General features: G+C 35.8%; 10 protein-coding genes across 21 annotated transcripts in view; 6 read left to right on the top strand and 4 right to left on the bottom strand.

Moving 5' to 3' along the window:
• The window catches only part of cd37 (CD37 molecule), a 7,810-nt gene extending 5,396 nt beyond the window's left edge, over nt 1–2,414 (bottom strand). For 3 of the 4 annotated variants that reach the window (XM_083557338.1, XM_083557339.1, XM_083557340.1), the window contains exons 1-7: nt 2,261–2,414; nt 1,419–1,486; nt 1,112–1,169; nt 782–912; nt 547–621; nt 213–302; nt 1–57 (exon numbers count right to left, since the gene is read on the bottom strand). The exon at nt 1–57 is cut by the window's left edge and continues 126 nt beyond it. In XM_083557338.1, the coding sequence (XP_083413464.1) occupies nt 1–57; nt 213–302; nt 547–621; nt 782–912; nt 1,112–1,169; nt 1,419–1,484 (477 nt within the window). In that variant the 5' untranslated portion in view covers nt 1,485–1,486; nt 2,261–2,414. The remainder of the gene's footprint in view (nt 58–212; nt 303–546; nt 622–781; nt 913–1,111; nt 1,170–1,418; nt 1,487–2,260) is intronic. The other variant, XM_083557341.1, reaches the window with a different exon arrangement.
• Nucleotides 2,415–7,398: 4,984 nt separating this feature from the next.
• gall (galanin-like) lies at nt 7,399–9,809 on the top strand. Its single transcript, XM_083557272.1, has 6 exons — nt 7,399–7,438; nt 7,985–8,068; nt 8,175–8,229; nt 8,343–8,438; nt 8,763–8,828; nt 8,933–9,809. The coding sequence occupies exons 2-6, from the start codon at nt 7,985–7,987 to the stop codon at nt 8,989–8,991; spliced, it is 360 nt and encodes a 119-aa protein (XP_083413398.1). The 5' UTR covers nt 7,399–7,438; the 3' UTR covers nt 8,992–9,809.
• A 9,588-nt stretch (nt 9,810–19,397) lies between these two features.
• On the top strand, nt 19,398–24,298 carry valopb (vertebrate ancient long opsin b). Of its 3 annotated transcripts, XM_083557701.1 has the most exons (6): nt 19,398–19,529; nt 19,648–20,032; nt 21,095–21,305; nt 21,795–21,912; nt 22,017–22,256; nt 23,552–24,298. In XM_083557701.1, the coding sequence occupies exons 2-6, from the start codon at nt 19,648–19,650 to the stop codon at nt 23,813–23,815; spliced, it is 1,218 nt and encodes a 405-aa protein (XP_083413827.1). In that variant the 5' UTR covers nt 19,398–19,529; the 3' UTR covers nt 23,816–24,298. The 3 variants fall into 3 exon arrangements, with proteins under 3 accessions (XP_083413827.1, XP_083413826.1, XP_083413828.1); XM_083557700.1 differs by having other exon boundaries at nt 19,398–20,032; XM_083557702.1 differs by having other exon boundaries at nt 19,398–20,032; nt 23,557–23,693.
• Nucleotides 24,299–42,470: 18,172 nt separating this feature from the next.
• Nucleotides 42,471–336,755, top strand: gabrz (gamma-aminobutyric acid type A receptor subunit zeta). Its single transcript, XM_083557326.1, has 11 exons — nt 42,471–42,667; nt 42,782–42,970; nt 50,694–50,771; nt 330,745–330,845; nt 331,104–331,171; nt 331,851–332,068; nt 332,458–332,540; nt 333,422–333,559; nt 333,646–333,798; nt 333,894–334,087; nt 335,017–336,755. The coding sequence occupies exons 3-11, from the start codon at nt 50,719–50,721 to the stop codon at nt 335,350–335,352; spliced, it is 1,344 nt and encodes a 447-aa protein (XP_083413452.1). The 5' UTR covers nt 42,471–42,667; nt 42,782–42,970; nt 50,694–50,718; the 3' UTR covers nt 335,353–336,755.
• A 13,944-nt stretch (nt 336,756–350,699) lies between these two features.
• On the top strand, nt 350,700–365,749 carry adgra1a (adhesion G protein-coupled receptor A1a). Its single transcript, XM_083555837.1, has 7 exons — nt 350,700–350,965; nt 351,400–351,545; nt 357,913–358,040; nt 358,872–358,995; nt 361,459–361,610; nt 362,228–362,323; nt 362,668–365,749. Exons 2-7 carry the CDS (start codon nt 351,543–351,545, stop codon nt 364,076–364,078), a joined length of 1,914 nt encoding a protein of 637 aa, XP_083411963.1. The 5' UTR covers nt 350,700–350,965; nt 351,400–351,542; the 3' UTR covers nt 364,079–365,749.
• A 3,153-nt stretch (nt 365,750–368,902) lies between these two features.
• Nucleotides 368,903–380,337, bottom strand: LOC310734400 (zinc finger protein 518A). Its single transcript, XM_083556323.1, has 2 exons — nt 380,070–380,337; nt 368,903–375,137 (listed from the first exon to the last, which is right to left on the bottom strand). The coding sequence occupies exons 1-2, from the start codon at nt 380,217–380,219 to the stop codon at nt 370,701–370,703; spliced, it is 4,587 nt and encodes a 1,528-aa protein (XP_083412449.1). The 5' UTR covers nt 380,220–380,337; the 3' UTR covers nt 368,903–370,700.
• Nucleotides 380,338–384,960: 4,623 nt separating this feature from the next.
• Nucleotides 384,961–386,226, top strand: mxtx2 (mix-type homeobox gene 2). Its single transcript, XM_083557271.1, has 3 exons — nt 384,961–385,103; nt 385,201–385,373; nt 385,494–386,226. Exons 1-3 carry the CDS (start codon nt 385,082–385,084, stop codon nt 386,214–386,216), a joined length of 918 nt encoding a protein of 305 aa, XP_083413397.1. The 5' UTR covers nt 384,961–385,081; the 3' UTR covers nt 386,217–386,226.
• A 519-nt stretch (nt 386,227–386,745) lies between these two features.
• bms1 (BMS1 ribosome biogenesis factor) lies at nt 386,746–406,979 on the top strand. Of its 4 annotated transcripts, XM_083557287.1 has the most exons (24): nt 386,761–386,921; nt 388,732–388,924; nt 392,349–392,539; nt 392,648–392,727; nt 392,803–392,991; nt 393,107–393,249; nt 393,561–393,682; nt 393,876–394,069; nt 395,545–395,684; nt 395,785–395,995; nt 396,026–396,599; nt 396,973–397,074; nt 397,283–397,440; nt 397,554–397,635; nt 397,713–397,792; nt 397,873–398,061; nt 398,646–398,834; nt 398,967–399,147; nt 399,249–399,307; nt 400,785–400,907; nt 401,391–401,538; nt 403,746–403,921; nt 404,397–404,558; nt 406,369–406,979. In XM_083557287.1, the coding sequence occupies exons 2-24, from the start codon at nt 388,749–388,751 to the stop codon at nt 406,594–406,596; spliced, it is 3,897 nt and encodes a 1,298-aa protein (XP_083413413.1). In that variant the 5' UTR covers nt 386,761–386,921; nt 388,732–388,748; the 3' UTR covers nt 406,597–406,979. The 4 variants fall into 4 exon arrangements, with proteins under 4 accessions (XP_083413412.1, XP_083413413.1, XP_083413410.1 ...); XM_083557286.1 differs by having other exon boundaries at nt 386,746–386,921; nt 395,785–396,599; nt 397,876–398,061; XM_083557284.1 differs by having other exon boundaries at nt 395,785–396,599.
• Nucleotides 406,980–413,288: 6,309 nt separating this feature from the next.
• sh2d4bb (SH2 domain containing 4Bb) lies at nt 413,289–420,290 on the bottom strand. Of its 2 annotated transcripts, none has more exons than XM_083555798.1 (9): nt 420,271–420,290; nt 418,611–418,901; nt 417,847–418,006; nt 417,389–417,545; nt 415,310–415,448; nt 414,898–415,210; nt 414,639–414,766; nt 413,698–413,918; nt 413,289–413,405 (listed from the first exon to the last, which is right to left on the bottom strand). In XM_083555798.1, the coding sequence occupies exons 2-9, from the start codon at nt 418,771–418,773 to the stop codon at nt 413,313–413,315; spliced, it is 1,374 nt and encodes a 457-aa protein (XP_083411924.1). In that variant the 5' UTR covers nt 418,774–418,901; nt 420,271–420,290; the 3' UTR covers nt 413,289–413,312. The 2 variants fall into 2 exon arrangements, with proteins under 2 accessions (XP_083411924.1, XP_083411925.1); XM_083555799.1 differs by lacking the exon at nt 420,271–420,290 and adding an exon at nt 419,516–419,566.
• Nucleotides 420,291–429,360: 9,070 nt separating this feature from the next.
• Nucleotides 429,361–470,000, bottom strand: part of nrg3b (neuregulin 3b) — a 197,616-nt gene continuing 156,976 nt past the window's right edge. The window contains exons 4-10 of one of the 3 annotated variants that reach the window (XM_083557320.1): nt 450,863–450,936; nt 446,131–446,160; nt 440,145–440,247; nt 438,943–439,069; nt 436,223–436,335; nt 435,337–435,504; nt 429,361–430,456 (exon numbers count right to left, since the gene is read on the bottom strand). In XM_083557320.1, the coding sequence (XP_083413446.1) occupies nt 429,823–430,456; nt 435,337–435,504; nt 436,223–436,335; nt 438,943–439,069; nt 440,145–440,247; nt 446,131–446,160; nt 450,863–450,936 (1,249 nt within the window). In that variant the 3' untranslated portion in view covers nt 429,361–429,822. The remainder of the gene's footprint in view (nt 430,457–435,336; nt 435,505–436,222; nt 436,336–438,942; nt 439,070–440,144; nt 440,248–446,130; nt 446,161–450,862; nt 450,937–470,000) is intronic. The other 2 variants (XM_083557322.1, XM_083557321.1) reach the window with 2 other exon arrangements.

Below are 470,000 nucleotides of genomic sequence, written 5' to 3'. Positions count from 1 at the left end.
ACAGGAGCATGGGATATTGGTCCAGTCATATTTCCCGTTCCAGCCACAGCACTTTGCCTTGATAAACAAAAATTCATGTTATATTAATATTTTTGGTATTAAATATATGCAAACTACTCAAGAGAAGCAAGATATGTACATTTATGACAGCACATATATACAATGAAAATGCTAGGTGGTCTGTGCTTTGTTGTGGGTGACTTGGGCATTACCTCGTATTGAAAAAACTCTAGAGATGTATGTAGATTTGATTTGGGCTGCTTCATAATGTCAGTAACATGATTTCCCAGAGAAGTTTCAAACTGAGATTAAATGAAAATGTTTTTTCATTAAACTTTGGTTTTCATAAGTGTACAGCTGGCTTGTGTATTACTTAACATTAAATATTAATGGATAATAAAGACACTATACATTTACATACTGCAAACATTTACATACTGCAAAGAAACTCATCCTTTCACTCCCACCCCCACCTCTCCAGTAACTAGACAAAGAAAAAAGTGACAGGATGTAACAGGGTGTGTGTCCTTTCCATGCTTGACTTACCGCACTTCTCTGTGTGAAAAGCAAAACCGTACCAATTGTCTGTGCAGCCAGAAGCATGGTGAGCAGGATAAAGTACTGCAGAAAAACCCAAGCTATTTATGTACTAAATATTTGTTAAACAAAGCAGAATAGCACTGTATTGATTCAAAGTGACATCTGTATTATCCTTCAAGGAGGTTGGACTGAGATATAATTTCAAGATGGACATTTTCAAACAACGAATTAATAAACTCACAATTGCCAGCATGCATTTGACCTCCTTCAGAGCACCAAGACTCCCAAAGAAGCCCAATAAGAAGGTGACAGAGCCACTGATGACCAGCAGATAGGACAAGTGTGACAGGGGTAGGTAGGAAGGGATGGGTACTGTGAATGCACATGGAGAAGGCAGGCACATTACATTTTTATGGCATCTGAGATAATGTTAATCTTATTATAGTAAATGACATTTTAATAATTTTTTTCTTTGACAATAGATATGGAAAGCTTGGAATGTATTTAACTAGCTAATGATCCCATTATTACTTATTTTTATATTATGGAAAGCTAGAAGGGTAATACTCACTTGGAAAATCTGAACATATTATCCAGATTCCCAAGCCCAAGAGGGACAGTCCCAAGAACTATAAGTGAAATTACAAATTATATACATGTGATGACAAACATTTACACACTGTTACCTTTAAATAAAGAGTGAAATATTTTTTATATTTTTCTTGATTATAATAAATGATTAAAAATTATACACTTAACATGTAAAACATACCATAGTTCATTTTTATTTTTACATTTCAGATATGGTGTCTGTTTAAAGTGTTTAACTATATTATAAAGATAATTTGTAAATATATATATACATATAAAAAACTTACAAAAAAAATTAGGTTGAAAAGAAACAGGAAGTACTTGGTGACACTAAGGCAGCACTCAGATGCCATATCTGCATGGAAATAGTCACTTGTCAGTAATGAAACAAAACATCTGTTAATTTCCCAAATCCAAATGAAACAAAAATCAGTTAGTCAAAATCAATTAGTTTCTAAACATGATTTAAGAGAAACTAGTTTTGTTGTAATGTGTAAACAGTTTGGCTTAAAATAACAGAATGTTGTGTTCAGAGTCATTCTGATGATATGGTCTAGAGATTTTGTAAAATGTTCATCATTCATTTGCATGTTACTGTGTATGGCTGATGAGTTTCATGCCAAAGCAGTGCAAAACAGCTCACACCCATGCTTTGCCTGATCTGTTCTCAAATTACTGTAACTAGATGAAGGAAACAGATCCTATCATCTTTCACAGTAAGGCCTTTAACTATTCATGCACTGACAAAGACGTGGGTAGACAACAATAACGTCACTTTAGCATGATGAACATACAAAACAACTGTACACATTGATATTTTAAAATATGAATAAATATAATAGTCTCACTCTTTCATTCTTTCATTCTTTCTTTCTTTCTTTCTTTCTTTCTTTCTTTCTTTCTCTCTCTCTCTCTCTCTCTCTCTCTCTCTCTCTCTCTCTCTCTCTCTCTCTCTCTCTTTCTCTCTCTCTTAAACAAAATAAATAGAAAATCAACCTGATAAATATACATTCATTAAAATGATCAGATTATCAGTCAGATCGTATCCATATACTAATAGAGGTTTGGGACATTGATTGATATCACTAGTTACATCACTTAAAGTAGGTAATAAATAACTATGACTTACCTCATGCATATATATTTTCCCCAGTCAAAAAGAAAACACAGTGTCAGAGTGAAATATGACAACCTTGTATCAGACCATGTAAAAGATGCTTTGAATACACTGATACACTGTAGAGTGACTTTCAGCATTGCATGCAAAGCACCTGTGCTGTGACTGGTTTGTGAACACTCAGTTTCATAAATAAAACATAACCCTCTGCCATTTTTAAAGAAGGAACTGAAAGCTGGAAGTTTGATGAATACGTGTAATATGTTTTTAACATGGCACTTTATGGTAACTGGGTTCATCATCTTTATACAAAATAATGTTTATCTACATTGTTTTAAAACAAATATAAGGGCATTAACTATCTAACATTAACTATAACTACTAATGAGTGTTTGACTGACATTTAATTAGTACATTACACTACATAAACTATTATTGACTATAAGCACAATAAAGTGTGTGTGTGTGTGTGTGTGTGTGTGTGTGTGTGTGTGTGTGTGTGTGTGTGTGTGTGTGTGTGTGTATACTGTATATATACAGTGGTGTGAAAAAGTGTTTCTTATTTATTTATTTATTTATTTATTTATTTATTTATTTATTTATTTATTTTTGTCACACTTCAATGTTTCAGATCATCGAACTATTTTAAATATTAGTAAAAGATAACACAAAACACAAGTGAACACAACATGCAGTTTTTAAATGAAGGTTTTTATTATTGAGGGAAAACAATCTAAAACTACATGGCTGTAGGAGAGCGTATGGTACGGGTAAAGGAATGCCACAACAGGACAGGTTCGGAATCAACAAAATCTTTTTCTTTTTACGTTCACTCGGTGCTCAGTGCCTCAGTCAGCCGTTCTCTGGCACACACACACACCCACACACATCCTCACGCTCCTTCTTAAATGCAAGAGAGAGAACACTCATTAGTCAGAATTCCCTACAGGTGAGTCATTCCTGTGTCTACCTGCTCCCCCCCGCCCCCGCTGCCGCAATGGCACTGTGTAAAAAAGTGTTTGCCCCCCTGTTAAAACTGTGGTTTATCACACCTAAGTTTAATTTCTCTTGCCACACCCAGGCCTGATTACTGCCACTCCTGTTCACAATCAAGAAATCTCTTAAATAGGACCTGCCTGACAAAGTGAAGTAAACCAAAAGATCCTGAAAAGCTAGATATCATGTCGAGATCCAAAGAAATTCAGAAACAATTGAGAAAGAAAGTAACTGAGATTTATCAGTCTGGAAAAGGTTATAAAGTTATTTCTAAAGCTTTGGAACTCCAACGAACCACAGTAAGATCCATAATTCACAAATGGCAAACACATGGAACAGTGGAGAACCTTCCCAGGAGTGGCCGGCCGACCGAAATTACCCTAAGAGCACAGCGACAACTCATCCAAGAGGTCACAAAAGACCCCATAACAACATCCACAGAACTGCAGGCCTCACTTGCCTCAGTTAAGGTCAGTGTTCATGATTCCACCATAAGTAGGAGACTGCGCAAAAATGGTCTGCAAGGCAAAGTTCAAAGATGAAAACCGCTGCTGAGCAAAAAGAACATAAAGGCTCATCTCAGTTTTGCCAGAAAACATTTTGATGATCCCCAAGACTTTTGGGAAAATACTCTGTGGACCGACGAGACAAAAGTTAAACTTTTTGGAAGGTGTGTGTCCCATTACGTCTGGCGTAAAAGTAACACCACATTTCAGAAAAAGAACAGTAAAATATAGTGGTGGTAGTGTGATGGTCTGGGGCTGTTTTGCTGCTTCAGGAAATGGAAGACTTGCTGTAATAAATTGAACCATGAATTCTGCTGTTTACCAAAAAATCCCGAAGGAGAATGTCCAGCCATCAATTTGTGACCTCAAGCTGAAGCGATAACACACCAGCAAGTCCACCTCTGAATTTCTGAAGAAAACCAAAATAAAGACTTTGAAGTGCCCTAGTCAAAGTCCTGACCTGAATCCTATTAAGATGCTGTGGCATGACCTTAAAAAGGTGGTTCATGCTCAAAAACCCGCCAATATGCCTGAATTACAACATATTTGCATAGATGAGTGGACCACAATTCCTCCACAGTGCGGAAACAGACTCTTTGCAAGTTATCACAAACGTTCGATTGCAGTTATTGCTGCTAAGGGTATATATATATATATATATATATATATATATATATATATATATATATATATATATATATATATATATATATATATATATATATATATATATATATATATAGGAATTGTCATGAATTCTACTTGAAGTCATGTGCCCAGTGTTACAAATATCATCTGTGTGTCTGGCCACTGGCTCACCTAATATAATCACAAGTGTGTGGGTGTAAGCATGTGAGACATGTTGAAAGGAATTGGTAGCTCTGTGGTTAAAAATTTGTACTTTTAATTGGAAGGTTGTTTCCCACAGTGAATTGCTACCACCACCATGTTTAACTGTAGTCAAGACAAAATTTTCTTGGTACTCCTCATCTAATAACTTATACTCTTAGACAGATTGTCTTCAGCAAACTGTTTGTGGGTTTCTTGTAAACCAGCTTCAGAAGAGGCTTCCTTTTGGGACGGCGGCTATGCAAATTATGCAGTTTGAGAATTGTACTCAATTTTTAACTGCTCTAATACAAGATACACAAATTTGTATGATCCTGTCAAGCTGACAAATCCATGAACATGAAGAATAGGACATGTGACTTTGCATTTTTAAATGATGTACAACTGGTCTCACATAGGGTGCACTCACTTTTGGTTCCAGTTATTTAGACAATAATTTCTGTATGTTGAGGACATGTAAATATGTACTGCTATCCAAGCTGCACATTGACTACTCTAAAATATATTGTGAAATGTGTGGGGTGTACTCACTGTACCTCTTCTTCCTACCACTAACATCTGTTCTATTTTTTTTACATTTACAAGGCCTGTGTTACAGTGTAATTTTACTAGAGACAGGTAGAAAAGCATGTCTGTGTCTAACAGACCTACATAAAGTAGAGCTTTTAGACTGTGGGAATTGAATAAACCCACTCCCTGTCTGGGCTGATTTCACTGTCCTCGACTCACATCTAAGACCAACCTTTTAATATTTATCTTGAATTGACACTTGTTGGTTATGAAAATAGTTATGTATATTATCAAATTCACTGTAGCTACTTATTTAAAACATCTGAAGGCAGCTGTCAGAAATAAACAAAACAGTTAAAGCATGCTACAAAATGAGACAATTTTAAAAACTGGATAATTTTGGTTTTTTACAAACTGTTAAAAAATCATCACCACTCTTTGTATTTCTCCATATATATATCTCTCTATGCTTATGTATATGTACTGTATGTCTGTATTATACATCAATCCTGAATTCCTGGTTCAGGGCTCCGCTCTTTTGTTGGTACATAAAAGCATCTGCATTTTCTACATTTTAATAATTGTCTGCTTTCCATTATTATTTTGAGCACAAGAACTTAGTACCCTACATAGACAGTTGTAATGGTGTAATTATACCATTCCATTATAACATGTAATTGTTTCTTTGTGCCAAAAAAAGCATGGGAACCATAATTTTTTAACCATATTAATTCTAGTTATTTATACTATTTGAAAGTATGTTGTTAAAAATGGTCTGGGCCTTTGCTTTACAGATACAGATTTAGCATTTAGGCAACTATGACAAGATTTATGGAAAATGTCAGAGTGTATGCATAAAAAAAACCTTCAGTAAACAAACAAGAACATCAGTATCACACATCATCAAACATCAGTGGCACATAATGTGGAAAATTATTGTTTGTCATTAAACATCAATATCAGGCTTGCTCAAACATCCTTTAACAGTGTGGGAAAATAGCACTTGTTTTACACAATGCACATCGTCACTTGTTATTTATGGTTTATTTTAATTGTCTCAATTTTGATGTTTTGAAGTTTTACTCATGCCACTACTATTACACATGAGTCTGACAGTAACAGGAGAACCCCCATGCTATGTTTGGTGTGAAATTTATAGTAAGAGACCAGATCTTTTTCTTCTCATTTACCTGCTCTTGATTTCAGTTTGTGCTTGGCACATGATCACAATATTCTCAGGAGCTGCAGAGATAATTATGCACCAGGTGAATCACATGTACAGTATGCAGTAAAAAATACAGGTACAAATGAGAGCTTGCAATGTGAGCTTACAAAAGGTCAAAAGTGATGCTCTCATGAGAGAATAGATGATGGAAAAGGACATATGAACAGTGTGGTGAAGCCCCTTTTACGGTACTGCTAAAGCTCTGTGCCACATAATTAGTGACCGGTAATTATGTGAAGTGTTCTAGGGTCCCTTTGCTAATGGATCGTAGGGAGCAGGAGGTGCAGCAATTATACCTAGGGCAAAGTGCAGCCATTAGGGAGAGAACAGCATCATGAAATGAAATGGAATTTGTTTGCGCTGCATGAGTGTATTAGGTGGAGGTGGGAGGCTCAGTGGTGTCTAAAAATTACAGTGAAGACTCATGTATTTGGAACACATTATTGAACCTTGCTTTAATTAGTTGTTGTTATACATAAGAATAGATTCACATTTATTCCCAACTATTACATTTATTCAAGAAATGTTCCTATATAGTTATTTATCTAAACATATCATATCTCTTTTTCATCTCAGAATACACTTTAATCACAGTTTAACTAAATACTTCTATTTAAAAATGATTTTCATTATTGTTTTTTAGAGCTTGTTAAGTTTTAGGTCTCTCATTTTGAATACCTCTGAGTTATGAGTTATCAAGCTCTCTCTTGTTTATTCACTCTTCCTCTATTTATCGCTCCCTTTCACTGTGTGAAAGATTAATTTTGTCACATCACTACCCCTCCACCCTCACACCCCAGTCCCTGTAATAACACCACCAATTAAGATAAATGAAATCCATACTAATAGAGTTTCATTATGATAATGTGCTACTTGTCCCAGGCTATATAAAAGACAGACATTTGCTTTCCCACACTCATACATGCAAGTGCACCATAAATACATTTTCTGATGCACAACAAAATGTATTTGCTTTAATATTAATTGAACACATAATTCAAAAGTTCCCACACTGTGAGATTCACTGTCACTTCACATCACTTGTCTTGTTTCCAGGATTCTAATTGTGACATTTTTATTGAATGCAAGTTGAGCTTTTGAAAGGTAAGCATGGTCTCTGGTGTTATTTTAATGATATATTGATACAAATGATTTTTTTTTTTATTTAGTTGTCGTTTAAAGGGTAAACGTGCCAGCATAATACTGCTTTTTACTTTTTATTTAGTAGCTTACTGATTATTATCATTATTAATGATTTCAAAGTTAATATAGACTAAGCAATAGAGAACGATATGTATGTTGTATGTTGTAAATGTAAATACTGCTGTCATTTTGGTATTTATCTGTTCTATCAAAACATCCTGAATTCTTGTTTTATTAAGAGTCAATCGTATTCTTTTTCTCTTCATTAATAGGACCTTGTATAATAACTGTAGCTTACTGTAGAAAAAAAAAAAACAATTAGAACTAATCATTTAAATTGATCAATACTGATTATTTATCTGATATTTATTTCAGCATATAGCAGAATACACATTTATTTAATTAAAATATTTAAAATAATACAATTCTTCATTAAAATAAAAGCTATGCACTTTATAGTTATATGAACTTTAACTTACGAATTTACTGCTGTATTTTCTTCTGCAGATGCAGATTAGCATTATATTGTTTTGTGTCTCTTTGTGTATCCTGTCCCCTCAACTGTCAAGGACCCATGGGATGACCCTTAGGGTACTGTTTTTTTTTTTTACAATTTCCTTAAAAACCTTTAGTATTATCAAATAGTACAAACACAAAGCTTTCATAACTTTGTGCTCAAATGTATATACATTTTCAGGGTTTAGAGAAAAGGGGATGGACATTAAATAGTGCTGGATATCTCCTTGGACCTTGTAAGTCAATGTACAAACTTTAATGTGATTTTTTAGCTATTTTTTTTGCATGTACATTTATACATTGCCTATTTGTTAACTAGCACTTAATTTGCCTAAATCATCACATCCAGATGCACACAGAACACTCACTGTACGACATGGAGCCAGTGTGGGCAAGCGGGAAAGCACAGAGGAGTCGATCCTGCCAACACATCAGCCTTCATATAGTAAGAATATTACCTTCATGAACATTTGTAGAATGCACTCATTATATATATTAGTGTGAGCAATTAGTTTTAAAGATTAAATATGCTTTATGTTAGAAAGCTATATTGCCTGATTACACTTTAAGAAAAAGGGCAAATGTTGTAATCCCTTTCTAAAAGGATTCTTACCTGGAAGCACTTTATGATAAGGAAATACTCAGGATACTAAAGTAAACCACAAACACAACAAAAAGCTTCAAGAGAATTACATTTGACCTTTTTCCTTTTTTGCACAAAGAGTGCATTTGTTTAATACCTGCATTTTAATACTGTATTCTTTTTTAGGATCTGTAGCAGATGAGTCATATCTCCATGCACTCATGAAAATGTTTATGTATTTACGGATGAAAGGTAAGATTGCTTTCTTAACTATTTTGCCATGTAAAAAGGTGTGTTTCTGCAACCTTTGAGTTTATTTATTTTTTTCATTTGTTTTTGCTTCCTCTATATTTTAGATGATGAAAACATTCAAGACTTGATCAGCGCTCCATTTACTGATGACATGACCCGATAAAAGAAACGGCTTTCAGTAACCTTTATCACCAGATAAACACTTATACTCTCCTCCTATATTTATATTAATTCTGACTTAAATAACAAAGTCTTTTGTATAACCCTAATGTTTGCAGAATAATTCACAACAGGTAATTAAATTACACTAAACATCAAAAGCAAAGCTTTCTTACTCCTTCTTTATCGAATACTCTCAAACAATTAACTCTCATTATCCATAGTCACTTGTTTTTTACATATATATTTAAGATTAAAGGCAGTTAATGAACATGATGGGACCTTTAGCAAGGCCCTTAACCCTTAACTGCTCAGTTAAAAGTCACTATGGTAAAGGGTGTCTGCCAAATACCATAAATATAACTGTAAGCTGTTTTCAGATTTATCTCGATAGCTCACAGGTCTCTCTGCATACAAATTATGTCAAGAAAGAAAAAATATTGGCAGTATATTAATGTAAGAAATAAACATGAAACATGAATTCACCATTCATCAGTAGACCTATGCACAGCAACAGTTTGGCAGCATGAAAACTTAAAACTTAAAAAATACACAAAATTACTGTTTACACAGTGGACAGTGTTTGTAATATTAGGGTTTTTTTTGCAAAAAAAAAAACATGAAACCAGTCTTAAATACATACAATTATCTGAAATGTGACTAAATGTTCTGAATTGACATATGCTTTGTATTCTGAGGAAATGCCTTTTCATATGTGAAGAGGCTCTGCAGGAGACGCTGTTCTTATTTTAAAAAGGGGAAGCGTACATGCATGCTTGGCTAACAACGCATAAAAGAATGTTTTAAACCTGGATGGCCTTCTGGTCATAATGAAATAATCTCTTGTATTGTATTTGTATTTATTGTCTTAGTTGCTCATCTTTGGTACAAATATAAAACAAGTGAAATTAGTATTTTAAGTTACATTTATAGATCAATTTATAAACACTGCTTATGCAGAAATATATAAATACATCAGCATTAAGTAATTGGGCTCTTGATTATGCTTGCTTTCCATATTTATGTTTGGGTGAATGTTTTGATTTATTTTAACTTCAATTTATAACTGTACAAGTGTTTATTGAATTGTGATATGGATTGGTGTGTGTACATTGTAATGTTATTGTTGCATAAAAGTGATTCCTAACTGGCCATAACTTTTTATTTAAATGTGACAGTATTTATGGTAAAAAAATAAACAGCTAAATATTTGCTGAAGCATGCATTTAAGCAAAGTAAAAACATCAAAACTCTGCTTAGTTAATGCAGAACTAAAACTTGAGAACCCTTGTCGACGTGGATGCTCAGAGACACATTCGGCCACTTGGGGGCAGTATGTCACCAAAGTCTTACAAGACTGAAAACGAATAAAAAGTGTCGTGTAAAATATCATATAAGGTGAATAGTTTGTTTCCTTTGTAAAAAAAAATTAAATAAAAAAAAATAGACTACACACATATTTCTGTGTGCTGATTTCCCTATGGGGCCATTGAGCAATTTTTTTCAACACATTTTCTTTTTACTAATACAGTACCACCACATGTCAGACTACCTTGTTATACTAGTGTTCGTATAAAACGAAGACCTTATAGATAAGCTCTCTGGCGCCCTCTATTTATAAAGAAAATTCAAGGTTCTCTGTTCTTCTGTCTCGAAGATGGATGTAATCAATTCCTACAGTTCTGCATATATCAGTTGTACTGTAGATGCAGCCTTGGAGGAAGAAAAATAGTTTCAGTAAAATCAAAGCTAGGTCAGATACATAAAAGCCTAAACATCAGTTTGCCTGCCAATATAGTCGATGTATTTTTAAAAACATGTTTGTACAGGTTTGTAACTTTGACACCTATAATTTCCTTAAATTACTTTTAAGTGACAAATATAATGTCAGTTGTAAATGGCTGTAAAATTAAACAATACACCAATTTAAGTCTTGACAAGTAATAAAACACATTATATGTTTATTTTTACATATGTTATTAATGTTCTTCATTATCCATTATATTTATTGTATTATAATGTGCTGCATTACATTACTTACTGAGCTAAATCTATGTATGGAACTCTATATGCTGTGCTTTTATTATATATATATATATATATATATATATATATATATATATATATATATATATATATATATATATATATATATATATATATATATATATATATATATATATACAGTGGGTACGGAAAGTATTCAGACCCCCTTAAATTTTTCACTCTTTTTTATTTTGCAGCCATTTGCTAAAATCATTTAAGTTCATTTCTTTTTCTCATTAATGTACACATAGCACCCTATATTGACAGAAAAACACAGAATTGTTGACACTGTTGCAGATTTATTAAAAAAGAAAAACTAAAATATCACATGGTCCTAATTATTCAGACCCTTTGCTCAGTATTTAGTAGAAGCCCCCTTTTGATCTAATACAGCCATGAGTCTTTTTGGGAAAGATGCAACAAGTTTTTCACACCTGGATTCAGGGATCCTCTGCCATTCCTCCTTGCAGATCCTCTCCAGTTCTGTCAGGTTGGACGGTAAACGTTGGTGGACAGCTATTTTTAGGTCTCTCCAGAGATGCTCAATTGGGTTTAAGTCAGGGCTCTGGCTGGGCCATTCAAGAACAGTCACGGAGTTGTTGTGAAGCCACTCCATCGTTATTTTAGCTGTGTGCTTAGGGTCATTGTCTTGTTGGAAGGTAAACCTTCGGCCCAGTCTGAGGTCCAAAACACTCTGGAGAAGGTTTTCGTCCAGGATATCCCTGTGCTTGGCCGCATTCATCTTTCCCTTGATTGCAACCAGTCGTCCTGTCCCTGCAGCTGAAAAACACCCCCACAGCATGATGCTGCCACCACCATGCTTCATTGTTGAGACTGTACTGGACAGGTGATGAGCAGTGCCTGGTTTTCTCCACACATACCGCTTAGAATTAAGGCCAAAAAGTTCTATCTTGGTCTCATCAGACCAGAGAATCTTATTTCTCACCATCTTGGAGAACTCCATGCGGGTTTTCATGTGTCCTGCACTGAGGAAAGGCTTCCGTCGGGCCACTCTGCTATAAAGCCCCACTGGTGAAGGGCTGCAGTGATGGTTAACTTTCTACAACTTTCTCCCATCTCCCGACTGCATCTCTGGAGCTCAGCCACAGTGATCTTTGGGTTCTTCTTTACCTCTCTTACCAAGGCTGTTCTCCCCCAATAGCTCAGTTTGGCCGGACGGCCAGCTCTAGGAAGGGTTCTGGTCGTCCCAAACGTCTTCCATTTGAGGATTATGGAGGCCACTGTGCTCTTAGGAACCTTAAGTGCAGCAGAAATTTTTTTGTAACCTTGGCCAGATCTGTGCCTTGCCACAATTCTGTCTCTGAGCTCTTCAGGCAGTTCCTTTGACCTTAATGATTCTCATTTGCTCTGACATGCATTGTGATCTGTAAGGTCTTATATAGACAGGTGTGTGGCTTTCCTAATCAAGTCCAATCAGTATAATCAAAAATTTCTGGACTCAAATGAAGGTGTAGAACCATCTTAAGGATGATCAGAAGAAATGGAGAGCACCTGAGTTAAATATATGAGTGTCACAGCAAAGGGTCTGAATACTTAGGACCATGTGATATTTCAGTTTTTCTTTTTTAATAAATCTGCAAAAAGGTCAACAATTCTGTGTTTTTCTGTCAGTATGGGGTGCTATGTGTACATTCATGAGGAAAAGAAATGAACTTAAATGATTTTAGCAAATGGCTGCAATATAACAAAAAGTGAAAAATTTAAGGGGGTCTGAATACTTTCCGTACCCACTGTATATATATATATATATATATATATATATATATATATATATATATATATATATATATATATATATGTATAACTATATTGATTATATTCGATCTCATTGTTTATTTGTATGGAAGAAAACAACTTGAAACAGGCATTGATTTATCTGTATTGATTATGATATTGTTCTTCCAGAAATGGATCTTGTTTTAGCTTCACAGTATTAATCTGCTGTGGATTTATTGGTAAAATATTAATTATATCCTTCTTAACGTCATACCAGGATCATAAAGACAGTTTTAAATCTGAACCACGTTTCAAAAACCAACAGTGTAAAAACATTAAAATCTGTTTTAAATAAGTTGCACCACTAATGACAAAATTAATTATTCATTTTGTAACTTTCTCTAATGGAATGTATTTATATGTCTGGTATAAAATTGCCAAATAATCTATGCTTTATTTATGAGAACTGGCAAATGCTCAAACTACTGTCAGTAGGCTATAGATTATTCAGCATGAATGAACAATCACTGCTGTGGCCTTAAGGAGTGAGAATGTGATGAAAAATAAAGTCTGGAGGCAAAACTGGGCAGATGGGCAGGGCCAGATGCTGTCCTTGTGAGGATGGCTGCCCAATACCTAGTGATCTGCCTCTGTCATAGGACCAGGGAGCTTCAAGCTAAACAGCTGAGCTCATCAAACTTTCTGCCATAAGGAGTTCGAATGCTAAGAAATTTCAATCCTTCATTTCATAAAAGAGGAATGGAATGACATTTCCCTCCTTTGTAAAATGCATTTTCAAAGCTTGAGCCATTATAGATTGTATATAATCTGATGTGATGAAAAAAGGTTGGCTGATAATCATGGTATATACACTTTGAGACTTCATATTTGATAGAAGATCAGAGCAAACTTAAAAGGTTTGCTAATTTGTATGTCATAGGTGACAGATGCCTGTTTTCACAGGAAAACAAACATACAAAGTGTATATGCACATAATCTGTACATTACTTCATGTCTAAACATTTAAAATGTAATAAAGAAAAATTAAATATATGATCAGATGCATTATTATTTGATAATGCAAGAGTGCTTGACATCAAGCAAACAAATTAAATCACCACATCCAAAACAAGTTCTTTAATTATTTTAGAAATATCAATGCTATTTGCAAAATATGCAAGAAAATAATGATTTGATACTGATTGGATCTTAGATTGGATTGAAATTAGTTCAGTCTATTTTGATTTTGCCCTTGTTTGGTCATTTTTTTTAAATATTGTATTTGGGAGTTGAACACATTCAATTTAATTCACATTTTATTTGTATAGCCTCTCTTAACAATGGATATTGTCAAAAAGAAGCTTTACAGAAATCCTTTAAACGTATGTTTGCACAGAGACTTAGAGAAGGCCAGACAGATGATCTGACACCTGTAGCCTAAAGGCTGTTAGGTAGGGCCTGGACTGATAAGACGGCGGTCTTGTGTAAATACATTTGCATGCTCAGCAGGACACATAAAAGACATTTTGAAGACATTTTGAAGACATTTAGTTTTGAGATCAAAAGGAAGACCAAAATTTCAGCTTTAATTATTTAATATTTTAATCTAAATGTGTTAAACATGGCACCTCTTGCTTGTATTAGTCTCTGCAAATATAATGTCTGTACAGAGACTGAAATTGTAAAGAAAACCCTTTTGTGGTTCTAATTAATCCTATTAATCCTTTAAAGCTGACAAAAAAGGAGGAAATCAATCAGATCCATTGCACAAGCTTTGAGCTGAGCTAATTTCAACAATATGAAATGTCTTTAATAAGAAAGAAAATCTATGTTGGGCTAACAAGCAAACATTGAACAGGTTGGTCAATGGATCAGCAACAGCAGGTGATAGTAGTATTGTGAGAACTGTGAAGAAAACAGCAATTAGTCACATTACTAACCTCTACAAGGCAGTGGAGGAAGTATAACAATCAAAAGAATGAATCAAACTGGAATTTGCAAAGAAATATTAGATGAGCCACAAAAGTTCTGTAAACAAGATTCACCTCTACCAACGTAATAAAAATGTGAAAAAATATGATCTGCTTATGTCTGCTGCTGTTGATTATTTTAGTAATCGAGTATTCTAACAATTATTACATTGATTAATCAAGTAATTGGATAACAAGTACTTTTCCTTTATTAAAGAGAACTATTAGTTTAATGAAACTCTAATTATTCTCACTTATATACTTATTTATTAAATCTTGCACAGTATCGTGATGTGGTATGCTTGTGTCCGAAAAAGCTGAAAATTTTTTTTTTATTACTTTAAAAAAAATGGAAACAGCACCATACAGTGTTTTCTTTATGTTTTAGTTTGAAATTATCCCAAACTTTCTGGCATATTCTTTGGCCTGAATCGTCTTCTTATTTCTCACTGTTTTCTCACAGTTTCTCCATTTTCCATTCTGCAGCATCTTCTGTGTTACCTGTCCAGAGCACTCCAGAGTTTCGTGGCTGGTGCATCAGTAATAATGGTCCGTGGGAAACACAATGCTCCGTGTTCAGTTAAATGGACTAAACAAAGCATCAAGGCAAATTGATTTTTTAAATCGAACTACTCAAGTTACTCGAGGAATCATTACAGCTCTAGATCTGCTCATGGTATGAAACATAACCATTTACTGTTTAATCAGTGGAAGCAGTGTCACTGCTCAGGCTGTGCATGACTGCTTTTGAAACATGCTCACTAGTTTTTATTGATGATTTATATCACATGTCTACAGAAATCTTCTGTCTGCCGATTTACAAAGAAATCTGTCCTTCCTAATTAGAAGGAACTTCATTATGCTGAAAATGAGCCTAAATTCATTGCCAACATGACAATAAACAAACAAACATTTAGACTGATCAATTGAGTCAATCACCAGACCGTAACCCAATCCATTTCCTGAGGACGATTCTAAAGAGAGAAACCAACGACAACAACAAAAACCATAAAAAAGCTCAAAATGAAGAAGTTTGGTTATGACAGAAAGCGACTGGCATTGCAAGCAAAAAATAAAAATACAAAAATGAATTAGAAATACGCAAACAAAATCTTCTGATTTACTTTATTTTAAGACTGTTCCTATAATTTTACTCTACCCTACAGACTGGGTGCTCTATCACCAAGATGCAAAGATGCTATGTTTTAAATTGTTTAACACATTTAAGTGGAAACATATTCCACTTTTAATCTGAAACATCCTTAATGTATAGCTAGCTAGCCAGCTAGATAGTTAGATAGATACAGGTAGTCGTCTTACAACTTACAACCTATGCAACTTACGACCATTTACGACCACAATCGCTAGCTGTGGCGTATGTTTTTTTTTTTACCAGCTTTCGGCATAATTTCACAGTACTGTACATATAGCCTACTCTACTTATGACCAAATCGTGTTACGACCGATTTGTCGGCCCCAATTGTGGTCGTAAGTCGACGACTACCTGTTGATAGATAGATAGATAGATAGATAGATAGATAGATAGATAGATAGATAGATAGATAGATAGATAGATAGATAGATAGATAGATAGATAGATAGATAGATAGATAGATAGATAGATAGATCTAGTACTAGTAGCATACTTAATTAATCCTCTGAGATAACTGACTCTACTCAGATTAATTATACTTGTGAGCCTGATTAAAGGAATCAACAGAGCATAACAAAATCAATGCAATTGATAAAAAGCACAATATTCTACCTATTAAAAACCTTTAGTATCTTAAAAACCTACATTCACCTCAAGACACAATAATAAAAAATAAAATAAATAATAGTAATAATAATAATAATAATAATAATAATAATAATAATAATAATAATAATAATAATAATTTTATTTTATTTTAAGGCACCTTTCAAAACACTCAAAGACACTGTACACTACAAAGTGAAATCATAAAATCAAACAACCACAAAAGCTATTTAACTGTTAAAATTAATCAGAAAAAGCCAATCTGAACAGAAGAGTTTTGATTCATGATTTAAAAGTGATCAGACAGTCACATATTGACTGTGGAAGAGAATTCCAGAGATGAGCAGCAGCTCAGCTAAATGCCCTAAACCCCATAGTGACTAAACAGACAGAAGGTACAGTAAGGAAAATAGATATGGAAGATCTGAGAATGCGCTTTGGGGTGTAGGTATGAAGCATGTCAGAGAGGTATGAGGGTGCAAGATTATGAAGAGCTTTCAAATTAAGAAACAGAATCTTGTAATCTTTTCGAAATGTTGACAGGAATTCAGTGTGGATGATGAAAAATGGGGAATATATGCTGGATGGCGGAGGTTCTAGTAATTATAAGGGCAGCTGAGTTATGGAAAATTGAAGTTTAGGAGGGAGTTTGTGAAATAAACCAAACAGAACAGAGTTACAATCAGTCATTTGCAAGGTAATGAGAGCATGTACAAGAGTAGCTGTGGAATTGGATGTAAGAAACGGATAAAGACGGCTGATGTTCCGAAGATGGAAGTATGCAGACCGAGTAATATTGTTCACATGCTTTTCAAAAGATACTGTACTATCAAGGAAAACACACAGACTCTTTACCTTAGAAGATGAGGTTAATAAAGTGTTATAAATAGAAAGTGAGAAACTATTGAATTTTGACAAATTTGACTCGGTGCCAACAGGAAGAACATCTCTTTCGTCAATATTCAGCTTGAGAAAATTGAAGATACAGATTATTGATAAAAGATTATTGATAAAAGCTTTGGCAGGCTGTTTCTTGATAGGCTATTGATTATAGGGTTCCACATTTTACCGTGTCTGAGTAGGTTTCCTTTGGGTTGACTGGTTTTCTCCTGCCATTCAAAATCAGCCTATTAGTTTGATTGATTATGCTACTCTATTCTGGTAAATGTATATCACTGAGCAATAAGGATCCTACATCCTACTGTAAATTTCAATACATCAGTTAAAAATAATTTAATATGCTTTCACATTTTCTTAAATCCTGGTGCACATGCATGACAATACCAAAAGGGTTTAAGGTTGTATCTGACATTATATCAACAAAGTTTGTAAACATATAATGAACAAATACAGAACCAATATTGAACAACAAAGAATAAAAATACTGAACTAATAAATTTTTGCTGCAGCACAGCCACAGGAAGTTGTCATGTCATGGGGAAGTTTTAAAAAAGAAAATCAAAAAGTGTTCACAGTATAACACAATCATATAAAGTTTATACGTTTTTTAATCACAGTTTTGAGTGGAAATTGCAGCACAGAGCTCCTATATAAACACAAGCCGAAGCCTTAAACAGGATGAGTATGAGGAGGAGCTGATGCTGTGAGCCCTGTCCTTCACTCACTTCTTTTATTTTATGGTTCCTTTTCCTCTGAAGACTTTGGTAGGCTACTTTCCTTCCAAATGATAGTCAAGTAAAGTTTTGCCCCTTAAAAACTGACACTTAAGTTAAAAATCAAAAGGAAAACCTGAATTTCAGCTTTTATTTCCATATATTTTTATCCAAATGTGTTGAATATAACCTGTTGTAAAATGTAAAATATACCCTGTTTAAGTAATCTTCAATTTGCAAATACCCATCTTCTTGTTGCAATAATCCAGCTTTTGAATCTGAGAAAAAAGGTGAAATCAGTTTAAACCATTGCACAAACTTTGGGCTGAACCAATTTTGACAATATGAAATGTCAAATAATTAGGAAAACCATTGTTGTGCTAACAAGCAAACACTTAACTGGCCAGTAGATCAGCAACAGCAGGTGACAGAAATATTCTGAAACTGTAAAGAAAAACCAGCAATCCGTCACATTACTAACCTGGCGAATGTATCGCAATCGGAAGAGAGAATCAAAAGGCTAAATAGGAATTTGCAAACAAATATTTAAATGTGCCACACAAGTTTTGTAACCAAGATTCACCTCTGGGAAAGTGCTAAAAATGTTAAACATAACAATTGACTGGCCACAGATGTATATAGCACAGATATCTACAGAAACATTCTGGCCAATTTACTAAATAAATGTAAACCCCATTAGGTGGAATATTTATGCCAAACTATATTGGTAAATTTATAACCATGACAAACAAGGATGCTGCAAAATTTCAGTCCATGAGTAAAAATAATTTATGCTTTCAAATGTTCTTGAATCCAGGTGAACAAGCATGGCAATACCAAAAAGTTTGCTGTATCTGAAGTGAACAGATAATACTGAACCAATAGTGAAAAATAAATAATGAAATACCAATCAAATCCACTTTCAATGCAGCTCAGCCACAGGAAGTTGCTTTTTTAAATGACTTTATTGAATAAATCAAATCAACAATATATACATCTTGTATCACATTAGACAATGGAACATTTCCAGTACATATGTAAACAGTGAGTAAATAGTGTTGACATGCAAAACAATTTGACAAGTGAGTACATACTAGGAAAAATAATATCATTATATCATTTCATACACAAATCTTAACATGAAAGGGAAGAAAAAGTATAAACAGGAAGTTGCCATGTCATAGTTGAGTTAAAATATCAGAGTTTACATTGTAACACAATCATACAAGTTTTATAAGTTATTTATTTATTTATTTTATCACAGTTTAGAGTGGATATGGCGGCTCAGAGCTTCTATATAAGCACGAGCTGGAGTCTTAAACAGGAGGAGTGTGAGGAGGAGATGATGCTGTGAGCCCTGTCTTTCACTTACTTCTCTTTTTGTTTTGCGGATCCTTGTCCTCTTTAGAAGACTTTGGTAGGCTACTTTTATCCAGTGTTTCCATTTGGCTAAATAAAGTTCTGTCCTGCGCAAAACCGAGACACCTGTAGACTTCCAATCGAGTTTTTAAGATTTCTCCGTGTACTTTGCATAGATGTCCACTCCGCTCGCCAGCCTGGACGGGTTCCCGTCTGTGGTTAACGGCGGTTCCTACACCGACACTCCGGTACTTATGAAGCCTCGGGATCCGTTCGCAGGTCCGCTCGAGTCAGTCGCGCCCTGGAACTACACGTTTATTGCGTGCCTGATGTTTGCGGTCACTGCCCTCTCGCTGGCCGAAAACTCCACCGTCATGATAATAACGTACAGATTTAAGCAGCTGAGACAGCCCCTGAATTATATTATTGTCAACTTGTCTGTGGCTGACTTCTGCTTGTCGCTGGTTGGAGGCACAATCAGTTTCCTGACCAACGCGCGGGGTTACTTCTTCCTGGGCAGGTGGGCGTGCGTGCTGGAGGGATTCGCCGTCACTTTTTTCGGTGAGTCTGAATTCCAGAGTTGCTACAGTGCTGAAGGAACGTGGCCATGCACCGGATTTTTCTAGTTTTTTTTTAAGTTCAAGATTCAATTTACAACTTTTATTTGTCATATGTACAGATGTCAGTGACAGTATGTACAATGAATGAGGCTCCAGGTGAACTACAGCAATATTGAATATTAAACATAAAACAGAATAAAAAAACCTAAAGAAAAAAAGGAGAGAAAAGTAATAATGAGGCATAAGAAAGTTATAATTATTTACAAGTGTGTGCAGAAGTATATATATTGTATTATATGAGTATTTACATATATGACATATTAGGATGAGGTATTTTTTGTAAAATATTATGGAAGCCAGAGGACAAGTATATATGATATTTATAACAATGTATATATCAGGTGTGCAAAAAATACGCTACTCAACACTTAGAGCATCTTTTTTTAGAGGAACGATCTAAGACGTAAGATCTAAGTGATTTAACACTTTCTAATCTAATAAAAGTACCATTATTGAGTTCAAATAGTTTATATCAAGAAAGTTTGTCCTGAGAAAAAATTTAGTCAAGTGTTTATTAAACTCCCTCAGTGTTTTATCTTTTGTTTCTCTGGATTGTTCCGAGGAGAACACCTGGAACTCTGAAGAACACCATAAGAATAAGAACTAAACTGTACATTTTCTTTTAATCGGGGTGAAATGTAACACCTTTTAGATGTTTAATAGTGCCCTTAGGACAACCTTTAATAAGCTTTTGGAGTTATTTCATTAACATAATTCTACATTTACCTTTCCAAATGAAAGATATATATATATATATATATATATATATATATATATATATATATATATATATATATATATATATATATATATATATATGATATATTTTGTAAGAATAAAGTTAAAAAATACTTCTTACAAATGTTAATATTTTACTTAAACATTTTGCATAATTATGTTACTTTCTGTAGCTCAGTTCAGTACTTAATGTCTAAACTGTTCTTTTCTAAATTGTGCATGACTTCTAGGTGTAAATTGTAATAAACTTTTGTTTGCCTTGCAGGGATTGTGGCTCTATGGTCTTTGGCAATCCTAGCTTTTGAACGTTTCTTTGTGATCTGCCGACCACTGGAAAATGTCCGTTTGGGTGTCAAACATGCAGCAATGGGTCTTTTGTTCGTCTGGACTTTCTCGTTCATCTGTACTATTCCTCCAGTACTTGGCTGGAACAGCTACACAGTCAGCAAGATTGGCACTACTTGCGAACCTAACTGGTGAACTCACCTCTTCCTTTTAATTATGAGTGTAAATTAAATGATTTTTGACTCTCAGACCATCAAAATAACCTTTTTTGTTGTTGTTTTCCACTTAAAGTCACTGTAATTGATTCTTATCATGTAATTGACAAACCTGTGTTTCTTTATGCACAAAGCTTTCAGAGTTTTTTAATCAGTTGATAAATTTACACTTAAAGTTATTATATATTTTTTTAGTTTAGCAGCTGTGAATGCTGTTTATAAATGTTAACACTAATACATTTTGCATGACATTTTAATAAGCTCTTCAAACATATGGCATGCATGAGCTGTTTGTCAGCTAATTCTCATTTTATAAGTAAAACAAAAAACTATACATGCCACTGTGCTACAACTGTTAGATTGGTCTGGCTCAATATGTTAAACCTATGCACTGTGGATCTTGAAATTGTTATATCAGAGATGGAAATATGTGGAGAGTTCTGAGCCTTTGCTCTCTTCATTAAGGTACTCAAGAGACTACAATGACCATACTTACATAATCACCTTCTTTGTCACCTGCTTTATCTTACCACTTGGAGTAATAATTGTTTCCTATGGAAAACTCATGCAGAAACTTAGAAAGGTGGGTTCTTAAGACAATGGAAAAATCTTTACAATTTGTATTGTAACACAATACAAGAGTACACCCCAATATAAAATATTTAATAATGTGTTTTGCTCTTTCAGGTATCCAACACTCATGGGAAATTAGGTAATGCACGGAAACCAGACCGGGCTGTGGCACGGATGGTCATTGTAATGATAATTGCATATATGGTTGGCTGGACACCTTATGCAGCAGTCTCCATCATCGTCACAGCCTATCCATCTATCAATATTGACCCTCGCCTTGCAGCAGCACCAGCCTTCTTTGCTAAGACTGCAGCTGTGTACAATCCAATCATTTATGTGTTTATGAACAAGCAGGTATGCCATCACATCATGAAATAACGAGTTAATATATTCTTCCTGCTAACTGAAACTAATCTGTCTTATTTTTCCTTATTTCAACAAAAGCATTTTCACTGCATAAAACTGCCACTTACTTATTTACTATTTAGTGTAAACACTAGACAATGTTGTGTGTAAAATCTCAAGAGAACAGCAGTTTACAAAATACTCAACCAGCACATCTGGCACCAATATCCATGCCCCAAGCAAGATCACAAAGATCTCATCTTTTCTTTTATCTATTGACTGATAAGACCTTTACCTAAAGCTCTAGACCTCTATCTGCATGATCTTTTGCATAACCACCTAATTAGATAAATGAGCAGGTGTAAAGGCATTTCTAATAAAAAAATGTATAATCCTATACAATACACTTTAAATAACAAAACAATTTTACATATGAATACACAATGAATACTGGCCTATCATATATATTATACATCATATCATTATTTAACATTTATTCGTTGTGTTTGATTTCTGTTAATCAGGCTGGAATCACTTTTATGGCTTATGCATGTTATGGCTGTTTTTCTCAGCTTTTGCATTGCCTCTTGCCCATCAGCCGAGAATTCTCCAATGGCTCAACCAGCAACTGGTGTATATTAAAAATTCAGCATGTTTTAAAATGCAGAAACATGCTTAGTAAGACCAATGTGGGCAAGTCTCGTGGTGGCAGATCTGTATTTGAATTATTCTAAGCATGTTCAGCTCGTATAAGCCCTCACTTGACAGCACTAAATTTGTACATTTTAATAGAATCATTAAAAAGCTACATAAATAAATTACCTTTTAAAAACTGATTGACTCTTTTTTGCAAATGTTAAATTATATTCTGTTTAAATAATGTTTGTACTAGACATAGAAATGCAGCCAATCCATACACATAGCCAACACAACAAAGGGTTTCATATACAACCTAATATAAAGTTATATTTATTATAATTTCCATTTAGATGGTTCAAGCAATTTGATCTAAAATTTGGTGCTTTAAATTGTTTTACACTACTAGCAGTAAATGCCAGTAATCTGATCCCTGCAGTCTTCAGTGTAAAGCAAAAACAATACAATTGGCCTTCTGTTCCTGTACTTTCAGAGGTAATAGAATTCTTTAGTCCTAATTTTGGACATGGTCTGCCTGGAGACCTTTTTTAATAATTAGTTATATCTGAAGTTTTTTATATTATGTTTGTACATATGTTTCTAGGTTGTTCCTGATCTTACATCTCCTTAGCCCAGTGGTAATTCTCATGCCTTTTCTCTTTTCTCAGTTCAGGAAGTGCCTGATTCAGGTGTTTAAAGGCAATGGCATGAGCATTGACTCATCCCATTTGAACCCCACCTCAGACAAAGGGCCCATTACAAAAACAGAAAGTCACCTGGGAGAGATGTCATCCATCGCTGCCCATGTGCCTATGACCACATGCAACCTTGAGAAAACTGATGAGGAGGATGAAGAAGAAGCTCAGAACCAGAATGAAAATGGTGGATCCACGCAACTTCCTCTATCAGAAAGCAGAGTTTGCCCTCTGTAGAGCAAACTTATAAAGCTCAAATGTAATGATCTGTAGCCTGTTGCCTAACTGCTCAGGCAGCTGGAAAAACAGCACAGCTGCGCTATGCATATAGAGCATGTAGATTATTCTGCATGTAAATATTTATGTATGTTCAGTGTTTATCTCTACTTCTTTGTGCTGTGTAAGTCTGAAAAAAATCTATTTGTTTATGCTTATGGTTGTGTCTTGCAGAAGGTTGCATATATGTTGTAGCCCTGTCAATTTGTTGTCAGTGAATGAATGTTAACTAAATGTATGCATTATTGCAATATTTGTCTTTATTTTTAATTTAATAATTTAAGGTTTTCCATGGACGCTGGTAATGACAAGTTTTATTGCATTTGGTCACATTTAGCAATGCAAAAAAATCTAACCAAATGTATTTTGCCTCTGTAATTTAACCATTGTAATATTATTTTAAGACTTAATCATGACTTAATAAATTTAGTTTGTACCAGAAAACACTCTATCCCTTTTTTAAATACAGAATAATGAATGAAAAAAAAAAAAACCCCATCTATACTGTAATTATTAGAGTCAGGTTTGAGCATTATCTAGTCAAATGATACAAGCAAATTGTTGAAACAAGTAGGCTGGGGTGCATTCAGTCCTGCAGGCCAACTGAGTTCTTTTACTCCGAACTTAGTAAACCATGGATTTATAGAGCTCGCTTTGTGTAAAGTTGCACTGCCAAAAATAAAATGGAGTGAAACAGCAGGCAATATTTAAGGCTTTGAGCACAACATTGATGTTTAATTTGTTGCTGTTACAAAAAAACAAAAACAAAAAAAACAGTATTCCAGAGAGGAGTAAAATGTGCTTATTGTCCTAGGCAGAAAGTACACTACTTCAGAGATTCCAGAGATTTTTATTTTATCCCCTGAGCATGCAATCCTATACTCACTTTGTTCTTCAAAAAAATAAACAAACAAACAAACAAACAAACAAACAAACAAACAAACAATTACATTTGAAAAAGTTAAAGCATCATTTTTATACTCAAGGTGATTTTATAAACCATGAGGCAAATGTACTTAAGGCTGTTACTGATATGGGGACAATCAGGTTTCAGGTCTTCCTGTTTTTCTGGAAAGAGTCAGTGTTTATAAATAACACTTCCTGATCACATTCTGCCCTTACAATGATTATACCTTTAAGAAAGGTATGACATTTATTTTCAATTATGTTACATTTTTTAAAACTGGATCATATAACATGACATGCCTAGGGCTATATCTTGCTTGAGGATTGAAAAATAAACCTATCCTATGATTTTAAACAAGATTTTCAGAATCAGAACCAGGTTTATTGGCCAAGTGTGTTGACACACAAGGAATTTGGTTCCAGCTGTTGGTGACTCTCAAAAGTACAGACATAAATAACACTATACATTTAGCTTGGATTATAAAGACAAAACAGACAATACAGGACAAACAGACAATACAAGAGGAAACAGACTTTATGAGACAATACAGACAATACGAGACAATATAAGCAATATGAGTATTAAATAGGACAATATACAAAGTATTTGACAGATCAATAATGTACATAAACTGTGAGTGCATGGTAGTGCAAATAGCAGTATTGTGAGTCACGTAATATATACAGCAATATACAGCAGTAACAGTGTGTGTAACATATGGGGATGTGGAATGAAACTGTACCAGTGTCTGGCAGTTTTGGTGAACAAAGTTCTGTAGTGCCTGCCAGAAGAGGGAGCTGAAAGGTGTTGTGTCCAGGGTGCGAAGGGTCAGTAGTGATTTTTCCTGCCCATTCTTTTTTTATTCTTGTAGGTCCTGGAGAGTAGGCAGGGGAGCACCAATGATCTTTTCTGCGATAAAGTACTAAAGAGAGCCGTGCTGAAGCTGCCATTCGCGGCGCTATCTTGATAAGCTTTTTAAAATAAATTTTACGTGTGCATGCATTAATATGAATCTGGAAGTATATTAGTTGGGTAATGACAGAACAAACTGACACACAAAAGGGTTTCTTTTAACAACATTCTAATTGAGCTCTAAACAAACAAAAAACAAAAAAAACAAAAAACAAACACAAAAATACTGATTTGACCCCAAAAGCTAATGAATTACAGAATTCTACAGCTGGTGAATTATAGATCTAAGGTGTTATATTAAGTCAAAATGGAAAAAAATATAAAATAATAACATAAAAGCAGGTACTGCTTCATATTGATAATACACATATTCTTAATCAAATGTGTCTTACAAAAACTCAGGTAAAAGTTGAATTTTTGTTAGAAATTTTGTATAATGATTTTGTATTGCCATTGATTAATTGGAGATTATTAATCACCCCAAATGGAAATATTATAAATATTAATTAAAGATTAAAGATTAATTAAATCTATTGTATAATCACATTATACAATAGATTTAAATAAAAACTTTCATATTACTCTAAATTCTGAAACTATGCTTCATGGAAATTTGAATACTTTATCAAATATATTCTAATCACAAGAGGTGGCATGCAAATCAAATATCCAAAGGTTTTATTGGCAGTTACTAAAAATAATTGAGCATGCTGAAAGTAATGAACCATGCTATTACTGAGCTATCTTCTTCCCCCAGACTAATTTAGTGGGCAAAGCCACTTTGAGGTCTGAGCTTTGATCCTCTTCCTATTTGTTGCCTTTTATCCCTTTGGTCTGCTGTTTGTACTGACTTTCAAATACCACAAACACATCACCAAATTGCAGATGCAGTAGCACTTCAGGAAAATTGCTAAAATATTAACCTGCCTTTTAGATGTTTACATCTTATGACTATGTTTTTTAATATTAATTTACCTGAAAACTAAATAAAAGTGCTAACATGCATTTTCATTGAAAGCTTATAATATTATGCTTCACCATGACTATTTCACATGTATGGAGAAGTAATGATGCAGTTTAATTCCACAAGAATAATGTAAGTAAATAAATGGAAGCATATTCACTACACCATTGTAATATATTTTATGCAGGTATATTTTAAAGCTGTCTCTTTACATGGAATTAATACATCAAATAAACAAATTACATTTAAAATTAAATAAATGTATTGATACATTAAATTAAGTTAAACATGAAAAGAAAAAGTTATCCCGATCTTTAAGATAGAAACATTCACAGCAATATGTTGCTGGATTAATGTACTTATGACATAAGTCTTTAAGTCATAGTTTTTAAGGAAATACAGGCAGACAAATCCAAAAAGATTGACAATTTTAAGGTACATGTCAGGCACAGGGTCATGTGATCAACAAACAAGATAACCTAGAGTAGACTGGAGGCAAACAACATTAGGGACAATAAAAAATTGTCCCTAATGTATCTGAAACAAATAACAATGATTAGTACACAATATAAAGTAAAAATAAAACAAATTAACCTGGACTTTACCAGGTTTAGTCTAATTCCTGTCTTAAGGGCATTCATCTCAACATCAAATTCCTTAGATAGGAAGTGTAGTGAACATGGATTAAGGTTAAATCAGTTTTTGGATTGGACAGTGTAGCCATTGATACATTTTTCTATATGCCTCCTTAATGTACTCCTACAATTGTTTCATGCGCTGATACAGAAAGAGAAGGTAAACAGAACTGCAAGGAGACATGGGTTTTTGTAAACACCTCAATAGCGCAGTCATAGGGCTTTTCTAACAACTTCATTTAAATTTCAGATTTTCAATTAACATAGATGCCAGAGATTTTGTTGAAATGTGGAGATGATACTTGTGACAATGTCTGGTCAAGAAACATGGGTTATTTTGTTTAGCCATGGATGGTTTAGGATTACAGGATTCTTTGTCAAGATTGTGACTGAAATTGTGATGAATTTGTGGTGGAGTACACATAGATGGGTTTGATGTAGATACCCTCCCTATGGGTCCTTTATTGCTGGCTTGAATCCGTATTGTGGATATCATGGATTGTGAATAGCATGAAGGTTGGTTAAATGTATGTTTCCTTTTACATTTGCCAATGAGCAGTGAGGACCTTAAAGCAGTCCGGGTCTCCTTTTGTACCCATGTTTAGGCTATGTATTCTGTCAGCTAAACTAGACTAGACTGGAGTCAAACAACAATTAACACAGCAGGTCTTAATAAAAAAGGCAAACAAAAAGTAATAGCAGGTCTGGTAATGATAGGTGAATAAGAACTGAGAAAATATTTAAATTGTAAATAAATGAAGGTCTCTTTTAAAAAGTGTAGTATGTTTGTGTGTGCATGTATGTTATTGAGGTTTGCTCAGTTAGAAGGTGTGTAATTGCGGGAGTGTTTGTGTGTTATGAAGATTGTAGTCCATAGCAGCTATATTTGAAGGTCGGTGTCTGCTGTGAGCTGGAGGTCACTGTATGCTATGACCTGACTTCACAGTCAAATCATAGTCAAGATTTTCCTGATATAAACACTAGGTATTTATCACTTGAAAACAGGGACTAATTATACTAGGGATACAATAATTCCTCCAGTAATTCAAATAATTTAAATACAAAAATCCATCGAGGAAAATTATTTGATTTGACTATGATTCGTTTAGGTTATTTAACTACACACAGTGCTTTGTGTTTTCAGGCGATTATTAATGACGCACCACCCGCTAAACTCTGGACTGGTAAACACTATGAAAGCTTGTTTCCATCAAATACCTCAGAGAACACAAAGAAGAACATATGTACAGCATATGTTTGCCTAATTCAGACAATTTTTTCTTAAATTTTCCACAATTCTTTCTTTATTTCTAGCAATTCCAACTCTATTTCTTGCAATTCCCACTTTATTAGCCAACCGGACAGTGTCACTTCCTCTGTATTGGCAGAAAGCTTTACACATTGAAAATGAAATAGACTACAATCAGTAGAATCACATAGTATTAAACTAAGCCTCCGATCCCTGGAGAGAACTTTAACAATCAGCTCTGGAGGAGACGTAACAAGACAGATGAAGCAGGCAGTTACCGGTGGATGCACCATAAATTTTGGATGTTTACGAGAAATAAAGTCAGAATTGTGAGAACAAAAAGTCGGAATTGGGCAACCTTTTTTTTTATGTGGCAGAAACGAGCAAAATACAAAAGATGCTGCAGAATAAACAATTGAGGAATGGAATTAACATAGTGAGGGGCGAGGAGAAGATTCAGACCAAAGAAAACAAAACATAGAGAAAGCACTTCTGTTCACTTTCACCGTGTAATAATTCCTAACCTTCCAGTTGTCATCTTTGTAACCAGTGTCATTCCACCTTAGAGACCTCCACCTCAAAGAAGAAAGAACACATGCAATATAACTTAAGAGACAACCCCTGTTTGCACACAGTCATAGTCAACCTAGTTCTGTCAAGAATGAATAGAGTAAATATTCTTTCAGTGTATGGCAGTGGGAGAGAACCTCCTGACAATGCTGAGGAAATGGGAAAAAATATATACAGTACAAGATCATATAAAATGTACATACCTCTAGTAATGTAGAGTTCAATACGAACGCATAATGTACATATGTACCTTTATACCTTTTTAGTTATCATATTTTATCTGCTGCTGTGTAAGGTATAAAATACATTAATAATTGTATACCACACAATAAATGCTGCAATACATAATGGTAAAAACATGACTAGAATGGTTGGGTCAGGTATGACTTTGTGGCCTCCAAAATTGGTCACATATGCACCCTTCACTGTGCCTGTGCTGCCCTCTGCTGTACTCAACTGTAGGCTTTGTTTATTTCTAAAGATTCAAGATTTTATTTGTCACAAACCTAATTAGATACAGAATACAACTGGCTGTGACATGTAAACTGTGGATCTGTTTTGAGTTGATAAGCACTTAGAAGCAAAATATCTTCACTAGTACTACTACTACTACTACTTTTCCATGCTTATATGGCATTGTTTCACCACATTTCTATTATATGCTTGTACATGTAGCTTTTTTCTTTGTGTACTGTATGTGGAGGGTCAAAAGTTAAACACTGCCTTGTAACCAAAAGCACATTCTACAAAGCCTTGTACAGGAAATTATACATTTCTTTGTTTTATGCTGTTCTTAAATGCAGTTTTTTTGGTTCCCCTTGAGCAAAAACTTTAAGGGCTAGCATTGTGTCACCGCACTGAAGACAACATTCTCATCCTTAATGCACTAAAAATAGTGAAGTAAATCCAATCCTTGATCTTTGCTTCATTTTATCAGAAATGATGCCAACATTTTACAATATTCCTCAACTCTGATCTGAGAAATAGTGAAAATACTAAACTTATTTCTTGATTATTATAATACCTTTTTATGTTCATTTATAATGTATGACAGACATTTTGTCTCAAAACAGCTTTACAGAGATAAAGAGGTTATGATGTTGTATAAAAGAATGTATTAAATCAGTGCCTATAAGTTTGTTCCTTATAGGCACTGGTGACCCAGTGGAGCCAGTGGTGACCGTGGAAAGGAAAAACTCCCTGATATGGTATGAGGAAAAAACCTGAGAGGAACCAGACTGAAATGTTAATTCATTACAGTTCCATCTTTGTTGAGTTATACTGTTTAGTGATAGGCACTTAAATGTAGAACTGTTCATGCAAATTGCGTTCTTAAGCCATTGTAGCAGACTGTTGATATTAAATTCATCCTCGAAGTTCTTGAGTTGCTCAGTAGCTTCATGTAACTTTATCTTTACATAACAATTTGGCATGTTAATTGGAGCAAAAAGACAACACTTTATTGGGGAAATAATTGTACTCTATTTTATTAATTGCATTAAAATATGTATGAACTCTGTATTTTTGGTTATTAAACTGCTTTGTGCTTTTTAAAGTCTGCTTTGTCGCTAAAGTCAGCTCCTACTTGGAAATTGTCTGCACATTAAGCAATAATGTATTTAATTTCTGTTCTATTGCCGTACTTTCAGAAACTTCATTGTGTTTTTTTTTTTAATTTGCAATGGTGTCATTAATACTGTAGAACCTCTTTTAGCTTTCTGAACAATTTAATGCTTTGATTGTTTGTGCTTGCCCCCATTACTTTGCTGGGTTTGAATATACCAATCTTAATGAATAAATAAATGTAAATAATGCACAATACTTCAAAAAGTCAAGGGTCTTTTCTTAACTTAGCAGGCTGTCTGCTAAATCCCAGAATTTTCCTCAGTCAGGGTTGGGTGGTTCTTTGTTCAATTCTACGTTTTGGTTACTGTCTTTGTGAAGTTTTTGTCCATGTTTTCATAGTGTTTGCGGCAGGTAAATTGCCCCTAGGTGTGAATAAGTATTTCAATGTTTCAAAATGTGCGCATGGTGCTTTGCAGTAAACTGACAATCCATCTCGCAAGTATTCATGCCTTATGTCCAGTTTTCCTGAGATACTTTGGTATTTGTAATGAGACAGAGGGGATTTACATTTGGCCTCTGCTGGCTGAGTGAAGGCATTTGTTATATTATTAAAAATGGCTATTAGTAAGCCACTGTTTACCTCAGAGGCTATACTGATGTTTCAGTCTGCTTTATTAGAATCTTGAATGCAGGATCACAAAGCATATGTGACTCACCTTGACTCAGAGGATAAGTCTCATCCACACATTTATTAGCACAAAGATTTAATGAGCCAGCCTATATAAAACTCTCATGAGTTCTTTCTGAACAAGTTCAGAAGCATTGGCTCCATACAAACCTTGAACCTTCTTTTGAATTCTAAATACTTTTTAAAAGCACAGCATGGGTTATACATTCCACATTTACAGTGACAGTTTATGAAATCTAATATTTATTTTTTAATAATCTTTATTATTAGTAGTGGTGGGCTGACAGGTTCAGCAAAACCTTCTTTGCTGGCCTAAACACTATCAGAATCATAGATAGACTTAGGTTTTAAGATTAGATTAGATTAAATTCAAGTTTCTTAAAGGAGTTCATATTTATATTAGAGTTTCTATCCAATCATATTTTAGCCATCACATGTTGCCAGGGTCATAGAAATCTGCCTTGAGGCATTCAGAATCAACAGTGTGGGTGCCTGTACCTTACAATGCATGTTGCTTGAAAGCTGTTGTTAACCAATCAACTTTCAACTTGGTGACAATGGTAACATCTAGCAGGCGTACAATAATATCTGCATTTTCAAGTCCTTTGATTGGATGGTCAGATAGTGCACTATTCATTGGTCTCAAACTGCATCTGTAGCTAAATGCACAAGCTCAAATATATTCGTGTGGACATAATAGCTGTTTTTTTATTCCACAATGACTGACATAGAAAAAGTAATTGATTTGGCCGCAAACATACTTACAAGGCCATTTTTAAGAGTGATTTTTCAAGAAAAGCTGGACACTATGAGGAAAGGCAAACCAGTTTAAAACAGTTGTTGTGCTTTTTCATGAAACGTTATACTTTACAATTCTTTAGAATTTGCCTCAATTTCAAATCCACAGGAAAAGCATATTGCACAGAGAATAATGCACCATAATGTACATAAACCCAGGGTCATTTTATTAGGTAAAGAGGTATTAGGAGAGCCAAACAAACATACAAACTCCACTGAGAAGAGCACCTCCACAACTCTGACCCTGTGGGTTGCATGTGGAAAGGCATCCAGACCATCACAGACTACAAACAGACACCACAATCTCAACCAACCAGCAAACTCCCCAAACAAAGAATAATCATTTTGCTTGTTTCGATTAAGGCATAGGACATTTCACCTCAACCGCTGACTCTACTTCTGCTCACAGTCCATTTTCACTTTTAACAACGGCATCGTCTATTCAGCATTTAGCAGGATGCAGGCAAGGCATCTGGTCTGGACAGCACGGTCTGAGACCAGACTGTCCAGACCATGCTGTCCAGACCAGATGCAGGCAAGGCATCTGGTCTGGACAGCATGGTCTGGACAGTCTGGTCTCAGAGCACATGCTGGACAACTGGCACAGGTCTTCACTGACATTTTCAACCTGTCACTAGCCCAAGCCATGGTTCCTACATGCCATGCCTGAAGACTACAACCATCATACCAGTACCTAAACATTCAGCTGTAGAATGTCTGAATGATTTTCGCCCAGTTGCACTCACCCCTATTGTTCTGAAGTGCTTTGAGGAACTTGACTTTAGTTCTACTTTCAATACAGTCCTCCAAAATGTACTGATCTTTAAGCTCAGTGACCTGGGTATCTGCACCTCCACTTGCAGATTGATTCTGGACTTTCTCACCAACAGACCTTACTGTTAGGTTGGGCAAACAGATATTCCCAACCCTCATTCTATACACCGGCATCCCACAGGGCTGTGTTCTGAGCCCAGTACTCTACTCCCTGTTCACCCATGACTGTGCTCCTCTGCGTAACTACATCTTCATCAAGTATGCAGATGACACCCCCGTGGTCGGCCAGATCAGCAACCACGATGAATCGGCCTACAGGAAAGAGATGTGAAGCCTTACAGCATGTACAGCATCGAAAACTAAAGAGCTTTGGACTTTTCGGAAATCTAACAACACTTACGTACATATACTTATATATATATATTTCAGTAATTCAACTAAAAATTGTGAAACTCATGTATTAAATAAATTCACTGCACACAGACTTTGGAAGTTTAAGTCTTTGGTTCTTTTAAATGTGATGATTTTGTCTCACATTTAAAATGATTAATCCACTATCTCAAAAAATTACAATACATCATAAAACCAAAGAATGGACTGAGGCTGGGGTCAAGGCATCAAGAGCCACCACTCACAGATGTGTCAAAGAATTTGGCTACAGTTGTCATATTCCTCTTGTTAAGCCACTCCTGAATCACAGAAAATATCAGAGGCGTCTTACCTGGGCTAAAGAGAAGAAGAACTGGACTGTTGCCCAGTGATCCAAAGTCCTCTTTTCAGATGAGAGCAAGTTCTGTATTTCATTTGGAAACCAATGTCCAGAGTCTGGAGAAAGGGTGAAAAAGCTCATAGCCCAAGTTGCTTGAATTTATTCAGCACTGAGTTTGTATTTTTTAACAGAGCATTTAGAGATTAGTTTATGAATCAGACAGATTTAATACCCTTGGAATATTGTTAGGTCTTTGAATGTAATAAGGGCACTGAATATTCCTTACAAGCCTTGTGTTATTTAATAAGCTTATTTTAAGCCCACTTTAAATCCACATAAGCCTGTAGAGTTTTGGCTCTCTGAGGTCCACATGTCAAATTTGTTTACACAAGTGCAATTACACTTTTGTAACTGTTTAAAATCTGCCGATATCAGTAAAAAATTACAGAACCTTACCGTCTGCTGTCTGTTAGCTGTCTAACCTTCTTCTAAAATGTAATAAAGGCACCTTATATTTTACATTTGCCATTATCATCAATATTATGCTTATTTTATAACAAAGTAATGCAGTTGGAAATAATACATTGGAAACAGAGAAAACTTGCAAAGCAATTAAATCGAATCAAAGTTGACTGTTGTAGTTACTTACCTATTGTAAGGTCTATGGAGAACTACAGTCTAAAGACATGGCCACCACAGACTACAACTTATAGAACACACACACACAAACTCACAAACACAAACACACAAACACTTACACTTACTCTTACTCTTACTCACTCACTCACTCTGCCACTCAGCATCTAATGAGGCACATATTTAAACACATATACTCATTCACCAAGTTTTAGCACTCAAACTATACTAAACTGTAAAAGCAAGATTTTTTTTATTATACTGTGTAATTGTCTGCTAATCACCTGAGCCTTTGTCTGACCTTTTTTCAATTAGTAAAATACAATTTGTTTTCCCTTTTTTCATTAAAAACAAAAAATACTTCAAAAAATAAATATCTCTGATACTTGGATTATGAGTGTTTGCTGATTTTTGAAAGTAGTTTAAGAATTATGCAAGCTTATCAGGTCCTAACCAACTAACACAACACTAACACAACCCAAACTCACCACTGCCAACTGATGTCTAAACCAGAACCACTGGATGTGAAGAGAAACACACACACACACACACACACACACACACACACACACACACACACACACACACACCACTGTTTTTATCAAAAACAGTGAAACAGAATAAGAAATGCTCTGCCAAGCTTTTAGCAATAAACTTTGGAGACCCTGAAGCTTTGAGGCAGCAGCTCTACCTGCTGTACCAGTGTGATGTCCATGATGTATTTCAATAATAAACCTATTCTTTTTTTTAGCAGGAATGAATCATTCTGATGCAATATATACTGTATGTAAAGAAATGTAAAACAGATATTGTCTAAAGTTAAATATGTGGGAACATCTCTGTGATGTGTGTAATGGCTGTCGTATAATTTCCTCTGTATTATACTAAAAACTGCTTTATTGTACAGCTTTATTCATTTGACTATTTTAGATCTCACTTGCAAACCCAGCCATTAGGGGGGCACAAGCCAGTGTACTCTTAGTGCCGGTCCCAAGCCCGGGTAAATGGGGAGGGTTGCGTTAGGAAGCGCATCCAGCGTAAAACATGTGCCAAATCAAATATGCGGATCACAAATGAGAATTTCATACCGGATCGGTCGAGGCCCGGGTTAACAACGACCGCCACAGGTATCGTTAGCCGACAGGGTACCGGTGGAAATTGGGCTACTGTTGGCCGAAGGAGGAGAAGGAGAGGAGGAAGGCGTCTACAGAGACGGCAGGAAAAGGAGCAGTGTAGGAGAGTAGAGATTCGGGTTGGTACTTTAAATGTTGGAACTATGACGGGTAAAGGGAGAGAGATAGCTGATATGATGGAGAGGAGAAAGGTAGATGTGTTGTGTGTTCAGGAGACCAAGTGGAAAGGGAGTAAGGCCAGGAACATTGGAGGTGGGTTTAAACTGTTTTATCATGGTGTGGATGGGAAGAGAAATGGTGTAGGGGTGATTCTGAAGGAAGAGTACAGTAAGAGTGTAGTGGAGGTGAAGAGAGTTTCTGATAGGGTGATGATCGTGAAGGTGGAAGTTGAAGGGATGATGACAAATGTCATCAGTGCCTATGCTCCACAAGTTGGCTGTGAGATGGAGGAGAAAGAAAGATTCTGGAGTGAATTAGATGAAGTGGTAGATGGTGTACCTAGAAAAGAACGATTGGTGATTGGGGCAGACTTTAATGGGCATGTAGGTGAAGGGAACAGAGGTGATGAGGAGGTGATGGGTAGGTATGGTTTTAAGGAGAGGAATGTGGAAGGGCAGATGGTGGTAGATTTTGCTAAAAGAATGGAAATGGCAGTGGTGAACACGTATTTTAAGAAGAAGGAGGATCATAGGGTGACGTATAAGAGTGGAGGAAGGTGCACACAGGTGGATTATCTTCTGTGTAGGAGATGCAACCTGAAGGAGATTGGAGACTGTAAGGTGTTGGCGGGGGACAGTGTAGCTAGACAGCATCGGATGGTGGTCTGTAGGATGGTTTTGGAGGCGAAGAAGAAGAGGAGGAAAGTAAGGTTTGAAAGAAGAATAAGATGGTGGAAACTAAAGGAGGAAGAGTGTAGTGTGAGGTTCAGGGAAGAGGTCAGACAGGGGCTTGGTGGTGGTGAAGAGGTGCCGGATGATTGGGCAACTACTGCAGGAGTGATGAGGGAGGCAGCTAGAAAAGTACTTGGTGTGACATCTGGAAATAGAAAGCAAGACAAGGAGACGTGGTGGTGGAATGAGGAAGTGCAGGAGAGCATTAGGGGAAAGAGATTGGCAAAACAGAAGTGGGATCGACAGAGTGATGAGAAAAGTAGGCAGGAGTACAAGGAGCTGCGGCAGCAGGTTAAAAGGGATGTGGCGAAAGCCAAGGAAAAGGCATATGAGGAACTGTATAAGAGGTTGGACACTAAGGAAGGAGAAAAGGATTTATACCGATTGGCCAAGCAGAGGGACCGAGCTGGGAAGGATGTACTGCAAGTTAGAGCAATAAAGGATGGAGAGGGAAATGTGTTGACTAGTGAGGAGAGTGTGTTGAGAAGATGGAGGGAGTATTTTGAGCAGCTGATGAATGAGGAAAATCAGAGAGAGAGAAGGTTGGAGGAGGTGGAGTTGGTGAAGCAGGATGTAGATAGGATTAGTAAGGAGGAAGTGAGAGCAGCGATTAAGAGGATGAAGAATGGAAAGTCGGTTGGACCAGATGACATACCGGTAGAAGCCTGGAGATGTTTAGGAGAGATGGCAGTGGAGTTTTTAACCAGATTGTTTAACAGGATTCTGGAAGGGGAGAGGATGCCTGAGGAATGGAGAAGGAGTGTGCTGGTTCCGATCTTTAAGCATAAGGGAGATGTGCAGACCTGCAGTAACTACAGGGGAATTAAGTTGATCAGTCACACCATGAAGTTATGGGAAAGAGTAGTGGAAGCCAGGCTGAGAGAAGAGGTGACCATCTGTGAGCAACAGTATGGTTTCATGCCGAGGAAGAGCACCACAGATGCCTTATTTGCTTTGAGGATGTTGATGGAGAAGTATAGAGAAGGACAGAAGGAGCTGCATTGTGTATTTGTGGATTTAGAGAAAGCGTACGATAGGGTGCCGAGAGAGGAGTTGTGGTATTGTATGAGTAAGTCAGGTGTGTCAGAGAAGTATGTGAGGGTGGTGCAGGACATGTATGAGGACAGTGTGACGGCAGTAAAGTGTGCAGTAGGTACGACAGACTGGTTCAGGGTGAAGGTTGGACTGCATCAAGGATCGGCCCTGAGCCCTTTCCTGTTTGCAGTGGTGATGGACAGGTTGACGGACGAGGTCAGACAGGAGTCTCCCTGGACTATGATGTTTGCAGATGATATTGTGATTTGTGGTGAGTGTAGAGAGCAGGTTGAGAAGAGCCTGGAGAGGTGGAGATATGCGCTGGAGAGAAGGGGAATGAAAGTCAGTAGGAGTAAGACAGAGTACATGTGTGTGAATGAGAGGGAGGGCAGTGGAGTGATGCGGTTGCAGGGAGAAGAGGTGGAGAAGGTGGAGGAGTTCAGGTACCTGGGGTCAACAGTGCAAAGTAATGGAGAGTGTGTTAGGGAAGTAAAGAAAAGAGTGCAGGCAGGGTGGAGTGGGTGGAGAAGAGTGACAGGAGTGATTTGTGATAGAAGAGTATCTGCAAGAATGAAAGGGAAAGTTTATAGGACTGTGGTGAGACCTGCGATGTTGTATGGATTAGAGACAGTGGCATTGAGTAAAAGACAGGAGGTGGAGCTGGAGGTAGCAGAGCTGAAGATGTTAAGGTTTTCGTTGGGAGTGACGAGGATGGACAAGATTAGAAATGAGTTTATTAGAGGGACAGCACATGTAGGATGTTTTGGTGACAAGGTGAGGGAGGCGAGATTGAGATGGTTTGGACATGTGCAGAGAAGGGACATGAATTATATTGGTAGAAAAATGCTGAAGATGGAGCCACCAGGTAGGAGGAAAAGAGGAAGGCCAAGGAGGAGGTTCATGGATGTGGTGAGGGAAGACATGCAGTTAGTTGGTGTAAAAGAGGCAGATATAGAGGACAGGGTGGTATGGAGACGGATGATCCGCTGTGGCGACCCCTAATGGGAGCAGCCGAAAGAAGAAGAAGAAGATCTCACTTGCATCTCAGAATGGGGAAGGCAGAGAAACCCTTTCAAATGTTTATCCTAATCACATCTTATTAAAATGTGTCAGTAATGTTTCACCACAAAATTATTAATTCATTATTTCAATTTCTGTGAATATGGAAAAAAGGCAGAAGGTACCAGTCTTGCAGTTAATCCAGTATAGGGTCCTATATATAGTTCACTGTACCTGACTGTTTCTTTTTATACTCAGGAAGAACATTGGATAGCTAACTTCAATTGGAAACTAAGGACAATATTTTGTAATGTTAGCATCAGACTCCCATGGATGTCTGTATAGTCCATACACCATATGCCATGGGGCTTCTACTCACTTCCTTATATAAGTTCTAAGCTGTTCATCTCTGAAAATGTCTATGTGCCTGGAAGCAGGACCATATGGTGTCCCCTCTCTTTCTCACTACACATCATCAGCCTTCAGTTTCAGAATGCCGGCTCCTGCTCTGCTGCTCCTCTCTCTTAAAAGAGCATCAAGGAGCAGCAGGGACACAACTGATGCTTTTTTCACCGCAGGCCACTTTACACAGCCTGCAGCACAAATTCTACCTCCCAGTAGTGGATACTCTGAGTGGGTGTTATTTGAGTGCAGAGCTTATGACAGACTGCTTAAAAATCATTGTGTGTGCCTACGCTGTGAGAGATTGGGCTTGCCTGCTTTATATGATTGCTATGTGGGAGATGATTGATGCTGACCTACCTGGATTTTTGGATCCTTTCCTTTCCTTCCTTCCTTCCTTCCTTCCTTCCTTCCTTCCTTCCTTCCTTCCTTCCTTCCTTCCTTCCTTCCTTCCGTTTTTATTCCTTTATATTTTGTAAATACTGTCAATTCTGCATTTTGTTTTATACCAAAGAAAACACAGTAACTTTTTTAATCTTGTGAATGTGAATACCTGATAATGTCGTAATTTTTGCCATTGCATACTGTTCCTGTAAATTACACTGTCTTAATTGAATACCCCAAGCAATAATTTCTTACCAATATGAACGCTTTGTGTTAGTTTCTTTTTCTGCCTCACACCTGTTTCACATCCACTTTATGCACACCAACTAATAAGTGTTAGCATGGATTCTTTTGTTTATGTCTGTTTTAATATACAGTGAGGAAAATAAGTATTTGAACACCCTGCTATTTTGCAAGTTCTCCCACTTAGAAATCATGGAGGGGTCTGAAATTGTCATCGTAGGTGCATGTCCACTGTGAGAGACATAATCTAAAAAAAAAAATTCCAGAAATCACAATATATGATTTTTAAACTATTTATTTGTATGATACAGCTGCAAATAAGTATTTGAACACCTGTCTATCAGCTAGAATTCTGACCCTCAAAGACCTGTTAGTCTGCCTTTAAAATGTCCACCTCCACTACATTTATTATCCTAAATTAGATGCACCTGTTTGAGGTCGTTAGCTGCATAAAGACACCTGTCCACCCCATACAATCAGTAAGAATCCAACTACTAACATGGCCAAGACCAAAGAGCTGTCCAAAGACACTAGAGACAAAATCGTACACCTCCACAAGGCTGGAAAGGGCTACGGGGAAATTGCCAAGCAGCTTGGTGAAAAAAGGTCCACTGTTGGAGCAATCATTAGAAAATGGAAGAAGCTAAACATGACTGTCAATCTCCCTCGGACTGGGGCTCCATGCAAGATCTCACCTCGTGGGGTCTCAATGATCCTAAGGAAGGTGAGAAATCAGCCCAGAACTACACGGGAGGAGCTGGTCAATGACCTGAAAAGAGCTGGGACCACCGTTTCCAAGGTTACTGTTGGTAACACACTAAGATGTCATTGTTTAAAATCATGCATGGCACGGAAGGTTCCCCTGCTTAAACCAGCACATGTCCAGGCACGTCTTAAGTTTGCCAATGACCATTTGGATGATCCAGAGGAGTCATAGGAGAAAGTCATGTGGTCAGATGAGACCAAAATAGAACTTTTGGGTCATAATTCCACTAAACGTGTTTGGAGGAAGAAGAATGATGAGTACTATCCCAAGAACACCATCCCTACTGTGAAGCATGGGGGTGGTAGCATCATGCTTTGGGGGTGTTTTTCTGCACATGGGACAGGGCGACTGCACTGTATTAAGGAGAGGATGACCGGGGCCATGTATTGCGAGATTTTGGGGAACAACCTCCTTCCCTCAGTTAGAGCATTGAAGATGGGTCGAGGCTGGGTCTTCCAACATGACAATGACCCGAAGCACACAGCCAGGATAACCAAGGAGTGGCTCTGTAAGAAGCATATCAAGGTTCTGGCGTGGCCTAGCCAGTCTCCAGACCTAAACCCAATAAAGAATCTTTGGAGGGAGCTCAAACTCCATGTTTCTCAGCGACAGGCCAGAAACCTGACTGATTTAGAGAAGATCTGTGTGGAGGAGTGGGCCAAAATCCCTCCTGCAGTGTGTGCAAACCTGGTGAAAAACTACAGGAAACGTTTGACCTCTGTAATTGCAAACAAAGGCTACTGTACCAAATATTAACATTGACTTTCTCAGGTGTTCAAATACTTATTTGCAGCTGTATCATACAAATAAATAGTTAAAAAAATCATACATTGTGATTTCTGGATTTTTTTTTTATTATTATGTCTCTCACAGTGGACATGCACCTACGATAACAATTTCAGACCCCTCCATGATTTCTAAGTGGGAGAACTTGCAAAATAGCAGTGTGTTCAAATACTTATTTTCCTCACTGTATAATAATGTAGCCCCAGTAGATAACATTTTGTTCCTGGTGTTGTGTTTGCCTGCAATTCTGAGCTAATACATTGTGTTTTTTTTGGTTTTGACTACAGCTACATATCTCTTCTGCATTTTCAGGTTTCACTTGTGAATATTTACACTGACAAAGATGATCAGCTCTGCCTTAGTTTCCCACAATTATTTAATTCAATCAATTTTGAAATAAGGCTGTAACATAACAAAATGTGGAAAAATTAAAGCGCTGTTAATACTTTCCGTATTCACTGGCCGTTCAGGAAAAATGCATTCTATCTCTAGATGGCACTGCAGCTGTGCAGATAAATTTACAGGGAATAAAATCTGGTTGTGATCTGTTCATATTTCATTAAACAAATTTTTTTATTAAAAATCACCAAACTGTAATCTATTGGTGATCCTGAAAAACGAACATACAGACACACCATGACATAGTCTATTCTCATGTTCAATAAGAGAATGAGAAGAATAGAAAGCACAAAGGAAACACTTTCATTCTCCATACTCAACTGTATTGTATTTAAATTCTTCTTCTTTCAGCTAGGAACAACAGGAAAGGGCTCAGAGCCGATCCATGATGCAGTCCAACCTTGAAGCAGTCTGTTGTTCCTACTGTCACCACTCTTCCTCCACTCTTATACGTCACCCTCCTTCTTCTTAAAATAAGTGTTCACCACTGCCATTTCCATCCTCTATCAGCAAAATCTATCACCATCTGCCCTTCCACATTCCTCTCCTTAAAGCCATACCTACCCATCACCTCCTCACCTCTGATCCCTTCACCTACATTGCCATTTAAATCTGCCCCAGTCACCAATTGTTCATTCCTAAGCACACCATCTGCCACTTAATTTTACTCACTCCAGAATCGTTCCTTTTCCTCCATCTCACAGCCCACTTGTGGAGCATAAGCACTGATGACATTTATCATCACTCCTTAAACTTTCAGCTTCAAGTTCATAACCTTTTCAGAAACTTTCATCACCTCCACTACACTCTTAATGTACTCTTCCTTCTGAACCACACCTACACAATTTCTCTTTCTATCCACACCATGATAGAACAGTTTAAACCCACCTCCAATGTTCCTGGCCTTACTCCCTTTCCACTTGTTCTCCTGAACACACATGTCTACCTTTCTCCATTACATCATATCAGCTAACTCTTTCCCTTTGCCAGTCATAGTACTAACATTTAAAGCACCAACCCGAACCTCCACCTTCCTATACTTCTCCTTTTCCTGTCGTCTCTGTAAGCATCTTCCTCCTCTTCTTCCTAACCTTGGTGAGAAGTCACATTATGACGTATTACTCTGAAATAATGAAGTTGCCAATATAGTAGTGTTGGATGCAGCCCCTCTGTACCATATTTAAACTGTATGATACCCTCCTGTAAAAACAGTAGCATGCATTAGAGTGCTACTGACACTATACTATCTCCATATACTCATTAGCATGGCAGTGCAGATGTTACTGTAAGCAGATGATTGCCTATTCCGAGTTTAGTACTAAAGCATTGCATTTATATTACACACTATTTACACATACTGTCTAGTATGTGAGTATACGGTGGATTTTGAGCGCGAGCCCGGCGGACGCATATTTTAACGCAAACGAAACTCGAGCTTTCCTCTAACACTGCGGTTACCCTCATTTCTTATCCACACTTCAGGTTGTTTTATTGTGATTAAAAGACAGGAAAAACAAGTGGAATGTTGCTTTAAATGGGAAAATTATATAAATATATAGAGATGACTGAAGCAAATGACGCACAGAGCCTGAACGGAGGAGCGCGCGCTGTTATTTGACGCGGCACCGGTGGTTCAGTTTGGACATGCACGCGCGTGAACGACTTTAAAATGTAAGTAGGGAGCTTTCTCCTTCGGTTTCAGTAAAACGGGTGCCATTGATTTGGTGTACAGTCAGAAGTTAAATGCATTTTAATCAAAATTGTGTTCAACAGATATTCTAGATTATATAACATTTTATGTAACGATGCAAACATTTGCGTGCGACTGTGTGCGTTTGCGCAAACGTGTCTTGGGATATCAAATTATTTATTTCCAAATGGTTGAATTTTGGGAGGCATAAACAGGGTTTGAGGGGAGAACCAACAAGTGCAAAAAAAAAAAAGCCTACACGCTGCTACTTGTCTGTTTTCAACTAAAACTGCTTGCAAATTCTTTCACATGGCACCTGACAGTTCCCTGAGATTTAGAATGTTTAATGTGGCTTTTATATTGCCAAAATGCAGGCCAAGATTTGCAGACTACAGTATCTCACCTGGTTAGATTTTCCAGCTCATTTAGGTGCATTTGGTAATAAATGTCCAAGATAATGCATTTGATTCTGGCAGAATTATTGTTTTTTTAGACTAGCATCAGTAGAGGTATCCAACAACACAAACCAGTTTGTTTATTTACATGCACATTTCATTGCATTAATTCAATGAGTCATTGCCATTTTAAATATATGCACATGCTATCGATGTTTTTCCAAAGATTAAAGCAAAATAAAATGTAATTCACAATAATGTAATGTGTTCTTATGTTTCGAGAATCTTAATGAAATAAATAACTCCAGTTTACTTAAAAATTTGGAAAGGTTTAATAAATTTGTCTTTATGCATAAAAAAAAAATCCAACATTAACTTTACAATACAATCATTAACAGATAATGAACATGCTTAACTCAAAAATCTTGATACATTTATTTATGATTGAAAATGAAAAGATAAGGAATTTATTTAATATCTCTTGCAAAAGACAATTATTTTGATAAAATAAAAAAATCACCTTATAACTAAACAAAATTGATGCTTTTGTAATTTGATATTTTGCTCTCAAAACATTTGCTTCACATACACATATTATTTATTTATAGCTTATTTGTACACCAGTTATTAATATACTGGATGCATTTCCATGAGAGAGTTTCTATCAAATTAGTTGTAAAAACTTTAATCTACCACACTAATCACATGTATTGCTCTAGTTATTAAAGCATATTCCATATTACTGAATTAGCAAAACTAGAGGCAATTTAGAAACTTTCCAGCACTTACCAGGTGGCAAAGCTGGTGTACCAGTTTACATGGTTTAACCTGTTTTTTTTTTTTGTTTTTTTTTGCTGGTAGCTGCTAAAAAGCTGATTAAGCTAAATATTTTGACAGAGTAGATGAAATAATTTCAGGACTAGAGTATGTAAATATTTCTAACAATCGTTATAGTTAGTGTGGTCTAAATGCTGTTATATTTCTAATATTACATGATGTCATAATGTTTGAAAAGAGAAGCATGAAAAACCTCAAGTTTCACATTACAATCTGGTACTGGTTGAAAATTTGCGGATGCTCCTGAAATAATACCAGTGTCATGTAGTATGAGTCACACTTTGAATTTTGTTTTCCATACATCAGGGTTTCATGAGCAGATGGAGCTGGGTTGCCAAACCTTAAACTTTTTATGTTTTGGACCAATTTTAACATATTTAACACAATGCATATCATGTCACAGTTTTAATCCTGTTCATTTGTTGACTATATTTTAGTTTAGTTTAAGTTGCGTTTCCTTGTAATTTGCCATAACCTGATCTAATTTCTTTATCGTTAAAAAAAGAAACATGAATAATATGTACTAAAAAGCTTTAAAGTTTAAAGGTGAATAATCTTCCCAACAACTAGTAAAATAAGAGTTTTTATTTAAACTCTCAGATGTAGTTTCAGTAGCATTAATAATTTAATACCTTCTTGAGGGCAGAAGTGAGTATGCACATCCCACATATATTATGAGGGATATCGTAGGCTGCAAGTAAGAAAAACCTGCAGAGGTAGTTAGATGTTTTTATATTTCAGGCGTTCATGCTGACCTAGATACTCTAGCTTCTGTCTTTCACATTTTTATTGTCAGGTTTATAAAGTAATCACCGCAAGTTAATGGCTGAAAAAAGGGTAGTGCATGCATCTGTGGCTCTGTGTAGCTACAGGGATTTTAAGGACTATTGGTGTTTTTTGGGAGCCAAGCAGAAAGTTTGACTTGTCTTGCCTTCGGGTAGCTCTGCTATAAGGTCTCTTTTTCCTCACAGACTTTCTCAAATGTTACACTAAATAAAAAGCTCCCAATTGTCTCCAACCTGTAGCCATCTGAGAGAAACTGATATGTTAACAATGCCTTAGACAAGCTATAGAATTGTTAGATCACACATTGTATCTGGGCAGACAGCAGTTTTTTCAGGACTACCACAAGTGCTAAGACAGTGCAGACCTATTAGATAAGCACATAACACACTCTCCTGGGGGCACATAGGCCAAGCTCAGGCTTTTGCTCGATCATGAATATTACATTTAGAAGCATTAAATATTTATCTTTAAAATGTATGTGTCCTGTATTTAAATGATGTTCTGTACTTTTGTGGAGCTGAATTTGATGTCAGACATGCACTACCTGCTTGCCTGAAGCTCATTTGTATAAATTTAGTGTGCCTTGGGAGACAATTTTGTGTTACCACTTATTAATGTCTCTGTCGCTCTCTGTTTTTTGATCAGCTCCCTGCTGTCTCTGCACTGTTCATGTAAAAAAAAAAAAGCTGTGAGGCAGCAAGAACTAGAAGTCTAAAAATAATAAATAATAACAAAAAAATCGAATTAAACGCTCTGAAGTTAGCTATGATGTCTGTGTGGGAAGACTTTGCAAGCAGGAAGTTTAGACCCTGCACAGAGGTATCTAGGAAAAGCGATGAATCAAAGTGGAATGTGACAGGGTGTGTATGCACAATAAGAATGACTGATATAATTTTGGTTTGGACTGATTTTTTTTTTGTACTGTAGTTATAGTCACAATTTGATTACAGATAAGTCCCAGTGAGAATTAAAATAAGGGTTTTCTGGACTATGATTAGATTTGTGTATTTGTCTATGTATGCAGAGTACATTTTTCTACTTTTAGGTCTGTGTGTGTGTGTGTGTGTGTGTGTGTGTGTGTGTGTGTGTGTGTGTGTGTGTGTGTTGTGTTTAAATGTCTTGAGGATAGGGGCTATAGTGAGGAGGTGGTTTGTGTGTGTGCATGTGTGCGTGTGCCTATGTTTGTGTGTTTCTGATGTCTTCTGTGTGGTGATCCTGGTATTAGAAGAGTGAGCAGAGATTCAGTCTGCACTCAAAATAGACTCAAAATAGCAGAAAATGTGCAATTAAAAAAAGTAAAAAAAAAAAAAAACCTTGTATAAGCAGCCAGTGAAATTGCAGATGAGTTTCTAAGTTCACTAATAATGATAATAATAACAATAATAATTTTTATTATTATTTCTAGTGGTGTTTACTGGATGAAAACATTATTTCATAAGAGTAATAGCATGAACATAAAGAGAAGTATTTCAAATATTCATCTTATCAAATACTTTAGCCAATTCTGTATTACTGACTTCTGTAGAACTAATGAAGGGCTTCAGATTAATTGAACCTAATATAGATTCAGGGTGTTTATATTTTGTTCAGGGTGTTCAGTTTTAGTTAATGGCATTGATCTTTGTTTGAGAAGAGAAAATACAAACATCTTTCAGTGGAAGGTTTGAAATTAGGTTCACTTAATCTAAGTAGATGATTGGTTATTGAGAAAAAATGGAAAACATTTTTTGTACTGGTATTTTGTACTATTTTGATCTATTCTTTTTCTGAGCCAAAGTGTATATTTGCTAATGCTACCTTAAACTAAATGATGAATAGTTAAAAAAAATGTTTCACTTCTTCATTCTAATTTGGTTGGTCAGTGAACCTAGAGCAGGGGTCACCAACCTTTTTGACACTGAGAGCTACTTTTCGGGTACTGATTAATGTGAAGGGCTACCAGTTTAATACACACTTTTAAAATAACAAATTTGCTAAATTTACCTTTAATTATATGTTATTATTAATAATTAATGATACGTATAATAGGTGCACACAGGTAGAGACAGTGGCATTTAGTAAAAGACCCGAGGTGGAGCTGGAGGTAGCAGAGCTGAATATGTGGAGGTTTTCGATTAGGAGTGACGAGCATGAACAGGATTAGAAATTAGTTTATTAGAGGGACAGCACATGTAGGACGTTTCGGAGACAAAGTGAGGAGGTAAGATTGAGATGGTTTGGACATGTGCAGAGGAGGGACATATCAGTAGAAAGGAGGAAAAGAGGAAGACCAAGAAGGAGGTTTATGGATGTGGTGAGGGAAGACATGCAGGTAGTTGGTGTGAAAGAGGCAGATGTAGAGGACAGGATGGTATGGAGACGGATGATTCGCTGTGGCGACCCCTAATGGGAGAAGTCGAAAGAAGAAGAAGATTAATAATTAATGATATTCATCTATGTCAGGGGTGTCAAACTCAATTGCACAGGGGGCCAAAACTCAAAGCACTCTTTAGGTCGCCGGGCCAAACAGGATAAACATTTATTGAACACGCTAAAACAATGTTTTTTGAACATGAATATGAATAAAAACAGACAGAAATATTATTCCAGAATAAATAAACTTTAACTTTAAATAACTTAAAATATTTTGCTCTCCATATAAATATCTTCTGTCAATATTATACAAGTTAGAAATATGAACATGCTGCGAAAAAAACCTGAAAAATTCAATAAAAATTGTGCTTTTAAGTAAACGGTAAAATAACAACGTATCAAAACAATCAGATTTCTTTGCTCTTATGCCATTTTATAAAAATAATCTTAAACTTCAAATAACTTAAAATATTTTGCTCTCCATAAATATATCTCCTGTCAAACACAAGACGTCTCACACCTTCATCATGCAGCTCTTCAGAAACTCTCCCTCGGTAAATGGCCGGGCTGATTTTTGCTTTCACAACAGCTTCACTTTGTGATTGTGCTCTGGAGAAAAATGTCTGCTGAAATGTCTGATTCTTCTTTAACTCTTCTACTTTCTGCTCCGCATTCAGGTTTTCAGCTTATCCTGATGTTTTGTCTCGTAGTGCCGTCTTAAATTCAATTCCTTAATTACAGCCACATTCGCTCCACAAATAAGACACACAGGTTTACGGGCAGTGTCAGTAAACATATATTCAGCCGTCTATCAGTTTTGAAAGGCTCTGTTTTCAGAATCAACTTTTATCTTGGCCATTGTGAGGGGCTTGACAATAACTTTACAATAGGGTTAAATACATCAACAGAAGCTTGACTTGATTGACGCTGGAATGTTACCAGGTAGCCTAGCGTTCGGCAAGGCAGCTGAAGCGCTGCATTATGGGATCTGTAGTTTGTGTTATCAGCGCTTCATATCGCGGAGCTATTAATAACAATAATAATAAAACTATATAAAATGATCTCACGGGCCGGATATAATTCTATGTCGGGCCGAATTTGGCCCGCTGGCCTGAGTTTGACACACCTGATCTATGTGAAGACACTGATCATGTTAATGATTTCTCACAATAATTATCAACAATGATTTAACAAGGTAGGAAACAGCCATTTTTTGAAAAGGCCTGCGGGTGACTCATGTGGTCCTTGCGTTCGACCCGGTGCCCGCGGGCACCATGTTGGTGACCCCTGACCTAGAGGATGAGCAACAAAATGCCACACTATAGGTTTTAATTTATTTAAAGTTTCCCTCAAAGAAAGCTACGATTATTGACTCCAAAGCAGAGGTGGCAAACTTTTCCTAAAAAGGGACAAAAATCAAACTTGTTATTTGAGGGCTGTGGGTTGAAAATAAATGTTGCATTATACGAAACTGTAATATAATATTGGTTATGTCCCTCATTCATGATTTCCTTATATTTAGAAATAAATAAATTTACATTTAAAACTCTGTAATTTGCTTAACTAATGCAGTTGTATTTTTTATGTTTTCTAGTTCAGTGAAACTTATAGTATTATAAGGCCCCAGTTTGGGCATCTGTGCTCTAATGCTCGTTAATAGAAATTACTATTTCACACAGAGTAGATGAAAATGAATGCAGTTGGCATTCCAAAAAAGTAATAACATAGGATTATACCTGAAAGGAGGTGGTCCATATACCTAAGTGTACCCTGTTATGATCATAAACACATTACTAGTATTGGCAACATTACTAGCATTGGCAGTGGTCTTGATTATATGTAGGCTTTGAATACCTATTAGGCAACTGGGAGATCATCAATGAGTTCATGGGCATCTAATGTACTTCTCATATTTTAATTTCGCAGTGTTGTCAGTAATGAAATGAAATTAGTATTATTCTATTAATTAAGTTAGAAAGCTATTAATAAAGCAGAAACCATTGCATTTTACTTAGATAAGTGTAACTCACGTTTGTTTTATAGATGCTTTACCTATATAATACCCCTGAGCATGTGCCTACATTTTTACAGTTTTAAACATGATAAAACACTAAATTTGTGTAAGAGAAAAATAAATAGAGTGAATAAATAATTAATAAATATAATAAAAACATGCAATTGAAAAGTCAATAATGATTTGACAGTAATGTAACAGCTTACAGTTTAATCTATTTAAATGATTTTATCTAAATCTAAGTTTTATTTAAATGATCTACAGTCGAACCCACTTATCTCGACCTCGGTTAACTCGCCAACCCTAATAAGTTGACGTTTTTGAAGTGGAACCGCCAAATTCTCGCTTTGTCTTAGCATTTTCTCATCGGTTATGTCGATTATTTTATGTCGCCGAACCCTAATATCTCGAACGCAAGGGGGGCAAATTAGCCACTTAACGTCGGTTATCTCGATCCCCATGACCAATTGCTGGCTTTTGCCACGTCACCATCTCACTACCGTATTTTTGCGTATATAAGAGGCATCTTATAGAAAGTTTTACATACCCCTCACCCAGGGTGCGTCTTATATACGCGAAAATACGGTAGTGAGACGGCACTGTGCAGCCGCAGAAGAACTCGCGGAAGTGGTGGAAAAATCAAGCCTTACAGAAGCTTTGTTGGAAGTGTAGGATACTTTTTAGAGTTGTGTCAGAGTGAAATGACTCGAGAATTTCATTTTGACACAGGTTAGCTTTTTGTAAAAACGAACTACACCCCGCATGTTTTTTGTGATTTTGTGAGCGATCTTTGTGTTTGCAATGTTGGAGAATATAATAAAGGTTTGTATCGAGAATCAACGGTGGTTTGTATTGTATACTGGTAAATCTCTGCTGTTAGTTGGTGTACATATGCCTTTTGTTGTTAACAAACCTGTATGTACATTTTTATAGCATGCCTTCATCAAACAAATCGCGGCAGTTGTGTAAAAAAACCTCCAAAAACACGTGCATGTATATTCTCATTTATTAACGCACATCATGTACATAAAGAAATTTCAAGCACGTTAATATATTGCCGCCATATTGGTTTTCGTTTGTCTCGATCATCGGTTATCTCAATGCTTTTTGGCAACCCCTAGGCCGGCGACATAACCGGGTTCCACTGTATTAAAATTGTATTAGACTTGCTACTAAATACCCTGTATAATTTTTTTTACAGTATGTATTCCAACTATAGTAATGCTTAATAAAGCACTACAATGCCATGGGTTTCAATTAAAACCTCACAATCACATACGCACTTACTCAAAATCTTGATTTTTTACATTTATCTTTCAGACAGACATTTGTGACTCCAGCAGCCATGTGTTCATGCAGCCCTTTGGGCTTGGTAGTCTTCCTTCTGATCATTAGCAGGTAAGAAATTCTCATTTTACCTTCTCTGTTTAATTACATCACAATTGTTGTAAACATTATTATTGTTTATGAACCATTAAAAAAAAAAAAAAAAAAAGTTAACCTATTTTTCTTTTTTTTTTTTTTACATTCATCTGTTTACCAGTTTTAGGTTGCAAATGTATACGTTATGCGTCACACTGCTAGCAAAAAACTGAAGGCAGATATATATGGATCTGAAAAAATATGTCGTGTTGGTAGGTTGAAATCACAGCTAATCTGTAAAGACTTTCTGGGTGAGCTTGAATTTTTGTACTGCAGTGTGAGAGAGTGTGTGTGGGTGCAGAAGTAAAAAAAAAATCCTTCGCATAGAACCCTATCTCTCTGCTTATTCAGTGTTATCCTCCCATGCTGAGGTGCAGTAACTAGAGCACTCACATGATTACAGATAGCCCAAAAATATCTAGGATGCATTTATATAATCAAACTACAATGTAATTTAGGCAGATTTAGATTATTAAGATATGGCTTTGACTTGATGGTAAGAGATGCTTGGAGGACACATGAGAACAGGGTACTTGTCTGATCAAAAGTGGAGCTGGCCCTGCTATTGAGGCAAAAGAAGCTCTGAAGCGTGTATATCCTGTGAATGTTTCTTTTTTTTTTCTTGGGTAGATCAAAGGGGATGTAGAGCGAGACAGAAGTGCCAGTCGGGTTTACCATATGTTCTTATTAACTTCTATCTTTCCTATTCACTCACATCGCTTATATTTACTATCTCTAGTACTGTCTACTATCTCTTCACTTCCCTACCTTAATCTCATGTACTATTTATAGAAATTGTAACTAGTTGGTGTCATTTTGTTAGCTGTCATATGACTACGGTGATGCCAGAAGCTGCAATCATCATATTATAAATTTCATTCAAATTCGCTTGAAAGTTTGGAGACAACAAGGAAACAAATTCTCATGCCTTAGGTACTGAGTAAATGAAATAAAAATACACCATATTGCAGTAAAAGTGTTTTTTATTTTAGCCCGATGACTGTGAGTATTTTGAGTCACTCTGATCCTTCCCAGTGTCAAAGCCTAAAAACTAGCTTACATGATTTGAAATCCCAAGAAATATTTTTTGAGAAAGATTTTAAATATTTTTTGTGAAATATTTTTCTTGAATTCTCAGAAGATCTTAAATAATAAATAGTGCTTAAAATAATCTTCAAATAGCAGTAAGATAAGAAGTCAAATATCTTTGATTTATTTGGAAGAGGCCTTAAAATTCTTATTCAGATTCAGACAGCACTGCACACATTCAACCCCTGACAGTTTCAGAAGTCAGTAAAAGAGAAAAAAAGGTGCTGTCAAGATATTGAAAAAAGAGAGTCATCTGGTGATAGAAAACAATTTATTTGAATTTTTTTTTTTATAATTTACAAACATTTACATTGTACAACATTTACAAACACATTTTCACATTTTCATACATTATATTTTGGTATTTGCTAGATACAGAATTATTTTTATTGCAGACATATGTTCTAAACAGATACAGATCTACAGAGCAGATTCGAAATATAAATCTATGGTCATTCAAGTGCTCAAATTGTCTTACTTAAACACCTACTTATGTCTAAAAAAAATACCAAAACACATTTCGATACAACAGGTCTGAAATGTATTTTTATAGAAGTTCTATGTATAAAGTTGCCACTCTGTATAGCACACGCTGTTCATACATTTTGCACCGGACAACTTATCTCTGTTTGTGTGTAAATAAACTTTATTTGAATTAAATAAAAAACCTTTTAAAATATTATATTCTATATTTACTTATTATTAATGTATTCCCTGGTGGTCTAGTGGTTAGGAGGTGGCGCTCTCACTGCTATGGCCCGGGTTTGGTCCCTGGTCAGGGGACCAACCCCAGCCATTAGGGTTGCATAAGCCAGTGCACTCTTAGTGTCGGTCCCAAGCCAGGATAAATGCGGAGGGTTGCATTAGAAAGGGCATCCAGCGTAAAAACATATGCCAAATCAAACATGCTTATCATGAATACGGATAATCTGCTGTGGTGACCCCCTAATGGGAGAAGCCGAAAGAAAGCTTTTTACTTATTATTAAAAACCAGTTTAAGAAAATAGAAATAGATACAGATGTAGATATTTGGAAGATTATACAGATGCAGATACAATTAGTGGAATTGTTTTATATATATATATATATATCTGTGCAGGAAGTTGGCCATTCTTTATATCTCAATGTGGGCTGTGCTGAGATGAGGCTTTGCTCTAGAGGTTTCATGTACATTTCAACACACACACACACACACACACACACACACACACACACACACACACACACACACACACACACACACACACACACACACACACCACATACTTGTTGGAAGTATGTCAACACCTCACAAAACCCAGCAGATCAGGCTTCCAGAGGTTTGAAGATCCAGAGCTTCATTGAAAGCTGTTTTCAGGGGCCTAGTTTCCATCGAAAAGAAGTTGAATGCCTGAGGAGGCCAGGCATCCTGCCATTCTGCATAAACAGCACAGAATAGCTTACCTCATTCTCCACCACATCCATTAAGAGTGTTGACATGGTGGTAGGAACCACATCTTGTGATGAGAAAAGTGATTTCAGAGTGCAAACTCTGCAAAAGACTACATACAAAGGCAGGAGAGCAGAAAATGGTGGATCTGCCACAGGACCGCCTACTTCCCGACAAACCACCCTTCACCAACACCCTTCACCAACACCTTGTAGATTATTTTGAACCTTTGGAGGTCAGAGGAGGACGTGCAAAGGTTAAGCGTTATAAAGTGCTCTTCACATGTTTAACTGTCAGGGCAGTGCATATAGAAGTAGCCCATACTCTTGACACTGATTCCTATATTAATGGCATATGGCGTTTTCAAGCCAGAAGAGGTCAAGTGTCAATTATTCGTTCTGACAAAGGCACCAACTTTGTTGGCACTAAACAAGAGCTGCATGAGGCATTGGCAGAGCTGGATCAGTCTCATATCAACGAAGTCGTGCTCAGAAAGGGTGTGCAATGGATTTTTAACCCGCCTGCTGTGTCTCATCACGGCAGTATCTGGGAGCGTCAAATCCGTACAGTGAGAAAAGTGCTGAGCTCTGTTGTGAAGCAACAGCTCTTAGAAGAGGAAGGACTACATGCAAAGTTGAGAGCATCATGACCTCGAGCCTCTGACGCCGAATCATCTACTCGCGTTGAGAACACAGCCTAGTTTTTCACCTGGTGTGTTCGCTAAGGATGATGTCTACGCCTGTCGACGTTGGAGACAATTAGAATACAGGTAATCGTCGACTAACGACCACGATTGGGACCGACAGACCGGTCGTAACACGGTTTGGTCGTAAGTAGAGTAGGCTATATGTACAGCTAGCCACGGCATACGACAGTGCGTACCAGCTTCCGGCATCATTACAGTACTGTACAGCTCAGCTCAGTACAGTACTGTAAAATTATGCCGGAAGCTGGTAAAAAAAAAAAAACGTACGCCGCGGCTAGCGATTGTGGTCGTAAAGTCGAATGGTAAAAAAATGGTAAGTTTCATAGGTCGTAAGTGGGCGACTACCTGTATATGGCAGATCTGTTCTGGCCGCTGTCGCTTTTGCAAGAACGGCAAAAATGGCTCAGCTTAAAGAGAAGGTTCAAGGTTGGAGATGTTGTCCTCGTTGCAGATTCGTTCCTTCCAAGAAACTCCTGGATGTTAGGCAGAATCATCAGGGTGATGCCTGACGCCAAAGGCGTTGTCCGAAGTGCTGAAGTTCGTACGAAGACCAGCATCATTCAAAGACCCATAACTAAATTTTGTTTGTTGCAGGGAGAAGACTGATGATAGAAGAGAAAATCTTGAATAGTATAGAAATTGCCAGTTAAATAGTACTTACCAGTTAATGTTTTTCTTTAAATACTTTCGTGTGAAGAGAAGAAGATTCTTGCGAAAAGCCATTGCCAGAACTTATGTAGTCATTAGAGTCTTTTCCTCAGCCTGGATCTCCTCTGTAATCACTTTCTCCATGGGTTTTGTAAAGATCCTGAATGAAATAAAAGTAATTAATAATTGTAATAAAAGTGACTTATAACATATCATTTCGCCTCTAGCGTTCCCATTATTCAAAACATTAGCTGACTACATACGTGCAGAATTTAAGGGTGGAGGTGAAGCATCGTTTTCTTTCTTGTTTTCAGAGTCTGATCCTTCACTGTCCATTAGTACTCTCTATAGTAAACACAGCAACCACAGAGAAAATGATTATAGCTAAATAAATGGAAAAATATTTTTTTAACTGCTACATCCATCAAAGAATCTATAACCAACAGTGGTGTTCCTGTTAATTATAACATGGAATTTGAGATTTTTAAAACATATATATTTACTCAGGCCTGTTTTAATTAATCTGGATCTCATCTAGATTCCTTCCTTTGAATTGAGATAGTTGTTCTCTATCCATGGCTAGAAGAACTTTACTTATCTTCGCCAGCTGTAATGTACCTTCAGGTTGCATTTAGCACTGCTGATGCACCATGCTGTCGTGTCCTAAAAAGTCAGCAAGGTCATCTATTATCTTTCAAATTAAGGACCTTAGACATAGTGGCCATGTGCTTTCTCAGTCTAGTGGAGGATAACACTTCAGGGTGTTCTGCTCCACAGCTTTGAGCAATCTGATGAATAATGTCTGATCATCTAAAGTGGATCAGTGCTTGTGGTCTTTTTTCACATCTTTAGCAAAGGGAAGAAGTTGCAGAGAGTTCCACTTTGCCTCGCTCAAATTTCGGAGGGCCTGGGATAAGATTTAGTTTTGCAGATTTGTTTGAAGGCTTGCACATAGGCCTAATGAACCAAAATGGCTTCTTTTCCTATACTTCAACAACATGTAACTCATATTAAAAGTAGGTCAAACAAGTCTTTCAAAAAACACAAAGAAATAAAGCAATCTTTCTAAACAGGTCTCTTTAATTAAAAAGTAGATTTACAGTTTAATTTCATGAAGTAGACAAACTATTAGTTTTCAAAAAAGAATTTAAAATGTTGACTTGGCAAAACCAGGGATTGAACCCCCAACCTTGTGTGGATGTGCTGATTGATAAAACAACAACTAACTGACTGAGCTATCTATTCTACTTTCTCCAAGCAGTCATTGGGCCTAATGAACCAACATGGGTTGTTTTACTATGTTTCAATACCAAGTAACTCATATTAAAAGTAGGCCAAACAAGTCTTTCAAAAAAGACAAATAAAAAAAACAATCTTTTAAGCAGGTCGCTTTAATTAACAAGTAGATTTATGAATTAATTTCACAAACTATTATATTTTACTTGGCAATGCATGGGATTGAGTCCCCAAACTGGTGGGGACCTATTGACAGATAAACCAACACCTTACCGACTGAGCTATCTTTTCTTATACTTCAACACCATGTAACTCATATTAAAAGTAGGCCAAACAAGTCTTTCAAAAAAGACAAAGAAGTAAAGCAGTCTTTTAAACAGGTCTCTTTAATTAACAAGTAGATTTATAATTCAATTTTACAAAGTAGACAAACTATTAGATTTCAAAAGAAAAGTAAAAAATTTTACTTTGCAATGCCAGGGATTGAATCCCCATCCTTGTGGGGACCTGCTGATCGATAAACCAACACCTACCAACTGAGCTATCTTTTCTCCTTTGTGCAAGCAGTCAATGGGCCTAATGAACCAACATGGCTTCTTTTCCTATAATTCAACCCTTTGTAACTCTTTAAAAGTAGGCCAAACAAGTCTTTCAAAAAAGACAAAGAAGAAAAGAAATCTTTTAAACAGGTCTCTTTAATTAACAAGTAGATTTATAGTTTAATTTTACAAAGTGGACAAACTATTAGATTTCAAAAGAAAATTAAAAAATTTTACTTGGCAATGAACCCTCAACCTTGTGGGGACCTGCTAATCGATAAACCAATACCTTACCGACTGAGCTACATTTTCTCCCTTGTGCAAGCAGTCAATGGGCCTAATGAACCAAAATGGCTTATTTTCCTATACTTCAACACCATGTTACTCATTAAAAGTAGGCCAAACAAGACTTTTAAAAAAGACAAAGAAATAAAGCAGTCTTTTAAACAGGTCTCTTAATTAACAAGTAGATTTATAGTTTAATTTTACAAAGTAGACAAACTATAAGATTTCAAAAGAGAATTAAAAAATGTTACTTGGCAATGCCTGGGATTGAACCACCAACCTTGGAGGAAGCTGCTGATCGATAAACCAACGCCATATCGACTGAGCTATCTTTTCTCCCGTGTGCAAGCAGTCTATGGGCCTAATGAACCAAAATGGCTTCTTTTCCTATACTTCAACCCTTTGTAACTCTTTAAAAGTAGACCAAACAAGTCTTTCAAAAAAAGACATAGAAATAAAGCAATCTTTTAAACAGGTCTCTTTAATTAACAAGTAGAAATATAGTTTAGGGTAACAAAGTAGACAAACTATTAGATTTTAAAAGAAAATTTTAATAATTTACTTGCCAATGCCTGGGATTGAACCCCAAACCTTGTGGGGACCTGCTGATCGATAAACCAACACCTTACCGAGTGAGCTATCTTTTCTCCCATGTACAGCCAGTCAATGGGCCTAATAAACCAAAATGGCTTCTTTTCCTATACTTCAACACCATGTAACTCATATTAAAAGTAGGCCAAACAAGTCTTTCAAAAAAGACAAAGTAAAGCAATCTTTTAAACAGGTCTCTTTAATTAACAAGTAGATTTATAGTTTAATTTTACAAAGTAGACAAACTATAAGATTTCAAAAGAAAATTAAAAAAATTTATTTTGCAATGCATGGGATTGAATCCCCGACCTTGTGGGGACCTGCTGTTCGATAAACCAACACCTTACCGACTGAGCTATCTTTTCTCCCTTGTGTAAACAGTCAATGGGCCTAATGAACCAAAATAGCTTCTTTTCCAATACTTCAACACAATGTAACTCATATTAAAAGCAGGCCAAACAATTCTTTCAAAAAAGACAAAGAAGTAAAGCAATCTTTTAAACAGGTCTCTTTAATTAACAAGTAGATTTATAGTTTAATTTTACAAAGTAGACAAACTATTAGATTTAAAAAGAAAATTAAGATATTTTACTTGGCAATGCCTGGGATTGAACCCCCAACCTTGTGGGGACCTGCTGATCGATAAACAAACACCTTACCGACTGAGCTATCTTTTCTCCCTTGTGCAGGCAGTCAATGGGCCTAATGAACCAAAATGGCTTCTTTTCCAATACTTCAACACCATGTAACTCATATTAAAAGTAGGCCAAACAAGTCTTTCAAAAAAGACAAAGAAGTAAATCAATGTTTCAAACAGGTCTCTTTAATTAACAAGTAGATTTATAGTTTAATTTAACAAAGTAGACAAACTATTAGATTTAAAAAGAAAATTAAAAAAGTTTAATTGGCAATGCCTGGGTTTGAACATCCAACCTTGTGGGGACCTGCTGATCGATAAACAACACCTTACCGACTGAGCTATCTTTTCTCCCTTGTGTGAGCAGTCAATGGGCCTAATGAACCAAAATAGCTTCTTTTCCAATACTTCAACACAATGTAACTCATATTAAAAGCAGGCCAAACAATTCTTTCAAAAAAGACAAAGAAGTAAAGCAGTCTTTTAAACAGGTCTCTTTATTTAACAAGTAGATTCATAGTTTAATTTTACAAAGTAGACAAACTATTGGATTTCAAAAGAGAATTAAAAAATGTTGCTTGGCAATGCCTGGGATTGAACCCACATCCTTGTGGGGACCTGCTAATCGATAAACCAACACCTTACCGACTGAGCTATCTTTTCTCCCTTGTGCAGGCAGTCAATAGGCCTAATGAACCAAAATGGCTTCTTTTCCTATACTTCAACACCATGTAACTCATATTAAAAGCAGGCCAAACAATTCTTTCAAAAAAGACAAAGAAGTAAAGCAATCTTTTAAACAGGTCTCTTTAATTAACAAGTAGATTTATAGTTTAATTTTACAAAGTAGACAAACTATTAGATTTCAAAAGAAAATTAAAATATTTTACTTGGCAATGCCTGGGATTGAAACCCAACCTTGTGGGGAGCTGCAGATCGATAAACCAACACCTTACCGAGTGAGCTATCTTTTCTCCCTTGTGCAGGCAGTCAATGGGCCTAATGAACCAAAATGGCTTCTTTTCCAATACTTCAACACAATGTAACTCATATTAAAAGTAGGCCAAACAAGTCTTTCAAAAAAGACAAAGAAGTAAAGCAATCTTTCAAACAGGTCTCTTTAATTAACAAGTAGATTTATAGTTTAATTTTACAAACTAGAAAAACTATTAGATTTCGAAAGAAAATTAAAAATTTTTAATTGGCAATGCCTGGGTTTGAACACCCAACCTTGTGGGGACCTGCTGATCGATAAACCAACACCTTACCGACTGAGCTATCTTTTCTCCCTTGTGTGAGCAGTCAATGGGCCTAATGAACCAAAATAGCTTCTTTTCCAATACTTCAACACAATGTAACTCATATTAAAAGCAGGCCAAACAATTCTTTCAAAAAAGATAAAGAAGTAAAGCAATCTTTTAAACAGGTCTTTTTAATTAACAAGTAGATTTATAGTTTAAGGTAACAAAGTAGACAAACTATTAGATTTTATAAGAAAATTAAAATATTTCACTTGGCAATGCCTGGGATCGAACCCACAACCTTGTGGGGAGCTGCTGATCGATAAACCAACACCTTACCGAGTGAGCTATCTTTTCTCCCTTGTGCAGGCAGTCAATGGGCCTAATGAACCAAAATGGCTTCTTTTCCAATACTTCTACACAATGAACTCATATTAAAAGTAGGCCAAACAAGTCTTAATTAACAAGTAGATTTATAGTTTAATTTTACAAAGTAGACAAACTATTAGATTTAAAAAGTAAATTAAAAATTTTTAAATGGCAATGCCAGGGTTTGAACACCCAACCTTGTGGGGACCTGCTGATCGATTAACCAACACTTTAGCGACTGAGCTATCTTTTCTCCCATGTGCAAGCAGTCAATGGGCCTAATGAACCAAAATGGCTTCTTTTCCTATACTTCAACACAATGTAACTCATATTAAAAGTAGGCCAAACAAGTCTTTCAAAAAAGACAAAGTAAAGCAATCTTTTAAACAGGTCTCTTTAATTAACAAGTAGATTTATAGTTTAATTTAACAAAGTAGACAAACTATTAGATTTCAAAAGAAAATTAAAAAATTTTAATTGGCAATGCCTGGGTTTGAACATCCAACCTTGTGGGGACCTGGTGATCGATAAACCAACACTTTACCGACTGAGCTATCCTTTCTCCCTTGTGCAGGCAGTCAATGGGCCTAATGAACCAAACTGGCTTCTTTTCCTATACTTCAACACCATTTAACTCATATTGAAAGTAGGCCAAACAAGTCTTTCAAATAAGACAAAGAAGTAAAGCAATCTTTCAAACAGGTCTCTTTAATTAACAAGTAGATTTATAGTTTAGGGTAACAAAGTAGACAAACTATTATATTTTATAAGAAAATTAAAATATTTCACTTGCCAATGCCTGGGATTGAACCCCAAACCTTGTGGGGACCTGCTGATCGATAAACCAAAACTTTACCGACTGAGCTATCTTTTCTCCCGCGTGCCGGCAGTCAATGGGCCTAATGAACCAAAATGGCTTCTTTTCCAATACTTCTACACAATGAACTCATATTAAAAGTAGGCCAAACAAGTCTTAATTAACAAGTAGATTTATAGTTTAATTTTACAAAGTAGACAAACTATTAGATTTAAAAAGTAAATTAAAAAATTTTAAATGGCAATGCCAGGGTTTGAACACCCAACCTTGTGGGGACCTGCTGATCGATTAACCAACACTTTAGCGACTGAGCTATCTTTTCTCCCATGTGCAAGCAGTCAATGGGCCTAATGAACCAAAATGGCTTCTTTTCCTATACTTCAACACAATGTAACTCATATTAAAAGTAGGCCAAACAAGTCTTTTAAAAAAGACAAAGTAAAGCAATCTTTTAAACAGGTCTCTTTAATTAACAAGTAGATTTATAGTTTAATTTAACAAAGTAGACAAACTATTAGATTTCAAAAGAAAATTAAAAAATTTTAATTGGCAATGCCTGGGTTTGAACATCCAACCTTGTGGGGACCTGCTGATCGATAAACCAACACTTTACCGACTGAGCTATCCTTTCTCCCTTGTGCAGGCAGTCAATGGGCCTAATGAACCAAACTGGCTTCTTTTCCTATACTTCAACACCATTTAACTCATATTGAAAGTAGGCCAAACAAGTCTTTCAAATAAGACAAAGAAGTAAAGCAATCTTTCAAACAGGTCTCTTTAATTAACAAGTAGATTTATAGTTTAGGGTAACAAAGTAGACAAACTATTATATTTTATAAGAAAATTAAAATATTTCACTTGCCAATGCCTGGGATTGAACCCCAAACCTTGTGGGGACCTGCTGATCGATAAACCAAAACTTTACCGACTGAGCTATCTTTTCTCCCGCGTGCCGGCAGTCAATGGGCCTAATGAACCAAAATGGCTTCTTTTCCTATACTTCAACACCATGTAACTCATATTAAAAGTAGGCCAAACAAGTCTTTCAAAAAAGACAAAGAAGTAAAGCAATCTTTTAAACAGGTCTCTTTAATTAACAAGTAGATTTATAGTTTAATTTTACAAAGTAGACAAACTATTGGATTTCAAAAGAGAATTAAAAAATGTTACTTGGCAATGCCTGGGATTGAACCCACAACCTTGCGGGGAGCTGCTGATCGATAAACCAACACCTTACCGACTGAGCAATCTTTTCTTCCTCGTGCTTGCAGTCAATGGGCCTAATGAACCAAAATGGCTTCTTTTCCTATACTTCAACACCATGTAACTCATATTGAAAGTAGGCCAAACAAGTCTTTCAAAAAAGACAAAGATATAAAGCAGTCTTTTAAACAGGTCTCTTTAATTAACAAGTAGATTTATAGTTTAATTTTACAAAGTAGACAAACTATTGGATTTCAAAAGAGAATTAAAAAATGTTACTTGGCAATGCCTGGGATTGAACCCACAATCTTGTGGGGAGCTGCTGATCGATAAACCAACACCTTACCGACTGAGCTATCTTTTCTTTCTTGTGCTAGCAGTCAATGGGCCTAATGAACCAAAATGGCTTCTTTTCCTATACTTCAACACAATGTAACTCATATTAAAAGCAGGCCAAACAATTCTTTCAAAAAAGACAAAGAAGTAAAGCAATCTTTTAAACAGGGCTCTTTAATTAAAAAGTAGATTTATAGATTAAGGAAACAAAGTAGACAAACTATTAGATTTTATAAGAAAATTAAAATATTTCACTTGGCAATGCCTGGGATTGAACCCCAAACCTTGTGGGGACCTGCTAATCGATAAACCAACAGCTTACCGAGTGAGCTATCTGTTCTCCCTTGGGCAGGCAGTCAATAGGCCTAATGAACCAAAATGGCTTCTTTTCCTATACTTCAACACCATGTAACTCATATTAAAAGCAGGCCAAACAATTCTTTCAAAAAAGACAAGAAGTAAAGCAATCTTTTAAACAGGTCTCTTTAATTAACAAGTAGATTTATAGTTTAATTTTACAAAGTAGACAAACTATTGGATTTCAAAAGAGAATTAAAAAATGTTGCTTGGCAATGCCTGGGATTGAACCCACAACCTTGTGGAGAGCTGCTGATCAATAAACCAACACATTACCGAATGAGCTATCTTTTCTTCCTCGTGCTAGCATTCAATGGGCCTAATGAACCAAAATGGCTTCTTTTCCTATACTTCAACACAATGTAACTCATATTAAAAGTAGGCCAAACAAGTCTTTCAAAAAAGACAAAGAAGTAAAGCAATCTTTCAAACAGGTCTCTTTAATTAACAAGTAGATTTATAGTTTAATTTTACAAACTAGACAAACTATTAGATTTCGAAAGAAAATTAAAAATTTTTAATTGGCAATGCATGGGTTTGAACACCCAACCTTGTGGGGACCTGCTGATCGATAAACCAACACCTTACCGACTGAGCTATCTTTTCTCCCTTGTGCAGGCAGTCAATGGGCCTAATGAACCAAAATGGCTTCTTTTCCAATACTTCAACACAATGTAACTCATATTAAAAGTAGGCCAAACAAGTCTTTCAAAAAAGACAAAGAAGTAAAGCAATCTTTTAAACAGGTCTCTTTAATTAACAAGTAGATTTATAGTTTAATTTTACAAAGTAGACAAACTATTGGATTTCAAAAGAGAATTAAAAAATGTTACTTGGCAATGCCTGGGATTGAACCCACAACCTTGTGGGGAGCTGCTGATCGATAAAACAACACCTTACCGACTGAGCTATCTTTTCTTTCTCGTGCTAGCAGTTAATGGGCCTAATGAACCAAAATGGCTTCTTTTCCTATACTTCAACACAATTTAACTCATATTAAAAGCAGGCCAAACAATTCTTTCAAAAAAGACAAAGAAGTAAAGCAATCTTTTAAACAGGTCTCTTTAATTAACAAGTAGATTTATAGTTTAGGGTAACAAAGAAGACAAACTATTATATTTTATAAGAAAATTAAAATATTTTACTTGCCAATGCCTGGGATTGAACCCACAACCTTGTGGGGACCTGCTGATCGATAAACCAACACCTTACCGAGTGAGCTATCTGTTCTCCCTTGTGCAGGCAGTCAATGGGCCTAATGAACCAAAATGGCTTCTTTTCCTATACTTCAACACCATGTAACTCATATTAAAAGCAGGCCAAACAATTCTTTCAAAAAAGACAAAGAAGTAAAGCAATCTTTTAAACAGGTCTCTTTAATTAACAAGTAGATTTATAGTTTAATTTTACAAAGTAGACAAACTATTGGATTTCAAAAAAAAAATTAAAAATTTTACTTGGCAATACCTGGGATTGAACCCCCAACCTTGTGGGGACCTGCTGATCGATAAACCAACACCTTACCGACTGAGCTAACTTTTCTCCCTTTTGCAGGCAGTCAATGGGCCTAATGAACCAAAATGGCTTCTTTTCCAATACTTCAACACAATGTAACTCAATAAAAGTAGGCCAAACAAGTCTTTCAAAAAAGACAAAGAAGTAAAGCAATCTTTCAAACAGGTCTCTTTAATTAACAAGTAGATTTATAGTTTAATTTTACAAAGTAGACAAACTATTAGATTTAAAAAGAAAATTAAAATATTTTACTTGGCAATGCCTGGGATTGAACCCCTAACCTTGTGGGGAGCTGCTGATCGATAAACCAACACCTTACCGAGTGAGCTATCTTTTCTCCCTTGTGCACGCAGTCAATGGGCCTAATGAACCAAAATGGCTTCTTTTCCAATACTTCAACACAATGTAACTCATATTAAAAGTAGGCCAAACAAGTCTTTCAAAAAAGACAAAGAAGTAAAGCAATCTTTCAAACAGGTCTCTTTAATTAACAAGTAGATTTATAGTTTAATTTTACAAAGTAGACAAACTATTGGATTTCAAAAGAGAATTAAAAAATGTTACTTGGCAATGCCTGGGATTGAACCCACAACCTTGCGGGGAGCTGCTGATCGATAAACCAACACCTTACCGACTGAGCAATCTTTTCTTCCTCGTGCTTGCAGTCAATGGGCCTAATGAACCAAAATGGCTTCTTTTCCTATACTTCAACACCATGTAACTCATATTGAAAGTAGGCCAAACAAGTCTTTCAAAAAAGACAAAGATATAAAGCAGTCTTTTAAACAGGTCTCTTTAATTAACAAGTAGATTTATAGTTTAATTTTACAAAGTAGACAAACTATTGGATTTCAAAAGAGAATTAAAAAATGTTACTTGGCAATGCCTGGGATTGAACCCACAATCTTGTGGGGAGCTGCTGATCGATAAACCAACACCTTACCGACTGAGCTATCTTTTCTTTCTTGTGCTAGCAGTCAATGGGCCTAATGAACCAAAAAGGCTTCTTTTCCTATACTTCAACACAATGTAACTCATATTAAAAGCAGGCCAAACAATTCTTTCAAAAAAGACAAAGAAGTAAAGCAATCTTTTAAACAGGTCTCTTTAATTAACAAGTAGATTTATAGTTTAATTTAACAAAGTAGACAAACTATTAGATTTCAAAAGAAAATTAAAAAATTTTAATTGGCAATGCCTGGGTTTGAACATCCAACCTTGTGGGGACCTGCTGATCGATAAACCAACACTTTACCGACTGAGCTATCTTTTCTCCCTTGTGCACGCAGTCAATGGGCCTAATGAACCAAACTGGCTTCTTTTCCTATACTTCAACACCATGTAACTCATATTGAAAGTAGGCCAAACAAGTCTTTCAAAAAAGACAAAGAAATAAAGCAATCTTTCAAACAGGTCTCTTTAATTAACAAGTAGATTTATAGTTTAATTTTACAAAGTAGACAAACTATTGGATTTTAAAAGAGAATTAAAAATTGTTACTTGGCAACGCCTGGGATTAACCCCTCAACCTTGTGGGGAGCTGCTAATCGATAAACCAACACCTTACCGACTGAGCTATCTTTTCTTCCTTGTGTGAGCAGTCAATGGGTCTAATGAACCAAAATAGCTTCTTTTCCAATACTTCAACACAATGTAACTCATATTAAAAGCAGGCCAAACAATTCTTTCAAAAAAGACAAAGAAGTAAAGCAATCTTTTAAACAGGGCTCTTTAATTAACAAGTAGATTTATAGTTTAAGGTAACAAAGTAGACAAACTATTAGATTTTAAAAGAAAATTAAAATATTTCACTTGGCAATGCCTGGGATTGAACCCCAAACCTTGTGGGGACCTGCTAATCGATAAACCAACACCTTACCGAGTGAGCTATCTGTTCTCCCTTGAGCAGGCAGTCAATAGGCCTAATGAACCAAAATGGCTTCTTTTCCTATACTTCAACACAATGTAACTCATATTAAAAGTAGGCCAAACAAGTCTTTCAAAAAAGACAAAGAAGTAAAGCAATCTTTCAAACAGGTCTCTTTAATTAACAAGTAGATTTATAGTTTAATTTTACAAACTAGACAAACTATTAGATTTCAAAAGAGAATTAAAAAATGTTGCTTGGCAATGCCTGGGATTGAACCCACAACCTTGTGGGGCGCTGCTGATGAATAAACCAACACCTTACCGACTGAGCTATCTTTTCTTCCTCGTGCTAGCATTCAATGGGCCTAATGAACCAAAATGGCTTCTTTTCCTATACTTCAACACAATGTAACTCATATTAAAAGTAGGCCAAACAAGTCTTTCAAAAAAGACAAAGAAGTAAAGCAATCTTTCAAACAGGTCTCTTTAATTAACAAGTAGATTTATAGTTTAATTTTACAAACTAGACAAACTATTAGATTTCGAAAGAAAATTAAAAATTTTTAATTGGCAATGCATGGGTTTGAACACCCAACCTTGTGGGGACCTGCTGATCGATAAACCAACACCTTACCGACTGAGCTATCTTTTCTCCCTTGTGCAGGCAGTCAATGGGCCTAATGAACCAAAATGGCTTCTTTTCCAATACTTCAACACAATGTAACTCATATTAAAAGTAGGCCAAACAAGTCTTTCAAAAAAGACAAAGAAGTAAAGCAATCTTTTAAACAGGTCTCTTTAATTAACAAGTAGATTTATAGTTTAATTTTACAAAGTAGACAAACTATTGGATTTCAAAAGAGAATTAAAAAATGTTACTTGGCAATGCCTGGGATTGAACCCACAACCTTGAGGGGAGCTGCTGATCGATAAAACAACACCTTACCGACTGAGCTATCTTTTCTTTCTCGTGCTAGCAGTTAATGGGCCTAATGAACCAAAATGGCTTCTTTTCCTATACTTCAACACAATTTAACTCATATTAAAAGCAGGCCAAACAAGTCTTTCAAAAAAGACAAAGAAGTAAAGCAATCTTTTAAACAGGTCTCTTTAATTAACAAGTAGATTTATAGTTTAGGGTAACAAAGAAGACAAACTATTATATTTTATAAGAAAATTACAATATTTTACTTGCCAATGCCTGGGATTGAACCGACAACCTTGTGGGGATCTGCTGATCGATAAACCAACACCTTACCGAGTGAGCTATCTGTTCTCCCTTGTGCAAGCAGTCAATAGGCCTAATGAACCAAAATGGCTTCTTTTCCTATACTTCAAAACCATGTAACTCATATTAAAAGCAGGCCAAACAATTCTTTCAAAAAAGACAAAGAAGTAAAGCAATCTTGTAAACAGGTCTCTTCAATTAACAAGTAGATTTATAGTTTAATTTCACAAAGTAGACAAACTATTGGAATTCAAAAAAAAATTAAAATATGTTAGTTGTCAATACCTGGGATTGAACCCCCAACCTTGTGGGGACCTGCTGATCGATAAACCAACACCTTACCGACTGAGCTATCTTTTCTCCCTTGTGCAGGCAGTCAATGGGCCTAATGAACCAAAATGGCTTCTTTTCCAATACTTCAACACAATGTAACTCATAATAAAAGTAGGCCAAACAAGTCTTTCAAAAAAGACAAAGAAGTAAAGCAATCTTTTAAACAGGTCTCTTTAATTAATAAGTAAATTTATAGTTTAATTTTACAAAGTAGACAAACTATTGGATTTCAAAAGAGAATTAAAAAATGTTACTTGGCAATGCCTGGGATTGAACCCACAACCTTGTGGGGAGCTGCTGATCGATTAAACAACACCTTACCGACTGAGCTATCTTTTCTTTCTCATGCTAGCAGTTAATGGGCCTAATGAACCAAAATGGCTTCTTTTCCTATACTTCAACACAATTTAACTCATATTAAAAGCAGGCCAAACAAGTCTTTCAAAAAAGACAAAGAAGTAAAGCAATCTTTTAAACAGGTCTCTTTAATTAACAAGTAGATTTATAGTTTAGGGTAACAAAGAAGACAAACTATTATATTTTATAAGAAAATTAAAATATTTTACTTGCCAATGCCTGGGATTGAACCCACAACCTTGTGGGGACCTGCTGATCGATAAACCAACACCTTATCGAGTGAGCTATCTGTTCTCCCTTGTGCAGGCAGTCAATAGGCCTAATGAACCAAAATGGCTTCTTTTCCTATACTTCAACACCATGTAACTCATATTAAAAGCAGGCCAAACAATTCTTTCAAAAAAGACAAAGAAGTAAAGCAATCTTTTAAACAGGTCTCTTTAATTAACAAGTAGATTTATAGTTTAATTTTACAAAGTAGACAAACTATTAGATTTAAAAAGAAAATTAAAATTTTTTACTTGGCAATGCCTGGGATTGAACCCCTAACCTTGTGGGGAGCTGCTGATCGATAAACCAACACCTTACCGAGTGAGCTATCTTTTCTCCCTTGTGCACGCAGTCAATGGGCCTAATGAACCAAAATGGCTTCTTTTCCAATACTTCAACACAATGTAACTCATATTGAAAGTAGGCCAAACAAGTCTTTCAAAAAAGACAAAGAAGTAAAGCAATCTTTCAAACAGGTCTCTTTAATTAACAAGTAGATTTATAGTTTAATTTTACAAAGTAGACAAACTATTGGATTTCAAAAGAGAATTAAAAAATGTTACTTGGCAATGCCTGGGATTGAACCCACAACCTTGCGGGGAGCTGCTGATCGATAAACCAACACCTTACCGACTGAGCTATCTTTTCTACCTTGTGCTAGCAGTCAATGGGCCTAATGAACCAAAATGGCTACTTTTCCTATACTTCAACACCATGTAACTCATATTGAAAGTAGGCCAAACAATTCTTTCAAAAAAGACAAAGAAGTAAAGCAATCTTTTAAACAGGTCTCTTTAATTAATAAGTAAATTTATAGTTTAATTTTACAAAGTAGACAAACTATTAGATTTCGAAAGAAAATTAAAAAATGTTACTTGGCAATGCCTGGGATTGAACCCACAACCTTGTGGGGAGCTGCTGATCGATAAGACAACACCTTACCGACTGAGCTATCTTTTCTTTCTCGTGCTAGTAGTTAATGGGCCTAATGAACCAAAATGGCTTCTTTTCCTATACTTCAACACAATTTAACTCATATTAAAAGCAGGCCAAACAATTCTTTCAAAAAAGACAAAGAAGTAAAGCAATCTTTTAAACAGGTCTCTTTAATTAACAAGTAGATTTATAGTTTAGGGTAACAAAGAAGACAAACTATTATATTTTATAAGAAAATTAAAATATTTTACTTGCCAATGCCTGGGATTGAACCCACAACCTTGTGGGGACCTGCTGATCGATAAACCAACACCTTACCGAGTGAGCTATCTGTTCTCCCTTGTGCAGGCAGTCAATAGGCCTAATGAACCAAAATGGCTTCTTTTCCTATACTTCAACACCATGTAACTCATATTAAAAGCAGGCCAAACAATTCTTTCAAAAAAGACAAAGAAGTAAAGCAATCTTTTAAACAGGTCTCTTTAATTAACAAGTAGATTTATAGTTTAATTTTACAAAGTAGACAAACTATTAGATTTAAAAAGAAAATTAAAATATTTTACTTGGCAATGCCTGGGATTGAACCCCTAACCTTGTGGGGAGCTGCTGATCGATAAACCAACACCTTACCGAGTGAGCTATCTTTTCTCCCTTGTGCACGCAGTCAATGGGCCTAATGAACCAAAATGGCTTCTTTTCCAATACTTCAACACAATGTAACTCATATTAAAAGTAGGCCAAACAAGTCTTTCAAAAAAGACAAAGAAGTAAAGCAATCTTTCAAACAGGTCTCTTTAATTAACAAGTAGATTTATAGTTTAATTTTACAAAGTAGACAAACTATTGGATTTCAAAAGAGAATTAAAAAATGTTACTTGGCAATGCCTGGGATTGAACCCACAACCTTGCGGGGAGCTGCTGATCGATAAACCAACACCTTACCGACTGAGCTATCTTTTCTACCTCGTGCTAGCAGTCAATGGGCCTAATGAACCAAAATGGCTACTTTTCCTATACTTCAACACCATGTAACTCATATTGAAAGTAGGCCAAACAAGTCTTTCAAAAAAGACAAAGAAATAAAGCAGTCTTTTAAACAGGTCTCTTTAATTAACAAGTAGATTTATAGTTTAATTTTACAAAGTAGACAAACTATTGGATTTCAAAAGAGAATTAAAAAATGTTGCTTGGCAATGCCTGGGATTGAACCCCCAACCTTGTGGGGACCTGCTGATCGATAAAACAACACCTTACCGACTGAGCTATCTGTTCTCCCTTGTGCAGGCAGTCAATAGGCCTAATGAACCAAAATGGCTTCTTTTCCTATACTTCCACACCATGTAACTCATGTTAAAAGCAGGCCAAACAATTCTTTCAAAAAAGACAAAGAAGTAAAGCAATCTTTTAAACAGGTCTCTTTAATTAACAAGTAGATTTATAGTTTAATTTTACAAAGTAGACAAACTATTGGATTTTAAAAGAGAATTAAAAAATGTTGCTTGGCAATGCCTGGGATTGAACCCCCAACCTTGTGGGGACCTGCTGATCGATAAACCAACACCTTACCGACTGAGCTATCTTTTCTCCCTTATGCAGGCAGTCAATGGGCCTAATGAACCAAAATGGCTTCTTTTCCAATACTTCAACACAATGTAACTCATATTAAAAGCAGGCCAAACAATTCTTTCAAAAAAGACAAAGAAGTAAAGCAATCTTTTAAACAGGTCTCTTTAATTGACAAGTAGAAATATAGTTTAGGGTAACAAAGTAGACAAACTATTATATTTTATAAGAAAATTAAAATATTTAACTTGGCAATGCCTGGGATTAAACCCCAAACCTTGTGGGGACCTGCTGATCGATAAACCAACACCTTACCGAGTGAGCTATCTGTTCTCCCTTGTGCAGGCAGTCAATAGGCCTAATGAACCAAAATGGCTTCTTTTCCTATACTTCAACACCATGTAACTCATATTAAAAGCAGGCCAAACAATTCTTTCATAAAAGACAAAGAAGTAAAGCAATCTTTTAAACAGGTCTCTTTAATTAACAAGTAGATTTATAGTTTAATTTTACAAAGTAGACAAACTATTAGATTTAAAAAGAAAATTAAAATCTTTTACTTGGTAATGCCTGGGATTGAACCCCCAACCTTGTGGGAAGCTGCTGATCGATAAACCAACAACTTACCGAGTGAGCTATCTTTTCTCCCTTGTGCACGCAGTCAATGGGCCTAATGAACCAAAATGGCTTCTTTTCCAATACTTCAACACAATGTAACTCATATTAAAAGTAGGCCAAACAAGTCTTTCAAAAAAGACAAAGAAGTAAAGCAATCTTTCAAACAGGTCTCTTTAATTAACAAGTAGATTTATAGTTTAATTTTACAAAGTAGACAAACTATTGGATTTCAAAAGAGAATTAAAAAATGTTACTTGGCAATGCCTGGGATTGAACCCACAACCTTGCGGGGAGCTGCTGATCGATAAACCAACACCTTACCGACTGAGCTATCTTTTCTTCCTCGTGCTAGCAGTCAATGGGCCTAATGAACTAAAATGTCTACTTTTCCTATACTTCAACACCATGTAACTCATATTGCAAGTAGGCCAAACAAGTCTTTTAAAAAAGACAAAGATATGAAGCAGTCTTCTAAACAGGTCTCTTTAATTAACAAGTAGATTTATAGTTTAATTTTACAAAGTAGAAAACTATTGGATTTCAAAAGAGAATTAAAAAATGTTGCTTGGCAATGCCTGGGATTGAACCCACAACCTTGTGGGGAGCTGCTGATCGATAAACCAACACCTTACCGACTGAGCTATCTTTTCTTCCTCGTGCTAGCAGTCAATGGGCCTAATGAACCAAAATGGCTTCTTTTCCTATACTTCAACACAATGTAACTCATATTAAAAGCAGGCCAAACAATTCTTTCAAAAAAGACAAAGAAGTAAAGCAATCTTTTAAACAGGTCTCTTTAATTAACAAGTAGATTTATAGTTTAATTTTACAAAGTAGACAAACTATTAGATTTAAAAAGAAAATTTAAATATTTTACTTGGAAATGCCTGGGATTGAACCCCCAACCTTGTGGGGAGCTGCTGATCGATAAACCAACACCTTACCGAGTGAGCTATCTTTTCTCCCTTGTGCAGGCAGTCAATGGGCCTAATGAACCAAAATGGCTTCTTTTCCAATTCTTCAACACAATGTAACTCATATTAAAAGTAGGCCAAACAAGTCTTTCAAAAAAGACAAAGAAGTAAAGCAATCTTTCAAACAGGTCTCTTTAATTAACAAGTAGATTTATAGTTTAATTTTACAAAGTAGACAAACTATTGGATTTCAAAAGAGAATTAAAAAATGTTGCTTGGCAATGCCTGGGATTGAACCCCAACCTTGTGGGGACCTGCTGATCGATAAACCAACACCTTACCGACTGAGCTATCTTTTCTCCCTTATGCAGGCAGTCAATGGGCCTAATGAACCAAAATGGCTTCTTTTCCAATACTTCAACACAATGTAACTCATATTAAAAGCAGGCCAAACAATTCTTTCAAAAAAGACAAAGAAGTAAAGCAATCTTTTAAACAGGTCTCTTTAATTGACAAGTAGAAATATAGTTTAGGGTAACAAAGTAGACAAACTATTATATTTTATAAGAAAATTAAAATATTTAACTTGGCAATGCCTGGGATTAAACCCCAAACCTTGTGGGGACCTGCTGATCGATAAACCAACACTCTACCGAGTGAGCTATCTGTTCTCCCTGGTGCAGGCAGTCAATAGGCCTAATGAACCAAAATGGCTTCTTTTCCAATACTTCAACACAATGTAACTCATATTAAAAGTAGGCCAAACAAGTCTTTCAAAAAAGACAAAGAAGTAAAGCAATCTTTCAAACAGGTCTCTTTAATTAACAAGTAGATTTATAGTTTAATTTTACAAAGTAGACAAACTATTGGATTTCAAAAGAGAATTAAAAAATGTTACTTGGCAATGCCTGGGATTGAACCCACAACCTTGCGGGGAGCTGCTGATCGATAAACCAACACCTTACCGACTGAGCTATCTTTTCTACCTCGTGCTAGCAGTCAATGGGCCTAATGAACCAAAATGGCTACTTTTCCTATACTTCAACACCATGTAACTCATATTGAAAGTAGGCCAAACAATTCTTTCAAAAAAGACAAAGAAGTAAAGCAATCTTTTAAACAGGTCTCTTTAATTAATAAGTAAATTTATAGTTTAATTTTACAAAGTAGACAAACTATTAGATTTCGAAAGAAAATTAAAAAATGTTACTTGGCAATGCCTGGGATTGAACCCACAACCTTGTGGGGAGCTGCTGATCGATAAGACAACACCTTACCGACTGAGCTATCTTTTCTTTCTCGTGCTAGTAGTTAATGGGCCTAATGAACCAAAATGGCTTCTTTTCCTATACTTCAACACAATTTAACTCATATTAAAAGCAGGCCAAACAATTCTTTCAAAAAAGACAAAGAAGTAAAGCAATCTTTTAAACAGGTCTCTTTAATTAACAAGTAGATTTATAGTTTAGGGTAACAAAGAAGACAAACTATTATATTTTATAAGAAAATTTAAATATTTTACTTGCCAATGCCTGGGATTGAACCCACAACCTTGTGGGGACCTGCTGATCGATAAACCAACACCTTACCGAGTGAGCTATCTGTTCTCCCTTGTGCAGGCAGTCAATAGGCCTAATGAACCAAAATGGCTTCTTTTCCTATACTTCAACACCATGTAACTCATATTAAAAGCAGGCCAAACAATTCTTTCAAAAAAGACAAAGAAGTAAAGCAATCTTTTAAACAGGTCTCTTTAATTAACAAGTAGATTTATAGTTTAATTTTACAAAGTAGACAAACTATTAGATTTAAAAAGAAAATTAAAATATTTTACTTGGCAATGCCTGGGATTGAACCCCTAACCTTGTGGGGAGCTGCTGATCGATAAACCAACACCTTACCGAGTGAGCTATCTTTTCTCCCTTGTGCACGCAGTCAATGGGCCTAATGAACCAAAATGGCTTCTTTTCCAATACTTCAACACAATGTAACTCATATTAAAAGTAGGCCAAACAAGTCTTTCAAAAAAGACAAAGAAGTAAAGCAATCTTTCAAACAGGTCTCTTTAATTAACAAGTAGATTTATAGTTTAATTTTACAAAGTAGACAAACTATTGGATTTCAAAAGAGAATTAAAAAATGTTACTTAGCAATGCCTGGGATTGAACCCACAACCTTGCGGGGAGCTGCTGATCGATAAACCAACACCTTACCGACTGAGCTATCTTTTCTACCTCGTGCTAGCAGTCAATGGGCCTAATAAACCAAAATGGCTACTTTTCCTATACTTCAACACCATGTAACTCATATTGAAAGTAGGCCAAACAAGTCTTTCAAAAAAGACAAAGAAATAAAGCAGTCTTTTAAACAGGTCTCTTTAATTAACAAGTAGATTTATAGTTTAATTTTACAAAGTAGACAAACTATTGGATTTCAAAAGAGAATTAAAAAATGTTGCTTGGCAATGCCTGGGATTGAACCCCCAACCTTGTGGGGACCTGCTGATCGATAAAACAACACCTTACCGACTGAGCTATCTGTTCTCCCTTGTGCAGGCAGTCAATAGGCCTAATGAACCAAAATGGCTTCTTTTCCTATACTTCCACACCATGTAACTCATGTTAAAAGCAGGCCAAACAATTCTTTCAAAAAAGACAAAGAAGTAAAGCAATCTTTTAAACAGGTCTCTTTAATTAACAAGTAGATTTATAGTTTAATTTTACAAAGTAGACAAACTATTAGATTTAAAAAGAAAATTTAAATATTTTACTTGGCAATGCCTGGGATTGAACCCCCAACCTTGTGGGGAGCTGCTGATCGATAAACCAACACCTTACCGAGTGAGCTATCTTTTCTCCCTTGTGCAGGCAGTCAATGGGCCTAATGAACCAAAATGGCTTCTTTTCCAATTCTTCAACACAATGTAACTCATATTAAAAGTAGTCCAAACAAGTCTTTCAAAAAAGACAAAGAAGTAAAGCAATCTTTCAAACAGGTCTCTTTAATTAACAAGTAGATTTATAGTTTAATTTTACAAAGTAGACAAACTATTGGATTTCAAAAGAGAATTAAAAAATGTTGCTTGGCAATGCCTGGGATTGAACCCCCAACCTTGTGGGGACCTGCTGATCGATAAACCAACACCTTACCGACTGAGCTATCTTTTCTCCCTTATGCAGGCAGTCAATGGGCCTAATGAACCAAAATGGCTTCTTTTCCAATACTTCAACACAATGTAACTCATATTAAAAGCAGGCCAAACAATTCTTTCAAAAAAGACAAAGAAGTAAAGCAATCTTTTAAACAGGTCTCTTTAATTGACAAATAGAAATATAGTTTAGGGTAACAAAGTAGACAAACTATTATATTTTATAAGAAAATTAAAATATTTAACTTGGCAATGCCTGGGATTAAACCCCAAACCTTGTGGGGACCTGCTGATCGATAAACCAACATTCTACCGAGTGAGCTATCTGTTCTCCCTGGTGCAGGCAGTCAATAGGCCTAATGAACCAAAATGGCTTCTTTTCCTATACTTCAACACCATGTAACTCATATTAAAAGCAGGCCAAACAATTCTTTCATAAAAGACAAAGAAGTAAAGCAGTCTTCTAAACAGGTCTCTTTAATTAACAAGTAGATTTATAGTTTAATTTTACAAAGTAGAAAACTATTGGATTTCAAAAGAGAATTAAAAAATGTTGCTTGGCAATGCCTGGGATTGAACCCACAACCTTGTGGGGAGCTGCTGATCGATAAACCAACACCTTACCGACTGAGCTATCTTTTCTTCCTCGTGCTAGCAGTCAATGGGCCTAATGAACCAAAATGGCTTCTTTTCCTATACTTCAACACAATGTAACTCATATTAAAAGCAGGCCAAACAATTCTTTCAAAAAAGACAAAGAAGTAAAGCAATCTTTTAAACAGGTCTCTTTAATTAACAAGTAGATTTATAGTTTAGGGTAACAAAGTAGACAAACTATTATATTTTATAAGAAAATTAAAATATTTCACTTGGCAATGTGTGGGATTGAACCCCAAAACTTGTGGGGACCTGCTGATCGATAAACCAACACCTTACTGAGTGAGCTATCTGTTCTCCCTTGGGCAGGCAGTCAATAGGCCTAATGAACCAAAATGGCTTCTTATCCTATACTTCAACACCATGTAACTCATATTAAAAGCAGGCCAAACAATTCTTTCAAAAAAGACAAAGAAGTAAAGCAATCTTTTAAACAGGTCTCTTTAATTAACAAGTAGATTTATAGTTTAATTTTACAAAGTAGACAAACTATTAGATTTAAAAAGAAAATTTAAATATTTTACTTGGCAATGCCTGGGATTGAACCCCCAACCTTGTGGGGAGCTGCTGATCGATAAACCAACACCTTACCGAGTGAGCTATCTTTTCTCCCTTGTGCAGGCAGTCAATGGGCCTAATGAACCAAAATGGCTTCTTTTCCAATTCTTCAACACAATGTAACTCATATTAAAAGTAGGCCAAACAAGTCTTTCAAAAAAGACAAAGAAGTAAAGCAATCTTTCAAACAGGTCTCTTTAATTAACAAGTAGATTTATAGTTTAATTTTACAAAGTAGACAAACTATTGGATTTCAAAAGAGAATTAAAAAATGTTGCTTGGCAATGCCTGGGATTGAACCCCCAACCTTGTGGGGACCTGTTGATCGATAAACCAACACCTTACCGACTGAGCTATCTTTTCTCCCTTATGCAGGCAGTCAATGGGCCTAATGAACCAAAATGGCTTCTTTTCCAATACTTCAACACAATGTAACTCATATTAAAAGCAGGCCAAACAATTCTTTCAAAAAAGACAAAGAAGTAAAGCAATCTTTTAAACAGGTCTCTTTAATTGACAAGTAGAAATATAGTTTAGGGTAACAAAGTAGACAAACTATTATATTTTATAAGAAAATTAAAATATTTAACTTGGCAATGCCTGGGATTAAACCTCAAACCTTGTGGGGACCTGCTGATCGATAAACCAACGCCTTACCGAGTGAGCTATCTGTTCTCCCTGGTGCAGGCAGTCAATAGGCCTAATGAACCAAAATGGCTTCTTTTCCTATACTTCAACACCATGTAACTCATATTAAAAGCAGGCCAAACAATTCTTTCATAAAAGACAAAGAAGTAAAGCAATCTTTTAAACAGGTCTCTTTAATTAACAAGTAGATTTATAGTTTAATTTTAGAAACTAGACAAACTATTAGATTTCGAAAAAAAATAAAAAAATTTTAATTGGCAATGCCAGGGTTTGAACACCCAACCTTGTGGGGACCTGCTGATCGATAAACCAACACCTTATCGACTGAGCTATCTTTTCTTCCTCGTGCTAGAAGTCAATGGGCCTAATGAACCAAAATGGCTTCTTTTCCTATACTTCAACACAATGTAACTCATATTAAAAGCAGGCCAAACAATTCTTTCAAAAAAGACAAAGAAGTAAAGCAATCTTTTAAACAGGTCCCTTTAATTAACAAGTAGATTTATAGTTTAGGGTAACAAAGTAGACAAACTATTATATTTTATAAGAAAATTTAAATATTTCATTTGGCAATGCCTGGGATTAAACCCCAAACCTTGTGGGGACCTGCTGATCGATAAACCAACACATTACCGAGTGAGCTATCTGTTCTCCCTTGTGCAGGCAGTCAATAGGCCTAATGAACCAAAATGGCTTCTTTTCCTATACTTCAACACCATGTTACTCATATTAAAAGCAGGCCAAACAATTCTTTCAAAAAAGACAAAGAAGTAAAGCAATCTTTTAAACAGGTCTCTTTAATTAACAAGTAGATTTATAGTTTAATTTTACAAAGTAGACAAACTATTAGATTTAAAAAGAAAATTAAAATATTTTACTTGGCAATGCCTGGGATTGAACCCCCAACTTTGTGGGGAGCAGCTGATCGATAAACCAACACCTTACCGACTGAGCTATCTTTTCTTTCTCGTGCTAGCAGTTAATGGGCCTAATGAACCAAAATGGCTTCTTTTCCTATACTTCAACACAATTTAACTCATAATAAAAGTAGGCCAAACAATTCTTTCAAAAAAGACAAAGAAGTAAAGCAATCTTTTAAACAGGTCTCTTTAATTGACAAGTAGATTTATAGTTTAGGGTAACAAAGTAGACAAACTATTATATTTTATAAGAAAATTAAAATATTTCACTTGGCAATGCCTGGGATTGAACCCCAAACCTTGTGGGGACCTGCTGATCGATAAACCAACACCTTACCGAGTGAGCTATCTGTTCTCCCTTGGGCAGGCAGTCAATAGGCCTAATGAACCAAAATGGCTTCTTATCCTATACTTCAACACCATGTAACTCATATTAAAAGCAGGCCAAACAATTCTTTCAAAAAAGACAAAGAAGTAAAGCAATCTTTTAAACAGGTCTCTTTAATTAACAAGTAGATTTATAGTTTAATTTTACAAAGTAGACAAACTATTAGATTTAAAAAGAAAATTTAAATATTTTACTTGGCAATGCCTGGGATTGAACCCCCAACCTTGCGGGGAGCTGCTGATCGATAAACCAACACCTTACCGAGTGAGCTATCTTTTCTCCCTTGTGCAGGCAGTCAATGGGCCTAATGAACCAAAATGGCTTCTTTTCCAATACTTCAACACAATGTAACTCATATTAAAAGTAGGCCAAACAAGTCTTTCAAAAAAGACAAAGAAGTAAAGCAATCTTTTAAACAGGTCTCTTTAATTAACAAGTAGATTTATAGTTTAATTTTACAAAGTAGACAAACTATTGGATTTCAAAAGAGAATTAAAAAATGTTACTTGTCAATGCCTGGGATTGAACCCACAATCTTGTGGGGAGCTGCTGATCGATAAACCAACACCTTACCGACTGAGCTATCGTTTCTTTCTTGTGCTAGCAGTCAATGGGCCTAATGAACCAAAATGGCTTCTTTTCCTATACTTCAACACAATGTAACTCATATTAAAAGCAGGCCAAACAATTCTTTCAAAAAAGACAAAGAAGTAAAGCAATCTTTTAAACAGGTCTCTTTAATTAACAAGTAGATTTATAGTTTAATTTAACAAAGTAGACAAACTATTAGATTTCAAAAGAAAATTAAAAAATTTTAATTGGCAATGCCTGGGTTTGAACATCCAACCTTGTGGGGACCTGCTGATCGATAAACCAACACTTTACCGACTGAGCTATCATTTCTCCCTTGTGCAGGCAGTCAATGGGCCTAATGAACCAAACTGGCTTCTTTTCCTATACTTCAACACCATGTAACTCATATTGAAAGTAGGCCAAACAAGTCTTTCAAAAAAGACAAAGAAATAAAGCAATCTTTCAAACAGGTCTCTTTAATTAACAAGTAGATTTATAGTTTAATTTTACAAAGTAGACAAACTATTGGATTTTAAAAGAGAATTAAAAATTGTTACTTGGCAACGCCTGGGATTAAACCCTCAACCTTGTGGGGAGCTGCTAATCGATAAACCAACACCTTACCGACTGAGCTATCTTTTCTTCCTTGTGCAAGCAGTCAATGGGCCTAATGAACCAAAATAGCTTCTTTTCCAATACTTCAACACAATGTAACTCATATTAAAAGCAGGCCAAACAATTCTTTCAAAAAAGACAAAGAAGTAAAGCAATCTTTTAAACAGGTCTCTTTAATTAACAAGTAGATTTATCGTTTAAGGTAACAAAGTAGACAAACTATTGGATTTCAAAAGAGAATTAAAAAATGTTACTTGGCAATGCCTGGGATTGAACCCACAACCTTGTGGGGAGCTGCTGATCGATAAACAACACCTTACCGACTGAGCTATCTTTTCTCCCTTGTGTGAGCAGTCAATGGGTCTAATGAACCAAAATAGCTCCTTTTCCAATACTTCAACACAATGTAACTCATATTAAAAGCAGGCCAAACAATTCTTTCAAAAAAGACAAAGAAGTAAAGCAATCTTTTAAACAGGGCTCTTTAATTAACAAGTAGATTTATAGTTTAAGGTAACAAAGTAGACAAACTATTAGATTTTATAAGAAAATTAAAATATTTCATTCGGCAATGCCTGGGATTGAACACCAAACCTTGTGGGGACCTGCTAATCGATAAACCAACACCTTACCGAGTGAGCTATCTGTTCTCCCTTGTGCAGGCAGTCAATAGGCCTAATGAACCAAAATGGCTTCTTTTCCTATACTTCAACACCATGTAACTCATATTAAAAGCAGGCCAAACAATTCTTTCAAAAAAGACAAGAAGTAAAACAATCTTTTAAACAGGTCTCTTTAAATAACAAGTAGATTTATAGTTTAATTTTACAAAGTAGACAAACTATTGGATTTCAAAAGAGAATTAAAAAATGTTGCTTGGCAATGCCTGGGATTGAACCCACAACCTTGTGGGGAGCTGCTGATCAATAAACCAACACCTTACCGACTGAGCTATCTTTTCTTCCTCATGCTAGCATTCAATGGGCCTAATGAACCAAAATGGCTTCTTTTCCAATTCTTCAACACAATGTAACTCATATTAAAAGTAGGCCAAACAAGTCTTTCAAAAAAGACAAAGAAGTAAAGCAATCTTTCAAACAGGTCTCTTTAATTAACAAGTAGATTTATAGTTTAATTTTACAAAGTAGACAAACTATTGGATTTCAAAAGAGAATTAAAAAATGTTGCTTGGCAATGCCTGGGATTGAACCCCCAACCTTGTGGGGACCTGTTGATCGATAAACCAACACCTTACCGACTGAGCTATCTTTTCTCCCTTATGCAGGCAGTCAATGGGCCTAATGAACCAAAATGGCTTCTTTTCCAATACTTCAACACAATGTAACTCATATTAAAAGCAGGCCAAACAATTCTTTCAAAAAAGACAAAGAAGTAAAGCAATCTTTTAAACAGGTCTCTTTAATTGACAAGTAGAAATATAGTTTAGGGTAACAAAGTAGACAAACTATTATATTTTATAAGAAAATTAAAATATTTAACTTGGCAATGCCTGGGATTAAACCTCAAACCTTGTGGGGACCTGCTGATCGATAAACCAACGCCTTACCGAGTGAGCTATCTGTTCTCCCTGGTGCAGGCAGTCAATAGGCCTAATGAACCAAAATGGCTTCTTTTCCTATACTTCAACACCATGTAACTCATATTAAAAGCAGGCCAAACAATTCTTTCATAAAAGACAAAGAAGTAAAGCAATCTTTTAAACAGGTCTCTTTAATTAACAAGTAGATTTATAGTTTAATTTTAGAAACTAGACAAACTATTAGATTTCGAAAAAAAATAAAAAAATTTTAATTGGCAATGCCAGGGTTTGAACACCCAACCTTGTGGGGACCTGCTGATCGATAAACCAACACCTTATCGACTGAGCTATCTTTTCTTCCTCGTGCTAGAAGTCAATGGGCCTAATGAACCAAAATGGCTTCTTTTCCTATACTTCAACACAATGTAACTCATATTAAAAGCAGGCCAAACAATTCTTTCAAAAAAGACAAAGAAGTAAAGCAATCTTTTAAACAGGTCCCTTTAATTAACAAGTAGATTTATAGTTTAGGGTAACAAAGTAGACAAACTATTATATTTTATAAGAAAATTTAAATATTTCATTTGGCAATGCCTGGGATTAAACCCCAAACCTTGTGGGGACCTGCTGATCGATAAACCAACACATTACCGAGTGAGCTATCTGTTCTCCCTTGTGCAGGCAGTCAATAGGCCTAATGAACCAAAATGGCTTCTTTTCCTATACTTCAACACCATGTTACTCATATTAAAAGCAGGCCAAACAATTCTTTCAAAAAAGACAAAGAAGTAAAGCAATCTTTTAAACAGGTCTCTTTAATTAACAAGTAGATTTATAGTTTAATTTTACAAAGTAGACAAACTATTAGATTTAAAAAGAAAATTAAAATATTTTACTTGGCAATGCCTGGGATTGAACCCCCAACTTTGTGGGGAGCAGCTGATCGATAAACCAACACCTTACCGACTGAGCTATCTTTTCTTTCTCATGCTAGCAGTTAATGGGCCTAATGAACCAAAATGGCTTCTTTTCCTATACTTCAACACAATTTAACTCATAATAAAAGTAGGCCAAACAATTCTTTCAAAAAAGACAAAGAAGTAAAGCAATCTTTTAAACAGGTCTCTTTAATTAACAAGTAGATTTATAGTTTAGGGTAACAAAGTAGACAAACTATTATATTTTATAAGAAAATTAAAATATTTCACTTGGCAATGCCTGGGATTGAACCCCAAACCTTGTGGGGACCTGCTGATCGATAAACCAACACCTTACCGAGTGAGCTATCTGTTCTCCCTTGGGCAGGCAGTCAATAGGCCTAATGAACCAAAATGGCTTCTTTTCCAATACTTCAACACCATGTAACTCATATTAAAAGCAGGCCAAACAATTCTTTCAAAAAAGACAAAGAAGTAAAGCAATCTTTTAAACAGGTCTCTTTAATTAACAAGTAGATTTATAGTTTAATTTTACAAAGTAGACAAACTATTAGATTTAAAAAGAAAATTTTAATATTTTACTTGGCAATGCCTGGGATTGAACCCCCAACCTTGTGGGGAGCTGCTGATCGATAAACCAACACCTTACCGAGTGAGCTATCTTTTCTCCCTTGTGCAGGCAGTCAATGGGCCTAATGAACCAAAATGGCTTCTTTTCCAATTCTTCAACACAATGTAACTCATATTAAAAGTAGGCCAAACAAGTCTTTCAAAAAAGACAAAGAAGTAAAGCAATCTTTTAAACAGGTCTCTTTAATTAACAAGTAGATTTATAGTTTAATTTTACAAAGTAGACAAACTATTGGATTTCAAAAGAGAATTAAAAAATGTTACTTGGCAATGCCTGGGATTGAACCCCCAACCTTGCGGGGAGCTGCTGATCGATAAACCAACACCTTACCGAGTGAGCTATCTTTTCTCCCTTGTGCAGGCAGTCAATGGGCCTAATGAACCAAAATGGCTTCTTTTCCAATACTTCAACACAATGTAACTCATATTAAAAGTAGGCCAAACAAGTCTTTCAAAAAAGACAAAGAAGTAAAGCAATCTTTTAAACAGGTCTCTTTAAGTAACAAGTAGATTTATAGTTTAATTTTACAAAGTAGACAAACTATTGGATTTCAAAAGAGAATTAAAAAATGTTACTTGGCAATGCCTGGGATTGAACCCACAATCTTGTGGGGAGCTGCTGATCGATAAACCAACACCTTACCGACTGAGCTATCGTTTCTTTCTTGTGCTAGCAGTCAATGGGCCTAATGAACCAAAATGGCTTCTTTTCCTATACTTCAACACAATGTAACTCATATTAAAAGCAGGCCAAACAATTCTTTCAAAAAAGACAAAGAAGTAAAGCAATCTTTTAAACAGGTCTCTTTAATTAACAAGTAGATTTATAGTTTAATTTAACAAAGTAGACAAACTATTAGATTTCAAAAGAAAATTAAAAAATTTTAATTGGCAATGCCTGGGTTTGAACATCCAACCTTGTGGGGACCTGCTGATCGATAAACCAACACTTTACCGACTGAGCTATCATTTCTCCCTTGTGCAGGCAGTCAATGGGCCTAATGAACCAAACTGGCTTCTTTTCCTATACTTCAACACCATGTAACTCATATTGAAAGTAGGCCAAACAAGTCTTTCAAAAAAGACAAAGAAATAAAGCAATCTTTCAAACAGGTCTCTTTAATTAACAAGTAGATTTATAGTTTAATTTTACAAAGTAGACAAACTATTGGATTTTAAAAGAGAATTAAAAATTGTTACTTGGCAACGCCTGGGATTAAACCCTCAACCTTGTGGGGAGCTGCTAATCGATAAACCAACACCTTACCGACTGAGCTATCTTTTCTTCCTTGTGCAAGCAGTCAATGGGCCTAATGAACCAAAATAGCTTCTTTTCCAATACTTCAACACAATGTAACTCATATTAAAAGCAGGCCAAACAATTCTTTCAAAAAAGACAAAGAAGTAAAGCAATCTTTTAAACAGGTCTCTTTAATTAACAAGTAGATTTATCGTTTAAGGTAACAAAGTAGACAAACTATTGGATTTCAAAAGAGAATTAAAAAATGTTACTTGGCAATGCCTGGGATTGAACCCACAACCTTGTGGGGAGCTGCTGATCGATAAACAACACCTTACCGACTGAGCTATCTTTTCTCCCTTGTGTGAGCAGTCAATGGGTCTAATGAACCAAAATAGCTCCTTTTCCAATACTTCAACACAATGTAACTCATATTAAAAGCAGGCCAAACAATTCTTTCAAAAAAGACAAAGAAGTAAAGCAATCTTTTAAACAGGGCTCTTTAATTAACAAGTAGATTTATAGTTTAAGGTAACAAAGTAGACAAACTATTAGATTTTATAAGAAAATTAAAATATTTCATTCGGCAATGCCTGGGATTGAACACCAAACCTTGTGGGGACCTGCTAATCGATAAACCAACACCTTACCGAGTGAGCTATCTGTTCTCCCTTGTGCAGGCAGTCAATAGGCCTAATGAACCAAAATGGCTTCTTTTCCTATACTTCAACACCATGTAACTCATATTAAAAGCAGGCCAAACAATTCTTTCAAAAAAGACAAGAAGTAAAACAATCTTTTAAACAGGTCTCTTTAAATAACAAGTAGATTTATAGTTTAATTTTACAAAGTAGACAAACTATTGGATTTCAAAAGAGAATTAAAAAATGTTGCTTGGCAATGCCTGGGATTGAACCCACAACCTTGTGGGGAGCTGCTGATCAATAAACCAACACCTTACCGACTGAGCTATCTTTTCTTCCTCGTGCTAGCATTCAATGGGCCTAATGAACCAAAATGGCTTCTTTTCCTATACTTCAACACAATGTAACTCATATTAAAAGTAGGCCAAACAAGTCTTTCAAAAAAGACAAAGAAGTAAAGCAATCTTTCAAACAGGTCTCTTTAATTAACAAGTAGATTTATAGTTTAATTTTACAAACTAGACAAACTATTAGATTTCGAAAGAAAATTAAAAAATTTTAATTGGCAATGCATGGGTTTGAACACCCAACCTTGTGGGGACCTGCTGATCGATAAACCAACACCTTACCGACTGAGCTATCTTTTCTCCCTTGTGCAGGCAGTCAATGGGCCTAATGAACCAAAATGGCTTCTTTTCCAATACTTCAACACAATGTAACTCATATTAAAAGTAGGCCAAACAAGTCTTTCAAAAAAGACAAAGAAGTAAAGCAATCTTTTAAACAGGTCTCTTTAATTAACAAGTAGATTTATAGTTTAATTTTACAAAGTAGACAAACTATTGGATTTCAAAAGAGAATTAAAAAATGTTACTTGGCAACGCCTGGGATTGAACCCACAACCTTGTGGGGAGCTGCTGATCGATAAAACAACACCTTACCGACTGAGCTATCTTTTCTTTCTCGTGCTAGCAGTTAATGGGCCTAATGAACCAAAATGGCTTCTTTTCCTATACTTCAACACAATTTAACTCATATTAAAAGCAGGCCAAACAATTCTTTAAAAAAAGACAAAGAAGTAAAGCAATCTTTTAAACAGGTCTCTTTAATTAACAAGTAGATTTATAGTTTAGGGTAACAAAGAAGACAAACTATTATATTTTATAAGAAAATTAAAATATTTTACTTGCCAATGCCTGGGATTGAACCCCCAACCTTGTGGGGACCTGCTGATCGATAAACCAACACCTTACCGACTGAGCTATCTTTTCTCCCTTGTGCAGGCAGTCAATGGGCCTAATGAACCAAAATGGCTTCTTTTCCAATACTTCAACACAATGTAACTCATAATAAAAGTAGGCCAAACAAGTCTTTCAAAAAAGACAAAGAAGTAAAGCAATCTTTTAAACAGGTCTCTTTAATTAACAAGTAGATTTATAGTTTAATTTTACAAAGTAGACAAACTATTGGATTTCAAAAGAGAATTAAAAAATGTTACTTGGCAATGCCTGGGATTGAACCCACAATCTTGTGGGGAGCTGCTGATCGATAAACCAACACCTTACCGACTGAGCTATCTTTTCTTTCTTGTGCTAGCAGTCAATGGGCCTAATGAACCAAAATGGCTTCTTTTCCTATACTTCAACACAATGTAACTCATATTAAAAGCAGGCCAAACAATTCTTTCAAAAAAGACAAAGAAGTAAAGCAATCTTTTAAACAGGTCTCTTTAATTAATAAGTAAATTTATAGTTTAATTTTACAAAGTAGACAAACTATTGGATTTCAAAAGAGAATTAAAAAATGTTGCTTGGCAATGCCTGGGATTGAACCCCCAACCTTGTGGGGACCTGCTGATCGATAAACCAACACCTTACCGACTGAGCTATCTATTCTCCCTTATGCAGGCAGTCAATGGGCCTAATGAACCAAAATGGCTTCTTTTCCAATACTTCAACACAATGTAACTCATATTAAAAGCAGGCCAAACAATTCTTTCAAAAAAGACAAAGAAGTAAAGCAATCTTTCAAACAGGTTTTTTTTATTAACAAGTAGATTTATAGTTTAATTTTACAAACTAGACAAACTATTAGATTTCGAAAGAAAATTTAAAAATGTTACTTGGCAATGCCTGGGATTGAACCCACAACCTTGTGGGGAGCTGCTGATCGATAAAACAACACCTTACCGACTGAGCTATCTTTTCTTTCTCAGCTAGTAGTTAATGGGCCTAATGAACCAAAATGGCTTCTTTTCCTATACTTCAACACAATTTAACTCATATTAAAAGCAGGCCAAACAATTCTTTCAAAAAAGACAAAGAAGTAAAGCAATCTTTTAAACAGGTCTCTTTAATTAACAAGTAGATTTATAGTTTAGGGTAACAAAGAAGACAAACTATTATATTTTATAAGAAAATTTAAATATTTTACTTGCCAATGCCTGGGATTGAACCCACAACCTTGTGGGGACCTGCTGATCGATAAACCAACACCTTACCGAGTGAGCTATCTGTTCTCCCTTGTGCAGGCAGTCAATAGGCCTAATGAACCAAAATGGCTTCTTTTCCTATACTTCAACACCATGTAACTCATATTAAAAGCAGGCCAAACAATTCTTTCAAAAAAGACAAAGAAGTAAAGCAATCTTTTAAACAGGTCTCTTTAATTAACAAGTAGATTTATAGTTTAATTTTACAAAGTAGACAAACTATTAGATTTAAAAAGAAAATTAAAAAAGTTTAATTGGCAATGCCTGGGTTTGAACATCCAACCTTGTGGGGACCTGCTGATCGATAAACCAACACCTTACCGACTGAGCTATCTTTTCTCCCTTGTGCAGGCAGTCAATGGGCCTAATGAACCAAAATGGCTTCTTTTCCAATACTTCAACACAATGTAACTCATAATAAAAGTAGGCCAAACAAGTCTTTCAAAAAAGACAAAGAAGTAAAGCAATCTTTTAAACAGGTCTCTTTAATTAATAAGTAAATTTATAGTTTAATTTTACAAAGTAGACAAACTATTGGATTTCAAAAGAGAATTAAAAAATGTTACTTGGCAATGCCTGGGATTGAACCCACAATCTTGTGGGGAGCTGCTGATCGATAAACCAACACCTTACCGACTGAGCTATCTTTTCTTTCTTGTGCTAGCAGTCAATGGGCCTAATGAACCAAAATGGCTTCTTTTCCTATACTTCAACACAATGTAACTCATATTAAAAGCAGGCCAAACAATTCTTTCAAAAAAGACAAAGAAGTAAAGCAATCTTTTAAACAGGTCTCTTTAATTAATAAGTAAATTTATAGTTTAATTTTACAAAGTAGACAAACTATTGGATTTCAAAAGAGAATTAAAAAATGTTGCTTGGCAATGCCTGGGATTGAACCCCCAACCTTGTGGGGACCTGCTGATCGATAAACCAACACCTTACCGACTGAGCTATCTATTCTCCCTTATGCAGGCAGTCAATGGGCCTAATGAACCAAAATGGCTTCTTTTCCAATACTTCAACACAATGTAACTCATATTAAAAGCAGGCCAAACAATTCTTTCAAAAAAGACAAAGAAGTAAAGCAATCTTTCAAACAGGTCTCTTTAATTAACAAGTAGATTTATAGTTTAATTTTACAAACTAGACAAACTATTAGATTTCGAAAGAAAATTAAAAAATGTTACTTGGCAATGCCTGGGATTGAACCCACAACCTTGTGGGGAGCTGCTGATCGATAAAACAACACCTTACCGACTGAGCTATCTTTTCTTTCTCAGCTAGTAGTTAATGGGCCTAATGAACCAAAATGGCTTCTTTTCCTATACTTCAACACAATTTAACTCATATTAAAAGCAGGCCAAACAATTCTTTCAAAAAAGACAAAGAAGTAAAGCAATCTTTTAAACAGGTCTCTTTAATTAACAAGTAGATTTATAGTTTAGGGTAACAAAGAAGACAAACTATTATATTTTATAAGAAAATTAAAATATTTTACTTGCCAATGCCTGGGATTGAACCCACAACCTTGTGGGGACCTGCTGATCGATAAACCAACACCTTACCGAGTGAGCTATCTGTTCTCCCTTGTGCAGGCAGTCAATAGGCCTAATGAACCAAAATGGCTTCTTTTCCTATACTTCAACACCATGTAACTCATATTAAAAGCAGGCCAAACAATTCTTTCAAAAAAGACAAAGAAGTAAAGCAATCTTTTAAACAGGTCTCTTTAATTAACAAGTAGATTTATAGTTTAATTTTACAAAGTAGACAAACTATTGGATTTCAAAAGAGAATTAAAAAATGTTACTTGGCAATGCCTGGGATTGAACCCACAATCTTGTGGGGAGCTGCTGATCGATAAACCAACACCTTACCGACTGAGCTATCTTTTCTTTCTTGTGCTAGCAGTCAATGGGCCTAATGAACCAAAATGGCTTCTTTTCCTATACTTCAACACAATGTAACTCATATTAAAAGCAGGCCAAACAATTCTTTCAAAAAAGACAAAGAAGTAAAGCAATCTTTTAAACAGGTCTCTTTAATTAACAAGTAGATTTATAGTTTAATTTAACAAAGTAGACAAACTATTAGATTTCAAAAGAAAATTAAAAAATTTTAATTGGCAATGCCTGGGTTTGAACATCCAACCTTGTGGGGACCTGCTGATCGATAAACCAACACTTTACCGACTGAGCTATCTTTTCTCCCTTGTGCACGCAGTCAATGGGCCTAATGAACCAAAATGGCTTCTTTTCCAATACTTCAACACAATGTAACTCATATTAAAAGTAGGCCAAACAAGTCTTTCAAAAAAGACAAAGAAGTAAAGCAATCTTTCAAACAGGTCTCTTTAATTAACAAGTAGATTTATAGTTTAATTTTACAAAGTAGACAAACTATTGGATTTCAAAAGAGAATTAAAAAATTTTACTTGGCAATGCCTGGGATTGAACCCACAACCTTGCGGGGAGCTGCTGATCGATAAACCAACACCTTACCGACTGAGCTATCTTTTCTACCTCGTGCTAGCAGTCAATGGGCCTAATGAACCAAAATGGCTACTTTTCCTATACTTCAACACCATGTAACTCATATTGAAAGTAGGCCAAACAAGTCTTTCAAAAAAGACAAAGAAATAAAGCAGTCTTTTAAACAGGTCTCTTTAATTAACAAGTAGATTTATAGTTTAATTTTACAAAGTAGACAAACTATTGGATTTCAAAAGAGAATTAAAAAATGTTGCTTGACAATGCCTGGGATTGAACCCCCAACCTTGTGGGGACCTGCTGATCGATAAAACAACACCTTACCGACTGAGCTATCTTTTCTCCCTTGTGCAGGCAGTCAATGGGCCTAATGAACCAAAATGGCTTCTTTTCCAATACTTCAACACAATGTAACTCATTTTAAAAGTAGGCCAAACAAGTCTTTCAAAAAAGACAAAGAAGTAAAGCAATCTTTTAAACAGGTCTCTTTAATTAACAAGTAGATTTATAGTTTAATTTTACAAAGTAGACAAACTATTGGATTTCTAAAGAGAATTAAAAAATGTTACTTGGCAATGTCTGGGATTGAACCCACAACCTTGCGGGGAGCTGCTGATCGATAAACCAACACCTTACCGACTGAGCTATCTTTTCTTCCTCGTGCTAGCAGTCAATGGGCCTAATGAACCAAAATGGCTTCTTTTCCTATACTTCAACACAATGTAACTCATATTAAAAGCAGGCCAAACAATTCTTTCAAAAAAGACAAAGAAGTAAAGCAATCTTTTAAACAGGTCTCTTTAATTAACAAGTAGATTTATAGTTTAGGGTAACAAAGAAGACAAACTATTATATTTTATAAGAAAATTAAAATATTTCACTTGGCAATGCCTGGGATTGAACCCCAAACCTTGTGGGGACCTGCTGATCGATAAACCAACACCTTACCGAGTGAGCTATCTGTTCTCCCTTGTGCAGGCAGTCAATAGGCCTAATGAACCAAAATGGCTTCTTTTCCAATTCTTCAACACAATGTAACTCATATTAAAAGTAGGCCAAACAATTCTTTCAAAAAAGACAAAGAAGTAAAGCAATCTTTTAAACAGGTCTCTTTAATTAACAAGTAGATTTATAGTTTAGGGTAACAAAGAAGACAAACTATTATATTTTATAAGAAAATTAAAATATTTCACTTGGCAATGCCTGGGATTGAACCCCAAACCTTGTGGGGACCTGCTGATCGATAAACCAACACCTTACCGAGTGAGCTATCTTTTCTCCCTTGTGTACGCAGTCAATGGGCCTAATGAACCAAAATGGCTTCTTTTCCAATACTTCAACACAATGTAACTCATATTAAAAGCAGGCCAAACAATTCTTTCAAAAAAGACAAAGAAGTAAAGCAATCTTTCAAACAGGTCTCTTTAATTAACAAGTAGATTTATAGTTTAATTTTACAAACTAGACAAACTATTAGATTTCGAAAGAAAATTAAAAAATGTTACTTGGCAATGCCTGGGATTGAACCCACAACCTTGTGGGGAGCTGCTGATCGATAAAACAACACCTTACCGACTGAGCTATCTTTTCTTTCTCAGCTAGTAGTTAATGGGCCTAATGAACCAAAATGGCTTCTTTTCCTATACTTCAACACAATTTAACTCATATTAAAAGCAGGCCAAACAATTCTTTCAAAAAAGACAAAGAAGTAAAGCAATCTTTTAAACAGGTCTCTTTAATTAACAAGTAGATTTATAGTTTAGGGTAACAAAGAAGACAAACTATTATATTTTATAAGAAAATTAAAATATTTTACTTGCCAATGCCTGGGATTGAACCCACAACCTTGTGGGGACCTGCTGATCGATAAACCAACACCTTACCGAGTGAGCTATCTGTTCTCCCTTGTGCAGGCAGTCAATAGGCCTAATGAACCAAAATGGCTTCTTTTCCTATACTTCAACACCATGTAACTCATATTAAAAGCAGGCCAAACAATTCTTTCAAAAAAGACAAAGAAGTAAAGCAATCTTTTAAACAGGTCTCTTTAATTAACAAGTAGATTTATAGTTTAATTTTACAAAGTAGACAAACTATTAGATTTAAAAAGAAAATTAAAATCTTTTACTTGGCAATGCCTGGGATTGAACCCCTAACCTTGTGGGGAGCTGCTGATCGATAAACCAACACCTTACCGAGTGAGCTATCTTTTCTCCCTTGTGCACGCAGTCAATGGGCCTAATGAACCAAAATGGCTTCTTTTCCAATACTTCAACACAATGTAACTCATATTAAAAGTAGGCCAAACAAGTCTTTCAAAAAAGACAAAGAAGTAAAGCAATCTTTCAAACAGGTCTCTTTAATTAACAAGTAGATTTATAGTTTAATTTTACAAAGTAGACAAACTATTGGATTTCAAAAGAGAATTAAAAAATTTTACTTGGCAATGCCTGGGATTGAACCCACAACCTTGCGGGGAGCTGCTGATCGATAAACCAACACCTTACCGACTGAGCTATCTTTTCTACCTCGTGCTAGCAGTCAATGGGCCTAATGAACCAAAATGGCTACTTTTCCTATACTTCAACACCATGTAACTCATATTGAAAGTAGGCCAAACAAGTCTTTCAAAAAAGACAAAGAAATAAAGCAGTCTTTTAAACAGGTCTCTTTAATTAACAAGTAGATTTATAGTTTAATTTTACAAAGTAGACAAACTATTGGATTTCAAAAGAGAATTAAAAAATGTTGCTTGACAATGCCTGGGATTGAACCCCCAACCTTGTGGGGACCTGCTGATCGATAAAACAACACCTTACCGACTGAGCTATCTTTTCTCCCTTGTGCAGGCAGTCAATGGGCCTAATGAACCAAAATGGCTTCTTTTCCAATACTTCAACACAATGTAACTCATTTTAAAAGTAGGCCAAACAAGTCTTTCAAAAAAGACAAAGAAGTAAAGCAATCTTTTAAACAGGTCTCTTTAATTAACAAGTAGATTTATAGTTTAATTTTACAAAGTAGACAAACTATTGGATTTCTAAAGAGAATTAAAAAATGTTACTTGGCAATGTCTGGGATTGAACCCACAACCTTGCGGGGAGCTGCTGATCGATAAACCAACACCTTACCGACTGAGCTATCTTTTCTTCCTCGTGCTAGCAGTCAATGGGCCTAATGAACCAAAATGGCTTCTTTTCCTATACTTCAACACCATGTAACTCATATTAAAAGCAGGCCAAACAATTCTTTCAAAAAAGACAAAGAAGTAAAGCAATCTTTTAAACAGGTCTCTTTAATTAACAAGTAGATTTATAGTTTAGGGTAACAAAGAAGACAAACTATTATATTTTATAAGAAAATTAAAATATTTCACTTGGCAATGCCTGGGATTGAACCCCAAACCTTGTGGGGACCTGCTGATCGATAAACCAACACCTTACCGAGTGAGCTATCTGTTCTCCCTTGTGCAGGCAGTCAATAGGCCTAATGAACCAAAATGGCTTCTTTTCCAATTCTTCAACACAATGTAACTCATATTAAAAGTAGGCCAAACAATTCTTTCAAAAAAGACAAAGAAGTAAAGCAATCTTTTAAACAGGTCTCTTTAATTAACAAGTAGATTTATAGTTTAGGGTAACAAAGAAGACAAACTATTATATTTTATAAGAAAATTAAAATATTTCACTTGGCAATGCCTGGGATTGAACCCCAAACCTTGTGGGGACCTGCTGATCGATAAACCAACACCTTACCGAGTGAGCTATCTGTTCTCCCTTGTGCAGGCAGTCAATAGGCCTAATGAACCAAAATGGCTTCTTTTCCTATACTTCCACACCATGTAACTCATATTAAAAGCAGGCCAAACAATTCTTTCAAAAAAGACAAAGAAGTAAAGCAATCTTTTAAACAGGTCTCTTTAATTAACAAGTAGATTTATAGTTTAATTTTACAAAGTAGACAAACTATTGGATTTTAAAAGAGAATTAAAAAATGTTGCTTGGCAATGCCTGGGATTGAACCCCCAACCTTGTGGGGACCTGCCGATCGATAAACCAACACCTTACCGACTGAGCTATCTTTTCTCCCTTATGCAGGCAGTCAATGGGCCTAATGAACCAAAATGGCTTCTTTTCCAATACTTCAACACAATGTAACTCATATTAAAAGCAGGCCAAACAATTCTTTCAAAAAAGACAAAGAAGTAAAGCAATCTTTTAAACAGGTCTCTTTAATTGACAAGTAGAAATATAGTTTAGGGTAACAAAGTAGACAAACTATTATATTTTATAAGAAAATTAAAATATTTAACTTGGCAATGCCTGGGATTAAACCCCAAACCTTGTGGGGACCTGCTGATCGATAAACCAACACCTTACCGAGTGAGCTATCTTTTCTCCCTTGTGCAGGCAGTCAATGGGCCTAATGAACCAAAATGGCTTCTTATCCTATACTTCAACACCATGTAACTCATATTAAAAGCAGGCCAAACAATTCTTTCAAAAAAGACAAAGAAGTAAAGCAATCTTTTAAACAGGTCTCTTTAATTAACAAGTAGATTTATAGTTTAATTTTACAAAGTAGACAAACTATTAGATTTAAAAAGAAAATTTAAATATTTTACTTGGCAATGCCTGGGATTGAACCCCCAACCTTGCGGGGAGCTGCTGATCGATAAACCAACACCTTACCGAGTGAGCTATCTTTTCTCCCTTGTGCAGGCAGTCAATGGGCCTAATGAACCAAAATGGCTTCTTGTCCAATACTTCAACACAATGTAACTCATATTAAAAGTAGGCCAAACAGGTCTTTCAAAAAAGACAAAGAAGTAAAGCAATCTTTTAAACAGGTCTCTTTAATTAACAAGTAGATTTATAGTTTAATTTTACAAAGTAGACAAACTATTAGATTTAAAAAGAAAATTTAAATATTTTACTTGGCAATGCCTGGGATTGAACCCCCAACCTTGTGGGGAGCTGCTGATCGATAAACCAACACCTTACCGAGTGAGCTATCTTTTCTCCCTTGTGCAGGCAGTCAATGGGCCTAATGAACCAAAATGGCTTCTTTTCCAATTCTTCAACACAATGTAACTCATATTAAAAGTAGGCCAAACAAGTCTTTCAAAAAAGACAAAGAAGTAAAGCAATCTTTTAAACAGGTCTCTTTAATTAACAAGTAGATTTATAGTTTAATTTTACAAAGTAGACAAACTATTGGATTTCAAAAGAGAATTAAAAAATGTTACTTGGCAATGCCTGGGATTGAACCCCCAACCTTGCGGGGAGCTGCTGATCGATAAACCAACACCTTACCGAGTGAGCTATCTTTTCTCCCTTGTGCAGGCAGTCAATGGGCCTAATGAACCAAAATGGCTTCTTTTCCAATACTTCAACACAATGTAACTCATATTAAAAGTAGGCCAAACAAGTTTTTCAAAAAAGACAAAGAAGTAAAGCAATCTTTCAAACAGGTCTCTTTAATTAACAAGTAGATTTATAGTTTAATTTTAGAAACTAGACAAACTATTAGATTTCGAAAAAAAATAAAAAAATTTTCATTGGCAATGCCAGGGTTTGAACACCCAACCTTGTGGGGACCTGCTGATCGATAAACCAACACCTTACCGACTGAGCTATCTTTTCTTCCTCGTGCTAGAAGTCAATGGGCCTAATGAACCAAAATGGCTTCTTTTCCTATACTTCAACACAATGTAACTCATATTAAAAGCAGGCCAAACAATTCTTTCAAAAAAGACAAAGAAGTAAAGCAATCTTTTAAACAGGTCCCTTTAATTAACAAGTAGATTTATAGTTTAGGGTAACAAAGTAGACAAACTATTATATTTTATAAGAAAATTTAAATATTTCATTTGGCAATGCCTGGGATTAAACCCCAAACCTTGTGGGGACCTGCTGATCGATAAACCAACACATTACCGAGTGAGCTATCTGTTCACCCTTGTGCAGGCAGTCAATAGGCCTAATGAACCAAAATGGCTTCTTTTCCTATACTTCAACACCATGTTACTCATATTAAAAGCAGGCCAAACAATTCTTTCAAAAAAGACAAAGAAGTAAAGCAATCTTTTAAACAGGTCTCTTTAATTAACAAGTAGATTTATAGTTTAATTTTACAAAGTAGACAAACTATTAGATTTAAAAAGAAAATTAAAATAGTTTACTTGGCAATGCCTGGGATTGAACCCCCAACTTTGTGGGGAGCAGCTGATCGATAAACCAACACCTTACCGACTGAGCTATCTTTTCTTTCTCGTGCTAGCAGTTAATGGGCCTAATGAACCAAAATGGCTTCTTTTCCTATACTTCAACACAATTTAACTCATAATAAAAGCAGGCCAAACAATTCTTTCAAAAAAGACAAAGAAGTAAAGCAATCTTTTAAACAGGTCTCTTTAATTAACAAGTAGATTTATAGTTTAGGGTAACAAAGAAGACAAACTATTATATTTTATATGAAAATTTAAATATTTCACTTGGCAATGCCTGGGATTGAACCCCAAACCTTGTGGGGACCTGCTGATCAATAAACCAACAACTTACCGAGTGAGCTATCTGTTCTCCCTTGGGCAGGCAGTCAATAGGCCTAATGAACCAAAATGGCTTCTTATCCTATACTTCAACACCATGTAACTCATATTAAAAGCAGGCCAAACAATTCTTTCAAAAAAGACAAAGAAGTAAAGCAATCTTTTAAACAGGTCTCTTTAATTAACAAGTAGATTTATAGTTTAATTTTACAAAGTAGACAAACTATTAGATTTAAAAAGAAAATTTAAATATTTTACTTGGCAATGCCTGGGATTGAACCCCCAACCTTGTGGGGAGCTGCTGATCGATAAACCAACACCTTACCGAGTGAGCTATCTTTTCTCCCTTGTGCAGGCAGTCAATGGGCCTAATGAACCAAAATGGCTTCTTTTCCAATTCTTCAACACAATGTAACTCATATTAAAAGTAGGCCAAACAAGTCTTTCAAAAAAGACAAAGAAGTAAAGCAATCTTTTAAACAGGTCTATTTAATTAACAAGTAGATTAATAGTTTAATTTTACAAAGTAGACAAACTATTGGATTTCAAAAGAGAATTAAAAAATGTTACTTGGCAATGCCTGGGATTGAACCCCCAACCTTGCGGGGAGCTGCTGATCGATAAACCAACACCTTACCGAGTGAGCTATCTTTTCTCCCTTGTGCAGGCAGTCAATGGGCCTAATGAACCAAAATGGCTTCTTTTCCAATACTTCAACACAATGTAACTCATATTAAAAGTAGGCCAAACAAGTTTTTCAAAAAAGACAAAGAAGTAAAGCAATCTTTCAAACAGGTCTCTTTAATTAACAAGTAGATTTATAGTTTAATTTTAGAAACTAGACAAACTATTAGATTTCGAAAAAAAATAAAAAAATTTTAATTGGCAATGCCAGGGTTTGAACACCCAACCTTGTGGGGACCTGCTGATCGATAAACCAACACCTTACCGACTGAGCTATCTTTTCTTCCTCGGCTAGAAGTCAATGGGCCTAATGAACCAAAATGGCTTCTTTTCCTATACTTCAACACAATGTAACTCATATTAAAAGCAGGCCAAACAATTCTTTCAAAAAAGACAAAGAAGTAAAGCAATCTTTTAAACAGGTCCCTTTAATTAACAAGTAGATTTATAGTTTAGGGTAACAAAGTAGACAAACTATTATATTTTATAAGAAAATTTAAATATTTCATTTGGCAATGCCTGGGATTAAACCCCAAACCTTGTGGGGACCTGCTGATCGATAAACCAACACATTACCGAGTGAGCTATCTGTTCACCCTTGTGCAGGCAGTCAATAGGCCTAATGAACCAAAATGGCTTCTTTTCCTATACTTCAACACCATGTTACTCATATTAAAAGCAGGCCAAACAATTCTTTCAAAAAAGACAAAGAAGTAAAGCAATCTTTTAAACAGGTCTCTTTAATTAACAAGTAGATTTATAGTTTAATTTTACAAAGTAGACAAACTATTAGATTTAAAAAGAAAATTAAAAAATGTTACTTGGCAATGCCTGGGATTGAACCCACAACCTTGTGGGGAGCTGCTGATCGATAAAACAACACCTTACCGACTGAGCTATCTTTTCTTTCTCAGCTAGTAGTTAATGGGCCTAATGAACCAAAATGGCTTCTTTTCCTATACTTCAACACAATTTAACTCATATTAAAAGCAGGCCAAACAATTCTTTCAAAAAAGACAAAGAAGTAAAGCAATCTTTTAAACAGGTCTCTTTAATTAACAAGTAGATTTATAGTTTAGGGTAACAAAGAAGACAAACTATTATATTTTATAAGAAAATTAAAATATTTTACTTGCCAATGCCTGGGATTGAACCCACAACCTTGTGGGGACCTGCTGATCGATAAACCAACACCTTACCGAGTGAGCTATCTGTTCTCCCTTGTGCAGGCAGTCAATAGGCCTAATGAACCAAAATGGCTTCTTTTCCTATACTTCAACACCATGTTACTCATATTAAAAGCAGGCCAAACAATTCTTTCAAAAAAGACAAAGAAGTAAAGCAATCTTTTAAACAGGTCTCTTTAATTAACAAGTAGATTTATAGTTTAATTTTACAAAGTAGACAAACTATTAGATTTAAAAAGAAAATTAAAATAGTTTACTTGGCAATGCCTGGGATTGAACCCCCAACTTTGTGGGGAGCAGCTGATCGATAAACCAACACCTTACCGACTGAGCTATCTTTTCTTTCTCGTGCTAGCAGTTAATGGGCCTAATGAACCAAAATGGCTTCTTTTCCTATACTTCAACACAATTTAACTCATAATAAAAGCAGGCCAAACAATTCTTTCAAAAAAGACAAAGAAGTAAAGCAATCTTTTAAACAGGTCTCTTTAATTAACAAGTAGATTTATAGTTTAGGGTAACAAAGAAGACAAACTATTATATTTTATATGAAAATTTAAATATTTCACTTGGCAATGCCTGGGATTGAACCCCAAACCTTGTGGGGACCTGCTGATCAATAAACCAACAACTTACCGAGTGAGCTATCTGTTCTCCCTTGGGCAGGCAGTCAATAGGCCTAATGAACCAAAATGGCTTCTTATCCTATACTTCAACACCATGTAACTCATATTAAAAGCAGGCCAAACAATTCTTTCAAAAAAGACAAAGAAGTAAAGCAATCTTTTAAACAGGTCTCTTTAATTAACAAGTAGATTTATAGTTTAATTTTACAAAGTAGACAAACTATTAGATTTAAAAAGAAAATTTAAATATTTTACTTGGCAATGCCTGGGATTGAACCCCCAACCTTGTGGGGAGCTGCTGATCGATAAACCAACACCTTACCAAGTGAGCTATCTTTTCTCCCTTGTGCAGGCAGTCAATGGGCCTAATGAACCAAAATGGCTTCTTTTCCAATTCTTCAACACAATGTAACTCATATTAAAAGTAGGCCAAACAAGTCTTTCAAAAAAGACAAAGAAGTAAAGCAATCTTTTAAACAGGTCTATTTAATTAACAAGTAGATTAATAGTTTAATTTTACAAAGTAGACAAACTATTGGATTTCAAAAGAGAATTAAAAAATGTTACTTGGCAATGCCTGGGATTGAACCCCCAACCTTGCGGGGAGCTGCTGATCGATAAACCAACACCTTACCGAGTGAGCTATCTTTTCTCCCTTGTGCAGGCAGTCAATGGGCCTAATGAACCAAAATGGCTTCTTTTCCAATACTTCAACACAATGTAACTCATATTAAAAGTAGGCCAAACAAGTTTTTCAAAAAAGACAAAGAAGTAAAGCAATCTTTCAAACAGGTCTCTTTAATTAACAAGTAGATTTATAGTTTAATTTTAGAAACTAGACAAACTATTAGATTTCGAAAAAAAATAAAAAAATTTTAATTGGCAATGCCAGGGTTTGAACACCCAACCTTGTGGGGACCTGCTGATCGATAAACCAACACCTTACCGACTGAGCTATCTTTTCTTCCTCGGCTAGAAGTCAATGGGCCTAATGAACCAAAATGGCTTCTTTTCCTATACTTCAACACAATGTAACTCATATTAAAAGCAGGCCAAACAATTCTTTCAAAAAAGACAAAGAAGTAAAGCAATCTTTTAAACAGGTCCCTTTAATTAACAAGTAGATTTATAGTTTAGGGTAACAAAGTAGACAAACTATTATATTTTATAAGAAAATTTAAATATTTCATTTGGCAATGCCTGGGATTAAACCCCAAACCTTGTGGGGACCTGCTGATCGATAAACCAACACATTACCGAGTGAGCTATCTGTTCACCCTTGTGCAGGCAGTCAATAGGCCTAATGAACCAAAATGGCTTCTTTTCCTATACTTCAACACCATGTTACTCATATTAAAAGCAGGCCAAACAATTCTTTCAAAAAAGACAAAGAAGTAAAGCAATCTTTTAAACAGGTCTCTTTAATTAACAAGTAGATTTATAGTTTAATTTTACAAAGTAGACAAACTATTAGATTTAAAAAGAAAATTAAAAAATGTTACTTGGCAATGCCTGGGATTGAACCCACAACCTTGTGGGGAGCTGCTGATCGATAAAACAACACCTTACCGACTGAGCTATCTTTTCTTTCTCAGCTAGTAGTTAATGGGCCTAATGAACCAAAATGGCTTCTTTTCCTATACTTCAACACAATTTAACTCATATTAAAAGCAGGCCAAACAATTCTTTCAAAAAAGACAAAGAAGTAAAGCAATCTTTTAAACAGGTCTCTTTAATTAACAAGTAGATTTATAGTTTAGGGTAACAAAGAAGACAAACTATTATATTTTATAAGAAAATTAAAATATTTTACTTGCCAATGCCTGGGATTGAACCCACAACCTTGTGGGGACCTGCTGATCGATAAACCAACACCTTACCGAGTGAGCTATCTGTTCTCCCTTGTGCAGGCAGTCAATAGGCCTAATGAACCAAAATGGCTTCTTTTCCTATACTTCAACACCATGTTACTCATATTAAAAGCAGGCCAAACAATTCTTTCAAAAAAGACAAAGAAGTAAAGCAATCTTTTAAACAGGTCTCTTTAATTAACAAGTAGATTTATAGTTTAATTTTACAAAGTAGACAAACTATTAGATTTAAAAAGAAAATTAAAATAGTTTACTTGGCAATGCCTGGGATTGAACCCCCAACTTTGTGGGGAGCAGCTGATCGATAAACCAACACCTTACCGACTGAGCTATCTTTTCTTTCTCGTGCTAGCAGTTAATGGGCCTAATGAACCAAAATGGCTTCTTTTCCTATACTTCAACACAATTTAACTCATAATAAAAGCAGGCCAAACAATTCTTTCAAAAAAGACAAAGAAGTAAAGCAATCTTTTAAACAGGTCTCTTTAATTAACAAGTAGATTTATAGTTTAGGGTAACAAAGAAGACAAACTATTATATTTTATATGAAAATTTAAATATTTCACTTGGCAATGCCTGGGATTGAACCCCAAACCTTGTGGGGACCTGCTGATCAATAAACCAACAACTTACCGAGTGAGCTATCTGTTCTCCCTTGGGCAGGCAGTCAATAGGCCTAATGAACCAAAATGGCTTCTTATCCTATACTTCAACACCATGTAACTCATATTAAAAGCAGGCCAAACAATTCTTTCAAAAAAGACAAAGAAGTAAAGCAATCTTTTAAACAGGTCTCTTTAATTAACAAGTAGATTTATAGTTTAATTTTACAAAGTAGACAAACTATTAGATTTAAAAAGAAAATTTAAATATTTTACTTGGCAATGCCTGGGATTGAACCCCCAACCTTGTGGGGAGCTGCTGATCGATAAACCAACACCTTACCGAGTGAGCTATCTTTTCTCCCTTGTGCAGGCAGTCAATGGGCCTAATGAACCAAAATGGCTTCTTTTCCAATTCTTCAACACAATGTAACTCATATTAAAAGTAGGCCAAACAAGTCTTTCAAAAAAGACAAAGAAGTAAAGCAATCTTTTAAACAGGTCTATTTAATTAACAAGTAGATTAATAGTTTAATTTTACAAAGTAGACAAACTATTGGATTTCAAAAGAGAATTAAAAAATGTTACTTGGCAATGCCTGGGATTGAACCCCCAACCTTGCGGGGAGCTGCTGATCGATAAACCAACACCTTACCGAGTGAGCTATCTTTTCTCCCTTGTGCAGGCAGTCAATGGGCCTAATGAACCAAAATGGCTTCTTTTCCAATACTTCAACACAATGTAACTCATATTAAAAGTAGGCCAAACAAGTTTTTCAAAAAAGACAAAGAAGTAAAGCAATCTTTCAAACAGGTCTCTTTAATTAACAAGTAGATTTATAGTTTAATTTTAGAAACTAGACAAACTATTAGATTTCGAAAAAAAATAAAAAAATTTTAATTGGCAATGCCAGGGTTTGAACACCCAACCTTGTGGGGACCTGCTGATCGATAAACCAACACCTTACCGACTGAGCTATCTTTTCTTCCTCGGCTAGAAGTCAATGGGCCTAATGAACCAAAATGGCTTCTTTTCCTATACTTCAACACAATGTAACTCATATTAAAAGCAGGCCAAACAATTCTTTCAAAAAAGACAAAGAAGTAAAGCAATCTTTTAAACAGGTCCCTTTAATTAACAAGTAGATTTATAGTTTAGGGTAACAAAGTAGACAAACTATTATATTTTATAAGAAAATTTAAATATTTCATTTGGCAATGCCTGGGATTAAACCCCAAACCTTGTGGGGACCTGCTGATCGATAAACCAACACATTACCGAGTGAGCTATCTGTTCACCCTTGTGCAGGCAGTCAATAGGCCTAATGAACCAAAATGGCTTCTTTTCCTATACTTCAACACCATGTTACTCATATTAAAAGCAGGCCAAACAATTCTTTCAAAAAAGACAAAGAAGTAAAGCAATCTTTTAAACAGGTCTCTTTAATTAACAAGTAGATTTATAGTTTAATTTTACAAAGTAGACAAACTATTAGATTTAAAAAGAAAATTAAAAAATGTTACTTGGCAATGCCTGGGATTGAACCCACAACCTTGTGGGGAGCTGCTGATCGATAAAACAACACCTTACCGACTGAGCTATCTTTTCTTTCTCAGCTAGTAGTTAATGGGCCTAATGAACCAAAATGGCTTCTTTTCCTATACTTCAACACAATTTAACTCATATTAAAAGCAGGCCAAACAATTCTTTCAAAAAAGACAAAGAAGTAAAGCAATCTTTTAAACAGGTCTCTTTAATTAACAAGTAGATTTATAGTTTAATTTTACAAAGTAGACAAACTATTGGATTTCTAAAGAGAATTAAAAAATCTTACTTGGCAATGCCGGGGATTGAACCCACAACCTTGCGGGGAGCTGCTGATCGATAAACCAACACCTTACCGACTGAGCTATCTTTTCTTCCTCGTGCTAGCAGTCAATGGGCCTAATGAACCAAAATGGCTTCTTTTCCTATACTTCAACACAATGTAACTCATATTAAAAGCAGGCCAAACAATTCTTTCAAAAAAGACAAAGAAGTAAAGCAATCTTTTAAACAGGTCTCTTTAATTAACAAGTAGATTTATAGTTTAGGGTAACAAAGAAGACAAACTATTATATTTTATAAGAAAATTAAAATATTTCACTTGGCAATGCCTGGGATTGAACCCCAAACCTTGTGGGGACCTGCTGATCGATAAACCAACACCTTACCGAGTGAGCTATCTGTTCTCCCTTGTGCAGGCAGTCAATAGGCCTAATGAACCAAAATGGCTTCTTTTCCAATTCTTCAACACAATGTAACTCATATTAAAAGTAGGCCAAACAATTCTTTCAAAAAAGACAAAGAAGTAAAGCAATCTTTTAAACAGGTCTCTTTAATTAACAAGTAGATTTATAGTTTAGGGTAACAAAGAAGACAAACTATTATATTTTATAAGAAAATTAAAATATTTCACTTGGCAATGCCTGGGATTGAACCCCAAACCTTGTGGGGACCTGCTGATCGATAAACCAACACCTTACCGAGTGAGCTATCTGTTCTCCCTTGTGCAGGCAGTCAATAGGCCTAATGAACCAAAATGGCTTCTTTTCCTATACTTCCACACCATGTAACTCATATTAAAAGCAGGCCAAACAATTCTTTCAAAAAAGACAAAGAAGTAAAGCAATCTTTTAAACAGGTCTCTTTAATTAACAAGTAGATTTATAGTTTAATTTTACAAAGTAGACAAACTATTGGATTTTAAAAGAGAATTAAAAAATGTTGCTTGGCAATGCCTGGGATTGAACCCCCAACCTTGTGGGGACCTGCTGATCGATAAACCAACACCTTACCGACTGAGCTATCTTTTCTCCCTTATGCAGGCAGTCAATGGGCCTAATGAACCAAAATGGCTTCTTTTCCAATACTTCAACACAATGTAACTCATATTAAAAGCAGGCCAAACAATTCTTTCAAAAAAGACAAAGAAGTAAAGCAATCTTTTAAACAGGTCTCTTTAATTGACAAGTAGAAATATAGTTTAGGGTAACAAAGTAGACAAACTATTATATTTTATAAGAAAATTAAAATATTTAACTTGGCAATGCCTGGGATTAAACCCCAAACCTTGTGGGGACCTGCTGATCGATAAACCAACACCTTACCGAGTGAGCTATCTTTTCTCCCTTGGGCAGGCAGTCAATGGGCCTAATGAACCAAAATGGCTTCTTATCCTATACTTCAACACCATGTAACTCATATTAAAAGCAGGCCAAACAATTCTTTCAAAAAAGACAAAGAAGTAAAGCAATCTTTTAAACAGGTCTCTTTAATTAACAAGTAGATTTATAGTTTAATTTTACAAAGTAGACAAACTATTAGATTTAAAAAGAAAATTTAAATATTTTACTTGGCAATGCCTGGGATTGAACCCCCAACCTTGCGGGGAGCTGCTGATCGATAAACCAACACCTTACCGAGTGAGCTATCTTTTCTCCCTTGTGCAGGCAGTCAATGGGCCTAATGAACCAAAATGGCTTCTTGTCCAATACTTCAACACAATGTAACTCATATTAAAAGTAGGCCAAACAGGTCTTTCAAAAAAGACAAAGAAGTAAAGCAATCTTTTAAACAGGTCTCTTTAATTAACAAGTAGATTTATAGTTTAATTTTACAAAGTAGACAAACTATTAGATTTAAAAAGAAAATTTAAATATTTTACTTGGCAATGCCTGGGATTGAACCCCCAACCTTGTGGGGAGCTGCTGATCGATAAACCAACACCTTACCGAGTGAGCTATCTTTTCTCCCTTGTGCAGGCAGTCAATGGGCCTAATGAACCAAAATGGCTTCTTTTCCAATTCTTCAACACAATGTAACTCATATTAAAAGTAGGCCAAACAAGTCTTTCAAAAAAGACAAAGAAGTAAAGCAATCTTTTAAACAGGTCTCTTTAATTAACAAGTAGATTTATAGTTTAATTTTACAAAGTAGACAAACTATTGGATTTCAAAAGAGAATTAAAAAATGTTACTTGGCAATGCCTGGGATTGAACCCCCAACCTTGCGGGGAGCTGCTGATCGATAAACCAACACCTTACCGAGTGAGCTATCTTTTCTCCCTTCTGCAGGCAGTCAATGGGCCTAATGAACCAAAATGGCTTCTTTTCCAATACTTCAACACAATGTAACTCATATTAAAAGTAGGCCAAACAAGTTTTTCAAAAAAGACAAAGAAGTAAAGCAATCTTTCAAACAGGTCTCTTTAATTAACAAGTAGATTTATAGTTTAATTTTAGAAACTAGACAAACTATTAGATTTCGAAAAAAAATAAAAAAATTTTCATTGGCAATGCCAGGGTTTGAACACCCAACCTTGTGGGGACCTGCTGATCGATAAACCAACACCTTACCGACTGAGCTATCTTTTCTTCCTCGTGCTAGAAGTCAATGGGCCTAATGAACCAAAATGGCTTCTTTTCCTATACTTCAACACAATGTAACTCATATTAAAAGCAGGCCAAACAATTCTTTCAAAAAAGACAAAGAAGTAAAGCAATCTTTTAAACAGGTCCCTTTAATTAACAAGTAGATTTATAGTTTAGGGTAACAAAGTAGACAAACTATTATATTTTATAAGAAAATTTAAATATTTCATTTGGCAATGCCTGGGATTAAACCCCAAACCTTGTGGGGACCTGCTGATCGATAAACCAACACATTACCGAGTGAGCTATCTGTTCACCCTTGTGCAGGCAGTCAATAGGCCTAATGAACCAAAATGGCTTCTTTTCCTATACTTCAACACCATGTTACTCATATTAAAAGCAGGCCAAACAATTCTTTCAAAAAAGACAAAGAAGTAAAGCAATCTTTTAAACAGGTCTCTTTAATTAACAAGTAGATTTATAGTTTAATTTTACAAAGTAGACAAACTATTAGATTTAAAAAGAAAATTAAAATAGTTTACTTGGCAATGCCTGGGATTGAACCCCCAACTTTGTGGGGAGCAGCTGATCGATAAACCAACACCTTACCGACTGAGCTATCTTTTCTTTCTCGTGCTAGCAGTTAATGGGCCTAATGAACCAAAATGGCTTCTTTTCCTATACTTCAACACAATTTAACTCATAATAAAAGCAGGCCAAACAATTCTTTCAAAAAAGACAAAGAAGTAAAGCAATCTTTTAAACAGGTCTCTTTAATTAACAAGTAGATTTATAGTTTAGGGTAACAAAGAAGACAAACTATTATATTTTATATGAAAATTTAAATATTTCACTTGGCAATGCCTGGGATTGAACCCCAAACCTTGTGGGGACCTGCTGATCAATAAACCAACAACTTACCGAGTGAGCTATCTGTTCTCCCTTGGGCAGGCAGTCAATAGGCCTAATGAACCAAAATGGCTTCTTATCCTATACTTCAACACCATGTAACTCATATTAAAAGCAGGCCAAACAATTCTTTCAAAAAAGACAAAGAAGTAAAGCAATCTTTTAAACAGGTCTCTTTAATTAACAAGTAGATTTATAGTTTAATTTTACAAAGTAGACAAACTATTAGATTTAAAAAGAAAATTTAAATATTTTACTTGGCAATGCCTGGGATTGAACCCCCAACCTTGTGGGGAGCTGCTGATCGATAAACCAACACCTTACCGAGTGAGCTATCTTTTCTCCCTTGTGCAGGCAGTCAATGGGCCTAATGAACCAAAATGGCTTCTTTTCCAATTCTTCAACACAATGTAACTCATATTAAAAGTAGGCCAAACAAGTCTTTCAAAAAAGACAAAGAAGTAAAGCAATCTTTTAAACAGGTCTATTTAATTAACAAGTAGATTAATAGTTTAATTTTACAAAGTAGACAAACTATTGGATTTCAAAAGAGAATTAAAAAATGTTACTTGGCAATGCCTGGGATTGAACCCCCAACCTTGCGGGGAGCTGCTGATCGATAAACCAACACCTTACCGAGTGAGCTATCTTTTCTCCCTTGTGCAGGCAGTCAATGGGCCTAATGAACCAAAATGGCTTCTTTTCCAATACTTCAACACAATGTAACTCATATTAAAAGTAGGCCAAACAAGTTTTTCAAAAAAGACAAAGAAGTAAAGCAATCTTTCAAACAGGTCTCTTTAATTAACAAGTAGATTTATAGTTTAATTTTAGAAACTAGACAAACTATTAGATTTCGAAAAAAAATAAAAAAATTTTAATTGGCAATGCCAGGGTTTGAACACCCAACCTTGTGGGGACCTGCTGATCGATAAACCAACACCTTACCGACTGAGCTATCTTTTCTTCCTCGGCTAGAAGTCAATGGGCCTAATGAACCAAAATGGCTTCTTTTCCTATACTTCAACACAATGTAACTCATATTAAAAGCAGGCCAAACAATTCTTTCAAAAAAGACAAAGAAGTAAAGCAATCTTTTAAACAGGTCCCTTTAATTAACAAGTAGATTTATAGTTTAGGGTAACAAAGTAGACAAACTATTATATTTTATAAGAAAATTTAAATATTTCATTTGGCAATGCCTGGGATTAAACCCCAAACCTTGTGGGGACCTGCTGATCGATAAACCAACACATTACCGAGTGAGCTATCTGTTCACCCTTGTGCAGGCAGTCAATAGGCCTAATGAACCAAAATGGCTTCTTTTCCTATACTTCAACACCATGTTACTCATATTAAAAGCAGGCCAAACAATTCTTTCAAAAAAGACAAAGAAGTAAAGCAATCTTTTAAACAGGTCTCTTTAATTAACAAGTAGATTTATAGTTTAATTTTACAAAGTAGACAAACTATTAGATTTAAAAAGAAAATTAAAAAATGTTACTTGGCAATGCCTGGGATTGAACCCACAACCTTGTGGGGAGCTGCTGATCGATAAAACAACACCTTACCGACTGAGCTATCTTTTCTTTCTCAGCTAGTAGTTAATGGGCCTAATGAACCAAAATGGCTTCTTTTCCTATACTTCAACACAATTTAACTCATATTAAAAGCAGGCCAAACAATTCTTTCAAAAAAGACAAAGAAGTAAAGCAATCTTTTAAACAGGTCTCTTTAATTAACAAGTAGATTTATAGTTTAGGGTAACAAAGAAGACAAACTATTATATTTTATAAGAAAATTAAAATATTTTACTTGCCAATGCCTGGGATTGAACCCACAACCTTGTGGGGACCTGCTGATCGATAAACCAACACCTTACCGAGTGAGCTATCTGTTCTCCCTTGTGCAGGCAGTCAATAGGCCTAATGAACCAAAATGGCTTCTTTTCCTATACTTCAACACCATGTAACTCATATTAAAAGCAGGCCAAACAATTCTTTCAAAAAAGACAAAGAAGTAAAGCAATCTTTTAAACAGGTCTCTTTAATTAACAAGTAGATTTATAGTTTAATTTTACAAAGTAGACAAACTATTAGATTTAAAAAGAAAATTAAAATCTTTTACTTGGCAATGCCTGGGATTGAACCCCTAACCTTGTGGGGAGCTGCTGATCGATAAACCAACACCTTACCGAGTGAGCTATCTTTTCTCCCTTGTGCACGCAGTCAATGGGCCTAATGAACCAAAATGGCTTCTTTTCCAATACTTCAACACAATGTAACTCATATTAAAAGTAGGCCAAACAAGTCTTTCAAAAAAGACAAAGAAGTAAAGCAATCTTTCAAACAGGTCTCTTTAATTAACAAGTAGATTTATAGTTTAATTTTACAAACTAGACAAACTATTGGATTTCAAAAGAGAATTAAAAAATTTTACTTGGCAATGCCTGGGATTGAACCCACAACCTTGCGGGGAGCTGCTGATCGATAAACCAACACCTTACCGACTGAGCTATCTTTTCTACCTCGTGCTAGCAGTCAATGGGCCTAATGAACCAAAATGGCTACTTTTCCTATACTTCAACACCATGTAACTCATATTGAAAGTAGGCCAAACAAGTCTTTCAAAAAAGACAAAGAAATAAAGCAGTCTTTTAAACAGGTCTCTTTAATTAACAAGTAGATTTATAGTTTAATTTTACAAAGTAGACAAACTATTGGATTTCAAAAGAGAATTAAAAAATGTTGCTTGACAATGCCTGGGATTGAACCCCCAACCTTGTGGGGACCTGCTGATCGATAAAACAACACCTTACCGACTGAGCTATCTTTTCTCCCTTGTGCAGGCAGTCAATGGGCCTAATGAACCAAAATGGCTTCTTTTCCAATACTTCAACACAATGTAACTCATTTTAAAAGTAGGCCAAACAAGTCTTTCAAAAAAGACAAAGAAGTAAAGCAATCTTTTAAACAGGTCTCTTTAATTAACAAGTAGATTTATAGTTTAATTTTACAAAGTAGACAAACTATTGGATTTCTAAAGAGAATTAAAAAATCTTACTTGGCAATGCCGGGGATTGAACCCACAACCTTGCGGGGAGCTGCTGATCGATAAACCAACACCTTACCGACTGAGCTATCTTTTCTTCCTCGTGCTAGCAGTCAATGGGCCTAATGAACCAAAATGGCTTCTTTTCCTATACTTCAACACAATGTAACTCATATTAAAAGCAGGCCAAACAATTCTTTCAAAAAAGACAAAGAAGTAAAGCAATCTTTTAAACAGGTCTCTTTAATTAACAAGTAGATTTATAGTTTAATTTTACAAAGTAGACAAACTATTAGATTTAAAAAGAAAATTAAAATATTTCACTTGGCAATGCCTGGGATTGAACCCCAAACCTTGTGGGGACCTGCTGATCGATAAACCAACACCTTACCGAGTGAGCTATCTTTTCTCCCTTGTGCACGCAGTCAATGGGCCTAATGAACCAAAATGGCTTCTTTTCCAATACTTCAACACAATGTAACTCATATTAAAAGTAGGCCAAACAAGTCTTTCAAAAAAGACAAAGAAGTAAAGCAATCTTTCAAACAGGTCTCTTTAATTAACAAGTAGATTTATAGTTTAATTTTACAAAGTAGACAAACTATTGGATTTCAAAAGAGAATTAAAAAATTTTACTTGGCAATGCCTGGGATTGAACCCACAACCTTGCGGGGAGCTGCTGATCGATAAACCAACACCTTACCGACTGAGCTATCTTTTCTACCTCGTGCTAGCAGTCAATGGGCCTAATGAACCAAAATGGCTACTTTTCCTATACTTCAACACCATGTAACTCATATTGAAAGTAGGCCAAACAAGTCTTTCAAAAAAGACAAAGAAATAAAGCAGTCTTTTAAACAGGTCTCTTTAATTAACAAGTAGATTTATAGTTTAATTTTACAAAGTAGACAAACTATTGGATTTCAAAAGAGAATTAAAAAATGTTGCTTGACAATGCCTGGGATTGAACCCCCAACCTTGTGGGGACCTGCTGATCGATAAAACAACACCTTACCGACTGAGCTATCTTTTCTCCCTTGTGCAGGCAGTCAATGGGCCTAATGAACCAAAATGGCTTCTTTTCCAATACTTCAACACAATGTAACTCATTTTAAAAGTAGGCCAAACAAGTCTTTCAAAAAAGACAAAGAAGTAAAGCAATCTTTTAAACAGGTCTCTTTAATTAACAAGTAGATTTATAGTTTAATTTTACAAAGTAGACAAACTATTGGATTTCTAAAGAGAATTAAAAAATCTTACTTGGCAATGCCGGGGATTGAACCCACAACCTTGCGGGGAGCTGCTGATCGATAAACCAACACCTTACCGACTGAGCTATCTTTTCTTCCTCGTGCTAGCAGTCAATGGGCCTAATGAACCAAAATGGCTTCTTTTCCTATACTTCAACACAATGTAACTCATATTAAAAGCAGGCCAAACAATTCTTTCAAAAAAGACAAAGAAGTAAAGCAATCTTTTAAACAGGTCTCTTTAATTAACAAGTAGATTTATAGTTTAGGGTAACAAAGAAGACAAACTATTATATTTTATAAGAAAATTAAAATATTTCACTTGGCAATGCCTGGGATTGAACCCCAAACCTTGTGGGGACCTGCTGATCGATAAACCAACACCTTACCGAGTGAGCTATCTGTTCTCCCTTGTGCAGGCAGTCAATAGGCCTAATGAACCAAAATGGCTTCTTTTCCAATTCTTCAACACAATGTAACTCATATTAAAAGTAGGCCAAACAATTCTTTCAAAAAAGACAAAGAAGTAAAGCAATCTTTTAAACAGGTCTCTTTAATTAACAAGTAGATTTATAGTTTAGGGTAACAAAGAAGACAAACTATTATATTTTATAAGAAAATTAAAATATTTCACTTGGCAATGCCTGGGATTGAACCCCAAACCTTGTGGGGACCTGCTGATCGATAAACCAACACCTTACCGAGTGAGCTATCTGTTCTCCCTTGTGCAGGCAGTCAATAGGCCTAATGAACCAAAATGGCTTCTTTTCCTATACTTCCACACCATGTAACTCATATTAAAAGCAGGCCAAACAATTCTTTCAAAAAAGACAAAGAAGTAAAGCAATCTTTTAAACAGGTCTCTTTAATTAACAAGTAGATTTATAGTTTAATTTTACAAAGTAGACAAACTATTGGATTTTAAAAGAGAATTAAAAAATGTTGCTTGGCAATGCCTGGGATTGAACCCCCAACCTTGTGGGGACCTGCTGATCGATAAACCAACACCTTACCGACTGAGCTATCTTTTCTCCCTTATGCAGGCAGTCAATGGGCCTAATGAACCAAAATGGCTTCTTTTCCAATACTTCAACACAATGTAACTCATATTAAAAGCAGGCCAAACAATTCTTTCAAAAAAGACAAAGAAGTAAAGCAATCTTTTAAACAGGTCTCTTTAATTGACAAGTAGAAATATAGTTTAGGGTAACAAAGTAGACAAACTATTATATTTTATAAGAAAATTAAAATATTTAACTTGGCAATGCCTGGGATTAAACCCCAAACCTTGTGGGGACCTGCTGATCGATAAACCAACACCTTAACGAGTGAGCTATCTTTTCTCCCTTGGGCAGGCAGTCAATGGGCCTAATGAACCAAAATGGCTTCTTATCCTATACTTCAACACCATGTAACTCATATTAAAAGCAGGCCAAACAATTCTTTCAAAAAAGACAAAGAAGTAAAGCAATCTTTTAAACAGGTCTCTTTAATTAACAAGTAGATTTATAGTTTAATTTTACAAAGTAGACAAACTATTAGATTTAAAAAGAAAATTTAAATATTTTACTTGGCAATGCCTGGGATTGAACCCCCAACCTTGCGGGGAGCTGCTGATCGATAAACCAACACCTTACCGAGTGAGCTATCTTTTCTCCCTTGTGCAGGCAGTCAATGGGCCTAATGAACCAAAATGGCTTCTTGTCCAATACTTCAACACAATGTAACTCATATTAAAAGTAGGCCAAACAAGTCTTTCAAAAAAGACAAAGAAGTAAAGCAATCTTTTAAACAGGTCTCTTTAATTAACAAGTAGATTTATAGTTTAATTTTACAAAGTAGACAAACTATTGGATTTCAAAAGAGAATTAAAAAATGTTACTTGGCAATGCCTGGGATTGAACCCCCAACCTTGCGGGGAGCTGCTGATCGATAAACCAACACCTTACCGAGTGAGCTATCTTTTCTCCCTTGTGCAGGCAGTCAATGGGCCTAATGAACCAAAATGGCTTCTTTTCCAATACTTCAACACAATGTAACTCATATTAAAAGTAGGCCAAACAAGTTTTTCAAAAAAGACAAAGAAGTAAAGCAATCTTTCAAACAGGTCTCTTTAATTAACAAGTAGATTTATAGTTTAATTTTAGAAACTAGACAAACTATTAGATTTCGAAAAAAAATAAAAAAATTTTCATTGGCAATGCCAGGGTTTGAACACCCAACCTTGTGGGGACCTGCTGATCGATAAACCAACACCTTACCGACTGAGCTATCTTTTCTTCCTCGTGCTAGAAGTCAATGGGCCTAATGAACCAAAATGGCTTCTTTTCCTATACTTCAACACAATGTAACTCATATTAAAAGCAGGCCAAACAATTCTTTCAAAAAAGACAAAGAAGTAAAGCAATCTTTTAAACAGGTCCCTTTAATTAACAAGTAGATTTATAGTTTAGGGTAACAAAGTAGACAAACTATTATATTTTATAAGAAAATTTAAATATTTCATTTGGCAATGCCTGGGATTAAACCCCAAACCTTGTGGGGACCTGCTGATCGATAAACCAACACATTACCGAGTGAGCTATCTGTTCACCCTTGTGCAGGCAGTCAATAGGCCTAATGAACCAAAATGGCTTCTTTTCCTATACTTCAACACCATGTTACTCATATTAAAAGCAGGCCAAACAATTCTTTCAAAAAAGACAAAGAAGTAAAGCAATCTTTTAAACAGGTCTCTTTAATTAACAAGTAGATTTATAGTTTAATTTTACAAAGTAGACAAACTATTAGATTTAAAAAGAAAATTAAAATAGTTTACTTGGCAATGCCTGGGATTGAACCCCCAACTTTGTGGGGAGCAGCTGATCGATAAACCAACACCTTACCGACTGAGCTATCTTTTCTTTCTCGTGCTAGCAGTTAATGGGCCTAATGAACCAAAATGGCTTCTTTTCCTATACTTCAACACAATTTAACTCATAATAAAAGCAGGCCAAACAATTCTTTCAAAAAAGACAAAGAAGTAAAGCAATCTTTTAAACAGGTCTCTTTAATTAACAAGTAGATTTATAGTTTAGGGTAACAAAGAAGACAAACTATTATATTTTATATGAAAATTTAAATATTTCACTTGGCAATGCCTGGGATTGAACCCCAAACCTTGTGGGGACCTGCTGATCAATAAACCAACAACTTACCGAGTGAGCTATCTGTTCTCCCTTGGGCAGGCAGTCAATAGGCCTAATGAACCAAAATGGCTTCTTATCCTATACTTCAACACCATGTAACTCATATTAAAAGCAGGCCAAACAATTCTTTCAAAAAAGACAAAGAAGTAAAGCAATCTTTTAAACAGGTCTCTTTAATTAACAAGTAGATTTATAGTTTAATTTTACAAAGTAGACAAACTATTAGATTTAAAAAGAAAATTTAAATATTTTACTTGGCAATGCCTGGGATTGAACCCCCAACCTTGTGGGGAGCTGCTGATCGATAAACCAACACCTTACCGAGTGAGCTATCTTTTCTCCCTTGTGCAGGCAGTCAATGGGCCTAATGAACCAAAATGGCTTCTTTTCCAATTCTTCAACACAATGTAACTCATATTAAAAGTAGGCCAAACAAGTCTTTCAAAAAAGACAAAGAAGTAAAGCAATCTTTTAAACAGGTCTATTTAATTAACAAGTAGATTAATAGTTTAATTTTACAAAGTAGACAAACTATTGGATTTCAAAAGAGAATTAAAAAATGTTACTTGGCAATGCCTGGGATTGAACCCCCAACCTTGCGGGGAGCTGCTGATCGATAAACCAACACCTTACCGAGTGAGCTATCTTTTCTCCCTTGTGCAGGCAGTCAATGGGCCTAATGAACCAAAATGGCTTCTTTTCCAATACTTCAACACAATGTAACTCATATTAAAAGTAGGCCAAACAAGTTTTTCAAAAAAGACAAAGAAGTAAAGCAATCTTTCAAACAGGTCTCTTTAATTAACAAGTAGATTTATAGTTTAATTTTAGAAACTAGACAAACTATTAGATTTCGAAAAAAAATAAAAAAATTTTAATTGGCAATGCCAGGGTTTGAACACCCAACCTTGTGGGGACCTGCTGATCGATAAACCAACACCTTACCGACTGAGCTATCTTTTCTTCCTCGGCTAGAAGTCAATGGGCCTAATGAACCAAAATGGCTTCTTTTCCTATACTTCAACACAATGTAACTCATATTAAAAGCAGGCCAAACAATTCTTTCAAAAAAGACAAAGAAGTAAAGCAATCTTTTAAACAGGTCCCTTTAATTAACAAGTAGATTTATAGTTTAGGGTAACAAAGTAGACAAACTATTATATTTTATAAGAAAATTTAAATATTTCATTTGGCAATGCCTGGGATTAAACCCCAAACCTTGTGGGGACCTGCTGATCGATAAACCAACACATTACCGAGTGAGCTATCTGTTCACCCTTGTGCAGGCAGTCAATAGGCCTAATGAACCAAAATGGCTTCTTTTCCTATACTTCAACACCATGTTACTCATATTAAAAGCAGGCCAAACAATTCTTTCAAAAAAGACAAAGAAGTAAAGCAATCTTTTAAACAGGTCTCTTTAATTAACAAGTAGATTTATAGTTTAATTTTACAAAGTAGACAAACTATTAGATTTAAAAAGAAAATTAAAAAATGTTACTTGGCAATGCCTGGGATTGAACCCACAACCTTGTGGGGAGCTGCTGATCGATAAAACAACACCTTACCGACTGAGCTATCTTTTCTTTCTCAGCTAGTAGTTAATGGGCCTAATGAACCAAAATGGCTTCTTTTCCTATACTTCAACACAATTTAACTCATATTAAAAGCAGGCCAAACAATTCTTTCAAAAAAGACAAAGAAGTAAAGCAATCTTTTAAACAGGTCTCTTTAATTAACAAGTAGATTTATAGTTTAGGGTAACAAAGAAGACAAACTATTATATTTTATAAGAAAATTAAAATATTTTACTTGCCAATGCCTGGGATTGAACCCACAACCTTGTGGGGACCTGCTGATCGATAAACCAACACCTTACCGAGTGAGCTATCTGTTCTCCCTTGTGCAGGCAGTCAATAGGCCTAATGAACCAAAATGGCTTCTTTTCCTATACTTCAACACCATGTAACTCATATTAAAAGCAGGCCAAACAATTCTTTCAAAAAAGACAAAGAAGTAAAGCAATCTTTTAAACAGGTCTCTTTAATTAACAAGTAGATTTATAGTTTAATTTTACAAAGTAGACAAACTATTAGATTTAAAAAGAAAATTAAAATCTTTTACTTGGCAATGCCTGGGATTGAACCCCTAACCTTGTGGGGAGCTGCTGATCGATAAACCAACACCTTACCGAGTGAGCTATCTTTTCTCCCTTGTGCACGCAGTCAATGGGCCTAATGAACCAAAATGGCTTCTTTTCCAATACTTCAACACAATGTAACTCATATTAAAAGTAGGCCAAACAAGTCTTTCAAAAAAGACAAAGAAGTAAAGCAATCTTTCAAACAGGTCTCTTTAATTAACAAGTAGATTTATAGTTTAATTTTACAAACTAGACAAACTATTGGATTTCAAAAGAGAATTAAAAAATTTTACTTGGCAATGCCTGGGATTGAACCCACAACCTTGCGGGGAGCTGCTGATCGATAAACCAACACCTTACCGACTGAGCTATCTTTTCTACCTCGTGCTAGCAGTCAATGGGCCTAATGAACCAAAATGGCTACTTTTCCTATACTTCAACACCATGTAACTCATATTGAAAGTAGGCCAAACAAGTCTTTCAAAAAAGACAAAGAAATAAAGCAGTCTTTTAAACAGGTCTCTTTAATTAACAAGTAGATTTATAGTTTAATTTTACAAAGTAGACAAACTATTGGATTTCAAAAGAGAATTAAAAAATGTTGCTTGACAATGCCTGGGATTGAACCCACAACCTTGTGGGGACCTGCTGATCGATAAACCAACACCTTACCGAGTGAGCTATCTGTTCTCCCTTGTGCAGGCAGTCAATAGGCCTAATGAACCAAAATGGCTTCTTTTCCTATACTTCAACACCATGTAACTCATATTAAAAGCAGGCCAAACAATTCTTTCAAAAAAGACAAAGAAGTAAAGCAATCTTTTAAACAGGTCTCTTTAATTAACAAGTAGATTTATAGTTTAATTTTACAAAGTAGACAAACTATTAGATTTAAAAAGAAAATTAAAAAAGTTTAATTGGCAATGCCTGGGTTTGAACATCCAACCTTGTGGGGACCTGCTGATCGATAAACCAACACCTTACCGACTGAGCTATCTTTTCTCCCTTGTGCAGGCAGTCAATGGGCCTAATGAACCAAAATGGCTTCTTTTCCAATACTTCAACACAATGTAACTCATAATAAAAGTAGGCCAAACAAGTCTTTCAAAAAAGACAAAGAAGTAAAGCAATCTTTTAAACAGGTCTCTTTAATTAACAAGTAGATTTATAGTTTAATTTTACAAAGTAGACAAACTATTGGATTTCAAAAGAGAATAAAAAAATGTTACTTGGCAATGCCTGGGATTGAACCCACAATCATGTGGGGAGCTGCTGATCGATAAACCAACACCTTACCGACTGAGCTATCTTTTCTTTCTTGTGCTAGCAGTCAATGGGCCTAATGAACCAAAATGGCTTCTTTTCCTATACTTCAACACAATGTAACTCATATTAAAAGCAGGCCAAACAATTCTTTCAAAAAAGACAAAGAAGTAAAGCAATCTTTTAAACAGGTCTCTTTAATTAATAAGTAAATTTATAGTTTAATTTTACAAAGTAGACAAACTATTGGATTTCAAAAGAGAATTAAAAAATGTTGCTTGGCAATGCCTGGGATTGAACCCCCAACCTTGTGGGGACCTGCTGATCGATAAACCAACACCTTACCGACTGAGCTATCTATTCTCCCTTATGCAGGCAGTCAATGGGCCTAATGAACCAAAATGGCTTCTTTTCCAATACTTCAACACAATGTAACTCATATTAAAAGCAGGCCAAACAATTCTTTCAAAAAAGACAAAGAAGTAAAGCAATCTTTCAAACAGGTCTCTTTAATTAACAAGTAGATTTATAGTTTAATTTTACAAACTAGACAAACTATTAGATTTCGAAAGAAAATTAAAAAATGTTACTTGGCAATGCCTGGGATTGAACCCACAACCTTGTGGGGAGCTGCTGATCGATAAAACAACACCTTACCGACTGAGCTATCTTTTCTTTCTCAGCTAGTAGTTAATGGGCCTAATGAACCAAAATGGCTTCTTTTCCTATACTTCAACACAATTTAACTCATATTAAAAGCAGGCCAAACAATTCTTTCAAAAAAGACAAAGAAGTAAAGCAATCTTTTAAACAGGTCTCTTTAATTAACAAGTAGATTTATAGTTTAGGGTAACAAAGAAGACAAACTATTATATTTTATAAGAAAATTAAAATATTTTACTTGCCAATGCCTGGGATTGAACCCACAACCTTGTGGGGACCTGCTGATCGATAAACCAACACCTTACCGAGTGAGCTATCTGTTCTCCCTTGTGCAGGCAGTCAATAGGCCTAATGAACCAAAATGGCTTCTTTTCCTATACTTCAACACCATGTAACTCATATTAAAAGCAGGCCAAACAATTCTTTCAAAAAAGACAAAGAAGTAAAGCAATCTTTTAAACAGGTCTCTTTAATTAACAAGTAGATTTATAGTTTAATTTTACAAAGTAGACAAACTATTAGATTTAAAAAGAAAATTAAAATCTTTTACTTGGCAATGCCTGGGATTGAACCCCTAACCTTGTGGGGAGCTGCTGATCGATAAACCAACACCTTACCGAGTGAGCTATCTTTTCTCCCTTGTGCACGCAGTCAATGGGCCTAATGAACCAAAATGGCTTCTTTTCCAATACTTCAACACAATGTAACTCATATTAAAAGTAGGCCAAACAAGTCTTTCAAAAAAGACAAAGAAGTAAAGCAATCTTTCAAACAGGTCTCTTTAATTAACAAGTAGATTTATAGTTTAATTTTACAAAGTAGACAAACTATTGGATTTCAAAAGAGAATTAAAAAATTTTACTTGGCAATGCCTGGGATTGAACCCACAACCTTGCGGGGAGCTGCTGATCGATAAACCAACACCTTACCGACTGAGCTATCTTTTCTACCTCGTGCTAGCAGTCAATGGGCCTAATGAACCAAAATGGCTACTTTTCCTATACTTCAACACCATGTAACTCATATTGAAAGTAGGCCAAACAAGTCTTTCAAAAAAGACAAAGAAATAAAGCAGTCTTTTAAACAGGTCTCTTTAATTAACAAGTAGATTTATAGTTTAATTTTACAAAGTAGACAAACTATTGGATTTCAAAAGAGAATTAAAAAATGTTGCTTGACAATGCCTGGGATTGAACCCCCAACCTTGTGGGGACCTGCTGATCGATAAAACAACACCTTACCGACTGAGCTATCTTTTCTCCCTTGTACAGGCAGTCAATGGGCCTAATGAACCAAAATGGCTTCTTTTCCAATACTTCAACACAATGTAACTCATTTTAAAAGTAGGCCAAACAAGTCTTTCAAAAAAGACAAAGAAGTAAAGCAATCTTTTAAACAGGTCTCTTTAATTAACAAGTAGATTTATAGTTTAATTTTACAAAGTAGACAAACTATTGGATTTCTAAAGAGAATTAAAAAATGTTACTTGGCAATGTCTGGGATTGAACCCACAACCTTGCGGGGAGCTGCTGATCGATAAACCAACACCTTACCGACTGAGCTATCTTTTCTTCCTCGTGCTAGCAGTCAATGGGCCTAATGAACCAAAATGGCTTCTTTTCCTATACTTCAACCCAATGTAACTCATATTAAAAGCAGGCCAAACAATTCTTTCAAAAAAGACAAAGAAGTAAAGCAATCTTTTAAACAGGTCTCTTTAATTAACAAGTAGATTTATAGTTTAGGGTAACAAAGAAGACAAACTATTATATTTTATAAGAAAATTAAAATATTTCACTTGGCAATGCCTGGGATTGAACCCCAAACCTTGTGGGGACCTGCTGATCGATAAACCAACACCTTACCGAGTGAGCTATCTGTTCTCCCTTGTGCAGGCAGTCAATAGGCCTAATGAACCAAAATGGCTTCTTTTCCAATTCTTCAACACAATGTAACTCATATTAAAAGTAGGCCAAACAATTCTTTCAAAAAAGACAAAGAAGTAAAGCAATCTTTTAAACAGGTCTCTTTAATTAACAAGTAGATTTATAGTTTAGGGTAACAAAGAAGACAAACTATTATATTTTATAAGAAAATTAAAATATTTCACTTGGCAATGCCTGGGATTGAACCCCAAACCTTGTGGGGACCTGCTGATCGATAAACCAACACCTTACCGAGTGAGCTATCTGTTCTCCCTTGTGCAGGCAGTCAATAGGCCTAATGAACCAAAATGGCTTCTTTTCCTATACTTCCACACCATGTAACTCATATTAAAAGCAGGCCAAACAATTCTTTCAAAAAAGACAAAGAAGTAAAGCAATCTTTTAAACAGGTCTCTTTAATTAACAAGTAGATTTATAGTTTAATTTTACAAAGTAGACAAACTATTGGATTTTAAAAGAGAATTAAAAAATGTTGCTTGGCAATGCCTGGGATTGAACCCCCAACCTTGTGGGGACCTGCTGATCGATAAACCAACACCTTACCGACTGAGCTATCTTTTCTCCCTTATGCAGGCAGTCAATGGGCCTAATGAACCAAAATGGCTTCTTTTCCAATACTTCAACACAATGTAACTCATATTAAAAGCAGGCCAAACAATTCTTTCAAAAAAGACAAAGAAGTAAAGCAATCTTTTAAACAGGTCTCTTTAATTGACAAGTAGAAATATAGTTTAGGGTAACAAAGTAGACAAACTATTATATTTTATAAGAAAATTAAAATATTTAACTTGGCAATGCCTGGGATTAAACCCCAAACCTTGTGGGGACCTGCTGATCGATAAACCAACACCTTACCGAGTGAGCTATCTTTTCTCCCTTGTGCAGGCAGTCAATGGGCCTAATGAACCAAAATGGCTTCTTATCCTATACTTCAACACCATGTAACTCATATTAAAAGCAGGCCAAACAATTCTTTCAAAAAAGACAAAGAAGTAAAGCAATCTTTTAAACAGGTCTCTTTAATTAACAAGTAGATTTATAGTTTAATTTTACAAAGTAGACAAACTATTAGATTTAAAAAGAAAATTTAAATATTTTACTTGGCAATGCCTGGGATTGAACCCCCAACCTTGCGGGGAGCTGCTGATCGATAAACCAACACCTTACCGAGTGAGCTATCTTTTCTCCCTTGTGCAGGCAGTCAATGGGCCTAATGAACCAAAATGGCTTCTTGTCCAATACTTCAACACAATGTAACTCATATTAAAAGTAGGCCAAACAGGTCTTTCAAAAAAGACAAAGAAGTAAAGCAATCTTTTAAACAGGTCTCTTTAATTAACAAGTAGATTTATAGTTTAATTTTACAAAGTAGACAAACTATTAGATTTAAAAAGAAAATTTAAATATTTTACTTGGCAATGCCTGGGATTGAACCCCCAACCTTGTGGGGAGCTGCTGATCGATAAACCAACACCTTACCGAGTGAGCTATCTTTTCTCCCTTGTGCAGGCAGTCAATGGGCCTAATGAACCAAAATGGCTTCTTTTCCAATTCTTCAACACAATGTAACTCATATTAAAAGTAGGCCAAACAAGTCTTTCAAAAAAGACAAAGAAGTAAAGCAATCTTTTAAACAGGTCTCTTTAATTAACAAGTAGATTTATAGTTTAATTTTACAAAGTAGACAAACAATTGGATTTCAAAAGAGAATTAAAAAATGTTACTTGGCAATGCCTGGGATTGAACCCCCAACCTTGCGGGGAGCTGCTGATCGATAAACCAACACCTTACCGAGTGAGCTATCTTTTCTCCCTTGTGCAGGCAGTCAATGGGCCTAATGAACCAAAATGGCTTCTTTTCCAATACTTCAACACAATGTAACTCATATTAAAAGTAGGCCAAACAAGTTTTTCAAAAAAGACAAAGAAGTAAAGCAATCTTTCAAACAGGTCTCTTTAATTAACAAGTAGATTTATAGTTTAATTTTAGAAACTAGACAAACTATTAGATTTCGAAAAAAAATAAAAAAATTTTAATTGGCAATGCCAGGGTTTGAACACCCAACCTTGTGGGGACCTGCTGATCGATAAACCAACACCTTACCGACTGAGCTATCTTTTCTTCCTCGTGCTAGAAGTCAATGGGCCTAATGAACCAAAATGGCTTCTTTTCCTATACTTCAACACAATGTAACTCATATTAAAAGCAGGCCAAACAATTCTTTCAAAAAAGACAAAGAAGTAAAGCAATCTTTTAAACAGGTCCCTTTAATTAACAAGTAGATTTATAGTTTAGGGTAACAAAGTAGACAAACTATTATATTTTATAAGAAAATTTAAATATTTCATTTGGCAATGCCTGGGATTAAACCCCAAACCTTGTGGGGACCTGCTGATCGATAAACCAACACATTACCGAGTGAGCTATCTGTTCACCCTTGTGCAGGCAGTCAATAGGCCTAATGAACCAAAATGGCTTCTTTTCCTATACTTCAACACCATGTTACTCATATTAAAAGCAGGCCAAACAATTCTTTCAAAAAAGACAAAGAAGTAAAGCAATCTTTTAAACAGGTCTCTTTAATTAACAAGTAGATTTATAGTTTAATTTTACAAAGTAGACAAACTATTAGATTTAAAAAGAAAATTAAAATAGTTTACTTGGCAATGCCTGGGATTGAACCCCCAACTTTGTGGGGAGCAGCTGATCGATAAACCAACACCTTACCGACTGAGCTATCTTTTCTTTCTCGTGCTAGCAGTTAATGGGCCTAATGAACCAAAATGGCTTCTTTTCCTATACTTCAACACAATTTAACTCATAATAAAAGCAGGCCAAACAATTCTTTCAAAAAAGACAAAGAAGTAAAGCAATCTTTTAAACAGGTCTCTTTAATTAACAAGTAGATTTATAGTTTAGGGTAACAAAGAAGACAAACTATTATATTTTATATGAAAATTTAAATATTTCACTTGGCAATGCCTGGGATTGAACCCCAAACCTTGTGGGGACCTGCTGATCAATAAACCAACAACTTACCGAGTGAGCTATCTGTTCTCCCTTGGGCAGGCAGTCAATAGGCCTAATGAACCAAAATGGCTTCTTATCCTATACTTCAACACCATGTAACTCATATTAAAAGCAGGCCAAACAATTCTTTCAAAAAAGACAAAGAAGTAAAGCAATCTTTTAAACAGGTCTCTTTAATTAACAAGTAGATTTATAGTTTAATTTTACAAAGTAGACAAACTATTAGATTTAAAAAGAAAATTTAAATATTTTACTTGGCAATGCCTGGGATTGAACCCCCAACCTTGTGGGGAGCTGCTGATCGATAAACCAACACCTTACCGAGTGAGCTATCTTTTCTCCCTTGTGCAGGCAGTCAATGGGCCTAATGAACCAAAATGGCTTCTTTTCCAATTCTTCAACACAATGTAACTCATATTAAAAGTAGGCCAAACAAGTTTTTCAAAAAAGACAAAGAAGTAAAGCAATCTTTCAAACAGGTCTCTTTAATTAACAAGTAGATTTATAGTTTAATTTTAGAAACTAGACAAACTATTAGATTTCGAAAAAAAATAAAAAAATTTTAATTGGCAATGCCAGGGTTTGAACACCCAACCTTGTGGGGACCTGCTGATCGATAAACCAACACCTTACCGACTGAGCTATCTTTTCTTCCTCGGCTAGAAGTCAATGGGCCTAATGAACCAAAATGGCTTCTTTTCCTATACTTCAACACAATGTAACTCATATTAAAAGTAGGCCAAACAAGTTTTTCAAAAAAGACAAAGAAGTAAAGCAATCTTTCAAACAGGTCTCTTTAATTAACAAGTAGATTTATAGTTTAATTTTACAAAGTAGACAAACTATTAGATTTAAAAAGAAAATTAAAATAGTTTACTTGGCAATGCCTGGGATTGAACCCCCAACTTTGTGGGGAGCAGCTGATTGATAAACCAACACCTTACCGACTGAGCTATCTTGTCTTTCTTGTGCTAGCAGTTAATGGGCCTAATGAACCAAAATGGCTTCTTTTCCTATACTTCAACACAATTTAACTCATAATAAAAGCAGGCCAAACAATTCTTTCAAAAAAGACAAAGAAGTAAAGCAATCTTTTAAACAGGTCTCTTTAATTAACAAGTAGATTTATAGTTTAGGGTAACAAAGAAGACAAACTATTATATTTTATAAGAAAATTAAAATATTTTACTTGCCAATGCCTGGGATTGAACCCACAACCTTGTGGGGACCTGCTGATCGATAAACCAACACCTTACCGAGTGAGCTATCTGTTCTCCCTTGTGCAGGCAGTCAATAGGCCTAATGAACCAAAATGGCTTCTTTTCCTATACTTCAACACCATGTAACTCATATTAAAAGCAGGCCAAACAATTCTTTCATAAAAGACAAAGAAGTAAAGCAATCTTTTAAACAGGTCTCTTTAATTAACAAGTAGATTTATAGTTTAATTTTACAAAGTAGACAAACTATTAGATTTAAAAAGAAAATTAAAATATTTTACTTGGCAATGCCTGGGATTGAACCCCCAACCTTGTGGGGAGCTGCTGATCGATAAACCAACACCTTACCGAGTGAGCTATCTTTTCTCCCTTGTGCATGCAGTCAATGGGCCTAATGAACCAAAATGGCTTCTTTTCCAATACTTCAACACAATGTAACTCATATTAAAAGTAGGCCAAACAAGTCTTTCAAAAAAGACAAAGAAGTAAAGCAATCTTTCAAACAGGTCTCTTTAATTAACAAGTAGATTTATAGTTTAATTTTACAAAGTAGACAAACTATTGGATTTCAAAAGAGAATTAAAAAATGTTACTTGGCAATGCCTGGGATTAAACCCACAACCTTGTGGGGAGCTGCTGATCGATAAACCAACACCTTACCGACTGAGCTATCTTTTCTTCCTCGTGCTAGCAGTCAATGGGCCTAATGAACCAAAATGGCTACTTTTCCTATACTTCAACACCATGTAACTCATATTGAAAGTAGGCCAAACAAGTCTTTCAAAAAAGACAAAGAAATAAAGCAGTCTTTTAAACAGGTCTCTTTAATTAACAAGTAGATTTATAGTTTCATTTTACAAAGTAGACAAACTATTGGATTTCAAAAGAGAATTAAAAAATGTTGCTTTGCAATGCCTGGGATTGAACCCCCAACCTTGTGGGGACCTGCTGATCGATAAACCAACACCTTACCGACTGAGCTATCTTTTCTCCCTTGTGCAAGCAGTCAATGGGCCTAATGAACCAAAATGGCTTCTTTTACTATACTTCAACACCATGTAACACATATTAAAAGTAGGCCAAACAAGTCTTTCAAAAAAGACAAAGAAGTAAAGCAATCTTTCAAACAGGTCTCTTTAATTAACAAGTAGATTTATAGTTTAATTTTACAAACTAGACAAACTATTAGATTTCGAAAGAAAATTAAAAAAGTTTAATTGGCAATGCCAGTGTTTGAACATCCAACATTGTGGGGACCTGCTGATCGATAAACCAACACCTTACCGACTGAGCTATCTTTTCTTCCTCGTGCTAGAAGTCAATGGGCCTAATGAACCAAAATGGCTTCTTTTCCTATACTTCAACACAATGTAACTCATATTAAAAGCAGGCCAAACAATTCTTTCAAAAAAGACAAAGAAGTAAAGCAATCTTTTAAACAGGTCCCTTTAATTAACAAGTAGATTTATAGTTTAGGGTAACAAAGTAGACAAACTATTATATTTTATAAGAAAATTTAAACATTTCACTTGGCAATGCCTGGGATTAAACCCCAAACCTTGTGGGGACCTGCTGATCGATAAACCAACACCTTACCGAGTGAGCTATCTGTTCTCCTTTGTGCAGGCAGTCAATAGGCCTAATGAACCAAAATGGCTTCTTTTCCTATACTTCAACACCATGTAACTCATATTAAAAGCAGGCCAAACAATTCTTTCAAAAAAGACAAAGAAGTAAAGCAATCTTTTAAACAGGTCTCTTTAATTAACAAGTAGATTTATAGTTTAATTTTACAAAGTAGACAAACTATTAGATTTAAAAAGAAAATTAAAATGTTTTACTTGGCAATGAACCCCCAACCTTGTGGGGAGCTGCTGATCGATAAACCAACACCTTACCGAGTGAGCTATCTTTTCTCCCTTTTGCACGCAGTCAATGGGCCTAATGAACCAAAATGGCTTCTTTTCCAATACTTCACCACAATGTAACTCATAATAAAAGTAGGCCAAACAAGTCTTTCAAAAAAGACAAAGAAGTAAAGCAATCTTTTAAACAGGTCTCTTTAATTAACAAGTAGATTTATAGTTTAATTTTACAAAGTAGACAAACTATTGGATTTCAAAAGAGAATTAAAAAATATTACTTGGCAATGCCTGGGATTGAACCCACAATCTTGTGGGGAGCTGCTGATCGATAAACCAACACCTTACCAACTGAGCTATCTTTTCTTTCTTGTGCTAGCAGTCAATGGGCCTAATGAACCAAAATGGCTTCTTTTCCTATACTTCAACACAATGTAACTCATATTAAAAGCAGGCCAAACAATTCTTTCAAAAAAGACAAAGAAGTAAAGCAATCTTTTAAACAGGTCTCTTTAATTAACAAGTAAATTTATAGTTTAATTTAACAAAGTAGACAAACTATTAGATTTCAAAAGAAAATTAAAACATTTTAATTGGCAATGCCTGGGTTTGAACATCCAACCTTGTGGGGACCTGCTGATCGATAAACCAACACTTTACCGACTGAGCTATCTTTTCTTCTTTGTGCAAGCAGTCAATGGGCCTAATGAACCAAAATAGCTTCTTTTCCAATACTTCAACACAATGTAACTCATATTAAAAGCAGGCCAAACAATTCTTTCAAAAAAGACAAAGAAGTAAAGCAATCTTTTAAACAGGGCTCTTTAATTAACAAGTAGATTTATAGTTTAAGGTAACAAAGTAGACAAACTATTAGATTTTATGAGAAAATTAAAATATTTCACTTGGCAATGCCTGGGATTGAACACCAAACCTTGTGGGGACTTGCTAATCGATAAACCAACACCTTACCGAGTGAGCTATCTTTTCTCCCGTGTGCAAGCAGTCAATGGGCCTGATGAACCAAAATGGCTTCTTTTCCTATACTTCAACACAATGTAACTCATATTAAAAGTAGGCCAAACAAGTCTTTCAAAAAAGACAAAGAAGTAAAGCAATCTTTCAAACAGGTCTCTTTAATTAACAAGTAGATTTATAGTTTAATTTTACAAAGTAGACAAACTATTGGATTTCAAAAGCCTTGCGGGGAGCTGCTGATCGATAAACCAACACCTTACCGACTGAGCTATCTTTTCTTCCTCGTGCTAGCAGTCAATGGGCCTAATGAACCAAATTGGCTACTTTTCCTATACTTCAACACCATGTAACTCATTAAAAGTAGGCCAAACAAGTCTTTCAAAAAAGACAAAGAAGTAAAGCAATCTTTTAAACAGGTCTCTTTAATTAACAAGTAGATTTATAGTTTAATTTAACAAAGTAGACAAACTATTAGATTTCAAAAGAAAATTAAAAAATTTTAATTGGCAATGCCTGGGTTTGAACATCCAACCTTGTGGGGACCTGCTGATCGATAAACCAACACCTTACCGACTAAACTATCTTTTCTCCCTTGTGCTAGCATTCAATGGGCCTAATGAACCAAAATGGCTTCTTTTCCTATACTTCAACACCATGTAACTCATATTGAAAGTAGGCCAAACAAGTCTTTCAAAAAAGACAAAGAAATAAAGCAGTCTTTTAAACAGGTCTCTTTAATTAACAAGTAGATTCATAGTTTAATTTTACAAAGTAGACAAACTATTGGATTTCAAAAGAGAATAAAAAAGGTTACTTGGCAATGCCTGGGATTGAACCCACAACCTTGTGGGGAGCTGCTGATCGATAAACCAACACCTTACTGACTGAGCTATCTTTTCTCCCTTGTGCAAGCAGTCAATGGGCCTAATGAACCAAAATGGCTTCTTTTCCTATACTTCAACACCATGAACTCATATTAAAAGTAGGCCAAACAAGTCTTTCAAAAAAGACAAAGAAGTAAAGCAATCTTTTAAACAGGTCTCTTTAATTAACAAGTAGATTTATAGTTTAATTTTACAAAGTAGACAAACTATTGGATTTCAAAAGAGAATTAAAAAATGTTACTTGGCAATGCCTGGGTTTGAACACCCTACCTTGTGGGGACCTGCTGATCGATAAACCAACACTTTAACGACTGAGCTATCTTTTCTCGCTTGTGCAAGCAGTCAATGGGCCTAATGAACCAAAATGGCTTCTTTTCCTATACTTCAACACCATGTAACTCATATTGAAAGTAGGTCAAACAAGTCTTTCAAAAAAGACAAAGAAATAAAGCAGTCTTTTAAACAGGTCTCTTTAATTAACAAGTAGATTCATAGTTTAATTTTACAAAGTAGACAAACTATTAGATTTCAAAAGAAAATTACAAATTTTAATTGGCAATGCCTGGGTTTGAACACCCAACCTTGTGGGGACCTGCTGATCGATAAACCAACACTTTTCCGACTGAGCTATCTTTTCTCGCTTGTGCGAGCAGTCAAAGGGCCTAATTAACCAAAATGGTTTTTTTTCCTATACTTCAACACCATGTAACTCATATTAAAAGCAGGCCAAACAATTCTTTCAAAAAAGACAAAGAAGTAAAGCAATCTTTTAAACAGGTCTCTTTGAATAACAAGTAGATTTATAGTTTTAGGTAACAAAGTAGACAAACTATTAGATTTTATAAGAAAATTACAATATTTCGCTTGGCAATGCCTGGGATTGAACCCCAAACCTTGTGGGGACCTGCTGATCGATAAACCAACACCTTACCGAGTGAGCTATCTGTTCTCCCTTGTGCAAGCAGTCAATAGGCCTAATGAACCAAAATGGCTTCTTTTCCTATACTTCAACACAATGTAACTCATATTAAAAGTAGGCCAAACAAGTCTTTCAAAAAAGACAAAGTAAAGCAATCTTTCAAACAGGTCTCTTTAATGAACAAGTAGATTTATAGTTTAATTTTACAAACTAGACAAACTATTAGATTTCAAAAGAAAATAAAAAATTTTACTTGCCAATGCCTGGGATTGAACCCCCAACCTTGTGGGGAGCTCCTGATCGATAAACCAACACCTTACCGACTGAGCTATCTTTTCTCCCTTATACAAGCAGTCAATGGGCCTAATGAACCAAAATCGCTTCTTTTCCAATACTTCAACACAATGTAACTCATATTAAAAGCAGGCCAAACAATTTTTTCAAAAAAGACAAAGAAGTAAAGCAATCTTTTAAACAGGTCTCTTTAATTAACAAGTAGATTTATAGTTTAATTTTACAAAGTAGAAAAACTATTAGGTTTTAAAAGAAAATTACAATATTTTACTTGGCAATGCCTGGGATTGAACTCCCAATCTTGTGGGGAGCTGCTGATCGATAAGCCAACACCTTACCGAGTGAGCTATCTTTTCTCCTTTGTGCAGGCAGTCAATGGGCCTAATGAACCAAAATTGCTTCTTGTCCAATACTTCAACACAATGTAACTCATATTAAAAGTAGGCCAAACAGGTCTTTTAAAAAAGACAAAGAAGTAAAGCAATCTTTCAAACAGGTCTCGTTAATTAACAAGTAGATTTATAGTTTAATTTTACAAAGTAGACAAATTATTGGATTTCAAAAGAGAATTAAAAAAGGTTACTTGGCAATGCCTGGGATTGAACCCCGAACCTTGTGGGGAGCTGCTGATCGATAAACCAACACCTTACCGAGTAAGCTATCTTTTCTCCCTTGTGCAGGCAGTCAATGGGCCTAATGAACCAAAATGGCTTCTTTTCCAATACTTCAACACAATGTAACTCATATTAAAAGTAGGCCAAACTAGTCTTTCAAAAAAGACAAAGTAAAGCAATCTTTCAAACAGGTCTCTTTAATTAACAAGTAGATTTATAGTTTAATTTTACAAACTAGACAAACTATTAGATTTCGAAAGAAAATTAAAAAATTTTAATTGGCAATGCCTGGGTTTGAACACCCAACCTTGTGGGGACCTGCTGACCGATAAACCAACACTTTACCGACTGAGATATCTTTTCTCGCTTGTGCAAGCAGTCAAAGGGCCTAATTAACCAAAATGTTTTTTTTTTCTATACTTCAACACCATGTAACTCATATTAAAAGCAGGCCAAACAATTCTTTCAAAAAAGACAAAGAAGTAAAGCAATCTTTTAAACAGGTCCCTTTAATTAACAAGTAGATTTATAGTTTTAGGTAACAAAGTAGACAAACTATTAGATTTTATAAGAAAATTAAAATATTTCACTTGGCAATGCCTGGGATTGAACCCCAAACCTTGTGGGGACCTGCTGATCGATAAACCAACACCTTACCGAGTGAGCTATCTGTTCTCCCTCGTGCAGGCAGTCAATGGGCCTAATGAACCAAAATGGCTTCTTTTCCTATACTTCAACACCATGTAACTCATATTAAAAGTAGGCCAAACAAGTCTTTTAAAGAAGACAAAGAAGTAAAGCAATTTTTTAAACAGGTCTCTTTTATTAACAAGTAGATTTATAGTTTAATTTTACAAAGTAGACAAACTATTAGATTTCAAAAGAAAATAAAAAATTTTACTTGGCAATGCCTGGGATTGAACCCCCAACCTTGTGGGGAGCTGCTGATCGATAAACCAACACCTTACCGAGTAAGCTATCTTTTCTCCCTTGTGCAGGCAGTCAATGGGCCTAATGAACCAAAATGGCTTCTTTTCCAATACTTCAACACAATGTAACTCATATTAAAAGTAGGCCAAACTAGTCTTTCAAAAAAGACAAAGTAAAGCAATCTTTCAAACAGGTCTCTTTAATTAACAAGTAGATTTATAGTTTAATTTTACAAACTAGACAAACTATTAGATTTCGAAAGAAAATTAAAAAATTTTAATTGGCAATGCCTGGGATTGAACCCCCAACCTTGTGGGGACCTGCTGATCGATAAACCAACACCTTACCGAGTAAGCTATCTTTTCTCCCTTGTGCAGGCAGTCAATGGGCCTAATGAACCAAAATGGCTTCTTTTCCAATACTTCAACACAATGTAACTCATATTAAAAGTAGGCCAAACTAGTCTTTCAAAAAAGACAAAGTAAAGCAATCTTTCAAACAGGTCTCTTTAATTAACAAGTAGATTTATAGTTTAATTTTACAAACTAGACAAACTATTAGATTTCGAAAGAAAATTAAAAAATTTTAATTGGCAATGCCTGGGTTTGAACACCCAACCTTGTGGGGACCTGCTGATCGATAAACCAACACTTTACCGACTGAGCTATCTTTTCTCCCTTGTGCAAGCAGTCAATGGGCCTAATGAACCAAAATGGCTTCTTTTCCTATACTTCAACACCATGTAACTCATATTAAAAGTAGGCCAAACAAGTCTTTCAAAAAAGACAAAGAAGTAAAGCAATCTTTTAAACAGGTCTCTTTAATTAACAAGTAGATTTATAGTTTAATTTAACAAAGTAGACAAACTATTAGATTTTATAAGAAAATTAAAATATTTCACTTGGCAATGCCTGGGATTGAACCCCAAACCTTCAATAAAATATTTTTGACCTGCTGATCGATAAACCAACACCTTACCGACTGAGCTATCTACTCTCCCTTGTGCAGGCAGTCAATGGGCCTAATGAACCAAAATGGCTTCTTTTCCTATACTTCAACACCATGTAACTCATATTAAAAGTAGGCCAAACAAGTCTTTCAAAAAAGACAAAGAAGTAAAGCAATCGTTTAAACAGGTCTCTTTAATTAACAAGAAGATTTATAGTTTAATTTTACAAAGTAGACAAACTGTTAGATTTTATAAGAAAATTAAAATATTTCACTTGGCAATGCCTGGGATTGAACCCCAAACCTTGTAGGGACCTGCTGATCAATAAACCAACACCTTACCGAGTGAGCTATCTGTTCTCCCTCGTGCAGGCAGTCAATGGGCCTAATGAACCAAAATGGCTTCTTTTCCTATACTTCAACACCATGTAACTCATATTAAAAGTAGGCCAAACAAGTCTTTTAAAGAAGACAAAGAAGTAAAGCAATTTTTTAAACAGGTCTCTTTTATTAACAAGTAGATTTATAGTTTAATTTTACAAAGTAGACAAACTATTAGATTTCAAAAGAAAATAAAAAATTTTACTTGGCAATGCCTGGGATTGAACCCCCAACCTTGTGGGGACCTGCTGATCGATAAACCAACACCTTACCGACTGAGCTATCTACTCTCCCTTGTGCAGGCAGTCAATGGGCCTAATGAACCAAAATGGCTTCTTTTCCTATACTTCAACACCATGTAACACATTAAAAGTAGGCCAAACTAGTCTTTTAAAAAAGACAAAGTAAAGCAATCTTTAAAACAGGTCTCTTTAATTAACAAGTAGATTTATAGTTTACTTTTACAAAGTAGACAAACTATTGGATTTCAAAAGAGAATAAAAAAGGTTACTTGGCAATGCCTGGGATTGAAGCCACAACCCTGTGGGGAGCTGCTGATCGATAAACCAACACCTTACCGACTGAGCTATCTTTTCTCCCTTGTGCAAGCAGTCAATGGGCCTAATGAACCAAAATGGCTTCTTTTACTATACTTCAACACCATGTAACACATATTAAAAGTAGGCCAAACTAGTCTTTTAAAAAAGACAAAGTAAAGCAATCTTTGAAACAGGTCTCTTTAATTAACAAGTAGATTTATAGTTTACTTTTACAAAGTAGACAAACTATTGGATTTCAAAAGAGAATAAAAAAGGTTACTTGGCAATGCCTGGGATTGAACCCACAACCTTGTGGGGAGCTGCTGATCGATAAACCAACACCTTACCGACTGAGCTATCTTTTCTCCCTTGTACAAGCAGTCAATGGGCCTAATGAACCAAAATGGCTTCTTTTACTATACTTCAACACCATGTAACTCTTTAAAAGCAGGCCAAACAAGTCTTTCAAAAAAGACAAAGAAGTAAAGCAATCTTTTAAACAGGTCTCTTTAATTAACAAGTAGATTTATAGTTTAATTTTACAAAGTAGACAAACTATTGGATTTCAAAAGAGAATTAAAAAATTTTACTTGGCAATGCCTGGGATTGAACCCACAACCTTGTGGGGAGTTGCTGATCGATAAACCAACACCTTACCGACTGAGATATTTTTTCTCCCTTGTGCGAGCAGTCAATGGGCCTAATGAACCAAAATGGCTTCTTTTCCTATACTTCAACACCATGTAACTCATATTGAAAGCAGGCCAAACAATTCTTTCAAAAAAGACAAAGAAGTAAAGCAATCTTTTAAACAGGTCTCTTTAATTAACAAGTAGATTTATAGTTTTAGGTAACAAAGTAGACAAACTATTAGATTTTATAAGAAAATTAAAAGATTTCACTTGGCAATGCCTGGGATTGAACCCCAAACCTTGTGGGGACCTGCTGATCGATAAACCAACACCTTACCGAGTGAGCTATTTGTTCTCCCTCGTGCAGGCAGTCAATGGGCCTAATGAACCAAAATGGCTTCTTTTCCTATACTTCAACACCATGTAACTCATATTAAAAGTAGGCCAAACAAGTCTTTAAAAAAAGACAAAGAAGTAAAGCAATTTTTTAAACAGGTCTCTTTTATTAACAAGTAGATTTATAGTTTAATTTTACAAAGTAGACAAACTATTAGATTTCAAAAGAAAATAAAAAATTTTACTTGGCAATGCCTGGGATTGAACCCCCAACCTTGTGGGGAGCTGCTGATCGATAAACCAACACCTTACCGAGTAAGCTATCTTTTCTCCCTTGTGCAGGCAGTCAATGGGCCTAATGAACCAAAATGGCTTCTTTTCCAATACTTCAACACAATGTAACTCATATTAAAAGTAGGCCAAACTAGTCTTTCAAAAAAGACAAAGTAAAGCAATCTTTCAAACAGGTCTCTTTAATTAACAAGTAGATTTATAGTTTAATTTTACAAACTAGACAAACTATTAGATTTCGAAAGAAAATTAAAAAATTTTAATTGGCAATGCCTGGGTTTGAACACCCAACCTTGTGGGGACCTGCTGATCGATAAACCAACACTTTACCGACTGAGCTATCTTTTCTCCCTTGTGCAAGCAGTCAATGGGCCTAATGAACCAAAATGGCTTCTTTTCCTATACTTCAACACCATGTAACTCATATTAAAAGTAGGCCAAACAAGTCTTTCAAAAAAGACAAAGAAGTAAAGCAATCTTTTAAACAGGTCTCTTTAATTAACAAGTAGATTTATAGTTTAATTTAACAAAGTAGACAAACTATTAGATTTTATAAGAAAATTAAAATATTTCACTTGGCAATGCCTGGGATTGAACCCCAAACCTTCAATAAAATATTTTTGACCTGCTGATCGATAAACCAACACCTTACCGACTGAGCTATCTACTCTCCCTTGTGCAGGCAGTCAATGGGCCTAATGAACCAAAATGGCTTCTTTTCCTATACTTCAACACCATGTAACTCATATTAAAAGTAGGCCAAACAAGTCTTTCAAAAAAGACAAAGAAGTAAGGCAATCGTTTAAACAGGTCTCTTTAATTAACAAGAAGATTTATAGTTTAATTTTACAAAGTAGACAAACTGTTAGATTTTATAGGAAAATTAAAATATTTCACTTGGCAATGCCTGGGATTGAACCCCAAACCTTGTAGGGACCTGCTGATCAATAAACCAACACCTTACCGAGTGAGCTATCTGTTCTCCCTCATGCAGGCAGTCAATGGGCCTAATGAACCAAAATGGCTTCTTTTCCTATACTTCAACACCATGTAACTCATATTAAAAGTAGGCCAAACAAGTCTTTTAAAGAAGACAAAGAAGTAAAGCAATTTTTTAAACAGGTCTCTTTTATTAACAAGTAGATTTATAGTTTAATTTTACAAAGTAGACAAACTATTAGATTTCAAAAGAAAATAAAAAATTTTACTTGGCAATGCCTGGGATTGAACCCCCAACCTTGTGGGGACCTGCTGATCGATAAACCAACACCTTACCGAGTAAGCTATCTTTTCTCCCTTGTGCAGGCAGTCAATGGGCCTAATGAACCAAAATGGCTTCTTTTCCAATACTTCAACACAATGTAACTCATATTAAAAGTAGGCCAAACTAGTCTTTCAAAAAAGACAAAGTAAAGCAATCTTTCAAACAGGTCTCTTTAATTAACAAGTAGATTTATAGTTTAATTTTACAAACTAGACAAACTATTAGATTTCGAAAGAAAATTAAAAAATTTTAATTGGCAATGCCTGGGTTTGAACACCCAACCTTGTGGGGACCTGCTGATCGATAAACCAACACTTTACCGACTGAGCTATCTTTTCTCCCTTGTGCAAGCAGTCAATGGGCCTAATGAACCAAAATGGCTTCTTTTCCTATACTTCAACACCATGTAACTCATATTAAAAGTAGGCCAAACAAGTCTTTCAAAAAAGACAAAGAAGTAAAGCAATCTTTTAAACAGGTCTCTTTAATTAACAAGTAGATTTATAGTTTAATTTAACAAAGTAGACAAACTATTAGATTTTATAAGAAAATTAAAATATTTCACTTGGCAATGCCTGGGATTGAACCCCAAACCTTCAATAAAATATTTTTGACCTGCTGATCGATAAACCAACACCTTACCGACTGAGCTATCTACTCTCCCTTGTGCAGGCAGTCAATGGGCCTAATGAACCAAAATGGCTTCTTTTCCTATACTTCAACACCATGTAACTCATATTAAAAGTAGGCCAAACAAGTCTTTCAAAAAAGACAAAGAAGTAAAGCAATCGTTTAAACAGGTCTCTTTAATTAACAAGAAGATTTATAGTTTAATTTTACAAAGTAGACAAACTGTTAGATTTTATAAGAAAATTAAAATATTTCACTTGGCAATGCCTGGGATTGAACCCCAAACCTTGTAGGGACCTGCTGATCAATAAACCAACACCTTACCGAGTGAGCTATCTGTTCTCCCTCGTGCAGGCAGTCAATGGGCCTAATGAACCAAAATGGCTTCTTTTCCTATACTTCAACACCATGTAACTCATATTAAAAGTAGGCCAAACAAGTCTTTTAAAGAAGACAAAGAAGTAAAGCAATTTTTTAAACAGGTCTCTTTTATTAACAAGTAGATTTATAGTTTAATTTTACAAAGTAGACAAACTATTAGATTTCAAAAGAAAATAAAAAATTTTACTTGGCAATGCCTGGGATTGAACCCCCAACCTTGTGGGGACCTGCTGATCGATAAACCAACACCTTACCGACTGAGCTATCTACTCTCCCTTGTGCAGGCAGTCAATGGGCCTAATGAACCAAAATGGCTTCTTTTCCTATACTTCAACACCATGTAACACATTAAAAGTAGGCCAAACTAGTCTTTTAAAAAAGACAAAGTAAAGCAATCTTTAAAACAGGTCTCTTTAATTAACAAGTAGATTTATAGTTTACTTTTACAAAGTAGACAAACTATTGGATTTCAAAAGAGAATAAAAAAGGTTACTTGGCAATGCCTGGGATTGAAGCCACAACCCTGTGGGGAGCTGCTGATCGATAAACCAACACCTTACCGACTGAGCTATCTTTTCTCCCTTGTGCAAGCAGTCAATGGGCCTAATGAACCAAAATGGCTTCTTTTACTATACTTCAACACCATGTAACACATATTAAAAGTAGGCCAAACTAGTCTTTTAAAAAAGACAAAGTAAAGCAATCTTTGAAACAGGTCTCTTTAATTAACAAGTAGATTTATAGTTTACTTTTACAAAGTAGACAAACTATTGGATTTCAAAAGAGAATAAAAAAGGTTACTTGGCAATGCCTGGGATTGAACCCACAACCTTGTGGGGAGCTGCTGATCGATAAACCAACACCTTACCGACTGAGCTATCTTTTCTCCCTTGTACAAGCAGTCAATGGGCCTAATGAACCAAAATGGCTTCTTTTACTATACTTCAACACCATGTAACTCTTTAAAAGCAGGCCAAACAAGTCTTTCAAAAAAGACAAAGAAGTAAAGCAATCTTTTAAACAGGTCTCTTTAATTAACAAGTAGATTTATAGTTTAATTTTACAAAGTAGACAAACTATTGGATTTCAAAAGAGAATTAAAAAATTTTACTTGGCAATGCCTGGGATTGAACCCACAACCTTGTGGGGAGTTGCTGATCGATAAACCAACACCTTACCGACTGAGATATTTTTTCTCCCTTGTGCGAGCAGTCAATGGGCCTAATGAACCAAAATGGCTTCTTTTCCTATACTTCAACACCATGTAACTCATATTGAAAGCAGGCCAAACAATTCTTTCAAAAAAGACAAAGAAGTAAAGCAATCTTTTAAACAGGTCTCTTTAATTAACAAGTAGATTTATAGTTTTAGGTAACAAAGTAGACAAACTATTAGATTTTATAAGAAAATTAAAAGATTTCACTTGGCAATGCCTGGGATTGAACCCCAAACCTTGTGGGGACCTGCTGATCGATAAACCAACACCTTACCGAGTGAGCTATTTGTTCTCCCTCGTGCAGGCAGTCAATGGGCCTAATGAACCAAAATGGCTTCTTTTCCTATACTTCAACACCATGTAACTCATATTAAAAGTAGGCCAAACAAGTCTTTTAAAAAAGACAAAGAAGTAAAGCAATTTTTTAAACAGGTCTCTTTTATTAACAAGTAGATTTATAGTTTAATTTTACAAAGTAGACAAACTATTAGATTTCAAAAGAAAATTAAAAATTTTACTTGGCAATGCCTGGGATTGAACCCCCAACCTTGTGGGGACCTGCTGATCGATAAACCAACACCTTACCGACTGAGCTATCTACTCTCCCTTATGCAGGCAGTCAATGGGCCTAATGAACCAAAATGGCTTCTTTTCCTATACTTCAACACCATGTAACACATATTAAAAGTAGGCCAAACTAGTCTTTTAAAAAAGACAAAGTAAAGCAATCTTTGAAACAGGTCTCTTTAATTAACAAGTAGATTTATAGTTTACTTTTACAAAGTAGACAAACTATTGGATTTCAAAAGAGAATTAAAAACTGTTACTTGGCAATGCCTGGGATTGAACCCACAACCTTGTGGGGAGTTGCTGATCGATAAACCAACACCTTACCGAATGAGATATTTTTTCTCCCTTGTGCGAGCAGTCAATGGGCCTAATGAACCAAAATGGCTTCTTTTCCTATACTTCAACACCATGTAACTCATATTGAAAGAAGGCCAAACAAGTCTTTCAAAAAAGACAAAGAAGTAAAGCAATCTTTTAAACAGGTCTCTTTAATTAACAAGTAGATTTATAGTTTAATTTTACAAAGTAGACAAACTATTGGATTTCAAAAGAGAATTAAAAAATGTTACTTGGCAATGCCTGGGTTTGAACACCCTACCTTGTGGGGACCTGCTGATCGATAAACCAACACTTTACCGACTGAGCTATCTTTTCTCGCTTGTGCATGCAGTCAAAGGGCCTAATTAACCAAAATGGTTTTTTTTCCTATACTTCAACACCATGTAACTCATATTAAAAGCAGGCCAAACAATTCTTTCAAAAAAGACAAAGAAGTAAAGCAATCTTTTAAACAGGTCTCTTTAATTAACAAGTAGATTTATAGTTTTAGGTAACAAAGTAGACAAACTATTAGATTTTATAAGAAAATTACAATATTTCACTTGGCAATGCCTGGGATTGAACCCCAAACCTTCAATAAAATATTTTTGACCTGCTGATCGATAAACCAACACCTTACCGACTGAGCTATCTACTCTCCCTTGTGCAGGCAGTCAATGGGCCTAATGAACCAAAATGGCTTCTTTTCCTATACTTCAACACCATGTAACTCATATTAAAAGTAGGCCAAACAAGTCTTTCAAAAAAAAACAAAGAAGTAAAGCAATCGTTTAAACAGGTCTCTTTAATTAACAAGAAGATTTATAGTTTAATTTTACAAAGTAGACAAACTGTTAGATTTTAAAAGAAAATTAAAATATTTTACTTGGCAAAGCCTGGGATTGAACCACCAACCTTGTGGGGAGCTGTTGATCGATAAACCAACACCTTACCGACTGAGCTATCTTTTCTCACTTGTGCAAGCAGTCAATGGGCCTAATGAACCAAAATGGCTTCTTTTACTATACTTCAACACCATGTAACTCTTTAAAAGCAGGCCAAACAAGTCTTTCAAAAAAGACAAAAAAGTAAAGCAATCGTTTAAACAGGTCTCTTTAATTAACAAGAAGATTTATAGTTTAATTTTACAAAGTAGACAAACTGTTAGATTTTAAAAGAAAATTAAAATATTTTACTTGGCAAAGCCTGGGATTGAACCACCAACCTTGTGGGGAGCTGCTGATCGATAAACCAACACCTTACCGACTGAGCTATCTTTTCTCCCTTGTACAAGCAGTCAATGGGCCTAATGAACCAAAATCGCTTCTTTTCCAATACTTCAACACAATGTAACTCATATTAAAAGCAGGCCAAACAATTTTTTCAAAAAAGACAAAGAAGTAAAGCAATCTTTTAAACAGGTCTCTTTAATTAACAAGTAGATTTATAGTTTAATTTTACAAAGTGGAAAAACTATTAGATTTTAAAAGAAAATTAAAATATTTTACTTGGCAAAGCCTGGGATTGAACTCCCAATCTTGTGGGGAGCTGCTGATCGATAAGCCAACACCTTACCGAGTGAGCTATCTTTTCTCCTTTGTGCAGGCAGTCAATTGGCCTAATGAACCAAAATTGCTTCTTGTCCAATACTTCAACACAATGTAACTCATATTAAAAGTAGGCCAAACAGGTCTTTCAAAAAAGACAAAGAAGTAAAGCAATCTTTCAAACAGGTCTCGTTAATTAACAAGTAGATTTATAGTTTAATTTTACAAAGTAGACAAACTATTGGATTTCAAAAGAGAATTAAAAAATGTTGCTTGGCAATGCCTGGGATTGAACCCCGAACCTTGTGGGGACCTGCTGATCGATAAACCAACACCTTACCGACTGAGCTATCTTTTCTCCCTCGTGCAGGCAGTCAATGGGCCTAATGAACCAAAATGGCTTCTTTTCCGAAACTTCAACACAATGTCACTCATATTAAAAGTAGGCCAAACAAGTCTTTCAAAAAAGACAAAGAAGTAAAGCAATCTTTTAAACAGGTCTCTTTAATTAACAAGTAGATTTATAGTTTAATTTTACAAAGTAGACAAACTATTGGATTTCAAAAGAGAATTACAAAATGTTACTTGGCAATGCCTGGGATTGAACCGACAACCTTGTGGGGAGCCACTGATCGATAAACAACACCTTACCGACTGAGCTATCTTTTCTCCCTTGTGTGAGCAGTCAATGGGTCTAATGAACCAAAATAGCTTCTTTTCCAATACTTCAACACAATGTAACTCATATTAAAAGCAGGCCAAACAATTCTTTCAAAAAAGACAAAGAAGTAAAGCAATCTTTTAAACAGGTCTCTTTAATTAACAAGTAGATTTATAGTTTAAGGTAACAAAGTAGACAAACTATTAGATGTTATAAGAAAATTAAAATATTTCACTTGGCAATGCCTGGGATTGAACCCCAAACCTTCTGGGGACCTGCTAATCGATAAACCAACACCTTACCGAGTGAGCTATCTGTTCTCGCTTGTGCAGGCAGTCAATAGGCCTAATGAACCAAAATGGCTCTTTTCCTATACTTCAACACCATGTAAATCATATTAAAAGCAGGCCAAACAATTATTTTAAAAAAGACAAAGAAGTAAAGCAATCTTTTAAACAGGTCTCTTTAATTAACAAGTAGATTTATAGTTTAATTTTACAAAGTAGACAAACTATTAGATTTAAAAAGAAAATTTAAATATTTTACTTGGCAATGCCTGGGATTGAACCCCCAACCTTGTGGGGAGCTGCTGATCGATAAACAAACACCTTACCGAGTGAGCTATCTTTTCTCCCTTGTGCATGCAGTCAATGGGCCTAATGAACCAAAATGGCTACTTTTCCTATACTTCAACACCATGTAACTCATATTGAAAGTAGGCCAAACAAGTCTTTCAAAAAAGACAAAGAAATAAAGCAGTCTTTTAAACAGGTCTCTTTAATTAACAAGTAGATTTATAGTTTAATTTTACAAAGTAGACAAACTATTGGATTTCAAAAGAGAATTCAAAAATGTTGCTTGGCAATGCCTGGGATTGAACCCCAAACCTTGTGGGGACCTGCTGATGGATAAACCAACACCTTACCGAGTGAGCTATCTGTTCTCCCTTGTGCTAGCAGTCAATGGGCCTAATGAACCAAAATGGCTTCTTTTCCTATACTTCAACACAATGTAACTCATATTAAAAGCAGGCCAAACAATTCTTTCAAAAAAGACAAAGAAGTAAAGCAATCTTTTAAACAGGTCTCTTTAATTAACAAGTAGATTTATAGTTTAATTTTACAAAGTAGACAAACTATTGGATTTCAAAAGAGAATTAAAAAATGTTGCTTGGCAATGCCTGGGATTGAATCCACAACCTTGTGGGAAGCTGCTGATCAATAAACCAACACCCTACCGACTGAGCTATCTTTTCTTCCTCGTGCTAGCATTCAATGGGCCTAATGAACCACAATGGCTTCTTTTCCTATACTTCAACACAATGTAACTCATATTAAAAGTAGGCCAAACAAGTCTTTCAAAAAAGACAAAGAAGTAAAGCAATCTTTCAAACAGGTCTCTTTAATTAACAAGTAGATTTATAGTTTAATTTTACAAAGTAGACAAACTATTGGATTTCAAAAGAGAATTAAAAAATGTTACTTGGCAATGCCTGGGATTGAACCCACAACCTTGCGGGGAGCTGCTGATCGATAAACCAACACCTTACCGACTGAGCTATCTTTTCTTCCTCGTGCTAGCAGTCAATGGGCCTAATGAACCAAATTGGCTACTTTTCCTATACTTCAACACCATGTAACTCATATTGAAAGTAGGCCAAACAAGTCTTTCAAAAAAGACAAAGAAATAAAGCAGTCTTTTAAACAGGTCTCTTTAATTAACAAGTAGATTTATAGTTTAATTTTACAAAGTAGACAAACTATTGGATTTCAAAAGAGAATAAAAAATGTTGCTTGACAATGCCTGGGATTGAACCCACAACCTTGTGGGGAGCTGCTGATCGATAAACCAACACCTTACCGACTGAGCTATCTTTTCTTCCTCGTGCTAGCAGTCAATGGGCCTAATGAACCAAAATGGCTTCTTTTCCTATACTTCAACACCATGTAACTCATTAAAAGTAGGCCAAACAAGTCTTTCAAAAAAGACAAAGAAGTAAAGCAATCTTTTAAACAGGTCTCTTTAATTAACAAGTAGATTTATAGTTTAATTTAACAAAGTAGACAAACTATTAGATTTCAAAAGAAAATTAAAAAATTTTAATTGGCAATGCCTGGGTTTGAACATCCAACCTTGTGGGGACCTGCTGATCGATAAACCAACACCTTACCGACTAAACTATCTTTTCTCCCTTGTGCTAGCATTCAATGGGCCTAATGAACCAAAATGGCTTCTTTTCCTATACTTCAACACCATGTAACTCATATTGAAAGTAGGCCAAACAAGTCTTTCAAAAAAGACAAAGAAATAAAGCAGTCTTTTAAACAGGTCTCTTTAATTAACAAGTAGATTCATAGTTTAATTTTACAAAGTAGACAAACTATTGGATTTCAAAAGAGAATAAAAAAGGTTACTTGGCAATGCCTGGGATTGAACCCACAACCTTGTGGGGAGCTGCTGATCGATAAACCAACACCTTACTGACTGAGCTATCTTTTCTCCCTTGTGCAAGCAGTCAATGGGCCTAATGAACCAAAATGGCTTCTTTTCCTATACTTCAACACCATGAACTCATATTAAAAGTAGGCCAAACAAGTCTTTCAAAAAAGACAAAGAAGTAAAGCAATCTTTTAAACAGGTCTCTTTAATTAACAAGTAGATTTATAGTTTAATTTTACAAAGTAGACAAACTATTGGATTTCAAAAGAGAACTAAAAAATGTTACTTGGCAATGCCTGGGTTTGAACACCCTACCTTGTGGGGACCTGCTGATCGATAAACCAACACTTTAACGACTGAGCTATCTTTTCTCGCTTGTGCAAGCAGTCAATGGGCCTAATGAACCAAAATGGCTTCTTTTCCTATACTTCAACACCATGTAACTCATATTGAAAGTAGGTCAAACAAGTCTTTCAAAAAAGACAAAGAAATAAAGCAGTCTTTTAAACAGGTCTCTTTAATTAACAAGTAGATTCATAGTTTAATTTTACAAAGTAGACAAACTATTAGATTTCAAAAGAAAATTACAAATTTTAATTGGCAATGCCTGGGTTTGAACACCCAACCTTGTGGGGACCTGCTGATCGATAAACCAACACTTTTCCGACTGAGCTATCTTTTCTCGCTTGTGCGAGCAGTCAAAGGGCCTAATTAACCAAAATGGTTTTTTTTCCTATACTTCAACACCATGTAACTCATATTAAAAGCAGGCCAAACAATTCTTTCAAAAAAGACAAAGAAGTAAAGCAATCTTTTAAACAGGTCTCTTTGAATAACAAGTAGATTTATAGTTTTAGGTAACAAAGTAGACAAACTATTAGATTTTATAAGAAAATTACAATATTTCGCTTGGCAATGCCTGGGATTGAACCCCAAACCTTGTGGGGACCTGCTGATCGATAAACCAACACCTTACCGAGTGAGCTATCTGTTCTCCCTTGTGCAAGCAGTCAATAGGCCTAATGAACCAAAATGGCTTCTTTTCCTATACTTCAACACAATGTAACTCATATTAAAAGTAGGCCAAACAAGTCTTTCAAAAAAGACAAAGTAAAGCAATCTTTCAAACAGGTCTCTTTAATGAACAAGTAGATTTATAGTTTAATTTTACAAACTAGACAAACTATTAGATTTCAAAAGAAAATAAAAAATTTTACTTGCCAATGCCTGGGATTGAACCCCCAACCTTGTGGGGAGCTCCTGATCGATAAACCAACACCTTACCGACTGAGCTATCTTTTCTCCCTTGTACAAGCAGTCAATGGGCCTAATGAACCAAAATCGCTTCTTTTCCAATACTTCAACACAATGTAACTCATATTAAAAGCAGGCCAAACAATTTTTTCAAAAAAGACAAAGAAGTAAAGCAATCTTTTAAACAGGTCTCTTTAATTAACAAGTAGATTTATAGTTTAATTTTACAAAGTAGAAAAACTATTAGGTTTTAAAAGAAAATTACAATATTTTACTTGGCAATGCCTGGGATTGAACTCCCAATCTTGTGGGGAGCTGCTGATCGATAAGCCAACACCTTACCGAGTGAGCTATCTTTTCTCCTTTGTGCAGGCAGTCAATGGGCCTAATGAACCAAAATTGCTTCTTGTCCAATACTTCAACACAATGTAACTCATATTAAAAGTAGGCCAAACAGGTCTTTTAAAAAAGACAAAGAAGTAAAGCAATCTTTCAAACAGGTCTCGTTAATTAACAAGTAGATTTATAGTTTAATTTTACAAAGTAGACAAATTATTGGATTTCAAAAGAGAATTAAAAAAGGTTACTTGGCAATGCCTGGGATTGAACCCCGAACCTTGTGGGGAGCTGCTGATCGATAAACCAACACCTTACCGAGTAAGCTATCTTTTCTCCCTTGTGCAGGCAGTCAATGGGCCTAATGAACCAAAATGGCTTCTTTTCCAATACTTCAACACAATGTAACTCATATTAAAAGTAGGCCAAACTAGTCTTTCAAAAAAGACAAAGTAAAGCAATCTTTCAAACAGGTCTCTTTAATTAACAAGTAGATTTATAGTTTAATTTTACAAACTAGACAAACTATTAGATTTCGAAAGAAAATTAAAAAATTTTAATTGGCAATGCCTGGGTTTGAACACCCAACCTTGTGGGGACCTGCTGATCGATAAACCAACACTTTACCGACTGAGATATCTTTTCTCGCTTGTGCAAGCAGTCAAAGGGCCTAATTAACCAAAATGTTTTTTTTTTCTATACTTCAACACCATGTAACTCATATTAAAAGCAGGCCAAACAATTCTTTCAAAAAAGACAAAGAAGTAAAGCAATCTTTTAAACAGGTCCCTTTAATTAACAAGTAGATTTATAGTTTTAGGTAACAAAGTAGACAAACTATTAGATTTTATAAGAAAATTAAAATATTTCACTTGGCAATGCCTGGGATTGAACCCCAAACCTTGTGGGGACCTGCTGATCGATAAACCAACACCTTACCGAGTGAGCTATCTGTTCTCCCTCGTGCAGGCAGTCAATGGGCCTAATGAACCAAAATGGCTTCTTTTCCTATACTTCAACACCATGTAACTCATATTAAAAGTAGGCCAAACAAGTCTTTTAAAGAAGACAAAGAAGTAAAGCAATTTTTTAAACAGGTCTCTTTTATTAACAAGTAGATTTATAGTTTAATTTTACAAAGTAGACAAACTATTAGATTTCAAAAGAAAATAAAAAATTTTACTTGGCAATGCCTGGGATTGAACCCCCAACCTTGTGGGGAGCTGCTGATCGATAAACCAACACCTTACCGAGTAAGCTATCTTTTCTCCCTTGTGCAGGCAGTCAATGGGCCTAATGAACCAAAATGGCTTCTTTTCCTATACTTCAACACCATGTAACTCATATTAAAAGTAGGCCAAACAAGTCTTTCAAAAAAGACAAAGAAGTAAAGCAATCTTTTAAACAGGTCTCTTTAATTAACAAGTAGATTTATAGTTTAATTTAACAAAGTAGACAAACTATTAGATTTTATAAGAAAATTAAAATATTTCACTTGGCAATGCCTGGGATTGAACCCCAAACCTTCAATAAAATATTTTTGACCTGCTGATCGATAAACCAACACCTTACCGACTGAGCTATCTACTCTCCCTTGTGCAGGCAGTCAATGGGCCTAATGAACCAAAATGGCTTCTTTTCCTATACTTCAACACCATGTAACTCATATTAAAAGTAGGCCAAACAAGTCTTTCAAAAAAGACAAAGAAGTAAAGCAATCGTTTAAACAGGTCTCTTTAATTAACAAGAAGATTTATAGTTTAATTTTACAAAGTAGACAAACTGTTAGATTTTATAAGAAAAATAAAATATTTCACTTGGCAATGCCTGGGATTGAACCCCAAACCTTGTAGGGACCTGCTGATCAATAAACCAACACCTTACCGAGTGAGCTATCTGTTCTCCCTCGTGCAGGCAGTCAATGGGCCTAATGAACCAAAATGGCTTCTTTTCCTATACTTCAACACCATGTAACTCATATTAAAAGTAGGCCAAACAAGTCTTTTAAAGAAGACAAAGAAGTAAAGCAATTTTTTAAACAGGTCTCTTTTATTAACAAGTAGATTTATAGTTTAATTTTACAAAGTAGACAAACTATTAGATTTCAAAAGAAAATAAAAAATTTTACTTGGCAATGCCTGGGATTGAACCCCCAACCTTGTGGGGACCTGCTGATCGATAAACCAACACCTTACCGAGTAAGCTATCTTTTCTCCCTTGTGCAGGCAGTCAATGGGCCTAATGAACCAAAATGGCTTCTTTTCCAATACTTCAACACAATGTAACTCATATTAAAAGTAGGCCAAACTAGTCTTTCAAAAAAGACAAAGTAAAGCAATCTTTCAAACAGGTCTCTTTAATTAACAAGTAGATTTATAGTTTAATTTTACAAACTAGACAAACTATTAGATTTCGAAAGAAAATTAAAAAATTTTAATTGGCAATGCCTGGGTTTGAACACCCAACCTTGTGGGGACCTGCTGATCGATAAACCAACACTTTACCGACTGAGCTATCTTTTCTCCCTTGTGCAAGCAGTCAATGGGCCTAATGAACCAAAATGGCTTCTTTTCCTATACTTCAACACCATGTAACTCATATTAAAAGTAGGCCAAACAAGTCTTTCAAAAAAGACAAAGAAGTAAAGCAATCTTTTAAACAGGTCTCTTTAATTAACAAGTAGATTTATAGTTTAATTTAACAAAGTAGACAAACTATTAGATTTTATAAGAAAATTAAAATATTTCACTTGGCAATGCCTGGGATTGAACCCCAAACCTTCAATAAAATATTTTTGACCTGCTGATCGATAAACCAACACCTTACCGACTGAGCTATCTACTCTCCCTTGTGCAGGCAGTCAATGGGCCTAATGAACCAAAATGGCTTCTTTTCCTATACTTCAACACCATGTAACTCATATTAAAAGTAGGCCAAACAAGTCTTTCAAAAAAGACAAAGAAGTAAAGCAATCGTTTAAACAGGTCTCTTTAATTAACAAGAAGATTTATAGTTTAATTTTACAAAGTAGACAAACTGTTAGATTTTATAAGAAAATTAAAATATTTCACTTGGCAATGCCTGGGATTGAACCCCAAACCTTGTAGGGACCTGCTGATCAATAAACCAACACCTTACCGAGTGAGCTATCTGTTCTCCCTCGTGCAGGCAGTCAATGGGCCTAATGAACCAAAATGGCTTCTTTTCCTATACTTCAACACCATGTAACTCATATTAAAAGTAGGCCAAACAAGTCTTTTAAAGAAGACAAAGAAGTAAAGCAATTTTTTAAACAGGTCTCTTTTATTAACAAGTAGATTTATAGTTTAATTTTACAAAGTAGACAAACTATTAGATTTCAAAAGAAAATAAAAAATTTTACTTGGCAATGCCTGGGATTGAACCCCCAACCTTGTGGGGACCTGCTGATCGATAAACCAACACCTTACCGACTGAGCTATCTACTCTCCCTTGTGCAGGCAGTCAATGGGCCTAATGAACCAAAATGGCTTCTTTTCCTATACTTCAACACCATGTAACACATTAAAAGTAGGCCAAACTAGTCTTTTAAAAAAGACAAAGTAAAGCAATCTTTAAAACAGGTCTCTTTAATTAACAAGTAGATTTATAGTTTACTTTTACAAAGTAGACAAACTATTGGATTTCAAAAGAGAATAAAAAAGGTTACTTGGCAATGCCTGGGATTGAAGCCACAACCCTGTGGGGAGCTGCTGATCGATAAACCAACACCTTACCGACTGAGCTATCTTTTCTCCCTTGTGCAAGCAGTCAATGGGCCTAATGAACCAAAATGGCTTCTTTTACTATACTTCAACACCATGTAACACATATTAAAAGTAGGCCAAACTAGTCTTTTAAAAAAGACAAAGTAAAGCAATCTTTGAAACAGGTCTCTTTAATTAACAAGTAGATTTATAGTTTACTTTTACAAAGTAGACAAACTATTGGATTTCAAAAGAGAATAAAAAAGGTTACTTGGCAATGCCTGGGATTGAACCCACAACCTTGTGGGGAGCTGCTGATCGATAAACCAACACCTTACCGACTGAGCTATCTTTTCTCCCTTGTACAAGCAGTCAATGGGCCTAATGAACCAAAATGGCTTCTTTTACTATACTTCAACACCATGTAACTCTTTAAAAGCAGGCCAAACAAGTCTTTCAAAAAAGACAAAGAAGTAAAGCAATCTTTTAAACAGGTCTCTTTAATTAACAAGTAGATTTATAGTTTAATTTTACAAAGTAGACAAACTATTGGATTTCAAAAGAGAATTAAAAAATTTTACTTGGCAATGCCTGGGATTGAACCCACAACCTTGTGGGGAGTTGCTGATCGATAAACCAACACCTTACCGACTGAGATATTTTTTCTCCCTTGTGCGAGCAGTCAATGGGCCTAATGAACCAAAATGGCTTCTTTTCCTATACTTCAACACCATGTAACTCATATTGAAAGCAGGCCAAACAATTCTTTCAAAAAAGACAAAGAAGTAAAGCAATCTTTTAAACAGGTCTCTTTAATTAACAAGTAGATTTATAGTTTTAGGTAACAAAGTAGACAAACTATTAGATTTTATAAGAAAATTAAAAGATTTCACTTGGCAATGCCTGGGATTGAACCCCAAACCTTGTGGGGACCTGCTGATCGATAAACCAACACCTTACCGAGTGAGCTATTTGTTCTCCCTCGTGCAGGCAGTCAATGGGCCTAATGAACCAAAATGGCTTCTTTTCCTATACTTCAACACCATGTAACTCATATTAAAAGTAGGCCAAACAAGTCTTTTAAAAAAGACAAAGAAGTAAAGCAATTTTTTAAACAGGTCTCTTTTATTAACAAGTAGATTTATAGTTTAATTTTACAAAGTAGACAAACTATTAGATTTCAAAAGAAAATTAAAAATTTTACTTGGCAATGCCTGGGATTGAACCCCCAACCTTGTGGGGACCTGCTGATCGATAAACCAACACCTTACCGACTGAGCTATCTACTCTCCCTTATGCAGGCAGTCAATGGGCCTAATGAACCAAAATGGCTTCTTTTCCTATACTTCAACACCATGTAACACATATTAAAAGTAGGCCAAACTAGTCTTTTAAAAAAGACAAAGTAAAGCAATCTTTGAAACAGGTCTCTTTAATTAACAAGTAGATTTATAGTTTACTTTTACAAAGTAGACAAACTATTGGATTTCAAAAGAGAATTAAAAACTGTTACTTGGCAATGCCTGGGATTGAACCCACAACCTTGTGGGGAGTTGCTGATCGATAAACCAACACCTTACCGAATGAGATATTTTTTCTCCCTTGTGCGAGCAGTCAATGGGCCTAATGAACCAAAATGGCTTCTTTTCCTATACTTCAACACCATGTAACTCATATTGAAAGAAGGCCAAACAAGTCTTTCAAAAAAGACAAAGAAGTAAAGCAATCTTTTAAACAGGTCTCTTTAATTAACAAGTAGATTTATAGTTTAATTTTACAAAGTAGACAAACTATTGGATTTCAAAAGAGAATTAAAAAATGTTACTTGGCAATGCCTGGGTTTGAACACCCTACCTTGTGGGGACCTGCTGATCGATAAACCAACACTTTACCGACTGAGCTATCTTTTCTCGCTTGTGCATGCAGTCAAAGGGCCTAATTAACCAAAATGTTTTTTTTTCCTATACTTCAACACCATGTAACTCATATTAAAAGCAGGCCAAACAATTCTTTCAAAAAAGACAAAGAAGTAAAGCAATCTTTTAAACAGGTCTCTTTAATTAACAAGTAGATTTATAGTTTTAGGTAACAAAGTAGACAAACTATTAGATTTTATAAGAAAATTACAATATTTCACTTGGCAATGCCTGGGATTGAACCCCAAACCTTCAATAAAATATTTTTGACCTGCTGATCGATAAACCAACACCTTACCGACTGAGCTATCTACTCTCCCTTGTGCAGGCAGTCAATGGGCCTAATGAACCAAAATGGCTTCTTTTCCTATACTTCAACACCATGTAACTCATATTAAAAGTAGGCCAAACAAGTCTTTCAAAAAAAAACAAAGAAGTAAAGCAATCGTTTAAACAGGTCTCTTTAATTAACAAGAAGATTTATAGTTTAATTTTACAAAGTAGACAAACTGTTAGATTTTAAAAGAAAATTAAAATATTTTACTTGGCAAAGCCTGGGATTGAACCACCAACCTTGTGGGGAGCTGTTGATCGATAAACCAACACCTTACCGACTGAGCTATCTTTTCTCACTTGTGCAAGCAGTCAATGGGCCTAATGAACCAAAATGGCTTCTTTTACTATACTTCAACACCATGTAACTCTTTAAAAGCAGGCCAAACAAGTCTTTCAAAAAAGACAAAAAAGTAAAGCAATCGTTTAAACAGGTCTCTTTAATTAACAAGAAGATTTATAGTTTAATTTTACAAAGTAGACAAACTGTTAGATTTTAAAAGAAAATTAAAATATTTTACTTGGCAAAGCCTGGGATTGAACCACCAACCTTGTGGGGAGCTGCTGATCGATAAACCAACACCTTACCGACTGAGCTATCTTTTCTCCCTTGTACAAGCAGTCAATGGGCCTAATGAACCAAAATCGCTTCTTTTCCAATACTTCAACACAATGTAACTCATATTAAAAGCAGGCCAAACAATTTTTTCAAAAAAGACAAAGAAGTAAAGCAATCTTTTAAACAGGTCTCTTTAATTAACAAGTAGATTTATAGTTTAATTTTACAAAGTGGAAAAACTATTAGATTTTAAAAGAAAATTAAAATATTTTACTTGGCAAAGCCTGGGATTGAACTCCCAATCTTGTGGGGAGCTGCTGATCGATAAGCCAACACCTTACCGAGTGAGCTATCTTTTCTCCTTTGTGCAGGCAGTCAATTGGCCTAATGAACCAAAATTGCTTCTTGTCCAATACTTCAACACAATGTAACTCATATTAAAAGTAGGCCAAACAGGTCTTTCAAAAAAGACAAAGAAGTAAAGCAATCTTTCAAACAGGTCTCGTTAATTAACAAGTAGATTTATAGTTTAATTTTACAAAGTAGACAAACTATTGGATTTCAAAAGAGAATTAAAAAATGTTGCTTGGCAATGCCTGGGATTGAACCCCCAACCTTGTGGGTACCTGCTGATCGATAAACCAACACCTTACCGACTGAGCTATCTTTTCTCCCTCGTGCAGGCAGTCAATGGGCCTAATGAACCAAAATGGCTTCTTTTCCGAAACTTCAACACAATGTCACTCATATTAAAAGTAGGCCAAACAAGTCTTTCAAAAAAGACAAAGAAGTAAAGCAATCTTTTAAACAGGTCTCTTTAATTAACAAGTAGATTTATAGTTTAATTTTACAAAGTAGACACACTATTGGATTTCAAAAGAGAATTACAAAATGTTACTTGGCAATGCCTGGGATTGAACCGACAACCTTGTGGGGAGCCACTGATCGATAAACAACACCTTACCGACTGAGCTATCTTTTCTCCCTTGTGTGAGCAGTCAATGGGTCTAATGAACCAAAATAGCTTCTTTTCCAATACTTCAACACAATGTAACTCATATTAAAAGCAGGCCAAACAATTCTTTCAAAAAAGACAAAGAAGTAAAGCAATCTTTTAAACAGGTCTCTTTAATTAACAAGTAGATTTATAGTTTAAGGTAACAAAGTAGACAAACTATTAGATGTTATAAGAAAATTAAAATATTTCACTTGGCAATGCCTGGGATTGAACCCCAAACCTTCTGGGGACCTGCTAATCGATAAACCAACACCTTACCGAGTGAGCTATCTGTTCTCCCTTGTGCAGGCAGTCAATAGGCCTAATGAACCAAAATGGCTCTTTTCCTATACTTCAACACCATGTAAATCATATTAAAAGCAGGCCAAACAATTATTTTAAAAAAGACAAAGAAGTAAAGCAATCTTTTAAACAGGTCTCTTTAATTAACAAGTAGATTTATAGTTTAATTTTACAAAGTAGACAAACTATTAGATTTAAAAAGAAAATTTAAATATTTTACTTGGCAATGCCTGGGATTGAACCCCCAACCTTGTGGGGAGCTGCTGATCGATAAACAAACACCTTACCGAGTGAGCTATCTTTTCTCCCTTGTGCATGCAGTCAATGGGCCTAATGAACCAAAATGGCTACTTTTCCTATACTTCAACACCATGTAACTCATATTGAAAGTAGGCCAAACAAGTCTTTCAAAAAAGACAAAGAAATAAAGCAGTCTTTTAAACAGGTCTCTTTAATTAACAAGTAGATTTATAGTTTAATTTTACAAAGTAGACAAACTATTGGATTTCAAAAGAGAATTCAAAAATGTTGCTTGGCAATGCCTGGGATTGAACCCCAAACCTTGTGGGGACCTGCTGATGGATAAACCAACACCTTACCGAGTGAGCTATCTGTTCTCCCTTGTGCTAGCAGTCAATGGGCCTAATGAACCAAAATGGCTTCTTTTCCTATACTTCAACACAATGTAACTCATATTAAAAGCAGGCCAAACAATTCTTTCAAAAAAGACAAAGAAGTAAAGCAATCTTTTAAACAGGTCTCTTTAATTAACAAGTAGATTTATAGTTTAATTTTACAAAGTAGACAAACTATTAGATTTAAAAAGGTAATTTAAACATTTTACTTGGCAATGCCTGAGATTGAACCCCCAACCTTGTGGGGAGCTGCTGATCGATAAACCAACACCTTACCGACTGAGCTATCTTTTCTCCCTTGTGCAGGCAGTCAATGGGCCTAATGAACCAAAATGGCTTCTTTTCCAATACTTCAACACAATGTAACTCATATTAAAAGTAGGCCAAACAAGTCTTTCAAAAAAGACAAAGAAGTAAAGCAATCTTTCAAACAGGTCTCTTTAATTAACAAGTAGATTTATAGTTTAATTTTACAAACTAGACAAACTATTAGATTTCGAAAGAAAATTAAAAAATTTTAATTGGCAATGCCTGGGTTTGAACCCACAACCTTGTGGGGAGCTGCTGATCGATAAACCAACACCTTACCGACTGAGCTATCTTTTCTTCGTCGTGCTAGCAGTCAATGGGCCTAATGAACTAAAATGGCTACTTTTCCTATACTTCAACACCATGTAACTCATATTGAAAGTAGGCCAAACAAGTCTTATAAAAAAGACAAAGAAATAAAGCAGTCTTTTAAGCAGGTCTCTTTAATTAACAAGTAGATTTATAGTTTAATTTTACAAAGTAGACAAACTATTGGATTTCAAAAGAGAATTAAAAAATGTTGCTTGGCAATGACTGGGATTGAACCCCCAACCTTGTGGGGACCTGCTGATCGATAAACCAACACCTTACCGACTGAGCTATCTTTTCTTCCTTGTGCAGGCAGTCAATGGGCCTAATGAACCAAAATGGCTTCTTTTCCAATACTTCAACACAATGTAACTCATTTTAAAAGTAGGCCAAACAAGTATTTCAAAAAAGACAAAGAAGTAAAGCAGTCTTTTAAACAGGTCTCTTTAATTAACAAGTAGATTTATAGTTTAATTTTACAAAGTAGACAAACTATTGGATTTCAAAAGAGAATTAAAAAATGTTACTTGGCAATGCCTGGGATTGAACCCACAACCTTGTGGGGAGCTGCTGATCGATAAACCAACACCTTACCGACTGAGCTATCTTTTTTTCCTCGTGCTAGCAGTCAATGGGTCTAATGAACCAAAATAGCTTCTTTTCCAATACTTCAACACAATGTAACTCATATTAAAAGCAGGCCAAACAATTCTTTCAAAAAAGACAAAGAAGTAAAGCAATCTTTTAAACAGGTCTCTTTAATTAACAAGTAGATTTATAGTTTAAGGTAACAAAGTAGACAAACTATTAGATGTTATAAGAAAATTAAAATATTTCACTTGGCAATGCCTGGGATTGAACCCCAAACCTTGTGGGGACCTGCTAATCGATAAACCAACACCTTACCGAGTGAGCTATCTGTTCTCCCTTGTGCAGGCAGTCAATAGGCCTAATGAACCAAAATGGCTCTTTTCCTATACTTCAACACCATGTAAATCATATTAAAAGCAGGCCAAACAATTCTTTTAAAAAAGACAAAGAAGTAAAGCAATCTTTTAAACAGGTCTCTTTAATTAACAAGTAGATTTATAGTTTAAGGTAACAAAGTAGACAAACTATTAGATGTTATAAGAAAATTAAAATATTTCAATTGGCAATGCCTGGGATTGAACCCCAAACCTTGTGGGGACCTGCTAATCGATAAACCAACACCTTACCGAGTGAGCTATCTGTTCTCCCTTGTGCAGGCAGTCAATAGGCCTAATGAACCAAAATGGCTCTTTTCCTATACTTCAACACCATGTAACTCATATTAAAAGCAGGCCAAACAATTCTTTCATAAAAGACAAAGAAGTAAAGCAATCTTTTAAACAGGTCTCTTTAATTCACAAGTAGATTTATAGTTTAATTTTACAAAGTAGACAAACTATTAGATTTAAAAAGAAAATTAAATTATTTTACTTGGCAATGCCTGGGATTGAAACCCCAACCTTGTGGGGAGCTGCTGATCGATAAACCAACACCTTACCGAGTGAGCTATCTTTTCTCCCTTGTGCACGCAGTCAATGGGCCTAATGAACCAAAATGGCTTCTTTTCCAATACTTCAACACAATGTAACTCATATTAAAAGTAGGCCAAACAAGTCTTTCAAAAAATACAAAGAAGTAAAGCAATCTTTCAAACAGGTCTCTTTAATTAACAAGTAGATTTATAGTTTAATTTTACAAAGTAGACAAACTATTGGATTTCAAAAGAGAATTAAAAAATGTTACTTGGCAATGCCTGGGATTGAACCCACAACCTTGCGGGGAGCTGCTGATGGATAAACCAACACATTACCGACTGAGCTATCTTTTCTTCCTCCTGCTAGCAGTCAATGGGCCTAATGAACTAAAATGGCTACTTTTCCTATACTTCAACACCATGTAACTCATATTGAAAGTAGGCCAAACAAGTCTTTCAAAAAAGACAAAGAAATAAAGCAGTCTTTTAAACAGGTCTCTTTAATTAACAAGTAGATTTATAGTTAAATTTTACAAAGTAGACAAACTATTGGATTTCAAAAGAGAATTAAAATATGTTACTTGCCAATGCCTGGGATTGAACCCACAACCTTGTGGGGAGCTGCTGATCGATAAACCAACACCTTACCGACTGAGCTATCTTTTTTTCCTCGTGCTAGCAGTCAATGGGTCTAATAAACCAAAATAGCTTCTTTTCCAATACTTCAACACAATGTAACTCATATTAAAAGCAGGCCAAACAATTCTTTCAAAAAAGACAAAGAAGTAAAGCAATCTTTTAAACAGGTCTCTTTAATTAACAAGTAGATTTATAGTTTAAGGTAACAAAGTAGACAAACTATTAGATGTTATAAGAAAATTAAAATATTTCACTTGGCAATGCCTGGGATTGAACCCCAAACCTTGTGGGGACCTGCTGATCGATAAACCAACACCTTACCGAGTGATCTATCTGTTCTCCCTTGTGCAGGCAGTCAATAGGCCTAATGAACCAAAATGGCTCTTTTCCTATACTTCATTCATTCATTCATTCATTCATTTTCTCCCGCTTATCCGTAATTCGGGTCGCGGGGGCAGCAGTCGAAGCAGGCCCCCGCCTTCGACTGCTGCCCAATCCTCACAGCACCGTCCCTTACGGTCCCTCCTGCAGGTGGTGAGCCCACTGGAAGTCCTATACTTCAACACCATGTAAATCATATTAAAAGCAGGCCAAACAATTCTTTTAAAAAAGACAAAGAAGTAAAGCAATCTTTTAAACAGGTCTCTTTAATTAACAAGTAGATTTATAGTTTAATTTTACAAAGTAGACAAACTATTGGATTTCAAAAGAGAATTAAAAAATGTCACTTGGCAATGAACCCACAACCTTGCGGGGAGCTGCTGATCAATAAACCAACACCTTACCGAGTGAGCTATCTTTTCTCCCTTGTGCAGGCAGTCAATTGGCCTAATGAACCAAAATGGCTTCTTTTCCAATACTTCAACACAATGTAACTCATATTAAAAGTAGGCCAAACAAGTCTTTCAAAAAAGACAAAGAAGTAAAGCAATCTTTCAAACAGGTCTCTTTAATTAAGAAGTAGATTTATAGTTTAATTTTACAAAGTAGACAAACTATTAGATTTAAAAAGAAAATTAAAATATTTTACTTGGCAATGCCTGGGATTGAACCCCCAACCTTGTGGGGAGCTGCTGATCGATGACCCAACACCTTACCGAGTGAGCTATCTTTTCTCCCTTGTGCAGGCAGTCAATGGGCCTAATAAACCAAAATGGCTTCTTTTCCAATACTTCAACACAATGTAACTCATATTGAAAGTAGGCCAAACAATTCTTTCAAAAAAGACAAAGAAGTAAAGCAATCTTTTAAACAGGTCTCATTAATTAACAAGTAGATTTATCGTTTAAGGTAACAAAGTAGACAAACTATTGGATTTCAAAAGATTATTAAAAAATGTTATTTGGCAATGCCTGGGATTGAACCCACAACCTTGTAGGGAGCTGCTGATCGATAAACAACACCTTACCGACTGAGCTATCTTTTCTCCCTTGTGTGAGCAGTCAATGGGTCTAATGAACCAAAATAGCTTCTTTTCCTATACTTCAACACAATGTAACTCATATTAAAAGTAGGCCAAACAAGTCTTTCAAAAAAGACAAAGAAGTAAAGCAATCTTTTAAACAGGTCTCTTTAATTAACAAGTAGATTTATAGTTTAATTTTACAAAGTAGACAAACTATTGGATTTCAAAAGAGAATTAAAAAATGTTAGTTGGCAATGCCTGGGATTGAACCCACAACCTTGTGGGGAGCTGCTGATCGATAAACCAACACCTTACCGAGTGAGCTATCTTTTCTCCCTTGTGCAGGCAGTCAATTGGCCTAATGTACCAAAATGGCTTCTTTTCCAATACTTCAACACAATGTAACTCATATTAAAAGTAGGCCAAACAAGTCTTTCAAAAAAGACAAAGAAGTAAAGCAATCTTTCAAACAGGTCTCTTTAATTAAGAAGTAGATTTATAGTTTAATTTTACAAAGTAGACAAACTATTAGATTTAAAAAGAAAATTAAAATATTTTACTTGGCAATGCCTGGGATTGATCCCCCAACCTTGTGGGGAGCTGCTGATCGATAACCCAACACCTTACCGAGTGAGCTATCTTTTCTCCCTTGTGCAGGCAGTCAATGGGCCTAATGAACCAAAATGGCTTCTTTTCCAATACTTCAACACAATGTAACTCATATTAAAAGTAGGCCAAACAAGTCTTTCAAAAAAGACAAAGTAAAGAAATCTTTCAAACAGGTCTCTTTAATTAACAAGTAGATTTATAGTTTAATTTTACAAACTAGACAAACTATTAGATTTCGAAAGAAAATAAAAAAATTTTAATTGGCAATGCCTGGGTTTGAAAACCCAACGTTGTGGGGACCTGCTGATCGATAAACCAACACTTTACCGACTGAGCTATCTTTTCACCCGTGTGCAAGCAGTCAAAGGGCCTAAGTAACCAAAATGTTTTTTTTTCCTATACTTCAACACCATGTAACTCATATTAAAAGCAGGCCAAACAATTCTTTCAAAAAAGACAAAGAAGTAAAGCAATCTTTTAAACAGGTCTCTTTAATTAACAAGTAGATTTATAGTTTTAGGTAACAAAGTAGACAAACTATTAGATTTTATAAGAAAATTAAAATATTTCACTTGGCAATGCCTGGGATTGAACCCCAAACCTTGCGGGGACCTGCTGATCGATAAACCAACACCTTACCGAGTGAGCTATCTGTTCTCCATTGTGCAGGCAGTCAATAGGCCTAATGAACCAAAATGGCTTCTTTTCCTATACTTCAACACCATGTAACTCATATTAAAAGCAGGCCAAACAAGTCTTTTAAAAAAGACAAAGAAGTAAAGCAATCTTTCAAACAGGTCTCTTTTATTAACAAGTAGATTTATAGTTTAATTTTACAAAGTAGACAAACTATTAGATTTCAAAAGAAAATAAAAAATTTTACTTGGCAATGCCTGGGATTGAACCCCCAACCTTGTGGGGACCTGCTGATCGATAAACCAACACCCTACCGACTGAGCTATCTACTCTCCCTTGTGCAGGCAGTCAATGGGCCTAATGAACCAAAATGGCTTCTTTTCCTATACTTCAACACCATGTAACACATATTAAAAGTAGGCCAAACTAGTCTTTTAAAAAAGACAAAGTAAAGCAATCTTTGAAACAGGTCTCTTTAATTAACAAGTAGATTTATAGTTTACTTTTACAAAGTAGACAAACTATTGGATTTCAAAAGAGAATAAAAAAGGTTACTTGGCAATGCCTGGGATTGAACCCACAACCTTGTGGGGAGCTGCTGATCGATAAACCAACACCTTACCGACTGAGCTATCTTTTCTCCTGTGTGCAAGCAGTCAATGGGCCTAATGAACCAAAATGGCTTCTTTTACTATACTTCAACACCATGTAACTCTTTAAAAGCAGGCCAAACAAGTCTTTCAAAAAAGACAAAGAAGTAAAGCAATCTTTTAAACAGGTCTCTTCAATTAACAAGTAGATTTATAGTTTAATTTTACAAAGTAGACAAACTATTGGATTTCAAAAGAGAATTAAAAAATGTTACTTGGCAATGCCTGGGATTGAACCCACAACCTTGTGGGGAGTTGCTGATCGATAAACCAACACCTTACCGACTGAGATGTGTTTTCTCCCTTGTTCGAGCAGTCAATGGGCCTAATGAACCAAAATGGCTTCTTTTCCTATACTTCAACACCATGTAACTCATATTGAAAGCAGGCCAAACAATTCTTTCAAAAAAGACAAAGAAGTAAAGCAATCTTTTAAACAGGTCTCTTTAATTAACAAGTAGATTTATAGTTTTAGGTAACAAAGTAGACAAACTATTAGATTTTATAAGAAAATTAAAATTTTTCACTTGGCAATGCCTGGGATTGAACCCCAAACCTTGTGGGGACCTGCTGATCGATAAACCAACACCTTACCGAGTGAGCTATCTGTTCTCCCTCGTGCAGTCAGTCAATGGGCCTAATGAACCAATATGGCTTCTTTTCCTATACTTCAACACCATGTAACTCATATTAAAAGTAGGCCAAACAAGTCTTTTAAAAAAGACAAAGAAGTAAAGCAATTTTTTAAACAGGTCTCTTTTATTAACAAGTAGATTTATAGTTTAATTTTACAAAGTAGACAAACTATTAGATTTCAAAAGAAAATAAAAATTTTTACTTGGCAATGCCTGGGATTGAACCCCCAACCTTGTGGGGACCTGCTGATCGATAAACCAACACCTTACCGACTGAGCTATCTACTCTCCCTTATGCAGGCAGTCAATGGGCCTAATGAACCAAAATGGCTTCTTTTCCTATACTTCAACACCATGTAACACATATTAAAAGTAGGCCAAACTAGTCTTTTAAAAAAGACAAAGTAAAGCAATCTTTGAAACAGGTCTCTTTAATTAACAAGCAGATTTATAGTTTACTTTTACAAAGTAGACAAACTATTGGATTTCAAAAGAGAATAAAAAAGGTTACTTGGCAATGCCTGGGATTGAACCCACAACCTTGTGGGGAGCTGCAGATCGATAAACCAACACCTTACCGACTGAGCTATCTTTTCTCCCTTGTGTAAGCAGTCAATGGGTCTAATGAACCAAAATGGCTTCTTTTACTATACTTCAACACCATGTAACTCTTTAAAAGCAGGCCAAACAAGTCTTTCAAAAAAGACAAAGAAGTAAAGCAATCTTTTAAACAGGTCTCTTTAATTAACAAGTAGATTTATAGTTTAATTTTACAAAGTAGACAAACTATTGGATTTCAAAAGAGAATTAAAAAATGTTACTTGGCAATGCCAGGGATTGAACCCACAACCTTGTGGGGAGTTGCTGATCGATAAACCAACACCTTACCGACTGAGATATTTTTTCTCCCTTGTGCGAGCAGTCAATGGGCCTAATGAACCAAAATGGCTTCTTTTCCTATACTTCAACACCATGTAACTCATATTGAAAGTAGGCCAAACAAGTCTTTCAAAAAAGACAAAGAAGTAAAGCAATCTTTTAAACAGGTCTCTTTAATTAACAAGTAGATTTATAGTTTTAGGTAACAAAGTAGACAAACTATTAGATTTTATAAGAAAATTAAAATATTTCACTTGGCAATGCCTGGGATTGAACCCCAAACCTTCAATAAAATATTTTTGACCTGCTGATCGATAAACCAACACCTTACCGACTGAGCTATCTACTCTCCCTTGTGCAGGCAGTCAATGGGCCTAATGAACCAAAATGGCTTCTTTTCCTATACTTCATCACCATGTAACTCATATTAAAAGTAGGCCAAACAAGTCTTTCAAAAAAGACAAAGAAGTAAAGCAATCGTTTAAACAGGTCTCTTTAATTAACAAGAAGATTTATAGTTTAATTTTACAAAGTAGACAAACTGTTAGATTTTAAAAGAAAATTAAAATATTTTACTTGGCAAAGCCTGGGATTGAACCACCAACCTTGTGGGGAGCTGCTGATCGATAAACCAACACCTTACCGACTGAGCTATCTTTTCTCCCTTGTACGAGCAGTCAATGGGCCTAATGAACCAAAATGGCTTCTTTTCCAATACTTCAACACAATGTAACTCATATTAAAAGCAGGCCAAACAATTTTTTCAAAAAAGACAAAGAAGTAAAGCAATCTTTTAAACAGGTCTCTTTAATTAACAAGTAGATTTATAGTTTAATTTTACAAAGTAGAAAAACTATTAGATTTTAAAAGAAAATTAAAATATTTTACTTGGCAATGCCTGGGATTGAACTCCCAATCTTGTGGGGAGCTGCTGATCGATAAGCCAACACCTTACCGAGTGAGCTATCTTTTCTCCTTTGTGCAGGCATTCAATGGGCCTAATGAACCAAAATTGCTTCTTTTCCTATACTTCAACACCATGTAACTCATATTAAAAGTAGGCCAAACAAGTCTTTCAAAAAAGACAAAGAAGTAAAGCAATCGTTTAAACAGGTCTCTTTAATTAACAAGAAGATTTATAGTTTAATTTTACAAAGTAGACAAACTATTAGATTTTATAAGAAAATTAAAATATTTCACTTGGCAATGCCTGGGATAGAACCCCAAACCTTGTGGGGACCTGCTGATCGATAAGCCAACACCTTAACGAGTGAGCTATCTTTTCTCCTTTGTGCAGGCAGTCAATGGGCCTAATGAACCAAAATTGCTTCTTGTCCAATACTTCAACACAATGTAACTCATATTAAAAGTAGGCCAAACAGGTCTTTCAAAAAAGACAAAGAAGTAAAGCAATCTTTCAAACAGGTCTCGTTAATTAACAAGTAGATTTATAGTTTAATTTTACAAAGTAGACAAACTATTGGATTTCAAAAGAGAATTAAAAAAGGTTACTTGGCAATGCCTGGGATTGAACCCACAACCTTGTGGGGAGCTACTGATCGTTAAAGCAACACCTTACCGACTGAGCTATCTTTTCTCCCTTGTGCAAGCAGTCAATGGGCCTAATGAACCAAAATGGCTTCTTTTCCTATACTTCAACACCATGAACTCATATTAAAAGTAGGCCAAAAAAGTCTTTCAAAAAAGACAAAGAAGTAAAGCAATCTTTTAAACAGGTCTCTTTAATTAACAAGTAGATTTATAGTTTAATTTTACAAAGTAGACAAACTATTGGATTTCAAAAGAGAATTAAAAAATGTTACTTGGCAATGCCTGGGTTTGAACACCCAACCTTGTGGGGACCTGCTGATCGATAAACCAACACTTTACCGACTGAGCTATCTTTTCTCACTTGTGCAAGCAGTCAAAGGGCCTAATTAACCAAAATGTTTTTTTTCCCTATACTTCAACACCATGTAACTCATATTAAAAGCAGGCCAAACAATTCTTTCAAAAAAGACAAAGAAGTAAAGCAATCTTTTAAACAGGTCTCTTTAATTAACAAGTAGATTTATAGTTTTAGGTAACAAAGTAGACAAACTATTAGATTTTATAAGAAAATTAAAAAATTTAACTTGGCAATGCATGGGATTGAACCCCCAACCTTGTGGGGACCTGCTGATCGATAAACCAACATCTTACCGACTGAGCTATCTACTCTCCCTTGTGTAGGCAGTCAATGGGCCTAATGAACCAAAATGGCTTCTTTTTCTATACTTCAACACCATGTAACTCATATTAAAAGTAGGCCAAACTAGTCTTTTAAAAAAGACAAAGTAAAGCAATCTTTGAAACAGGTCTCTTTAATTAACAAGTAGATTTATAGTTTACTTTTACAAAGTAGACAAACTATTGGATTTCGAAAGAGAATAAAAAAGGTTACTTGGCAATGCCTGGGATTGAACCCACAACCTTGTGGAGAGCTGCTGATCGATAAACCAACACCTTACCGACTGAGCTATCTTTTCTACCTTGTGCAAGCAGTCAATGGGCCTAATGAACCAAAATGGCTTCTTTTCCTATACTTCAACACCATGTAACTCATATTAAAAGTAGGCCAAACAAGTCTTTCAAAAAAGACAAAGAAGTAAAGCAATCTTTCAAACAGGTCTCGTTAATTAACAAGTAGATTTATAGTTTAATTTTACAAAGTAGACAAACTATTGGATTTCAAAAGAGAATTAAAAAAGATTACTTGGCAATGCCTGGGATTGAACCCACAACCTTGTGGGGAGCTGCTGATCGATAAAGCAACACCTTACCGACTGAGCTATCTTTTCTCCCTTGTGAAAGAAGTCAATGGGCCTAATGAACCAAAATGGCTTCTTTTCCTATACTTCAACACCATGAACTCATATTAAAAGTAGGCCAAACAAGTCTTTCAAAAAAGACAAAGAAGTAAAGCAATATTTTAAACAGGTCTCTTTAATTAACAAGTAGATTTATAGTTTAATTTTACAAAGTAGACAAACTATTGGATTTTAAAAGAGAATTAAAAAATGTTACTTGGCAATGCCTGGGATTGAACCCACAACCTTGTGGGGAGTTGCTGATAGATAAACCAACACCTTACCGACTGAGATATCTTTTCTCCCTTGTGCAAGCAGTCAATGGGCCTAATGAACCAAAATGGCTTCTTTTCCTATACTTCAACACCATGTAACTCATATTAAAAGCAGGCCAAACAATTCTTTCAAAAAAGACAAAGAAGTAAAGCAATCTTTTAAACAGGTCTCTTTAATTGACAAGTAGATTTATAGTTTAATTTTACAAAGTAGAAAAAATATTAGATTTTAAAAGAAAATTAAAATATTTTACTCGGCAATGCCTGGATTTGAACCCCGAATCTTGTGGGGAGCTGCTGATCGATAAGCCAACACCTTACCGACTGAGCTATCTTTTCTCCCTTGTGCAATCATTCAATGGGCCTAATGAACCAAAATGGCTTCTTTTCCTATACTTCAACACCATGAACTCATATTAAAAGTAGGCCAAACAAGTCTTTCAAAAAAGACAAAGAAGTAAAGCAATCTTTTAAACAGGTCTCTTTAATTAACAAGTAGATTTATAGTTTAATTTTACAAAGTAGACAAACTATTGGATTTCAAAAGAGAATTAAAAAATGTTACTTGGCAATGCCTGGGATTGAACCCACAACCTTGTGGGGAGTTGCTGATCGATAAACCAACACCTTACCGACTGAGATATCTTTTCTCCCTTCTGCGAGCAGTCAATGGCCCTAATGAACCAAAATGGCTTCTTTTCCTATACTTCAACACCATGTAACTCATATTGAAAGTAGGCCAAACAAGTCTTTCAAAAAAGACAAAGAAATAAAGCAGTCTTTTAAACAGGTCTCTTTAATTAACAAGTAGATTCATAGTTTCATTTTACAAAGTAGACAAACTATTAGATTTCAAAAGAAAATAACAAATTTTAATTGGCAATGCCTGGGTTTGAACACCCAACCTTGTGGGGACCTGCTGATCGATAAACCAACACTTTACCGACTGAGCTATCTTTTCTCGCTTGTGCAAGCAGTCAAAGGGCCTAATTAACCAAAATGTTTTTTTTTCCTATACTTCAACACCATGTAACTCATATTAAAAGCAGGCCAAACAATTCTTTCAAAAAAGACAAAGAAGTAAAGCAATCTTTTAAACAGGTCTCTTTAATTAACAAGTAGATTTATAGTTTTAGGTAACAAAGTAGACAAACTATTATATTTTATAAGAAAATTAAAATATTTCACTTGGCAATGCCTGGGATTGAACCCCAAACCTTGTGGGGACCTGCTGATCGATAAACCAACACCTTACCGAGTGAGCTATCTGTTCTCCCTTGTGCAGGCAGTCAATAGGCCTAATGAACCAAAATGGCTTCTTTTCCTATACTTCAACACCATGTAACTCATATTAAAAGCAGGCCAAACAAGTCTTTTAAAAAAGACAAAGAAGTAAAGCAATTTTTTAAACAGGTCTCTTTTATTAACAAGTAGATTTATAGTTTAATTTTACAAAGTAGACAAACTATTAGATTTCAAAAGAAAATAAAAAATTTTACTTGGCAATGCCTGGGATTGAACCCCCAACCTTGTGGGGACCTGCTGATCGATAAACCAACACCTTACCGACTGAGCTATCTACTCTCCCTTGTGCAGGCAGTCAATGGGCCTAATGAACCAAAATGGCTTCTTTTCCTATACTTCAACACCATGTAACACATATTAAAAGTAGGCCAAACTAGTCTTTTAAAAAAGACAAAGTAAAGCAATCTTTGAAACAGGTCTCTTTAATTAACAAGTAGATTTATAGTTTACTTTTACAAAGTAGACAAACTATTGGATTTCAAAAGAGAATAAAAAAGGTTACTTGGCAATGCCTGGGATTGAACCCCCAACCTTGTTGGGAGCTGCTGATCGATAAACCAACACCTTACCGACTGAGCTATCTTTTCTCCCTTGTGCAAGCAGTCAATGGGCCTAATGAACCAAAATGGCTTCTTTTACTATACTTCAACACCATGTAACTCTTTAAAAGCAGGCCAAACAAGTCTTTCAAAAAAGACAAAGAAATAAAGCAGTCTTTTAAACAGGTCTCTTTAATTAACAAGTAGATTCATAGTTTAATTTTACAAAGTAGACAAACTATTAGATTTCAAAAGAAAATTACAAATTTTAATTGGCAATGCCTGGGTTTGAACACCCAACCTTGTGGGGACCTGCTGATCGATAAACCAACACTTTACTGACTGAGCTATCTTTTCTCGCTTGTGCAAGCAGTCAATGGGCCTAATGAACCAAAATGGCTTCTTTTCCTATACTTCAACACCATGAACTCATATTAAAAGTAGGCCAAACAAGTCTTTCAAAAAAGACAAAGAAGTAAAGCAATCTTTTAAACAGGTCTCTTTAATTAACAAGTAGATTTATAGTTTAATTTTACAAAGTAGACAAACTATTGGATTTCTAAAGAGAATTAAAAAATGTTACTTGGCAATGCCTGGGATTGAACCCACAACCTTGTGGGGACCTGCTGATCGATAAACCAACACCTTACCGACTGAGCTATCTTTTCTCCCTTGTGCAAGCAGTCAATGGGCCTAATGAACCAAAATGGCTTCTTTTCCTATACTTCAACACCATGAACTCATATTAAAAGTAGGCCAAACAAGTCTTTCAAAAAAGACAAAGAAATAAAGCAATCTTTTAAACAGGTCTCTTTAATTAACAAGTAGATTCATAGTTTAATTTTACAAAGTAGACAAACTATTGGATTTCGAAAGAGAATAAAAAAGGTTACTTGGCAATGCCTGGGATTGAACCCACAACCTTGTGGGGAGCTGCTGATCGATAAACCAACACCTTACCGACTGAGCTATCTTTTTTACCTTGTGCAAGCAGTCAATGGGCCTAATGAACCAAAATGGCTTCTTTTCCTATACTTCAACACCATGTAACTTATATTAAAAGTAGGCCAAACAAGTCTTTCAAAAAAGACAAAGAAGTAAAGCAATCGTTTAAACAGGTCTCTTTAATTAACAAGTAGATTTATAGTTTAATTTTACAAAGTAGACAAACTATTGGATTTCAAAAGAGAATTAAAAAAGATTACTTGGCAATGCCTGGGATTGAACCCACAACCTTGTGGGGAGCTGCTGATTGATAAAGCAACACCTTACCGACTGAGCTATCTTTTCTCCCTTGTGCAAGCTGTCAATGGGCCTAATGAACGAAAATGGCTTCTTTTCCTATACTTCAACACCATGAACTCATATTAAAAGTAGGCCAAACAAGTCTTTCAAAAAAGACAAAGAAGTAAAGCAATATTTTAAACAGGTCTCTTTAATTAACAAGTAGATTTATAGTTTAATTTTACAAAGTAGACAAACTATTGGATTTTAAAAGAGAATTAAAAAATGTTACTTGGCAATGCCTGGGATTGAACCCACAACCTTGTGGGGAGTTGCTGATCGATAAACCAACACCTTACCGACTGAGATATCTTTTCTCACTTGTGCAAGCAGTCAATGGGCCTAATGAACCAAAATGGCTTCTTTTCCTATACTTCAACACCATGTAACTCATATTAAAAGCAGGCCAAACAATTCTTTCAAAAAAGACAAAGAAGTAAAGCAATCTTTTAAACAGGTCTCTTTAATTGACAAGTAGATTTATAGTTTAATTTTACAAAGTAGACAAACTATTGGATTTCAAAAGAGAATAAAAAAGGTTACTTGGCAATGCCTGGGATTGAACCCCCAACCTTGTTGGGAGCTGCTGATCGATAAACCAACACCTTACCGACTGAGCTATCTTTTCTCCCTTGTGCAAGCAGTCAATGGGCCTAATGAACCAAAATGGCTTCTTTTACTATACTTCAACACCATGTAACTCTTTAAAAGCAGGCCAAACAAGTCTTTCAAAAAAGACAAAGAAATAAAGCAGTCTTTTAAACAGGTCTCTTTAATTAACAAGTAGATTCATAGTTTAATTTTACAAAGTAGACAAACTATTAGATTTCAAAAGAAAATTACAAATTTTAATTGGCAATGCCTGGGTTTGAACACCCAACCTTGTGGGGACCTGCTGATCGATAAACCAACACTTTACTGACTGAGCTATCTTTTCTCGCTTGTGCAAGCAGTCAATGGGCCTAATGAACCAAAATGGCTTCTTTTCCTATACTTCAACACCATGAACTCATATTAAAAGTAGGCCAAACAAGTCTTTCAAAAAAGACAAAGAAGTAAAGCAATCTTTTAAACAGGTCTCTTTAATTAACAAGTAGATTTATAGTTTAATTTTACAAAGTAGACAAACTATTGGATTTCTAAAGAGAATTAAAAAATGTTACTTGGCAATGCCTGGGATTGAACCCACAACCTTGTGGGGACCTGCTGATCGATAAACCAACACCTTACCGACTGAGCTATCTTTTCTCCCTTGTGCAAGCAGTCAATGGGCCTAATGAACCAAAATGGCTTCTTTTCCTATACTTCAACACCATGAACTCATATTAAAAGTAGGCCAAACAAGTCTTTCAAAAAAGACAAAGAAATAAAGCAATCTTTTAAACAGGTCTCTTTAATTAACAAGTAGATTCATAGTTTAATTTTACAAAGTAGACAAACTATTGGATTTCGAAAGAGAATAAAAAAGGTTACTTGGCAATGCCTGGGATTGAACCCACAACCTTGTGGGGAGCTGCTGATCGATAAACCAACACCTTACCGACTGAGCTATCTTTTTTACCTTGTGCAAGCAGTCAATGGGCCTAATGAACCAAAATGGCTTCTTTTCCTATACTTCAACACCATGTAACTTATATTAAAAGTAGGCCAAACAAGTCTTTCAAAAAAGACAAAGAAGTAAAGCAATCGTTTAAACAGGTCTCTTTAATTAACAAGTAGATTTATAGTTTAATTTTACAAAGTAGACAAACTATTGGATTTCAAAAGAGAATTAAAAAAGATTACTTGGCAATGCCTGGGATTGAACCCACAACCTTGTGGGGAGCTGCTGATTGATAAAGCAACACCTTACCGACTGAGCTATCTTTTCTCCCTTGTGCAAGCTGTCAATGGGCCTAATGAACGAAAATGGCTTCTTTTCCTATACTTCAACACCATGAACTCATATTAAAAGTAGGCCAAACAAGTCTTTCAAAAAAGACAAAGAAGTAAAGCAATATTTTAAACAGGTCTCTTTAATTAACAAGTAGATTTATAGTTTAATTTTACAAAGTAGACAAACTATTGGATTTTAAAAGAGAATTAAAAAATGTTACTTGGCAATGCCTGGGATTGAACCCACAACCTTGTGGGGAGTTGCTGATCGATAAACCAACACCTTACCGACTGAGATATCTTTTCTCACTTGTGCAAGCAGTCAATGGGCCTAATGAACCAAAATGGCTTCTTTTCCTATACTTCAACACCATGTAACTCATATTAAAAGCAGGCCAAACAATTCTTTCAAAAAAGACAAAGAAGTAAAGCAATCTTTTAAACAGGTCTCTTTAATTGACAAGTAGATTTATAGTTTAATTTTACAAAGTAGAAAAACTATTAGATTTTAAAAGAAAATTAAAATATTTTACTCGGCAATGCCTGGGATTGAACCCCGAATCTTGTGGGGAGCTGCTGATCGATAAGCCAACACCTTACCGACTGAGCTATCTTTTCTCCCTTGTGCAAGCATTCAATGGGCCTCATGAACCAAAATGGCTTCTTTTCCTATACTTCAACACCATGAACTCATATTAAAAGTAGGCCAAACAAGTCTTTCAAAAAAGACAAATAAGTAAAGCAATCTTTTAAACAGGTCTCTTTAATTAACAAGTAGATTCATAGTTTAATTTTACAAAGTAGACAAACTATTAGATTTTAAAAGAAAATTACAAATTTTAATTGGCAATGCCTGGGTTTGAACACCCAACCTTGTGGGGACCTGCTGATCGATAAACCAACACTTTACTGACTGAGCTATCTTTTCTCGCTTGTGCAAGCAGTTTATGGGCCTAATGAACCAAAATGGCTTCTTTTCCTATACTTCAACACCATGAACTCATATTAAAAGTAGGCCAAACAAGTCTTTCAAAAAAGACAAAGAAGTAAAGCAATCTTTTAAACAGGTCTCTTTAATTAACAAGTAGATTTATAGTTTAATTTTACAAAGTAGACAAACTATTGGATTTCTAAAGAGAATTAAAAAATGTTACTTGGCAATGCCTGGGATTGAACCCACAACCTTGTGGGGACCTGCTGATCGATAAACCAACACCTTACCGACTGAGCTATCTTTTCTCCCTTGTGCAAGCAGTCAATGGGCCTAATGAACCAAAATGGCTTCTTTTCCTATACTTCAACACCATGAACTCATATTAAAAGTAGGCCAAACAAGTCTTTCAAAAAAGACAAAGAAATAAAGCAGTCTTTTAAACAGGTCTCTTTAATTAACAAGTAGATTCATAGTTTAATTTTACATAGTAGACAAACTATTAGATTTCAAAAGAAAATAACAAATTTTAATTGGCAATGCCTGGGTTTGAACACCCAACCTTGTGGGGACCTGCTGATCGATAAACCAACACTTTACCGACTGAGCTATCTTTTCTCGCTTGTGCAAGCAGTCAAAGGGCCTAATTAACCAAAATGTTTTTTTTGCTATACTTCAACACCATGTAACTCATATTAAAAGCAGGCCAAACAATTCTTTTAAAAAAGACAAAGAAGTAAAGCAATCTTTTAAACAGGTCTCTTTAATTAACAAGTTGATTTATAGTTTTAGGTAACAAAGTAGACAAACTATTATATTTTATAAGAAAATTAAAACATTTCACTTGGCAATGCCTGGGATTGAACCCCAAACCTTGTGGGGACCTGCTGATCGATAAACCAACACCTTACCGAGTGAGCTATCTGTTCTCCCTTGTGCAGGCAGTCAATAGGCCTTATGAACCAAAATGGCTTCTTTTCCTATACTTCAACACCATGTAACTCATATTAAAAGCAGGCCAAACAAGTCTTTTAAAAAAGACAAAGAAGTAAAGCAATTTTTTAAACAGGTCTCTTTTATTAACAAGTAGATTTATAGTTTAATTTTACAAAGTAGACAAACTATTAGATTTCAAAAGAAAATTAAAAATTTTACTTGGCAATGCCTGGGATTGAACCCACAACCTTGTGGGGACCTGCTGATCGATAAACCAACACCTTACCGACTGAGCTATCTACTCTCCCGTGTGCAGGCAGTCAATGGGCCTAATGAACCAAAATGGCTTCTTTTCCTATACTTCAACACCATGTAACACATATTAAAAGTAGGCCAAACTAGTCTTTTAAAAAAGACAAAAGTAAAGCAATCTTTGAAACAGGTCTCTTTAATTAACAAGTAGATTTATAGTTTACTTTTACAAAGTAGACAAACTATTAGATTTCAAAAGAAAATTACAAATTTTAATTGCCAATGCCTGGGTTTGAACACCCAACCTTGTGGGGACCTGCTGATCGATAAACCAACACTTTACTGACTGAGATATCTTTTCTCGCTTATGCAAGCAGTCAATGGGCCTAATGAACCAAAATGGCTTCTTTTCCTATACTTCAACACCATGAACTCATATTAAAAGTAGGCCAAACAAGTCTTTCAAAAAAGACAAAGAAGTAAAGCAATCTTTTAAACAGGTCTCTTTAATTAACAAGTAGATTTATAGTTTAATTTTACAAAGTAGACAAACTATTGGATTTCAAAAGAGAATTAAAAAATGTTACTTGGCAATGCCTGGGATTGAACCCACAACCTTGTGGGGAGTTGCTGATCGATAAACCAACACCTTACCGACTGAGATATCTTTTCTCCCTTCTGCGAGCAGTCAATGGGCCTAATGAACCAAAATGGCTTCTTTTCCTATACTTCAACACCATGTAACTCATATTGAAAGTAGGCCAAACAAGTCTTTCAAAAAAGACAAAGAAATAAAGCAGTCTTTTAAACAGGTCTCTTTAATTAACAAGTAGATTTATAGTTTAATTTTACAAAGTAGACAAACTATTAGATTTCAAAAGAAAATTACAAATTTTAATTGGCAATGCCTGGATTTCAACACCCAACCTTGTGGGGACCTGCTGATCGATAAACCAACACTTTACCGACTGAGCTATCTTTTCTCGCTTGTGCAAGCAGTCAATGGGCCTAATGAACCAAAATGGCTTCTATTCCTATACTTCAACACCATGAACTCATATTAAAAGTAGGCCAAAGAAGTCTTTCAAAAAAGACAAAGAAGTAAAGCAATCTTTTAAACAGGTCTCTTTAATTAACAAGTAGATTTATAGTTTAATTTTACAAAGTAGACAAACTATTAGATTTCAAAAGAAAATAAAAAAATTTACTTGGCAATGCCTGGGATTGAACCACCAACCTTGTGGGGACCTGCTGATCGATAAACCAACACCTTACCGACTGAGCTATCTACTCTCCCTTGTGCAGGCAGTCAATGGGCCTAATGAACCAAAATGGCTTCTTTTCCTATACTTCAACACCATGTAACATATTAAAAGTAGGCCAAACTAGTCTTTTAAAAAAGACAAAGTAAAGCAATCTTTGAAACAGGTCTCTTTAATTAACAAGTAGATTTATAGTTTACTTTTACAAAGTAGACAAACTATTGGATTTCAAAAGAGAATAAAAAAGGTTACTTGGCAATGCCTGGGATTAAACCCCCAACCTTGTTGGGAGCTGTTGATCGATAAACCAACACCTTACCGACTGAGCTATCTTTTCTCCCTTGTGCAAGCAGTCAATGGGCCTAATGAACCAAAATGGCTTCTTTTACTATACTTCAACACCATGTAACTCTTTAAAAGCAGGCCAAACAAGTCTTTCAAAAAAGACAAAGAAGTAAAGCAATCTTTTAAACAGGTCTCTTTAATTAACAAGTAGATTTATAGTTTAATTTTACAAAGTAGACAAACTATTGGATTTCAAAAGAGAATTAAAAATGTTACTTGGCAATGCCTGGGATTGAACCCACAACCTTGTGGGGAGTTGCTGATCGATAAACCAACACCTTACCGACTGAGATATCTTTTCTCCCTTGTGCGAGCAGTCAATGGGCCTAATGAACCAAAATGGCTTCTTTTCCTATACTTCAACACCATGTAACTCATATTGAAAGTAGGCCAAACAAGTCTTCAAAAAAGACAAAGAAATAAAGCAGTCTTTTAAACAGGTCTCTTTAATTAACAAGTAGATTCATAGTTTAATTTTACAAAGTAGACAAACTATTAGATTTCAAAAGAAAATTACAAATTTTAATTGGCAATGCCTGGGTTTGAACACCCAACCTTGTGGGGACCTGCTGATCGATAAACCAACACTTTACCGACTGAGCTATCTTTTCTCGCTTGTGCAAGCAGTCAATGGGCCTAATGAACCAAAATGGCTTCTTTTCCTATACTTCAACACCATGAACTCATATTAAAAGTAGGCCAAACAAGTCTTTCAAAAAAGACAAAGAAGTAAAGCAATCTTTTAAACAGGTCTCTTTAATTAACAAGTAGATTTATAGTTTAATTTTACAAAGTAGACAAACTATTGGATTTCAAAAGAGAATTAAAAAATGTTACTTGGCAATGCCTGGGTTTGAACACCCAACCTTGTGGGGACCTGCTGATCGATAAACCAACACTTTACCGACTGAGCTATCTTTTCTCGCTTGTGCAAGCAGTCAAAGGGCCTAATTAACCAAAATGTTTTTTTTTCCTATACTTCAATACCATGTAACTCATATTAAAAGCAGGCCAAACAATTCTTTCAAAAAAGACAAAGAAGTAAAGCAATCTTTTAAACAGGTCTCTTTAATTAACAAGTAGATTTATAGTTTTAGGTAACAAAGTAGACAAACTATTAGATTTTATAAAAAAATTAAAATATCTCACTTGGCAATGCCTGGGATTGAACCCCCAACCTTGTGGGGACCTGCTGATCGATAAACCAACATCTTACTGACTGAGCTATCTACTCTCCCTTATGCAGGCAGTCAATGGGCCTAATGAACCAAAATGGCTTCTTTTACTATACTTCAACACCATGTAACACATATTAAAAGTAGGCCAAACAAGTCTTTTAAAAAAGACAAAGAAGTAAAGCAATTTTTTAAACAGGTCTCTTTTATTAACAAGTAGATTTATAGTTTAATTTTACAAAGTAGACAAACTATTGGATTTCAAAAGAGAATAAAAAAGGTTACTTGGCAATGCCTGGGATTGAACCAACAACCTTGTGGGGAGCTGCTGATCGATAAACCAACACCTTACCGACTGAGCTATCTTTCCTCCCTTGTGCAAGCAGTCAATGGGCCTAATGAACCAAAATGGCTTCTTTTACTATACATCAATACCATGTAACTCTTTAAAAGCAGGCCAAACAAGTCTTTCAAAAAAGACAAAGAAGTAAAGCAATCTTGTAAACAGGTCTCTTTAATTAACAAGTAGATTTATAGTTTAATTTTACAAAGTAGACAAACTATTGGATTTCAAAAGAGAATTAAAAAATGTTACTTGGCAACGCCTGGGATTGAACCCACAACCTTGTGGGGAGTTGCTGATCGATAAACCAACACCTTACCGACTGAGATATCTTTTCTCCCTTGTGCGAGCAGTCAATGGGCCTAATGAACCAAAATGGCTTCTTTTCCTATACTTCAACACCATGTAACTCATATTGAAAGTAGGCCAAACAAGTCTTTCAAAAAAGACAAAGAAATAAAGCAGTCTTTTAAACAGGTCTCTTTAATTAACAAGTAGATTCATAGTTTAATTTTACAAAGTAGACAAACTATTAGATTTCAAAAGAAAATTACAAATTTTAATTGGCAATGCCTGGGTTTGAACACCCAACCTTGTGGGGACCTGCTGATCGATAAACCAACACTTTACTGACTGAGCTATCTTTTCTCGCTTGTGCAAGCAGTCAATGGGCCTAATGAACCAAAATGGCTTCTTTTCCTATACTTCAACACCATGAACTCATATTAAAAGTAGGCCAAACAAGTCTTTCAAAAAAGACAAAGAAGTAAAGCAATCTTTTAAACAGGTCTCTTTAATTAACAAGTAGATTTATAGTTTAATTTTACAAAGTAGACAAACTATTGGATTTCAAAAGCGAATTAAAAAATGTTACTTGGCATTGCCTGGGATTGAACCCACAACCTTGTGGGGACCTGCTGATCGATAAACCAACACCTTACCGACTGAGCTATCTTTTCTCCCTTGTGCAAGCAGTCAATAGGCCTAATGAACCAAAATGGCTTCTTTTCCTATACTTCAACACCATGAACTCATATTAAAAGTAGGCCAAACAAGTCTTTCAAAAAAGACAAAGAAGTAAAGCAATCTTTTAAACAGGTCTCTTTAATTAACAAGTAGATTTATAGTTTAATTTTACAAAGTAGACAAACTATTGTATTTCAAAAGAGAATTAAAAATTGTTACTTGGCAATGCCTGGGATTGAACCCACAACCTTGTGGGGAGTTGCTGATCGATAAACCAACACCTTACCGACTGAGATATCTTTTCTCCCTTCTGCGAGCAGTCAATGGGCCTAATGAACCAAAATGGCTTCTTTTACTATACTTCAACACCATGTAACTCTTTAAAAGCAGGCCAAACAAGTCTTTCAAAAAAGACAAAGAAGTAAAGCAATCTTTTAAACAGGTCTCTTTAATTAACAAGTAGATTTATAGTTTAATTTTACAAAGTAGACAAACTATTGGATTTCAAAAGAGAATTAAAAAATGTTACTTGGCAATGCCTGGGTTTGAACACCCAACCTTGTGGGGACCTGCTGATCGATAAACCAACACTTTACCGACTGAGCTATCTTTTCTCGCTTGTGCAAGCAGTCAAAGGGCCTAATTAACCAAAATGGTTTTTTTTCCTATACTTCAACACCATGTAACTCATATTAAAAGCAGGCCAAATAATTCTTTCAAAAAAGACAAAGAAGTAAAGCAATCTTTTAAACAGGTCTCTTTAATTAACAAGTAGATTTATAGTTTTAGGTAACAAAGTAGACAAACTATTAGATTTTATAAAAAAATTAAAATATTTCACTTGGCAATGCCTGGGATTAAACCCCAAACCTTGTGGGGACCTGCTGATCGATAAACCAACACCTTACCGAGTGAGCTATCTGTTCTCCCTTGTGCAGGCAGTCAATAGGCCTAATGAACCAAAATGGCTTCTTTTCCTATACTTTAACACCATGTAACTCATATTAAAAGCAGGCCAAACAAGTCTTTTAAAAAAGACAAAGAAGTAAAGCAATTTTTTAAACAGGTCTCTTTTATTAACAAGTAGATTTATAGTTTAATTTTACAAAGTAGACAAACTATTAGATTTCAAAAGAAAATAAAAAATTTTACTTGGCAATGCCTGGGATTGATCCCCCAACCTTGTGGGGACCTGCTCATCGATAAACCAACACCTTACCGACTGAGCTATCTACTATCCCTTGTGCAGGCAGTCAATGGGCCTAATGAACCAAAATGGCTTCTTTTCCTATACTTCAACACCATGTAACTCATATTAAAAGTAGGCCAAACTAGTCTTTTAAAAAAGACAAAGTAAAGCAATCTTTGAAACAGGTCTCTTTAATTAACAAGTAGATTTATAGTTTACTTTTACAAAGTAGACAAACTATTGGATTTCAAAAGAGAATAAAAAAGGTTACTTGGCAATGCCTGGGATTGAACCCCCAACCTTGTTGGGAGCTGCTGATCGATAAACCAACACCTTACCGACTGAGCTATCTTTTCTCCCTTGTGTAAGCAGTCAATGGGCCTAATGAACCAAAATGGCTTCTTTTACTATACTTCAACACCATGTAACTCTTTAAAAGCAGGCCAAACAAGTCTTTCAAAAAAGACAAAGAAGTAAAGCAATCTTTTAAACAGGTCTCTTTAATTAACAAGTAGATTTATAGTTTAATATTACAAAGTAGACAAACTATTGGATTTCAAAAGAGAATTAAAAAATGTTACTTGGCAATGCCTGGGATTGAACCCACAACCTTGTGGGGAGTTGCTGATCGATAAACCAACACCTTACCGACTGAGATATCTTTTCTCCCTTGTGCGAGCAGTCAATGGGCCTAATGAACCAAAATGGCTTCTTTTCCTATACTTCAACACCATGTAACTCATATTGAAAGTAGGCCAAACAAGTCTTTCAAAAAAGACAAAGAAATAAAGCAGTCTTTTAAACAGGTCTCTTTAATTAACAAGTAGATTCATAGTTTAATTTTACAAAGTAGACAAACTATTAGATTTCAAAAGAAAATTACAAATTTTAATTGGCAATGCCTGGGTTTGAACACCCAACCTTGTGGGGACCTGCTGATCGATAAACCAACACTTTACCGACTGAGCTATCTTTTCTCGCTTGTGCAAGCAGTCAATGGGCCTAATGAACTAAAATGGCTTCTTTTCCTATACTTCAACACCATGAACTCATATTAAAACTAGGCCAAACAAGTCTTTCAAAAAAAGACAAAGAAGTAAAGCAATCTTTTAAACAGGTCTCTTTAATTAACAAGTAGATTTATAGTTTAATTTTACAAAGTAGACAAACTATTGGATTTCAAAAGAGAATTAAAAAATGTTACTTGGCAATGCCTGGGTTTGAACACCCAACCTTGTGGGGACCTGCTGATCGATAAACCAACACTTTACCGACTGAGCTATCTTTTCTCGCTTGTGCAAGCAGTCAAAGGGCCTAATTAACCAAAATGGATTTTTTTCCTATACTTCAACACCATGTAACTCATATTAAAAGCAGGCCAAACAATTCTTTCAAAAAAGACAAAGAAGTAAAGCAATCTTTTAAACAGGTCTCTTTAATTAACAAGTAGATTTATAGTTTTAGGTAACAAAGTAGACAAACTAATAGATTTTATAAAAAAATTAAAATATCTCACTTGGCAATGCCTGGGATTGAACCCCAAACCTTGTGGGGACCTGATGATCGATAAACCAACACCTTACCGAGTGAGCTATCTGTTCTCCCTTGTGCAGGCAGTCAATAGGCCTAATGAACCAAAATGGCTTCTTTTCCTATACTTCAACACCATGTAACTCATATTAAAAGTAGGCCAAACAAGTCTTTTAAAAAAGACAAAGAAGTAAAGCAATTTTTTAAACAGGTCTCTTTTATTAACAAGTAGATTTATAGTTTAATTTTACAAAGTAGACAAACTATTAGATTTCAAAAGAAAATAAAAAATTTTACTTGGCAATGCCTGGGATTGAACCCCCAACCTTGTGGGGACCTGCTGATCGATAAACCAACACCTTACCGACTGAGCTATCTACTCTCCCTTGTGCAGGCAGTCAATGGGCCTAATGAACCAAAATGGCTTCTTTTCCTATACTTCAACACCATGTAACACATATTAAAAGTAGGCCAAACTAGTCTTTTAAAAAAGACAAAGTAAAGCAATCTTTGAAACAGGTCTCTTTAATTAACAAGTAGATTTATAGTTTACTTTTACAAAGTAGACAAACTATTGGATTTCAAAAGAGAATAAAAAAGGTTACTTGGTAATGCCTGGGATTGAACCCACAACCTTGTGGGGAGCTGCTGAGCGATAAACCAACACCTTACCGAGTGAGCTATCTGTTCTCCCTTGTACAGGCAGTCAATAGGCCTAATGAACCAAAATGGCTTCTTTTCCTATACTTCAACACCATGTAACTCATTAAAAGTAGGCCAAACAAGTCTTTTAAAAAAGACAAAGAAGTAAAGCAATTTTTTAAACAGGTCTCTTTTATTAACAAGTAGATTTATAGTTTAATTTTACAAAGTAGACAAACTATTAGATTTCAAAAGAAAATAAAAAATTTTACTTGCCAATGCCTGGGATTGAACCCCCAACCTTGTTTTGACCTGCTGATCGATAAACCAACACCTTACCGACTGAGCTATCTACTCTCCCCTGTGCAGGCAGTCAATGGGCCTAATGAACCAAAATGGCTTCTTTTCCTACACTTCAACACCATGTAACTCATATTAAAAGTAGGCCAAACAAGTCTTTCAAAAAAGATAAAGAAGTAAAGCAATCGTTTAAACAGGTCTCTTTAATTAACAAGAAGATTTATAGTTTAATTTTACAAAGTAGACAAACTGTTAGATTTTAAAAGAAAATTAAAATATTTTACTTGGCAAAGCCTGGGATTGAACCACCAACCTTGTGGGGAGCTGCTGATCGATAAACCAACACCTTACCGACTGAGCTATCTTTTCTCCCTTGTGCAAGCAGTCAATGGGCCTAATGAACCAAAATTGCTTCTTTTACTATACTTTAACACCATGTAACTCTTTAAAAGCAGGCCAAAAAAGTCTTTCAAAAAAGACAAAGAAGTAAGGCAATCGTTTAAACAGGTCTCTTTAATTAACAAGAAGATTTATAGTTTAATTTTACAAAGTAGACAAACTGTTAGATTTTAAAAGAAAATTAAAATATTTTACTTGGCAAAGCCTGGGATTGAACCATCAACCTTGTGGGGAGCTGCTGATCAATAAACCAACACCTTACCGACTGACCTATCTTTTCTCCCTTGTACAAGCAGTCAATGGGCCTAATGAACCAAAATAGCTTTTTTTCCAATACTTCAACACAATGTAACTCATATTAAAAGCAGGCCAAACAATTTTTTCAAAAAAGACAAAGAAGTAAAGCAATCTTTTAAACAGGTCTCTTTAATTAACAAGTAGATTTATAGTTTATTTTTACAAAGTAGAAAAACTATTAGATTTTAAAAGAAAATTAAAATATTTTACTTGGCAATGCCTGGGATTGAACCCCCAATCTTGTGGAGAGCTGCTGATCGATAAGCCAAGACCTTACCGGGTGAGCTATCTTTTCTCCTTTGTGCAGGCAGTCAATGGGCCTAATGAACCAAAATTGCTTCTTGTCCAATACTTCAACACAATGTAACTCATATTAAAAGCAGGCCAAATAATTCTTTCAAAAAAGACAAAGAAGTAAAGCAATCTTTTAAACAGGTCTCTTTAATTAACAAGTAGATTTATAGTTTTAGGTAACAAAGTAGACAAACTATTAGATTTTATAAAAAAATTAAAATATTTCACTTGGCAATGCCTGGGATTAAACCCCAAACCTTGTGGGGACCTGCTGATCGATAAACCAACACCTTACCGAGTGAGCTATCTGTTCTCCCTTGTGCAGGCAGTCAATAGGCCTAATGAACCAAAATGGCTTCTTTTCCTATACTTTAACACCATGTAACTCATATTAAAAGCAGGCCAAACAAGTCTTTTAAAAAAGACAAAGAAGTAAAGCAATTTTTTAAACAGGTCTCTTTTATTAACAAGTAGATTTATAGTTTAATTTTACAAAGTAGACAAACTATTAGATTTCAAAAGAAAATAAAAAATTTTACTTGGCAATGCCTGGGATTGATCCCCCAACCTTGTGGGGACCTGCTCATCGATAAACCAACACCTTACCGACTGAGCTATCTACTATCCCTTGTGCAGGCAGTCAATGGGCCTAATGAACCAAAATGGCTTCTTTTCCTATACTTCAACACCATGTAACTCATATTAAAAGTAGGCCAAACTAGTCTTTTAAAAAAGACAAAGTAAAGCAATCTTTGAAACAGGTCTCTTTAATTAACAAGTAGATTTATAGTTTACTTTTACAAAGTAGACAAACTATTGGATTTCAAAAGAGAATAAAAAAGGTTACTTGGCAATGCCTGGGATTGAACCCCCAACCTTGTTGGGAGCTGCTGATCGATAAACCAACACCTTACCGACTGAGCTATCTTTTCTCCCTTGTGTAAGCAGTCAATGGGCCTAATGAACCAAAATGGCTTCTTTTACTATACTTCAACACCATGTAACTCTTTAAAAGCAGGCCAAACAAGTCTTTCAAAAAAGACAAAGAAGTAAAGCAATCTTTTAAACAGGTCTCTTTAATTAACAAGTAGATTTATAGTTTAATATTACAAAGTAGACAAACTATTGGATTTCAAAAGAGAATTAAAAAATGTTACTTGGCAATGCCTGGGATTGAACCCACAACCTTGTGGGGAGTTGCTGATCGATAAACCAACACCTTACCGACTGAGATATCTTTTCTCCCTTGTGCGAGCAGTCAATGGGCCTAATGAACCAAAATGGCTTCTTTTCCTATACTTCAACACCATGTAACTCATATTGAAAGTAGGCCAAACAAGTCTTTCAAAAAAGACAAAGAAATAAAGCAGTCTTTTAAACAGGTCTCTTTAATTAACAAGTAGATTCATAGTTTAATTTTACAAAGTAGACAAACTATTAGATTTCAAAAGAAAATTACAAATTTTAATTGGCAATGCCTGGGTTTGAACACCCAACCTTGTGGGGACCTGCTGATCGATAAACCAACACTTTACCGACTGAGCTATCTTTTCTCGCTTGTGCAAGCAGTCAATGGGCCTAATGAACTAAAATGGCTTCTTTTCCTATACTTCAACACCATGAACTCATATTAAAACTAGGCCAAACAAGTCTTTCAAAAAAAGACAAAGAAGTAAAGCAATCTTTTAAACAGGTCTCTTTAATTAACAAGTAGATTTATAGTTTAATTTTACAAAGTAGACAAACTATTGGATTTCAAAAGAGAATTAAAAAATGTTACTTGGCAATGCCTGGGTTTGAACACCCAACCTTGTGGGGACCTGCTGATCGATAAACCAACACTTTACCGACTGAGCTATCTTTTCTCGCTTGTGCAAGCAGTCAAAGGGCCTAATTAACCAAAATGGATTTTTTTCCTATACTTCAACACCATGTAACTCATATTAAAAGCAGGCCAAACAATTCTTTCAAAAAAGACAAAGAAGTAAAGCAATCTTTTAAACAGGTCTCTTTAATTAACAAGTAGATTTATAGTTTTAGGTAACAAAGTAGACAAACTAATAGATTTTATAAAAAAATTAAAATATCTCACTTGGCAATGCCTGGGATTGAACCCCAAACCTTGTGGGGACCTGATGATCGATAAACCAACACCTTACCGAGTGAGCTATCTGTTCTCCCTTGTGCAGGCAGTCAATAGGCCTAATGAACCAAAATGGCTTCTTTTCCTATACTTCAACACCATGTAACTCATATTAAAAGTAGGCCAAACAAGTCTTTTAAAAAAGACAAAGAAGTAAAGCAATTTTTTAAACAGGTCTCTTTTATTAACAAGTAGATTTATAGTTTAATTTTACAAAGTAGACAAACTATTAGATTTCAAAAGAAAATAAAAAATTTTACTTGGCAATGCCTGGGATTGAACCCCCAACCTTGTGGGGACCTGCTGATCGATAAACCAACACCTTACCGACTGAGCTATCTACTCTCCCTTGTGCAGGCAGTCAATGGGCCTAATGAACCAAAATGGCTTCTTTTCCTATACTTCAACACCATGTAACACATATTAAAAGTAGGCCAAACTAGTCTTTTAAAAAAGACAAAGTAAAGCAATCTTTGAAACAGGTCTCTTTAATTAACAAGTAGATTTATAGTTTACTTTTACAAAGTAGACAAACTATTGGATTTCAAAAGAGAATAAAAAAGGTTACTTGGTAATGCCTGGGATTGAACCCACAACCTTGTGGGGAGCTGCTGAGCGATAAACCAACACCTTACCGAGTGAGCTATCTGTTCTCCCTTGTACAGGCAGTCAATAGGCCTAATGAACCAAAATGGCTTCTTTTCCTATACTTCAACACCATGTAACTCATTAAAAGTAGGCCAAACAAGTCTTTTAAAAAAGACAAAGAAGTAAAGCAATTTTTTAAACAGGTCTCTTTTATTAACAAGTAGATTTATAGTTTAATTTTACAAAGTAGACAAACTATTAGATTTCAAAAGAAAATAAAAAATTTTACTTGCCAATGCCTGGGATTGAACCCCCAACCTTGTTTTGACCTGCTGATCGATAAACCAACACCTTACCGACTGAGCTATCTACTCTCCCCTGTGCAGGCAGTCAATGGGCCTAATGAACCAAAATGGCTTCTTTTCCTACACTTCAACACCATGTAACTCATATTAAAAGTAGGCCAAACAAGTCTTTCAAAAAAGATAAAGAAGTAAAGCAATCGTTTAAACAGGTCTCTTTAATTAACAAGAAGATTTATAGTTTAATTTTACAAAGTAGACAAACTGTTAGATTTTAAAAGAAAATTAAAATATTTTACTTGGCAAAGCCTGGGATTGAACCACCAACCTTGTGGGGAGCTGCTGATCGATAAACCAACACCTTACCGACTGAGCTATCTTTTCTCCCTTGTGCAAGCAGTCAATGGGCCTAATGAACCAAAATTGCTTCTTTTACTATACTTTAACACCATGTAACTCTTTAAAAGCAGGCCAAAAAAGTCTTTCAAAAAAGACAAAGAAGTAAGGCAATCGTTTAAACAGGTCTCTTTAATTAACAAGAAGATTTATAGTTTAATTTTACAAAGTAGACAAACTGTTAGATTTTAAAAGAAAATTAAAATATTTTACTTGGCAAAGCCTGGGATTGAACCATCAACCTTGTGGGGAGCTGCTGATCAATAAACCAACACCTTACCGACTGACCTATCTTTTCTCCCTTGTACAAGCAGTCAATGGGCCTAATGAACCAAAATAGCTTTTTTTCCAATACTTCAACACAATGTAACTCATATTAAAAGCAGGCCAAACAATTTTTTCAAAAAAGACAAAGAAGTAAAGCAATCTTTTAAACAGGTCTCTTTAATTAACAAGTAGATTTATAGTTTATTTTTACAAAGTAGAAAAACTATTAGATTTTAAAAGAAAATTAAAATATTTTACTTGGCAATGCCTGGGATTGAACCCCCAATCTTGTGGAGAGCTGCTGATCGATAAGCCAAGACCTTACCGGGTGAGCTATCTTTTCTCCTTTGTGCAGGCAGTCAATGGGCCTAATGAACCAAAATTGCTTCTTGTCCAATACTTCAACACAATGTAACTCATATTAAAAGTAGGCCAAACAGGTCTTTCAAAAAAGACAAAGAAGTAAAGCAATCTTTCAAACAGGTCTCGTTAATTAACAAGTAGATTTATAGTTTAATTTTACAAAGTAGACAAACTATTGGATTTCAAAAGAGAATTAAAAAAGGGTACTTGGCAATGCCTGGGATTGAACCCACAACCTTGTGGGGAGCTGCTGATCGATAAAGCAACACCTTACCGACTGAGCTATCTTTTCTCCCTTGTGCAAGCAGTCAATGGGCCTAATGAACCAAAATGGCTTCTTTTCCTATACTTCAACACCATGAACTCATATTAAAAGTAGGCCAAACAAGTCTTTCAAAAAAGACAAAGAAGTAAAGCAATCTTTTAAACAGGTCTCTTTAATTAACAAGTAGATTTATAGTTTAATTTTACAAAGTAGACAAACTATTGGATTTCAAAAGAGAATTAAAAAATGTTACTTGGCAATGCCTGGGTTTGAACACCCAACCTTGTGGGGACCTGCTGATTGATAAACCAACACTTTACCGACTGAGCTATCTTTTCTCGCTTGTGCAAGCAGTCAAAGGGCCTAATTAACCAAAATGGATTTTTTTTCCTATACTTCAACACCATGTAACTCATTAAAAGCAGGCCAAACAATTCTTTCAAAAAAGACAAAGAAGTAAAGCAATCTTTTAAACAGGTCTCTTTAATTAACAAGTAGATTTATAGTTTTAGGTAACAAAGTAGACAAACTATTAGATTTTATAAGAAAATTAAAATATTTCACTTGGCAATGCCTGGGATTGAACCCCAAACCTTGTGGGGACCTGATGATCGATAAACCAACACCTTACCGAGTGAGCTATCTGTTCTCCCTTGTGCAGGCAGTCAATAGGCCTAATGAACCAAAATGGCTTCTTTTCCTATACTTCAACACCATGTAACTCATATTAAAAGTAGGCCAAACAAGTCTTTTAAAAAAGACAAAGAAGTAAAGCAATTTTTTAAACAGGTCTGTTTTATTAACAAGTAGATTTATAGTTTAATTTTACAAAGTAGACAAACTATTAGATTTCAAAAGAAAATAAAAAATTTAACTTTGCAATGCCTGGGATTGAACCCCCAACCTTGTGGGGACCTGCTGATCGATAAACCACCATCTCCCCGACTGAGCTATCTACTCTCCCTTGTGCAGGCAGTCAATGGGCCTAATGAACCAAAATGGCTTCTTTTCCTATACTTCAACACCATGTAACTCATATTAAAAGTAGGCCAAACTAGTCTTTTAAAAAAGACAAAGTAAAGCAATCTTTGAAACAGGTCTCTTTAATTAACAAGTAGATTTATAGTTTACTTTTACAAAGTAGACAAACTATTGGATTTCGAAAGAGAATAAAAAAGGTTACTTGGCAATGCCTGGGATTGAACCCACAACCTTGTGGGGAGCTGCTGATCGATAAACCAACACCTTACCGAGTGAGCTATCTGTTCTCCCTTCTGCAGGCAGTCAATAGGCCTAATGAACCAAAATGGCTTCTTTTCCTATACTTCAACACCATGTAACTCATATTAAAAGTAGGCCAAACTAGTCTTTTAAAAAAGACAAAGTAAAGCAATCTTTTAAACAGGTCTCTTTAATTAACAAGTAGATTTATAGTTTAATTTTACAAAGTAGAAAAACTATTAGATTTTAAAAGAAAATTAAAATATTTTACTTGGCAATGCCTGGGATTGAACCCCCAATCTTGTGGGGAGCTGCTGATCGATAAGCCAACACCTTACCGAGTGAGCTATCTTTTCTCCTTTGTACAGGCAGTCAATGGGCCTAATGAACCAAAATTGCTTCTTGTCCAATACTTCAACACAATGTAACTCATATTAAAAGCAGGCCAAACAATTTTTTCAAAAAGACAAAGAAGTAAAGCAATCTTTTAAACAGGTCTCTTTAATTAACAAGTAGATATATAGTTTAATTTTACAAAGTAGAAAAACTATTAGATTTTAAAAGAAAATTAAAATATTTTACTTGGCAATGCCTGGGATTGAACCCCCAATCTTGTGGAGAGCTGCTGATCGATAAGCCAACACCTTACGGGTGAGCTATCTTTTCTCCTTTGTGCAGGCAGTCAATGGGCCTAATGAACCAAAATTGCTTCTTGTCCAATACTTCAACACAATGTAACTCATATTAAAAGTAGGCCAAACAGGTCTTTCAAAAAAGACAAAGAAGTAAAGCAATCTTTCAAACAGGTCTCGTTAATTAACAAGTAGATTTATAGTTTAATTTTACAAAGTAGACAAACTATTGGATTTCAAAAGAGAATTAAAAAAGGTTACTTGGCAATGCCTGGGATTGAACCCACAACCTTGTGGGGAGCTGCTGATCGATAAAGCAACACCTTACCGACTGAGCTATCTTTTCTCCCTTGTGCAAGCAGTCAATGGGCCTAATGAACCAAAATGGCTTCTTTTCCTATACTTCAATACCATGAACTCATATTAAAAGTAGGCCAAACAAGTCTTTCAAAAAAGACAAAGAAGTAAAGCAATCTTTTAAACAGGTCTCTTTAATTAACAAGTAGATTTATAGTTTAATTTTACAAAGTAGACAAACTATTGGATTTCAAAAGAGAATAAAAAAGGTTACTTGGCAATGCCTGGGATTGAACCCACAACCTTGTGGGGAGCTGCTGAGCGATAAACCAACACCTTACCGACTGAGCTATCTACTCTCCCCTGTGCAGGCAGTCAATGGGCCTAATGAACCAAAATGGCTTCTTTTCCTACACTTCAACACCATGTAACTCATATTAAAAGTAGGCCAAACAAGTCTTTCAAAAAAGATAAAGAAGTAAAGCAATCGTTTAAACACGTCTCTTTAATTAACAAGAAGATTTATAGTTTAATTTTACAAAGTAGACAAACTGTTAGATTTTAAAAGAAAATTAAAATATTTTACTTGGCAAAGCCTGGGATTGAACCACCAACCTTGTGGGGAGCTGCTGATCGATAAACCAACACCTTACCGACTGAGCTATCTTTTCTCCCTTGTGCAAGCAGTCAATGGGCCTAATGAACCAAAATTGCTTCTTTTACTATACTTTAACACCATGTAACTCTTTAAAAGCAGGCCAAAAAAGTCTTTCAAAAAAGACAAAGAAGTAAGGCAATCGTTTAAACAGGTCTCTTTAATTAACAAGAAGATTTATAGTTTAATTTTACAAAGTAGACAAACTGTTAGATTTTAAAAGAAAATTAAAATATTTTACTTGGCAAAGCCTGGGATTGAACCATCAACCTTGTGGGGAGCTGCTGATCAATAAACCAACACCTTACCGACTGAGCTATCTTTTCTCCCTTGTACAAGCAGTCAATGGGCCTAATGAACCAAAATAGCTTTTTTTCCAATACTTCAACACAATGTAACTCATATTAAAAGCAGGCCAAACAATTTTTTCAAAAAAGACAAAGAAGTAAAGCAATCTTTTAAACAGGTCTCTTTAATTAACAAGTAGATTTATAGTTTAATTTTACAAAGTAGAAAAACTATTAGATTTTAAAAGAAAATTAAAATATTTTACTTGGCAATGCCTGGGATTGAACCCCCAATCTTGTGGAGAGCTGCTGATCGATAAGCCAAGACCTTACCGGGTGAGCTATCTTTTCTCCTTTGTGCAGGCAGTCAATGGGCCTAATGAACCAAAATTGCTTCTTGTCCAATACTTCAACACAATGTAACTCATATTAAAAGTAGGCCAAACAGGTCTTTCAAAAAAGACAAAGAAGTAAAGCAATCTTTCAAACAGGTCTCGTTAATTAACAAGTAGATTTATAGTTTAATTTTACAAAGTAGACAAACTATTGGATTTCAAAAGAGAATTAAAAAAGGGTACTTGGCAATGCCTGGGATTGAACCCACAACCTTGTGGGGAGCTGCTGATCGATAAAGCAACACCTTACCGACTGAGCTATCTTTTCTCCCTTGTGCAAGCAGTCAATGGGCCTAATGAACCAAAATGGCTTCTTTTCCTATACTTCAACACCATGAACTCATATTAAAAGTAGGCCAAACAAGTCTTTCAAAAAAGACAAAGAAGTAAAGCAATCTTTTAAACAGGTCTCTTTAATTAACAAGTAGATTTATAGTTTAATTTTACAAAGTAGACAAACTATTGGATTTCAAAAGAGAATTAAAAAATGTTACTTGGCAATGCCTGGGTTTGAACACCCAACCTTGTGGGGACCTGCTGATTGATAAACCAACACTTTACCGACTGAGCTATCTTTTCTCGCTTGTGCAAGCAGTCAAAGGGCCTAATTAACCAAAATGGATTTTTTTTCCTATACTTCAACACCATGTAACTCATATTAAAAGCAGGCCAAACAATTCTTTCAAAAAAGACAAAGAAGTAAAGCAATCTTTTAAACAGGTCTCTTTAATTAACAAGTAGATTTATAGTTTTAGGTAACAAAGTAGACAAACTATTAGATTTTATAAGAAAATTAAAATATTTCACTTGGCAATGCCTGGGATTGAACCCCAAACCTTGTGGGGACCTGATGATCGATAAACCAACACCTTACCGAGTGAGCTATCTGTTCTCCCTTGTGCAGGCAGTCAATAGGCCTAATGAACCAAAATGGCTTCTTTTCCTATACTTCAACACCATGTAACTCATATTAAAAGTAGGCCAAACAAGTCTTTTAAAAAAGACAAAGAAGTAAAGCAATTTTTTAAACAGGTCTGTTTTATTAACAAGTAGATTTATAGTTTAATTTTACAAAGTAGACAAACTATTAGATTTCAAAAGAAAATAAAAAATTTAACTTTGCAATGCCTGGGATTGAACCCCCAACCTTGTGGGGACCTGCTGATCGATAAACCACCATCTCCCCGACTGAGCTATCTACTCTCCCTTGTGCAGGCAGTCAATGGGCCTAATGAACCAAAATGGCTTCTTTTCCTATACTTCAACACCATGTAACTCATATTAAAAGTAGGCCAAACTAGTCTTTTAAAAAAGACAAAGTAAAGCAATCTTTGAAACAGGTCTCTTTAATTAACAAGTAGATTTATAGTTTACTTTTACAAAGTAGACAAACTATTGGATTTCGAAAGAGAATAAAAAAGGTTACTTGGCAATGCCTGGGATTGAACCCACAACCTTGTGGGGAGCTGCTGATTGATAAACCAACACCTTACCGAGTGAGCTATCTGTTCTCCCTTCTGCAGGCAGTCAATAGGCCTAATGAACCAAAATGGCTTCTTTTCCTATACTTCAACACCATGTAACTCATATTAAAAGTAGGCCAAACTAGTCTTTTAAAAAAGACAAAGTAAAGCAATCTTTTAAACAGGTCTCTTTAATTAACAAGTAGATTTATAGTTTAATTTTACAAAGTAGAAAAACTATTAGATTTTAAAAGAAAATTAAAATATTTTACTTGGCAATGCCTGGGATTGAACCCCCAATCTTGTGGGGAGCTGCTGATCGATAAGCCAACACCTTACCGAGTGAGCTAACTTTTCTCCTTTGTACAGGCAGTCAATGGGCCTAATGAACCAAAATTGCTTCTTGTCCAATACTTCAACACAATGTAACTCATATTAAAAGCAGGCCAAACAATTTTTTCAAAAAGACAAAGAAGTAAAGCAATCTTTTAAACAGGTCTCTTTAATTAACAAGTAGATTTATAGTTTAATTTTACAAAGTAGAAAAACTATTAGATTTTAAAAGAAAATTAAAATATTTTACTTGGCAATGCCTGGGATTGAACCCCCAATCTTGTGGAGAGCTGCTGATCGATAAGCCAACACCTTACGGGTGAGCTATCTTTTCTCCTTTGTGCAGGCAGTCAATGGGCCTAATGAACCAAAATTGCTTCTTGTCCAATACTTCAACACAATGTAACTCATATTAAAAGTAGGCCAAACAGGTCTTTCAAAAAAGACAAAGAAGTAAAGCAATCTTTCAAACAGGTCTCGTTAATTAACAATTAGATTTATAGTTTAATTTTACAAAGTAGACAAACTATTGGATTTCAAAAGAGAATTAAAAAAGGTTACTTGGCAATGCCTGGGATTGAACCCACAACCTTGTGGGGAGCTGCTGATCGATAAAGCAACACCTTACCGACTGAGCTATCTTTTCTCCCTTGTGCAAGCAGTCAATGGGCCTAATGAACCAAAATGGCTTCTTTTCCTATACTTCAATACCATGAACTCATATTAAAAGTAGGCCAAACAAGTCTTTCAAAATAGACAAAGAAGTAAAGCAATCTTTTAAACAGGTCTCTTTAATTAACAAGTAGATTTATAGTTTAATTTTACAAAGTAGACAAACTATTGGATTTCAAAAGAGAATTAAAAAATGTTACTTGGCAATGCCTGGGTTTGAACACCCAACCTTGTGGGGACCTGCTGATCGATAAACCAACACTTTACCGACTGAGCTATCTTTTCTCGCTTGTGCAAGCAGTCAAAGGGCCTAATTAACCAAAATGTTTTTTTTTTCCTATACTTCAACACCATGTAACTCATATTAAAAGCAGGCCAAACAATTCTTTCAAAAAAGACAAAGAAGTAAAGCAATCTTTTAAACAGGTCTCTTTAATTAACAAGTAGATTTATAGTTTTAGGTAACAAAGTAGACAAACTATTAGATTTTATAAGAAAATTAAAATATTTCACTTGGCAATGCCTGGGATTGAACCCCAAACCTTGTGGGGACCTGATGATCGATAAACCAACACCTTACCGAGTGAGCTATCTGTTCTCCCTTGTGCAGGCAGTCAATAGGCCTAATGAACCAAAATGGCTTCTTTTCCTATACTTCAACACCATGTAACTCATTAAAAGTAGGCCAAACAAGTCTTTTAAAAAAGACAAAGAAGTAAAGCAATTTTTTAAACAGGTCTCTTTTATTAACAAGTAGATTTATAGTTTAATTTTACAAAGTAGACAAACTATTAGATTTCAAAAGAAAATAAAAAATTTTACTTGCCAATGCCTGGGATTGAACCCCCAACCTTGTTTTGACCTGCTGATCGATTAACCAACACCTTACCGACTGAGCTATCTACTCTCCCTTGTGCAGGCAGTCAATGGGCCTAATGAACCAAAATGGCTTCTTTTCCTATACTTCAACACCATGTAACACATATTAAAAGTAGGCCAAACTAGTCTTTAAAAAAGACAAAGTAAAGCAATCTTTGAAACAGGTCTATTTAATTAACAAGTAGATTTATAGTTTACTTTTACAAAGTAGACAAACTATTGGATTTCAAAAGAGAATAAAAAAGGTTACTTGGCAATGCCTGGGATTGAACCCCCAACCTTGTTGGGAGCTGCTGATGGATAAACCAACACCTTACCGACTGAGCTATCTTTTCTCCCTTGTGCAAGCAGTCAATGGGCCTAATGAACCAAAATGGCTTCTTTTACTATACTTCAACACCATGTAACTCTTTAAAAGCAGGCCAAACAAGTCTTTCAAAAAAGACAAAGAAGTAAAGCAATCTTTTAAACAGGTCTCTTTAATTAACAAGTAGATTTATAGTTTAATTTTACAAAGTAGACAAACTATTGGATTTCAAAAGAGAATTAAAAAATGTTACTTGGCAATGCCTGGGATTGAACCCACAACCTTGTGGGGAGTTGCTGATCGATAAACCAACACCTTACCGACTGAGATATCTTTTCTCTCTTGAGCGAGCAGTCAATAGGCCTAATGAACCAAAATGGCTTCTTTTCCTATACTTCAACACCATGTAACTCATATTGAAAGTAGGCCAAACAAGTCTTTCAAAAAAGACAAAGAAATAAAGCAGTCTTTTAAACAGGTCTCTTTAATTAACAAGTAGATTCATAGTTTAATTTTACAAAGTAGACAAACTATTAGATTTCAAAAGAAAATTACAAATTTTATTTGGCAATGCCTGGGTTTGAACACCCAACCTTGTGGGGACCTGCTGATCGATAAACCAACACTTTACCGACTGAGCTATCTTTTCTCGCTTGTGCAAACAGTCAATGGGCCTAATGAACCAAAATGGCTTCTTTTCCTATACTTCAACACCATGAACTCATATTAAAAGTAGGCCAAACAAGTCTTTCAAAAAAGACAAAAAAGTAAAGCAATCTTTTAAACAGGTCTCTTTAATTAACAAGTAGATTTATAGTTTAATTTTACAAAGTAGACAAACTATTGGATTTCAAAAGAGAATTAAAAAATGTTACTTGGCAATGCCTGGGTTTGAACACCCAACCTTGTGGGGACCTGCTGATCGATAAACCAACACTTTACCGACTGAGCTATCTTTTCTCGCTTGTGCAAGCAGTCAAAGGGCCTAATTAACCAAAATGGATTTTTTTCCTATACTTCAACACCATGTAACTCATATTAAAAGCAGGCCAAACAATTCTTTCAAAAAAGACAAAGAAGTAAAGCAATCTTTTAAACAGGTCTCTTTAATTAACAAGTAGATTTATAGTTTTAGGTAACAAAGTAGACAAACTATTAGATTTTATAAAAAAATTAAAATATCTCACTTGGCAATGCCTGGGATTGAACCCCAAACCTTGTGGGGACCTGATGATCGATAAACCAACACCTTACCGAGTGAGCTATCGGTTCTCCCTTGTGCAGCCAGTCAATAGGCCTAATGAACCAAAATGGCTTCTTTTCCTATACTTCAACACCATGTAACTCATATTAAAAGTAGGCCAAACAAGTCTTTTAAAAAAGACAAAGAAGTAAAGCAATTTTTTAAACAGGTCTCTTTTATTAACAAGTAGATTTATAGTTTAATTTTACAAAGTAGACAAACTATTAGATTTCAAAAGAAAATAAAAATTTTTACTTGGCAATGCCTGGGATTGAACCCCCAACCTTGTGGGGACCTGCTGATCGATAAACCAACACCTTACCGACTGAGCTATCTACTCTCCCTTGTGCAGGCAGTCAATGGGCCTAATGAACCAAAATGGCTTCTTTTCCTATACTTCAACACCATGTAACACATATTAAAAGTAGGCCAAACTAGTCTTTTAAAAAAGACAAAGTAAAGCAATCTTTGAAACAGGTCTCTTTAATTAACAAGTAGATTTATAGTTTACTTTTACAAAGTAGACAAACTATTGGATTTCAAAAGAGAATAAAAAAGGTTACTTGGCAATGCCTGGGATTGAACCCACAACCTTGTGGGGAGCTGCTGAGCGATAAACCAACACCTTACCGAGTGAGCTATCTGTTCTCCCTTGTGCAGGCAGTCAATAGGCCTAATGAACCAAAATGGCTTCTTTTCCTATACTTCAACACCATGTAACTCATTAAAAGTAGGCCAAACAAGTCTTTTAAAAAAGACAAAGAAGTAAAGCAATTTTTTAAACAGGTCTCTTTTATTAACAAGTAGATTTATAGTTTAATTTTACAAAGTAGACAAACTATTAGATTTCAAAAGAAAATAAAAAATTTTACTTGCCAATGCCTGGGATTGAACCCCCAACCTTGTTTTGACCTGCTGATCGATAAACCAACACCTTACCGACTGAGCTATCTACTCTCCCCTGTGCAGGCAGTCAATGGGCCTAATGAACCAAAATGGCTTCTTTTCCTACACTTCAACACCATGTAACTCATATTAAAAGTAGGCCAAACAAGTCTTTCAAAAAAGCTAAAGAAGTAAAGCAATCGTTTAAACAGGTCTCTTTAATTAACAAGAAGATTTATAGTTTAATTTTACAAAGTAGACAAACTGTTAGATTTTAAAAGAAAATTAAAATATTTTACTTGGCAAAGCCTGGGATTGAACCACCAACCTTGTGGGGAGCTGCTGATCGATAAACCAACACCTTACCGACTGAGCTATCTTTTCTCCCTTGTGCAAGCAGTCAATGGGCCTAATGAACCAAAATTGCTTCTTTTACTATACTTTAACACCATGTAACTCTTTAAAAGCAGGCCAAAAAAGTCTTTCAAAAAAGACAAAGAAGTAAGGCAATCGTTTAAACAGGTCTCTTTAATTAACAAGAAGATTTATAGTTTAATTTTACAAAGTAGACAAACTGTTAGATTTTAAAAGAAAATTAAAATATTTTACTTGGCAAAGCCTGGGATTGAACCATCAACCTTGTGGGGAGCTGCTGATCAATAAACCAACACCTTACCGACTGAGCTATCTTTTTTCCCTTGTACAAGCAGTCAATGGGCCTAATGAACCAAAATAGCTTTTTTTCCAATACTTCAACACAATGTAACTCATATTAAAAGCAGGCCAAACAATTTTTTCAAAAAAGACAAAGAAGTAAAGCAATCTTTTAAACAGGTCTCTTTAATTAACAAGTAGATTTATAGTTTAATTTTACAAAGTAGAAAAACTATTAGATTTTAAAAGAAAATTAAAATATTTTACTTGGCAATGCCTGGGATTGAACCCCCAATCTTGTGGAGAGCTGCTGATCGATAAGCCAACACCTTACCGGGTGAGCTATCTTTTCTCCTTTGTGCAGGCAGTCAATGGGCCTAATGAACCAAAATTGCTTCTTGTCCAATACTTCAACACAATGTAACTCATATTAAAAGTAGGCCAAACAGGTCTTTCAAAAAAGACAAAGAAGTAAAGCAATCTTTCAAACAGGTCTCGTTAATTAACAAGTAGATTTATAGTTTAATTTTACAAAGTAGACAAACTATTGGATTTCAAAAGAGAATTAAAAAAGGGTACTTGGCAATGCCTGGGATTGAACCCACAACCTTGTGGGGAGCTGCTGATCGATAAAGCAACACCTTACCGACTGAGCTATCTTTTCTCCCTTGTGCAAGCAGTCAATGGGCCTAATGAACCAAAATGGCTTCTTTTCCTATACTTCAACACCATGAACTCATATTAAAAGTAGGCCAAACAAGTCTTTCAAAAAAGACAAAGAAGTAAAGCAATCTTTTAAACAGGTCTCTTTAATTAACAAGTAGATTTATAGTTTAATTTTACAAAGTAGACAAACTATTGGATTTCAAAAGAGAATTAAAAAATGTTACTTGGCAATGCCTGGGTTTGAACACCCAACCTTGTGGGGACCTGCTGATTGATAAACCAACACTTTACCGACTGAGCTATCTTTTCTCGCTTGTGCAAGCAGTCAAAGGGCCTAATTAACCAAAATGGATTTTTTTTCCTATACTTCAACACCATGTAACTCATATTAAAAGCAGGCCAAACAATTCTTTCAAAAAAGACAAAGAAGTAAAGCAATCTTTTAAACAGGTCTCTTTAATTAACAAGTAGATTTATAGTTTTAGGTAACAAAGTAGACAAACTATTAGATTTTATAAGAAAATTAAAATATTTCACTTGGCAATGCCTGGGATTGAACCCCAAACCTTGTGGGGACCTGATGATCGATAAACCAACACCTTACCGAGTGAGCTATCTGTTCTCCCTTGTGCAGGCAGTCAATAGGCCTAATGAACCAAAATGGCTTCTTTTCCTATACTTCAACACCATGTAACTCATATTAAAAGTAGGCCAAACAAGTCTTTTAAAAAAGACAAAGAAGTAAAGCAATTTTTTAAACAGGTCTGTTTTATTAACAAGTAGATTTATAGTTTAATTTTACAAAGTAGACAAACTATTAGATTTCAAAAGAAAATAAAAAATTTAACTTTGCAATGCCTGGGATTGAACCCCCAACCTTGTGGGGACCTGCTGATCGATAAACCACCATCTCCCCGACTGAGCTATCTACTCTCCCTTGTGCAGGCAGTCAATGGGCCTAATGAACCAAAATGGCTTCTTTTCCTATACTTCAACACCATGTAACTCATTAAAAGTAGGCCAAACTAGTCTTTTAAAAAAGACAAAGTAAAGCAATCTTTGAAACAGGTCTCTTTAATTAACAAGTAGATTTATAGTTTACTTTTACAAAGTAGACAAACTATTGGATTTCGAAAGAGAATAAAAAAGGTTACTTGGCAATGCCTGGGATTGAACCCACAACCTTGTGGGGAGCTGCTGATCGATAAACCAACACCTTACCGAGTGAGCTATCTGTTCTCCCTTCTGCAGGCAGTCAATAGGCCTAATGAACCAAAATGGCTTCTTTTCCTATACTTCAACACCATGTAACTCATATTAAAAGTAGGCCAAACTAGTCTTTTAAAAAAGACAAAGTAAAGCAATCTTTTAAACAGGTCTCTTTAATTAACAAGTAGATTTATAGTTTAATTTTACAAAGTAGAAAAACTATTAGATTTTAAAAGAAAATTAAAATATTTTACTTGGCAATGCCTGGGATTGAACCCCCAATCTTGTGGGGAGCTGCTGATCGATAAGCCAACACCTTACCGAGTGAGCTATCTTTTCTCCTTTGTACAGGCAGTCAATGGGCCTAATGAACCAAAATTGCTTCTTGTCCAATACTTCAACACAATGTAACTCATATTAAAAGCAGGCCAAACAATTTTTTCAAAAAGACAAAGAAGTAAAGCAATCTTTTAAACAGGTCTCTTTAATTAACAAGTAGATTTATAGTTTAATTTTACAAAGTAGAAAAACTATTAGATTTTAAAAGAAAATTAAAATATTTTACTTGGCAATGCCTGGGATTGAACCCCCAATCTTGTGGAGAGCTGCTGATCGATAAGCCAACACCTTACGGGTGAGCTATCTTTTCTCCTTTGTGCAGGCAGTCAATGGGCCTAATGAACCAAAATTGCTTCTTGTCCAATACTTCAACACAATGTAACTCATATTAAAAGTAGGCCAAACAGGTCTTTCAAAAAAGACAAAGAAGTAAAGCAATCTTTCAAACAGGTCTCGTTAATTAACAAGTAGATTTATAGTTTAATTTTACAAAGTAGACAAACTATTGGATTTCAAAAGAGAATTAAAAAAGGTTACTTGGCAATGCCTGGGATTGAACCCACAACCTTGTGGGGAGCTGCTGATCGATAAAGCAACACCTTACCGACTGAGCTATCTTTTCTCCCTTGTGCAAGCAGTCAATGGGCCTAATGAACCAAAATGGCTTCTTTTCCTATACTTCAATACCATGAACTCATATTAAAAGTAGGCCAAACAAGTCTTTCAAAAAAGACAAAGAAGTAAAGCAATCTTTTAAACAGGTCTCTTTAATTAACAAGTAGATTTATAGTTTAATTTTACAAAGTAGACAAACTATTGGATTTCAAAAGAGAATTAAAAAATGTTACTTGGCAATGCCTGGGTTTGAACACCCAACCTTGTGGGGACCTGCTGATCGATAAACCAACACTTTACCGACTGAGCTATCTTTTCTCGCTTGTGCAAGCAGTCAAAGGGCCTAATTAACCAAAATGGTTTTTTTTTCCTATACTTCAACACCATGTAACTCATATTAAAAGCAGGCCAAACAATTCTTTCAAAAAAGACAAAGAAGTAAAGCAATCTTTTAAACAGGTCTCTTTAATTAACAAGTAGATTTATAGTTTTAGGAAACAAAGTAGACAAACTATTAGATTTTATAAGAAAATTAAAATATTTCACTTGGCAATGCCTGGGATTGAACCCCAAACCTTGTGGGGACCTGATGATCGATAAACCAACACCTTACCGAGTGAGCTATCTGTTCTCCCTTGTGCAGGCAGTCAATAGGCCTAATGAACCAAAATGGCTTCTTTTCCTATACTTCAACACCATGTAACTCATTAAAAGTAGGCCAAACAAGTCTTTTAAAAAAGACAAAGAAGTAAAGCAATTTTTTAAACAGGTCTCTTTTATTAACAAGTAGATTTATAGTTTAATTTTACAAAGTAGACAAACTATTAGATTTCAAAAGAAAATAAAAAATTTTACTTGCCAATGCCTGGGATTGAACCCCCAACCTTGTTTTGACCTGCTGATCGATTAACCAACACCTTACCGACTGAGCTATCTACTCTCCCTTGTGCAGGCAGTCAATGGGCCTAATGAACCAAAATGGCTTCTTTTCCTATACTTCAACACCATGTAACACATATTAAAAGTAGGCCAAACTAGTCTTTAAAAAAGACAAAGTAAAGCAATCTTTGAAACAGGTCTCTTTAATTAACAAGTAGATTTATAGTTTACTTTTACAAAGTAGACAAACTATTGGATTTCAAAAGAGAATAAAAAAGGTCACTTGGCAATGCCTGGGATTGAACCCCCAACCTTGTTGGGAGCTGCTGATGGATAAACCAACACCTTACCGACTGAGCTATCTTTTCTCCCTTGTGCAAGCAGTCAATGGGCCTAATGAACCAAAATGGCTTCTTTTACTATACTTCAACACCATGTAACTCTTTAAAAGCAGGCCAAACAAGTCTTTCAAAAAAGACAAAGAAGTAAAGCAATCTTTTAAACAGGTCTCTTTAATTAACAAGTAGATTTATAGTTTAATTTTACAAAGTAGACAAACTATTGGATTTCAAAAGAGAATTAAAAAATGTTACTTGGCAATGCCTGGGATTGAACCCACAACCTTGTGGGGAGTTGCTGATCGATAAACCAACACCTTACCGACTGAGCTATCTTTTCTCCCTTGAGCGAGCAGTCAATAGGCCTAATGAACCAAAATGGCTTCTTTTCCTATACTTCAACACCATGTAACTCATATTGAAAGTAGGCCAAACAAGTCTTTCAAAAAAGACAAAGAAATAAAGCAGTCTTTTAAACAGGTCTCTTTAATTAACAAGTAGATTCATAGTTTAATTTTACAAAGTAGACAAACTATTAGATTTCAAAAGAAAATTACAAATTTTATTTGGCAATGCCTGGGTTTGAACACCCAACCTTGTGGGGACCTGCTGATCGATAAACCAACACTTTACCGACTGAGCTATCTTTTCTCGCTTGTGCAAACAGTGAATGGGCCTAATGAACCAAAATGGCTTCTTTTCCTATACTTCAACACCATGAACTCATATTAAAAGTAGGCCAAACAAGTCTTTCAAAAAAGACAAAAAAGTAAAGCAATCTTTTAAACAGGTCTCTTTAATTAACAAGTAGATTTATAGTTTAATTTTACAAAGTAGACAAACTATTGGATTTCAAAAGAGAATTAAAAAATGTTACTTGGCAATGCCTGGGTTTGAACACCCAACCTTGTGGGGACCTGCTGATCGATAAACCAACACTTTACCGACTGAGCTATCTTTTCTCGCTTGTGCAAGCAGTCAAAGGGCCTAATTAACCAAAATGGATTTTTTTCCTATACTTCAACACCATGTAACTCATATTAAAAGCAGGCCAAACAATTCTTTCAAAAAAGACAAAGAAGTAAAGCAATCTTTTAAACAGGTCTCTTTAATTAACAAGTAGATTTATAGTTTTAGGTAACAAAGTAGACAAACTATTAGATTTTATAAAAAAATTAAAATATCTCACTTGGCAATGCCTGGGATTGAACCCCAAACCTTGTGGGGACCTGATGATCGATAAACCAACACCTTACCGAGTGAGCTATCGGTTCTCCCTTGTGCAGGCAGTCAATAGGCCTAATGAACCAAAATGGCTTCTTTTCCTATACTTCAACACCATGTAACTCATATTAAAAGTAGGCCAAACAAGTCTTTTAAAAAAGACAAAGAAGTAAAGCAATTTTTTAAACAGGTCTCTTTTATTAACAAGTAGATTTATAGTTTAATTTTACAAAGTAGACAAACTATTAGATTTCAAAAGAAAATAAAAATTTTTAATTGGCAATGCCTGGGATTGAACCCCCAACCTTGTGGGGACCTGCTGATCGATAAACCAACACCTTACCGACTGAGCTATCTACTCTCCCTTGTGCAGGCAGTCAATGGGCCTAATGAACCAAAATGGCTTCTTTTCCTATACTTCAACACCATGTAACACATATTAAAAGTAGGCCAAACTAGTCTTTTAAAAAAGACAAAGTAAAGCAATCTTTTAAACAGGTCTCTTTAATTAACAAGTAGATTTATAGTTTACTTTTACAAAGTAGACAAACTATTGGATTTCAAAAGAGAATAAAAAAGGTTACTTGGCAATGCCTGGGATTGAACCCACAACCTTGTGGGGAGCTGCTGAGCGATAAACCAACACCTTACCGAGTGAGCTATCTGTTCTCCCTTGTGCAGGCAGTCAATAGGCCTAATGAACCAAAATGGCTTCTTTTCCTATACTTCAACACCATGTAACTCATTAAAAGTAGGCCAAACAAGTCTTTTAAAAAAGACAAAGAAGTAAAGCAATTTTTTAAACAGGTCTCTTTTATTAACAAGTAGATTTATAGTTTAATTTTACAAAGTAGACAAACTATTAGATTTCAAAAGAAAATAAAAAATTTTACTTGCCAATGCCTGGGATTGAACCCCCAACCTTGTTTTGACCTGCTGATCGATAAACCAACACCTTACCGACTGAGCTATCTACTCTCCCCTGTGCAGGCAGTCAATGGGCCTAATGAACCAAAATGGCTTCTTTTCCTACACTTCAACACCATGTAACTCATATTAAAAGTAGGCCAAACAAGTCTTTCAAAAAAGCTAAAGAAGTAAAGCAATCGTTTAAACAGGTCTCTTTAATTAACAAGAAGATTTATAGTTTAATTTTACAAAGTAGACAAACTGTTAGATTTTAAAAGAAAATTAAAATATTTTACTTGGCAAAGCCTGGGATTGAACCACCAACCTTGTGGGGAGCTGCTGATCGATAAACCAACACCTTACCGACTGAGCTATCTTTTCTCCCTTGTGCAAGCAGTCAATGGGCCTAATGAACCAAAATTGCTTCTTTTACTATACTTTAACACCATGTAACTCTTCAAAAGCAGGCCAAAAAAGTCTTTCAAAAAAGACAAAGAAGTAAGGCAATCGTTTAAACAGGTCTCTTTAATTAACAAGAAGATTTATAGTTTAATTTTACAAAGTAGACAAACTGTTAGATTTTAAAAGAAAATTAAAATATTTTACTTGGCAAAGCCTGGGATTGAACCATCAACCTTGTGGGGAGCTGCTGATCAATAAACCAACACCTTACCGACTGAGCTATCTTTTCTCCCTTGTACAAGCAGTCAATGGGCCTAATGAACCAAAATAGCTTTTTTTCCAATACTTCAACACAATGTAACTCATATTAAAAGCAGGCCAAACAATTTTTTCAAAAAAGACAAAGAAGTAAAGCAATCTTTTAAACAGGTCTCTTTAATTAACAAGTAGATTTATAGTTTAATTTTACAAAGTAGAAAAACTATTAGATTTTAAAAGAAAATTAAAATATTTTACTTGGCAATGCCTGGGATTGAACCCCCAATCTTGTGGAGAGCTGCTGATCGATAAGCCAACACCTTACCGGGTGAGCTATCTTTTCTCCTTTGTGCAGGCAGTCAATGGGCCTAATGAACCAAAATTGCTTCTTGTCCAATACTTCAACACAATGTAACTCATATTAAAAGTAGGCCAAACAGGTCTTTCAAAAAAGACAAAGAAGTAAAGCAATCTTTCAAACAGGTCTCGTTAATTAACAAGTAGATTTATAGTTTAATTATACAAAGTAGACAAACTATTGGATTTCAAAAGAGAATTAAAAAAGGGTACTTGGCAATGCCTGGGATTGAACCCACAACCTTGTGGGGAGCTGCTGATCGATAAAGCAACACCTTACCGACTGAGCTATCTTTTCTCCCTTGTACAAGCAGTCAATGGGCCTAATGAACCAAAATGGCTTCTTTTCCTATACTTCAACACCATGAACTCATATTAAAAGTAGGCCAAACAAGTCTTTCAAAAAAGACAAAGAAGTAAAGCAATCTTTTAAACAGGTCTCTTTAATTAACAAGTAGATTTATAGTTTAATTTTACAAAGTAGACAAACTATTGGATTTCAAAAGAGAATTAAAAAATGTTACTTGGCAATGCCTGGGTTTGAACACCCAACCTTGTGGGGACCTGCTGATTGATAAACCAACACTTTACCGACTGAGCTATCTTTTCTCGCTTGTGCAAGCAGTCAAAGGGCCTAATTAACCAAAATGGATTTTTTTTCCTATACTTCAACACCATGTAACTCATATTAAAAGCAGGCCAAACAATTCTTTCAAAAAAGACAAAGAAGTAAAGCAATCTTTTAAACAGGTCTCTTTAATTAACAAGTAGATTTATAGTTTTAGGTAACAAAGTAGACAAACTATTAGATTTTATAAGAAAATTAAAATATTTCACTTGGCAATGCCTGGGATTGAACCCCAAACCTTGTGGGGACCTGATGATCGATAAACCAACACCTTACCGAGTGAGCTATCTGTTCTCCCTTGTGCAGGCAGTCAATGGGCCTAATGAACCAAAATGGCTTCTTTTACTATACTTCAACACCATGTAACACATATTAAAAGTAGGCCAAACTAGTCTTTTAAAAAAGACAAAGTAAAGCAATCTTTTAAACAGGTCTCTTTAATTAACAAGTAGATTTATAGTTTACTTTTACAAAGTAGACAAACTATTGGATTTCAAAAGAGAATAAAAAAGGATACTTGGCAATGCCTGGGATTGAACCCACAACCTTGTGGGGAGCTGCTGAGCGATAAACCAACACCTTACCGAGTGAGCTATCTGTTCTCCCTTGTGCAGGCAGTCAATAGGCCTAATGAACCAAAATGGCTTCTTTTCCTATACTTCAACACCATGTAACTCATTAAAAGTAGGCCAAACAAGTCTTTTAAAAAAGACAAAGAAGTAAAGCAATTTTTTAAACAGGTCTCTTTTATTAACAAGTAGATTTATAGTTTAATTTTACAAAGTAGACAAACTATTAGATTTCAAAAGAAAATAAAAAATTTTACTTGCCAATGCCTGGGATTGAACCCCCAACCTTGTTTTGACCTGCTGATCGATAAACCAACACCTTACCGACTGAGCTATCTACTCTCCCCTGTGCAGGCAGTCAATGGGCCTAATGAACCAAAATGGCTTCTTTTCCTACACTTCAACACCATGTAACTCATATTAAAAGTAGGCCAAACAAGTCTTTCAAAAAAGCTAAAGAAGTAAAGCAATCGTTTAAACAGGTCTCTTTAATTAACAAGAAGATTTATAGTTTAATTTTACAAAGTAGACAAACTGTTAGATTTTAAAAGAAAATTAAAATATTTTACTTGGCAAAGCCTGGGATTGAACCCCCAATCTTGTGGAGAGCTGCTGATCGATAAGCCAACACCTTACCGGGTGAGCTATCTTTTCTCCTTTGTGCAGGCAGTCAATGGGCCTAATGAACCAAAATTGCTTCTTGTCCAATACTTCAACACAATGTAACTCATATTAAAAGTAGGCCAAACAGGTCTTTCAAAAAAGACAAAGAAGTAAAGCAATCTTTCAAACAGGTCTCGTTAATTAACAAGTAGATTTATAGTTTAATTATACAAAGTAGACAAACTATTGGATTTCAAAAGAGAATTAAAAAAGGGTACTTGGCAATGCCTGGGATTGAACCCACAACCTTGTGGGGAGCTGCTGATCGATAAAGCAACACCTTACCGACTGAGCTATCTTTTCTCCCTTGTGCAAGCAGTCAATGGGCCTAATGAACCAAAATGGCTTCTTTTCCTATACTTCAACACCATGAACTCATATTAAAAGTAGGCCAAACAAGTCTTTCAAAAAAGACAAAGAAGTAAAGCAATCTTTTAAACAGGTCTCTTTAATTAACAAGTAGATTTATAGTTTAATTTTACAAAGTAGACAAACTATTGGATTTCAAAAGAGAATTAAAAAATGTTACTTGGCAATGCCTGGGTTTGAACACCCAACCTTGTGGGGACCTGCTGATTGATAAACCAACACTTTACCGACTGAGCTATCTTTTCTCGCTTGTGCAAGCAGTCAAAGGGCCTAATTAACCAAAATGGATTTTTTTTCCTATACTTCAACACCATGTAACTCATATTAAAAGCAGGCCAAACAATTCTTTCAAAAAAGACAAAGAAGTAAAGCAATCTTTTAAACAGGTCTCTTTAATTAACAAGTAGATTTATAGTTTTAGGTAACAAAGTAGACAAACTATTAGATTTTATAAGAAAATTAAAATATTTCACTTGGCAATGCCTGGGATTGAACCCCAAACCTTGTGGGGACCTGATGATCGATAAACCAACACCTTACCGAGTGAGCTATCTGTTCTCCCTTGTGCAGGCAGTCAATAGGCCTAATGAACCAAAATGGCTTCTTTTCCTATACTTCAACACCATGTAACTCATATTAAAAGTAGGCCAAACAAGTCTTTTAAAAAAGACAAAGAAGTAAAGCAATTTTTTAAACAGGTCTGTTTTATTAACAAGTAGATTTATAGTTTAATTTTACAAAGTAGACAAACTATTAGATTTCAAAAGAAAATAAAAAATTTAACTTTGCAATGCCTGGGATTGAACCCCCAACCTTGTGGGGACCTGCTGATCGATAAACCACCATCTCCCCGACTGAGCTATCTACTCTCCCTTGTGCAGGCAGTCAATGGGCCTAATGAACCAAAATGGCTTCTTTTCCTATACTTCAACACCATGTAACTCATATTAAAAGTAGGCCAAACAAGTCTTTTAAAAAAGACAAAGTAAAGCAATCTTTGAAACAGGTCTCTTTAATTAACAAGTAGATTTATAGTTTACTTTTACAAAGTAGACAAACTATTGGATTTCGAAAGAGAATAAAAAAGGTTACTTGGCAATGCCTGGGATTGAACCCACAACCTTGTGGGGAGCTGCTGATCGATAAACCAACACCTTACCGAGTGAGCTATCTGTTCTCCCTTGTGCAGGCAGTCAATAGGCCTAATGAACCAAAATGGCTTCTTTTCCTATACTTCAACACCATGTAACTCATATTAAAAGTAGGCCAAACAAGTCTTTTAAAAAAGACAAAGAAGTAAAGCAATTTTTTAAACAGGTCTGTTTTATTAACAAGTAGATGTATAGTTTAATTTTACAAAGTAGACAAACTATTAGATTTCAAAAGAGAATAAAAAAAGTTGCTTGGCAATGCCTGGGATTGAACCCACAACCCTGTGGGGAGCTGCTGATCGATAAACCAACATCTTACCGACTGAGCTATCTACTCTCCCTTGTGCAGGCAGTCAATGGGCCTAATGAACCAAAATGGCTTCTTTTCCTATACTATAACACCATGTAACTTATATTAAAAGTAGGCCAAACAAGTCTTTCAAAAAAGACAAAGAAGTAAAGCAGTCTTTTAAACAGGTCTCTTTAATTAACAAGTAGATTTATAGTTTAATTTTACAAAGTAGACAAACTGTTAGATTTTAAAAGAAAATTAAAATATTTTACTTGGCAAAGCCTGGGATTGAACCATCAACCTTGTGGGGAGCTGCTGATCAATAAACCAACACCTTACCGACTGAGCTATCTTTTCTCCCTTGTACAAGCAGTCAATGGGCCTAATGAACCAAAATAGCTTTTTTTCCAATACTTCAACACAATGTAACTCATATTAAAAGCAGGCCAAACAATTTTTTCAAAAAAGACAAAGAAGTAAAGCAATCTTTTAAACAGGTCTCTTTAATTAACAAGTAGATTTATAGTTTAATTTTACAAAGTAGAAAAACTATTAGATTTTAAAAGAAAATTAAAATATTTTACTTGGCAATGCCTGGGATTGAACCCCCAATCTTGTGGAGAGCTGCTGATCGATAAGCCAACACCTTACCGGGTGAGCTATCTTTTCTCCTTTGTGCAGGCAGTCAATGGGCCTAATGAACCAAAATTGCTTCTTGTCCAATACTTCAACACAATGTAACTCATATTAAAAGTAGGCCAAACAGGTCTTTCAAAAAAGACAAAGAAGTAAAGCAATCTTTCAAACAGGTCTCGTTAATTAACAAGTAGATTTATAGTTTAATTATACAAAGTAGACAAACTATTGGATTTCAAAAGAGAATTAAAAAAGGGTACTTGGCAATGCCTGGGATTGAACCCACAACCTTGTGGGGAGCTGCTGATCGATAAAGCAACACCTTACCGACTGAGCTATCTTTTCTCCCTTGTGCAAGCAGTCAATGGGCCTAATGAACCAAAATGGCTTCTTTTCCTATACTTCAACACCATGAACTCATATTAAAAGTAGGCCAAACAAGTCTTTCAAAAAAGACAAAGAAGTAAAGCAATCTTTTAAACAGGTCTCTTTAATTAACAAGTAGATTTATAGTTTAATTTTACAAAGTAGACAAACTATTGGATTTCAAAAGAGAATTAAAAAATGTTACTTGGCAATGCCTGGGTTTGAACACCCAACCTTGTGGGGACCTGCTGATTGATAAACCAACACTTTACCGACTGAGCTATCTTTTCTCGCTTGTGCAAGCAGTCAAAGGGCCTAATTAACCAAAATGGATTTTTTTTCCTATACTTCAACACCATGTAACTCATATTAAAAGCAGGCCAAACAATTCTTTCAAAAAAGACAAAGAAGTAAAGCAATCTTTTAAACAGGTCTCTTTAATTAACAAGTAGATTTATAGTTTTAGGTAACAAAGTAGACAAACTATTAGATTTTATAAGAAAATTAAAATATTTCACTTGGCAATGCCTGGGATTGAACCCCAAACCTTGTGGGGACCTGATGATCGATAAACCAACACCTTACCGAGTGAGCTATCTGTTCTCCCTTGTGCAGGCAGTCAATGGGCCTAATGAACCAAAATGGCTTCTTTTACTATACTTCAACACCATGTAACACATATTAAAAGTAGGCCAAACTAGTCTTTTAAAAAAGACAAAGTAAAGCAATCTTTTAAACAGGTCTCTTTAATTAACAAGTAGATTTATAGTTTACTTTTACAAAGTAGACAAACTATTGGATTTCAAAAGAGAATAAAAAAGGATACTTGGCAATGCCTGGGATTGAACCCACAACCTTGTGGGGAGCTGCTGAGCGATAAACCAACACCTTACCGAGTGAGCTATCTGTTCTCCCTTGTGCAGGCAGTCAATAGGCCTAATGAACCAAAATGGCTTCTTTTCCTATACTTCAACACCATGTAACTCATTAAAAGTAGGCCAAACAAGTCTTTTAAAAAAGACAAAGAAGTAAAGCAATTTTTTAAACAGGTCTCTTTTATTAACAAGTAGATTTATAGTTTAATTTTACAAAGTAGACAAACTATTAGATTTCAAAAGAAAATAAAAAATTTTACTTGCCAATGCCTGGGATTGAACCCCCAACCTTGTTTTGACCTGCTGATCGATAAACCAACACCTTACCGACTGAGCTATCTACTCTCCCCTGTGCAGGCAGTCAATGGGCCTAATGAACCAAAATGGCTTCTTTTCCTACACTTCAACACCATGTAACTCATATTAAAAGTAGGCCAAACAAGTCTTTCAAAAAAGCTAAAGAAGTAAAGCAATCGTTTAAACAGGTCTCTTTAATTAACAAGAAGATTTATAGTTTAATTTTACAAAGTAGACAAACTGTTAGATTTTAAAAGAAAATTAAAATATTTTACTTGGCAAAGCCTGGGATTGAACCCCCAATCTTGTGGAGAGCTGCTGATCGATAAGCCAACACCTTACCGGGTGAGCTATCTTTTCTCCTTTGTGCAGGCAGTCAATGGGCCTAATGAACCAAAATTGCTTCTTGTCCAATACTTCAACACAATGTAACTCATATTAAAAGTAGGCCAAACAGGTCTTTCAAAAAAGACAAAGAAGTAAAGCAATCTTTCAAACAGGTCTCGTTAATTAACAAGTAGATTTATAGTTTAATTATACAAAGTAGACAAACTATTGGATTTCAAAAGAGAATTAAAAAAGGGTACTTGGCAATGCCTGGGATTGAACCCACAACCTTGTGGGGAGCTGCTGATCGATAAAGCAACACCTTACCGACTGAGCTATCTTTTCTCCCTTGTGCAAGCAGTCAATGGGCCTAATGAACCAAAATGGCTTCTTTTCCTATACTTCAACACCATGAACTCATATTAAAAGTAGGCCAAACAAGTCTTTCAAAAAAGACAAAGAAGTAAAGCAATCTTTTAAACAGGTCTCTTTAATTAACAAGTAGATTTATAGTTTAATTTTACAAAGTAGACAAACTATTGGATTTCAAAAGAGAATTAAAAAATGTTACTTGGCAATGCCTGGGTTTGAACACCCAACCTTGTGGGGACCTGCTGATTGATAAACCAACACTTTACCGACTGAGCTATCTTTTCTCGCTTGTGCAAGCAGTCAAAGGGCCTAATTAACCAAAATGGATTTTTTTTCCTATACTTCAACACCATGTAACTCATATTAAAAGCAGGCCAAACAATTCTTTCAAAAAAGACAAAGAAGTAAAGCAATCTTTTAAACAGGTCTCTTTAATTAACAAGTAGATTTATAGTTTTAGGTAACAAAGTAGACAAACTATTAGATTTTATAAGAAAATTAAAATATTTCACTTGGCAATGCCTGGGATTGAACCCCAAACCTTGTGGGGACCTGATGATCGATAAACCAACACCTTACCGAGTGAGCTATCTGTTCTCCCTTGTGCAGGCAGTCAATAGGCCTAATGAACCAAAATGGCTTCTTTTCCTATACTTCAACACCATGTAACTCATATTAAAAGTAGGCCAAACAAGTCTTTTAAAAAAGACAAAGAAGTAAAGCAATTTTTTAAACAGGTCTGTTTTATTAACAAGTAGATTTATAGTTTAATTTTACAAAGTAGACAAACTATTAGATTTCAAAAGAAAATAAAAAATTTAACTTTGCAATGCCTGGGATTGAACCCCCAACCTTGTGGGGACCTGCTGATCGATAAACCACCATCTCCCCGACTGAGCTATCTACTCTCCCTTGTGCAGGCAGTCAATGGGCCTAATGAACCAAAATGGCTTCTTTTCCTATACTTCAACACCATGTAACTCATATTAAAAGTAGGCCAAACAAGTCTTTTAAAAAAGACAAAGTAAAGCAATCTTTGAAACAGGTCTCTTTAATTAACAAGTAGATTTATAGTTTACTTTTACAAAGTAGACAAACTATTGGATTTCGAAAGAGAATAAAAAAGGTTACTTGGCAATGCCTGGGATTGAACCCACAACCTTGTGGGGAGCTGCTGATCGATAAACCAACACCTTACCGAGTGAGCTATCTGTTCTCCCTTGTGCAGGCAGTCAATAGGCCTAATGAACCAAAATGGCTTCTTTTCCTATACTTCAACACCATGTAACTCATATTAAAAGTAGGCCAAACAAGTCTTTTAAAAAAGACAAAGAAGTAAAGCAATTTTTTAAACAGGTCTGTTTTATTAACAAGTAGATGTATAGTTTAATTTTACAAAGTAGACAAACTATTAGATTTCAAAAGAGAATAAAAAAAGTTGCTTGGCAATGCCTGGGATTGAACCCACAACCCTGTGGGGAGCTGCTGATCGATAAACCAACATCTTACCGACTGAGCTATCTACTCTCCCTTGTGCAGGCAGTCAATGGGCCTAATGAACCAAAATGGCTTCTTTTCCTATACTATAACACCATGTAACTTATATTAAAAGTAGGCCAAACAAGTCTTTCAAAAAAGACAAAGAAGTAAAGCAGTCTTTTAAACAGGTCTCTTTAATTAACAAGTAGATTTATAGTTTAATTTTACAAAGTAGACAAACTATTAGATTTCAAAAGAGAATTAAAAAATGTTACTTGGCAATGCCTGGGTTTGAACACCCAACCTTGTGGGGAGCTGTTGATCGATAAACCAACACCTTACCGACTAAGCTATCTTTCTTCCCTTGTGCAAGCAGTCAATGGGCCTAATGAACCAAAACGGCTTCTTTTCCTATACTTCAACACCATGTAACTTTTTAAAAGCAGGCCAAACAAGTCTTTCAAAAAAGACAAAGAAATAAAGCAGTCTTTTAAACAGGTCTCTTTAATTAACAAGTAGATTTATAGTTTAATTTTACAAAGTAGACAAACTATTTAATTTCAAAAGAGAATTAAAAAACGTTACTTGGCAATGCCTGGGATTGAACCACCAACTTTGTGGGGAGCTGCTGATCGATAAACCAACACCTTAACGACTGAGCTATCTTTTCTCCCTTGTGCAATCAGTCAATGGGCCTAATGAACCAAAATGGCTTCTTTTCCTATACTTCAACCCTTTGTAACTCTTTAAAAGTAGGCCAAACAAGTCTTTCAAAAAAGACAAAAAAATAAAGCAATCTTTTAAACAGGTCTCTTTAATTAACAGGTAGATTTATAGTTAAATTTTACAAAGTAGACAAACTATTAGATTTTAAAAGAAAATAAAAATATTTTACTTGGCAATACCTGGGATTGAACCCAACAACCTTGTGGGGACCTGCTGATCGATAAACCAACACCTTACCGACTGAGCTATCTTTTCTCACTTGTGCTAGCAGTCAATGGGCCTATTGAACCAAAATGGCTTCTTTTCCTATACTTCAACACCATGTAACTCATATTAAAAGCAGGCCAAACAAGTCTTTCAAAAAAGACAAAGAAATAAAGCAATCATTTAAACAGGTCTCTTTAATTAACAAGTAGATTTATACTTTTATTTTACAAAGTAGACAAACTATTAGATTTTAAAAGAAAATTAAAATATTTTACTTGGCAATGCCTGGGATTGAACCCCCAACCTTGTGGGGAGCTGCTGATCGATAAACCAACACCTTACCGACTGAGCTATCTTTTCTCCCTTGTGCAGGCAGTCAATGGGCCTAATGAACCAAAATGGCTTCTTTTCCTATACTTCAACCCTTTGTAACTCTTTAAAAGTAGGCCAAACAAGTCTTTCAAAAAAGACAAAAAAATAAAGCAATCATTTAAACCGGTCTCTTTAATTAAAAAGTAGATTTATAGTTTAATTTTACAAAGTAGACAAACTATTGGATTTTAAAAGAGAATTTAAAAATGTTACTTGGCAATGACTGGGATTGAACCCCCAACCTTGTGGGGACCTGCTGATCGATAAACCAACACCTTACTGACTGAGCTACCTTTTCTCCCTTGTCGAAGCAGTCAATAGGCCTAATGAATAAAAATGGCTTTTTTCCAATACTTCAACCCTTTGTAACTCTTTGAAAGCAGGCCAAACAAGTCTTTCAAAAAAGACAAAGAAATAAAGCAATCATTTAAACCGGTCTCTTTAATTAAAAAGTAGATTTATAGTTTAATTTTACAAAGTAGACAAACTATTGGATTTCAAAAGAGAATTTAAAAATGTTACTCGGCAAAGCCTGGGATTGAACCCCCAACCTTGTGGGGACCTGCTGATCGATAAACCAACACCTTACCGACTGAGCTACATTTTCTCCCTTATGCATGCAGTCAAAGGGCCTAATAAACCAAAAGGCTTCTTTTCCTATACTTCAACCCTTTGTAACTCATATTAAAAGTAGGCCAAACAAGTCTTTCAAAAAAGACAAAGAAATAAAGCAGTCTTTTAAACAGGTCTCTTTAATTAACAAGTAGATTTATAGTTTAATTTTACAAAGTAGACAAACTATTTAATTTCAAAAGAGAATTAAAAAACATTACTTGGCAATGCCTGGGATTGAACCCCCAACTTTGTGGGGAGCTGCTGATCGATAAACCAACACCTTACCGACTGAGCTATCTTTTCTCCCTTGTGCAGTCAGTCAATGGGCCTAATGAACCAAAATGGCTTCTTTTCCTATACTTCAACCCTTTGTAACTCTTTAAAAGTAGGCCAAACAAGTCTTTCAAAAAAGATTTCAAAAGAGTATTAAAAAATTTTATCTGGTAATGCCTGGGATTGAACCCACAACCTTGTGCGGACCTGCCGATCAATAAACCAACATCTTACCAACTCAGCTATCTTTTCACCCTTGTGCAAGCAGTCAATAGGCCTAATGAACCAAAATGGCTTCTTTTCCAATACTTCAACCCTTTGTAACTCTTTGAAAGCAGGCCAAACAAGTCTTTCAAAAATGACAAAGAAATAAAGCAATCATTTAAACAGGTCTCTTTAATTAAAAAGTAATTTTATAGTTTAATTTTACAAAGTAGACAAACTATTGGATTTCAAAAGGGAATTAAAACATGTTATTTGGCAATGCCTGGGTTTGAACACCCATCCTTGTGGGGAGCTGCTGATCGATAAAACAACACCTTACCGACTGAGCTATCTTTTCTCACTTGTGCTAGCAGTCAATGGGCCTATTGAACCAAAATGGCTTCTTTTCCTATACTTCAACACCATGTAACTCATATTAAAAGTAGGCCAAACAAGTCTTTCAAAAAACACAAAGAAGTAAAGCAATCTTTTAAACAGGTCTCTTTAATTAACAAGTAGATTTATAGTTTAATTTTACAAAGTAGACAAACTATTAGATTTCAAAAGTAAATTAAAAAATTTTACTTGGCAATGCCTGGGATTGAACCCCCACCTCTGTGGGGACCTGCTGATCGATAAACCAACACCTTACCGACTGAGCTATCTTTTCTCTCTTTTGCAAGCAGTCAATGGGCCTAATGAACCAAAATGGCTTCTTTTCCTATACTTCAACCCTTTGTAACTCTTTAAAAGTAGGCCAAACAAGTCTTTCAAAAAAGACAAAGAAATAAAGCAATCTTTTAAACAGGTCTCTTTAATTAAAAAGTAGATTTATAGTTTAATTTTACAAAATAGACAAACTATTAGATTTTAAAAGAAAATTAAAACATTTTACTTGGCAATGCCTGGGATTGAACCCCCAACCTTGTGGGGACCTGCTGATCGATAAACCAAGACCTTACCGAATGAGCTATCTTTCCTCCCTTGTGCAGGCAGTCAATAGGCCTAATGAACCAAAATAGCTTCTTTTCCAATACTTCAACCTTTGTAACTCTTTGAAAGCAGGCCAAACAATTCTTTTAAAAAAGACAAAGAAATAAAGCAATTATTTAAACAGGTCTCTTTAATTAAAAAGTAATTTTATAGTTAAATTTTACAAAGTAGACAAACTATTGGATTTCAAAAGAGTATTAAAAATTTTACTTGGCAATGCCTGGGATTGAACCCACAACCTTGTGCGGACCTGCTGATCAATAAACCAACACCTTACCAACTGAGCTATCTTTTCTCCCTTCTCCAACCAGTCAATAGGCCTAATGAACCAAAATGGCTTCTTTTCCAATACTTCAACCCTTTGTAACTCATATTAAAAGTAGGCCAAACTAGTCTTTTAAAAAAGACAAAGTAAAGCAATCTTTGAAACAGGTCTCTTTAATTAACAAGTAGATTTATAGTTTACTTTTACAAAGTAGACAAACTATTGGATTTCGAAAGAGAATAAAAAAGGTTACTTGGCAATGCCTGGGATTGAACCCACAACCTTGTGGGGAGCTGCTGATCGATAAACCAACACCTTACCGAGTGAGCTATCTGTTCTCCCTTGTGCAGGCAGTCAATAGGCCTAATGAACCAAAATGGCTTCTTTTCCTATGCTTCAACACCATGTAACTCATATTAAAAGTAGGCCAAACAAGTCTTTTAAAAAAGACAAAGAAGTAAAGCAATTTTTTAAACAGGTCTGTTTTATTAACAAGTAGATGTATAGTTTAATTTTACAAAGTAGACAAACTATTAGATTTCAAAAGAGAATAAAAAAAGTTGCTTGGCAATGCCTGGGATTGAACCCACAACCCTGTGGGGAGCTGCTGATCGATAAACCAACATCTTACCGACTGAGCTATCTACTCTCCCTTGTGCAGGCAGTCAATGGGCCTAATGAACCAAAATGGCTTCTTTTCCTATACTTCAACACCATGTAACTCATATTAAAAGTAGGCCAAACTAGTCTTTTAAAAAAGACAAAGAAGTAAAGCAATCTTTTAAACAGGTCTCTTTAATTAACAAGTAGATTTATAGTTTAATTTTACAAAGTAGACAAACTATTGGATTTCAAAAGAAAATTAAAATATTTCACTTGGCAATGCCTGGGTTTGAACACCCAACCTTGTGGGGACCTGCTGATCGATAAACCAACACTTTACTGACTGAGCTATCTTTTCTCCCTTGTGCGAGCAGTCAATGGGCCTAATGAACCAAAATGGCTTCTTTTCCTATACTTCAACACCATGTAACTCATATTGAAAGTAGGCCAAACAAGTCTTTCAAAAAAGACAAAGAAATAAAGCAGTCTTTTAAACAGGTTTTTTTAATTAACAAGTAGATTTATAGTTTAATTTTACAAAGTAGACAAACTATTAGATTTTATAAGAAAATTAAAATATTTCACTTGGCAATGCCTGGGATTGAACCCCAAACCTTGTGGGGACCTGCTGATCGATAAACCAACACCTTACCGAGTGAGCTATCTGTTCTCCCTTGTGCAGGCAGTCAATAGGCCTAATGAACCAAAATGGCTTCTTTTCCTATACTTCAACACCATGTAACTCATTAAAAGTAGGCCAAACAAGTCTTTTAAAAAAGACAAAGAAGTAAAGCAATTTTTTAAACAGGTCTCTTTTATTAACAAGTATATTTATAGTTTAATTTTACAAAGTAGACAAACTATTAGATTTCAAAAGAAAATAAAAAATTTTACTTGCCAATGCCTGGGATTGAACCCCCAACCTTGTTTTGACCTGCTGATCGATAATCCAACACCTTACCGACTGAGCTATCTACTCTCCCCTGTGCAGGCAGTCAATGGGCCTAATGAACCAAAATGGCTTCTTTTCCTACACTTCAACACCATGTAACTCATATTAAAAGTAGGCCAAACAAGTCTTTCAAAAAAGATAAAGAAGTAAAGCAATCGTTTAAACAGGTCTCTTTAATTAACAAGAAGATTTATAGTTTAATTTTACAAAGTAGACAAACTGTTAGATTTTAAAAGAAAATTAAAATATTTTACTTGGCAAAGCCTGGGATTGAACCACCAACCTTGTGGGGAGCTGCTGATCGATAAACCAACACCTTACCGACTGAGCTATCTTTTCTCCCTTGTGCAAGCAGTCAATGGGCCTAATGAACCAAAATGGCTTCTTTTACTATACTTTAACACCATGTAACTCTTTAAAAGCAGGCCAAACAAGTCTTTCAAAAAAGACAAAGAAGTAAGGCAATCGTTTAAACAGGTCTCTTTAATTAACAAGAAGATTTATAGTTTAATTTTACAAAGTAGACAAACTGTTAGATTTTAAAAGAAAATTAAAATATTTTACTTGGCAAAGCCTGGGATTGAACCACCAACCTTGTGGGGAGCTGCTGATCAATAAACCAACACCTTACCGACTGAGCTATCTTTTCTCCCTTGTACAAGCAGTCAATAGGCCTAATGAACCAAAATAGCTTTTTTTCCAATACTTCAACACAATGTAACTCATATTAAAAGCAGGCCAAACAATTTTTTCAAAAAAGACAAAGAAGTAAAGCAATCTTTTAAACAGGTCTCTTTAATTAACAAGTAGATTTATAGTTTAATTTTACAAAGTAGAAAAACTATTAGATTTTAAAAGAAAATTAAAATATTTTACTTGGCAATGCCTGGGATTGAACCCCCAATCTTGTGGAGAGCTGCTGATCGATAAGCCAACACCTTACCGGGTGAGCTATCTTTTCTCCTTTGTGCAGGCAGTCAATGGGCCTAATGAACCAAAATGGCTTCTTTTCCTATACTATAACACCATGTAACTTATATTAAAAGTAGGCCAAACAAGTCTTTCAAAAAAGACAAAGAAGTAAAGCAGTCTTTTAAACAGGTCTCTTTAATTAACAAGTAGATTTATAGTTTAATTTTACAAAGTAGACAAACTATTAGATTTCAAAAGAGAATTAAAAAATGTTACTTGGCAATGCCTGGGTTTGAACACCCAACCTTGTGGGGAGCTGTTGATCGATAAAGCAACACCTTACCGACTAAGCTATCTTTCTTCCCTTGTGCAAGCAGTCAATGGGCCTAATGAACCAAAACGGCTTCTTTTCCTATACTTCAACACCATGTAACTTTTTAAAAGCAGGCCAAACAAGTCTTTCAAAAAAGACAAAGAAATAAAGCAGTCTTTTAAACAGGTCTCTTTAATTAACAAGTAGATTTATAGTTTAATTTTACAAAGTAGACAAACTATTTAATTTCAAAAGAGAATTAAAAAACGTTACTTGGCAATGCCTGGGATTGAACCACCAACTTTGTGGGGAGCTGCTGATCGATAAACCAACACCTTAACGACTGAGCTATCTTTTCTCCCTTGTGCAATCAGTCAATGGGCCTAATGAACCAAAATGGCTTCTTTTCCTATACTTCAACCCTTTGTAACTCTTTAAAAGTAGGCCAAACAAGTCTTTCAAAAAAGACAAAAAAATAAAGCAATCTTTTAAACAGGTCTCTTTAATTAACAGGTAGATTTATAGTTAAATTTTACAAAGTAGACAAACTATTAGATTTTAAAAGAAAATAAAAATATTTTACTTGGCAATACCTGGGATTGAACCCAACAACCTTGTGGGGACCTGCTGATCGATAAACCAACACCTTACCGACTGAGCTATCTTTTCTCACTTGTGCTAGCAGTCAATGGGCCTATTGAACCAAAATGGCTTCTTTTCCTATACTTCAACACCATGTAACTCATATTAAAAGCAGGCCAAACAAGTCTTTCAAAAAAGACAAAGAAATAAAGCAATCTTTTAAACAGGTCTCTTTAATTAACAAGTACATTTATACTTTTATTTTACAAAGTAGACAAACTATTAGATTTTAAAAGAAAATTAAAATATTTTACTTGGCAATGCCTGGGATTGAACCCCCAACCTTGTGGGGAGCTGCTGATCGATAAACCAACACCTTACCGACTGAGCTATCTTTTCTCCCTTGTGCAGGCAGTCAATGGGCCTAATGAACCAAAATGGCTTCTTTTCCTATACTTCAACCCTTTGTAACTCTTTAAAAGTAGGCCAAACAAGTCTTTCAAAAAAGACAAAAAAATAAAGCAATCATTTAAACCGGTCTCTTTAATTAAAAAGTAGATTTATAGTTTAATTTTACAAAGTAGACAAACTATTGGATTTTAAAAGAGAATTTAAAAATGTTACTTGGCAATGCCTGGGATTGAACCCCCAACCTTGTGGGGACCTGCTGATCGATAAACCAACACCTTACTGACTGAGCTACCTTTTCTCCCTTGTCGAAGCAGTCAATAGGCCTAATGAATAAAAATGGCTTTTTTTCCAATACTTCAACCCTTTGTAACTCTTTGAAAGCAGGCCAAACAAGTCTTTCAAAAAAGACAAAGAAATAAAGCAATCATTTAAACCGGTCTCTTTAATTAAAAAGTAGATTTATAGTTTAATTTTACAAAGTAGACAAACTATTGGATTTCAAAAGAGAATTTAAAAATGTTACTCGGCAAAGCCTGGGATTGAACCCCCAACCTTGTGGGGACCTGCTGATCGATAAACCAACACCTTACCGACTGAGCTACATTTTCTCCCTTATGCATGCAGTCAAAGGGCCTAATAAACCAAAAGGCTTCTTTTCCTATACTTCAACCCTTTGTAACTCATTTTAAAAGTAGGCCAAACAAGTCTTTCAAAAAAGACAAAGAAATAAAGCAGTCTTTTAAACAGGTCTCTTTAATTAACAAGTAGATTTATAGTTTAATTTTACAAAGTAGACAAACTATTTAATTTCAAAAGAGAATTAAAAAACATTACTTGGCAATGCCTGGGATTGAACCCCCAACTTTGTGGGGAGCTGCTGATCGATAAACCAACACCTTACCGACTGAGCTATCTTTTCTCCCTTGTGCAGTCAGTCAATGGGCCTAATGAACCAAAATGGCTTCTTTTCCTATACTTCAACCCTTTGTAACTCTTTAAAAGTAGGCCAAACAAGTCTTTCAAAAAAGATTTCAAAAGAGTATTAAAAAATTTTATCTGGTAATGCCTGGGATTGAACCCACAACCTTGTGCGGACCTGCTGATCAATAAACCAACATCTTACCAACTCAGCTATCTTTTCACCCTTGTGCAAGCAGTCAATAGGCCTAATGAACCAAAATGGCTTCTTTTCCAATACTTCAACCCTTTGTAACTCTTTGAAAGCAGGCCAAACAAGTCTTTCAAAAATGACAAAGAAATAAAGCAATCATTTAAACAGGTCTCTTTAATTAAAAAGTAATTTTATAGTTTAATTTTACAAAGTAGACAAACTATTGGATTTCAAAAGGGAATTAAAACATGTTATTTGGCAATGCCTGGGTTTGAACACCCATCCTTGTGGGGAGCTGCTGATCGATAAAACAACACCTTACCGACTGAGCTATCTTTTCTCACTTGTGCTAGCAGTCAATGGGCCTATTGAACCAAAATGGCTTCTTTTCCTATACTTCAACACCATGTAACTCATATTAAAAGTAGGGCAAACAAGTCTTTCAAAAAACACAAAGAAGTAAAGCAATCTTTTAAACAGGTCTCTTTAATTAACAAGTAGATTTATAGTTTAATTTTACAAAGTAGACAAACTATTAGATTTCAAAAGTAAATTAAAAAATTTTACTTGGCAATGCCTGGGATTGAACCCCCACCTCTGTGGGGACCTGCTGATCGATAAACCAACACCTTACCGACTGAGCTATCTTTTCTCTCTTTTGCAAGCAGTCAATGGGCCTAATGAACCAAAATGGCTTCTTTTCCTATACTTCAACCCTTTGTAACTCATATTAAAAGTAGGCCAAACAAGTCTTTCAAAAAATACAAAGAAATATAGCAGTCTTTTAAACAGGTCTCTTTAATTAACAAGGAGATTTATAGTTTAATTTTACAAAGTAGACAAACTATTAGATTTCAAAAGAGTATTAAAAATTTTACTTGGTAATGCCGGGGATTGAACCCACAACCTTGTGCGGACCTGCTGATCAATAAACCAACACCTTACCAACTGAGCTATCTTTTCTCCCTTCTCCAACCAGTCAATAGGCCTAATGAACCAAAATGGCTTCTTTTCCAATACTTCAACCCTTTGTAACTCTTTGAAAGCAGGCCAAACAAGTCTTTTTAAAAAGACAAAGAAATAAAGCAATCATTTAAACCGGTCTCTTTAATTAAAAAGTAGATTTATAGTTTAATTTTACAAAGTAGACAAACTATTAGATTTCAAAAGAGAATTAAAAAAAGTTACTTGGCAATGCTTGGGTTTGAACACCCAACCTTGTGGGGAGCTGTTGATCGATAAACCAACACCTTACCGACTAAGCTATCTTTCTTCCCTTGTGCAAGCAGTCAATGGGCCTAATGAACCAAAACGGCTTCTTTTCCTATACTTCAACACCATGTAACTTTTTAAAAGCAGGCCAAACAAGTCTTTCAAAAAAGACAAAGAAATAAAGCAGTCTTTTAAACAGGTCTCTTTAATTAACAAGTAGATTTATAGTTTAATTTTACAAAGTAGACAAACTATTTAATTTCAAAAGAGAATTAAAAACGTTACTTGGCTATGCCTGGAATTGAACCCCCAACTTTGTGGGGAGCTGCTGATCGATAAACCAACACCTTACCGACTGAGCTACCTTTTCTCCCTTGTGCAGGCAGTCAAAGGGCCTAATAAACCAAAATGGCTTCTTTTCCTATACTTCAACCCTTTGTAACTCATATTAAAAGTAGGCCAAACAAGTCTTTCAAAAAAGACAAAGAAATAAAGCAGTCTTTTAAACAGGTCTCTTTAATTAACAAGTAGATTTATAGTTTAATTTTACAAAGTAGACAAACTATTAGATTTTAAAAGAGTATTAAAAAATTTTACTTGGTAATGCCTGGGATTGAACCCACAACCTTGTGCAGACCTGCTGATCAACACCTTACCAACTGAGCTATCTTTTCTCCCTTGTGCAAGCAGTCAATGGGCCTAATGAACCAAAATGGCTTCTTTTCCAATACTTCAACCCTTTGTAACTCTTTGAAAGCAGGCCAAACAAGTCTTTCAAAAAAGACAAAGAAATAAAGCAATCATTTAAACAGGTCTCTTTAATTAAAAAGTAATTTTATAGTTTAATTTTACAAAGTGGACAAACTATTGGATTTCAAAAGGGAATTAAAATATTTTACTTCGCAATGCCTGGGATTGAACCCCCAACCTTGTGGGGACCTGCTGATCGATAAACCAACACCTTACCAACGGAGCTATCTTTTCTCTCTTTTGCAAGCAGTCAATGGGCCTAATGAACCAAAATGGCTTCTTTTCCTATACTTCAACCCTTTGTAACTCTTTAAAAGTAGGCCAAACAAGTCTTTCAAAAAAGACAAAGAAATAAAGCAGTCTTTTAAACAGGTCTCTTTAATTAACAAGTAGATTTATAGTTTAATTTTACAAAGTAGACAAACTATTTAATTTCAAAAGAGAATTAAAAAACATTACTTGGCCATGCCTGGGATTGAACACCCAACTTTGGGGGGACCTGCTGATCGATAAACCAACACCTTACCGACTGAGCTATCTTTTCTCCGTTGTGCATTCAGTCAATGGGCCTAATGAACTAAAATGGCTTCTTTTCCTATACTTCAACCCTTTGTAACTCTTTAAAAGTAGGCCAAACAAGTCTTTCAAAAAAGACAAAAAAATAAACCAATCTTTTAAACAGGTCTCTTTAATTAACAAGTAGATTTATAGTTTAATTTTACAAAGTAGACAAACTATTAGATTTTAAAAGAAAATAAAAATATTTTACTTGGCGATGCCTGGGATTGAACCCAACAACCTTGTGGGGACCTGCTGATCGATAAACCAACACCTTACCGACTGAGCTATCTTTTCTCCCTTGTCGAAGCAGTCAATAGGCTTAATGAACCAAAATGGCTTTTTTTCCAATACTTCAACCCTTTGTAACTCTTTGAAAGCAGGACAAACAAGTCTTTCAAAAAAGACAAAGAAATAAAGCAATCATTTAAACCGGTCTCTTTAATTAAAAAGTAGATTTATAGTTTAATTTTACAAAGTAGACAAACTATTGGATTTCAAAAGAGAATTTAAAAATTTTACTTGGCAATGCCTGGGATTGAACCCCCAATCTTGTGTGGACCTGCTGATCGATAAACCAACACCCTACCGACTGAGCTAACTTTTTTCTCTTGTGCAGGCAGTCAAAGGGCCTAATAAACCAAAATGGCTTCTGTTCCTATACTTCAACCCTTTGTAACTCATATTAAAAGTGGGCCAAACAAGTCTTTCAAAAAAGACAAAGAAATAAAGCAGTCTTTTAAACAGGTCTCTTTAATTAACAAGTAGATTTATAGATTAATTTTACAAAGTAGACAAACTATTAGATTTCAAAAGAGTATTAAAAAATTTTACTTGGTAATGCCTGGGATTGAACCCACAACCTTGTGCGGACCTGCTGATCAATAAACCAACATCTTACCAACTGAGCTATCTTTTCTCTCTTTTGCAAGCAGTCAATGGGCCTAATGAACCAAAATGGCTTCTTTTCCTATACTTCAACCCTTTGTAACTCTTTAAAAGTAGGCCAAACAAGTCTTTCGAAAAACACAAAGAAGTAAAGCAATCTTTTAAACAGGTCTCTTTAATTAACAAGTAGATTTATAGTTTAATTTTACAAAGTAGACAAACTATTAGATTTTAAAAGAAAATTAAAATATTTTTCTTGGCAATGCCTGGGATTGAACCCCCAACCTTGTGGGGACCTGCTGATCGATAAACCAACGCCTTACCGACTGAGCTATCTTTTCTCCCTTGTGCAGGCAGTCAATGGGCCTAATGAACCAAAATGGCTTCTTTTCCTATACTATAATACCATGTAACTCATATTAAAAGTAGGCCAAACAAGTCTTTCAAAAAAGACAAAGAAATAAAGCAGTCTTTTAAACAGGTCTCTTTAATTAACAAGTAGATTTATAGTTTAATTTTGCAAAGTAGACAAACTATTAGATTTCAAAAGAGAATTAAAAAAAGTTACTTGGCAATGCCTGGGATTGAACACCCAACCTTGTGGGGAGCTGTTGATCGATAAACCAACACCTTACCGACTAAGCTATCTTTCTTCCCTTGTGCAAGCAGTCAATGGGCCTAAAGAACCAAAACGGCTTCTTTTCCTATACTTCAACACCATGTAACTTTTTAAAAGCAGGCCAAACAAGTCTTTCAAAAAAGACAAAGAAATAAAGCAATCTTTTAAACAGGTCTCTATAATTAACAAGTAGATTTATAGTTTAATTTTACAAAGTAGACAAACTATTTAATTTCAAAAGAGAATTAAAAGACGTTACTTGGCAATGCCTGGGATTGAACCCACAACCTTGTGGGGAGCTGCTGATCGATAAACCAACACCTTACCGACTGAGCTATCTTTTCTCCCTTGTGCAAGCAGTCAAAGGGCCTAATAAACCAAAATGGCTTCTTTTCCTATACTTCAACACCATGTAACTCATATTAAAAGTAGGCCAAACAAGTCTTTCAAAAAACACAAAGAAGTAAAGCAATCTTTTAAACAGGTCTCTTTAATTAACAAGTAGATTTATAGTTTAATTTTACAAAGTAGACAAACTATTAGATTTCAAAAGTAAATTAAAAAATTTTACTTGGCAATGCCTGGGATTGAACCCCCAACTCTGTGGTGACCTGCTGATCGATAAACCAACACCTTAATGACTGAGCTATCTTTTCTCTCTTTTGCAAGCAGTCAATGGGCCTAATGAACCAAAATGGCTTCTTTTCCTATACTTCAACCCTTTGTAACTCTTTAAAAGTAGGCCAAACAAGTCTTTCAAAAAAGACAAAGAAATAAAGCAATCTTTTAAACAGGTCTCTTTAATTAACAAGTAGATTTATAGTTTCATTTTACAAAGTAGACAAACTATTAGATTTCAAAAGAGAATTAAAAAATGTTACTTGGCAATGCTTGGGTTTGAACACCCAACCTTGTGGGGAGCTGTTGATCGATAAACCAACACCTTACCGACTAAGCTATCTTTCTTCCCTTGTGCAAGCAGTCAATGGGCCTAATGAACCAAAACGGCTTCTTTTCCTATACTTCAACACCATGTAACTTTTTAAAAGCAGGCCAAACAAGTCTTTCAAAAAAGACAAAGAAATAAAGCAGTCTTTTAAACAGGTCTCTTTAATTAACAAGTAGATTTATAGTTTAATTTTACAAAGTAGACAAACTATTTAATTTAAAAAGAGAATTAAAAAACATTACTTGGCAATGCCTGGGATTGAACCCACAACCTTGTGGGGAGCTGCTGATCGATAAACCAGCACCTTACCGACTGAGCTATCTTTTCTTTTCCCTTGTGCAATCAGTCAATGGGCCTAATGAACCAAAATGGCTTCTTTTCCTATACTTCAACCCTTTGTAACTCTTTAAAAGTAGGCCAAACAAGTCTTTCAAAAAAGACAAAAAAATAAAGCAATCTTTTAAACAGGTCTCTTTAATTAACAAGTAGATTTATAGTTTAATTTTACAAAGTAGACAAACTATTAGATTTTAAAAGAAAATTAAAATATTTTACTTGGCAATGCCTGGGATTGAACCCCCAACCTTGTGGGGACCTGCTGATCTATAAACCAACACGTTACCGACTGAGCTATCTTTTCTCCCTTGTGCAGGCAGTCAATGGGCCTAATGAACCAAAATGGCTTCTTTTCCTATACTTCAACCCTTTGTAACTCTTTAAAAGTAGGCCAAACAAGTCTTTCAAAAAAGACAAAGAAATAAAGCAATCTTTTAAACAGGTCTCTTTAATTAACAAGTAGATTTATAGTTTCATTTTACAAAGTAGACAAACTATTAGATTTTAAAAGAAAATTGAAATATTTTACTTGGCAATGCCTGGGATTGAACCCCCAACCTTGTGGGGACCTGCTGATCGATAAACCAACACCTTACCGACTGAGCTATCTTTTCTCCCTTGTGCAGGCAGTCAATGGGCCTAATGAACCAAAATGGCTTCTTTTCCTATACTATAATACCATGTAACTCATATTAAAAGTAGGCCAAACAAGTCTTTCAAAAAAGACAAAGAAATAAAGCAGTCTTTTAAACAGGTCTCTTTAATTAACAAGTAGATTTATAGTTTAATTTTGCAAAGTAGACAAACTATTAGATTTTAAAAGAGAATTAAAAAAAGTTACTTGGCAATGCCTGGGATTGAACACCCAACCTTGTGGGGAGCTGTTGATCGATAAACCAACACCTTACCGACTAAGCTATCTTTCTTTCCTTGTGCAAGCAGTCAATGGGCCTAAAGAACCAAAACGGCTTCTTTTCCTATACTTCAACACCATGTAACTTTTTAAAAGCAGGCCAAACAAGTCTTTCAAAAAAGACAAAGAAATAAAGCAATCTTTTAAACAGGTCTCTATAATTAACAAGTAGATTTATAGTTTAATTTTACAAAGTAGACAAACTATTTAATTTCAAAAGAGAATTAAAAAACGTTACTTGGCAATGCCTGGGATTGAACCCACAACCTTGTGGGGAGCTGCTGATCGATAAACCAACACCTTACCGACTGAGCTATCTTTTCTCCCTTGTGCAAGCAGTCAAAGGGCCTAATAAACCAAAATGGCTTCTTTTCCTATACTTCAACACCATGTAACTCATATTAAAAGTAGGCCAAACAAGTCTTTCAAAAAACACAAAGAAGTAAAGCAATCTTTTAAACAGGTCTCTTTAATTAACAAGTAGATTTATAGTTTAATTTTACAAAGTAGACAAACTATTAGATTTCAAAAGTAAATTAAAAAATTTTACTTGGCAATGCCTGGGATTGAACCCCCAACTCTGTGGTGACCTGCTGATCGATAAACCAACACCTTAATGACTGAGCTATCTTTTCTCTCTTTTGCAAGCAGTCAATGGGCCTAATGAACCAAAATGGCTTCTTTTCCTATACTTCAACCCTTTGTAACTCTTTAAAAGTAGGCCAAACAAGTCTTTCAAAAAAGACAAAGAAATAAAGCAATCTTTTAAACAGGTCTCTTTAATTAACAAGTAGATTTATAGTTTCATTTTACAAAGTAGACAAACTATTAGATTTTAAAAGAAAATTGAAATATTTTACTTGGCAATGCCTGGGATTGAACCCCCAACCTTGTGGGGACCTGCTGATCGATAAACCAACACCTTACCAACTGAGCTATCTTTTCTCCCTTGTGCAGGCAGTCAATGGGCCTAATGAACCAAAATGGCTTCTTTTCCTATACTATAACACCATGTAACTTATATTAAAAGTAGGCCAAACAAGTCTTTCAAAAAAGACAAAGAAATAAAGCAGTCTTTTAAACAGGTCTCTTTAATTAACAAGTAGATTTATAGTTTAATTTTACAAAGTAGACAAACTATTAGATTTTAAAAGAAAAAAAAAATAATTTACTTGGCAATGCCTGGGATTGAACCCAACAATCTTGTGGGGACCTGCTGATCGATAAACCAACACCTTACCGAGTGAGCTATCTTTTCTCCCTTGTGCAGGTAGTCAAAGGGCCTAATGAACCAAAACGGCTTCTTTTCCTATACTTCAACCCTTTGTAACTCATATTAAAAGTAGGCCAAACAAGTCTTTCAAAAAATACAAAGAAATATAGCAGTCTTTTAAACAGGTCTCTTTAATTAACAAGTAGATTTATAGTTTAATTTTTACAAAGTAGACAAACTATTAGATTTCAAAAGAGTATTAAAAATTTTACTTGGCAATGCCGGGGATTGAACCCACAACCTTGTGCGGACCTGCTGATCAATAAACCAACACCTTACCAACTGAGCTATCTTTTCTCCCTTCTCCAACCAGTCAATAGGCCTAATGAACCAAAATGGCTTCTTTTCCAATACTTCAACCCTTTGTAACTCATATTAAAAGTAGGCCAAACTAGTCTTTTAAAAAAGACAAAGTAAAGCAATCTTTGAAACAGGTCTCTTTAATTAACAAGTAGATGTATAGTTTAATTTTACAAAGTAGACAAACTATTAGATTTCAAAAGAGAATAAAAAAAGTTGCTTGGCAATGCCTGGGATTGAACCCACAACCCTGTGGGGAGCTGCTGATCGATAAACCAACATCTTACCGACTGAGCTATCTACTCTCCCTTGTGCAGGCAGTCAATGGGCCTAATGAACCAAAATGGCTTCTTTTCCTATACTTCAACACCATGTAACTCATATTAAAAGTAGGCCAAACTAGTCTTTTAAAAAAGACAAAGAAGTAAAGCAATCTTTTAAACAGGTCTCTTTAATTAACAAGTAGATTTATAGTTTAATTTTACAAAGTAGACAAACTATTGGATTTCAAAAGAAAATTAAAATATTTCACTTGGCAATGCCTGGGTTTGAACACCCAACCTTGTGGGGACCTGCTGATCGATAAACCAACACTTTACTGACTGAGCTATCTTTTCTCCCTTGTGCGAGCAGTCAATGGGCCTAATGAACCAAAATGGCTTCTTTTCCTATACTTCAACACCATGTAACTCATATTGAAAGTAGGCCAAACAAGTCTTTCAAAAAAGACAAAGAAATAAAGCAGTCTTTTAAACAGGTTTTTTTAATTAACAAGTAGATTTATAGTTTAATTTTACAAAGTAGACAAACTATTAGATTTTATAAGAAAATTAAAATATTTCACTTGGCAATGCCTGGGATTGAACCCCCAAACCTTGTGGGGACCTGCTGATCGATAAACCAACACCTTACCGAGTGAGCTATCTGTTCTCCCTTGTGCAGGCAGTCAATAGGCCTAATGAACCAAAATGGCTTCTTTTCCTATACTTCAACACCATGTAACTCATTAAAAGTAGGCCAAACAAGTCTTTTAAAAAAGACAAAGAAGTAAAGCAATTTTTTAAACAGGTCTCTTTTATTAACAAGTATATTTATAGTTTAATTTTACAAAGTAGACAAACTATTAGATTTCAAAAGAAAATAAAAAATTTTACTTGCCAATGCCTGGGATTGAACCCCCAACCTTGTTTTGACTTGCTGATCGATAATCCAACACCTTACCGACTGAGCTATCTACTCTCCCCTGTGCAGGCAGTCAATGGGCCTAATGAACCAAAATGGCTTCTTTTCCTACACTTCAACACCATGTAACTCATATTAAAAGTAGGCCAAACAAGTCTTTCAAAAAAGATAAAGAAGTAAAGCAATCGTTTAAACAGGTCTCTTTAATTAACAAGAAGATTTATAGTTTAATTTTACAAAGTAGACAAACTGTTAGATTTTAAAAGAAAATTAAAATATTTTACTTGGCAAAGCCTGGGATTGAACCACCAACCTTGTGGGGAGCTGCTGATCGATAAACCAACACCTTACCGACTGAGCTATCTTTTCTCCCTTGTGCAAGCAGTCAATGGGCCTAATGAACCAAAATGGCTTCTTTTACTATACTTTAACACCATGTAACTCTTTAAAAGCAGGCCAAACAAGTCTTTCAAAAAAGACAAAGAAGTAAGGCAATCGTTTAAACAGGTCTCTTTAATTAACAAGAAGATTTATAGTTTAATTTTACAAAGTAGACAAACTGTTAGATTTTAAAAGAAAATTAAAATATTTTACTTGGCAAAGCCTGGGATTGAACCACCAACCTTGTGGGGAGCTGCTGATCAATAAACCAACACCTTACCGACTGAGCTATCTTTTCTCCCTTGTACAAGCAGTCAATGGGCCTAATGAACCAAAATAGCTTTTTTTCCAATACTTCAACACAATGTAACTCATATTAAAAGCAGGCCAAACAATTTTTTCAAAAAAGACAAAGCAGTAAAGCAATCTTTTAAACAGGTCTCTTTAATTAACAAGTAGATTTATAGTTTAATTTTACAAAGTAGAAAAACTATTAGATTTTAAAAGAAAATTAAAATATTTTACTTGGCAATGCCTGGGATTGAACCCCCAATCTTGTGGAGAGCTGCTGATCGATAAGCCAACACCTTACCGGGTGAGCTATCTTTTCTCCTTTGTGCAGGCAGTCAATGGGCCTAATGAACCAAAATGGCTTCTTTTCCTATACTATAACACCATGTAACTTATATTAAAAGTAGGCCAAACAAGTCTTTCAAAAAAGACAAAGAAGTAAAGCAGTCTTTTAAACAGGTCTCTTTAATTAACAAGTAGATTTATAGTTTAATTTTACAAAGTAGACAAACTATTAGATTTCAAAAGAGAATTAAAAAATGTTACTTGGCAATGCCTGGGTTTGAACACCCAACCTTGTGGGGAGCTGTTGATCGATAAACCAACACCTTACCGACTAAGCTATCTTTCTTCCCTTGTGCAAGCAGTCAATGGGCCTAATGAACCAAAACGGCTTCTTTTCCTATACTTCAACACCATGTAACTTTTTAAAAGCAGGCCAAACAAGTCTTTCAAAAAAGACAAAGAAATAAAGCAGTCTTTTAAACAGGTCTCTTTAATTAACAAGTAGATTTATAGTTTAATTTTACAAAGTAGACAAACTATTTAATTTCAAAAGAGAATTAAAAAACGTTACTTGGCAATGCCTGGGATTGAACCACCAACTTTGTGGGGAGCTGCTGATCGATAAACCAACACCTTAACGACTGAGCTATCTTTTCTCCCTTGTGCAATCAGTCAATGGGCCTAATGAACCAAAATGGCTTCTTTTCCTATACTTCAACCCTTTGTAACTCTTTAAAAGTAGGCCAAACAAGTCTTTCAAAAAAGACAAAAAAATAAAGCAATCTTTTAAACAGGTCTCTTTAATTAACAGGTAGATTTATAGTTAAATTTTACAAAGTAGACAAACTATTAGATTTTAAAAGAAAATAAAAATATTTTACTTGGCAATACCTGGGATTGAACCCAACAACCTTGTGGGGACCTGCTGATCGATAAACCAACACCTTACCGACTGAGCTATCTTTTCTCACTTGTGCTAGCAGTCAATGGGCCTATTGAACCAAAATGGCTTCTTTTCCTATACTTCAACACCATGTAACTCATATTAAAAGCAGGCCAAACAAGTCTTTCAAAAAAGACAAAGAAATAAAGCAATCTTTTAAACAGGTCTCTTTAATTAACAAGTAGATTTATAGTTTCATTTTACAAAGTAGACAAACTATTAGATTTTAAAAGAAAATTGAAATATTTTACTTGGCAATGCCTGGGATTGAACCCCCAACCTTGTGGGGACCTGCTGATCGATAAACCAACACCTTACCAACTGAGCTATCTTTTCTCCCTTGTGCAGCCAGTCAATGGGCCTAATGAACCAAAATGGCTTCTTTTCCTATACTATAACACCATGTAACTTATATTAAAAGTAGGCCAAACAAGTCTTTCAAAAAAGACAAAGAAATAAAGCAGTCTTTTAAACAGGTCTCTTTAATTAACAAGTAGATTTATAGTTTAATTTTACAAAGTAGACAAACTATTAGATTTTAAAAGAAAAAAAAATAATTTACTTGGCAATGCCTGGGATTGAACCCAACAATCTTGTGGGGACCTGCTGATCGATAAACCAACACCTTACCGAGTGAGCTATCTTTTCTCCCTTGTGCAGGTAGTCAAAGGGCCTAATGAACCAAAACGGCTTCTTTTCCTATACTTCAACCCTTTGTAACTCATATTAAAAGTAGGCCAAACAAGTCTTTCAAAAAATACAAAGAAATATAGCAGTCTTTTAAACAGGTCTCTTTAATTAACAAGTAGATTTATAGTTTAATTTTACAAAGTAGACAAACTATTAGATTTCAAAAGAGTATTAAAAATTTTACTTGGCAATGCCGGGGATTGAACCCACAACCTTGTGCGGACCTGCTGATCAATAAACCAACACCTTACCAACTGAGCTATCTTTTCTCCCTTCTCCAACCAGTCAATAGGCCTAATGAACCAAAATGGCTTCTTTTCCAATACTTCAACCCTTTGTAACTCTTTGAAAGCAGGCCAAACAAGTCTTTCAAAAAAGACAAAGAAATAAAGCAATCATTTAAACCGGTCTGTTTAATTAAAAAGTAGATTTATAGTTTAATTTTACAAAGTAGACAAACTATTAGATTTCAAAAGAGAATTAAAAAATGTTACTTGGCAATGCTTGGGTTTGAACACCCAACCTTGTGGGGAGCTGTTGATCGATAAACCAACACTTTACCGACTAAGCTATCTTTCTTCCCTTGTGCAAGCAGTCAATGGGCCTAATGAACCAAAACAGCTTCTTTTCCTATACTTCAACACCATGTAACTTTTTAAAAGCAGGCCAAACAAGTCTTTCAAAAAAGACAAAGAAATAAAGCAGTCTTTTAAACAGGTCTCTTTAATTAACAAGTAGATTTATAGTTTAATTTTACAAAGTAGACAAACTATTTAATTTAAAAAGAGAATTAAAAAACGTTACTTGGCAATGCCTGGGATTGAACCCACAACCTTGTGGGGAGCTGCTGATCGATAAACCAACACCTTACCGACTGAGCTATCTTTTCTTTTCCCTTGTGCAATCAGTCAATGGGCCTAATGAACCAAAATGGCTTCTTTTCCTATACTTCAACCCTTTGTAACTCTTTAAAAGTAGGCCAAACAAGTGTTTCAAAAAAGACAAAAAAATAAAGCAATCTTTTAAACAGGTCTCTTTAATTAACAAGTAGATTTATAGTTTAATTTTACAAAGTAGACAAACTATTAGATTTTAAAAGAAAATTAAAATATTTTACTTGGCAATGCCTGGGATTGAACCCCCAACCTTGTGGGGACCTGCTGATCTATAAACCAACACCTTACCGACTGAGGTATCTTTTCTCCCTTGTGCAGGCAGTCAATGGGCCTAATGAACCAAAATGGCTTCTTTTCCTATACTTCAACCCTTTGTAACTCTTTAAAAGTAGGCCAAACAAGTCTTTCAAAAAAGACAAAGAAATAAAGCAATCTTTTAAACAGGTCTCTTTAATTAACAAGTAGATTTATAGTTTAATTTTACAAAGTAGACAAACTATTAGATTTTAAAAGAAAATTAAAATATTTTACTTGGCAATGCCTGGGATTGAACCCCCAACCTTGTGGGGACCTGCTGATCTATAAACCAACACCTTACCGACTGAGCTATCTTTTCTCCCTTGTGCATGCAGTCAATGGGCCTAATGAACCAAAATGGCTTCTTTTCCTATACTATAATACCATGTAACTCATATTAAAAGTAGGCCAAACAAGTCTTTCAAAAAAGACAAAGAAATAAAGCAGTCTTTTAAACAGGTCTCTTTAATTAACAAGTAGATTTATAGTTTAATTTTGCAAAGTAGACAAACTATTAGATTTCAAAAGAGAATTAAAAAAAGTTACTTGGCAATGCCTGGGATTGAACACCCAACCTTGTGGGGAGCTGTTGATCGATAAACCAACACCTTACCGACTAAGCTATCTTTCTTCCCTTGTGCAAGCAGTCAATGGGCCTAATGAACCAAAACGGCTTCTTTTCCTATACTTCAACACCATGTAACTTTTTAAAAGCAGGCCAAACAAGTCTTTCAAAAAAGACAAAGAAATAAAGCAATCTTTTAAACAGGTCTCTATAATTAACAAGTAGATTTATAGTTTAATTTTACAAAGTAGACAAACTATTTAATTTCAAAAGAGAATTAAAAAACGTTACTTGGCAATGCCTGGGATTGAACCCACAACCTTGTGGGGAGCTGCTGATCGATAAACCAACACCTTACCGACTGAGCTATCTTTTCTCCCTTGTGCAAGCAGTCAAAGGGCCTAATAAACCAAAATGGCTTCTTTTCCTATACTTCAACACCATGTAACTCATATTAAAAGTAGGCCAAACAAGTCTTTCAAAAAACACAAAGAAGTAAAGCAATCTTTTAAACAGGTCTCTTTAATTAACAAGTAGATTTATAGTTTAATTTTACAAAGTAGACAAACTATTAGATTTCAAAAGTAAATTAAAAAATTTTACTTGGCAATGCCTGGGATTGAACCCCCAACTCTGTGGGGACCTGCTGATCGATAAACCAACCCCTTAATGACTGAGCTATCTTTTCTCTCTTTTGCAAGCAGTCAATGGGCCTAATGAACCAAAATGGCTTCTTTTCCTATCCTTCAACCCTTTGTAACTCTTTAAAAGTAGGCCAAACAAGTCTTTCAAAAAAGACAAAGAAATAAAGCAATCTTTTAAACAGGTCTCTTTAATTAACAAGTAGATTTATAGTTTCATTTTACAAAGTAGACAAACTATTAGATTTTAAAAGAAAATTGAAATATTTTACTTGGCAATGCCTGGGATTGAACCCCCAACCTTGTGGGGACCTGCTGATCGATAAATCAACACCTTACCAACTGAGCTATCTTTTCTCCCTTGTGCAGGCAGTCAATGGGCCTAATGAACCAAAATGGCTTCTTTTCCTATACTATAACACCATGTAACTTATATTAAAAGTAGGCCAAACAAGTCTTTCAAAAAAGACAAAGAAATAAAGCAGTCTTTTAAACAGGTCTCTTTAATTAACAAGTAGATTTATAGTTTAATTTTACAAAGTAGACAAACTATTAGATTTTAAAAGAAAAAAAATATATTTTACTTGGCAATGCCTGGGATTGAACCCAACAACCTTGTGGGGACCTGCTGATCGATAAACCAACACCTTACCGAGTGAGCTATCTTTTCTCCCTTGTGCAGGTAGTCAAAGGGCCTAATGAACCAAAACGGCTTCTTTTCCTATACTTCAACCCTTTGTAACTCATATTAAAAGTAGGCCAAACAAGTCTTTCAAAAAATACAAAGAAATATAGCAGTCTTTTAAACAGGTCTCTTTAATTAACAAGTAGATTTATAGTTTAATTTTACAAAGTAGACAAACTATTAGATTTCAAAAGAGTATTAAAAATTTTACTTGGTAATGCCGGGGATTGAACCCACAACCTTGTGCGGACCTGCTGATCAATAAACCAACACCTTACCAACTGAGCTATCTTTTCTCCCTTCTCCAACCAGTCAATAGGCCTAATGAACCAAAATGGCTTCTTTTCCAATACTTCAACCCTTTGTAACTCTTTGAAAGCAGGCCAAACAAGTCTTTCAAAAAAGACAAAGAAATAAAGCAATCATTTAAACCGGTCTCTTTAATTAAAAAGTAGATTTATAGTTTAATTTTACAAAGTAGACAAACTATTAGATTTCAAAAGAGAATTAAAAAATGTTACTTGGCAATGCTTGGGTTTGAACACCCAACCTTGTGGGGAGCTGTTGATCGATAAACCAACACCTTACCGACTAAGCTATCTTTCTTCCCTTGTGCAAGCAGTCAATGGGCCTAATGAACCAAAACGGCTTCTTTTCCTATACTTCAACACCATGTAACTTTTTAAAAGCAGGCCAAACAAGTCTTTCAAAAAAGACAAAGAAATAAAGCAGTCTTTTAAACAGGTCTCTTTAATTAACAAGTAGATTTATAGTTTAATTTTACAAAGTAGACAAACTATTTAATTTAAAAAGAGAATTAAAAAACATTACTTGGCAATGCCTGGGATTGAACCCACAACCTTGTGGGGAGCTGCTGATCAATAAACCAGCACCTTACCGACTGAGCTATCTTTTCTTTTCCCTTGTGCAATCAGTCAATGGGCCTAATGAACCAAAATGGCTTCTTTTCCTATACTTCAACCCTTTGTAACTCTTTAAAAGTAGGCCAAACAAGTCTTTCAAAAAAGACAAAAAAATAAAGCAATCTTTTAAACAGGTCTCTTTAATTAACAAGTAGATTTATAGTTTAATTTTACAAAGTAGACAAACTATTAGATTTTAAAAGAAAATTAAAATATTTTACTTGGCAATGCCTGGGATTGAACCCCCAACCTTGTGGGGACCTGCTGATCTATAAACCAACACGTTACCGACTGAGCTATCTTTTCTCCCTTGTGCAGGCAGTCAATGGGCCTAATGAACCAAAATGGCTTCTTTTCCTATACTTCAACCCTTTGTAACTCTTTAAAAGTAGGCCAAACAAGTCTTTCAAAAAAGACAAAGAAATAAAGCAATCTTTTAAACAGGTCTCTTTAATTAACAAGTAGATTTATAGTTTCATTTTACAAAGTAGACAAACTATTAGATTTTAAAAGAAAATTGAAATATTTTACTTGGCAATGCCTGGGATTGAACCCCCAACCTTGTGGGGACCTGCTGATCGATAAACCAACACCTTACCGACTAAGCTATCTTTTCTCCCTTGTGCAGGCAGTCAATGGGCCTAATGAACCAAAATGGCTTCTTTTCCTATACTATAATACCATGTAACTCATATTAAAAGTAGGCCAAACAAGTCTTTCAAAAAAGACAAAGAAATAAAGCAGTCTTTTAAACAGGTCTCTTTAATTAACAAGTAGATTTATAGTTTAATTTTGCAAAGTAGACAAACTATTAGATTTCAAAAGAGAATTAAAAAAAGTTACTTGGCAATGCCTGGGATTGAACACCCAACCTTGTGGGGAGCTGTTGATCGATAAACCAACACCTTACCGACTAAGCTATCTTTCTTCCCTTGTGCAAGCAGTCAATGGGCCTAAAGAACCAAAACGGCTTCTTTTCCTATACTTCAACACCATGTAACTTTTTAAAAGCAGGCCAAACAAGTCTTTCAAAAAAGACAAAGAAATAAAGCAATCTTTTAAACAGGTCTCTATAATTAACAAGTAGATTTATAGTTTAATTTTACAAAGTAGACAAACTATTTAATTTCAAAAGAGAATTAAAAAACTTTACTTGGCAATGCCTGGGATTGAACCCACAACCTTGTGGGGAGCTGCTGATCGATAAACCAACACCTTACCGACTGAGCTATCTTTTCTCCCTTGTGCAAGCAGTCAAAGGGCCTAATAAACCAAAATGGCTTCTTTTCCTATACTTCAACACCATGTAACTCATATTAAAAGTAGGCCAAACAAGTCTTTCAAAAAACACAAAGAAGTAAAGCAATCTTTTAAACAGGTCTCCTTAATTAACAAGTAGATTTATAGTTTAATTTTACAAAGTAGACAAACTATTAGATTTCAAAAGTAAATTAAAAAATTTTACTTGGCAATGCCTGGGATTGAACCCCCAACTCTGTGGTGACCTGCTGATCGATAAACCAACCCCTTAATGACTGAGCTTTCTTTTCTCTCTTTTGCAAGCAGTCAATGGGCCTAATGAACCAAAATGGCTTCTTTTCCTATCCTTCAACCCTTTGTAACTCTTTAAAAGTAGGCCAAACAAGTCTTTCAAAAAAGACAAAGAAATAAAGCAATCTTTTAAACAGGTCTCTTTAATTAACAAGTAGATTTATAGTTTCATTTTACAAAGTAGACAAACTATTAGATTTTAAAAGAAAATTGAAATATTTTACTTGGCAATGCCTGGGATTGAACCCCCAACCTTGTGGGGACCTGCTGATCGATAAACCAACACCTTACCAACTGAGCTATCTTTTCTCCCTTGTGCAGGCAGTCAATGGGCCTAATGAACCAAAATGGCTTCTTTTCCTATACTATAACACCATGTAACTTATATTAAAAGTAGGCCAAACAAGTCTTTCAAAAAAGACAAAGAAATAAAGCAGTCTTTAAAACAGGTCTCTTTAATTAACAAGTAGATTTATAGTTTAATTTTACAAAGTAGACAAACTATTAGATTTTAAAAGAAAAAAAAAATATTTTACTTGGCAATGCCTGGGATTGAACCCAACAATCTTGTGGGGACCTGCTGATCGATAAACCAACACCTTACCGAGTGAGCTATCTTTTCTCCCTTGTGCAGGTAGTCAAAGGGCCTAATGAACCAAAACGGCTTCTTTTCCTATACTTCAACCCTTTGTAACTCATATTAAAAGTAGGCCAAACAAGTCTTTCAAAAAATACAAAGAAATATAGCAGTCTTTTAAACAGGTCTCTTTAATTAACAAGTAGATTTATAGTTTAATTTTACAAAGTAGACAAACTATTAGATTTCAAAAGAGTATTAAAAATTTTACTTGGCAATGCCGGGGATTGAACCCACAACCTTGTGCGGACCTGCTGATCAATAAACCAACACCTTACCAACTGAGCTATCTTTTCTCCCTTCTCCAACCAGTCAATAGGCCTAATGAACCAAAATGGCTTCTTTTCCAATACTTCAACCCTTTGTAACTCTTTGAAAGCAGGCCAAACAAGTCTTTCAAAAAAGACAAAGAAATAAAGCAATCATTTAAACCGGTCTCTTTAATTAAAAAGTAGATTTATAGTTTAATTTTACAAAGTAGACAAACTATTAGATTTCAAAAGAGAATTAAAAAATGTTACTTGGCAATGCTTGGGTTTGAACACCCAACCTTGTGGGGAGCTGTTGATCGATAAACCAACACCTTACCGACTAAGCTATCTTTCTTCCCTTGTGCAAGCAGTCAATGGGCCTAATGAACCAAAACGGCTTCTTTTCCTATACTTCAACACCATGTAACTTTTTAAAAGCAGGCCAAACAAGTCTTTCAAAAAAGACAAAGAAATAAAGCAGTCTTTTAAACAGGTCTCTTTAATTAACAAGTAGATTTATAGTTTAATTTTACAAAGTAGACAAACTATTTAATTTAAAAAGAGAATTAAAAAACGTTACTTGGCAATGCCTGGGATTGAACCCACAACCTTGTGGGGAGCTGCTGATCGATAAACCAACACCTTACCGACTGAGCTATCTTTTCTCACTTGTGCTAGCAGTCAATGGGCCTATTGAACCAAAATGGCTTCTTTTCCTATACTTCAACACCATGTATCTCATATTAAAAGTAGGCCAAACAAGTCTTTCAAAAAACACAAAGAAGTAAAGCAATCTTTTAAACAGGTCTCTTTAATTAACAAGTAGATTTATAGTTTAATTTTACAAAGTAGACAAACTATTAGATTTCAAAAGTAAATTAAAAAATTTTACTTGGCAATGCCTGGGATTGAACCCCCAACTCTGTGGGGACCTGCTGATCGATAAACCAACACCTTACCGACTGAGCTATCTTTTCTCTCTTGTGCAAGCAGTCAATGGGCCTAATGAACCAAAATGGCTTCTTTTCCTATACTTCAACCCTTTGTAACTCTTTAAAAGTAGGCCAAACAAGTCTTTCAAAAAAGACAAAAAAATAAAGCAATCTTTTAAACAGGTCTCTTTAATTAACAAGTAGATTTATAGTTTAATTTTACAAAGTAGACAAACTATTAGATTTTAAAAGAAAATTAAAATATTTTACTTGGCAATGCCTGGGATTGAACCCCCAACCTTGTGGGGACCTGCTGATCGATAAACCAACACCTTACCAACTGAGCTATCTTTTCTCCCTTGTGCAGGCAGTCAATGGGCCTAATGAACCAAAATGGCTTCTTTTCCTATACTATAACACCATGTAACTTATATTAAAAGTAGGCCAAACAAGTCTTTCAAAAAAGACAAAGAAATAAAGCAGTCTTTTAAACAGGTCTCTTTAATTAACAAGTAGATTTATAGTTTAATTTTACAAAGTAGACAAACTATTAGATTTTAAAAGAAAAAAAAAATATTTTACTTGGCAATGCCTGGGATTGAACCCAACAATCTTGTGGGGACCTGCTGATCGATAAACCAACACCTTACCGAGTGAGCTATCTTTTCTCCCTTGTGCAGGTAGTCAAAGGGCCTAATGAACCAAAACGGCTTCTTTTCCTATACTTCAACCCTTTGTAACTCATATTAAAAGTAGGCCAAACAAGTCTTTCAAAAAATACAAAGAAATATAGCAGTCTTTTAAACAGGTCTCTTTAATTAACAAGTAGATTTATAGTTTAATTTTACAAAGTAGACAAACTATTAGATTTCAAAAGAGTATTAAAAATTTTACTTGGCAATGCCGGGGATTGAACCCACAACCTTGTGCGGACCTGCTGATCAATAAACCAACACCTTACCAACTGAGCTATCTTTTCTCCCTTCTCCAACCAGTCAATAGGCCTAATGAACCAAAATGGCTTCTTTTCCAATACTTCAACCCTTTGTAACTCTTTGAAAGCAGGCCAAACAAGTCTTTCAAAAAAGACAAAGAAATAAAGCAATCATTTAAACCGGTCTCTTTAATTAAAAAGTAGATTTATAGTTTAATTTTACAAAGTAGACAAACTATTAGATTTCAAAAGAGAATTAAAAAATGTTACTTGGCAATGCTTGGGTTTGAACACCCAACCTTGTGGGGAGCTGTTGATCGATAAACCAACACCTTACCGACTGAGCTATCTTTCTTCCCTTGTGCAAGCAGTCAATGGGCCTAATGAACCAAAACGGCTTCTTTTCCTATACTTCAACACCATGTAACTTTTTAAAAGCAGGCCAAACAAGTCTTTCAAAAAAGACAAAGAAATAAAGCAGTCTTTTAAACAGGTCTCTTTAATTAACAAGTAGATTTATAGTTTAATTTTACAAAGTAGACAAACTATTTAATTTAAAAAGAGAATTAAAAAACGTTACTTGGCAATGCCTGGGATTGAACCCACAACCTTGTGGGGAGCTGCTGATCGATAAACCAACACCTTACCGACTGAGCTATCTTTTCTCACTTGTGCTAGCAGTCAATGGGCCTATTGAACCAAAATGGCTTCTTTTCCTATACTTCAACACCATGTATCTCATATTAAAAGTAGGCCAAACAAGTCTTTCAAAAAACACAAAGAAGTAAAGCAATCTTTTAAACAGGTCTCTTTAATTAACAAGTAGATTTATAGTTTAATTTTACAAAGTAGACAAACTATTAGATTTCAAAAGTAAATTAAAAAATTTTACTTGGCAATGCCTGGGATTGAACCCCCAACTCTGTGGGGACCTGCTGATCGATAAACCAACACCTTACCGACTGAGCTATCTTTTCTCTCTTGTGCAAGCAGTCAATGGGCCTAATGAACCAAAATGGCTTCTTTTCCTATACTTCAACCCTTTGTAACTCTTTAAAAGTAGGCCAAACAAGTCTTTCAAAAAAGACATAGAAATAAAGCAATCTTTTAAACAGGTCTCTTTAATTAAAAAGTAGATTTATAGTTTAATTTTACAAAGTAGACAAACTATTAGATTTCAAAAGAGAATTAAAAAATGTTACTTGGCAATGCTTGGGTTTGAACACCCAACCTTGTGGGGAGCTGTTGATCGATAAACCAACACCTTACCGACTAAGCTATCTTTCTTCCCTTGTGCAAGCAGTCAATGGGCCTAATGAACCAAAACGGCTTCTTTTCCTATACTTCAACACCGTGTAACTTTTTAAAAGCAGGCCAAACAAGTCTTTCAAAAAAGACAAAGAAATAAAGCAGTCTTTTAAACAGGTCTCTTTAATTAACAAGTAGATTTATAGTTTAATTTTACAAAGTAGACAAACTATTTAATTTCAAAAGAGAATTAAAAAACATTACTTGGCCATGCCTGGGATTGAACCCCCAACTTTGGGGGGAGCTGCTGATCGATAAACCAACACCTTACCGACTGAGCTATCTTTTCTCCCTTGTGCAATCAGTCAATGGGCCTAATGAACTAAAATGGCTTCTTTTCCTATACTTCAACCCTTTGTAACTCTTTAAAAGTAGGCCAAACAAGTCTTTCAAAAAAGACAAAAAAATAAAGCAATCTTTTAAACAGGTCTCTTTAATTAACAAGTAGATTTATAGTTTAATTTTACAAAGTAGACAAACTATTAGATTTTAAAAGAAAATAAAAATATTTTACTTGGCAATGCCTGGGATTGAACCCAACAACCTTGTGGGGACCTGCTGATCGATAAACCAACACCTTACCGACTGAGCTATCTTTTCTCCCTTGTCGAAGCAGTCAATAGGCTTAATGAACCAAAATGGCTTTTTTTCCAATACTTCAACCCTTTGTAACTCTTTGAAAGCAGGACAAACAAGTCTTTCAAAAAAGACAAAGAAATAAAGCAATCATTTAAACCGGTCTCTTTAATTAAAAAGTAGATTTATAGTTTAATTTTACAAAGTAGACAAACTATTGGATTTCAAAAGAGAATTTAAAAATGTTACTTGGCAATGCCTGGGATTGAACCCCCAATCTTGTGTGGACCTGCTGATCGATAAACCAACACCCTACCGACTGAGCTAACTTTTCTCTCTTGTGCAGGCAGTCAAAGGGCCTAATAAACCAAAATGGCTTCTGTTCCTATACTTCAACCCTTTGTAACTCATATTAAAAGTGGGCCAAACAAGTCTTTCAAAAAAGACAAAGAAATAAAGCAGTCTTTTAAACAGGTCTCTTTAATTAACAAGTAGATTTATAGATTAATTTTACAAAGTAGACAAACTATTAGATTTCAAAAGAGTATTAAAAAATTTTACTTGGTAATGCCTGGGATTGAACCCACAACCTTGTGCGGACCTGCTGATCAATAAACCAACATCTTACCAACTGAGCTATCTTTTCTCTCTTTTGCAAGCAGTCAATGGGCCTAATGAACCAAAATGGCTTCTTTTCCTATACTTCAACCCTTTGTAACTCTTTAAAAGTAGGCCAAACAAGTCTTTCGAAAAACACAAAGAAGTAAAGCAATCTTTTAAACAGGTCTCTTTAATTAACAAGTAGATTTATAGTTTAATTTTACAAAGTAGACAAACTATTAGATTTTAAAAGAAAATTAAAATATTTTTCTTGGCAATGCCTGGGATTGAACCCCCAACCTTGTGGGGACCTGCTGATCGATAAACCAACACCTCACCGACTGAGCTATCTTTTCTCCCTTGTGCAGGCAGTCAATGGGCCTAATGAACCAAAATGGCTTTTTTTCCTATACTATAATACCATGTAACTCATATTAAAAGTAGGCCAAACAAGTCTTTCAAAAAAGACAAAGAAATAAAGCAGTCTTTTAAACAGGTCTCTTTAATTAACAAGTAGATTTATAGTTTAATTTTGCAAAGTAGACAAACTATTAGATTTCAAAAGAGAATTAAAAAAAGTTACTTGGCAATGCCTGGGATTGAACACCCAACCTTGTGGGGAGCTGTTGATCGATAAACCAACACCTTACCGACTAAGCTATCTTTCTTCCCTTGTGCAAGCAGTCAATGGGCCTAATGAACCAAAACGGCTTCTTTTCCTATACTTCAACACCATGTAACTTTTTAAAAGCAGGCCAAACAAGTCTTTCAAAAAAGTCAAAGAAATAAAGCAATATTTTAAACAGGTCTCTATAATTAACAAGTAGATTTATAGTTTAATTTTACAAAGTAGACAAACTATTTAATTTCAAAAGAGAATTAAAAAACATTACTTGGCAATGCCTGGGATTGAACCCACAACCTTGTGAGGAGCTGCTGATCGATAAACCAACACCTTACCGACTGAGCTATCTTTTCTCCCTTGTGCAAGCAGTCAAAGGGCCTAATAAACCAAAATGGCTTCTTTTCCTATACTTCAACACCATGTAACTCATATTAAAAGTAGGCCAAACAAGTCTTTCAAAAAACACAAAGAAGTAAAGCAATCTTTTAAACAGGTCTCTTTAATTAACAAGTAGATTTATAGTTTAATTTTACAAAGTAGACAAACTATTAGATTTCAAAAGTAAATTAAAAAATTTTACTTGGCAATGCCTGGGACTGAACCCCCAACTCTGTGGTGACCTGCTGATCGATAAACCAACACCTTAATGACTGAGCTATCTTTTCTCTCTTTTGCAAGCAGTCAATGGGCCTAATGAACCAAAATGGCTTCTTTTCCTATACTTCAACCCTTTGTAACTCTTTAAAAGTAGGCCAAACAAGTCTTTCAAAAAAGACAAAGAAATAAAGCAATCTTTTAAACAGGTCTCTTTAATTAACAAGTAGATTTATAGTTTCATTTTACAAAGTAGACAAACTATTAGATTTTAAAAGAAAATTGAAATATTTTACTTGGCAATGCCTGGGATTGAACCCCCAACCTTGTGGGGACCTGCTGATCGATAAACCAACACCTTACCAACTGAGCTATCTTTTCTCCCTTGTGCAGGCAGTCAATGGGCCTAATGAACCAAAATGGCTTCTTTTCCTATACTATAACACCATGTAACTTATATTAAAAGTAGGCCAAACAAGTCTTTCAAAAAAGACAAAGAAATAAAGCAATCTTTTAAACAGGTCTCTTTAATTAACAAGTAGATTTATAGTTTAATTTTACAAAGTAGACAAACTATTAGATTTTAAAAGAAAAAAAATATATTTTACTTGGCAATGCCTGGGATTGAACCCAACAACCTTGTGGGGACCTGCTGATCGATAAACCGACACCTTACCGAGTGAGCTATCTTTTCTCCCTTGTGCAGGTAGTCAAAGGGCCTAATGAACCAAAACGGCTTCTTTTCCTATACTTCAACCCTTTGTAACTCATATTAAAAGTAGGCCAAACAAGTCTTTCAAAAAATACAAAGAAATATAGCAGTCTTTTAAACAGGTCTCTTTAATTAACAAGTAGATTTATAGTTTAATTTTACAAAGTAGACAAACTATTAGATTTCAAAAGAGTATTAAAAATTTTACTTGGTAATGCCGGGGATTGAACCCACAACCTTGTGCGGACCTGCTGATCAATAAACCAACACCTTACCAACTGAGCTATCTTTTCTCCCTTCTCCAACCAGTCAATAGGCCTAATGAACCAAAATGGCTTCTTTTCCAATACTTCAACCCTTTGTAACTCTTTGAAAGCAGGCCAAACAAGTCTTTCAAAAAAGACAAAGAAAGAAAGCAATCATTTAAACCGGTCTCTTTAATTAAAAAGTAGATTTATAGTTTAATTTTACAAAGTAGACAAACTATTAGATTTCAAAAGAGAATTAAAAAATGTTACTTGGCAATGCTTGGGTTTGAACACCCAACCTTGTGGGGAGCTGTTGATCGATAAACCAACACCTTACCGACTAAGCTATCTTTCTTCCCTTGTGCAAGCAGTCAATGGGCCTAATGAACCAAAACGGCTTCTTTTCCTATACTTCAACACCATGTAACTTTTTAAAAGCAGGCCAAACAAGTCTTTCAAAAAAGACAAAGAAATAAAGCAGTCTTTTAAACAGGTCTCTTTAATTAACAAGTAGATTTATAGTTTAATTTTACAAAGTAGACAAACTATTTAATTTAAAAAGAGAATTAAAAAACATTACTTGGCAATGCCTGGGATTGAACCCACAACCTTGTGGGGAGCTGCTGATCGATAAACCAGCACCTTACCGACTGAGCTATCTTTTCTTTTCCCTTGTGCAATCAGTCAATGGGCCTAATGAACCAAAATGGCTTCTTTTCCTATACTTCAACCCTTTGTAACTCTTTAAAAGTAGGCCAAACAAGTCTTTCAAAAAAGACAAAAAAATAAAGCAATCTTTTAAACAGGTCTCTTTAATTAACAAGTAGATTTATAGTTTAATTTTACAAAGTAGACAAACTATTAGATTTTAAAAGAAAATTAAAATATTTTACTTGGCAATGCCTGGGATTGAACCCCCAACCTTGTGGGGACCTGCTGATCTATAAACCAACACCTTACCGACTGAGCTATCTTTTCTCCCTTGTGCAGGCAGTCAATGGGCCTAATGAACCAAAATGGCTTCTTTTCCTATACTTCAACCCTTTGTAACTCTTTAAAAGTAGGCCAAACAAGTCTTTCAAAAAACACAAAGAAGTAAAGCAATCTTTTAAACAGGTCTCTTTAATTAACAAGTAGATTTATAGTTTCATTTTACAAAGTAGACAAACTATTAGATTTCAAAAGTAAATTAAAAAATTTTACTTGGCAATGCCTGGGATTGAACCCCCAACTCTGTGGGGACCTGCTGATCGATAAACCAACACCTTACCGACTGAGCTATCTTTTCTCTCTTGTGCAAGCAGTCAATGGGCCTAATGAACCAAAATGGCTTCTTTTCCTATACTTCAACCCTTTGTAACTCTTTGAAAGCAGGACAAACAAGTCTTTCAAAAAAGACAAAGAAATAAAGCAGTCTTTTAAACAGGTCTCTTTAATTAACAAGTAGATTTATAGTTTAATTTTACAAAGTAGACAAACTATTTAATTTCAAAAGAGAATTAAAAAACATTACTTGGCCATGCCTGGGATTGAACCAAACAACCTTGTGGGGACCTGCTGATCGATAAACCAACACCTTACCGACTGAGCTATCTTTTCTCCCTTGTCGAAGCAGTCAATAGGCTTAATGAACCAAAATGGCTTTTTTTCCAATACTTCAACCCTTTGTAACTCTTTGAAAGCAGGACAAACAAGTCTTTCAAAAAAGACAAAGAAATAAAGCAATCATTTAAACCGGTCTCTTTAATTAAAAAGTAGATTTATAGTTTAATTTTACAAAGTAGACAAACTATTGGATTTCAAAAGAGAATTTAAAAATGTTACTTGGCAATGCCTGGGATTGAACCCCCAATCTTGTGTGGACCTGCTGATCGATAAACCAACACCCTACCGACTGAGCTAACTTGTCTCTCTTGTGCAGGCAGTCAAAGGGCCTAATAAACCAAAATGGCTTCTGTTCCTATACTTCAACCCTTTGTAACTCATATTAAAAGTGGGCCAAACAAGTCTTTCAAAAAAGACAAAGAAATAAAGCAGTCTTTTAAACAGGTCTCTTTAATTAACAAGTAGATTTATAGATTAATTTTACAAAGTAGACAAACTATTAGATTTCAAAAGAGTATTAAAAAATTTTACTTGGTAATGCCTGGGATTGAACCCACAACCTTGTGCGGACCTGCTGATCAATAAACCAACATCTTACCAACTGAGCTATCTTTTCTCTCTTTTGCAAGCAGTCAATGGGCCTAATGAACCAAAATGGCTTCTTTTCCTATACTTCAACCCTTTGTAACTCTTTAAAAGTAGGCCAAACAAGTCTTTCGAAAAACACAAAGAAGTAAAGCAATCTTTTAAACAGGTCTCTTTAATTAACAAGTAGATTTATAGTTTAATTTTACAAAGTAGACAAACTATTAGATTTTAAAAGAAAATTAAAATATTTTTCTTGGCAATGCCTGGGATTGAACCCCCAACCTTGTGGGGACCTGCTGATCGATAAACCAACACCTCACCGACTGAGCTATCTTTTCTCCCTTGTGCAGGCAGTCAATGGGCCTAATGAACCAAAATGGCTTCTTTTCCTATACTATAATACCATGTAACTCATATTAAAAGTAGGCCAAACAAGTCTTTCAAAAAAGACAAAGAAATAAAGCAGTCTTTTAAACAGGTCTCTTTAATTAACAAGTAGATTTATAGTTTCATTTTGCAAAGTAGACAAACTATTAGATTTCAAAAGAGAATTAAAAAAAGTTACTTGGCAATGCCTGGGATTGAACACCCAACCTTGTGGGGAGCTGTTGATCGATAAACCAACACCTTACCGACTAAGCTATCTTTCTTCCCTTGTGCAAGCAGTCAATGGGCCTAATGAACCAAAACGGCTTCTTTTCCTATACTTCAACACCATGTAACTTTTTAAAAGCAGGCCAAACAAGTCTTTCAAAAAAGACAAAGAAATAAAGCAATCTTTTAAACAGGTCTCTATAATTAACAAGTAGATTTATAGTTTAATTTTACAAAGTAGACAAACTATTAGATTTTAAAAGAAAAAAAAAATATTTTACTTGGCAATGCCTGGGATTGAACCCAACAATCTTGTGGGGACCTGCTGATCGATAAACCAACACCTTACCGAGTGAGCTATCTTTTCTCCCTTGTGCAGGTAGTCAAAGGGCCTAATGAACCAAAACGGCTTCTTTTCCTATACTTCAACCCTTTGTAACTCATATTAAAAGTAGGCCAAACAAGTCTTTCAAAAAATACAAAGAAATATAGCAGTCTTTTAAACAGGTCTCTTTAATTAACAAGTAGATTTATAGTTTAATTTTACAAAGTAGACAAACTATTAGATTTCAAAAGAGTATTAAAAATTTTACTTGGCAATGCCAGGGATTGAACCCACAACCTTGTGCGGACCTGCTGATCAATAAACCAACACCTTACCAACTGAGCTATCTTTTCTCCCTTCTCCAACCAGTCAATAGGCCTAATGAACCAAAATGGCTTCTTTTCCAATACTTCAACCCTTTGTAACTCTTTGAAAGCAGGCCAAACAAGTCTTTCAAAAAAGACAAAGAAATAAAGCAATCATTTAAACCGGTCTCTTTAATTAAAAAGTAGATTTATAGTTTAATTTTACAAAGTAGACAAACTATTAGATTTCAAAAGAGAATTAAAAAATGTTACTTGGCAATGCTTGGGTTTGAACACCCAACCTTGTGGGGAGCTGTTGATCGATAAACCAACACCTTACCGACTAAGCTATCTTTCTTCCCTTGTGCAAGCAGTCAATGGGCCTAATGAACCAAAACGGCTTCTTTTCCTATACTTCAACACCATGTAACTTTTTAAAAGCAGGCCAAACAAGTCTTTCAAAAAAGACAAAGAAATAAAGCAGTCTTTTAAACAGGTCTCTTTAATTAACAAGTAGATTTATAGTTTAATTTTACAAAGTAGACAAACTATTTAATTTAAAAAGAGAATTAAAAAACGTTACTTGGCAATACCTGGGATTGAACCCACAACCTTGTGGGGAGCTGCTGATCGATGAACCAACACCTTACCGACTGAGCTATCTTTTCTCACTTGTGCTAGCAGTCAATGGGCCTATTGAACCAAAATGGCTTCTTTTCCTATACTTCAACACCATGTATCTCATATTAAAAGTAGGCCAAACAAGTCTTTCAAAAAACACAAAGAAGTAAAGCAATCTTTTAAACAGGTCTCTTTAATTAACAAGTAGATTTATAGTTTAATTTTAAAAAGTAGACAAACTATTAGATTTCAAAAGTAAATTAAAAAATTTTACTTGGCAATGCCTGGGATTGAACCCCCAACTCTGTGGGGACCTGCTGATCGATAAACCAACACCTTACCGACTGAGCTATCTTTTCTCTCGTGTGCAAGCAGTCAATGGGCCTAATGAACCAAAATGGCTTCTTTTCCTATACTTCAACCCTTTGTAACTCTTTAAAAGTAGGCCAAACAAGTCTTTCAAAAAAGACATAGAAATAAAGCAATCTTTTAAACAGGTCTCTTTAATTAAAAAGTAGATTTATAGTTTAATTTTACAAAGTAGACAAACTATTAGATTTCAAAAGAGAATTAAAAAATGTTACTTGGCAATGCTTGGGTTTGAACACCCAACCTTGTGGGGAGCTGTTGATCGATAAACCAACACCTTACCGACTAAGCTATCTTTCTTCCCTTGTGCAAGCAGTCAATGGGCCTAATGAACCAAAACGGCTTCTTTTCCTATACTTCAACACCGTGTAACTTTTTAAAAGCAGGCCAAACAAGTCTTTCAAAAAAGACAAAGAAATAAAGCAGTCTTTTAAACAGGTCTCTTTAATTAACAAGTAGATTTATAGTTTAATTTTACAAAGTAGACAAACTATTTAATTTCAAAAGAGAATTAAAAAACATTACTTGGCCATGCCTGGGATTGAACCCCCAACTTTGGGGGGAGCTGCTGATCGATAAACCAACACCTTACCGACTGAGCTATCTTTTCTCCCTTGTGCAATCAGTCAATGGGCCTAATGAACTAAAATGGCTTCTTTTCCTATACTTCAACCCTTTGTAACTCTTTAAAAGTAGGCCAAACAAGTCTTTCAAAAAAGACAAAAAAATAAAGCAATCTTTTAAACAGGTCTCTTTAATTAACAAGTAGATTTATAGTTTAATTTTACAAAGTAGACAAACTATTAGATTTTAAAAGAAAATAAAAATATTTTACTTGGCAATGCCTGGGATTGAACCCAACAACCTTGTGGGGACCTGCTGATCGATAAACCAACACCTTACCGACTGAGCTATCTTTTCTCCCTTGTCGAAGCAGTCAATAGGCTTAATGAACCAAAATGGCTTTTTTTCCAATACTTCAACCCTTTGTAACTCTTTGAAAGCAGGACAAACAAGTCTTTCAAAAAAGACAAAGAAATAAAGCAATCATTTAAACCGGTCTCTTTAATTAAAAAGTAGATTTATAGTTTAATTTTACAAAGTAGACAAACTATTGGATTTCAAAAGAGAATTTAAAAATGTTACTTGGCAATGCCTGGGATTGAACCCCCAATCTTGTGTGGACCTGCTGATCGATAAACCAACACCCTACCGACTGAGCTAACTTTTCTCTCTTGTGCAGGCAGTCAAAGGGCCTAATAAACCAAAATGCCTTCTGTTCCTATACTTCAACCATTTGTAACTCATATTAAAAGTGGGCCAAACAAGTCTTTCAAAAAAGACAAAGAAATAAAGCAGTCTTTTAAACAGGTCTCTTTAATTAACAAGTAGATTTATAGATTAATTTTACAAAGTAGACAAACTATTAGATTTCAAAAGAGTATTAAAAGATTTTACTTGGTAATGCCTGGGATTGAACCCACAACCTTGTGCGGACCTGCTGATCAATAAACCAACATCTTACCAACTGAGCTATCTTTTCTCTCTTTTGCAAGCAGTCAATGGGCCTAATGAACCAAAATGGCTTCTTTTCCTATACTTCAACCCTTTGTAACTCTTTAAAAGTAGGCCAAACAAGTCTTTCGAAAAACACAAAGAAGTAAAGCAATCTTTTAAACAGGTCTCTTTAATTAACAAGTAGATTTATAGTTTAATTTTACAAAGTAGACAAACTATTAGATTTTAAAAGAAAATTAAAATATTTTTCTTGGCAATGCCTGGGATTGAACCCCCAACCTTGTGGGGACCTGCTGATCGATAAACCAACACCTCACCGACTGAGCTATCTTTTCTCCCTTGTGCAGGCAGTCAATGGGCCTAATGAACCAAAATGGCTTCTTTTCCTATACTATAATACCATGTAACTCATATTAAAAGTAGGCCAAACAAGTCTTTCAAAAAAGACAAAGAAATAAAGCAGTCTTTTAAACAGGTCTCTTTAATTAACAAGTAGATTTATAGTTTAATTTTGCAAAGTAGACAAACTATTAGATTTCAAAAGAGAATTAAAAAAAGTTACTTGGCAATGCCTGGGATTGAACACCCAACCTTGTGGGGAGCTGTTGATCGATAAACCAACACCTTACCGACTAAGCTATCTTTCTTCCCTTGTGCAAGCAGTCAATGGGCCTAATGAACCAAAACGGCTTCTTTTCCTATACTTCAACACCATGTAACTTTTTAAAAGCAGGCCAAACAAGTCTTTCAAAAAAGACAAAGAAATAAAGCAATCTTTTAAACAGGTCTCTGTAATTAACAAGTAGATTTATAGTTTAATTTTACAAAGTAGACAAACTATTTAATTTCAAAAGAGAATTAAAAAACGTTACTTGGCAATGCCTGGGATTGAACCCACAACCTTGTGGGGAGCTGCTGATCGATAAACCAACACCTTACCGACTGAGCTATCTTTTCTCCCTTGTGCAAGCAGTCAAAGGGCCTAATAAACCAAAATGGCTTCTTTTCCTATACTTCAACACCATGTAACTCATATTAAAAGTAGGCCAAACAAGTCTTTCAAAAAACACAAAGAAGTAAAGCAATCTTTTAAACAGGTCTCTTTAATTAACAAGTAGATTTATAGTTTAATTTTACAAAGTAGACAAACTATTAGATTTCAAAAGTAAATTAAAAAATTTTACTTGGCAATGCCTGGGATTGAACCCCCAACTCTGTGGTGACCTGCTGATCGATAAACCAACACCTTAATGACTGAGCTATCTTTTCTCTCTTTTGCAAGCAGTCAATGGGCCTAACGAACCAAAATGGCTTCTTTTCCTATACTTCAACACTTTGTAACTCTTTAAAAGTAGGCCAAACAAGTCTTTCAAAAAAGACAAAAAAATAAAGCAATCTTTTAAACAGGTCTCTTTAATTAACAAGTAGATTTATAGTTTCATTTTACAAAGTAGACAAACTATTAGATTTTAAAAGAAAATTTAAATATTTTACTTGGCAATGCCTGGGATTGAACCCCCAACCTTGTGGGGACCTGCTGATCGATAAACCAACACCTTACCAACTGAGCTATCTTTTCTCTCTTGTGCAGGCAGTCAATGGGCCTAATGAACCAAAATGGCTTCTTTTCCTATACTATAACACCATGTAACTTATATTAAAAGTAGGCCAAACAAGTCTTTCAAAAAAGACAAAGAAATAAAGCAGTCTTTTAAACAGGTCTCTTTAATTAACAAGTAGATTTATAGTTTAATTTTACAAAGTAGACAAACTATTAGATTTTAAAAGAAAAAAAAAATAATTTACTTGGCAATGCCTGGGATTGAACCCAACAATCTTGTGGGGACCTGCTGATCGATAAACCAACACCTTACCGAGTGAGCTATCTTTTCTCCCTTGTGCAGGTAGTCAAAGGGCCTAATGAACCAAAACGGCTTCTTTTCCTATACTTCAACCCTTTGTAACTCATATTAAAAGTAGGCCAAACAAGTCTTTCAAAAAATACAAAGAAATATAGCAGTCTTTTAAACAGGTCTCTTTAATTAACAAGTAGATTTATAGTTTAATTTTACAAAGTAGACAAACTATTAGATTTCAAAAGAGTATTAAAAATTTTACTTGGCAATGCCGGGGATTGAACCCACAACCTTGTGCGGACCTGCTGATCAATAAACCAACACTTTACCAACTGAGCTATCTTTTCTCCCTTCTCCAACCAGTCAATAGGCCTAATGAACCAAAATGGCTTCTTTTCCAATACTTCAACCCTTTGTAACTCTTTGAAAGCAGGCCAAACAAGTCTTTCAAAAAAGACAAAGAAATAAAGCAATCATTTAAACCGGTCTCTTTAATTAAAAAGTAGATTTATAGTTTAATTTTACAAAGTAGACAAACTATTAGATTTCAAAAGAGAATTAAAAAATGTTACTTGGCAATGCTTGGGTTTGAACACCCAACCTTGTGGGGAGCTGTTGATCGATAAACCAACACCTTACCGACTAAGCTATCTTTCTTCCCTTGTGCAAGCAGTCAATGGGCCTAATGAACCAAAACGGCTTCTTTTCCTATACTTCAACACCATGTAACTTTTTAAAAGCAGGCCAAACAAGTCTTTCAAAAAAGACAAAGAAATAAAGCAGTCTTTTAAACAGGTCTCTTTAATTAACAAGTAGATTTATAGTTTAATTTTACAAAGTAGACAAACTATTTAATTTAAAAAGAGAATTAAAAAACATTACTTGGCAATGCCTGGGATTGAACCCACAACCTTGTGGGGAGCTGCTGATCGATAAACCAGCACCTTACCGACTGAGCTATCTTTTCTTTTCCCTTGTGCAATCAGTCAATGGGCCTAATGAACCAAAATGGCTTCTTTTCCTATACTTCAACCCTTTGTAACTCTTTAAAAGTAGGCCAAACAAGTCTTTCAAAAAAGACAAAAAAATAAAGCAATCTTTTAAACAGGTCTCTTTAATTAACAAGTAGATTTATAGTTTAATTTTACAAAGTAGACAAACTATTAGATTTTAAAAGAAAATTAAAATATTTTAATGGCAATGCCTGGGATTGAACCCCCAACCTTGTGGGGATCTGCTGATCTATAAACCAACACCTTACCGACTGAGCTATCTTTGCTCCCTTGTGCAGGCAGTCAATGGGCCTAATGAACCAAAATGGCTTCTTTTCCTATACTTCAACCCTTTGTAACTCTTTAAAAGTAGGCCAAACAAGTCTTTCAAAAAACACAAAGAAGTAAAGCAATCTTTTAAACAGGTCTCTTTAATTAACAAGTAGATTTATAGTTTCATTTTACAAAGTAGACAAACTATTAGATTTCAAAAGTAAATTAAAAAATTTTACTTGGCAATGCCTGGGATTGAACCCCCAACTCTGTGGGGACCTGCTGATCGATAAACCAACACCTTACCGACTGAGCTATCTTTTCTCTCTTGTGCAAGCAGTCAATGGGCCTAATGAACCAAAATGGCTTCTTTTCCTATACTTCAACCCTTTGTAACTCTTTAAAAGTAGGCCAAACAAGTCTTTCAAAAAAGACAAAGAAATAAAGCAATCTTTTAAACAGGTCTCTTTAATTAACAAGTAGATTTATAGTTTAATTTTACAAAGTAGACAAACTATTAGATTTTAAAAGAAAATTAAAATATTTTACTTGGCAATGCCTGGGATTGAACCCCCAACCTTGTGGGGACCTGCTGATCTATAAACCAACACCTTACCGACTGAGCTATCTTTTCTCCCTTGGGCAGGCAGTCAATGGGCCTAATGAACCAAAATGGCTTCTTTTCCTATACTATAATACCATGTAACTCATATTAAAAGTAGGCCAAACAAGTCTTTCAAAAAAGACAAAGAAATAAAGCAGTCTTTTAAACAGGTCTCTTTAATTAACAAGTAGATTTATAGTTTAATTTTGCAAAGTAGACAAACTATTAGATTTCAAAAGAGAATTAAAAAAAGTTACTTGGCAATGCCTGGGATTGAACACCCAACCTTGTGGGGAGCTGTTGATCGATAAACCAACACCTTACCGACTAAGCTATCTTTCTTCCCTTGTGCAAGCAGTCAATGGGCCTAATGAACCAAAACGGCTTCTTTTCCTATACTTCAACACCATGTAACTTTTTAAAAGCAGGCCAAACAAGTCTTTCAAAAAAGACAAAGAAATAAAGCAATCTTTTAAACAGGTTTCTATAATTAACAAGTAGATTTATAGTTTAATTTTACAAAGTAGACAAACTATTTAATTTCAAAAGAGAATTAAAAAACGTTACTTGGCAATGCCTGGGATTGAACCCACAACCTTGTGGGGACCTGCTGATCGATAAACCAACACCTTACCGACTGAGCTATCTTTTCTCCCTTGTGCAAGCAGTCAAAGGGCCTAATAAACCAAAATGGCTTCTTTTCCTATACTTCAACACCATGTAACTCATATTAAAAGTAGGCCAAACAAGTCTTTCAAAAAACACAAAGAAGTAAAGCAATCTTTTAAACAGGTCTCTTTAATTAACAAGTAGATTTATAGTTTAATTTTACAAAGTAGACAAACTATTAGATTTCAAAAGTAAATTAAAAAATTTTTCTTGGCAATGCCTGGGATTGAACCCCCAACTCTGTGGTGACCTGCTGATCGATAAACCAACCCCTTAATGACTGAGCTATCTTTTCTCTCTTTTGCAAGCAGTCAATGGGCCTAATGAATCAAAATGGCTTCTTTTCCTATACTTCAACCCTTTGTAACTCTTTAAAAGTAGGCCAAACAAGTCTTTCAAAAAAGACAAAGAAATAAAGCAATCTTTTAAACAGGTCTCTTTAATTAACAAGTAGATTTATAGTTTCATTTTACAAAGTAGACAAACTATTAGATTTTAAAAGAAAATTGAAATATTTTACTTGGCAATGCCTGGGATTGAACCCCCAACCTTGTGGGGACCTGCTGATCGATAAATCAACACCTTACCAACTGAGCTATCTTTTCTCCCTTGTGCAGGCAGTCAATGGGCCTAATGAACCAAAATGGCTTCTTTTCCTATACTATAACACCATGTAACTTATATTAAAAGTAGGCCAAACAAGTCTTTCAAAAAAGACAAAGAAATAAAGCAGTCTTTTAAACAGGTCTCTTTAATTAACAAGTAGATTTATAGTTTAATTTTACAAAGTAGACAAACTATTAGATTTTAAAAGAAAAAAAATATATTTTACTTGGCAATGCCTGGGATTGAACCCAACAACCTTGTGGGGACCTGCTGATCGATAAACCAACACCTTACCGAGTGAGCTATCTTTTCTCCCTTGTGCAGGTAGTCAAAGGGCCTAATGAACCAAAACGGCTTCTTTTCCTATACTTCAACCCTTTGTAACTCATATTAAAAGTAGGCCAAACAAGTCTTTCAAAAAATACAAAGAAATATAGCAGTCTTTTAAACAGGTCTCTTTAATTAACAAGTAGATTTATAGTTTAATTTTACAAAGTAGACAAACTATTAGATTTCAAAAGAGTATTAAAAATTTTACTTGGTAATGCCGGGGATTGAACCCACAACCTTGTGCGGACCTGCTGATCAATAAACCAACACCTTACCAACTGAGCTATCTTTTCTCCCTTCTCCAACCAGTCAATAGGCCTAATGAACCAAAATGGCTTCTTTTCCAATACTTCAACCCTTTGCAACTCTTTGAAAGCAGGCCAAACAAGTCTTTCAAAAAAGACAAAGAAATAAAGCAATCATTTAAACCGGTCTCTTTAATTAAAAAGTAGATTTATAGTTTAATTTTACAAAGTAGACAAACTATTAGATTTCAAAAGAGAATTAAAAAATGTTACTTGGCAATGCTTGGGTTTGAACACCCAACCTTGTGGGGAGCTGTTGATCGATAAACCAACACCTTACCGACTAAGCTATCTTTCTTCCCTTGTGCAAGCAGTCAATGGGCCTAATGAACCAAAACGGCTTCTTTTCCTATACTTCAACACCATGTAACTTTTTAAAAGCAGGCCAAACAAGTCTTTCAAAAAAGACAAAGAAATAAAGCAGTCTTTTAAACAGGTCTCTTTAATTAACAAGTAGATTTATAGTTTAATTTTACAAAGTAGACAAACTATTTAATTTAAAAAGAGAATTAAAAAACATTACTTGGCAATGCCTGGGATTGAACCCACAACCTTGTGGGGAGCAGCTGATCGATAAACTAACACCTTACCGACTGAGCTATCTTTTCTTTTCCCTTGTGCAATCAGTCAATGGGCCTAATGAACCAAAATGGCTTCTTTTCCTATACTTCAACCCTTTGTAACTCTTTAAAAGTAGGCCAAACAAGTCTTTCAAAAAAGACAAAAAAATAAAGCAATCTTTTAAACAGGTCTCTTTAATTAACAAGTAGATTTATAGTTTAATTTTACAAAGTAGACAAACTATTAGATTTTAAAAGAAAATTAAAATATTTTACTTGACAATGCCTGGGATTGAACCCCCAACCTTGTGGGGACCTGCTGATCTATAAACCAACACCTTACCGACTGAGCTATCTTTTCTCCCTTGTGCAGGCAGTCAATGGGCCTAATGAACCAAAATGGCTTCTTTTCCTATACTTCAACCCTTTGTAACTCTTTAAAAGTAGGCCAAACAAGTCTTTCAAAAAAGACAAAGAAATAAAGCAATCTTTTAAACAGGTCTCTTTAATTAACAAGTAGATTTATAGTTTAATTTTACAAAGTAGACAAACTATTAGATTTCAAAAGAAAATTAAAATATTTTACTTGGCAATGCCTGGGATTGAACCCCCAACCTTGTGGGGACCTGCTGATCTATAAACCAACACCTTACCGACTGAGCTATCTTTTCTCCCTTGTGCAGGCAGTCAATGGGCCTAATGAACCAAAATGGCTTCTTTTCCTATACTATAATACCATGTAACTCATTAAAAGTAGGCCAAACAAGTCTTTCAAAAAAGACAAAGAAATAAAGCAGTCTTTTAAACAGGTCTCTTTAATTAACAAGTAGATTTATAGTTTAATTTTGCAAAGTAGACAAACTATTAGATTTCAAAAGAGAATTAAAAAAAGTTACTTGGCAATGCCTGGGATTGAACACCCAACCTTGTGGGGAGCTGTTGATCGATAAACCAACACCTTACCGACTAAGCTATCTTTCTTCCCTTGTGCAAGCAGTCAATGGGCCTAATGAACCAAAACGGCTTCTTTTCCTATACTTCAACACCATGTAACTTTTTAAAAGCAGGCCAAACAAGTCTTTCAAAAAAGACAAAGAAATAAAGCAATCTTTTAAACAGGTCTCTATAATTAACAAGTAGATTTATAGTTTAATTTTACAAAGTAGACAAACTATTTAATTTCAAAAGAGAATTAAAAAACGTTACTTGGCAATGCCTGGGATTGAACCCACAACCTTGTGGGGAGCTGCTGATCGATAAACCAACACCTTACCGACTGAGCTATCTTTTCTCCCTTGTGCAAGCAGTCAAAGGGCCTAATAAACCAAAATGGCTTTTTTTCCTATACTTCAACACCATGTAACTCATATTAAAAGTAGGCCAAACAAGTCTTTCAAAAAACACAAAGAAGTAAAGCAATCTTTTAAACAGGTCTCTTTAATTAACAAGTAGATTTATAGTTTAATTTTACAAAGTAGACAAACTATTAGATTTCAAAAGTAAATTAAAAAATTTTACTTGGCAATGCCTGGGATTGAACCCCCAACTCTGTGGTGACCTGCTGATCGATAAACCAACCCCTTAATGACTGAGCTATCTTTTCTCTCTTTTGCAAGCAGTCAATGGGCCTAATGAACCAAAATGGCTTCTTTTCTTATACTTCAACCCTTTGTAACTCTTTAAAAGTAGGCCAAACAAGTCTTTCTAAAAAGACAAAGAAATGAAGCAATCTTTTAAACAGGTCTCTTTAATTTAAAGTAGATTTATAGCTTAATTTTACAAAGTAGACAAACTATTAGATTTCAAAAGAGAATTAAAAAATGTTACTTTGCAATGCCTGGGCTTGAACCCCCAACCTTGTGGGGAGTTGCTGATCGATAAACCAACACCTTACCGAGTGAGCTATTTTTTCTCCCTTGTGTAGGCAGTCAATGTGCCTAATGAACCAAAATGGCTTCTTTTCCTATACTTCAACACCATGTAACTCATATTAAAAGCAGGCCAAACAAGTCTTTCAAAAAAGACAAAGAAATAAATGAATCTTTTAAACTGGTCTCTTTAATTAACAAGTAGATTTATAGTTTAATTTTACAAAGTAGACAAACTATTAGATTTTAAAGGAAAATTAAAATATTTAACTTGGCAATGCCTGGGATTGAACCACCAACCTTGCGGGGACCTGCTGATTGATAAACCAAACCCTTACCGACTGAGCTATCTCTTCTCCTTTGTGCAAGCAGTCAATGGGCCTAATGAACCAAAATAGCTTCTTTTCCTATACTTCAACACCATGTAACTCTTTAAAAGTAGGCCAAACAATTCTTTCAAAAAAGCCAAAGAAGTAAAGCAATCTTTTAAACAGGTTTTTTTAATTAACAAGTAGATTTATAGTTTAATTTTACAAAGTAGACAAACTATTAGATTTTAAAAGAAAATTAAAATATTTTACTTGGCAATGCCTGGGATTGAACCCCCAAACTTGTGGGGACCTGCTGATCGATAAACCAACACCTTACTGAGTGAGCTATCTTTTCTCTCTTGTGCAGTCTGTCAATGGGCCTATTGAACGCAAATGGCTTCTTTTCCTATACTTCAACCCTTTGTAACTCTTTAAAAGTAGGCCAAACAAGTCTTTCAAAAAAGACAAAGAAATAAAGCAATCTTTTAAACAGGTCTCTTTAATTAACAAGTAGATTTATAGTTTAATTTTACAAAGTAGACAAACTATTAGAATTAAAAAGAAAATTAAAATATTTTACTTGGCAATGCCTGGGATTGAACCCCCAACCTTGTGGGGAGTTGTTGAGCGATAAACCAACACCTTACCGACTGAGCTATATTTTCTCCCTTGTGCATGCAGTCAATGGGCCTAATGAACCAAATTGGCTTCTTTTCCTATACTTCAACACCATGTAACTCATATTAAAAGTAGGCCAAACAAGTCTTTCAAAAAAGACAAAGAAGTAAAGCAATCTTTTAAACAGGTCTCTTTAATTAACAAGTAGATTTATAGTTTAATTTTACAAAGTAGACAAACTATTAGATTTCAAAAGAAAATTAAAAGATTTTCTTGGCAATGCCTGGGATTGAACCCCCAACCTCGTGGGGTTCTGCGGATCGATAAACCAACACCTTACCGACTGAGCTATCTTTTCTCCCTTGTGCAAGCAGTCAATGGGTCTAATGAACCAAAATGGCTTTTTTTTCCTATACTTCAACCCTTTGTAACTCTTTAAAAGCAGGCCAAACAAGTCTTTTAAAAAAGACAAAGAAGTAAAGCAATCTTTTAAACAGGTCTCTTTAATTAACAAGTAGATTTATAGTTTAATTTTACAAAGTAGACAAACTATTAGATTCCAAAAGAAAATTTAAAAAATTTAATTGGCAATGCCTGGAATTGAACCCCCAACCTTGTGGGGACCTGCTGATCGATAAACCAACACCTTACCGACTGAGCTATCTTTTCTCCCTTGTGCAAGCAGTCAATGGGCCTAATGAACCAAAATGGCTTCTTTTCCTATACTTCAACCCTTTGTACCTCTTTAAAAGTAGGCCAAACAAGTCTTTCAAAAAAGACAAAGAAATAAATGAATCTTTTAAACTGGTCTCTTTAATTAACAAGTAGATTTATAGTTTAATTTTACAAAGTAGACAAACTATTAGATTTTAAAGGAAAATTAAAATATTTAACTTGGCAATGCCTGGGATTGAACCACCAACCTTGTGGGGACCTGCTGATTGATAAACCAAACCCTTACCGACTGAGCTATCTCTTCTCCTTTGTGCAAGCAGTCAATGGGCCTAATGAACCAAAATAGCTTCTTTTCCTATAGTTCAACACCATGTAACTCTTTAAAAGCAGGCCAAACAATTCTTTCAAAAAAGCCAAAGAAGTAAAGCAATCTTTTAAACAGGTTTTTTTAATTAACAAGTAGATTTATAGTTTAATTTTACAAAGTAGACAAACTATTAGATTTTAAAAGAAAATTAAAATATTTTACTTGCCAATGCCTGGGATTGAACCACCAACCTTGTGGGGAGTTGCTAAACGATAACCCAACACCTTACTGAGTGAGCTATATTTTCTCCCTTGTGCATGCAGTCAATGGGCCTAATGAACCAAATTGGCTTCTTTTCCTATACTTCAACACCATGTAACTCATATTAAAAGTAGGCCAAACAAGTCTTTCAAAAAAGACAAAGAAGTAAACCAATCTTTTAAACAGGTCTCTTTAATTAACAAGTACATTTATAGTTTAATTTTACAAAGTAGACAAACTATTAGGTTTTTAAAAGAAAATTAAAATATTTTACTTGGCAATGCCTGGGATTGAAACACCAACCTTGTGGGGAGTTGCTGAACGATAAACCAACACCTTACTGAGTGAGCTATATTTTCTCCCTTGTGCATGCAGTCAATGGGCCTAATGAACCAAATTGGCTTCTTTTCCTATACTTCAACACCATGTAACTCATATTAAAAGTAGGCCAAACAAGTCTTTAAAAAAAGACAAAGAAGTAAAGCAATCTTTTAAACAGGTCTCTTTAATTAACAAGTAGATTTATAGTTTAATTTTACAAAGTAGACAAACTATTAGATTTCAAAAGAAAATTCAAAAAATTTAATTGGCAATGCCTGGAATTGAACCCCCAACCTTGTGGGGACCTGCTGATTGATAAACCAACACCGTACCGACTGAGCTATCTTTTCTCCCTTGTGCAAGCAGTCAATGGGCCTAATGAACCAAAATGGCTTCTTTTCCTATATTTCAACACCATGTAACTCATTAAAAGTAGGCCAAACAAGTCTTTCAAAAAAGACAAAAAAATAAAGCAGTCTTTTAAACAGGTCACCTTTAATTAACAAGTAGATTTATGGTTTAATTTTACAAAGGAGACAAACTATTAGATTTTAAAAGAAAATTAAAATATTTAACTTGGTAATGCCTGGGATTGAACCCCCAACCTTGTGGGGACCTGCTGATTGATAAACCAAACCCTTACCGACTGAGCTATCTCTTCTCCTTTGTGCAAGCAGTCAATGGGCCTAATGAACCAAAATAGCTTCTTTTCCTATACTTCAACACCATGTAACTCTTTAAAAGCAGGCCAAACAATTCTTTCAAAAAAGCCAAAGAAGTAAAGCAATCTTTTAAACAGGTTTTTTTAAATTAACAAGTAGATTTATAGTTTAATTTTACAAAGTAGACAAACTATTAGATTTTAAAAGAAAATTAAAATATTTTACTTGGCAATGCCTGGGATTGAACCCCCAACCTTGTGGGAACCTGCTGATCGATAAACCAACACCTTACCGAGTGAGCTATCTTTTCTCCCTTGTGCAGGCTGTCAATGGGCCTATTGAACGCAAATGGCTTCTTTTCCTATACTTCAACCCTTTGTAACTCTTTAAAAGTAGGCCAAACAAGTCTTTTAAAAAAGACAAAGAAATAAAGCAATCTTTTAAACAGGTCTCTTTAATTAACAAGTAGATTTATAGTTTAATTTTACAAAGTAGACAAACTATTAGAATTAAAAAGAAAATTAAAATATTTTACTTGGCAATGCCTGGGATTGAACCCCCAACCTTGTGGGGAGTTGTTGAGCGATAAACCAACACCTTACCGACTGAGCTATTTTTTTTTCCTTGTGCAAGCAGTCAATGGGCCTTATGAACCAAAATGGATTCTATTCCTATACTTCAACACCATGTAACTCATATTAAAAGCAGGCCAAACAAGTCTTTCAAAAAAGACAAAGAAATAAATCAATCTTTTAAACTGGTCTCTTTAATTAACAAGTAGATGTATAGTTTAATTTTACAAAGTAGACAAACTATTAGATTTTAAAAGAAAAATAAAATAGTTTACTTGGCAATGCCTGGGACTGAACCCCCAACCTTGTGGGGACCTGCTGATCGATAAACCAACACCTTACTGAGTGAGCTATATTTTCTCCCTTGTGCATGCAGTCAATTGGCCTAATGAACCAAATTGGCTTCTTTTCCTATACTTCAACACCATGTAACTCATATTAAAAGTAGGCCAAACAAGTCTTTCAAAAAAGACAAAGAAGTAAACCAATCTTTTAAACAGGTCTCTTTAATTAACAAGTACATTTATAGTTTAATTTTACAAAGTAGACAAACTATTAGATTTTTAAAAGAAAATTAAAATATTTTACTTGGCAATGCCTGGGATTGAAACACCAACCTTGTGGGGAGTTGCTGAACGATAAACCAACACCTTACTGAGTGAGCTATATTTTCTCCCTTGTGCATGCAGTCAATGGGCCTAATGAACCAAATTGGCTTCTTTTCCTATACTTCAACACCATGTAACTCATATTAAAAGTAGGCCAAACAAGTCTTTAAAAAAAGACAAAGAAGTAAAGCAATCTTTTAAACAGGTCTCTTTAATTAACAAGTACATTTATAGTTTAATTTTACAAAGTAGACAAACTATTAGATTTTAAAAGAAAATTAAAATATTTTACTTGGCAATGCCTGGGATTGAACCACCAACCTTGTGGGGAGTTGCTGAAGGATAAACCATCACCTTACTGAGTGAGCTATATTTTCTACCTTGTGCATGCAGTCAATGGGCCTAATGAACCAAATTGGCTTCTTTTCCTATACTTCAACACCATGTAACTCATATTAAAAGTAGGCCAAACAAGTCTTTCAAAAAAGACAAAGAAGTAAAGCAATCTTTTAAACAGGTCTCTTTAATTAACAAGTAGATTTATAGTTGAATTTTACAAAGTAGACAAACTATTAGATTTCAAAAGAAAATTAAAAGATTTTCTTGGCAATGCCTGGGATTAAACCCCCAACCTTGTGGGGTTCTGCGGATCGATAAACCAACACCTGACCGACTGAGCTATCTTTTCTCCCTTGTGCAAGCAGTCAATGGGTCTAATAAACCAAAATGGCTTTTTTTTCCTATACTTCAACCCTTTGTAACTCTTTAAAAGCAGGCCAAACAAGTCTTTTAAAAAAGACAAAGAAGTAAAGCAATCTTTTAAACAGGTCTCTTTAATTAACAAGTAGATTTATAGTTTAATTTTACAAAGTAGACAAACTATTAGATTTCAAAAGAAAATTAAAAAAATTTAATTGGCAATGCCTGGAATTGAACCCCCAACCTTGTGGGGACCTGCTGATCGATAAACCAACACCTTACCGACTGAGCTATCTTTTCTCCCTTGTGCAAGCAGTCAATGGGCCTAATGAACCAAAATGGCTACTTTTCCTATACTTCAACCCTTTGTACCTCTTTAAAAGTAGGCCAAACAAGTCTTTCTAAAAAGACAAAGAAATGAAGCAATCTTTTAAACAGGTCTCTTTAATTTAAAGTAGATTTATAGCTTAATTTTACAAAGTAGACAAACTATTAGATTTTAAAAGAAAATTACAATATTTTACTTGGCAATGCCGGGGATTGAACCCCCAACCTTGTGGGGACCTGCTGCTCGATAAACCAACACCTTACCGAGTGAGCTATCTTTTCTCCCTTATGCAGGCAGTTAATAGGCCTAATGAACCAAAATGTATTCATTTCCTGTACTTCAACACCATGTAGCTCATATTAAAAGTAGGCCAAACAAGTCTTTCAAAAAAGACAAAGAAATAAAGCAGTCTTTTAAACAGGTCTCTTTAATTAACAAGTAGATTTATAGTTTAATTTTACAAAGTAGACAAACTATTAGATTTTAAAAGAGAATTAAAAAATGTTACTTGGCAATGCCTGCGATTGAACCCCCAACCTTGTGGGGAGTTGTTGAGCGATAAACCAACACCTTACCGACTGAGCTATCTTTTCTCCCTTCTGCAGGCACTCAATGGGCCTAATGAACCAAAATGGCTTCTTTTCCTATACTTCAACACCATGTAACTCATATTAAAAGTAGGCCAAACAAGTCTTTTAAAAAAGACAAAAAAATAAAGCAGTCTTTTAAACAGGTCACCTTTAATTAACAAGTAGATTTATAGTTTAATTTTACAAAGTAGACAAACTATTGGATTTCAAAAGAGAATTAATAAATGTTACTTGGCAATGCCTGGGATTGAACACCCAACCTTGTGGGGACCTGCTGATCGATAAACCAACACCTTACTGACTGAGCTATCTTTCCTCCCTTGTGCGGGCAGTCAAAGGGCCTAATGAACCAAAATGGCTTCTTTTCCTATACTTCAACACCATGTAACTCATATTAAAAGTAGGCCAAACAAGTCTTTCAAAAAAGACAAAGAAGTTAAACAATCTTTTAAACAGGTCTCTTTAATTAACAAGTAGATTTATAGTTTAATTTTACAAAGTAGACAAACTATTAGATTTCAAAAGAACATTAAAAAAATTTAATTGGCAATGCCTGGAATTGAACCCCCAACCTTGTGGGGACCTGCTGATCGATAAAGCAACACCTTACCGACTGAGCTATCTTTTCTCCCTTGTGCAAGCAGTCAATGGGCCTAATGAACCATAATGGCTTCTTTTCCTATACTTCAACACCATGTAACTCATTAAAAGTAGGCCAAACAAGTCTTTCAAAAAAGACAAAAAAATAAAGCAGTCTTTTAAACAGGTCACCTTTAATTAACAAGTAGATTTATAGTTTAATTTTACAAAGCAGACAAACTATTAGATTTTAAAAGAAAATTAAAATATTTTACTTGGCAATGCCTGGGATTGAACCCCCAACCTTGTGGGGACCTGCTGATCGATAAACCAACACCTTACCAAGTGAGCTATCTTTTCTCCCTTGTGCAGGCTGTCAATGGGCCTATTGAACGCAAATGGCTTCTTTTCCTCTACTTCAACCCTTTGTAACTCTTTAAAAGAAGGCCAAACAAGTCTTTTAAAAAAGACAAAGAAATAAAGCAATCTTTTAAACAGGTCTCTTTAATTAACAAGTAGATTTATAGTTTAATTTTAGAAAAGTAGACAAACTATTAGAATTAAAAAAAAAATTAAAATATTTTACTTGGCAATGCCTGGGATTGAACCCCCAACCTTGTGAGGACCTGCTGAGCAATAAACCAACACATTACCAACTGAGCTATCTTTTCTCCCTTGTGCAAGCAGTCAATGGGCCTAATGAACCAAAATGGATTCTATTCCTCTACTTCAACACCATGTAACTCATATTAAAAGCAGGCCAAACAAGTCTTTCAAAAAAGACAAAGAAATAAATCATCTTTTAAACTGGTCTCTTTAATTAACAAGTAGATGTATAGTTTAATTTTACAAAGTAGACAAACTATTAGATTTTAAAAGAAAAATAAAATATTTTATTTGGCAATGCCTGGGACTGAACCCCCAACCTTGTGGGGACCTGCTGATCGATAAACCAACACCTTACTGAGTGAGCTATATTTTCTCCCTTGTGCATGCAGTCAATGGGCCTAATGAACCAAATTGGCTTCTTTTCCTATACTTCAACACCATGTATCTCATATTAAAAGTAGGCCAAACAAGTCTTTCAAAAAAGACAAAGAAGTAAAGCAATCTTTTAAACAGGTCTCTTTAATTAACAAGTAGATTTATAGTTTAATTTTACAAAGTAGACAAACTATTAGATTTCAAAAGAAAATTAAAAAAAATTAATTGCCAATGCCTGGAATTGAACCCCCAACCTTGTGGGGACCTGCTGATCGATAAACCATCACCTTACCGACTGAGCTATCTTTTCTCCCTTGTGCAAGCAGTCAATGGACCTAATGAACCAAAATGGCTTCTTTTCCAATACTTCAACCCTTTGTACCTCTTTAAAAGTAGGCCAAACAAGTCTTTCTAAAAAGACAAAGAAATGAAGCAATCTTTTAAACAGGTCTCTTTAATTTAAAGTAGATTTATAGTTTAATTTTACAAAGTAGACAAACTATTAGATTTTAAAAGAGAATTAAAAAATGTTACTTGGCAATGCCTGGGATTGAACCCCCAACCTTGTGGGGAGTTGTTGAGCGATAAACCAACACCTTACCGACTTAGCTATCTTTTCTCCCTTTTGCAGGCACTCAATGGGCCTAATGAACCAAAATGGCTTCTTTTTCTATACTTCAACCCTTTGTAACTCTTTAAAAGCAGGCCAAACAATTCTTTCAAAAAAGCCAAAGATGTAAAGCAATCTTTTAAACAGGTCTCTTTAATTAACAAGTACATTTATAGTTTAATTTTACAAAGTAGACAAACTATTAGATTTTAAAAGAAAATTAAAATATTTTACTTGGCAATGCCTGGGATTGAACCACCAACCTTGTGGGGAGTTGCTGGACGATAAACCAACACCTTACTGAGTGAGCTATATTTTCTCCCTTGTGCATGCAGTCAATGGGCCTAATGAACCAAAATGGCTTCTTTTCCTATACTTCAACACCATGTAACTCATATTAAAAGTAGGCCAAACAAGTCTTTTAAAAAAGACAAAAAAATAAAGCAGTCTTTTAAACAGGTCACCTTTAATTAACAAGTAGATTTATAGTTTAATTTTACAAAGTAGACAAACTATTGGATTTCAAAAAAGAATTAATAAATTTTACTTGGCAATGCCTGGGATTGAACAACCAACCTTGTGGGGACCTGCTGATCGATAAACCAACACCTTAATGACTGAGCTATCTTTTCTCCCTTGTGCAGGCAGTCAAAGGGCCTAATGAACCAAAATGGCTTTTTTTTCCTATACTTCAACCCTTTGTAACTCTTTAAAAGTAGGCCAAACAAGTCTTTTAAAAAAGACAAAGAAGTAAAGCAATCTTTTAAACAGGTCTCTTTAATTAACAAGTAGATTTATAGTTTAATTTTACAAAGTAGACAAACTATTAGATTTCAAAAGAACATTAAAAAAATTTAATTGGCAATGCCTGGAATTGAACCCCCAACTTTGTGGGGACCTGCTGATCGATAAAGCAACACCTTACCGAATGAGCTATCTTTTCTCCCTTGTGCAAGCAGTCAATGGGCCTAATGAACCAAAATGGCTTCTTTTCCTATACTTCAACCCTTTGTACCTCTTTAAAAGTAGGCTAAATAAGTCTTTCTAAAAAGACAAAGAAATAAAGCAATCTTTTAAACAGGTCTCTTTAATTTAAAGTAGATTTATAGCTTAATTTTACAAAGTAGACAAACTATTAGATTTTAAAAGAAAATTAAAATATTTTACTTGGCAATGCCGGGGATTGAACCCCCAACCTTGTGGGGACCTGCTGATCGATAAACCAACACCTTACCAAGTGAGCTATCTTTTCTCCCTTGTGCAGGCAGTTAATAGGCCTAATGAACCAAAATGTATTCATTTCCTATACTTCAACACCATGTCGCTCATATTAAAAGTAGGCCAAACAAGTCTTTCAAAAAAGACAAAGAAATAAAGCAGTCTTTTAAACAGGTCTCTTTAATTAACAAGTAGATTTATAGTTTAATTTTACAAAGTAGACAAACTATTAGATTTTAAAAGAGAATTAAAAAATGTTACTTGGCAATGCCTGCGATTGAACCGCCAACCTTGTGGGGAGTTGTTGAGCGATAAACCAACACCTTACCGACTGAGCTATCTTTTCTCACTTTTGCAGGCACTCAATGGGCCTAATTAACCAAAATGGCTTCTTTTCCTATACTTCAACACCATGTAACTCATAATTAAAAGTAGGCCAAACAAGTCTTTCAAAAAAGACAAAAAAATAAAGCAGTCTTTTAAACAGGTCACCTTTAATTAACAAGTAGATTTATAGTTTAATTTTACAAAGTAGACAAACTATTGGATTTCAAAAGAGAATTAAAAAATGTTACTTGGCAATGCCTGGGATTGAACACCCAACCTTGTGGGGACCTGCTGATCGATAAACCAACACCTTACCGACTGAGCTATCTTTTCTCCCTTTTGCGAGCAGTCAATGGACCTAATGAACCAAAATGGCTTCTTTTCCAATACTTCAACCCTTTGTAACTCTTAAAAGCAGGCCAAACAATTCTTTAAAAAAAGACAAAGAAATAAAGAAATCTTTTAAACAGGTCTCTTTAATAAACAAGTACATTTATAGTTTAAGTTTACTATTGGATTTCAAAAGAAAATTAAAATATTTTACTTGCCAATGCCTGGGATTGAACTGCCAACCTTGTGGGGACCTGCTGATCGATAAACCAACACCTTACCGTCTGAGCTACCTTTTTTTTCCCTTGTGCAGGCAGTCAATGGGCCTAATGAACCATAATGGCTTCTTTCCCTATATTTCAACCCTTTTTAACTCTTTAAATGTAGGCCAAACAAGTCTTTCAAAAAAGACAAAGAAATAAAGCAATCATTTAAACAGGTCTCTTTAATTCAAAAGTAGATTTATAGATTAATTTTACAAAGTAGACAAACTATTAGATTTTAAAAGAGAATTAAAAAATGTTACTTGGCAATGCCTGGGATTGAACCCCCAACCTTGTGGGGACCTGCTGATCAATAAACCAACACCTTACCGACTGAGCTATCTTTTCTCCCTTGTGCAAGCAGTCAATGGGCCTAATGAACCAAAATGGCTTCTTTTCCTATACTTCAACCCTATGTAACTCTTTAAAAGCAGGCCAAACAATTCTTTCAAAAAAGCCAAAGAAGTAAAGCAATCTTTTAAACAGGTCTCTTTAATTAACAAGTACATTTATAGTTTAATTTTACAAAGTAGACAAACTATTAGATTTTAAAAGAAAATTAAAATATTTTACTTGGCAATGCCTGGGATTGAACCACCAACCTTGTGGGGAGTTGCTGAACGATAAACCAACACCTTACTGAGTGAGCTATATTTTCTCCCTTGTGCATGCAGTCAATGGGCCTAATGAACCAAATTGGCTTCTTTTCCTATACTTCAACACCATGTAATTTATATTAAAAGTAGGCCAAACAAGTCTTTCAAAAAAGACAAAGAAGTAAAGCAATCTTTTAAACAGGTCTCTTTAATTATCAAGTAGATTTATAGTTTAATTTTACAAAGTAGACAAACTATTAGATTTCAAAAGAAAATTAAAAGATTTTCTTGGCAATGCCTGGGATTGAACCGCCAACCTTGTGGGGATCTGCGGATCGATAAACCAACACCTTACCGACTGAGCTATCTTTTCTCCCTTGTGCAAGCAGTCAATGGGTCTAATGAACCAAAATGGCTTCTTTTCCTATACTTCAACACCATTTAACTCTTTAAAAGCAGGCCAAACAAGTCTTTCAAAAAAGACAAAGAAATAAAGCAATCTTTTAAACAGGTCTCTTTAATTAACAAGTAGATTTATAGTTTAATTTTACAAAGTAGACAAACTATTAGATTTTAAAAGAAAATTTAAATATTTTACTTGCCAATGCCTGGGATTGAACCCCCAACCTTGTGGGGAGTTGTTGAGCGATAAACCAACACCTTACCGACTGAGCTATCTTTTCTCCCTTTCGCAGGCACTCAATGGGCCTAATGAACCAAAATGGCTTCTTTTTCTATACTTCAACCCTTTGTAACTCTTTAAAAGTAGGCCAAACAAGTCTTTCAACAAAGACAAAGAAATAAAGCAATCTTTTAAACAGGTCTCTTTAATTAACAAGTAGATTTATAGTTTAATTTTACAAAGTAGACAAACTATTAGAATTAAAAAGAAAATAAAAATATTTTACTTGGCAATGAACCCCCAACCTTGTGAGGACCTGCTGATCAATAAACCAACAAATTACCAACTGAGCTATCTTTTCTCCCTTGTGCAAGCAGTCAATGGGCCTAATGAACCAAAATGGATTCTATTCCTATACTTCAACACCATGTAGCTCATATTAAAAGTAGGCCAAAAAAGTCTTTCAAAAAAGACAAAGAAATAAAGCAGTCTTTTAAACAGGTCTCTTTAATTAACAAGTAGATGTATAGTTTAATTTTACAAAGTAGACAAACTATTAGATTTTGAAAGAGAATTAAAAGATGTTATGCGGCAATGCCTGGGATTGAACCCCCAACCTTGTGGGGAGTTGCTGATCGATAAACCAACACCTTACCGAGTGAGCTATCTTTTCTCCCTTGTGTAGGCAGTCAATGTGCCTAATGAACCAAAATGGCTTCTTTTCCTATACTTCAACACCATGTAACTCATATTAAAAGCAGGCCAAACAAGTCTTTCAAAAAAGACAAAGAAATAAATCAATCTTTTAAACTGGTCTCTTTAAATAACAAGTAGATTTATAGTTTAATTTTACAAAGTAGACAAACTATTAGATTTTAAAGGAAAATTAAAATATTTAACTTAGCAATGCCTGGGATTGAACCACCAACCTTGTGGGGACCTGCTGATTGATAAACCAAACCCTTACCGACTGAGCAATCTCTCCTCCCTAGTGCAAGCAGTCAATGGGCCTAATGAACCAAAATAGCTTCTTTTCCTATACTTCAACACCATGTAACTCTTTAAAAGCAGGCCAAACAAGTCTTTCAAAAAAGACAAAGAAGTAAAGCAATCTTTTAAACAGGTCTCTTTAATTAACAAGTAGATTTATAGTTTAATTTTACAAAGTAGACAAACTATTAGATTTTAAAAGAAAATTAAAATATTTTACTTGGCAATGCCTGGGACTGAACCCCCAACCTTGTGGGGACCTGCTGATCTATAAACCAACACCTTACTGACTGAGCTATCTTTTCTCCCTTGTGCAGGCAGTCAAAAGGCCTAATGAATCAAAATGGCTTCTTTTCCTATACTTCAACCCTTTGTAACTCATTAAAAGTAGGCCAAACAAGTCTTTCAAAAAAGACAAAGAAATAAAGCAGTCTTTTAAACGGGTCTCTTTAATTAACAAGTAGATTTATAGTTTAATTTTACAAAGTAGACAAACTATTAGATTTCAAAAGAAAATTAAAAGATTTTCTTGGCAATGCCTGGGATTGAACGGCCAACCTTGTGGGGATCTGCGGATCGATAAACCAACACCTTACCGACTGAGCTATCTTTTCTCCCTTGTGCAAGCAGTCAATGGGCCTAATGAACCAAAATGGCTTCTTTTCCTATACTATAACACCATGTAACTCATATTAAAAGTAGGCCAAACAAGTCTTTTAAAAAAGACAAAGAAATAAAGCAATCTTTTAAACAGGTCTCTTTAATTAACAAGTAGATTTATAGTTTAATTTTACAAAGTAGACAAACTATTAGAATTAAAAAGAAAATTTAAATATTTTACTTGGCAATGCCTGGGATTGAACCCCCAACCTTGTGGGGAGTTGTTGAGCGATAAACCAACACCTTACCGACTGAGCTATCTTTTCTCCCTTGTGCAAGCAGTCAATGGGCCTAATGAACCAAAATGGATTCTATTCCTATACTTCAACACCATGTAACATATTAAAAGCAGGCCAAACAAGTCTTTCAAAAAAGACAAAGAAATAAATCAATCTTTTAAACTGGTGTCTTTAATTAACAAGTAGATGTATAGTTTAATTTTACAAAGTAGACAAACTATTAGATTTTAAAAGAAAAATAAAATATTTTACTTGGCAATGCCTGGGACTGAACCCCCAACCTTGTGGGGACCTGCTGATCGATAAACCAACACCTTACTGAGTGAGCTATATTTTCTCCCTTTTCCAGGCGCTCAATGGGCCTAATGAACCAAAATGGCTTCTTTTCCTATACTTCAACACCATGTAACTCATTAAAAGTAGGCCAAACAAGTCTTTCAAAAAAGAAAAAAAAATAAAGCAGTCTTTTAAACAGGTCACCTTTAATTAACAAGTAGATTTATGGTTTAATTTTACAAAGTAGACAAACTATTAGATTTTAAAAGAAAATTAAAATATTTTACTTGGCAATGCCTGGGATTGAACCCCCAACCTTGTGGGAACCTGCTGATCGATAAACCAACACCTTACCAAGTGAGCTATCTTTTCTCCCTTGTGCAGGCTGTCAATGGGCCTATTGAACGCAAATGGCTTCTTTTCCTATACTTCAACCCTTTGTAACTCTTTAAAAGTAGGCCAAACAAGTCTTTTAAAAAAGACAAAGAAATAAAGCAATCTTTTAAACAGGTCTCTTTAATTAACAAGTAGATTTATAGTTTAATTTTACAAAGTAGACAAACTATTAGAATTAAAAAGAAAATTAAAATATTTTATTTGGCAATGCCTGGGATTGAACCCCCAACCTTGTGGGGAGTTGTTGAGCGATAAACCAACACCTTACCGACTGAGCTATCTTTTCTTCCTTGTGCAAGCAGTCAATGGGCCTAATGAACCAAAATGGATTCTATTCCTATACTTCAACACCATGTAACTCATATTAAAAGCAGGCCAAACAAGTCTTTCAAAAAAGACAAAGAAATAAATCAATCTTTTAAACTGGTCTCTTTAATTAACAAGTAGATGTATAGTTTAATTTTACAAAGTAGACAAACTATTAGATTTTAAAAGAAAAATAAAATAGTTTACTTGGCAATGCCTGGGACTGAACCCCCAACCTTGTGGGGACCTGCTGATTGATAAACCAACACCTTACTGAGTGAGCTATATTTTCTCCCTTGTGCATGCAGTCAATTGGCCTAATGAACCAAATTGGCTTCTTTTCCTATACTTCAACACCATGTAACTCATATTAAAAGTAGGCCAAACAAGTCTTTCAAAAAAGACAAAGAAGTAAACCAATCTTTTAAACAGGTCTCTTTAATTAACAAGTACATTTATAGTTTAATTTTACAAAGTAGACAAACTATTAGATTTTTAAAAGAAAATTAAAATATTTTACTTGGCAATGCCTGGGATTGAACCACCAACCTTGTGGGGAGTTGCTGAGCGATAAACCAACACCTTACTGAGTGAGCTATATTTTCTCCCTTGTGCATGCAGTCAATGGGCCTAATGAACCAAATTGGCTTCTTTTCCTATACTTCAACACCATGTAACTCATATTAAAAGTAGGCCAAACAAGTCTTTAAAAAAAGACAAAGAAGTAAAGCAATCTTTTAAACAGGTCTCTTTAATTAACAAGTAGATTTATAGTTTAATTTTACAAAGTAGACAAACTATTAGATTTCAAAAGAAAATTAAAAGATTTTCTTGGCAATGCCTGGGATTGAACCCCCAACCTTGTGGGGTTCTGCGGATCGATAAACCAACACCTTACCGACTGAGCTATCTTTTCTCCCTTGTGCAAGCAGTCAATGGGTCTAATGAACCAAAATGGCTTTTTTTTCCTATACTTCAACCCTTTGTAACTCTTTAAAAGCAGGCCAAACAAGTCTTTTAAAAAAGACAAAGAAGTAAAGCAATCTTTTAAACAGGTCTCTTTAATTAACAAGTAGATTTATAGTTTAATTTTACAAAGTAGACAAACTATTAGATTTCAAAAGAAAATTAAAAAAATTTAATTGGCAATGCCTGGAATTGAACCCCCAACCTTGTGGGGACCTGCTGATCGATAAACCAACACCTTACCGACTGAGCTATCTTTTCTCCCTTGTGCAAGCAGTCAATGGGCCTAATGAACCAAAATGGCTTCTTTTCCTATACTTCAACCCTTTGTACCTCTTTAAAAGTAGGCCAAACAAGTCTTTCTAAAAAGACAAAGAAATGAAGCAATCTTTTAAACAGGTCTCTTTAATTTAAAGTAGATTTATAGCTTAATTTTACAAAGTAGACAAACTATTAGATTTCAAAAGAGAATTAAAAAATGTTATTTTGCAATGCCTGGGCTTGAACCCCCAACCTTGTGGGGAGTTGCTGATCGATAAACCAACACCTTACCGAGTGAGCTATTTTTTCTCCCTTGTGTAGGCAGTCAATGTGCCTAATGAACCAAAATGGCTTCTTTTCCTATACTTCAACACCATGTAACTCATATTAAAAGCAGGCCAAACAAGTCTTTCAAAAAAGACAAAGAAATAAATGAATCTTTTAAACTGGTCTCTTTAATTAACAAGTAGATTTATAGTTTAATTTTACAAAGTAGACAAACTATTAGATTTTAAAGGAAAATTAAAATATTTAACTTGGCAATGCCTGGGATTGAACCACCAACCTTGTGGGGACCTGCTGATTGATAAACAAACCCTTACCGACTGAGCTATCTCTTCTCCTTTGTGCAAGCTGTCAATGGGCCTAATGAACCAAAATAGCTTCTTTTCCTATACTTCAACACCATGTAACTCTTTAAAAGCAGGCCAAACAAGTCTTTAAAAAAAGACAAAGAAGTAAAGCAATCTTTTAAACAGGTTTTTTTAATTAACAAGTAGATTTATAGTTTAATTTTACAAAGTAGACAAACTATTAGATTTTAAAAGAAAATTAAAAGATTTTCTTGGCAATGCCTGGGATTGAACCCCCAACCTTGTGGGGTTCTGCGGATCGATAAACCAACACCTTACCGACTGAGCTATCTTTTCTCCCTTGTGCAAGCAGTCAATGGGTCTAATGAACCAAAATGGCTTTTTTTTCCTATACTTCAACCCTTTGTAACTCTTTAAAAGCAGGCCAAACAAGTCTTTTAAAAAAGACAAAGAAGTAAAGCAATCTTTTAAACAGGTCTCTTTAATTAACAAGTAGATTTATAGTTTAATTTTACAAAGTAGACAAACTATTAGATTTCAAAAGAAAATTAAAAAAATTTAATTGGCAATGCCTGGAATTGAACCCCCAACCTTGTGGGGACCTGCTGATCGATAAACCAACACCTTACCGACTGAGCTATCTTTTCTCCCTTGTGCAAGCAGTCAATGGGCCTAATGAACCAAAATGGCTACTTTTCCTATACTTCAACCCTTTGTACCTCTTTAAAAGTAGGCCAAACAAGTCTTTCTAAAAAGACAAAGAAATGAAGCAATCTTTTAAACAGGTCTCTTTAATTTAAAGTAGATTTATAGCTTAATTTTACAAAGTAGACAAACTATTAGATTTTAAAAGAAAATTAAAATATTTTACTTGGCAATGCCAGGGATTGAACCCCCAACCTTGTGGGGACCTGCTGCTCGATAAACCAACACCTTACCGAGTGAGCTATCTTTTCTCCCTTATGCAGGCAGTTAATAGGCTTAATGAACCAAAATGTATTCATTTCCTGTACTTCAACACCATGTAGCTCATATTAAAAGTAGGCCAAACAAGTCTTTCAAAAAAGACAAAGAAATAAAGCAGTCTTTTAAACAGGTCTCTTTAATTAACAAGTAGATTTATAGTTTAATTTTACAAAGTAGACAAACTATTAGATTTTAAAAGAGAATTAAAAAATGTTACTTGGCAATGCCTGCGATTGAACCCCCAACCTTGTGGGGAGTTGTTGAGCGATAAACCAACACCTTACCGACTGAGCTATCTTTTCTCCCTTCTGCAGGCACTCAATGGGCCTAATGAACCAAAATGGCTTCTTTTCCTATACTTCAACACCATGTAACTCATATTAAAAGTAGGCCAAACAAGTCTTTTAAAAAAGACTAAAAAATAAAGCAGTCTTTTAAACAGGTCACCTTTAATTAACAAGTAGATTTATAGTTTAATTTTACAAAGTAGACAAACTATTGGATTTCAAAAGAGAATTAATAAATGTTACTTGGCAATGCCTGGGATTGAACACCCAACCTTGTGGGGACCTGCTGATCGATAAACCAACACCTTACTGACTGAGCTATCTTTCCTCCCTTGTGCAGGCAGTCAAAGGGCCTAATGAACCAAAATGGCTTCTTTTCCTATACTTCAACACCATGTAACTCATATTAAAAGTAGGCCAAACAAGTCTTTCAAAAAAGACAAAGAAGTTAAACAATCTTTTAAACAGGTCTCTTTAATTAACAAGTAGATTTATAGTTTAATTTTACAAAGTAGACAAACTATTAGATTTCAAAAGAAAATTAAAAGATTTTCTTGGCAATGCCTGGGTTTGAACCCCCAACCTTGTGGGGATCTGCGGATCGATAAACCAACACCTTACCGACTGAACTATCTTTTCTCCCTTGTGCAAGCAGTCAATGGGTCTAATGAACCAAAATGGCTTTTTTTTCCTATACTTCAACCCTTTGTAACTCTTTAAAAGTAGGCCAAACAAGTCTTTTAAAAAAGACAAAGAAGTAAAGCAATCTTTTAAACAGGTCTCTTTAATTAACAAGTAGATTTATAGTTTAATTTTACAAAGTAGACAAACTATTAGATTTAAAAAGAACATTAAAAAAATTTAATTGACAATGCCTGGAATTGAACCCCCAACCTTGTGGGGACCTGCTGATCGATAAAGCAACACCTTACCGACTGAGCTATCTTTTCTCCCTTGTGCAAGCAGTCAATGGGCCTAATGAACCATAATGGCTTCTTTTCCTATACTTCAACACCATGTAACTCATTAAAAGTAGGCCAAACAAGTCTTTCAAAAAAGACAAAAAAATAAAGCAGTCTTTTAAACAGGTCACCTTTAATTAACAAGTAGATTTATAGTTTAATTTTACAAAGCAGACAAACTATTAGAATTAAAAAGAAAATTAAAATATTTTACTTGGCAATGCCTGGGATTGAACCCCCAACCTTGTGAGGACCTGCTGAGCAATAAACCAACACATTACCAACTGAGCTATCTTTTCTCCCTTGTGCAAGCAGTCAATGGGCCTAATGAACCAAAATGGATTCTATTCCTCTACTTCAACACCATGTAACTCATATTAAAAGCAGGCCAAACAAGTCTTTCAAAAAAGACAAAGAAATAAATCATCTTTTAAACTGGTCTCTTTAATTAACAAGTAGATGTATAGTTTAATTTTACAAAGTAGACAAACTATTAGATTTTAAAAGAAAAATAAAATATTTTATTTGGCAATGCCTGGGACTGAACCCCCAACCTTGTGGGGACCTGCTGATCGATAAACCAACACCTTACTGAGTGAGCTATATTTTCTCCCTTGTGCATGCAGTCAATGGGCCTAATGAACCAAATTGGCTTCTTTTCCTATACTTCAACACCATGTAACTCATATTAAAAGTAGGCCAAACAAGTCTTTCAAAAAAGACAAAGAAGTAAAGCAATCTTTTAAACAGGTCTCTTTAATTAACAAGTAGATTTATAGTTTAATTTTACAAAGTAGACAAACTATTAGATTTCAAAAGAAAATTAAAAAAAATTAATTGCCAATGCCTGGAATTGAACCCCCAACCTTGTGGGGACCTGCTGATCGATAAACCATCACCTTACCGACTGAGCTATCTTTTCTCCCTTGTGCAAGCAGTCAATGGACCTAATGAACCAAAATGGCTTCTTTTCCAATACTTCAACCCTTTGTACCTCTTTAAAAGTAGGCCAAACAAGTCTTTCTAAAAAGACAAAGAAATGAAGCAATCTTTTAAACAGGTCTCTTTAATTTAAAGTAGATTTATAGTTTAATTTTACAAAGTAGACAAACTATTAGATTTTAAAAGAGAATTAAAAAATGTTACTTGGCAATGCCTGGGATTGAACCCCCAACCTTGTGGGGAGTTGTTGAGCGATAAACCAACACCTTACCGACTTAGCTATCTTTTCTCCCTTTTGCAGGCACTCAATGGGCCTAATGAACCAAAATGGCTTCTTTTTCTATACTTCAACCCTTTGTAACTCTTTAAAAGCAGGCCAAACAATTCTTTCAAAAAAGCCAAAGATGTAAAGCAATCTTTTAAACAGGTCTCTTTAATTAACAAGTACATTTATAGTTTAATTTTACAAAGTAGACAAACTATTAGATTTTAAAAGAAAATTAAAATATTTTACTTGGCAATGCCTGGGATTGAACCACCAACCTTGTGGGGAGTTGCTGGACGATAAACCAACACCTTACTGAGTGAGCTATATTTTCTCCCTTGTGCATGCAGTCAATGGGCCTAATGAACCAAAATGGCTTCTTTTCCTATACTTCAACACCATGTAACTCATATTAAAAGTAGGCCAAACAAGTCTTTTAAAAAAGACAAAAAAATAAAGCAGTCTTTTAAACAGGTCACCTTTAATTAACAAGTAGATTTATAGTTTAATTTTACAAAGTAGACAAACTATTGGATTTCAAAAAAGAATTAATAAATTTTACTTGGCAATGCCTGGGATTGAACAACCAACCTTGTGGGGACCTGCTGATCGATAAACCAACACCTTAATGACTGAGCTATCTTTTCTCCCTTGTGCAGGCAGTCAAAGGGCCTAATGAACCAAAATGGCTTTTTTTTCCTATACTTCAACCCTTTGTAACTCTTTAAAAGTAGGCCAAACAAGTCTTTTAAAAAAGACAAAGAAGTAAAGCAATCTTTTAAACAGGTCTCTTTAATTAACAAGTAGATTTATAGTTTAATTTTACAAAGTAGACAAACTATTAGATTTCAAAAGAACATTAAAAAAATTTAATTGGCAATGCCTGGAATTGAACCCCCAACTTTGTGGGGACCTGCTGATCGATAAAGCAACACCTTACCGACTGAGCTATCTTTTCTCCCTTGTGCAAGCAGTCAATGGGCCTAATGAACCAAAATGGCTTCTTTTCCTATACTTCAACCCTTTGTACCTCTTTAAAAGTAGGCTAAATAAGTCTTTCTAAAAAGACAAAGAAATAAAGCAATCTTTTAAACAGGTCTCTTTAATTTAAAGTAGATTTATAGCTTAATTTTACAAAGTAGACAAACTATTAGATTTTAAAAGAAAATTAAAATATTTTACTTGGCAATGCCGGGGATTGAACCCCCAACCTTGTGGGGACCTGCTGATCGATAAACCAACACCTTACCAAGTGAGCTATCTTTTCTCCCTTGTGCAGGCAGTTAATAGGCCTAATGAACCAAAATGTATTCATTTCCTATACTTCAACACCATGTCGCTCATATTAAAAGTAGGCCAAACAAGTCTTTCAAAAAAGACAAAGAAATAAAGCAGTCTTTTAAACAGGTCTCTTTAATTAACAAGTAGATTTATAGTTTAATTTTACAAAGTAGACAAACTATTAGATTTTAAAAGAGAATTAAAAAATGTTACTTGGCAATGCCTGCGATTGAACCGCCAACCTTGTGGGGAGTTGTTGAGCGATAAACCAACACCTTACCGACTGAGCTATCTTTTCTCACTTTTGCAGGCACTCAATGGGCCTAATTAACCAAAATGGCTTCTTTTCCTATACTTCAACACCATGTAACTCATAATTAAAAGTAGGCCAAACAAGTCTTTCAAAAAAGACAAAAAAATAAAGCAGTCTTTTAAACAGGTCACCTTTAATTAACAAGTAGATTTATAGTTTAATTTTACAAAGTAGACAAACTATTGGATTTCAAAAGAGAATTAAAAAATGTTACTTGGCAATGCCTGGGATTGAACACCCAACCTTGTGGGGACCTGCTGATCGATAAACCAACACCTTACCGACTGAGCTATCTTTTCTCCCTTTTGCGAGCAGTCAATGGACCTAATGAACCAAAATGGCTTCTTTTCCAATACTTCAACCCTTTGTAACTCTTAAAAGCAGGCCAAACAATTCTTTAAAAAAAGACAAAGAAATAAAGAAATCTTTTAAACAGGTCTCTTTAATAAACAAGTACATTTATAGTTTAAGTTTACTATTGGATTTCAAAAGAAAATTAAAATATTTTACTTGCCAATGCCTGGGATTGAACTGCCAACCTTGTGGGGACCTGCTGATCGATAAACCAACACCTTACCGTCTGAGCTACCTTTTTTTTCCCTTGTGCAGGCAGTCAATGGGCCTAATGAACCCAAATGGCTTCTTTCCCTATATTTCAACCCTTTTTAACTCTTTAAAAGTAGGCCAAACAAGTCTTTCAAAAAAGACAAAGAAATAAAGCAATCATTTAAACAGGTCTCTTTAATTCAAAAGTAGATTTATAGATTAATTTTACAAAGTAGACAAACTATTAGATTTTAAAAGAGAATTAAAAAATGTTACTTGGCAATGCCTGGGATTGAACCCCCAACCTTGTGGGGACCTGCTGATCAATAAACCAACACCTTACCGACTGAGCTATCTTTTCTCCCTTGTGCAAGCAGTCAATGGGCCTAATGAACCAAAATGGCTTCTTTTCCTATACTTCAACCCTTTGTAACTCTTTAAAAGTAGGCCAAACTAGTCTTTTAAAAAAGACAAAGAAGTAAAGCAATCTTTTAAACAGGTCTCTTTAATTAACAAGTAGATTTATAGTTTAATTTTACAAAGTAGACAAACTATTAGATTTCAAAAGAACATTAAAAAAATTTAATTGGCAATGCCTGGAATTGAACCCCCAACTTTGTGGGGACCTGCTGATCGATAAAGCAACACCTTACCGACTGAGCTATCTTTTCTCCCTTGTGCAAGCAGTCAATGGGCCTAATGAACCAAAATGGCTTCTTTTCCTATACTTCAACCCTTTGTACCTCTTTAAAAGTAGGCTAAATAAGTCTTTCTAAAAAGACAAAGAAATAAAGCAATCTTTTAAACAGGTCTCTATAATTTAAAGTAGATTTATAGCTTAATTTTACAAAGTAGACAAACTATTAGATTTTAAAAGAAAATTAAAATATTTTACTTGGCAATGCCGGGGATTGAACCCCCAACCTTGTGGGGACCTGCTGATCGATAAACCAACACCTTACCGAGTGAGCTATCTTTTCTCCCTTGTGCAGGCAGTTAATAGGCCTAATGAACCAAAATGTATTCATTTCCTATACTTCAACACCATGTCGCTCATATTAAAAGTAGGCCAAACAAGTCTTTCAAAAAAGACAAAGAAATAAAGCAGTCTTTTAAACAGGTCTCTTTAATTAACAAGTAGATTTATAGTTTAATTTTACAAAGTAGACAAACTATTAGATTTTAAAAGAGAATTAAAAAATGTTACTTGGCAATGCCTGCGATTGAACCGCCAACCTTGTGGGGAGTTGTTGAGCGATAAACCAACACCTTACCGACTGAGCTATCTTTTCTCACTTTTGCAGGCACTCAATGGGCCTAATTAACCAAAATGGCTTCTTTTCCTATACTTCAACACCATGTAACTCATAATTAAAAGTAGGCCAAACAAGTCTTTCAAAAAAGACAAAAAAATAAAGCAGTCTTTTAAACAGGTCACCTTTAATTAACAAGTAGATTTATAGTTTAATTTTACAAAGTAGACAAACTATTGGATTTCAAAAGAGAATTAAAAAATGTTACTTGGCAATGCCTGGGATTGAACACCCAACCTTGTGGGGACCTGCTGATCGATAAACCAACACCTTACCGACTGAGCTATCTTTTCTCCCTTTTGCGAGCAGTCAATGGACCTAATGAACCAAAATGGCTTCTTTTCCAATACTTCAACCCTTTGTAACTCTTAAAAGCAGGCCAAACAATTCTTTAAAAAAAGACAAAGAAATAAAGAAATCTTTTAAACAGGTCTCTTTAATAAACAAGTACATTTATAGTTTAAGTTTACTATTGGATTTCAAAAGAAAATTAAAATATTTTACTTGCCAATGCCTGGGATTGAACTGCCAACCTTGTGGGGACCTGCTGATCGATAAACCAACACCTTACCGTCTGAGCTACCTTTTTTTTCCCTTGTGCAGGCAGTCAATGGGCCTAATGAACCCAAATGGCTTCTTTCCCTATATTTCAACCCTTTTTAACTCTTTAAATGTAGGCCAAACAAGTCTTTCAAAAAAGACAAAGAAATAAAGCAATCATTTAAACAGGTCTCTTTAATTCAAAAGTAGATTTATAGATTAATTTTACAAAGTAGACAAACTATTAGATTTTAAAAGAGAATTAAAAAATGTTACTTGGCAATGCCTGGGATTGAACCCCCAACCTTGTGGGGACCTGCTGATCAATAAACCAACACCTTACCGACTGAGCTATCTTTTCTCCCTTGTGCAAGCAGTCAATGGGCCTAATGAACCAAAATGGCTTCTTTTCCTATACTTCAACCCTATGTAACTCTTTAAAAGCAGGCCAAACAATTCTTTCAAAAAAGCCAAAGAAGTAAAGCAATCTTTTAAACAGGTCTCTTTAATTAACAAGTACATTTATAGTTTAATTTTACAAAGTAGACAAACTATTAGATTTTAAAAGAAAATTAAAATATTTTACTTGGCAATGCCTGGGATTGAACCACCAACCTTGTGGGGAGTTGCTGAACGATAAACCAACACCTTACTGAGTGAGCTATATTTTCTCCCTTGTGCATGCAGTCAATGGGCCTAATGAACCAAATTGGCTTCTTTTCCTATACTTCAACACCATGTAACTCATATTAAAAGTAGGCCAAACAAGTCTTTCAAAAAAGACAAAGAAGTAAAGCAATCTTTTAAACAGGTCTCTTTAATTATCAAGTAGATTTATAGTTTAATTTTACAAAGTAGACAAACTATTAGATTTCAAAAGAAAATTAAAAGATTTTCTTGGCAATGCCTGGGATTGAACCGCCAACCTTGTGGGGATCTGCGGATCGATAAACCAACACCTTACCGACTGAGCTATCTTTTCTCCCTTGTGCAAGCAGTCAATGGGTCTAATGAACCAAAATGGCTTCTTTTCCTATACTTCAACACCATTTAACTCTTTAAAAGCAGGCCAAACAAGTCTTTCAAAAAAGACAAAGAAATAAAGCAATCTTTTAAACAGGTCTCTTTAATTAACAAGTAGATTTATAGTTTAATTTTACAAAGTAGACAAACTATTAGATTTTAAAAGAAAATTTAAATATTTTACTTGCCAATGCCTGGGACTGAACCCCCAACCTTGTGGGGACCTGCTTATCGATAAACCAACACCTTACTGACTGAGCTATCTTTTCTCCCTTGTGCAGGCAGTCAAAGGGCCTAATGAACCAAAACGGCTTCTTTTCCTATACTTCAAAACCCTGTAGCTCATATTAAAAGTAGGCCAAACAAGTCTTTCAAAAAAGACAAAGAAATAAAGCAGTCTTTTAAACAGGTCTCTTTAATTAACAAGTAGATTTATAGTTTAATTTTACAAAGTAGACAAACTATTAGATTTTAAAAGAGAATTAAAAAATGTTACTTGGCAATGCCTGGGATTGAACCCCCAACCTTGTGGGGAGTTGTTGAGCGATAAACCAACACCTTACCGACTGAGCTATCTTTTCTCCCTTTCGCAGGCACTCAATGGGCCTAATGAACCAAAATGGCTTCTTTTTCTATACTTCAACCCTTTGTAACTCTTTAAAAGTAGGCCAAACAAGTCTTTCAACAAAGACAAAGAAATAAAGCAATCTTTTAAACAGGTCTCTTTAATTAACAAGTAGATTTATAGTTTAATTTTACAAAGTAGACAAACTATTAGAATTAAAAAGAAAATAAAAATATTTTACTTGGCAATGAACCCCCAACCTTGTGAGGACCTGCTGATCAATAAACCAACAAATTACCAACTGAGCTATCTTTTCTCCCTTGTGCAAGCAGTCAATGGGCCTAATGAACCAAAATGGATTCTATTCCTATACTTCAACACCATGTAGCTCATATTAAAAGTAGGCCAAAAAAGTCTTTCAAAAAAGACAAAGAAATAAAGCAGTCTTTTAAACAGGTCTCTTTAATTAACAAGTAGATGTATAGTTTAATTTTACAAAGTAGACAAACTATTAGATTTTGAAAGAGAATTAAAAGATGTTATGCGGCAATGCCTGGGATTGAACCCCCAACCTTGTGGGGAGTTGCTGATCGATAAACCAACACCTTACCGAGTGAGCTATCTTTTATCCCTTGTGTAGGCAGTCAATGTGCCTAATGAACCAAAATGGCTTCTTTTCCTATACTTCAACACCATGTAACTCATATTAAAAGCAGGCCAAACAAGTCTTTCAAAAAAGACAAAGAAATAAATCAATCTTTTAAACTGGTCTCTTTAAATAACAAGTAGATTTATAGTTTAATTTTACAAAGTAGACAAACTATTAGATTTTAAAGGAAAATTAAAATATTTAACTTAGCAATGCCTGGGATTGAACCACCAACCTTGTGGGGACCTGCTGATTGATAAACCAAACCCTTACCGACTGAGCAATCTCTCCTCCCTAGTGCAAGCAGTCAATGGGCCTAATGAACCAAAATAGCTTCTTTTCCTATACTTCAACACCATGTAACTCTTTAAAAGCAGGCCAAACAAGTCTTTCAAAAAAGACAAAGAAATAAAGCAATCTTTTAAACAGGTCTCTTTAATTAACAAGTAGATTTATAGTTTAATTTTACAAAGTAGACAAACTATTAGATTTTAAAAGAAAATTAAAATATTTTACTTGGCAATGCCTGGGACTGAACCCCCAACCTTGTGGGGACCTGCTGATCTATAAACCAACACCTTACTGACTGAGCTATCTTTTCTCCCTTGTGCAGGCAGTCAAAGGGCCTAATGAATCAAAATGGCTTCTTTTCCTATACTTCAACCCTTTGTAACTCATTAAAAGTAGGCCAAACAAGTCTTTCAAAAAAGACAAAGAAATAAAGCAGTCTTTTAAACGGGTCTCTTTAATTAACAAGTAGATTTATAGTTTAATTTTACAAAGTAGACAAACTATTAGATTTCAAAAGAAAATTAAAAGATTTTCTTGGCAATGCCTGGGATTGAACGGCCAACCTTGTGGGGATCTGCGGATCGATAAACCAACACCTTACCGACTGAGCTATCTTTTCTCCCTTGTGCAAGCAGTCAATGGGCCTAATGAACCAAAATGGCTTCTTTTCCTATACTATAACACCATGTAACTCATATTAAAAGTAGGCCAAACAAGTCTTTTAAAAAAGACAAAGAAATAAAGCAATCTTTTAAACAGGTCTCTTTAATTAACAAGTAGATTTATAGTTTAATTTTACAAAGTAGACAAACTATTAGAATTAAAAAGAAAATTTAAATATTTTACTTGGCAATGCCTGGGATTGAACCCCCAACCTTGTGGGGAGTTGTTGAGCGATAAACCAACACCTTACCGACTGAGCTATCTTTTCTCCCTTGTGCAAGCAGTCAATGGGCCTAATGAACCAAAATGGATTCTATTCCTATACTTCAACACCATGTAACATATTAAAAGCAGGCCAAACAAGTCTTTCAAAAAAGACAAAGAAATAAATCAATCTTTTAAACTGGTGTCTTTAATTAACAAGTAGATGTATAGTTTAATTTTACAAAGTAGACAAACTATTAGATTTTAAAAGAAAAATAAAATATTTTACTTGGCAATGCCTGGGACTGAACCCCCAACCTTGTGGGGACCTGCTGATCGATAAACCAACACCTTACTGAGTGAGCTATATTTTCTCCCTTTTCCAGGCGCTCAATGGGCCTAATGAACCAAAATGGCTTCTTTTCCTATACTTCAACACCATGTAACTCATTAAAAGTAGGCCAAACAAGTCTTTCAAAAAAGAAAAAAAAATAAAGCAGTCTTTTAAACAGGTCACCTTTAATTAACAAGTAGATTTATGGTTTAATTTTACAAAGTAGACAAACTATTAGATTTTAAAAGAAAATTAAAATATTTTACTTGGCAATGCCTGGGATTGAACCCCCAACCTTGTGGGAACCTGCTGATCGATAAACCAACACCTTACCAAGTGAGCTATCTTTTCTCCCTTGTGCAGGCTGTCAATGGGCCTATTGAACGCAAATGGCTTCTTTTCCTATACTTCAACCCTTTGTAACTCTTTAAAAGTAGGCCAAACAAGTCTTTTAAAAAAGACAAAGAAATAAAGCAATCTTTTAAACAGGTCTCTTTAATTAACAAGTAGATTTATAGTTTAATTTTACAAAGTAGACAAACTATTAGAATTAAAAAGAAAATTAAAATATTTTATTTGGCAATGCCTGGGATTGAACCCCCAACCTTGTGGGGAGTTGTTGAGCGATAAACCAACACCTTACCGACTGAGCTATCTTTTCTTCCTTGTGCAAGCAGTCAATGGGCCTAATGAACCAAAATGGATTCTATTCCTATACTTCAACACCATGTAACTCATATTAAAAGCAGGCCAAACAAGTCTTTCAAAAAAGACAAAGAAATAAATCAATCTTTTAAACTGGTCTCTTTAATTAACAAGTAGATGTATAGTTTAATTTTACAAAGTAGACAAACTATTAGATTTTAAAAGAAAAATGAAATAGTTTACTTGGCAATGCCTGGGACTGAACCCCCAACCTTGTGGGGACCTGCTGATCGATAAACCAACACCTTACTGAGTGAGCTATATTTTCTCCCTTGTGCATGCAGTCAATTGGCCTAATGAACCAAATTGGCTTCTTTTCCTATACTTCAACACCATGTAACTCATATTAAAAGTAGGCCAAACAAGTCTTTCAAAAAAGACAAAGAAGTAAACCAATCTTTTAAACAGGTCTCTTTAATTAACAAGTACATTTATAGTTTAATTTTACAAAGTAGACAAACTATTAGATTTTTAAAAGAAAATTAAAATATTTTACTTGGCAATGCCTGGGATTGAACCACCAACCTTGTGGGGAGTTGCTGAGCGATAAACCAACACCTTACTGAGTGAGCTATATTTTCTCCCTTGTGCATGCAGTCAATGGGCCTAATGAACCAAATTGGCTTCTTTTCCTATACTTCAACACCATGTAACTCATATTAAAAGTAGGCCAAACAAGTCTTTAAAAAAAGACAAAGAAGTAAAGCAATCTTTTAAACAGGTCTCTTTAATTAACAAGTAGATTTATAGTTTAATTTTACAAAGTAGACAAACTATTAGATTTCAAAAGAAAATTAAAAGATTTTCTTGGCAATGCCTGGGATTGAACCCCCAACCTTGTGGGGTTCTGCGGATCGATAAACCAACACCTTACCGACTGAGCTATCTTTTCTCCCTTGTGCAAGCAGTCAATGGGTCTAATGAACCAAAATGGCTTTTTTTTCCTATACTTCAACCCTTTGTAACTCTTTAAAAGCAGGCCAAACAAGTCTTTTAAAAAAGACAAAGAAGTAAAGCAATCTTTTAAACAGGTCTCTTTAATTAACAAGTAGATTTATAGTTTAATTTTACAAAGTAGACAAACTATTAGATTTCAAAAGAAAATTAAAAAAATTTAATTGGCAATGCCTGGAATTGAACCCCCAACCTTGTGGGGACCTGCTGATCGATAAACCAACACCTTACCGACTGAGCTATCTTTTCTCCCTTGTGCAAGCAGTCAATGGGCCTAATGAACCAAAATGGCTTCTTTTCCTATACTTCAACCCTTTGTACCTCTTTAAAAGTAGGCCAAACAAGTCTTTCTAAAAAGACAAAGAAATGAAGCAATCTTTTAAACAGGTCTCTTTAATTTAAAGTAGATTTATAGCTTAATTTTACAAAGTAGACAAACTATTAGATTTCAAAAGAGAATTAAAAAATGTTATTTTGCAATGCCTGGGCTTGAACCCCCAACCTTGTGGGGAGTTGCTGATCGATAAACCAACACCTTACCGAGTGAGCTATTTTTTCTCCCTTGTGTAGGCAGTCAATGTGCCTAATGAACCAAAATGGCTTCTTTTCCTATACTTCAACACCATGTAACTCATATTAAAAGCAGGCCAAACAAGTCTTTCAAAAAAGACAAAGAAATAAATGAATCTTTTAAACTGGTCTCTTTAATTAACAAGTAGATTTATAGTTTAATTTTACAAAGTAGACAAACTATTAGATTTTAAAGGAAAATTAAAATATTTAACTTGGCAATGCCTGGGATTGAACCACCAACCTTGTGGGGACCTGCTGATTGATAAACCAAACCCTTACCGACTGAGCTATCTCTTCTCCTTTGTGCAAGCAGTCAATGGGCCTAATGAACCAAAATAGCTTCTTTTCCTATACTTCAACACCATGTAACTCTTTAAAAGCAGGCCAAACAAGTCTTTAAAAAAAGACAAAGAAGTAAAGCAATCTTTTAAACAGGTTTTTTTAATTAACAAGTAGATTTATAGTTTAATTTTACAAAGTAGACAAACTATTAGATTTTAAAAGAAAATTAAAAGATTTTCTTGGCAATGCCTGGGATTGAACCCCCAACCTTGTGGGGTTCTGCGGATCGATAAACCAACACCTTACCGACTGAGCTATCTTTTCTCCCTTGTGCAAGCAGTCAATGGGTCTAATGAACCAAAATGGCTTTTTTTTCCTATACTTCAACCCTTTGTAACTCTTTAAAAGCAGGCCAAACAAGTCTTTTAAAAAAGACAAAGAAGTAAAGCAATCTTTTAAACAGGTCTCTTTAATTAACAAGTAGATTTATAGTTTAATTTTACAAAGTAGACAAACTATTAGATTTCAAAAGAAAATTAAAAAAATTTAATTGGCAATGCCTGGAATTGAACCCACAACCTTGTGGGGACCTGCTGATCGATAAACCAACACCTTACCGACTGAGCTATCTTTTCTCCCTTGTGCAAGCAGTCAATGGGCCTAATGAACCAAAATGGCTACTTTTCCTATACTTCAACCCTTTGTACCTCTTTAAAAGTAGGCCAAACAAGTCTTTCTAAAAAGACAAAGAAATGAAGCAATCTTTTAAACAGGTCTCTTTAATTTAAAGTAGATTTATAGCTTAATTTTACAAAGTAGACAAACTATTAGATTTCAAAAGAGAATTAAAAAATGTTATTTTGCAATGCCTGGGCTTGAACCCCCAACCTTGTGGGGAGTTGCTGATCGATAAACCAACACCTTACCGAGTGAGCTATTTTTTCTCCCTTGTGTAGGCAGTCAATGTGCCTAATGAACCAAAATGGCTTCTTTTCCTATACTTCAACACCATGTAACTCATATTAAAAGCAGGCCAAACAAGTCTTTCAAAAAAGACAAAGAAATAAATGAATCTTTTAAACTGGTCTCTTTAATTAACAAGTAGATTTATAGTTTAATTTTACAAAGTAGACAAACTATTAGATTTTAAAGGAAAATTAAAATATTTAACTTGGCAATGCCTGGGATTGAACCACCAACCTTGTGGGGACCTGCTGATTGATAAACCAAACCCTTACCGACTGAGCTATCTCTTCTCCTTTGTGCAAGCAGTCAATGGGCCTAATGAACCAAAATAGCTTCTTTTCCTATACTTCAACACCATGTAACTCTTTAAAAGCAGGCCAAACAAGTCTTTAAAAAAAGACAAAGAAGTAAAGCAATCTTTTAAACAGGTTTTTTTAATTAACAAGTAGATTTATAGTTTAATTTTACAAAGTAGACAAACTATTAGATTTTAAAAGAAAATTAAAAGATTTTCTTGGCAATGCCTGGGATTGAACCCCCAACCTTGTGGGGTTCTGCGGATCGATAAACCAACACCTTACCGACTGAGCTATCTTTTCTCCCTTGTGCAAGCAGTCAATGGGTCTAATGAACCAAAATGGCTTTTTTTTCCTATACTTCAACCCTTTGTAACTCTTTAAAAGCAGGCCAAACAAGTCTTTTAAAAAAGACAAAGAAGTAAAGCAATCTTTTAAACAGGTCTCTTTAATTAACAAGTAGATTTATAGTTTAATTTTACAAAGTAGACAAACTATTAGATTTCAAAAGAAAATTAAAAAAATTTAATTGGCAATGCCTGGAATTGAACCCACAACCTTGTGGGGACCTGCTGATCGATAAACCAACACCTTACCGACTGAGCTATCTTTTCTCCCTTGTGCAAGCAGTCAATGGGCCTAATGAACCAAAATGGCTACTTTTCCTATACTTCAACCCTTTGTACCTCTTTAAAAGTAGGCCAAACAAGTCTTTCTAAAAAGACAAAGAAATGAAGCAATCTTTTAAACAGGTCTCTTTAATTTAAAGTAGATTTATAGCTTAATTTTACAAAGTAGACAAACTATTAGATTTTAAAAGAAAATTAAAATATTTTACTTGGCAATGCCAGGGATTGAACCCCCAACCTTGTGGGGACCTGCTGCTCGATAAACCAACACCTTACCGAGTGAGCTATCTTTTCTCCCTTATGCAGGCAGTTAATAGGCTTAATGAACCAAAATGTATTCATTTCCTGTACTTCAACACCATGTAGCTCATATTAAAAGTAGGCCAAACAAGTCTTTCAAAAAAGACAAAGAAATAAAGCAGTCTTTTAAACAGGTCTCTTTAATTAACAAGTAGATTTATAGTTTAATTTTACAAAGTAGACAAACTATTAGATTTTAAAAGAGAATTAAAAAATGTTACTTGGCAATGCCTGCGATTGAACCCCCAACCTTGTGGGGAGTTGTTGAGCGATAAACCAACACCTTACCGACTGAGCTATCTTTTCTCCCTTCTGCAGGCACTCAATGGGCCTAATGAACCAAAATGGCTTCTTTTCCTATACTTCAACACCATGTAACTCATATTAAAAGTAGGCCAAACAAGTCTTTTAAAAAAGACAAAAAAATAAAGCAGTCTTTTAAACAGGTCACCTTTAATTAACAAGTAGATTTATAGTTTAATTTTACAAAGTAGACAAACTATTGGATTTCAAAAGAGAATTAATAAATGTTACTTGGCAATGCCTGGGATTGAACACCCAACCTTGTGGGGACCTGCTGATCGATAAACCAACACCTTACTGACTGAGCTATCTTTCCTCCCTTGTGCAGGCAGTCAAAGGGCCTAATGAACCAAAATGGCTTCTTTTCCTATACTTCAACACCATGTAACTCATATTAAAAGTAGGCCAAACAAGTCTTTCAAAAAAGACAAAGAAGTTAAACAATCTTTTAAACAGGTCTCTTTAATTAACAAGTAGATTTATAGTTTAATTTTACAAAGTAGACAAACTATTAGATTTCAAAAGAAAATTAAAAGATTTTCTTGGCAATGCCTGGGTTTGAACCCCCAACCTTGTGGGGATCTGCGGATCGATAAACCAACACCTTACCGACTGAACTATCTTTTCTCCCTTGTGCAAGCAGTCAATGGGTCTAATGAACCAAAATGGCTTTTTTTTCCTATACTTCAACCCTTTGTAACTCTTTAAAAGTAGGCCAAACAAGTCTTTTAAAAAAGACAAAGAAGTAAAGCAATCTTTTAAACAGGTCTCTTTAATTAACAAGTAGATTTATAGTTTAATTTTACAAAGTAGACAAACTATTAGATTTCAAAAGAACATTAAAAAAATTTAATTGACAATGCCTGGAATTGAACCCCCAACCTTGTGGGGACCTGCTGATCGATAAAGCAACACCTTACCGACTGAGCTATCTTTTCTCCCGTGTGCAAGCAGTCAATGGGCCTAATGAACCATAATGGCTTCTTTTCCTATACTTCAACACCATGTAACTCATTAAAAGTAGGCCAAACAAGTCTTTCAAAAAAGACAAAAAAATAAAGCAGTCTTTTAAACAGGTCACCTTTAATTAACAAGTAGATTTATAGTTTAATTTTACAAAGTAGACAAACTATTAGATTTTAAAAGAAAATTAAAATATTTTACTTGGCAATGCCTGGGATTGAACCCCCAACCTTGTGGGGACCTGCTGATCGATAAACCAACACCTTACCAAGTAAGCTATCTTTTCTCCCTTGTGCAGGCTGTCAATGGGCCTATTGAACGCAAATGGCTTCTTTTCCTCTACTTCAACCCTTTGTAACTCTTTAAAAGAAGGCCAAACAAGTCTTTTAAAAAAGACAAAGAAATAAAGCAATCTTTTAAACAGGTCTATTTAATTAACAAGTAGATTTATAGTTTAATTTTAGAAAAGTAGACAAACTATTAGAATTAAAAAGAAAATTAAAATATTTTACTTGGCAATGCCTGGGATTGAACCCCCAACCTTGTGAGGACCTGCTGAGCAATAAACCAACACATTACCAACTGAGCTATCTTTTCTCCCTTGTGCAAGCAGTCAATGGGCCTAATGAACCAAAATGGATTCTATTCCTCTACTTCAACACCATGTAACTCATATTAAAAGCAGGCCAAACAAGTCTTTCAAAAAAGACAAAGAAATAAATCATCTTTTAAACTGGTCTCTTTAATTAACAAGTAGATGTATAGTTTAATTTTACAAAGTAGACAAACTATTAGATTTTAAAAGAAAAATAAAATATTTTATTTGGCAATGCCTGGGACTGAACCCCCAACCTTGTGGGGACCTGCTGATCGATAAACCAACACCTTACTGAGTGAGCTATATTTTCTCCCTTGTGCATGCAGTCAATGGGCCTAATGAACCAAATTGGCTTCTTTTCCTATACTTCAACACCATGTAACTCATATTAAAAGTAGGCCAAACAAGTCTTTCAAAAAAGACAAAGAAGTAAAGCAATCTTTTAAACAGGTCTCTTTAATTAACAAGTAGATTTATAGTTTAATTTTACAAAGTAGACAAACTATTAGATTTCAAAAGAAAATTAAAAAAAATTAATTGCCAATGCCTGGAATTGAACCCCCAACCTTGTGGGGACCTGCTGATCGATAAACCATCACCTTACCGACTGAGCTATCTTTTCTCCCTTGTGCAAGCAGTCAATGGACCTAATGAACCAAAATGGCTTCTTTTCCAATACTTCAACCCTTTGTACCTCTTTAAAAGTAGGCCAAACAAGTCTTTCTAAAAAGACAAAGAAATGAAGCAATCTTTTAAACAGGTCTCTTTAATTTAAAGTAGATTTATAGTTTAATTTTACAAAGTAGACAAACTATTAGATTTTAAAAGAGAATTAAAAAATGTTACTTGGCAATGCCTGGGATTGAACCCCCAACCTTGTGGGGAGTTGTTGAGCGATAAACCAACACCTTACCGACTTAGCTATCTTTTCTCCCTTTTGCAGGCACTCAATGGGCCTAATGAACCAAAATGGCTTCTTTTTCTATACTTCAACCCTTTGTAACTCTTTAAAAGCAGGCCAAACAATTCTTTCAAAAAAGCCAAAGATGTAAAGCAATCTTTTAAACAGGTCTCTTTAATTAACAAGTACATTTATAGTTTAATTTTACAAAGTAGACAAACTATTAGATTTTAAAAGAAAATTAAAATATTTTACTTGGCAATGCCTGGGATTGAACCACGAACCTTGTGGGGAGTTGCTGGACGATAAACCAACACCTTACTGAGTGAGCTATATTTTCTCCCTTGTGCATGCAGTCAATGGGCCTAATGAACCAAAATGGCTTCTTTTCCTATACTTCAACACCATGTAACTCATATTAAAAGTAGGCCAAACAAGTCTTTTAAAAAAGACAAAAAAATAAAGCAGTCTTTTAAACAGGTCACCTTTAATTAACAAGTAGATTTATAGTTTAATTTTACAAAGTAGACAAACTATTGGATTTCAAAAAAGAATTAATAAATTTTACTTGGCAATGCCTGGGATTGAACAACCAACCTTGTGGGGACCTGCTGATCGATAAACCAACACCTTAATGACTGAGCTATCTTTTCTCCCTTGTGCAGGCAGTCAAAGGGCCTAATGAACCAAAATGGCTTTTTTTTCCTATACTTCAACCCTTTGTAACTCTTTAAAAGTAGGCCAAACAAGTCTTTTAAAAAAGACAAAGAAGTAAAGCAATCTTTTAAACAGGTCTCTTTAATTAACAAGTAGATTTATAGTTTAATTTTACAAAGTAGACAAACTATTAGATTTCAAAAGAACATTAAAAAAATTTAATTGGCAATGCCTGGAATTGAACCCCCAACTTTGTGGGGACCTGCTGATCGATAAAGCAACACCTTACCGACTGAGCAATCTTTTCTCCCTTGTGCAAGCAGTCAATGGGCCTAATGAACCAAAATGGCTTCTTTTCCTATACTTCAACCCTTTGTACCTCTTTAAAAGTAGGCCAAATAAGTCTTTCTAAAAAGACAAAGAAATGAAGCAATCTTTTAAACAGGTCTCTTTAATTTAAAGTAGATTTATAGCTTAATTTTACAAAGTAGACAAACTATTAGATTTTAAAAGAAAATTAAAATATTTTACTTGGCAATGCCGGGGATTGAACCCCCAACCTTGTGGGGACCTGCTGATCGATAAACCAACACCTTACCGAGTGAGCTATCTTTTCTCCCTTGTGCAGGCAGTTAATAGGCCTAATGAACCAAAATGTATTCATTTGCTATACTTCAACACCATGTAGCTCATATTAAAAGTAGGCCAAACAAGTCTTTCAAAAAAGACAAAGAAATAAAGCAGTCTTTTAAACAGGTCTCTTTAATTAACAAGTAGATTTATAGTTTAATTTTACAAAGTAGACAAACTATTAGATTTTAAAAGAGAATTAAAAAATGTTACTTGGCAATGCCTGCGATTGAACCGCCAACCTTGTGGGGAGTTGTTGAGCGATAAACCAACACCTTACCGACTGAGCTATCTTTTCTCACTTTTGCAGGCACTCAATGGGCCTAATTAACCAAAATGGCTTCTTTTCCTATACTTCAACACCATGTAACTCATAATTAAAAGTAGGCCAAACAAGTCTTTCAAAAAAGACAAAAAAATAAAGCAGTCTTTTAAACAGGTCACCTTTAATTAACAAGTAGATTTATAGTTTAATTTTACAAAGTTACAAACTATTGGATTTCAAAAGAGAATTAAAAAATGTTACTTGGCAATGCCTGGGATTGAACACCCAACCTTGTGGGGACCTGCTGATCGATAAACCAACACCTTACCGACTGAGCTATCTTTTCTCCCTTTTGCGAGCAGTCAATGGACCTAATGAACCAAAATGGCTTCTTTTCCAATACTTCAACCCTTTGTAACTCTTAAAAGCAGGCCAAACAATTCTTTAAAAAAAGACAAAGAAATAAAGAAATCTTTTAAACAGGTCTCTTTAATAAACAAGTACATTTATAGTTTAAGTTTACTATTGGATTTCAAAAGAAAATTAAAATATTTTACTTGCCAATGCCTGGGATTGAACTGCCAACCTTGTGGGGACCTGCTGATCGATAAACCAACACCTTACCGTCTGAGCTACCTTTTTTTTCCCTTGTGCAGGCAGTCAATGGGCCTAATGAACCCAAATGGCTTCTTTCCCTATATTTCAACCCTTTTTAACTCTTTAAAAGTAGGCCAAACAAGTCTTTCAAAAAAGACAAAGAAATAAAGCAATCATTTAAACAGGTCTCTTTAATTCAAAAGTAGATTTATAGATTAATTTTACAAAGTAGACAAACTATTAGATTTTAAAAGAGAATTAAAAAATGTTACTTGGCAATGCCTGGGATTGAACCCCCAACCTTGTGGGGACCTGCTGATCAATAAACCAACACCTTACCGACTGAGCTATCTTTTCTCCCTTGTGCAAGCAGTCAATGGGCCTAATGAACCAAAATGGCTTCTTTTCCTATACTTCAACCCTTTGTAACTCTTTAAAAGCAGGCCAAACAATTCTTTCAAAAAAGCCAAAGAAGTAAAGCAATCTTTTAAACAGGTCTCTTTAATTAACAAGTACATTTATAGTTTAATTTTACAAAGTAGACAAACTATTAGATTTTAAAAGAAAATTAAAATATTTTACTTGGCAATGCCTGGGATTGAACCACCAACCTTGTGGGGAGTTGCTGAACGATAAACCAACACCTTACTGAGTGAGCTATATTTTCTCCCTTGTGCATGCAGTCAATGGGCCTAATGAACCAAATTGGCTTCTTTTCCTATACTTCAACACCATGTAACTCATATTAAAAGTAGGCCAAACAAGTCTTTCAAAAAAGACAAAGAAGTAAAGCAATCTTTTAAACAGGTCTCTTTAATTATCAAGTAGATTTATAGTTTAATTTTACAAAGTAGACAAACTATTAGATTTCAAAAGAAAATTAAAAGATTTTCTTGGCAATGCCTGGGATTGAACCGCCAACCTTGTGGGGATCTGCGGATCGATAAACCAACACCTTACCGACTGTGCTATCTTTTCTCCCTTGTGCAAGCAGTCAATGGGTCTAATGAACCAAAATGGCTTCTTTTCCTATACTTCAACACCATTTAACTCTTTAAAAGCAGGCCAAACGAGTCTTTCAAAAAAGACAAAGAAATAAAGCAATCTTTTAAACAGGTCTCTTTAATTAACAAGTAGATTTATAGTTTAATTTTACAAAGTAGACAAACTATTAGATTTTAAAAGAAAATTTAAATATTTTACTTGCCAATGCCTGGGACTGAACCCCCAACCTTGTGGGGACCTGCTTATCGATAAACCAACACCTTACTGACTGAGCTATCTTTTCTCCCTTGTGCAGGCAGTCAAAGGGCCTAATGAACCAAAACGGCTTCTTTTCCTATACTTCAAAACCATGTAGCTCATATTAAAAGCAGGCCAAACAAGTCTTTCAAAAAAGACAAAGAAATAAAGCAATCTTTTAAACAGGTCTCTTTAATTAACAAGTAGATTTATAGTTTAATTTTACAAAGTAGACAAACTATTAGAATTAAAAAGAAAATTAAAATATTTTACTTGGCAATGAACCCCCAACCTTGTGAGGACCTGCTGATCAATAAACCAACAAATTACCAACTGAGCTATCTTTTCTCCCTTGTGCAAGCAGTCAATGGGCCTAATGAACCAAAATGGATTCTATTCCTATACTTCAACACCATGTAGCTCATATTAAAAGTAGGCCAAAAAAGTCTTTCAAAAAAGACAAAGAAATAAAGCAGTCTTTTAAACAGGTCTCTTTAATTAACAAGTAGATTTATAGTTTAATTTTACAAAGTAGACAAACTATTAGATTTTAAAAGAGAATTAAAAAATGTTACTTGGCAATGCCTGCGATTGAACCCCCAACCTTGTGGGGAGTTGTTGAGCGATAAACCAACACCTTACCGACTGAGCTATCTTTTCTCCCTTCTGCAGGCACTCAATGGGCCTAATGAACCAAAATGGCTTCTTTTCCTATACTTCAACACCATGTAACTCATATTAAAAGTAGGCCAAACAAGTCTTTTAAAAAAGACAAAAAAATAAAGCAGTCTTTTAAACAGGTCACCTTTAATTAACAAGTAGATTTATAGTTTAATTTTACAAAGTAGACAAACTATTGGATTTCAAAAGAGAATTAATAAATGTTACTTGGCAATGCCTGGGATTGAACACCCAACCTTGTGGGGACCTGCTGATCGATAAACCAACACCTTACTGACTGAGCTATCTTTCCTCCCTTGTGCAGGCAGTCAAAGGGCCTAATGAACCAAAATGGCTTCTTTTCCTATACTTCAACACCATGTAACTCATATTAAAAGTAGGCCAAACAAGTCTTTCAAAAAAGACAAAGAAGTTAAACAATCTTTTAAACAGGTCTCTTTAATTAACAAGTAGATTTATAGTTTAATTTTACAAAGTAGACAAACTATTAGATTTCAAAAGAAAATTAAAAGATTTTCTTGGCAATGCCTGGGTTTGAACCCCCAACCTTGTGGGGATCTGCGGATCGATAAACCAACACCTTACCGACTGAACTATCTTTTCTCCCTTGTGCAAGCAGTCAATGGGTCTAATGAACCAAAATGGCTTTTTTTTCCTATACTTCAACCCTTTGTAACTCTTTAAAAGTAGGCCAAACAAGTCTTTTAAAAAAGACAAAGAAGTAAAGCAATCTTTTAAACAGGTCTCTTTAATTAACAAGTAGATTTATAGTTTAATTTTACAAAGTAGACAAACTATTAGATTTCAAAAGAACATTAAAAAAATTTAATTGACAATGCCTGGAATTGAACCCCCAACCTTGTGGGGACCTGCTGATCGATAAAGCAACACCTTACCGACTGAGCTATCTTTTCTCCCTTGTGCAAGCAGTCAATGGGCCTAATGAACCATAATGGCTTCTTTTCCTATACTTCAACACCATGTAACTCATTAAAAGTAGGCCAAACAAGTCTTTCAAAAAAGACAAAAAAATAAAGCAGTCTTTTAAACAGGTCACCTTTAATTAACAAGTAGATTTATAGTTTAATTTTACAAAGTAGACAAACTATTAGATTTTAAAAGAAAATTAAAATATTTTACTTGGCAATGCCTGGGATTGAACCCCCAACCTTGTGGGGACCTGCTGATCGATAAACCAACACCTTACCAAGTAAGCTATCTTTTCTCCCTTGTGCAGGCTGTCAATGGGCCTATTGAACGCAAATGGCTTCTTTTCCTCTACTTCAACCCTTTGTAACTCTTTAAAAGAAGGCCAAACAAGTCTTTTAAAAAAGACAAAGAAATAAAGCAATCTTTTAAACAGGTCTATTTAATTAACAAGTAGATTTATAGTTTAATTTTAGAAAAGTAGACAAACTATTAGAATTAAAAAGAAAATTAAAATATTTTACTTGGCAATGAACCCCCAACCTTGTGAGGACCTGCTGATCAATAAACCAACAAATTACCAACTGAGCTATCTTTTCTCCCTTGTGCAAGCAGTCAATGGGCCTAATGAACCAAAATGGATTCTATTCCTATACTTCAACACCATGTAGCTCATATTAAAAGTAGGCCAAAAAAGTCTTTCAAAAAAGACAAAGAAATAAAGCAGTCTTTTAAACAGGTCTCTTTAATTAACAAGTAGATTTATAGTTTAATTTTACAAAGTAGACAAACTATTAGATTTTAAAAGAGAATTAAAAAATGTTACTTGGCAATGCCTGCGATTGAACCCCCAACCTTGTGGGGAGTTGTTGAGCGATAAACCAACACCTTACCGACTGAGCTATCTTTTCTCCCTTCTGCAGGCACTCAATGGGCCTAATGAACCAAAATGGCTTCTTTTCCTATACTTCAACACCATGTAACTCATATTAAAAGTAGGCCAAACAAGTCTTTTAAAAAAGACAAAAAAATAAAGCAGTCTTTTAAACAGGTCACCTTTAATTAACAAGTAGATTTATAGTTTAATTTTACAAAGTAGACAAACTATTGGATTTCAAAAGAGAATTAATAAATGTTACTTGGCAATGCCTGGGATTGAACACCCAACCTTGTGGGGACCTGCTGATCGATAAACCAACACCTTACTGACTGAGCTATCTTTCCTCCCTTGTGCAGGCAGTCAAAGGGCCTAATGAACCAAAATGGCTTCTTTTCCTATACTTCAACACCATGTAACTCATATTAAAAGTAGGCCAAACAAGTCTTTCAAAAAAGACAAAGAAGTTAAACAATCTTTTAAACAGGTCTCTTTAATTAACAAGTAGATTTATAGTTTAATTTTACAAAGTAGACAAACTATTAGATTTCAAAAGAAAATTAAAAGATTTTCTTGGCAATGCCTGGGTTTGAACCCCCAACCTTGTGGGGATCTGCGGATCGATAAACCAACACCTTACCGACTGAACTATCTTTTCTCCCTTGTGCAAGCAGTCAATGGGTCTAATGAACCAAAATGGCTTTTTTTTCCTATACTTCAACCCTTTGTAACTCTTTAAAAGTAGGCCAAACAAGTCTTTTAAAAAAGACAAAGAAGTAAAGCAATCTTTTAAACAGGTCTCTTTAATTAACAAGTAGATTTATAGTTTAATTTTACAAAGTAGACAAACTATTAGATTTCAAAAGAACATTAAAAAAATTTAATTGACAATGCCTGGAATTGAACCCCCAACCTTGTGGGGACCTGCTGATCGATAAAGCAACACCTTACCGACTGAGCTATCTTTTCTCCCTTGTGCAAGCAGTCAATGGGCCTAATGAACCATAATGGCTTCTTTTCCTATACTTCAACACCATGTAACTCATTAAAAGTAGGCCAAACAAGTCTTTCAAAAAAGACAAAAAAATAAAGCAGTCTTTTAAACAGGTCACCTTTAATTAACAAGTAGATTTATAGTTTAATTTTACAAAGTAGACAAACTATTAGATTTTAAAAGAAAATTAAAATATTTTACTTGGCAATGCCTGGGATTGAACCCCCAACCTTGTGGGGACCTGCTGATCGATAAACCAACACCTTACCAAGTAAGCTATCTTTTCTCCCTTGTGCAGGCTGTCAATGGGCCTATTGAACGCAAATGGCTTCTTTTCCTCTACTTCAACCCTTTGTAACTCTTTAAAAGAAGGCCAAACAAGTCTTTTAAAAAAGACAAAGAAATAAAGCAATCTTTTAAACAGGTCTATTTAATTAACAAGTAGATTTATAGTTTAATTTTAGAAAAGTAGACAAACTATTAGAATTAAAAAGAAAATTAAAATATTTTACTTGGCAATGCCTGGGATTGAACCCCCAACCTTGTGAGGACCTGCTGAGCAATAAACCAACACATTACCAACTGAGCTATCTTTTCTCCCTTGTGCAAGCAGTCAATGGGCCTAATGAACCAAAATGGATTCTATTCCTCTACTTCAACACCATGTAACTCATATTAAAAGCAGGCCAAACAAGTCTTTCAAAAAAGACAAAGAAATAAATCATCTTTTAAACTGGTCTCTTTAATTAACAAGTAGATGTATAGTTTAATTTTACAAAGTAGACAAACTATTAGATTTTAAAAGAAAAATAAAATATTTTATTTGGCAATGCCTGGGACTGAACCCCCAACCTTGTGGGGACCTGCTGATCAATAAACCAACACCTTACTGAGTGAGCTATATTTTCTCCCTTGTGCATGCAGTCAATGGGCCTAATGAACCAAATTGGCTTCTTTTCCTATACTTCAACACCATGTAACTCATATTAAAAGTAGGCCAAACAAGTCTTTCAAAAAAGACAAAGAAGTAAAGCAATCTTTTAAACAGGTCTCTTTAATTAACAAGTAGATTTATAGTTTAATTTTACAAAGTAGACAAACTATTAGATTTCAAAAGAAAATTAAAAAAAATTAATTGCCAATGCCTGGAATTGAACCCCCAACCTTGTGGGGACCTGCTGATCGATAAACCATCACCTTACCGACTGAGCTATCTTTTCTCCCTTGTGCAAGCAGTCAATGGACCTAATGAACCAAAATGGCTTCTTTTCCAATACTTCAACCCTTTGTACCTCTTTAAAAGTAGGCCAAACAAGTCTTTCTAAAAAGACAAAGAAATGAAGCAATCTTTTAAACAGGTCTCTTTAATTTAAAGTAGATTTATAGTTTAATTTTACAAAGTAGACAAACTATTAGATTTTAAAAGAGAATTAAAAAATGTTACTTGGCAATGCCTGGGATTGAACCCCCAACCTTGTGGGGAGTTGTTGAGCGATAAACCAACACCTTACCGACTTAGCTATCTTTTCTCCCTTTTGCAGGCACTCAATGGGCCTAATGAACCAAAATGGCTTCTTTTTCTATACTTCAACCCTTTGTAACTCTTTAAAAGCAGGCCAAACAATTCTTTCAAAAAAGCCAAAGATGTAAAGCAATCTTTTAAACAGGTCTCTTTAATTAACAAGTACATTTATAGTTTAATTTTACAAAGTAGACAAACTATTAGATTTTAAAAGAAAATTAAAATATTTTACTTGGCAATGCCTGGGATTGAACCACCAACCTTGTGGGGAGTTGCTGGACGATAAACCAACACCTTACTGAGTGAGCTATATTTTCTCCCTTGTGCATGCAGTCAATGGGCCTAATGAACCAAAATGGCTTCTTTTCCTATACTTCAACACCATGTAACTCATATTAAAAGTAGGCCAAACAAGTCTTTTAAAAAAGACAAAAAAATAAAGCAGTCTTTTAAACAGGTCACCTTTAATTAACAAGTAGATTTATAGTTTAATTTTACAAAGTAGACAAACTATTGGATTTCAAAAAAGAATTAATAAATTTTACTTGGCAATGCCTGGGATTGAACAACCAACCTTGTGGGGACCTGCTGATCGATAAACCAACACCTTAATGACTGAGCTATCTTTTCTCCCTTGTGCAGGCAGTCAAAGGGCCTAATGAACCAAAATGGCTTTTTTTTCCTATACTTCAACCCTTTGTAACTCTTTAAAAGTAGGCCAAACAAGTCTTTTAAAAAAGACAAAGAAGTAAAGCAATCTTTTAAACAGGTCTCTTTAATTAACAAGTAGATTTATAGTTTAATTTTACAAAGTAGACAAACTATTAGATTTCAAAAGAAAATTAAAAAAATTTAATTGGCAATGCCTGGAATTGAACCCCCAACTTTGTGGGGACCTGCTGATCGATAAAGCAACACCTTACCGACTGAGCAATCTTTTCTCCCTTGTGCAAGCAGTCAATGGGCCTAATGAACCAAAATGGCTTCTTTTCCTATACTTCAACCCTTTGTACCTCTTTAAAAGTAGGCCAAATAAGTCTTTCTAAAAAGACAAAGAAATGAAGCAATCTTTTAAACAGGTCTCTTTAATTTAAAGTAGATTTATAGCTTAATTTTACAAAGTAGACAAACTATTAGATTTTAAAAGAAAATTAAAATATTTTACTTGGCAATGCCGGGGATTGAACCCCCAACCTTGTGGGGACCTGCTGATCGATAAACCAACACCTTACCGAGTGAGCTATCTTTTCTCCCTTGTGCAGGCAGTTAATAGGCCTAATGAACCAAAATGTATTCATTTCCTATACTTCAACACCATGTAGCTCATATTAAAAGTAGGCCAAACAAGTCTTTCAAAAAAGACAAAGAAATAAAGCAGTCTTTTAAACAGGTCTCTTTAATTAACAAGTAGATTTATAGTTTAATTTTACAAAGTAGACAAACTATTAGATTTTAAAAGAGAATTAAAAAATGTTACTTGTCAATGCCTGCGATTGAACCGCCAACCTTGTGGGGAGTTGTTGAGCGATAAACCAACACCTTACCGACTGAGCTATCTTTTCTCACTTTTGCAGGCACTCAATGGGCCTAATTAACCAAAATGGCTTCTTTTCCTATACTTCAACACCATGTAACTCATAATTAAAAGTAGGCCAAACAAGTCTTTCAAAAAAGACAAAAAAATAAAGCAGTCTTTTAAACAGGTCACCTTTAATTAACAAGTAGATTTATAGTTTAATTTTACAAAGTTACAAACTATTGGATTTCAAAAGAGAATTAAAAAATGTTACTTGGCAATGCCTGGGATTGAACACCCAACCTTGTGGGGACCTGCTGATCGATAAACCAACACCTTACCGACTGAGCTATCTTTTCTCCCTTTTGCGAGCAGTCAATGGACCTAATGAACCAAAATGGCTTCTTTTCCAATACTTCAACCCTTTGTAACTCTTAAAAGCAGGCCAAACAATTCTTTAAAAAAAGACAAAGAAATAAAGAAATCTTTTAAACAGGTCTCTTTAATAAACAAGTACATTTATAGTTTAAGTTTACTATTGGATTTCAAAAGAAAATTAAAATATTTTACTTGCCAATGCCTGGGATTGAACTGCCAACCTTGTGGGGACCTGCTGATCGATAAACCAACACCTTACCGTCTGAGCTACCTTTTTTTTCCCTTGTGCAGGCAGTCAATGGGCCTAATGAACCCAAATGGCTTCTTTCCCTATATTTCAACCCTTTTTAACTCTTTAAAAGTAGGCCAAACAAGTCTTTCAAAAAAGACAAAGAAATAAAGCAATCATTTAAACAGGTCTCTTTAATTCAAAAGTAGATTTATAGATTAATTTTACAAAGTAGACAAACTATTAGATTTTAAAAGAGAATTAAAAAATGTTACTTGGCAATGCCTGGGATTGAACCCCCAACCTTGTGGGGACCTGCTGATCAATAAACCAACACCTTACCGACTGAGCTATCTTTTCTCCCTTGTGCAAGCAGTCAATGGGCCTAATGAACCAAAATGGCTTCTTTTCCTATACTTCAACCCTTTGTAACTCTTTAAAAGCAGGCCAAACAATTCTTTCAAAAAAGCCAAAGAAGTAAAGCAATCTTTTAAACAGGTCTCTTTAATTAACAAGTACATTTATAGTTTAATTTTACAAAGTAGACAAACTATTAGATTTTAAAAGAAAATTAAAATATTTTACTTGGCAATGCCTGGGATTGAACCACCAACCTTGTGGGGAGTTGCTGAACGATAAACCAACACCTTACTGAGTGAGCTATATTTTCTCCCTTGTGCATGCAGTCAATGGGCCTAATGAACCAAATTGGCTTATTTTCCTATACTTCAACACCATGTAACTCATATTAAAAGTAGGCCAAACAAGTCTTTCAAAAAAGACAAAGAAGTAAAGCAATCTTTTAAACAGGTCTCTTTAATTATCAAGTAGATTTATAGTTTAATTTTACAAAGTAGACAAACTATTAGATTTCAAAAGAAAATTAAAAGATTTTCTTGGCAATGCCTGGGATTGAACCGCCAACCTTGTGGGGATCTGCGGATCGATAAACCAACACCTTACCGACTGTGCTATCTTTTCTCCCTTGTGCAAGCAGTCAATGGGTCTAATGAACCAAAATGGCTTCTTTTCCTATACTTCAACACCATTTAACTCTTTAAAAGCAGGCCAAACGAGTCTTTCAAAAAAGACAAAGAAATAAAGCAATCTTTTAAACAGGTCTCTTTAATTAACAAGTAGATTTATAGTTTAATTTTACAAAGTAGACAAACTATTAGATTTTAAAAGAAAATTTAAATATTTTACTTGCCAATGCCTGGGACTGAACCCCCAACCTTGTGGGGACCTGCTTATCGATAAACCAACACCTTACTGACTGAGCTATCTTTTCTCCCTTGTGCAGGCAGTCAAAGGGCCTAATGAACCAAAACGGCTTCTTTTCCTATACTTCAAAACCATGTAGCTCATATTAAAAGCAGGCCAAACAAGTCTTTCAAAAAAGACAAAGAAATAAAGCAATCTTTTAAACAGGTCTCTTTAATTAACAAGTAGATTTATAGTTTAATTTTACAAAGTAGACAAACTATTAGAATTAAAAAGAAAATTAAAATATTTTACTTGGCAATGAACCCCCAACCTTGTGAGGACCTGCTGATCAATAAACCAACAAATTACCAACTGAGCTATCTTTTCTCCCTTGTGCAAGCAGTCAATGGGCCTAATGAACCAAAATGGATTCTATTCCTATACTTCAACACCATGTAGCTCATATTAAAAGTAGGCCAAAAAAGTCTTTCAAAAAAGACAAAGAAATAAAGCAGTCTTTTAAACAGGTCTCTTTAATTAACAAGTAGATGTATAGTTTAATTTTACAAAGTAGACAAACTATTAGATTTTGAAAGAGAATTAAAAGATGTTATGCGGCAATGCCTGGGATTGAACCCCCAACCTTGTGGGGAGTTGCTGATCGATAAACCAACACCTTACCGAGTGAGCTATCTTTTCTCCCTTGTGTAGGCAGTCAATGTGCCTAATGAACCAAAATGGCTTCTTTTCCTATACTTCAACACCATGTAACTCATATTAAAAGCAGGCCAAACAAGTCTTTCAAAAAAGACAAAGAAATAAATCAATCTTTTAAACTGGTCTCTTTAATTAACAAGTAGATTTATAGTTTAATTTTACAAAGTAGACAAACTATTAGATTTTAAAGGAAAATTAAAATATTTAACTTAGCAATGCCTGGGATTGAACCACCAACCTTGTGGGGACCTGCTGATTGATAAACCAAACCCTTACCGACTGAGCAATCTCTCCTCCCTAGTGCAAGCAGTCAATGGGCCTAATGAACCAAAATAGCTTCTTTTCCTATACTTCAACACCATGTAACTCTTTAAAAGCAGGCCAAACAAGTCTTTCAAAAAAGACAAAGAAATAAAGCAATCTTTTAAACAGGTCTCTTTAATTAACAAGTAGATTTATAGTTTAATTTTACAAAGTAGACAAACTATTAGATTTTAAAAGAAAATTAAAATATTTTACTTGGCAATGCCTGGGACTGAACCTCCAACCTTGTGGGGACCTGCTGATCTATAAACCAACACCTTACTGACTGAGCTATCTTTTCTCCCTTGTGCAGGCAGTCAAAGGGCCTAATGAACCAAAATGGATTCTATTCCTATACTTCAACACCATGTAGCTCATATTAAAAGTAGGCCAAAAAAGTCTTTCAAAAAAGACAAAGAAATTAAGCAGTCTTTTAAACAGGTCTCTTTAATTAACAAGTAGATGTATAGTTTAATTTTACAAAGTAGACAAACTATTAGATTTTGAAAGAGAATTAAAAGATGTTATGCGGCAATGCCTGGGATTGAACCCCCAACCTTGTGGGGAGTTGCTGATCGATAAACCAACACCTTACCGAGTGAGCTATCTTTTCTCCCTTGTGTAGGCAGTCAATGTGCCTAATGAACCAAAATGGCTTCTTTTCCTATACTTCAACACCATGTAACTCATATTAAAAGCAGGCCAAACAAGTCTTTCAAAAAAGACAAAGAAATAAATCAATCTTTTAAACTGGTCTCTTTAATTAACAAGTAGATTTATAGTTTAATTTTACAAAGTAGACAAACTATTAGATTTTAAAGGAAAATTAAAATATTTAACTTAGCAATGCCTGGGATTGAACCACCAACCTTGTGGGGACCTGCTGATTGATAAACCAAACCCTTACCGACTGAGCAATCTCTCCTCCCTAGTGCAAGCAGTCAATGGGCCTAATGAACCAAAATAGCTTCTTTTCCTATACTTCAACACCATGTAACTCTTTAAAAGCAGGCCAAACAAGTCTTTCAAAAAAGACAAAGAAATAAAGCAATCTTTTAAACAGGTCTCTTTAATTAACAAGTAGATTTATAGTTTAATTTTACAAAGTAGACAAACTATTAGATTTTAAAAGAAAATTAAAATATTTTACTTGCCAATGCCTGGGACTGAACCCCCAACCTTGTGGGGACCTGCTTATCGATAAACCAACACCTTACTGACTGAGCTATCATTTCTCCCTTGTGCAGGCAGTCAAAGGGCCTAATGAACCAAAACGGCTTCTTTTCCTATACTTCAAAACCATGTAGCTCATATTAAAAGTAGGCCAAACAAGTCTTTCAAAAAAGACAAAGAAATAAAGCAGTCTTTTAAACAGGTCTCTTTAATTAACAAGTAGATTTATAGTTTAATTTTACAAAGTAGACAAACTATTAGATTTTAAAAGAGAATTAAAAAATGTTACTTGGCAAAGCCTGGGATTGAACCCCCAACCTTGTGGAGAGTTGTTGAGCGATAAACCAACACCTTACCGACTGAGCTATCTTTTCTCCCTTTCGCAGGCACTCAATGGGCCTAATGAACCAAAATGGCTTCTTTTTCTATACTTCAACCCTTTGTAACTCTTTAAAAGCAAGCCAAACAATTCTTTCAAAAAAGCCAAAGATGTAAAGCAATCTTTTAAACAGGTCTCTTTAATTAACAAGTACATTTATAGTTTAATTTTACAAAGTAGACAAACTATTAGATTTTAAAAGAAAATTTAAATTTTTTACTTGGCAATGCCTGGGATTGAACCACCAACCTTGTGGGGAGTTGCTGAAAGATAAACCAACACCTTACTGAGTGAGCTATATTTTCTCCCTTGTGCATGCAGTCAATGGGCCTAATGAACCAAAACGGCTTCTTTTCCTATACTTCAACACCATGTAACTCATATTAAAAGTAGGCCAAACAAGTCTTTCAAAAAAGACAAAGAAGTAAAGCAATCTTTTAAACAGGTCTCTCTAATTAACAAGTAGATTTATAGTTTAATTTTACAAAGTAGACAAACTATTAGATTTCAAAAGAAAATTAAAAGATTTTCTTGGCAATGCCTGGGATTGAACCACCAACCTTGTGGGGATCTGCGGATCGATAAACCAACACCTTACCGACTGAGCTATCTTTTCTCCCTTGTGCATGCAGTCAATGGGTCTAATGAACCAAAATGGCTTTTTTTCCCTATACTTCAACCCTTTGTAACTCTTTAAAAGTAGGCCAAACAAGTCTTTTAAAAAAGACAAAGAAGTAAAGCAATCTTTTAAACAGGTCTCTTTAATTAACAAGTAGATTTATAGTTTAATTTTACAAAGTAGACAAACTATTAGATTTCAAAAGAAAATTAAAAAAATTTAATTGGCAATGCCTGGAATTGAACCCCAAACCTTGTGGGGACCTGCTGATCGATAAACCAACACCTTACTGACTGAGCTATATTTTCTCCCTTGTGCAAGCAGTCAATGGGCCTAATGAACCAAAATGGCTTCTTTTCCTATACTTCAACCCTTTGTACCTCTTTAAAAGTAGGCCAAACAAGTCTTTCTAAAAAGACAAAGAAATGAAGCAATCTTTTAAACAGGTCTCTTTAATTTAAAGTAGATTTATAGCCTAATTTTACAAAGTAGACAAACTATTAGATTTTAAAAGAAAATTTAAATATTTTAATTGGCAAAGCCAGGGATTGAACCCCCAACCTTGTGGGGACCTGCTGATCGATAAACCAACACCTTACCGAGTGAGCTATCTTTTCTCCCTTGTGCAGGCAGTTAATAGGCCTAATGAACCAAAATGTATTCATTTCCTATACTTCAACACCATGTAGCTCATATTAAAAGTAGGCCAAACAAGTCTTTCAAAAAAGACAAAGAAATAAAGCAGTCTTTTAAACAGGTCTCTTTAATTAACAAGTAGATTTATAGTTTAATTTTACAAAGTAGACAAACTATTGGATTTCAATAGAGAATTAAAAAATGTTACTTGTCAATGCCTGGGATTGAACACCCAACCTTGTGGGGACCTACTGATCGATAAACCAACACCTTACCGACGAGCTATCTTTTCTCCCTTTCGCGAGCAGTCAATGGGCCTAATGAACCAAAATGGCTTCTTTTCCTATACTTCAACCCTTTTTAACTCTTTAAAAGTAGGCCAAACAAGTCTTTCAAAAAAGACAAAGAAATAAAGCAATCTTTTAAACAGGTCTCTTTAATTAACAAGTAGATTTATAGTTTAATTTTACAAAGTAGACAAACTATTAGATTTTAAAAGAAAATTAAAATATTTTAATTGGCAATGCCTGGGATTGAACCCCCAACCTTGTGGGGACCTGCTGATCGATAAACCAACACCTTACCAATTGAGTTATCTTTTCTCCCTTGTGCAGGCTGTCAATGGGCCTATTGAACGCAAATGGCTTCTTTTCCTATACTTCAACCCTTTGTAACTCTTTAAAAGTAGGCCAAACAAGTCTTTCAAAAAAGACAAAGAAATAAAGCAATCTTTTAAACAGGTCTCTTTAATTAACAAGTAGATTTATAGTTTAATTTTACAAAGTAGACAAACTATTAGAATTAAAAAGAAAATTAAAATATTTTACTTGGCAATGCCTGGGATTGAACCCCCAACCTTGAGAGGACCTGCTGAGCAATAAACCAACACATTACCAACTGAGCTATCTTTTCTCCTTTGTGCAAGCAGTCAATGGGCCTAATGAACCAAAATGGATTCTATTCCTACACTTCAACACCATGTAGCTCATATTAAAAGTAGGCCAAAAAAGTCTTTAAAAAAAGACAAAGAAATAAAGCAGTCTTTTAAACAGGTCTCTTTAATTAACAAGTAGATGTATAGTTTAATTTTACAAAGTAGACAAACTATTAGATTTCAAAAGAGAATTAAAAAATGTTACTTGGCAATGCCTGGGCTTGAACCCCCAACCTTGAGGGGAGTTGCTGATCGATAAACCAACACCTTACCGAGTGAGCTATCTTTTCTCCCTTGTGTAGGCAGTCAATGTGCCTAATGAACCAAAATGGCTTCTTTTCCTATACTTCAACACCATGTAACTCATATTAAAAGCAGGTCAAACAAGTCTTTCAAAAAAGACAAAGAAATAAATCAATCTTTTAAACTGGTCTCTTTAATTAACAAGTAGATTTATAGTTTAATTTTACAAAGTAGACAAACTATTAGATTTTAAAGGAAAATTAAAATATTTAACTTGGCAATGCCTGGGATTGAACCACCAACCTTGTGGGGACCTGCTGATTGATAAACCAAACCCTTACCGACTGAGCTATCTCTTCTCCCTTGTGCAAGCAGTCAATGGGCCTAATGAACGAAAATAGCTTCTTTTCCTATACTTCAACACCATGTAACTCTTTAAAAGCAGGCCAAACAAGTCTTTCAAAAAAGACAAAGAAATAAAGCAATCTTTTAAACAGGTCTCTTTAATTAACAAGTAGATTTATAGTTTAATTTTACAAAGTAGACAAACTATTAGATTTTAAAAGAAAATTAAAATATTTTACTTGGCAATGCCTGGGACTGAACCCCCAACCTTGTGGGGACCTGCTGATCGATAAACAAACACCTTACCGACTGAGCTATCTTTTCTCCCTTGTGCAAGCAGTCAATGGGCCTAATGAACCAAAATGGCTTCGTTTCCTATACTTCAACCCTTTGTACCTCTTTAAAAGTAGGCCAAACAAGTCTTTCTAAAAAGACAAAGAAATGAAGCAATCTTTTAAACAGGTCTCTTTAATTTAAAGTAGATTTATAGCCTAATTTTACAAAGTAGACAAACTATTAGATTTTAAAAGAAAATTAAAATATTTTACTTAGCAATGCCAGGGATTGAACCCCCAACCTTGTGGGGACCTGCTGATCAATAAACCAACACCTTACCGAGTGAGCTATCTTTTCTCCCTTGTGCAGGCAGTTAATAGGCCTAATGAACCAAAATGTATTCATTTCCTATACTTCAACACCATGTAGCTCATATTAAAAGTAAGCCAAACAAGTCTTTCAAAAAAGACAAAGAAATAAAGCAGTCTTTTAAACAGGTCTCTTTAATTAACAAGTAGATTTATAGTTTAATTTTACAAAGTAGACAAACTATTAGATTTCAAAAGAGAATTAAAAAATGTTACTTGGCAATGCCTGCGATTGAACCACCAACCTTGTGGGGAGTTGTTGAGCGATAAACCAACACCTTACCGACTGAGCTATCTTTTCTCCCTTTTGCAGGCACTCAATGGGCCTAATGAACCAAAATGGCTTCTTTTCCAATACTTCAACACCATGTAACTCATATTAAAAGTAGGCCAAACAAGTCTTTCAAAAAAGACAAAAAAATAAAGCAGTCTTTTGAACAGGTCACCTTTAATTAACAAGTAGATTTATAGTTTAATTTTACAAAGTAGACAAACTATTGGATTTCAAAAGAGAATTAAAAAATGTTACTTGGCAATGCCTGCTGATCGATAAACCAACACCTTACCGACTGAGCTAACTTTTCTCCCTTGTGTGAGCAGTCAATGGGCCTAATGAACCAAAATGGCTTCTTTTCCTATACTTCAACCCTTTGTAACTCTTAAAAGCAGGCCGAACAATTCTTTCAAAAAAGACAAAGAAATAAAGAAATCTTTTAAACAGGTCTCTTTAATTAACAAGTACATTTATAGTTTAAGTTTACTATTGGATTTCAAAAGAAAATTAAAATATTTTACTTGTCAATGCCTGGGATTGAACACCCAACCTTGTGGGGAGTTGCTGATCGATACCTGCGCCTTACCGAGTGAGCTATCTTTTCTCCCTTGTGTAGGCACTCAATGGACCTAATGAACCAAAATGGCTTCTTTTCCTATACTTCAACACCATGTAACTCTTTAAAAGCAGGCCAAACAATACTTTCAAAAAAGCCAAAGACGTAAAGCAATCTTTTAAACAGGTCTCTTTAATTAACAAGTACATTTATAGTTTAATTTTACAAAGTAGACAAACTATTAGATTTTAAAAGAAAATTAAAATATTTTACTTGGCAATGCCTGGGATTGAACCACCAACCTTGTGGGGAGTTGCTGAACGATAAACCAACAACTTACTGACTGAGCTATATTTTCTTACTTGTGCATGCAGTCAATGGGCCTAATGAACCAAATTGGCTTCTTTTCCTATACTTCAACACCATGTAACTCATATTAAAAGTAGGCCAAACAAGTCTTTCAAAAAAGACAAAGAAGTAAAGCAATCTTTTAAACTGGTCTCTTTAATTAACAAGTAGATTTATAGTTTAATTTTACAAAGTAGACAAACTATTAGATTTTAAAGGAAAATTAAAATATTTAACTTGGCAATGCCTGGGATTGAACCACCAACCTTGTGGGGACCTGCTGATTGATAAACCAAACCCTTACCGACTGAGCTATCTCTTCTCCCTTGTGCAAGCAGTCAATGGGCCTAATGAACCAAAATAGCTTCTTTTCCTATACTTCAACCCTTTGTAACTCTTTAAAAGCAGGCCAAACAATTCTTTCAAAAAAGCCAAAGAAGTAAAGCAATCTTTTAAACAGGTCTCTTTAATTAACAAGTAGATTTATAGTTTAATTTTACAAAGTAGACAAACTATTAGATTTCAAAAGAAAATTTAAAGATTTTCTTGGCAATGCCTGGGATTGAACCCCCAACCTTGTGGGGATCTGCGGATTGATAAACCAACACCTTACCGACTGAGCTATCTTTTCTCCCTTGTGCAAGCAGTCAATGGGTCTAATGAACCAAAATGGCTTCTTTTCCTATACTTCAACACCATGTAACTCTTTAAAAGCAGGCCAAACAAGTCTTTCAAAAAAGACAAAGAAATAAAGCAGTCTTTTAAACAGGTCTCTTTAATTAACAAGTAGATTGATAGTTTAATTTTAAAAGTAGACACACTATTAGATTTTAAAAGAGAATTAAAAAATGTTACTTGGCAATGCCTGGGATTGAACCCCCAACCTTGTGGGGAGTTGTTGAGCGATAAACCAACACCTCACCGACTGAGCTATCTTTTCTCCCTTTTGTGGGGAATTAATGGGCCTAATGAACCAAAATGGCTTCTTTTTCTATACTTCAACCCTTTGTAACTCTTTAAAAGCAGGCCAAACAATTCTTTCAAAAAAGCCAAAGACGTAAAGCAATCTTTTAAACAGGTCTCTTTAATTAACAAGTACATTTATAGTTTAATTTTACAAAGTAGACAAACTATTAGATTTTAAAAGAAAATTAAAATATTTTACTTGGCAATGCCTGGGATTGAACCACCAACCTTGTGGGGAGTTGCTGAACGATAAACCAACAACTTACTAAGTGAGCTATATTTTCTTCCTTGTGCATGCAGTCAATGGGCCTAATGAACCAAATTGGCTTCTTTTCCTATACTTCAACACCATGTAACTCATATTAAAAGTAGGCCAAACAAGTCTTTCAAAAAAGACAAAGAAGTAAAGCAATCTTTTAAACAGGTCTCTTTAATTAACAAGTAGATTTATAGTTTAATTTTACAAAGTAGACAAACTATTAGATTTCAAAAGAAAATTAAAAGATTTTCTTGGCAATGCCTGGGATTGAACCCCCAACCTCGTGGGGATCTGCGGATCGATAAACCAACACCTTACCGACTAAGCTATCTTTTCTCCCTTGTGCAAGCAGTCAATGGGTCTAATGAACCAAAATAGCTTTTTTTCACTATACTTCAACCCTTTGTAACTCTTTAAAAGTAGGCCAAACAAGTCTTTTAAAAAAGACAAAGAAGTAAAGCAATCTTTTAAACAGGTCTCTTTAATTAACAAGTAGATTTATAGTTTAATTTTACAAAGTAGACAAACTATTAGATTTCAAAAGAAAATTAAAAAAGTTTAATTGGCAATGCCTGGAATTGAACCCCAAACCTTGTGGGGACCTGCTGATCGATAAACCAACATCTTACCGACTGAGCTATCTTTTCTCCCTTGTGCAAGCAGTCAATGGGCCTAATGAACCAAAATGGCTTCTTTTCCTATACTATAACACCATGTAACTCATATTAAAAGTAGGCCAAACAAGTCTTTCAAAAAAGACAAAGAAATAAAGCAATCTTTTAAACAGGTCTCTTTAATTAACAAGTAGATTTATAGTTTAATTTTACAAAGTAGACAAACTATTAGATTTTAAAAGAAAATTAAAATATTTTACTTGCCAATGCCTGGGATTGAATCCCCAACCTTGTGGGGACCTGCTGATCGATAAACCAACACCTTACCAAGTGAGCTATCTTTTCTCCCTTGTGCAGGCTGTCAATGGGCCTATTGAACGCAAATGGCTTCTTTTCCTATACTTCAACCCTTTGTAACTCTTTAAAAGTAGGCCAAACAAGTCTTTCAAAAAAGACAAAGAAATAAAGCAATCTTTTAAACAGGTCTCTTTAATTAACAAGTAGATTTATAGTTTAATTTTACAAAGTAGACAAACTATTAGATTTAAAAAGAAAATTAAAATATTTTACTTGGCAATGCCTGGGATTGAACCCCCAACCTTGTGGGGACCTGCTGATCAATAAACCAACACATTACCAACTGAGCAATCTTTTCTCCCTTGTGCAAGCAGTCAATGGGCCTAATGAACCAAAATGGATTCTATTCCTATACTTCAACACCATGTAGCTCATATTAAAAGTAGGCCAAAAAAGTCTTTCAAAAAAGACAAAGAAATAAAGCAGTCTTTTAAACAGGTCTCTTTAATTAACAAGTAGATGTATAGTTTAATTTTACAAAGTAGACAAACTATTAGATTTCAAAAGAGAATTAAAAAATGTTACTTGGCAATGCCTGGGATTGAACCCCCAACCTTGTGGGGAGTTGCTGATCGATAAACCAACACCTTACCGAGTGAGCTATCTTTTCTCCCTTGTGTAGGCAGTCAATGTGCCTAATGAACCAAAATGGCTTCTTTTCCTATACTTCAACACCATGTAACTCATATTAAAAGCAGGCCAAACAAGTCTTTTAAAAAAGACAAAGAAATAAATCAATCTTTTAAACTGGTCTCTTTAATTAACAAGTAGATTTATAGTTTAATTTTACAAAGTAGACAAACTATTAGATTTTAAAGGAAAATTAAAATATTTAACTTGGCAATGCCTGGGATTGAACCACCAACCTTGTGGGGACCTGCTGATTGATAAACCAAACCCTTACCGACTGAGCTATCTCTTCTCCCTTGTGCAAGCAGTCAATGGGCCTAATGAACCAAAATAGCTTCTTTTCCTATACTTCAACACCATGTAACTCTTTAAAAGCAGGCCAAACAAGTCTTTCAAAAAAGACAAAGAAATAAAGCAATCTTTTAAACAGGTCTCTTTAATTAACAAGTAGATTTATAGTTTAATTTTACAAAGTAGACAAACTATTAGATTTTAAAAGAAAATTAAAATATTTTACTTGGCAATGCCTGGGACTGAACCCCCAACCTTGTGGGGACCTGCTGATCGATAAACCAACACCTTACCAACTGAGCTATCTTTTCTCCCTTGTGCAAGCAGTCAAAGGGCCTAATGAACCAAAATGGCTTCTTTCCCTATTCTTCAACCCTTTGTAACTCATATTAAAAGTAGGCCAAACAAGTCTTTCAAAAAAGACAAAGAAATAAAGCAGTCTTTTAAACAGGTCTCTTTAATTAACAAGTAGATTTATAGTTTAATTTTACAAATTAGACAAACTTTCAGATTTCAAAAGAGTATTAAAAAACGTTACTTGGTAATGCCTGGGATTGAACCCACAACCTTGTGCGGACCTGCTGATCAATAAACCAACATCTTACCAACTGAGCTATCTTTTCTCCCTTGCGCAAGCAGTCAATAGGCCTAATGAACCAAAATGGCTTCTTTTCCAATACTTTAACCCTTTGTAACTCTTTAAAAGCAGGCCAAACAAGTCTTTCAAAAAAGACAAAGACGTAAAGCAATCTTTTAAACAGGTCTCTTTAATTAACAAGTACATTTATAGTTTAATTTTACAAAGTAGACAAACTATTAGATTTTAAAAGAAAATTAAAATATTTTACTTGGCAATGCCTGGGATTGAACCACCAACCTTGTGGGGAGTTGCTGAACGATAAACCAACAACTTACTGAGTGAGCTATATTTTCTTCCTTGTGCATGCAGTCAAGTGGCCTAATGAACCAAATTGGCTTCTTTTCCTATACTTCAACACCATGTAACTCATATTAAAAGTAGGCCAAACAAGTCTTTCAAAAAAGACAAAGAAGTAAAGCAATCTTTTAAACAGGTCTCTTTAATTAACAAGTAGATTTATAGTTTAATTTTACAAAGTAGACAAACTATTAGATTTCAAAAGAAAATAAAAAAATGTAATTGGCAATGCCTGGAATTGAACCCCAAACCTTGTGGGGACCTGTTGATCGATAAACCAACACCTTACCGACTGAGCTATCTTTTCTCCCTTGTGCAAGCAGTCAATGGGCCTAATGAACCAAAATGGCTTCTTTTCCTATACTTCAACCCTTTGTACCTCTTTAAAAGTAGGCCAAACAAGTCTTTCTAAAAAGACAAAGAAATGAAGCAATCTTTTAAACAGGTCTCTTTAATTTAAAGTAGATTTATAGCCTAATTTTACAAAGTAGACAAACTATTAGATTTTAAAAGAAAATTAAAATATTTTACTTGGCAATGCGAGGGATTGAACCCCCAACCTTGTGGGGACCTGCTGATCGATAAACTAACACCTTAACGAGTGAGCTATCTTTTCTCCCTTGTGCAGGCAGTTAATAGGCCTAATGAACCAAAATGTATTCATTTCCTATACTTCAACACCATGTAGCTCATATTAAAAGTAGGCCAAACAAGTCTTTCAAAAAAGACAAAGAAATAAAGCAGTCTTTTAAACAGTTCTCTTTAATTAACAAGTAGATTTATAGTTTAATTTTACAAAGTAGACAAACTATTAGATTTCAAAAGAGAATTAAAAACTGTTACTTGGCAATGCCTGCGATTGAACAACCAACCTTGTGGGGAGTTGTTGAGCGATAAACCAACACCTTACCGACTGAGCTATCTTTTCTCCCTTGTGCATGCACTCAATGGGCCTAATGAACCAAAATGGCATCTTTTCGTATACTTCAACACCATGTAACTCATATTAAAAGTAGGCCAAACAAGTCTTTCAAAAAAGACAAAAAAATAAAGCAGTCTTTTAAACAGGTCACCTTTAATTAACAAGTAGATTTATAGTTTAATTTTACAAAGTAGACAAACTATTGGATTTCAATAGAGAATTAAAAAATGTTACTTGTCAATGCCTGGGATTGAACACCCAACCTTGTGGGGACCTACTGATCGATAAACCAACACCTTACCGACGAGCTATCTTTTCTCCCGTTTGCGAGCAGTCAATGGGCCTAATGAACCAAAATGGCTTCTTTTCCTATACTTCAACCCATTGTAACTCTTAAAAGCAGGTCAAACAATTCTTTCAAAAAAGACAAAGAAATAAAGAAATCTTTTAAACAAGTCTCTTTAATTAACAAGTAAATTTATAGTTTAAGTTTACTATCGGATTTCAAAAGAAAATTAAAATATTTTACTTGCCAATGCCTGGGATTGAACTCCCAACCTTGTGAGGACCTGTTGATCGATAAACCAACACCTTACCGACTGAGCTACCTTTTTTTTCCCTTGTGCATGCAGTCAATGGGCCTAATGAACCCAAATGGCTTCTTTCCCTATACTTCAACCCTTTTTAACTCTTTAAAAGTAGGCCAAACAAGTCTTTCTAAAAAGACAAAGAAATGAAGCAATCTTTTAAACAGGTCTCTTTAATTAACAAGTACATTTATAGTTTAATTTTACAAAGTAGACAAACTATTAGATTTTAAAAGAAAATTAAAATATTTTACTTGGCAATGCCTGGGATTGAACCACCAACCTTGTGGGGAGTTGCTGAACGATAAACCAACACCTTACTGAGTGAGCTATATTTTCTCCCTTGTGCATGCAGTCAATGGGCCTAATGAACCAAATTGGCTTCTTTTCCTATACTTCAACACCATGTAGCTCATATTAAAAGTAGGCCAAACAAGTCTTTCAAAAAAGACAAAGAAGTAAAGCAATCTTTTAAACAGGTCTCTTTAATTACAACTAGATTTACAGTTTAATTTTACAAAGTAGACAAACTATTAGATTTCAAAAGAAAATTAATAGATTTTCTTGGCAATGCCTGGGATTGAACCCCCAACCTTGTGGGGATCTGTGGATCGATAAACCAACACCTTACCGACTGAGCTATCTTTTCACCCTTATGCAAGCAGTCAATGGGTCTAATGAACCAAAATGGCTTTTTTTGCTATACTTCAACCCTTTGTACCTCTTTAAAAGTAGGCCAAACAAGTCTTTCTAAAAAGACAAAGAACTGAAGCAATCTTTTAAACAGGTCTCTTTAATTTAAAGTAGATTTATAGTTTAATTTTACAAAGTAGACAAACTATTAGATTTTAAAAGAAAATTAAAACATTTTACTTGGCAATGCCGGGGATTGAACCCCCGACCTTGTGGGGACCTGCTGATCGATAAACCAACACCTTACCGAGTGAGCTATCTTTTCTCCCTTGTGCAGGCAGTTAATAGGCCTAATGAACCAAAATGTATTCATTTCCTATACTTCAACACCATGTAGCTCATATTAAAAGTAGGCCAAACAAGTCTTTCAAAAAAGACAAAGAAATAAAGCAGTCTTTTAAACAGGTCTCTTTAATTAACAAGTAGATTTATAGTTTAATTTTACAAAGTAGACAAACTATTAGATTTCAAAAGAGAATTAAAAAATGTTACTTGGCAATGCCTGCGATTGAAACCCCAACCTTGTGGGGAGTTGTTGAGCGATAAACCAACACCTTAACGACTGAGCTATCTTTTCTCCCTTTTGCAGGCACTCAATGGGCCTAATGAACCAAAATGGCTTCTTTTCCTATACTTCAACACCATGTTACTCATATTAAAAGTAGGCCAAACAAGTCTTTCAAAAAAGACAAAAAAATAAAGCAGTCTTTTAAACAGGTCACCTTTAATTAACAAGTAGATTTATAGTTTAATTTTACAAAGTAGACAAACTATTGGATTTCAAAAGAGAATTAAAAAATGTTACTTGGCAATGCCTGGGATTGAACACCCAACCTTGTGGGGACCTGCTGATCGATAAACCAACACCTTACCGACTGAGCTATCTTTTCTCCCTTGTGCGAGCAGTCAATGGGCCTAATGAACCAAAATGGCTTCTTTTCCTATACTTCAACCCTTTGTAACTCTTAAAAGCAGGCCAAACAATTCTTTCAAAAAAGACAAAGAAATAAAGAAATCTTTTAAACAGGTCTCTTTAATTAACAAGTACATTTATAGTTTAAGTTTACTATTGGATTTCAAAAGAAAATTAAAATATTTTACTTGCCAATGCCTGGGATTGAACTCCCAACCTTGTGGGGACCTACTGATCGATAAACCAACACCTTACCGACTGAGCTACCTTTTTTTTCCCTTGTGCAGGCAGTCAATGGGCCTAATGAACCCAAATGGCTTCTTTCCCTATACTTCAACCCTTTTTAACTCTTTAAAAGTAGGCCAAACAAGTCTTTCAAAAAAGACAAAGAAATAAAGCAATCTTTTAAACAGGTCTCTTTAATTAACAAGTAGATTTATAGTTTAATTTTACAAAGTAGACAAACTATTAGATTTTAAAAGAAAATTAAAATATTTTACTTGCCAATGCCTGGGATTGAACCCCCAACCTTGTGGGGACCTGCTGATCGATAAACCAACACCTTACCAAGTGAGCTATCTTTTCTCCCTTGTGCAGGCTGTCAATGGGCCTATTGAACGCAAATGGCTTCTTTTCCTATACTTCAACCCTTTGTAACTCTTTAAAAGTAGGCCAAACAAATCTTTCAAAAAAGACAAAGAATTAAAGCAATCTTTTAAACAGGTCTCTTTAATTAACAAGTAGATTTATAGTTTAATTTTACAAAGTAGACAAACTATTAGATTTAAAAAGAAAATTAAAATATTTTACTTGGCAATGCCTGGGATTGAACCCCCAACCTTGTGGGGACCTGCTGATCAATAAACCAACACCTTACCAACTGAGCTATCTTTTCTCCCTTGTGCAGGCAGTTAATAGGCCTAATGAACCAAAATGTATTCATTTCCTATACTTCAACACCATGTAGCTCATATTAAAAGTAGGCCAAACAAGTCTTTCAAAAAAGACAAATAAATAAAGCAGTCTTTTAAACAGGTCTCTTTAATTAACAAGTAGATTTATAGTTTAATTTTACAAAGTAGACAAACTATTAGATTTTAAAAGAAAATTAAAACATTTTACTTGGCAATGCCGGGGATTGAACCCCCAACCTTGTGGGGACCTGCTGATCGATAAACCAACACCTTACCGAGTGAGCTATCTTTTCTCCCTTGTGCAGGCAGTTAATAGGCCTAATGAACCAAAATGTATTCATTTCCTATACTTCAACACCATGTAGCTCATATTAAAAGTAGGCCAAACAAGTCTTTCAAAAAAGACAAAGAAATAAAGCAGTCTTTTAAACAGGTCTCTTTAATTAACAAGTAGATTTATAGTTTAATTTTACAAAGTAGACAAACTATTAGATTTCAAAAGAGAATTAAAAAATGTTACTTGGCAATGCCTGCGATTGAAACCCCAACCTTGTGGGGAGTTGTTGAGCGATAAACCAACACCTTAACGACTGAGCTATCTTTTCTCCCTTTTGCAGGCACTCAATGGGCCTAATGAACCAAAATGGCTTCTTTTCCTATACTTCAACACCATGTTACTCATATTAAAAGTAGGCCAAACAAGTCTTTCAAAAAAGACAAAAAAATAAAGCAGTCTTTTAAACAGGTCACCTTTAATTAACAAGTAGATTTATAGTTTAATTTTACAAAGTAGACAAACTATTGGATTTCAAAAGAGAATTAAAAAATGTTACTTGGCAATGCCTGGGATTGAACACCCAACCTTGTGGGGACCTGCGGATCGATAAACCAACACCTTACCGACTGAGCTATCTTTTCTCCCTTGTGCGAGCAGTCAATGGGCCTAATGAACCAAAATGGCTTCTTTTCCTATACTTCAACCCTTTGTAACTCTTAAAAGCAGGCCAAACAATTCTTTCAAAAAAGACAAAGAAATAAAGAAATCTTTTAAACAGGTCTCTTTAATTAACAAGTACATTTATAGTTTAAGTTTACTATTGGATTTCAAAAGAAAATTAAAATATTTTACTTGCCAATGCCTGGGATTGAACTCCCAACCTTGTGGGGACCTACTGATCGATAAACCAACACCTTACCGACTGAGCTACCTTTTTTTTCCCTTGTGCAGGCAGTCAATGGGCCTAATGAACCCAAATGGCTTCTTTCCCTATACTTCAACCCTTTTTAACTCTTTAAAAGTAGGCCAAACAAGTCTTTCAAAAAAGACAAAGAAATAAAGCAATCTTTTAAACAGGTCTCTTTAATTAACAAGTAGATTTATAGTTTAATTTTACAAAGTAGACAAACTATTAGATTTAAAAAGAAAATTAAAATATTTTACTTGCCAATGCCTGGGATTGAACCCCCAACCTTGTGGGGACCTGCTGATCGATAAACCAACACCTTACCAAGTGAGCTATCTTTTCTCCCTTGTGCAGGCTGTCAATGGGCCTATTGAACGCAAATGGCTTCTTTTCCTATACTTCAACCCTTTGTAACTCTTTAAAAGTAGGCCAAACAAATCTTTCAAAAAAGACAAAGAATTAAAGCAATCTTTTAAACAGGTCTCTTTAATTAACAAGTAGATTTATAGTTTAATTTTACAAAGTAGACAAACTATTAGATTTAAAAAGAAAATTAAAATATTTTACTTGGCAATGCCTGGGATTGAACCCCCAACCTTGTGGGGACCTGCTGATCAATAAACCAACACCTTACCAACTGAGCTATCTTTTCTCCCTTGTGCAGGCAGTTAATAGGCCTAATGAACCAAAATGTATTCATTTCCTATACTTCAACACCATGTAGCTCATATTAAAAGTAGGCCAAACAAGTCTTTCAAAAAAGACAAATAAATAAAGCAGTCTTTTAAACAGGTCTCTTTAATTAACAAGTAGATTTATAGTTTAATTTTACAAAGTAGACAAACTATTAGATTTTAAAAGAAAATTAAAACATTTTACTTGGCAATGCCGGGGATTGAACCCCCAACCTTGTGGGGACCTGCTGATCGATAAACCAACACCTTACCGAGTGAGCTATCTTTTCTCCCTTGTGCAGGCAGTTAATAGGCCTAATGAACCAAAATGTATTCATTTCCTATACTTCAACACCATGTAGCTCATATTAAAAGTAGGCCAAACAAGTCTTTCAAAAAAGACAAAGAAATAAAGCAGTCTTTTAAACAGGTCTCTTTAATTAACAAGTAGATTTATAGTTTAATTTTACAAAGTAGACAAACTATTAGATTTCAAAAGAGAATTAAAAAATGTTACTTGGCAATGCCTGCGATTGAAACCCCAACCTTGTGGGGAGTTGTTGAGCGATAAACCAACACCTTAACGACTGAGCTATCTTTTCTCCCTTTTGCAGGCACTCAATGGGCCTAATGAACCAAAATGGCTTCTTTTCCTATACTTCAACACCATGTTACTCATATTAAAAGTAGGCCAAACAAGTCTTTCAAAAAAGACAAAAAAATAAAGCAGTCTTTTAAACAGGTCACCTTTAATTAACAAGTAGATTTATAGTTTAATTTTACAAAGTAGACAAACTATTGGATTTCAAAAGAGAATTAAAAAATGTTACTTGGCAATGCCTGGGATTGAACACCCAACCTTGTGGGGACCTGCGGATCGATAAACCAACACCTTACCGACTGAGCTATCTTTTCTCCCTTGTGCGAGCAGTCAATGGGCCTAATGAACCAAAATGGCTTCTTTTCCTATACTTCAACCCTTTGTAACTCTTAAAAGCAGGCCAAACAATTCTTTCAAAAAAGACAAAGAAATAAAGAAATCTTTTAAACAGGTCTCTTTAATTAACAAGTACATTTATAGTTTAAGTTTACTATTGGATTTCAAAAGAAAATTAAAATATTTTACTTGCCAATGCCTGGGATTGAACTCCCAACCTTGTGGGGACCTACTGATCGATAAACCAACACCTTACCGACTGAGCTACCTTTTTTTTCCCTTGTGCAGGCAGTCAATGGGCCTAATGAACCCAAATGGCTTCTTTCCCTATACTTCAACCCTTTTTAACTCTTTAAAAGTAGGCCAAACAAGTCTTTCAAAAAAGACAAAGAAATAAAGCAATCTTTTAAACAGGTCTCTTTAATTAACAAGTAGATTTATAGTTTAATTTTACAAAGTAGACAAACTATTAGATTTTAAAAGAAAATTAAAATATTTTACTTGCCAATGCCTGGGATTGAACCCCCAACCTTGTGGGGACCTGCTGATCGATAAACCAACACCTTACCAAGTGAGCTATCTTTTCTCCCTTGTGCAGGCTGTCAATGGGCCTATTGAACGCAAATGGCTTCTTTTCCTATACTTCAACCCTTTGTAACTCTTTAAAAGTAGGCCAAACAAATCTTTCAAAAAAGACAAAGAATTAAAGCAATCTTTTAAACAGGTCTCTTTAATTAACAAGTAGATTTATAGTTTAATTTTACAAAGTAGACAAACTATTAGATTTAAAAAGAAAATTAAAATATTTTACTTGGCAATGCCTGGGATTGAACCCCCAACCTTGTGGGGACCTGCTGATCAATAAACCAACACATTACCAACTGAGCTATCTTTTCTCCCTTGTGCAGGCAGTTAATAGGCCTAATGAACCAAAATGTATTCATTTCCTATACTTCAACACCATGTAGCTCATATTAAAAGTAGGCCAAACAAGTCTTTCAAAAAAGACAAATAAATAAAGCAGTCTTTTAAACAGGTCTCTTTAATTAACAAGTAGATTTATAGTTTAATTTTACAAAGTAGACAAACTATTAGATTTCAAAAGAGAATTAAAAAATGTTACTTGGCAACGCCTGCGATTGAACCCCCAACCTTGTGGGGAGTTGTTGAGCGATAAACCAACACCTTAACGACTGAGCTATCTTTTCTCCCTTTTGCAGGCACTCAATGGGCCTAATGAACCAAAATGGCTTCTTTTCCTATACTTCAACACCATGTAACTCATATTAAAAGTAGGCCAAACGAGTCTTTCAAAAAAGACAAAAAAATAAAGCAGTCTTTTAAACAGGTCACCTTTAATTAACAAGTAGATTTATAGTTTAATTTTACAAAGTAGACAAACTATTGGATTTCAAAAGAGAATTAAAAAATGTTACTTGGCAATGCCTGGGATTGAACACCCAACCTTGTGGGAACCTGCTGATCGATAAACCAACACCTTACCGACTGAGCTATCTTTTCTCCCTTTTGCGAGCAGTCAATGGGCCTAATGAACCAAAATGGCTTCTTTTCCTATACTTCAACCCTTTGTAACTCTTAAAAGCAGGCCAAACAATTCTTTCAAAAAAGACAAAGAAATAAAGAAATCTTTTAAACAGGTCTCTTTAATTAACAAGTACATTTATAGTTTAAGTTTACTATTGGATTTCAAAAGAAAATTAAAATATTTTACTTGCCAATGCCTGGGATTGAACTCCCAACCTTGTGGGGACCTGCTGATCGATAAACCAACACCTTACCGACTGAGCTACCTTTTTTTTCCCTTGTGCAGGCAGTCAATGGGCCTAATGAACCCAAATGGCTTCTTTCCCTATACTTCAACCCTTTTTTAACTCTTTAAAAGTAGGCCAAACAAGTCTTTCAAAAAAGACAAAGAAATAAAGCAATCTTTTAAACAGGTCTCTTTAATTAACAAGTAGATTTATAGTTTAATTTTACAAAGTAGACAAACTATTAGATTTTAAAAGAAAATTAAATATTTTACTTGCCAATGCCTGGGATTGAATCCCCAACCTTGTGGGGACCTGCTGATCGATAAACCAACACCTTACCAAGTGAGCTATCTTTTCTCCCTTGTGCAGGCTGTCAATGGGCCTATTGAACGCAAATGGCTTCTTTTCCTATACTTCAACCCTTTGTAACTCTTTAAAAGTAGGCCAAACAAGTCTTTCAAAAAAGACAAAGAAATAAAGCAATCTTTTAAACAGGTCTCTTTAATTAACAAGTAGATTTATAGTTTAATTTTACAAAGTAGACAAACTATTAGATTTAAAAAGAAAATTAAAATATTTTACTTGGCAATGCCTGGGATTGAACCCCCAACCTTGTGGGGACCTGCTGATCAATAAACCAACACATTACCAACTGAGCTATCTTTTCTCCCTTGTGCAAGCAGTCAATGGGCCTAATGAACCAAAATGGATTCTATTCCTATACTTCAACACCATGTAGCTCATATTAAAAGTAGGCCAAAAAAGTCTTTCAAAAAAGACAAAGAAATAAAGCAGTCTTTTAAACAGGTCTCTTTAATTAACAAGTAGATGTATAGTTTAATTTTACAAAGTAGACAAACTATTAGATTTCAAAAGAGAATTAAAAAATGTTACTTGGCAATGCCTGGGATTGAACCCCCAACCTTGTGGGGAGTTGCTGATCGATAAACCAACACCTTACCGAGTGAGCTATCTTTTCTCCCTTGTGTAGGCAGTCAATGTGCCTAATGAACCAAAATGGCTTCTTTTCCTATACTTCAACACCATGTAACTCATATTAAAAGTAGGCCAAACAAGTCTTTCAAAAAAGACAAAGAAATAAAGCAGTCTTTTAAACAGGTCTCTCTAATTAACAAGTAGATTTATAGTTTAATTTTACAAAGTAGACAAACTATTAGATTTCAAAAGAAAATTAAAAAAATTTCTTGGCAATGCCTGGGATTGAACCCCCAACCTCGTGGGGACCTGCGGATCGATAAACCAACACCTTACCGAATGAGCTATCTTTTCTCCCTTGTGCAAGCAGTCAATGGGTCTAATAAACCAAAATGGCTTCTTTTCCTATACTTCAACACCATGTAACTCATATTAAAAGTAGGCCAAACAAGTCTTTAAAAAAAGACAAAGAAATAAATCAATATTTTAAACAGGTCTCTTTAATTAACAAATAGATTTACAGTTTAATGTCACAAATTAGATTTCAAAATAGAAATAGAAATTTTACCTTGGTTAGGGCTTGAATTCCTCACCTTGTGGGAACCTGCTGATTGGCAAACCAACACTTTACCCACAAAGCTAATAATTCCCACTTGTGCAAGAAATTAATGAGCCTAATGAACCAACATGGCTTCTTTTCAATCCTTCAACACCATGTAACTCATATTGAAAGTAGGCCAAACAAGCCTTTCAGAAAAGACAAAGAAAAAAAACTATCTTATAAACAGGTCTTCCAGATGCCCAAGTATGTCTAGTGCTGGTAGTGAAAAAGAGAGGAAAGCTATCAGTTTAGAGCAGAAAATTAAAATTATAAATCAACCTGAAGCCGGAAAGGTTGTCATATTCACAGTACCATCTTCAACTTACAATACTTTTGACTTACAATGGAGTCGTCGTAGCATGTGTCTATCGTAAGTGGGGGACTTAACACCATTTGTATATATTGTAGTGAAATATTAAAAAGCTAATCCAGTAGAGTTAAAATAGCAGCTGTCAATTTTAGGCACAACGATTGTATATTATCAGGACCTGGTGGTTTGTTAAACTTTTTTTTTTGGAAGGTAATTAGTGATCTGTTGAAAGTAAACTCTTTGTGAACTCTGTTTTATGTATGCAGAAAGGCGCAGCCAGAAAGTGAAAAAAGTGTATTATCATGATTTAATAAAATTTTAATAAATTATGACTACTACTAATAATAATATATTGAATTAACCAAATCACATTAAAGTATTTTTAAACCTAAATTGACAATTAATGAATGTAGAGTCCCCTGGCATGCAACAGTCCATGCGAAATTAGGATTGAAAGACCTGGAGTTGGCCAACTTTTTTTTAGATTAATTTCCTATTGCCATTAATAATGAGTGTTTGAATATAGACAGATCCACAATAAATTACATTAAGAGCTTCATTTTTAACAGATCTTTTATATTCAAATTATTTAATGCATTTTCATGTAATCTAACAACAACAAAATAATTTGCTTAGTAATAACATAATTTGTGGCTCGGTGTACCCTGAAGTTTCATTCTGGTGCATCAACAGTAAATGTACTCAATTTTGTTTATTTTATTAATTTTAATACATTTATAAGTAAATAGTATAATAATCTATTGTGTAATATACATTAAATTTATATTTTATTATTGACTGATAGATGGCGCTAGAGAGTGGGAAGGACATGACACACACTTCAAGAACAATTTAACGGTGGGGTCGGCAATACCGTGTGTGACCTATAGGGGTGCATAGATTACACAGTCACATAGATTTTGTCTTGAAAATGGACCCCATGGGGTCTTCAGAGAAAACTTTACTGGGCATGTCTGTACACTGTCTGGGAGGTGCTTGTATGGCTTTGCCAGTGGGGACCTCAATTTAGGTCCCCATGGTGACATGAGTCCCCATGAGTCAGTGTGCTTTCAGGTCGAAGTCCCCACCAGGATAGGAGAACAAGAACACACACACACACACACACACACACACACACACACACACACACACACACACACACACACACACACACACACACAACTCCACACGCACATGCACACACACCTGTGTTAAAACATCCAGGGTGCACATGATGACCTGAAACTATATGTGTCACGGTGATATTGACTGCCCCTGGTGGTTATCTAGTGTTCATACATTCTCTGAAATATAGGCCATTTCCCTGTTGTTGGTGTGGTAACAGGAAAGTGAGTGATGTGAAGCTTTGATTAGGTTTTAGAATATGTAAAAGATGTCATCTTTATAGTGTCAACATGTCAACTTTATAGTAGTACTATAGTAGTACTAATCACAACGCGGCAAACGGGTAGGGGCGGGGGGATAGCCACTATACACAGACAGTCCCTGAAGTGCCACCAGCTGTCCACTAGAGGGTATTCCAGCTTCGAGGTACAAGTATTTGTGCTCACACTACCCAGTCCAATCCTATGTGCAGTAATCTACCGGCCACCCAAATCAAACAAGGGTTTTTTAATTGAGTTCTCAGAGTTTCTAGCAAAGTTTGACAATGCTCTAATCTGTGGTGACTTTAACATTTATGCTTGCTGCCCCGCTGATAAACCTGCTAATGATTTTAAGGCACTTTTAGACTCATTAGATCTGGCTCAGTCCATTTCCACCCATAGGTTAGGTCACCCTCTTGACCTTATTATCTCTCGTGGGGTGATTGTGTCAACTTGCTAAGTTATGGATTTTCCCAACTCTGACCATTCTCTTATACAATTTGACATTTGTGCCATTTCACCTGTACCAACGTCTACTGCCCCTCATCGCCGTCGCATTATTACCTCATCTACAGTTGAGGATTTTATTGCTGCCTTCTCTGTTTCTGATCTCGCCTTTATGGATGAATTGGCATCGCCTCCTTGTCCGGACCGTTTCCTCGCCTCCTTCCATACCATCTGCTCCCAGATTATGGACTCTGTTGCACCCTATATGGTAAAGTCTACCAATGTTCCTGCAGACCCCTGGCTCAATGATACAACTCGGGCCCTCAGGAGCCGGTGTAGGCAGGCCGAGCGAAAATAGAAGAAGGATAGGCTGCAAGTGGCACTCGAGATGTTTAGAGACAGTCTTGCCCCCTATTAGAGTGCACTGAAGGAAGCTAAAGGACAGTACCTCTCTGCTCTCATCAACAGCAATAGCCACCGCCCTGAAATTCACCACTATCAATTCTGTCATTAATCCGGTGTCTGTCGCCTTGAATGACGTTTCTGTAAACACGTGCAATGCTTTCAAGCAAAATTTTTAGACAAGTTTTCATCTGTTAGGCAAACCATTACACAAATCCATGCTGTTGCCATCTCTACTCGTGCAGCGCAATGTGTGCTAGAAAACTTTGATGCAGTTACTTTGGTGGACCTCAAAAAAGCTGTCTACGAGTTGAAGCCCACCACCTGCCCTCTAGACGCTGTTCCTGCCAGGATTTTGACGGAGGCTGTTGACACCATAGGTCCCATCCTTGTCTCTTTCATAAACAACTCTTTTAGCATGGGTACTGTTCCCGCTGCTTTCAAACACGCTTTTGTTAGACCGCTGCTCAAGAAACCCAATCTTGATCCCTCCACACTATCCAACTTTCGCCCTTTATCTAACCTGTCATTTCTGTCGAAGTTGATGGAGAAGCTTGTTTTCACTTAGCTTCAGTCTCACCTTCGACTGCACGACATTGGTGATATATTTCAGTCTGGCTTCAGGTCAAGACATAGCACTGAATCAGCGTTATTGAGGGTCCACAATGACATCCTTGGAGCCCGGGAGGGAAAAAGCTCTGTGGTTCTGGTGTTACTGGACCTGACCGCTGCATTTGACACCATGGATCATGCCATTCTCATCTCTTGTCTTCAGCATGTTGTCGGTCTGCAGGGTGCGGTGCTTAATTGGTTTTCATCATACCTCACTAACAGACCTTTCTTAGTTGTACTTAATGATCATTCTTCATTGGTTGCTCCTCTGTCATCTGGCCTGCCTCAGGGATCTATTCTTGTTCCCATTTTGTTTTCTCTCTATATGCTGCCACTTGGTCAACTCATTTTCAATCACAAAGTTTAATTTTATTTCTATGCTGATGACCTCCAGATCTATCTTTCTGTGATTCTGAGTGATAGCTCTGCATTGGACCCTCTCCATAACTGCCTTCAGGATGTTAAACAGTGGCTTTCCCAGAACTTCCTTCATCTGAATGAAGAAAAGACTGGGTACATCCTGTTTAGCCCGGACTCACCCAGCAGTTCTCTGAGTTTTGGTCCTCTTACTCCTCAGTTTGCACCTACCGTGCGTAACCTGGGTGTTATTTTTGACCAAAGTATGCAATTCGAGAAACAGATCAGTGCAGTAGTGAAGGCGAGCTTTTACCAGCTAAGACTCCTCAGCAAGGTCGTCATTTTTGTCCTAAGCTGACCTTGAAAAACTATACATGCCCTCATCAGCTCAAGGATTGACTACTGCATTTATCCCTGATGAGCAAGCCATGGCGACTGTAGCAAGGAAAAACTCCCTTAGATGTTATGAGGAAGAAACCCTGAGAGGAACCAGACTCAAAAGGGGAACCTCAAGGGTCAATTTATGATTTATGATCAAACATCAAGAGTTTGATCATAAATCTTTCAACAATACAGAACACTGGAGAGTGAGAACTAACATGAGCACTGGAGTATAAGATTAAAAGTAAATGTTCTTTCAACAGTCTTTGGTATAAAAGTCGGAGCTACTGAGCTCAACATTTGTGATCATCACAGATCCAGCATCAGCTTCTCCATGCCAGAGCCTTTAAACACTCCAGGAGGTCCAATGTCATTGGGAACTACTAAAAGCCCAGAGTTTTGAGATCTCAGGTAGCGTGACAGATTGTAGCGTGTTAAAAGACTGAAGAGATACATGGGGGCCAATCCATTTAGTGCTTTATAAGTGAGTAGCAGTAGTTTGTAGTCTATTCGAAACTTAACCAGAAGCCAATGTAGGGACGATAAGATCGTGGTTATGTGGTCATATTTTCTTGACCTAGTAAGAACTCTTGCTGCCGCATTCTGAACTAACTGAAGCTTGTTTATTGATGATGCAGGACATCCAGCTAATAATGTATTACAGTAGTCTATTCTGGAGGTCATGAACGCATGGACGAGCTTCTCTGCATCGGATATAGACAACATATTTCTTAGCTTAGAAATATTTCTAAGGTGAAAGAAGGCTGTTTTTGTAACTTGATTGATATGATTTTTAAAAGATAAGTAGTTGTCTAAAATAACTCCCAGGTCTTTTACTGTTGAACTAGTGGTTACAGAACATCCGTCTAAATGCAGGTTGAGATGCTGGTGCTTCTGTATACTAGTTTTTGGGCCGATGAGTAAAATCTACGTCTTATCAGAATTTAAAAGTAGAAAGTTATGGGTCATCCAATCTCTTATTTCCTTAACACGCTCAGTTATCCGGGTTAATTGAGCTGTATCGCCTGGTTTAGATGAGATATATAGTTGGGTATCATCAGCATAACAATGGAAGCTAATTCCATGCCTTCTAATAATATTTCCTAAGGGAAGCATGTATATTGTGAAGAGCAGGGGTCCTAGAACTGAACCTTGTGGCACGCCATAGTTAACTAGCATTAGCCTGGATAGCTCTCCATTTAAATCTACGAAATGGTAACGATCGGACAGGTAGGATTTAAACCAGCTTAATGCCTGTCCCTGAATGCCAATGTAATTCTGTAAGCGATCTAGGAGAAGATCATGATCTATAGTGTCAAACGCAGCACTAATATCTAGTAAAACACATCACCCCGGTCCTCCGCACGCTTCACTGGCTTCCGGTGCGGTATAGGGTGGAGTATAAGCTCCTGCTATTCGTATTCAGGGCCATCAGTGGTCTTGCCCCGGCCTACCTCACCGAATTATTAACAGTTCACCATCCAGCCAGAACTCTCCGTTCCTCTGGACATACCTCTCTGGTCACTCCTAAGTACAGATGTATACATTTTAGTGGCCGGTCATTTGCCGTAAAGGGACCAAAGCTGTGGAACGCTCTTCCAGCTCACATTTGATCCATCACTGTACTGAGTGGTTTTAAATCGCAGTTGAAAACTTTTTTATTTTTACATGCTTTTAACACGTAGCCCTGTTTCAACTGCTTTTTTACATATATATTGTGCTCTTATACTTTTATGTTTTTTATATTTCTTATATTTTATTGTCTACTGTGTAGTCATATTTTTATATTTTTTATATATTTCTTATATTTTATTGTCTACTGTCTATTTTTTATTTTTGTTATTTTTTACTGGAAAGTGCCTTGTGCTCCTTTTGGTTGCTGTAAGGCACTATATAAATAAAATTTGACTTGACTTGACTTGACTAGTACATAGGCCACAAAAAAAAAAACCTGAATTTAAACTTTTTTGTTGAGCGTTAAATAATTAAGTAGTGATTTTTCAGGTTAATAACAATGCTCAAATAATGTAGAACTATTTTTGTCTAATTGCTATTGCAATTTATATAATCAGGTTCGACTGTATAGAGCTATGGTGAATAAGGATCAACTATAATTTAACTACATAGCTTTAGAGCCTACAACTGAAGAAAGATTTATTTGGTTTAAATAGTTAATGAGCGAGGTTGCAGTAGTAGGAGAATGTGCAGGGTAGTGTGGAATGCTGATTTACTGTGAGGTAGGCAGACAGCTATATTTGACATGCGCATTCTGTAGGTTAGCAGTTGGAAGGAAGAGATCTGCTTAGAGAGTCCTGCAGTCAGTAAGCTTCTGCAATGTTATCCACACGCTTGTGAGGTAAAGAGAGAAGCACCCTTTTTCACTTCATGGAGTGAGAGTTTTTTATGAGTCATGTGCCTTATGATTATGGCAGGAAAATACATAAAATTTTACAAATTAAGTTTTCCCTCTATATTTTCATGAGTGTTAAACAAAATCAGACTACGAATCTGCACCCAGACAAGATTTTAAAGCAGTTAACCCTAATGAACAGTAAAAATCAAGACTTACTAAAACCACTACACAATTTAAATAACATGCACTTCAAAATAACATGCACTTAAAAAATAATGTTACTAAATGAGTCTAATGTCGATCAAGTCTTAGCTGAATTCAGCAAAAAATTATTTACTTTGTTGCACAGAGTGGCAGACGTCAGTCTGAGAGCAGCTTCAAATCCCAGCAGCTACTGAAGCCTCCAAACATGTCTGTTATGGACTCAAACTCCCAGGATACACATACACACTCTTTCGCCACATATTATAGATCTAACACAGGTATAAATAATTACAGACATGCTCAAGCACACTTTTTTCAAGAGTTCTCTGTCTATATTTATGATCTTGTCTGCCCTGTCTAAGCCTTTTTCTTGACCAGGAGTTGATTAGAGTTTGGGGTTTGTCTGCCTTGCAAAAAACTGTTGAACTGCATTTGCAGTTTTTTTTTTTACTTTCTGTGTATTGTATTATATGAAAATGTTCAGGCAGTGCCTCTGTATCAGGCAATGTATCAGTCAATCATTATAAAAAATTATAAAAGATTCTGATAGAAAAGTTCAGGACTTTGGCACTAATCAGGTTGAGAGAAAAAGAGAAGATATAAAAAAAATCAGCAATCATGAGCTTATTTTTGTTCCATTATTGACATTAATTAGTTTTTTTTGCATGTTCTACTTGTAGGATCATACAGGTTTCAAGCGCCAGTGCTGAAGAGGTCCTACCTCCGACCATTCAAAAACTGATGAAGGGCTACAACAAGTACCTGAGGCCTTTCTTCGGCAGTATGAGAGCCAACAACTTATTTTATGCCTACACAATAGATAAACATCAACAAATATTACAATTAATGTTGAATTTTCTCTAAAGGCAGCATTTACCATTAAATACAAAATAAGAGAGTGGTGTGTTAGGGCTGTAAGGTATTCCTGTATAGTAATCCATGCATTTTATAGCTCTATCTTAGATGTTCTGTTCAGCTTGCTTTTAATACTACAAAGTCTACTGCTCTGCTTTATGATGTGTTGTGGTGTCTGCTGTAGATGGTCCTGTTACTGTTGGCATGAGTTTGGATATTGCCAGCATAGATACTATATCAGAGATCAACATGGTAAGATGCTAACAGGTTGAAAATTTGCAGCTTGTCTGTGTAAAATGAATAACACATTTTATCTTAGATAAATATTTATCTCATAAAAAATCTGATAAATTCTTATGATTTTATCTTCAAGAATGAAGGATATTGGTTAATGTACTGTATAAACATGTAGTTGGTGCTCAAATTGTTGCCACAAAGTCAGACGCCCCAAGTCTATAATGTGTTTGATTTCCCTACAGTAGAAGTAAGGTGCTAAATTTTACTGTAAAGCCGTCCCAGAAGAGTTATTTAAAAGAGCAAATTGAGGGCTAAATGGGACATATGGTGTATATCTTAAAGTATGTTCATGCATATGTGATGTATAATGATCAATACAAAAACCAATAGCTCTAAAAATTCAAGGATTTATAAGAATATTTACAGTTTGATGGAAAAGTCTTTATTAAAAAACATTCTTAGTGTTATAATATCTTAGCTATGAAGGTTACACAAGAATTGTATATAAATTCGTAAATAAATGGTTTTACCCCGTTTTCTTTTCATTTCTTTCCTGTCTTTCGGGATCTGGAAAATAGAAATACAGTTTTCTATAACCATAATTTGTCTGAATTAATATATACATTTTTACAAAAACTACATGAAGACAGTATTACAGGAATGCATGTGTGTGTATGTCGCTGTTTCTATTTAGGACTACACAGCAACTATCTTCTTGCGGCAGCGTTGGACAGATGAGCGTCTGTGCTTTGATGGGAATAAGAGTCTGAGTTTAGACGGCAGGCTGGTGGAGCTTCTCTGGGTTCCTGACACGTTCATTGTGGACTCCAAAAAATCCTTTCTTCATGACATCACTGTGGAGAACAGACTGATCAGGATATTTCCAAATGGCACTGTGCTTTATGCACTGAGGTTAATATCTGTCTCCAATAGTGTCTCAGGCTGGGAGGGGTATTAGGCTGTCCATCAATGAAACCCCTGCTACTGTATTAAACATGAACCTTTAGAAGGACAGCGAGGCAGGTGAAGGGTAGGGAGAGGTGAGGCAGAAACTTTGTAGCCTCAGTATTTTGCATGCAGGATTATAATAAAATGTGCAATTTCTTAGGTGATTAAGTGTGATGGTGTTCCTATTCAGCTCACAAAGTGCAATTCTCATTGTCTTTACATTACATTACATTTACATTTGCGGCATTTAGCAGATGCCCTTATCCAGAGCGACGTACAAAAGTGCTTTAAATCTCTAGTAATGATCTCTTTTCATTTGAACTCTGTCTTTCTCTCTCTCTCTTTGGCGGCAGAATCACCACCACAGTGGCTTGCAGTATGGACCTGACCAAGTATCCAATGGACAAACAAACATGCACACTTCAGCTAGAAAGCTGTAAGTCTTATATGCTGTTCTCCCATAGACAGCCCTCTGGTTTTCCTGTTGGTTTAATAACAAACGTAGTCTTCACAGTGAAACCCAGAACTCATACACAAATTAGACATTCAGCGATGTTAAATATTTAAACAATCAATCTAACTGGACACACTTGAGCAACAAAAACCTTTCAGTTACATGTTCCTATATTTTTTATTACTTGAAAAATGAGAATTGGCCTTGACCTTCCAATTATTTTATACCAGACTGCATGCCAGGAGGCACAGTGCAAAACACAACTGGTTCTGCCTCAGTTTTGAGGTATCTGAAATTAATATTAAATTTACTTATGATGTAGTTCATTAGGAAAAGGACACTTAGGGCTACCAATTATATTATCTCTGCATGAGGTAATATAATTACATGTACATTTATGGCATTCGGCAGATGCCCTTATCAAGGGCGACTTACAGTTAGTTATCTCAGTTATATAGCAGAGCAAGTGACGGTTGAAGACCTTTTTATATTATTAGTTTGTATTTTCTATAATTTGTTCAACTTAGTGTACAAACATTTGACAGCATCTAGTCCAGGAGAGATGATTGATTAGCAGAACTGTTCTGAAAGGACAGGCGTGCTAAGGTTACTTCACACTTGAATTATTCCTGCATGTTTTCTTGTAAAATATGTTTTGGCCTTGGAGAATTCTGAGTGAGTTTTAAAAGCTGCAGAGAGTAAACTATAAACTATACGGTTCTAATCAAAAGCGCTTAGAATTTATTGATTATCATCCTGATTGATAACCCATAATCATAAACAAATATTATGGTTGCATATTTAATTAGGCACAAGGTTAATGGAATTGACTTTTTTTCTTAATCGATATGTACTTCTAACAGGGGGTTATAATGTGAAAGATGTGGTATTTTGTTGGACACGTGGGAACCAGTCGGTTAGTGGACTTGATACTCTGCAGCTGGCCCAGTACACTTTAGAGGACTACTATACCTCAGAGTCTGAAGCTGTTTATGAGACTGGTATGTGCCTATTATCCCCTATGTGCACACAAACCAGTTTATACATTTACAGTGCACACTGTATTGATTATGTTACTTCCTTATAGGCAGATACCCAAAGCTAATCTTCCACTTCCAGTTGAGGCGAAGCATCCTATACTTTATTTTGGAGACATATGTGCCATCGAGTGCCCTAGTGGTTTTGTCCTGGGTCTCCTTCTGGATCAGTCAGTCTTCTGTCCCTGCCCGTATTTGCATAGGTATGGACAAAAGAACCCTGTCTATCTCATTTAGCTAAAAATATATTTTTAAATATATCAAAATGATATACTTTCAAATGTTTTTCCATTTAAAGGTGTGACCACAGTTCTGACAATGACCACATTGATGATGGGTGCACGCACTTCTCTGCCTAATGCAAACTGCTTCATTAAAGCAATTGATGTGTACCTGGGCATCTGCTTTAGCTTCATCTTTGGTGCCCTCATAGAGTATGCTGTGGCCCATTTCTGTACTTTACACCAACCCAATGCTGCCAATGCATATAAGGTAAGACTTTATCTTTCTAAGTGGTTTTACATTAGGGTCTGTTAGTGCAGACATTGCATAAAAAAATAAGTCATACGATTGCTGTTATATATTATGTTGCCATTGGAACAGGCAGTTACCTGGAGAAGATATGTGTGAATGGAGTGGAGTTGCAGTTGATATAACAAGAGGTGTGGCTAGGTCATGCAGAATAACTCAACTCATGCTTTCTGTCTTATAATTCAGTTAATATTATTAATTAATATCAGTGAAACTATAGGGAAGTCTTAAACTATGGATCCTGATTGTTTATTGGTTAATTTTATATGCTTCATGAAGGTTCTACCAAATTACATCCAGCCTAATGCCATTCATCACTGATTGCCTGATTAACATTAAGTAGCTTTGTTATTAATGAAATAATGAATTTAGTTGGTTAAATATATTTTTAAATAAGGTGGCAAATTGATTATACTGTATCACCAAAAACACCTTGGAAAAAGGTAAAAAATAAATGTCACCATTGTGTTTGCAACATGATGCTCCAAACAGGAGGATTATGGACCAGAGCTGGACTGAAAAATCACTGTGCCAGCATACTGAGAATGTCACTCCTAAATCAATTCTGGGATATTTATCTGGGTTGAAGAAAATGAAAAACAAATGAATTACTTTTTTTTATTTTTTTTATACATTGTTAATGTTCATGCTTTCATTATTATATTTACATCCATCATTAAAATATAACAGTGCACATGAATATGATTATTGTACTATCCATTGTCTTTTATCATCATCATCAGCAGCATCATCAGTGTCATTATTATTATTCTTTATTGCCTGCATCAAACTAAAGCTTTATGATGTTTAAAAACGTTCTCAGCTACCCACATTATTTCTTTTTGTCTCTTATTGTCTCTTATACCTTCCATGTCTCTTGTGGTTGTCAGTATGGACAGGAGATGCAGGAACGTGAGGATGAAATGAATGGGATTGTCACATCCATCGGCAGCCATGCTCTGCGGGTACGCAAAAGGGAGGAGATGCTGTCCCGTGCTGGCAGCATTAGCAGTCCCACTCCCAGTGACACTAAAGAGGAAAAGCCATCCTCCCAGCCCCAGAGCAGGTGCACCAAGTCCCTATCAATGCTACGCCGCATTGTTTGTTTCCTGAACTGCTGCCATGTGGAAAACCCACATTACATTGACAACTATTCACGTCTGACCTTTCCTCTCTCCTTCATCTTCATTAATCTGCTTTACTGGACCTACTACCTGTATTTTTAGTCTGTGTGCTTTTATGAGTGTGAGAGATTCATATCGCTGTCACAGTATTTGGGGGATTTAATGCACTTTTCTCTTAGCATGTTTTTGCTACATGTAAGCTATGCATGTAGTATGTAACATTTATTTTGTCCAACTGGATGTGTTTTTGTTTGAAATGGTACTGGTGGTAACAGAGGATTAAATAATGAAGGTATGTTTTTGTAAGAAGTATGTGTTTTCAGTAAATCTTTACAAAAAATACAGGAGTATACAATACAACTAAAAGAATGACCATGTAAAACAATTGTGACTAATTATTTAAAATTCTAAATAATGTAGAGCAGGATCAGTGATGTAATATTGAAGAGCAAGACCAAAGATTTGATGCATTTTTAACATTTTCTAATGCAAAAGTGAATGTTATTATATGTTACACAGGTAGGATTCTATGGATGATTTCAGATATTGTTTTTTGAATATTCAATGTTGTTGAGTTTTGTGATTATAAAAAACAAAAAAAATCCAAATATTTTTAAAAAAACTTTCAAAATCCGCAGGCACTATTCAGATTTGACAATGCCACAAACAGAGGAGGAAGAAGAAGAACGCCTGGCAGGCATGCATTGTGGGACCGAGACACGCAAGTCTCACTCTTCTTACAACTTATGATCACTTTTCCTGTCCCTATCTATTTCGGAAGTCAGGGGCTACCTTTAATTTTATGATTATTAGTTTAAGGAGCTGCATTTTCCCTTAACTCTACTATTTAAAAAAGCATGAATCTATAATATTATTGCAATGTACTATTTCCATCAATTACACGACTGTTTAACATTATTTTCTTTAGTCAAAGTAAAACATTTTGTATGTAAAATTTAATAGTAAAACAAAACTTACAACCAACATTTTGGTAAACACGAGCTGGTTTTATTTTGTGTACACACTGAAATATACTTATTATAAACATTCCTCCAATTTGCTGTAAGTTCTGTAGAGTGTTGCAAACTTATTATGGTTTTATCACTTTCCTTTTCTTACACTGACCTTTGAATAGAAACCTTTTATTAACTAAAATGAATAATCAGTTGTTTTACAGATATAATGTCTTCCTACTATATTGAATTTAAAACAATGGCATTATTTATTAGCAACAGTTTCTTATTAATATAAAGTCTTTGCAGATGTTTTGCAAGTAAAATAATTCCAGTTGTGCATGAATCTTGTGAAGTGAGAAATATGTCATTGGCTCTATTGTGTTTTTCCATGCATGGGAGATAATGATGCATCACTTCCCACAGCAGCTTGTGAGGAAGGGTGCATGGTGTGGCTGTGGGAAGTTTAACAATAAACTGGATCATAATTGTATCTGCAGTTTCAGTGTTTTAAGATTTTTAATAATGAATAATAAATCACTGCCCAAACTATTTCAAGTGCTTCTCAGTTAATTTATTCAGTCCTTATCCAGAACTAAGTTGATGACGGTTCGTTTGTAAACAATGCAGTTATTGCATTTATTTTATTTTCTCATCTTTTGGCTTAGGATTTAGCCAAACCACAATGTACCCAGCTCCCATTCAAGTTTGTACTTTTTTTTTTTTTTTTGTAGTGTTCCCGCACTTCGTGTTTTTCTCTTTCAGTGTATATGTGTGTAAATGTGAACTGCACTACAGACATCAACAAAGTCACAGCGTTGTTCTGCTCTTTCTACTTCTTTGGATTTCAAAGTTGTGTCTGGAAACTCTGTTCACAGCCGTGGTCCAATTGTTTACACCAGGGTTTAGCTGTTAGCATTCCACAACACGGTGGTCCCACGCCAGGAAAAAACAGATATTCACAAAAGTTCTCTAATGACTCTGCCATCGTCAGCATAATCACTGACAATGATGACAAGGAGTACAGAGGACTGATCTATAACTTTGTGGACTGGTGCCAACGGCGCTGCAGCCAGATAAATGCGGGGAAGACAAAAGAACTGGTGTTGGATTTCTGTAGGCACAAACAAACTTCACTATCACCAGTGAACATTGTGAAAGTGGACACTTACAAATACCTGCGTGTTCATCTCAACAGCCAACTAGAGTGGACTTATAATACTGAGGGAATTTGCAAGAAATGACAGAGCAGACTTTTTCTGCTGAGAAGGCTATGGTCATTTTAAGTGCAGGGAGAGCTACTAAAGACTTTTTTTTGACACTGTGGTGCCCACAGCCATCTTCTATGGTGTGGTCTGCTGGTGCAGCAGCATCTCCATTGCAGACAGGAAAAGACTGGACAAGCTGATCAGGAAGGCTAGCTCAGTCCTGGGGATTCCCCTGGACACTGTACAGGAGGAGGGAGAAAGGAGGTTGGTAGCTAAACTATCATCATGCTGGAGAACGACTCTAACCCCCTGTACGAAACAGTTTCATCTATGAGCAACTGTACAATCAGAGCTGCTCCCAGTAAACTAGTCACAATAATACACACTGTTATTGTTTTTTTAACTGTGCAATAATAGCAATAACAAAGATTTTTGCAAGAACTGTGCTATAACACTAATTTAAACCATGCAATATTACCTATGTGCAATATGTTTAAAAGTGTTACTACTTTATTGGTGGTATCCTTTTCTTTTTCTTTTGTATTTATATACTGTTATTCAAGGTCAAACAGAAGGACCCAATATTGGTAAGCTTTGGCCCCAAAAGCAAACCTCAGGAACTTCCTGTGTGAAGGAAGCATGGGTACATGGAAGTACGTGTCCTTTAGATCTATTGTGTATTGTGTCCTCTGGACTGATTTGAGACATGATTTGTTTCAGCATGAGCATTTTTAAACCTGAGCCTCATTAGTGAGCGGTTCTGCTGATGCAAATCCAATGAGACACAGCCCCCCATCCTTTATGGGAACTATGAAGTACCGGCTGTAGAACCCGGATTCTTTTGTCAGGGGGAATGACCACCTCGATGGCTTGCTTTCCTGAGAGTTTCTACTTCTTGTTCCATAACCAGCGCCTGCTCGGACCCCACCAGAGTGGGGCACACCCGGTTGAATAGAGAGTGGATGATAATCTCTTAAGGAAATCAGTCTCTCGAGAGTGACCTCTGGTATGCCCAGAGCAGCTTGAGCAGTGCCCTGAAGAAGTTCTAGGAGCTTCTGGGGAGGAGGCGAGCCACCCAAATCCGTTACGTTTCCGGGCTGGAGATCATTGTGCCCTAAAGAACCAGAGGCGGCAGGGTTAATAGGCCGATCTTCCTAAGGGCACTGAGGAGAGGAGGGCACCATGTGCTGAGGCGTACAAAAACCTTATTCTAAACCCAAATGTCAGTGTAAAAAGCACATTAATTATTATTATTTGATTGCAGCTTCAATGTTATACAACAAAGTATAATATATTTAAAATATGCACAAATAAACAAAGTGATCTAGGGAAACCAAGTTTCTGTTCTTCAAATCTATTTTTAGAAAACTTTTATCAAAGTGTACCCTTTGCACCAATAATGTAAATATTATTTATTTTTACCAAATCAAAAGTAGAATTCATTCTCCATTTCTGAAGTTTTTAGTTTTCCATTACTCTTAAAGCATTCACTGTAATCCGATTATACAATCCTCTCTCCAAAGCCAGTCCTCGCCTGCTCAGTGGTTACTCTACCACATGGAGGAGCTGTTTGATCGACTTGATGAAAACTATAGTTATTATTTTGAAATAAATGCAATTGCTTTCTGTTAGTTACATACAAGACAACATTAGCTTCTATTACTTTCACACGAAATATATAGATTCTAGTGACATACTGATACAAATTTTAGTGCTATAATCATATACCAATATTTAGAATCTTAATATAGCACATTGTCAATATAGCAAAAATATGAATTGCCTGTAATTTTTCACTGAGTAAAGCATTCATCATTATAAAAGTACAATTGCTTAAACTGTTATTGTCCTTCATCCAGTCTCTTAGACTGGATATAATGAACATAATTAGAGTAACTAAAGAGCACATCAGTGACTAAGCATTAGCTCTCTGATCAATATTTCTTTCTATTGTGAATCAAAAGGGTACACGTTTGAAGTACAAGGCCTTTAAATTAAATTGTATTATTTATTTTCCTATTAGGCTGATAATTAGCTGTACTATCAAAGTCACAGTACACTCTTGTGCACTTCGTTTAAAGCCTGTGCTTTCAATTACTGAGAAGGGTATTCTGAACTTTCCTCCTACTGCGTTTATATGCATGTGTATTGCGTGATTTTTTTCTGTTCTACTGACAAGGACAGAAAGATAATATGAAAAATGCATGGGCATTATGGAATTGGCATGTGGACATTTGTCACTTGCCAATTCTCACCCACCATCCAGCTTTCCTATCATAAGACAGCCACCAGCTGGGGAGCATGAAGGCAAACTTGCTGACATGATGTTAGGCAATGGGACTCCTCATAATACACTCTACTATCTGCCCACTTCAGCATACATTAGCGCACAGACTTTGGCTTTGGCAAGTCAAAATTGCTCACATACATCAGACTACAGATCTGGGGGGAATTTTCCAGTTTCTGCTTGAAGCTGAGCAAAGCCATTGGCTTTTGTCCCTGAGCTAATATACTAGCATATTAGAGCATGAAAAACAACCTGTGAAAATTATTTTTTTTTTCTCTCTCTGCAGTCTTTACCAATTTGAAATAAAGCTTAAGCTACTTGTTCTGGGGACAGCATGTGGGCTTGATTCATTTTAATGTTTATTACACCTTATGTAACAAAGCAGCATTTTATATTCGATGAATATATTCCTCATTATAAAATCTGTTGAATGCATACTACACCCCAATCACACTACCTACCTACCTACATTCTGATCACACTGTACAGTGTGTTTAAACATTTATGAAACAATGTGAATGCTTAACAATTATCTGTCCTGTCACCCCTCTTCTCTCTCTCTCTCTCTCTCTCTCTCTCTCTCTCTCTCTCTCTCTCTCTCTCTCTCTCTCTCTCTCTCTCTCTCTCTCTCCTGAGTTTAACATGCTCCTGAGGTACCAGTGAACAATGCTCCTGTCCCTTTCTTCTCTTCAGCTCTGCCTGATTCTGCATGATGCCCTACCTCTGGATGGACTTCTCTTAAATTGGAGACCACTCTGTGCAGCCGAGGATGGTTCCACTTGAACAGCCTAAAGATCAATAAAGTTCCCTTTGAGTCTGGTTACTCTTAAGGTTTCTTCCTCATGTCACCTAAGGAAGTGTTTCCTTGCCACAGACACCACAGGCTCACTCATTAGGGATAAACGCAATTATAAAGAACAAACTTATAGGCAGTAAACGTTCACATTGTTTAATACAACTTTTTTTTATCTTTGAAAAGCTTCTTTGAAACAATGTCTCAAAGCAACCCTAAGACAAAGTCATAAGGACTGTACAAATAAAAATGTATTGATACTCATATTCATAAAAATCCAGGGCGACAATATGCTGAATCATTAAAATCTTATTAGATAATGACACCTTCTCAAAACATGTACTGGAAAAATGCGGTGCTGGAAATAAAATTGTTTTTGTCCATTTTGTCCTTTTGGAGCAGTTTATTTTATAATGTACTACAGCCAATTCAGTTCATTACTTTGTATTTAATTAAATCAGATATCTGTATATTTAGTGTGGTTTAAATTATGGATAATTTTTAGTCTATGTAGTCTAAGTAGGAATAAATGAATGCTGTTTGCAATGACTGTAAAGATTTTTTCATGTAGAATTGTTCATTCAATAGCATACTTTAAATGTCAGGGTAGGTAGTAGCTGCTAAACGATTGTGTATAGAGCTAGTAGCATGCCTTAACACAACTGCACATTTCAGATGTTCCTAAGAATTTTACATTGAATAGATAGTTAGTTAAATAGATACTTTTTTTTTTTTATTATTCACTAACAAATAATACCAAGACTGTATTAAAAGGTCTATGAAAGATCTTTATGTGTTTAAACTGGGGAATATTTCTACAATAAGATTATGAACATATGAATACCATGATTTGAATTTTATGTGAAATAAATAATTTCTAATTCACTCTCGTTTTTCTCTTGTTCATTTCTGCATGCTTGCCTGAGTCTCTATCTCCCTCTCTTTCTCTTTCCCTCCCTCTGTGTGTGTGTGTGTGTGTGTGTGTGTGTGTGTGTGTGTGTGTGTGTGTGTGTGTGTGTGTGTGTGTGTGTGTGTGTGTGTGTGTGTGTGTGTGTCTGTGTGTCTGTGTGTCTGTGTGGACCGGTGGGAAAAGAAAGATGGAAAAAGAAGCAGTAGTTCCATTTCTGCACCTCAGTATTGTGTCTGCCATTTTATTTCTTTTGCTCCTTTTTTCTTTACGATAAAAAGGAGCATACCATTTATATGTTTAATTGATAGGAAATAAATAAATGTCAGGATTAAAATTATTGATGGTTCACTATTGATCTGTCTATTCCTATTAAAGAGGTGCCCCTAACACACAAAGGATACTCAACCCACCAAGCTCCTATGCACAACTCATTTGTCAGTCTGTTTTCATTACAAAGAGAAAGAGGTGTATGCATTAAGCACACTGGCTAGCATTGGGATGATGCGATGTGTGTATTGGATAATGCGTATGTGCTGGTCTTAGGCATTGGATTTATTTATTCGTTTATTTTGTTATTATTTTTATGTTATTGGATTTTTTATGTTGCTTGCTTTTATTTGCTATTTTACCAAATAAAATGTATAAAAGGTATTTATGTATATAGGTATAACATGTTTGTCTGTTTACAAGATTAAACCACAGAAATTGTGGTATAACTTATGTATTCAGACTAAATAGAATAGAATATAGAACAATTTGGTTGTTTTCTACAGTATTTGCAACCTATAATGCTCAGGTGCAGGCAAGGGCCTGAGGGGGTGTGATTTCATGTCTGTGTGTTTTGACACTTCAGAGGCTTGTAGGGTATCACGCAGAGCCTAATTTTGTTGTCTTTTATTTTTAGTTTTCACACTCACAGCGAGGCAGCAATCCATCCTCAAGGGTTCCTCATGAATATGGAGTTTCTGCTTTTCATAAGTCTATTTTAAGCAAAATAATAGTTAATCACTTTCTTTATGAAAGTATAATGATATATCAACAAAACAATGACAATAAGCCAGTGTCATATATAGAGACTGTGTCTATATTCTACACTGATTGTTCACTCTTTGTTATTTTATTTTATTGTGAATTATTTTATTATACATATTACCACTCACTCACATTCTGTAACTATTCTATGCTGGCTAGGGTCATGATGGATCTGGAGCCTATCCTGGGAGCACTGACTCATTCACACCTAGGGGCAAATTAGAGTAACCTGTCCACCTTCTGTCATGTTCTAGGAAGATGGGAGGAAACCTACACTGACAAGAGTAGAACTCACTGACAGTAAAGAGACACACAGATAGGAAAGTGAACCTAGGATCAAACCTACAGACCCTGAAGTTGTAAGGTGTCAATGGGGGTGCCATGCCACCTATATGTGTATGCTATATAAAAGTTTCTTTCGGCTTCTCCCGTTAGGGGTCGCCACAGCGGATCCTCCGCACGTTTGATTTGGCATATGTTTTACGCTGGATGCCCTTCCTAACGCAACCCTCCCCAATTGATGCTTATGAATTTATAAGAATAATTCTAAATTTCAAAATTTCTGGATTCCCTTTAAAACAAAACAACATGTCTTTTAATATAACGTTATATAATATACAAATGATTAGCAAAAATAGAGTGGAAAGAAGCATGCGAGAGATGAGGGATATGCACACTGGATGTGGGATGGCTTTGCATACACACACACACATGCACACACACAAACACACACACACACACACACACACACACACACACACACACACATGCACAGAAAGCCAGAGACGGCATTCATGTAGTGTTTCAGACATTAATATGTAATGAGTTAAGGGCCAGTCCTCAGATGATGAGCACAACTAAAGCACTCCAGATGAGCCTGGATATGAAATCAGACTACTTAATAGCTTCTTTTACAAGGTGAACAACATTGGGGCAACAGCAGCATTCTGTAATGAAAAATTTACCCTTTGCCAAAGCTGGCCTAAATTTGGCTATAATCACACTTTTCATTACAGCCCTGCTGCCACTGGCCCTATGTTGGCAAAGGGCAGACTGTTCATAACAGCCATACTTCCCCTGGGAGAAATGCTTGAAAGCACAGTTCCAGTGCAAAAATAGGCAGAGATGGTCACTGCTTCATCTTTTGTTTTATTTATAAGAGTGGTGCATTAAGCAGTTAAAGAGGAGACTTGAAATTACTGTACAGTGATGTAGTTACTGACATAGCATTCAGATTTAGTTTCCCTCTGAAATTGCAATGAGATTAAAGTGAAAACACAAATCATTTTGACCAAGATGATACCATGGGTTCAAGATGTTCCAATAAGAGTTACTAGGGGTGTTTCTGGCAGCACTCTATTGAAATGAAAGAAAATAAATGGTTACTAGGAATCTTGTCTTGCTACAAGCTTATGTATTATTAATTTAACATTCCATTAATTAATAATATGATTGGTTAAATAAATACAACAATAAACAGAGAAAAGTGTTTAAGTTACAGTTACCAGAAGGACTATCAGAAGAAGTAAAAAATCCAAAAATTTGTCAATAGAAATATATTAACCACATATGGCATAGTGGTTTAGAATGTTCGCAGGCTGAATTAATTTCTGTAACCATTATCGAATTTGTTCTTTAGGTAATTTGCGAAAAACACTATGTAAAAGGGTCTGGTATACATGTAACTTAGAAACAAAACATATGTTTGCCTCTATTTGTTGCTTGTGTATTGTGGAGCATTCATTAATGCAATCACGCTATCAGATATATACTGAACTAGATATAGGTAATCTTAGCTTGTAGCTTTTGGCCCAGATCCTGCCTTTTTTTTGCTGAATAAGATTACTAAACTGAAAATCTATTATCTAACACAGGGATAAAAGTATACATTCTTTCATATTTCACTTTTTATTATAAACCATAAACACATATGCTGATTTCCTCTTTGATGCAGATAATCCTGTTAAAGCCTGAAACTCTCCAAATGTGTTTCAATGCATTGGACTTTTTATTAAATGAAATGTGTTTTAAAGAGAAGCTACGAATTTTTTACTTTTTTAAAATTATGTGAAAGCTGAGGAAACGAGAGGAAGGTTACTTAAAAAAAACAAACACTCTGTGGCCAGGGATGACAGATCAGTGTGTGTGAATTGTGTAAACAGGAACATTCATTTGAGTTCTTACATTCTACTGCCTAATATCTCATTTTGAACACTTACATGGCACTTAAATACCTGCCTACAAAGCCAAAAATAGGCACCTGTACCTCCAATTTATCACACACACCACAATGCTCGACTAGTCCCACAATCTCTCTGTGTACAGTAAGGCATGCCTCGAGAATCTATTCTCTAGTGAATGAACTTCTCCTAAATATCTGAAAAGCTGAACCACTAGCACAACGTCAAACTATATCTAAAGACCTACATTTTAATAAACAAATAAAAAATATTTGCTGAATATTTTCTCATGACAGATTTTAGACTGATGGTATTCTTAGTCCATGCCCTAGTGAACGAGTATCAGAATGAATTCATGGCTAGAGACTTAAAAGCACTTCACTGTTATATAAAAGTAAAAGTAGTATAATGCTGTATGAGTGAGGCACCTTAATGAGGTGCATCACTCACACAGCATTATACAATGAGCCTGATGGTACTGATGTACAAATTATGTAGTTCAGCTAACACATGCAGACATATTTCCCACAGAGAATAAACTACAATGGGCTTTTATCCTCAGCTGATTGCTTGCACCTGAACATTGGCACTCATTTGCTTATCGCGTGATCTGGCTGGTACGATTAACACATCTGAGAAGTCACACCGTGTTTGGCTACATGTCATGTCACACACTCATTTATTAGATAATTCCCACTGTGTTATCTAATGATGGCCTTCAGCTCTATGAGCCGTGCATCTTATGGAAGATGGCATGGGGTTACTACAGTGGCCTTTAAGTGCAAAACACATTAGCACACCGAAGACAAGACAGCAAATCATATAACAACAACAATAAGCAAAAACAAAAAAGTGAATCATGCTAAGAGACTAGATGAAACACAGATTTATTGGATCTAAACATTAAAAAGAAATACATTAATCTGGTGATGCTTTTATTCATGGTTATTTTAATGAAAGACATTCAAATGTTATTTTAGATATGCTACAGTTACTGCATATATAATTTGAATATGTGAACAATGAGAATCTGCATAATGGAAACTAGGTTATCCCTTTTTTCTGGCTATAGTCATAGTGCCTAATCACCCTAAGCATGTAACATTCAATAAGGACATAGCCCATCCATTTTAAATTAATTCCTACTTCTAGCCAAAGAGTCCTGTTACAAATCAGAACAGTACCATTTCACATTCTCTCCCCTTTTCAATTAAACAAAGTGTAAGAAGGCATCAAGATATGATAACTAATGTTCCCTCTTTGTCTCTCTGCATGCATAGAGGTTGAGGCTAATTTAATTAACAGCAGCACTGCAGGTTCTCAGCACAGCCTCTGAACCATAAAAACACACTCTTGAGCTGAAATGGCTGACAATATTCCTATCACAAAGCAGACAGAAAATCTATTTGGGCCTCTTTGCATGTGTGTGAGTGTGTAGCTTATGCATGTGAGGTTTGCACGTTGTTATCAATCCTCCTAACCTGAAACAGAAAAGAGAACATTATTGCACAGCTAATGCTTGTGTCAACAGTGTCAAGTGTACACTCCTTAGCAATAGCAATTAATACAATTATTATAATTCAAGCAAAGTGCTTAGAGAATCGGTAAGGGCCATAATAAAATATACAACTTTTGAGTTTCAAACTAAAGATCTAAGCACACAGACCACTTTCTAGTTCTGGAAATGCCTCAATACTCTGAAATGTGCTGCACCAACAACAGATGCTGCTCCTTAATTACTCCACCAACACCAATCTATCTTTGACATCCTTTAAGAGATAACGAATAGCCCAAAAGATAAATTCATACAGACAGTGTATCTCATATTTTTATAACAATTAAGTAGACAAACTGTCCAGCTCTTCCTCACACACATTAATAAACTCATTCCTTATACTATATACAGTATTGACACATAATTATGTTCATATTGGTAGTATGCAAATTGATGCTCCTACTTAAATCAATAATAGGAATAGTGTATATAAAAGCAAATGTGTTCAAATCTGTACACTTTACTATAGATTTTACCTTTAGCATGTAGAGAAGAGAAACACTTTTGGACAGCAAATCCCTACAGTAATTTAGTTTCCTCAGTTAACCCTACTGCAAATCAGTAGATTTAATATGATGGTGCAGTTGGGTGGTAAAGCATAAAGAGTGTTTTAAAAGAAGCTAATGAGCCAAATAATGTTTATCTCTGATGCACTTTTGCTTCAGCTTAGATTTTCCCACCTTACTCGAGTCTTTACATTAGTTTCATTCTTGTTAACCAAGTCTTTATAACATCACTTAGGCATGGTGATGTCCATGAATGAATGGAATGACATATTTTCATTATTTGACACAAATGAATTGTAGTCACCAGTTAATGCTATGAAGTCCGGTTATGCCTTAGGTTGTTTAACATTTAAACACAAGAGGTTGAATCTAAATGAACAGTTGAAGTTAATAATGGCAGTGCTGAAGCAGTTATCACAATATTATCTGCAGTTTTTTTGTATCACTCTTTATTTGTGTAAATTTTATGATCCATGCATTTTTTTCGCCCCTCACCATCATTCTCTTCACACAATTAAACGCATTCCACTTGAGATTATACCCATGCATTTTGCTTTACAGCAATTAAAGCCAATTCAGAACCAGTTGCCACAAAATATGTATGTCTCATGCGTTGCTTGTCTTCATTTAGCAAAAGGGAATAAAGCTCTTTAAGCTTCATTACTGTAAAATAGTGCATAAACTATCCACTGCTGTATAATTATACCAAAACATATTACATTCCCACAACTAAGACAATTAAGGAGTAAATGATGAAAGAGGAAACATGTGCCATTTCTTCAAAAATTTAATAGTGAAGGTAAGTATGCTACATATCAGTCTCACTCACATTACATACTATTTGATTTAAGTGCAAATGATGAATCAGCTTTATCTGTTCACTAAGAGAATAACCACAGTGCCAATGCATGTAATTACAATCCATCAATGCAGAGTTAGCTTGCCACTAGTATATGCAAAGAATCTCAATGCCAGTACATGCTAGTTTCTCATTCTTTTGGCTAAAATGATCACTAGCAGAAAGTTGGTTTTTAGAACATTGCATTTTTATTTTGAACCATTTGAACCTTGCTGTGTACAGTACAGATCTGTACACTATATTGCAATGCATTGCAATACAATACGAAACAATACAACACAATATAATGCTTTGCAGCACAATACTGTGCAATACAACTACAATAGACCTGTCCATAAAAAAATAAATGCAGTATTGAATTCTGTTAATTAAGGTGTAATATAGTTGTTAAATTTTATGAATGTAATTGAATGTTTCTGTTCAATTAACACAGACATTACTGCAATCACAATTCATTTATGATAATGTGGTAAATTGACTTGCTCTGCAGTGTCAGGGTGAGGAATGTGGGAAGGTCTTTGGTTAGATTTATTTATTTTTTCCCCGGGGGCAAATGCTGAAAGAGAATATACCTGAGATGTCAGATATGACTTTCCCTGTTCTCTTCTTTACCCTATATGAGTGTAGGTCAGTAAAGCTAGGAGGCGGTTGCACTTGCAGAACCAGATGGAAATGTAAAATGTTACTATTGATTCTCTTGTAGACAAATTCTCTCTGTAGAAGAAGGCTAGTCGCAGGGCCTTCTTCGTGATTGTGTTTCTGCCCTATTTGAGATTTTGTCGAATGATGGTGCCCAGGAATTTCCATGAGGGCAGTGTAGTGTGGGAAACTGTTGTAAGAGATATCAACACAAAGGGGAGAGCCATTGTCCAGCGCTTGGGGAATCATGGCATATTCAGACCTAATCTACCTAATAAAAGACAAATTTAAAGCAGAAAAAAATAGTTTGAAAAATAATTGTATTGTAAAAGTAAATGAACTTCTTTACAGTGTACCTCTGGATGTGATTTGGGCATGTGACTTCACTTAGTACAAGATCTCAGCCTTGAATCAGACAGCCACAATTCTGCAACTGTAACTCAGACTCAACGCATGCTGCCTCTCAACAGTAAATTCTTTACACATCCACTTTGATAGGGTGGTGACAAACATTTAAACAGCCTGTAAAATCATGTGTGACAGCTGATAGGCACTTCCTGCCCACAACCATACTGTCACTTATTCAAGCCAAAAAGAGGCGTTGAATGGAGGGATTTTAGCAATAACAGGCTTGCCAGCCTCAATATTTTGATTCAAGCTGATGAATACTGAGGTGCTGAGAAAAAAACGAGAGCATGCAGCCTTTAAGTACTATGTGCCCATTTAAAATGTTTGGTTTTGAGACCAATAAAATGTTATATAAATAACATTTTATTCTTAAGCTGTTCTGTATTGTCTGATCTCATTTTATGTATAATTAGTAGCATCAGTTGGTCGTGCTACATTGCCTCTAGGTGTCAATCAATGTGAGAATGTTTAATATATAGTGTTTTGTAATAGACTGAAATCTCATCCAGGGTAAATTTCCACCTTGTATCCTGTGTTTTAAAACCCTGACTGGGATAGAGCAACTTTTGAAGAATAATGAAATAACTGAGTTTGTGATCTTCTTACTCTGATAATTTAACAACATGTATATCATTATGTCACATCAGTATTTCACAATAATATTTAAGGAAACCTTTAGAAAATTTCAAGTTTCTGTTCCTTACTTATAATGTTGTACTCACAAATCTATTCTAATGTCTGTGTTGTGCTGCGAACAGCGTTTTCTTTTTCCTTTAGAGGAAAGGGTCAATACAACTCAATACAACATTATTTTGATTGAGCACCTTTTTCCTATGATAAAACATTTCTATCCTGATGGATGAAGTCTCATCTTGATGATGTTTCACCTATCCATACTGGAGGACACAATGGCTCACTGAGTAGATTGTTGTGTATGAACATGATACATATGATTTGGCTGTCACCTCTTGGACAAAGTTCTCAAATACATAATCAAAACCAACTTGTTTTGGAAAAATTATGTATGCCCGTTTTGAATAGTTTTAAGCACACTTTCAGTCATGCATCTGCATTTAATAAATTACTCTGGGACACATCCAAAAGTAAAAAGCTTTCTGCCAAGATTAAGCATTTTTTTATGTCCCACAGAGTGGTCAGTTTATTTAATTTTTATGTACTTTTATTGAATCATATCTAATTTTAATTAATATTCGTGACAAGATTCTTCTCATCTTAAGAGTAGTGGGAAGATTTAATTATGCTTGACTAGTTGTGCTTTTAACGCAACAGCGACAGGATCAAGAACATTTCAGCATCCTCCAGGGTAATCAATTTTTTTTACATTTCAATTAGCATGCAAATACAACCATATTGAACAGCATTCTACTGTAACTGAATACAATGAGTTTTAAAAGAAGAAGTAGAGGGGAAAAAAACAATAGAAGTGCTTCTTAAATAGAAAAATGCGTTACATTAAATCCATAGCCGATAAGGCAGGTGGGTGAGTGACTGGGATTTAATCATGCAGCACAAATTGCCAACACAAAACTTTCCAATCTGCAAGCTTGCCTTAAGGAGGAAATGCTAATGTGGACTTGGATATGAAATTGAGTGAATCAGAATGCATGAAATGTTAAACAATTATATTATAGAACAAACTTTATTGATTTTTTTATTGTTTGCTAATTTTTTAAGCAATTATTTGCTAGTAATATCTTTTTAAAGCTACCAATTTGTCATGTTGGGACATCCTTCCAGGAGAATGCAGATGAAATATGGACTACAATGTTCACCCAAATGTGTCTGCGTTTAGTGTAGGCTAATATACAGTATTTCGTGCATGTAAATATCGGTAAGTCTTGCTAGATTTGAAACGACTAAATCCCCTCTTACTCATACGCAGTCACATGTAAATCTCTGCCATCTTAAAATTCCCAATTTCATCTAGACGCCTATGAAACAGCAGGTAGTAGGTGATGGTCTCCGTTGTGCTGAACGTGAAAGCGAGAGAACCTGGTTTCTGTTGTCTCTTCAAATCAGCGCTGCATTGGCGACATGCCCTAGGGCGCACACGGGAACAAACCATTTCCGTTCTCCGCAGTAGGAGCGCGTAGTGAGCGCCCTGCTTTTGGTAGAGACCTCTCCGACATGCAAACCTGTCACTCATGCACTTGTGCGCTCACTGTGCACACTGGACTGCAATTTCTTTTTACTATCAACTGAGCCGCTGTTTTTTTCTTGTCTCCCAGAAGACCTAGACTACTCATCATGAATCTGGTCATTTGTCTTCCACAAGCTTTGAGCTCTTCCATCACTGCTCATCCTCAGAACAGCTCCCAGAGACTTACACGAGGCTTTCCGCACCAGTTGCTCTCATCAGATTAGGTGAGATTACATAGAGAAAATGCGTTGATGCGCCTTGACGCTGCTGTTATTTATGACATGCGATTTATTATTTAATTAAAACAATGAAAAAACACTTTTCACTAGTTAGTATTTGCGCATGTAATTCTTGTATAGCCAGTATGCTATTAAGCTTTACTATGCTCGCCAGATACAAGAGAATTAATCTGATCTAGTGCTGTAGCGCGTTTACTAGTATTCAGCATTTTTTATCGAATAATTGTTACCTTCTTTAGCGTCATCAGGGGGTCGCTGACGATAGCGTTTAACCTGCTCGCGCTGCGAAATGTTACCACATGTTAGACCACGTCACGCTCATTGCGTTAATTCGTCATAGAGCAGATTTGGCTATGGAACGGTTCACGTGACATCTTGGTCGTGGTCTTTTTTTATTCATTATGTTCACACACACACAGATGGTCGTGACGGTGATCTTAGGTGTATCGAATGGGTCTTCCTCCAGTACGATTCATGCCGCTCTTCCACGTGTGCACGACCAACTCATAAATGACTGCGCTATATTCCTGATCTCAGCCTGCATCTCAGCTCTGAAGAACTGATGGTGAGTTAACGGCGGTTTATTGTTCATCGGATTAACTTCAGTATGGTTACTGATTATTGTGCAGTCTGAATAAGGTAAAGGAGAAGGTCCAGTTGCTATTTGTCCAAGTATTTAACCTTCTAACAAGCTGCAGCATGAGTAGTTCTTACACCCCTGAATGTGCTGGCTGCTTTAATCTATTGATTATTGATCACCATGGTCTTTAATATATGTACGTGCTGATAAACTGAAAGCTGAGCTGCCTCAGTGTGGGCTTCACGCATCACCAATATCCAGCCTACCTTCATTTTACTGGAATAAAACCCCATTCTCATGGACTCCAGATTAAGTGCAAACATGCCAGATAAGCATTTTATTTGGAGGGCAATCGTGCCGGTGACTCTGGAAGAAGGAGAAGGCGTGAACTGAATTTCAATTGCAATTGTGTTTGGCTGAATCCCAAATGCCTCCCTTTGAAAGTGCCCTAAACACCCTGGGTATAGCATCATCTATACATAGACCTGTGAGATTGCTTACTACCTAGTAACCCCCTTTCCCCAGACCATTTTTACCAGAACAAAACCACCCACACACCCACAATGCTCTGCATTTCTTACTTATTTGGCATTTAGCCCTAGCATATTTCCTTCCAAGTGTGGCCAATAGCATGACTGGATTATGTATAGCACTAGATGGTCAAAAGAAGCCATCTGTACTGGTGGTGTCCTATCAGCTTGGTGTTTCTTTGCATAGGAAGTAAAAGAAAAACAGTAATGCACTGACAATTCATCGCCTTTGAGCCAACAAACGTGTATGAGCTATTCTGAGAGTTTAGGGTGTAATTTCAATATCTGGGTATTATGAAATTTTAAGAATGTGGCTGTTTTTGCTAACAGGTCCAGGCTAATGTTTTTACTGCAAGTTTATGTCTACCCACTATTTGGTCTTTGCTTATACACTCATTCCTCCTTAGCCACGATTAATATGGTAGCATGACAGCCAGTGACACAGTGCGCAAGGAGTACAAGGAGAGATATAAAGAAATTGACATAATTAGTGATGCATAATGATTTAAGTAACATCATAGCTACTAAATGTAGGCAACAGCTGCCATGTTTAATGTGGTGCCACCTCATTCATTCTTATAATCAATTTATAAAAGACACAAACTAGAACATTTATCCCAAAGCTGTGTCAGCACCATGGAGAAGTCCATGAGAAAGATGTGCACTTATAGGCACCAAGGACAGATGAAAACCCAACAAAGCATCTGCTTGAGAGATGAGTTGTCTATAACTGGCCAAAGAGAAAATAAAATGCCCATAATATTTGTTCATGTAAACTCCATATTTGAATGCATACCTTTCAGTCAACATATGACAAGTATACCAACTACTTTATGTATTATTCAAGTACATTTAGCTTTTAAAATCAAATACTGTGCGGGTATTTATATACTTTGAAGTAATACCCACACAGTATTTGATTTTAAAGGCTCAATGTACTTGCATAAAACATAAAGAAGTTGATATACTTGTCATATGTTGACTGAAAGGCAACTCCATATGGAGTTTACACGCATCACCATGTATGTGTGTATATATGTATATGTATATGTGTATGTATATATATATATATATATATATATATATATATATATATATATATATATATAAAAAGAAAAGTCTAGAAAAATCTCAGTCAAATCAATATTTGATATTTGGTGTAGGCAGGGATTTTGTACTATTATAGTCAGGTGTATGATTAACCAATTATATCAAGCAGGTACTAATGATCATCAATTATATATGCATGCTGAGACACAGTCATAACTAAAACAGAAACGGCTGTGTAGGAGACTTTAAACAACTTGAGGAACAGCCCAAAACTGTTAGTAAGGTGAGGTTGTGAAAACACAGCTTCATGTCACAGATCATACCATCACATGACTAAGAACAATATAGAAGACACAAGCTAATTATACTCCATTATATAGCTCTCTCTTAGGCAAATATTTTAAAGCGGACTGGGACTTCAAGATGTCCTGTTCAAGCTATTTTGAAGAAGCACAAAACAACGGGCAATGTTGATGGCCTTTGATGCAGTGGTCAGCCAAGAAACCTTAATGCAGCAGATGAAAGACCTGTCATACTTTCTTTTGACATCGGAATATGTCCAGCAGGACTGAACTGAAACCGAACGAGTTAAGGTGAACAAGGTGTATTTATCCCTGATGAGCAAGCCATGGCAACTGTGGCAAGGAAAAACTCCCTTAGATGTTATAAGGGAAGAAACCTTGAGAGGAGCCAGACTCAAAAGGGGAACCCATCCTCATTTGGGTGACATCAAGAGTGTGATTATAGTCTTTAAAACAATATAGAACACTGGAGAGTGAGAACTAACATGAGCACTAGAATGTAAGATGTATGATTAATGTCCTTTCTACAGTCTTATACAGTCATTTGTGGTTATGGCACTAGGAGCTCATTAAGCAGCTCATAAAATAGCTCAACATTTGAGATCATCATAGATCCAACACCAGCTTCTACATGCCAAGCCTTTAAAAACTCAGAGGTGCAATGTCCAAACTCCACATGAAGTGGAATCCAAATAGCACTGGTACGTCTCTAGATGGTTCGGGATGTTTGCGGGGTTGGGATTGAATTATTTAAATTATTTAATTTATCTTCATGATGTGGGACGTGACTGGGGCTGGCACAACCTCAAGGTGCCTCGGGATGGATAAAGAGAAAGAAGCAGTGGAGAGAAATTAGCATAGCTGCTGTTCATGATATTAACAAACACAAGTTGATAATGTGCATGTGATCAGATGTACTGGAGCATAAGTTTATGATATGTGTTATGTGTAGGCCTTGCAAATAATATACGTTTTTAATCTGTAGCTTGTTTAATAATGGTGCAGGACAAACACCTAGTAATGCATTACAATAGTCAAGTCTGGAGGTCATGAATGCATGGACGAGCTTTTCTGCATCAGATATAGACAACATGTTTCTTAGCTTAGCAATATTTCTACGGTGGAAGAAGGCTGTTTTTGTTATATGGAAGAAGTGGTCTTCATGGTGAGAATTGCAGCCAAAAAGCCATATCTTTAATGTAAAATCAAGGATAAGTGACTCAACTATGCCTGAAAACATAGGAACTGGTGTGCAGAAAAATGGCAGCAGGTGCTCTTGACTGATGAGTCAAAATGTTAAATATTTGGCTGTAGGAGGAGGCAGTCTGTTTGGCCAAAGGGCTAAGAGCAGAACAATAATGAGTGTCAGCAGGCAATAATTAAGTATGGTGGAGGTTCCCTGCAAGTTTGGGGCTGCAAATTGAGTTAGAGATCTGTTCAGGAATAATGGTTCAGGATTTCTCAATGCCGAGAAATACATGGAGATACTTATTCCCCATGCAATACCATTAGGGAGTCATCTGAATGGCCCCAAATTGATTTTGAACAGGACAACGACCCCAAATATACACCCAATGAGTAATGAATTGGCCCCCATAGATCCCTAATCTCAACATCCTTGAGTTTGTCTGGGATTACATGAAAAGATAGAAGGATTTGAAGCAGCCTACATTCAAAGAAGATCGGTGGTTAGTTCTTCAAGATTTTTGAAAAAACCTACTTGTTCCACAATCCTTCAAAATTTGAGTGAAAATGTACACAGAAGAATTATGCTGTTTTGCAGGCAAAGCTGCACACCAAATATTGGTTTGATTTGGTTTTCTTTTCTTTTCATTTACTTTCTATTTTGTTAATTATGAAAATAAACAATTAACATTTCTATTTTTAAATAAATCTTCTTTACAGCATTTTTCATACCTAAAACTTTTGCACAGTACTGTATAATTGGACCTTCAGATCACATTATTCTGTCCTGAAAGATAAATGCTAAACAAATGATTATTAAAGTTACTGTACGAGCATGTAATTTGACAAAAAAAAAATCGCATAAAGTAATTAACAATTGTGACTATTATATTTTATGATACTAGATGTAAGTATAGCAGTATGTGTTCAAAGAATCAGAGGCTGTGAGCAGTATATAGTGAATTATACTTCCATTTGAAAAAGTTATACTGTACACTTGATTAAAAAAAACAAAGAGATCTGGGGGATGTATGTGTGTGCGTTTGAGGGCCTGTGTGCATGTGTGTTGCCTGAAAAAAATGCAGGCAGTCATGCTTTGTTAAAGAGATGGCTTGGTCACTGGAGCATGCTGATTGACCAAGATTTATCTCAGCTCACGGAGAAACAATGCAAGTACAAGAATGGTTGTTTCCCCCCAATATATATGAGGTACCATATAAACAATTTTAATTAATAATATTTGCTGATAAATCTTTAGATATTTAAACATACTTATAACGTTACTATTTGTTCTGAAAAAGACATCTTGATTATTTATGGTACATAAATGGTGGCCACAGTGTGGATTCCAATCTTTCATGCACAATTCCAAGGATAGGCTCCTGATTCATATCCAAACTGACTGTATCAGTCCAAAACCCTGAACTTCCATTGAATCCATCCCTTTGTTGAATTTGTGTTTTAGTTCATATGTGATCATATTAGCAGAACATGGGCCAGGGTTGAGTTGGGGCTGATTCCAGCTGTCAGTACATCCTTACACTCTTACATGGCACACATGCAGTATGAAAGAGGAGCTATTTTTTGTGGTTGCACTGCACCATCTAATTTTGCTTGGGCCACCACCATCTTCAGAGAAACAGCTGGTCAAGCTGATAAGGTTAGAGCCTAGGTTATAGGCACTTGTGAGCTAATAGGAACTGACCCAGACTTTCCCAGTCCTAGTAAGACTGGCCTTGAATATGGCTGCTTAACAGGTGAGTTGTTATTAGCATGGACGTACCTCCCAGACATATGAGCCTCTTAGTTGCAAGGTCTCAGCTCAGCTTATTGATTTTTCTAAGCCATATCTGCTGCTTCTTGTTATGCTTAAAAGTCATAGCTGGATCTGGGCATTTGCTGGCAAGCTCTTTAGGCTTAGGGGCTTGGGCCAGATTCAAACCTGAGCTAGTTTAAATCTTCCAGCCAAGCTCAGTGTGTTGAATGTAACATAGGGATATCTAACATCAATGACACACCAATTGCAAGGCAATGCATGCATTCAGAAACTTACTGCATGTATGCAAAGAGAATAAAACTCAGCCACACTAGTAATGTATTAGCCATTGGCTTGCCAGTTGGCTAGTTGATAAGGAATGGGCAATATTTGAAAAAGGAAAATGCAGAGGAAATAATAAACTCAGTGGCAAATATGTGAGTAAGTGTCATTAAGCATTTGATGAATGAAACTACTCAGGCAAAACAAACAGAGAGTGTTGAGTGGCTAGCTAAATTAAAAACATTAAAGCTAATGAGGGCAAACTGACTTAAGGCTAAAAGACAAAACAAAGCTACAAATCTCAGATTATAGAACATAGAAAAAAACACACACTGCAGCAGAAAGGAAAGTGAGAAGGAAATGCTGTATAATACTGGGTAACTGTATTTCCATTGTGGTGTTTAACTATTGGTTTACAGCCTCCTGATATTTTTTATTTTATGATTTAGAATTGCACAGTTAAAAAATTTGACTTAAACCATGTGCCATCTGCATCTGCTCTTAGCTCTGGCCTCGGTTTTCACTATAAGTCAACTTGATATTTGCTGTCATTTTGCCCTCCGTATTTTTCATGCTAGGATGTCATTATTCATTATAGTCCTTGGATGGCTGACATTGCACATTTCAGGTGAGCAGAATCTCACCTGTCAAATATTCTCTAACAAGTGCATGGCTTGCACTGTATGGTAAGTCACTTAGCAATATTTGTACATTCAGGTAGGTACAAACATAATACGCCAATGATTGTGCATTTCCTTCTTTTATTTTTTATTTTGATATATGTTTATGGCTCATGCACACTACAACTTTTTTAACTGTGCATTCTTCCTCTGGTTTTTACCATCCTGACTCATAATTCATTCCAAATTCACAAAGCAAGTTAATAAACAGGAGATATAGTATGCCTACATTTCTGTAGGCATACTATAACCCCCGCCTTCGACTGCTGCCCAATCCTCACAGCACCGTCCCTTACGGTCCCTCCTGCAGGTGGTGAGCCCACGGGAAGGTCCAGCAACATAACGAAGGGAACTCTTCAGGCTTGGTGATGAAACAGACACATTTAGGAGTGAATTATGTGTGGGGCGTTGTCTTGCTTGACAGGGACAAAAATTTATATTTTATTTTAGCCTATAGCTTGTTCTCTGTGTTTTCTCTATATATGTTGCAAACATTGTGTGTGCAATAATCAGTGTTGTTTAAATGATACCTTACATATTGTCTGTGTATCTCTTGATGTTCTGCAGGATTTAAAGAGGGTGCTGTCGTTCCCTCCATATCCAGGAGACTACCTACACCCGGTTGTTTATGCATGCACAGCAGTTATGCTGCTTTGCCTGCTGATATCGATAATAACATACATTATACACCACAGGTATGTGTTGAATGTTGTTTAATTTAAAAAAGGCAAATAAGCATAGTTTTTTTTTTAAACAACATTTTTTTTTCAAAATGTTAGTTTTGATATATTAACGGGGCAGTTAACAGTTTTTTTTGTGCAATTTTAAATATAAATAATGATGATGAGCTTTGTAGAAGTGTTTGTTGGGGTTGATTTTGATTATTTAAGTGTCACTTAACATTATTTTGCTTACCGTCATTAATAAAAGGTTAACAGCACATTATTTAATCACTTTATTCACTGGCAGCCACAGCAATTGGGAGAAACATTACTAACCAATAGTAATACTGCATTTCTTTTCAGTAGAAAAGGTTAGATGTATCTGCCTGGTACTTAATTATAAAATTGTCTTTAAAAGATTTTATTTCCTATGTCTTTTAATGTTAATTGTTATTGCAAGACACATGTATATCTGCTGGCATTCTAACCAAAATGCATAAGCACATTTAATTTATAATTACATTTTGCATATTTATTCATAATTTTCCGATTTCCTACTAAATACTACTACTAATAATACAAAAATAATTTTTTTAGCTATATTACTGGTTATTCTAGTAGTATTGGGTAATTAATAACTTATTATTATGGTTCTGATCGCCAGAGCTAAGCCTAGTGAGTAACATTTGTTTCAAGGAAACTGCCACCAGGAAGGGACCAGGGCCAAATCAGGGTTGCTGAAGCCCAAATGATCTGTTTGACAAACACTCTATTTCTGTCATTGTGCTTATAAAACTGTAGATGTCTAAACTGTTTAATTCTTTCTTCCTTTTTAATCTGACTTGTGTGTCTGTCTGGATGAAGTGTAATCCGAATCAGCAGGGAAGGTTGGCACATACTAATGAATGTCTTCTTCCACACTGCCATGACGTTTGGGGTGTTTGCAGGTGGCATCAATCAGATCAAGTACCCTATTCTCTGTCAAGTGGTGAGCCTTATGCCATACTATTCACTACACTATACAGCCAATGTTGTATTAATTGTAGCATTACAATTATATTGGGACTAAAGGGCACAGACCTGTTTCAGCCTAACAACACTTCAGTCCAAAAACCAATATCCATATGACATGTTATTCATAGGTTGGATCTGAAGTGAAACCCTATAGAACACCGTTTAGTTGAATTAAATTGCCAAGTTCATCTCTAGCCTCCTCAGTGCCCCGGCCCAGGATCAGTGTCTGACTTTGCAGGTACTTGTGGGTACTTTCCCACGACCAGAGTCTAAGATCTAGTGGAAAGCAGACAGTTATTAAAATCACTGAGTGCAATCTGCGATAGAATGTTCTAAAAGCATATAAAAACATTAAAGTCAGACATACCGGATTTATGGCTATATAGTGGTCCCCTGGAAAAAATCTGCAGATTTTGGACACACCCCCACTGCCCCTATGGTACCTTAGTGAATTCATCTATGTCACTTTTTGTCACTTTAATACAATAATGTGTTTTAATAAATTTTGTTATTGAAAACATAGTATAAAATGTTATTCCCAACATTCCTGAACATTCGGTTCTGCTGTGAATTTTGAGATAATCTGCAACTTGCTGTTAGTTACGTTCCAAATGAGAACCCGTGAATTTTTGGAGCCGAGAGTTCCAAACGGATTCGGGGGTTGACTGTATAGTGTTTGTAAAAAAAAAACCCTGAAAGGCAATACTGTCTTGCAATTCACAGTTTACAAACATTCTTTAGAGCAAACGTCACCAACATGAAAAAATGCAAGTGCACTTAGTTTAAGTGTTTGCAAAAAGTGAGAATATAAGTAAGGAATAGCTGGCATGAGAAGTGGAAACATGTCTCAGGCAGCGCTTCAATTTGAAAAAGTTTCAGCTCAGTCCCAAGTTTTGTGTAGAATGTGTTTAACAGTGCTGGCTTATGATAAATTACTCTTTTATAAGTGAGAAAATGAGGACTAATACTTACTTTAGTAAGATTAAGGACTGATGAAAGCATTATAATTAATTAATCTAATTTTCACCACATTTTATTTTGAGAAATGTAATGCTTTTAACATCCTGTCCTCTGTTTTCAATGAACTCAGTGAATTCTAAGTGGGGCAACTACACCTACTTTCCAATTGCAACAACCCGCATGACCTTCAAATTAGTTCAATTCAATTCAATTCAGTTCAATTCATTCTTATTGGTATAGTGATTTAACAATGAACATTGTCAGCAGCTTTACACAGATAATGTGGTAAGAAAGAATAAATAGGATTGTTCTTTATAAGTGTAAGTTTGTCCCTGATGAGCAAGCCGGTGGCGACTTTTGCAAGGAAAAACTATCAGAGATGGCATAAGAAAGAAACCTTAGAGTAACCAGACTCAAGAGGGAACCTCATCCTCATCTGGGTGGCACAGAATGTCCATTTATTACAGCTAAATAATGTTGAGGTGCAGTGATGGTGATGAAATGCAAACTGTAGTCCTGAGTCACTGTAGCAGACTGTTGACATTAAGTACAGTCCAAATCCATCCTCAAAGCTCCTGGGTTACTCCGTAGACCTTGCCGACTGAACGATCTCAACTGTTGCCACTCTAGTCTCAATTACCTTCTATATATACCCCTACTCTCAGTTATTGCATTGTGTACTAACCGAAAAACCCTGGCAGCTAGGTATAGATATTAATATGATCAGATTTGGGGCATTTCTGTTTGCATACGTATTAGTCCGAGTTATACAAAAGAGATAAATAAAAAGCATAATTTTAGTTGTGTTTACTGAAGATATTATATATTCTGAAAGGAAACTCTGGTGTCTGTGGCAAGCTCTGAATACTAAAAGTTATGTGGACCTGTCAATCATGCTGTTTGTCAACTCAGAAGGAACTTATAACCTAGATATTTCTTTAGGGGTCTAGGTTTTGTTGGGAACACTGAAGGGTGAGGATAATGTCATAAATACAATATATAATATTTTATATTGCTGCTGTATTAGGTTTGGCTTTGCTTTACTGTTAGAGATGTGCAGTACAATGCAGTAAATTTTTGCTTGTCTGTGTTTGAATTTATTGGGTTTATTGACATTTATATGCCATTTAAAAAAAAAAAGAAAAAGATTTCTATGCCATTTTCCATAAAAAAAAAAAAAATAAATAATAATAATAATAATATTTATGCAGTAATAATGAGAGACCCCCTCTTGATAGTGCTGTGTCCCACTGAAGCATGGAGGATACCTGTATGGCCCAGCTGGCTAAGGATTATCTCAAGCAATCCATTCAGTGTACCTGCATGCTTGTAATTCCTTTATCATACCCTGTTTTACATTGGGTCTTATGCTCAGAAGAGGCTGCTTGCTCATTGTGGATCTGCTCAGTGATTATATAATCATCTTAGGTCCCCGGTTGCCATTTGTGTTTAATGATTTTGTGTGTTCTGCTTTAAGGTTGGCATCATTTTGCACTACTCCTCTCTCTCCACAATGCTTTGGCTGGTGCTCACTGCCAGGAATACTTGTAGTGAAGTCTCCAAGGCTCCACCCCTCTCTCACGACAGGGATCCACCCATACAGGCCTATCCCAAATTCACCATATTCAGGTATATAGCCAAAAGAGTGGTTCATAACATCAGGCTCATCAGGAAGTTATATATTGCTGATCTGAACTATAATAATGTGAAATTCTAATCAAATTAGTTTATTAAGGCTCTGTTTGACATTTATTTCCAATAAGTATATATATGCACCGTACTAAATGTTTTTATGAGTTACGCTGTCAATTCACTTAAATGTTAAAAATCACAGGGAAGAATGGCTTTCAATGAATTGTTGCCAAAATGTGCTCTAACAGCTGTGTGAAAATCAAATTTGAATTATATGGCTAAAAGATTGTGGACAGCTGAACATGGTACCCATATGTGTGCCTTCCCAAACTTTTGCCTCAAGGTTAAAGCACACAGTTGTTTAGAATGTGTTTGCATGATGTATCAAAGATTTTGGTGACTAGAATAAAGTGGCCTAAACGTGTTCTATCATAACAATGATTCTGTGAACAGTATTGGAAATCAATTATAACAATTGGGAGGAGGCAAATTTAAATAGGCTGCTTATCAATTATGTGGGTGTAATAGTCAGTTGTCTACATAATTTTGTTTGTATAATGTATCTCTTTCCCTATTCTGTGATCTCAGATTCTGTGCTTTGTCCTGTTTTACAGATTTTATCTGTTCAGTAGTGGGTTTCCCATTATCATTGTTGGAGTCACAGCTTCCATTAACATGACAAACTATGGGAGCAGAGATGATGCCCCATAGTGAGTACCCGCTTTGTATTGTTCAGAACTTCAATCATGGCTGGAAGATATATATTGGAGAAAATACATGCAGAAAACACACAGAAAAAACACATGAGTTTTATAGTTCTCTCAGCTAAATTGGCCTGTTCATTCATGGTGTGTTGAGCTTTAGTGAATTAGCAGTAAAACAGGAAATGTCTTAATGAATCTGTAATGCATGCATTAAGCCATGTCTTAATTAATATAAACAAGCTACCATGTGTTTTGTGATTTAGTTAAAACAGTAACGACATTGCTGACTATGTTGTTGGTTTTCTCCTGCTCTCTCTCCCCATTTTTCTGCTTCTCTTCTTTTTGTAAAGTTGTTGGATGGCATGGGAGCCCAGTCTGGGAGGCTTCTATGGACCTGCTGCCTTCCTGGTCCTGGTCATGTGTTTGTATTTCCTGTGCACATTTGTGCAGCTAAAAAGGTACCCAGAGCGTAAGTATGAGCTGAAGGTCATGACAGAGGAGCAGCAACGTCTGGCTACTGCTGAAATTGGCCACTGCCATGCTGCTAGTGGAGAACCTGGAGAACACGGGGATCATTCAGGTTGCACAGTCATAACTGCTTCCATGCTTGCCAATGAGCACTCCTTTAAAGCTCAGCTGAGGGCCACTGCTTTCACTGTTTTACTCTTTCTGGCCACATGGACCTTTGGGGCATTGGGTGTGTCACAGGGCCCTTATCTGGACATGATATTTAGTTGCTTATATGGTGCATTCTCAGTCACATTAGGACTGTTTCTGCTTATTCAGCACTGTGCTAAACGGGATGATGTGTGGCACCGTTGGTGGGCATGCTGTCCTTCTAAACCAAAATTGGATGTGAATGGTGAAGCAGCAAGGAATACCGAAATTAAAAGTCACCTTGAGGTCAATCAACCTTATGCCGGTAAACCTTTACTTTCCCCCCACCTTCTCACATCCTTACCTCACCATAATTCAAGCTCCCTGCCCACAGCTCAAACTGCCATGAGCCCATGCTGTTCTACTTTGTATAAGTCCTCCCAAGTGCTAGAAGGCTCTGCTCATTCCCTGTCTCTCCCTGATGAGTTACCACGCCCCTCCCTGCCCCTTCAAAGCTGCCTGAAGGACAGGACTAAATTGCGCTCATTCAGTCGTTCACGGCCCTGCCTTAAGGACTACACCTTACACATGGCTTCAAACAGCTTGGATGGAAGTATGCACAGCTCCCACCTGGATAGCCCTCACAGCATTCACTTAGAAAATCCCATCACTTGTCATACCTCACACTTGGAGAGCCAGTTCTCCTGCCATAGCCCTCATTTGGACAACGAGCTGCGCTGTACCAGCCCTAGCATCCATATGGAAAGCGACAGAATGCACCTGGATAGCCAGCTACCTTGTCACAAGAGACACACCTGCCATAGGCACATGTGTTGTGCCAAGGCAGAACCTTTCTCCAGCATCTGCTGTCTCAAAAAAGACCTATTTTCTGGGCCTTCTCTGGAAGAAGATACTAGCACAGATTCTCTGATATACAGCAGCACCAAAATGACCAATAAAGAGGAGGACATTATGTTGCACTTGGATATCCCTCCTCCGCGGGCCACTGTGGCAAACTCTCAGGCTACTCTCAGCAGAAAAGGCACTCTCAACCAAAAAGGGAAGCTGAGCCACAATAACAGCCTGCATGAGGACTATGTATTCAGCCCTGATCCCACAGGTAACATTAGGACAGGACCATGGAAAAATGAAACCACTGTGTAGCCCTGGATAAATATCATGTTTCCTCCTTCAGCTAAACTGCTACTAAACTACTGTGTAGTACCAGGGCTGTATTCCAAAGCAACTCTGAATAGAACTACTGTGTAGTCCTTCCGCTATGACTTTCACCGTCACACTCCCTAAACCTTAACTTGACCACTAAATAGGACTTTATAAAATTGAAAGTATTTGTATAGGTTTCACAAAATTTGCTATTTACCATCATTACACCCACGTGCACCATCTTCTTGTGCTGTTCAAAATTGTCCCAGCATACCCAAATGTACATAGATATGTTCAAGAGTGAGGTTCCCAAATGACTTTAGTGATTGTTTAAGTGCAAATGTGTGTTCCTTTCTACATATTTACAGTCGATAACATGCATTCACGACATCAGTTAAAAAATAAGGCATTTCATCAGAAATGTGTGCATTTCAGCACTAAGATGTGTGTGTGGTTAATTAAAATGAACTGGGAACCTATGAGCAAGTACAAAGTCAGTCAAGTCAAAATAATTTTCATGGTCTGGTCATGTCTTAAAATTGGCAAAATGTGAGACAAATTTTATACAACCTAAAATGAACCTGACCATTCAGATGATTGAGTAAACCTGGCAGTTATTGCTAATAGAAATGGCCATGTAGCACGATCAATTAACAGTAAGCACCCTTAGAAGCAAATAAGCAAATAGTCTTCAGTCTGTTCCCATGGTGACAGATTAAGAAGAGATGTACCCCGAGGTTTGTATGAAATTTTTTTTTTGCTGCAAATCAACCCAAAACTTGAATCTTAGTGAGGCTATAATTAATGCATTGATCTGCTGTTTTCTGTTGCACTGATTTTAGCATGCCATTTTAGTGGTATATTGTTTAAGCGGTGGACACATTGGCATAAACAAAGTTGTTTCATCAGCAATTGTCAGAATCTTGTTTTAGAGAATTTACTTTCCAGATTTGTCTGGCACCACATGTCCAAAGACGTCATTGCCAAATGTTTTCTTCTTTACTATTTAGCATTTCTGTTTTTCTAACCAAATAGATTTTGTCAGTAAACTGAGTATAGAAGCTAACAAGAACTAAGATCTTGCTTATCTTACTATGAAACATAAAAAAAACATTAAAGTAGCATTAAAATAATGGCAGCAACTTCACATTTCAACGCTCAAATGTAATGCATTTGAATTGCAATCTGTAACACAAAACCACATGATCTTGTGAAATATCTTCTAGTCTTTGGCTAAGTGATATGAATGACAATGAAATCAAATGTTTGTGTTGGTTATTTGGAATTGTCTTTTCACTGATTTTGTCATGTTGTGTTTCTCTGTGAACTCAGGGATGATGTCTTAAGTTTTCACCGGTTTCCCACATATACTATAAATGCATGCACTTACATCCTACACCTTATTTACCACACAGCCAAAGGCAAACATAATCGCAATACACACTATGTCATAGTCATTATTCCATTCTATTTTACTTCGATTTCTGGAAAGGAAATTAAAATTGTCTAATTGTATTTTGTGCCAACCTGTATGTACATGCACAACTTTTTTGATAGAACATGAAGTACTGCATTGCTCTTTGGACAAAACATGAGACGTATCTTGTGACCTAACTAATAGTCAGCTATTGTTTATTTAATACATTTGCCACTTTTTCCAATAAATGTATTTTCTCACCATGTTGACTTGATCAGTTTTATCTAAATGTTCCAAACATTCTTGACCTGTTTTGGGGATTGTGCTTATAATCTGTGCCTCAGACCCCAGCAGAATATGGGTTTAAACAATTCCTTTTACACAGCATTTTGTTTTCTTTCATGCCTTCTCTTGTCAAGGGCAAGAGTAATAGGCATCTTGAGAATGAAGGGAGAGGTCTCATTTAATAAAGTCTTCTAGCTTAATATTTAATACTGAGTCCATGCTCAGACATGTGCAGTAGCACATCATAATGAAACCTCTTGTTTGACTGAAAACATTTTTGATAACCCCATAATAGGTATAATTACTGCAATAACAAAAAGCCTTCAGAATGTGGCCCTGATAGCTAAAATAGAAATCAACTCAAACCACATAACTAATCAGATTGGCTTTGTAAGGGGAAAGGGTTGAGTTCACTGGGTGGTGTCATTAAAATGTTCCATGGAGATAAGGACTTTCACTTCTTATCATATCAGTGTGGCAGTGGCTGGTAAAACTCCACACTGCCATCTGCTGTTTTGAGACGATGCTGTTTTGACAAGCTTCAGGTCAATTATTTATGTGCGTGTCAGAACGTAAACTGTTGGCTGTATCCTAGATAGTAGTGTCTTTGTTTTTTTGGGGGGCATTGATCAAACTCTATGACCCCATGAAGTACTATGAAAAAAAGGAGCAAGAAATAGAAACCAAAATAAATCATGTTAGATATTTTCCACATTTTAATAGGGAAATGGAAAACAAATAGAAAATTAAGTTACCTAGTTGCAGAAGTTGTGTACATCCCTTAAACAAAACTTTGTTGAAAGACAATTTGCTTATTATACAGCACTGACTTTAAGGTAAGAGTTTACCATCTTAGTAAATCTTGATCATGGCAATTCTATTCCACTCTTCCATGCAAAAATGCTCCACACATAGGCTAACTGAGAGGGATGTCCTGTGAACAATCCTCACATCATTCCACAGGGCTTTTAATAGGATTTCGATCTGGGCTTTGACTGGTCCATTTAAAAAATGTTATCTTCCTTTTCTAAAGCTATTGCTTTGTTAACTGGGATTTGTGCTTTTGGTCATGCTCTGCTGTCTAACAGAAGCCTGCAGGTTTTATGCTAAAGTATACTGGTATTGGAAACTATCAATAATTCCCTGTATCTTAATTAAAACCTGAGTCCTAACTGAAGAGAAGCATCACCATAGCATGATGCTACTACAGTCATGTATTAGCATGAGTAGATTGCTACACTATATTGCCAAAAGTATTGGGTCACCCGGTGTGGTATGCGATTTTTGAGCATTGCATTTCACATTTAGTCCCAATTTGCTCTTATAATTCCCTCCACTCTTCTGGAAATCTGTTTTACTAGATTTCAGAGTGTGCTTATGGATATTTTTGTTCATCTGCCACAAGGGTATTACAATAGGCAGGTACTGATGTAGGTGAGGAGACCTGGAGTGCAGTCAGCGTTCCAATTCATTCCATAGGTGCATGTAAATCGTATCTTCAAGAAGCTCACTTTGTGCACAGGGGCTTTGCCATGCTGGAACAGGTTTGGGTTTCCAAGTTCAAGTGAATGTAAAATTGTATTACAGCGCATCTAAAGACGTCCTCTACAATTGAGTGACTCCAGCTTTGTGGTAAAAGTTTGGAAAAGAACCACATATAGCAGGAAAGGTCAGGTGACCCATTACTTTTGGCAATATAGTGTATTTGAGTGATAAGGTTGAGTTTTTTAAGGGAATTTGTTATTCTATTTTATTTTTTTACAAAAATATGTTTTATAATTAAGGTAAGAAAAATTCTACTTTGGTCTTACCAAACTATAACACATTTTGCCATATGGTTAAATATGGCAAAATAGTTCTGTTTAGTTATCAGTTTATCAATTTTTTAAAAAAATATTTTCGCCTATATTCTCCAGTGGTTGCAGAGGGTCTGCATGGTGTTCCATGTTATTTGTAATATGTTAGTAGAACTCTTCTGATTGAACTTTTTGGAGATGAGGTTAAGAACATGCCATGAAAGCTCTTTGCAGACCATGTCTTTAGTAGGTCTACAGTCCTACAGAAATAATTGACCTCTATTTTTGGTTAATCAGAATCACTTCATTGATGACAGGTGTCCATTTTGAACAGTCACATGTTACAGTAGGCATATATTTGGTGCAGTTAATAAACGTTTTCAAAGCGAAACATTTCCAAATTACGATTTCCATTAATTTGGCTTTCTGAAAGGCAGAAAGAAGTGTAAGAAAACTAATCTGAACACTTCACATATTTTTTGCCTTTTTTTTTTATCCTCAGCATTTAACAGTGGTTAAAAACTATTAAAAAAAAAAACATTAAAACCATTAACCCCCCCATCCAAGCCAATTTCATGGCAGGAACCACTTCTATAGCAGGAAGCCAGGACGACAGCACTGCTATAAGCCTGACCTATTTATATTCTGCACAAGCCTGCAGAACTGTCTTTCCTTTCTCTTTGGTAGCTCCACGTTAGCTTAGTGATTCAGTGTTACAGTGTACAAAAATGTTTAATGATCAACTAATAATTATATTCATACATTGATATACAAGGTTTAGTTCAATAAAAACCTTTTCTTTTTATTGCACCGAGTTTGTTTGATGTAAACACATACCTTTTTTTTTTTTTTTTACAGAATTTCTATTCAGCTCAATGCAAGTGTTCCAGAGCTTAATGAGTCTCCAGCTTCCTTTTGAAAGATTTATTTGGTTCCAATTTGTCATATTTTTAATGCTTTTTAAGAATTATCCTTGTGTATAAACTATATATTTGTGCTGAATTAAATGAGTGAATGAGTGAACTAAATAAAAATCTGTACCCATTTCACAATTAATTCCTGTGAATTCCTGTAATTAGTCCTTTGGGAGTGTAAACCATTGGCGTGTAGAAGAAATATTTCTCCCTGTAAAACTGCTATTTGGTTTAGCATGTCCAGTACCTCTATAAGCTACTGCCCCCTAGTGATCTACGAGCATCATTTCTACATTTATAGAAAGGCTTCACCTAAATCAATGTAATAAAAACTCTATTTTTTAAAACCAAAATTAAATATTAACAACAGATTTAAATTATACAACCTCCACAGAAATATTTATCCACAACATTTCTTTAAAAGTATTTACATTTATTAAAAGAGGAACTGTAGGGAAGTAAATACAGTACAATATAGTGTCGACCTGCTGCGTCACATTTTAGGCACTTAGCATAAAAAAATAAATTTGTTTTTCACATCGCAGTAAACCCAAGCAACATGTTTGACATTAGTGTTAAACATCAAACAGCTGTTTTGCCTCAAGATTTAAAACGTATTTGGTTGCGGTTATATTGGCATGTGAGAGGGATATGCTTTCATCTTGTGGATGGCATGATGTAGTGAGTGGTATAGAGGAAAGTGTAAAGGTCTGTGGGTGAAAAGCCATAAACAGAATAAAATTTCACAATCAGGATGTAAAGTAGCGGTAAACTTTATACTGCTGTGTAACAATGATTGTCAGATTTCAGTCATTACAAACTGTATGAGTTCAAAAAGGATAATGTTTTTAAATAAAATTATATGGGTAAAAAGGTATCACTTCACAAATTCCCATTTTTTTTAATTTACACAGTAAATGATGCCAACTCTGAGGTAAAGCAGAACTTGTTCATAAAAGGGACAATCTGAATATTTTACATTTGCATGTCATCAACAAATATGGACTGGATGTTAAAAAAAAAAGTTTAAACGTTCAAATATAATTTAGAGATTTAAACTGGCTCAACAGTACTGCATATGCCAATAAAAAGCCTACAAAAAAGAAAAGGTTTTCGTGTTGAAGTAATCACCACTTAACCACTGAACCCTCTTAACCATACAAGAAACACAAAACAACAAGAACAACCGCAGACCGAGCCACACAATTATAAGAAAATGAGACTCCAACGCAAAATTTAGTTAGTGTTTGTCCATTTGGTGGAGTTGGTGGTTTGCATCTGAACATGGGTTGATAAAGTAGTACTGTGCTTTGCAGGATTTCAACTTCATTCAAACGGAGAACAGCAAAAGAAACATAATGAAGCATTAAAATGGGTACATTGGCTGCAAGATGTACAAATCAAAACTGGTGAAATGAATTATTGCTACAGAAGTGAGACTGGGTCAGTTTTGATGTGTTGAAAAATGGGATAGCACCGGTAAAACAAACATGAGAACAAAAGGTACACATATACAGTGTATGAAAATAACCATTTTTAGAAAATACAGCTTCCACAGGAACCTAAATGTTTGCTTCTAGAACACTTTTGCACAAATATTTTTACAGCTACATCAACTGACCAGTGTTCATAGTGAACATTTGTATGGTTCGGTTTTAAAAGGGCCATGTTTATAAGTAAAAAGGAATTTAAAATAATTAATAAAGTAATAAGCTCTATGATCTTTAACAATGATTAATGTATGCGGCCAATTCAAAACACACTGTAAATGAAATATATTTTCAGATGCTTTCTGAGTGAACATAAAAGATCTTTTTATAAACTGGATTTTAAAAATACCTGAGAAAACTGTTAACTGACTGCATTGAAATAGGTCTATTACAGACAGCACCTTCTTTTCGTACCAGTGATCTTTTTGCTTGCCTGTATAAACATACAGTGTGTCCAGGTTTCACAGTTCAATTATGTACATACACAAAGGTCTAAGAGTTCAATGTACAAGGGTTAAAATATTTACATACAAATTGGTATCAGATACCAAACTTTCCTCTATTACACTCCATTAAAAAGCTTCTAAATGTATATCTAGGGTAAAAATAAACAGCTTAAGTATAGCTAACATTTCTTTTTAACCTTTTTTTTTTTCCTCAACGTTACATTACTACATTAGAGGACGGCATTTCACCCAAACCAGGGGCTATGTGGTTACTTCAGAACAGCTTATTCCAGTCTCTTGTAGCCTCCATGAGATGCCGCTGTCCATGGCCAATCCATTCTTCTTGATTGTTAAACACTCGGCCACAAAACCAACAATTAAAAGTTGGCAGATGCTCCGAACCTGTGCTGGAGGACGACCTCACTACCTCATATTTGTTTCTTTTGGTCTTTTTTAACTTTAGTCTTAAGATAAATCGCTCTCTAACATTGTTCCCTGATGGCCGGACTCTTGAGTCAACACTGATTCCAGGAGTGTTTAACAGTGTACCATCTGAACCAATGACATTCAATTCGGATAGGGCTTTGACTGTGTTCTCACACAATGCCACCTTGATAACTTTACCCTTGTATTTGTTAACCGACTTCATAATGTTTGTCACCTCAGGAATATCAGCATCGGGGTGGTTTAGCACCACTACTGGCTGGTTTTGACGGGGACATTTGATCTGTTGAAATGGGCTGAATGGAAAAAGTCTAAGCGTTCTCTCAGTGTCTTTTGCCAAGGGCTCGCTCATCAAGGAGAATTCTTTTTGAGCAAGGGCCTTACTTGACATTCTTCTAGTTTTAGGAAAGGTCTCAAGAGATTCCTCGAACAAGATCCTTCTCCTTCTCTTCCGTTGGCTACGTGGACGGCTATGCATGTGCAAAAATGATGATTTCTGTACTACTAAGTCTTCTTCAGCTTGGTTCTGACTGTGAATGTCTGACTGGGGTTTAAGCTTGGCAGAGAGTTTTTGAGTGGAGCTATGAGCATTCCTGGAGGTTTTCAGTCTTGCTGACCAGTCTGAAGACAAAAGTAAGTAAGGTGACTGCAGAGAATTTGTGGCCACATACAGTGGCTTTTTAGCAGATGTATATGGAGTAGTAGAGAGAAACCTGGTGCCATTAGGACTTCTAACTATTTTGAGGAAAACCCTACTTTTGCCTCCTTCATTTGTTTGGCTGCCCTGGTTTGTCCCTTTCTCATTTGAACTTGAATTTCCCAGTAACCCTGACTTGGCTGGTGAAATATACCTAAGCAAGTAAGCTTGTCGTCCAGTTTGCAAAGATGCTTTATCAGCTGATTTCACAGGCATAGCCAAAACTGGGTAAGTGGTCAGGGCTTTCTTTGAGGTCGAACCAGTTGACTCAGTACTTGGTGAAACTGGAAGTGGTCGTTGAACTAAATAACACATTGGCTGTGCATTCGTTGTCTGTTCTGAGGGCGACTTAACAGTACCTGATAAGAGAAGAGGCCCTTTTAGGGCAGAAGCACTAACAAAATAGCGGCCTCCATTGTTGCTCACTGATTGCAAGAGTGATGCATGACCTTTGCCTCCTCCACTTAAACTCTGAGCTGACATCCCAATTCTACCACCATTTAGTGTGAGAGACAACCCTGAACGTTTACTGGGCATTTCAATTCCTGGCTTAACATATGACACATTAACTTTGGAAGCAGAAGACTGTGTAATAAGCTTAAAGCCTTGACCACTTGTGAGCTGGACAGGCACAGCATATGGAGTCTCTGAAGTCTGAAGGAACATCTGCTTCTTTCCCTCAGGAGTTTGCAGGATTCGAAGTGTTGTTTTTGTAGGTCGTTTACTATCCTGGAACATAGCTGCAGATACCATCCTTTCTTTCTCAAGCTGCTGGCTGATGATAGCATCCGAATGCTCTTTAAGAATCTTGCCCAAAGCAGCAGCATTGCTTGAATTTGCAGAGCCACCCTCAGCAGAAGTCATAAAATCCTCCTTGTTTTTCTCTAACTCTAGCAAAAATTGTCCGTCGTCGGTCTTTGGCATCACTGGAATGGGTAACTCATCAACAGTAGCTACGCACTCATCCACCTCTATATCACTATCTGACACTCGTTCCAATAGTTTATTCTCACGTGCAAAGGCCATATTATTAACACCTGCACTACTGTCTTCACCACTTTCTACATAATCTTCAGACTGTTCATCCACAAAGGGTGGAGAATCAGGTAGTGTTAAACTCCAATCTGAAGCTAGCTTGAGTTCATCACAATCTTCTTCACACTCTTCTTCCTCTAAATCATCTTGGGCATGTTCATCAATATCCAGAAAATTAGGGGAATTGCCAAAAGTCTCTTTAGAGTAATTGTGAAAACTAAAAACTTCCTGATTTGGGGAATTTTGCAAAACAGTGTCATCATATGTGACACCATCTTTGACATCAGGGGAATTGTTAGCACATGTTTTTTTCTGTGGGCTTGTTTCTGAACCTGATGGACTATCTATGAGTAGCTTTTTTCTGGGAGAGGAATAAGTGAGTGAACTAATCTTAGAGGTCTTACCATTACATAAATTAGAATAGCAGGATGATGTTGCTGAAATTTCAGGCAATGGATTTTCACCTTTATCATCAACAGAGGTCTCTTTTCCTTTAACTGTTAAAGTGGGGGATAGAAGTTTAGGTGAACTCTGCTCTGGATCTTTGGTGGATGCCAAACTTTTGCTCACCACTAAATTATCAAGAGTCTTAGCTGAGACAGAAAGAGAACTGCCTTCATCTGCCAGTGACGACAGAGTGGAATCACTTGCAGATATTGAAATCTCAGGAAGAGTGCACTCACTTGATTCTAATGAAGACAGACTATCAGTACATAAATCTACATCTGTGGTGTGTTTAGCAAGCACTTGTAATGAAGCTGCTTCTACTTTGATTTGGTCTGTGTGCCAGTTTTTAGCTGAGTCAGAAGCTGAATGTGTTGATAAGGACTCCTCAGACCTGGACTGGACAGGACGTGAACAATGCTCATGATGTAATGACTTCTTTTCTGAATCTAAACCACTGCACAGGTTTTCAGAAAAATCTGCCTCTGCACAACGTGAAGCTGTAGCTTTGATGTCAGATGTACCAGATATTTCAACATCATCATCAGCCTGGTTCGAAGTTGGATCCACATTTGCTTCCTGCTCATCTAACAATGGTGACTGGTCCCCAGTGTGATCTTCTACATCTTGAGAGTCCATGTTCAATGAAGCAGATACATCTTTGTTTGTGCCAGAATCTAAACTGAGAAGAGATCCTGATCTTTCAGAAAGTGAGGAGAAGGGGGAGCTACCAGTCTTTTCATCATCTTCAACAATATTTGTAGGAGACATGTCATTTTTGGTAGTAGGTTCCTGTTTTGTTGGTATGACTTTTAAAACTAAATGCTTTTTACCATCTACCATCTTAAAACCCATTACTTTTGTGGTACAGTTAGGAGGAATCGAGATTTTATTTTTGACCATGAGAACGGTCAACCCATTGGTGTTGCCAGGATTTAAAATACCAGATCCAGCACCGAGTTCATTTTCTTGCAACTTTGGCTGTGGTGTAGTTGATGTAACTGGATAAGAACATTGTGGCTCAATCTTTAGTGGACCTTTACTCCACTTGTTACTCTCTTTCTTCAAACATGCAGCTCTTTCAAGAAATTGTTGTGTTTCCTCCAGTGTTTTCTCAGGATTGAACAATCTGCCACTATGGTCAAGCAGACCTACTCCAGAGTAAGAATTCAGCTTTGACATCCACTGTGGTTCTCTGGATCCTCCAGCAGGAGGACTTTTTTTAAGAAGAAGTTTCAGTCCTGGTGAATTAACTCTAGAATTGTCCTCCAGTGACCTCCATCTGTTTGTTCTATCCATTTCGTCTTCATGAGCCACAGCCATATGCTTACTTAGATGCTCACTCCGTGCAGCACAATACCCACACAAATGGCATGTGTAAGGGAATGTTCCAGACTGAACTTTCCCAGAGACGATCTTCCCTTGTGCGGGACTTATGGAGGGACACTTTGTACATTTGTGGCTGCCCTCATTGTGATGATGAATGTGCTGAACAAAAGTGCCAGCGTCTCTGGTGGAAAATTCACATTTCTTACAGCGAAACAGTCCATTACAGCTATGACACATAATGAAATGCCTGGTGAGCAACAGTAGAGAGTATTGAACTCCATCGTTGCAAATCTCACAAGTGACCAAAGTGTCTCGATGTCCAATGCGATGCCGCTGAAGTGATGAGAACTCGTTGGTAACAAAGGTACAAAGATCACAGGGATATGTTGGAAGTGTTCCTTTGTGAGCACCTTGAAAATGTTTCAGTAAGTCATTGGGGCTGTAAGTGGTATCACCTTTGCATTCAGAGCAGCAGAAACTGAGTATTTTTCCAGAGAAAACAGCACCCTGTTGAAGCTTACATGGCGATTTCTCTGTGGCCTTGCTCTCTTTGTGAGAGTTATCAGTAGCCGACTCTCCAGACTGTGTTTCATCTTGGATACAAAGGTCATTATGGTCATTATATGCAGGGTCTTCTGTCTGATTTGCAAGCTCCTTTGATGGATGCAATACATTGACTGAAGCATCTTTCTCAACATCCCCATTTTGGTCATGTTTTTTGGGGGGATCATCTGAAGTAGCCTCCATTTTATATAATGGATCCTGTAAAAAAAAAAAAAACACAGCAAAATGATAAAATGACTACATCTAATTTTTGGTTATTTGTCTAGACATGCACATATTCTAATAATGAAATAGAACAAAGTAACATGTGCTAAAATAATTACTTTTATCCACCAAAAATCTGTTGAACATTATATTACAAAGCAGTTATACAAAATGTTATCAAGTAACTCTATTAAATGCCAACAAGAGAAATGGAAGACGGAAGAAAATCTAAATTAAAATAATAATAAAAAAATTTTTTTTAAATAAATAAATAAATAAATTAACCCTTGTATTATATCACAAGAGGAAATTAGCATTACATTTCCACTAGAATGTTAATAAATGTGATATTGGACATTTCTAAGCCACTTAAGTTTGTGAGGAACTGACACAGTGACTTGAAACCCTTCCATAGCAACGGCATCCTACCTTTCTAGCCAACAGAGTAAAATCGGTATATTTTGCCAAGACCAAAATAATTGTTAAATGTCCCATATATTAATGTGGAAGACCTACAATTTGGTATACTTAAACTACATTGCATGTGTAAAAATGTTTAATAAAGGCAAAAAATACCCAACTAAAAAGGAAAGTAAAAATAGTTCAGAAAAGTCATATCAAATTGGCAAGCTGTACGTGTAGACAATCAGTCTGTCTATGCTGCTAGACAAAATTTATAGACTGTCTAAAAACAATGTTTTAAAAACAGACCAAAACATTCAACATGACCGTCTAAATACCAAAACCATCCAAATGGAAAAAAGAAAAGAGGAAAGTTACCATGATAAGCAAAATACACCTATAATCTAGAATTATAAAAGTGGAAATGAAAAAATAAATAAATAAAATGAAACAATTAACAATCACATCTCATTAGTCACAAGCCGACTAAGTGTTGGTTCTGCAAGTGTTGGCTCTGATCAGCTTTTCTAAGATAATCTGAATCTGGAACCCAGTCCCCACATTGACAATCCAACACAATATTGAATTGTATTATTTTGTTTTCAATATTTAATAAAGGCATACCAACATGACTAGCTAATGTCCTTTTCCTTGTTTAACAGCTCACCATGTTTACATGTAGAAAGTTTGAAAGAAAAAAAACCATATACATATACATATATATTATACAGTGAGGAAAATAAGTATTTGAACACCCTGCTATTTTGCAAGTTCTCCCACTTAGAAATCATGGAGGGGTCTGAAATTGTCATCGTAGGTGGATGTCCACTGTGAGAGACATAATCTAAAAAAAAAAATCCAGAAATCACAATATATGATTTTTAAACTATTTATTCGTATGATACAGCTGCAAATAAGTATTTGAACACCTGTCTATCAGCTAGAATTCTGACCCCCAAAGACCTGTTAGTCTGCCTTTAAAATGTCCACCTCCACTACATTTATTATCCTAAATTAGATGCACCTGTTTGAGGTCGTTAGCTGCATAAAAACACCTGTCCATCCCCATACAATCAGTAAGAATCCAACTACTAACATGGCCAAGACCAAAGAGCTGTCCAAAGACACTAGAGACAAAATTGTACACCTCCACAAGGCTGGAAAGGGCTACGGGGAAATTGCCAAGCAGCTTGGTGAAAAAAGGTCCACTGTTGGAGCAATCATTAGAAAATGGAAGAAGCTAAACATGACTGTCAATCTCCCTCGGACTGGGGCTTCATGCAAGAACTCACCTCGTGGGGTCTCAATGATCCTAAGGAAGGTGAGAAATCAGCCCAGAACTACATGGGAGGAGCTGGTCAATGACCTGAAAAGAGCTGGGACCACCGTTTCCAAGGTTACTGTTGGTAATACACTAAGACGTCATGGTTTGAAATCATGCATGGCACGGAAGGTTCCCCTGCTTAAACCAGCACATGTCCAGGCACGTCTTAAGTTTGCCAATGACCATTTGGATGATCCAGAGGAGTCATGGGAGAAAGTCATGTGGTCAGATGAGACCAAAATAGAACTTTTGGGTCATAATTCCACTAAACGTGTTTGGAGGAAGAAGAATGATGAGTACCATCCCAAGAACACCATCCCTACTGTGAAGCATGGGGGTGGTAGCATCATGCTTTGGGGGTGTTTTTCTGCACATGGGACAGGGTGACTGCACTGTATTAAGGAGAGGATGACCGGGGCCATGTATTGCGAGATTTTGGAGAACAACCTCCTTCCCTCAGTTAGAGCATTGAAGATGGGTCGAGGCTGGGTCTTCCAACATGACAATGACCCGAAGCAAACAGCCAGGATAACCAATGAGTGGCTCTGTAAGAAGCATATCAAGGTTCTGGCGTGGCCTAGCCAGTCTCCAGACCTAAACCCAATAGAGAATCTTTGGAGGGAGCTCAAACTCCATGTTTCTCAGCGACAGGCCAGAAACCTGACTGATCTAGAGAAGATCTGTGTGGAGGAGTGGGCCAAAATCCCTCCTGCAGTGTGTGCAAACCTGGTGAAAAACTACAGGAAACGTTTGAACTCTGTAATTGCAAACAAAGGCTCCTGTACCAAATATTAACATTGACTTTCTCAGGTGTTCAAATACTTATTTGCAGCTGTATCATACAAATAAATAGTTAAAAAAAATCATACATTGTGATTTCTGGATTTTTTTTTTAGATTATGTCTCTCACAGTGGACATGCACCTACGATGACAATTTCAGACCCCTCCATGATTTCTAAGTGGGAGAACTTGCAAAATAGCAGGGTGTTCAAATACTTATTTTCCTCACTGTATATACATACACAAGTGTATGTGTAATGTAATTTTATATTGAATATTATATATATATATATATATATATATATATATATATATATATATATATATACACACACACACACACACACACACACACACACACACACACACACACACACACACACACACACACACACAGTACAGACCAAAAGTTTGGACACACCTTCTCATTCAAAGAGTTTTCTTTATTTTCATGACTATGAAAATTGTAGAGTCACACTGAAGGCATCAAAACTATGAATTAACACGTGAAATTATATACATAACAAAAAAGTGTGAAACAACTGAAAATATGTCATATTGTAGGTTCTTCAAAGTAGCCACCTTTTGCTTAGATTACTGCTTTGCACACTCTTGGCATTCTCTTGATGCCTACTTTGAAGAACCTACAATATGACATATTTTCAGTTCACTTTTTTGTTATGTATATAATTCCACATGTGTTAATTCATAGTTTTGATGCCTTCAGTGTGACTCTACAATTTTCATAGTCATGAAAATAAAGAAAACTCTTTGAGTGAGCAGGTGTGTCCAAACGTTTGGTCTGTACTGTATATATAATATAGCAGGTGTGTCCAAACGTTTGGTCTGTACTGTATATATAATATAACAGGTGTGTACAAACGTTTGGTCTGTACTGTATATATAATATAGCAGGTGTGTCCAAACTTTTGGTCTGTACTGTATATATAATATATATACAGTACAGACCAAAAGTTTGGACACACCTGCTCATTCAAAGAGTTTTCTTTATTTTTAGTACAGACCAAACTTTTTAATAATTTTTTTCTTTTAAAGTAAATCCTCTAATTTTAATGTATTTCCTGTCAGTTCGAAGCATGGTTTCTGGTTACTAGGGTGCTATTTACTTGTCACATTTACAGTACAGCACAGTGAAATTCTTTCTTCATATATCCCAGCAATGATGGGAAGCTAGGGTCATCCCATAAACAAATGTTACCAATAAACAAATATCCTAGTTATGCAACCGAAACATTATCAACAACTGTAATATTTAATATATTATTACCTTCAATAAATATTTGTCTCATTATGGTAAATTTTACCTGCTGCTGTAATCATAAAGATTATGATAGGCAGACTTACAACTCATACTGTAGATTTTATATTACTGTATACAATATTTGTTTGTAACGCAAAGAGTAATGACTTTTAATCCCATTATCCAATGACACCAAATAGAAGAGGTGCTCTAGTTTGAGTCTGGCTCCTCTCAGTGTCTTTAATTTAATCCAGTTCATTTCAGGGATTGTCAATATACCTGACAATGTATCAAAAAAATATATCAGTGGAACCATGTATTAGAAGGAAAAAAACAGTGCTCGCTACACAATATCAGTTCAAAAGAAGTCACACTACAATATAGGATATAAGGACCACTTTCTTTTAGATGTTTCCCTCCGGTTTGCTCTTTAAGCATCGAAATCTACAACAGTTATTCTGCAATGCTGCTTAGCGGCAACATCCACAAATAACAGAGCATGTTGCATGTGCATGCCAGGTCTCCAGCTGCAACTATATGTTATCTGTTAGTTCATTTCAGCCACACATCTATGAGAGTTACTGCACACACAATTGTGACCTAGTTTATCCCCCTGTTAGTTTAAGCATTTCACTGGAAATCAAGTTTTAGCCTCTCTCTCCCTCCATAGATGACAGGATGCTCTTTATGATCACTCTCTTTTCCAATCTGCGTCTTGTTTGGGAGAATGACTCCTGCCTGGAAGCCGTTTGTCTTGCATAAAAGTGGGAGCTAGGCTATTTCAATTGACTTGGCAATCACCAACTTTGTGCAACGCGAAGAAGCACAAAACACAGAGGAAGTGCCATGGCATCCGCGCTAGCGCCTCTGCGCTTCACATTTACGCAGTGGTGCCTATTCGGCACCGGACATATTTCTCGTGTTTTCTCAGCACAACCGGCTACATGGATTCTACCTAACCTTGTAATTCTGCTAAATCAACACAAAAATAAAGCACATCGCCCCCACCCACGCAGACACATCAGACGAGTAGAATCATACGGAAGTTCTCAAAAGAGTAGATCTTATAAATAAGTTGTCGACACAACCCCTGTGGAAATGTTAAAACTAATTACTTGCCATAAGCACCCAAGATAGACTTGATTTAGACCAACTTGCCTTTCTTTTCTCTTTAGACTGGCAGGTCAGAGACGGCGGCCATGACAGTTTCATCCGGGTAACCCTCGGCTGCCTCACTCTACAGTGTGTGAGAATAGTGAAGCAGGAACTCAGAGCGGCGGGGAAGCGCTCACTACCTGAAAGTCTCATTAGCTTGTCCTCTTTAAACTACTAGCTCCTCATTGTTCCATCATGTCCCATAAAGTAAATTTTAAATCGGATAGATCTTGGTATTGTAACGATCCGTGGTTCTAAACAGAATATTTATACCGTTTCAATACCAAATGCGCCCATGTTTCAGTGGTATTAATAAGAACAGAATAACCCAGCCCTCATTTGTTGAAGAGCTTTCTCATGTGAGACTAGAGGGAAAAGAGACGCCATGTCTCTCCCAGCCCGCCATTTTCTTCAAATGTTAAACACATAATGCTCTTGTGGTTTACTCAGATTATACCAGCATGCAGCAACATTTCTCCATTACAGCCCGTAAATGCACGTATTCACATTCTTAGATGCATCATTTCAGTCAAAAAGAACGAGTGAATATCAGAATCAGGTTTAGTGGCCAAGTGTGTTGACACACAAGGAATTTGGTTTCAGCTGATAGTGACTCAAAATACAGACATAAATAACACTATACATTCAGCTTGGACTATACAAGACAAAACCAGACTATATAAGACTATTTATGTTGAGACATGTCATTTTTTCCTAAACTAAAATCCGTTTAGATGTTCTTAAACACAAATGTCTTTAATCGTAACTTAAATGGCGCTATTAAATGCAAATGCGATTGCCCTTACATTTCTATTCATCTCATTTGGTAGATGCCTGTATCCAAACACTGGACCAAGAATACTATTAGTCTAAAAACTCTGTTGGAGAGGTTGTATAGTTAAAAAGTACTAATCTGAATAGACGTTGGTTTAAAAAATGTGCTAGTGAGTCACTTGTTTGGACATCTTGCGGAAGTTCATTCCACCACTTAGGTGCCAGAACAGAGAAGAGTAGTATATCCTTGTATACTGGGAGACTGTGAGACCAGTCAAGAGTTGTTCAACAAATGTGAATAACTTGTTTTTACTGCAGCTCAGACCATAGCTGTAATTCAGATGAAAGGTCTATAATTAATATCAATATTAGCAGCTCATTTTCAGGGAGTAAATGCTCTATATGTTCAATCTTAAAAATGCATAGGGTAAAATATGCTATATAATTTTATCAATTTTTTATGAATTATATGATGAAGCTTTCTGTATGGGGACATTTTATTAACATTTATGGAAGTCCCCAGTATCAGCACTTTGTAATAGATCGCAAGTTTCCCACCACCATCTTCAATCTTAAAAATAAATAAATAAAAAAACTGCTATAAGTAATAACAAAAACCAACTTGTCTTACAGGTGAACATTAAATGTAACTGGATTTAGTTAATAAATTACTAATAACTAATTGTTGTGGTAAGAGAAGTAAGGTAGCAAAGGTTAAACAATTTGTTCTGCAAGAAATAAAACAATTTTCAAATGGAACATATCAAACATTAATATAATGAATAATAATTTAAAAAAGTATTATTGTAATTAGGTTGACTTTGCAACAGATTTGGATAATGTTATTTTCACAGACATGGTCCAAGTGATGACTTAACTGTAATCATGTGCATATTTTTCTAGCACGCACACACCCACACCCATGGACAAGATCTTGTTGAGGAAAACCTACTCATAGTCATACAAGTAGGATGGATTCATCATGTTAAGCAGATTTTTGTATTTTTCCTTAAATGTTTTTTGTCGATAATTGATTAATTTGTCATTGAGATGTAATTAAAAATTTTTATCTTAGTCTTCTAATTGCAGACTGTTATTTGGCCTTTATCACTATACATTTTCTACAATCTCTGTAAATGAAGTAATAAACACTATAAAGACAAAGTATTGGGACATCTGACTTTTCCAGCCGTATGTGGTTCTTCCTCAAACTGTTACCACAAAGCTGGGGGCACACAACTGTATGGAATCTCATTGGATGCAGTAAAATAAAATTCCTTTCTCCTAAACTAGAGGACCAAAATCCATCCCAGAATTGACAATGCCCCTGTAGAGAATGACGATTTACATGGGTTGGACAGAGTGGAAGATTTTGAGTGGCCTGCTATTGAACTCTGTCCTCAACCCTATTAAACACCTTTGAGATTAATTGTAGCCCTGGCTGCACCCCAGGCCTCCTCACCCTACATCAGTACCTAACCTTAATAAACACCCTTGTAGCTCCCTCCAATATCTAGTGGAACATATTATCAAAAGAGTGGCAGTTATTATAACAGCAAATGGGATGTTCAGAAAGCACATATGAATCTTATAGTCCATGGTCCACTACATTTTGTTGAATATAGCGTATATGACGTCAACGTGTCCTTTCAACACTAGTGTGTAATGTAAATATGACCACACAGATATAATGCTAATATGTACCTTATTTAAAGTAAACATTCTAATAGTTAATAAAGATGTTATGTGCTTTAACTTGTCTTCCAACAAAGTAATGCTAAACCATGTGTCTCAGAATGATAGTATTTTCCTATATTATTGTATTGTATTTTAGCACTACTATAATTTGAAAGAAGAGCACATTTGTGATTGACAAAAGCATTATATGTACTCTTGCATTTTATGTGATTGATATATATGAACAGGTATAATACATTACAATGCTTAAAAAATAAATTTTAGAGATAGATCTAATTCTCAGATTCAGAAGTTGAATTGGGAATTACTTTATTTGCACTTGATACTATCGTATACTTGAGTCTACAAGGCCATAACCTGCTTTTACTTTACTGATAACTTCTTGATCCTTTACCTTGATTAACTATTATTAGGCTTCCTTCTTTGAAAGACGGACATTTTAATGCAATATATCATTATGTTGAAAGATTTATGACCAAACTTTTGATGTCACCCATATGAGGATGGGTTCCCCTTTGAGTCTGGTTCCTCTCAAGGTTTCTTCCTCATATCATCTAAGGGAGTTTTTCCTTGCCACTGTCGCCACGGCTTGCTCATCAGGGACAAACGCACACCTTCACCTTTACTGTTGTTTTCTGTAAAGCTGCTTTGAGACAATGTCTGTTGTGAAAAGCGCTATACAAATAAACTTGACTTGACTTGACTTGATTATGTAGCTTTAATGAGCAGACTACCAAAAAGCTTCATAAGGCTGGGTTTAATCTCAAAAACCTGACCTCATGGCAAATTTGTAATTAAATCTCACATGTATAAGCGATTGTAGTTAGGCTAGGTCAGGATCAGGGGTCTTATTCTAATTTTGTTTTTAAAAGTTGGGTGTCGTTTAAAATGTTAGGAACAGATAATTAGGATTTAAAATGCTGTGTAAAGATTGTATTTGAAAGTATTATATTAAATATTATAATTTCAATGTTTATAAAAGCTGCACATATAAGGAGCTCTTAAACCAGGCTGATATATTTTAATTAGTGCTTTGGTGTTTTAAGCTATTTTTTAAAAATCATTTCCAAATTTGACCTTTCAAAATTTGTCTCGTTTTGTTGATAAAGCACTATAGTCCTGATAGTTTCTGGCCATACTAATTATATCATATACTTAGTTACATTTCTAATTTAATGTAAACAATAATAAAACCTGTGAACTGTATTGGATTAATTGTAACCTAAATTAAAAAAATATATATTGCCAAAATACTGAGAAAAGTGCTGGCCTTTCTTAAGGCAGTAATTTTCTTGTCATGACAATAGCAGGAGTAGGTGTATGGCTTAGAGTCTTTGGATTGTATGCTCACAGCATGACTGTTTTGAATTTGACAAAATGATTAATCTTCCGTGCCAGGCCAAAGTCAATGTATCCATTGCTAAAATAGATTATCCTAACAAGGTGTGAACACACCACACAAGACCAGTCACAGGGCTACTGTCTGATGTGGATCATGAGATATCAGTTCTGTCACTTTCTAAATGTAATGTTTTGATCATGTACAACCATTAACAGCCATTGAATTGATTAGGATAGCATATCAATCACCCATACATCTTCAATAAACCAGGTTAATCAAGTTTATTTGCATAAATCAAGCTTATGGTAATCAAGCTTAAGGATCTCAGTCCTGACACTTTTGTCTAAGCCACAACTCTTCTTGTGGATAATAATTATTAGTTGTTATATTTTAATATTACTGTAGATTCTACATTATAAATACATTTTGGTTTTTACTTTTCAACACAGCTTGAATTTAACATGTAAGGGCAACCACTAAAATCAACTTGGAGGATATAATTTTTTAAAATAATGCTTCCATGACATTCATATTATTTACGATAAACATATATACATATCACATAAAGGTAATTAATAAGAAAGAGCTTTCTTTGTCATCACAGGTAGATAATAAAAAACTTAAGATCATTAGACAAAAATCGATCTATCTAATATATCTATCTGTCTATATTATTAATAATAATAATCATAATGTAAAATTATTGCAAGAACAAATACCATGTGCAAATAATGCAGTGCATGCCTGTCTTTACGTCAATTTAAACATTTTCACATCTAGATTATTTATATTCATAAATAATATGAATGTCATGGAAGCATTATTTAAAAAAAATTATATCTTCCAAGTTAATTTTAGTGGTTGCCCTTACATGTTAAATCCTCAAGCAATTCCATAAGAAGTGTATTTGTAATAAACAACAAAAAAGTTGCTGCTGTTACATCTGAATATAAATGAGGTGTGAACTGAGGTGTGGTAGGTGAAAATGGCTGATGATCATTAGTGGATGTCACAGAGCTCTCACCTTCAGGCTCTAAGTAACTCCACCCTCTTTTGGACCAAGGAATTCTGGGATAAATAGTGCCAGGCCTAAGTACCGAGTCAGATTCACAAGTAGCAAGAAGTTGATCGGCTCTGCCAGCTAAAAGCTGAAGTCTTATTGGCCCTGCACTAAGGTCTGAAGAAAAGAGAATTTGCAGCCATGTGGTCTGACAGCATTGTTGGTAAGGACAAGTTGATGAGGTTTAAGTTCCATTGTTTAAATATGTAAAAAATTATTGACATTAAGAATGATGTTTGTTTTTATAAAATTAAAAACAGGTAATGATGGAGCATCTCAGGCCAGTAAGATTGCAGGCCGGAGGAAGCGGACCAGTTTCACCAAAGAGCACTTGGAGCTCCTCAGAATGGCTTTTAGTGTGGACCCATACCCTGGCATTAGTGTCAGAGAAAGTCTTTCTCAAGCCACAGGCCTCCCAGAGTCACGAATTCAGGTAGATGCTTAAAAAAAAGCAGTCCTTTACATATTAGCTTTTTATGTTATGATAAATAGATGTTTTCATGGTTGTTGTGCACTACTTAATCAAACTTGCATTTCTTTTTGCCTTAAACAGGTTTGGTTTCAGAATAAGAGGGCAAGAACCTTAAAGAACAGAAATGCTCAAACCTCACCTCAACCAGAAGCTACTTCTTCACTGTCCAGCACCTTCCTGCCACCCCACATGGTTGGTGTAAGAGAAAGCAGACAACCAGCATTTAATGTTACTCAACCTCAGCTGAGAGAAGACAGTGAGCAGGACTGCTTCTTTACTGACTTGTCTCCACAAAGTTTTGGCCTTTCACCGAGTGGAGCTCACTGCAGCACTCCATCCATCAGACCACGCCAAGACCGGCTGATGGGCACTAGCCTAAGTCCTTCCTCTTTTCACTCTGATTTGGAAGTTACTGCAGTTGGCTGGGGCTCTGTGAGAGCACAAAGCTCACCAGAGTGTCTGTGGAGCCCACCAATGCAAGGCACTGGAAATGGCAGCAAAGATGAGAGCCAGGTCTTTCTTTATCCTCCACCTCCTTATCCTCATGGCACTGTGAGGTCTGGGTTTCTCAACAGTTTAAAGTCCACCTCCCCTGACTCTGCAGATTCTGCATTTTGGGACATGGGATTGGATAATACTTCTCCTATGCCATATTCTCAGGGTGGAAGTGGTCTGTGGGATGAATCTGCACAGGAGAAGCCTTTGGCCCCACTACCAAATCTGTCTTCTCAGTGCCTGGAGGAAGTTCTTGGTGAGATGGAACCAGGCTGGTGGAAGATTAATGGACAAATGGAGCTTCAATAAGACTGTTAAAGTAATAATAAAAAAAAAAGACTGAACAAGAAGAAGAAAATGAATGTTTTAGTCCACTTACTTTCAAATGTGATTAAGGACTGTAGCAGATTTGTGTGAATCTCATGTTACTTATCATGTTGCAATTTTTACCCCAAGATATTGTGGTGGGAAAGCAGTATCACTATATTAAAGTTGTTTTATTTATTAATTTATTGTATACCTCTTCCAAAGAGTAGATTATTCAGAATTCTCATGTTGCAAGATTTTACTGATTATTGTATTATTTAAGACCTTTGGTCAGTTTTTACATAATTTAAACCTATTTATTTCATCATTATATTGTAGAAGTACAGGATTGTGGGGGGGAAATGTAAATAATCACTTATTTTGTACAATAATTTATTGCAAATAAAATGTTGAGCAAGCAAACTTTTGTACTGTACTGTTTTATTATTATTATTATTCCCCCATAAAATATTACATACTTTAAATGCAATTCTACCTTGTTCGCGGAACTCTCAAACTCGGAACACGTGTTAACGTTTGGTTTACCCGGACGAAATATTCGCGACGGAACGAGTCCCGGATGTGGTGCACACGTGAAAATCTTTGGTGGTGCTCACGACTTGGGACTATGACATGATACAAACCCATTTGGTCAGTTTGAAGTGATTTTCGGCACCAGTGGTTTTGAGAAGAACAAGATCAAAAAAGGTAGTTTGTTTTATTCAAGTCATTTGTTTATTTAGAACATTCGAAAGCTGAATGTTTACTAACCGCATAACGAAATACTTTAGCCATTATGGCTAACTATTTACAACAGCCAGCAGGAATTCAGTGTTTTGCGAGTAGACAAAAATAAAATAAAACGGCGTTATCCTCAGAGGTTGCAAAAGTACACATACTTTACTTAAGTAGAAGTACAGATACTCATGTTTTGAAATAGTCGGGTAAAAGTTGAAGTACTGATTATACCTTTTTACTTAAGTGAAAGTAAAGAAGTCTTGGCTCTGACATGTACTTAAGTAAAAAGTAGTTATTACTTCTACCTGTTTTAGCTGTTAACTGGACCTCACATCATATTAATATTTGATAGATAGATAGATAGATCTTTGTTATTGCACAATACAGGTTCACAGCAACGAAATGCAGTTTGGCATCTACCAGAAGTGCAAAAAGTAGCAATCGTGCAAATAGTGCAGAAGCCTTTGCTATGTTTTCACACGGACAGTTAATGAGGTGATACAGGAGAAACTGTACCTCTTCCAGTCAAGAAGCTTATATATATATATATATATATATATATATATATATATATATATATATATATATATAACATATAAATGTAATAAATATATAAAATATATATAAATGTAATAAATATATACATTTTACAGGTTTAAATGATGTTTTTATCTGTACGCTCAATAAAGACAGTAATTTATGTTCGTGTCGCCATTATGAGAGAAAAACCCACAAAACGCCACCCAGAGGGTAAATTGTGTAAAACATGGCGGATTTGGTGTTTGATTTGAGACTTTGTGCAAAAATAAAGCAAAAGTTTACTGATTAAAATTATTTTTCGGTGGAGTTTATTTATTTATTTTATATCTAAGTAAAGAAGGGACGTCGTGAATAAGTGTATGTTTTGCTGGAGGTTTTATTTTCGCCTCTTTCATATTTATTTATTTATTTAAATTTTTTAAAATAAAAATGGTAAAAACAGAAATGCGCCCTGAATTGATAGCGCGTTAATAACATTTAGTGCAGTGTAAAATAATTTTAATTTTGACAGCCAAATATATATATATATATATATATATATATATATATATATATATATATATATATATATATATATATAAATACAAAACTAATAAAAAATGTTGAAACCTAATGAATGTGTCCAGGCTGAAGATCCACATATAGAACACAAGCAGAGAAAAGATGATAATGATCATGAATGTGTCTGTTCTCAGTCATATTTACGTTACTGACTCCCTCTGTCTCATCCACATTAACCCCAAACTTCTTACTGCCTTCTGCCTGCTGATTCCTATCTTCGTAAAGAGTGAGAGTCAGGACTTTATACACCAACTGATTGAAAAAGACGCGCAGTAACAGGAAATCAGTTGTTCGGCTGAAATCAGCGCGCAGTGAAAAGAAAAAAATAATATTTCATCAAATCAGTGGATTAAAACTAAAGTAACGAGCCGGTTTTGAAAATGTAAGAAGTAAAAAGTACAGATATTTGTGTAAAAATGTAATGAGTAAAAGTAAAAAGTTGTCTGAAAAACAAATAGTGGAGTAAAGTACTGATACCAGAAAAATCTACTTAAGTACAGTAACGAAGTATTTGTACTCCGTTACTTCCCACCTCTGGTTATCCTCAGGTTTTAGAACAGAGCCCTTGTTATTTCAAGAAATCTTGAACAGGCCATAAACTAGTAATGGTTCTTGTAAGACAGCGGTGGATTTATTTCGGTTTGTGATCTAACCAATAGCTGTCTTTTAACAAGCACAGATCCCAGAGGTGTGAAGATGGAGGCAAAGGAGCAGAAACGGCATCAGCAGAAGCAAAGTGGTCCTAAGGCTGAAAAGAAGAAGAAGAGGAAACAGCGAGGTCAGGGGGCAGAGCTGGAGCAGGATGAGCGCAAAAGAAATCCAAAAGCATTTTCAGTGCATTCGGCCGTGCGCATGGCCCGGACCTTCCACAGGTTAGTGGAATATGATTTCATAGTGTAAATAGGATGGGTGTTTTGAGTGTGTGCAATAAAGTGACCATTTTCATTAGAGTGTGGATTTAATCATTGTGTCCAATCTAGATTTCACAGCAGTTTCTGTAGTCTTTTATTTCAAGACTATTTGGTATCTCGGATATAGCTCAATGTAGTTCAGGTTCGGTAAGTGTAAAATCTGTCACGAAAAGGTCCTTGTATCAGCCATTATTTGCTTAGTTTACTATTGTTAATTATTAGATCAAATGAAAATTGATTGCTGTAGGAATTTAAACGTGGAAATGTGGAAGTGTAAAAGTTTAAACCAACTTTTAAAACCACACATCATCCTCTAAGGTTACACAATTTATGTACTATTCATTATGCTTTGCTATATATGCTCATTTGATAGAGTTTTAGTAACTCTGGAGTATACACACACTGTCCACTTGATTAGGAACACCTGCACGTTGGGGCAGTTATCTAAACAGTCATTCATTTGGCAGCAGCACAATGGGGGGAAAAATCATGCAGATTAAGATCAAGAGCTTCAGTTAATGTTCACATGAAACATCACAATGAAGAAAACCTGTGATCACTGTGACCTTGATCATGGTATTGTCATAGTAATGGGTTAGTATTTTATAAACGGCAGATCTAGGATTTTCACATACAGTAGTGTTTATTATCCATTCAATTCCTTAGTCCAAGCCTCAGCAGACTAAACATGTTCTTACTCTGACCCTGTAGACAAATATTAATATTATACAATGGTACCTTGACCTATGAGTGCATAAATGTACGAGTTTTCCGAGGTACGTGCGGTCACTCGGTCGATTTGTTTGCTTTTTTACGCGAGCAAAAATTGAGGTACGAGCTCGAGACGCCACTGCTAGATGGCGAAGCGAAGCCAGAAAGTGAAGATTGTGACAAAACAAGATAAGCAAAGAAGAAAAAGTAAAGAAAATAAAAGTTTAGGGATATGTAGTGTACAGTAGTGATAGTAAAAAAAAAAAGAGTTTTCCCTCCGCCTCTGCTTATCGTCCACGGAACGAATTAAACTCGTAGGTCAAGGTACCACTGTATAATATAAAAAAAGATGAGTAATGGAGTATTTCTGTATAGAGAAACTTAACGCTTTTTTTTGTAAAATTTAGGATAATCAATCGTATTTTAGCAAATCAAAATAGTATGAGATTTACTGTGACAGAATAGATTGTATAAAATTGCTGTAGTTGAGTCAGTTGTTATTCCTTCAAGTCTTATTAATGACATTTTCAATTTTAAAATCATTAAAAGTAATATATTTTAAAAGTTTCTTTGTTGATTGCTACAAAATCTTTCAAAAAATTATTCTGGTGCATTGAGAAATATTTGTATCTTAAAAAACACACAAATAATACAGCTTTATGAAAAGAAAAAAAAGCTGGTATGGTTATTTTATATGAATGTATAACTCTATCTATCTATCTATCTATCTATCTATCTATCTATCTATCTATCTATCTATCTATCTATCTATCTATCTATCTATCTATCTATCTATCTATCTATCTATCTATCTATCTATCTATCTATCTATCTATCTATCTATCTACACAGTGGGGAAAATAAGTATTTGAACACCCTGCTATTTTGCAAGTTCTCCCACTTAGAAATCATGGAGGGGTCTGAAATTGTCATCGTAGGTGCATGTCCACTGTGAGAGACATAATCTAAAAAATAAAATCCAGAAATCACAATGTATGATTTTTTAACTATTTATTTGTATGATACAGCTGCAAATAAGTATTTGAACACCTGAGAGAGTCAATGTTAATATTTGGTACAGTAGCCTTTGTTTGCAATTACAGAGGTCAAATGTTTCCTGTAGTTTTTCACCAGGTTTGCACACACTGCAGGAGGGATTTTGGCCCACTCCTCCACACAGATCTTCTCTAGATCAGTCAGGTTTCTGGCCTGTCGCTGAGAAACACGGAGTTTGAGCTCCCTCCAAAGATTCTCTATTGGGTTTAGGTCTGGAGACTGGTTTGGCCATGCCAGAACCTTGATATGCTTCTTACAGAGCCACTCCTTGGTTATCCTGGCTGTGTGCTTCGGGTCATTGTCATGTTGGAAGACCCAGCCTCGACCCATCTTCAATGCTCTAACTAAGGGAAGGAGGTTGTTCCCCAAAATCTCGCAATACATGGCCCCGGTCATCCTCTCCTTAATACAGTGCAGTCGCCCTGTCCCATGTGCAGAAAAACACCCCCAAAGCATGATGCTACCACCCCCATGCTTCACAGTAGGGATGGTGTTCTTGTGATGGTACTCATCATTCTTCTTCCTCCAAACACGTTTAGTGGAATTATGACCCAAAAGTTCTATTTTGGTCTCATCTGACCACATGACTTTCTCCCATGACTCCTCTGGATCATCCAAATGGTCATTGGCAAACTTAAGACGTGCCTGGACATGTGCTGGTTTAAGCAGGGGAACCTTCCGTACCATGCATGATTTCAAACCATGACGTCTTAGTGTATTACCAACAGTAACCTTGGAAACGGTGGTCCCAGCTCTTTTCAGGTCATTGACCAGCTCCTCCCGTGTAGTTCTGGGCTGATTTCTCACCTTCCTTAGGATCATTGAGACCCCACGAGGTGAGATTTTGCATGGAGCCCCAGTCCGAGGGAGATTGACAGTCATGTTTAGCTTCTTCCATTTTCTAACGATTGCTCCAACAGTGGACCTTTTTTTCACCAAGCTGCTTGGCAATTTCCCCGTAGCCCTTTCCAGCCTTGTGGAAGTGTACAATTTTGTCTCTAGTGTCTTTGGACAGCTCTTTGGTCTTGGCCATGTTAGTAGTTGGATTCTTACTGATTGTATGGGGTGGACAGGTGTCTTTATGCAGCTAACAACCTCAAACAGGTGCATCTAATTTAGGATAATAAATGTAGTGGAGGTGGACATTTTAAAGGCAGACTAACAGGTCTTTGAGGGTCAGAATTCTAGCTAATAGACAGGTGTTCAAATACTTATTTGCAGCTGTATCATACAAATAAATAGTTTAAAAATCATATATTGTGATTTCTGGTTTTTTTTTTTTTTTTTTTTTTTTTTTAAAAGAGTATGTCTCTCACAGTGGACATGCACCTACAATGACAATTTCAGACCCCTCCATGATTTCTAAGTGGAAGAACTTGCAAAATTGCAGGGTGTTCAAATACTTATTTTCCTCACTATATATATATATATATATATATATATATATATATATATATATATATATATATATATATATATATATATATATATATAGTTATAGTTATAGTATATATAATATTTTTTATATATATATATATATATATATATATATATATATATATATATATATATATATATATATATATATATATATAATATATGCATTTTCCCTATATAGGACCCAAGACATAAAGACTAAGAAGCATCACATACCTTTGGTAGACCGCACACCTTTGGAACCTCCACCTGTTGTGGTGGTTGTGATGGGACCTCCGAAAGTGGGCAAGAGCACCCTCATCCGTTGCCTAATCAAAAATTATACACGGCAGAAGCTTTCAGACATCTGTGGGCCTGTAACTATAGTATCAGGTGAATTAGTGATTGCTCTTATGCATTTATGCAAAACATTTCTTTATACACATAGTATATTTTAAAAGACTAATACATAGTTTTAAAGTTTTGTCCATTTCTTTGTAGGGAAGAAGAGGCGTCTGACCTTTATTGAGTGTAACAACGATATCAATACCATGATCGATTTGGCAAAGGTTGCAGACCTGGTGAGTCGCGTATGAAACATTGTATGAGTTCAAGGCTGAACTCTTAACTGACTGAGTTCTTTTTCTTTCGACCAGGTCTTGATGCTGATAGATGCTAGCTTTGGCTTTGAAATGGAAACCTTTGAGTTCCTTAACATCTGTCAGGTCCATGGTTTCCCACGTGTTATGGGAGTGCTCACACATTTGGACTCTTTTAAAAATAACAAGACACTCAATAAGACCAAAAAGCGCCTCAAACATCGCTTCTGGACTGAAGTATATCAGGTAAAAGCCACATATTACTAAAATCAACATGATTTTAAATTATTAGGTGTTAACAATTTTAAATCAGTAAGCATATTTTATTTATATATACACTCAACTGCTCTTTATGTAATAGGGAGCCAAGCTGTTTTACCTGTCTGGGATGGTGTATGGAGAGTACCAGACACAGGAAGTGAGGAACCTTGGACGATTTATTTCCGTCATGAAGTTTAGGCAGCTGGTTTGGCAAACGTCTCACCCTTATGTTGTGGCTGATCGGTAAGTGTAGGGGAGAAGAAAACTTTCTTTGGGGTCCTTTCTTTGACGCCAAACTCGGGTTAATGTAGGAGTTAAATTTTCTGCCAGTGAGGAGACCGGCAGTGCTAAATTGCTTATACAGTAGGTGCAATGCGTTTTTTTTTTTTATTGTGCCTTGCTATATACTGACGCCCCATTCAGAGTGTGTGGCCTCCTCATGTGCAGTGTTCCTAGTGGTCCCATATCCACCACTTCCCTGCACAAAATGTGAGCTGTTCACTTAAAGTTCAAAATGATGATGAATGTTTGATCAAACTTTTCTGTACTCTCAGGATGGAAGATCTCACTGATCCAGAAGCTATTCGAGTAGATTCTAAGTGTGACAGAACTGTCTCTCTGTATGGCTACTTGCGTGGGACATTTCTAAAGAACAAAGGCCAGGTTCACATTCCAGGTACAAAGGCCATCTGTAATCCTTCTGTATCAACAGACTCATATTCTGTGACATTTTAAAAAGCTAGATATTTAGATTAGATACTAAAGTCTCAAAACATTTGATTGACAGAGAATATTTTATTGATTGTTTCTCAAAACACTGTTAATGCTGTTTTTGATTGGACTACAATGCATTAAAACATGTTTTACAGGAGTAGGAGACTTCTCTGTATCAGACGTTAGCTTTCTTCCTGACCCGTGCCCACTGCCTGAGGTTCTGAAGAAGAGAGCTCTAAATGAGAAGGAGAGACTGCTGTATGCTCCCATGGCAGGGGTTGGAGGTGTGGTGTACGATAAAGATGCAGTGTACATTGACATGCCTGTTGGTCACATCAAACAGGATCAGGTCGGGTCAATTTGTTTCTTCTCTTTGCTGAAAAATGTTCACTGTTTTTAAATAGCAGTAAACAGGGCTAAGCAATATGACTCTAATGCCCATGACACTGTATATAAAAAGTGTTTCTACATTAATGAGGTTTATTAATAAAAACACACCACAGAAAAGGGTTTATTTCCAAGTCTGTTGTTTGAAGAAAAAAAAAATTAAACAATTAAAACAAAAAAATGGTGTTTGGGACAATAAGGTTTGCGTCTCCAGTTATTGTTATTTTTATTAGTGTTTAAACAACATGTTGTAATAGGAATGATGTGGTGATGCTCTCCTGTTTCCCCCCTAAAATTGATGCCAGCACTTCCTAACATTTATACATATGTGCTAATTATTCTTTTTTTATTTCTTTATTTTTTTTATTTAAAGAACATACCATAATTTTAATCAGTTTAGTTAGTTTAACATACAAAAAACAGTTGCTTTCTTACCAGTTATGTAATGTATAATGCAATGCATCTTGTCATAATGAGAAACTCCACATGACTGAAACCTTAGTTACAGCTTTAGCTCTGTTATATTGGAGTTATCAAAAAATGGTACATTACAGAAAATGTCATACCATACTAATAATTAACCATAATTTAAAAACAAATCTTTTTATATTTAGACTTAGATTATGTGGAACATACTTTTTTTACAGACACGTTTCTGTCCCTGTGGGTGAGCTTTTATTACAAACGATGACACATGAGATTTAGTACATTAATATACCTCTGCGATTTTTGCTTTGCAGCTGGTCAGATTTAGACAATATATTAAACTCAGCAGCGCGCTCATATAATCACAAATAAATGGTTTAACAAAACATGTAACCTGCTTCATATTGTAAAAATCTAAAAATGTAGTTTAATAAGGAATTATAATTTTTTTTTTTACTCTGTTTCAGGATGTACAAGTAGAGTGAAGTTAAAAACCTTTATTACAGAAAACTGTACACATGTAAATGGAGATTGAGCCTTTTATTTTACTTACTTACGTATGTTGTACATTACATTGTGCCGTTTGTACTGTCAAAGAGCTTTAATGATCCAGGTTGTACTTCACTTACACTACCTGAACAAAGGTTGCCTTATTTACATGACAAATCTTAATAGAGTTGCATTATTTTTAAATTGTGAAATGTTTGAAATGCTGCAGCTAACAAGTTGCAGTTTGGAAGATAAAAAATTTCATTTTTACCTAAATGGTTTATTTGAAATATAGAAGTTTTTTTTTTTTACTGTACAATAGGTACAGCTCAGCAAATTGAAATTGTATCCTTCCATCATGAGTGTTGTGATGTTACAGTTAGGGATATTGCCCACTCCACTGATGATAAATCAGAAAACAGTTCCTGCATTCAGGCCTCCTTTTTTAAACCATGTTGGTGTGGTATGGTGGCTGCTGCTGTTGCACGTTCTGTAAAAGAGCATCTGCCTTTTTTCTGATAGGAGGAGGTACGTCCTGCTACGGAGCTGATGCAGTCCCTCATGGGCACACAAGCGACGCTGGATGCCAAGATTGCTGCCAGCAAAGTTTCACTGTTCACAGGAACTGCAGCCTTGACTCCAGAGGAAGTGCAGGAGAAAAGGTTCTATTACATTGTCCTTTAGTTAATTTTGGTTGGTTGAACATTTCCCCTTCATTTCGCTTGTATACCCATCATCTGAGCCTTTGTGTTTCTTTAACAGTGGGAAGGAAGGACCTGTGGAGAGTCGAGTGTTTGACCCAGAGACTCAGAGAGAGAGGAGAAAAGCTGTCTTTAGTGAGGAAGAAGAGAGAGACAACGGGGAAGGAAGTGACGAAGAGGAGTCCGATGAAGGTGAAAGCGAGGAAGAAAAAGTTGAGGAAGAAGATGATGAAGATGAGGAAGCAGTAGATGATAATGAGGAGGAGGAGGAGGTAGAAGATGATGATGATGAGGAGGAGGAGGTAGAAGACGATGATGAGGAGGAAGAGGACTATAGCAATGATGGCAGCAAACAGGACACGAGTGAAGTTTCAAACCCTGGAAGAAAAATTATAAAAGAGGACGCTCCCCCGGTGAAGAGACAGAAGCTGGAGAAAAGTGGGAAAGACACTAGGCCTGTGGTTGAGATGCCTGTATTTGCAGATAGTGATGACGACCTAGAGAATAGTGAAGAATCAGAAGAGGAGACTGAGGAGGATGAAGAGGAGTTGGAGGAGAAAATGGAGGAGAAACAGAAACCTAAGAAAAAAAGCTCAGCACCCCCAGACTCTGGTCACTGCTCTGAGGAGGAGGGGGATGATGATGATGATGATGACGACGACGATGACGACAATGAAAAGGAGGTGCACAGTGATAGCGACACAAAAATGGAAGAACAATTAAATGTTAAATCAAGCCTTAGAAAAGCTGCAAAGCTAAAGACTGCTCCTGATGAGGAGGAGGATGAAGATGAGGAGGAGGAGGAGGATGAAGTCGAAGAAGATGAGGAGGAGATGGAAGCAGAATTTGAAGGGGAGCTGGGATCTGAAACTGCTGGTATGTTCTCAGTCACTTTATTGAGTCTTTAAACCACTTTGTTCCCTGATTCTTATTTTTATTTTACAACAAGGAACTTACAGGGGGGTTTACCACAACCCAAAATTAATGATGTTTTGATCCTCATTAACTTCTGTTTAATGTGTTTTTTTTTAGGTTAACAATGTTACTGACTGAAGTTTATATCATTGAGTTTTATTATTTCTATGATATAAATATAATCAAACAACATACTGGCAACAGAACACACAGAATGTGATCAAATAAATGATGACAGTGTATCACAAGCTGTTAATGGGTGACATATTGTGTAGCCACACATTTTTCTTACCTTTCTTCCTCTCATTGCCTCTGTTTGACCCGTGTCTCTCAGGAGCACTACGCTGGAAAGATGATTTGGCCCGGAAAGCCAATGAAGCATATCAGAGACGGCAGCGTGCTGCAGCTAACCTACGCAAGCTGGTGTATGGTACAGGTGAGCGAGCAAATCACAAGCATCGTTAAATCTCTGGATACGCTTTGATTTATTATACAGGGTAAGTTTGAAAATTGATCTGCTTCTCCTATAAAAGTAGAACGTAGGCTTTTATGGAACATAGAGTTCTGTTGTTGCCTTTGTGACTTGTAAAGGCAAGAGAGTTTTGAGAGGAAGGTAGTTTGTACTTATCATTTGTTTGTTGCAGTCATGGGAGACGATGAGGAAGAAGTAAACAGTGAGGAGGAGGAGTTGGGTGGGCTGTTCCGTGTTAGTCGACCAGAGAAGAGTAAGAAAGTAAGAGCGGATGCCGTGGACTGCTCACGTTTCCAGCCTGATGAAAGTCATGACTGGGAACAGGAGGAGGTAATGAATGTGTTCAGCACACTGCCTTATCTAAATCCCTCCGCTTTCATTGTTTTAAATAAAAAAGCTCTGGAATACTCAGGAAACTGAATTTATTGCACATTTCCTCTCAGATGCTGGCCTCAATTAGGGACTGCTTTGTAACTGGAAAATGGGAAGGAGACAAAGATGCTGCCACTCTGCTTAAAGAGGATGGTAAGGACATTATCTGGCTATTTTTCTCTTTCAGCAAAAATGTGTTTGTTCTTTCTAATTTATTCTCATTGCACTAGATGAAATGTATGGAGATTTTGAGGACCTGGAAACTGGAGAGGTTCACAAAACAAACTCTGGCAAAATGGATGCAGCTGAGGTATGGGGATTAGAACAACTTTCTTTCATATCTCATTTATTTATTTATTCATTTATTTATTTGTGTATGCTTATAATGAGCAGGGAGATGATGAGGAGGTGGAGGAAGAGGAGGAGGAGGCACCCAAGGTGAAGGTTGATGATGAAACTCAGAAAAACAAGCGTCTGGAAAAGAAGAGGAGATTGAAGGAGCGGTTCAACGCAGAATACGATGATGGAGATGCTACCTACTTTGACGACCTTAAAGAGGAGATGCAGAAGCAGGCTGAGGTCAGAGGTCACAGCTATATTCCTCCTAACATTTAAGCATCTGTTTATTTATTTATTTTTTATTTATTTATTTATTTTTTGCCTTTTCTGAACTTAGTCATTCAAGATAAAAGTTTGATGATATGTCCATAACTGAATATGAATGTTCTTACACAGCAGTTTGGAACGAAAATCATATGGAAATATATAATAATTATGTATAAAAAATACAATCATACCGTTAACTCTCATTACAATTTAGCTGGGAATCAGAGATATCAACATAGTCACGCATAGGTATAATGTTGTTAAGTAAGGGATGTCCAATCATCCAGTTAGGCATGTAACTTAAAAGTTTCTGAACAATAATTAACAGCTTTTTAATCTTTTGAATAATTGACAGTAATTTATTTACCTAAATAAAATTGAGTATCATGTATGTCCAACAGGGGAAAAATCACACAGGTTATATGCCTCTAACAAGTTTCTCTCTGTGTGTGTGTGTGTGTGTGTGTGTGTGTGTGTGTGTGTGTGTGTGTGTGTGTGTGTGTGTGTGTGTGTGTGTGTGTGTGTGTGTGTGTGTGTGTGTGTGTGTGTGTGTGCAGCTTAACAGAGCTGAGTTTGAGGACATGGATGATGAGACTCGTGTTCAATATGAGGGCTTCAGACCTGGCATGTATGTGCGTCTGGAAATCCCTGCGCTTCCTTGCGAGTTTGTTACCAACTTTGACCCACATTATCCAGTCATCCTGGGTGGCTTGGGAGCCAGTGAAGGCAATATAGGATATCTGCAGGTGAGCATTAATCATAAGACCTTGACTATGTCCTTGTTCTCTATATGAATCTTTGAGAGTTCATGACTTCCTGATCAGAATGTTGACTAAAATGTTAACTGACTTTTTTTTGGTGCTATCTCTTGACTATAGATGCGTCTAAAGAAACACCGCTGGCATAGTCGTATCCTGAAGACACGTGACCCTCTCATTCTGTCGTTAGGCTGGAGACGTTTCCAGACTATTCCTCTCTACCACATCGAAGACCACAATGGCCGCCATCGCCTGCTTAAATACACTCCTGAACATATGCACTGTGGTGCCTCTGTCTGGGGTAAGAGAGCTACCACTTCCGATAGTATAGTTCAAGAAGGGTAAATTTTTCAAATTTTTGGTGTTCTTCACCCTAATTTCTCTTTTCACATTACTCTGTAGGACCCATCACACCCCAGGGGACAGGCTTTCTTGCTGTTCAAAGTGTTGCAGGGACTCAAGTAACATTTTTAACATATTGAAATTAAGGCTTCAACTAACGATTATTTTGATAGTCAATTAATCGGATGATTATTATTTATTTATTTTTCGATTAATCATTTAAAAAAATATAAAAAATAAGATGTTTTGCTTATAACTATATAAAACCCTAATTCAGGGTATTTATGTATAAAAGTGTGCTTTTAAAAACGCAGAAGCCGCATATTGAGTTTAATTATCTTTAATTTTGACATTTTAAAGCTTTATAGTGGCCTCTTGTTGAGGAGTGCATGGGAGATTTATTTTTTATAATAATTGCAGATGGCATGTTGACAACTATTCTTAAAATAATTTATATAAGATTGTTTTTTTTTTTTTTTTTTTGACTTTTTTTACTTGTGAAGATAACATCTGAAATATAATAATTTAATTTTGCATAATAATTTAATGTTATATGCATTATTTAAATATACAATCATTGAACACAAGCATTTAAACATAGTAAAGCCGCAGTAAGTCACGTTTTAAAACAGATAAGTTACTGTTGTAGTAGATAAATGCTGTAAAAAGCGAATGGAACGGAGAAACACAACATGCCAACCGGCTCAATAAAAACCAAAAAAAAAGGAAAAACTATGCATTGGTGTACAAATGCAAAAACATTTGCTGAAAACCACGACCGTGAGTAAAAATTGTTTGCACCGTTTTAATTGAATGTTTTTCATCACTATGTTGCGAGCGATCTGATCGCATAACCTGATGCTCGTGAGTCCTGCCAGATCCAGTGAGACTGTCACTAAACTGTACCATTTTCGCCAGTGAAAAGGAGACAACGTTCCTCCGGAACCCTGGTGCTACAATAAACAACATAAAGCTACATAAAGTGCAAACCGTGCAGACAAAAAACTGACAGACAGACAGACAGACAACACAAGACTGTGTGGGACAATACACAACACAAGATAGCGCCGACCAGTAAACCTACTGTATACTCTGAATATACAGTATTGTGCAAAGAGCACTATAACGACTATAACCAAGAATACATGTAAAAAAAAAACAGCAGTAGCAGCAGTCGAGTGGCGCAAAAAGCAGCATGTAAACGGCTTTTACATACCATGCTGATGTTTCACCAGTGTGTGTTCTTTTCATGTGCTTGTGCATCACTGTGGTACTTCCATCCAACACAAACTCCGCTTTGCATAACTTCCAGATTACAGTCTTTTTTTGTTGCGTTTAAAATAAAATTGCTCACATGATTTGAGGTGCACACCTTTTCCTTTCGCATGCGGCAGTGTTCTCTTGCTGTCACGATAACCCGTAACTTCAACAGCACAACTAATCGATAACAGCATTCGGTGACGATGAATTTCATTATTGATTTTATCCATTAGTTGTTGCAGCTCAAATTGAAATATCTTTTAACCTGTTTATCTGTGTTTCCTGTTTGAGAGCATTTCCACTTTAATTTCTTATTAACTATCTCAATTTCCTTAGGCAAATTTCCGCATTGCAGCCACTGGAGTTGTTCTGGACTTGGACAAATCTGTGACCATAGTGAAGAAGCTGAAGCTGATTGGAAACCCCTATAAGATTTTTAAGAATACCTGCTTTATCCAGGTAGGGCATCCTGCAAAGTAAAACTACTATTTACAGATGCAGCAGTGCTGCACATAGCGTGTCTAAAATGTTTTAGAAGTAATGGTTAATTTTATAGTACAGCAGCCGCCCTTGTACGATTTTCACATGCACTGCTATGTGCATGTGTGGGATGTGAATTTGGTTTTATTCAGTGATCTATGCCATCTGTGACCCTGTGCTCCAGAGGGTGTAATTAACCATGTTCTCAATGTGCAAGGAGGCTGGCAGGGTCCTTGTTTTTTCTGACACTGCCAGTTGGGAGGCTAGGACTTTTCATTTCATGTGCTTGGTAGGTTAAAATGTGTCATGCTGGAGACAGTGGCAGTGTAACAGAGAGAATGCTGGGATTTCTCTGATTAAGCTGAAAAGAAAAAAAATATATTTTTATTTAACTGTTGTTCAAAAATAATTGGTTTCTTCTGATTGTAATTGCATGTCACTGTTTTTCCTTTGCTTTCTTAGGGAATGTTTAACACTGTTCTGGAGGTTGCGAAATTTGAAGGAGCCTCTATCCGCACGGTCAGCGGGATCAAAGGTCAGATTAAAAAGGCTTTGCGGACACCATCTGGAGCCTTCCGAGCCACATTTGAGGACAGACTTCTGATGAGTGGTAAGTTAGATTTTGTACTTGGCAAAGCTGCTTTTGAAAGACAATGCTAATGGAAAATACTTTTGGCTAAACATTTCATAATACCTGCATCCAAAACGCTATTATGTGCACGAACTAGCAAGCCTTAAGTAGTACTGCCAGACAATTCATATAGTAGTATGTTATCCAGGATGTGGTGCCAGTTTTGTTACCTTGAGGGTATAATTATTTCTTTCTGCTGCTCGAATATTATTGAGATGATATAAGAATTAAACTTAATTGTGTCATGGTCACAATTACTGGGCACAAAAAGGCTAAAATGTCTTATTGTTTTGTGGTAAACTGTGTAGTTGTGGGTCAGTTTCATTAGAAATAGCTCGCAAAAATGCATCGTATAGTGTACTCTGAGTATTCTCTGTATTCAATTCGCTAAATGGTTTTTTATTCTTCAGCCTGCCGAAAACATTATACAGGATTTTAGTATACAGCAGTTAATGTACACACCAAGTTGAACAGAAGCTGTCGAAGATATGATATAATTAAGCTTAAGGTACAAAAATTCACAAACACCACCTGCTCACTACCACCAGCTCAGCAACTTTCCAACTGGAAAACGATATAAATTCTGTATTTTCTTTCACAATGCTGATCGTCCAAATTTAAGAGCCAAGTAAAATCTAAGCTATTCCATCAGTGCAAGATCGTGTATTCTATTGGATCCTGTTATTCTCTCTCTCTTTTGCCGTCACAGTGTAGTCAGAATTCTTCCAGGCCTGATGTTAGGTCATGATGGTTTTTGATATGTCTGAGCTGGCATACAATGGGCCAGGATTGGCAGGAAATTGATATGTATATGACTCCCCATCATGTATATGATGGTTATTACTACTACACAGGATTGTCAGTGTGACTCACAGCAGCTCAACCTCACATTGCATTTTCTTTTTTCCCTTCCCTGATTGAATTATATAAATAAAAAAGTACTTTGTAAACAAATCACCCAGTGTTAGCAATGGTAAGCATTTTGTCTGTCTTGTTTTGCTTTTTTTGGTGGGTTCAAATCAAATGCCAGATACGTCATTTATATGGATTCTGGAAAATATGGAAATCTAAATTATCCTTTAAAAAAGGGTTAAAAATTTTGGAAATGCAGGGTTAGTGCAGTGTAAAGTTAGACTGCTAAGCCAAGGGGTTTGCATATTTTAGCATATTTTCCTTTCCTCCTTCATCCTTTGCTAATGATGGTTTAACTCCCTGCCAAGATAACACTACTCTTACCCATCTCTAAGAGTTGCACTCAAAGCAGTGAACCTCATATATTCCAAAGGAAAAAAAGCTTTCTAGAGGATTTTGAGCTTACCCAAAGGATTTGAGTGTGCTGACAGTAATAGGTGTGCAAGCTACATTCAGGGAATTTCTTTTTTCATTAGTCACCAACTATGTCACTACTGAAGGCAGAGAAATAAAAAGATCCACAGAGGTGAGGGCCACTGAATCACCTAGTGCAGTCAGGCTACCTGCATGTGCTCATTTTACCATTATGTGACCTAAAAGAGCCCAGTAAGTGGACCGTAACTGGAATTCTGACTAGTATGAGATTTTGTAGTTTAGGTCTTTAGAGCTTGAAAAATATGGAAAATCTAATTTTTTAAAAGTATGGATATCCTGTTGTTAAAGCAATACTAGCTCAAAATGCAAAGAAGTTTTGGCAAGATTAATATATAGTTTTATTTTACAATTTTGATTATTCTCCTGAAATGGGGGGAAAAACCTGTTTGTTTTATTTTGGATGTTTTAGTGTATTTCTTATAAACCTATCCAATATAGATCTCTAAGCCTCTGCAAATTGTCATACGTCACCTCTAATTTGTAAGTATAATAACATTTGTAATCGGTTGTGTGAGTGTGGTGTTTTGTCTTCCAGTCAGGAAACCTTTGCGATTTTAAGGGGAAATATTGTTTGCATATATTTGCAGTTTTTCGTGTGAGGTGTGATTTGAAAGATTTTTTTTCTAAAAAGAATAGGGAACTGTTTCTTCCGACACAGTAAACACACATTTCACAAGAATTCACAGTAAACGCACATAGCTATATTAGTAACAGTCTGTTTTATTGGGACTTGTACTCCTCTTCCGAATTCATGTGTAAAGATCAGTTCTACACCATGCCATACATTTGCATATGAATGAATGTCAATATTTTATTTATGCCATTGTGTGTCTTTGTAGATATTGTATTCCTGCGATCCTGGTATCCTGTCTCAGTTCCTCAGCTATACAACCCTGTAACTTCTCTGCTGATGTCTGTTGGTAAGAAGGACACGTGGATGGGTATGAGGACACTTGGACAGCTTAAACATGACTTGGGGATAAGGAACCAACCCAACCAAGACTCTCTGTACAAGGTAGTGCACTTGTTTTCATTGGGTAGATTGAAAAGGACATAAATATGGACACTTTCTTATAAGAATAAATGGCAGTAACCCCCAAGGATTGCACACAATTTCCTGGAATGTAACAGCTTCATCACAGATATAGATCACACTTTATCAAAATTTGCCAGAGAATAAAGCAAAAGCTGTCAACTTGCTAAAAGATTGGTTTGGTTAGGTCTGCTTCAGTCAGGTTATCAGAAGGTTAGAATGTGTGTTAGGTCTCTCTCTCTCTCTCTCTCTCTCTCTCTCTCTCTCTCTCTCTCTCTCTCTCTCTCTCTCTCGCTCTCTCTCTCTCTCGCTCTCGCTCATGTGCAAGTGTTATCCTACTTTAAATGCACAGCATCCCTGTTTGTTTAATAACACCACTGTACCGCTGAACCATTTCATTTCATGTTAATGAAACATCTGTATAACATCTCTTTTTTTTTTTTTTTTCTCCTTGTAGCCAATTGTGAGGCAGAAGAGACACTTCAACCCCCTCCATATCCCCAAAGATCTGCAGAAAGCTTTACCGTTCAAGAGCAAACCCAAGCACAAGGAGGCCAGGGGCAAAACCCCTAGAGATATGCAAAGACCCGTCGTGATCAGGGAGCCTCATGAGAGGAAGGTAAGCAATCAGTGTGGTTATGTATCACTATAAGAATTTAATTCAATTTTCTTGCAGTTTTGAAACACCTACAATTAGACTTAAAGTTAATCCACCAAGGATGTCTTCTGAGCATAACTTTCCAATTATTGCATCTGTTTAATCCCTGTTGCAGCATTAACACTGGACACACTGTACTAGCTAATTTCTGAACCAATCCCCATGAAATCTCTCAAATATTTTGTAAACAGGACAAGAAGTCTTATCTTTTTATCTCGTTATATTTTTTCCATCATGTTTTGCTTTCCATCTAGTAAACAGATATTCCTCGTAGACCTACAGTAATTGTTTCTTGTTGTAACAGCACAGATGCTTGCCTAAAACACTGCAGGAAGGTGGCCAGGCCCTGTTTCAATTTTAGACACACATTAAACACATTTCTGCGAGCACTTGATCTTTTAAAAACAAATTTAAATTTATACTGTCAATTGGTGCAAATAAATACTGTAGAATTTAAAGGTATAGGTTAAATTTGTGGATTTATTTTCCCCCTGTCCCCTACCCCACCTGTACTTAGATGGATATTGTAAGATTCTGAACATATTACTTGTTTCAGCTTATTGAATTTTGCTTGCATCTTTAACACTCCTCTCTAGATGGTTCTATGTTATGGCACGATTGAAACTAAAATTGAAAGTCAATCTGTAACTGTCATCATTTTAGGCAGCTTATCTTGATTAGAGTGTATAAATCTAAATTGGATGTGTTTTATGAATTAATAATAATCTTAGAAGGCAGGGAAATTGTGACAGCAGCTGTGGAAAAATTTGTTGTCCTTTAAACCTCTCAGCTAACCTGTTTTATCTTTCAGTTTGAGGGAAACACTGGCAGCATTTTTAGTCTGTCATGCTTAAGCAGTTTCCACAGGGCATTGAAATAATGTCTAAAAAAACTCATTTTGCCTTTTAAATATAAGAATTATGCCTTAAGGATTTTTTCAACATCCAAATATATATAAAAAATCCATGGTGCAGGGTACCTGTAGGAAGGTGTTCTGTTATTCATTTGCCACTAGAGGCTCTCTGGATATGTGTATTATCATATGTACCGCATATCTTTTGTTTTTGCTCTACAGCTGTTTGAATATGAGGCAATGTTGCACTGCGGTTAAAAGAAAAAAGCTTAAAGCATTGCAACCAGTGCCACTTTAATAAATGATGATTTTAAATAAATTATGTGCTTGACCCCTGCAATAATAAATATTACAGCTCCATTTCTTAATTTTCATTGTTTGGAGCTACATTTTTCGGTTCTGTGTACGAAGTGCTGCAAAAGTGAATAAAAAGGAGTTTATACTCATGTGCTTCAGCTTCGCAATTCAAATAATTTAGTAACCCGTTATGATCTTAAGATCTTTTTTGTTTCAATTATATATAAATGTATCCATTATTTCTAATTTAATAAACTGCTTCACTGCAGCTATATTTTTGCACTGTGCCTATGGGGCAATCAAATGTGTGTCGAGGTCTGTTTACTAATTATATCCCATTTATAATTTATTCAATATAGTTACCCTTATGAATTATTAACTAATATCGGAAGCTAGTCGAGAATAAAATTTCATCATCATAAGGGAAAACACGGTATAATGTAAGCATCCAAGATGCTCAGAAGTAATGTTTTTTTAATATAATTTTTATAATTAGAATTTCCGCAGACAATTCATGTCAGTAAATTTATCATCCAAGTCTATTGCACACTTTGCACTATCACAAGTGTGTGTGTTGTAGTGTTGCCACTTTAGTTTAACTCCTCTTCCCCTCTGCACCAGGTGGCAGCATTGCTCGATGCCCTGAGCACCATCTACTCTCACAAGAAGAAGTCATCTCAAGCAGAACAACACATGAAGCACAAAGAATTCCTTAAAAACAAGGAGAAACAGGAAGCAGAGAAGCTGAAGCGGCAGAAAGAAGAGCGAAAAAAGGTGTACCGTGCTATGGGACAGAAAGAGAAGAAAAAACTCAAGGCCAGCCTGAAGGGAGCTTCTAAGGATGATTGAGCATGCTGTATTTAATGCTGATGGACTTCAGCTCACTGGTCACCCATAGTTTGCCTATGTGTCCCTCTACTCCAGCTGATGTGCAGCACTAATGTAGAGATATACAAAGTTAATCGAGACACAGAGGAGGGCGTTGTTTGTGTTTAAACATACAAGCAAGAATCACGTGTAGTGGTGCTGTGAGCCAGCTCTTTGGGATTCTCTATTGTGAGAAGTATAATCACCATTCACATGTGACAGTAACACTTGTCTTGGAGATGTGAATGGCTATATATATATTTCTTGGTTTTTCCTGATTCCTGCAAGTCATATCAGTTTGATACCATGTAAATGCTTTGTAATGTTGGTTTTAATAAATGTAACTGTGTCTCCTGAACAGAAAATCTGGTCATTTCCTTCCTTAAAATTTCTTCTGATCCATGAGTTAAAAAAAAGAAATGAGCTGGGCAAAAAAAAAAGAGCTGGTTATTGCTATTGGTGTAAATATTATTTCTTAAAGAAGAGAGAAGTATTCTCACATCACTAGCCTTCACTAATCACAGTGCAAACAGCAGTTTAAAACTCCAGCTGTTGACATATCTGCATGAGTAACAGCAGCTGTCACTGGATTACCTCAGGCCTCCAAGGAAGCAAAATTAATGTGATGACATTTTTATGTTTGATCCATATGTCTATAAAACACACAAAAAAATGGTGTACATATTATTAATTATTAGACAAACTGAGTTGAGTAAAAAGAGTGACATAAAAATAAGGTGCAAAATAGTCCCTGATCCTCCTTGTCCTCCAACCCTCATTGATGAAATTAGTGCCATAATCATTAGTTCCAGCAAAACACCCTTAACAGGTAGTGTATATCATGACTGATTATTGACATCATCTGGCACAGTCTAAAGAAACATAATCATGTAATTGATACTTAAATTACTGTTTGCATATAATATCACATAATCTCTGTTACTTTGTAGCTTTCTCTAAGTTTTCTTCTCACTTTTAAAAATTAAATGGGTGCAGTAAATTGCCTATAGGTGTGATTGTAAGTGAGCTGTGCCCTGTGTTGGGATGGCATCCCATTCAGGGTGTTTCCCCACCATGTTCCTGGTGTCCTCAGGACACATCATGACCAGGATAATGCAATTACGGTTAATGAGTAAGTGATACTATTCTTGGTACTAGTGGATGAGAAATCAACTAGTCAAGAAAAAAAATTGAAATAGACCAAGAACACTTTCAGAATTTAAACCTGGATGTATGAAAGTAGAGCACATAAATACGACCATAAAACTTTTTAAAACCTGAAAACTACAGTATGAGGAACAGAAGTCAGGTTGCAGTTTGTTAGAAGGAACAATCTTGGGCCAAAGAAAAGGATGCCTTTTCATTTTGATTTCTTAAAATGTGTATTTGGGTGAAATTCTTGACAGCTTTTTTCAGAAGGAATTTATATATATATATATATATATATATATATATATATATATATATATATATATATATATATATATATATATATATATATATACTGCATCTTGATGTTGAGTAGTTTTGTGAACCTAGACGTGTTGAATTTTACATCAAACCTTTTAATCCTTATCATGATTTTACTTCTGCGTACAAGAAGATTATAGAAGTGAATTTCCCTGTTAATAGCTTCTTCCCAACAGTTGACTGCAGTAATTGAGCAAATGGTGGCACAGGAGTTTCGCATTGGTTTAATTCTTATTCATTTTCTGATTGTCTTGTTGTTGTTTTTGTAAATGATTAAAATTTTAATATGTAGCCAGTTTGGCCAGGACTGTACTATAAGAAGTACAGGCATATAGGTTTAAGGTTTATGGACTGACAGACTTGAAGATGGGACACAATAATTTAAATGAGAAAAGTACAGATTGAACAAAACCCCTCATGATCTATTACAGAGCAACTGTCGTCTGAAGCATAGAGGACAAAAAGGAATGCAAACACTACTGTGGAAATAAAACACCAACTGCAGTACACAGATGATATTACTTTTTAACAGCGATGGGGAAAATTTGCCACAATAAGAAAACTTTATGATGTCACATCACTAGATCTTATTACTGAACAGCAATATGTGTGAATACACAAAGTATAGAATGAAGTATTTTGTCTTAGAATTGAATGCAAGGTATCTAGTAATTTAATCAGTTTAGTTTACTGTGTTCAACTGTGCTCTGCTTTAGTGTACAAATAAACATTAAAAACAATGCATTTCCTCATGATGATGTGGACTTCAGTGCATTTCACCCAAAGCGATAAAGCAATGTTGCCATATTGAAATGTAAAAACTGCCCTTTACTGAATTACTTTACATTATATAAGAATATTGTAGCTGACTATATTGTGGCATTGTAAAAAAAAATTATTGTTTGAATAATTTAAGGATAGTGCAGTTTCACATTGGGGTGTGTTGCCTTGCATTTCCAGGATCCAGGGATTGATCCTAATCTTGGGTTACTGTTTGTGCATTGCTATGCATTTTTTCCTCAGTTCTGTGTGGATATCTACAAAACATGTCAGTTAAGCCTGCTGTAGTAGTTAAGAAGGATTTCTGGAATGTGAGTGTTTGTCTGTATATGGCCTTGGCTTGTGGTGGATTATTTGATATATAGTCCTGTCATATACCCAGTGTTCTTTGAATCATCTCATCCCTGAACAGTGATTTAGATTAAGGAATTAATGAAAAAAATATATAATTACAATTCACATTTAAACTGGTAATTTGGTATAAAAGAATAGGTTGTGTTCAGATATTAACGGTTTTCAAATTCAAAGATTGATGCATAATTTATGTTTATGGCTAATCTTTAAACCTTTCATATTTTATGTTTGGCCCCGGTCGTTTCAAGGCTACCATAATATTACAGCTTGCTAGGGCTAGCAGGGATTTGAGGTGGGTTTGTATTTAGACTGTAACTTGGAGTTTAGTTCCTCACAGAGGTTTTCAGGTTTGTATTTGATATCTGCCCTGGCCTTTCAAAAACTCCATTTCGTACTTTTGAGCCACAATGTAGTAGATTTGCTCAAGTGTAAGAGGTGTTATTCTATAGTGAGCTACATTTCCGGCTCAACTTCAACTTTTGACTGATTGCTTTCATTCTTCTGAAGTATTCTCTGGTACACTGTGGAATTTGTTTGACTCATTCTGTGAATGAAATTCCAAGCCAAGAAAAAAAAAAACTTATCCTCAAACATAATTTTTCTACCAGTGTTTTATATTCTTGTCAGGTATTTAAAGCAGTGACATTCTTGATCTACACAAGGTGAGATCCAAAAATTGTAACCTTCTCTATATACCAGATCTGTGTTCTTTATAACAACTGACTCATTCATGTTTTTTTGCACTAGGAGATACCCGTATCTTTGACTTCTTTCTCTTCTTCTTTTCCTTTGACTACTCCCATTAGGGGTTGCCACAGTGGATCATTTGTCTCCATACTACCCTGTCCTCTACATCTTCCTCTTTTAAACCATCTTCCCTCTCCGCATCCATAAACCTCCTCCTTGGCCTTCCTCTTTTCCTCCCTCCTGGCAGCTCCATCCTCAGCATTCTTCTACCAAAATACCCCTATATCCCTCCTCTGCACATATCCAAACCGTCTCAATCGCGCCTCCTCACCTTATCTCCAAAATGTCCTACATGCGCTGTCCCTCTAATAAACTCAACTCCTCTCTCAGCACCCTGTCATACGCTTTCTCTAAATCCACAAACACACAATGCAACTCCTTCTGACCTTCTCTATACTTCTCCATCAACATTCTCAAAGCAAATAATGCATCTGTGGTGCTCTTCCTTGGCATAAAACCATACTGTTGCTCACAGATTGTCACCTCTTCTCTCAGCCTGGCTTCCACTACTCTTTCCCATAACTTCATGGTGTGACTGATCAACTTTATTCTGCTGTAGTTAATGCAGGTCTGCACATCACCCTTATTAAAAAATGGTACCAGCACACACCTTCTCCAATCCTCAGGCATCCTCTCACCTTCTAGAATCTTGTTAACCTTACTAATCCTATCAACTTCCTCCTTCACCATCTCTACATCATCCATCCTTTTCTCGCTCTCATTTTCCTCGTTCATCAGCTGTTTAAAATACTCCCTCCATCTTCTCAACACATTCTCCTCACTAGTCAACACATTTCCATCTTCATCCTTTATTGCTCTAATTAGCAGCACATGCTTACCAGCTCGGTCCCTCTGCCTGTCTAATTGCTAAAAATCCCTTTCTCCTTCCTTAGTGTCCAACTTCTCATACAGCTCCTCATATGCCTTTTCCTTGGCTTTCGCCACATCCTTCTTCACCTGCTGCCACATCTCCTTGTACTCCTGCCTTTCTCATCACTCTATCGATCCCAATTCTGTTTAGCCAACTTCTTTCCCCTTATGCTTTCCTGCACCATTCCACCACCATGTCTCTTTGTTTTCCTTTCTATTTCCAGATGTCACACCAAGTAGCTTTCTAGCTGTCTCCCCTATCACTTCTGCAGAAGTTGCCCAATCATCCAGCACCTCTTCACCACCCCTAAGCCCCTGTCTGACCTCTTCCCTGAATCTCACACTACAGTCTTCCTCCTTCAGTTTCCACCATCTTATCCTTTTGTCAGTCTTTAATCTTCTCCTCTTATTCTGCATCTCCTACAGACTGCTTTTTTATTCCTAGGTACACCTTCTACCACTTCATCTAACTCACTCTAGAATTTTTTCTTCTCCATCATCTCACAACCCATTTGAGGAGCATAAGCACTAAACTAATAACATTTATCATCACCCCTTGAACTTCCAGCTACTCTTAATGTACTCTTCCTTAAGAATCACCTCTACACCATTTCTCTTTTCATCCACACCATGATAGTAAAGTTCATACCGACCTTCAATGTTCCTGGTTTTACTCCCTTTCCACTTGTTCTCCTGAACACGCAACATGTCTACCTTTCTCCGTTCCATCATATCAGCTATCTCTCTCCCTACCAGTCATAGCACCAACATTTAAAATACCAACCCTAACCTTTACTCTCCTACACTTCTCCTTTTCCTGCCGTCTCTGTAGACCTCCTCTTCCTCTACCTCTCCTCCTTTGGTCAACAGTAGCCCAATTGCCACCGGTACCCTGTTGGCTAACAATACCTGTGGCGGTCGTTGGTAACCCGGACCTCACCCGATCCAGTATGGAATTCCAGTTTGTGATCCGCATATTTGATTTTGTGCATGTGTTAAGCTGGATGCCCTTCCTAACACAACCCTACCCATTGGTCCAGGCTTGGGACCGGCACTAAGAGTACGCTGGCTTGTGCAACCCTAATGGTTGGGTTAGAGACCTGTATCTTTTACTGTGGAGGTCTTTTTGAAAAAATTTATTTAATAGATTATATCAGCTTTTTCAGAACTTCCTCTAACATTGTTAGTAATTAATATATTTTCTTTTGTGCATTTGTACTCAATAAAAGATATTTGGGTTAGTTTAGTTTGTATGCTGTATTTTAGACATGGTGTAACTTTTAAATTGAGTATAATTAGTGTTTGTTATAAGCCACTGCACAGTTTTGCCTGTCCATTAAAGGATCTAGGTTGCAGATTAGGTTCAGTCTGACCTAGAGCTTTATCTGTCTCTGAACACTACCGACCCTCACAACAATACCCCACTTCTGATCTCAGGTCAGCAGATACTCTTATCTTGGTTTAGTCCTTCACCCTAATGCACTATAAAAGCATGATCAGTCTGGTACTTTGAACAGGGCTTTTAGGACAAACAATTATTTATGATCTAATTAAGTCCAGTGTCTTTATAAACACACACAAAAAAACATTTCCTGGATGAAAGACTACACTTTATTAGAACGGAATCTGTGGCTGGTTATTAACAATAGATTATTTGGTCTTTTTATAGTTTAAATATTTAAATATAATTTTCATATGTACTTTAGATAAATTTTTGTACTACATTAAAGAAGTTAACAAGTCTATGTTTGCCTTATTAGAAAATCTTTTTGAATGCTTGTTTTGTAAAAGAGAATACAGACTCTAGGGCATACTAATAGGTATTTACTCACACACAGGTCTTATCAATAACTGACAACCTTTAGAAACATTCTTGTTATCCCAGGGTGACGTGCACTTCCCCCCTTTACACCATGTTTTTTTTCAACCCTTTATCCCTCTGCCAGCTTCTCCTGCACCATTTGCTGAAATAGCCGCTTTTCGTTGAACAATACACAACTTAGCAAGGTCAGCCATGCACATCACCTGACTCGGTTTACTCCTGTGTTTGTGTGTGTTGTTGCTGTGTGTGTACTTTGGAGGGCAGCGAGGCAGGAAGAGGCTTGTAGGCTGCTGATGTGGATGGTTAGGCAGTTGGAACTTGTCTGAATGAAGGAGGAAGGTTTTAGTGTGGATTTAGGTTTTGCTTCAGTGATGTGAGAGTCCTTGAGGCACAGACCAGCACACACCCCTTTAATCCTGCTGAGCTTAATCAACACACAAGGTGGCATTTTTCTCTGTGCAATATGTAAACCAAGCAGATTAGAGTAGTTCATTAATAAATAGTTTTATTAACTCCTGACAAAGGCGTGTGATAAGGTGATTGGCCACAAGGATGTGATCGTTAGGAAAATCGCTGCGCTTTTATGTGATGCAGTACTTAACTATTTTGTAAAGGTTCAAGTCAAACTATAACAATATGAGCATGAAGGAAAGAGTCACTGAAAGAGTCCTCCATAGTCTGGCTCAGAGCCTTTGAGCTTGCAAGAGTCCAGCAGCAGCTCTCCTCCAGATGTGGTTATCACCTCCTCCTGAGGAAACAAAAACCATCAGCCAGACAAATGAACAACAGCACAGGTACAGGCAACAGCATGCATATGTTTAGTCACGAAATCAATTCTCTCTGTCAGTAGCACAGATGGAAGGACAGTTGTGCTTACTGTGATTGTGTTAGTCACACCCTTGAGCTTTATGAGCAGCACCCTATGAGCGTTTCCCTACCACTGTGCATGTGTGAGTTTAATAAACTATGTGTGTATGCATTCAATGACAAAATCTGATTGAGAAAAAGTTTGAGAGAGAGTGGACTTGCAAGAAGTTAACCTTATGGAAGTCGATGAGGTCAGCTAAAGTAGCATGGCGGTTTTGGTCCACCCCAAGGAAGCTGTAGTAATCACCCGAGGCGTCGATGAGAAAGTGTTTGAAGCCAGAGGCTGTCCGGTAGGACAAAGTATATCCCCAGATCCTTTCACTCACTCGTACTAGGAAACAGCCTTCAGAAGCGTTCATTAGCAAGGACTCTGAATCTTGCCGTGAGATGATCCCTGTAGGTGTGTGCAAAGAAAGTGTGAGAAGGTGTGGTCCGTTGGGTGAGATGGATAGATGACAGAGGGAATGTGAAGGGAGAGTAAAGAAAAAAGAGAGCAAGACACAATTAGAATAAAGAAAAGCCACCCTGAGCAGACATGAGTCAGAGCATGGCAGACAGAACAGAGACAGTGAGTGATTGGGAATGGGTAGTACGTGCTACAGAGCACAGATGCTTTGGCACACTGTTGTTGTGTGACAGGCTTCACTCTCATGTTGCCATGGTGGAATAGCATCACTCTGCTGTGACACTCATTAATCTTATCATTTCCCCAATCAGGAGTGACACACAGTAACCCCAATCAACCAAAATGCAAGCTGTAAATTATTGAGCTCCACTTTTTGTACCTCTCTTGTTGTCTTGTTCTAACTCTGCACACTGCACCTCCACTCTGTCATCTGTTTCTTCTACCCTGTACTCTCTCTATCATTCTTATCATTCTTTCACAGTTCAATCGATAATGCTCTCTCTGTCTAAAACCTCTAATCTAGTCTCCTGTTACACCAAAGTGCCTGTTACCCAACTTAGCGACCTGGAAGCTTATTTTCTCCAGGGCGTGGGTAGATTTCTTCGCTATTTTATCTACCATGAATCTTTACTTTACTTTGTGGATAAGAACATAGGATGTTTCTTAAAGTTTATGAGGAAAAGTATAATACATTGATGCATTCTTTACCATGAAACCACGAGGCAATGGTGTTGCTGCTTCTTTCATAGCCAGCTCTTCTGGGCTTTTGTTCCTCCTTAAACCATCGCATGATGGAATCCCGAGAGATTGGCCTAGGTGGCCGAATCCACACTGGGCTTGAGAGTAGAATGATATAGAAAAAAGTTTCTTAGATTATTCTAATATTATCATATTTTTGTGGGTGTTAAATTAGTCAAAGCCTTATTGCTGTTAATGAGCAGTGTAGTAACACTGGATTTAGAGTTACCCTTCTGTTACTGTATGTGTCTGTGGGCTGCTGTATCTGCGGTTTTGTCTGCGACGGCACTGGACAGGGGCGACTACACTGTCAACAGCAGACTGCGATTGGCTAGCTTCAGCTGGAGAAGGTGATGACTGCTTGATGATATCACTGTGCCGTCGGTTCTGACTTGGGTCATTCAGATGTGTATTCTGGAACAGTCCACTCAGGCCAGCCACAAGGCCTTTCTCGATGGCTCGCAGGGACTGGCGTTTGTACTCATCTTTGGCACGGCGAGCCTTACACTTCATCTCCTCATCAGCCGCTTTGGACCGGCGCACTGTGAAGCACACAGAGATTTGAATAGAAATCAGCTGCTTTAATGGCACTGGCTCAATTGTGCAATTTTTTTTCCCTTTCACTCCACTTGCTTTCTCACATTGTTCCTGCCATTCCTTGTCATCCCTTTCACTTCTCTTTTCCTCCAGTTGCAGAGAGATGAACAGCTCTTTCGCTCGCCGTTCTTCTGTTTGCCGAATTTCCTCCTCACCTCTCTGTCTCTCCTCCTGCTCAAATTTCTTGGAGGCACAGATAAAAAATTAATTGATCATCCCCATCTCTAAGCAGTACTCAGATAAAGTGCATCGCTAGATGAAAATTCCTCTGCTGCTAATCCCATTCTCTCATTTTCATTAACAGCTAGGCTACAGTGATTAATTCGATGGATTGTGTCATTAACACTGACATTATCTTTTTAACTCTAAGCATCAAAGCTCAGACCTACAAATGTCGGCCTTGTCTTGTTGTGATCGCTATCACTATTGTGTAAGATTGCCTGGTTTTAAATAATTCAACATGGCCACAAAATACATAGTAATTTGAAATAATTGAACCCAATCAACATTACTTTGTTGCTAATAAAAAGGCTTGAGTGAAGTAGAAAAGATTCTGACACTACTTCATCTTCGTGGCAGTGTGTCAAATTAAACTAATAGGATTGAAGAAGGAAGCCATGCTCCACTCGACTTTATTTTGGTCACTCTACTGTAATCTGTTTAAATTGTGAAGGCTATATTTGATTTTGCATTAGCCTACCCTCAGCTCCTCTTCTTTGTTCTTAAGAACTCCAGTCTCTCATGTCTAATTATAGCTTAGGGCTCCTTACAGTCATAATCACTAACAGCAGTTTTTATAAGCTGCATCGTCATTGTCTTGTATTTATTAATGGTTATGTAAATTGAGGTGTTGCTTGGTTATAAGTGGTGTTGGATTCCTATTTGCTATCCATAGCTATCCAATGACCTGACATTTAATGTTCCGGCCAATTGTCTAGTGTTTCTTTACTTTTATCTACTACAGTACAGATTCAGCACACACAACCTTAGAGGCCAGGGTCTAGACAGTTGGAAAGTATAAATAGAACATGACAAATTATTCAAGGATTTAGGCTTTTTTTCATAGTTTTTCTGAATTTCTATTGTTTAAGCCTTTTATATATTTATTTTTAATAAACTGATATAAGCTGAATAGGCTGACAAAGCAGTATATATATATATATATATATATATATATATATATATATATATATATATATATATATATATATATATATATATATATATATATATATATATATACTGCTTTGTCAGCCTATATATATATATATATATATATATATATATATATATATATATATATATATATATATATATATATATATATATATATATATATATATAGTACAGACCAAAAGTTTGGACACACCTTCTCATTCAAAGAGTTTTCTTTATTTTCATTTTTATGAAAATTTGTAGATTCACACTGAAGGCATCAAAACTATGAATTAACACATGTGGAATTATAATGGAATTATATAAATAACAAAAAAGTGTGAAACAACTGAAAAATGTCATATTCTAGGTTCTTCAAAGTAGCCACCTTTTGCTTTGATTACTGCTTTGCACACTCTTGACATTCTCTTGATGAGCTTCAAGAGGTAGTCACCTGAAATGGTCTTCCAACAGTCTTGAAGGAGTTCCCCGAGAGATGCTTGGCACTTGTTGGCCCTTTTGCCTTCACGCTGCAGTCCAGCTCACCCCTAAATCATCTCGATTGGGTTCAGGTCCGGTGACTGTGGAGGCCAGGTCATCTGGCGCAGCACCCAATCACTCTCCTTCTTGGTCAAATAGCCCTTGATGCCTTCAGTGTGACTCTACAATTTTCATAGTCATGAAAATAAAGTGAACTCTTTGAATGAGAAGCTGTGTCCAAACTTTTGATCTGTACTGTATATATATATATAAATATATATATATAGATAGATAGATAGATAGATAGATAGATAGATAGATAGATAGATAGATAGATAGATAGATAGATAGATAGTAAGTCAATTTCATAAATATATACAGTATATATATATATATATATATATATATATATATATATATATATATATATATATATATATATATATATATATATATATATGCTGTGACAAATGACCCAGGAGACCCACCTTTAGCTCCTCTTGAATACGATCCTCTTCTTCCTCCTCTTGCTTGGCTGCCTTTCTGTCATCTGTCTCCTCCCTCCATTTCTCGGCAACAAACCGAGCCTTCTCCTTTGCCATGGCATCCCGAAACTTCTTTTCAATCTCTGCTTCCTTCATACGCCTCAGAAATTTCAAAAGGGAATGACTGACACACTGCTCATCATCTCACTTTCAGTTAATCTCTTGCTCTCTTTTCTTTCTTATTTTTAGGTGACACATCTGTCAGTCTTCACACTTTCCTCCAAACCCCTTGATTCCTGTTCACTAATTTTTATATATCACTCCCTCTTCGTTTTCCTTTCTTTTATTATATCACTTTTATCTTTTCTTTCTTTTTATTCTTCATTTAATGGCCTCTCTACTTCCTAACATCCCTTTTCTTTCTTAAAGTTCCTCGCAATCATGTCATTTAGCTCTCTCACCAGAGCTCCTGTGCCTCTTGCTGTGCCTGTTTCCTGGCTCTCTCCTCCATCAGCTCTTCTACTAAGTCGTTGTAGGGTTTGTCTCCTTGGGCCTCACCCATAACCCAGACCCACACCTCACTATCAGAACCCAGCAGCCACTGAATGCCTCTACGGCCGCCTGGCCAGGAAACACACACACATTGAGAGGAACTGGCAGAATTTTACCATATTATGAAATCAGGATATTATAAAAGCATGACACAAAAACACACTATATAACACAACATGATAAATTGGAGATATGAGGAATATAAATCTAAATTGTATCACTAAATTATGACAGCACATATAGTGTAGTCTGTTGTTAGAAAAGATACAAACAAAATCTTAATATATTAATATACAATTGTTATAATAAATGTAAAATATTCTAAAAACTATTAAAGCCTTCACACTTTATTTGAACGTATTGTTTCTGCTTATAATATGAATGGGTAGGAAATCTGAAGGTTTTAGAAAAGTCTTAGCTCCTATTATAAATTAATTAATGTAATTTAGTGAAATCCTGAAAAATATCAATTACCAATGCTGGTTTGAATTTGTATAAATTTAGCATTAATAATAGCACATAGATTGGTCTTTCATTAATTCAATACCATATTCAACAATATTGTGAACTTTATCACAAATATTCTAAAATTTCATAGAGGTAAATATGTTAATATGGCTTGCAGTGTCCTGGACACAGAAAACTGTAAAGGTTGAATGATTAGTTGACTCACTCCTTTTGCGGACATTTGGACTGGGGTCTCTGCTCTCCCTCTCGTTCCAGCGGCGCACCTGCTCCTCACGAATCTTATAGAAAAGAATTTGCTTCTGTTCCTCGTTTAACTCCTGGAGCAGCTTGTGCTCTATGTACATATCTTGAAGAATTTGCTGCATCATCTTGATGGCTGTGTAGTTGTCACACTTTGTTATCCTTCTCCTAGTGGTTCAGCTCTTGATTGAAGAAGACTCACCCAGGGTGAGGAAGACTTTGGGCTTAAGATGGAACGGAGGGCCCGAAATGTGCACTGTTGGAGTAGATATAAATCACTTAAATGCCACATGCTTACAAGCAGCCTTGCTATACCATACTTTTGAAATGTTCTCCGTCCACGTTTTTATTACCTATACACTCTTTTCCACAAATGTTCTCTTTTTTCTGTTACCTGCTCCTTTCCTCTTGGTTTTGCTTCATTGTGTAACTTCCCCAAGGGTTTTAATTTTACCCCTCTACCTGTCTCTCTCTCTCTCTCTCTCTCTCTCTCTCTCTCTCTCTCTCTCTCTCTCTCTCTTCCTCTCTCTCTCTCTCTCACACACACACACACACACACACACACACACACACACACACACACACACACACACACACACACACACACACACACACACACACACACACACACAAAAGCCCTCTTTCTCCTGCAGTGAAACTACAGACAGGTGTTCCTGACACCTGAGTCTGTGTCTGACAGACCTAACTAAGACATTCATCCAAATGTGTACATGTACATCTGTTTGCTATTGCTATTTTGTAGGATTTCTGTTTAATGTAAAATGTAGTTAGATTTGCTTGTATAATTACAATAATAATAATAATAGAGAAAAAGAGAGTCCATGCATATATTTGTGAGTGTTATCTGACCTGTCCCTTTCTCCTTTCCTTTCCATAGTGCAACTTTATCTGTGCTTCTTATGTTGCTCTAGCACTGTAGCAGATGGTGTTAACTCCTCCCCCTTGCTCTGCTCTCCAGGTAGCCCGTGCGCTCCGAGAACACCAGTCCCTCACGTCTCATTATAGCTTAATGCTCCATACACCCCTAATCGCCACTAACTGCTTTGTAATTGTTGTCTTTATTGTTTCAGATTTATTAATGGCTATGTAATTGAGGTATTGAATGATTTTAACCAAAGAATGCATGCTCATCCTTGTGTTGTGACTTTTTTTTTTGTCATTTTAAAACTGCTTTCCCTCTGCAATGGAAAACGTTGACTCATTTTATCTGCTATGCATAGAGACCCCATGACCTGCCATTTTATTGTTCTGTCCATTTGTTTTGTGTTACTTTACTTTTACAGCTCTGCACACACACACACACACACACACACACACACACACACACACACACACACACACACACACACACACACACACACACACACACACACACACACACACACACACACACTTATTAGAAGCCACGGTCTAGACAGTTGCATATTATAAATAGAACAAGACAAATTATCCTAGCAACCATGGTTGTAAGCTTTTTTTTGCTTGTTTGTTTTTTTTGCTTTTTATTCTCTTCTAACTGTAACAGCAATCTGTCCTCAGTGCACAAGAAGCCTTGGAAATATAGACAACAAAGACTGTTTAAAGTTAAGAGAATGGGAGCAAACCTTATCCCAGTACAAATGAGATATAAATATAGCACTATAAACCCTCTACATTTCTTTTTTTTGTTAGCTAATTTACATAATTTGTAATGCCAACTCCAAAATAAACACTAATTATCCCACTGATGTAACGATCATGTCTAACAGTGAGACTCATTATCAAATGTAATTAATCAAAAACAAAAGCCTGTCAAGCCTTTCAAAAGCTACACTACAATAACAGGGTTAATTCAGGGTAGGTGAATTTGAGATTCAGATCCAGACTAATTCATTTACTTGGTCTCACACACTGTGCAGCATAATCTATATTTTACATTTGCTTTAATTTAGAAATCTTTTAATTGTCGGATTATACTTATAAGTCTTTAACCTGCTTTGTCCATTAGAAGAAAACTCTGGTCTCTGGTTATGCATACAATTAAGCAACTAAAAATAACCAGCCTAGCTATTAATCAACCAGCCTAGCTATTAATGTCTGTCTGTCTGTCTGTCAGTCAACAGTTTTTAATTGTTTTGTGTAAACTTTCTACTTCTATTAAGTTTTATTATTATTATTATTATTATTATTATTATTATTATTATTATTATTGTTGTTGTACCATCAAATTAACTATTACTAATATTATTCTACGCATTTTCTTTGGAAATACATGATTATTTTTTGTTCTTTCATAATGCTCAAACCCAACCAGGCATCCAAAGTGCCTCTGTAACAAGAAATCCAAACCACTTTCCAATTTCTAAACTCTGTATTGAGTAATTGTGACTGTATCATTTAAAAACAGACACCAAGCAAAGTTTAAGAGTGTGTGCACTGTGTAGTCATCAAACTACCTGGTCTTTTTTAATTAATTGCACATAAAGGTGAGAATATATTCAATAACTCATGCTTATGCTGTTAGGAGTTCTGCTCATCTACACATTTGTTACACTTTACTTAGAAATTTGCTGCATTTAGTAATGACTTTTGCTTCAACTTGTTTCCAAAGCTATCAGCAAAGCAGTGCCAAAATCATGTGGATTTCACATCTGTTTCTTCAGCTCTCCATCCTGCCACTAGGAACTGCTGTTGAATCACAGCTAATCTTGATTAAGGTCGTCACAAACAATTTTGACCACTAGGGGCTGCTCATCTGCTCTTAGAGCTGTCATCTATAGGTGAAGAGGAAGGTTGCTCTAAGCCTTGTGCTGTTATCTTTTTCTCAGCACATAATCGTGGCTTCCAAGATTGGCAGAGTTTGCCCAGCGGCTCTATGGTTTTGGTTCTGTGGACCTCCCTGTGAGCAAAAGGTAGCCTAGTGGATAAGGGTGTGCACATGTGAGCTGATGGGGGTGAGCCTGAAGCTGAAGGGCTCCCAGAGCCACTGTCCTTCTGCCCTTCATCCCCAAATTCTCTAAGGGTGACTAAGTGTCAGATTATATTTTCTAAACCTGTACTTCCTTCCATTTATAAGAAGAGGTTTTGAGATAAGCCTGAGTTTTGAGAAAAGAAAAAATATGATTTGGAGCATATGGTGTATTGTGGATATGGAATAGTGATAATATAATTATATATTACATGAGATATGGAACTTGTTGACAGATGTCAGGTGAGCATTCTTGTATCCAGACATTACATTCACACCTATGAGTTCTCACGCTTTAATGTCTCAGATTCTGTATTTTTTTTTCCACCTTGCAGTCTTTAGATCCACTTTCTGACAGTTGTTCAAAGTACATTCAAACCAATTACCATCTGTCTTTTGCATTTTGAGTGAATTGCAGAATGTTTAATGTCACAGAGCTCTGCGTTTTTCTTCTCTCAGCATGTCAGAGGACGCTTCCTTACCTTGCCACAGTACCACTGGTGGTGACGCCTCCCCCACTGCCTGTTAGCCAAGCCAGCTGTCCCTTCACACAACCAGCAGACCCAAACAACCGCAAACAAACAAACAAGAGCCCAGGATCTGGATGGGTGCACTGTTCAGGATCGGCAGAACCCAGTGAACAACTTTGAGGGACCTTAGTGGTAGGCCATTTTAAGAATTGTATATTTTGTTTTTTGTTTTTGTTATTTTACTTAAAAGCATTGAATGTTTTACCAAGAAAATGTTATGCTATTAACCTGCCAAAATCAAAAGCTAAAAATTGCCTATAAACAAATCTTTTAATAAAAATGCTCTTTATAAGTTGCAATGCTTTCTTCAAACCACCGACCTTTATAAATCTAGGACAATAAGAAATTAATAATTCAGCCTTTCAATCATCATTAATCCTGTTGCCTGCTTACCTGCTTACTTTATAAAAAACTTTGCATACAAAATGTGGAATACCTCATTTTTAATTGTTTGACTACAGAATTAAGTTAATAAAAGAGGATTACATTTCTCAAGCCTCCGTTCTGTTGGAACAGAAATGCAGCAAAAAGGCCAATTGAAGGAAAATTGTTTTAAAACTCTTCAAGGATGTTAAGACTTTCCAAATTAAAAGTGACTAGAAGTCACTGTTTTTGCCGATTTTGTAAAATACCAAAATCATGAATTAATTTGGTCTTAATGATATCTTGAATAACTTGTTTGGCACAGATCTTAGATATGCTTTCCTTTCTACAAATGACACCATATGTGATGAATATTCATGTGTAACTGAAGCTCTAATGACTAGGTCAAATCTGTGTTATGTGATATTTTTGCCTTTAATACAGACCCTACCATTCTGTATTTATTTCTTCAATTCTCCAAAGTCAAAGAAAGAAAACAACCATTTCCTTTGGTAGATTCAACCTGTGCTTTAGCTAATTGAAGCAGATATGATGTCTGATTCGTTTAAACACCACTCTCTGCACCACTCTGTAACCTCAGCACGGCTGTCGGTCTGGGCCAGGATGTTTTGTTGTTTTTTTTTTGTGTTGAGGTTAATTAGTATAATTAGGCAGGATGAGTGTGTGGGCTATATAGAGAGAGAAAGAGAGAAACGTGCATCTGACTGAAGTGTAAACGGATGAGCCATCAGTATTGGTACGCTGCCAGACAGATACCCTGCTGTCAATTATGCTGTCATCAACTGGGCGATTTTTGGGCGTCTGCGAGATCATCCTTCCACACTACATTGAAAGTAATTTGTGGCCTTTGCTCTGGGTTCAGGTGGCCATCTTTTGGCTGTGCAGGCTGCAGAAAAGCACTTATGTGTATAAAAGGACTCTGGTCAGAGTTACTGTTATTAAGTGACTCCTTATAAGAGCTGCAAAACTGAACATTCCGTATCAATGCCTGCTCCTTTCTTTCCTTAAAGAAGCACAATGATTCATAAAGAAGGGGTCAAAACACAAACAGACATCTTGAAAATATTCAGGAAACTCAAAGATTGGCTATGGGAACTGTTGTGTGAAAATCCCAGGAGATCAACAGTATTTGAAATTCTCAAATTAGTCCATCTGGCACCAACAACCATGCTATAGTGTGATAATTATTCTGATGTTTGATGGGAACATAATTTGGTGCTTGACTCGAATTTGAATGATTATATGCACTGTGCTGCTGCCATATGATTGGCTGATTGGATAACTGCAATAAAGAAGCAGGCGTAAAAAAGGTATTCCTTTTGAAGTTGGCAGTTAGTTAAGCTGCAAAAACATTGCACATTTATTATACAAATTTAGGGTGTGTGTGTGTGTTTGTGTGTTTGTGTGTGTGTGTGTGTGTGTGTGTGTGTGTGTGTGTGTGTGTGTGTGTGCATATTTTAATGATTATATGATTATATATTGAATGATTATATGCACTGTGCTGCTGCCATATGATTGGCTGATTGGATAACTGCAATAAAGAAGCAGGCGTAAAAAAGGTATTCCTTTTGAAGTGGGCAGTTAGTTAAGCTGCAAAAACATTGCACATTTATTATACAAATTTAGGGTATGTGTGTGTGTGTGTGTGTGTGTGTGTGTGTGTGTGTGTGTGTGTGTGTGTGTGTGTGTGTGTGTGTGTGTGTGTGTGTGTGTGTGTGTGTGTGTGTGTGTGTGCATATTTGAATGCATATAATAAATATTTTAAAATGTTTTAACTTGGCTGCCACAATATTTTACCAGGCTGTCTTAGAAAACATAAAGTGTCTAAATTGTAATATATTTTATGTTTTCTAAGACAGCCTGGTAAAATATTGTCCTGCTTTTTGCCCATGTCTATTGTTAAAAGTGCCATTCAAATAAAACTAAATAGTATTTATTTTCTATTTCTTGCAAGGAAGAGAGAATCTCCTTTTTCCATTTGGTTTTGAGTAAATGGTTGTGGTGTAATAATTCACAGCATTAAGGCATTAGTATGGATAGAGCCTTTTTTCAGAATCAGAGGTTAATAAGGGTGATATTGGATTACCTTTTCATCCATTATGTTGGTTCTTTGTGCACGCTTTCAAACTTATATGTACCTTCAGTGTGAAAGGATTTAATACATTATTCATTCCACTGCTATGGATAATAATGTAATATACCGAATGAGCATAAGGTAGGGATATTACATTTAGGTGTCAAACTGCATGTGATTTTAAACAAAAGATGACTAATTCTCTTCTATCACAGATTTACTTTTTTAAAGCATATAGCATAAACTGCATAGACTTGGGTAGATGAAGGTTAACACTGGCCTCAGTATTTGTATATTAAGTGTATAGAAATTTAGCTGACATTAATCCAGGGGTTAAACTTCTATTTTATCTATTCTTATATGTCCTAATGCTTCCTTAGTGTTGAATTCATATTATTTCATATACATCATATTATTCATATTCATAAATACTTTAGTATACTGCACAATACACCTTCCAATTAACTTGTTATTAATAAATTGTTATAATGATGATGATGATGATGATGATGATGATGATGATGATGATGATGATGATTGTCTGTATGATATTTTGATGAAAGCAGTTAAGGGGTTAAGGGTTGTTTAAAAGGTCTGTACTGTGATCATCTGCAATTCTGAATTAGGTTTCATTTACTTTGATATAAAGTTTTTTGAGTTATTATTCAGAATAAGGGAATAAGAATAAATATTAAGAGAGATGTGCAGACCTGCAGTTACTCCAGAGGAATAAAGTTGATCAGCAACACCACTAAGTTATAGGACAGAGTAGTAAAAGCCAGGCTGAGAGAACAGGTGACCATCTGTGAGCAACAATTAATTGCCGAGGAAGAGCACTACAGATGTACTGGAGGAGGAGGAGTTTAGATGGAGGAGTTTAGAGAAGGTCAGAAGGAGTTGCATTGTGTGTTTGTGGAACGCGTATGACAGGGTGCCGAAAGAGGAGTTATATGAGGTATTGTATGAAGAAGTCAGGTGTGTCAGAGAAGTATATGAAGGTGGTGCAGGACATGTATGTGTGCAGTAGGAACGACAGACTGGTTCATTGTGGAGGTGGGACTGCATCAAGGATCGGCTCTGAGCCCTTTCCTGTTTGCAGTGGTGATGGACAGGTTGACAGACGAGGTCAAACAGGAGTCTCCATGGACTATGATGTTTGCGGTTGATATTGTGATTTGTGGTGAGAGTAGAGAGCAGGTAAATAAAAGCCTGGAGGGGTGGAGGTACGCCCTGGAGAGAAGAGGAATGAAAGTCAGTAGGAATATGACAGAGTACATGTGTGTGAATGAGAGGGAGGGCAGTGGATTTGTGCAGTTGCAGGGAGAAGAGGTGAAGGTGTATCACTTTGCATTATTGCCGAACATTGTCTTACCTAACCCAATCCAGAGAGCTGAATCCTGCACATCTCTTCCATGAGCATCTAACTGTCTCTTATTATCCTTTATCCCTTCCTGTTCTAGCAGTTCTTGTGTTTATTGCAATCTTATGATGAATTACTTGTTGTATTCCTCAACTGCAAATAGCATTGGACAAAAGCATTTATAAATGTAAATGTAAATGTAAATGTGACTTTCTCCTAGCAATCCTTCCAAACAAACGCTACTTTTTCAATCTTTCTCCAATTTTACTGTCATTAACACATTTAACATGCTAACTGAGATCTGAGATACAACTTTTTTTTTTTTTTTTGCATTTTCTTTGAGCACTGCATGGTCTGATCTTTGGTATATTTGCTAGGATGTCCACTTCTGGGAAGATTGTCAACCATTTTGAATTATTTCTACTTGTGAATAAACTGTTGAAAGATTAGCTTTAAATTGTTTTATATAGGCCTTATAACCCTTCCCAGATATGGAAAGCAATGTATGCTTCTCGAAAAATCATTGCTGGTTTTTCTTGGCATTGTGTTTTCACAAATATGAATGCTCAAGACCAGCAAACTAAAACTTTGGCTTTTAGGCAGGTGGTCACACTTACTGATGATCAATTAATTAAGGGCATCTGATTAGCAGTAGCTGGCTGCTACTTAGTCTATTCATTCATATGGAAGCAGTAAGGGTGTACTTAGATTTTCTTAATTTTGTCTTGATTATTTATGAAAATAAATAATATGTCTAATATGTCATGTTGTTCATCTGAGGTTGTATTTATCTATTTATAAGACCTGCTAAGGACCAGATGATTTGTTGTGATGTCCTACTTTGTAAAACCATAAAAGTAAAAAAAGAGTTTCTTGAGTGGCGGCACCATCAATTGTGGTGTGGCAGGATGACATTGACAATGACATAGGTTTAAACACATTCAAACAAAGGCAGTCACAACTGATCTATTTTATATTATATTTTTTACTATTTAGTAATCTAAAAACAACAAAAAAAACTAAACAAAAGACCTGAAAAGATAAGCCACTGTGAAATGGGAAAATTGTTTGCTTTTATCATTTTTTCTTACTACGTGAAACCTTTCCCACTTTTCTGACATACAGACATTATTCTGTAATCCTTTTTTCCTGTTCCCAATACATCTTACAGCTAAAATAGTTCTGAACATTGTTGATTCAGTGTTTGCACTTGCACTTTTTATTGTGGAAATGAATTTAGATTTATTTGCTTTAAAACAAGATATTGCAGGCTGTTTTAACGAGTCTGTCATAAACTGGTTTTTGAGCAGTTCCTCATCCACTGAAATGTGTTGGAAAGAGAGTATCCCTGCCCCAGTGGCCCTTTATTACTGCTTGTTGTAGTTACAATTTTGACCACTAAATGCATTAATAACTTGATTAAATCTAAATGGGGCAGTTAGAAATTATGGTAAATCAACAGAAAATTGGCTTATATCTGTTGATAAATAGTGATACATTTTGAAATATTTGGCCATTTGAAAGAGGTCAAAAGTATTTAAACAAATATTGTAAATGAAGATGTAATTGAGTGTTAGAATACTGAAGATCAATATTTGTTAAAATGTTGATATAAATGGTGAACCTCTGCCTGATCTGTGTCTATGGAGGAGCTGCCACTTTTCAAGAGGGTGATAAAGGTGCACCCCAAAGCTGATAGGATTCCTTTATATGCAGTTAGTCCCATCATCTATCACATTTTGCACCAGTCCATTTCACTCAAGTGGAACTTCAAGCCTATATGTAATTACCACCTGCACCAGCATTTCTCTAGCACCAATTTTGAAGAGAGATTTGAGATGACAAGTTCTGTGGTGAGGAGATGTGAGGGTCAGCCAGTTAATGCAGCATATTAAACATGCAGCACCATTTCACAGAGACACTGCTGCTCATTTCAGGAGACAGATACAGTACATCTTACTTCCTTCTCCTGCCCTCATTGTGTCTACTCTCTCACTGTTCCACTGCTGCACTGTGCTAATTTCTGACCATTCTGTTACTTGGCCCTTTCTATTCCTTGTGGTTTTAGCGGTCTCTCTGGTAAATCAGCTTGCCCACGTCAGTAGATAAATATGATGAATGATCAAATTGAGAAAAAGGTAACAACACAATGTTGTAACAATGATCATACTAGCATTTAACATTAGGACTATTAATCCTGCAATCAGTGTCATACTTACATAAATCTAAAAAATTAATACATCAAACCAGTAATGATCATTCTCTGAATTGATTACCTTATAGAAATCTCACACATTTATATATGTAGATATTAACCTGTAGACTTTTTCCACTGTAGAGCATGTGCTGTTGTTTTAAACGATCTTTACACACAATTAATTTCTCACATGTATTTCATTCATATACATATGATTTCATTTTCGTTCATATGATTGTTCAAATGATTCATTTATATATACGTGTTTATTTTTCACAAGCAGGTCTCATGTTTTTAATCATAAAATTCAAGTGATGTCACCTTTACTTTATTTACTTGAGTTCAGATTTTTTTTTTTTGTGCATAACATGTTGAAATGCACCTTCATATTACTCACCTAATTACATGTGGGAAAAAAATCACATGAAATAAGATTTTTTTTGTTCTATTACATGTTCCTGCTCCATATACAGATCCAATGACATAATATGCCATTAGTTTTAGTTGTATTTTTGTTTTAATCTTTTTTAATATGAATACTCAAGCTGAATCATTTTTCTAGCTTATATAAAAAAGAGTCTTTAATGTTGGACCTGCTGTGAAAGGCTAAACATGAGTGGAGACATCAATGACACCACGCTAATATTTTTGCTGATTAATTCCACAAAAAAACATTCTCACCTAAATAAAATAGGCTAGTTAAAAACTTCTTGCTCTCTTTTTGCAGCTTGAAAATAGCTGATGCAAAATAATGAGTCTAGGTTTAATTAGCAGAGCTACTTTTGTGTATGATAAACAAGTAAATGATTAAATCTGCTGACAGTCTGCTCTGGTGGATGCAGGGCAGCTCATGCTTGTGAGGACTATCTGACTCCACGGGTCCTTGTTGCCATGGAGACAGTGCTGGTGACTGACTATCTTCCTATTGGCACGTTTTGTAGATTTGTGCCAGTGATAGCTGTAGATATCTGTCTGCCATGCATAGAGTGGGTGGCAGGAAATAGAGCATTGATCACTGTGTAATACCCGCCAGTGTGTGGAGACACTCTCTGATCAAATCACGAGGTGACATAGAGATTTTATTCATAAAGCACCAAACTCACGTCTTCACGTCCTCAAGCAAAAAAACAGAGAAAAGACAAACTTGGATGGGGTTATGTCTTAGGATGGCAGAGCAGTTGGAAATGAAAAGCTTGCTGTTCATCATGTTCTGTATCTTTATTTTTATCCTGTTGTATGCCATATATGTTCCATATATGACATACATATAGTTATGACATCTATTATATTTTCTTTTCTTTTTTACAATAGAGAAACAACATAGAGATGACACACTATTTGGTTTCTAAGTAGAAGGATTTTTTGTTAAATAGTGGCATATAAATCTTTTTTTTAATCTTCTTCGATGCCTCTTTAAATCAACATCCCAACGACAGTCATTAAATCATTTCATAATTTATTCACATTGTATTTTCAGGAATCCAGTGTTCTGAATTCTGTCATTGTAAATTCTTGCTGTAGTCCACAATACTGTTACTGAGTCTCGTGTCAGTAAAAGGTTGGGTAAAGGCGAAGGAATAGACCTTACTGGATTTGTTTGCCACTGTTTCCAACTCCATTGTCCTTATGTTAGCTTAATCCTTCAGTCTAAGGAATTTATCCAATCAGCTCTTAGAGGCTGTGAGACTGGACAGACCATTAGGCTCAGTGGAAAGGTGGCAGTCTCTCTCTCTCCTGGTAAGTGAATTGTGTAAAGCAGCCTCCTGCTCCTCTTTTTCCTCGTGAGTGGATTGGACATGCTGATGCACAAGTCTTCCAGTGGATTTGGATGAATTGGTGGAGTGGTGCACACGCTCCTTCCCTGATCCCAGTACAGTCGTAGAGATGGCAGTCTTTGCCACAGTGGACTCTGTATGTGGTCCCAAAGCTGTAGTGTAGGTGACAAGGCTTTTGTGTTTGGTTTTATTCCCCAGTGCATATGATCCCTGGCTGCAATTTGACAATGATCCTATTTCAGTCTCTGCATTGATCGTTTGGCTAGCAGAAGCTCCATCCTTATAATGCAACACTGTGGTGCTTCGATCCTCGGCCCTGTTCTCCAGGTTGGATGCCTGTACAGAGGGGATGATGGGAACAGAGCAGGCACGAAGAGCCGGAGGAGGAAATGCTGTTCCCTGATCCAGACGAGTACAAGGAACATCAGCCAGGGTCAACCTTTCTCTGGATTGAACGAAGGCTTCCGTCTGCATATTCAGAAAGGAGCGTCGGTACTGATTACCTTCAGTTTGGGAGTGACACCTAGAGAGAGAAAATAGAGTGTGACTTAGCCCCCTTTTTTTTTCTTTTTCTTTTTCTTTTACATATCCCACTGAAGAACCCACTCTGACTCTGAGAACATGGTGTGCATAATTTATATCCAAATCATCTTCTCAGCAGGAAATAGACTTTAAGGTAGTGGTAATGTTAAATCTCTGTGTAATTGTTCATAATCCACAGGTCCTGCTATTTTCCTTTGACAGCCTTAACATCTGGACTTTCTCCTAGGTGTGAAAGCCTTATCTTAAATCTTCTTCTTTCGGCTGCTCCCATTAGGGGTCGCCACAGCGGATCATTTGTCTCCATACCACCCTGTCCTCTATATCTGCCTCTTTCACACCAACTACCTGCATGTCTTCCCTCACCACATCCATGAACCTCCTCCTTGGCCTTCCTCTTTTCCTCCTACCTGGTGGCTCCATCTTCAGCATTTTTCTACCAATATAATTCATGTCCCTTCTCTGAACATGTCCAAACCATCTCAATCTCGCCTCCCTCACCTTGTCACCAAAACATCCTACATGTGCTGTCCCTCTAATAAACTCATTTCTAATCTTGTCCATCCTCGTCACTCCCAACGAAAACCTCAACATCTTCAGCTCTGCTACCTCCAGCTCCATCTCCTGTCTTTTACTCAATGCCACTGTCTCTAATCCATACAACATCGCAGGTCTCACCACAGTCCTATAAACTTTCCCTTTCATTCTTGCAGATACTCTTCTATCACAAATCACTCCTGTCACTCTTCTCCACCCACTCCACCCTGCCTGCACTCTTTTCTTTACTTCCCTAACACACTCTCCATTACTTTGCACTGTTGACCCCAGGTACCTGAACTCCTCCACCTTCTCCACCTCTTCTCCCTGCAACCGCATCACTCCACTGCCCTCCCTCTCATTCACACACATGTACTCTGTCTTACTCCTACTGACTTTCATTCCCCTTCTCTCCAGCGCATATCTCCACCTCTCCAGGCTCTTCTCAACCTGCTCTCTACTCTCACCACAAATCACAATATCATCTGCAAACATCATAGTCCAGGGAGACTCCTGTCTGACCTCGTCCGTCAACCTGTCCATCACCACTGCAAACAGGAAAGGGCTCAGGGCCGATCCTTGATGCAGTCCAACCTTCACCCTGAACCAGTCTGTCATACCTACTGCACACTTTACTGCCGTCACACTGTCCTCATACATGTCCTGCACCACCCTCACATACTTCTCTGACACACCTGACTTCCTCATACAATACCACAACTCCTCTCTCGGCACCCTGTCGTACGCTTTCTCTAAATCCACAAATACACAATGCAGCTCCTTCTGTCCTTCTCTATACTTCTCCATCAACATCCTCAAAGCAAATAAGGCATCTGTGGTGCTCTTCCTCGGCATGAAACCATACTGTTGCTCACAGATGGTCACCTCTTCTCTCAGCCTGGCTTCCACTACTCTTTCCCATAACTTCATGGTGTGACTGATCAACTTAATTCCCCTGTAGTTACTGCAGGTCTGCACATCTCCCTTATGCTTAAAGATTGGTACCAGCACACTCCTTCTCCATTCCTCAGGCATCCTCTCCCCTTCCAGAATCCTGTTAAACAATCTGGTTAAAAACTTCACTGCCATCTCTCCTAAACATCTCCACGCTTCTACCGGTATGTCATCTGGTCCAACCGACTTTCCATTCTTCATCCTCTTAATCGCTGCTCTCACTTCCTCCTTACTGATCCTATCTACTTCCTGCTTCACCAACTCCACATCCTCCAACCTTCTCTCTCTCTGATTTTCCTCATTCATCAGCTGCTCAAAATACTCCCTCCATCTTCTCAACACACTCTCCTCACTAGTCAACACATTTCCCTCTCCTTCCTTTATTGCTCTAACTTGCAGTACATCCTTCCCAGCTCAGTCCCTCTGCTTGGCCAATCGGTATAAATCCTTTTCTCCTTCCTTAGTGTCCAACCTCTTATACAGTTCCTCATATGCCTTTTCCTTGGCTTTCGCCACATCCCTTTTAACCTGCTGCCGCATCTCCTTGTACTCCTGCCTACTTTTCTCATCACTCTGTCGATCCCACTTCTGTTTTGCCAACCTCTTTCCACTAATGCTCTCCTGCACTTCCTCATTCCACCACCACGTCTTCTTGTCTTGCTTTCTATTTCCAGATGTCACACCAAGTACTTTTCTAGCTGCCTCCCTCATCACTCCTGCAGTAGTTGCCCAATCATCCGGCACCTCTTCACCACCACCAAGCCCCTGTCTGACCTCTTCCCTGAACCTCACACTACACTCTTTCTCCTTCAGTTTCCACCATCTTATACTTCTTTCAAACCTTACTTTCCTCCTCTTCTTCTTCGCCTCCAAAACCATCCTACAGACCACCATCCGATGCTGTCTAGCTACACTGACCCCCGCCAACACCTTACAGTCTCCAATCTCCTTCAGGTTGCATCTCCTACACAGAAGATAATCCACCTGTGTGCACCTTCCTCCACTCTTATACGTCACCCTATGATCCTCCTTCTTCCTAAAATACGTGTTCACCACTGCCATTTCCATCCTTTTAGCAAAATCTACCACCATCTGCCCTTCCACATTCCTCTCCTTAAAACCATACCTACCCATCACCTCCTCATCACCTCTGTTCCCTTCACCTACATGCCCATTAAAGTCTGCCCCAATCACCAATCGTTCTTTCCTAGGTACACCATCTACCACTTCATCTAATTCACTCCAGAATCTTTCCTTCTCCTCCATCTCACAGCCAACTTGTGGAGCATAGGCACTGATGACATTTATCATCATCCCTTCAACTTCCACCTTCACGATCATCACCCTATCAGAAACTCTCTTCACCTCCACTACACTCTTACTGTACTCTTCCTTCAGAATCACCCCTACACCATTTCTCTTCCCATCCACACCATGATAAAACAGTTTAAACCCACCTCCAATGTTCCTGGCCTTACACCCTTTCCACTTGGTCTCCTGAACACACAACACATCTACCTTTCTCCTCTCCATCATATCATCTATCTCTCTCCCTTTACCCGTCATAGTACCAACATTTAAAGTACCAACCCGAACCTCTACTCTCCTACACTGCTCCTTTTCCTGCCGTCTCTGTAGACGCCTTCCTCCTCTCCTTCTCCTTCTTCGGCCAACAGTAGCCCAATTTCCACCGGTACCCTGTCGGCTAACGATACCTGTGGCGGTCGTTGTTAACCCGGGCCTCGACCGATCCGGTATGAAATTCTCATTTGTGATCCGCATATTTGATTTGGCACATGTTTTACGCTGGATGCCCTTCCTACCGCAACCCTCCCCATTTACCCGGGCTTGGGACCGGCACGAAGAGTACACTGGCTTGTGCCCCCCTAATGGCTGGGTTAAAGCCTTATCTTAAATATAAGTTGTTAATATCAAAGCTTGAGTATCCTTTACCTGGGCCTGTGAATTGGTGAATACCCATTTGGTCTACTTCATTTGAATGATGGTCTTTCAATTGCATGCTTAGATGCCTTATCAGACCCTATACACCTTGTCCGACAACAGCCCGAGGAACCTAGATAGCAAACTGGGACAGCTCCCTGGAATAATGAACACAGTTTGTGGGATGTGCTCAAAAGACCAAAGCAGGTTATTCAAAGTTTGTGTCAAGTTAAGTCCCAGAGACTCCTGCATGCTTCTGTCATGATTTTTAAGGCAGCACAACTGCAGGACCTCGACCCAATTACCTGCTCTTCTAACTCCAGCCATCCACATACAACATTATGGAAGGGAAAAAATATTCAGAATACTAATGAAGTATAACAGAAGAAGCCTTAGTGGTAAAAAAAAAAAATATATATTGACTACTAAAACAGATATATGGCTGCCCTAACCCACTAAATTGTTATTTGATAGTAAAGCTTAATAACTGGATATAAAACAGTTCTGTTTCATAAAGGACATAAGCACACATAAATATTTCAAATATAACTCAATATATCTAAGTTATATATGTATCTACTGTTACAGAATCATATCTATCTTCTTTTTCTGATCACCATCTTTATTGCTTAAAGGTTTTTTTTCTTTTCTCTATTTCACTATTCCTTTTCTATCTATGTTCCTAGAGACCCGAGGGTGTCTCCATGGCAACAGGGGAGGTTTAGGGGTGATGTTGATGTTTTAAGGTTGTTAAGTCTAGAAATAGGTCATTGAATGCTTGCCTGTCTGTCCCTGGACCTAACCCCAACTAAAAAACATGGAATATGTTTAACATTTCTTAGTTATGAATACTACTAATAGCTGTAGATTGTCAGTGGCATCATTATGAAGAATTAAGATAAGATAAGATAAGATAAGATAAGATAAGATAAACCTTTATTCGTCCCACAGTGGGGAAATTAATGAAGAAAGGTGTGTATATTTATTATGTTTATATTAGTTGCCAATATAGTATGTAATTGCTAAGACCAGACTCGATTTTTACTGTGTATGCATTTGTTCTTAGTGCTAGGACATGAAGAATATTTCATGAAAAACCCTTGAAGGCAAACCTCCAAAGCACATGGTTTACCAATGCAAATTATGGAAATAGGGCAAAATAAAAAAGCCGGTTGTGAAATGAATTCATGGCTCACTGTGAAGTTAGATCATGTTGACAGCAGTTGAATATCTCTTGTGTAAGCACTACATACTCAGAGGGTTTAATGTTATTGAGGTAATTTTTTTATTTGCAATCTTAACTTTTAGTTTTAGTCTCATTCACAGAGCTTTTTCCTATTATGTCTGACTTATTTGTAATACGCTAGAGAAGTTTTATTTAAGTGTGAATAAATTCATCAAAGCGTGTAGAGACCTACTACACATACATACCGTCTCAGAGATTCTAAAGTAGCATCTGTGGACTCCACCTCTCGGAGATGTTTGTAGCTATGAATAGAATCCTTTGATCCTCCAGTTAGATAGTGTCCTGCTCTAGAGATGGGTGGTGTCCATCGTGACACAGGTTGATGATTGAATATCTTCTGCTTTGCAGCAGGACTAAAAAAACAAACAACAAAGCCACTCATACAATCTGGCTATATTGTTTATTTCATTCATTCATTCAATTTCTCCCGCTTATCCGTAATTCGGGTCGCGGGGGCAGCAGTCTAAGCAGGCCCCCGCCTTCGACTGCTGCCCAATCCTTTTAGCACCGTCCCTTACAGTCCCTCCTGCAGGTGGTGAGCCCACGGGAAGATATTGTTTATTTATTTATTTATTTATTTATTTATTTATTTATTTATTTATTTATTTATTTATTTATTTAACAATATGTGAAATTCATTTCATTAAAAAAAATAAATAAATAAACCAATGATATATGGGTTTGTTGTATGTACCTCTATATCAATACAAAAAAATGTTTTATAGTGGAATTATTAAAAAGAAGAAAGAAGAGTACATTCTACATGATTTGCAATATGGATGGTTGAAGAAGGCAAATTATACGATCTGTCCATGTGCCTCCTGCCGACTGTCAATCATTTTAGTTAAAATTAGTTCTGAATAATGTTTTGTATTTCAATAAGGAATGCATTTTTGTGCAAGATGCAATACATACAAAAAAAAAAATAATAATCTTACCGTTATTTATCTTTGCATTTAAATATATGAGCATATGGAGATATAGGAAATGATTAATCCTTTTTTATTCTCATCTATATGCATTAGAAGAGAAAGAAAACAAGCAAGGGAGAAATAAAAACAGAAAAAATACCTGCAACTTTTCCCTGTAGCCGGACTGCTGCTCAGATTGGGTGGAGAGACTTTGGAATCATTGGATCCTATAGTATGGCCTGGTGTCAGGGATGACCCATGGGCTTTGCAGCACTGTGGTAAGAAGATGACAGGTGATATGTTTCTAAAGGTTAAACGGTATTGCTGTGACACTGTTCTGCTTTGTAGGACTACACTTCCACATTCTTTCAATAGATCTAACCTTCAATTTCTTTTATTCTCTCTCTCTCTCTCTCTCTCTCTCTCTCTCTCTCTCTCTCTCTCTCTCTCTCTCTCTCTCACACACACACACACACACACACACACACACACACACACACACACACACACACACACACACACACACACACACACACACACACACACACACACACACTCAACCCACCCACACACGCACACACACTCATGCACTCTTGACTCTTCAGTGCCAAAGATGTAATAGTGGATTATAGACTAAGCAGTGAGAGAAAATGTAGTTCATTCAGTGATCTATGTCCCCTCAGCGAGAGGAGAGCCACTTTAATTAGACGTTACATTTAAACAGCAGATTAAGAGAGACACTCTCTGATTATGCTCCCTGTCGACTTTCTCAGTCCTTCTGCATGAGTCGGGAACTAATCCAGGACAAGATTACATTAATGGATTCCTAAAGAATTTCATTCATTTTTTTTTTCTCTCCCCTAAAATTAAAACCATTATCTTGCAACAGGCCAAAACACGGAAAACTATTCATAAAGCAGCCTGAGATGCCCCCAAAAGTCATCTGAGTTACCAGATAATGCTATTTTTTCTAGTAAGTGACACACGCTTGCCTCCCTTGTCCTGTAGAATATCATTAAAGCTAGGGTTTCACTTAAAACTAGTGTGAAGCTTTGCAGCTGATAAAGTGTGTCATCCTAATGCTTGTGCTTCCTCAGGGACCTGTTAGCATTTTTATTCTTTCCAGCAGGAAAATTGGATCATTTCTGGCCACCCTCTCAAATCCTCAGCTGGATGAGAATGCTCTGCCGGGAACAGAGCTACTGGTCCCACCAGTATAATTGCAGGAACTTTTTGAGTCTTTTGGAACATTTTTATTCACACCCACTTGAAAATTAACACAGTACCAGACATGCAGTGGGCCTTTTGGGGCAATCCTTTTTGATACAATTGTCTAGTAGTATATGTCAGCGAATTATGCATTTTCATGACTTCTGGATGGAGATATAAGGTATAAAAGCTACACAAGGCCTTCAAGAGAAATTGTAAAGCCTACATTGTAAATGTAATGTATTAAAGACTAATTTAGCCATGAAATCACAAGTGAGGCTTGATTAAAGTTATAGATTTTTATTTACATAATCTGGAATTTATTAGAATGTTTAGCATAAGTCTAACACTATTCATAGCTATAAATCCATCACATGTTTACATTAAGGTACTTATTCTAATACTATTTCTAAGCCCCAAAGAGACATTTCTTTAATTCTTTAGAATTTTTGAGAGTCAATGCTCTGTAACAGATGGCAGAGTTTTTGCTGTGGATCAGTCTCAGGACAGAGGTTATAACATAACAATGACATTTTTTTTGCCCTATTATCTTTAAGAGAAAAAATAGTGTTGCTTCTAAAAAAAACAACTGATGTTTTGTAAATGTTTCATAATGATAAATGTAACTAAAACAGTTAAAAATTTGATCTGCCATGATTTAATAATAAAAAAAAAAAATTGTTTTAATCATTGGCAAATTGGTGTGGTAACATTTTGGGACTGTTACAGGAAAATAACCAGCCTTGGGTCAGTCCTCGTCATACCACCCTGTCAAACCCAAATAATGACTGAGAAAACAGATTTTAAAAAACAGTCTCTTGCCCAATTCTAGAGCAATTATGACCTCAAGTGATGTAGCTGAGGTGGAGAAACTGTCACAGACAGACTAGTCATGCTGACAGCATCAGGATTTCTACCTTTTATGTTTTTATTTATTAAAAGTTTTTTTTATGTGTTTTAGGCTAAACCCAATTTGGGTTTAATTTGGGTTTAAATAAAGATATGAATATTGGGAGCAGAGAAAAGATACGAATAGTTCCATTGCATTCAACCTATAATCATCTGTCATAAAAGCCTTATATAGGTGTCATGTAGAACTATGAACATCATTACCATTGCTTCCTAAAATAAGATAAGCTGTGGAAATATAAAAAACTAAAAATTCTCCCTGCAAACCCAATATGTGGACATGAAGTGCCAGAATCCTAAGGACAAATGAGAATGCATTGTTTAGATCCATGTAAGGAAAAAAAAATGACAGATTTACTTCTATTTCTGCTCAGCTCTTCTGTACAGCAGATTTTTACAGCAGCAAGGTAGACTGCTGATCAAATGGATGTGATGTTTACTCAGAGCTATATGCACCACTATTTCTGTCAGTGTGAGGGATCATTGGTTCTACTGAGAGCCACAGAGGGGACCATTCCCTGAGCTGCCTGCTGGCCAATTGTATTCATTACACATGACTGTTATATTCAGAGAATGCATTTTGGCGGTCTCTCAAAGTCACACATGAGTGGCTTGATTTCCCACCATCTACATATTATATAGCTGATATGCATGGAAAAGAAGGTGACACATTGCTTATTAAATATCTTTCAAAACACACACATGCACATGCATGCACACACACACATTCTCACTGAAGCCTAAATGTCCTAGATATTTCACCTTTTGATGCTGGAGGTCATAATCAATCCTCGGGCTGGATTTGGACATGAGTCGGGAAGCAATGAGACTGCAGTCTCTCAGAGTGCGGATCTCAGTCTGATGGTTTCTAGGCTTTCCCCTTTCTCTCCTGCAACACATTTATCAATTATAATTATGTGCTTTCTAATAAAGTCATGGTAATATTTCTTTTGTTTAGTTTCTCTGATGAGGACAAAATGAGCTATTCATTATTGTAACTCTGATCCAAATGTCATGTTAATTTAAATAGCGTGTTTACTGTCATGGTGGGCCTGACTGTTTCTGCTTAATTAGATAGTAATATGCAATGACAAGCAATGTGAGCATAATATCAATTATATATTTCCATGTATACACATTTTCCATGTATACACAGACATAGATTACAATTTGCTTGCAATTTACACTGAATGGCAGTTTTGAATGCTACATAACTGCCATATACCTACAGAAATGTTTGGGATGGGCTATTCCTATAATCATTTGCAGGTATAAAGCTTACTTTCTCCAGTTTCTATGACAAATGGACATAAATTCTGAATAAAGTGGCATTTTTGTTTGTATAATGGCAATATAATGACAGTTTACTAAATAGAGTAGTGCACTTGTTCTATGTTAGAGGAACATAATGGTGATGATGTGCCATAGCTTTTCAGGTGAAGTTAACTGGAACATTGAACAAAGATAAGCACTCCTAAAAGATTCTTTACTGTGTTTCCCACACATAGCACATGGTAATAATATTGACACAAAAACCTGCTCTATAACTCGGTTCCATAACAATGCTTTAACAACAATTTTTTATTTTGTATATTTTCTCTGGTCCTACTTTAAAATGTGTTTCATATTCATACTTTTTTTTTTAGCAATAGTTAAGGCAATATCATAAAACTGATTGCAAATCATAGTGAGCTTGACTTTACCACCATGATGTGAGTAAGCTGAGCTACTATCAACTATTATACTGATCATATGTGACTGTAAGTTTCAAAATATCATTTTTAGCATGTGCCCAGACATTTGCATGAAAGCATTTTTATCAGGATTATGTAAGCAATCATGAACAGCTTATGCAGGTGTCATTTAGCCCCAGCTTTGTGTAGTGTTACCATTAAGAATTGTAGTTTTGGTAATAAGCTTGTGCTGGTTAGTACTGGTTTGGGTAATACATGTTATTGACTTACTTGTTTTTGCAGTAAAGAGCCATGCAGGCCAAACCCAGCAAGCTGATCCCCATGGCGATGCTGAAGATTGACAAGATCTGTCGTTGGTAGGTCTCTCCACTCTCTGATAAGACAGACACAATCAGGGTCCAAAGTTAATTCCCTGTGTAAATTTGCCCTCTCCCATCTCTCTCCTGGTCCGTATTGACTAAAAAAATAATAATATTTTACTTACAGGTGTGTGAAAGTTAAATATTGAGCGGTTTGGACTTCATGGCAAAGAGCTAATATCAATTATTAGACATATTGGCAGTATATAAAATATGTTGTTATCTGGCCTATATACCTTCTGCATGTTGGTCCAGAGATATTTGTCAATTAAATTGTGCTAATGATTTTGTACAAAAAAAGCCATCCATAGTGATGAGCCAATGTTTGTCTTCTTTCATTATCTGCCTCTGTGTTTCTGCCACTCTCCCTTTGTTTTTCTCTCATACACATTTGCAGAGGAAGCCAGCACTAACACTAGGATAAAACACAGTAGTCTAATGAATACATGCAGTCCTTTGCTGGCAGATGATCCCAGAGTAAAGATGTACTGGTCAGTAGTTTTATTGTTCTTACCACTACAAATACCTGGGGAACACAGTGACTCATAATGGCTGAAAACAACGAGAGGCCTGAGAAAAACAGTTCTGTGCTGGATTTCTTGGCCGTGTTTACATCCTTTCAGTCATGTTATAGACATGCCTTCGTTTTTATTGCTAAGAAATGCAAACATGGCAGAATTAAGAATTAAACAGCCCCCATCGGCAAATACTATTTTTTGTGTGCAAAAAGCACCCATCTGCTCCCATAAACGTGCCTCGATGCCAAAAGGAATAAAATGAGTACAACTGGGGGCTGCTTTTGAAAAGTGGATGCTTTCCAAAATAGATAAAACAGCTGACATCCAAGAGAATAAAACCTAAGTAAGTCATTTGCCATGTTTATTTCTATCTTTGTTAACCGGAAAACTAAATTAAGTGGATGGAACCAACTAGCTACTGACTGAATGGTAGCTCTAAAGTCAAATTTAGCATTTTGTGAGATTTTATAGTAGGTAACTCATGGCACAATGCAAAAAGTACATGTTGCCAAGGTTTATAGCAGGGTCATCTGCAGGCTGAATGCAGTTCATTTGCTGTCTCAGAAGTATTTTGGATCAAAAAAATCTATTCAGGGTCTGTGACTCTAGTCAATATTGGTAAGGTGGAGTGCCAGTGCAACACAAAACGTAATCGCCAAATCAATAAACTCAGGCTCATAGAGTGTGGATAGATTATATACTAAAATCAACAAACATAAAATCATATTTATTTTTTTATATTAGTTGATCATGACCCATTTACATTTTGTTGACAGTCTATAGCAGCGTTGGGCAAACATACATCAAAATGTATTTTAAAATAAAATACCAAATACTTTAACTTTAAGTCTATCAAAGTAAACTATAAAATACAGCAGCCACACTATGTATCAAAATAAACTAATGTATTTTTGTATTTTAAAAATATTTTACTAAAAATACTAAAAAATACTTTTACAGGGGAGAATAAAATTTCTTCACAAACCTTCCATTAATTAGCGTATTTGATCTCCTTCATTATTACACTGACTCAGTTAATTAAGTAAACAATGTTTGATAGCAACAGCTTTTCTCTGCCTGAGTCATGCAATAAATCTGATACAGTGAGGAAAATAAGTATTTGAACACCCTGCTATTTTGCAAGTTCTCCCACTTAGAAATCATGGAGGGGTCTGAAATTGTCATCGTAAGTGCATGTCCACTGTGAGAGACATAATCTAAAAAAAGAAATCCAGAAATCACAATGTATGATTTTTTAACTATTTATTTGTATGATACAGCTGTAAATAAGTATTTGACCACCTGAGAAAGTCAATGTTAATATTTGGTACAGGAGCCTTTGTTTGCAATTACAGAGGTCAAATGTTTCCTGTAGTTTTTCACCAGGTTTGCACACACTGCAGGAGGGATTTTGGCCCACTCCTCCACACAGATCTTCTCTAGATCAGTCAGGTTTCTGGCCTGTCGCTGAGAAACACGGAGTTTGAGCTCCCTCCAAAGATTCTCTATTTGGTTTAGGTCTGGAGACTGGCTAGGCCATGCCAGAACCTTGATGCTTCTTACAGAGCCACTCCTTGGTTATCCTGGCTGTGTGCTTCGGGTCATTGTCATGTTGGAAGACCCAGCCTCGACCCATCTTCAATGCTCTAACTAAGGGAAGGAGGTTGTTCCCGAAAATCTCGCAATACATGGCCCTGGTCATCCTCTCTTTAATACAGTGCAGTCGCCCTGTCCCATGTGCAGAAAAACACCCCCAAAGCATGATGCTACCACCCCCATGCTTCACAGTAGCGATGGTGTTCTTGAGATGGTACTCATCATTCTTCTTCCTCCAAACACGTTTAGTGGAATTATGACCCAAAAGTTCTATTTTGGTCTCATCTGACCACATGACTTTCTCCCATGACTCCTCTGGATCATCCAAATGGTCATTGGCAAACTTAAGACATGCCTGGACATGTGCTGGTTTAAGCAGGGGAACCTTCCGTACCATGCATGATTTCAAACCATGACGTCTTAGTGTATTACCAACAGTAACCTTGGAAACGGTGGTCCCAGCTCTTTTTAGGTCATTGACCAGTTCCTCCCGTGTAGTCCTGGGCTGATTTCTCACCTTCCTTAGGATCATTGAGACCCCACGAGGTGAGATCTTGCATGGAGCCCCAGTCCGAGAGAGATTGACAGTCATGTTTAGCTTCTTCCATTTTCTAATGATTGCTCCAACAGTGGACCTTTTTTCACCAAGCTGCTTGGCAATTTCCCCGTAGCCCTTTCCAGCCTTGTGGAGGTGTAAAATTTTGTCTCTAGTGTCTTTGGACAGCTTTTTGGTCTTGGCCATGTTAGTAGTTGGATTCTTACTGATTGTATGGGGTGGACAGGTGTCTTTATGCAGCTAACGACCTCAAACAGGTGCATCTAATTTAGGATAATAAATGTAGTGGAGGTGGACATTCTAAAGGCAGACTAACAGGTCTTTGAGGGTCAGAATTCTAGCTGATAGACAGGTGTTCAAATACTTATTTGCAGCTGTATCATACAAATAAATAGTTTAAAAATCATATATTGTGATTTCTGGAATTTTTTCTTTTTAGATTATGTCTCTCACAGTGGACATGCACCTACGATGACAATTTCAGACCCCTTCATGATTTCTAAGTGGAAGAACTTGCAAAATAGCAGGGTGTTCAAATACTTATTTTCCCTAATGTATATGCAACCAGTTAACAGATTACATGCATAATCCCGGTGATCACCCAGATGAAGGTGAGTTTTAAAATAACAGTTTAATGTTTAACAGTTTGCAAATAACTCATAATTGTATCCTAATTTAGTAACTTGGTGTTTGGTAAAGAAGGGCTACTTTATATCAGCAACACTGATTAATGACAAACAAGTAATAAGAAGACAACTGATGGCACCTGTATTCACAGAAACTAGTTCATTCATCATAAATATAATAATAAATTTCAGGCATTCATGCAATGGTATGAAAAATCATGATCCTACTATAATCATGAACAGCTACTTCAATTAGGATACAATAGTCAGCAAACAAATATTTATTTATCAATCATTAGACACCTATTTAAAAGCTGGCAGCCTGCAGGGTTCTTACCCTGACCACCTTCTTGCACATTGATACATTTTCTGTTCTGATCCCAAGAAGTCTGGGCAAACTACAGAGCAGGCACCAATCAGAAGCCGCATGTTTATGATGTCATCATGTAGATTTCTTAAAAAATTTTTTACAGTGTTTTAAAACAACAAAAATACAAAACACTAAACTAAAGTATTTTGATACAAAATACGAAGCCATTTTCATTAACCCTATCAAATACAAATGAAAAAAATCCTATTTTATATCTGAAATACGTATGTATGTATCATAAATACTGCCCATGTCTGGTCTATAGATCAGTGGTCCCAACCCCCGGTCAATTGTTACCAGGCGGCACAAAAAGAATACATAACATATTATTTCCATTTTATTTATTATCTGATTCTGAACGATGTTTTCTTTTGGAAAATTACCGGAGTCTCTCTCCCACATCTGTCTATGACTCACTCTTGATGCATGTCATTATGCCTTGGTCACATGTCTTACCTCCATCCGCTACCTTCTTAAAGGAGCTGCTCCAGCCGCTAACACATAATACATTACCGCTAAATTGAAACCCCCAAGCTAGTAAAATGTACAAAAAACAACAAAGTAGATTCACGTGTATTATTATATTTAAAAAAATATTCGTGTCATTTTATTCTGATGTATTTATCTGCCACACCTTAAAGGCTGGTCCGTGAAAATATTGTCCGACATTAATCTGGTCCGTTGCGCAAAAAAGGTTGGGGACCACTGCTATAGATGATTTGTTGACTGTTCAATAAAGGGTATATAGTGGAATATCCAAAGAAACTTGTTACACTGGTGGGATGGCAGGTCTTATAGGCTTAATATTAATAATTATTCTAAAAATTATTCAGAATTAATGACATTGATTTATTATTCTTCACCTTTAGTTTTATTTTTTATATTAATTTTTAATATTATTTATTATCTTTGACTTGGAAGCATATCACTGCTAGTTTATATAGTAACAAACTATTCAGCATGTCTGCCGGGGCTTATAAAAGGAGAAAACAGCTCTGAGTGACAGTAGTAAATGTGTAGTGAGTTGTGAGACTGGAGATCTCATCTCCTTCCTCTCTCTGTCTTCCTGACTACATATTTTTCTCTTACACAGACAGACACCCGTATTATAAAATGGCTGTGACCGGACTCATTTAAGATCCAGATTAAAATCACTGAAGAGTAATACATATCCATTCATCTCTTTTCTCTCCCATCGTCTCCTTCTGTCTTACTTTGAGAAGGCTTGAAGTAGAGATACTAAAGAAGACATGTGAACCTGAGCTAATAGAAAACTTCACTAGATTCACTCATGGAATATATTCAGCTGTCAAGCAAATGACAGAGGGCAGTGGGCGTATGGGATTGCTGGCATAGAAAAAAATGGAAATGACTTCTATCACAGGGGAAAAAGATAGCCAGTGACAGATAGAGAAGAGGGGGGAAAAACAGCTTCTATAAAAAAAAAATCCTCTAAAGTGCAGTTTACGGCTCCTATTTGTTGACACTGCTTAAAATCTGTGGCTACTTCAGTTTGTCAGTAAAGGCAGCCACTTATCCTATTGGCTGTGTGGTATTTCTTGTCTCAAGGGTCACATTATGCAATGTGCAATCTCAGCAATTGATGTACCTTGGGGGTTACCAGGTACTATCTGGGGCACATAAAAATAACACATACAAAAAAAAAAACAACCAATCAAACAAACAAATGTACAGATTTAGAGACACAAGTAATGTGTACATACACCTGCAGAACTTGCATCACCCAAACAGAGGCTACAGGGACAGCAGGTACTCTGTCCTCACATTACCTAGCTTATCTACTACCTGTGTTTCCATGGTGACACCAGGGCTGCAGTAAGAAGTTTTATTGTTTAGGCTATATTAATTCTGTGCAAATGAAGCCCATCTGAGTTGTATGTGGTCTGTAGCTGGCAATCCTCAACCATGCTACTGTCAACATTCTCACTAGGGGGGAAAGGACTGTGGGATCGCTCACTCCCCTGCTGCTCAGAAGAGTGCCAGCCATCCACATAGTAATCACACGATACGGCTGAGTGGTGCTTGACAAAGTCAGGAGGTAAAACAACACAGGTGCACACCCTCGGCACCCTTTGATTTGTAACACCGCTGTGTGGGAATGGGAAAACCTTGTGAAACAAGCGATAGCTAAAATGATAAATTGGAATAAAGGAGAGAGGGTGCATGTGTTTTGTGAGATGAATAGTAATTACAAAATACATTTTCCTTACCCATGAACTCGATGCCAAGCTCATCTGCTGCTTGAGGGAGAAACAGAAATATGTGAGTGAAGAAAAAAAATCTAATATATTTAAAATAATAAACATATACTTATAGCTTCTGTTACATTTGGACAAAGATAATTCTGAGGACGTGCAGGATAACAAAGCTGTTGAGTGTTATCAGAAGAAGAAAGATATTTCTGTAATACAATGATTGAACAACAACAACAGGTTTGTTCTAGTCAGCCCAGGGGGAGAGAGGAAGAAAGTACACACATTGTTAAATAGCATGCATAAAAAGTCCTGCCCAGCGTTTACCACTGCATCTCGATTCAAATTACACTCCTGCACAGATTGCCTGTGGAAATAGGCTCTGCAAATGCCTTTGTTTCGCCTCACACACCCAAGGGATGCTCATAATTGTCTCTGTTGGTCACAAGTTTTTATTCATTCCTCCATTTTTCCTGCTGTCTTCTCTTTAAGAATGTTTGCTCCAGTGGCGCATGTTAACTGACAATGGCTTTCTAAATGCGGCTCATTCTCTGTCTCTCTCAGACCCAGAACCACAGGGTTTGATAAAAAACTGAGCACTTTATCACTTGTGCTCTTTTTATCTGAACAGCACCCCTTTTTTTTGATGACGATGTAACCTAATCTCATTTAATTTAAAGGAGAACCCTTAAACATAATTGCTTTTTTGACAGGTGTATGACAGAGGTGTATGGCTTCCCAATCACGCTGAAAGATTCTTTTTCATGGCCATGCCACACATAAAAAGAGGGAAAATCGAACACATAGACAAGAAACCATCTGTTAGTTGATAAATTGTAGGAATTATTAATGCCAAGGAATTATGAATATATTCATGCAGTTGTTAAATATAATTATTATTGAAATGATAACTATAATTGAAGGCGAGGCACATTAATTTAGACGACAAAGGAAGGAGCAGCTAAATAGACTTAGCGTATTGCTCAGCGATGACAGTCCACAACAGATCGCTGTAGTTGTATTGAGTATTAAACATTCAACTAGTACGTATTTTAAAAGCATAGGACTCATCAAATTAATTACTTTATATACAAAATTGTTCAAATGGAAGAACAGTAAACAAACAGTTATATTCTCATACTAACAGCATTTATGCAGCATTTTAAGGAGCATATCTGTGCTGTGAAATGAACACAGTAGACAATGGCTGATTAGAACAACAGTTCCTGAAATGGACTTGTGGCTCTCCCTTCCTCCTGCTAAACTAAAACATGTTTGATCAATTACAGAGCAAGCACGCCCATTTATTGACAGCTTGTAATTAGTTTGTTTCGCTGTGCTGTAGGGAGGGTCAGAAAGAATTTGGAATTTGAAGCCTCAGATCCACTTAGGTAGATGTGTTTGAATTGCTATTCCAGTACATTCTGCCCAACAGACATGCTATTTGATACTTGAGGTGGAAAAACAGATGCCTTTTAAACCAGAGCACTGAGCTCTGAAAGACAAAAGGCATGGGTGGCAAACCAGGAAGTCATATTCATTCTGCCAGTGCAGCTAGAATGTTCAAGCAGCTGCTGCTTCTGATTGCCCACCCAAACAGCCCTATATATTCATGTGTAATTGCAGTGCTGTCACCAGCTGTACCCACGACATCATTAAGCTTGGGTATTGTTTTTCTGGACTGGCGTATAAAGCCCACTGCCCCATCCCAAATACATAGTGCCCTTGGGAGAAACTGCCACCATGAGATAGGAGCCCCGGTAATGCCAATGTGGACAATGACACAATCTCAATCTATCATGTAGCCATGCATCACATTGTGGAAACAATAACAGAAGTGATTCAAATCCTACATAGTCCATGCTGTAATAAGTAAGACTTGAAAACGTGCCTTAAGGCACTCTAGATTAATCCCAGAGTGATTGCAAACGAGAAGCTTGACTGCCATGGGCAGTCATGAAATCTGTCTCTTCTGAGTCACTGGATACACAGTTAGACCCCAATAAGACTGCAGCTCCTGTACACAGGACGCTGCTCCACACAGTATAATCTACAGCTGCACATCAACACTTTGAAAGGTGGCAAACGCAATCCTACCTTGCAGCTTTTAACACCCTAGTACAAATAAAATGGCAGACATCGTGGCAGAGACACATTTGACCTGACATTCTGCACAAGTAAACAGTGAGCTTTCAGCAGAGGCTGGTCCACACTGGTTTTTATTCTTTTTTCTGCTGAACCTGAACACCAGGAACAGAGCTTATATCAGGTAAGGAAAGAACTGCAGGCCTGCATTATTGCCTCATTTGTGATGGTTAATCTAAAGATAAAGAATGATAGCTTACCAATGAGCTTCTTTGATCCAAAGGGTAGTGTGTGTGTGTGTGTGTGTGTGTGTGTGTGTGTGTGTGTGTGTGTGTGTGTGTGTGTGTGTGTGTGTGTGTGAAGGGTTGAAGTTTAAATGACAAAAAACACCACACAAATGCTTGGTGGCAGATTAAGCCTCCAGGGAGTGATTTGTGGCTCATTTGGTGAGTTAACTGAATAAAGATGCACTGACCCACAAACAAACACCGGGCATTGCAGCAGAGGAAAAAAAGAGAACAAAGAGAACAGAGGTCTTGACAGAGTGGAATAAAGAAACACTGGAAACATAATGAACTATGAAAAATGCAAACCGTGTAATGTGACATGATATATTGGGTCTTGGGATTTCTCGTTATGAGGGTCGCTCTGTGACACACTGTATTTGTTTTCGTGGAAATATTGTAAATCAAGCACATTATCTGGATTTACTGGCTCGTCGCTGTCTAAACTGTGTGAAAGAAATGGTCTAAGCATGCTACCATTGGGGAGCATGAGTATGAATGTCATTGCCATCCATCGCTGACAGTCTAACAATCGGTCCTGCTCTCTGGATGCTCCTAAATGTTATCAATCACAGAGAGTTCGGGCCTATCACTCCCGTTTTTTTGGTCGGGCATATGAAAGAGGAAAAATGGCACTCGCTTGTGGCTGGCATTGCATAAGCAGCAGTTCAGAAAGATGTTATGAGTGATTTCATGGGACTCAGTGGAAGCATGAACTAACCCTTACCCAACCAGATGTTAACTACAGTTAGTAAGCAGGAATTAACACTGACTAAAAATAAAAGAATGAAATATGAAAGAATAGGCAAGAAAAGAACACCAAAAACATATTCACCCCTAAATATCCTGACAAATTGCTGTGCCATTTTCTCTCTAACCATACAGGTGCAGTAGGAGCGAGATAATTTATTGTAGGTGCATCTATTCTAAAAAAAAATAGTGCTCCAACAGAGAGAACTCCACCTCTTTTAGTATTGTATATAGTTGCCAATGAGTGTTGTGTGTGAACAAAAATCTGATATGGCAGACCAAATTCCATTACCAGGCACACAGCAGGTTCAGTGACTTCATACAGCTGTAAGTGGAAGTTTAGGTTTCTATCTTACTCACTGTAAGAGATTGCTCCTTAAAAGCAAAAGCATTCATAGGCCTTTCAGAAAGAGCTACTTCCAAGATTCATGCTGGATATCTCCCCTTGCATTGGGTTCTTTGCTTTTTCCTCTCTATTTCCCACTGTGCTTTCACAAGACTACAATAGCTCCAAGAAACACCAAACTCAGCAATACAGATTTATTTGTGCTGCTATTTTGTCAAGGTTTTATACCTTGCAATCTTGGGTCGCACAACAAACTAAAGTCCTCGGAGAATGTAATGCAGCTCGAATTCAGACTATTTTATATAAAAGTAAAAACATGATCATCAGTGTGAAATCTCGTTCTAATTCTTGGTTCTTCTCTGATTCTTGGTTCCTATTCCTTTTTAAATTCTGCCGCTGTCAGCTGTAGCTTATTCAGGGGTTAAGATGTGTTAAAACAGTCTGTAGTAAAAAGAACTGTACAGCCTCAAACTCACAATTGCATTGACAAAGTGAACACTAAAGAGAAATGAGTCCGTTATCTCTCTATGAACTTCTGAAATCATCCGTCAGTGTCCATCTTAATCTGTTTGCAAATGCCCTCCATACTAATCAAGAGTCCAATCTACCTCATAAGAAACTAATGATTTTAGTATTGACCTCGAATTAGCAAGACAATGATTGTCTTTCTCTGTATTCTGTTCACATCAAAGAAAATCAAGGCCTGCCTGCAAAATGTTCATTTAACAGTGAGCCATGTGCCTTCAAAGACTCACATTATTACATAATCTACCTGTGCTGTGATAGAAAATGCATTTTAAACAATTTGGTTTTAAAACATCAGTTAATCTACATTCAAATGCTATGATCTAGACTGTCTTGCACGGAAGACAGGATGCAAATTGCACACTGATTAAAAACTATTTTCTCTTAAGACTGCAGCATTGTAATGTTCTGCTAATTTCAGCACTTATGCTGAAGCATAATTAGCATCTTTTTAGCATATTTGATTTTTTGGAAAGCACTCCATAAATTTTACAGATTGAGAGCATTTTAAGATGGACAAAAAAAAAAATCTAAAACTACAGAAAGTGAGAAAGCTAATTAAACATGAATATGTGTTCCATTGACATTTTATGAGGATTCATATAAAGGTTTGTTTTACTATCAACACTAAACACTCGAAGTTCTGGCTAGACTGAATTCTGTCTGGATAATAAGGCATCAGTTCTGGTCACAGATGTGTTGCATGTGGGATAGACAAGCAATTCCCCTATAACTAGTGAGCATGTATAAGAAAACATACTTGGGTTGGAGAGGATGGGATCTGTTTTAGGAACAAATTGGTCACAGCGAAGTCCACGGTAACCTTCTTTACATCTGCAAGAGAAAAGAAGGGAGAAGGAAAATAAGAGAGCTGTAAAAATCCTGACAGTAGAACTGAACCACAGAATCGACAAGTAAATTTAAGAACCATAGTGTTTCCTTTAGCATTCTGGGTGAAAGATTTAGAGGTTAATGTAGATGCAATTAAGTCAATGGAATGTCCTCAACGAGAGTAAGACAAAAAAAGTGTTTGGGTGAGTGTGTGTGTGTGTGTGTGTGTGTGTGTGTGTGTGTGTGTGTGGGTGTGTGTGGGTGTGTGTGGGTGTGTGTGGGTGTGTGTCCACAAGTCGGGTCATTCTTTATTATGAAGCAAGTTTATTCTCAGAGAAAATTGTGGTTGTATGAAACCCTGTGTGAAGGGAGGGGGGAAAAGAATAAGCTAATGTAGAAAAAGTAGAAGGATAACAAGGCAGACTTGGCCAGAGCTCTGTGGTGCCTGCATTTGCACAGATAGCACAGTCTTGGTTGTAATGTCACTTCCCGAAGGAGCTATGTGGCTGAATTGGGCTGCATTTGATTGGACTCTTGCAGGGAGATCTATGTGAGATAGACACACCCATACAAGAACAGCATGACACCCTGGAGCCTGTGAAACTATAGTGATTACCAGCTTTCCTCCAGTAAGCCCTTGGATTCAGCAGCAATTGTAGAGCCTTTTCTAATTTCTTATCCTCTTTAGTTGTCCTCTTTTTACTTTGTTCCTCATTCAGCCCTGAAGCTGTTGGAGTACTGTTTGTAAATACCACTAACTGTGTTGCTACTGTATGTACTGTAAAACTACGGAGCTTTAAATCTAAATTAAAATGCACTCAAATATTCTGGATACTTAATCATCTTTATAATTATAGTCTGCCTCTGAAAAATGTACACTAATGATAATGCAGGTCAATAATTAAATACATTAATTAATTAAAATACAAACATTAAAACCTAAAAATTTGACCCAGCAAAATAACCTGACTGGCTGAGGTCCATGTACAGCTCCATGGCAGCATGTATGCTCTTGCAACTGATTTCATTTCTCATCATTTCCAGCAGATTTTTGGCTGACAGGCAAACTACTGTTTGTTTGTGTCTCTGTTTGCATGTCTGGTTTGGAACAGCATGAATGGTGGTGGCTCTGAGTGAAACACTGGAATAAATGACTTCACTAATTAGTCATAGTGAGTGACATTTCGTGAACAGCCACAAAGCAGGTGAGTCTGATACGGCACTGTCTAAATCTTTATTCATGTTCAGGTTTCTGTGCACAGCCCCAATGTGCTTGTGTCAATTGCTAGAAGAGGATGTCTATCAGACAGTCTGTTTTATTTTTACTTTCCCATTTTCTGGGAGTCATTATACTTTCTTTTCAGCAACAAAAAAATTATTCATTTAATTTTATTTAGACTTTCTAAGTGTATGTCTCAGATTTGTTTGAGATTTGTCATTTTATTTCTGTCCTAATTTGTGTAAACAGCATATACCTTTGTCACTAGAACTTGCCTATAACGATTCTTTTTAATTTACACAGTTTACGTTGGGAAAAAAATCTGGGAATCTGAAAGCATCTCAGAGAAATGTGCAAAATTTTGTCAGTGGTGTACAGTAATGAAGTAAATCTAATTTATTACTGTACTTAGCTTTTCCACGTATCTGTACTTTACCGAAGTATTTCCATTTGATCAGACTTTTACTTTAACTTCACTACATTTCAAATATGTTATTTTTTTTTACTGGACTACATTTAGCAAAATTAGTTTTTTTTAAATTTATGCCTGGATAAAAACTTAACTTGTATTGATTGCCACTGTGTATCTACTTACACAGACATACAGTTCAACAGCAAGGTGAACATTCAGAGAGTAATAATTGATGAAATAAACTCCTGACTCTAACTCGCCACAACACCTGTGGCCTTATTTATGCGATTTTTTTAAATAGTTGAAAAGATGGTTATGGGCTCATGATAATTTTAATCGATATCAATCAGTGTTTGAATCATTAATATCATTCTATTAATAGATTGGTGTGCTAGTTTTGTGACAAAAATCAATAGGAAATTATAGCCATAAATAAATATGTTTGTAATTTTACTCAAGTGAAAGTTGAAGGGAGCACTTTTACTTTTACTTAAGTAATGTTTTACCTACTCTATCTCTACTTTAACTCAAATACATGTTTTTTGTACTTCATCCACAACCAGGTTGATGTGGTGGATATCCTTCATTAGGGTTGAAGAGTATCCATATTAGCCTTGCAGTGTTCATGAACAGAATCACAGGATGCTATGCTTTGGACAGAGCACATTTTGGACATAATACATTGCTGTTTCTTTCTTTTACCCAAGTTCAAAATACATTTGAGTTTGATTATGAAACACATAATAAAAAAAAGAGCAGTAAACAGTGCATTTAAAGTTCAACAACAATAACAATAATAACAATAATAATCTAAAATAGGTTTTAAAATGTCAGGTGGAGACAATGGTAACAGTGCACAATGGAAACAGTTCCATATATAAAGATTTTAGAATAGCTAATCCATCTAGGAATTTGTCAGACTGGAGTAGACTGACCTTGATAATTGAATTTTCTCCCTCCAGCAAGACATAAAAAAATGTTGTAAAGCCAGTAAAATAGTTCTACATGGGAATTTTGACCTTGGGGATTAATTTCAGATCAAATTACTTTTGGAGTATTCATCCATCACATATATCTAAGCCATTTCAGCATAGAATGATCAGATTTTACTGGTTTAAGCATTTTTTTGTAAAAATGTAAAAAAAAAAAAAAAAAAAAAGAATAAATATACACATGCAACATTTAGTTTAGTGAATTACCATTCTTTTTGAATACCACATTTTTGAAAAGTATTGATGATAAGTACTCATTTAAATGACAGAATGCACAGTGAACAAGAACAATCTCATATGTTTGTGATCATCATCACCAATCAGTGCTCTTCACAGTCTTCCAATAACTTGTGTGAAGGATTAATGAGGAGATCTGCATGTATGGCTGCACAACCGAGTAAACAAGATTATAAATGCATGTGCCTTCAGGAGTATTTATTATTATAAATAAATGTGTATTTTGGTCTCATTAATTGCGCCCCCTGTTGGTTCCCTCACCCTGTAGAAAGATAAATGGATTGGGGAAAATAAGAAAGCAAAATAAGTGAGGGAGGGAGGGAGGGAGGGAGAGAGAGAGAGAGAGAGAGAGAGAGAGAGAGAGAGAGAGAGAGAGAGAGAGAGAGAGAGAGAGAGAGCGAGAGAGAAAGCAGTGCAGAGGAACAGCAGGATTAGCGCAGAACTCAGCCTGTAATTAATGCTCAGCTCTTTAATTAATAGTGAGTAAATGGACATAGGATGGTAGGCGACAGTGGCAAGTGTGTGTGTGTGTGTGTGTGTGTGTGTGTGTGTGTGTGTGTGTGTGTGTGTGTGTGTGTGTGTGTGTGTGTGTGTGCAGGTTTGATGCATTATCTCCTTACTGCATTATGCACATTTATGCTGTACACACCACAGATGATCAATGCACATTCACTTCACACATGCAGTGAGACAAACACGCATATACACTTTTACCACTATAGTTTACTATAGAGTACTTTAGGGGAACTGTGAATTCAAAATCTGGTAAATAATGCAATCACACCCTATATTATAATACTATATAACAGTAATGCATAACAATGTGTACTACTATTATTCTACTATATTCTTGCTGCAGTGCTTTGGTGTAATTATCTTTATTGTGTTATTGAAGTATCTAAGGGACACGTTTTTGCTGTTCTGTTCTATTAGCACTAATATGCTGTTAGATTTAATGCCATTAATGAAGAAACCAAAGTAGAAGTAGAGTAGACAGCAAATATTTTACCCAATGTTCCAGATGTAATGCAATACAGCTACAGGCCACAGTTACTGAATTATGGCAAAGGCTCTACTCAGCTCGCCTAGTCAGCAATATATGCAATGACAAGCACGATAGTGTTGAATGTGCCATTTGTATCAAGCGTCCAACCTTTGGAACCTGATCAGCTTGAACACAGTGTGCAAATGAGGATGCGATAGAGCTGGACAGACTAAAGTGTTGCTGCATTGATCCTTTAATGAGAGCCTAAACAAGGGCACAATCCCACCTCTGCCATGGACAGCAGGTTATTGAATGACATTGTGTGAAACTTAAAAACCTGTAAATCAGAGTGAACACGCACATTTTTGTGTCCCAATTAGCCCTGACAATTCTCCTCACTATTATTGATGGACTCAAAGACTGTGATTGGTTTCCAGACCAAACTTCCTCCCATTGTTCTCTCCTTCTCTCTTACTCAATCTTTTTTACCCCTCTGTCTCATGTAAAAAGAACTCGTTCCTTACATACCAAGCCAGTACATATTCATATCTGCTAGTGCAGGCTGTTTGTGTAAGGGGCTTTGAAAGAAGGTGATTTAGCTCTGAATGACACTGACTGATGTCCACAGCCTCTGCTGTTTGCATGTGAAACTGCTATGCACTGCAAATATGTTCCTATGTTCAATGTCCCTTCAAAATCTAATTCAGAGAGAGCAAAGTGGATTTTGTGTTGGAGTAAAAAAAACATGCATAGATAAAGTGCACTGAATAAATAAGATCTCTTTTCCAGGAGGCATACCTGTGTACTGCACTGATGTCAAACTCAACGTCTTCCACCTTTCAAGACAAAGTTCTACCTTCAAAATAAAGCTATTAAAATGGTAATCACAAGTGAACAGATAAGCCTCTTTGTACTTTAGTTTGGAAAGCACAAACATTCAACTCAAGTTTTTTTTTTCTCTTTCTGACAATGCCATTGTCGAGCCTGAGCTGAGAAATTTGTTAGAAATTATCTTCTAGCACCAAAGACTTATCAGAAGGGAGCACTTTCTGTTTGTGAACAGTTCATGAACATAGTAGCAGGTTCCAAATGCTTGGACTTGTCAGGAAAAACTTGGAAATGTTACAGTGTGCTCACTGAATTGTATCTTTCTGTTAAGGAAAAAAACAGGACTGTTATCACTGGATGTACAGTAGTAACCATAGCTAAATGTTTAAAAGATTTACATGCTCTCAATATTTTTCTCATTCCCCTCTCTTTTGCTCTCTGTTTTTGTTTAAAAGGGTTGTATAAAATGAGTCACACTGGATAAGTGCATCTGCAAAATGCAATAAATGTGAATGTAACTGTAAAACATGCACTAGCTAGTAAGCTGTGATTGGGTGAAAAATAAACTATATGTACCCTTGTTATGATACCCAGCACATGGTGAATATTTCTATTAGTGTGTTTTATTATTATTATCATTATTATTATTATTATTATTATTATTATTATTATTATTATTATTATTATTATTATTATTATTATTATTATTATTCAATTATAGTAATATTACTTGTCATTATATTTCACAGCATGCACTCCCTTACAAATTAAAAAGTAATAATAATGTATTTCATCAATGGAAAGTGTAAACCAAATTAATTTGCTTCACTTTAACAAAATTACATTTCAAAAACTAATCAAAATAAAGCAGTTTCCTGCCAAAGCTCTACACATCATGCACCAAATGCTTAGTCATGTCTGAAAAAGTAGAGACAGATGAGCACCCCTCTCTTAATTTATCAAGTATCTTTAGTATTTAATGCTTCAGATGAAACAGAGAGAAAATGCTATAAAAATATGTACGCCAAAATGTGTGAACATCCACTCTAAAAAAACAAGTAAAAGTAAGCGAGACATAAGCTAAATTAATTAAAACAAGTAGTTTTTTTTACCTGATGACTAATTAACTGTTTTGATTTTCTAATTTTAATTAGACTCATGTGAACTATTACTACAGGAGGAGTATTATTTTTACTCATGTTTTGGCTTTAACCACTAGCTCATACTAGAATATACAGAACACAATATAACAGCATGTTAACATTAAAAATCAAAGAAGCAGTTCAAAAGAAGCTTTTCTAATTTAGTAGAGATCACTATGGTCCTTTCGGAAGGATATTAACTGTCATCCACCAGAACACTGTTGTTCTTATAATCTTTACTTATGTCAGCCTTATTATACATCAGAATACATTTGATGCATTTTTGTCTGACACCTCTCCCAGTTGTAATTTGACAGAGCTGGAGAGTGCTGTGTGATTTGTACCATTGCAGTGTTTCTGAAGAGTGTTTCGGCAGCTGTTTGGAGGGTGGGGCCGAGAGATGGAGAGAGTGAGAGATAAGAGAGAGGACTGCAGACCAGCTTTTTTTCTGACTCACCACCATGTAAGCGTGGTGTCTGATACAGGTGCAGGTGCTGTTCAAAACTGCTAAGATAAGAGGTAAAAACAAGGGCTTCAAACTGCTGTAAACACAAACAAGAAAAAGGAGGGCATTTGCTCTGCTCACTCTCAAACTGCCATGTCTAGCAGTCAGCCAGACAGACCAGGCTGCAACACAAACCCTTCAGAGGAGATGGAACCTAATAATGTGTCACATTCCAAGCTGGTGTCCATGCAGTGTTTTTTTTTTTTTTTTTGTTAAAAACAATGCGTTATTTCTCAAGTGTGTTAAAAACAAACAGATATTGAAATCCTAACAGCTAAACACTCATTCTTACAACATTCAGATTTTTTCTCTCCTTCTCATATTATAATATACAAACACACAGATCACACATTCGGCTTAAAAGCATTTGCTTTGCACTACATGCAGCATGCAAATAGCCTTTTAATCAGCGGTATTGAGCTCATTCCATTCGAAAGTCTGTAAGTACGGTAGTCTATCAAGTATGTATAAATGCTTATCTTTATGACTATATGCGTTATCTGGTCCTATTGCTTCTTACAAACAATTCCTTTAAAGTAAAAAACTAAATTTCAAACAACAGTAGTGCTAAATCATTTTTATTATAACCCCATCCTGAAAAATATTAGCACTAATTAAATAAATCTGTAAAAGCACACACTGACAAGAAAATGATCAAGGAAGACCCTCATAGAATTGATTTTTGAATAAAACCCAGCAAGGCGATGAAACTAATCCTATCTGTAAAAATCATTGCCACCTGGTCTGACATAAATGCACAAAGCACATAGGAGACATGCAGAGTCAGTGACTGCAAATATACAAAGTACCCGAGGTTCTTTCTAGGAACAGAGCGTGGAATCAGATGTGGCTCAGATATAAATTGAAAATTGTACACTTTTCAGTTCTTTTTTTATAACCCCGAAAACACTCCCACTCTATGTTTAAAGAACACAAAGACTATATCTATGAGCATATCTGCAAGATCTTTGCAGACTGCCTGAAATGGCTGTTGAATTGCAATGTCTAACTCTGTGGTTTAGCAGCATTCTAAAAGAAATCAGGATCAGCCTCTTTAACTCTTAACAGTAAGCTTGTTTTGCACATGTGATAGGCAAGCAATTTTGGAATTCTTTTGTGGTTAAACTTGTGGTTTTTGGCCAAGGTCATATCCCTATTTGATTCACCAACTTGAGATTAAGGAGGGGCCTAAGCAAAAAAATGGATGGAAATGAAAGATTTACAGAAACGCTTTCCTTTTCATACTCTAATCTTTTATTAATCAAGATGTGCATTGTCAAAGCTTCAGCAACTGGTATAGATAATTTTTTCGTTATCCAATTAAATGAGAATTTTCTTTTTTCTTTTTATTCAAGATTTAAAGAAAATAATAGATTCATCTTTTGGGTGATCTTTCTTTTTGACAAGTACTGGACTTTTGTCAAAAAGAAATTTGGGAATTTAAAATATTATATAATGTCATTGCAAAATTGCTTAGAAAACAATCCTAAACATAAACTTAATCATTGAATGTGCACTAAATTAATTTATTCTGACAATGTCATTCTGACAAATCCACATTTTTGTTTTACTTGTCCATGTGGATTTAATCTGGGTTTTTTGGTTTCACCCAAAACATCCTGAAAACATTTAATCAAGTAGAGTGTCTATGCTGAATTGTATCTAGGTATGAAAGAATATGGCACGGTGGCTTGTGATGGCATAGTGTCCTATCCTGATTTCTGTCTTCTAACAAGTAATCTGAATGCACTGCATCACTGATCAGTGTTTACTGTAAATTAATGAATAAACAAATAAAGCCTACTTGCTATGCCCATGAAGTAGAGAATGCTTAATACTATTTGTCTCCTTAATATAAAGCTTTTGGGACTAGTTGGATTATAAGTTGTTGATAGCTTCACACATGCCTCATATTGTCAACATTTAATTAAACTCTTAGAACACTGTGGTGACTGCAGGCCAAATGAAATACATGACATATGTTTATGGCATTTTTGCAGTTTTGGTTGGGTTCAAATTGGAGAAAATATTTAGCAACATAACTGCTGGCCTTTTAAAGTCATCATAAACTTTCTGTATGCTCGTACTGACAGCTCCCTCCTCTGTATTGAGTAATAGCGGCAGAGGCAGTACTAGAGGCGAAAAAAAAAAAGAAGCCCAAATGAGATTGACAGTGGCATGTGAGTTTACATCTTGAACTCAGGTTGATTTAATAATCTGTAGTAAGATGGTAATAAAAGAGTTTGTTACCTATTTATTTCTCAATCCGCAAACTCGTGTAGCTCCTGTTGCGAGAGTCCAGAAAATCTCCAAGGTCCATGTGCCACAGTCTTGAATATTAATGCAACTGCAAACTTTTTACATGTTCATGTGGCTGCTCTCACTTATGCTGCATAGATAAAGCCAGAGTGGTATAGGAAAATGAGCAAATGTGAAATTACTCAAGGGACGTTTGCCTGTTGAAGCTGAATTTTTTTAACTCCCTCCTCTTTATTCTTCGCATATTTCTGCTATTCTGGAAATTTATCTTTGGAGTTTCCCTCCGTGGTCGGCTCAGAAGCATGCTAGCCAATTAAGCAGGCACAAACCCCATATTAGATTTCTGCTGCATTCATTACAGAGGCTTGGGATGGGCCTGAGAATTAAACTGAATGCATTGAATTGAACGCCTACGGCATGCATCAAACAGCCACGGATAAGGAGCAAAAAGATTGTGTTTTACTACATTTGAGTGAGCTAGTCACATCACAATGCATTTCCCGGTAGTGCTTATACCCCAGGCGCCCAAAGATGCTGTCCCATGGACACTAAAATAGCTCAGAGAGGCTCTGGGCTATGGATTTTGGCAGTCACCAGCACACTTGATGCCCCCCCTGCCAAAATATCAATTCTCCCTACCCGTTGCTATTAGACACTTCTTCCCTGTTAGACCACCAACCAAAAATCTTTATTCCTCCTCATGACCTTGCTGCTTAAATTCCTACACATTCTGGCATTTTCAGTTCGCTTCAAGCTAAAATGGTGTTGTTGCCTTTTAAAACCGATGTGTGTGATTTTGACATTTGCCTCTATGATTTTAATCCTGTCAGCTACATTTGGCATGATTGAGATCAGATAATCGCAAATGCTAATGTGCTTGAGGGGACAGACAGATTTGTCATGCTCACTAGTGGACATGCACGAAGCATTCCTACTCAAATACACATTGGGGCTACCATCAAAAAACCAGGCTATGCGCACAAACATTAGAGCAGTGTTTAACAGACACAAATGAATGCACCACACACATCATGCAGAGGCGTATTTATAAGTGGAGCTGTGCCAGAATCGGGCACTTTTTTACACAATCAGCTGGAGGTGATGGATTAAGGTTCTCTTTCACTCAGATATTCCAACTCCTGTCCTCCCTCCCTTCTTCATCTTTTGGTCACATTGAAGGGTGAACATTTTGAATGTGCCTCTGCAACTGCAACAAAATCAACCCCAAACGGAGAGGTTTGTTTATGGCCTCCATGGAAATGCATGCCCATGTGGAGAGAACAGGCTTCTGGGAGAGGAGGGGGAGAACACGCTAGTGCTCAGGAGTGGCTAAAACCCATAGGTTGACATCATGCCAAAGATAATTCACTGCAAGAATCTGGCCAGAGAATATCAAGAGGTAATTGAAGCATCAGGGGTCACATATATTTGCACACAGAGCACACAGAGTGTTAGCTCATGCATCTTTTCGGTCTCTTGCAGGGGAACTCAGACAGCCTTAAGCAGCACAACAGGGAGAATTAAATTAGAATCTAATCAATAGCAATTCACCGCTGTCCTAAGTTTTACAAATAACCTTTATTCTAAAAATGCCCTGATGAATAAATCAGAAAATATTGGTGTATTTACAGAGATGTAAGTGAATATACATCACTGTGCACCTCATAAGTATAAATCTGAGATTTTGACAGTCACCTGAGAGGTTGTTTTTCAAACATAATTTTGCATTAATGAGATTTGTGGCCATAGCTTTCCACTAACCGGCCATTTTTCAATTCTTGGTGCATCATTGAGGATCCTTTTGTCTCACAGTGAGCATCCAACAGATGCCCAACAAATATTTAAACACAGTATGCGCTTTAAATCCTAGTGGTCTAGTGGTTAGGATGCTGTGCTTTCAACGCTGCGGCCTGGGTTCGATCCCCGTTCAGGGAACCAGCCTCAGCCATTAGGGTTGCACAAGCCTTAGTGCTGGTCCCAAGCCTGGATAAATGGGGAGGGTTGCATTAGGAAGGCCATCCAGCGTAAAAACATGTGCGTGCCAAATCAAACATGCGGATGGTCCGCTGTGGCGACCCCTAAGGGGAGAAGCCGAAAGAAAGTTTATGCGCTTTAAATCTCAAACCTGTTCTGACAATTTGAGCAATCTAGCACTTTAAAATTCTCTCAGCTTCAGTCATTATCTTGGTGCTACATTCTAGCTTGTTTGTTTAGTGAGTAATTTATCTTTGGTGAAGGATAAATAATCAAAATATGGTTCTTTTTTGGGAGAAATTTCTTCTCTGTATGAATCTAACTGACAGTTTTTTCTTAGAACAAAAGACAGCAACTGTTACATATGTTACAAATATAACATTACATTTCATTATAAGTTGGGAAAGTATAACGTGGGATTCACGTTAGTTAGTTAACATTATTATTTAAAAATGCACTCCTAAATATAGTACAGTCGAACCCACTTATCTCGACCTCGGTTAACTCGCCAACCCTATTAAGTCGACGTTTTTGAAGTTCAACCGCCAAATTCTTGCTTTGTCTTAGCATTTTTTAATCGGTTATGTCGAATTCCTTTATGTCGCCGAACCCTAACATCTCGAGCACAAGGGGGGGCCAATTTGCCACTTAACGTCGGTTATGTCAGGAATCCCCCTGCCACGCCCCCTTCGGCGGCTGTAAAACCTCGGCATTCCCCGAAGCACCCTGCTTCTTCTCCCGTGTGGGCGAGCTAGTTGCAGTCCTGCTGATCACACACCTGACTCTCATTCACTCACTCATCCTATTTCCTATTTAAGCCCCTCACCTCCACACACTCGCGGTCCGTTATTGTTTGTGCCTGATCGTATGTGTTGGTTCATGTCGGTCTGTGTAATCGCGTATACGTATCCCGCTACGTACCCTTCTTCTCGGACTCCGCATTCTCTAAGCGGCACCCCGGATTACCCCGATCCTGCTGTTTTCCATGTACACGCTGTCTGCATCACGTTTATCCATTGCTGCCCAGCGCTTTCCATAGCGCGGATCCATGGATTCTCTACAGGAACTGCTTCACAGAACTTCATGGACTGCGCTCCCGGAGCGCACCACTGGATATTACTGCTTCGCTACAAGTATTGGTGGATTATCTCCTGAGCATTCTCAATAAACGTTTGCGTTTACTTTGGCTTTCGCCTCCTTATCCGCATTACAGGTTATCTCGATCCGCATGACCAATCAAACAAATTGCGGCAACGCTGTTGTGTAAAAAACCTCCAAAAACACGTGCATGCACATTCTCATTTAATAACCCACATCATGTACATAAAGAAATTTCAAGCACGTTAATATATTGCTGCCATATTGGTTTTAGTTTATCTTGATCATCGGTCATCTCGACAATTTTTGGCGTCCCCTAGGCCGGCGACATACCCGGGTTCCACTGTACAATAGTGTTATTAGTAGACATGAAAAAGTCATTTATACTTTTACTTAAGCCAGTGTTTTTTGCACTCTTTTTATCCAGTGGTCATAAAAATATGTTTCCTTCACATACTTTGACATTTCCCCTATATAACTAATCCATATACACTGTTATGCAGTGAGCCTGTTAACTGGCGCTTTTTGTGAGCATGTCCAATTCCACATCTTCTTGTCATTGTTCATTATAAACATTTCTTGTACTTGACACACGCAAGAAGCAGACACCTTGTCACACCAGAACTCATCTAAGCTCTGCAGGGTACAATTTGACTCCATGAAGTACCATCCTCTTGCTGAAGGAAAAAGAATGAGTATAATTTGTATCTGGGGAATATTAGCGTTATATGAAATAGCATCAAAGGTTTGATGTCTTAATCAATTTGTGAAATAATATTAATTAAGTTTTTAAGAGTTATCATTGCTTCAATCTTAAGTAATGGGATAAACTATACAGCTTAAGCAATTGTACATATTGTATGCTTAATTGGAAGAATCGTGGAAAGCCACAATGGTGGAGAATTGGATTTATTCTGCTGCTTATCTGCTTTGACAGATTTAACATGCACAGCTAGGCTCGTGCCAGAGACTCGGATGCAGGCGAGGAACAGCACAGATACGTCTCTCATCCGCTTGGTCATGCTTCTGTTGTCCTCTCTGACAGAGGACCAAAGTTGATTAGTGTCTCCTACAAGTAGCTGTCAGATGGACACGCATCTTTAGGTTTCATTAAAATCTAATTTAAATTGCATTTTATGTCTTAGTAAAGCATTACGCTCATTTGCTATCATAGTGATGACCAGACTATTAAATTTAGAGCAAGCAAAATTTGATTGGGCCTAACTGTAACTACAGAAATGACTAACAACAGCTCTTCCATGCTATCACCAATGGATTTTCCTGTAGTTTCCATGGATATGGTAATCTGTTCATTTTCATCTTAACGCTTTGTCTGGTGCAGATGGATGACAGTAGAATGGATGTGAGTGTGTTGTACAACTGGAGTGAGATGAGATGAATATGGCACATCTTTTCACACTCCCATCACTACTGCTGATGAAAGAAGGGGATGGATGAGGGGGTTGGGTGCTAGTTTGACTAATGACTTTCTTTGATTCCGTACCAGTTAATTACGCACTGCTAGTCAGAATTTCTGACATCAGCTTTCGCTTACAAAGCTGAAAAGTGCATGTGACGGAACCTTAATCACCAATGTGCTTTGCAAAATGAAACCCAGTCTGTGAAATCAGGTCTGATTGCACTCAATAAACAAATGCATTTCACGAGGGCGGAACATAATCAAGATTACTCAGAATACGTGACCCACTGCTCCAGGCATGTTTGTGCATGTGATTTCTGAATTAACTGAGACACTGACAGAATATCAAGTTATAGTCAGGTAACCTCTCTATGCCACCAACCAATTTCCACATCAAGTAGCAATGAAATCTGGAGATCAACAATGAGCAAAGAAAAAGGCAAGTACGCCATAGGATTTTTATTGTTTTTTACTCAAGTAATGAGAAAAAAAAACATCCAAGTGTAAGTTTTGATTGTCTGTTTACTGGCCTCTGACATCCTACACAGCTTCTACCTACACACTCCAAATACCATCTAAAGAATAATAAGGACCTGCACATTAAAAGTGATTGTCAGTGAAATACTGCATTATACATTTCACTGATATTGCAGTTGGATTTTGTGTTGGTAACTTTACCGTGCAAGTTACCAAAATTACATCCTGACTGAGATATTTATACATTTCTTTTTTTACATCCTCAGTTTTCCCAAATTGCTCATGCTATTTTTATATTTTGTATCATGTGAGCATATCTTTTCTCAGTCTTTTATCTCGCTGCTTGGACAGAGATTTGTCTTCTCCCCTCCACCACATTAATAGTTGTTTCTTTCTTTGAAGTCTTAGTTGCTGATACAGCACAACTCATCGGAAACTTCCGATCATGGAGATTTAGTAAACAAGTATAAACAAACACAAGCATACTATAAGCCAAGCATATCTGGAGCTACCATGGACTTCCTCTTTAACAAGAACAAGGCTTTGTTTACTTGCCTTGCTTCCTTGCAGCTCCAGAGTTCAAACAAAAACCCTATATATATATATATATATATATATATATATATATATATATATATATATATATATATATATATATATACACACACACACACACACACACACACACACACACACACACACACACACACACACACACACACACACACACACACAAAAAATACAGCACAGGGGCTACTGCTCATTAGTGGAACAGCAGTTATTGCGACTCCACCAGTTCTGACTTGGAAGCAGTCTAACTGAGATGACCTCCAAAACCACTCATCAATTCCGCTGCTCTACTGCAGAAGCAAGCCGTTCCACATGTTCATTTAAAGCAGGGTAAAGTCATGTTGCAGTCTGGTCATTAAAGGGGCATCTTTCTGACTGATTAGTAACAAATGAGTGTATAGCCTAGTGCAGCAAAACAAGCGAATAAGATGATGGAAAGTCTGTTATCTAATGTGACTGTCTTTTTTAGATTAATTTCTCAGCAACTCTCTGCTCAAAGCCCAAGCTTAATGTGGTGCTCTGACCTCAGGCAGGTTTAATGGAATAATAAATGTGCCGAAGCTTTGAAACCTGGAATGCCTCCTCCTGAAACACACACACACACACACACACACACACACACACACACACACACACACACACACAGACACACACACACAAATCTTTCCATCTAAAAATACATTAGCACATTTACTCATATGACTCCAAGTTGGATCACGACTCTATACATTGTAAGGCTTTCTGTAGAACGTTGCCTATCCATGCGTGTAAGGACTGAGGATCATGATGGACAGGCCCAGAATACAAATTCATACTTCACGCTGTTACATTCTTCATCTCAGTAGACATATTTGTTCCAGTGGGCTGGAGGAGATACTGTAGCACAACACAGCATCAGTTTTTTGATTAAAGACAAGCTGGATATATCACTCAAACCACATTTTGCTACTAAAATACAAAAAATGTTACATAAAATAAAGAGCAAATATAAAACCAGGGAAAATCTGTACATTTTATATAATCTTACCGAAGACTTGTTCAGGTAATACTGGGTAGGCCCTTGCGCTAAAAACATTCTGAATTCTTCAACATGGTTACTACAAGTTGTTAGAGATATTCCACGGATACTGGTCCCTATTGGCATGATTACATCACATGATTCCTGCAGATGTTTTAAGGTGCTGTGAATCTCCTGTTATACCATAATCCCATATACTGCAGTGTTTTACTTGATTCAGATCCAGTAATCTGGAAGGCCCACTAAAAAACATTCAACTCATGGTCAAGTTCATGAAACCAGCATTAGACGACTGTTGCTTTGTTTCAAAGCAAGGTTTGTTATCATACAGGAAGAAGCTAACCATGTGCCAACATTACACTACCAGCCTGGACACAAGTAGAACTGGGTATATGGATTCATGCTATTAGTGGCAAATTTTGACCCTACCATCTGTGTACCATCAGAAGTAAAACCCAAAGTGGTCTGCTGCTGTTGTAGTCTATCTGCTTGGAGATTCAACATGATGTGCATGGTGAGATGCTTTTTTTTACTCAACACAATAGCACAAAGTAAATATCTGAGTGAATGCTTTTTGTCAGATCAAACTAATCTGGCTATTCTCAGTAAAGATCCCTATTGTGAGAACTGCTACTGACTTCAATTTATTCCATCATCCTGAGTAAAGTATAAAAAATACATTAGATGTTTCCATGTGAAGTAGATCAGCTGTTAAATACAGAATATTATCAAGCTAGCCCACATGTCATCAACAACCGTGCCAAATTCAAAATCACTAGGATCACATTACAGTATGTCTAACATTCTGATGGTTGATGTGAACATTACCTGAACTTCCTGGCCTGAAACCTCAGGATTTTATGTATTGCACTGCGGCCACACGATTTGCTGACTGAATAATGTAATGACTGAGTAAGTCTTCTTGTGTTCCTAATAAAGTGCTCAGTGAGTTATAGTCTATAAGGAAAAGTAAAGATCAAAAGAAAAAATTTGCCATAATCTGAAAGTAATTTCCAGTTTCCATATTGATCTTTTTTCCATTTGATGAGTTACACATTAGCAACTCAACCAATACCCATCACACATTTCAGGCAAGTTTTTATCTTAAGTTGCCTCTATTTCTGATTCCAAAACTGTTTATTTTTTTCTTGAGGAAAAGTCATAGCACAAAGCCTCTAGCATGCATCTGAGACAAAAAAATTGATTTTCTCCTCCAGAATGCACCGATGCTTTGTACATTTCACGCCTCTCCAGGTAATTCTTGAGAAGAAAAGAACCCTTTGAGTTTGTAATGGCATCCACGAGAATGCTGTTATAGCCTCTACCTGGTTACATACCTCCCAGCAATGGTAAGGATCTACAGTATTGACCAGATCTCTCCAGTCACTCTGTCTCCTTTTCACTACTTATGCTGTAGCTTTCCCTAATAATTTATGTTCAAGGGTACATTGCTTCACATGATGTCAGCACAGGTTTTGGTTGTCAGCGGAAGATCCTGTCAGAGATGTGCATGGTATGATATAATAGGATGGAGGATTGAAACAGCATAGCAATAATACTAGCAGATATAAATGTATTATCTTTGATGTGAAATATGCTTTTATGCATCCATGATGTTACATGGGATATAATCATTATTCACCATAATAAAGTCTGACATTCTCAAGTCTGATATTTTGTATTGGCAACATAATTTGCATTATATTCAATATTTGGTCTGATAGCTTACATATGCATTACTAATAACAGAAGTTAATTATTTGCTTCAAAAGATCATGACTGAAGTACTTTAGGAAAAATAATTGATTTAATAAATGTAATTATGTGATTAACAGTGGTTCTATTAGTCACCAGGGAGAGAAACTATACAGATCTGACATGAAACCATAAATCCAGAAGTCCTCCCTGGCTGGTAGGTTGGTCAGTAAGTACTCCTTGGACAGTAATCCCCCTGATCACTTTACTGTGGTGTGAAAAATGAAGATTAGCTTCATAAAAATTAGCAACATTCAGTTTAGGGCATCACTAATGATAAGATTAATAGATGCAAACTAAGTATCCTGATGGTATGGAATCAGACTGGGGATTTGTAGCACAAAAGTAGATTAAGTCTTGATCAAGCAGAGAGGCAATTATTTATGGCCTAACTCGGCTTAAAGGAATGCTTGCTTAATTCTAGCAGCCTCAAACATCATCGTGCCCATAAGCATATACAGTAACTCTCCTAAAACAGAGTAGCATTGCAGAAGATATGCAGTATATTCATGCAAAACGAACATACAAACAAATCAAGACAGTAATCCTGCTGCACTTATCCTTGTATCAGCTATAATTATGTACACATTCCCAAGGATCCTTATGTTTTGCTTTGTTGAGACTGCTTAAGATACAGTAGGCATCTTCTGTGCCTAAACAGAAAACAAGACTTTACCTCTGAGAAATGCTATATTACAGAGAAAGCATTATGGGTGCTTTCAGTAGGATGACAAAACCCAATTACGGAATGTACAGTGCCATGTTAATTGGTGCTTAATTAATGCCTAGACTGTAATAGCTATGTAATATTTGCAGTAACATTAATCTCTCAAGCCTGGTCCAATAGTAATTTCCCATTTGCAACATTTCTCCCTTCATATGTGCTTTCAGTGCTCTAGCAACTGTTGATTAATGAACATGCAATCGTGCAGATTGAGCTTCATTACAGTTTGTCAGGAATTGTGAATTGTGTTGTGGGATCAGAAATAGAAAGACAGAATGTTGCTGGCATACTGATTTGCACCGATCCCACCATTCCCAATATTCTTCAGTACCAGACAGGCATGCTAAATTATTAACTGTGGCTGCGGTTTCAGATCAGACAAAGAATATGTTTGAGAGCACATGAATGTTTAAAAACATGGCACTCTTGTTATTGGAGTGTTGCTTGGGCCTCTAATTTGAGCAGATCACCATGGATAACACAACAGCACTCAATATTCAATACCAGTATTATAAGACACATTACTATGTGCAGAGAAAGACATTGTTTTTGTCATGAATGACAACAGAGAGAGAGAGAGAGAGAGAGAGAGAGAGAGAGAGAGAGAGAGAGAGAGAGAGAGAGAGAGAGAGATGAGCAGACTCGGCTGTTCACATTTTTTACTATCTGGCATTTGAAGTAAAGATGAATATTTATCCTTTATTCAGAATTTATTGGCTTAGCTGTAGATATTGTTCATGATCTTACAGTGTGTTTGCTTTCTCCCTGCACAGATAGTCTAAGAGCACCTGGAGGGTTTCACCTGCACTTCGGCAATGTTTTTGCTGAGCACTTTATTGACTAAAGGGCCCAGTGGAAACTTCCACCCATTATTCTATATATTACAATCTGGCATTCCATCCAGGATGTGTTCCAGCCACACACTCATTGTTCAAAGACTAGACTCTACAACTCTGACCAGGATAAAACAGTTACTGAAGATGAATGAAATAATTATCATCTGAGCTGAATGGGATTTGACCATTCTCTTATCACATTTATGAAGTTTCTCTAAAGTGTGCAAATAATAAGCTCCTATGTTCTGGTGTATTGCTGCTGTCCAGACATAACAACATTCATTAATTCAGCACTGCTGGAGTTATATTAGCTGTGGATTTAACAACAAACATTTGTCAAAGAAATATGATTTGGTATTGAATTTAACTGATGTCACACACTGGATCAGAACAGACATGTTCCCATTATAGAAGAGAAGAACAGATCCACAAGACAAAATGTCTGCTTTCAATTCCACAAGGCCAGAACAACCCATGCTGATCAACAGCAGCAATATATACCGGTTATCAGACTGAAATGTAGATCGGTAAATGCACATCATTACTGTTTGTATTTCCAGTGTATCATGCTTGCCTCATTGAACTGTACGGCTGAGAATATTTAATTTGTTAAAGA

The sequence above is a fragment of the Silurus aristotelis genome (assembly GCF_946808225.1).
Source record: "Silurus aristotelis genome assembly, chromosome: 12".
NCBI lineage: Eukaryota > Metazoa > Chordata > Actinopteri > Siluriformes > Siluridae > Silurus > Silurus aristotelis.
This window is presented reverse-complemented; position numbering and strand designations above follow the sequence as displayed.

Excerpts from the sequence above, each read along its gene's own strand:
- gall (XM_083557272.1), top strand. The coding sequence starts at position 7,985 with ATGCAGATTAGCATTATATTGTTTTGTGTCTCTTTGTGTATCCTGTCC. Across the intron at positions 8,230-8,342 it reads TGGATATCTCCTTGGACCTT|ATGCACACAGAACACTCACT; the intron begins GTAAGTCAATGT and ends CATCACATCCAG. Across the intron at positions 8,829-8,932 it reads TATGTATTTACGGATGAAAG|ATGATGAAAACATTCAAGAC; the intron begins GTAAGATTGCTT and ends TCTATATTTTAG.
- valopb (XM_083557701.1), top strand. The coding sequence starts at position 19,648 with ATGTCCACTCCGCTCGCCAGCCTGGACGGGTTCCCGTCTGTGGTTAAC. Across the intron at positions 20,033-21,094 it reads ATTCGCCGTCACTTTTTTCG|GGATTGTGGCTCTATGGTCT; the intron begins GTGAGTCTGAAT and ends TTTGCCTTGCAG. Across the intron at positions 21,306-21,794 it reads ACTACTTGCGAACCTAACTG|GTACTCAAGAGACTACAATG; the intron begins GTGAACTCACCT and ends CTCTTCATTAAG.
- gabrz (XM_083557326.1), top strand. The coding sequence starts at position 50,719 with ATGTGTTCATGCAGCCCTTTGGGCTTGGTAGTCTTCCTTCTGATCATT. Across the intron at positions 50,772-330,744 it reads TTCCTTCTGATCATTAGCAG|GATCATACAGGTTTCAAGCG; the intron begins GTAAGAAATTCT and ends TTCTACTTGTAG. Across the intron at positions 333,560-333,645 it reads TGAAGCTGTTTATGAGACTG|GCAGATACCCAAAGCTAATC; the intron begins GTATGTGCCTAT and ends ACTTCCTTATAG.
- adgra1a (XM_083555837.1), top strand. Across the intron at positions 361,611-362,227 it reads CCCAAATTCACCATATTCAG|ATTTTATCTGTTCAGTAGTG; the intron begins GTATATAGCCAA and ends CCTGTTTTACAG. Across the intron at positions 362,324-362,667 it reads AGCAGAGATGATGCCCCATA|TTGTTGGATGGCATGGGAGC; the intron begins GTGAGTACCCGC and ends CTTTTTGTAAAG.
- LOC310734400 (XM_083556323.1), bottom strand. The coding sequence starts at position 380,219 with ATGAGACTTTCAGGTAGTGAGCGCTTCCCCGCCGCTCTGAGTTCCTGC. Across the intron at positions 375,138-380,069 it reads AGTCTAAAGAGAAAAGAAAG|GATCCATTATATAAAATGGA; the intron begins GCAAGTTGGTCT and ends TTTTTTTTACAG.
- mxtx2 (XM_083557271.1), top strand. The coding sequence starts at position 385,082 with ATGTGGTCTGACAGCATTGTTG. Across the intron at positions 385,104-385,200 it reads GTGGTCTGACAGCATTGTTG|GTAATGATGGAGCATCTCAG; the intron begins GTAAGGACAAGT and ends AATTAAAAACAG. Across the intron at positions 385,374-385,493 it reads TCCCAGAGTCACGAATTCAG|GTTTGGTTTCAGAATAAGAG; the intron begins GTAGATGCTTAA and ends TGCCTTAAACAG.
- bms1 (XM_083557284.1), top strand. The coding sequence starts at position 388,749 with ATGGAGGCAAAGGAGCAGAAACGGCATCAGCAGAAGCAAAGTGGTCCT. Across the intron at positions 392,992-393,106 it reads TCTGGACTGAAGTATATCAG|GGAGCCAAGCTGTTTTACCT; the intron begins GTAAAAGCCACA and ends TTTATGTAATAG. Across the intron at positions 399,308-400,784 it reads AAAGTGTTGCAGGGACTCAA|GCAAATTTCCGCATTGCAGC; the intron begins GTAACATTTTTA and ends CAATTTCCTTAG.
- sh2d4bb (XM_083555798.1), bottom strand. The coding sequence starts at position 418,773 with ATGATGCAGCAAATTCTTCAAGATATGTACATAGAGCACAAGCTGCTC. Across the intron at positions 417,546-417,846 it reads CAAGAGGCACAGGAGCTCTG|GCGTATGAAGGAAGCAGAGA; the intron begins GTGAGAGAGCTA and ends GAAATTTCTGAG. Across the intron at positions 413,406-413,697 it reads ACCTCATCGACTTCCATAAG|GAGGAGGTGATAACCACATC; the intron begins GTTAACTTCTTG and ends TTGTTTCCTCAG.